At 44.9% G+C, this 518,857-nt stretch overlaps 12 protein-coding genes, 2 non-coding genes and 4 pseudogenes across 62 annotated transcripts; 8 read left to right on the top strand and 10 right to left on the bottom strand.

The window, feature by feature from the left end:
• The first annotated feature begins 23,248 nt into the window (after positions 1-23,248).
• Tfrc (transferrin receptor) lies at positions 23,249-54,086 on the top strand. Of its 3 annotated transcripts, none has more exons than XM_021255950.2 (19): positions 23,249-23,312; positions 30,381-30,439; positions 31,255-31,453; positions 32,302-32,509; positions 33,221-33,370; positions 33,579-33,684; positions 35,715-35,828; positions 36,362-36,460; positions 37,070-37,209; positions 40,001-40,158; positions 40,981-41,100; positions 42,178-42,263; positions 42,779-42,842; positions 44,291-44,358; positions 46,209-46,267; positions 46,592-46,673; positions 48,207-48,428; positions 50,054-50,194; positions 51,160-54,072. In XM_021255950.2, exons 2-19 carry the CDS (start codon positions 30,404-30,406, stop codon positions 51,400-51,402), a joined length of 2,295 nt encoding a protein of 764 aa, XP_021111609.1. In that variant the 5' UTR covers positions 23,249-23,312; positions 30,381-30,403; the 3' UTR covers positions 51,403-54,072.
• A 6,330-nt stretch (positions 54,087-60,416) lies between these two features.
• Positions 60,417-65,301, bottom strand: LOC147825376 (uncharacterized). The gene is made up of 3 exons (XM_087185985.1): positions 65,279-65,301; positions 61,762-64,454; positions 60,417-61,490 (listed from the first exon to the last, which is right to left on the bottom strand). The coding sequence occupies exons 1-2, from the start codon at positions 65,299-65,301 to the stop codon at positions 63,197-63,199; spliced, it is 1,281 nt and encodes a 426-aa protein (XP_087042111.1). The 3' UTR covers positions 60,417-61,490; positions 61,762-63,196.
• On the top strand, positions 64,057-99,086 carry Tnk2 (tyrosine kinase non receptor 2). Of its 18 annotated transcripts, none has more exons than XM_087186637.1 (19): positions 64,059-64,488; positions 74,989-75,230; positions 75,532-75,656; positions 76,525-76,665; positions 83,002-83,182; positions 84,112-84,182; positions 85,801-85,971; positions 86,729-86,881; positions 87,249-87,526; positions 88,941-89,067; positions 89,395-89,541; positions 89,628-89,722; positions 93,008-93,202; positions 94,228-94,319; positions 94,907-94,951; positions 95,593-96,929; positions 97,008-97,103; positions 97,243-97,370; positions 98,349-99,086. In XM_087186637.1, the coding sequence occupies exons 4-19, from the start codon at positions 76,570-76,572 to the stop codon at positions 98,353-98,355; spliced, it is 3,219 nt and encodes a 1,072-aa protein (XP_087042763.1). In that variant the 5' UTR covers positions 64,059-64,488; positions 74,989-75,230; positions 75,532-75,656; positions 76,525-76,569; the 3' UTR covers positions 98,356-99,086. The 18 variants fall into 18 exon arrangements, with proteins under 18 accessions (XP_087042764.1, XP_087042763.1, XP_087042761.1 ...); XM_087186635.1 differs by having other exon boundaries at positions 85,750-85,971; positions 97,014-97,103; XM_021254876.2 differs by having other exon boundaries at positions 64,060-64,488; positions 85,750-85,971.
• Positions 99,087-125,104: 26,018 nt separating this feature from the next.
• Muc4 (mucin 4, cell surface associated) lies at positions 125,105-173,481 on the top strand. The gene is given in 25 exon segments (XM_004834676.3): positions 125,105-125,347; positions 148,458-150,775; positions 151,067-151,201; positions 152,469-152,602; positions 153,359-153,523; positions 154,373-154,528; positions 155,628-155,758; positions 156,638-156,726; positions 158,189-158,377; positions 158,536-158,658; positions 159,576-159,695; positions 159,989-160,197; positions 160,414-160,504; positions 160,909-161,076; positions 161,397-161,498; positions 161,754-161,975; positions 163,801-163,938; positions 165,322-165,503; positions 166,464-166,623; positions 167,119-167,298; positions 167,686-167,759; positions 169,439-169,503; positions 169,590-169,828; positions 171,939-172,101; positions 172,902-173,481. Coding segments are annotated over 24 exon segments (5,526 nt in total). The 5' UTR covers positions 125,105-125,347; positions 148,458-148,674; the 3' UTR covers positions 173,092-173,481.
• Positions 173,482-177,902: 4,421 nt separating this feature from the next.
• On the bottom strand, positions 177,903-190,362 carry Muc20 (mucin 20, cell surface associated). Its single transcript, XM_004834675.4, has 4 exons — positions 189,928-190,362; positions 184,381-186,291; positions 181,199-181,290; positions 177,903-178,270 (listed from the first exon to the last, which is right to left on the bottom strand). The coding sequence occupies exons 1-4, from the start codon at positions 190,001-190,003 to the stop codon at positions 178,202-178,204; spliced, it is 2,148 nt and encodes a 715-aa protein (XP_004834732.1). The 5' UTR covers positions 190,004-190,362; the 3' UTR covers positions 177,903-178,201.
• A 4,260-nt stretch (positions 190,363-194,622) lies between these two features.
• LOC147825375 (U2 spliceosomal RNA) lies at positions 194,623-194,817 on the bottom strand. The gene has a single exon (XR_015441210.1). It is a non-coding gene; the product is annotated as a U2 spliceosomal RNA (small nuclear RNA).
• A 1,757-nt stretch (positions 194,818-196,574) lies between these two features.
• On the bottom strand, positions 196,575-203,172 carry LOC147825374 (uncharacterized). The gene is made up of 4 exons (XM_087186634.1): positions 203,056-203,172; positions 198,395-198,538; positions 197,807-197,901; positions 196,575-196,841 (listed from the first exon to the last, which is right to left on the bottom strand). The coding sequence occupies exons 1-4, from the start codon at positions 203,114-203,116 to the stop codon at positions 196,764-196,766; spliced, it is 378 nt and encodes a 125-aa protein (XP_087042760.1). The 5' UTR covers positions 203,117-203,172; the 3' UTR covers positions 196,575-196,763.
• Positions 203,173-215,886: 12,714 nt separating this feature from the next.
• Positions 215,887-282,655, bottom strand: Rubcn (rubicon autophagy regulator). Of its 6 annotated transcripts, none has more exons than XM_004834671.4 (20): positions 282,176-282,655; positions 252,707-252,860; positions 242,974-243,057; positions 241,201-241,360; positions 240,571-240,677; positions 239,407-239,563; positions 238,049-238,582; positions 236,681-236,725; positions 233,875-233,990; positions 231,744-231,951; positions 230,975-231,076; positions 223,503-223,563; positions 222,760-222,892; positions 222,120-222,265; positions 221,613-221,677; positions 220,962-221,200; positions 220,496-220,557; positions 219,908-220,061; positions 218,715-218,808; positions 215,887-218,512 (listed from the first exon to the last, which is right to left on the bottom strand). In XM_004834671.4, the coding sequence occupies exons 1-20, from the start codon at positions 282,265-282,267 to the stop codon at positions 218,334-218,336; spliced, it is 2,892 nt and encodes a 963-aa protein (XP_004834728.1). In that variant the 5' UTR covers positions 282,268-282,655; the 3' UTR covers positions 215,887-218,333. The 6 variants fall into 6 exon arrangements, with proteins under 6 accessions (XP_004834728.1, XP_004834729.1, XP_021110524.1 ...); XM_004834672.3 differs by lacking the exon at positions 282,176-282,655 and adding an exon at positions 272,919-273,199; XM_021254865.2 differs by lacking the exon at positions 282,176-282,655 and adding an exon at positions 272,536-272,861.
• Positions 245,068-245,240, top strand: LOC147825373 (U2 spliceosomal RNA; annotated as a pseudogene).
• Positions 254,523-272,522, bottom strand: LOC147825372 (ubiquitin-conjugating enzyme E2 D3 pseudogene; annotated as a pseudogene). The gene has a single exon (XR_015441000.1). The product of XR_015441000.1 is annotated as a ubiquitin-conjugating enzyme E2 D3 pseudogene (transcript).
• A 71-nt stretch (positions 282,656-282,726) lies between the features above and the next one.
• Positions 282,727-307,553, top strand: Fyttd1 (forty-two-three domain containing 1). Its single transcript, XM_004834669.3, has 9 exons — positions 282,727-282,934; positions 288,461-288,589; positions 295,645-295,793; positions 297,523-297,635; positions 299,215-299,311; positions 299,732-299,793; positions 301,563-301,637; positions 302,796-302,922; positions 305,485-307,553. The coding sequence occupies exons 1-9, from the start codon at positions 282,832-282,834 to the stop codon at positions 305,581-305,583; spliced, it is 954 nt and encodes a 317-aa protein (XP_004834726.1). The 5' UTR covers positions 282,727-282,831; the 3' UTR covers positions 305,584-307,553.
• On the bottom strand, positions 304,192-304,337 carry LOC147825371 (U4 spliceosomal RNA). The gene has a single exon (XR_015441176.1). It is a non-coding gene; the product is annotated as a U4 spliceosomal RNA (small nuclear RNA).
• Positions 307,554-322,300: 14,747 nt separating the features above from the next.
• Lrch3 (leucine rich repeats and calponin homology domain containing 3) lies at positions 322,301-422,415 on the top strand. Of its 9 annotated transcripts, XM_087186613.1 has the most exons (21): positions 322,306-322,596; positions 354,425-354,569; positions 356,086-356,212; positions 361,803-361,908; positions 366,839-366,975; positions 368,478-368,587; positions 375,655-375,748; positions 376,907-377,027; positions 380,519-380,667; positions 383,521-383,597; positions 390,885-390,936; positions 391,169-391,318; positions 395,549-395,599; positions 396,917-396,970; positions 400,340-400,411; positions 404,339-404,387; positions 404,823-404,936; positions 405,617-405,723; positions 407,097-407,234; positions 412,945-413,022; positions 416,460-419,476. In XM_087186613.1, the coding sequence occupies exons 1-21, from the start codon at positions 322,335-322,337 to the stop codon at positions 416,661-416,663; spliced, it is 2,397 nt and encodes a 798-aa protein (XP_087042739.1). In that variant the 5' UTR covers positions 322,306-322,334; the 3' UTR covers positions 416,664-419,476. The 9 variants fall into 9 exon arrangements, with proteins under 9 accessions (XP_087042738.1, XP_087042742.1, XP_087042743.1 ...); XM_087186612.1 differs by lacking the exons at positions 396,917-396,970; positions 416,460-419,476 and adding an exon at positions 419,649-422,415 and having other exon boundaries at positions 322,301-322,596; XM_087186616.1 differs by lacking the exon at positions 396,917-396,970 and having other exon boundaries at positions 322,301-322,596; positions 416,460-422,415.
• Positions 417,703-443,938, bottom strand: Drc9 (dynein regulatory complex subunit 9). 3 transcript variants are annotated; one of them, XM_004834667.3, is made up of 11 exons: positions 443,869-443,938; positions 443,093-443,162; positions 441,411-441,639; positions 438,823-439,031; positions 436,991-437,119; positions 433,398-433,479; positions 431,743-431,904; positions 430,462-430,536; positions 426,569-426,700; positions 425,572-425,673; positions 417,703-423,732 (listed from the first exon to the last, which is right to left on the bottom strand). In XM_004834667.3, the coding sequence occupies exons 2-11, from the start codon at positions 443,101-443,103 to the stop codon at positions 423,604-423,606; spliced, it is 1,260 nt and encodes a 419-aa protein (XP_004834724.1). In that variant the 5' UTR covers positions 443,104-443,162; positions 443,869-443,938; the 3' UTR covers positions 417,703-423,603. The 3 variants fall into 3 exon arrangements, with proteins under 3 accessions (XP_004834724.1, XP_021110512.1, XP_021110516.1); XM_021254853.2 differs by having other exon boundaries at positions 443,468-443,923; XM_021254857.2 differs by having other exon boundaries at positions 423,650-423,830; positions 443,468-443,928.
• Positions 443,939-444,096: 158 nt separating this feature from the next.
• Rpl35a (ribosomal protein L35a) lies at positions 444,097-447,851 on the top strand. Of its 2 annotated transcripts, none has more exons than XM_004834665.4 (5): positions 444,097-444,236; positions 444,966-445,009; positions 445,215-445,367; positions 446,552-446,696; positions 447,792-447,851. In XM_004834665.4, exons 2-5 carry the CDS (start codon positions 444,999-445,001, stop codon positions 447,813-447,815), a joined length of 333 nt encoding a protein of 110 aa, XP_004834722.1. In that variant the 5' UTR covers positions 444,097-444,236; positions 444,966-444,998; the 3' UTR covers positions 447,816-447,851. The 2 variants fall into 2 exon arrangements, with proteins under 2 accessions (XP_004834722.1, XP_012922960.1); XM_013067506.3 differs by having other exon boundaries at positions 444,210-444,471.
• Positions 447,852-451,045: 3,194 nt separating this feature from the next.
• Lmln (leishmanolysin like peptidase) lies at positions 451,046-510,905 on the top strand. 13 transcript variants are annotated; one of them, XR_015440999.1, is made up of 18 exons: positions 451,046-451,736; positions 458,627-458,724; positions 461,273-461,303; positions 462,649-462,731; positions 463,374-463,491; positions 465,548-465,608; positions 467,620-467,798; positions 471,843-471,899; positions 474,601-474,695; positions 478,020-478,137; positions 480,835-480,942; positions 484,062-484,138; positions 486,343-486,453; positions 491,162-491,294; positions 492,749-492,908; positions 499,287-499,497; positions 505,297-506,506; positions 509,054-509,636. XR_015440999.1 is itself a non-coding variant. In XM_087186621.1 (17 exons), exons 1-17 carry the CDS (start codon positions 451,524-451,526, stop codon positions 505,754-505,756), a joined length of 2,313 nt encoding a protein of 770 aa, XP_087042747.1. In that variant the 5' UTR covers positions 451,046-451,523; the 3' UTR covers positions 505,757-509,636. The 13 variants fall into 13 exon arrangements, 12 of the variants coding, with proteins under 12 accessions (XP_087042747.1, XP_087042749.1, XP_087042750.1 ...); XM_087186621.1 differs by having other exon boundaries at positions 505,297-509,636; XM_004834662.4 differs by lacking the exons at positions 465,548-465,608; positions 509,054-509,636 and adding an exon at positions 495,135-495,265 and having other exon boundaries at positions 451,502-451,736; positions 471,794-471,899; positions 505,297-505,582.
• On the bottom strand, positions 454,135-454,746 carry LOC101726291 (BCL2/adenovirus E1B 19 kDa protein-interacting protein 3 pseudogene; annotated as a pseudogene).
• Positions 510,906-517,682: 6,777 nt separating the features above from the next.
• On the bottom strand, positions 517,683-518,430 carry LOC110349372 (gamma-aminobutyric acid receptor-associated protein-like 2 pseudogene; annotated as a pseudogene).
• Positions 518,431-518,857: the final 427 nt, after the last annotated feature.

The following is a 518,857-nucleotide window of genomic DNA, read 5'->3' as shown; positions in this document are numbered from 1 at the left end:
GACCATAGTGCTGGCTCATTCAGTCAGCTCCCTGGGCCCTGCCACCCTGGCTGTGCTGCCATCCCCTCCTCTCTGCCTGCTCCATCCTGGTGGAGGTGGGGGCAGGGGCAGGATGGGGTGGGGCTGGCCCTGAGCCCACTAGGAGAATAAGGGGACAGTGCCCTGACTGGATGCAGACCAAGTGTGTCGGGAGCTGCCTTCTCCTTCTCCTTCTCCTTCTCCTTCTCATTCTCATTCTTCTTTGTTGTTATTGTTGTTCTGAGACAGAGTCTCAATACGTAGTCCAGGCTGGCCTTGACCTGGAACTCCAGGCAATCCTCCTGCCTCAGCCTCCCAAGTGCTGGGATTACAGGCGTGTGTCATCACTTCGCCCTTGCCTGGCATTTGTAGGGCTCCAAGTTCCATCCCTAGCACTGCAAGAAGATGGAAAAAATGTGGGCCAAGCACCCTTTGGAGGCAGGCGGGCAGCAGGGGACCCAGCTCCTTTGTGAGGCTGAAGCTGGAGAGGCTGACAGAGAAGGTTAAGGAAGCCGCCCAGCTGGACAGCTCCACGCCTCAGGAAGCTGGCAGAGGCCCTGCACACCCTGGCTGAGTCTGAAGGCCCTCAGTGGCCATGGAGCCCAAAGCCCTTGCTGTACACGTGGGGATGCGGAGGTCAGACAGCAGGAACCTCCCAGCAACAGGAGGTTGCCATGACGACAGGGACCCTGAGGACAGCATGACACCTCAGACCTCCCTCTGCAGAATTCAAGGTCAGGTGCCAAACTGTGGTGTCCCCATGCCACCTCCTCCTCTGGGACAGCGGCGGCTTCAGGTGCAGACAGGGTCGAGGCGTCTGGTTTCCTCCTGGACGAGGCTTCTCACAGAGGCATTGGCCTTCCCGGGAGTAAATAGAAACAGCCCCATTTCCAGGTATTCACTCATTTATTTATCATTTATACCACACCCACTTCCAAAAAACTATTTGCAGTGGCTCGGCATAAAAGCTGCACATACCACAGGACCATTCCAAAGCCCACGTGGCTAAAACTGTCCCTGATTGCAGACCGGAGGAATTTGGGGTTTTGTTGCTTTGTTTTTTTAAAGACAAAGGAGGTCTTTGACCTCAGGTGCTTAGGAGGGTCAGGTCTTGCTTGTGGACATTTAAAGGCACCTGCTCGGGGACAGAGATTGAAACTGCAGCCTGTGACAGAGGATGGGACCGACATCTAAGGGGAGGAAAGGAGCCAAGAGTAAGTGAAGCAGTCCAAGTGAGTGAGGTGGTACACACTTGTAATCCCAGCACTCGGGACGCTGAGGCAGAAGGATTGTCGTGAGATTGACGCCAGTCCCAGCTACATAGTGAGTTTGAGCACAGCCCACACTTAGAAATTCACTCCTGGCCAGGGATTTAGCTCAGTGTTGCTGCCACCTGCCTTGCAGCACAAGGTCCCGAGTTCCATCCCTGGAACCAAAAGAAAAAAAAAGAAAGAAATTCACTCCTCATCTGTCTCAGTCCATTTTCTGTGGCTATAACAGAATTCCTGAGACTGGATAATTTATAAAGGAAAGCAGCTTAATTTGGCTCACAGTTCTGGAGGTCAGGAGGTCCAAGAGCAGGATGCCAGCTTTAACTCCTGGTGGGGAGCAAGTGTGTGCAGAAAAAGGAAAACTCAGGCCGAGATTTAGCTCAGTGGCACTGTGCCTGCCTCGAAAGTGTAAGGTCCTGAGTTTGATCCCTGGTACTGGAAAAAAAAAGGAAAACTCATGGGGCGCTGTGTGACAGCCATGCCGAGGTGACAGGCATGAGAATTCACTCCCCGAAAGGCGCAATCCACCTTGATGACCTCTTTCACCACCCTGCCCTTCCCTTCCGAGTGTCTTCCCCAAAGTGTTGAAGACGTCACGTCACAGTGCTCCACAAATACCCATGTCCACAGCAGACAGTCTCTGGAGTAGCCCCTCTGTCCATCAGCAGATAAAGGAAGTGTGGTATTTTCACAGAGTGGAGCACCACTCTGCCATAAAGAACAAACGAGTCATTTGTAGGAAGATGGATGCATCTTGAGACCATAATGTTAAGTGAAATAAACCAGACCCACAAGCTTAATAAATATCACATGGCTTCTTTTTTATGACAAACCCAAAGCATACATGACTTAAAGAGCAAAATAAAAGATAAATAACACAAAACAGGGAGACAGATCTTTTGCAAATGGGAAGGAGACCAAGAGACAGGGGGAGAGGAGAGAAAAGGCATGAGAAAGGAAATGAGATGTGAGCACATAGCACTCCCCACCAGGAGTGTGATCACCATGTACCGCAAACATGGACTCGTAAAAGTAAGACCTTTAAGGCTGCCTCCTCCCTCCACTGCCGCCAGCTGCCGGCCTCATCCTGGTGAGCGCCAGCCTCCAGTGGGGCCTCTGTATGCACAGCGAGGAAGCCGAGGCCACCACCCGGCCACAGGCTCTGCCTTCCTGACCCTCAGCCCCAGGGCAGCTCCATACCACAGGGTTAAGGTTCAGAGCCGGACGGGCTGGGACACCAGTCAGAAGTGTGGTCTTCATTTTGTGGAGCAGCCCTTGACTGGCGAGAGACGGGGCAGGCAGGGCCAGCGGGTGAGCAACACAACCACGCGATAGCGGCCAGCTGTGTCTCTAATGTCCTTCCCTGTCCCACTCCCCTTTCTCATTCTTCTTGCTCTGGGTTATAAATCTCAATAAACTATTAGCACTTTGCGCTTGACTCAGGCTCCTTTTGGTTTGGTTTGGTTTTTAGTTTTTCGAGACAGGTCTCACTACATAGTCCAGACTGGCCTTGAATTCTGAGATCCTCCTGCCTCAGCCTCCCCAGTGCTAGGATTATGGATATGCACTGTAATTCCATGCCCAGCTTGTTTGAGCCTTGTAGACTCCTTGGCTGATAGGAACCAGTCACTGCTTTCTGCCTTCCTGCCACTGCTTTCTGGTCAGTCATATAGAAAACCACCAACTATTAGGAGCACCTCAACAAAGCTCTGCCTCCCTCCAAGAGAACACACGCATGCTCGCCCTTCAGGGTCTCCAGCCAGACCCCTCACAGTACAGGTGAGCAAGGCTGGAACTGCTCACCCTGACCTCAGAACTGCCAGGCGGGGTGGTGAACACCTGTAATCCCAGCGCTCCGGGAGGCTGAGGCAGGAATAAAGCAGAACTTACAAGAAAATCAGTTTTCCTTTCAGAAATCAGTCCCTTAGCTCCTTGCAGCTCCCCACCGCCCCATGTAACTGTTTTTTTTTTCTTTTTTTGAGACAGGGTCTCACTATGTAGCCCTGGCTGGCCTTGAACTCACAGCCATCCATCATGCCCAGCCCAGCCTATGTAGATGTTGGCCTCCGCTCTGAAAAGGTAAACAGCCAGATTCTTAATTATTTTCCGGTACTGGGGTGGCACCACTGAGCTACATCCCCGGCCCAAACAGCTAGATTCTTGTAGGAATCTGTTTTCCTTTAAGGCCACCCCCCCACCCCCCCGTACTGATAGGGCAGAAAGTTACATTTCTACAAAGGAAGACTGCCAACTGTGTCCTGTAAACAAAGTTCATGATGCCCTGTTCTCACAAGATCCACAGGGAGCAAAGCAGTCACTGAGAGACGTGACTCTCCTCCTTTTTCGTTCCTCTGTAACCACGCTGGCCCACTCCCCCCAGCTTTATGGCACTAGAAAGACCAGCCCATTTTGTAAAATGCATAAACCCTAAAACATCTCCTTGTCCGGTGCTCGGTCTTTTTGGACAGAAAGTTCAACTGAGTCAGGGTGCGCCCAGGAAGCCCTCCTGAGTTCCCTGGTGTCTTCTGTGTCTTTTATCCCAAAACAGGAAGATCACAGGTTCAAGCTCAGCCTGATTCTGGATCCACTCTCGGCCACACAGCCTCGGCTCCTTGGAGAACTCCAGTCGACTATGGCTCACAGAACACACGAGAAAGCCCTGGGCCCACAGATGAATGCACCCTCAGCTCCCCAAACTGAGAGAAGCCCATGTGCAGGGCCTGTCCCCCGAGAGAGCCCAAGAGAGAAAATCCCTGACATCCACACTGACGGCTCCAAGCGCCCTTTCAGCACTCCCCAAACTGAACTTGGACTGAAAAAGTAATAAATACAAAAAAGCTTTGAAGTTGTTTGAAGATGAAAGGTATTTTATGAACCAAAGCTCATGAGCGGAAGCCCTGGGGATGCTTTGAGGTAAACTTGGGCCAGATGGCGACGGGCTGAGGGGCCTGTGACAATAGGCCACAGACGTGTTGTCACCACCAGCCACAGAGGCCTGCAGATTGCTCCTGTTCTGTGACCCGAATGCCCACAGTGACCAGGGCGTGGTAACAGCATCAACTCCGGAGCCAGGTGGTGTGGGTTCAAATCCCAACTTCATCTCTTACCTGCCTAGCCAGTCACTTGGCCTCTCTGCTTTGGTTGTGCCACCTGTCCAAGTGCTGTCATGAAGGTTAAATGAGTGAGTTACAGACCTCAAAGTACAAGCGTTGGTCGGTGTTGGCTGTCGTTGTTAGTTCCCTCAGTCCCACACTCCCTGGGCATGGTGTTGCACAACTGTGATCTCAGCACTTGGGAGGCACTCTCACTGAGGCAAAAGGAACACCACAAGTTTGAGGCCAGCCTGGACTACATAGTGAGTTCAAGGCCAACCTGGACTGCAAAGTGAGACCCTGTCTCAAAACACACAAAAGAAAGAAAGGGGGGGGGGAGGAAGGAAGGAAGGAAGAAAGAAAGAAAGAAAGAAAGAAAGAAAGAAAGAAAGAAAGAAAGAAATCCCAGCCTACACAGCAGGAATGACCCTGAACTTACTACATAACCCTGGCTGACCTGGAACTGTCAGTGATCCTCCTGCCTCAGCCTCCCAAGTGCCCGACTAGGTGACAGTTAACATTCGAGGGGCACTGGAGGAGGCCCTGGCATGGGCATTGAAGGCATTGCCCTGTGGAGGGGCCCGGCCCCTTTGCAGCCAGGCCCTGTTGCCCTCAGGCCTGCTGGGACACCTGGCCCTGGGGCCTTCCACCCTGACTCCTGCTTCCTGAAGAACTCCCAGTCTGAGTGTTGCTCCCATTCCTGTCTTTCGGGGTCTGGCAGGTGGGGGTCGGAGGGAGACCTGGCCTTGCCCCATGGTTGGGACAGCAGGGGCCTGCAGCTGTGGCCCCCAAGTGACCTTTCCAAGTCCCGAGGCCTGAGGTGCTGGCTGGGCTTCCCGGAGCCCCTGTGCAGCCAGCTCAGCTCAATGACAGTCATGGGGCTGGGGCGGGAATGACTCATCCTCAGCTCTAGCCTCTGAGAAACAGCACCTCCAAACCTCAGCCACGCGGAGGAAGAACCGCTCTCCTGTCAGCTCTCCCCAGGAATGCTTTTAAATCACTGGCAGTACTTAATGGCTCAAAAGATTGGACTTCTTCTAGAAGCTGGGAAAGCCTTGTGTTGCCACTAAGCATTCATGTGACCATGCGCAGGTCACTTTCCATCGCTGGGCTCTCAGGGTCAGAGGTCACGGAGGGACAATGCCCTCCAAGGTCCCCCTCACTGCTCAGGAGGACAAATAGGCCTGAGTTGGTGAATGGAGGTCAAGTCAAGGAGATGTAGAAAGCTGAGCTGGGAAATTCAGTCCTGATGCTCGTATCTTGTGGATAACCCACTGGCTGCATGAGCTCTGAAAGTGGGGCTACTCCAAATTCGAAATACACATCAGTCCCACATTCCATGGCACATGCCTGACAACCCAGCATTCAGGAGGCTGAGGCAGGACAACTGCTGTGAGTTTGAGGCCAGCCTGGGCTTCATAGTCAGCTTAAGGCCAGCCTGAAATACATAGTGAGACCCTGTTTCAAAAAATAAATAGGGCCAGGGATTTAGCTCAGTGGTTTCGAAGCCTGCTGTGCAAGCGCAATGACTCGAGTTTGATCCCTGGTACCAAAAAACAAACAAACAAACAAGCAAATAAATAAAACAATACAACCTTAAGGAAAGAATCCACTGGGGGAAATATGAGGACTAATTCTACTGATTTTTTGTTTGTTTGTTTTTTAGGACAAACTCACTTTGTTCTCCAGGCTGACTTTGAACTCCTGGGCTCAAGCAACCTTCCTCCCTCAGCCTCCCACAAAGCTACTACTACAGGCATATGCCATCAGGTCTGGCTCTGCAGTTTGTACTACAGGTTCCAGACTTTGCCTGTGCTCCCCCAAATATCAGCATTCAAATGTCTGACCTGTTGTTCAGTCTTGTTCTAAGGCCAAAGACAGGTCTCTGTGGCGTGATGATGATTCTTCAGGTCCACTTTAATCACCTGGCAGAGACCTGAAGAGACAGGTTAATCCTCAGAATGAAGGCAACACATTTCCCTGATCCAGCACTTTCTTCCCGTGATGCAGAAGGCTCGTGTGGCGCAGAGACAGGAAAAGTGGCAGGATGCTAGCAGTGCCCCACGGGAAAAAGTCAGCAGCCCATTCCTCTTGGACCAACTTCCTCAACTGAGATTCCCTGAGGAAACCCTGCAGCCATTGGCTGTGGCCATTTAGGGAAACTGAGTGTCCCTTCTTTTTCTTTGAGACACTCTTACAGTGCAACCCAGTCTGGCCTTGAACTGGCAGCAATCCTGCCTCAGCCTCCCAAGTGCTGGGATCACAGACTCGAACCACCACACCCAGGTTCTGCCCAGTTCTCTGGACCCGAGACTGAGCGTGGGACAGTGTGGATAGGGCTGGGCCATGTCCCAGGGGCGCTAGGATGGCCTGGCCTTTGGGCCAGCATTGCCCGGGACGTCTGCGCAAAGTGCTTTTTCCCTCTGTGTTTTGGAGAGGAATCAAACTTCCTTCCTTTAAAAGCTCATGACACAAGCAAACAAATCCTCCAAAAGCCCTAGAATTAAGGGGATCCAAAGACTGTGCTTTTGGAATAAAGAGCTAAGACACGGATCAGATGGAAGAGGTTGCTTGATGGGGAGGTGGGGCCGTCTCTCCCTTTTCCAGGAAGGTCACAGCTCAGCCACTGGCAGGCAGCCTTTCATCAGGGCCTCGTGTTCTGCTCTCCGTGGGGAGGGGGACCCTGCTTTGCAGCCTTGGGCTCCCAGTAAGAAGGCCCTGGCTTCCAGCCCCAGGTGTGGTGGTGTTTGTCTGTGACCTCAGCACTCGGGAGGGTGAGGTAGGAGGCTCACAGGCAGTCCAAGAGCAGGCTGCTTCAAAAGAAAAAGGTCAGTAATTTGAGGGAATTTCTCTTGTGAGTCAAACCTGTTCAGAATTCTGGTTTTGGTGTGGCAGAGTCAGGGCCTGGTTTCTCCTACTGAAAAATGTAAGTTGGCTCCCACGGCCAGGGAGCAGTTTTGCTGACCAGAGGAAAGTGTCTCCAACCAGCTGGTTTCTCTCCCAGGCTCCCCTGAGCCCTACCCTCGCTCTGTCCCTCAGCCTCCGCAGCTCCTTCTCCCCGGGCAGGGCCGAAGCACTGCAGCCTGCTGAGCTGTCACCTGGGACTGAAGGAGCTGAGCGGACACAATCATGTATAATTCTTTCTTCCTTTTATTTATAACATTGATTGGTACCTTGTAGATATACATAATGATAATATTCATCACAGGAATTTGTACCAGTACGCGATATATCTGGCTGCTTCTTTTTTCCCCCACCCTTATGCACAAAAGCTTTGTTTCCGCTTTTTCCTTCAATTTTCTTTCTTTCTTTTTGGATTTTTGAGACAGAGTCTCGCTGTGTAGCCCAGGATGGCTAAAGCTCACTCTTCCATCAGAAGTGACTTCTGTGAGTCCACCTAGAGCAGGTCCTATATAAGAAAGGAAAAAAGGAAATAGTGGGCTACTACAGCTCTGGGTCGTTAATGAAGACGGTACTGTTGAGGAGGCCATCGTATATTTTCCAGCTTCCTGATTTATTGTCTTCACATATGAAGAGAAGTTTATTCAGGTCTGTGGCCCTGGGGGATTCCGGAGCTTACTTCCTTAAAACGAGTCTGGCAGACACTGGTGTGCCGTGCTCTGGTGAGCCTTAGGTTCTTGTTTACATTCTACACATTCAAAATATGGTACATGCTTAAAATAAAGAAATTACTGCCAGGCATGGGGGTGTACACCTGTAACCCCAGCCCTTGGGAGGCTGAGGCAGGAGGATCACCACAATTTCAAGGCCAGCATGGGCTACATCGTGAGACCCTGTCTCAGAAGAACAAAAAAGCTCGTACACCATGTTCTGAAGCAGGGCCTAAGGTGAGTGTCAGCTGACCATGCAAGTGTTATTTGGTCCCAACAGCTGGCTTGTCATAGCCTCCCATCGCCACCTACAAGAGCCACTCAGGGCCACAGGCCTCAGGGTTGAATTTCCAGCTGGTCGATCTTAGCTGATGTGGAAAAGCCCTTTGATTTTGGTCCCTGGAGTGTAGGTTTGAGAAGAGACTGGCAAAGGCCTGCGCAGTTCTGGGAGCCAGATTCCTATTGCAACACCGACCCACCGACCGACCGCACTTCTCAAAGGCGGGAACACACAGGATTTATGCAGATGGGAAGACACGGAGGAAGGCAGTGAGAGGAAAACAAAAATGGTTCCCTCTCCCACCTGGCCTACTCCAAGGTGCTCATGATTCATCATCCCCAGGTGGCATTTCAGAGATAGTGAGGTATGGTTACATTTCCTTCTCAGAATGCAAATGAAATCACATTAAATATGGCATTTTGCTAACCCTGGTGGCTGGTAATCCAGCACTCAGGAGGCTGAGGCAGGAGGATCTCTGGGAGTTGGAGGCCAGCCTGGGCTACATACTGAGTTCAAGGCCAGCCTGAACTGCATAGCAAGACCCTGTCTCAAAAAACCCAAAATATTAAAATAAAAAAATAAATATGCTACTTTGCAATTTGGTTTTTAAAAATGTGCCATAATTTATATACAATAAAATTCAATGTCTTTAATTTTTTTTTATAGTCCGGGCTGTCCTTGAACTTGCCACCATGCTTGGCTTCAGATAAATTCTTTTTCATCCCACAGGTAAGACAGTGACCTGACTGTCACCAGAGAGGAGGTCCAAGTTCACGCAGCTCTGCTGGAATTCACCCCACTGCAGGTCGACATCCATTGAGGAATCATTTCTGCAAACATAAAATCTTGATGAGTTGGGAAGATTTTTTGCAGGGTTTTTCCTTTTTTGCCTAATTTAAGACTTCAGGGGGAAAACAGAAAGCTCAGTTTTTACTAAAGATCCTTTTTTGGAAAGTGAGGGCAAAGCCAAGCACTTCTGAGAAGTACGCTTTGATCTGTTCCTCTTCAGTGCGGGGTGGAATGTTGTCATTTATTGCTTCTTTCATCCGGGTGGGAGTGGAGTAGAAAGTCAGGCCGGGAATTGGTGCAGGAATCATTAGTGCCTTGGTATTTTCTCCTAGTCCCTAACTCAGATCAGTTTTTACAGATTACCAGGTCTAAGGATGCAGGGCTGTGTCGGAGGGCTAGGAAGGCACAGGTACATTGTGGATATAAACACACCAGCCTATCTGAGATAAGGGTATTCTGATTCTGAGTCAGACTTTACAGTGTGCGTGTGTGTGTGTGTGTGTGTGTGTGTGTATGTGTGTGTGCATGCTTGTGTGTGCCTTTGCATTGAGCTACATCCCCAGCCCCTTTTTTATTTTGAGACAGGGTCTCACTAAGTTGCCCACTGTGGGCTTGAACTTGCAATTCTCCTGCCTCAGCCTCCCAGACAAGATGAAAATTTGTATTCAGAAATTTTTAAAAGATGCACTAGGGCTGGGTGTGGTGGTGCATGCCTATATTCCCAGCACTCAGGAGGCTGAGGCAGAAGGATCACTTTTAGTTCTGGACCAGCCCAGGTTATAGAGTGAGTTTAAGGTCAACCTGAATTACAAAGGGAGACCTTGTCTCAACAAAACAAAACAAACAAACAAACAAACAAAAAGATGCCTATCAAAAAAAAAAAGATGCCTACAGAGTTAGGAGAGCAGGATTGGTAGAGTTTGGCCTGGGATTCAGGTGTTACAAAGGCCGCAGTGACCCTGTACCTGGAAGGGACTCTGGGTGCTGCTCTCCCCTGGCTGGAGCAGGATCCTGGGAGAGGAGGCTCTCGTCAGCCTCAGGTAACCCAGAGAGGAACTTGCTTTATCCCAAAAGCCCCTTTCTCATTGCATTTTGGATTTCTCTATGTTTGTCTAATAAAATAACATGCCACACAGGCGCTTCAGAAAATCTGGGCCTCTCAAGAGTTGCAAGTTAGTCTTTGCCCCTGAATAATCAATCTCTTTCTCTTTTCTTTCTTTCTTTCTTTCTTTCTTTCTTTCTTTCTTTCTTTCTTTCTTTCTTTCTTTCTTTCTTCCTTTCTCTCTTTCTTTCTTTCTTGAGACAGAGTTCAGGCTGGCTTGGAACCCATGGCAATCCTCCTGCCTCAGCCTCTTGGGTGCTGGGATTACAGGTATGCACCACCATGTCCAGCTTTCAGAATTTAAATTTATTTTTTAAAAATTTATTTTGAGACAAGGTCTTGCTTTGTGGTTCAGGCTGGCCTTGAACTCACTATGTAGCCCAGGCTGGCCTCAAACTCTAGATGATCCTCCTGCCTCAGCCTCTGGGTACTGGGATTACAGGTGTCCATCACCACACCAGGCTAGAATCTAAATTTGTGGCCCTTACTCTGAAGTGAAATAAACAGGACACACAGATGTAAATACTGAATAGTTTCTCTGGTGGGAAAAGCTAAAAGTGTAATCTTACTCTTTATTGTGCAGAGAAACGGTAGGACAGGAAGGACGTGTCTGGGGGGATAGGGATCTTTGATTCATCTTATCAGTCCCCTGGCAGGTGGAGAACCTTATAAACACCTGCACTGAAATGAATCCAAGGTCCTCCTACTTCCTAACAGTTAACTACAGTTGTCCTTGGGAGGAAGGTGTCCTTCCTCAAAAACCCCTCATCTCCAACTATCCTTTGAGCCTTTTCCCAAGCCCATCCAGATTTTGGCTCTCTTTCCAATAATTCAAAGAGTACATTGCTCAGGAAATGACTTAGCTATCTTTTCTGATTTTGTTTATAGGAGGCTAAGATGTCAGGGGGCTTTTCTCTCTCTCTCTCTCTCTCTCTCTCTCTCTCTCTCTCTCTCTCTCTCTCTCTTTTTGTTTGGATTTTTGGGACAGGGTCTTGGTATGTAGTTCAGGCTGGGCTTGAATTCACTCTGTAGCCCAGTCTGGCCTTGAATTTGCTGTGATTCTCCTGCTTCAGCCTCTTGAGTGCTAGGATTACTAGTCTTTTCTCCTTTGGAGTTTTTAGGCTGGGCATGGTGGTTCAAGCCAGTAATCCCAGCACTCGGGAAGCTGAGGCAAAAGGATAGCCCCAAGTTCAAGGCCAGCCTGGGCTACAGAGTGAGTTCAAGAGCAGCTTCTATACAGTGAGACCTGGTCTGTAAAAGCCAAAACAAAACAAAGAAGTATTGAGGAGTATAATACTGGGTTCTCTTTGGGACAGGTTGAATCTGCATTAGCATTCAGGCACGTGAGAATAAAGATCTGGCATTTGTGGAGAGAGGACACAATTTGCTATTTGTACAGTGAGCGCATGGAGAAAGAATCAGACACAATCCCGTTGATCCTGAAGAGACCCAGGTGGGAGTGTGTGGTTCCTGAGCTTCAGGCCGTCACACACCTTCCCTCAGCTGACACACCGCATGTGTGTGTCTGTGTCCAGCTGGCCATTACGAGAACCCTCGGACATGGACATTTACTGAACTTTTCAGTGCACCCTGAGTATCATCCTGAGCTATCACACCCAGCTTGTCTGTGATAGCTAAATATGAAGCGAGTTTGGTTCTCTTAATATTTCCAAGGCTCTCGGTGCCTGACAAGCGGCACTGGGGGCTCTGGAAGGCTCCGTCCCTGCGGGCACTTGGTGGGCAAAGCATCAGACAGAACCCAGGGGATATTCGGGCTGCTCTTTACCATGAGGGCGCAACACAGCCAGGCCGTTATCGGTGGGATCCCAAATGTCCCCGCCAGCCCTCACTGTACTGGAAGTTCGGTTGCTGTCATGGTTTCTATCTAGGTGCCTCCCAAAGCCTCATGAACTCAGAAGTGGAGCTTTGGAAGGCGATTGGACTATGGGAGGTGCTACAGCTGGCTTGCTCTTAGGAGGCAGGGTCTGGTCAGAAGAAGTGGTCTCTGGGGATGTGATCTGGGGTCATCTCCCTCCCCAGCTCCTCCCTTCTCTATGTGCTTCCTGGCCGCCATGACATGCTTAGTTCTCCTCTGCCAGAACCTTCTACCGTGCCTTCCCACTTTGAAGCCACCCAGCTATGGACTAAACATAAGCCAAAATAAACCTCTTCTCCTTTAAGTTGCAGGTGTTGGTATTGTGTCTCAGCCAGAAGGAAAGGAGTTAACACGGTGGCCAATTGATGGGATTCCAGGAACTGGATGGATTCTGAGGCCTTTAACATCATCAAATGGACGAACACATTGGTGAGTTCCCCCAGCTCCAGGGACTAATTTAGAGGCGGGGCCTAATTGGACAGGCAGGTCACTGGGAGCTGCCTTTGAAAGCTATACCTTGTTCCCAGCCTCCTCTCCGCTGGCTCCTCCCTGCTCTCTGCTTCCTGGCCACCATGAGGTGAGCAGCTGTCCTACACGAGGCCCTCCTGCCATGATGTTCCTGCCTTGTAGCCAGTGACCTCTGAAACTGTGAGCCAAAATAAACCTCTCCTTGAAGCTGACTTTCTCAAGTGTTTGGTCACAGTGAGGAAAATCTGACCAACACACTGCACTGAGTAGACACCTGGTCACTGTTAGTCAAAGATGCTCATGAACCAGGGGAGAACAGGAAATGACCCTGTAACACTCCCTTGCTCGCAGACACAGTCTGTGCTGTGAACCAGTGGAAAATCCCTCAGACAGGAAGTGTCACTTGATGGATGCCCTGAAGCAAGCCCACACTTAGAACCAGGATGGAGCCTCACCAGCTTCCTGGCAGAGGCAGTGGGCAGTGGGCACTGAGCAGTGACCTCTGCCACTCAGCATGGATGCAAGTCTGGGGCCATTTCCGGCCCAGCCCTGTGACTGCTAAGAGTCTAGAGAGCAATGGCTCAGTGCCAATGGCTGGAGTCATCCAGATGGCCAGGGCAGTCTGTAGGCTCCACCTCCAGGGACACCCTGTGGGCTGGCAAAGCTACTCATGAAAGGACAATCTTAGGAGCCCATTCCCAAGTGATAGCTGATGGTGTCAACTGCCCTGTACAGCACCCACCCTCCAAGTGTGAGTGTCCTTGTCTGGAACTCCCCTGCCTCTTCCTCCCCAGAGGGGTGAGTTGTAAGAGGGTACAAAGAAACAGGTCAAGGTTGTGCCCCACTCAAGCCAACTCTTATATTTTAAAAATTCTCTCTTTTTTTGTTTTTTTGAGGCAGGGTCTCACTATGCAGCCCAGGCTGGCCTTGAACGCATGGTGATCTTCCTGCCTCAGCCTTTCAAATGTTAGGATCATGTATGCCACCATACCTGGCTCTCAGGCCTACTTTTAACCACACTTGAGATTTAGGTTCTCAAGTGCACATTCTGCAATCTGTTTGTCTCCTGTCTGTGAATGCACGAATGCATGGGAGAGAGGGGAAGAGCAATGATTTAGTATTTGTTTCCCAGGAAGAATTTCTGTTGGTTTATTGCTTTGGGATGGTGTTGGGGTTGGTGGTGTTTGATTGTTTGGGGGAAAGCCCGCCCCTTCTGCAGGAGAGGTTGCAGAGCAGAGTTCAGGGTCCGGCTGTTCAGCTGGCTCCCCAGGCACTCAGCGAAGTTCACAACATGGCTGGGGCTGCTCTGGTTTGTAGTTTCAGAAACCAGTTTATCAGTTCACCCAAGGTAATCTGCTACCGAGGGCACAGGACACAGATTCAAAGGCCAGTTAATGAGTTTTTGCGGAATAAGAGAGCTGCTGTGTGAGCCAAATCTTCAGCCTGGAGCCTGGTATCTGCTCAGGAGGGAAGAATTAGGGCTGGGTGTGATAGTTCACCACCTGTAAACCTAGCACTGGGGAAGCTGAGGCAGGAGGCTCACAGTGAATTCAAGGCCATCTTGAACTACATAGTGAGACTCTATCTCAAAACAGCAAACAACAAGGCCCCCTGTGACTTATGTGCACAGGAAAGTTTAAGAGGCACTGGGCTAGACTCCAGGCACCCTGTGGGCCTCAAAGCCAGCTGCAGTTTGGTTCATCCCAACATCTGCAGGGAAACCTACCTGACCCTTAATAAAGTCAAAGCAGTGTCTCCTGTCATTGTTGCTTGTTTATTTTTGCAGCACTGGGGGTCAAACCCAGCTGCCCAGGCTGACCTTGAACTTGCAATCCTCCTACCTCAGCCCCTGGGTGCTGGGATTACGAGTGTGCCAGGATCTCCCATCTTGACCATAGACAGGAAGGGCTCCCCTGAGGCTGAGAGCCCATGGGACTCAGCAGGATATCCTCCTGGTTCCTGGCTTCTCTGGCCTATGGAGCTCTCTGCTGTGATTGCCCAGATTAGTCCTGGCCCTGAGTTCATTACAGAAGCCAGGGTTGTGTCCATCACCCCGGGGCCCGGCCGCAGAAGCAGTGGATTTCTCAGCCTCACAGTGCAGCTCAGATACTTTCCCCTCCCCTGGGTGGGAGTCGTGGAGCCTCAGCTCATCATGGAAGCCAAACCCTACTATTGCAGAAGTTACTCCTGGGATGGATTCTGGGACACAGTGACTCCAGGCACACCATGCCTTGTGACCTTGTCATTTTATTTGGGGATCTTTTATTTTGCGCCCCTGGCATTCAATTCCACTGTGAACCTGGACCCCGGCTTTTGTAAGAGGTCACAGTTATGAGGCCCCACTTAGAGGGTGCCTGGCAGGAAGCCTTCTACCCAGGGCACAAGCTTGAACCCTCTGCCTTCTGGAGTGGCTTTTCAGTCTTTCAATAGCTGAGAAGTAGTGAAAAGGGGCTTTGAGACAGGTCTGCAACACCTGAAGTTAGTTTCTACTATTTAAAAGCTGTGCCACTTAGAGCCAATTATTTTGTATTCTTTGCACTTCCACTTTTTTTTTTTTTTTTTTTTTTTGAGACAGGGTCTTGCTATGTAGTTCACATAGGCCTTGAACTCACTATGTAGCCCAGGCTGGCCTCAAACTTTCAAACTTGCCGCAATCCTCCTGCCTCAGCCTCCTGAGTGCTGGAATTACAGGCATGTACCACCACACCCAGCCCATCCACTTCTTTTTGTTTGTTTTTGATTTTTGATTTTTTTGGTACCGGGGATCGAACTTGGGTCTTTTCGCTTGAGCAGCAGAGAGCGAAATCACTGAGTTAAATCCCTGGCCCTGATTTTTGATTTTTTGAGACAAGTTCTCACTATGTAGTTCAAGCTGGCCTTGAACTCACTATGTAGCCCAGGCTGGCCTGAAAATCACAGCAATCCTCCTGCCTCAGCCTCCCAAATTTGCACTTCTACTTCTTCATCTGTAATACGGGTAGGATACCTGCCTCACACAACTGTCAGGACCAAATGAGATGACACAAATATGAGCACCCAGCCCAGCACTTGGGCAACCTAGGGTCTCAGTTAATGACAGATGACCCTGGTGTCAGGACACCAGCCCTGGGTATGACTCTGCCCACATCTGGGAGACATGGTGGGGCACGAAGAGGAAAGCTGGCTGCCTAGATGGACCCTCCACACAGCTGCTTCCTGGACCAGATTGCCATGAAAGAGAAAGAGAAGCTCTGGGCAGTATTATTTTCCAAACTGAGGGAAAATTTGTCTACCGTGCATATTAAGCCAAAGAAACCAGAAATTTTCTGACGATTTGGTATTTTTCCTGCAGAGTGGATTTGCTGACTTGAGATTTAGAATTAATCCTCTGTCTGCAAATGTTTTCTTTACACATGTTCATTTTCTCCATTTGCATCAACAGTCACAGTGTTCTTCTCAAAGGGCTCTTTTAAGCTTTTCTCTTTCTTTTTTTGGTGTTTTGAGCAGGGTCTTGCTGTGTAGCCTAGGGTGGCCTTGAACTCACTAAGTAGCCCACACTGGCCTCAAACTCATGGGGATCCTCCTGCCTCAGCCTCCCTGTGGGGATTATAGACCTGTACCACCACACCAGGCTTAAGTCATTTTTAAAAGAAGTCCTCCACTCAGGCAGTACTTGGTTGTGGGGCCACATGCTTCATCACAAGTGTTATTAAAACACCAGATTTCAAGCAAAGGGGAAGAGAAACTCAGATATGAGCCAGAGCTGCAAGCTCAAATGTGAAAAGAAGGAAGATGAAAATAAGGAAAGCCCAACTGAGTGCTTGAAGTTTTAGAAAGAAAGTTAATATAGCTCTTAATTTTAATTCAGTAACTCTCCCTATCAAAGGCAGGGATATGTTCTAAGAGGTAAAGAAACCAGCTATTTTGTTTTGTTTTTTCTGGTACCAGGGATCAAACTTGGGACCTTGCACTTTTTAGGCAGGTGTGGTGCCACTGAGCTAAATCCTCAGCAAGAAATCAGGTATTTTGCTGGGACAATAGGAATAAGCACTGGAAATCCATCAAATATGTACCTGGATTTGGGGAACATCAGCAGTTATACTAAAAATTGGATTTGTAGATTTATCTAGGATTTCCCTGCAACAAGAATAGGAATCCAGGCCGGGGATATAGCTCAGTGGTTTTGCCACCTGCTGCGCAAGTGCAAGGACCCGAGTTCGATCCCCGGTACCAAAAAAAAAGAATAGGAATCCAAATGTTGAAATGATGTTAAATATGAAGTGAAAAATAAAGATTCCTCGATGTGGTAGATTAACTGATGGTCAATTTGGAACGCCCAGCTGAACTGAGTCAGCCTGGTTTGGGCGTGGAAGACCCACCTGAGGATTGTTGCCAACAGCATAAAAAGAGAACTAGAGGGGAAGATGGTGTGCTGTTGATTTCTAGGAGAAGCTTGCTGCAGCTGGTTTTCCTGATGAGAACTTGACTGTTCTCGTCGGAGGAGGAGCTTGGGTCTTTCTTCGCTGTCACCAGGGATGGCTGCTGTTCTCTGGTCTTCACCTTGAGCACCACTTCCTGGCTCCTGGGCAGATCCCTCAGACTGGTGGCACAGACCCTTCACCCTGCCAGGTGCAGACTCTCCAGATTCCCCTACTGGCCTTTGGGCTTCCCCAGTGCAGATCCTCGATATGGACTTGCATGGGACATTGCTGTGGGCTCTAGGCCTCTGGCTGGATTCATGGAGGACACTGCCTTGGGGTCTAGGCCTTCAGCTGGACTTGTGCGGGACATTGCTGTGGGATCCAGGCCCTGGGCTGGATTCTTCGGGTCTCTAGTGTGTGGACAGATCTCTTGCACTCCTCTGCATTTGACTTTTTGGGTGACTATTATAAAAATAACCCTGTAAATTATGTGTCCTGTATTAAATCTATTCCCTTGCAAACCCCGACTACAACACCCAGGTACTGGATTTTCTCAAATTCTCCCACTTGGTCCCTGGACCTCTCCCTGTCCCTCCCACCCTCCCTTCCTTTGTCCCTTCCTTCCTTCCTTCCTTATTTCCTTTCTTTCCTCCTCCTCTTGCTCCTTCTCCTCCTTTCTCTTTCTCTCTCTCTCCACTCAGGATTCAATCCAGGGCCTTCACTACATCCTCAGCACTTTTCAATGTCGATTTGAGACAGGCTCTTGCTAAGCCCACTGTTACCCAGGCTGGGCAATGCCTCCCAGGTGCTGGGCTTACACAGCTGTCCGAGTCTCTCTGCTCTTGCAAATTACAGGTTTAATTTCACTGGAGAGGCAGAGGAGAAACTAAAGAGCCACTTGATGGGTTCAAATAGAGGGATTTGGGTTAATTCACTCAACGTACATTTATTGAGCCTCATATAGGCCAGGAACAGTGCATGAATTAAAGTTTGACCCCAACCTGAAATTCTAGTATAGATCTAGCTCTACTTTGCCCAGCGAGGCTAAACAGAAGCTCAGTGCCTGACCCATTCACATGGCACAAACATCTTATAAGGAGTTACTCTCTTTTTCCTGCCCTCAGCAACCTTTGCTGCTTGCTATCAAGTGGGGGCAACCTGCCACACAGCAGCCTGCATCCTGCTTCTGAAGCACTTCTTTCTTCCTCTGTGAGCTTGCTTTTAGCACAAGAAACAGAAAAACTATTTAGTCAGCAGTATAAGGACAGGAAACTAAAGATTTCCAATTACTTGTTTAAGGATTTAAAAAAAAAAAAGAAAGAAATGGAAAATAGCTGGGAGTGGTGGGGCACACGTGTAATCCCAGCACATGGGAGGCTGAGGCAGAAGGATCGCTATGACTCTGAGGCCAGCCTGGGCTACATAAAAATTTTTTTAAAAAGGAAAATAGTACCAACCCCAAACCTATGAGTTGACAATCCACCAGTCATTCCACATTTGAGATTTATGATGCTAGCCCTAGGGATTGCACTAGGTTTAGGATTCCAAGGAAAGGTCCCTGGGCTCTGCATGTCACAAAGGAGCTCACCCAGGCCTGAGGGGGCACATAGGTTGCTGTGGAAACCTGCTGTGCGGCGGGCAGAGTTCTGCCACCCTTGGCCAAAGTGTGTGTCACTACTTGAAAGCATTGGCAAAGATTGCATTTATCTATGTTTCCCAACTCATAAAACCTGTCAATATTTACTGAAGTGTAGGGTGGTAGATAGTTGCAATTGTGGGCAAAGGAACAGGGAGAAAACCTTGAAAGTTGAAGTTTAACTCTGAGCAAGTCATTTATCCTGTCCAATAAGAAGGAGTGGGTGTTGAGAAAGAGGGCCACCATGGTCCCGGAGCCCACCGGGAAATCAATCGAAAGGATTGAAATCAGCATTTTTAAAATGAAATAGAGTAGAAAATTCAATGGGGACAGTGGTACATGCCTATAATCCCAGCACTCAGGAGGCCGAGGCAAGAGGGTTACTGAGAGTTCAACACCAGCCTGAACTACACAGTGAGACCCTGCCTCAAAAAAGCAAATCAAGAGGGCTGGGGATTTAGCTCAGTGGTTCTGCCGCCTGCCTCACAAGCGCAAGGTCCTGAGTTTGATCCCTGGTACAAAAAAAAAAAAAGCAAAACAAGCCGGGATTTAGCTCAGTGGCACTTTGCCTGCTTGGCAAGTGCAAGGTCCTGAGTTCGATCCCCGGTACCAAAGAGAAAAAGAGAGAAAGTGAAAAAGCAAAACAAAAAAATTTTAAATATGATAAAGTCCATACAACATAAACAGATTAGTGTTATTCAATGTTAGACAAAATACTAAGTGCTTTTATCTAAAATTTAAAACCTCTTCCCTTCCACTTGTGGTCAAATTGCACGTTTGGATTTCTAGTGCCTTCACTGGTTTGAAGTTTTTCTTTCCTGGTTCCTGGATTATCAGTAAGAAGTATGTCAAGGTGTTTGTTTGTTTGTTTTTATGATATTGGGGATTGAACTCAGGGCTTCCTGACACTAGGCAAACACTACCACTGAGCTGCAGCCTCAGACTTTTTTTTTTTTTTTTTTTTGAGACAGGGTCTGGCTATGTAGCACAGGCTGGCCTTGAACTCACTGTGTAGCCCAGGCTGGCCTCAAACTTGTGGCGAGCTTCCTGCCTCAGCCTCCTGAGTGCTAAGATTACAGGTGTACACCACCATGCTCAGCCATGGCCTCAAACTTGCAATCCTTCTGTCTCAGCCTCCCAAGGAGCTGGAGTTGCAAGTGCGTATTTTGACTTTTCTCTCAAGGGGCAAGTTCTGCTTTCCCTCTTGTACCAGAGACTGAGAAGGAGAATGTATTTTCATTCAATTGTATTTTGCATTTAAAAAACAGATAAGCATAAAGATGAACTAGAACTACCAGTTCATGTGGCATTTGTCTTTCTGTGTCTGTCTTATTTCACTTAATGTCCTCTGGATTTGCCCATGTTGTTGGCAGTGACAGGGTGTCACCCTTTTTATGGGTGAATAGGGTTCCACTGTGTATATGACCACATCCTACTTATTTATTCTTTAGGCATAAATTCTGTTTCCCCAGGTTTGGCTTTTCAAGGGTACAGGTTTGTTTTTTGCCTCTTCACATGTCTGCCTAGCACATAGCTCTATGCAGTAAGTAAAAATGGTCTCATCTTTTCATCCCACCTGCTAGCAGTGACCCCTTGGAGTCACTTATTCTGGAATTAGGCTGTCAAAGCCCCTTAAAGACACCTTTCTTTGGTTTTGGTTTTATTTTGCTTTGTTTATACTGAGATAGGATCTCTCTACATACTCCAGGCTGGCCTTCAATTTGAAATGATCCTGCCTCAGTCTCCTGAGTGCTGGGATCACAGGTGTGGGCAACCATGCCTGGCTAGAGTGGGATTTTTTTTTTTTTTGGTACCGGGATCGAACTCAGGACCTGGTACTTGTGAGGCAGTTGGCGGCACCACTGAGCTAAATCCCCGGCCCTAGAGTGGGAATTTTAACGCACACACATTCCAGGCTCATCCTTATGCCAGAGGCTTCAGCCAGTGGAGCTGCTCCTACAAAGACATCTTTCTCCTTCTCCATGAACCCAGGTCGAAGCCCAGCTCCTGGACATTTCCATGTCACCATCCTGCCTGACTCCAAACCCCCACTCCCACCTGGCTCTGTCCTCGCCTGTGCTGACCATTGCCTACTCTGTGCCAGTCCTGCTCTCCGGAGCTCCCACTGCCTCTGCTCACTGAAACCCAAGGAAGGAAAGCCGGGAGGCGAGGTTTTCCTGTTTGAAGCTGACACAACTATCCCAAGAAACTGAGCAATCCAGCACCTCGACTGATCCCAAACTCAAAGTGTCACTTATTTCTTCAGCACATTCTACTCTCCTTGCAAACCTTGGTGCATTTTGTGAAAATTGAGGCATACACAATTTCACTTCTGTGTGCCTTCTGGAAGGACTGCAAGAATCTTAATTCCAGTGTAAGGCACAGCTTCTGTAACAGTCTGTGGAAAGCTGGACTTTGAGAAATATACATATCAAGCTGAGTGTGGTGGCGCACACCTGTAATCCCAGCACTGAAGTGGCTGAGGCAGGAGGACCACTGGGAGTTCAAGACTAGCCCGGGCTACACAGTGAGTACAAGGTCAGCCTGAGCGTCATAGGGAGACCCTGTCTCAAAAAAAAGAAAGAAAGAAAAAGAAAAGAAAGAAAGAAAAAATAGTTTAAATAAAAGACCCAGTTGGGTGTGGAGGCACATGCCTGCAATCCCAGCACCCAGGATGTTGAGGAAGGAGGATCACAAGTTTCAGGCTAACCTGGGCTACATAGGGGGAGACTCTGTCTCAAAAAAAAAAAAAAGACCCAAACCATATTTCATTGCAAGCATCCAAATTACTGGGTTCCCAGAAATGGCAGATAATGCTATATAATAAAAGTGACACTAACAACAATGACAATCAGATAAAAAAATCAAACAGTTGAATGGCTGTGTGAAGCACAGGGCAAAGAAAAACAGTCTTTCAGGACAAAGCGATCTAAATTTATATTCATTGACTGGAAATGGCAGAAGATTCTTGTACAGCTTGCAGGGAGAAAGAGTAAGGGAAAGGGATTTAAAAGCAAACTGCCTGTTACCACTAATAACCTCATGTAAAGAAACATAATTGATAGCTTTGTTTGCACCTTTGTTGCTTCACTTTAGTGGATATAAAATTTTTATTTGAAATTTCATATAAATGGTCCTGACCTCTGTTCATTTTCCTGTCATTTTTCCCAGGAGGGTGTAAGATTTTCACTGGGAAATACTAGTATTTGTTGTTGGTTTCTTTTTCAGAGAGACTAAGGTGCAGCCAGGATCCAGCTGGTGAGATTTAAAAATATGTGTTTAGACAGAGAGAGGTTTTACACCAGGTGTGGGGTGTAGAGAGAAGGGCAGTGGGCAGATTCCAAGTACTGACTGGCTTTTCCAGTGTAACCAGGGGAAAGCTGGAGCCTGGGGCCTTGGAAATAGATTTCCATTTGAAAGCACTGTTTGGTCATGGGGGGAAAGCGCTTTATTTGCAACTCTTTTCTGGTCCTAGTTTCTCTCATACTGCAGCTGTTTCTAAATTCATCTCTCTCAGGGGTCCATAAATTACAGATGGGGGGGGACCTGAAAGCTTGAAAGGAGTTTTAGAAGTATTATTTTTCTCTTATTATTTTGTTATGAAATTCTTATTTTTTCATAAAATGTAACAAGAATCAAATTTTTATTTAAAAAAAAACCATCGGAATTAAACAGGGTCTTCTCATTGAAATACATCTCTAGTCGTCTTTATTTTTTCTTTTTTTCTGACAAGGTCTTGCTATGTTGTCCAGGCTGGCCTTGAATTCGCAATGAACCTATCCTCCTGCCTCAGCCTCCTGCTGGGATCACAGGCATGTGCCACCTTTTACGTAGCTTTTACTTATTTATTTATTTGTTTATTTTGGAGACAGGGTTCCTCTAAAGCTGAACTTGAACTTGCGATCCTCTGTACACTGCCTTCTGCAGGGCTTGGATTACAGGCTTGTTTTATTTGTTATCCATTGCAACAATCCTATACTAACAATAGCGGCCAAGAACTTGAAAGTTAATCTGCTATCCTATCACTGAACAGATCACTTGTTTCCACTTTTCCCTTCTATTCTCGAGCATTAAACATTACCCAAAGCACTTTGCCAGTCTTAGTTCCAGCGCTTCCTCCATACACCTTTATTGTTTGTTTTGGTTTGTTTGTTGGTTTTCTGGGACTAGGTTTCGCTATGTAGTCCAGGCTTGCCTTGCTTGCATACACCTTGAATATGGGTTTGCATTTTGCTTTTAATTCTTTTATGTTTTTTGCTTTATTCTTGCTTACATATTTGTAAGGCTGCAAAATATATACTCACAATATGGCTTTCGTGGCTACAATAGGGACAAACACTTTAATAGGAACTACCTCATTGCAAGTATCCTACGTTTTGGGAGCCAAAGCTAGCACGTTTGACCTTGCACAGCAGGCCGCAGAGGTCGGTCAAGGTGGCTCGGGACTACTAGGGCTGCGTCCCGCTGCACCGCGGGGGAGGAGCGCCGAGGCCGAGAACGCTCAGCCAATCGCGTGGCTTCCCGGCGCACCTGCTGTCTTGGCGCCTTTTCCTCGAGGCCCCGCCCCGCCCCACTGGGTGCGCGCGCAACTCGCCGCCCAGAGCTTTTTTTTCCTTAGACTACCTCCTTAGGTGGTACGTGAGGCCGGAAGTGACATCAACCCCTGGGGGGGTCAGAGGCGGGGCCTGGTTATAAATTGCGTTGGGGGCGGACATCGCCTCAGAGGGCGTCGGGAGTGCGAACTACGCTGAGCAACGCTGGAGGTTCCTGTGTGAGTGATGCGCTCAGGGAAGACCCGGCCGCGCCTCGCGTTCTCTCTCCCCAGCCTTCGGGGCAGGTCCGAGCGGTCCTAGGGCCGGTCCGCCGCGGTGCTGTCCAGCAGCCTTGGGCCGAGCAGGGCAGGCGGGCGACAGCTGGGCCTGGGGGCGAGGGCCGGCGGGGTGGGACCGCAGTGGGCGCTTTCTGCGCCCGCTCGGATACCATCCACCGAGTGGCTGCAGTGCTAGAGCCGGGGGCGAAGTGAAGGGTCCCACTGTGGCGCTGCGCCCCTCTTGCCTCGGTTCCGGGCTCCCCAAATCCTCTTCCTCACTCGAAGGGCTGCAGCGCCGGGCCCCTGGCCGCGAGCACGTGCTGCCCCAGGAAGTCGCCCTGGTCAGCGGCTGCCCGGGGTCGGGGGTGACCTTGGCCTCGGAACCCATCGCCCCCTGCGCGGCCCTGAGGGCTCGGGTCTCACTGCGGAGAGAAACACAGCTGCCTCCGATTTGGTGACCTGCAGCGTGTCTCAGGCATTTAGATGGCAGCTACAGCGCGCACTGCAACCCCGCTGCCACCTGATCTTTTCTTGCGGGCTCTGCCTCTTGGCCTTGTGGGTGGATTCTCGGTTTTTCCAATGCAGAATCAGCGCGAGCGCCGCAGGTGTTCACCATAAGAATATTGCTAGCAGTCCTCGTTACAAGATGGGCGACCTCGGGAACTAGACTTACTTGTAAAGGGTGTTTGGGAGCTAGCAAACCCAAAGGGTTGTAGAAACCCACTGGGTTCGCTGTTACTGTTGGACAGCGCTCTAAAGTGGTAGTGGAGAGTGTGGATAAGAAAATATTTGGTGACAATTCTGTTAACACTTTGTCCCAGCTCACTGCTTATGGTGACCTTGGGCTGCATCACTTATCCAGAGGATTGGATTGTTGTTCGCCCCCTTCTTTCTCTCTTTCGTGTGGTTTTTTTTTTTTGTAAGAGAATTGAAGTAGGAAATAGACCTGTTACAGAAGTACTTGGCTACTGGCTACCTTTATTCTAGGCTTAGATATTAGTTTGAAATACTAGATGCTAATTCAGTTGTCTCTGGGAAATTTGACCTCATCGACAAAGACATTTAAGCTAATTTCTAGAAGTTACTGTGAGAATTAAGTTCAGGTTTTCTAAATACTTGTGGGCCCTGCTGGAATTTTTATTTTGCTTTTTGTTTTTCTACTAATAGCAATCGTTTTTCACAGGCTTATCAGTGAGATAAAAAAATTCGATGAATGTTAAAAAAAAATTTAAGGCTTATCAGTAAAATCAAAAAATGCGGTGAACGTTAAAACTTTTTTTTTCTTGCTACCGAGGATCGAACTCAGGTCCTTGCGCTTTCGGGGCAGGTGGTGGAATCACTGAGCTAAATCCTCTGCCCTAAAACATTTTGGTTTTTGTTTTTTTTTTTAATTTGTTTGTTTAGTTTTTTCTTTTTGGTACCGGGGATCGAACTTGGGACCTTGCGCTTGTGAAGCGGGCAGAGGAACCACTAAGCTAAATCCCCAGCGCACATTTTGGTTTTTTTGAAACAAGACCTCGATGTGTAGTTCAGGCTAGCCTCAAACTTGCTTTGATCCTCTTACCTCATTGAGTGCTGGAATAACAAGTGTGCCACACCTGGCTAAAAGTTTTTTTTTTTTAAAGTTTACTTCAATAAAAGACATTGGTCCATTCCTGTAATCCCAGCAGGATCACAAGAGGTTGAGGCCAGCCTGGGGGGCTACATAGTTCAAGACCAATGTGAACTATATATTGAGATCCTGTCTCAAAAACATTAAAAGTTGGGTGTGGTGGGACACAACTGTAATCTAGGCACTGACTGGCAGGCTGAGGCAGGAGGATTGTGGCGAGTTCGAGGCCAACCTGGACTACATAGCGAGATCTTGTCTCAAAATACAATAACAGGGCCGGGGATTTAGCTCAGTGGTTCTGGTGCCTGCCTTGCAAGTGCAAGGTCCTGAGTTCAGTCCTTGGTACCAAAAGAAAAAACCACAAACAATCAAAATACAAAAACAAATAAACCAAAGCAATAAAAATATATGACATATTGCCCTTAATCCCCCTCAAAATATTCTCCCTCAATTCTAACACACTTATTCCATCATTCTTGCCACTTGTGTGTGTGTGTGTGTGGTACCGGGGATTGAACTCAGGACCTTGCACTTGTGAGGCAGGCGCAGCACCACTGAGCTAAATCCGCAGCACAATTCTTGCCACATTTTGAAGACTTCTGGAAGTCCTCTTATGAGTGTCTTTACTTGTGCTGTCATGGCTGCTTTAATGTCCTGAATCAATTCAAAATACTGACCTTTATGTCTTTGAGGAGGAACCAGAAGTCACAGGATGGCAGTTCTGTGGATGAGGTGGATGAGGACATGAGGACACACAGTGATGTTTTTAAAGCCTGAATTATGCTTGAATGGCACTTGGCAGTAGCATTCACTATATTTTTGATCACACCTTGTAAAATACACTAAAAAGGCAGACGTGCCTCAGAAAGTGGCAAAAACGATGGAATGTGTTCAAAGGGAGGAGGAGTATTTTGAGGAAGATTTAACAGCAGTGTGTCTTTTACTATAATTAAGAAATTTAAAAAATTTAAGCACTTTTTTTTTTGGTATATGTGCTGTGGAAGTGACCACAACATACCTTTTTTTTTGGTACCAGCGATCGAACTTGGGTCCTTGCGCTTGCACAGCAGGCGGTGAAACCACTGAGCTAAATCCTCGGCTCCAACATATCATATTTTTTGATCAACTCTATATGTAGCATAGCAACTTTTTGTCTTTGATGGGCTCTTGTCATGTCAAGTAATGGTGGCTGTGAACCCAACCTGTGTTGATGATTGTTGGACAAAGGTCAGTCAGTTTGGCAGCCTCACCCTAAGGCTAGGCAGTCATTTGCCTCCGCTAAGGTTCTCAGTTAAACCTAAATCTGACAACAATGAAAGTTAATTAAAAATGACCCTCTGAGGCCTTGTGGAACTCTTTTAGGTTGGTGTCTACTTCCTGCTGTCTCATATGAGCAATATACCAGTGGATGACAGTGGCTTCAAGTAGTTCTGACCTTCAGGTTGGGCATTCTCTTCAGAAAGCTGAAAAAAAGAAGCTGGAAGAAAATAAAGATTCTGCTTTTCTTTGATTTCCTCCACGGTCCTTGCATTTCAGCCCTATGAAGTTAGCCTCTTAAAGCTAAGAAAGACCTTGATGCTGTATTGTCAAATCATACCCAATGTATACAAGTTTGTGGGTTCTAAGTGAGCCTGTGAGTTCTAAGTGAGACAGTGAAGGTCTTTAGAACAGACCCTTAAAAGCAGGTAGAGGAACTTCCTTATGTGAGTTTCAAGAATTTGAAAGAGTGGCCTGTTTCCTAAATTGAAGTGGACTTCTCCGTGTGAACAGGTGGCTTATGCTTATTTCATGAAAAAAGAGTGGCCGCTTTGGGTGTGTTATCCATATGTGCAAGTGTGCCTGACCCTAGTCGCACCTTCCAGCTCTCTGTGTTTACAGATCCCTAGTTTTGAGGTGCTACAAAGTAGCTTAAGATGTCAAGATAATTACTGTCTTTAAAAAATTAAGTCGAATTTAATGCTGTATTTCAAGGAAGTGGGAATTAGATGATTGAGTTTATTCTGCAGCACCAGAGACTGAAGTCAGGCCCTTTTGCAGTAAGTAGAGCACTCTACCAGGGAGCATTATCTCCCGGCAAGATTATTGCATTTAAAGAAGTTTGGGGCTCTCTAGTGTCTCTGCCTGCTTATCTTCCATCTCACAGTCAATTAAAGACATTTTAGGTCCTCCTTCCACTTTAGGTTCAAAACACACAGGGCTGTGTTTTGCTTATTTTAATTGCTGTTATGAATGTGAGAACTATTTAGTTTTTAAGTTACCACTGTTATATCAAACACACACATAACTAGTATGAGAAAATCGAAGTGATATTTGGTTTATCTCTTTGCTAGACTATCAGCATTGGTGGTGTGATCTTGAAACAGGCCAAATGAGAGCAATGTGACCTCTGAACAGAACTGCTTATAGACAGAATGGTGTTGTATCTGCTATGGGAAGTTCCTCTCCCACGCTTTTGGAGCACATAGTGGTTTTACTTAGAAGAAAATTTATTAACAGATTCTCTTAAATAGAAAGCTGCTTTCCTATATGTGAGGTTATTTTGAAAGACTGACTCATAAAACTTCAGGAGTAACTTGTGGATATCATAGAACTGCTGTGGTCTTCACAGATACAGATTAAGTGATAGGAATAAAATGGAAATTGATTAGCTCAAAATTTTTGTCCCTGACTTGATTTCCTTTATGTTCTTAATTTTGTGTCTGGTTATTGAAATAGAAATCCCATCTGTTTTCTTGGTAAAAAATTTAATTGTATTAATACATAATCATACTTTCATGGCAGTAGACTGAAGTCACTCTTGTCATTTGTTTAAATTATTTAGATCATTTATTTTTTACTTTTTTGGTGCCAGGGATCAAACCTCGGGTCCTTGCGCTTGTGAGGCAGGCAGCAGAACCACTGAGCTAAATCCCAGCCTAGATCATTTATTTTATTTTGGTACCGGGGATCGAACTTGGGACCTTGTGCTTGCAAGGCAGGGGGTGGAACCACTGAGCTAAATTCCCAGCTAGATCATTTATTTAAATGTGTTAGTACTTCAGTTTTTAAATTAATTTAAGGATTAGAAGTGTAGCTCAGTGAGGCCCTGGGTTCAATTTCCAGTACTGCAAAATAAATAAGACTCATTTAAAACTAGAGAACCTGAGGAATGTCTGGTACAGACAAGCATTAAACTTGTAAGCTGTTATTTTTCCCCCTAGAAAAGGCTATTTAAAACAGGCTCAGGGTGGGGCCTTTTCATTCTGGAACTAGTGATTGGGCCTGAACAGTGTGGTGCTATAGTGATGATAAACTTTTTGTACCAGAAGGGGAAAGAGATTGTGTTTCTAAGAATATGATCTATTGCATATGTCTTTTTGAGTTTGTGTGTGTGTGTGTGTGTGTGTTTTGACAGGGTCTTGCTATGTGGCCCAGGCTGGCTTTGAATTCATTGCAATCCTTCTGCCTCAGCCTTCTGAGTGCTAGCCTTACAGGCGTGTGTCACCATGCCTGCATTTTTTGTGGGGTATTTTTTATTTTTTTTGAGACAGGGTCTCGCCATGTATTTTAGGCTGGCCTTAGACTTGTTATGTAGCCCAGGCTGGCCTTGAATTCTAGGTGATCAATCCTCCTTTTAGCCTCCCAAGGGCTAGGATCACCAGTGGGTGCCACCACACCCAGTTTAGTGCATCTGGTTTAAAGCTTGGACTTAAAATATTTTGTAATTTATCTAACATTCTTTGTTTTACAATCAGCATGCTTTGTGCCATCTGAGTGTCCATTGTGCTACAAGTGTACTTGTACATAGAAAAAGCCTTAAAGTAGATAGTATGTATGCAGTAAATGTCTATTTTATAAATCTTGGCCTAACATTCAAGCATTTAGATGCACTCAAGCCAGATTAATCAGAATGTTCAGATTTCAGTTTAGGCTTTAAGTAAACACATGGTTATAGAAGTCTATAATGAAAAAGACAATAATGAAGTCTATAATGAAAAAGGTTAATTTCTTAAATTTCTAGAGATAATGCAATTTCTATAACCCAGTAATCCATTGAACTTCATTTTTAGGATATCAGTTTCAGCCTTATACAAATCACTCAGTCTTTCAGATAATTGATCTCTTGATCTATAAAATAGCATAGGCCTTTGTGGTTTCTGTAGCATGACCAGTCTTGATTCATTCCGCTTTGGTTTTTGTTTTTTCCCCAGATGGTAGTCTGTCATCTTTTTTGTATTTGTCCCTTTTCTTTGACTACTAAATTTTATTACTGAAATCTACTCGACATGCTAACTATCCCCCATTTTAATTTTCAAAAATTTCAAGCCTGAAGGAAAAATTGAAATAATAGCACAGTGATGTTGTCTATGATCCCTTTCACTATTTTCAGTGACTGTTAAGTTTGCCACACTTTCCCCTTTCCCCTTTCTGTTTTTGTAACATGTGTGCCTGAGTAAAAAATGACTCTGAGCTGGGGGTGGTGGTGTATGCTTGTAATCCGAGCTAATCAGGAGGCTGAGGCAGGAGGGTAGCAAATCCAAGGCCAGCCTGGGCAGCTTAGCAGTATCAAGTAATTTTGTCCTAACTGGGCATGGTGGAGGATGCCAGTAATCCCAGCAGACTGAGGTGGGAAGATTGCTGTGAGGAGGTCAGCCTGGGCTACATAGAGAGTTCAAGGCCAGTCTGAGCTATATATTGAGACCTTGTCTCAAAAACCAATAAATAAAAAGGGCTGGAGATGCAGCTCAGTGGTAAAGCACCCTTGGATTCAATTCCTAGTACTGGAGGAAAAGAAAGCCCTTAACTCTTAATAGGTCAGAGTTTGAGGTAGACCTACCACCTCTGCACCCTCTCTACTCCTGGAAAGCTCTGGGCACTTCTTTCATCTCTCCAGAAACCATTTGCTCAGGGAACTTGCTGAGGGTCAGCTACACTCAATCCCCAGCCAGCACACATCTGTCCAGAGCACTGCCCCTGGACAGCCTGGGACTGAGTATATAAGAACAAAAATTTATAACCCTGTTATTTCACTCCAAAAATACTGCATAGATAAAATAGCATTATCAAGTATGTATTCAGATTTCATATTTGTCCCAATAATGTCCTTCTTAGCTGTCCCTACCACTATCCCACCTCAATCCAGGACTCAGTCAGCTGTCATAGTAAATTTAGTTGTCATGTAAATTAAATATTTTGGTTAAAGATCTTTTCTAGAAAAATGATAATTATTTGCAAGAAAATTTGACATGGCCGGGGATTTAGCTCAGTGGTTTCGCTGCTGGCTGTGCAAGCACAAGGATCCGAGTTCGATCCCTGGTACCAAAAAAAAAAAAAAAAAAGAAAATTTACATAATAATTAATGTAGCCTGATAATGAAAAATTTTATTAATTTGATGCATTGACATCTGTCATATTAACTTTCTATTCCATAACCAGGTTCTTCCGTGTGGCAGCTCAGAATGATGAATCAAGCCAGGGCAACGTTCTCAAACTTGGTAAGATATCTTCAGTTATAGGTCTGTGTCTGCAAGAATGTGAGGTATAGCACTGGCTATTACCCCACCAAGTATGAAATAATGCCCGCAAATGTCACCAGGCATCCTTGTATACTTGAACTGGTTATCTTGAGGTCTTAAGAGATCCCACAGAGGAAGAGTGTATTTAGTTTGGGATAAGGTTAATTCTAGAAAATATTGTAAGAGGTTTCAGGTTTCAGGTAGCTTGGGTATGTTGGGGATGGGGGTAGTCAAATAGATAAGATGAGCTAAGAAAGCACAGCTCAAAGTGTATAGTAGGAGCTGGGCACTATGGTCTTGCCTAGGGTCCTAGCTACTTAGAAGGCTGAAGTAGGAGAATCATTTGAGCTCAACAGTTTGAGGCCAACCCAGGCAACAGAGTAAGACCCTGTCTCCTTTAAAAAAAAAATAATGGTGGGTGGTATGTGTTAATTAGAAAACATACAATGGGCTGGGGATTTAGCTCAGTGGTTTCACCGTCTGCTGGTCTGCTGCGCAAGCGCAAGGACGCGAGTTCAATCCCCGGTACAAAAAAAAAAAGAAAACATACAAAAACCTGGAATGAAAGGGATGCATAGGATGAAGACCAGTGTGTGATGCAGTCTTCATCTGCCACCCACAGAAGTGGGCAGGAACAGTGCTGTTTTGAAAGGGGATCTTTAATTCTTTTAGGAATGTAATCAAGTCATAGCGGTGGGGCACTAACAAGCATAGTATGTGACCAGACTTGTTGTAAACGCTCCTAATTCCCTTCATCTCCTTTGTGATGCTTTCTCTTTTTAAAAAACTCCCAGTTTGGTGGAGAACCATTGTCATATACCCGGTTTAGTCTGGCTCGGCACGTAGATGGAGATAACAGTCATGTGGAGATGAAGCTGGCTGCAGATGAGGAAGAAAATGCTGACAACATGAGGGCCAATGTCAAAGCACCAAGAAGGTGTATCAGAAGCATCTGCTATGTGGTTATTGCCATCACCATTTTTTTCTTGATTGGTAAGTGTTTCTTGCACCCAGCTCTGGGAAGGCCATTATTTCCACTCAGCTGTTCATTCTGTACTTTTTTTTTTTTAATGTATAACTTTATTATCATTCACTAAACACATACATATACAAGAATTAAAGAAAAGCAGTGCAAGGGAAAAAAAACTATAATAATATTCAAATATAATAGAACTCAACCAAAGCAAAACTGAAAAATACTTAAACATTTTTCCATATAATTTAAAAAAACATCTCAAGCATTAACAAGACATCAAAGGATGTGATTTGTTTTAGAAAGATTTTTCAAAACTAATATTGAACAAATAGTGGTCTGGAAAAAAAATTCTAATTAGCTAGTAGACTCCACATAGGCCAAATTTTTTAAAATTTAAATTTCAATACAGTCATGTTATTCTGTACTTTTTAAGTGCCACTGTGCAAGACAGAATACGATGGTGACTAAGATTCTGTACCTGCCATTGAATTTAGTCTGGTGGGAGAAGAGAGAGATGTGAGTCATTGCAGTGTATTGCGCAGATGTTATACTGCAAAGAACACAGGATATCTGAGACATGGAAACTCAGCCTGAGGTTTCAAGGAAGGCTTCTGGTAAGAAAAAGTGCCACCTGTGTTTTAAACAGGTAACTGTAGTATAGTTATTATATAACTTAGTCATTATTATATAATGTATTGGATTATGTGGTTTAAAATCTATAAAACTGAGATATAGTCATTTGCTTTCAGACTACAATTCAGTTTAAACCAGTATCTTCAAGGCTTGGCTGAAAATATTAACAATTCTTATGGAGCCAGATTATAAATGAATTCTGTGAGTTTAGCTTTACAACCTTTTATCCTAGGATTTATGATCGGGTACCTGGGCTACTGTAGACGTGTAGAACCAAAGGCTGAGTGTGAGAGACCAGCAGTCATGGATGTGATGAAGGAGTCAGAAGACCTGGAAGTGGAAGAAGTGATGCCTGAAGCCTCCTCTCACTTGTACTGGGAAGACCTCAAAACAATGTTGTCAGAGAAACTCAGCAATGCAAAGTTCAGCGACACAGTCAAGTAAGCTTGAGCTGCTTCGCAAATCCAACTTCAGTATCTGAGCAAATACTGCTTATTAGGTGCAGTGAGACAAAACCAGTGGCAGATGGGGGAGGTGTTTTAGAGGAGGGGAGGTTTCTCATGGGTAGCTAGCGTAGGGTTAAGAGGTCAGTAAGAATTGAAACTGTGCTGGTGGGGCAAATTTAGAACTTTTCTGGAAATGTACAGGTCCTTGCTCTTGTGTTTCTGGTATCTTACTGCTTAGTCTCAGGCTCTGTTCTATTTGTTTGTTTTAATATTGGTTTTTTTGAGACAGGGTCTCACTAGGCAGTTCAGGCTGGCCTTAACTTGGTTTGTAGCCCAGGCTGGCCTGGAACTCCAGTGATCCTCCTGCCTCTGCCTCCTGAGAGCTGGGATTAAAGGCATGCTCCACCATACCTGGCTTGTTTCCTAGATTTAGCTATTGAGTTGTGCTGCTGTGAGCATGGGTGTGCGTGATTATTGAAATATAATGATTTTAACTTTTGTATATAATATACAGCTGGCATTACGGTTAAAAGTAAAAACGAGCTGTGTGGGTGGTGCATGCCTGTAGTCCAGCACTATGGCAGTGCCAGAGTTTTGGTTCATTGTTTATCTTAACTATGAGGGATGAGACAGATCAGTTTTTTTGATTCTTGGGTTGAACATCAATTTTGAATATCCACTTTAATGGAGACTTTTTTCTTCCAGACAGCTGAATGAAAATGCATATGTCCCTCGTGAGGCTGGTTCTGAAAAAGATGAAAATCTTGCCTATTTTGTTGAGAATCAGTTCAGTGAATATAAACTCAGCAAAGTCTGGCGGAATGAACACTATGTTAAGATTCAAGTAAAAAACAGGTGTGTTGAAAGATGGTAAACTTGTAGGAGTAATTTCATGTATGTAAAATGGGATAGACTTTCAAAGTAAGAATCAGGCTTTAAGGTATAAAGCAAGATTCCTTCAAGGCAAGTAACCCAGGTCCAATGCTAGACATACTAAAGCTGTTTTATTATTTCATCCAAGGACGGCCTTAACTTCATTTAAATTTAGTCTTTTTTTTTTCAGCACTGCTCCAAACTCTGTGACTGTGGTAAGTGCAAATAATGGGATGGTGTACCTGGTGGAGAATCCTGAGGGCTACGTGGCATACAGTAAGGCTGCAACAGTTACTGTAAGTAAGGCACACAGTGCAGGAGACTGCTCTCCGTTGACTAGCTTGGATACTCATCTCCACTGTCCTTTCTCCCTCTTTTTCCCCACGGATCTTAGAGTTATACTTGTAAAATGTAACTGACCATGAGATAGATATTCTTGTCCTCAACCCTCAGTGCCTCAGTCTAAATAAATTATAAGACCTAAATAATCTTACTGCTTGCCTCATTGGTCACTCTGACCTTCTTACTGTTCACATGATGAAACTCACTGACAGGATCACTAGCTTTCATTTTGCCCAAATGAAGAAAGCTCAAGCGTAAAAAGCTCCTACCTCAAGACCCTTGTAAAATTTAGCTGGGCATGATAGCACACTCCTGTAATCCCAGCACTCGGGAGGCTGAGGCAGGAGTTTGAGGTCAGCCTGGGCTAAAGGCTAGTTCTAGGAGGGCCTGAACTACGTAGCCAGACCCTGTTTCAATAACAAAAAGTAAAAAATAAATTAAAAAAAAACAACTTGCTTTTCCCTTTGCCAGTCCTCTCCTAAACACAAAGCAGTTTGTACCCTCACTTTGTGCAGGTCTCTTCTCCAGTATTACCTCATTAGGGAGGGTTTTCTCATTTTTCCAAAAACACTCCTCTAGTCACTTCCCCTTATCCTGCCTTTATTTTCTTCGTAGTATTCTTGCACCTGACATCACCTGTCTATTTATTTCCACTAAACTGTGAGTGCCAGGAAGAGCTAACTCAGGGTTAGTTTCATTCACTGATGTATCACAGAGCCATGGAGACTGCTTGATGCATGGTAGTTTTGCTAAGTGAGTGCATTTTCCAAATGCCCCACATGGGGACGTGTGGAAAAATCCATCTTGGGTGGGTCTGTAGCTTGGTGGTTGAATGCTTGCCTAGAATACTTGAGGTCCTGGACTCGATCCCAGTGTCACAGAAACCGACAAACTGGCTGGGGATTTTGATTCTTTTATGCTTGAGCTTTTTTTTTTTTGGTACCAGGGATTGAACTCAGGTCCTTGTGCTTGCGCAGCAGGCAGCGAAACCACTGAGCTAAATCCCCAGCCCTATGCTTGAGCTTTTTAAACTTGGCCTAAGAAATAGAAAATGGCTAGGTAGATTTTTTTTTTTTAGGTAGATTATTATTGTGGTTTTTTTTTTTTTTTTTTTTTTTGAGACAAGATCTCACTATGTAGTTCAAACCTTGAACTCACTGTGTAGCTCAGGCTGACCTTGAACTTTTGGCAATCCTGCTTCACTCTCCCACCTGCTGGTATTACAGGAATGTGCCACCACCCTGGCTATTATTTTTTTAATGGTGGTATTTTCAGGTTAAAAGTCACATTAAGGGTTATATCTAAGGCATACAGATGAAATTTGATGGTTATTATCTGCCTTTCTGTTAGCTGTATCACTTTCCCCAGTACCTACAAGCCAGAAGTTTAGAGATGGACAGATTGTGCAGTTAGGGAACACCAAGGACCTTACTTCATCTGCCAGGCTTATATTCAGATACTGGGTGGTTCGTGTCAGTTTGTAGCTGCTCTCAGAAACACTATAGAGTTTAGGAACATTGTGATGACAGCTTATATAGTCATCTAAGAAATGGTTTATGCAAGACACTTTATTCTAGTGTATGGCTTTTAAATTATTTTGGAGGTTTATTAGACCTTTCTATTCCTACTATACATGTGTCCTCAAGTGTCTGAGGTTCATGGTGGAAACCTTATGTTACTGGCGCTTCTGTGATGAGCCTATGTATGTATTTTACAAATCCTGTTACCCTTTCTTTTCCCCAGAAAATATCCTGTAAAGGCTTTAAGACATAAGGAAAGACATACATATAGAAGGCCAGAAATCTTGATTTCATGCTTGATAACTGGCCAGTTTTGACTTTAGAACACTCGTCTTTTTTTTGCCTATCCCCCCACTTTTTCCTTCTTGGTTTCCTCTCCTACATTTGATCTGTAAAAACTCTTCTGTTTCAGATTGTATAGCTGTTCTAAGTGATCCTCATTAAACCTAATATCTTTGTTTTAGGGTAAACTGGTTCACGCTAACTTTGGCACTAAAAAGGACTTTGAAGATTTAAATACTTCTGTGAATGGATCTTTAGTGATTGTAAGAGCAGGGAAAATCACTTTTGCAGAAAAGGTGAGTATGGGGAATTTTAAATACATTGTGGTAGGCGTGTTGTTGCATGCCTGTAATCCTAGCACTCGGGAAGCTGAGGCAGGAGGATCACTGTGAGTTCAAGGCCAACGTGGGCTACATAGTGAGTTTAGGGCCAGTCTGAACTACAAAGCAAAACCCTGTTTTAAAAAACAAAACAAAATAAATACATTGTATCTTCAGTTAGTTATGTGACATTTTCTTAAGTTCTGTATAATTCAGTTATAAGTATGTAGTATTCAAAAGAAAAAGAAAAACTAAAAGCCAAACCTATGCAATAGTTGGAGACTAGAAAACATCAAAAGACAGTGATTGTCTTAGGTAGGTTTTCATTATTTTATTTTCCAGACTCTCCTTAATGAGATAGTTTTATGGAAATTTTTTTCCGTAAGTGTAAGTTATTGGAAATATTTGGAGGATCATTCTAGTCCTTTAGCATATAAAGTCCAATATGTATTATTCACATTTTGTATGATCAGTTCTTCATTTTCTGAGTTTTCTGTGATTTTCTGTAGGTTTCAAATGCTGCAGGCTTAAATGCACTTGGTGTCTTGATATACCTGGACAACACTCAATTTCCCATCACTAAGGCAGACCTTCCATTCTTTGGTCATGTGAGTTCTTACTGAGTTCTCCTGTTACTTAGTAGAAATAAAACTGTACCTTCCTTAGCTACTCTACTGGGAGAGTTTCAGCAGGAAGCAAGATTTTGATTACACTGATTTTGAGACCTTACTGCTACTAATTATTTATCAGTAGTACCTTGAATTGAGACTTGCTAAAAATACCTTTTGATAAAAGTGCTTTAGGGGTGCAGATTTAGTTCAGTGGTGACACTCCTGCTTGGCAAGTGCAAGGTCCTGAGTTCCATCACCAGTACCAAGAAAAAAAGAAAAATACTTCATCAGCCAGGCATGGTGGTAGACACCTGTAATCCCAGCACTCAGGAGGCTGAAGCAGGAGGATCACCGGAGTTCAAGGCCAGCCTGAACTACATAGTGAGATCCTGTACCCCAAAAAAGAGAGTACTTCGTCAGTAGTGCCTTTAATTGAGAATTTGCCATGTCCCATGTGAAAGGGAGAGTCACATTATAGAGCCATGGAGACTTGGAGACTTTAGGCTGATAATGTAGCATGGAGTGTGCCCTTACACCAAATCTGAGTCTTCTAGGGAACTTGTTGAGGAAGTGCCAGCAGAGCTAATTATTCTCTTGTTTTACTAGGCTCATCTGGGAACAGGCGACCCTTACACCCCTGGATTCCCTTCTTTTAATCATACCCAGTTTCCGCCATCTCAGTCATCTGGATTGCCTACTATTCCAGTCCAGACCATCTCCAGACAGGCTGCAGAAAATCTGTTTGCGTAAGCTCTCTCTCTTTTTTTTTTTTTGGTACCAGAAATTGAACTCAGGCCTCATACTGCATCCCCGGCTGGGTAAGTTCTTAATTGAAAGCTGTCTTGCAGGTTGAGGTTTGTGTTGAGGAAAGAATGATAAGTTTCAGTTGATTTGATCAGTGCTTAAAATGTTTGGTTATAATTTTATACTTGTGGGGGCCAGGAATTTAGGTCAGTGGTTTCACTGCCTGCTGCACAAGCGCAAGGACCTGAGTTTGATCCCTGGTACCAAAAAAAAAGCAAACAAATAATTGTATGCTTGTGGGAATTTGAAGGTGATTAACTATTAACTTGATATGGATAAAAATAAATTTTTCCTTCATAAAGTGGTCCTGCTAATAGATACTGGATTTATGAACTCAGGAGTCCTTGTCCAGCTCACCCAGTGAATTCTTCCTGTGGTTTTCTGGCTTAGCTTTTACTTGAGTAGTCTTTGATGGAGCACTTTGTCACCTATGGCAACACCCTCAGTTATTGGAGGAAATTTGTTAGAATTCATGTTGAGTTATTCCCTATAACACCCACTAGTTCTGAATTACTTGTTTTTTAACAGCACACAGTGATTTTCATCTCCTTGTCTACAGACTGAATGTCCTCAGTTGTCATGACAGTTTCTAGATGCTTTACTGTCATAATTGATTCTCCTGGATATCCTCCCTGGAGTAGTAGTATCTCTTTAAAAGTAGAAACTAAACCTGGCAGCGGTGATGCACGCCTGTAATCCTAGCACTTGGGAGGCTGAGGCAGCAAGATCTCCACAAGTTTGAAGCCAGCTTGGACCATATAGTGAGACCCTGTCTCAAAAAATAAACAAAAGAATTTAAAACTAAGAAAGAATGGAAAGAACAAAAAATAAAACTAGCCAGCTATGCTGGCACACGCCTATAATTCCAGCACTCAGGAAGCTGAGGCAGGAGTTTGAGGCCAGCCTGGACTACATAGCAAGACCCTGCCTCAAAAAACAACCACCAGTTGGCCGGGGATTTAGCTCAGTGGCACTGCGCCTGCCTGACAAGACCATGGTCCTGAGTTCGATCCCCAGTACCCAAAACAACACAAAACAAAACACCACAGACAACCCAAAAACAGGGCTGGGGATTTAGCTCAGTGGCACAGCACCTGCCTGGCAAGAATGAGGTCCTGAGTTCTATCCCAGTACCCAAAAAAAGTAAAAAACCAAAAACAAGATTCATCAAAAAACTACGGGGCTATAGTGGCACATGCCTGTAGTCCTGTCCTCCCAGCTACTTGAGGGTCACTGCAGACCACATGTTCCAGATCAGTTCCAAATTAGCCTGCCCAGAAGGAAAAGACCCTCATGTCAATAAAAAGGCAGACTAATTGATGTACATGTCATTCATTTTTATTTTTATTTTTATTTTTTCCTGGTACTAGAGATTGAACCCAGGGCCTTAGAACTGAGCTATATGCCTAGCCTGTTTTTGTTGTTGTTGTTGTTGTTATTATACGGGGTCTCACTATGTAGTTCAGGCTGGCCTTGAACTCACTATGTATCCTAGCCTGGCCTCAAACTTATAGTGATGCTCCTGCCTCAGCCTCCCAAGTGCTGTGATTACAGGCATGTGCCACCATGTTCAGCTTAATCTTTGAGACATGTTTTCACTAAGTTACCCACACTGGGCTCAAACTTGTGATTCTCTTGCCTCAGCCTTTCAGAGTGTTGGAATTACAGGTGTACATCACCATGCTTGGCAAATTTTTATTTTGCTGAGGAATATTTCCTACCTGGTATCATCATAGGATGGATACCTATATTCGTGCCCTTATTAAAGCATCTATTGACTGTGTGACGTAGAAGAAGTTACTCTAACTCTAAACCTGTTTCATCTATTTAGTTGCATTGTTAGTAAAAGATCCTACTTACTAGAGTGGTTGGCCACAAATAAAGAGCATCTACATGTAAGGGGTTTGTAAATCCCATGTGACTTTAATGCTAAGAGGCATTTGTAGTAGGTGACGCTCACTGACTCATTCTGCCCTATCTTTCCCAACCTGTGAAGCCAGTTTCTTTTTATGTAGTAAGGGGCAATAATGTTTTGACTTATGTTTATGCAAGTTAGATCCCTGGAGCACTTTTTTGGGGGGTAACATCTGAGAAATGAGTTGGGAAGATATCTAATCAGCAGCAACACAGGAATATTCTTTTATAATTGGGAAGAATGTTAGGGGAGAGAGTTGGGAAGCATGAAAATATATTAACAGACTTTTTATATGAGACCTCCCTTCTGAGTCCATCTTGGTATATGGTAGTATTTCTTTTTTTTTTTGGTACCAAGGATCAAACTCTGGACCTTGCGCTTTCGAGGTGGGCAGCAGCACCACTGAGCTAAATCCCTGGCACATCTTGTTAGCATTTCAAGTGTAAACCATACCTTTGTCTCAGCAGAAGAGCATACATTAGATGCTGTTTGTTTTGTTTTTGTTTTTTGGTACTGGGGATCGAACTCGGGACCTTGTGCTTTTGAGGCAGGCAGCGGAACCACTGAACTAAATCCCTGGCCCGATACTGTTTGTTTTTGAAAACTTTTTGACTAAGCTAGAAAGTAACTCCTGGTTTTCAAAGGATTCCCTACAGGTTAGAGGAAGATGAAAGTGGCCACCAGGGAGTGAATTTTCTATGTTCTTCTCTTTGTTCCCTTTTAACTTGAACCTCCCTGGGGCCAGAAAATGGAACTGATTTTGTAAACCTGAGTGAAGAAATTAACTCAGAACTCTGATACCTGTTTTCTACTTGCAGAAATATGGAAAGAGACTGTCCCACTAGCTGGAGAACAGATGTTTCTTGTCGGATGCAGTCGAGACAGGACAGGAATGTGAAGCTCATTGTGAACAATGTGCTGAAAGAGATAAGAATTCTTAACATCTTTGGAGTTATTAAAGGTGTTGAAGAGCCAGGTAAGGCCGTTGTGCCCCCTTCCTCCCCATACTCCCTTTCTAGCTAACCTGGCTTAGTTTTGTGAAGTGCTAAATCTTGTCTGTTCTAAAATTAACTATTTAGGTCACTTTATTGAGACGTAACAAGGCCCTAGGAAGTTGACTTGTTAGAAACTAACCATTATGACCAGAAAATCTATGTTTAGTTATTGACAAGAACAAAGATAACGTTTTCCTTAAGGAGCAGATGAACATTTTGTGGGCCGTACAGTGTGAGTTATAACTGCTCCGTTTGGCCTACATAGCACGAAAACAGGCATAACCACCAAGTAATAAGTGAGCATGCAGACTAGTTTGCAGATGCCTGGAACTATTTAAATGCAGTCAAATAGTTAACATCATTTAGGAAGGAAAGCCCTTGGATTTACTAAAGTTTATTATTTAACGATTGCAGCCCCCAAATACACAACCACTGAATAAACATAATTGGTAAAATACAAAAAGTAGCAACACTAATAAGGGAAAAAATAGTATTGTCATGTGAATTTTTTCATATTCCCTGTTGGTGAATGTCATGTGAATTTTTAATCCCTGGCATCATAAGTCAGATCTGAAGTCAGGCTCATTCATCCTTAACACATACATGATACTTTTCTTTCTTTTTTTTTTTTTTTGTTAACAGGGATCGAACTCGAGTCCTTGCGCTTGCGCAGCAGGCGGCGAAACCACTGAGCTAAATCCCTGGCCCATGATACTTTTCTATTGCCATGGTTGTTCTATCTAGACTTCGGTATTATAAATCAGTTTAAAATCTGATTCATAAGGTTTATTTTCTTTTTTAAGATCGCTATGTTGTAGTGGGGGCCCAGAGGGATTCCTGGGGTCCTGGAGCTGCGAAGGCCAGCGTGGGAACTGCTCTTCTATTGGAACTCGCCCGGACATTCTCAGATATGGTATTAAAAGGTGGAGTCCTTTGAACATTATTTGCTACATACCGTAGTTGTAGATGCTGTATGCTTTGCTCAATTTTGCCTGATTTAAGATTCTCTTATGCTAGACCCTTAGTTCTTAAGCACAAAGTAGATCATCTTTTTTTGACTTTGAAATGATTCTTCTTGAAGTATTTTATAATGATGGGAATCATGAGTTTCTTTGAGACACTGGAAAATAAATACTCTCTTGAGCCCTAATTCTGAGCTTGGATCTCAAGAATGAAATGGTAGATCTAATAGGAACTGGACCTGAGGAATGTACTTAAAAGCAGAGGCATATGCATGCTTATACTGTTTGACAAAACCTAATGACTGTTAGAATTTTGTCCTTTTACGTTCAGCCTTTTCACTCAAGATACTCAAAGGTCTTCTGACTCTCCCCTTATGTGCACACCTTCAATTGTTCAGGCAATAGGGTAAATTGCAGTGCTGAACTTTTGTAGAAGATACATTAATGCAGGAGAATACACACCCAGGGAAATGGGCGGGGTAGGGGCAGCAGCACAGGTAGTGCCAGCAACAGCTGTTGCACACTTGGAAGTGTCCTGGTATGTAAATTTGTGGATTTTTATTTCATAAAAAGAATCCCATGTTTTGGGGCCAGGGATTTAGCTCAGTGGCACTGCTCCTGCCTCTCAAGCACCAGGTCCTGAGTTTGATCCCCGGTACCAAAAAAAAAAAAATCCCATGTTTTAAGTGACTTGTGCCCCAGCCAAGTGTTCTACAAGAAGACACACATTATGCTTATGCAGTAATTTCAAGCACCTTTAAGTCTCAAGGTTCAGACCCCCAAAGAATGGAGCAGTAAGGAGCAAGACTCCCAGTGAGCTAGTTCCTTACCTGCAGATGATCTCCTGGGCTCTTTTTTGTAGATCACTTTAAAATTTTATTCCTGTTCCTTTAGTGTTCTTTTACCTGGAGTCTCAAAAGGAAAAGATCTACTTTTGAAGTCTGTTATCTTGAATTAGAAGCGTCTGGTTCAGTTACCAGTCATTTAACTGCCTGGAACCTTTCCCAAGGTAAAGCTGATTTTTTTGTTGGGTTTCAGATGGATTTAAGCCCCACAGAAGCATCATCTTTGTTAGCTGGAGCGCTGGAGACTTTGGAGCCGTCGGTGCCACTGAATGGCTAGAGGTATTTGCATTATCTGTGCTGAGGGGTTGAATGCTACTGGTTTAAACAATCCTCCTGGGGCCTGGGATTTAGCTCAGTGGTTCCACTGCCTGCCTTGAAAGGGCAAGGACCAGAGTTCAATCCCTGGTACCAAAAAAAAAACCAAATCCTCCAGGAGCCACTCTTTCAGGGTTCCTTATTCCGATGATCTCTAGAGGAAGTCTCAATAGAATCCAGATTTCTAATGCCTAACAGCAGCTACCATATGTGATTAATGCCTATGAATAAATACATATTATTAGTGTTTAATTATTATTTTCAGTAAGCTACATATTCACCCCTTCTGCCCCTGCTTTAAAAAAATTTGTTTTGTTTTGCTTTTTGAGACCAAGTCTTGCTGTCAAGGCTGCCCTTAAGCTCAAGTGAGCCTCCTGCCTCAGCTTCCTGAGTGTTGGGATTACATTTGCCACCATGTTCTGCCCAGAATACGTATTACTACTTTGTCTTAATATGTAAATTAATATCTTCTCTTCTAGGGATACATTACCTCTTTACATTTAAAGGCTGTCACTTACATTAATTTGGATAAAGCTGTTCTTGGTAAGTATCTCTTTCACTAGCTATTTATGAATTCAGGTAAACTATTTAGGAAACAGTGGAAGAAAACTTTCCAAAGCAGCACCTTGTCATTTTTACAGTTCACATGGCCCATAACTAGATGTAAATAATCCACCAAGTTAGAGGGCAAGCACAGATTACCATGTCCAGAACAGTGGTTCTCAATGTTCTCATCGGCATCAGTACTGTTAGGAATGGAAGTCTGAGGCCCCAGCCCACATCTTGTCAGAAACTAGAGTGTGGACCCAACAGACTGTTAAATTATAGAACCACTAGTCTGGAGAGAAGCAAGGAGTGTGGTACTCTGGGACAACTCATATCTTGCTGATTTGTGCAGCACTGATAGAAATACTGCGTAGCAAACTTTTAAATGAATTTAAACCAGTGGCTACACTGAGGATAGTGAAATGTCTGCATTAGGAAGAAAAAGGAAGGAATTGCAATTAAATTAACCTAATCTTTCTGAGACCAATTATTCACTGTTTTGACCTATGCAGCATTAATTTATTGAATGAAGCAAGCTTATTGTAGCTAGAAGATGAGTGAGACAAAATGGTTAAAAAAAATTCAAGATACTGGTAACGGAATATATGGGTGAGAGAGTATATATATATATATGTAAGGGAAATCACTGAACCTTTTAATTTTGCTGTAAATATAAAGCTCCTCCAAAAACACACTTTTTTTTTTTGGTACCAGGAATTGAACTTGGGACCTTGCGCTTGCCAGGCAGGCGGTGGAACCACTGAGCTAAATCCCTGGCCCCCCCAAAAAAATTCTTGAAAAAAATCACACTAAAATATGCAAACACAAGGAGTAAGAGCTTCTGCTGGGCGTGGTGGCATACGCCTATAATCCCACCATTCAGGAGGCTGAGGCAGGAGGTGCCTCGAGTTCCAGGACAGCCTGGGCTACATAGGGAGGTCCTGTCTCTTAAAAAAAAAAACCCCCCAAAAAAAGAAAATGGGTATGATCCTCAATTGAGTCAAGTTCAAATTGCATAGTTGCTGAAGAACATGACTCCTAAATTATTTTTTTGTCTACTTTATATACTTGTTGAATAGGGCCACAGATCTATATTATTGTCTTCCTGTTTACTCAGTGCTTGGTTGTTTGTTTGTTTGTTTTAAAGAGAAGGTCTTGGCCAGGGATTTAGCTCAGCGGTTTCGCTGCCTGCTGCACAAGCACAAGGACCTGAGTTCGATCCTTGGTACCAAAAAAAAAAAAAAGAGAGAGAGAGAAGGTCTAGCTATGTAGTATGTAGTGCAGGCTGGGCTCAAACTCAAAGTGATCCTCCTGCCTCAGCCTTTCAAGTGCTGGGATTATAGGTGTGTGCCACCTGCCTGGACTAGGTGCTTGTAGTTGTAAAAATATCAGTGTGAAAATTGCTTGACTGGAAAAGAGGCAATGTTAAAATAATTTCTTTGCAGGTACTACAAACTTCAAGGTTACTGGCAGCCCAATGTTGTATAAACTTATTGAAAAAACTATGCAAGAGGTGAGTGTGTGTACATCTCATTACAAAAATGTAACTTAATGCTTTTGACAAATTTACATAGGACAGAAATCATTAAACCATGATCAATAATCAATAACAGGTATTTTGGATAAGTTTTACAGCAGCATTATTTAAGTGATACTCCAGCTCATTGATTCCCTAGCCTATTGAACTATGTCAGGTGAGGGGGATGGTATATGAAGGGCTCAATATCAAAGAAGATAGTGTAATTAGGAATAGAAACAACACGAGGGAGGCCTCAGCTGCCCTATAAGTGCCAGTGAGTGTTAAGGAAAGGCTAAGTGGACTTGAATAAGGCAGATGAAATGTTAATTGAATAAAGACAAACACATGAATGACAATAGTTTTGCACAAGGGAGAAATATGTGAAAAAGAACGTTTGTCTCAGTAAGGAGCTATTGGAGTGATTAAAGTGGAAACAAATAAAGGTCAGACACTAGACATAGGCCTTAATCTCCCGGGAATCTAGGGATCCCTATTGGGTCTCAATCAAGGTGTTTGCTGGTTAGGCTGGGAGTATATAAAATAATGCTACGTGGAAGAGACTAGGAAAAAGATAGGCTCACCATATAGGCTAGAGAGAGAGAGGATTTTTTCTTTCTTTCTTTTTTTTTTTTTTTAGTTCTTTTATTGGTACATTTTAGGTATACAATTCATTTACATTTATCATTGGGTGTTTGTACCTGTACATGATATATCTTGGTTCTTATTTTTTTTTCCCCATTACCTGTGCACCCTTCACCCCCTCCACCCTTCCCTGTTTATATAGATTTCATTTCCTTTTTTTTTTTCTTTTTTTTTCTTTTCTGATAGTATTTCCTTTCCCCTTCACCCCTTCGTCTTTGGACCTTTTTTCCTATTTCAAATTATCAATTATTCATTTTAATCATTTTAACCCTTGTTTACACTATCAGTTTCTCACACTAGTGAAACTATTCGGTATTTACACATGTGTGTCCTATTTATTTCACTTAAGAGTATGGCCTTGATATGCATCCATTTAGCTATAAATGACGCTAGTTTTTTTTTTTTGGTACTGGGATCGAACTCAGGACCTTGCGCTTATGAGGCAGGTGCCGGAACCACTGAACTAAATCCCTGGCCCTAGTTTTTTGTTCTTTATGGCTGAGTAGTACTCCATTTTATTAAAAAACCACATTTTCTTTATCCAGTTTCCAGTTGATGGGCACTTGGGCTGCTTCCAAGCTTTAGCTATTACAAACTGCCGCTATGAACATGGGTGCACATAATATCACTGTGGTACGATTCTTTTAATTCTTTTGGGAAGATACCCAGCAGGGGAGTAGCTAGGTCAAATGGGACCTCTAGTCCTAGTTCTTTGAGGTATCTCCATACTGACTTCCACAGTGGTTGCACCAGTCTGCACTCCCACCAGCAATGGAGAAGGGTTCCTTTCTCCCCACAACCCTATCAACATTTGTTATTTGTTGATTTTTTTTTTTTTTGCGGGGGGGGACCAGGGATCGAACTCAGGTCTTTGTGCTTGCACAACAGGCCGCGAAACCACTGAGCTAAATCCCCAGCCCTATTTGTTGATTTCTTGATAGCATAGGCTAGAGAGGGTTTTTAAGATTATATTTAAGCGCCCTATAAAATGTCAATTAAGAAGGATATTTTTTTCTTAAGTGTTGACAGTACAAACCTAGTAAGAGTAACCTAAGAAATTTGAGATTGTTTTAACTAAAATATATTTTTTCAAGAAGATATAATGTAATTTTTATGTATATTTGGAGATAACATGTTAATGCCTAGACTGAATAAGTTCTGAAAAGTTAATTTTTATCATAACTTCATTTCTTATTTTACAGGTGAAGCATCCACTTACTGGGGCATCTCTATATAAGGATAGCAATTGGGTCAACAAAGTGTAAGTTGAGGAAAGTGAATGAGCAAGCTAATAGAGAAGCAGAATTGCCCAGTAGCACCTACCACATTGGGTAGAAAGCTGACCCTCACCTTGCAGTGAGCTGAGCTGTAACTAGAGTCACCTGAAGAACGTATTGGGGGTGAACGGAGGGTTGCGTGGTAGCATGGTCTGTTCTTTAGAATGCAGTCTGAAGACATATTCTTGCTTTTTTTTTTTTTTTTTTTTTTTTTGGTACCGGGGATTGCACTTGGGACCTTGCACTTTTGAGGCAGGTGCTGGAACCACTGAGCTAAATCCTCGGCCCTATTCTTGCTTTCTTTGCAGTGAGAAACTTTCTTTTGACAACGCTGCTTTTCCTTTCCTCGCATATTCTGGAATTCCAGCAGTTTCTTTTTGTTTTTGTGAGGTGAGTCTGAAGAACTCGGCAGTGTTATACATTTGGTCTTCTTACTTTAACTGAGACCAGGTTTCCTAGAGTGCTTCAATGGTTTGAAGGAGTTATATACATGTAATTATTGCATGTTCCCTTATTATCAGTCTTAACATAAATTTATCACCTCTGCTTAATTCGTATTTCAGTTTATTGCTAAAACTCAGTGGAGTAGGCTGTTTTCAAAACAGCTTGCTTACTTAAATGATTTAAGTAGCTAATAGCTACCTAGTGAATAGTGCAGTTTACAGTATTTCTGTCAAACAAAATTTTACTTGGACACTACTGGGTAGGTACCTATTGAAGAAATCCTAGGTCCAGAAATGTTAGTCTTTTAAGGAGAGATAAAAGCACAAATATCAGGTGTAAGATTGTTGAGACAGAACTTTGAACTGATCACATTTAAGAAAATACAACTGGGGGACCTGAGAGCCAGTTAGAAGGCACTGAAGGCCTGCAGGGGAACAGAACGCCAAAAGCCCCTGTGTCCAGCGCTACCATTGGAAAACTGGCCCCGCAGCAGGGCTGCTGAGAATGAGAGTTGGGTGTAGCTCAGTGCGAAGGCTCTGGCAGTGCTACAGAAAGGAAAAAAACTGGGTGTCAGGTCGTATGGTTGCAAGAATTTATGAATGATTTCTCTTGATCTTTACATGTTGTGTTTTTTAAAAACATCAAATGTGATCTGAGATGTGAAAGCCTTCTAGTGCTGGTTAAGAGGTACAGCCATAGAAAATGTACAGTCTGAATGAGGTTGAACCAGAGGATTATCAGTGACATTGTCACTGAACTACACAATGAGAACCTGTCTCAAAAAAATTAAAACAGTAAAGTTGCCCAATGAAGCATTCAATATTTTGTTGCAAATGTAATGTGCATGAATGAACCAAGTGCCACATGATTAGGAAGTTTTTAGGCTTAAGAGTGATACTTTGGGCGGGGTGTGGTGGTACATCCCTGTGATCCCTGCACTATAAAAGGAGACCCTGTCTCAAAAAACAAAAATAATACTTTATATTGTTGACTTTGCCTTTTGTTTTTGAGGCAGTCTCACTGTGTAGTTGAGGCTAGCCTTGAACTCACAGCAATCTTCCTGCCTCAGCCTCCTGAGTGCTAGGATTACAGGCATGCACCACCATGTCTAGCAAGAGTAATACCTTATATTGAAATTACCTTTCATGTGTGGTCTTCTCTGTCCCCATTAATACGGGCCGCCAAACTCCCCAGAGAGAAAAGAAGGGGTACAGCCTCAGGAGTTTGGCAGGGAATGTGGAGAAGGTAGAACATGGGTTTTGTGAGACTTGGGAGAGAGCAGTCATTCTAGGAGTAGATCAGATTCCAAGGCAGTAGCAAGGATAGCGCCTTAAAGTAGCAACAGACAGGAAATGCAAGTGGGGTGGAATAAATTAGAAGCAAGGGGAGAATTACAGTAACTGTTAACCTTGATGAAGCCAGAATTCATGGCTCCTCTTCTTCAGATGCACAGAATACAGTAGCTTCCTTTATTTCCAGGACAAGGGCTATCCTTACTTGAGTACCACCCTGGATAACTATGACATGCTGATGCGGGAAATTCCTCAGTTGAACAAATTAATGTATGCAGCAGCAGAGGTGGCCGGTCAGTTCCTGATCAGACTGACCCATGATCTTGAATTAAACCTGGACTATGAGGTTTATAACAGCAAAATGCTTTTGTTTCTGAGAGAACTGATGCAACACACGACAGACATAAAGGTGAGCAATAATTGCAATTAGGTTTTTTCAAAAATAATTTAAAATTTTATGGGAGTGGTGTCACACACCTGCAATCCTAGCACTTGGGAAGCTGAAGTATGTGGCAAGACCTTGTCTCAATAAAATTTAAATTTATTTTTAACCAATACATTAAAAACTTTTAAACTTTACAGATTTATGGAAGTGCATGTGGTATTGTGATGTGCATATTCATTGTGTAATATTTAAATCAGGGTAAACCCATCTCAACCACCATTTCCTTGTGAAAATATCAAAATCTAGCTTTTTGAAATATAGTGCGTCACCCTTACCCATAGTCAATAGCAGACCGGACTTCTTATGTTCCACCAATGAGTGAGGTCACGCAGTACTTGTCTTTCTATGCCTGGCTTATTTCACTTACTAGAACAATCTCTAGTTCTATCCACATTGTCACAAATGATAGGATTTTATCCTTTAATATGAGTGATACGTTCCTGCCACATGTTCTTCATCCGTCTGTAATCTGACCTGATGGACACTTAGCTTGTTTCCATTTTGGGGTACTGGGAAGTGCTGCAATAAACAAGGGAGTATAGGTGTCTCTTCCATATACTAATTTTTTTACTCTAGGAGTGGGATTTCTGGATTATACCATAGTTTTATTTTTCAATTTTTTGAGCCTCCACACCATTCTCCATAATGACTGTACTAATTTAAACTCCCATGAGATTAAGTTCTTATTTCTGAAGTTTGAAGTATGATATTTCTGGGGAAGGATATGATTAGTAGCCAAAAGCACATTTTAAAGTAACTGGGTATAATTTTGCTTAGAATTCATAACTCATTTGAAAAAGAAGTTGGGAGACTGTGGGTTATAGATCTAGGATAGACCACAGCGGGTATTTCAGAATAGAGAGCTGTCTTCAACCTAAACATAGGTAGGACTGGGCCGGGGATTTACCTCAGTGGTTCCACTGCCTGCCTTGCAAGCACAAGGTCCTTAGTTTGATATCCGGTACCCAAAACATAGGTAGGACCTATACAGTCCAAAGATCTTTAGTGTAAATTGGGCTGTGTACCTTTCAGACATGGCTGGGGTGGACAGACCATCAGAAGTAGTTACCATGTTACTTGGTGTTTATCCTATGAGTCTAGTATTCAAATAGAGTCAGATGACTTAACAGGCCCTTAGCTGAAGCAAATCACTAATAAATCTTGACTATTATGCCTTCCTTGAAACTCTTAACTGTTGAAAATGGAACTTCTCATGGTAATAACTTGAAGTTGATGGAACCAGAATGTTTGCCATTTTCCCCATAGAGAAATTGAACTGGAAGCAATAGAGTGTATAGGACGATATACTTTTCTTAAGTTATATTGGATTTCTTAATGAAAATGTTTTCTTCTGGTGCCAAGAATGGATAATGGTACTATCTGCTGGGTGAGGATGAGTACGTAACCATGGCTTCATGAAGCCTTTGGTACAAGTTACTGAAATTGGCTTTCTGATTCTTGAGTTTGTCTGTGATTCACTTCCTTTTATTGCAGTCTTCTCAGTTGCCACATTTAAGCTAGAAAGGTCAAGAAATAACACCCCTTTGAATGTCCCCTGTCACAGTGAACACAATGCCTTTCTGTTTCAGGAGATGGGGCTGAGCCTGCAGTGGCTGTATTCTGCTCGTGGAGACTTCTTCCGTGCGACTTCCAGACTGACGACAGATTTCCACAGTGCTGAGAGAACAAACAGGTTCATCATGAAGGAGTTAAATGATCGTATTATGAAAGTAAGTAAAGTCTTAGAAGAGGGGGGCCTAAAGTATATACTTTTTTTTTTGGTACCAGGGATCGAACTCGGGACCTTTCGCTTTCGAGGCAGGCACCAGAACCACTGAGCTAAATCCCTGCCCCATACATTTTTAATTTGTAAATTTTTCATTTCTAAAAAGTAGAGTAACTCTTGGCCAGGGATTTAGCTCAGTGGTGCCGCCATCTGCCTTGAAAGTGCAAGGTCCTGAGTTCGATCCCCAGTACCAAAAAAGAAAAAAAGAAAAGTAGGGTTACTCTAGAAGTCTAGAGTCCTGTGCTATTTTGTTAGGTTGTTCTGTTTTGTTTTGTTCTGTTTTTTGAGACAAGGTCTTGCTTTGTAGTTCAGGCTGGCCCTGAACTTACTGTGTAGCCCAGGCTGGCCTCAAACTCTCAGCGATCCTCCTGCCTCTGCCTCCCAAGTGCTGGGATTCCAGGCGTGCTCCACCACACCTGGCCCTCTTGGCTACTTTAGAATTGAGCGCAGATTTTAACACTTAGCAAGATCTAAAACGAACCTATCTGGAAATGCAAGAGATATTTGATGGTATATTAATTTTTGGAAGGTTAAAAACATTTCTTAGGGGATGTGGATGTAGCTCTAGTAGAGTGAGTGCTTTACACACACATAAGGCTGTGGGTTCAATTCTCAGCACCAAAGGGAAGGTAGGAAGAAAGGGAGGGAGGGGAAAAAAGATGAACTAAGCACTTTGAGGGTAGGTTGTAAATCTGTTTATCTTCTCTAACCAAAAAAATCTCATCAGTAAAGTTTACCTTAACAAGGCATTGACAGGTTGCTTCAGAATCTTAACCTAAGAAAAGCAGTAACTCAGTTCCCAACATTCTCAAATTCAGAAGTTTGGCATTTGAGGTGGGAGGATGAGGGCCCCCTGCTCACAAGAGCTATAGCACTGTGCGTGCCATCTTGTCCATCTTATTTGCGCAGGTGGAGTACCACTTCCTGTCACCCTACGTGTCCCCGAGGGAGTCTCCTTTCCGGCATATCTTCTGGGGCTCTGGCTCTCACACTCTGCAAGCTTTACTGGATAACTTGAAGCTGCGAAAGGAGAATAAAGCTGCATTTAATGAAACACTGTTTAGGAACCAGTTGGCTCTGGCAACTTGGACAATTCAAGGCGTGGCAAATGCCCTCTCTGGTGACATTTGGGATATTGACAATGAGTTTTAAATATCATCACAAGCATAACTAACATAAGAACAACAGGGTATTCTGATTTCTAGACTTGTACTGGTTGTGCTAAATTTTTCCATAGGGCTATAAAACCTAATGTTACAATTATATCCAGTCATCTTGGTAATATTCGATGTCTTTAGGCAGAGCTTTTACTACAGGCTAGGTTAAAGTGAATAACCACTTAAAAAATTTTCCTCTGATTATCTCTAGAATTTTAAGTGCTTTTTAATGTAACTGCCTCTTTGCATCCTTTGCTGAAAATATGAGAACCAGTTACACGAACTATTGCTGTAAATCCTGAGGACATGGGCTGGTGTCTTTTTGAGATGGGAAGGAGAGTCTACGGCCATACCATCCTGAACGCGCCCGATCTCATCTGAGATGGGAGGAGAAGGTGTGTCCTGGAGGTCAGAGTGGTAGCTCAGTGTGGTCCTCTATCAGATTTGATGCTAACAGGAGCTTCCAGTTCTCCAGACAAACCACACACCCCTCCGTAAGGACGTGGCTGTCTCCACATCCCTGAGTGAAACAGTTAGCTTTTAGAGAGATAGGACTGGTTTCCTTGCCAACAAGACCTGAAACAGAGGTCCTTCCACTAGGTCAAATAAGGTTCAACTGTTTATTGCAGGAGTAAGGCCTTAATGTGTGAACTATTTTTTAAAGTGGAGACCAGACACCAAAGCGTTTTAGTGTATTCTCTTTTCCTGTGACCTGCTTCATAGCCTTTGTTTAGTTCTTTGTATTTTTTCCCCCAAACTTCTGAAAGAAAACCAGTCTTAGGCATTTTAGACTCAGTTTGTCAGGCTTTAAAGAACACATTGCCAAATTTTGGCCAAAGTGTTAATCTTTTGGGAAAGCTTTTTATCGTTTTGGCACTGAGATATTTATTGTTTATTTATCAGTGACAGAGTTCACTATAAATGTTTTTTTTATAGAAGATAATTATCGGAAGCAGTGCCTTCCATAATTATGACAGTTATACTGTCGTTTTTTTTTAAATAAAAGCAGCATCTGCTAATAAAACCCAACAGATACTGGAAGTTTTGCACTTATGGTTAAACCTGAGGGTCTTAGAAAACAGCCACAAGCCAAATAATATTGTAATGCTAAGCATTGGGAAAAAATCAAATTTAATTAGGGCTGCTAATAAGATAAATTGTTTGACAGGCCAGATAAAATTGATAGGTCTCTTAAATGCAATGAATTCCAACCACGTTATAAATGAATGTCACTGAAAGGCTGTGGTAGTACTCATATATAAAAAATTTTACTAAAAAAACAAAACAAAACAAAAAATTTTACTGCTCAATTTGTCTATGGTATAACTTAAATTCCAATTTTGCAAAATTTCCAGTACCTTTGTCACAAACCTAACTGACATTATCGGGAGCAGTGTCTTCCATAATGTATAAAGAACAAGGTAGTTTTTGCCTACCACAGTGTCTATATCGGAGACAGTGCTCTCCATATGTTACACTAAGGGTGTACGTAATTATCGGGAACAGTGTTTCCCATAATTTTCTTCATGCAATGACATCTTCAAAGCTGAAGATCGTTAGTATCTAACATGTATCCCCAACTCCCTGTAACTCTCCTTTTAGTCGCAGAAACATTTTGTGGTCATTAAGCATTTGGTGGGTAAATTCAGCTGCTATAAAATAAAACTGCTACTTTAAGATCTTTTTTTTTTTTTAAGCTTCATATGGGTGTTTTGTTACCTTTGTGGTTTCTCCAAGTCCTCTGTGTAGTGGGATAGTAGCATACATTTGTTACATTTGCTGTTAGTAAATGAATTTAACTCTGTCCCCTCATTTGCATGTTACCTGTAAACTTAGTTCAGGAAGTTTGAATCTAGGGTTGAGCTTTTGGCTTAAAGCAGGGGAACTTGTTTAGGTTTGGGAGGTGGGAGGTGAAGGCTGGGGACGTGGAGCTTGTGGAAGGGTCTTTGGTCCTGCCTCCTCCCTTTCTATGGGCAGGGGTTCTGTAGATAAGCAGAAGTCAGTTTGAGGCTCCCTGAGTAAAGACTTTATCCTCTACTCCGCCACCATGGTAAGTAAGCCTGATAAGCAGCTGGTGGTCTAGGAAAGTACTAAATCGCCACCCTGAGGAAAAGTCAGTACATTCTTAAATTTGTGTCACTTACCTAAGTTACAGTAGACCTAGATTACTTTGCAGCCCCACTGAATTGTGTTGCTATTCAGTCTCTAATCTTTACAATGTTTTGTATTGGGCCAATGTTCAGTGTTGCTAAAGCTCAGCGACTTTCAAGGCACCATGTGAAACAAGGTCATATAGTAAGGCTCTAAAAAACCAACTCTTTTTCTATGATTAAGGTTGACTTATTTCCAAGCAAACAAGTCAGTTGTAAGAGGCTTTGTGCCCCAGAAGGAGATTCGTATCTGACTAGTGACAGCCTGTTAGTCTTCAGATATTTTTTTCCTGGTTAAGATGCTTGTTTTGAAGGCGAAGGCTGAACTGTGACCTCTGCCATGATTGACTGTCCTAGTACTCGAGTGGCCTCACTGTTTGCTCTGTGATTGCTCTGGACATTGTAGATTCATTGCGCTCCTGTAATCAAGAGCTGTGCCCTGATTAATGTCCACAGCCTGTATGTGTGGCAATATGGAGATTCCTTGTCTGATTTAATAAAATGCTTGAATACTCTGTGTTGTTTTTGTTGTTGTTTTAAAGAACAGTTAGGCTTATTTTTATTTTTTTGAGGAAGAGTTTTTCACAGTGCATCTGTCACAGTTATGACCCTCTGCAGACATGTCACCCAAGTCCACTCAGCTAAACTGGTCTTAGTCCATTGAAATAACAAAATTCCAGTCTCACTGCCAAGGAGTTGCTGGTTTTTGTCAGTTCCCTCTCTATTCTTATTCCCTTAATTCGCTGCATCTGACTCCATTGGGTTCAGAGGAGAGCAAAGGGGCAAAAGCTTTTGGGGAAGCAGTACTGTGGATTGAACTGGGGTGCTCTACCACTGAATTGTACCCCCAGCCTCCCCTTTTTATTTTTTGTTTTGAGACGTCTCACTAAGTTGCCCAGGGGACAAGGATGTAAATTACCTAAGCTTCCATGAAGGGGTCAAAAAATGAGTCAAACAAAACTTGTGGTTTGAGAAGTCAGATAGTACTTCAAGATTTAATTTAAAAAAACAAACAACTGGGGCTGTAACTTGGGTAGAGCAGCCAGCGTGTGCAAAGCCTTGGGTTCCAATTTCCATACCACTAACAAAAAGCTACAATAATAAAAACCAAGACATATTATGTAAAGGTACAAATTCTCAATGAATGTCATCATATTGTACACCTAAAATGTATCAATAAACTTAATGAAAAAATAAAATTGGTAGAAAAACTACACACAAAACCTCTAACCTTCCATGGTCCTTGCAGGGAATGGGTTTTGCTAGCAGTTTCTTTTTTTTTTTTTTTTGTACTGGGGACCAAACTCGGGACCTTGTGCTTGCAAGGTAGGTGCCAGAACCACTGAGCTAAATCCTCGGCTAGTTTCTTTTGGCATTTATTCCTCTTTTTCTTTTTTTTAAAGTCAGAGTCTCACTATGTACTTCAGGCTGGTCTTGAACTCAGCGGAGCCTCCTGCCTCAGCCTCCCAAGCGCTGGGATTACAGGTGTGTGCCACCACGTCCAGCTTGTACTCCTTACTTCTGAATAACATACCTACAGTATTTCTTGATTTTTTTCAGTTTCTGTTGAATTTATATGGAAAATGTGGCTTCAACTCTTAAACCAACTCCTTCCCATTCTTCCAGTGTAGCTGTTGACTAAACCATCAGTGATTATTCACATGAGGCATACGGTGAACTATGGCTACCTTTCCTTGTATCCTTTATTTTCTCTAATTGTCTAATTAAAAAATTAGTTTGCTTTGTTTCCTCCTTGCCTTCCTCTATCTCATCCAGGAATCCAAAAGAAATCTCTCCCATTTCCTTAACACTTAGAGATTGTATCCTGTCTTTGGACACGTGATTTCCCCGGCCTTTTCAAGACCCTTGTCATCTCTTGTACCTGCTGTGCTTGGTGCTGTTTCCCTCTGTGCTCCCTGTATGAATGCTCACACCAGCAGCACTCTGACCACAAGAGCTCAATCCGTGTTCGGTTGTTAGCCATGTGCACTAGTATTGAACATGCGTGTGTTGCCAGACTCGGGTCCAGGCTTTCTTGAGGTCTAGCCGGTCCTCTCCACTCATCTTTTGCGGTGCTGCCTCATCACCTTCAACTTCACAAATGAGACTGAGCCTTACACAATCTACACAGACAGGATTCACAGAAATATTTTATTTTTGCTGCTCAGCTTTGGCCTGCTATGTATGTGTGCATTAGAGGGGTTCAGGGGTTGAGTGGGAGAAGCCATGTTTCAATCTGGGTCATGGTGATTCTAATCCAAGTTCAGTCACTACTCTGAAGCTGCCAAGTGTCCCTAAGAATCCTGTCTTAGTTTCCTCACTGCCGAAGGAGGCGTGGGCCTGGTGTTCTGGCAGATCCTTTCCAGCTCAGACGGAAAACCCCTTTCCCCCACGAATGTGTACTTTCTCCTCCTCTCTGTCCTTTATAATCCTTTCTTCTGCATCCTAGTAACAGAGGTGCTACTGGCGAGATGGGATTAATCTGTTATTTTGCAAGCATCCCTTAGGCATTTGGGGGCGCCCTGTGTTTCCCTGTTAGCATCCCTCTTGTGAGTCTATTGATACTGACAGGTTTTTTGAATAACATTCTGGAAACTTGCCTTTTTTTTCTAAACTTTTTTTTTAACATTGAACTTGTGAGGCAAGCAGTGGAACCACTGAGCTAAATCCCCGGCCCCTATTTTTTGCTTTTCAAGTCAGGGTCTCACTATATAGTTCAGGCTAGCTTCTAACTCAATATTTAGCCCAAGTTGGCCTCAAACTCAGGGCAGTCCTCCTGCTTCGGCTTCCTGAGTGCTGAGATTACAGGCGTGCACCACCACAGCAGGCAGGAACTTGCCTTTCGTTAGGGACAAGCCCACTGCAGGAGTTACAGCTGTGTCCCTGCTAACAGTGAGTATCCAGCCCAATGTTGTACCCACTTCCCTGAGTAGCACACCGATTGCCTTTCTGGAGACGGGGTTTCCTGGTTTTAAGCCACAGACCTGTCTTGATCTCTGTTTTTGGCTTGTGGGGCCTCCTGGACTCAACATGTCGAACCAACCCCTCGGAGCTAAAGGGATTTGCAGGACCCCTAGGGGTACCTAGAGAGCAATGCTGAGTTCTTGGGTAAGGGAGAGATGTGATGAAGTTGATGTTCCAGGGAGATTAATGGGGAATTAAAGTGTAGGCACAGGCTGAAGTCGGCAAGATCATGTAGAGAACACCATGCAAGGGTGGAAATGTCACAGCTTTCTTATTAATCCTTATAACCTCCCGGCATGGGGATCTCGTCTAAGAAACCACTGGAAGGGGAGCAAGAGGTGGAGGGAAGGGGGAAGGGAGGGAGGGGATGAGAAAAGAATTGAGACGTGTTGTATGCATGCACCAACTCGCCACCAGGAATGTGATCCTTATGTACTGCAAACATGGACTAATAAAAATAAAATAACAGCCTGCTGATGAAAGGATTTATTTTTTCTTACTTGGAAGTAAATGCATAGTTGGCCTCCAGCATTTAGAAGGTGCTTGATTAGAATTTGAATGAGAAACCCAAGCCAGGACTTGGACCAGTACCTTTAAGTGGAGTGAAGTAGTAGCTGATGAGAAGCAAGGCAGGAGGATGGGGGTCTGTAGTAGCTGGGGCAGCTACTGAGAACATGAGTCTGGGTGTGGTGGGTCATCCTGGAATCCCAGCACTCAGGAGGCTGAGACAAGAGGACTGCCACAAGTTTATGGCCAGCCTGGGCTACACAGTGGACCCTGTCTCAAAAAAACAAAACAAAAGAACTGAGTCAAGTTTATGGGCAAGTGAGAGCCAGAGGAGTAGGGGAGAGGGGGCTGAATTTGAGTTTAGGTTCTGTTGTCACCTCCTGGGATCCATGTGACCAAGTGGAAATGTCTGGTGGTCAGCTGGACACCCCAGGTCAGTCCGGTGCAGGGAGCTGTGCACGAGGCCTGGTGAACACATGTGGGGGTGCGGGGTGTGGAAGGGAGCTTTCCCAGCCAAGGGAGACGGCCGTTCTCAGGCACAGGCTTGCCTGGGCAGGAGGGGAAGGAGCATATAGCCAAGGATGCAGCGTCTACATTCCAGGTGAAGAGAATTGAGACAGAGAAAAATGTTTTGGAAAAAAAAAAATATGGACAGAAGGGTATGAAAGTGAAAAAACACTTTGCTGATTGAAGATAAGCCCTGACTGCTATGCATTTCTAGACTTGCAACAGTGGATTCCAGGGGAAGCTGGGTTTCGGGGCTAACGTAAGGGATAAAAGGATCCAGTCCTTTTATTTTATTTTATTTTATCTTATCTTATTTTATCTTATTTTATCTTATTTTAGAGACAGGGTTTCACCAAGTTACCCAGGCTGTACTCAAACTTTCAATCCTCCTGCCTCTCAGTCTCCCAGAGTGCTGGGATTACAGATGTGCACCATCACACCTAGCTGTCAGTCTTTAATATTATTAGTCCTGAGTCCCCTCTGGAAGCTCTCAATTAGTAGCTTGAGCCACGTCTCACATGATTCTTCTGACACTGCCTGAACACACCACAAATCCTTAGTTCATACGCAGCCTTTTGCTGGTTACCAACCCTAACTCTAGGTGTCCACCAGGGGGCAGCAGAACGCAGAGCTTCCTGGTTCTTCCTTTGGGAATAAATAACCCACATTGACCTCAGGGTTTCCTCATCCCTTGACTCATCTGGCTCTGACTCTAGGTTGAGAGGGGACAGGTGTGTGGGCGCAGCCTCCTGATGCCCTAGTAAGGTTTTGAAAATTGAATTGCTTGGGGGCAGTGAACGCTGGTCTGAGTGATGGGGTCTAGATCCTGGGGGACATGGCCTGAGTTAACAGTTCCTCCCACGTCTCTAGATTCCTTCAGAATCTTCCCTCCACCTTCACTAAGATGCTGATGACCTTTTCCAGACTCTGAAACCCTTTGCCTTTGTTCAGTCACAGTCCACGCAGACTCGAGCCCTCATCTCACACTTCAGTTCTCTTGGGCCTCAGTTCGGTCACCTAGGCACACAGAGGACTCTAGGAAACCATGACCAAGATATCTGGCCTCTCCCCCTCCCTTCCCAAGTTTACATGTTAGCCCAGTGCTGCCCACTTCCGGTTGCCCCTTGGAATTGAGAGCTTCTAGAGCTACAGTCACAGAGCCCCACCCCAGTGACTCCAGTTTAATTGTGCTAGGCAGAGCCTGGGCAACAGCAAGCACAGTGTTTCTTTTTTTTTTTTTGGTTCTGGGAATCAAACTCAGGACCTTGCGCTTTCAAGACAGGCGGTGGCACCACTGAGCTAAATCCCAGGCCCTGCACAGTGTTCCTTATTTAATTATTTATTTATTTTTAAAAAATTTTTACGGTTGTTTTTTTTTGAGACAGGGTCTCACTATGTAGTTCAGGCTGGCCTTGAACTTGCAGCAATCCTCCTGCTTCCCAAGTTCTAGGATCACAAGCATGCACCACCATGGCTGGCTAGCACAGTGGTTTTTGAAGCTTTCCTTATGATTATGTGCAGCAGCATTGAGAACTTCTGTGTCCAAGGGCTCACTACCCAAGATGGGGTTGTGGGCCAGCCCCTGACAGCATGACAGGTGCAGAGCTCGGCATCCCCTCGAAGCCTGTGGAACCAGAGCCTGCATTTTAGCCAGGTCCCCTGACTGGGGAAGCTGCTGGTCACACACTGCTTTTCCTCCCACACTCACACCCCTCCCTGGTGTAGTCACCACAGGTAGTCAAGGCAACTTCCAGCTGTAGCGGTGACTTTATGAATGTTGACCTCAAACCCAAGCTGACCTTAAACTCACAGAAATCCTGCTACTTCAACCTCCCAAGTGCTGGGATCAAAGCTGTGCGCCACCATGCCTGCTCCATAGATATTTTTGGCTACTTTGTGCTAAGCATTGTTCCAGTTGCCTATGCCTAGAAAAAAATCCATGTGTTATAGAGTTTATGTGTGTTGGGGGGGTGTGTGTGTCAGTTTAAACCACAGATCTGAAAGGCATGGTAGAAGATTAATACAAAGCTTCTTCTTTTTTTTTTTCTTTTTTTTAGTGCCAGAGATCAAACTGGACCTTGCGCTTGTAAGGCAGGCACTGGAACCACTGAGCTAAATCCCTGGCCCTACAAAGCTTCTTTTAAAGATTACATTTTGTTGGGTGTGGTGGCACATGACTGTAATCTCAGCACTCAGGAGGCTGAGGCAGGAGGATCACCACAAGCTGGAGGCCAGCCTGGGCTACATAGCAAGACCCTGTCTCAAAAACCAAAAACTAAAAGTAACATTTTGAAGTGAAACTTCTGGGATGTTGGTGATGGTCTGGATCTTGATTTAGGCATTGGATATATTCACTTTGTAAATATGTATTTTCTCCCCTCTAGATATGTTGTATGTCAATTAAATCTAAAAAAATTACATTCTGGTATTTCTATTCTATTGTTGTTCTTGTCGTTAAAAAAAGAAAAGCCTGGGCCAGGGATTTAGCTCAGTGGCACTGCCACCTGCCTTGCAAGCGGAGGTCCCCAGTTCAATCCCCAGTACCAAAGAAAAAAAGAAAGAATCACCCAGCAGGATGGACTAGGATGGAGCTGTTTGACCTCTTGGTTTGTTTGACCTGGAACTTGATTTATAGTGTGATTGATTTATAGTTCTTAAAAGAAGCCAGTCTATATTCAAGAGTCTGTGGACAGTGTGACTAGACCATGGTGACTATGGAGACAGAATATTGCAAATCAATAGGCAAAGTTGGGGCCGGGGATTTAGCTCAGTGTTTCCACTGCCTGCCTCACAAGCGCAAGGACCCAAGTTCGATCCCTGGTAACCCCCCCCCAAAAAAAGGCAAAGTTATCCCTGGCTATCTTTAGTCCCTTTTAGTAGCCATTTATTATCAACTCCTGCATCTGACCTAACATCCATGCTACTACTTCATAAAACTCTTGTTGAAGAGCCAGCTGTGGTGGTGCACACCTGTAATCCCAGCACTGAGGAGGCTGAAGCAGGAGGATCCTGAGTTTGAGCCCAGGCTGGGCAACTCAGTGACTTAGTAAGACCCTGTCTCAAAATAAAAAATGAAAAGGTCTGGGGATGTAGCTGAGTTCGAATTCCCTGGGTTTGCTCCCCAATACCACCAAAAAAAAAAAAGACATCTGAAACCTATAGAAGAGTTTTCCCCAGTTCTGTAGCCCACCTACCTGATGCTTCCACCAGTGTAATTGATAAATAATTGATTTACGACTTTCTTTTGTTCTGTGTAACAGTTCACATAACCTCTTCCACAGCAGAACATGTCACTCAGAGTAACTTGAATCTGTGTTCTTGGGCCATGGTTCTCGTACTTGACGAGGTTATTACTTCTCTGAAAGCAGACGTGTTATTTTATGTTGCCAACTGGCAGGGAAGCTTGCTCCAAATAGGCTGTTTGCATCTACAGGCCTCTAAAATCTAGCTGGCCCCGACGCTTCCGGAGCTGCCTCCTGGCCTGGCATCACTCAATTGGATTGTGGCAGGTTCGGGGACACAGGAAGGGCTCAGAGGACTGGATTTGATTTCTGGCTTTGCGATTGCTAGCTGTGTGACACTGAACAAATCCCTTAGCCGTGGACAGCCTCAGTCTGTCACCTGTAAAGTGTAGAGCACCTCTCTGAGCTGCTTTGGGGTAGGGGGAGGAAGTGCAAGTGCGGGTCTCTGCCCACAGGCTTCCCAGCCCTCACCAAGTGTTATTATGGAATTATGGAGGAGGAAGGAGGATGGGGAAATTACATCCCTGTTTGCTTCTCCCCAAACGATGGAGTTCTAACTTTCTTTCTCTTTGCTCAGACAACACCAGAGCCCCACAGGTTAAAGGTAGAAAGGTTTATTTTGGCTCATGGCTTCAGTCCGAAGTTGGCTGGCTCCAAGGCAGAAGACAGCAGGGGCCAGGAGCATGGCGGAGGAAAAGCTGCTCCTGTCCTGGCTACCGGGAAGCAGAGAGAAGGGAGGACTAGGAGGGAGGTGCACCCTTCCAGGCTGCCCCAGCCACTGCCTCCTACTAGCAAGTGGGCTGTAAGCCCGCTTAATACAGTCACCTTCCAAAACCCTCCCTCTGAGGACAGAGGGCTTGGGGGGACAACCAGATTCAAACTCCAACAGGAAGTCCCTGGCTGAGGCACAGCAAAGTTCCTCACAGAACAAGGACCCCATCCAAAGCCACCCAGATTGGCCCTGTGCATGAGTCTGGAACTCACCCTCTTCCTGGTGGCCATGCTGTCCTTTGGCTGTGGCCTAGGGGCACAGTGCTGGCCAACACCAGAGAAAGAACCCTCTTCGTATGGACCCGAGACCATCTGCCTGCCTAGTACTTCGGACACAAGAGATGGTTGGAAAGAAGGGCTGGCACCCTGAGAATATGGCAGTGGTGGGGTGGGGGAGCTATGTCCCCCAAATAAAAGACCATCTTGGGGAAATGGAGTTTACAAAGGGCTCCCTGGGTGGGGGCAGAGGGACAATGGGCAGGAAAGCTGCATGCTGAGTGAGTCTTCATCATCCAGGGTTGTGTCTCCTTTTTTGCCCTGGCTGGAACATTTGATCAATCTTGATCTCCTGTAATTCTTTAGGCAGGTTAAACCTCATACCAGTTGACGTGTTTTGTGTTCACTGACATAAGGGCTAGAATAAGGAGGGGCGTGCCACGCTCTGATATTACCTTAGGCTCACTAGATGTTTTCCGTTTTGGCAATCTAAAGAAAGTTTTAGCAGTTAACATTTTAAGGCATTCCTTTAGAGTGCAGAATGCCAGGCAAAGGGAGGGAAGTCAAAGGACAGAATGTAAATGGCAACCACGGTACACTACCCAGTTCCCTGCTGACTGATCCTTCATTCCAGGGTGGTTTTACTACCGTACTCACTTTATAGATGAGGTGGAGACAGTCACAAGGCCTAATGGCCCTGAGCCTGCGGCCACCCACTGAGCAGAGCTGCCCAGGCTGCCTCCATCTGGATATGGGTCTGCAGGCGGCACTGGCACTGGGAACCAGAACTCTTCGTGCTCAAGACCCCAGTGGGAAGTGTCACAGGCTTGAGACAAACTTCCCCTTGTTTAGGAGGGGTCTCTTGGCCCGAGAAAAAGGCTGCAGATGGCCCAGGTGTGTGGCCTTGGGGCGGCTACAGATGTAAGGACTAGAGTCCACCCTGACAGGATGTGACTTGGAAACCTTCCAACGCATCCTTCTCATTCTTTTTATTCTTTTTATTTGTTTGGCTTTTTTTTGGTACCGGGGATCGAACTCGGGTCCTTGCTCTTGCGCAGCAGGCGGTGAAACCACTGAGCTAAATCCCAAGTCTTGTTTGGCTTTTCGAGCAGGGTCTTGCTCTGTAGTTTAGGCTGGCCTAGAACTGGGGGCAGCCCGCCTCCCTCAACCTCCTGAGTGCTGAGATTATGGGTGTGCACCACTATTCCTGCCCAGCTCCATCTTCTTCATTTTAGAGCCGAAGCAATTGAGGCCAAGGCAAAGTGACATTTCATATTCACAGGGTAAATCAGCAACAGCCAAATTGCTAGGCACTTAGAACTGCAGCCTCTCATTCCAGTGCTTCCCCATGGGACATCCAAACTTGCTGCTGTACTTCTTCCTTTGGTACCACAAAGGGCCAGGAATGGGGTGCAGGAGTGGGCCTGGCTCTTTAAGAGGGCGTGTCCCAACACGCCAGGTCCGGCCACCGGGGCGGCGCAGGCGCGGCCGCGAGAGAGGCGGGCGCTCTGGGCTGGTGGCCGGCGCGCGGGGCCGCAGCACCTGCGGGGGCCGGCGGCGCCCGGCGGCCTAGGTGGACGCCGGGAGGGGAGGGCGAGGGCGAGGGCGAGGGCGAGGGCGGGTGCGGGTGAGGAGGCGGAGCCGGGGCCGGGACCCCAGCAGCCCCCTCCCCGTCGGGGGGGGGCGAGAGCGGGCGCGGGGGGGCAGCACCATCTGGAGAGGCGGGAGCGCGCGGCCTGTGGGGGGCGGGCGCGTGCGCGGGGCCGTGGGGGCCGCGGGCCGGCGGCGCGGGGCGCAGGAGGAGCGCGGCGGGCTGAGCCCCGCACTGCCCGAGCAGCATCCGGCGCGCGTCGGGGCGCTCAGCTGGGGCCCGCAGCAGCTTCGCGGGCTGAGGCTCGGCGTGGAGGAGCAGGGCGGCGTGGGGCCGGCGGTGCAGGAGCAGGGCGGCGTGGGCGCAGGCGTGCAGGAGCGCGGCGGCCGCGGCCGCGAGCCCAGTCCAGGGGTGGTGTGGGGGCCACCGGCCGGCGGGGGCGAGGGGCGCACGGCGCGGTGGACGGGCGTGGCCGGCCGGCCGGTGGCGCAGGAGGAGGGCCTGGGGCCTCGGCGGCCGTACCAGGAAAAGGGGGGTGGGGCCCCGCCGTGCAGGAGCGGGGTGAGGAGCGCGCCGGGGTGCAGGAGCGGGGGGAGGGGAGCCCGCGCCGGCTGCTGCGGCCGCCCGAGCGCGGGGAGGGGCCCGAGAGTCCCGGGGAGCCTGGGGAGGGGACGTGGGGCAGCTGCGCACACCTGGGGCGCGAGGCAGTGGTCTTGGGGGAGCCCCCGGCGCGGCGCCCGGAGGTCTTGGGTAGGGCCCGGCTGGTGGGGCCGTGGGGGCCTGAAGGAGAGGGGCGTCCAGGAGTGCAGGAAGCAAACTGGTTGCCTGGAGTGCAGGAGGGACAGGTGGTTCGCGCGGTGCAGGAGACGTTCCTGGACCGGAAGGGGTCCCAGCAGGGAGCGGTGCCCCCAGGGCGCCCCGGGACCCGTAGGCGCAGACGGAGGAGGAGGTGGTAGCCAGGCTTCCCCCGACCTTACCTCGGGCAGCGCGGGATATAGGGGCGCGGGGCGTGGGCAGCTGCGAACTAAACGCTGCTATAAGCTGCCGCCGGAGGACAGGCAGTGGCCTGCGGGATCCTCTTCTGCTACCTCGGCCTGGGCTTCACAGCAGCTGAAAGCAGCTGAAAGCGGAAGGTAAGGACATCCGTTCAGATCTTTACTGGAGGTGACGATGTGTTTGGCGGCGAAGAACAGCAGGCCTCCTTCCCCAGTTCTGTACCACAGGCCCTGAGATGCCAAGCACCCATTTTCCAGTCTAGACTGGACGTGCACTGGCCTGGGTGGCTGCCAGGTTGGGGCAGAGGGAAGCGAGGGGTAGCCCGAGGGCTGAAGTTGCAGGCACGAATCCACCTACTTCCCTGCCAGTCTGCTGGTGGAACTGGGGGTGCCCTGTGTGATAGCTAGTGTGGTGCAATCAGCACGGGTCGCCTCCACCCCTGCAGAGAAGGAAGAGGGCAGGAAGGCTGCCTGCTGTGACGCTTACCCCTGGGTCACATGAGTCCAGTGGGAGTGTGGCAGCTAGTGGCTTGGGCGTGAGCTTGACCTGCCCTGCCACGCGATCTTAACACGGTTGATTGGTACTGAGGACCCAGAATGACAGATGGATAGTGGGCAGGAGAGCAGGAAGCAATTGGTGAGGCCTGTCTCTGAGTGGGACCCAGGGACACCAGCCTGAAAGGGATGGCAGAGGAGGAGCACTGTACTGCTGGGCTGTGGACTCGCTGTGGAGAGGCCCTGTGGGCAGCTGAGGTACCCACCAAGGTCTGCTTCAGCTCACCAGCTAGGGCATGCGGCTGGATTTGGCTTCTGGGTGCCAAGGTTGCCCAGGCCTGGCTTCCTCAGGCTGTTCACCTGTTTCCCAGCGCTGTCAGGGTTTGTGCTTCTCTGGTCTTCAGGTGAGGAGGGATGCACAGTGGCTGCCTACCTTGAGATCTTGGCTGGGATCATCTCTGCTCTTGGCTGTGGTTGGCTCTGAGATCCCCAGTCACTGTCATAGGCCACACTGGATAGAGATTGTGCTAGCCTGTGTGCACAGAAGGAGTGGTTGAGAATTCGGAGGAGCCGGTTAGCCTGCTCCTGGCAAAGCCAAACTAGTCTGTCAACTTCATCCTGTGCCTGTCACGCTGCCTCACAACACTCATGCACCGGAAATTCAGATTGGTGTCCCCGTGCCTGACTCTTCTGGAATGGCCAGGTTGGTTGTAGTGCTCTGGCTTCAGGCAAGAGAATTATCAGTTCTCAGTTCATTCCTGCAAGCAGACATTTTCCTCTATGGATTTGAGGATGACCCTTGGACCTGAGATGCAGAGGTGAAAGGCTTTGGCATTGCTGGATCTGGCGATAGCACTCACTAGCTGTGTCACATCCTTGGGTAGGATAGTGCTCTGGGCTTCAGTTTCTCATCTGCAGCTACCTAGGAGTGCCGGGAGCCCTGGCCAGCAGATGTTGGGGAGGTAGCCTCAGTGCCCCAGGACCTTGATGACCTTGATAATCTAAGCCTGAGATTTATCCTCCCCATGTGCTTATCCTGGAAGATGGAGTGTTTCTGTTTTTGTTCTTAGTAAGCTTTGCTGAGACGTAATGACATAGTAAACTACACATACTTAAAAGCTAGAGTAATAAGTTTTTACATGCGCACACCCAAACTGCCACTGTGATCAAAATAGTGAACCTGCCCCTTGTTCCCAAACTCCCAGCAGTTTTCTTCGGTCCCTGAGGCGTCCCTCCCACCTCTCTTCTGCTGTCCCCCTTCCCTGCTAACAGATTGGTTTGCTTTCTCTCCCTCTCCCCATGTTTGCAATACCAGTCATTTGTGAAAATGGAAACCAAATAGCATGTGCCTTTTTTTGGCCTGGCTTCTTTTTTTTTTGGTACCGGGGATCGAACTTGGGTCCTTGTGCTGCTTGCGCAGCAGGCGGTGAAACCACTGAGCTAAATCCCCAGACCCCATAACTTTTATGTTTTAATGAGCCAGTTAAAAACTTTCTAAAAAAGTAAGAAAATATAGGGCTGGGGATTTAGCCCAGTGGTTTCACCACCTGCTGTGCAAGTGCAAGGACCCGAGTTCGATCCCTGGTACCCCCCCCCAAAAATAAAAATAAAAAATAAGAAAATACTTAATCTAAAAAAATAGCCGGACAGGGTCAGATGTGCCCATAGTCCAGGTAACTCAGGAAGCAGAGACAGGAGGTTGGCTTGGGCTCCCCCAGGAGCTTGAAGCCAGCCTGAGAAACAGCAAGAACCCAGACCAGGAAAAAAAAAAAAAGCCGAGCACGGTGGCACACAGCTGTAATCCCAGCACTTGGGAGGCTGAGGCAGGACAGTTGTCCACTGCAAATTCAAGCCCAGCTTGGGCTACATAGTGAGTTCATGGCCAGTTTGGAATATGTATTGAAACCCTGTCTCAAAAAACCCACAAAAAACAAAACAAAAACAGAAAAGCCCCGCGAGTTTTCCAAAGTAGTTGAACCATCTCATATACTTTACCAATACTTGGTATGGTTGGTCTCTTTAATTTTAGACATCCTGATGTGCCCATTGGTGTCCGTCCGACTGTGGTTTCAGTTTGTGTCTCCTTGGTGACTAATGCTGAGCACTCTCTCAGATGCCCGTTTGCTGGCTGTGCCTCTTTGGTGCTGTCTGTTCAGAGTGCTAACCCGTTTATCGTGAGGCTTTTCCATGTTGGGTTTGGAAGAGTTCTTTCTGTATTCTGGATATAAGTCCTTTATCACATATATGCTTGGCAAACCTCTTCTTCCAGTCTGTGGCTTGCATTTTAATTCTCTTAACAGTATCTTTTTTTTTTTTGGTACCAGGGATTGAATTTGGGACCTTGCGCTTGTGAGGCAGGTGGCATTAACAGTATCTTTTTGAAGAGAACTTTCCCTTTTTTTTTGGTCTTGATATGTAGTGCAGGCTGGTCTTGAACTCACTCTGTAGCCCAGGCTGGCCTCAAACTTGAGGTGATCCTCCTGCCGCTGCCTCCCAAGTGCTGGGATCACAGGTGTGCACACCATGCCTGGCATAGAATGCAGGTTTTCACCATCTTTTGTCAGACATGTCCTTAAATAGTATTTTTTTTGTCTGATTATTAAATAGTATGTTTTTTGATGTTGATGTCAATAGTATTGGTTTTTATGGCATTGTTTTTTATCTTTGAAAACGCTTTCTAATAATTTTAAGTGGTGAAGATAGGCACCCTTTCATTGAGCCACATCCCCGGCCCTAAAACTATTCTAATTGTGAAAAAATAAAAATTTAGTGTTTTGGCCATTATGAATTTTATTTTAATTTATTTTTATTTTTATTTTTTGGTACCAGGGATAGAACTCGGGTCCTTGCGCTTGCGAGGCAGGCAGCGGAACCACTGAGCTAAATCCTGGCCTATATTTTGGCCTTTATGAGTTTTAAAGTTCAGTGGTATTAAATGCATTCATGATGTTGACTATTATGCACCGTCATCTCCAGAGCTCTGCTTACATTGTCTCTTCCTCTCTCTCTTTCTCTTTTTTTTTTGGTACCGGGGATTGAACTTGGGATCTTGCACTTGCAAGGCAGGTGGTGGAACCACTGAGCTAAATCCCTGGCCCCCTCTCTGTCTTTTTCTTTCTCTTTTTTTCTGTCTCGCTCTCTTGCTGTATTGGGGGTTGAATCTAGGATCTTTGTACTGAGCTACATCCCCAGCTCTTTATTTGCAGTATTTTGAAACAGGGTCTTACTAAGTTGCCATTGCTGGGGCTTGGAATTGGAATCCTCTTGCCTCAGCCTTCCAAGTAGCTGGGGTTACAGGCATATGCCACTACATTCAGCTAAGTTTTTTTTTTTGGTACCAAGGATCTAACTCAGGGCCTTGCACTTTCGAGGCAGATGTGGTGCCATTGAGCTAAATCCCTGGCCCAGCTAAGTTTATTTTTTAAGTCTTGCACATTATTTTTATTTTAGAAGCTTGATTTGACTCTTTCAAAAACGTCTTTGTCTTTTTGAAAATATGGAATATAGTTCCAGTAACTGTTCTAGTCCAACCCAGGCCTGGCAGACTCGAGGAAGCCCTCTGCCTAGGAGCTACGCTGCCAGCCTACATCTGCCCCTTCCAGCATCTTGTTGGGTCTCGCTTGAGGTTCATCACTTCACTTCCTTCTTAATGAGTCACAGTCTGCTCTTTTTTTTTGGTATGCCTGGTAATTTTTGATTAGATGCCAGATAATGTGAATTTTTACCTTATTGGTTGCTGGGTGGATAGTTTTGAATTCCTGTAAATATTCTTAAACTTTGATCTGGAATGCATTTAAGTGGCTTGGAAGCAGTTTGACCCTTCTTTGGATCTTGTATTAGTATGTGTTAGGTGGGGTCGGGGCTGTGCTCAGGCGGGCTGGTCGTTCCCCACCGAGGGCAAGGAAGCCCTCCGAGTGCTCTGCCTGTGAGCACCGGGCTCCCTGTGATCTTCGGGGTTTTTCTCCCTGGCCTGGGGGCCACACATATGCTGGCACTGTCTCAGGCCCGTGCTTGCATCTGTTGACCTTAGCTCCATCTCCTCAGCTTGGGGAGCTTCCTGGGCTCATCTGGGAGCCTGGCCCGCTCAGCGTAGCCTGGCCCGCTGTGATGTCTGGTGGTGTCGTGGAAACTGTTTTATATCTTTTGTCCAGTTTTGTTTGAGTTTCAGTCAGGAGGGTAAATCTGATTCCTCTTATGCTATCTTGGCCAGTGAGATGTGGATGTGACTTCATTCCCACTTCTCCACCTTTTCCGTCTTTCGTCCGTCCCCTCTAGATGTGTCCCTTTTAATGTTCACTCTGCCACCTGTGTTTACCTTATCATAAAGTAGTAATACACAGTGAAATTTACTGTCCTATACAACTTTTTGTTTTCTCCAAAATTGCTTTTTTTCTTCTTTTATTTATTTATATTTGTTTTGTCTTTTTTTTTGGGGGGGGGACACGGTCTCCCTATGTAGTTCAGGCTGTACTTGAACTGGCTATGTAGGCCAGGCTGGCCTCAAACTCAGAGTAATCCTCCTGCCTCAGCCTCCTGTGTGCTGGGATTACAGGCATGTGCCCTGAAATTGCTCTTTTTTTTTTTTTCATCCTGCTGGGGATCAAATCCAGGGCCTGGTGTGCACTGGGCCAGCATTCTGCCACCAAACTATTTACCCCAGCCCTGCTTAGTGTTCTGTGTACCTTTCCATTAGTCACGTTCTCCAGTTGTTGTCTGTGTTTCAAGATGGCTGTTCTGGGGGATGTTCTGTCCAGTGTCTTTCTGAGGACACCTCCTTCAGCCTCAAGCCCTGTAGCTGAGAGGACTGCTGGTTCGAGCCACCACCTCAGGCATCCTGGGCCTCCCCTGAGGACTGCGCAGTGGCTCAGGAGCTCCATCCTCTGCAGTTTCCTAGGAGCAGTGTGCTCAGACGGGAGGTTTTGGGACCACGCCAGCCTTGCACTTGATCACTCAGTTGATGACCAGGTGGATACAGAGATCTGGGTTGGAAATTGTTTACCTTCAACACTTTGGGGACCTTACTCCATTGCCTCTTAGGCGGAATCAGGCTGCAGTCCAGAGCCATCTACATCCTTTGTGTGGCATCGGTGCACTGTTGATTCTGTTTTACCCCAAGAGACAGTCTGCAGCTCACTAAGAAGCCTTCCAAAGAAAGCCTGACTTGCTGAAATATAGATGTCTGTGTTTTTATTTTTTCAATTTAATTAATTTTTTGTTTGTTTGTTTTAAGACAAGGTCTCTCAGTACACTCCAGGCTGGTCTTGAATTTACTATGTAGCCCAGGGTGGCCTCACACTGGTGGTGATCCTCCTGCCTCAGCCTCCCTCCCAAATGCTGAGATTACAGTTGTGGACCATCACGCCTGGCTAGAGGTCTACATTATAAACAGGAAGAAAAAAAAAAGGTTAAGATAAGTGAGAACCTAATAAGGAAAAAATCCTCAGAATCAGCTTCTTGGGATATTGGCATAGATGATTTCTCTGTCTACTGATATTAATGAGACTTAGGCAGCAATGAGGATTGTCTCCTGAGTGCATAAATAAAAAGGTGCAGAAAGTGATGTTTAGCTGGGCGTAGTGATGCACACCTGTAATCCCAGCACATTGGGAGGCTGAGGCAGGAGGGTTGCTGTGAGTTTCAGGCTAGCCTGGAGTACATAGGGGGAGACTCTGTTTCGAAAGAAAGAAAGGAAGGAAAGGAAGGAAGGAAGGAAGGAGGGAAGAAAGAAAGAGAGTGATATTCAGGGACAGATTTGAAAGGCATACTAAAAAGTGGTCCATGTCAGCAGTGGTGGTAACGTGTGAAAATGGACTGTTGTGGCCAGAATGCATGACTGGCATAGTGACAGGCTTTCTCCAGAGCTGTGGATCCGTCCAAAGAGGGTTTGAGATAGGGTGCCTGGTTTTACGTGGACCAAGTTGATGAAATTCTCAGGCTGGGGTGCAAGCATCGGCCATTTCCAAGTTTCTGGAGATTTTAAATTTCAGTAGGGCAAGGGCCCTGCACTGCAGCACCTAGAGAAGACTGTCTCCAAGAAAAGATGAGGATGTAGCTCAGTGCAAAGGAATTGAGTTCAGTCCCCAGTGTGAAAAAAACAGAGAGGGAATCTACTTCTTTATTCATGCAGCAAATACTTCTGAACACCTGCCCTGGGCCAGGCTGTTCAGGAGTGGGGGTGGGTCTGGGAAGCTTTTGTCTGCTGCCTCGTTGTGATATTTCATTCCTGTTCTTACTTGCGAGTCACAACATTTTATCACCCTGAGAATCTTCATGACAGCTCTGGTTCTAAGGTTTTCTCCTGCCGCCTCTCACTGCAGTCTTGGTTAGAGGTTAACCAAGGGAGATGGACTACAGTGCCTGTGGCCTGGTTGGCAGTTCTGGACCATGACCCAGGGGGCCGCTGGTTGAGGACCTCCGGGTTGGCATCCTTACATCTTTCTTGGCCTCATTAGGGTCCCCAGAGAAGACGCCTCTGTCTCCCGCAGGGTGTGGAGGCTGTGTGTCCCAGCAGCAGGTTAGGAAGGGGCTTGGGCTCTTGTGTTCCATGTGCTCAGCCCTTGCTTGGGACGTGGTGTCCCTGTCGTCTGCCAGGCCTCTTGTACCACTGCACAGACCTTGAGCTCATCGTCTAGGGCTGTGCCCCGCCTTGGCAGGGTGGTGGAGGGGCAGCCACCTGGTTACTGTGTCCAGGAGGGAGACAGCGGTCTTACTTTTTCTTAATCGATTGTCACTACCACATTCTGGTGTTTTCAGCGTGTCCCTTTTGGCATGCCCTTTCTTGGAGAGACATCTGTGGCCCCCTGTTCGTTCCGAGGCCTGTGGAAGTTTTGTGGGGTCAGTGGTACCTCTCATCTTGGGCATTAGGACCAGGTCAGCTATCCTTGTCACTGACCCATTTGCTTTTCAGCTTCCAGACTTCTGTTGTGGTTGGCTCCTTTGCCTTTACTATTCTCCCCAGCCTTAGGGAATTATGCCATTAAAACACAAAACCGTTTTTTTTTTTCTTTTTTGGTACCGTGGATCGAACTCGGGTCCTTATGCTTGCACAGTAGGCGGCGAAACCGCTGAGCTAAATTCTCGGCCCCCAAAAACCTTTTTTTAAGAATTGCCATTTCAGCTGAGTTTCAGGAGGAATGAAATTATCTGCATGCATGCAATCTACTGTCTTTTCCTAGAACTCCTGCCCCTCAACCTTTTTTTTTTTTTTTTTGAGACAAGGTCTTGGTAGGAAGTTCAGGCTGACTTTGAACTCACTATGTAGCCTAGGCTGGTCTTGAACTTATGGTGATCCTCCTGCTTCAGCCTCCTGAGTGCTGGGATTATTGGTGTGCACCACCATGCCCAGCTCCTGTCCCCTCTTTAAACTCCCTCATGGAACCCATCCATTCACTCAGCGTCAGTACAGTGTCCAGTGTACATTGAATGTTCTGCTGTGGTAGAGGTAGGAGTTCCACTCTGTCCCCTGTGGGTCGGCATCTTTGGGCCAATTTCATGTACAGGTGTATGTAGATCAAATACTGGCTTTGCCTTTTACTCTGTGGGTGGCCTGTTCATTCAGAGCTTCAGTTTCTCATGTGAAATTGGGGAGAATCTAGAGTAGTAAGGAGTGTTTCAAATCCATCAGTGAAGATGAAGCTTTGAGTAAGGAGCTTGTATGCAGTGTCATCTTGAGAACCCAGACCAGGACTTGTGCTCCTTTGAAGTCTCCTGGAGCCGGTTGTGCAGTGACCACCTAGTGGGTACCTGGTGCGTGACAGAAGGGGCAGGGGCCAGGGCTTTGGCCTGTTTCCTCCCTTGAGCAGCTGTGCCTTCTGGGAGCCCCAGGTGGGTTTGGCCACACTGGCTCCTTCCTGTTTCTGTGTGCCACTAAATGAAGGGAGGCCCCTATCTGAGCCTCCTGACCTTGACAGCACCCTGAGCATTTGTTGGGCCCCAAGTACTGGGCTTCTGTTCCATACAACAGTTCCTCAATGCCAGGGCCAGGCCAGCCCCCTCCCTTCCTGGTCTCAGCATCTTCACTGGTCAAATGCGTGGCCAGGATGTGGTGAGATGCAAGATCAAGTCCTGACATTTCTCTCACTGCGGGCTCTCCAACCTGCAGGGGTCACATGTGCCTGGCTGCTGGGCTGGTGAGATGAGCTATGCTCTGCAGAGTGACTGTCCCACAGTGTACAGCCTGGCGTCCACCGCTGCTCCTCCTCACCCCACTCCAAGCCCAACAATGGGCCCCTTCAGCTCTGGGCTCTGCAGAGGGTGGGGGTGGTGAGGCCTGAGCTGGCAGCGGGCAGTGACTGCCCAGTAGCCTCTGCCAGCCCTGCCTGCTGGGAGCCATGAGGCGTCCTTCCTCCCAGCTGCCATCCTCCCTCCCTGGAGTTGCTGCTGGGCCCTGGTGTCCGATGGCACCCGGGCAGGACAACGGTGAGAGGCAGCACTCTGTGGCCGGGCATCCCAGGCCTCACATGGGCACAAGCCTCAGCAGCTACAGGACTCTGTCCTCTGTCCCATGCTGCTGGTGTCTCTGTGTGGGGGAGGATGGCCAGGAGCACGTCAGTACTCTGAGGTCCTGGCTCTGGGTGGCAGGGTGGCAGGGTTGGCATCCTGCCTTCAGTTGGTGGAGTAGAAACAGCTTGGCACAGATGGGGGAGTTCAGCGTGGGTGGTGTCCCCATCTTGTACAGTGGGCTCCTTGTCATCTGATGGTTACACTTCCTCCATAGGCGTTGAGGGCGATGAGGTATGGAGCCCCTGGCACATGGGCTCAGCCCTGCTTCTCCCTCACCTTCCACCCTGGCTCTCCCCTGTCTGCTGCTTTCTTCTGAGTGATGCTTCCACCCTAGGCCTCCCCCTCTGCAGCCTGACGACACTCCTGCAGGCAGATGTCGTGGTTCAGGGCCCTCTCTGTCTGACGGACTGAGCTGTCCTTGGGTCTGAGTGGCTTCGTGGGCCGGGACAGGAGAGGCTGTGATGCGACCGACAGCTGCTCTCCCTGGGAAGGCCCTGGGTTCTCTGGATTAGAAATAATGGGGAGTTGGGCCGGGGATGTAGCTCAGTGGTGCCATGCCTGCCTGGCAAGAACAAGGTCCTGAGTTCAATCCTCAGTACCAAAAAATAAATAAATAAAAATAGTGGGGAGAGCACTGGGCTTGCTTCTGGTATCTGCTGGGTATTCAGGTGGCAGCAGCACACAGGACAAGAGGCAGGTACCTTGCTCCATGGTCTGTCACTGAGGCTACAGTCCTCTTCACCAAACTTTTGACCAGGTCCCTTGCCAAGCTTGGTTACTGCACAGTGTGCAAACCACAGTGGAGGTGGATGCAAAGGGGGTCCCTCAGTAAAATTACGCCCTGGTGCAGAGGGTTCAGAGAGTAGTGACCCTTTAAGGGTTGGAGCATGATGGATAACTTAATGTTTAAGTACTTTGGTGGTTTCCCACATACACTGTTATGTGCTTATACTGCTCTTGTTTATGAGAATTCCTTTAAAAGACAGTTTGGGGACCTGGTGCTGTGCAAGCAACCATTTGGGGATAGGAAATTGGAATACACTGAAGAGATGGGGTCTTGAAGGGTGTGTAGGAGTTCATCTTGTAGATAAAGAGGAAGACCACAAAGAATAGCTCCAGGACATTACAGTGAAGGCCAGGTGTGTCTAGGGAAGGGCAGGCACTTGGTATGGCTGGGATGTAAGGACTCTTGAGAGGAATGGAAAGAGGTGGAGGTGAGGAAACAGGCAAGGCGTGGGTCCTGTCAGGCCTGTGTGCCCACAGAGTTACTCAGTGAGGAGTCCTAAGCATGTGAGCAGGGGAAGGACCTCGGGTCTGTGTTCAGGCGGCAATCAATAACAACAAGCAGCATGTGCCAGGTTCTGTGCTGAGTGCTAGTAGTTATTTTGTTGACTATAAAGAAAAATGTAGGGGCTGGGGATTTAGCTCAGTGGTTCCGCCCCCTGCTTTGCAAGAGTTCAATCCCCAGTACCAAAGAAAAGAAAAACGTAGTGGCGCATGTTTGCAGTACCTAGTGATCACACTCCTGGGGGAGTTGGTGCGTGCATGCAGCACAGCTTAATTCTTTTTACCCCCTTTCCCTCCCTATTGACACTTCACAACGGCCCAGGAAGGGACATTCTGCTTATCCTCCCTTTCCAGATGAGAAAATTGAGGCTTAGAGGTTAAGTGATTTGCTTAGCTGTTGACCAGCTGGAAAGTGATGAAGCTGAGATTCCGGCCCAGATCTGTGTGGCCCCGGGTGGTGAAGGTATCAATGAGAGGATGCTGCACCGTGAGCTGGAGTGGGGAGGACGGAGGCAGTGGACGTCTTGGTCGAGTGGAGCACTCTGGCCTGTGTGGCCTGTGGAGGAGCGGGCATGCACATGCACATCCGCATTCCTGTGAGCCTCCTGGTGGTGCTGTCCTGGAAGTGTCTGGAGAGTGAGGCACTCAGATCTAGAGCCAGCACTGGGTGGCCGAGGCACTCTGGGAGGAGAGGCGGTGACCCCAGGGGGAGGCATGTCCTGTGGGGAGAGAAGGAGGGTGGGAGGGTGAGGTCACAGTGTCAGGAAACGCTGGACAGTTTAGGAGGGTGAGGACGCCGTCAGGAAGGCGGCTGCCAGGAAGACGGCTGCCGGGCTCCCTGGGAGGGAGGGGTGTGGACACACACGTGTGTGTCTGAATCACCCTTCTCTTCCTCAGCCCCCGGCTCACCCCGCCTCAGACCAGGCTGACTTGAAGGCGTGAGGTTCCCAGGTCCACTTCCCTCGGGGACACGGCCCAAGAGGAACCGGCCTTGGTGCAGACGCTTGGCCCTGGGCACAGAGGTGGGCTGAGGCTGATGACTTGGTGAGGGTGATGCGCAAGGCAGCCCCCCCATCCTGTCCTGACTCGGGGCTTGGAGAAGAGGGAGGCCAGGGTGGGAGGGGGCCAGCTTGGTAGAGTTGGCTTCTCTTCCCAAGAATACAGTAGGGTATCTTGGGACCTTCCTCCTGGCTGGAAATCACACAATGTGGATTTGTCGCTTCACATGCTGTTAGGCTGGGGCCAGGGGAGTGGATGTTGGAGGCCACTGTCCCCAGCTGCTCCTGGCTCCCTTTAGCTGTGTAGTGTGAGAGGACAGGGAGCAAGTGAAGACCGAGGTATTGGGCACATCAGGCGGTTGGGGTCCTGTGGATGGCACAGCGGGATGGTGTTGGGAGGTGGGATTTCTGGGGGGATGAGGCGGGAGAAAGCAGGAGGAATGGTCCTGGGCAGGAAGGGGTGGGTCTGGCATTCCCAGCCTTGGTTTCTCCACAGGCTGCTGATTGCAGCAGCTTACAGGACTCCTTTCCACCAGGGTCTAGGGCCAAGTGTTCTGGCCATCCCCCATCCCTTCCCATGCTGTGTTCATTGCTCAGGGCTGGGCAGAGGGGAGGGAGCAGAGGAAGGAAGACTGCTGAGGCCAAGATGGAGAAGGGGCTTGGTGAGCCTGATGATGCCCACCCAGTGGCATGCTGGAGTCTTTACTCAGCCTTATGGCTGGTGGTGGGTCCTCAGCATCTCTCCTTCCTCTGCCCCCAGAAGGGCAGAGGGGCCCTGAGCTCAGCCCTAAACACTAGGTTCGAAGGAGATGTGCCTGGCACCTTGGGCTCCAATCCTAATCTGGAGGGGAGGAACTGTCACAGCAGGATTTCCTGCCTGTCCTCTCCCCAGGGCTAAGCAGACACTGCTGCTGCGTGGGCAAGTGCAGGAGTGGGCATGTGCAGGAGTCGCCAGTCTGAAGTCAGGGAGGGTGAGCTGGCCCACGCTCCAGGCGCACAGCCGGCACTGTCCCAGGGAGGTCAAGACCAGGAGGTGAGGGGCGGGGCTCTGGGGCGGGGCTCTGGGGCGGGGCTCTGGAACGAGGCTGGGGATGAAGAGCCAGGGGCCTGCAGGTGGACCCTGTCTCTGTCCTTCGAGGGGGTGGGCAGAGAGTCAGTCTCAGGCCCAGCCAGGCGCAGGCCTCTCGGCATCAGCCCTGGAGCCGCTGGGGGCTGCGTGGGAGGAGCTGTGGGTGTGGGCAGGGAGGGGGCCATCTCCCTCCACCGCCGGTGGCTCTCCAAGGTGCAGAGGGTCATGTTGTACAAGGCTGCCTGTTTGCGCTGTCACCTTCTTGGGGAGCCCCTGATTCCGTGGGGGGTGGGGTGGGTTGGAGCCTCCCTCACCAGGATGCTTGAGATCCCCCTCCCCCAGCGCAGGACAGTGACGTGGCTAAGCTGCTGGAGGGGCGGTGGTGCTGCTGTGCTTCCCTGGCTGATCCGGGACTCTGGGCTCCATGAGGAAAAGAACTGCTTACCAGCACCTGGCAGCGGGGCAAGGAGGGGCGGAGGTAGGGGACAGCCAGGAATCCGGGCCCCATCACCTGCGCTCTGTAGCCGCAGCAGCCAGGGTATGGGATACAGCCAGGGATACAGGGTGCTCCTGGCCCCGGGGCAGATCTGGGATGCATTTGCCGGGGTGTGTGGTGCCGGTGGAGGTGAATTAGAGGTCTTGACATCGCCCCGGTGTGCATGGCCCCTTGGGACTCTAAGCTGCCCTTTGGGCCTTCTGCAGTGCCCTCTAGGAGCTCAGATCTGGGTTGTCTTTCGGGGGAACTGAGTCATGTATCCCGGACACTCCCATTTACTGGCCTACTGAGTCTTTATATCAAGGCAAATGTCCCCGTTTGCTTTGGAAAATATGGTCACCCTGTGTCTGGGCTGCCTCCTTTTTTCCTTGGAGATCATACACTTCCTTTTCTGGTCGGCAGAGGGCGGTAACCGATAGGAGAAAAGGATTTGCCTGCAAAAAGGTCAGGCTGTTTTCCAGGGCAGGGAGGAAGGGTTCAGGAACTGACCTGGTGCTGACCCCCAGTACGAGTTACTTCTCTTTACAGCTTCCCACAGTTGGATTTTGGGCAAGCTGCTAGGGCTTGTTCTTTTTTTTTTTTTTTTTTTGATATGGGGGATGGAACTCAGGGCCTTTCCCTTGTGAGGCAGGTGGGCGTGGTGCCACTGAGCTAAATCCCCAGCCCTAAGGCTTGTTCTTGTTAGACATCCAAGGGGTCAGCCAAGCATGAGGTTCTGGTGGATTTGGGGTGCTGATGGTTCTGGTGTGCCTAGGCTTAACCTGGCCATTGTGATCTAAAAGCCCCTTCTTACAGTTGATGGAATAACGCTGCTTGGGTTGTCCCTGAACCCCAGGTCCCTTGGTCTGCTTGGGGCTGGTGCCTGATGGAAGGTTGTTTTCAGGGAGGAGCTCTTGAGGGCGTTGTCTGCAAACTTCGGGGAAGAGTCCTTGTGCCCTCTGGGACTGTCTTGTCCTTTAGTACCAACCTCAGCCTCAGATTGAGGGGAGGCTGCACCTGGCTCCCTTGTCAAACTTCGTGTGGTGTGAGTGGGTTCTGGGGAAGAAGGATTGATTTCTGGGTGCCCCCCAGGTCAGAGAAGGAACCAGCTGTCCTTCAGACACCCCCAAGGAGGCCCTGCACTGGAAGAGAGCCTGGGATGCTTACTCCCCCAAACTTCACCCCAGCTGCCTACCCTGCAGGCCAGCTGAGACTCGCTGAGCTGGTGGCCAGCTGGATAGGGACAAGAGAGCAGTGTGCAAGGAACAGGGGCTCCTTAGGCAGGGCCTGGGGCTGGAGCAGGAAGGACTTCCTGCAGCTGTCAGGTGTGTCTGGGGGCCGGAGGGAGGGGAGTCTAAGAGCAGCTGGCGCCTTCTGAGGAGGGCCAGGGGACTACTTGTCAACTCTGAGGATGTAGGAGCCTGAGGGGCTTCACAGGGTGTCCCCAGTCCCCTCAGCTGAGGCTGCTGTCTGTGGTGGGGTGCTCTGCTTGACATACTCCTACAGCTTTGGGGTGAGGGCGAACCTGCAGTGGTCTCGAGGCGTATTGGTTTCCAATGGTTTTGGACCTGGGCCAGCTGGCCTGAGGCAGTGGCACCCTGATGTGGGCAGGAGATGCAGCCCTGGAGGAGGGGGCCAAGAGCCTCGCCCCCACCCCACCCTGGTCTTGATTGGACTGCCCCACACTGGCAGGCTGCCGGCCTCCTATTTCCGTCAGGCACCAGGGAAACAGGGCCACATTAGGGTCTGAGCCAGGAGACGCCTAGCCAAGGCTTGGACTTGGTGATAGTGGTGGGGATCTCCAAAGATCTATCTACAGGATCCAAGAAAGACTCTGGGATCCAGCCCCCCAATCCAGGCTGTGTTTTAGCCTGCACAGCCTGGGACAAGCCCCTGTGGGCCTGCAGCCCTTCTTCTCCGTGCTCTGGGAATCACACAGCTCCCACCCTCCAGTCCCAGGGTCTGTCTGCAACTGTGAGGCTGCAGTGGAGGCAGACAGGGGGCCTTGTGTGTGGGGAGGCAGGGGGGCCGGTGCGGGTGGCTGGGAGGAAGAGCCCCCCCCAGCCCTGCTGTCCTCTTGGCAGGGATTCAGAAAGGTCCTTTTTCAGCCAGTGTCAGAGCTGCTCAGCTGGGGAGGGAGGGAGGGAGGAGGAAGGCGGTGCAGTCTGGTGGGGGAGTCAGGGAGTCGGGCTGGAGCTGTGACCACTGCCCAGAGAGAAGACAGAACAGGATAGAGGACCTGGGCTGCTCATTCGGGCCTGCAGCAGCGCAGAGGGGCCATCCCATTCTTCTGCCTCATTTTCCACCCCCACAGTGGCATCTGGGGGACTCTGGGGACAGACTTCAGCCAGCCTCCCTCTGGATAGAGCATACAGCTCAGGAGTGGGGGCCCTTGCTTGGCCACTTCCTGGCCCGTGGCCCCACTGACCTCTCAGGGTGGTCAGCTCTGCGGAGATGCCAGCAGCTCGCCGCTTCCCCGGCCTGGAGCTGTCGTTCCCTCTCCTGGCCAGGCTGCGGAGGCGGCTGTACACAGTGAGTGGGGCTGGCGCCGGTCACTGAGGACAGAGGGACGACGGGGTGGCTGAGGGCACCTCGAGGCTGGGCTTGACTCAGGCCAGAGTGGCCTTTCTGTTCCAGCCACCTGTTGGTTCTCATTAGTGTGTGTGTTAGAAAGTGTGTTCGGGAGCTGTTCATGTGGGCACGTTCATGTGTCGGACACAAGTGTGCAGACACTGCGCACTCGGGGCTGGAGACTGAGCCTAGGGAGGCTGCAGCTGGGTGTGCATTTTGCAGAAGGGAAGTTCAGGGAGGAGGGACCTGTCCCATCTCAGTGTCCTTCCCATCTTCCCACATACCCCTCGCAGCAGCCCTGTTCTGTGGTTGGGGAGCAGGGAGGGCCTGGGCTAAGTAGCTTCAGGGGAGGGGCCTCTGGGTAGCCCCCAGCGCTGGCCACCAGGGCATGGCTTGGAGCTGCTTGTGAGCGCCCAGAGCAGGACAGGCTTGAGAGCCCCGGGCTGGTCACAGAGAGGGAGACGTCGGGTCCTGTACTCTGCTTGCCTTGGTGGGGATTAGGGCCCCCATCTTGGCTATACCCCGTAGCCAGCAGGGTCCCCTTGCTGCAAGACAGGGGACTGGTAGTGGAAATGCTGGCTGGCTCCACCTGCCCAGCCATGAGCTTCACAGTGCACCTCTGAGCTTTATTCTGGGGAGCACAGGGCACCGAGCACTTCAGCTCTGTGCTGCTGCTGCTGCTGTTGCTGCTTCTGCTGCTTCTGCTGCTTCGGCTGCTTCGGCTGCTTCGGCTGCTTCGGCTGCTTCGGCTGCTTCGGCTGCTTCTGCTGCTTCTCCTCCCCGTTCTCCTTCTCCTCCTTTTCCTCCTCATTCTTTTTTTTTTTTTTTTTTTTGATAAACAGATGGTTTTGTTAAAGATAAATGAGTTAAGACAGCCAAATGTTTAGAACTGGCATCTAGTGAGTATTGCTTGAAATATTAGGTATTGTTTTTATCATTACCCTTTGTGTAGAGTCAGTCAAGGAAAGTAGCATACAGCATATTGTGCATTCTGACCTACCTGTGCCCCGAGTGATGGGAGAAAGGGCTCAGGCGGGACAGCACAAGGGCAGCACACACCAGTGCTGAGAGAGAGGGGAGTTTGGAAATAAGGCCATTACCTTCACTGGTGCTTTTCCAAAGAGTGGACTTGTGCTATCTTCTTGATAAACCAGTCTAGTTTTTCCTTAGCTTACCCAGTACCATTCCAGGAAAATTCAGTGCATATTAAAACCACCAAAATATTTTGTTGTTCACATGTCAAATGGAATTCGACTCTGGTGTGGATGATCACAAACAAGTTTTCACCTGTGTCAATTACATTGCGTGGGATTTGGGATAGTGTTTGAGACTGTCCTGCATCTTGCAGGGTAATTCATGTTCTTATTCCCAGCCGCCCACTAGGAATGCTGAGTCCTCCCCCTGCCAGCCACCATGATGACCAGAAGTGTCCCCTAGTGGGGCATTTCCTTCCCAGAGAACCAGCCAAGTAAAGCGTTACAGCTTACAGCTTGGAACCCCCAGCTGGCCCAGTCACTGTGGTGGAAGAGCCAGGGTTTGAGCAGCGCGCTTCTCATGCCCATTTGTCACTATTTGTGCTGCCCTGAGCTGCCTGGGAAACACAGGGCTCCAGGCACTGTGCTGGCAGGACCACTGGGAACTGGAGCGGGAGGCTTCTGCTGGGCCCAGCTGCCAGTGCCCGCCTCCCTTGGTGCATGCTGTTGTGATGGGAGTCAGGGTGAGGCCACCTTGCGGTGTTCAATGGGGCACTCTCGGCCCTAGCTAGGCAGCCAGCCTCTCCCTCTCCCCCGTCTTCCTTGGTGGCAGTGGAGCAGGGCTTGGCCCGGCCAAGCCTCAGCTCTGAGCTGGGACAGGGATGGATTTGGTGGCTGGTGGGTCAGGCTGCTTAGCTTGGAAGGTGCCACTGGCCTCTTCTCTGGACCAAAGAGGATGAGGACCAGAAATCACTTGCTGGTACCCACCGGCTGCTTGGAGCCTACAGGTGGGTTGTGTTTTTTTGAGGGGTGGTGTTCAAACTTGAACTAGTTGACACCGTTTAAAGTTGGGAGAAAGATGTAAGTTAAGTGAAAGCAAGAAACAGAGTGGAGGATAAGGATGATGTGAATATTTAGGTACGGGAAAAACTATGTCTCAAGGGGGCACATAAAAGACATTAATGGAGCCAAGTGTGGAGGTACACGCCTGTAATCCCAGCACTCAGGAGGCTGAAGCAGGAGGATTGCCACAAGTTCAAGGCCACCCTGGGCTACATAGCTCAAGGCCAGCCTGAACTACATAGTGAGACCCTGTCTAAAAAACAAAAAAACAGTGTGGGCAGTAGCTGGCTCTGGGATGAGGAGCTAGTGGCTATGTAGTAGGGGAGGGAATCAGACTCTTTGTGTCTTTTGAATATTTTACCATGTACTTCTTTTTAAAAAAAAACAACTAAGGGCCGGGGATTTAGCTCAGTGGTTTCGCTGCCTGCTGCGAAAGGGCAAGGACCCAAGTTCGATCCCCGGTACAAAAAAAATTAGCCGGGGATTTAGCTCAGTGGTTCTGCAGCCTGTCCCGTAAGCACAAGGACCAGAATTCGATCCCCAGTAACAACAACAAAAAAGGAAGATTTCACATATGAATTCAGACATCTGTCACTGAAAAAGTGGGTATCTTAATAACACTGGGCCAGTCTCTGATGACAGCTGTTGGCAGGAGCTTCGCTTTGCATTACTCTGGGTGTCTGGAAGCCCACTCAGCTCCTGCCATCTTGTCTCAGCCTTTGTGACCCTGTGGGCGCCTGCCGGTGGCCTGCAGAGTGGTCTTTGGGTTAGATGTCATGCATGGGGACATCTGTCTGATCCGAGGAGCCCATGTGTGGGTTTCAGGGGATATTTCAAATTAGAATTTTAGGACTAAGAATGTGTCTGTCCTCCTGGAGAGATAATTGATAAGTTTCTAATGAAGTTATCAAAGGGCTTGTGGCACTGGAGGTGTTAAGGGCAGGCAGGGAAGCTGTGCAGAGTGGCTGATCTCAGTGGAACTAGCCCTGGCTGCTTGGGGTCAGCCCTGCATTTTGTCTCAGCCGACCTCTATCTACCCTGCCGCTCACAGGAAGAGGGGAAGTGTGGTCAGCTGTTTTGGGGAGCAGGAAGGTGGACTGAGCCCTCCCAGGCAGCCCCACTGTATTGTAGGTGTTGGGAGCCAGTGCCCTGGTGGCAGCCCTGCCAGCCCTGTCCCTCGTGCCTCATCCCTGAGCCCTTCTCCCATCCTGTCTGCAGAGGCTGGGGAGCAGCAGCATGCAGCCCGAAGAGGGCACAGCCTGGCTGCTGGAGCTGCTGTCCGAGGTGCAGCTCCAACAGTACTTCCTGCGGCTCCGTGACGACCTCAATGTGACCCGCCTGTCCCACTTCGAGTATGTCAAGAACGAGGACCTGGAGAAGATTGGCATGGGCCGGCCTGGTAGGTGGGACACTGGCTTTGCTGTCTGTCCCTTTCAGTCACTTACCTCCTCTGTTTCTGGATGGCTGGGCACTTGGGAGAACCCCTCCCCTGTGACTCCATGGGTGGCAGATGGGCACTGCTTGCCTGTCCCAGAGTCCCCGAGCTGGGCGGAGGGATGGCTATGGATGCTGCCCCATGGGTGCTGGGAACCTGTGCAGTTGTGAAAGCAAATCGGAGTGTAGAGTCCTTGGATCTTACAGCTCTAGCTCCCCAAGACTGTCTGCGCCCCTTTGTCTGATCAGACGTTTGTGCATTGAGACTGCTCTGCTTTCCTTTCTGAGCGCCGGTGGGGTCTGTGGGGTCGATGGCCAGAGCGCTGTAGGGGAAAGAAGAGAGAAGCTCTCAGTTGGCTTCTCCCTCCCTCCTCTCCCCTCTCTTCTAAGTTGAACTAATCTCTGTATTTGAAGAACAGTGGTTGTAGCACCTAGAAATCTTGGGGTTCTCGTAGAACAGTAGAAACTAACCAGTGTGTTCAACTTCAGTATCAATAATCTGTTAAATTAAACACCAACAAATGCAACTTTTGGCCTGGATCCTTAGTATCTGATGGCAGTAGCATAAGAAAATTCACAGGAAAACAACTCAAAATCGAGAATTATTCTATCCATTACCTTAATTTTTCTGGTGAGTTGGAGAGGACCAGCACTATTTAATTTTGGTAATGAGACGCCCATCTAATTGGAGGACCACTGTGGGAAATGGGGTGCCACGAGTGTCTGCTGAACAGGAGCCCCTAGGGGCCTGGATGGGACTGGTTTAGTTGGCATCACTGTACTGGGCAGTGTCTAGCGTGGGCCACCCAGGGGACCTGGGAAGCTGCAGGGTGGGCAGCAGCCTGGGCACGTGTGAGCCTCACACAGTGCCCATCCTTTCTCTGCTCCGTGCAGGCCAGCGGCGGCTGTGGGAGGCCGTGAAGAGAAGGAAGGCCCTGTGCAAGCGCAAGTCGTGGATGAGCAAGGTGGGTGGGCGGCCCCGGGGTCCTGTGTGGCAGTGCCAGGCGCCTTGCCCCCTTCTGTGCAGGTGCGCTCTCACTGTGCCCCTGTACACTTCCCGGGCCTCCCTCCTCCAGGTCTTATCAGGCTGGGCACTTGGGTGGCAGCAGCCACTTGAGTGTCTCTCTGGGGACGGCCACGTGAGCAGCCTGGGTGCCTTCCCCAGGTCTCGCTGTCTGCACACTGCAGCCAGTGTCCAGCAGGGTGGCAGGGCCTCCTGGACATCTGCCTTGGTCCCCCACTCCAGGCCCCGCCGTCTCTGAGCTGCTCTGGTCATCTGGCCCCGCTGACAGCTTCCTCCCCAGCTCGCCACCACCTTGTCCTAATTTGGGTCTGTGGTGTAGCAGTCCCTGCTCTGACTCAGTGGAACTTTGCCCATTGTCTGGAAGACAATGAGGGAGGAAGTGAGCCAGCCGGCCTCCCTCCCCACTCGGGGCGGCTGGGGGCTGGGGGGCAGGGCAGAACAGCTGGCGGGGATTGGGCAGGAGCCCTTTCCTGGCCTGGCCAGCAGAGGGGCTGTCTCTTGGGATCCTGTGGCCTTTTCTGGGGACACAGTTTTGGTCCCTTGCCCAGGTTTCAGGGAAGGATGAGAGTGTTGGGGCCGGTGAAGCCATGATAGCAGCAGCATGGGTGCCACTTCTGATCTGTCGCTGGCTTGCAGGAGGCCTCTGGGTGGCCAGTGCCCTCCCTGGCCCGAGTCACTGCTTCCATAAAGTGGCACTGGCCTTGCTGCCTGGCTCACCTTGCAGAGATGAGACTAGAAAGGGGTTGCCTGCAAACACAAAGAGTTCCATTGCTGGGAGGAAGGATGGAGCAGAGGCCCCCAGATTTGAGACGCCTCTCGCACCCACAAAGAGAACTCTGCAGCCCTTAGGGGGAAGGAAGAGTGTGCTGCATGAGGCCCAGGCTGCCAGCAGCTCCGTGGAGGTGGCCAGCTCATTGCTCGTGGCCTCTCCCTCCTGTCCCTTGACCTTTGGCCCCACCCTGGTCAGCCCAGGCCTTGGCATCTCCTCCAGGCTCCTTCTTTTCTCAGCCTGCAGTGCTCGGCGTCCCTCCAGAACTGCAGCTGTCTTCCCAGGCCCAGCAGCAACACACATACAGCTCAGCCTCAGACTAAAATTATCCTCTCCCCTGGGTGGATGAAGGGCAGCCGACTCCCTGGGGAGGGGAGACAGACAGCACCAAGTGGTCACCTCAGAGAGGGGTCCAGCGCCAAAAATGGACAGGGAGGTGATTGCAGGGAGGGTGTCTGGGCCCCTGTCCCATCTTTGTGGCTCCGGGCCGGGATCTGCAGCTCGTGGGGCCCAGGAAGGGAGGAGTGGGTCTGGAGGCTCAGACCTGACAGCAAGGCCTGGAGGGCCCTGGGCTGCCCCTCTCCCCACAGCTGGGCGGGGCCGTGGGCTCCACTGGGCCAGTGCCCTGGAAGGAGCAGGACCTTGGCAGCCGTCCCAAGGTGGGGGGTGGGAAGTGAGGTTGGGCCTGGGACTGAGTGGCATCCCAGGTTCCACCTGGTCCCTGGCTGCCTCCAAACAGGTGTTCAGTGGAAAGCGGCTGGAGGCTGAGTTCCCCCCTCACCACTCCCAGAGCACCTTCCGGAAGCCCTCGCCTACCCCCGGGGCCCCTGCAGGCGAGGGGCCCCTACAGAGCCTCACCTGCCTCATCGGGGAGAAGGACTTGCGCCTCCTGGAGAAGCTGGGGGATGGCTCCTTCGGCGTGGTGCGCAGGGGAGAGTGGGATTCGCCCTCCGGCAAGACGGTGAGCTCTGCTCCCTCCCGTGGCCGCCAGGGGGAGCCCTCAGATGGCAGAGCCCTCCCCACGGGTGTGGATGCGAAAAGGTGGCTCTCTGGGCAGCCCACTTTCAGGTTTGGAGCAAGTGGAGTCAGCATTCCCACCTTTACCCACTTGGGCACTTGGTTGGATTTAGTTAAGCCACATTTTGGATGTAGCGCTAAAGCTCTCATCCTTGCTTCCCCTCCGGGCTCACATGCATGCACTAGGCACACAGTCAGCAGCTTTACATGTATGCAGTGGCCACCTGCCCTGAAGGCCAAGCGACAGATGGCATGTGCAGCTGGGTGTGGTGGAGCACAACTGTGATCCCAGCACTCTGGGAGGTTGAGGCAGGAGGTGAGCATTGCCTGCACCCTGGAAAGCTGCCTCAGCCTTCTCCTTGGCACTCAGCAGCCCCTTCCTCCGAGGGAGGTCACTATCCCCTTTGGTAGCACCATGGAGTCTTTGGGGTTAGATTTATCACAGTGTTAGTCATCACACCTGGCATCTCTTAGCTGTTGGTTGCTGCTTAACCTGGGCATTGCCCCAGGAAGGGGAGGCCCAGCTAACGGCCCCCAGGGTCCACCGGCTGCCTCCCCCACCAGGCTCCCAGCACAGGTGCTGTACTTACCCCCAGGTCTGGGCAGAGCTGAGGTGGGGGTCTCTGGGCTGTGTTGCGGAGCAGCTTGACCCCAAGAACCAGTGCCAGGTGAGACCTCACCCTGCACATCCTCCCGGCCAGGTGAGTGTGGCCGTGAAGTGCCTGAAGCCTGACGTGCTGAGTCAGCCTGAGGCCATGGATGACTTCATCCGGGAGGTCAACGCCATGCACTCACTTGACCACCGAAACCTCATCCGCCTGTACGGTGTGGTGCTCACACCGCCCATGAAGATGGTGAGTGCCGGGGGCCTGAAGAGCTGGGGCTGGGATGGGGGCAGTGTCCAGGTCCCACTGTGCTCCCCCACCTGAGGGGACAGAGGGGCCCATGGGCCCAGGCTAGTACCGTCGCCTGCCTGTCGCAGAGCTGTACCACAGGAGGGACTGGCCCTTGAGTTCCTGCTGGGAATTTCTAACCTGAGTCTCTTGGAGCAGCTTCTGTCTTCGCCTGTTTCCCATATTGCATGGAGGGAGAGGCCTGGGAAGCAGTAGGGCTCCTGCAGGTCCCTGGAGGTCAGGTCAGGAAGGAGCACCGAGGGTGGCTGGGCAGCCTTCAGGAGTGGTGCCTGGACTTCAGCTGGACGCCTGCCATCTGTGTTCTCAGGTGACAGAGCTGGCACCCTTGGGATCCCTGTTGGACCGGCTGCGGAAGCACCAGGGTCACTTTCTCCTGGGGACTCTGAGCCGCTATGCTGTACAGGTGGCCGAGGGCATGGGCTACCTGGAGTCCAAGCGCTTTATTCACCGTGATCTGGCCGCCCGAAATCTACTGCTGGCTACCCGTGACCTGGTCAAGATCGGGGACTTCGGACTGATGCGAGCCCTGCCCCAGAATGACGACCACTATGTCATGCAGGAACATCGCAAGGTGCCCTTTGCCTGGTGAGGGGCAGGTGCTGCTGGCCCCCACCCAGCCTGGTCCCAGCGGACCCAGACCTCGGGTTTCTGGGGCCTCTGTGCACATCATTGGTTCCCCTGGTTCTCGGGCACCCTTCTTTCCCACCCATCTGTTCCCCATCTCTCCAGGGTTTTTGAGGGGTACTGGAAGGCCCAGGGATAAAAGCTCTGAGCCAAAAGGATGTGCTACTTGGCGGGATATTAAAAGGCTTCCCGAAGGACTTGATATTCAGCCCCTCAGGTGTCGGGAGCGTACCCAGGTGCAATTGTGGGAGCACATTCTCAGAGAGCTACCAATAGGCGTTGTAGACCATGGCGACAGTGGACATGCCTAGCTCAACCCAGGCCTTGGGTTCATCCTGTGCTGAAATCATTGTGCTCTCCTGGTGGGCTAGTAGCACCCAGAGGAGCATGGTCTTTCTGGTGGGAGGAGTCTGTCCACTTCTGCTTCCCATGTACCCCAGGCTGTGCACGTACCTACTTAATAACTTAGTCTGCTCCTGGGTGACTGGGTGTCCTGAGATATGCCTGTTATCCCATGTTTGTATTCAGGTGACCTGGTTGTGGTGGTAAATTATAAGGTCACTTTGTTTGTTTGTTTGTTTTTGTACGGGGGATCGAACTCAGGACCTTGTGCTTACAAGGCGGGTGGTGGCTCCATTGAGCTAAATCCCCGGTTATAAGGTCACTTTTTAAAAAATACAACCCTGAAACAGTCCTGGGGAGTATGCAGGTTATTGTTCCCATTTCAGAGACGGGAAGGTGAAGCTCAGGGATCTTGAATGAGTGTCCCTGAGCCCTGTTCCCTTTGAGGCACACAAGGGCCCATAAGAGGTCTTTTTTTTTTTTTTTAGGATTTTTGAGACAGGATCTTGCTATATAGTTCAGGCTCAAGCACAGGTGGTCTTTTGATTTTTTTCATGGTGCCTGCTTCTCCCCCAGCACCTCAGCCCACCCTAGGACGTCCCTTTCCTAACCTCCCCCTCGAGGGGCCCCAGAGTGAGTGAGGGTGCACTTAGGTAAAGCCAGTGTGCTATTTCCACACGTTTGGCTTCTTCTCCAGACCCTGTCTGAATTTCCTGCCCACACCTTCCTGCTGAAATGACAAAGACCCTAGGATCTGCCCCAGATCTGGAAGTTGTCATCCTCCTGCCAGACAGAGAACATCTGAGGCCTCATCTCCCCAGACCCTGACCTGGAGCCTTCGGGCCTCTCCCGGCTTCCCTAAACAGGACCCCCAGCCCACAGCTGCAGGGGTTGACATGAGTCCTGGGGTCCAGGGTGTTCTCCAGGGTCAGGATGCCCTGCCTGCCCTTCCTGGTCCCGCGTGTGGGGCAGCAGGAAAAGCTTGTCCAGTGAGGGTTCCATGTCTGTGGGGGCTGACTCCCACCTCTGCCAGGTGCGCCCCTGAGAGCCTGAAGACCCGCACCTTCTCCCATGCCAGCGACACCTGGATGTTCGGGGTCACATTGTGGGAGATGTTCACCTATGGCCAGGAGCCCTGGATCGGCCTCAATGGCAGCCAGGTGAGGGGCCATGCCTCCCGTGGATGAGTGGGGTGATTCTGTCCCTGGCTGCCAGCCTGGCTGTCAACTGAGTGACCCTTTGTCGCCCACACCTGGTGTCTGTCTGACCCCCAGATGACTGAGCAGCGAAAGGCCACCTAATGGGCCAGGGGACGGAAGATTTGGGCCACTCACTCCCATCCATGGCCAGGCCCACCTGTGCTGACACCCTAGGCCTGGGAACCGGGTCCTAGGCTGTGGGGTGGCAGCCGGCAGTGACCCACATTGCCGGGGTTGGAGGACACATGGGAGGTGGAGAGCCAGCTAAGCGTGCTGCTGTCCTCCCAGATCCTGCACAAGATTGATAAGGAGGGGGAGCGCCTGCCACGGCCTGAGGACTGCCCCCAGGACATCTACAACGTCATGGTCCAGTGCTGGGCGCACAAGCCCGAGGACAGACCCACATTTGTGGCCCTCCGGGACTTCCTGCTGGAGGTGAGGGGCAGGCCTGCCCACGGGTGTTGGCACAGGATGCTGCCTGTGGTTAATCCGAGGCAGACATAACAGGTCTCTGCCTACAGGCCCAGCCCACTGACATGCGGGCCCTGCAGGACTTTGAGGAGCCAGACAAGCTGCACATCCAGATGAATGATGTCATTACTGTCATCGAGGGAAGGTAGGACAGTGCCTACTCTGGGGACCCTGTGAAGGGCACGGGCTGGGGGCGCGGGGACAGAGATTGCCCCACCTCCTGGGGGGTCGCATGGCAGCACACAGGTTGGTGGTGACAGGCAAGTGGGCAGGCAGGCTCCTGAGTGCTGGGCTCAGGCCCGGCTTTGTTGCCCAACTGGCTCCTCTTCCCCCTGGCTTCAGCTGCCATGTGGATCTGGGCTGCCACATTGTGCTGGTCAGTGGCCTGGCCTGGCCTCAGGGCACAGCAAAGCAGTAACTCACGGGTGGGCATGCTTCCTTTATCCTCCCCTCTGCCTTCTTCCTGCCTCCTCTGCTGGAGGACTTTGACTGCCACCTGGGGCCCTGCAGCACCCAGAGCAAGCCCACACCTGTCCAGGCCACCCTCATCCGCTTCCAGCCTTTCCATCCTTCCTGCCTTGCCTCCCTGGCCCCCTTGGCTGGGTTGTTTCCACCTGGGCCCAGGCCTCTGGGTCTCCCCTGGTGGGGTCCTGTCTGTCCCTGAGTCCTCAGTTCCCAGCAGCCCTGGAGGCCCCGCCCTCTGTCATCTGATCCCCAGGGTGACTGGAGAGGCCTTTGGGGGCAGGGGTGAGCTGGAGGTGACCAGGAGGGCCCGGAAGAAGAGTGGAGCGGGGAATTCCCTGGGGCACTCTCTGACTCAGAACTGGGCATAGGTTGGCCTGGCGGCTTTCGCAGAGCCTCTCTGCCTGCTCTGGGGCTTGGAGGCCTGCAGGGTATGAGATAAACCCAACGTCAGCCCAGGAAGCTGGGTGAGCAGGTGTAGGACTCACCTGCACCCACTGTGGCCCTGTTCCTCCACCCTAGGACCGAGAATGGCATATTCTAGCCGGTGGCAGGGGTGGGTAAGGTTCCAGAGTGTCTGGTGATAGAAAGAAGCAGAAAACTGCTTGAGGACAGTGTGCAGGTTTGAAGGAGAGGGGTGAGGAAGGGCTGTAGGCATGGTGCCCTGGGAGCAGTCTGGAAATGGGAAGATGAAGGGAGCCTAGCAGAGCATCCTGACCCCCAGGAGCCAGGGCTGCCCTGAGCTGTCATCTCCCGTCATGGGAGCCACGTTCCCCAGGATGACTCTGGCTTCCCATGTTTCTGGAGCCAGTGTCTGGGGCTGGTGTCCTGCGTCACCGAGAGCAAGGCCGGCCATGGGAGGGGCTGGAGAGGTGGCTGCCTGCAGGATGTCACAGCCCGCCTTGTCCTGCCTTCCATCCCCGGCTCTGGTTGGCTCTGCTGCTCATTCTGCCTCTGGCTCCCACTGCCCATGGTTTAGCTCACAGCTTCCTTCTGCCTGGCCACCAGCCTGCCCTGGGTCCCCGGATCTGCTCAGGAGGTGGGAAGTGAGGGCCAAGAGGCTGCGACAGTCGGTGAGGATGGAGTGGGCCCGGTGGCTGCAGGGCTTTGACTCTGCCCCCTTCTGTCCTCAGTCTAGTATCTGTTTGGTGAGCCGTCTCCGTGTGTGTGGTGCGTGCTCTGTCTGTTTCTCTGGCTCCTGCTCCCTCCTGCTCTTGGGGTATCTCCTTATCTCGAGCCTGGAAGCCTCCTGTGCCCAACTCCAACTTCCCTGGGCGCTCCATGCTTCTCGGTGGTGTGGAGCTAAATCCCTGGCCCTGCATTTTGTTTTTTCTGTTTTTATGGAAGTGATGAAGGGTCCAGAGGATTTGACATCCATTGCAGGGCTTGTCCTTGACCTGGCCCGCAGCCTCTGCTTCCTGTGTAGATGAGTGCACCAAGGGGCTGGGGTGTTCTTTGAGGGAAGGATGAGACCAGCCCGAGCTGAGAAGTGTGGAGGCTCAAGGTGTAGGCTGGAGGGACTGGGGCCTCGCTCATTGCCCCAGCGCCCCCCACCTGTCTGCATCAGACACAGAGTGGGCAGGAAGAGGGTGTAGGGGCAGGCTGGTGAGGGGCTGGGCGCTCTGGGCTGCTGCACCTGCAGGGTCCACATGGGCAGTAAGCTGCAGCTCTGTCTGGCCTTCCCAGGGGAGAGGGTGTTTGTGCAGGTGCCTGGATGCCCCCAGCGGCTCATCTCCATGAACTGGGGCTGGGGAGCTCCCGTGGCCCTGCGTTCGGGCCTGGGCTGTGCCTGTGACAGAGGGCAGGGGGTTGGTGGCTCCTGTCACTGTCCAAAGTGCCCATTAGGAGGCATGCTGGTTGAGGGTGGGGTGGGAGAGTGAGCTTCCAGACCCGGCCTTGGCGCACGCAGTCCCTTCCACTTGGCTGCCCCAGCCTCAGAGCGCCTTTGAGGTGTGGAGAGCAGGTGCAGGGCCTGTGAGGACGGCAGGGTCTGTGATGCAGTGAGTCCCCGGGGAGCAGCATCTGGGTCCTGGGCCCCCCTTAGCCCTCATGGTGGTCCTGTATGTGGCAGGAGCTTTTCTCCTCCTAGGAACAGCCCTGCTATTTTCGGATGGGTCTCGTCCCTTCTTGGGGTGTTGTCCTCACTCCTTCCTTCCTTCCTTGCCCTCCCTACCCTGGAGGCAGGGTATAGTCACAGGGTGTGTCTGCTGGGGGACTGGGCTCCTCCTCCTTTGCCACCGCCTGTCACCTCCCAAAGGACTGCTGCATCCCCAGTCTTGTAGGGGGTCACACGCCCCAGGCAGGGTCCCAGGCGCCCAGACCCCTCTTCCCTCTGTGTTCCCTGCCCTTGCATCTCGGAGGAGTGTGCCTATGGCTTTGGGGCCGGTGGAGTAAGGGTGAGGAGGTGACGATGAGTGCAGGCAGCCTGGTGGCACACATGTCCCAGCAGCACGACACTGTCACCACGGTGCCTTAGCCCAGACTGCCCTCGTTGCCGTCATGGTGCAGTTCCAGCGGCGGGGGCGGGAGCCTCAGCCTGAGTGTGGGGCAGTCCACGTGGTGGGGAGACCCTGTGCTTCCGGCCCAGCCCACTTCAGGCTGCATCGACAGGGCTTGGTCCGTGTCAGCCACACTGGGAGTCCGCATCACCTCAGGCCCGTATAAGACACCAGAGCGTGTCCTGAGGAGGGTGGAGAGCAGGGAGGAAGAGGGTGTTGTTGCTCACCCTGAAGCAGATTGTAACTGGGGGCTCCCTTGGGACCTGCCGTCTCCGGAGACCCCTGGAGTTGGCTGGAGAGAGGACGTGAGGTGGGAAGGGTCAGGCTGGGCCTGGCTGGGGAGAAGGGAGGAGAGAGCAGCTCTGAGAAGATGGTACTGGCTTTGCAGGCCTAATGAGGTGGGCTGGCAGGGAGTGCCTGGTGGGAAAAGGGCCCTGGCCTGCCACTGACCACGACGTCTCTGCGGGCAGAGCTGAGAACTACTGGTGGCGAGGGCAGAACACGCGGACGCTGTGTGTGGGGCCCTTCCCTCGCAACGTGGTGACCTCCGTGGCTGGCCTGTCGGCGCAGGACATCAGCCAGCCCCTGCAGAACAGCTTCATCCACACAGGGCACGGGGACAGCGACCCCCGCCACTGCTGGGGCTTCCCTGACCGCATTGATGAGTGAGTACCCAGCCTGGACCCCACTCTCCGTCCCGGTCCTGCCCCTCTGGGGACTCCTGGCCGAATGCCTTCCCTGCCAGCCAGGAGCAGGTCTCGTATCTCCTCCATCGGAGGGGCTTGGGGTCCCCGTGAGGCAGGGCTCCCAAGGGATACCTCCCAAGGTGCTCTGCCCCTGGCCTTTTCCCAAGCCACCATGCCTTTCCTCAGTGGAAATGTGGTCCCTCCTTGGAAGCCCCTGAACCCTGTTCTGCCACAGGGAAACAGTGCCAGGCACGAGGACCTCTCCCCCCGGCTGCGCCAGGAACCTGAGAAGCAGCTTCCTTTGTGGCCCGGGGATGGCGTCACTACCACCCCTTGAAGTTCACACAGGCTCTGCATCCTGACCTGGCCAGCCCGGGGCTGCTGTCCCCTCCTTCCTGCCTCGCTGCCAGCTGCCGGGCATGCGTGGGCACAACAGGACTTGGTGTGTGGTCAGAGTGAGGGTTGAAGGCCCACAGTGCAGCCACACCCGGAGGCTCACACTTTGTCCCCTGGGGCCTTCTCCTGTGGGACAGCGCCAGGCTGAGCAGAAGCGCCGCCTGTGCTCTCCCGCCCTCTCAGCCCGCGCTCCTCCAAGCCTTGCTCACTGAAACTCTTGCTCTCACTCTTCCAGAAGCGAGTGCCAGGACGGGCTGTGGAGACAGGCAGGGTGGGGTTCGGGCGCCACTGCCTGTGCTGGGCGGGTGGGGTGGCGAGGTCGGGCCCATGCTGTCCTCTGTCCCCTGCACCTGAGCTGCGGCTGTGGGACACAGGGTGGTATTGGCGACCCTTGGCCTAGGGTCTGTCCCTGCCCTGTCTGTGCCACTCACGTTTCAATCTGTGGACGGATCGGAACGGGTGGAATGGGAGTCAGAAGCCCGCACCCCCATCCAGGTCTGCCACTGGGCTCTCAGATGCAGGGGCCCAGGCACAAAGCCCCTCACATGCTGGGGCTGCCTCCTGCCTGGCCCCAGAGGCCTCCACCTCCAACCTGGCTCTCTCTGCAGACTGTACCTGGGGAACCCTATGGATCCCCCTGACTTGCTGAGTGTGGAGCTGAGCACCTCCCGGCCCAGCCAGCACCTGGGAAGGCTGAAAAGTAAGTGCTGCTCCTTCGTGTCCCCAGGCCACCCCAAGCCTACTGTTCTGCTCCAGGGACAGCTGGGCCCGGGCAGCAGCAGGCGGGACAGCTGTGTCCCTGGCTCTAGCTGGGCGTGGGGTGGCTGAAGAGAGGCAGCTGTATCTGCTGAGGTGGGCACCCTTGTTGGTCCTGCCTTGCCCTGCCCACCTCGGCCCCCCACCCTCCCCTAACCGTACTCCCCTCTTCTGGGCCAAAGCTCCCACGGCTCCATCTCAGCTAGGCCTCCTCCATCTCCTGTGCCTGCCTGTGCCTGTCACTTGGGACATGGCTGAGCCATCCTGCCAGCCCATTGCCTCCCATTCGTGCTGGGGTTGCTCACTTGCTCACCCTACTCACTGTGCGCACGCGCTCTCCCCTCTTAGCTCTGCCTCCGCCTGCCTCTGTCTCATCCTGCCTGCTGTCCCCACCCTGCTGTGTCTCCCTCCCTGTCCTCTGTCCCATCCGGCCCTATTGCCCTCCCTGGCCTGTGTCGCCATCCGTCTGTCTGCCTTCTGTCCCGTCTGGCTCGCTCCCTCTCCCGCCTCTTCGCGTGGCCTTTCTTGCAGGGGAGCCTCCGCCTCGCCCTCCTCAGCCTGCCATCTTCACTCCGAGTAAGTGGGGCCGCTCAGGATGCCCCCGTCCCCTCTCTCCTCTCTCCTCTCCTCTCCTCTCCTCCTGGAAGGTCCTGAGCGGGGGGAGGTGGCTACTGCTGTGAGGTTTTGCTGCTGGCCTGGCCCAGCCTGCCCGCCTCCCCTGGGATCCTCAGAGCCTGGGATTGGGGACATGGCTTGGCTTGCTGTACCATGGCCTGGTCCTGCCTGCTCCCTCCCTCTGGGATCTGGAGGGGTTTGCTCAGAAGCTCCATCTCCCCAGAGTGTCCTGCTGCTTGTGCCAGCGCTGATGGTGTGCTGTGTAGAGCTAGGGAGAGAGTGGTGGGGCCTAGGCAAAGGCATGAAGGTCTCGTGGCCTGGAGGGAGCGTCAGAGAGGGGCAGGGCCGGGTGTTGCCTGCGCTGCTGTCGAGGAGGCCAGGGGAGCAGCAGCCCCAGAGGGCCGAGGCGGGCACAGACACCAGCTGGTTGCTTCTGTCTGAAGCTGGGGTGTGCTGGGTGCTTGGCAGCCAAGGCGAGGCTGACTCGGGGAACTGGCAGTGGGTCCTGTGGGATACTTGGCTCCCATCCCCAGGTTCTGCCTTCTCGTGTCCCCTGCCCTGCCTGACGCGGCCTCTCTGTTGGGGTCCCCCTTTCCATCCAGAGCCCACTTACGACCCTGTGAGCGAGGACCCAGACGCCCTGGCCAGTGACTTCAAGAGGCTGGGTCTGCGGAAGCCAGGCCTGCCCTGGGGGCTGTGGCTGTCGAAGCCCTCAGCCCGGGTCCCAGGCACCAAGGCAGGCCGTGGTGTCAGTGGCGGGGCTAGCGAGGTCACCCTCATCGACTTTGGCGAGGACCCCGTGGTCCCTGCCCCTCGGCCCTGCGCACCTTCCCTGGCACAGCTGGCCATGGACGCCTGCTCCTTGCTGGACAAGACCCCTCCCCAGAGCCCCACACGGGCCCTGCCACGCCCCCTGCACCCCACACCAGTGGTGGACTGGGATGCACGCCCACTGCCCCCGCCCCCTGCCTACGACGATGTGGCCCAGGACGAAGACGACTTCGAGGTCTGCTCCATCAATAGCACGCTGGTGGGCACTGGGCTGGCCACTGGGCCCTGCCAGGGCGAGACCAACTACGCCTTCATGCCTGAGCCCGAGCGGTGCCCCCTGGCGCTGGAGGACAACCTGTTCCTGCCCTCCCAGGGTGGGGCCCCACCGCCCAGCTCGGCGCAGACTGCCCAGATCTTCCAGGCGCTGCAGCAGGAGTGCATGCGGCAGCTGCAGGTCCCCACGGGCTCTCTGGCCCCCTCACCTGGCCCCGCCAGTGATGACAAGCCCCAGGTGCCACCCCGGGTGCCCATTCCCCCAAGGCCCACGCGCCCAAGAGTCGAGTTGTCTCCGGCCCCCTCGGGAGAGGAGGAGCTGGGCCGGTGGCCCGGACCTGTGTCCCCTCCTCGGGTGCCTCCCCGGGAGCCCCTGTCCCCACAAAGCTCAAGGACCCCCAGCCCCCTGGTGCCGCCTGGCAGCTCCCCACTGCCACCCCGGCTCTCGAGCTCACCCGGGAAGACCATGCCTACCACCCAGAGCTTTGCCTCCGACCCCAAGTATGCAACCCCTCAGGTGATCCAGGCTCCTGGCCCCCGGGCAGGGCCCTGCATCCTGCCCATCGTGCGCGATGGCCGTAAGGTCAGCAGCACCCACTACTACCTGCTGCCTGAACGTCCTCCCTACCTGGAGCGCTATCAGCGCTTCCTCCGGGAGGCCTCAAGTCCCGAGGAGCCAGCCCTGCAACCCGTGCCCCTGCTGCCGCCACCGCCCAGCACCCCCGCCCCCGCGGCCCCCACCGCCACCGTGCGGCCCATGCCCCAGGCCGCCCCCGACCCCAAGGCCAACTTCTCTACCAACAACAGCAACCCTGCTGTCCGGCCACCCACCTCACAGAGGGGCTGCCCGGGGGATGGGCTGGAGACTGCACGGCAGGCGGATGAGGTCCAGATGGTGAGGGGCTGGGCTGTGGGTGGGCAGGGCCAAGGGACCCAGCAGGCTGGGCATGGTGCTGATGGGCATTGTGCCCAGCTGCAGGCCATGGTGCACGGGGTGACCACAGAGGAGTGCCAGGCCGCCCTGCAGTGCCACGGCTGGAGTATGCAGAGGGCTGCCCAGTATCTGAAGGTACTGCTGCCGCCTGCTGCCCTGGTGTCCAGGGCCTCGAGATTGCTGCTTCCCCTCTCCCTGCTCTGACACTGCCCTGCCCTGCCCGGCACGGTGCCCCTCCGTCCTGGACCCCATGGTGCTGCCCTCCACCCCCCAGGTGGAGCAGCTCTTTGGGCTGGGGCTACGGCCAAGGCTGGAGTGTCACAAAGTGCTGGAGATGTTTGACTGGAACCTGGAGCAGGCTGGCTGCCACCTGCTGGGCTCCTTCGGCCCTGCCCACCACAAGTGAGTGCCTGGCCCTGTTTGTGGGGGATGCAGGGAGTGGGCAGTGCAGGCTGGGGACAGCTCCCAGGAGCTGGGGAGTCAGGGACGGGACCTTGGGGTGAGGGGGACGGGCTTGCTGCAGTGCCTCCACAGCAGCCCCTGCACTTCAGGCCCAGCAATTGAAGCAAACATTTCTCAGCTCTTTTCATGTTCTTGTTTAAAGTAACATTGAAATGTTAATGCCTTGGTGCTCACCTGTCTTCCTAGCAGTCAGGAAGCTGAGGCAGGATCCCTTGAGCCCAAGATTTTGAGACCAGCCTGGGCAATGTAGCAAGACCCTGTTTCAAAACGTGGATACATACATGTGTACACATGTACTCACGTGTACTTAATGCCCCTTTAAAGGAATGTCACAGCCCCCCAAATCCCGTTACTTCTTTCCTAGAATGAGTGTGCGCGTGTGCGTGTGTATGTGTGTGTGTGTGTGTACATAGATGTATAAGTAACATGGAACGATGTATAAATACATATAACGAAACTTCTATTGAGGCCAAGAGTGGTGACAATACAGGCACACAGGTGACCCCGGCTCTGTTCCAGAAGCCAGTGCTGTGGACCGTGGGGCCTGGCTGGCTAGGTGGGCTTGGGGCCAGTGGCTGGGGGGAGCAGCCAGCGCACTGCCCACTGCGCAGCTTGGCTCCTCATCTCTGTCCAGCCGGAAGTGATGGGAAAGCAGAATGTGGGATGCGCTGTTCCCCGCCCAGGACTGTCGGTGTGAGGTGATGTTTCCCGGTTTTCTCCCCCATTTGCCTCCAGATAAGCTGTGGCTTTCTTGTCCCTGCGTCCTTGGGTACTGACAATAGTGCTGTTCTCTCAGCTCAGAAAGCCATTCCCAGGATGATGAGCTCCAGAATCACTGCCTAGAGCCCTGGGTGTTCAGCTTCTGCCTGGCACTGGCTAGCCTGTGCTGATGGGACTTGGGCTCTCTCCCCTCCGCAGGCGCTGAGCGGATCTGGAGACTGAGGGTCTACCCTGAAGGAGTAAGCGAGCTGCTCGTGTGCCAGGGTGGGGAGGGCCTGCCCAGGCCGGAGGACCTGCTGTCGCCCCTTGTTCCCAGCGACGGAGAGGCCCAGGTGGCGGGAGGCCAGTGCCCACCCTGCCCATCTCCTTCGCCCAGCACTGTCCCTGCTCACTTTGGCTCAGTCCTCAGCGCCCCCGCCCGGAGGTGGGAGGAGCCCTGTGAACCGCCCAGGATGTCTGAGGCTGGGCCAGGCCCTGCCCAGGGGACCAGACTGAGAGGAAGCCAGTGTGACCCAGCGGGAGACGTGTGCCCACGGAGAGAGGCGCCCGAACCTACAGGCCCTCATCGAGGCTGAGTGCTGTCCGGGAGCCCTGCAGGCAGTGGGGTCGACAGCATGTGCCTGTGCCTGCTGTGGACTGGATGTGTTACAGGGCTCAGCCTATCTTAGGATCTTGTGCCTGGAAATAGCCAGGGTGGCTCAGGAAGTGGAGAAGAGGTGCCGGACCGTTTTCTGGCAGGGACCAGGGCCCAAGGCCCCAGGGTTGGAAGGAGACCAAGGGGCAGCTGCCCTAGAGGAACACCAGTGCTTCCTGTCTGCACCCAGCTCTTCCTCTGTGCGGTTCTGTTTCTCACCAGCCTCTGTGGCCAAAGCTGCTGCCCCAGCTATCAATATCTGCTTCTTCCAGAGAAATAAAGTTAGTTTCTATTTTATGTTACTCACGGGTGCCTGCCTGTTTCTTTGCCTGTTGGTCAGCAGGGTAGCACCACCTGTCAGCAGAGGGAGGAAGTGCAGGCCTGGAGGCCCTATCAGTCACACCTTTGCTCTGGATTTCTTTCTTTCTTTTTTGTTTGTTTTTTTTTTTGGTGGTACCAGGGATCAAACTCAGGACCTTGTGCATTCAAGGCAGATGCGGTGCCACTGAGCTACACCCCAGCCCTGCTCTGGATTTCTGTAAGGCTGGGTATACTGCAGAAAGCACAGCAAGTCAGTTCTGGAGCTCAACCAGAATCTTCAGTAACAAGAAAGGATTAGGATGAGAAGTAGCTGGGCGTAGTGATACACGTCTGTAATCCCAGCATTCTGGGATGCTGAGGCAGGAAGATCACAAGTTTCAAGCCTGGCCCGTGCAATTTAGTGACTTACTGAGATCCTGTCTCAAAAAATAATAAGGTGGGCCGGGATTTAGTTCAGTAGCACAGCACCTCACAAGCACAAGGTCCTGAATTCAATCCCTGGCACCAAAAAATAAATTTAAAAAAATAAAAAAGAGTGGGAGATGTAGCTCAGTGCAAAGGCCCTGGGCTCAATCCCCTGTACCAACAAAAAATAAAGCGCTCTGATTTTGTTTTTCTGAATAATGTACATGGTTCAAAATTACCATGAAGTGCCACCCCCCAGGGTGCCTTTCTCATCTGTTTCTTGTATATTCCATGTTAGTTTTCTGTTGTCATTGTAATTTTTTGTTTTGAGACAGGGTCTTGCTATGTAATCTAGGCTGGCCTTGATCTCCCAGTGATCCTCCTGCCTCAGCCTCCTGCGTGCTGGGATTCCAGGTGTGTGCCACCATGCCCTGCCAGTTTTTATTTTCTTAAACTTCCAGTATTGTGAAGAGTTTCGAAGTGATCCTGAAAGGGCTTCCTGTTCTTGTTCAGGGCCACATGAACGTCTGATTAACCAGGCTTGGAAGGGTGATTTGCTGGTCGCCCGTCCTCAGGTTAGAGTCGCTGCAGTAACACGTGGCCCCCAAGGCCTTGGTGGCGGCGGTGGGACCCCTCGGGTCAGAGACCATGTGTGGTGCTGGTTGCCATTGCCAACTTGCTCAGGATAAAGGGGACCATTCCGTTTGTTGCTGCGGCCTTGTGAGAGAGGTGGCTGTGCATCTCAGCCAGGGGTGAGGGTGGGGTCCTAAGACTTAGTGTGCATCACTTTGTTTCATGAATGAACTTTCAAAGTGCAAGTTGACCCTGTGTATTTTCTATGACTTTCCTGTCAATGCCCTTGGCCCGTTTTTGAGGATATTAACCCATTTCTTGCTGGGTTTTGGGAAATTACTAGATAAGGGAAATTAGCCAGTTGAGCTTCACAAGTTAGCATGTGAGCTTTAAGAAAAGGTAAATTGTAGAGACAGGCTGATGGCTTGGGTTTATTAAACACAAAATGGGGTTGGAGGTGTGGCTCAGTATGCAGGAGGTCTGGTTGGATTCTGCGGAGGATGCGTATATCCAGGCCGTCTCAGGCTGCCCTGGCAGCTGTGTCTGGGGGCTCTAGGCTGGTTTTTGCAGCGGGCCTTGAAGCTCCCATGGCAAGAATTTCAATTTCTTCTTCTTTTTTTTTTTTTTGGTTTCTCTGAGACAGTCTTGCTGTGTAGTCCAAGCTGGCCTTGAACTCACTGTGTAGCCCAGGCTGGCCTCCCAACTCCAGGTGATCCTCCTGCCTCAGCCTCTCAAATGCTGGCATCACAGACATATGCGCCATCACACCTAGCTTATCATTTTAAATTATTTTTAAGTGCAATTAAGAAAAAGAGCTAAAACACACTCCTGTGATCCCAGAAATCTGAAGGCTGAGGCAGGAGGATTGCAAGATCGGGACCAACCTGGGCTACATAGTGAGACCCTCAAAAAACCAAAAAGACTTTTTAAGGGAGGATGTTGAAAAAGCTGACCCAGGCTGGCCAGTATAGGAATGGAGTCAGCAAAGGTTTATGGACACTTGTCAAGCCCTGCTCTGACCGGGCACAAGCTGACCAGCACAGTCCATGCCCCATCCAAGAGCTCAGGAGCTGGGACATCATTATAGCAAGGTACTGAGTGCCGTGCACTGTGTCCCTGAAGAGATGGCTTCCAGAAGGGGACACTGTGCTGACTTGGTAAGGAAAGACAGATGCCATGGAGGCGAATGCTGAACTTGCTATCCTCCTACCTGAGCCTCTGAGTGCTGGGGTCACAGGTGTGGGCCACTGTACCTGGGTTGTGCCAGATGCTAACTATTACAGGATGTTGTGTCAGCACCCTCAGCACTTAACATTACTGAACCATCCTGAAATCCAGAACCCTGGGAGAGAGCACCTTTGCTACGAGCAGCGCCACCTACTGGCAAAATATGGTATTGCACACGGTCTCAATTTCAGAGAGGAGGAAGGGTTGAGACTGTGGAAAATCATTGCCCAATAAATCACTGGAGGCCAAGCACTGCTGGCCTGGGGCTGTGGGTTCTTAAAGGGACTCAGCCCAGGGAAGCTTGGAGGAGAAGGAACAGGTTTATCCATATTCTAGGGCCAAATGGGAACCAGATTGGCTCTAATGCCAGTGACAGGGTGAGCCCACACCCAAACCCAGAGAAGAAGCCAGCGGCTACCATTTAATATTCTAATATTTTAACTTTTTGTGTTTTTGAGACATGCTCACACTATGTAGTTAGGCTGGCCGTGAACTCACTATGTCCAACCCAGGCTGGCCTCACATTCCCAGGGATCCTCCTGCCTCAGCCTTCCCAGTGGTGGGATGACAGGTGTGTGCCACCACACCTGGCTTGCCCCTATTTATGCCTGTACTAAGTGCCTTACATAAGTGGAACCTTACAGCATTTGTCCTCCTGAGGCTGCCTTCACTTTGTTGGTCTTCAAGGTGCATCCATGTAGGGAATGGGAAGGGGACGTTACCAGAACCTCTGTAGTGAGTCCTAGTCTCCTGCAAGCCACGGCAGCACATGGCGAATTACAGGAAAGGTAGAAAAATGAGACTGAGAAGAAGCTGAGCTTTGGGTCTGATCAGTGCTGCTCTGGGCAGCAAAGACAAAAAACCCCTAGCCTGCAGCACTTTTTATTCAGTAAGTGGGGAAACAGATGTAACAAGTGGAATGCAGAGTTCAGTACCTCACATTGGGTAAACAAGGTGTAACAAAAGACGGGGGCGGGGGGCAGTGGAAGTCTAAGAACACTGAGGAACTATGCAGATGAAGATTTGGTTCTTACCTGGCGTCTCCCGCAGGTGTGGTCTTGTCCTGGAGCATTACAGCATCCGGGGATCACTGAGGTCTCAGTTGTGACCTGAGGCCAAAATGGAATTATGTCTGGAATGTCATAGCTGGCCTGTAGACAAGAGAACTAGGCCTACTCAAATGATTTTTCCCTAGAATTATGTAGCATTGTTCCCAACACATCCACATGGTTGCCTGGATCAGACTTTGCTTCCCTTTGAAGGCTGTATAATATGTCATGAGATGAGGATGTCACATTTTGTTTACCCACTTGTCTATGGACACAGGTTGCCTCTGCCCTTTGGCTTTTTGTGAACAACGCTATGAACATGGGTGTGCAAATATCAAAATTCTCCATTCAGTTCTTTTGGGCATATACTCAGAAGGAGCATTGCTGGATTGTATAATTCCACTTTTATTTTTTTGTTTTGTTGTTTTTTTGGTACTAGAGATCGAACTCAGGACCTTGCACTTGAGAGGCAGGTGGCAGAACCACTGAGCTAAATCCCCGGCCCTTCACTTTTAGTTTTTTGAAGATGCACCATACTGTTTTCCATAGGGACTGTAGCAGTTTACCCCCCACCGACCGACTGTGCATGGCATTCTGATTCACCACATCCTTCCAGCACTGGTCCTTTTCTCTTTTTTTTTTTTTGGTACTGGGGATCAAACTCTGGACCGTGTGCTTGCAAGGCAGGCAGTGGCACCATTGAGCTAAATCCCAGCCCCTGCACTGGTCCTTTTCTGATGGCGTGAGGTGGTGTCTCATGTGGCTTTGCTCTGCATTTCTGTGGTGATTAGCGACACTGAGCATGTTTTCCTGTGCATGTCGACTAGTTGAATATTTCTGGAGAAACATCTATTCAAGTCTGCCTTTTATGAGGGGGGTCTTGAACCCAGGTCCTTCAAACTTAACTACAACCCCGGTGTTTTTAAAATTTTTTTTGTGTTTTGAGACAGGGTCTTGCTAAATTGCCCGGGCTGGGCTCAGACTTGTAATCCTCTTGGCTCAGCCTCTCAGGGTGCCGGAATCATAGGCATTCGCCACCATGCTCGGCCCTTTGGTTTTTTGTTTTTGTTTTGTTTTGTTTTTTTGAGACAGTATCTTGCAATGTAGTTCAGGCTGCCCTTGAACTCACTATGTAGCCCAGGCTGGCCTTGAACCTGCAGCATTCCTCCTGCCTCAGCCTCCCAAATGCTAGGATCACAGACGTATCCCTCCATGCCCAGCTTCCATGTTTTAATTTACACCTCCTGACTGGTATCTCATCCCTCACTGCTGGTATCATGAACCTCCAGGGTCCCGGTATACACACACACACACAAACACACACACACACACACCCCATCTCTAGCGTGGCTGAAGCCTGCTGGTTGCTCCACACACAGCACAGCTGCTCTCCAGCCTGGCTGCCTGACCTAGACAGCCAGGACCTGCCTTCATTGACCAAGCCCGCATTCCTCCACGCAGTCCCGAGCAAGCGAGTGAGTGAGGCCTGGACCAATGGCTCTTCTGTCCCACGGCAGTTACCCCAACCCCACCCAACCCCAATTCTAGCCTTAATCCAACCCTAACCCTAGCCCCCCCAGCCCAGCCCTGCTCTGCCTGTGCACCCAGACCCCTGCACCCCGCTCTTCCTCACAGAGCCTGCATCCTGGGCCCTCGGCTGGAGACGGTGTCCGTCACTAAGGCAGGAAATAAACAGAGTCACAGTAAAGGTGTTGCCACAGCCCTGTTCAGCTGACACACACTGCCAGGTTCGGGCCCCAGCACAGCACAGGCCGGGGACACAGCACTGGGACGAAGTCCCCAGGGCCCTTGTGCACCTGAAGTGTGCCCAACACTGTCACAGGTGTCCAGTGTGCGCACCGAAGTGGCCACAGTTTGGAAAGTGGCCCCTTACCGACAAACAACCCTGCTGCCAGTGGTGAGATTTTCCAGATTAGTTGAGTTCCTGAAAAGTTCAGTTTGTCTTAAAACTGCCAAAAACTACTTTTGTGCCAAGGAAGCTGGGGCACACTGGTATTCCCAGCATTCTGGAAGGCTGAGGCAGGAGGATCACAAATTATAGGCAGCTGAGGGAACTTAAGGAGACCCTATCTCAAAATAAAAAATGTTTAAAAAGGGCTGGGCCTGCGGCTCAGTGCGAAGGCCCTGGGTTCAGTCCTCACTGCTGCAGGAAAACAAAGCACTGCTTTTGTCATAGAGTCCAAGACCTGTCCTCGCTGTGCCTTGCAGCCCGGATATTTAGGGCTCCTGCCTTTGCACCCATACCCTCTGGCACTGGGGCTCCTGCAAACAGCCCCGGAACTTCCCCAACTGTCCCCTAGGGGGCACTGCTGCCTCATTAGGAACCATTCTCACAGGGAAAGCATCGTTCCTTAGCTGCTGCATATCTAATCCCCCCAATAAGTTCCACAAATGTGACTGTTCTCTTCCCGGAGCTAAGAGAATCAGCTTCAGAGAAGGTCAGCAATTCGTCCAAGGTCACACAGCGAGTGTGGGGGAACATGCGAGTCTGGACCGGTTGGCCTTCGCCAAAGCCCATTTACCCTGCCGTTTACCCTGCGGGTCACCTCGCAGGTGTCAGCAGGGTTCCCGGAGTCCTGAGGTCATGTCTGGGACCCGCCCTCTCGGGTGGACGTGGTAGCTGAGGAGCCTGGCCTTCGCTGCCCCTGCTCTGATCCGGGGGACCCCAAGTGACTGCTCACCCCCACCCCAGACAGCGGCACGGAGACCTGCGGCCAGACGGGGTGCCGGGTGTCTCAGTGTCCTCTCCCCCGGCCCCGGCCCCCCGGGGGGGGTGTGTGCCTGTGTCTGTGTGCTGTCCTCACGGGCACCGTCCCTACCGTGTCGCCCTCTGGCATCCACCTGGGTATTCACGCCCCACCCTTTCCTGGGACAGAGGGAAATGGGAAGCATCCTTTAAAACCATGGGTGCCACTTGGGGAGGCTGAGGCAGGAGGATTGACAGTTCCAGCCCTGCCTTGCGACTAATTGAGTGACTTAGCAAGATGCTGTCTCAAAAAACCAAAATAAAATTAGGGGTTTCCCAATGGGACTAAACTCCCCAGGAGTTTATCAGTGGGAGTAACTGGGAGAGCTGCCGATTGCCCTGCAAGTCTGAGCCAGAGAGGAGGAGGAGGAAGGAGGGGGATGGAGAGGTGTGGGACTATGTGATTCAAAAGTTAATTACTCCCCTAGATTCTGTTGTAAATTTGATGGTTGGAGTGTGTTTGCCTCGGGACAATGGACAATCAGTAATAGGGCGAGGTTACTCAGCCATCTGTTTGCCCTAAATCCAAATGTCCCGGGGGCCCAGTATCTATAGGACAATCTGTAAACAGGGTGGTAGGTAACTGTCAGTCAGGATGTCTGCTGAACATCAGCATGTGACAATGAGCCACTAACCTTTGTTCTTTTTTGTTTTCTGTGAATCCACATGTTAACTCCCCGCCCCCTTAACCCCCTATAAAACAACCTCCGACTCTGAGCCAGGTGCCTCTCTGAGCTATTTTGCTTCGGGAGTGCCGTCTGGCCAGACTAATAAAGGTCTGTTTTCCAACATGGCTGGTGTGTTCCTTCCTGGGTGGTCCTCGCTGTAGCTAGCTCCTTGGAGCGTTTGGTAAGGCCTTGGTCTTACATTCTGAAGGCACCGCTGGGATCCTCGGGTGTGCTCCACTTCAGCTCCTTGGAGCATTTGGTAAGGCCCTTGGCCTTGCATTCTGGAGGCACCGCTGGGATCCCTGGGTGTGCTTCACTATAGTCAGCTCCTTGGAGCGTTTGGTAAGGCCCTCGGTCTTACAGAGGCGTGCCCTGAGCGGTGGGCTGTGTTGTCTACCGAGGTTCCTCCTGGGTCAGCTCCAAACCCTATTTCCCTCACTGCTCAGATGGAGGAGCAGTGGGATGTTAAACTGGGGTGACACCATCCCGGTCCCAGAGGTGATGGGGACCGTCCAGGTGGCGGAGGACTCAGAGTGGCTGGATGGCCCTGAGAGATGAGCTAAGCACAGCCAGAGGGAACCGAGACCCAGGTGTGGAGCGCCCACGAATGGGAGGAGAAGGAGGAAGGTGGAGAGACAGGAAATTTGCAGAGGAGGCCTTCAGAGAGGATGGAGGAGCGGATGGCGGGGCAGAGAGAAGGGCGAAGAAATTCCCACAGAGGAGGAGATGGAACACAGGCTAGGCTAGGGCCGCCTCTGACTTCTGCAGAGTCTTCTGCATGACCAAAGATCCTTGCCCGGTGTGGTTGCACACACCCTGGGAGGCTGAGGCAGGAGGATCTCCCTGAGTTTGAGGCCAGCCTGGGCTACACAGTGAGTACAAGACCAGCTTGAACTGCACAGCAAGACCCTGTCTCAAAAAATGATTAATTAAAAAAAAAAAAACTCTCCTGGTACGGCGGGGCACACCTGTAATCCCAGCAGTCAAGAGCTGAGGCAGGAGGATCGCCAGGAGTTCAAGACCAGCCCGGACTACATAGCAAGATCTATCCCCAAAACATCGGTAAAATAAATGCTAAGGACGAAACATGACAGAGAATGACTCCAGTGGGTGACCACATGGCTTCATGGAGGAAATTTTCTGTGGACATGACATGGGGACAGTGAGGGGAGTGGGATTGGAGTGAAGCCAGCCTGGCTGCGGCTGAGAGGTGGGGGTAGCTGCTCCCCGTTCCTACCCCGGCGAGCGGGGAGCGGGGATAGGCGGAGAAGCCCTGCAGAGGGACAGGCCTCGGAGTCCGGGGAGGCATTGGGGGCCTCGACAGGGGCCAGTGGCTACTGCGGGCTGGGTTGGGTGGCTCCCAGCTGGGCTCTGAGCAGCAGACACTGTCCCTGCAGTGCTCGAAGTGGACAGATGGCAGGGTGGGCAGGGAACAGACCGCGGCCCGGATGTCACCCAACACACAGGAGGGTGTCCAGACCAGGATGAGCCTGGATGGGGCAGACGGGTGGGCAGGGAGGACAGACCGGGGGGACCATGGTGGTGGCTGAGCAAATCCTAAATGTGCTAAAAACCTCAGAATTCCACACTGAAGTGGCTAAGTGGATGGATTTTGTGTGAGATGAATTTGATCTCAATATTTGCTCACTGTAATAATCAAGAGTTACATTTTGACTTCTCTGATATTTATAGGATGAGTTTCTTTTTTTTTTTTTGGGTACCGGGGATCGAACTCGGGTCCTTGTGCTTGTGGGGCAGGTGGCGGAATCACTAAGCTAAATCCCCGGCCCCTGAGATGAGTTTCTTAATGACTTTATCTCTCTCATTCATTCATTCATTCATTCATTCGCTTTTCCTTTTTTTTTTTGTACCAGGGATCTAACTCAAGACCTTGCTCTTGTGAGGCAGGTATGGTGCCGCTGGGATAAATCACCGGCCCTCTTTTTTATTTCTTTGAGATAGTCTCATTATGCCGAACTAACAGCAACCCTCGACCCTCCCGCCTCAGCCTCCAGAGTGCTGGTATCACAGGGGTGTGCTCCTGTGCTTGGCTCTTGAGTGATTTATTCTGACTTCTTCTATACTTCAGGAATGAGTTTCTCTTCCTCACTTCACGCCTGCATTTCAAACCCCTCTCTCTTTGGCCTGGGCACAGCCCAGGGGCAATGCTCAGCGTGTGGGAGGCCCTGGGGAGCCCTCTGTCCCCTGAAAGGGCGGAAGATCAGCACAGTCCTCGAGTAATCCCTCATCACAATCTGAAAGCCCAAGAAATGCAAATATTTGATCCTTTTACATGACTTTTCATCTTTTTCAATTGTGTAAAAAAAACCAAAACAGCTGGTCGTTTCCTCTCCAGAGTCTTAGTTACATTTGGATCATTTTAAAAGAATGAATCATTTTGTGGTTTCTCTTTGTAATTTATCAGGAAGTGTGTGTATTGGTAAATATCTAGCTAGGGAATAAGTTTACTTTCTTTTCTTTTTTTTTTTGGAGGGAGGGGGGTCTTGGGGATTGAACCAGGGTCTTCAAAATGAGCTCCATCCCCAGCCTTTCTTTATTTTTTGTTTTGAGATAAGGTCTTGCTAAATTGCTAAGATGCCCCAGGCTGGGCTTGAACTCAAGATCCTCCTGCTGGGTGCTGGGTTGTAGGTGTGCCCACCACACCCAAATGGTTGTGAACCTCTCCAGGGACAATGTGCCTTGTGTCCTGTGTCAAAGACTCCAAGGCCTGGGATAATCGAGGCTTCCGTCTGGACCCGTGGCCTTCAGTGCCTGTGCTGGCTGCTCTTTGTCCTTGTTCTTAGCTTTCTGAGTCCACAGCTCTTGTAACCCTGGCTTCCCACTTCCTCCCTAACCACATCCAGCAGCTCGTGGTGGCTTTCAGGGTGTAGGTTGAGGGGCTCCTGCTAACACTTCAGGATGTGGCAAGAAAGAGGGGATGAGTGTGCTCAAAGTGAGAGGGAGGATTTTGAGGGGGATTCATGGCAATGTAGCTTTCATTGTAATAAAATTTTTTAATTGGTTTTTTTTTTTGAGACGGTCTTGCTATGCACAGTAGGTCAGGCTGGTCTCCAATTCCTGTTGATCCTCCTGCCTCAGCCTCCCAAATGCTGGGGTTACAGCTGTGTGCCACCACACCTCTTTCACTGTAATAAGTTTTTCAATTTTAAATATTCACCATATATTTGATCACACTGCATAGACCCCTTTCTTTCTTCTTTCTTTTTTTTTTTTTGTACTGGGGATCGAACTCTGGACCTTGTGCTTGCGAGGCAGGGGGCAGAACCACTGAGCTAAATCCCCACCTTGCCTTTCTTTTTATTTTCCTTTTTTCTTTTCTTTTCCTTTCTTTTCTTTCTCCAGATTGGGATTGCATTCATGGTGACCCTCCTGCCTCAGCCTCCTGAGTGCTGGGATTATAGGTGGATGCTACCATGCCTGCTTGCGGAGACTATTAAACCAATACATAATGGATAATATCACACACAGACCCCCGTGTGGATACAAATGTAGGACCTCGGTGTCACCTGGAGCCATGCTTTCCTGGTGTCTAGACATAAAATTGGACCAAGTCCCTGAAGGCTTGGTCCTCCTCCCTCAAGACCCTGAGGGCTTCGGTGAGGGTGTGGGAGTTGACACTGTTCTGCCACCGCCAGCTCCAGGGTCCTGCTTTGGGGCTTCTTGGCCTCCTCACTGCACAAGGTTCCCTACCCTGTGTCCACCTGGGTTTGAGACACAGCCTTTGTCCTCTCTTGTTGTACAGCACTGACCATGGTCTCCAAGCCACTGGCCGCAGCCACTGCCTGTGCCTGCTTCTGCCAGGTTCCCAGTCACCAGGCCATTACGGGGGGCCGAATGGACATCACCCAGAAGCCCTGGAGCTGAAGTGTGGCTCCTGCTGACACAGCCTCTGCGTTCTGTGTGACATCCAAATTGAGCTGCACACTTTGCTCGAACCAGCTTCTGCTCCCTTTGTGAAGCCTCTCCTCACCCGACACCCCACATTCCAGTGGTTATAATAGAAGCCAGAGTGATGCTGGTCTCCCAGACGTCACCCCGAAACTCAGCCAGTGTCTACACCTTGGAGATAGCTGCCCTTTGGTCAGCCGAGGGCCCCCAAAGATTGTGTTTCCTTTTCCTTGCGTTCTTCCACTCTGATCTGGATGGCATCTTCCTTCCTCTTGGGTTCTGGCATAGATGTCACCTCTGGGGGTGACTTTAGGTGGGGTGCCCTGTCAGTGTCAGTCTCAGAGAGGACGATCGCCCCCAAAGGGCAAGGGAAGGCTGGGTGGGGCATCCTGGTGTCTGGGGACTGGGACACAGAGGCCAGGCTACAGCCAGCTGATCCTTGCATGGTGCTTCGGGCTCAGGGGAGCTGGTGCTGTGGTCAGGGGGATGTGGAAACTTCCTGTAAGCCATATTCACCTGGAGCCTGGAACAGGCTGTGTAGACTGTGAAGCAAATCCAAGTGCATTGCCTGGAGCAAACTCACCAGCAGCCGAGTCCCCACCTCCTCCTCCTCCTCCTCCTGCTTCAGGGATGCCCAGCTAATTTGTCTCCAGCGAGCCAGTCTTTGAGAAGGGACAATCCTTGTGAAGACTGGGGGACCCCTGGCAAGAAGAAACCTTCAGGCCCAGGCAGGAGTCCAGAGTGGCAGGAGCTCTGATTTATGCATCCCGGGAGGAGGCTGGGGTTCCCATTTACAGAATTGGTGCAGGTGACCCAGGGACACTGGGGACATGGACAAGACCTCATCCTGTGAGCAGCAGGCTCCCGACCCTCCTGACCTGACACTGGGGAACTGAGCAAGGTGGAGTCGCCAGCAAAGTCACATTTGCTGAGGCTGAAGGGGGCCCGTGTGACGGCCACCTCAGCAATGGGTGGAAAGCCACAGGTGGAGGGGGAGGAAGGGATGTCTGTGTGATGTAGAGTAGGAGGCTGAGTCAGGGAGGTGCAGGCCGAGCACAGCCAGGTGGGACAGATGCCCTGCAGGAGGGCAGGGATGGGGGTGTGCAGGGACAGTGTCAGGCAGACACTGGGAACCAGCAGGAGGACAGGTGTGTCCCCACCCTGGAGGCCCGGAAATGGCCGTGGGCCTGTCCCGGGGAGGACAGAGAACGAGGTCTCCGTCATCAGCTGCAGCTCAGGAGGAGGCCGGGCTGCCAGAGCGGGTTCCAGGTGGCAGCTTGGATAGAAGCCCCAGTTAGTTCCCTGTGTCCCCCTCCCGAGTGGCACTCCCTTTGTTGGATGCTGTCCCGGCCTTGCACCTGGTTGTTCGAGGCCCTGTGGTCCTCTGGGGACAGTTGAGACCCTCCCTGTTCCACTCATGGCAGCCACTTCCTGTCCTGTCCCCTCCTGGCAGACGGGGCCTGGACAGGCCTGCCCGCCCTGCCCTCGTCCCCCATCGGGCCACGTTCCCCACCCAGTTCCCAGAGCAGCCGGCTTGAAGCTGCCTGAGACCTCTCCTTACTTCCTTGTTCCTCTTGTCGCTGGGTCCCCTGTCCCAGCCCGCCCCCCACCCCCGAAACCAGAGACCCACCCAGGCCGACTCAAAGCCTGACAGTGTCACAGCTGGGAGGGCCAGGCTGAGCTCAGTTCACAGAAAAAGAAACCGAGACGCAGAGCTGGAAGCAGAGCCCGTGACCCCCTGAACCAAAGCAGCACCCCCCTGGGACGGAATCCGGTGTCACCATCCTGCCTCCTGCCTGTGAGGGGCAAAGACCACAGAAAGCTGCTGTCCCCACCCTCAGTTGCCTGCAAGGGCCACGAAGCTCCCGCACCCCTGGGCCCAGCGCCATGAGCCCCTAATTTCACATAGGCCACCTGCCCACGCCTCAGGGTGTCCCCCACAGACCTGCCGCCCCAGGAGGCTCTTCTTCCTCACCGTGACATTGTGACACTGAAGTACTCAAGGGGGACCTTTAAGGCTTCTGCTGAGAAATGGGCACAGGGAGCCTGTGTCACCAGCCCTGATGTTTGGCATTGCCCAGCCACCTGTCCCCACCAGCTCTGAGCCGTGTGCATCCTGCTGCACTGGTGCTGTCCCTGCCCTGCAGGGTCCTTCCTCCTGACAGAGGCTCCATGTGCTGTGCTCTTTTTAGGAAGTGACAACGACCATCTGGATTTGGAACCAGGCAGAGCTGGCTTCTGATCCTGACTCTGAGCTAGCCTGCCATGGGCCTCTGGCCTCATCAAATTTCCCACCTTAGGAGAAGTCCCAGACCTTCAGATGGCCTATGAGGCCTACTCTTGGATCCCTTGAAGTGTCCTCCAGCCACCTGCTGCCACACCACCTGGAGAAACAGGCAAATGGGCAGACTTGAAAGCCCACACTGAACTCAGCAGACTCTTCTGCCTATAGCCCAAAAGCCCAAGGGGCCCAGCTCTTATCCTGCTGTCTAATCCCATCGACACCAGTCTCCCCAGCCCAATCTCCCCGGACTCCTTCAGACCCCTAAGTCGACCTCAGGGCCTTAGCACATGCTAATGTGCTCACAGTAGTCTGGCCACCTCTGCCTGGCTCCTGTAGCCCAGCCCCATGTTCCTCTGTTGTCCCCACCCCAACCAAGTAACCATCTCCACTGCGTGTCCCTAGAGTGTGCGCTACTTCTCTTTCCCGCCACTTAGCACAATTAGGGTGATTTGCTGGGCTTCCTGTTTCTTCCGCCTCCAGACCCGCTGGGGCTTAGTTCCCACGGCCACAGTCTCTGCTTCCTGGCCAACTGCATGGTTCACAAACGTTGTTTGAACAAAATTCTAACCTCTGTTTAATTTCCTCATCTGTTAAACAGGATGATAGCACCTACTGTGAAAAGTTCCAATGATTAGAGTTAATATACCTTCAGTCATTGATCTTTAAATTATTTTTAAAAATTTTTATGAGTCCATGTTTGCAGTGCAATGACCGCATTCCTGTGGGGAGTTGGTGCGTGTCACAGCACGTCTTCGTCCCTTTTACTCCCTCTCCCCTCCCCCGCTTCTCTGGTCCCTTCCCATTTACAAAGCATCTATCTTCTTGTTTCCTATTGCCTGCCTTTAATTTATTTATACAGTACTTCTGGTTTCTCATATAAGAGAAATCATGCAATATTTAGGCTTGTGTGTCTGATTTATTTCATTCAGCAATATGGTCTCAAGGTGCATCCATTTTCCTACAAATGCCTCAAATATATCCTTCCTTATGGCAGAGTAGTGCTTCATTGTGTCTAAATACCACATTTTAAAAATCTATTTATCTGTGGATGGACCTATAGGCTGCTTCCAAGATTTTTTTTTTTGTTTTTTGAGACAGGGTCTCACTATGTAGATCAGGCTGGCCTTGAATTCACTATGTAGCCCAAGCTGGCCTCGAACTCACGGCAATCCTCCTGCCTCAGCCTCCAGAGTGATAGGGTTACAGGTATGTGCCCAGCACGCTTCTGAGAATTGTACTGCTATAAACATGGGTGTGCATGGACCACAGTAATATGATGTCTTTAACTCTTTATCTTTTTTTTTTTTTTTTTTTTGGCACCGGGGATGGAACTTGGGACCTTGTGCTTGCGAGGCAGGCACCAAAACCACTGAGCTAAAATCCCCGGCCCAGATGTCTTTAGCTCTTGTGGGAAGACACCTAGGAGGAGAATAGCTAGGTTGAAAGGAATTTCTTGTTTTAGTTTTTTAGGAAGATTTAAAAATTATTGTAATTGACAAATAAATATCATGGATATTGGACCAGGGATTTAGCTCAGTGGCACTGTGCCTGCCTTGCAAGTACAAGGTCCTGAGTTCGATCCCCAGTACCCCTCCCCCCTCAAGTCATGTATATTTATGGGGCAAAACATGATGTTTAGATTTATGTCTGCGTTGTGGAATGGCTGAATCAAGCTAATCAATATATGCATTACTTCTTATATTTGTGATTGTTTTGGTGGAGAGAATTCTTAAAATCTATTGTGTTTGGCAACGTTCAGGTATACAATATGTTCTTATTAGCAGAGTCACCAGTGAGGTGCGATAGCTCTCTTGGCCCCATTCCTCCTATCCACCTGAAATTTTGTGCCCTGTGGCAAATTCTCTTAATTCTCCCAACCTCCCAGCCTCTGGTGACCCCCATTTTATTGACTGTTTCTATGAGTTTGATGTTTCTGGATCCTGCCTGTATGTAAGGTCATGTGGCATTTATCTTTCTGTGCCTGGCTTATTTCACCTAACATAAAGTCATTCCAGTTCATGTTGTCCCACATGACCAGGTTCTATTCTTTTTCATGGCTGAGTAGTGTTCTTCTGCATGTACGTAGCACATTTTCTTGACCCAACATCATGAAGGGACTTGGGTGGATCCCACATCCTGGCTCTTGGCGGATTGTTCTGCACTTAGTGTTTGTCTGGAGCTGTCTGGTCAGCCTCCTGGGTTCCTGTCCTCTGATACTCCCTCAGCAGTGTTGTGCATGGATCACACACTAGTTCTTTTTTGGCGGGGGGGGGGGGCAGGGGCGGGTACCAGGGATCGAATTCGGGTCCTTGAGCTTGTGCAGCAGGCGGTGAAACCACTGAGCTAAATCCCTGGCCCCTAGTTCTATTTTTAATTTTCTGAGGAACGTCTGTATTGTTTTCATAATACAAGGGTTTCCTTTTCTTCACATCTTCACCAACACTTATCTTTCATCTTTTCAGCAATAGCCATTCTAATGGGTGTAAGATAATATCTCATTGCAGTTTTAATTTTCGTTTTTTTGACGATTAGTGATGTTGAACATTTTTTTTTTCAAATGCCTGTTGCCCATTTATATGCCTTCTTTTGAAAAATGTATATTCGAAGTCTTTGCCTATTTTAAAGCCACAGTATTTGTTTTCTTATTGCAGAGTTGAATTCCTTACATGTGTTTCAGATTAAGCCCTTGTGGCTATTTCTCCAATTCCATAGGTGTCTCTTTGGTGGTGACTTTTTTTTTCTCTGTGCAGAAGCTTTTCAGTTTGATGTAACCCCATTTGTTTAGTTTTGCTTTTGTTGCCTTTGCTTTTGGGGTCATATCCAAAACATCATTGCCCCAATCCATGTCCTAGAGCTATCTTTTATCTCCCTTCGAGGAGTTTTGTGCAGTTTCAGATCTTAGTTCTAATCCATTTTGAGCTGATTTTTGCATATGGTGTGAGATGAAGGTCTAATTTCACTCTTTTGCATGTGAATGACCAGTTTTCCAAGCACATTTATTTGTTTGTTTATTTGTTTTTGAGACAGAGTCTCACTACATAGCCCAGGCTGGCCTTGGACTTGAGGTGACCCTCCTTCCTCAGCCTCCCAACTGCTGGGACGGCAGGTGGGTGCCATCACTCCCAGCCCCAGCACATTTATTTTTTTATTTTTTTGGATGATATAGACTTTATTTTTTTATTGTTTATTGGTACATTTTAGGTATACAATACTATGACAATCATCACTGGGGATTTGTACCTGTACATGATATATCTTGGTTCTTATTTTTCCCCCTTCCCCTGCCCTCCCTTCAACCCCTCCACCCCTCCCTATTTACAAAGACTTTGTTTCCATTTTTTCCTTTTCTCATATTAATTCCATTCCCTTCTTTCCTTTCCCCTACCCCTCCCACTTCCCCTTCCCCTTTAGATCTTTTCTTCCTGCTTCACATTATCTATTATACATTTTAATCCTTATTTACACTTTCAGTTTCTCACACCGGAGAAACTATTTGGTATTTGCAAATCCTATTTATCTCACCCTTTGGAGGGTCACATCTTGTCCACAGCCCCAGAGGAGTGGCAGGCTGGTGGCAGGCTGGTGGCAGGTAGTGTCCTGGGTGCAGAGCTGGCCACCTGCTGCCAGCCTCAGTGGCTGTGACTGGAGCTGACCCTCAGCCAGCTTGTATGGGCACCGAAGCTCAACCACAACAAAGACCCGGCCCAGCTGACCACACTCCACTCACCAGAGCCTCCATGGCCAGGCCTAGGCCTTTCCTATTCTGGGCAAACATCAGGCACCCCCGTAAGAGTCATCAAGTGAGCCTGTGGGTTTGTTCATGAGTAAAATGGCCTGGCATAATGGCCTTGGTCCTGGCGTCGGACTACATTTTAGCGGACAGGCCTAGCACATGAGCAGAGAGAAAAATCTCGGCCTTACTATTCACGGGGCTCTCACTTACCTGGTCCTGGGCAAGGATCCAGGGCCAGCACAGATGGCAATTTTTGTTTCTGATGAGCTCTCTGGGAAGCCTCTAGCGTTTAGCCATGCAGAATACAGGACGGCTGACTGTGAGGTCCACCAGGGTCCGTTTCTTTAGGCACAGCCTGACATGGTGGCCTCACCATAACCTCCTCAAGGCCGTGACAGCAGTAGCTGTGTGCGCCAACAGGCTGCACAATGGAACCTATGGGGATGTTTACATTTTACAAAGTATATTACAGCAGCAGACTCACTGCCACGAATCCCCCTCAGAATCTTCCCCTTCGCTTCGAACACACTCATCCCTTCGTCCTTGCCACTTCCTGAAGCAGCTCTGGAGTCTTCTTTCCTGAGCATCTTTAGTTGTGCTGTCGTGGCTGCTTTGTTGTCCTGAATCGATTCAAAACGCTTCCTTCTCTTGTTCATTTTGACTTTGGGGAAGAGCCGGAGGTCACATGCTGCCAGATCCAGTGAGCAAGGTGGATGAGGACACACTGTGATGTATTTACTACTAGCTGCCTTTCTGATGGATGGCACTGGGCAGCAGCATTTTCTGTATTTTTGTTCACAGCTCATAAAGCCAGGAAAGAGGACTCCAGAACTGGTTCTGAAAGTGGCAGAAATGATGGGATCAGTGTGTGGGAAGTGAGGGTGCATGTTCTGAGGGGAACGCATGGCAATGTGTCTTCTACTATAATGCATTTTTAAAGAAAATTAGACATTCACTGTGTAATTTGATCACACCTTAAATGCAAACATCAGAACAGCACAGCCAGTTCTGCTACCATTCTTGTTTACAAACTTGTGTTCCTTCCACTGTGATTGATGTACTGTCCTTGGCACATTTGAGCATAAGGCAAACATGGCATTTCTCTGGGAGTTCACTGCTAAGAAACACTAAGCGAAAGCGAAATTCTGCACCCAGTGAATGGGGCCCCGGTGCAGTACAAGTAACCCACTCATGTACACGCCCCAAGCCCCAAATCTCCACAGGTGTCAGGGGCCCATCCTTCCAAACCTGGGGTCAGGTGACCTCCTCCCCTCTGCAGTGACAGCGTCCACCGCCTTCCCCACCCATTTCCACCCCTGAGGCTGGGGGCCCTCGTCTCCTGGGGTATCATGTGCTTGCTTGCTTTCATGCTTGCTTTTTTTCTTTCTTCTTTTTTTTTTTGTTTTTTGAGACAGGGTCCTGCTACGTAGTCCAGGCTGGCCTTGAACTCACGGAGATCCTCCTGCCTCAGGCTCCTGAGTTCTAGGATTACAGGTGTGCTCCTAAATGCCCGGCATTAATGTGGTTCTAATCATTTGATTCTGTAAGTGTGCTACCATTTTTATGAGCTGTACTTTTAGGCATCTCTGATGAAGTTTTTGAGTGTTATGCCCTTATCTCTATCCTATGAAGCCTGTGGTGTTTGCTCCGTGGGGCGCCATTGCATTCTGATTTTTAGGACTGTGTATGTGGCATTATAGCCAGGACCAGTTGCATCATTTGTGGAGACTTGTTAAAAATTAACAATTTCAAGCCAGGCATGGTGGCACATGCCTGTAATCTCGGGACTTGGGGGGGCTGAGGCAGAAGGATTGCTGTAAGATTGGTCTATGTAGTGAGTTCAAGGCCAGTTTGAACCTCATGGTGAGACCCTATCTCAAAAAACCTGCACTCATTCACCCATCCATTCATTAACTCAAGTATTTATGGAGCGTCTTTTAGGGCCAGGCTCAGTGCCAGGCATGGAGATGGGGGGGGGCAGGCAGCAGATGGCAGCTGAGGGAGCCACTTGAGGGACCCAAAGACAGGGAAAGAGCCCCTGCCAGGCGGGCCTGGGTTTCTTGTGACTTCTGGGTGTTGGGAGACCATTCTTCTTGGACATCACACATTTCTGCAAGTCCCAGGGCTGCAGCATGGACTGCCTTATATTCTGGACTCTTTTCAAGGTGGTTCTATGGTGAAAACCCTGGGAGACAGTGGTTGGGTCTTCCCTGGGGCAGAGGTGGATTTGTTTGCTGTCTGTCAAAACGATAATGCCTGCCTCTGCAGAAAGGGTTGGGCAGGATCGTTTTTGTGTGCAGCTCCTTGCAAGATGCGGTGTCATCTGAGCTGGGAGCTCCTTAGCTGTTTTGCAAATGCACTATGTCGCGGACCCTTTTGGGGCTGCCTCTGTGTGGCCCCAGGGGCTGGGACAGGGGAGGGAAACTGTTATGCTTCTGATCTAAAGTGACCCTCAAATCCTCAAGTGTTTGGAAAGTGAATGGATTTGGGAGCTTGTAGCTTATGTGCTGTTAGGAAGAGGGGTCCGGTTGGAAGAGTCGGTGACCCGGAAGGGTTTATCTCCCTCTCCGGCTCTTCCCTTCCCTCTCTGCTTCCTGTCCTCCATGCCATGAGCAGCTCTGCTCCACAGACCCCCCCCCCCCCACCGAGGGGCAATGTGGTTCTGTCCGGAGCCAGCCAACTGTGGGCTGCCACTATTTCCTCCTTTAATTTGTGTGTCAGGTATTTTGTCCCAGTGATGAGGAAGTGACTGAGACAGAAACCAATGTGACTGTGACGTTCATGCCACCTGCTGTGCCTTGAATCCTAAAGTCTTTTTTCTGTGACCCAGTGCCATGTCCCCTGTTGGTCCAGAAACCTTGGCAGGCAGACTTAGTTGGCAAGTGGGGGGAACTCTCTCATCAGTCACAGCTCTTGACCTCTGGCCTGTGTCATTTTGGCTCAGTGAGGGCACTGCAGAGGAGCCCCAAGGGAGCTGCAGCAGGCAGGACGGGCACAGGGCCCTGGAAGAACCTGAGCAGAAGAGGGAAGGAAGCTAAGGTTCGTTGGGAACAGAAGGAGCCTGAGTCCCCCTACTGAGTAAGCTCCTGTCAAACCACAAACATCGAGGAGAGTGGCGGGAGAGGGGTCCCTGGGGCAGCATGATGGGGGGCATCCTCCCCAGAGCTTCCTGACAGGGGAGGTAGCAGCAGCCCAGTGTGGGTGTGAAGCCCAGGACACTCTCCGGGCACCAGAGGAAGCTAGGGTCTCTGGCCACCCTGCAAAAGGGGCCCCGGCGCCCCCCAGGTACCGAGATTCACATCCTGGTGCCTGCCCGCCTCCTCTTTCATGTCCCCCTGTGAACTCAAGGGCTCCCTCCAAGGAGGGGATAGGGACCCCCAAATACACCACCCTCTGCCCGATCCCATCCTTAAGGCCCAGCAGAGCGCGGTGGGAGGTGGCGCTCTACAGAGCAGCCCTTGCTCTTCGGGGACCTCAGCACTGCTCAGCAATCTCCTTTCTGCTGCCCACAGCCCCTGGAGACCAGCCAGGTCCCCCAGGATTCACCCCCATTCCAGGGTTTTGGGGTGAGGAAGCTCCCTGTGCTCCTCATGCCTATCACAGAGCTGTGCGTGGCAGCTCACGCTCTGTGAAGGTCTTTAGTGGTGCTGTCCTGGCTGCCTCGATGTCCTGAATCGATTCAAAACTCATCCCTTTCATGGTCATTCTGACTTTGGGGAAGAGCCAGAGCTTGCTTGGTGGCAGATCAGGTGAATAAAGTGGATGGGGAGACAGCATCATGCTTTTATGAGCTTGCCTTTCTGCTGGATGGCACTCGGCAGCAGCATTCACCATATTTTTTTGTTGTACCTCATAAAGACACCCAGGAAAGAGGACTTCCAGAACTGGCTCAGAAAGTGGCAAGATGATGGGATGAATGTGTTAGGGGCGGGGGTGATTCATAGCAGTGTGTCTTTTACTATAATACATTTTTTAAAGCGTAAATTTTACCGTATACTTTGATTACCCCCGTATTTGTCTGACAACAGGCCATGCTTAAGGTCCCCAAAAGGTCCATAGAAGTCAGCGTTGCTCTTCAAATGCACTGACCACTTACGTAGGCTAGGGGAGGAGAGGCGCTGACCAAAGAACACAAGTGACGCCAGGCTGTGCAGTGTGGACCACGGACTGACGGCGGGGATTGTTTATTTGTAAATATGTCGACACCTTCACTGCCCTTCGCAAGGCCCCGGTGGAGCAGGGCTGAGATGACCAAGGGCAGATGTGGCCCTGCTGTTCTGCCTCTGCCACCTCCTCTCAGCCCTCTTGGCCAGGGGGACAGGGGAGCCTCGGAGGGGACCCAGTGAGGTGCAGCTGGGGCGTCTGGAGTCTGCTGTCTGCCCAGCTTTGTGCCCCTGAGAAGTTTGACCGACGGATGAGTCCCGCTGTTTCCCTGGGTCACCCAGCCTGACTGCTGACTCCTTGGTGATGCGGGCAGGTGTTTAGGGGATTTCCAGGGCCAGCACTGCGTGATGCGGTCCCCTGCTGTACTCTAGCAGCATGGTGCCCCTGCAACATGGAACTTGGTTCCAGCTCCAGAGCAGAGGGAGAATGCATCGCTGCTGCAGGATGTGGTCACAGCCGCCCTGGAAAATGATGCAGAATCTCCCCGGTGCCCCCACAGGCTCCCCACACCCGACCTCAGGGCTGCAGACTCTCCATGTCCAGAGTGAAGTGACCAGGTGAAGTCATCTTGGCAGTCCCAGCTGCTGCACTGGCTCCACTGGACACCCAGAAGCAGGGCTTGGGGTATTCCTTACCCCCCATCCCCTAGGTCCTCCCCTGCAGCTGCGGCTGGTCCCTCTGCCAAGGGCAGCAGGAGGAAGCAGTGAGCTGCAGGCCCCAGCTGAGTTCTGCTTCAGGGCCATTTCTGCTTCTTTCTTCACTGACCCTCCAGCTAATTTCCCACCCTATCCCCTTTCTCTTTCCAATTCTTCCTGGAGCCCAGCACTCAGGAGGCTGAGGCAGGAAGATCACCTTGAGTTCAAGATGAGCCTGGGCTACCTAGTGAGACCCTGTCTCGAAAACACCAAACAAACCAAAAGCAAAATTAAATTCTTTCTGGGTCGCTGCCTGTAACATATTTACCTGGCCAAGAATCTGGATGCAGGTATTCAAATGAGAGGCCTGGGAAGTAATCCTGGACAGAGGCTGGGAGGTCCCTGGGAAGGAAGTTCTGGGGAGCTCTACCTGTTTTCCAAACCACTGACAAAGTCCTTAATCCACCTATCATTTTTATGTCACCTAAGTCATTTTGTCATTGTACCCTTGATTTTGCCTCTACCATTAGACTGTCAATACAAACAGGTTTAATGGACCCCAAGTGTCAAGGAAAGGCTTTATATCCTGGACTAAGCCGATTCATGTTCATTAACTTCCTGTTGGAGAGAAGGAAACACTTTAGATCTGTAGAGCAAAACACACTGGCCTGATTCTTGCACAAGGAAATGAACCACTTTGGGTACAAAGATTGTCATCTCTGCCTTACTTATAATAAGGACAACTGCAAATAACCCGTCCACCTTAGTTAAACAAGTTATGGTGGCCCTCAATGGAAACAGTGATGCTCAATGAAATATTACACAGTCTTAAAAAATGTGTAAATGAAATGTTTGTAGTAACAGATGTCTAGGTTTAAAGTTAGGTGGTAAAGTAGGAATATAAGTAATATGAATTATATGATAGATTAAAACTGTTTATGAGGGCCGGGGATTAAGCTCAGTGGTGCTGCCATCTGCCTCGCAAGAGCAAGGTCCTGAGTTCGATCCCTGGTACCAAAAACAAAAGCAAAAAAACAACTGTTTATGAGCCATGGACAGTAGCACATACCTGTAGTTCCAGATACTCAGGAGGCTGAGGCAGGAGGATTGCTTGAGCTCACAAGTCTGAGACCCACCAGCCTGGACAACATACTAAGACCTCTGTCTCAAAAGAAAAAAACTCCAAAAAACCCCAAAACAAAAAGCAAAGAAATTTATGTGAATGCACTATTTGTGGGAGAAAGGCAAAAATCTATTAAAATATTAACAGAAGTAATTCTGGATGAAACTGGGCCCCAGGAGGATGTGAAGACAACTGGATAAAAGCCCAAGTGGCAGAGCAGCCAAGGAGGAAGCCCTGGTGAGCTGGGTTCGAGGCTCAGAGCCCCGCTGACTATGTGCACCGGAAGCTCCCCTCTCTGGACCCCCATCCCTGGTAGAAGGTGTGGACTATATGTTTGCCAGGGGCTCTTCCGGTTCTGAAATGAAGTTGAGATCCCTTTGTTATTTCAGGTTTTAGGTAACGAGGCCACACTGTGCGACACAGGTAGGTAGCAAATACAGTCTCCCACCTGGCCCTGGGCTCACTTCCAGGCCTTCGTTTTCTTCTTCTGTAAGTTGAATGAATAGAAGGAGCTGAGATTCCTGGCTCCAAACCAGCACGGGCCTCCAGACCTCCTATGTGCCCAGGACGCCCTGCTCCAGGGAGCCCGTCAGCCCCAGGAGAAGTGGGCTGAGCAAGCACTGGGCCCTACCTACCCTGAGGTAAACTGAGAAGGGGAATGAGCACCTAGGGTGGAAACACTCAGCACTTGGGAGAAAGGGGCCAAGAAACCTGATCCTGGGAGGAGTTGGTGGCCTCTGTGTGGACCTAGTGCCAGGCCCTGCCTTGCTGAGGCCTAGGGACTTCCCCTTTGTCTCCTGGTCCGCTGCTTTGCAATGGCAGTGACACATACTATACCCCGTGATCCAGCCATGGGGCCACCGTCAATGTCAACCCCACTGGTCTTTTTTCTTTCTTTTTTTTTCAGTCAGGGTCTTGCTATGTAGCCCAGTCTAGGGGGCCAGGGATTTAGCTCAGTGGTTTTGCCGCCTGCTGCACAAGCGCAAGGATCCGAGTTTGATCCCCGGTAGCAAAAAAAAAAAGAAGCCCAGTCTGGCCTTGAATTCCTGGAGATCCTCCTGCCCCTGCTTCCAGAGTGCTGAGATCATAGGCATGTGCCACCATGCCTGGCTAAACCTGTTTTCTCACATGGGACAAGGGCTCGATACTCTAGGTATGAGTCTTTTTATTCAAGATTTCATAAATCTGATTTAATAAATGACTTCCCGCCCCATCTCAGACTAGGTAACTGAAGTCTGACCAGAAATAACGTGATCAGCAGCATAAGTTTGTATGAAGGCGTCAATGATAAGGAGGTGAGCAATGTTGGGGACCCCAAGAAACCAGGCACTCTCACTTGGAGGGCTCAGGAGAGAACTGTCCCCTGAAGAGCCTGACTTTGCCAGCTCCCATTCCCAGCCAGGTTTGCCTTTCCCCCTGCTCTGGCTGACTTACACTGGGGTCCAGGCTAAGCTCTTTTTGCTCCGGAGAATATGGACTTAAATTTGACTTCCGGTTCCTGTCGGGCGAGCCCAGCAGTCTACAATCCTAAGAGATCCCCACAGAACAGAGCTCAGAGAAGCCACTCATCCCTGTCCCACTGTCCCCATCGGGGTGAAGGAAAGACAAACAGATGTTCCAGGATCCACCCAGATGGAGGGAGAGACTCATCACAGAGTCCTAACTCTGGGAATTGGGTAAGCTGAGAAGGAGCTGGGCTCAAAGAGAAAGCGGAAGGGACCTGGGCCTGGGCAGAAAGATGAGTAAGGATGGCCCACTCCTTCCTCTCCAAGTTCCCCTTCAACTCTTGTTAAAACTGGCCGGGGTATGGTGCATACCTATAATACCAGCACTCTAGGAGGCTGAGGCAGGATTGCAAGTTCCAGCCCAATCTGGACAGCTTAGACCCTGTCTCAAAACAAAAAATAAAAAGGGCGGAGGATGTAGCTCAGTGCAAAGGCCCAGGATTCCATCCCCAGTACCAAACGGGTCACAGGAAAGACCAGCGTGGATAGACAGGCCTAGGGATTCATGTACAGATTCTTCCTCCTCCCTGGGCTGGTTTCATTTGTGTCCATCTCCTGGGGTGCTGTCAGGATGACACATGCCCTTACAGGTGTTTTAACATCTGTAAACATGTGAACATCTATGTGCTCATTTCAGCCTTACCAGCCTTTAGGTAGATATTGTTATTTCCATTTTGTAGATGGAAACATGGCTCAAGGGGCTGTGATTTTCCTTGGGAGTGGAGTGAGGACTCAGCTCTGCTGTCCTGATGCCCACGTGGACTTGGCCACCAGAGTGGCCCCTGGAGGTCGCCCCACCCCGCCACCCTCCTCACACTGGGATGTGGGAGGCAGCCGCACTGGGTCAACCAGATGTCCAGCTCTGACATCTTTGCAGCCTATTGATGGGAAGCTGGTCTAGATAGTGTCACCAAAGTCACCAGATGACAAATTAACAAGGAGGGTGCTGAGCAAGAACCAACCCAGAGAAATGATGCCAAGGGCCCAGTCGGGCCTGGGAACCAACCACCTGCAGACACCATGCACCGGCAGTCGTATCTTGGGTTCAGGAAGCAGAGATTCAAGGTGAGGGAGTGACCGTCATTTTCCTTCCCAAGGCTGTGCCTGCCATGTCCCTCTGCCTTCAGAGCTCTTCTTGCCACACCCTGTGTTGGGTCCCCATTCCTTCCTGCTTGAGCTTTTGAGTCCCAAGAGGTCACAAAAGGGATGACCTGAGTCCCCAAGCCTCCAAGAGCACCCCCTACTTCCTTTTGGGTCACTGTTCCTCTTTGTACCCAGGTTCTACTTGGGCCAGACCCACCCAGCTGCTCAGGCTCCACCGTGAGAGAGGGAGTCGGTCCTGGGAGCAGAGTTGGAGCTCACTGCCCCGTTCCAACATGAAACCCGAAGATATTTCTACCCTCCTCATCCCAATGGTTCATCCCCTGGTTTTGTTTCTTTTCTTTCTCCTTCCTTCCTTCCTTCCTTCCTTCCTTCCTTCCTTCCTTCCTTCTCTCCTCTCTCTCTCTCTCTCTCTCTCTCTCTCTCTCTCAGGATCTCACTATGTAACCTAGGCTGGTCTCAAACTTGCAACAATCCTCTTGCCTCAGCCTCCTGAGTGCTGAGATCACATGTGTGCGCCACCATGCCTGGTTCCACCTCTTTTCTTTAGGGCGTCTATAGGTCTCCCTCTCTCCCCTATCCACACGGCCCACACTCACCCCTCTGGACCCTCATCTTCCCCTTCTCCCTGGCTTCTTCCTGAAGCGACTCAGCCTCTCCCACTATAGCTGAGACCATCCGCCACCCTTGGGGTTGAAGGTCAGGGCTCAGGGTCTCAGGCAAGGGGTGCCCTGCACTTCCCACAGGGCCCATCTTCTCCCCTCCCCTCCTGCCCTCGGTCCAGCCAGGGAGGACAGGAGATGGGTGTATCTCGATGTTTTCCTGGTAGGGGAGGGAGAGGGCGGGGAAGGAGAAGGAAAAGCTGACTGGTGATTGGCACAGGCACCGCCCTCTTTTGCCCTCCTGATACTCACTGGCCCTCCAGGAAACTCACCTGTGAGAGAGGTGGCAGCGGCCGGGACAGGCGCCCTCTCTGCTCCTCACGCTGCCACTTCTGTGCCACGCAGCTGCAGCCGAGGACTGTGTGGAGCTATGAGCGGGAGGCCCTGGACCAGGGGCCACTGGGTGCTCCTGAGCTGCCTGTGTTGCTGCCTCCCGGGTAAGCCCTGCGTCCGGGTGGTACTAAGGGGACAGGGAGGCTGGCTTCGGCGAGCCTGTTGGGAGAGAGAGAGGCACAGGGCTGAGATGGGACAAGGTGGGGGAGACCGCTAGGAGGCAGGGAGGGGGCGGCCCGGCTTGGGGAACCCTGGAGAGCCAGGGCTGTTTGTTCGTTTTTGAGACAGGGTCTTGCTGTATAGTCCAGGCCGGCTCTGAATTTGTGGTGCTCTCCCTGCCTCAGCCTCCCAAGTGCTGGAATTCCAGGTGTGCGCCACCAGACCTGGTTGGGAACCAGGGAATATGGTGATTTGGATAGAGAAAGAGGCAGAACTCCTAGCAAAGGGGAGAGACAGAGAATTAAGGAGACGGTGGCAGGAAAACAGGAATGCTGGTGACCGGAGTGGAAGAAAAGTCACAGAAAGATGTCAGGTCAGAGGACAAGACAAGTGAGAGAGAGACAAATCAGAGCAGGATGGGCACAGAAGGAAGAGAAGGTGGAGGAGAGAAGCTGAGTGCAGGAAAGGGGCAGGACCAGGGCAGAGGTGGGGACAGAAGCCAGGCAGGCGCGAGAGCTGTGGAGATGCTCATGGCCTGACCTTGGCTTAAGAGACCCCCTTGGGCAGCCGGCACTGGCCCGGGTCCCCTCACGCCGCATGCCCCTGCCCGTGTGGAGCAGAGGGCGGGTAGCACAGGCCTCTCCTGGTGGGTCTCCCAGGCCCCACCCTTCCATTCTGTATTGTTGGGTGTCAGGGTCTTGGGTCCAGCTGAGGGCGGGGGATTGGGGAGCTTTCACCCCAGGGCCCCTCCCTTCCTGGGCAGAGGGTCAGGAGCAATGCTTCCAAGTACTGATGGCGAGGGACACCATGCTGATGCAGGGGAAGATTCTGCTTTCCTTAAAATTTTAGGGGCGGGGCAGGGCTGGTGGTGAACACTGTAATCCCTGCACTCAGGAAGCTGAGGCAGGAAGATCACTGAGTTTGAGGTCAGCCTGAACTACACAGTGAGACCTCGTTTCAGAAAACAAAGAACTGCCTCCCCAAATAATAAATAAATACAGTCAGCTAACTCTGAGGTACTGGGTACCAACACCACACTGCTGCAAAGCATGAGTGTCGTGGAACTCAGGAGGAGCTGGGAAGCCAGGTCTGCAGAGAGGGACAGAGGGGTTCCTTGGGGCGGTGCTGGGGTGGGTGTGGAAAGTCAGAAGGACGCTGGAGGTGGAAAGATGTCACCATGGTGGCCCTAGTGCACTGTTACGGGGGACCACAGGGAGCAGGGTCAGGACAGCAGGTGGCAGCAGCTCAGGAGAGGGTAGCGTGCAGTGGAGCCACATGAGGGCCTGGGTGGGGACAAGCTGTCACTTGGAATGGGCCCATCGGTGGCCTGAGGACAGAGTTCCCATTCCTCTGGCTCCCTGAGGGATGCACCGCCGTATCTGAGCTAGGCTGTTTTCACACTTGCTGCCAGGATGCTCTCTGTGGCTCCTTGGAAACAGGTGTCAGAGCCTTCTGTCTTTGCGCAGGGTTGGCTCCCGCCAGCTTGCTTTGTTCCGAATGTGGCCTGCTGCGGGCTCAGGCAGGCAGCCCTGCTTCCCAGCCCGGCCCTGCGGTCTCCTCCATGCACAGTGCCTGGGCCCAGCTCTGAGGCTGAGGTGGGCTTGGCCAGGTTGGATGGCAAGTGGTTTGTGTCTCCACTGCCCGGAGAGGCCAAGAAGCAGCTGGCCTTGTGTGCACTCAGACAAGAGGCTTTGCCACTGTTTCTGACCTCTGGTTTCATAGCATATTAAATGCTTCACACAGGCAGGTCTAAGGTGTAATTGGAAAGCACAGTGTTGAAATTTTAAAAAATGTATTACAGTAAAAGACGTATTGCCGTTAATTCCCCTTGAAACCCTCCCCTTGCTTTGACACACTTGTCCCATTGTTCTTGTGACTTCCAAAGCAGCTCTGGAGTCCTCTCTCCTGAGGGTCTTTAGTTGTATGGTCTTGGTTGCCTCGATGTCCTGAATCTGTTCAAAACGTTTCTCTTTCACAGTCACTGTGACTTTGGGAAAGAGCCAGGAGTCACACGGTGCCAGATCTGGTGAACAAGGTGGATGAGGACACAGCATTGTGTTTCACGAGCCGACCTCTCCACTAGATGGCACTCAGCAACAGTAGTCACTGTATTTTTTTTTTTTTTTTTTTGGGTATCGGGGATCGAACTCAGGTCCTTGCACTTGCGCAATAGGCAGCGAAACCAGTGAGCTAAATCCCTGGCCAGTCACCATATTTTTTGTTGTTCCCATTGTGCCAGCTGAACTTTATTATTATTTTTCTTTTCGTACCGGGGTTTATTATTATTTTTTTAACTGTATATCCTTTTATTGGTACATTTTAGGTATACAATATAATGACATTCATCATTGGAAATTTGCACCTTTACGTGATCTCTCTTGGTTCTTCTTTTAGTCACCATATTTTTGATCACATCGCACAGAGACATTCCCACTGTGGCGCTCGACCCTCTCTCTTCTCTCCAGGCTGACTGAGACCTTGGGACCAGGTCTGGTTTCTCCCTTTGACCTCCAATGCCCATCTTCCCTTCTATCAGCCTGAGTTCATTCCATGAGTGTGCTGAGCTACTCAGTCAAAATCTTCAGACAATTACAGAGAGCCAGACATGAGAAATAAAAAGAATTTACCAACAGGCGAAGAATATAGGAAAGACAAGAGGGTTTTGTTTTGTTTTTTTGTGATAGAGTCTCACTATGTAGCCTAGTCTGACCTATAAGAAATGTTTTAGACACATCCATCAATACAAATACTAATTTAAACCACAACATTTAAAAGTAAATTTACCCATCAGTCAAGATGTCCCCTAAAGGGCTCTCATCCACCCTTATTTTATTTTAATTTTATTATTATTATTATTTTTTTTTTTTTGGTGCTGGGGATGGAACTCGGGTCCTTGAGCTTGCGCAGCAGGCAGCAAAACCACTGAGCTAAATTCTCAGCCCCTCATCCACTCTTTTCCAGGCTCTTAACATCTTTTTGTTTTTGTTTTTGTTTTTGTTTTGTGACAGGGTCTCTCTGTGTAGTTCAGGCTGGCCTTGAATTCACTATGTAGCCCAGACTGACCTCAATCCTCCTGCCTCAGCCTCCTGAGTGCCGCCATGCCTGGCTCCGGGCTGTTGCCATCTAAGCGGGGTCAACCTTAGCTTGTCCCCTGCCAGGAGCAGGGCAGGCTGTGTGCACCCAGAGAGCCACTTGCCCGACTCTCTGCCTTGTAGCCTGACTGACTCTACACCAACTTGGGTTTGGCCTCTGGCTGGAGTTCAGACCTCTGCCCTTTGTATTTCTCTTTTGCCAGTGCTTCCCTTGGCCTTCACATTTTGGCGGGGTTTTTCCCGGTTATTTTTCCCTGAACTCGATGACTACAGGCTTGAGCTTGGAGTTTAGCCTCTTGTTGCTTTCATGGCATGGGGGAGGGTAGCCCAGCGGTCACAAGTTTTTCTTCTTTAAATCATATTGCTACAAACAAACAATACTGGTTCCCCTATTCTCTGGACTTGGGGATCCTGGGGAAAACCAGAGAAAACGGAAGGAAATCTGTTCAGGCAGCTGCCTTTTTGGCCACGGAGGGAGCCATGTCCGGCAGTCCCTGTGCCCAAGGCCACGATTATAGACACACCAGACACATGGGACAGTGGCCTTAAATCAGAGTGTACTTTTGGAAGGATGAGCCAAGCTGGCTTAGAATAATCCCTTTCCTTTCAGTCTAAGTGGACTAGTCAGAATTCTCCTCAGCAGGCACTAAAAAAATGCTTTTAGGTGAATCACCAGAGCTGTGGTATCACCTTTGTCGTCGGAGCTGCGTGGAGTTAGGGCAGGGAGTCCAGGCGTGGCAGGAGACTGGAGGAGCTTCGCTGGTGTTGGTGTTAGCTATCGTCATCACAGCTTTATTGGCAAGGACCCCAAGCCCCAGAGAGGTTGAGTAACTTCCCCAAGTCACACAGCAAATGCTGCTCAGACTGACCCATGCTCTGAACCATCTCTCGTTTCACCAGATTCTGCCATTCACCGCAGGTGTTAGGCTCAGAAAGCAGTTTGTTAGAGAGGTCAAAGCCAGGAGTCCCAGGAAAAACTAGCAAATAGCAAATAGTCGCCAGTCTCACTTTCCTACTTCTGTCCCTTCTCCAAGTCAAAGAACAGCCAGCCCATGTTCAGGGGAACCAGGGAATCAGAAGCGTCAGTCACCCCCCTGCTTTCTGCTTTTGTGAGACAGGGTCTCATTATGTAGTTCAAGCCAGCCTTGAACCCACTGTGTAGCCCAGGGAACTCCCAGTGATCCTCCTGCCTCAGCCTCTCAAGTGCTGGAATTATAGGGGTGAGCCACAAAGATCGGCTTTCTAAGGGCGTTTAGAATCGACATCTTTCCTTGTTTTGAATTCTAGGAGCCATAGAGGAAAAATACCCAGGGGCAGACACAACACTGGTCACGGTTGATTGGAGGCTTTCGCACACAGACAGCCTCTGGCTCCTGACATCCAGTGGCCACCTCGGGCCCCAGGTCCCTTCCTGGCCGGTCCACATTTCTCTGCCCACCCTCCCGGCTGTGGATTCATTTTCTCCCCAAGGTGTCCTCGGAGCCAGGGCCCGCGCTGCCAACTGAGGAAAGACAGCAGAAACAGTGACGTGCGTGGGAGAGACAGTTGATGGGTTTCTCACCTCCAGTTCTGGGAAAAACTCAAGACAAACAGAGCAGGTGCTGAGAATAAACCTGATCAGAGCTCCTAGGCACAGGCCGGGGCTCTGTTTTCTCAGGAGGGAGTGATTCTGGCTCGGCAGGAATGTCACTCCTCCTCCTGAGTCAACAGCATGCTGCTGTTGCCTTCATCCCTGTGGGGTCACCCAAGGGCCACCTGAAGGGACACTAGGGTTTCAGCCTCGTGGTCCTGGAGCCCAGAGAGGCAGGAGGCACTGCAGGAGAGAGAGGTCGCTGCCAGAGGTGGTGGGGGAGTCTGTCCTGAGGCAGGGGGACAGAATTTCTCCCCCTGTCCTCTTGGCCTTGTCACACACCTGTCATCAGACTACATCTTGTCTCCCCACGTGACCAATGGCCACACAACTCACTCTGACACCAGAAATGGAGACTCCAGGAAAATTGACCAGAATACCCCGGTGTCAGGTCACTGTGCCCTGGGAATGTGCCTGACTGTGCCCAGGAGCCGACCTTGTGCAGGCTGGGAACTTGGGCCTGGGCAGTGGCCGCCGCTCTGCCCGCTTCAGCTCTCCACCCACTGGTGACAAGAGCCAAGCACTGAGTCCCGCTGTGGCTCCTGCTATGGGGACCCAGCCCTGCAGCTGACAGACGTGTAATGTCGGGCAAGTGGTGCCCACACCTCAGGTTCCTCACCTAGGACACAGGCTGCCATGAGCGAGAAAAGCTATGAAGCACCAGACAGACATGCGGTGTGGACATTGTCATTATTCACAGAGGCAAAACAGGCCCACCGAGGGGTCCCAAGGGCAGGCTCAGACACAGGGCCCGCTGACAAGCAGAAGCTCAAAATGTCTCCCACAGAATCTGCCTGCAGTGTAGCTGAGCCTTGGCTCTGCCTTTCCTTCGTAAGGACGCCGTCCTGCCGTGTAGACAGTGCCCTTCGAGGGACTCTCAGCCACCAGAGGCCTCCTCTGAGGACAGCTGTGTTGGGACTGTCATGTCCTGCATTGTCACTGCAGCTGTGAGGGGACAGGAGGGATTCTAGTCACAGCCTCCACAGCTCTGGTGAGGACAACTGGATGTGTGTCCCCAGGATCCAAGCAGCTGCTGGCCCTGAAGAGGGGTCCTGGAGGCCGTCCTTGTGGAGGGGACCACAGGAGAAACTCCTCCCTGATTCCTGTCACTAATGTCGGCCCAACAGTGGTGCAGGCACACTTAGTGGGGTGTATCAGCCACCGTTTTGTTACTGTGGCACAACACCCCAGGCAGGCTGACTTTGTAAGAAAAAGAGGTTTATTTAGCTCACAATTTGGGACACCTGGTTGCAACCTCATGGTAGAACAGTGGCAGTGCACAGGGGTACCAGCAATCACACGGCTGAAACAGGAGGCTTGAGAGAGGCAGAGTCCCCATCCCTTCTGAGGGCAGCTTCAGTTGACCTGAGGACCCCTACTGCGGCCATTTCTCAAAGGTCTATAGCGCACTGAGGACCGTGCCAGCAGCAGATGAGCCTCTAGGGACAAACTCAGTCCACATCCAAACTGTGGCTGGGGTGGGGGAGTAGAAATTAGGAGGAGAGGTCAAAAGGCTGCGGGTACACATGGGCAATCCCAGCACTTGGGGAGGCTGAGGCAGGAGGATCGAAAGTTTCAGCCCAGCCTGGGCAACTTAGTGACATCTTGTCAGAGAGAGAGAGAGAGAGAGAGGGAGGGAGGGAGGGAGAGAGGGAGGGAGGGAGGGAGGGAAGGAGAGAGAGAGAGAGAGAGAGAGAGAGAGAGAGAGAGAGAGAGAGAGAGATGTAGCTCAGTACAATGGCCCTGGGTTCAATCCCACCCGAGCGCTGGGATTACAGGTGTGCACCACCACACTTGGCTCCTAAGGACTTTTTATTTTATTATTTTTTCTTTTAATTTTATTGGTACATTTTAGATATACATAATGATCACATTCATCATAGGGAATTTGTACATGATATATCCCGATTCTTCTTTTTTTCCCATTTCTCTCTCCTTCCTTCAACCCCTCTTCCCCTCCTTATTTACAAAAACTTTGTTTCCATTTTTTTCTTTTCTCTTTTTTTCTTTTCCCTTCCTTCCTTTTTCTCTCTATTCTCCCTTGTTTCCCTTCCCATTTGAACATTTTCTTCCCATTTCCCAATATCTATTATACATTTTGGTCCTTATTTATCCTTTTGGTTTCTCATACCTGAGAAACAATGCAGTTTTTAAACCTGTGTATCTGATTTATTTCACTTAAGTGTATGGCCTCAAGGTACATTCATTCAGCTAGAAATGACTCAAGTTTATCCTTCTTTATGGCAGAGTAGTACTCCATTATTTAAAAACCCCACATCTTCTTTATCCATTCATCAGTTGATAGGCATTTGGGCTGTTTCTAAGATTTAGCTATTACAAATTGTGCCACTACAAACATGGGTGTGCATGTATCACAGTGGTATGATGCTTATAATTCTTTTGGGAAGATACCAAGAAGGGGAATAGCTGGGTCAAATGGAACCTCTAGTTTTAGTTTTTTGAGGAATCTCCACTGTGGTTGCACCAGTCTACACTCCCACCAACAGTGGAGAAGGGTTCCTTTTCCCCCACAGCACCACTAGCATTTGTTATTGGTTGATTTCTTGACAACATAGATTCTTTCTGGAGTGAGATGGAATCTCAGTGTTGTTTTAATTTGCATCTCTTGATACTGAACATTTGTTCATATATTTATTTGCCATTTCTACTTCTTCATCTGAGAAGTGTCTATTCATCTCTGATGCCCATTTTTGGATTGGGTCTTTAAATTTGGTTTGGGAATTCCTGATTTTTTTGAGTTCCTTATATATTCTAGCTAGATATTAGTATTTTTGTGTGAGGAACAGCTGGCAAAATTATTTTTTCCACTCTCTGGGTTGTCTCTTCACTCTGTTGGTGGTTTCTTTTGCTGTGTAAAGCTTTATAATAAGATGAGATCCCAGTTGTTGATTCTTTGGGATAGTTCCTATGTGATCAGGGTTTTGTTCATAAAGTCTCTGCCTACACCAATGCCTTCAAGAGTTCAGCCTATTTTCTCTTCCAGCAGATTTGGTGTTTCTGTTTCAATAGTTAGATCTTTGATCCATTTTGATTTTAGTTTAGTGCATGGTGAAAAATATGGATCTAGTTTTAATCTTCAGTATGTGGAAAGCCAGTTTTTCCAGCACCATTTATTAAAGAGGCTATCTTTCTTCCAGTGAAGGAGTTTGGCTCCTTTGTCAAAGATAAGGTGGCTGAGTGTGTTTGGAGTTATTTCTGCATCTTCTAATCTGTTCCATTGGTCCTCAGGTCTGTTTGCCAATACCATGTTTTTTTAATCACAGTAGCTTTGTAGTATAATTTCAAGTCAGGGATTGTGATTCCCCTGGCTTGCCTTCGTTGTCCAGAATTGCCTTTGCTAGTCTGGTTCCAAATGAATTTTAGAATTGTTTTCTCTAATTCTGTGAGATATGCTATTGGTATTTGTATAAGGATTGCACTAAATCTGTACAGTAATTTTTGAAGTATGGACAGTTTTACTATATGGTTCTTCCTACCCAAGAACAAGGGATATCTTTCCATTTTCTGATATTCTCTGTGATCTCCTTTTTCAGGGTACTATAGTTTTCTTTTCTTTCTTTCTTTCTTTCTTTTCTTTCTTTTTTTTTTTTTTTTTAGTTTTTTGAGACAAATTCTTGCTATTAGTTCAGGCTGGCCTTGAGCTCACTATGTAGCCCAGGCTGGCCTCAAACTCATGGTGATCCTCCTGCCTCAGCCTCCCAAGTGCTGGTATTACAGGTGTGCACCACCACTCCCAGTGCGGTACTTCATTTTTTTCATTTCATTTTTTGGGGTGCTATTGTGAAAGGTGTTGTTTCCCTAATTTCTCTCTCAGTGAGTTTATTACTTGTGTACAGGAATGCTATTGATTTTTGAGTGTTGACTTTGTATCCAGCTACACTATTGAATTTGGTTATTAAATCTAGAAGTCTTTTGGTGAAGTTTTTGGGGTCTTCTATGTAGAGTATCATGTCATCCACAAATAATGATAATTTAACTTCTTGCTCTCCTATCCTTATTCCTTTTATTTCTTTCTCTTGTCTAACTGCTCTGGCTAATGTTTCCAGAACTATATTGAATAAGAGTCGTGATGGTGGAAGTCTTTGTCTTGTTCTTAATTTTACAGTGAAAGCTTTCAGTTTTTGTACATCTAGTATGATGTTGGCTGTTGGTTTGTCATAGATGGCTTTTATCAGCTTGAGATAAAGACCATCTATTCCAATTTGTTTTGTAGGGCTTTTATCATGAACGGGTGTTGGACTTTGTCAAACATTTTTTCTACATCTATTGAGATGATCATATAGTTTTTGTCCTCAGTTCTATTAATATGGTGTATTATATTTATTTATTTGCATATATTAAACCATTCCTGGATCCCCAGGATGAATCTACTTGATTATGGTGTATTATCTTTCGATTTGCTGCATTCTGTTTGCCAGTATCTTATTGTTCTTTTTTTTTTTTTAATTTGAGACAGGGCCTTGCTATTGTAGTTCAGGCTGGCCTTGAACTCACTGTGTAGCCGAAGGTGGCCTCAAACTTATGGTGATCCTCCTGCCTCAGCCTTCCGTGGGCTGGGATTACAGGTAAGTGCCACCATGCTCAGCTTGTTTGCCAGTATCTTATTGAGGATTTTTGTGTGTATATTCCTTAGGAAGATTGGCTTGTTCTCTTTTTTGGTTGGACCCTTCTCTGGTTTTGGTATCAGGGTAATGCTTACATCCAGGAAAGAATTTGGGCATATTGTTTCCCTTTCAATTTCATTAAAGAGTTTGAGAAGTAGCAGCACAAGATCCTCTCTAGAATTGTAGACGGTCCTTTCTAGAATTGTAGAATTCAGCAGTAACTCTGTCAGGGGCTGGGCTTTTCTTTGTTGGTAGGTTTTTAATTACATCTTCAATTTCATTGACTGATGTTGGTTTATTTAGAATTTTTATATCTTCTTGATTCAGCTTTGGTAATTCATATATACCTAGGAATCTGTTTATTTCTTCTGTGTTTTCCATCATATTAGAATACAGTTTCTTGGGGGCCAGGGATTTAGCTCAGTGGTTTCGCCACCTGCTGCACAAGTGCAAAGACCTGAGTTCAATCCCCGGTACCCCCCCTCCAAAAGAATACAGGTTCTCAAAGTAGGTATTGATCTTCTGGATTTTTGCAGGGTCTGTTGTGATTTTACCCTTTTCATTCTTAATTGCATGGATTTGAGTCTTTTCTTTCCTTTTTTGATAAGATTAGATAAGGCTTTGTTAATTTTATTTAATCTTTCAAAGAACCAACTCTTCAATTCACTGATTCTTTGTATTGTTTTCTTAGTCTCCATTGCATTAACTTCTGCTCTGATCTTTATAATTCCCTCCCTCATATGATTGGGCTTGACTTGCTCTTCTTTTTCTAGAAGGTTTAGGTTCAACATTAGGTTGTTTATTTGAGCTCACTCTGTTTTTCTGATATGGGAATTCACCACCACAAATTTCACTCATAGGACTGCTTTGTTTCCTATAAGTTCCAGTACATTGTAGTGGTATTATCATTTAATTGTAGAAATTAATTTCTTCTTAATTTTATCTGTGACCCACTGGTTGTTCAAGAGGGTTTTATTTAATTTCCATGTGTTTATGAAGTTTTTGCAGTTTCTTTGGCAATTGATTTCTGATGTCATTGCACTGTGGTCAGATAATATGCATGGGATAATTTCAATTCCTCTTCATTTACTTAAGCATGTTCTATCAGCTAGTATGTGGTCTATTTTGGGAAACATTCCATGTGCAGCCGAGAAGAATGTGCATTCTGATGTTGTGGAATGAAACAAATGGTAGATATCTACTAAGTCCATTTGTTCAAAAGTTTGTTTCAGTTCTGATATTTCTTTGTTGATTTTTTTTGTCTAGTTCATTTGTCTATTTGTGACAGTAGGGTATTAAGGTCCCCCATTACAATTGTATTAGTGCTTATTTGATTTTTCAAGTCTATTAATATTTGTTTTACATAACTGGGTGTACTGGTTTTTGGTGCATGTATATTTATGATTGTTTTCTCTTCCTCTTGGATTGGTCCCTTTATAAGGATGAAGTGACCTTCTTTATCTCTTAATCATTCATGGCTTGAAATCCACTTTGTCTGCAAATAAAATAGTTACCCCTGCTTTTTTCTGGGTTCCTGTCACATGGAGTACTGTTTTCCATCCTTTGACTTTCAGTCTATGAATTTCTTTTTGAATCAAATGTGTTTCTTGTATGCAGCATATTGTTGGATCTTGCTTCTTGATCCATTCTGCCAGTTTGTTTCTTTTGATTGGTGAATTGAGACCATTTACATTGACGGTTATAACTGATACATATTGATTTATCTTTGTCATGTTGTTCTCCTGTTGTTGGTTCCCTTTTTTCCCCTCTGTTTAATTACTTGCCTTGCCTGGTGGATTCATTCTGTTGGGGTTCATGGAGTTGTAGTCCTTATTATCTCTTTCTTTCTAAAATATCCTTCAGAACACTTTGGAGTGCTTGTTTGGTGGTCATGAATTTCTTCAGATGTTCTTTGTCATGGAAATATCTTTTTTCTCCATCAATTTTGAAAGATAGTTTTGTGGAGTACATTAATCTGGGCTGGAGATTGTTTTCTTTTGGGTCTTGAAATACTTCACTCAAGCTCTCCTTGACTTGAGGATTTGAATTGAGAAGTCTGCTGTGATTCTGATGGGCTTTATTGTAGGCAGATAGCTTTGGCAGATATGGCAGGTAGCTTTATTGGTAGTATTTAGAACCCTTAGGAAATGACTACTTCTCAGAGATATCTTCCATGTGTAGCTGGCTTTTGGATTTTGAGTCTGTTGCAAGATCCTACCTCTTGTTTATTGGGGATGAGAAGTTGCTGCTATTTGTCCTAGGCCCTGGTTCCTTGGCACTGGCCTATAGTATTGTGTATAACCCTTAGGCAATCTCAGTCTTGGCTTACCAGGAAGAACAAGTGATTAGAACCATTATGTCACCTTGGCTAAAGTAGTACAATCAGCAATAACAATAGCATCAAATACAGCCTAGAAAATGATAAACTGTGGTAAGTAAGTACTAACTTGCCACCTTTAACTGAAGGAACAAGATTTGTGATTATATAACAAAATCTAAAACAAATCAGAAAATTGTATACAGTAAATATGCCCTCAATATGGTGATTTTACCCTCAGGGGAGAAAATTTACAAGGGGTTGGGGAAAAATAGAGAAATAGAATAAGAGGAAGAGATTAGAAGCAAGGCTGGAACACAAAGGAAGATTACACAAACTTTGGGAAAATGGTGAAAAAGAAGGAGGGAAAGAGAAAAGGAAGAAATAAAAACAAGAACAGAACAAAACAATGACTACAAAACACTAGAGATGATGTTCACACTCTAAAAACAAGAACAAACAATCAAGAAAATAGAAAACAAAACAACAAGAAAAGAAAAAAAATATCCACTTCAAGGCATATCTCTATCACTGGTAGACAGAGTGGGCAGACAGAGACCAGATCCATGTTGATTAATCCCAGAAAGCCAGCTGTAGATTTATGGCAGTTTAGTGGATAATCCCAGCAAGGCTGCACCTTTAGTTCTGAAGCTCAGGCTGGTTTCTGGCTTTGAGGCTGGAACTCAGTTTGTTCAGCCTGCACAGTCCATGTGCCTCCTACCAGCTTGAACTCAGCTCCTTTACCTCCTACCAAATTGAACTTGGTTCCTATCTGAACCCGAATAATTCACCAGCCACTGCCGTCTACTGCAGTCAGCTGTGTTCACCACTCTGTTCCACTGCTGCATTTCTCTGTGGAGACCTCTGGGATCGCCAGTAGTCACTGTGTGTCTGCAGGTTCGAGCCACCCCTTCCACACAGTGAGTCAGGGTTCAGAAAGAAAGTGCCACTTGCCACCTCCTTCTTTTGCTTTGAGGCCTCTCTCTCTTCACTCTCCCCATGAGCTTCAATTCTCACTTCAGATCCTTGCTGGATGCCGGGGACCCACTTCCCTCCTTCTTCTCTTCCTCATGTTGCTATATTCCAGCATCTGGACACCAAATCTCAGAGAGGGTGTTTCTCTGCTGTTCACCAGGCTGCCATCTTCCCAGAAGTTCTTGCCAAGGACATTTTTTGAAGCAGATACTTTTTAAAATGTATTTTAAGGGTAGTCTGTTTTTAGATGTGGTCTATAGGTCTCCTGTATTAGAGTTACCCTGGGCACCTACTGAAATACAGATTCCTGGGCAACAGCCTATAACTAGGAACTCAGACGCTCAAGGTCAGACCAAGGATGAATTCTTACAAGCCCTGGGATTCTGTGTCATGCTATTTTGAGGACTTTCTTACCAAAAAGAACTGGAACTGTGGCTTTAGCTCAGCCGTACTTGCCTCGCAAGTGCAAGGTCCTGAGTTTAATTCCCGATACCAAAAAAAAAAGAACTCTGTCCCCTCCCATGGTTCACCACCTAAGACTGATCTAGTCAAGGTTAGTAGATTGAATTATCTGAGAACTGTTTTTCTAAATGGCAAATAATCTGCCAAAGGAGTGGTTTAAGATTTACTGTTTAATTAGTGGTGAAAGACAAATACAACAAACTACAGCTTTATTGTACTTGTAATTGACAAATCCCTTCCTTCTCACAACCCAATAGCTTTAGAGACAGTCACTGCACCACTCCCAGGACAATAAAACTATGCAGCCAACAAGAAGTATGTCCCTCGCCTTCCCATCATAGGAGACTCTAATCAGTCAATCATGATTAGCAAATTATTTAAATAAATGTGTAAGGGAAAGGCTGCCAGGTGACCCGTTTGGTGAGAGTTAAAATCCATACTGTGAAGCAAAGAGCTTTTATAAGAGATCTGGGGAAGTAGGACTCACACGCTGCCTGTTCCACTGGAACTTGGCCTGACCTTTCTGTCAGAAATTTGACAGAATGCATGAATGACAAAAAAATTTGTATAACAGCATGGACCAGATATTCCACTCACAGAAATTATATTAAGGAAATGAGCTGAAATAATGAAAATGAAACCGATTATGCAGAGAGAGTCATCCAAGATTTGTTTATCATCACAACACCCTGGAAGCAGCGCAAATGTCTGGGATTAAGTTAATTATAATTTTCACCTGTGATGGAATGTTAGCTGATTTCCTCCGCCCAACCCTTGGTGTTAAATTTATCTATATTCATTTTGGGTCAGATACTGAAGCAACATCATTTAAAATATTTAATGGTTGGGCTGGGGATTTAGCTCAATGATTCTGCCACCTGCATCGAAAGTGTAAGATCCTGAGTTCGATCCCCAGTACCAAAAAAAAAAAAACTTGTTACAGTAAAAGACACATTGCGAAGAACAATGGGATAAGTGTGTTCAAGGCGAGGGGGAGTGTTTGGAGTATGTTGAGGGGAATCCATAGCAATTAATCTTTTATTGTAATACTTTTTCTTTCTGAGACAGGGTCTCAATATGTAGTCCAGCCTAGCCTTGAACTCACTGGGTAGCCCAAGCTGGCCTGGAACTAGGAGCAATCCTCCTGCCTCAGCCTCCCAAGTTCTGGGATCACAGGTGTGCGCCACCATGCCTGGTTTATAATACATCTTTAAATTAACCATTCACCACAGTCTTAGATCATCCCCACAATGCATAGGATAAGCATCAGGCAAGGCTTATTAAGAAAAAATTTACAAAGAAAAAAAAATTTACAGGGCTGGGGATTTAGCTCAGTGGTTCTGCCACCTGCCTTGCAAGCACAAGGGCCTGAGTTTGATCCCTGGTACCAAAAAAAAAAAAAAAAGAAAGAAAAGAAAAAACTTACAAGTACATGTGCTGCTGAAGCAAGCACAAGAAAAAATTTACAAGTCAACATGAGCAGAACACTTAGGATCTTGAGTTTTCCTTCTGGATGAGGAGGTGACTCACTGCAGGCTGTGGTTCAAGGTCCTGTCCCTGTATTGTCCTCCTGTCCACAGGGACCTGGAGACTTAACCTGGGGCTTCTGGCTTGGGGAATGGCTCTGTTAGGAAGAGGCCTCCTGTGTTCAGTGAGGGAAGTTTTGTACAGGACCCCAGTTCTTGCTTTGGGGTTGAGCTCACCCTATCACCAGGAGCCAGCTCTTCCAGGTCGTCCAAAGGGGAAGGGACAGACCTATCACCCAACACCTGCAAGATTGGACTCTCCTGGGCCATTTACAAACAGTGTAACATGAGGAAATGCCCATGATATCAGTAAAGTTAAAATTATATACATTGAGTGCCTTAAACTGGATGTGTGATTCAAAGCAAAGATGTCCTGGAAGGAAGCATAACAGTGTAGTTGTTAGGTTGTGCGATTATGAATTTTTGGGTCTTTCTACACAGTGAGTATGTCTTCTTTAATATGTTTTAGTTGAAGTTGTATAAATTTGTATATAAACCTGAAGGATGTCTTCTGTTAGATTAGGTTTTAAGTGCTTTATATTTTTCCTGCTGTCATAAACATATTTTAAAAAATATTTTTCTTTCACTGATATATAGGATTCTTTTTTTTTTTTGGTAAACAAAGTTTTTCCACTGAGCCATACCCCAGTCCTGAGATGGTTTCTTGTTTGTGTAAATTATTATATTATCTGCAAATAATCATAAGTTTGATTCTTCCTTTTCATATGAAAATGAAATTTTGGGGGGGAAAAGTATTTATTGGTACATTTTAGATATACATAATGATAACATTCATCATAGGGAATTTGTACCTGTACATGATATATCTTCCTGCTTTTTTCCCATTCCCGTCCTTAACCCCTGTTCCCCTCCTTATGTACAAAAGTTTTGTTTCCATTTTTTCCTTCTATTTTCTCTTTTTCTTTTGACCTTTCTTTCCTTTCCCCCTTTCCCCTCCCTTGTTCCTCTTCTCATACAAAAATGAAATTTTTTATACCGTCACATTTCTTGTTTATTTTTCTTGTCTTATTGCACTGGCTAGGACCTCCAACTTCATGTTGAATAGAAGCAATGAGTGCTGGCATCTTGGGCTTTTTCTTGATTTTTTTTTAGACAAGGTCTTGCTATGTAGTTCAGGCTGGCTTTGAACTCACTATGTACCCCAGGCTGGCCTCAAACTCAAGGCAATCCTCCTGCCTCAGCCTCCTGAGTGCTGGGCTTACAGACATGTGCCACCATACCTGGCTCTTTTTCTTTATTTTAAGGGAAATATTCCTCATCTTTTATCTTTAGATATTATATTTATCATGGTCTTTGTTTTTTTTGGTACCAGGGATCGAACTAGGGTCCTTGCTCTTGCACAGCAGGTGGTGAAACCACTGAGCTAAATCCCCAGCCCCAATATCATGGGCTTTTCATTGATATTGTTGTGGGGGTTTTTTTGGTACTGGGGATCGAACTTGGGACCTTGCACTTGCAAGGCAGGTGGCGGAACCACTGAGGTTAATCCCCAGTTTATTGATATTGTTAGTGAGTGAGTTAACTTCTCTTTTTTTGTTTGCTAGAACTTTTAACAAGAATTAGTCTTGACTTTTATTAAATATTTTTCCTCTATCTCTGGGTGATCATGTTTGCTCTCCACCTTTTTTATATGATGATTTATATTAATCAAGTTTTATATTCATCTTACATATCTGGTTTCAACTCAACTTGATCAAATGTACTTAAAAAAAATCCAATACTGCTGGGTGTGGTGGTGCATCCCTATAATCCTAGCACTTGGGAGGCTGAGGCAGGAGGATTGCTGTGTGTTCTGGACTAGCCTGGGCTACATAGTGAGTTCAAGGCCAGCCTGAACTATATAGCAAAACCCTGTTTAAACCCCACCCCCAAATCCAAAACTGGGGGCTGGGCACTGTAGCATAGTGGTAGATTACTTGCCTAGTATGTGCAAGGCCCTGGATTATATCCCCAGCACTACACACACACACACACATGCACACACACACACACACACACGTGTATATGCACACATGAATATGCATATATATGCACATACACACTGTTTTTTTGTTGTTGATAAAAAAAAACTGACACTCAGGACTGGGGATTTAGCTCAGTGGTTCCACCACCTGCCTCGAAGGCACAAGGTCCCGAGTTTCATCCCTGGCACCAAAAAAACCAAAAAACCCCAAACTGACACTCACAGTTTAAAGGAGGAGAGGTTTGTTTGGCTCATGGTTTCAGAGGGCTGAGTTCATAGTTTCAAGGCAGAAATAGCTGAGGAAATGGCTGTGGCAAAGCAAAGCTGCTCACCTGATGGCAGCCAGAAAGCAGAGCAGAGGAGCAGTGCCAGCAAGGGGCGAGAGGCCAGATATAGTCCTCAAGGCTGCACTCCCATGACCCATGCACACACCTAGATGGCTCCCAAGAGAATCAAGTTGACAGTTAAGCTTAACCATCACTTTGGCTTTATCTTGCTGATTTTTCTTTTTCAATACTGGGGATTGAACCCAAGGCCTTTGCACTGAGCCACATCGCTTTTTACATTTTGGTGGGGAGACAGAGTCTCTATAAGTCACTAACTTGCCAAGGCTGGGCTTGAATTTGGGGTCCTGCTTCAGCCTCCCAGAATGCTGGGATTACATGTGTGTGCCACCACACCTAGCTTAGTATTTTGTTTAAAATAGTTCCATCTACCTTATTACTGAGATTTATTAATCTGTAGTTTTCCTTTCTTATACTGTCTTTGGTTTGAGTATTAAAATTATATCAACCATATAAAATTGATTGTAGGGTGTCTCTCTTTTTCAAACCTTGGAAGAGTTTATAAATTTGCAATCATGTAGCTAGACTAGTGGTTCACACCTGTAATCCCAGTACTTGGGGGATGAGGCAGGAGGATCACCGTGAATTCAAGGCCAGCCTGAACTATATAGCAAGACCCTGTCTCCAAAAAATAATTGAAATCACTTATTCCCTGATCATCTGATGAGAATTACCCATAAAATTATCCTGCCCTATGTTTTGGTGGGTGGGTAGACATTCTTTCTCTCTCTGTTCTGTCTCTGTCTCTCTTTCATTTTTATTTTTTAAATTTGGTGCTGGTGCAAACTACACCTCCTGCCCCCTGGATTCTTTTTATTTTGTTAGGGTTTTTTTGAGACAGGGTCTCTCTATGTAGTTCAGGGTTTGGGCTGCCCTTGGGCTCACTATGTAGCCCAAGTTGTCCTCGAACTCATGACAATCATCCTACCTCAGCCTCCCAAGTGCTGAGATTACAGGTGTGTGCTAACACACCCAGACCCCCAGATTCTTTTTTAAAGTGCTGAAAATTTAAAATAGTTTATATCCAGATTTTCCACTTTTCTCAATTCTTTTTTTTTTTTTTTTTTTTGAGACAAAGTCTGTCTATGTAGTTCAGGGTTCAGGCTGGCCTTGAATTCACTATGTTGTCAAAGCTGGCCTTGAACTCATGGCAGTCCTCCTGCTTCAGCTTCCACAGTGCTGGGATTACAGGCATGCACCACCATGCCTGTCCCAATCCATATTTAATCATATATATATACATATTATATATAATTTTTGAGACAGGGTCTTGCTGTGTAGTTCAGGCTGGGCTTGAACTCACTATGTAACCCAGGTTGGCCTTGAACTCGAGGCAATCCTCCTACCTCAGCCTCCCGAGTGCTGGGAGTATAGGTGTGTGCCACCGCACCCAACAATCTATTATATTTTAAAGGAAATTGTCCAATTAGTCTAAATTATAACCTTCTTTAACCCTTTTTTTTTTGTACCAGGGATCAAACTCAGGACCTTGTGCCTGCCAGGCAGGTATGGTGCCACTGAGCTAAATCCCCAGCCCCTCTTCTTTCATTCTTAATCCTATATCCCTTCTTTCCTTTCCTTTTCTTATTCCTCCTCCTTCCATTTCCCTTTCTTCCTTCTTCCCTCCCATCTCTTTCCTTTCTTCCTTCCTTCCTTGGGCTCTCTCTCTCTCTGTTAAACTTGCCAGGAAGTTGTCCATTTTATCTTTGCAGAAACAAACCTCTGACATCATTTATTCTACTTTTCATTGTTCCCATGTCATGTTCTGAAGATGCTTTTTGTTTTGGTACCAGGGATCAAACTTGGGACCTTGTGCTTGTGAGGCAGGCGGCGGGACCACCGAGCAAAATCCCTGGCCCTCTCCCATGTCATGTTCTGTTCTATCATTTTTCTCTCCTTCATTCTGCTTCCCTTTCCACCCTTCTTCTTGATTTTTCCACTCTGTTTTCCCACTACAGCTTCCAGTTTTACACAAGGGAAACTCAGTTCAGTGTTCTGATGTAAGATCTTGGTTTCGTTCCCTTCCAGTTCTTAAAACCCAATGCTACAGAGCTCAGAAACAGCAAATCTATGAGAGCGTTGACTCATCCTCTTTGTTTCTAACTTCTCTCCTCTGTGTTTCCTTTCTCTGAGTTCAGCTCTACATGGGAAAAGAGCTCTTACACATTGTCTGGCCTTGGAGGTTTTGTGGTTAAAGGCTTAGCTCTTCTGTCACACTGTTGAAACAGAGCTATGCCAATTTATAAACAAAACAAATTAAAAATGGGTTATACTATTATCAAACTTTTGCTGCCAATATTAATTTTAACAGAGATGATGCAGGCTCTAAAATGATGTTACTGCTGAGATTGTCCACATTCAGAAAGTTCAGCTCAGCTTGGAAGTAGCTTCTGCCTGTAGACTCACAGGCTGATGATAGACCAACCCTCTTCATTATGTTCTTAGGACATGAAATAAGGGCAACAATAATTCCATGGGGAAGGTTTCTTCAATCTCAACTTTATTTGGAGCTACCAAGTTTGGCAATTTTATCAAGCATCATGCAGGCACAGGGATCAGAGTCCTAGAAATAAATGGATTCTGAATAAAGGAAGTTCCCTCTTCAGGCTGAATCAGAGTTGAAGGGCTTCACAGACCTTGGAGTCAGGTCAGTCCAAGCCTTTGTCCACATGGGTTTAGACATTATGTCCCTAGCGGGTAGTCACTGCTGATTAAGTCCACAAGCTTACCCAGGAGTCATTTCCTCTTTAATAAATCACAGCTGATTCATATACACTTTTACTCACTTGAAAGTTCAAGTGACTCCCAGCTAAGAGAAAGCGGTGAGATTGTGGTCAACCCTAGGAACTTGTTGGAGCCCGAATCTCCCTGGGAGTTTCTCTCCTTGCGAACGTGGTGGGGCGTGCCTGGATTCTCAGCACTGTGGGAGGCTAAAGCAGGAGGATCTAGAGTTCAAGCCCAGGCCAGGCAACTTAGCCAGACCCTGTCTCAAAATAAAAATAAAAAACAAAAAGGACTGGGGCTGTAGCTCAATACAAAGCTCCTCACCCTGTTCAATCCTCAGTATCACAAAAACAAAAAGAAAACCAAAACAAAACAAAAAACACTGGTGTTTGAGAGTAGCTAGGGAACTAATGAAAGCCAAATAAGTTAGAATAAATTTGTAAGGAAAAAAAGACTCAAGATTTCTTGGTTTCTTTTTTTTTTTTTGCTTATCCTTTTATTGGTACATTTTAGGTGTACGATATAATGACATTAATCATTGGAGATATGCGCCACTTGGTTTCTTTTTTATTTAGAAGACTCAGAGACCAAAGCTCAGGAGGCTGGTACACAGCTAGTGTGGGTGATGTCAGATATTTTGAAAAAATAAATTGGCATTTAAACAATTCTGCCTTGGAAATAAATTTTTTAAAATTAAAATTTAAAACTTTCAACATTAAATTAATATTGTTAGGATGAGGCCAGGACTAGAGTGTGTGCCTTTTCTTCTTAAGTTTCTGCCAGATTGGGACAAAAGTTAAAAATGAAAAAAAAAGTAAAAGGAAAAAAAAAGTGAGTAGAAATTTAATTTACTTAAAAATAATCCTTTACAGTCTCCTGTGGTTAATGACAGTCCAGAAACTGTAATGTTTCATCCCCAAAATGAACAACTCGTAGTTTTAAATAATTTATGTTCAGTATATTGTTACAATCTTCTATTTTAGTATTAGTTATTGTTAATCTCTGATGTGCCTAATATACAAATTAAGTTTTATCATAGGATGTGTGTCTGTATAGGAAAACCTAGCGTATGGAGCCCTCACTATTATGAGAGGCTATGGTATCCACTGGGATGCTGGACCATAGCCCCTAGGATGGGGACCACCTGCAATTCAAGTTGAAAGAATTTACACAGCTTGTGGCAAAGGCACTGTCACCTGACAGCCCCACCATGGAGTTTACAATGGTCCAGTCATGGTTACAATTTAATTTTGCCTTTATCCTTGCAAGGAGCACAAGCGGGAATCAGAAAAGTCTTACTCTTTGTATTCTGTGGAGGCGGGGGGGGGGGGTAGTTTTCTCTGTCTGGATACTTTCAAAATTTTTTGAAATTTATTTATTTATTTTTGGTACCGGGGATTGAACTCAGGACCTTGCACTTTCGCAGCAGGCACAGGAACCACTGAGCTAAATCCCTGGCCCAATTTTTTGAAATTTAAAAAAGTCACAAGAATATAAATAAATATAAATATAAAAAATAAATATTTTGCTTTCTTCTCATAAAACTTTAAAGGTACCCTGTGAGCCTTCTTCATTTGCAGGCCTACTTCATTCTTCAATTCTAGAAACTTTTCTTCAATTAGTTCTGTGATTATTGTTTCAGCTTCATTTGCTTTGTCCTCTGTTTCAGGTATTCCTGTTACATGTAGATTATATCTCCTGGACAGGCCCTCTACATCTCTCCTTTTCTCATTTTAATTTCTTTTGCCTTTTCCTCTGCATCCTGTGAGAATTTCTGTCATTTTCCACTTACTTCAGGGATTTTATTTTGTAACCAGCCCTTCTTATGTTCTTCCTCTAAATGGAAGACCACAGTCTCTTCCATGTGGCCACACACACCTGCATTATAATTCAGCCCACTCAGGTAATAAACACTTACAAAATCTCAATACTTTCTAGATGATCGCTGTAGACTGGTACCTTAGTATCAAGGGGAGGCATTTCCTCCATTACTTAGCTCTATTTCTTTCTTCAGAGCTGTGGTCTTATCTTTTCAATAGCTCTTCACAATGTGGTCCAAAAGCTCGGTCTTCCCAAGCACTCAAACTGAAGAATAAAAAAAAATTGGCTTCCTTTAACATCTTTCTGTTGTGTTTTTAGACAAGATAGTGTTATATAGCCCAGGCTGGCCTCAGTGACAGAGGAAGGAGGCTCTGGATTGTAGGTAGCAGGAACCGACTGGTGGCAGACACTGTGGCAATGATAGTGCCCAGGGAAAACAAAACAAAACGAGTGATTACGCCAGTGGTGGCAAACCTATGGCAGTTGTGCCAGAACGGGCTGTTTGTTATCATCAAAAGCTCTAAAAGGTTTACCATCACTGGACTATGCAACTGATGATAAAGCAGGAGACCCCACTCCCAAAATGACCCCCCAGTGTCCCCAGGAAGAAACAGTTTCGCTTTCAGTTGAGTCCTCCGAAGTTCTCCCATGTCACTGGGTCCTCGCTCAACTACTTTTGACAGAACAAAGGGAGCTGTTTAGCAAGTGCCGAGGTGCCGTGTTCAGGCCAGGAGGGTGTTCATACACAGGCAAGGCAGGGACAGAATCTGAGAAATGCTTTGTGAGGCAGTAAAATCATCATGCAAATATCACAGAGTATGCGCGCAAATGAAGATCTCCACACCCTCACCAGGCGATGTGGTCTCACGAGCCCACTGTTGACGGCAACGTCCCTGTGCGGCACATGATGGTCCACGTGTGTGGTGTTTTGCTGTCTCTACTTTCCAAACAAAGTCCTGCTGGCCAGGTCCCTGGTCTTCTCAGATGGGTCCTAGAGAGATGAGAGAGGAAAGAGGATCGTGGAGTTCTTCCTGGGGAAGAGACTTTGGGAGATAGATTGAAAAGATGAGAAGAAAAGCTGATAGGACTAAGGATGATATAGGAGAAGAAAAGCGGGCCAAGAAAGAGAAAACTACCCATCTCCTTGGTAGTGTTTGAAATATAAGTGTATGGGACACGGGTGATTTGAAGTGTTTGATCAGATGATCTGTGTGTACATTTAAGGTAACAGTGTTATGGGATGGAAGGATGCAGATCTTGGTATTCAGGCTTCACACGAGGAAGCAGGGATCACACTGTCATTCCCTGCTCACCGTTCTAATGTAGTGTACTTGGAAGCAGAACGCAGGCACAGCTGTCTGCTGTGTTCTTGTTCATCAGTAGGTATGGCCCCTGTTGCAGATTCTGAGCTGCACTTAATACCTAAAGCCAGTCATTCTCCCTCCAGGCCACTGACGTGGAGTGCTGTATGTGCAGAGCACTCGTGTCATCAAACCTTGGATTCCTCTGAGCTAAGCTCTCTGATCTCATAAAGCCCGGTATCTTCTGTTTAAAGGAAATAGCACAACAGCGACAACATCACATTCTCCAACAACCCAAAGTGACCCTGCAGGGGGAAGAAACACAGCATCACTCTCCAGTGTCAGCAGTGCACCCCCAGTGACATCAGAGGTCCTCACTGAGATAAGTCCACAGGCTCCACTCCAGGAAGCACAGGGGATGTGTCCCCACCTGTAACCGGAAGTCTCACTCCAGTCACCTCAGGAGTCTCAATGCCACCTGCACCAAACGGACTGCCAACAGCACAACCATTCAGCACCTTGCCTTGGGACACATCTACATTTCCTCAGGATGACCAGGCTAGGGCTGTGAAGACCACCAGGGAATCTCAAACCAGCAGCCTCACAGGAGTGAGCATGTCAGCTCCTCCAGCCTCCCCAGGGGGAAACACCCAGATGGAGGCAGCCTCTCAGGAGGTGTCCTCTCCATCAGAAGCCAGCACCTCATCTTCTTCCAGTGTCAGCAACACACCCCCAAGAACATCAATGGTGGTCACCAGGACGGCCTCCACAGACTCTGGCCCAGGAAATAGAGGGGACACATCCCTATCTGTGACTGGAAATCTCACTTCAGTCACCTCAGGGGACTCAATGACAGCTATGCCAAACGAGCTATCAACACTCCCACAATCCAGCACCTCTACTCAGGACACATCTGTGTTGCCTCAGGACCACTTCACTCCAAGCCTGGAGACCACCAGGGAATCTCAAACCAGCAGCCTCATAGGAGTAACCACGTCAACTCTCTCATCTTCCCCAAGTGGAAATGCTCTGACAGAGACAGTTTTTCCAGACATACCCCCTCCACTGGAAGCCACCAACTCATCTCCTAGTGTCAGCAGTATACCTTCAGTGCCATCAGTGGTGGTCACCAGGACAGCCTCCACAGACTCTGCTCCGGGAAACACATCCCTACAGGTAGCAGGAAGTCTTATGCCCATCACCTCAGAGATCTCAATAACAGCTACACCAGCAGGACTATCAACAGCAGTGTCTTCCAGCACTTCTGCTCAGGACACAGCCTCATTTCCTCCAAACCAGCAGACTCAGCGTATAGAGACCTCTGTGGAAGCACACACCATCAAATCAGCAGGCACAACTACCACTTCCTCAGCCCCAACAAAGGGCACAAACAGTCCTGGAAGTGCTCTCCCAGACATGTCCACCCCCACCCCTAGCTTTTCCTCTACTCCCTTCACTGACATCCACACAACTCAATCAACAACTGAATTGTCTGCTGCCATCACTACCAGTGACAGTACCCTAGGGAGAAGAGTTTCTGTCCCCAGCACCTTTTCTCCCACCATGTCTGACGTCTCAAGTACAGGGAGACCCACTGACCTGTCAACCCCAAATTCTCTCATCACCTCTTCTCAGGAAACATCAGCCACTTTCAAGATGGTGCAGACCCAAAGCACAGCAACCACCAGAGGGTCTGAAACCACCAGTTTCTTGTCCCTGGTGACTAACACCATCTCATCAGCCACACTTTCACCTCCTACTTCCACTCCAAGTGGGCACACGTCTCCACTAACTGGTGCCCACACCCTGCCACCTTCAGGCTCCATGACAACCTTTATCTCAACTCCCATCAGTGACAGCCATGGGACCCAGACAACATTGCCAACTTTGTCATCACTGAGAACTGATGGACCACTTGTGGAGCGCCCCACTACACAGCACAATGTTGCCTCTCATTCTCCTTCCTCAGTTTGGTCCACAAGTGGCGAAGTTCTGACATCAAGCCCAATCTCAGTTGTCCATGAGAACCAGACTGCCTGGGTCTCTCCCTCGGAAGATTCTGACAACAAGACCTTGCCAAACACCACGCAGTTCTCCACTTCCTCAGTGGGCATCTCAAGCACACCCTCCCATGAGCCTCCTAAATCTGTTCAGACGACAACATCTACCACCAACCCCAGGACAAGTCCAACATATACGGGTCCTTCAAGCAGTCATGGTGGCCCAAGTGGCTCTACATTGACTTTATCATTTTCCCCTACAAACTACTCTTTGAGCAAGACCACTCTGGAAACTTCTTCACCATCTAAGCATCCTGTTCTACAGCCATCCACAGACTTCTCTTCCTCTGGCTCTACTACCTCTGCTAAGATAGGCACAGATCAGACCACACCAAATTTCTACACTTCAGTCAGTAATTCTTCATTTTCTCAAGCACCCCTTGCTCCTGCAGGAAGTTCCACCTGGAGTACCACCACCCACCTCCCAGGTCATGCCACTCCCCTGTCTGTAACCAGCCCTTCCTTCCCATCCACTCCATCCTCAGGCTCCTCAGGTAGGTGGGGAACCCAGTGCCTCCATTTCATATAGTGGCCCTGACCTCCAGTCACCTGAGAGAAGTGCTTGATAACTTCATGAAGTAGCCTTGCAGGCCAGGGCCCAGGTCAGGTTCACAGAGGTTAAGGTGAGTTGAGTGTGGGAGTGACAACACCCCCATCCCCTTGGAGCCAGCAGAAACAAGCTAACGTGGGAGTGGCTTGGGTGCAACCCATTGTCAAACAGAAAGGCTGCAAGCTGCTTCCAGCTCTGGCCACTGTTCCCTGGCTGGTTGAGCCATTCCTGTCTTCTCTCCCTGTGTGTCCAGAAGTGACCATGACCTCCCTGAGGACAGTGACATCTCCACTCCCCACAACCTCCCAAACCCTTCTGACCTCCACTCCCAGCACACCCAGGGGCTCCCACTCCTCACCCTCCTCGGGTCCTGTCAAGCCAGAGCCAGGTGAGTGTCGCCCTCTAGGTGGGGCTCCCTCCCGCCCCCCCCGAAGATGTGGAGGGTATGGTTGTGGCTGCCAGTGAGGTTCCTTGCATGTAGTTGCAGGGAACAGTTGTCTGGTTACCTCCACTGCCCCACCTGGCCACTGCAAATCCAGCTGCTCCCCATGTTCCCTCCTGAGGAGTGTAACAATCCCAGCCTGATTGTCCAGATCAGAAGAGCCTTAGGGGACACGAGGCAGCACCAGAGTGGGGCTCTGAAGGGGGCTCTGTGCATGGCAGTGGGGTGGGAGCCGGAGGTAGGGAAATGATTCATCAAGGGATGGATCAAGCGGTCCTGTGGGTGCAAGGCCAGGGCACTAGGTACACACAGTGGAAAGCCCCTGAAGGATGTGGGAACAGGTTCAAGGTGACCAGGAGGCTTCCCAGGAAGAGTGAAGAGGAGCTGAGGGAGAGGGAGCCCCCTCAAGGAAGGAGGAGGGTCTGAGCAACTGGAACAAGGCATGCAAGTGAAAAACGAGTTCTAGGGTTACATGGAAAGGAGACCCCCAAAGAATTTGGGGTTGCTTGAGGTAAGGTGAAGAGTAGTGAAAAGAAGGCTGGTGTGTGCAAGAATCTTGGAAGGGGAGCTAGCGGGGACATAGATTTGCACTGTATGAAGAGCACTATGGTGGCTGGTGTGGACCAATTTGCAGGGACATTACTGAAGAAGCTCCAAGTGAGCTGTGCAGGGACTGCTGCGGTATTCCAAGTAAGACCAGATGAGGGCGCCAATGGGTCTGTGGCTATGGATAGGGAGAAAAGCCCACTTGAGAAATTTAGGATGTTTCTCATACTGGAGCTCAAGCACCTCTAAGGGGGTCCTAGGACAAATTCTGGGGAAAAATTATCTGGAGAAATACCATCTTAAGAAACAAGTTCCATTCCATGAAAAGATCTTTAAAATACAACTCTTCACAGTATCGGAGTTTTGTCTTTTAATCCTTACAAAGAAGATGGCTACTAACACAAACGCAGTATTTGGACAGCAGGACTTCTTTCTCCAGACCAGGGAATGGCAAGAGGACCAATTGAGGGAGAAGCTGAGGAGATGGGATAAATTCCTGTGGAAAGGCAGAGAGGTGGGGCCTCCCAGTTAGGGTCTCCTGGAACCCCTTGAAGAACAGAGGACAAGCATGAGGAACAGTGTGGCGGAAGCCCTGTGGGGCTCCCTTTGAGCGTGAAAGAAGGTCAAGGCCCATGTAGACTTCATACTCTTCTCCTTCCTGGCCCAGGAGTCCCCCTCTTCCCGTATGGGGTAAGCCACGGAGACCGGCACTTTGTCAGGATTGCTGTGGACTTTACCTCACAGCTCTTCAGGATCAAGATTGGCTTCCCCCTCGGCTCCTCTCTGTGGGATTCCTTCTATGTGAGTCTCCAACTGCAGCCCAGGTGGCAGGATCCAAAGCTGTGCTCCCAGGGCCCTGCTTCTCTGTCCAGCTTGGAGACAGCCATGAGGAAGGGAGAATGGCTGCCATCTTTGTTAGGCACCCTCTTTACTGTCAGGGCTGCAGCTGAGGAAAAGAGGGAGCAAGGCAAAGATTCTCTTTCTAAGTGGACAAAAATGTCCTTACCTGAGTAAAAAGAGATGAGCTCACTGATGTTTTCACAGGGCCTTTTTTAGGAGTAAGAAGCTATACCTGGGAAATACGACTTGTTTTTCTAGGATTACTTCCCAGTTCTCTGGCCCATGAGTCCCAGAATAGACTTGGAACACTATGGTACCTATTTCCCTCGGGGAAGTGACTTAGCAGGACACAGTGAGAGGGTGACACCACAGTTAGACCCAATTTAGCTCTATTGGTTGGGTCACAAGCTTCAAGATGAGGCTGAGGGGCTTCTCCCCTCTGTGAAAGGCTGGGCCACAGACGGAGCCCTACCACTGGGGAAGGACACAGCCTTCAGAAGTGAGGAATGTCTTCAGGAGGAAGAGTATGTGTGAGGTCACTGTGGGAAGAGCTCTCCCAGAAGAAAAGACATCAATGGGATGATCTTCCAGGCATGGCTGACATCTCTGACCTTGTCAGAGAGTCCCTTGGAGTTGTCACTTCTGAGGAGTGGGGCCAAGCCTGGAACATCTCACCTCCTCTCTCCCTGAATACTAACCAAAAACCCTGGTGCTCCGTTCACAGATAATGGCCAGATCTTTTTCCCGGAGTCGGACTACCAGATCTTCCCCTACCCTAACCCACCCCCAGGAGGCTTCACAGGACGAGACCCTGTCGCCACCGTGGCTCCATTCTGGGATGACGCTGATTTCTCCAGCCAGAAGGGAGAAATCTTTTATCAGGTGGGTCTTTCAAAGCCCAGGTGTCCAGCAGCCTGCCAGGAGAGACAAAGAGCTGTATGAAGCGACCCAGAGTATTCCTGCTGTCCCAGCCTGAGTTCTGTGGGCAGGGACTGGGGCTGAAAATGGCGACTGGGAGGAAGCCAAGTAGCAATGTTAAATAGACTTGGGAAAGCCCTACCTTGACCATGTGAAGACCTGAGGTGGCAGGGATGAGGGTTGGAAATTCAGTGTTTGGTTTTAAAATAAGGCTGTAGAAGGCCAGGGATTTAGCTTAGTGGTTCTGTCATCTGCCTTGAAAGTGCAAGGTCCCAAGTTCAATCCCTGGCACCAAAAAGTAAAAATAAAATAAAGCTGTAGAGGGTCAGCCCCGCAGAGTCAAGCAGGGTCTGTGCTGTGCTCCTGGACTGGTCTATAATCCCAGCCGGTGGATGGAGGTAAGGAAGGCCACGGCAGCAGACATGTATGTGCCACATCCACAAGCAAGGCACTGCAAAGGCTCTGAAGATGGAGGGACACATACCTGTCCTCAAGGAGCCACCAGGTGACATAGGAAAGTAACAGTAGTCACACTGGAAATGCCATCTGAGTCAGTCAGAGCTATGAGATTCGTGAGTTCAAGTTCACAGGACTTGGATTTGCAGGCTGGGGACCCCGCTCCATTCCATACATCCTGGGTTCTCCCGCAGCCTGGGTTTGAATGGACCTTAAAGCCAGAAGAGGCCTAGGGCATGGAAGGGTGGTGGCATGAGGGCACTAAAATGAGCAGGTTCCCAAGCAGAAAGTGGGGGACTCTCAGAGTTGAGGAAGACCCTCCTTGTTTCTTTGCTCTTATCCTCCTTCCTTTTCTAGGAACATGAGACACTCTACAATGAACCCAACTGGTTAGTCCAGCAGGTGGAGACTTGGATTAAAAACTTCACAAATTCGTGGGGCTACAAAGCCAGGTGGACCCTAAAGGTCACATGGGTCAATGTCTCTCCCTACCCTGCTCAGAGGACCTCTGGGGTGAGTGTACCATGGACAGCACCATCGCAATGTCCTAAAGGGCAGATGTGTAGCTAGAGGTGGCTACTCTGCTAGAATCCTCACTGACTCCAGGAAAGTCACTAGTTACAGCAGTCCCCACAGAGACCCATTTTACTGAGCATGTACAGTGGCCCAGGCCGGCCTCAGCCCACTACTTACTTGACCACAACCAGGAACAGGAAATGGCCTTTGCGGTGCAGTGTCTGTCTACTGGCTTATATTAGTCAGCTTTTCGTTACCATAACAAAATACCTAAAACCAGCTACTTGTAGGAAAGAGAGGTTTACTTGCCCACAGTTCTGGAGGCTGAAAGACTAAACACCATGGTGCGGGGTTGGCAAGGACCGCCATTGGCTGTATGAGGTCACACGAGAATTCCTGATGTTCCAATGATCTAAGGATACCCCAGGCCCTGCCTCTCAAAGGTGCACTACTCTCAGCACCACCACATGAGAGCCACACCTCTAGACAAGTAAACCTTGCAGGGGACACAATGACACCATGTCCAATCTGTAGCCGGGTCAGCCTGGCACTGAGGTTTTCCTGACCCCACACTCTGGCTCCTAAACACAGTGTCACGGCACAATCTTTGGAGTCTGTGCTCACCCCTCTTACCCACTTTGGACAAGGGTTATGCCTTGGGAGCAACCCCAACTTACTCCTGCAGGTCCCTCACACCATCCCAGTGGAGGGGACACCAGGACCATGTCCTTAAATATCCCGAGGGAGCTGACAACACCTCTCTCAGCCCTGGTGTCTTGTGTGATGGCTCAGTTCCATAGCTTTCTCTTCCAAACCCTCTTCTAATTGGATTGCAACCCAGAGCCCCTTCTTTCCTCTCCCTGGAAATAGCCACAAAGAAGGCAAATCCAACATGGTAGGTGCTTCAACACCCCAAGCAGGTGCTGCCCTAACCCACTGCAGACTTGCCAGCATTTCCAGCCCATGTCTTTGCTCGGGGTGGACCTGGAACAAGTGGCGTGTCTGATGCTGGTGCTGTGAGCTAGGCAGGTGGACACCAGGGAGGAGACCCCAGGTCTCTCAGGCATCCCCATGTTTGTCTCCCTCCAGCCCTCAGACCAATACCTACCAAGCCATCCTGTCCACGGATGGCAGCAGATCCTATGCCCTGTTTCTGTACCAGAGCGGTGGGATGCAGTGGGATGTGACCCAACACCAGGGCAACCCGGTCCTCATGGGCTTCTCCAGGTAGGATGGGCACAGTGGGGGACTCTGAGCAGCTGACAGGGAGGTGCAGTTTGCTGAGCTCACTCCCATCCTGGGACAAGGGGTGACCCCCCCCCCCCGCCCCGCATGGAGCCTCTCGTTTTCTGTTTCCAATGCCAAGATCCCGCATTCATCCTGCCGCCACCACCCCTAGTCTCTGGGTGTTGTAGTAATTCCGACTTCTGCGTTTCTGTTGATTTTGTTGGCTCCCCAAATACCATAAGAATGACAGCCAACATTTATTACACCAAGAAATTCATGTACATTATTTCACTGATTATCACAACCAACTATGAGGCAGATACTCTTTATGAGATACAAATAGGTAAGTAATGTTCCTAGAGTTAGGAAATGGCAAAGTGGGGACTGAACCCAGATATCTGAGCCTGGAATCTGCCTCGTCATGAAGGCCACATGTCATTTGTTACGGGTAATGGTTACAAAGGCTTTTCTCTTACATTAGGGTGTGTTCTGAGGGACTTAGGGATGTCACTGTGCCACATCCTCACCATGCTGAGGTAGATGCTACTGAAATCCCTCTTACTCAGATGAGAAAACTAAGAGTCAAAGAGGCTAGGTAACTTGCCTGTGGTCCCCACGCTGGAATTAGCAGGTGAATCCATGACTGGCTGCTGGGGCCAGCTCTGAGCCGCCAGTGTGCTGTCCCCTATGAGACACCCCTCTCCACCCCCAGTTTAAGGAAAACAGACAGGAAGGAGGCCTGAACCCTGCTGTACTCTGTTTAGTCATGGAGTTAGGTGGGACCTCCCCACTGACTGACCTATGGAAGCATGAGTGGCTTTTGCCTAAGAGGGAGGAGCCTGTGTGTGACAGGGGCCTGAGTCTTTTCTGTGCCCGCAGTGGAGATGGCTATTTTGAGAACAGCCCGCTGATGTCCAGGCCACTGTGGGAGAAGTATCGTCCAGACCAGTTCCTGGATCCCAAATTAGGTAAAAGTGCCACTGTGCCAACCTTGCTGCCTCAGTCTTCTCTTATTCCCTATGCTGTGTACACCATGCCAGTACCCTGGATGACAGGTCCCTGGCCCACCTCGTTCCAAAGGGCATCGCTGTTTCTATCTGAGGCTGACGGGAAGGCTCAGACCTGTTGGCCAGGAGCAGCTAGTTCAGTCCACACCCTTAACCTCACTGCCATCCCTCCCTCTATGAGGCAGCCCAGCAGGTTTCAGTTGGGGTCCAGATCTCAGAAGGGAGGACAGGGTTCATGGGTTTGGAATAACACACCAAGTGTCCTGTCCCTGAGCTGATTTCGAGCCGCGATGAGATCCTTAAGGGAACCTTCCAAGAGCGGCTCCAGAGGCTTGACAGTCAATCAACATGGAAAAGAAAAGAAAAAAAAAGGAGGAAAAGGATCAACATCTTTGCTCTCAAAGAGCCTGGAGTCTGAAAAGAGTCTTCAGTGTCTGGAAGTAAACCATGGTTCTGCCTGCATGACTTGATGCCACATGCAGAAGCCCCAAAGGGAAAGAAATCACAGTTTCTAAGACACAGTACAGCAAAGATGTCCAGCACAAGAGCCAGCCCTGTGAGAGTCGGAGAGCAAATCCAGCTCTGTTCACCATCAGAAACCCAAGCTGAGCCAAGCCACAGTGCTCATGGAGGGGACTGGCCTGTCACCTGAGGGCCCTTCCATCAAGATGCATCTGCTTGTGACCTAGGGATGCCTCTCATGTGTGCGTGTGTGTATGTGTGTCACACACATCATCGTGAACAAGGAATATTCATCTCAAAATCTTAACAAATGGTAGTTCTCTCAATCGATTCTGCATTTGGGTGGGCATAGAGTCATGCAGCGTATCTTGTTCTGTCTTTTGGGGCCAGTGCTGACTTCCAGGGAATTCAAGGTCTAAAGTCCCCACCCCTGGGGGTCTCATCTGCCTTCCAAAGATGGTGCCTCCTCCTTGTGAGGTTAGAGCAGCCCCTTGCTTCTAATGCCAACTTCTCAGTGGCCTCCAGAGTCCCGTGATTTGGCCACTGGGGGCGTCTGTGCTGGGGGAGGGTCTGGTGGCATGGCCAGGTGAGTGGTGGTGTCCTTGGCTGAGATCCAGGGTTTGACAATGAGGAACTGGTTTGGGGTTGGGAGTGGGATGGTGTCAGAGCTTGGAGAGAGAGAATGGAGGGGAAAGTGTGTCAGCCAGGGTTTGGCTTGCTTTGGATCCAGCCAAGGCCTCCCTGCCCAGCATGGGTCCCATGGTTTTGCCTCATCATCCACCACATGTGGGCTTGGGAGCTCAGGTCCTCTGGCCTTGGGGAAGAGTCACTGTGGGTCCGAATTGGGCCCAGTCCAGCTCCAGGAGGAGCTGTCCAGAGAGCCGGGAGCCGCGAGGGATGTACCCGTGGACTCTGGGGACCCAAAAGCCCCAGGATGAGCCCTGCTCCCCTTTCTTTCCAGGCGTCCGGAGGCTGCAGATCTACAGGCTGCACAGGGAGGAGAGGCCCAACTTCCGCCTCAGGTGCCTGCAGCGGCTGAGCAGCCAGCAGCTGAGCAGCCAGGCGCCCAGCTGGGCCCGGAGGCCAATCTTCTGTCCTTGCTCCTGGCAACAGGGACGATGGGACTTGAGGTTCCAGCCCCTCAGGATAGGTGACATCTTGAAGCCCACCCAGCATCTCCTCTGACCAGGCCCGCCCTTCCCAGTCCCTTCTCCCCACCCCAGGGCCACCCCATCCCACCTCTCTACTGTGTCCCTACCCCTCCAAGGTGCCCCCGCCCCAGGCTGAGCCTGTGAGGCCTCCTTGCAGGCAGCTGGGGTCCCCATGGCCAGCACCTGTGCAGCTTCTCCTGGAGTGGTGGCGTGTGCTGCAGCTACGGGCCCTGGGGGGAGTTTCGGGAAGGCTGGAGCATGAAGAGTCCGGAGCTGCTTGGTAAGTGAGGAAGAGCTCAGCTCCAGTCGTCATCGTCTTCTTCCCCTTCTCCTGCTCCTCCTCCTCCTCCTCCTCTTCTTCTTCTCCTCCTTCTTCTCTTCTCCTTCTTCTTCGTCTTCCTCCTCCTCCTCTTTCTTCTTCTCCTTCTTCTCCTTCTCCTTCTTCTTCATCCTCCTCCTCCTCTTCCTCCTCCTCCTCTTCCTCTTCTTCTTCTCCTCCTTCTTCTCCTTCTTCTCCTTCTTCTTCTTCATCCTCCTCCTCCTTCTTCTTCTCCTTCTTCTCCTTCTTCCTCCTCCTCCTCCTCTTCCTCCTCCTCCTCCTCCTTCTCCTCCTCCTCTTCTTCTTCTTCTTCTTCTTTTCTTTTTCAAAGACAGGGTCTTGCTATGCAGTTCAAACTGGCCTTGAACTCATGGCAATCTTCCTGCCTCAGCCTCTTGAGTGCTGGGATTGTAGGTGTGTGCCACCACACCTGCCCATGAGTGGGACATCTTTCCAGGAAAGGGGAGAGGATCTAGTTTGACCCTGTCCCTCTGGCCCCGCATTGGCAGGCTATTTGGGGGGCAGACTTGGAGTTAACTCCCTGTTTGACAGGGGACACACAGTCTCGTGCCTACCCCCCCGGTCTCTGTCTCCGAGTGCCCTGGCCTTCACACCCAGGCTTTAGGAGTGCCAGGGAAGCTAGATTGTTCAGCTCCTACTATGTCCCCAGGTGTGATGTGACCCCAAACACCTGTGAGGGGAACAGCACCTGACCCACGGGCAGAGGTCACTGAGCAGGACGGGCTGGGAACTGCCTTGTGCCCGACTCCAAAGCCATTCCACAGCCACGCTCCTGCCCCCGGTGCCATCTTGCCCCACTGAACCATCCAGCTGCTTCCCCAGGGCCCCAGCCTCCAGCATGTGGTTGCTCTCCACAGGCCGGGAACTAGAGACGCAGAACTGGTGCTGCCGCTGGAACGACCACCCCCGCTTCTGTGCCTTGTACCACGAGCAGTGGCCCCAAGTCGGCTGCGCCGCCTACAGGCCCCCGAGGCCCGGTGAGGCCTCCGAACGTGGAGCCTGGACCATAATAGGATCAGAGTCCAGGGGCAGAGCTGTGACCACATGGGAAGGGGGGGACAGTTGCAGTGTGGAGCTGAGGACAAGCAGAGGGTTTGGGGAAGGTATGAGGGTGGGTGTGGAACCCCACAGATGCAAGGGTTTGGGGCGGATTCTGTGTCCCTTGTGCATCCACCCAGGCCTGAGTCCACCTGGACAGATGCCCGCCTGGTGAGCAAGGGGAGCCGCAGCCTAGCAGCGGTCTGCTAATGTGTCGTCTGGTCTCTGTCAGCCTGGATGTTTGGGGACCCCCACATCACCACCTTGGATGACACCTCTTTCACCTTCAATGGGCTGGGGGACTTCCTGCTGGTCCGCGCCTGGGGCAGCAACTCCTCCTTCCTCCTCGAGGGCCGTACTGCCCAGACCGGCTCTGCCAGTGCCACTAACTTCATTGCCTTTGCCACTCAGTACGAGGCCGGCAGACTGAACCCCATCACAGTGAGTAAGGGGGCGTCCAGGATGTCCCTGTACCCTGTGTCCCCAAGATAGCCTCTCAGTGACTTCCAGCTGGACACTGAGGCCCTGGAGGAGGAAGAGGACAAAGAAGGGGATGGGGAGGGAGCATACATCCGGCCAAAGGCACCTCTGGGAGCAAAGCCCGGGCCTCTGCTCTTCCTGGTGACTAGGCTCAGGCCTCCTCCAATTCCCGTCCAGGTCCAGTTTCTCCTGGGGCCCAATGACACGGTCCACGTTCTGCACAATAACGGGAGTGTGACATTTGAGACTAGCCAGGAAGATGCTGAAGGTGGGCTAGAGAGAGCCGTCTGCCACCCTCCCCTACCTCCCTGGGTCAGGGCTCAGTGGGGTGCTCAGTGCCCTGGGAGGGGAAGGTGGGACATGAAGGTGGCAGCACTGGGCAGAGCAGAGCCATCACCCTTCTGTCTCTTCTGCGGCTGGGCCTGAGATACCCCTTGGGTGCGGGGCATTAAGCTCTTCCTCCTTGCATCCCTCCTTCCTTCCAGTGCTGGGTCCTCCACTCTGATCTCCCCTCGACTCCATCCCCAAGGAAGAAGGGCCTTGAGGATGGCCTGAGAGTTTGGCTTGGGCCACCACACAAGGCAACCTCAGGGCATCCCAGTGTCCCCTCTTTGTCGTGAGGCCCAGGGTGACAGTGCAGGCTGCTTCTTCACCTGCCTCCCCACCTTCTAGGCACAGAAATGTTCAATGCCACCGGAGTCCTGCTGATGCGCAATGGCTCCCTGGTCTCAGCCAGCTTTGACGGCACGGTGACCATCTCGGTGACTGCTCTCTCCAACATCCTGCACGCGGTGTCCAGCCTCCCAGAGGAGTACTGGGACCACACCAAGGGCCTCCTAGGTGAGGGGCAGGCACTTGGGCCCCACGCAGTGAAGGCCACCCTCCGTGGGATGTCCCCATAGGTCCTCGGAGCTTAGGATGCACAGCCAGCGGGAAAGGGACAGGGGCTGCTTCAGCCACCTTTGAGGTGACTTCCTGTCTCCTGCTGCTCTGAGGGAGCATTGAGGATGGCTCTAGGGAACGAGTGTGCCAGCACAGCCACCCCACCCCCTACATCCTTCCTTCCTTTCTCGTCTTCCCTCCTTAGAGCAAGAGGCCTGAGCCCAGGGAGGGGACAGCCACCTTCTAAAGGTGGCTGACATTCCTGCTCTGCCCCTCAGGGGTCTGGAACAACAACCCAGAAGACGGCTTTAGGATGCCCAATGGCTCCTGTGTTCCCCACAACAGCTCAGAGGAGATGCTTTTCCACTATGGGATGACCTGTGAGTGCGGGCGCCCGGAGGGAGAGGGGAGAGGCCATGTGTCTCCCTCAGCCTGTGAGTGAGGCCACCCCAGGTCTGTGCTGGGAAGACAGGATGGGGACATGGGTAGCTGTCACTCACTGAGCAGGGCTTTCCAGACTCAGAAGCTGGAAGCCATTCTTTTCCCCAGACCCGAGCGCGAGCCGTACCCAGTGAGCTGAGGGGGACACACGGCTGGTATCCATCCCACTGCCGCCACCCACCCCTGAGTTCCAGGGGCCCTCAATGGAACAGGCCTCCTTGGCATGAGGCATGACCCGCTGCCTTCCAACTTCACCCCCATCTTCCTTTCCCAACTGTCGAAAAACTCCCCTCTGGCCTCTGGGTGTGATGGGGACAAGCAGTGCATCTATGACACGCTGGCCACTGGAGACACCCAAGCCAGCCTTCACACCAGGGAGCTTTTCAGAATGAACCAGCTGATGAACGCCACCCTCAGTACGTGGTGCTCCCAGAGGGCGTCCCCTCCCACAACGCCCTGCTACCTCCACCTTTTATTCCTTTTGTCCATCAAACTCTTGGGCCCAAACCTGCCCGTGATGCCCAGCTCAACCAGCCTCGGAGGGGCTCCTTGGCCTCTGGGAACCCTGCCCAGCACTTCCGCTCTGCTCCCCTGGCTCCTTCGAGTTCTTCACACATGAGTTTCCCTGGCGACTCTGAGCCTTGGCACAGGCTGCTCTCCTGCCAGGAAGGCCCTGTCTCCGGCAGCCACAGGTATGGCACCCTCGCAGGAAGGCCTCTCTTGGCTGCCTTTTCCAAAGTTTCACCTTCACTCACTTACTGCTCACCTTCCCTGCCTTATTTTTTTCCTTAGCATTGATAACTGCTAAATATATTTTGTAATCTTCATAGGTATAAGGTGTGATCAAAATATATGGTGAATGTTGAAACTTTAAAAAAATAATCCATGACAGGGCCAGAGATTTAGCTCAGTGGTTCCACCGCCTGCCTCGCAACCACAAGGTCCCGAGTTCGATCTCCGGTATAAAAATAAATGAATCCCCCTCAAAATCCTTCCCTTTGCTTCAAGCACATTTATCCCATCATTCTTGCCCCCCGCCCTTTTTTTATGTGTGTGTGGTATCAGGGATCGAACTTGGGTCCTTGCACTTGTGAGGCAGGCGGTGGAACCACTGAGCTAAATCCCTGGCCCTCTTGTCCCTTTCTGAAGCAGTTCTGAAAGTCCTGTTTCGTGAGTGTTTTTTCCACAGTGTAATCACAAATATGGTAACCGAGCTGAGTGCCGTCCAGTGGAAAGGCAGACTCATAAAAACATGGCCCTGTGCCTTCATCTACCTTATTTACTGGATCTGGCACCATGCAACTCCTGGCTCTTCCCCGTGGTCAAAATGACCAGGAAAGGGAAACATTTTGAATCCATTCAGGTTATTGAGGCAGCCACCACAGCACAACCAAAGATACTCATGAAAGAAGACTTCGAGAACTGCTTCAGAAAGTGATAAGAGTGATGGATAAGTGTTTGAGCTGGGCGTGGTGGCTCATGCCTATAATCCCAGCACTTGGGAGGCTGAGGGAGGAGAATTACTAGGCTACATAGTTAGTTCAAGACCAATCTGAACTACATAGTGGGATCTTGTCTCAAAAAACCAAAAATTAATAAATAATATTTTTAAAGTGTGTTCAAAGTGAAGAGAAGTATTTTGAGGGGGATTCATGGCAATGTGTCCTTTCCTGTGATTTTTAAAAAATCAAATACCATCTACATTTTTTTTTACATCTGGTCTCTTTTTTCATTACTTATTTGATGCTGTATCCTAGAACAGGGCCACCTACATTTTTGGTGTTGGTTTACTGATTACTGAATGAATGGATGAAGCAGGGCACTGAGAAACAGACCACTGAGAAGGTCTGGCTGCCTCTATTTCAGAATCAGGCAGTGTCCATCTAGATATGGTCCCCATGGCCTTGGGCCCTTCCTCAGAGGTAAGACTGTGATGAGGCTGTGAACAATACAATTCTCTGATTCACTTTGTGCCGGGCCCAGCACGGCCTCCTGTTCAGGAAAGAATGTGAAATGGTGAGAAATGTTTGAGCAGGAGGCAGAGAAAGAGAAGCTAAAGATTTAGGCAGGTGGGCAGCGAAAGGCAGAGCTGCTCTGCTCAAGTCTGAAGATGGGGCCACAGGCTGCCTCCTGCTCACGGGGGTGTCTCAGGCCCGGGCACACCTTGCACAAGTCAGGGAAAGAGACGACAGAGGGCAGGCAGGTGGTGCCCTGCCTCAGTTCCTGTCTCCTCTGCTTCAGATCAGTTCCCGCCCTCCATCAGTGATTGCCATGTGATGGAAGCCTACAAGGACAAGACCTCCCAGTTTCAGTGCACCAGCAACTCTGAGAATGTCACCTTTGAGCTCCAAGGGAACCACACCTCCTTCCAGATCCTCAGTAGGAACCTCTGGCTGGGGTGGGGGCGGTGTGCATAGAAAATAAAGCCAGAGTCCAGCTGGGTTGTTTTCTATCTCTTTCACCTGTACAATTTCCCACTTTTTCTTTTTTAAATTTGACTACCGAGGACCAGCATTTCTTAAGAGTAATATCAGCAATTCAGATAGGTGCCCTCCAAGGATCAGTACCATCTGGCCTTCCAAGGCGTGGCCAGATATGAGGCTGACTGGGCACACATAGCTCATTCAAATATCATTTCATCTCCATCTGATAAGATGAGACCCCCTTAAAAGTCATCATGCTCTCACCAAATTATTAGAATATTCAAGTGAAACAATTAAAAAATACTCATTTCCAACATATTCATATCAATTCAAAGAAAGATACCATGTAGACAAGACTTAAGGGAATACAGACATCTTCACTTGGTTCCTTTCTCACTGTCTTTGTGGTTGGCCACGTTTGCCTGGCTTGGTCTCTGTCTGATTTTTTTGTGCTGGGAACAAACGAAGCTTGTGACTCTCTCTCAGTGAGGGCATTAGGAACCCTCAGGGCACCTATAGCCTGGAGCAAAGAGACAAAGTACAAGGGAGGTCGCTTTCCTTCTACTGCCTGCTCTTTGCTAAACCAAAGCCCTCAGGGATGCTCACCTCTCTGTCTTGTTATCTTTCTCTGTGCATAAGAAGAGACCTTTCGGTCTTCATCCCTCTTATTCTGTGTAGCATCTGCCCTGACACAAGACAGCGACATCACAAGATGCTCCTCTCCTGAAGCCTGGTGCCATGGAAATTACTCCCATTTCTTCCCTACTGTCAGATCCTTCTAAACTGCTCAAAAAATTTGTTCCTCCTTTCCCGAAACACATAAGCCAGGTTGATCAGAGATATTCAACAGGATTACCCTCTAGGTTGATGTCTGAAGGGGGGCTGGTCAAAGGCCCATGAAGGGATGGTGAGAATCAGGGCAAGGGATGGGACAGCTGTAGGTAAATCCAGTTTGGCTTGCAGTGTAGCCTGAGGAAATTTCAGGAGCATCCTGGCCTTCAACCCCCATCCAAACCAAGATACTCACCTGTCCCCAGGTACCTCATGGTGGCCCAGGTCCAGGCAGGGGGCTCTGCAGGGGCAAAGGGGCTTCCCTTTGTGAGGTTCCACTTGTGGGCAGTGAGGAGGGCTGGTGCTGCCCCCTTCTACCTTGGGACAAGGCCTCAGTCACCACCCCATGATTCCACCCTTGCTCAAAGGAGACATCTGATGAGACTTGGGGGTTACCCGGAGAGGGGGACAGCCCACCACTTGCCATTCGGGGTCAGATGCCAGGCTGAATCAGCCCACAGGGCAGAGGCGTCTCCCAGCCCCTAACCACCTCCTCTTCCCTGCACAGAGAATGGGACTTTGCTGTGGGCCCCAAACTCACCAGAACCAGTCACCCTGGAGATTCTAGTGCAAGACCCCAAGACTGGCTTGTCATCTGTCCTCCAGCCCAAGACAGTGGCCCGCTTTTGCAGTTCAAGGAGCCAGTGTCTGTACAACCAGACCCGCCGGGTGGGCAACTCCTCCCTAGAGGTGAGCGGTGGGTGCTCTCTGTGTAGATGGGAAAGGGCATGGGAAGGGTATGGACAGCGAGACTCAATGTGAAGAAGCAGAACTTTCTGTCTGCTAGCAGCTCAGCTCACTGCGTCCCACATGTCCGGTAGGAAATGCCCACCTCGGCCTTGCCTCTGCACCGAGTCGGGTGGGAAGGTCTCTGCTCCCTGGTAGAGGTCTGCACCGACCTCTGCCCCAGCTCTGCCTGTGTCCCTGGCTGCCCTGTGCTCGGGCCAGGAAGCCATCTCCAGGTGGCCACCTGTACCCAGTCTGCCCAGAGCAGCACACAAACGTGTCCTCTGGGGTCTCATTGCCATGGTGACAGGAAGAGGAGAGTAGGTCCCCATGCCCCTTTGTCTTCTCTTTCACTCTCTCCCCCAGCTTAAGGAACCATCTCTTTTTTGGTTTGGAGAAAATCCTTTCTATCCAAGTTTTAAGCCAAGATACTTGACTGACATCCACGAATCTTGCCCCGTCTGCTTTCTTCTTTCCTCCTTTTGCCCTCCCCATCTGAATCCATCAAGGATCTCAGGAAGGAGATGTGTGTGAGAGGGACAAGGCTGCAGTCCTGCTGCAGGGCTAAACCAGGGGCCAGGGACACTGAGCAGCAGGAGGACGGTGTGGTGTTAGGCAGGGACTTGCAGGCCCAGCCTGGCCAGGGTGTTCGGGAGATGCTGGCAGAACTGAGCCAAGTGGAGCAAGCCTGCAATACCAGCACTGGGGAAGCTAGGGCAGGAGAATTGCTGTGAGTTCCAGGCTAGCCATGGTGAGTTTGAGGCCAGCCTGGATTATATAGCAAAACGATGTCTCAAACAAAACAAAACAAAGCAAAACAGAACTAAGGCAAGTACTCAGGATTTATGGCTCCCGCATAAGAGGAGTCAGTGAAGAGAACCAGAAGCCCGTTACTGGTTTAGCTTCCTGATCACCCTGTTGCAGGAGGCCAGCTGCCAGTGTGGCAAGGACACCTTTGGTCGCCACTGTGAACGCTCCAAGGACCCCTGTGATGAGCGGTGCTTCCCGAATGTGCAGTGCATCCCTGGGAGGGGCTGTGGCTCCTGCCCCCGGTTCATGACTGGGGACGGGAGGCACTGCACAGGTGAGCCAGGAGCAGGCCCTGGCAGGAGGGGTTTGGGCCCAGATGACATCTCAGGACTGAGGACAGCCACAGGCAAACACTTTCCCTCTGTTTCCCCAAAAGTCTGTAGAACTCTCACTCAAGGAAGCCTGGGGAAGAAGAGGGCTTGGATGGGGTGGTGGAATCCCAGCACTCTGGAGGCTGAGGCAGGAGGATTGTCAAAAGTTTGAGGCCAGCCTCGGTTACATAGTGAGTTCAAGGGCAGCCTGAACTACGTGGTGTCACCCTGTCTCAAAAAACCAAAACCAAAACCAAAAAACTACTCCACTCCTGCTGAAGTGAAACAATAGCTACCTAGCAAAGGAAGACTGGTTACCTTCCAGAGAAATGTGGCCCACAAGCCAAACACGGATTGAGCAGGCAGGGGGAGAAGAAACCGAGATGCCTGAGGAAACAGGTTCCCCCCACCCCATCCTGATGCCTGGGTAGAACTGCTGACCCCGGCTCCCTCCACAGCCCTGGTGGACCCACTTCTCTGTCAGAACAAGTCCTGCCCGGTGAATTACTGCTACAACCACGGCCACTGCTTCGTGTCCCAGACTCAGGGCTGCCAGCTGGCTTGTACCTGTCCCCCAGCCTTCACAGATGCCCGCTGCTTCCTGGCAGGGAACACTTTTGTTCCCTCTGTCCTTGGAGGTATGAGCAGATGTCCCTGCTGTTCCCATGTCCACTTGGCCATCCTGGGAGAAGCTGGGGGATTTGGGGCACGGCTGAGCTTCTCAGACCCCAAGTTTGTCCCGTGTGTGGTAAGTTGGGGCTGTGGGAGTTTGTGATGGCAGCTGTCACAGTGCAGACCTGTGTGGCCTTCTGAGGACAGACTGAAGCAATGGCCACAAAGCTCAGGGAGATGGGGTCACAGACAGAGCCCTGGGGTGTGGCTGGAGACCAGGCCACTTCTGCTGTCTCTGGTGACCTCTGTCCTTGTGGAATGGAGCTGTCTCCCTGGGTGAGCCTGAGGGAACTGAGGGCTGAGTCTGGGTACCCCAGGGATGACAGACTGCTCCCTGCTTCCTCCACCTCCAGAACTTCCTGTGAGGCCCATCCAGCTGTCGCTCCGTGAGGAGGAAAATGCCACCAAGGAGGACGTGAATGCCTCGGTCAGTGCTGGTAGCTGCAGGAACATAGGGTCTGGTGAGGGCCAGGCTGTCACTCCTGTGCCCTCAGCTGGATTCGTGTCAGGGGGTAGAGCCTCTTGGGGAGTGGTCAGGAAAGAGACCCCAGGAAGGTGAGACTCACCAGTCACCATGAGCAGAATCTAGGGGGCTGTGTGTCACCTGTCTCCTCCAGTGCCCTCGAGACCTGAGCTTTGGGGCGTGATGTGGGAAACACCTGGGACAGTTCACCTGCACTCTGACTTCCCTGGGGAACTGGGGGTCCCTCCTCTCAGTCCCCAGGCCCTGTCCACACCTTGTTAACAGGCAAAGCAGCTGAGGCTATAGTGTACACGGGGTTCAAATCCCTGCCTCCCGCCTGCTAGAGTAGTATGATCATCACACAAGCAGCCGGGGCAAATTGGCGCACACTGGGGTCCCGGAAGCTTGGGAGGCTAAGAATGGAGGTTCCCAAGTTCAAGGCCAGTCTGGGCAATGTGGCAAGAGTCTGCCTCAAAATAAAAAAATAAAAAGGGCTGGAAGTGTACCTCAGTGTTTCCTTCCCTGAGTTCAATCCCTAAAACTCCAAAACAGAAAAAAGGAAAGAGAAAGGAAAGAAAGAAAAAAGAAAGAGAAATCAGACAAGTTAGTGCCTCATTTATATAAATGGTGTTGATAACAGTACCTATGTCAATAGGTTGAGTCAAGGTTTAAATAAAAATGTGAGCAAAACACACAAGTCTCTACTTCAAAAATTACTGTTGGGCTGGGGATTTAGCTCAGTGGTGCCACCGCCTGCTTCGAAAGCGCAAGGTCTCTGAGTTCGATCCCCAGTACCAAAAAAAAAATATTACTGTGGCCAGGCATGGTGGCACATGCATGTAATCCCAAAACTTGGGAAGCTGAGTCCGGATCTCAACAAGTTTGAGGCCAGCCTCGGAGTACATGGTGAGTTCAAGGGCCGCCTGAACTACATAGCGAGACCCTGTCTCAGTAAAACAAAATAAAAATTATTAGTGTTACTTTTGCAACTATCACAGCACTCCACATACTGAGTGGTAGAATCTGCTGACCATGGCCTACTACACCTGACTATGGGCTCCTAAAGCACAGACTGATCCTGAGTCGCCTCCACAACCCAGCACCTGACCACCCCTAGCTAGGTCCACTAAACCGATGTTGTGAACACACGGGGAGGGGTGGAGGCTCAGTGGGTGAGCAGGATCAGTTTCCCCCTTTTGTGGCGGTACTGGGGATTGAACCCAGGGCCTTGCCACTGAGCTACATCCTCAGTCCTTTTTACATTTTTAAAATTTTGAAACAGGGTCTTGTTAGGTCACTAAGTTGCCCAAGCCGGGCTTTAACTTGCAATCCTCCTGCCTCAGCCTTGCTGAGTGCTGGGATCACAGGCCTGTGCTGCCATGCTCATCTCAGATTCTCCCCTTGTGATGTGAGGCCAGAGAGAGGGAAGAATGTAAAGCCCCTCACTCAGCACCAAGTACTGATTGAGCGAGGACTCAGGCCAGTCACTGGCCTAGCTGAGTGTGTCAGGGAAATGCTTCACGGTCTTGGGCTCCTGTGGAAAGGTGCCCTGGACAGGGATGAATACATGCAGGGCTGTGGGAGTGGCTGTCTCTGTCTGGGCCTCTCGGCCATCCCACCCTCTCTGCTGTCCTCCCTCCCAGGTGGCATACAGGCTGGAGCACCTGGATGTGCGGGCCTTCCTCCGGAATAGCCATGTGGAGCACAGGTGAGTCCCACTGTCCTTTCCTGGCCCCAGGTCCCCACCCACCCCCTCCCTGGCCACCGAGGCACTCACTGGTCCCCTCCCAACAGCCATTCCATAGCACTGCCCTCAGGACTCTCCATCCAGCACTGGAAGGTAGTCTCGGAGTTCGGGTACCGTCCCAGGGGCCCTGTCATCCACTTCCTGAACCAGCAGCTCCTGGACGCCGTGGTCAGGGCCTTCCTCACGCAGGAGTGGGGTGCGAGACAGAAGAGCAGCCCGGAGGCCCGGAACAATGTGGCCTTCCAGCCCATCAGCAGGAAAGATGTGTCCGATGGCCAGGCTCGGCGTGAGTCACTCGATCTGGTACAGGGACAGTGGGGTGGGGGGAGGTAAGTAAAGGGAGCCTTCACAGATTGCTGGGCCACACAGCCCACGGTGGACAATGGCTCTATGGAGGCCCATAGCCAAGTGGTCATTTCACCCAGGAACTGCTAATGGTCTCTTAGTTTTCTTAAAATTTCACTTCGCTAGACACACACACACCCAAGGACATCCCTTCCACCTCTGTGCCCCAGCTGCAGGGTGTCCCGGTAGATACCAGGGAGCCGTGAGGGCAGAGATGCCCCTCCTGGAAGGGCGTGGCCTGGGCGAGCACAGTCCCCAAGCCTGGCCTCAACCCCCAGGCTGGACTGACCTGGGTTTCTAAGGGCCCTTTCAGCAGTAACGGCCCCTGGTTCCCTTGAAATGGGAAGAGAGAACAAGGAAGAGTTCCGCCACTGCCATCATTTTGGGGAATAGGGCAGAGAACAGTAGGACAGTGACTATTCCCAACGCAGCAGAAACTGCTCTTCCCAGGGCCTGGGGCCAGATAGAGCTGCTTCTAAAATCTGGTTTACAGCTCCTTCTGCTTGGGACACCTGTGTGCAGGGGAGTCGGGCTGGGGGAACAGGGTGGGGTAAGGGAGAAGCCCTGTGATGTTTGTTCAAGAAAACACAATTTTAAAAAGAAAAAGTAGAAACAATGTCTTTGTAGATAGGGGTGGAGGGGTTGGAGGGAGGGCAGGGGAAAGGGGAAAAAATAAGAACCAAGATGGATTATGTAAAGGTGCAAATTTCCATGATGAATCTCATTATATTGTATACCTAATATGTACCAATAAAATTAATTAAAAAAAAGAAAGAAAACACAGATTTTATTAGACAGGCACAAATGTTTATTCCAAAAACTTTAAAAAACATGGGTTTAAAAGAAGCAAGAGAAAACCCTGTAATCCCAATTTCCAGAGACACTATTTTGTATACGGCCTTCTCCACTTTCTCTTTCTCCTCTTCTACCTCCTCCCCCTCCTCCTGCTCTTCTTCTTCCTCCTCTCCTCCTTCTCTTTCTCCTCCTCCTCCTCTTCCTTCTTCTTCTTCCTCTTCTTTTTTTGCATTTTTTGGAGACAAATTCTCACTGTGTAGTTCAGACTGGCCTTGAATTGACTACGTAGCCCACGCCGGCCCCAAACTCATGGTGATCCTGCTGCCTCAGCCTCCCAAGTGCTGGGTTTATGGGCGTGCACCACTATGTCCAGCCCTGAACTTTCTTTTATGCCTGGCAAGCTTCACACATGGATTTTTTAATTAAGGGATGAAGTCATATCTAACATTTGATAGACTCTGCATTAAATAATGCTGGCCATATTACCTCACATATAGTGTAATACTCCCCTTGGTATTGTATTTTATAATGATGTATTTGAATATAATATAATTTAAATATATTGTGATAACAGTCACTCTTTAGGGCCAGGGATGTAGCTCAGTGGCACAGAGCCCACCTGGCAAGCACACAGTCCTGAGTTTGATCTCTGGTACCAAAAGAAAACAAAGTCACTCTTAATATATTGAGTGCTTACTATATCAGTCACTATTGTGTGCTCTCCCTACAGTATCTCATTTAAATCTCACATCTACATAAATGCTGTTATAATTTAATTTTTAAAATATGGAAATGGAGGCTGAAAAAGTTAGGAATTTTCCCTAAATTAAAAAACTAGTAGCAGAGTTCAAATTTTCTCTCAGGCCTGGCCAAGTTCAAAGCGTCTGCTCTTCATTAATACATTTTCTGTACCTGGGCAACTGTCATTCCTTTGGTGAAGACATACAGTAACCTATTCAGCAAGATCCCCTCCTGTGGGCTGGAAATTTAGCTCAGTGGCACCCCGCCTGCCTTGCAAGTGTTAGGTCCTGAGTTTGATCCCCCCATACCAAAAAGAAAAAAAAAAATCTCCTCTTGTTAAACACTGTGGATGTCATCACCACACCCATCCTATTACCCACAGGAAAATGTCTTTGTGCACCCTCACTCTTTCAATTATTTCTCAGGAGAAATCCCTGTGCATGGAATTCTGGATTGAAAAGTTTGAACTTAGTGTTGACCCCCTGCTTTCCATGTGACTCCATCTTTCCTGACAGTGAACACGAGCAACCTGGGCTTGTACTTCAAATGCTATGGTTACGAGGGTTACCACCTAGTCTACAGACCCCAGAATGGCCTCACCTGCGTGTCCCCATGCAGTGAGGACCACTGTCAGCATGGAGGCCAGTGCCAGCACCTGCCCGATGGGCTGCACTGCAGGTGGGCAGGGCCAGGTGGGAGGTGGCTTCCTTTGGATTAGAAAACAGGGACCGGGAAAGGGTACTGGGGCTGGAGGGTGTGGGGAGAATAAAGATGCTGCCGTAAGGGGCCCCAGAGCGGGTGTGATGACCTCTGCAGGTGTGAAAGCTGCAGCTCAGGGACAATAAGGCACCTGCCCAGGGCACCCAGGAAGTTACCTGCAAGACACCCTGCTGTCTCCTTGGGAGAAAGGAACCCACAGGGGAGGCCACCTGCACAGGCCCTTTAAGCCCCCTCCAGACAATAATGGTCCGAGAGGCTCCCACGAGTCCACTGGCACCTCTCATCACCTCAGTTCCCTCCCCTACACTCACTCCACTACAATCCCAGGAGGGTGGGGCAGGGTGAGTTGGGGCCAGCTGGGAGGGGCTTGTGACTGCCCTTGCGCCCCTCCGCTGGGGGAGGGGTTTGTCACCTGCCCACATCGCTTGTGTCCTGGGGGACGGCCTTTGTAACTGCGCATGTGCACTTTTGAGGTTTGACTGCGCCTGTGCACTTCTGTTGTTGTTTGCGTTCCTGTTCCAAGGGCCCTTTACGACTGTGGGCCCTTGTGTCTGGGAGGTGCAGCAGATTCCAGTAAATCACGTCCGGGAGTTTTATGGCCCACTCATGCCCCTGCCCCGGGGGCCTTGCTCCAGCTCAGCCTCCGAGCTGCTGGTGGGCCGGCCTGTCCTAGACAACTTCCTTGGCCCCTGCAGCAGAGGACACGTGGGGAGGCTGAGCCCCTCCTGGCCGCTGACTGTGCCATTCTCTATCCCCAGCTGCGTGTCCTTCTCCATCTACACGTCCTGGGGTGAGCGCTGCGAGCACCTGAGCATGAAACTCGGCGCGTTCTTCGGGATCCTTTTCGGGTCCCTGGGCGCCCTCGTGCTGCTGGGGGTCGTGGTCTGGGTGGCCCTGCGCCTGAGGGGCCTGTCCAAGGCCGAGTACCCACTGCCCTTGGAGAACTGAGGCCTCGCCCAGGAGGCAGCCGTGCCTAGGAGGCTTGGTGGACGCCATCCTCCCCGGCACACTCAGGTGCCATTGTCTTGGGGACACTGGATGGGGAGGGGATGCAGGTGATCGGGAACACTGCAAGAGGAGCGGATGACAGAGGGCTTCTGATTGGTGTCCTACAGTGTTACACCCAAGCCCACAGAAGAGGCCGTGAAGTCACACCAATGAGTGGGTTCTCACCCAGAACACCCAGGAGGAAGTCACTGGCCTGTGTGGGAACATGTGTGTGCAAGCTACACACACACACACACACATACACACAGGAAAGTTGTTCTAAGTTAACTAAACTGCTTTTGCACACAAAACTCTGGTTTACTTCTGATTAAAGTCTATTTAAATAAATAATCCGACCTTTTTGCCTCCAAACTATGGATTCCATCCCCAATTTTCCTCAAGAGCTAGTCTCAGGGCATTCTCCCAATCCTGAGAAGGTACAGGGTGTGGAGTTAAAAGTTCAGCAGCTGACAGGACTAGGAGTTGACTAGACCCACTGACCTCAGCTCTGAGTTACTTCGTGCTGGGAAGCCTTGACTGCCACAGCCCTGACCTGGGTTCTTGCACCTGCCTCTAAACCGTCTTTCCCCACCCCAAACCCAGGCTTTGATGTTCTAGGTGTGGTTTGTCTTCAAATTTCGAATGCAGGGGACTCCTCAGCATGGCCATGTTGAGGTGGTAGAACATTTAAGAGGTTGGGCCTCCTGCAAGATATTCAGGTTGTGGGTGGGGTATCACCCTCAGAAGAGATTAATGGGCTTCTTAAAGGATCCCCAATTAGTTCCCTGGAGAGTGTGTCCTTATACAGTGAAGACACCCCATGCCCTTGGCCCCTTCTGCTGAGGCTTGTTCCTTCCTCTTTCTGTGCCATGTTGTGATTGGGCCAAGGAAGCCCTCACCAGGGCAAACAGATGAGGCTGCTCAGTCTTGGGCTTCCAGCCTCCAAAACTGTAAATAAGTCCTGCTGCAGGCATTTTATTATAGAAACATAAAATGGTGGGAGAGGTGGTGTATTTGTCACTTTCTGTCACTGGCCAAAATACAAATTAAAGGAGGAAAGATTTATTTGTCTCATGATTTCAGAGGATTCAGTCCATGGTTGTCTGGCTCCAAAGCAGAAATAGCATGGTGGAAGGGCCTGTCAGAGGACAGCTGTCCAACCCATGGCAGCCGGGAAGCAGAGAGAGAAGGGAGGAGCCAGGGACAAGAACATATCATTCCATGTCACAGCCCATGGACCTACCCCCAGCCAGGCCCAACCTCCTACCAGCACATCCAGCCCTGAATTCATCCATGAATAAACCTATTGATGATCTAGTCACCTTCCCAGTCCCCACTTCTGAATACAGGAAACTTGGGGGACATTTTAGATCTAAACCTAACAGGTGGTATTATCAGGGTTATCGGATTTAGCAAATAAAAACACAGGATGCTCAGTTTAAATTAAATTTCAGATAAATCACCAAGACAAATAACTTTTTTCCTATAAGGTTGTCGCACAAAATATTTGGGACATCTTTATAGTTCTAAAAAACTATTCACTGCTCATCTGAAGTCCTAAAGTAACAAGTATTCTGTATTTTACCTGGTAACCTTGGTCAAGTGAGGCTCTGAAAGTACAGAAGGAGGAAGGGACATGGCAAGGAGAAGGTGTCTGGGTCACCTCCCACTGGCACGGGAGGTGCCTCTTCATGACTGCAACTGCAAAATTTCATCAGCTAACTCCTGGCTCTATGGGTTAGGTTCTGTCACTTTGGCACCAGGAATAGAGAACTGAGGCCTTCTCCAGGGTGCTAGGTTTGTGTTTGCTTGGCAGAGAGTAGAGGGCACATGCCCGCCTGCAGCTGGTGGCAGGCAGCTGAGCCACCCTCAGCAGGCACTGGGGTGGCAAAGGGAAGGGCAATGTTAGCCAGACAAAGATGCCCTTTCCCCATTCTTCCCTGCTGTCAAAAGAGCCTTCCAGAAACTCCTGTGGGCCTGAAGTAAGGAGCTTAATGACCAGGATGACAAAAAATAAATAACTGGCCTATATGCCACTTTAAGCATTTACTGACACCAAAACGTAACTCAATGCCATTCACTTAACTGTGAGACACACCATGGAATTAGTTATCATTCACTACTTGGCACAGAATGCTGGCCAGTGGCCCTCAAACAGGAAGGAGGAAGGGCTGACCAGGGCAGAAGCTTCAAGTGAAAAGCCCTGCTCGACACTGTCCTCCTCCAGGCTTTGGGTTTTTGCCTCCTCAGGGTTCATGCTGAGTCACAGATCACTTTACACAGGCTGTCTTGCTAAGGTCCACACCTACCTTTGTCTTCGTGAAAGACGTAGCATTTTTACCTTACATACACACAACTTTAGAATCTTAAAGGTCTGTTGAATCCACACTCACTCAGAGGAATATGCAAGTTGGGTTGTCATTTTCTTCATGCACTGGGCAATATTTGTGGGGTGCCCTCATGTTGTGCTTGGTGACCCAAGGACCACATGTGTGCTGAGCTTGTGCCCTGGCATTGAGCTGCACCCTCAGCTCTGAGCACCTTTCATGTGCCAGGCACTAGGGATAGCACGATGGGAAAAGTCCTTTATTATAGTTGGACCACAGGGATAATAAACAGGTCAAACAATGAAAGATGTGTGAGGTCGATTTTTGAGGAGGGTGCCTCGGGGAGAGCTCACTATGAAGGTCATGAAGGATGTGGAGATGGAGGACTTGGCCAGCAGGTGTCCTCAGCAGAGGTCTCAGCAGACAGCAATGGCACCAAGATCCCCAGACCTAGCATCCCAGGACAACAAAGAACTCAATGGAACCTGCAGTGCGCCGGTAAAGGGGCTGGGGGAGCCAGTGTCACACAAGGCTTCGCCCTGGGTGAGTTGGGAAAAGAGGTGGTGAGGCCTGCACTATGTCACAAAAAGCCAGCTCTGGCTGACATGTTGAGACTGGACTGGGGGTGGTGGCCAAAGGTGCAGATGGGGATCTGAAAGAAGCCAGGGAGACTGGAGTGGTCAGGTGAGAGAGGAGGACATTTGGGACCCGTTTCCAGTGGCCATGGTGAGGAGAAATCGGATTCGGGGCATTCAGCAGAGCCAACTGGATTTCCTGGTGTAAGATGTGAAAGAAAGAGAAGAATAAAGATCAAGTCCAAGGATTTGGGCTTGAGCAGCTGAAGGATGGGATTGACATGACCCACGATGGGGGAGACACAGGCAGAAGGTTGAAGGGAAAAGGGCGGAACCTCAATTTCAGGAATACAGGATGTGAGGTCCTTGCCATCCACATGGAGAGGCTGAATCCACAACTGAATGTATGCATTAACAAGAGTCATATATGAGATGGGATTGTACATGTTTTTCCTTTCTTTCCTCCTTCTCTCTTATCTTTTTTAAAAATATTTTTCAAAAAAATTATAAGCAACTTTTGCTTTTATAATAGAAAAAAAGGTCACATTTAATTTAAAAATAATAATAGGGCTGGGCATGGTGGCACACACCTATAATCCTAGCACTTGGGAGGCTGAGGCAGGAGGACTGCTGCAAGTTCGAGGCCAACCTGGGATATTTACATAGTGAGTTCGAGACCAGCCTGAACTACATAGAGAGACCCTGTCTCAAAAAACAAACAAACAAACAAAATAACAATAATAATAATAATAATAATAATAGCATGTGAGTTATAAAGTATGAGTGGGATAGTTGAATATTGAAGATTTTTCTTTTTTTTTCTTTTTTTTTTTGGTACCGGGGTTTGAACTCAGGTCTTTGCACTTGCAGGGCAGGTGGCAGAGCCACTGAGCTAAATCCCTCACCCTGAAGATTTCTCTTTTAAATCTGCTTTTGTGTGTGGAACTTGAAATTTAAGTCAATTCAACAAACATTTCCTGTGATCCTGTCTCAGGCCAGGGAACCTGCTGGGTTCAGGGGATTTGAGATGAACAAAGATGATTTCTGCCCCGAGGGAGCATGCTGTTTTGGATGGGTGTCCCCCAAGGGCTGTGTCATGAAGGCAGGTGCCCAGCGTAGTTCTTTGGGAAGACAGTGGTGGCTTTAGGAGGTGGCTCCTTAGGCCCCTGGGGGCCGCAGCCCCTTCTTCTCCCTTTCTCTTGCTTTCTGGCCATGAGCTGAGCAGTCACCTCCATCACGCATCCATCATCCCACTGCTGCCATTCAGCAAGCCCACCTGAGCCCCAAAGCAAAAGATCTACCTGACCTCAGACTGGAAATGCCAAAACTGTGAGCCAAAATAAATCTTTTCTCTTAATGAATTAATTATCTCCAATAAGAGGACTAACACAGAACTCAAGGTTCAACAGACTGTAGGGCTGGCCTCAGTAAGTGCCATGATCCAGGTGCAAGCCAAGAAGCGGCGACCATGAAGGCCAGAGAGATCCTACTTGTATTGTGATTTAGATCCAGAATGACACCCCAAACACTCACGTGCTGAGAGACAGGGCTTCGGGGTGACTGGATCTTGGGGGCACCATAGTTGACTAGCCGTTAGGAGATGGGGCCTTGTAGGAAGAGAGGGCCCAGAGGGTGTGATGAGAAAGGGTTTATCTCCCTCTTGGGCTCCTCTCTTCACACTCTGCTCCCTGGCTGCTGTGATGTGAACAGTTTCCTCTGCCAGCCTCTTCCACCAGGCCTTCCTGCCTTGGAGCTGCCTGACCATGCACTGAAACCATGTGCCAGGATAACCTCTCCTCCTTCAGGTTTTGGGTCCCAGCGATGAGAAAAGTGACTAAGACAGCTATGTGACCTAAATGCTCACAGTATGCAGAACACATAGAAGTGCAGGGATGAGGGATCAGGTCTGTCTTTATTGACTATAACGCATGGGCCCAGGGAGTGAAGGACACTGCTGGGCACAGGGGAAGCCCCTTCTCCACACAGAAGTGAGCCAGGATCCTGCAATCACTTCCGGGTAAGGGGTTGAACCAGCTGACCTTCGTGGGAACTTTCTGGGTCCACATCAGCACAGTCACGCAGCTCTAGTCTGTCGGCGGGCTCAGGGTATAGTTCCTTTTGGGTTGTTCCTCTGGCACAGGGGACTCGCCTGGCTGCAGCTGATATTCTTCAGCTTCTCTGGACATGCAGTAAGGAGAGTTGGGCAACAGGCAAGCTGGCTTGCAGTTCACACTGGAGCTAGAGACGGAAGGAGACAGGTGCTAGTCCAGCCCATCTGGTCCACGAGCTTACCACAGGCCAAGGGCAGGAGAGGACAGCAGGAGGGAGCATCCACAACACTCCTCCAGTGTCATTATGTCATTTAAACCTCACACCAACCTTGTAAAGCAGGTTTTATTATCCTCATTTTACAAGGGAAGAACTTACCCAAGGTTACACAGGTAGGGACTGGAATTCGCACCCAGGTCTACATGGCCCCATGACCTAAAGCGTAATGCAAGTAGGACCCATTGTTCCCTCTTCCCTTCATGTTCTCCATTCCTTGGTTTGGACCTGGATCATGGCACTGACTGATACCATGTATCTGTCCCTGAGTTGAGTCCTGAGCAACTGGCTCTCCCCTCACACACGCTCAAGCCCTGCATGGCCTGCTGCCTGCACCTCAGCTGCCTGAACTGCTCCAGGTCTCCCTGGCTCCTGGGATCTGAAATAATTTCCAATTTGTAGGCTCAGATCTGACATTTGACCCAGGCTTCCCTCTTTGTCTCCATTCACACTGGTTACTACTTTGATTTTCTTGAGTAGAGGGCAGTTGTCACACATGTGGGTGTCTCACAGCAAACCCCCAAAAGCCTTGATTAGGGAAGGCCCTCACTGGGGGAGTCTTGATGGGCCTCCCTGCCATGAAGGGAACTTGAGGAGCCCTGGAAGGGGTTTGTGGGCACAGAGTTAAGCTCAGCTGATTGGATGTTCCCATCGAGGGCTCTGATATTTTTTTTTTTTTTTCCAGTACCAGGGATCAAACTCAGGACCTTGCGCTTTGAGGCAGGTGGCGGAACCACTGAGCTAAATCCCTGGCCCTCAAGGGCTCTGACTCTGAAGCAGGTGACTGCATAGTGGGTGAGGCAGTGTGATGTCCACTGACTGTGGCTGCATCCAATAGTGTCTGTGGCCAGCAGGAGTGCCAGTGTCCCAGGAGTGTGCTTCCTACTTGTTTTTCAAGCCTGCTCCTCTGGAGTTCCGTTGATTCTGTACACCTATGATCCTATCAACAAATCCCCCCTTTACTTATGACAGACAGTGGGTGGTTTTTTTTCCTTTTTTGCCTGCAATGAAGGATCCTACTCACAATGAGTATACTCTGCCTCCATCTGCCAAGGGTCACCATATCCTCATGGTGTAAGCCTGCACCGTGGACGGCTGTGGGGCGCCATAGGCCACTGTCAAAGGGACAATCACAATAGACTTGCCTGGGGTCGGTTCTCACTGGTGACACTGTGGGCAGAGCTCAGACATCTCCCACTGCTTCACACTGCACCTCTTCCTTTGTGACATCTGCACTGGCCTGACCCAGTCTAACCTTCCAATGTTTCACACCATTGCCCAAAGCTCTGATCCCAAAATGTCACCACTGGAAACTGTCCAATAATCTGAGTTTAAGAGAATTTTCCCAACTTGCTATACAAATACATCCCAATCTTGGTCCGCATCTAGAGCATATGTTGATTTTTTTTTTTTTTTAACCTCGTATCTCTATTTCATCTGGGCCAAATCTATAGAGTGTGACAAAAAAATATGGTGAATGTTTAAATACTTTTTAAAAATATTACAATGAAAGACACATTACCATTAATGACCCTGAAGATCTTCCCCAGATGCTGCCAGGAACATGGACAGTGTACTGGAGAAAGCAGCAGGCTGTGAGTGTAGTCAGTCCAAGAAAGAGGCTATGTGGGCTGCAACAGGCAAACCCATAGCCGTGAGGCTGCCCAAGTTGGAACTCACATCTCACCACCATGTGCCTCAGATGACAGACACGGAGCCTCGGGACGTAATGTCTGCCCAGCTGGGTTTTGTTTTTGATTTGGTCCACTTCATTTTTATCCCCCTGTTCCTCTCCTTTGGAATGGGAATGTTTGTTCTGTGCTGTTGTATTTTGGAAGTATTTAACATTTATGTTTGAAGTGACTCACAGGTATGAGTTTGCCTTGAATCTCAGAGGAGACTTTGGCCTTGGACTTTTCGGCAGTGTTGAAACTGTTACGGCTTTGACAACTTTTTTTTTTTGGCCTTTTCACTGAGCTACTCAGTAGCCTTTTTTCATTTTTTGCTTTGACACAGGGTCTCAGATTTAAATGTCCCCCCAAAGCCTCATGTGTTCAGAGGTGGGGCTTGTGGAAGGCGACTGGATCACCGGGTGCTATACTCCTAGTGATGAGCTCATGTGCTGTGAGGAGGTGGGGTTGATGGAGGGGGTGGTCACTGAGGACATGACCTGGAAGGGTGAATTCTTGTCCCTGACTCCTCCCTTCCCTCTCTGCTGCCTGGCTGCCAGGCAGTGAGCAGCTTTCCTCCACCATGCTCTTCCACCATGATGTATGTACCTTAGAGTCAGCCCGCCATGATCTGAGCCCTCTGAAACCACAAATCAAATAAACCTCTCAGTTGCAACTACTGGGCATTTTGTCCCAGTGATGGGAAAGTGACTAATACGGAGGTGTCTTGTGAATGTACAGAGGACATCTCTGTCTGAAAAATAATGGGAGAGAGTAGACAGAGAAAATCCTCATGATCATGTTTGAGCTACTGGAATCAGCTCTAGCTGAAGCCAGAAGAGTCACCTATCAGTTTTGCAGACCTGCCTTTTCCATGTGAACTACTACAAGTTGGGTTTCTGCCACTTGCAAACAAGAGTCCTGTTTACCTGCCCATCAGTATCACTGAACTTCCCCTCAGGGACGAGAAGGCCTGTACTTCCTAGGACCTGAAGAAACTGGGGCTGGGGAGAGGAGTTTGTTTCCACTGCAGAGAAGAGGAATGAAGGAAGGGAAGCCAGGCAGAAGCAAAGCCAGGCAGGGATCCTTCCATGCTGTAACTGCTCTTCTGCATCCTGCAGTCCCAAGAACCTCTCCCTTCACACCCTGGGCCCCCACAGTGCCCCCTCACCTGCTGAACCAGCCTCTCTGCCTTTGTAGGCTCTGTGAGGTCTTCTGTGGAGGCCACTCTCAGCCTCATGAGGAGGAAGCCTCCATCTCCACCTGCATATAGGTTAAGAACAAGAAGGGAATACAGTCAAGGCAGGTCGTGAATCAGGTGGTGGTTCGGCTGCCAGCCTCTGCCCCTCACACCTAGGTGTGCACTGGCTTGTGCGCCAGTGTCTGTGCTCACCCAGGAGCTCACACTGGCTTGCCACAGAGAGAAGGCAGGATTCTTTCTCAGGGGTGATCACGCCCACGGCAGTGAAAGCCACCATGGCTTGGGGCACATGTGGAGAAACCAAAAAAGGAAGCCTGAGGGAGGACCAGTGGATCTAGAATGTTCTCAAGGCCCAAAGGTCCCAGATGGGCTGTTGGGGAAAGGTCCTGGCAGGAGATGGTGACAGAGGCTGGTCTGGGGGCGCCCACAGCCAGTCCTGCTGGGTTTAAGTTGCTGGGGGTGGAAGAGGACCTCTACTTCAGCCTTCCTGCCTTAGCAGCTGTACCAGAAACTTCTGTCTCTCATGGTGCCCTCATCTCTTTTCCTTTAGCTGCCACCTCAAAGCTATTTCTTCCAATGATAATGCAATTAGATTTGACCCAGTAATTGCTCTTCTAGAAGTTTATCCTGGTGCACATGGGAGAAATGGATTGTTTATTGCAGTGCTGTTTGTTGCAGGAACAAGCTAAAGTGCCACCCACAGAAGACTGGCTAAATAAATGGTGAGGAGACAAAGGAAATACTGAGTGACCATAGAAAAGAATGGACTAGATGTAGTGGTGAATGCTTGCAATCCCAGCACTTGGGAGACTGAAGCAAGAGAATCACCATGAGTGTGAGGCCAGCCTGAACTACGTAGTGAGACCTTGTCTCAAATAAATAAACAAACAAACAAATAAATAAATAAATGGCTTTCTGGAGGGAGGAGAAAATGGGGAGTTGATAATCAATAGAATAAAATTTTAGTTATGCAAGATGAAGAAGTTCTAGAAATCTGCTTCTCATAGTGGATATAGATAACAATACTGTTCTGTACACTTAAAAATCTAGTAGGACAGATCTCATGTTAAGGGTTCTTACCACAGTAAAAAAAAAAGAAGTCAAAATCAAAAAGCTAAAATGCAAAGTGACGAGCATTAACTCAATACGAAATGAATAAAAACCTAGAAAAAAAATCTAACCTTGAGGAAAAAAAATAGCTGTATTACATAGATTGGAGTTTGCAAAAATAAAGGATGAAAGATATATAGATACAGATGAAGATCATTTAGGGATATATATATATATATATATATATATATACCTTTTGAATTTGATATCATGTGAATGTATTATGTAGTTAACAAATAATGAAGAAAAGTATTTTAAAATGAAAACTAATACATTGAGATTTTTAAAAAGAAAAGTACATTTGCCGCCTGTTGTGCAAGTGCAAGGACCCGAGTTCGATCCCTGGTACCAAAAAAAAAAAGTACAATGAGGAGCCTATGTGCTTTGGAATCAAACAGGCTTTAGCTTGAATCCCATTGCCATCTTTCTAGGACAATCCCGCTACCACCCTTAGATCTGTTTCCTCCTCCCACAGTTGTTTTGGGGGACAGGTTAGAAGAGGCGTGCAAAGCTCAGAGAGAGCATTCAGCTGGTACCAACACTTCCTCCTTGTGAAATATTTTTACATCACCTCTGCCTAGAATACAAAAGACACCAGATAAGGTGGTCATGGGCAAGTTGAAGATGCTCAGGGCTGAGGCATATGGACAGAGGGATGCTGGAGGCGGAGGCTATAGGCTGATGGAAGCCAGGCTGAGAAGCCGCTTGTGACACAAGCTTCTGCCCTGAGGCTTAGCTGCTGTCTTGGAGCTGCCGCTATAGCCTCCCTAATATGGAAAAGTTTTAGACAGCTTAGTAGATTAAATATTAAAGTAATTGTAAAAGCAAAATAGGTACTGTATCCCTTTAAGACTTGCTTTTCCCCGTTGCTCTTGTTGTTTAAAGTGAAGGTTATATGACTGTTTGATGTATAGCTTTACTATAGATAACATTTTAACTCTGAAAAACAAAGTTGCAATGCTTGGGCAAATTTGTGATACGTGTTTTAACTGTCATGTGTTTATGGCTGTAACTATTAACAGAAACCACTTGTGTTTAACCATTAAACGTGAATTGGAATTTTTTAATTAACAAAGACCACTAGGGATGAGATAATGACCAGAAAGGGTATAAAAGGGGAAACAGAACAAATATCGGGGTGGACACTGACCAGAGCAGTTTCCGGCAGTCCTGCCTGCTTGCAAGTAAACTTTTATTATTTTACCCAATTCTGTGTCTCTGTGTATTTCTTTCTGTGATTTCTGGAACATCCTCAACTTCACCCTAGTTACTTCAGTTTTTGGGTTTTTTTTGGTTTGTTTTTTGCAGTACCAGGGATCAAACTCAGGACCTTGTAGTTGTGAGGCAGGCGTGGTGCCACTGAGCTAAATCCCCAGCCCAACTTCAATATTTTAAGTCACTACAGTGGCACAGATTCCAGCAAGTCCATTCAGTGAGCCTGTGGCTAGAGCTGGAGCAGAGGCTTCCAAAGCGTGGAGGTCACAGTGGTGGTGGTGGTGGTGGTGGTGGTGGTGGTGGTGGGGGTGTGTGTGTGTGTGTGTGTGTGTGTTTGGAGTGGGGTTTCGGTATGTTGCCCAGGCTGGGCTTGAACTCATGATTCTCCAGCCTCAGCCTCCAGAGCAGCTGGGATTACATTTGGGACCTTGCTGTTACCCAGCAGTTAACTTCACAGAAAGGCAGAGTTGGAAAGGGCTTCATTACTCATCCAGTGCAATCTCCTTCACCACAGGTGGAGAAACTGAGGCACAGAGAGGGAGAAGGACTGGTCCAAGATCACAGCTTGTTAAGGGCAGTGCCAGCCAGTATCTCAAACTACTCTCCCACACTTCCAGCCCCACTCCCTTTATATACTTACTACATCTAACTCTGCATATTGCTGATTTCGGCAAGAACCACTAGGTGACCATGAAGAGACAATATGGCTGAGAGGGCTCAGCACAGCTCCTCAGATCCTTTCCCTACCCAAATCCTTATGCTTGCAGATGCGCCAAAGACTCTGAACCCCTAAATCCCAAAGATCACATATTAGAGGAGTCACTTACCTGCAGTAACTTCTGGAGTCAGCCTTGTCCAAACAGTGGAGGATATGGCTGTTGGGGGCTTCCTCTGGGTCTTCGGTGAGGTCACAGTCATGGGTGAGGTGACTCTTGTGTCTTGGCTGCTGCTGGTTGTAGTTGGAAGGACAGAAGAAAGAGAGATCCTGCTGGTGAGGAAATCCCTGCTGGTTGCGCCCTCTGTGGTAAAAGTCTCTGAAGGGGCCTTTGGTGAGGTCATGGTCAAGGGTGAGATGACGGTTGTCTCTTGACTGAGACTGGCTGTAGTTGGAAGGACAGAAGAAAGAGGGCTGCTCGTGGTGGAGAAGGCCCTGCTGGTTGTGCCCTCTGTAATAAAAGTCTCTGAAGCGGCCTTTGGTGAGGTCATGGTCATGGCTGAGGTGACTCTTGTCTCTTGGCCGCTGCTGGCTGTAGTCAGATGGACAGGAGAAAGAGAGCTGCTGGTGGGGAAGGCCCTGTCTGGGGTAAAAGTCTCTGAAGGGGTTTTTGGTGAGGTCATGGTCATGGCTGAGATGTTTGTCTCTTGGCTGCTGCTGGCTGTAGTCAGATGGACAGAAAGAAAAAGGCCCCTGCTGGTGGAGACAGCTCTGCTGGTTGTGTCTTCTGTGGTAAAAGTCTCTGAAAGGGTGGAGTTCGTGACGGTGGGCCCTTCTGAAAAGCTGGAGACTGAAGCTGGAGATCCAGCAGAGGAAGTCATTTCGTCCACTGTTGACGCAGCCTTGGCGGAGACTGTAACTGCTCCTGACACCGTGGTGTAGCTCTGTTGAGAGAGGGCTGAGGTTTCTCCCAAGGGGGCCATGCTAACTGTCACCTGAGTTTCCCCAGGGGTAGGGGTCGAGCCTGGTGTTACTTCTGTTTCTGTGGTGCTATTGGGCAGTGAGGCCTCAAGGGTGGTGTTGGGGGTGGCTAACTCTGAGGCACTGGCTGTGGACAGGGTCTCAGCAGGGGATGTGGGGCTGGGCCTGGGTGACTTTGCCTCAGTGGAGGCAGACAAAACTGATGTCTCAGAGGTGGACAAGACCTTCACTCCCGTGGAGCTGTGATCTGTGTCTGAAGTCCCAGAGATGACGGCAGCTGTTTCTGTCTTCCTGAGGAACTTATTGTGGGTAGTGCTGGAAGGGGCCAAGGCCTTGCTGGGGGTGGCAATGTCAGGACCCAGGGCTTGGGAGGTGGTGATGATGGCCACAGAGTTGTCTGAGGAAAATCTGCTGTAGGAGGACAGGCTCTCAGCTTCCCCAGTGGTGTGCACCAGTGTCAAGATGTTGGTTGTGATCCATCTTGCCTCCTCAGAGCTGTCATCGGTATAAAGGGTGTCAGAGATGACTTTCCTGGGGTTCCTGCCTGGATGAGCCTCAACTGTGGTCTCTCTAGTCCTCATGGAGCTGCTGCCTGTGGCCAAAGTCTCTACAGGGAAGGTGATTGCAGCCATGGGGTCAGAAGGGATTATTTTTGTGAGTGTGCTGGAATCTGATGCCGGGGAAATGGTCTGGGTATACCTGCTCTCTGATGCAGAAGGAATGGTTGGGGTGTCTCTGGTATCTGTGACAGGGGAGGTGGTCTGGGGGTCCCTGGTTTCTGTGTCAGGGAAAGGGGTCTGTGTGTCCCTGAACTTTGTGACAGGAAAAGGTGGTCTGGACTTCCCAGGTGTCTGAGCAAGGGAAATGGTCCGAGTGTCCTTGGTCTCTTCTTTGGAAGCAGCGGCAGCTGAGGTTAAGGTCTTGGAAAGGGTCTCAGTGCCCAGGGTTGGAGTCTCCACAGAAAGGCGGCCTGGTGCTGTGGTCTTAGCAAGGTCAGTGGTCAGGAAGGCTTCCTCCAAGCTTGTGCTGATCCCTGGCATCTCGGTAAGCACCTTAGTGGTGTTTGTCGTCACCAGTGGGCATGGTCCGCTGGGGCTGGGGTCTGTGTTGGGTGAGACCAATGTGGCGAGCTGTGAGTGTCAGCAGACAGAACTTACACAGTTCCTGAGCTTAGGCTGTGGCACTGCTTGGGGCTGGGAGGCAGGTATTATTTCCTATTGTCTGTCCACATAAATGAGGAAGGAGGAGGAAGAGGCAGAATGGGGAACCCAGGCCCATGGGGCAGCACGGGGCTGGGGTTACCCTGACAGCCTCCTTGAAGCCCTGACAACACACTTGAGCCAGCAAGCCCTGGACCCCAGGTGATTATTGGTCTGCAGCCACCAGGGGCAACAAGTATGGCCAGCCCCTACCCTCGAGGGACAAGGAAGGCGGAAGTTTATGTGAGCCAAGAACTGCAGAGCAGGGACCAGACTCAAGTTCCTGAAAGTTTCCTTGTCTGCTTCCCACAGACACTTTCTCATCCAACAAATGTTTCTCCATGGAAGCATTTTCTTAAAACACAAGAAAGCCCTGTGGTTTTATCTTTACGGGAACCTGGGAAGACGGGAAGAGAAAGCTCCATCGTGAATTCGGGCTGCGCTGGGCAAAAGTGGAGGCAATGGGCAAAGTCCTTGGGGCCATAAGGAGGGAAAAGAGGGTGTCCCACTCCTACCCAGGGCCATCCTGCATATAGGCCTGGGAGTACAGAATGGAACCCAGAACCAGAGATGGCAAGCCCAGCAAGCAGAGGCAAACACTGCAGAATGGCAGCCCAGCAGGCTTTGTGGTGGCGGCCTGGCCCCAGGTGCCCTTCATGGCCCCCTCAAGGTGGCTTCCTGCCCACAGGGACATGGCTGTCTCTGGAGTCAGCCAGAGACAGGGCCTCCTGGGGTGGGCTGCCAGATTTGGCAAATACGAATACAAGACATCTAGTTAACTTTGTTTTTTGTGTTGTTTTGTTTTTTTGTTTTTTTGAGACAAGGTCTGTAGTTCAGGCTGACCTTGAACTCACTGTAGCCCAGGCTGGCCTCAAACTTGTGGCAGTCTTCCTGCTTCAGCCTCCTCAGTGTGAGCACCACCACAAGTAGCTACTTTGAATTCAAATTTCTGATTGATGAAGAACAATTGTTTTAGATATAAGACAGTGGATAATTTTTAGTCTGAGTATTTCTCATGCAATATTTAAGACATACACTAAAAAATGCATTCCCGGAAATACAGAAATATCTGGAAGCCTCATGTTTGTTCTATGCAGATAGCCCAGCTCTTAGAGGAGAGGGATCAAGGTATGAAGCGGCATTCTGTTGGCTGAGATGGTATTTGCTGAGATCCACTGGCACAAACATAGATCAAGGACCCAAGGGAGACCCAGGACCTCTCCCTAGGAGGCCAGGACAGGGCCCCGGGTCCTGGGTTTGTCCTCCTGCAGGCCTCACAGAGAGATGGACCAAGGCTCAGGACATGCCTGCCCCCTACTGACCTGGGCAATCTCTGGTCCAAAGCCCACTCTGTGTCCTGTCACCAGGACTCTCCAGGCCCTGGGGAAAGACTGGCAACACTACCCTGCTAGGTAAGGACAGCAGGATTCGGGGAGCCTGGGGGAAGTTCTGATCTTCCAATGCCCGAAAGGGATCAGGAAGCCCCTCCCTCAAGGTGTCCCTCAAGGAGTCACTTGCAAGCATCAGGCCCACATTGATCCTTGAGAATTTCAGCCTGCACCCTGCATGCACATTAGGTGGGCCACGGGCATGCACTGTCATTGTCTCAGCTGCCCAACAAACCACACATGTCCAGGAGCTGCTGGTCTGCCTTCTCGCTCAAGTTCCTGTCACCCTGCAAAGTCCTAGCGTTTCTCTGAGCTTCCTGCTTGCAGCACTTTCCTGCCTCACCCCACACAGCCAGACCTCCAAATGCTGCTTGGCATCTGACCCCTGCCTCCTTGATGCATTCTCTTCCTTTATCCTGGAGCCCCACTTTATCCTGGAGTCATTCCCATTGCAAAAATGCCCCACTGCCCCTAAACCCATAGGCTCTTCACGCCCTGAGCTGTCATGCCTCCCATCTCCTGCTGGCCAGGTCTTTGGGATAGAGTGAAGCCCACCCCTGCCTCAGTCATTGCCCCATGACACCACAGCAAACTGGGTCAACCCATCAAGCCAGGGGAGGACAGCATGGACATGGAGCCTGGTTTGAGTACCTTCCCTGATGCTTGCTCTGCTGTGTGCCCACCCTGGAGCCCTGGCCAAGTCTCCTGGCTCCCAGCCTGGAAATGGAGCTCGGGGCACCTATTGCAAGGGGTTGGGATGGAGAAGGCAGCACAAGCCTGGCAGGCTGAGCACATGCAGGAGGCAGTGTGGGTCAGTGATTTAGGTGCAAAGTGACTCTGGATAAATTACTTCATCCCCATCAGCCTCAGTCTCCACACCTCTAAAGGAAGTGACAAAAATAGAGCCCATCACATAGGGTTATGAGTTTGATAGTGATATAGGAATATATCACTAATATATTATAGGAAGAGTGATTGAAAACTACAGTGATTCTTAAAAATTTTTTATTACAGTGAAAGACGCATTGCCATGAATCCCCCTCAAAATCCTCCCCCTTGTATCAAACATACCTACTCCATCATTCTTGCCACTTTCTGAAGCAGTTCTGGAAGTCCTCTTTCCTGAGTGTCTTTATGAGGTATAATAAAAACAATGGTGAACGTCGGTGCCTAGTGCCATCCAGCAGAAAGGCGGGCTCGTAAAAGCACTCCTGTGCGTCCTCATCTACCTTATTCATGAGATCTGGCATCCTGCAACTTCTTCCTCTTCCCCAAAGTCAAAATGACCAGGACAGGGAAATATTTTGCATCAATTCAGGGGATCAAGGCAGCCATGACAGTGCAACTAAAGACACTCAGGAAAAAGTACTTCCAGAACTGCTGCAGGAAGTGGCAAGAACAATGGGATCAATCTGTTCAAAGTGAAGAGGACAATTTTGTGGGGGATTCATGGCAATGTGTCTTTTACTGTTTTTATATATATATACACACACACACACACACACACATATATATATGTATGTATGTTAATTTAAATATTCTCCATATATTTTGATGACCCCTTATAGGGTTATCCGTTGTAACCAGCGTACCCATCTTTTGGGGCTGTGGACAGGGGAGAAGCCATATTCGGTGATGATCAGGGCTACATGGGAACTCTTTGTACTCTGCTCAATCTTGTTCTGAACCTAAATATGCTCCTTAAAAATAGTCTATTTTAAAGGTCTGTGATGAGCCTGGCATAGTTCCTGTTAGTGACAGATCTGTAGGTCCCCTTCTTCATTAAAGTCCTACTTCTCTCAGATCCCCTCTTATCCCTGCAGCCTGTGACCAAGTTCACACCAAAGCCATATTTAGAAGGAACAGCTGCCAGGTAAGAAACTTGGAGGAGTCATTATTCAGCTTCAAGCAGAGAGACCACCAGCTGGTCCTCCCAGCCACCCTACTTCACTGCCACGGGAACAAAGACAAACGCAGAGACCCTGACAATGACACCTGTCATTGCCACACTGCCACCTGCACACTCATTATCAACAGGAATCACACTTCCCACATAGCCCGTGGTTAACTATAGTGAACCAATGGCTGCCTATGCTAAACTCACACCGAGAACCCTGCCAGGGCACGGCCCCAGACCCCCCACCTCCTTACCTTTAAAGTTCCAGGAGTCCCCAGCCTCCCAGCAGAGGATTAGAAGGGGCAGAGCCAGAGCACAGACCGAGCCCATCCTGGCTGGGGCCCCAGCCACCACAGCCCAGCAGCCTTGCCCGCCACCTCTGGCTGCCACCTTTTCCTGCTTCCTCCACCCGGGAGGAGGGGCAGCACCTGCCTGTGTGTGTCTGGGTGGTTTCCAGCATGCAGCCAGGCAATCGTAAGTGTGTAGGCCCAGGGCTCACAGGCAGGGCTGTTGCCAGCTCACCTGCCTGTGCCCTTGTGTAGTGACCTCTCTCGCTGCAGTCTGATTTGAAGATACGGACTCATTTCCATGGCGACGTTCACCCCCTCTGCCCTTCAGTGATCAGGGAGCCTGGGGCTTGGGCTCCATGGACAGACCTGGGCTTTACTCCTGACCCAGCTCTTATCAGCTCCAAGATCTTAGGAGAATGAAAGGAGCGCTGTGAACATCAGCCCCTTGACCTGTAATGTGGACACGATGTCCACCCGGAAGGCTCTGGGAGAGAGCAAAGCTCCCCAGCAGTGCCTCCTACAGAATCGGTGCTCACCAAACCTACGCACATCTCAGGTGCTCCAGAAACGAGTGGGAGCCCTGACCTCTGCTCACCCTCAAGCAATCAACAGAAAGGGCGTCCCTGAGGTCACAAGGGGACAGCTTGTCATAGGGGTCACTATATCCTTCAACTTCTGCCTCTAAGGCCAAGCCAGGACCTTGTGCCAGTCAGGGCAGGGTACTGGGACCGGAAGGGTGAGTACTCATCTGCTGAGTGCCAGGACCTAGGAGGGCAGAGTGAGGCAGGGGCCTGGGGACACTAGGGATTAGTCCAGGAGAAAGGAAATGAAGGTAGCAACTCTATTTCAGATGTTCTAAGAAAATCGCTCAAGGGGAAAAGGACATGAACTGTTATAGCCACAGCCAGGAGCCAGACAAGGTGCCCTGGGGACCCAGAAAGTGTCTCTGGGGCAGAGGAAACGTGGATGGGCATCACAGAATCACAGTCTCAGGGCCAGAAAGAAACATAACACTGGGCCCCACTGTCCAGGTTCTACTTCTGGCTCTCTCCTTCATAGTGGCCAGGAGCTGTGTGAGCTTGGAGAAGTTATTTGCCCTCTTTGGGCTTCAACAGTGAGAGCGTCCTTGGCCCTGGCATCTGGGGTTGGGTGTGTGACAGTGTCTTCTAGAACTTTCCCCCGTGTTGACATGAAAGCCAGGCTGTTGGGACAGAGGAGCAGTGGTCTCAGGGAATGGGGACAGGAGGGCTCTTCCAGAAGAGGAGAAGGGGTCTGTGTGGGAAACAACCCCGGGTCCTGTTCCAGAGACACCATTAGGGCAAGGGAGGAGCTCAGCAAGTTTGAGGCTCCTCTCAGCCACCTCCCTCCTGCTCTGGCCCACCTCAGGGGACTGGTGGGAGCTTCCTCATTCCAGCCGAAGGTGGGTCCCTGCCAGGCTTAATCTCCTGAGAGGAACCCAGCGCCTCTCACCCTGGCCAGAGAGCCCTGTTCCATTTCCTTTTCCTCTTTATCTTTTCAATGATCAACAGCCTGCCTGGCTGAGTTCCCTATCAACAGCCAGGGCCACCTTCTGCGTCTGGGGGAATTTCCAAGCCCCGCAGGTGGCTGTGGGTCCTGTACCAAGCTTATCCAGAAAGTTCTCCGACCATTTCTTCACCCAAACTCACCTCACACTGAATGACCCCAGGCAGCTAGTTTCACTGGTTTATTTGGGTTTGTTTGTTTGTTTGTTTGTTTCTTTGAGACAAGGTCTCACTATGTAGTTCCGGCTGGCCTTGAACTCACTATGTAGCCCAAGCTGGCCTCGAACTTGTGGTGATCCTCCTGCCTCAGCCTCCCGGGATTACAGTTGCACTAATTTAACGAGCACCTGTGAAGCCCCTATTGTATGCCAGGTACTATCTGAGACCTGTGGAATATCTTACTGAACTTTCTAGCGAAGAGATGGCAAAGAGTAACCATAACAGATGCCATGTGGTGCACGTGGGTGGATATATGGGAAGAGAGTGGCAGGGTACAGGGCATGGAGAGAAGCCGGTGAGGTAGGTGCCAAGTGGGCATCTGGGGAAGAACATGCCAGGCAGCAGGAAGGGCCAGAGAAGGCTCTAGAGGCTGAACCAGGGCAAGGCCAAAGGACACCAAGGGCCAGTGAGGCTGGGAGCTTGAAGGGAGTAAGATTTGGGGGTGAGGGAGCAGAGTGGTGGTGGATGACAATAAAAGACTTTGTGGCCTTGGAGCTTTTACTCAGTCACAAGACAACTTACTGGGCCAGGGATTTAGCTCAGTGGCACCGCGTCTGCTTTGCAAACACAAGGTCCTGAGTTCAATTCCCGGTACCGAAAAAAAAAAAGACATGTTACTATCAAGTCTAAAGATCTTAATTGAGCCCACTATCGTGATGCACACCTATGATATCAGCACTCCGAGAGGCTGAGGGAGAACAATTGCAAATTCCTGCCCAGCCTGGGCAATTGAGAGACTTGGTGAGACCTCATCTCAAAATAAAGAAAATAAAATATAATTAAAATATAAACCACAAAGGACTGGGGATGTCACTTAGTGTGAAGGGCCTGGGTTCAATACCCAGTACCCCCTCCCCCCAAAAAACTTGCTTGGCTTTACTTATGTTTCTATAATTGGGCCGCACTTCATTCCTATAAAATACAGACGAGCTGAGCAGAGGATGGTGATTTTATAGACAGAGAGGGGCTGAAGAAGGAGAAAGAAAGAACAGAGAGGGAGGGATGGGGCACAGTTCGGTGGCAGAGCATGGGCCTAGTGTACAGGGTTCTGGGTTCTGTCCCCAGCACCACTGGAAAACAAAACCCAAAACAAGGAGGAAACTGTTAGAGGTTATTTTCCTTGTGAGGGGGGAACAGGGAAACACTGATTGGTTCATATCAGGTTACTTTTGGGGGGGTAAGGCTTTAGGCTTACTTTATCATCATGTCAACTGAAACTAGCCTGTTGGGAAATTTGGTCTCTCTCCCCTTCTCTGACTCTCTCTGTCTCTGTCTCTCCTACCCTTCTCTCTCTCAGTTTCTCTGAAACTCAGTTTCAGCGTGGTGAGGTGGAACTTGGCACAGGTGACTCCATTTTGGTCTTCAGTCTGGGCCCTGGGCCTGGCACAGGAACTCAGCCCCGCAATGACCTCCAGGACTCTCTGGCCAGGTGTCCTGAAGTCTAGAGCAGAGGAGGCTGAGAAGGCGGCCCTGGAGGCTGCGTGGAGAACAGAGTAGAATCAGGGAGCTGGGTCAGGTGAGAGGTGGGGACCTCTGGAGAAGATGGGGGAAGAGTCTGACCGTCTGTGTATTTTGAAGCAGAGCAGTGGCTTGCCGTGAGGTCAAAGAAGCAGAGGAGTCAGGAGTAACCACACGATCACCCGAGGCCCTGCAGGCTGGAGTTGTGTGGGCCCTGTAGGTTGGGCTGCCCCGCCCTCAGGAAAGCTGGCACATCCCATGGGTGGAGTGAGATTTAGGGCCAGGGTGCCAAGTTTAGCCCAGGGCACCAGGCTGCCAGGGCAGAGAGAAGTGGAGAGTCAGTGACGTGTTCTTGAAATATGAGGTCAGAGAGGAGCTGGGCCCCTAAGCTGCATCCTAGCTCCTCTGGCCACTGCCAGTACTCACAGGTTGGTGGGATAGAAAACTTTTCCTCTGCCAATTTGGCAGTGGGCAGGGAGTGTGTGTGCAAATTAACTGAATAAAGACAAATTTTAGGGAAAAAATACCAGGCATACTAGGGAGGCTGAGACAGGAAGATCCCTATGAGTTCGAGGCCAGCCTGGGCTTCGCAGTGAGACTGTCTCAAAAAACAAAACAAAACAAAATCCAATCTTTAAGCAAACGGGGGGGGGGGGCGGGTTCTGAGTGGGTCCCCACAGGTTCCAGCTGTTGAGTGGGCACCGTGTGGGCCAAGCAGGGTCGCTGGTGGAAATCCTCTAAGTTCTTAAGGCTTGAGAACAGCCCCCCCACACCAGCTCACATTTCCTCGGTTGTGGACTAGGAAACACCACACCAGGAACCCTCCGCCTACCTGTTCATTCACCTGCTTTATTAGGGTAAAACTCGCACACATACCAGCCTGTGGAGGGTAGCCTACAGCTTGAAGGATTTTTTTTTCTTTCTTTTCAGTACTGGGGATCGAACCTCAGGCCCGATACATGCCAAACAAGTGCTCTACCACTGAGCTAACTTCCTATCCCTTTTTAAAATTGGAATTTGAGACAGAGTCTGGGTAAGTTGCCCAAGCTGCCCTTGAACTTGAGATCCTCCTGCCTCAGCCTCCTGAGTAGCTGAATTACAGCCATGCACCACCACCTCTGGCTCCCAGCTTGCGGAGTTTTTACATATGTGTGCTCCGGGGATGTTTCTGCCACTCAGTTTAACAGGCTCCCCAGGATGATCAGCAGGATGGGCCCTGCCTGTGTCTGAGCATCACGTCAGCAAGTTGTGCGTGCACACGTCTATGCCTGGCTTCTTTCTCCTAGCATGGAGTCTTGGAGCCGCACCTGTGCCATGGGTACTGTAGTCCATCGGTTTTGATGGTGGGTCATATTCTGGTGCGTCAGTGTACCACAGGTGTCCCTCGCTTTCTCCTGACAGGCATTTGGGTGACTCCAGGTGGCCCCATTCTGAACAAAGCTGCTAGGGATATTGTTTTTTTTGGTGCACAGTTCCTGGAGGTGCTCCAATACCTGGTCAATAGGTGGAGTGGACGGAGCCAGCTCCTATTCCATCTCCCAGCTCCAAAATCCACGTAATACACTGATTGTCCTTGGCTAGAAGGCATATCAGATATAAAACTGATAAGAACAGATACCACACTTGATCTTAGCCAAAAGCCTGCAGAGCGACTGTTAGGGTTATTCTCCCATCTGCCTGTCCTGTGTGGAAATCCAGGGTGTGGGAGCGGCAGGCGGCTTTGTCCCCGGGGGGCAGACGGCTTTCAGACATGTTTCTCAAGGCTTCCTTTCTCTCCCTCTCTCTCTTCTTTATCTCTCTTTTTTCTTTTTTCTCTCTCTCTCTCTCTCTGTGTCTCTCTTTCCTTCTCTCTTTCTTTCTTTCCTTTCTTTCTTCTTTCTTTCCTTCTTTCTTTCTTTCTTTCTTCCTTTCTCTCTTTCTTTCTTTCTTTCTCTCTTTCTTCACTGGGGATTGAACCCAGAGCCTTCACACTGAGCTACATCCCCAGCCCCTTTTTAATTTTGAGTCAGGGTCTCTAAGTCACTAAGTTGCCCAAGCTGGGCTCAAACTTTCGATACTCCTGCCTCAGCTCCCAGGGTGCTGGGATCACAGGTGTGCATATCACATCCCGCTCCAAAGTCTTCCTAGAATGGGACTTACAGGGTCAAGCAACCAGCCAGCCACCGGCAGGGGCTAACCGGACAGCACATCTAACAGATCTCTTTTGTTTTGCTTGCTTGCTTGCTTGCTTTGCTTCTGATTCTGGAGCATCAACCCAGGACCTTCACATTGAGCTATACCTCTAGCCTTTTAAATTTTTGTTTGTTTGTTTGTTTATCTATTTTTAAATTTTGAGACAGTGTCTCCACCAAGTGGCTAAATTGCCCAGGTTGGGCTCAAATCCGAAATCCTCCTGGCCCAGCCTCCCAGGTGACAGGCGTTCGTGCTGGCTCTCCCCTGTCCCTGCTTCTCCTCCCCTTTCCCTAACCCCTGCTCCTGGGGATTATGTCGCCAAACAAATCATTCCCAGAGACTAAGCCAAGACAAACCCATTAGTCAAGAGCTGGGCTCTGTGCCCAAGGGCTCCTGAGCCATCACCTCCACCTGGAGAGCGGTGGGTAGATCAGCAGCAGCCCAGGGGGCTCGGCGGGATCATGGTGGGTTGGGCCACTCGGCTGCCCCAAGCAGTCAGCTGGCCTGTGTCCCAGGGCTAAGTGACAAAGAGGAGGCTTTGGAGCAGGGAACTGGCAGGACCGGGCTCAGGGTTGGGGACTCTGACCTGGACCGAGACCAGTTTAGAGAAGAGTCAGGGGCCAGAGCAGCAGGGTGGAGCTGTGCCCAGGACTTCCACATGGGAACATAACAGAGGACCACGGGGAAGAAGGCACGGGCAGAGGAACCAGAGGAGGAGTCTGGGCCCAGAGGGACACGCACATGCTGGCATCGCCTGCTCGAGTTTGCCACCCTGCTTGCAAGGGGACACCCGGAAGTCCCGCCACTGTTTCCACCCCAAGAAGAGACAGGAATCTGTAGACCAGGCCTCTCCAGACTTGCAAGCCACCACCTGGGGCCCAGGGGACACACGAGGGGAGAGGACACATGGCTGGGGTCTCATTTTTCACCTTCAAAAAATGTTTGCGGGCCGGGGATTTAGCTCAGTGGTGCCATGCCTGGCTCACAAGCACGAGGTCCTGAGTTCGATCCCCAGTACCAAAAAAGAAAGAAAGAAAGAAACGTTTGCTATGTCCCTGTAGCCACCACAGCCTGAGGAATCACAGCGGGAGCCAGGCCGGGCATGGTGGCGCTCCCTGTGACCCAGTACCCTGGTGGCCGAGGCAGGAGGATCGCTGCAAGTTTGAGGCCAGCCTGGGCTGCACAGTGAGGCCCTGTCTCAAACAATGACAACAACAAAACACCACCATGAGCCAAATACATGTTCCATGATCTGTATGCTGTGCCCGGGCACATCTTGGTATGTTTGGGCGAAGGCAGGTCCCGGCTATCCTGTGGTTAGGGGATCTGAGAAGTCACCAAACGGAGGATGAAAGCAGACATCAAAGGCCCAGCAGCATGGGCCCCATGGGCCATGGTGGGGACAGGCGAGCCGTGCCGAGGGAGGACTCAGGCTTTCTTCCCGACTCCCTTCACAGACATGGAGAGCTGCCTCTTCAGCAGAGTGCTTTGGAGAAGCTTCTGGGCCTAGGAGAGCAGCAAGCAGAGCCCCGGTCCCTCTCCTAGGACAAGCACTGGCCATGCCCTTCCACACTTAATCCCAACTCATTTTCATCACAGCCTTCTGGCCAGCTCAGGATACAGAAGAGGAAACAGAGCTCAGAAAGGCTAAAGGATAATCCCTGTACTTGGGAGGCTGAGGCAGGAGGGTTGCTTCAAGTTCGAAGCCAGCAGCTTACGTGGTGAGTTGGAGGCCAGCCTGAACTACATGGTAAGACCTTGACTCAAAAAACAGAAAGCAAAAAGGAAGCAAGAGAAAGGCTAAGGGGGAGTCCCAAGTGGTCCCCCGGAGACAAAGTGGTGAAGTGGTTGAAGACAGGTCCACCTGCCCCTTGAGGCCCTGCCCTCCGCCCATCCCATGCTGCCTCTGTTTCTGCCCATACTGAAGGGCCAGGGCTGGGGTCCAGACACAGCCCCCAGGGCTGCTGAGGGTCTGTGCCCATCAGGGCTGCAGCCAGGACACCAAAGGAAAGGAGGGGACAGAGCAGGCAGAGGGAGGAGGGTAGCAAACCACTGCCTGTTTTTGTACAGTTTGAAAGCTAAGAATGTGCTCTACATTCTTTTAAAGAAATATTTTTGGCTGACCTTGAATTCACTACCTAGCCCAGGCTGGCCTCAAACTACTGGTGATCCTCCTGCCTCAGCCTCCCAAGCGCTGGAATTACAGGCATATGCCACCACGCCCAGCTTGTTTTCTACATTTTTAAATGGGGGGGGGATCAAAAGAATAACATTTCAAGATACATTAAAAATGAAATGAAATTAAAATTCCCTTATCCCTGGGCAGAAATCCCAGCTCGGTCCTGAAAGCCACTGTTGCAGGGGAGCTGCTCGGCTGAGCTCAGGGACACTTTGTCCCTTGGGTCATCGCTCCCTGGGTGGGAGGCAGGAGCAGGGGGCACCCACCCTGGGGGGACCTCGGGGGCACTCACCATGCTCTGCACCAAGTCTGGATTGCTGCTGTCAGGGCAGGGAGGGCTCTGTATCCTCAGCACCATACGTAGCACCATCTTGTCCCCGAGAGGCACTGTGAGAAACACAGGGCGGCGTCTGTGCTTGTCCCTCCTCCCACTTCGCTGCTGGGTCCCAGTGTCCCAGCACCTCTCCACACACCCCTGTCTCTCTCTGAAGTCTACCTAGTTGGGAGGCTGAGGCAGGAGGATCACCAAACGTTCAAGCCAGCCTGGGCCACACAATGAGTTCAAGGCCAGTCTGAGCTACATAGCAAGGCCCTGTCTCAACCAAACAGACAGACAAAAACAAAGCCTGTCTGGGACAGGTGAAGAGAAGACAGACGCCTGCAAGGCAAGGTGGTAGTTATGTGGCACCCAACACCTCATCTCCCACCCTGGTCCCCACCCCCAGCAGCGCCACCTCTCCCTTCGGGGCCTGGAAGAGCAACTCAGAGGGCAGCAGTGGTGGCAGGGAGCTCTGGGACACCCTGGGCGATCTGCACGCGCTGCTGATGTACCATGGACAGAGTAGGGTCTCGGGATGGCCTCTGCCACCCATGGACCTACGGGAGTCACTGGGGCGGCAGACAGCTCTGTAGTCCACACAGCACTCTGAGATATTGATGCAGTAGTCATCGCAGAAGCAGGTTCCCCTGATGCAGCTGTGATTGAATCCCTGGCAGCAGAGGGGGTTCGGTTGGGAGCAACTGCCTAGGAAAAAAGATAGGTTCAGCCAGGCCTGGTGGTGCACACCTAACCCCAGTAGTGTGGGAGGCTAAGGCAGGAGGATTGTAAGTTCAAGCCCAGTCAGGACAACTTTGCAAGAGCCTGTCTCAAAATTAAAAAAAAAATTATAAAAAAGGGATTGGGGATGTAACTCAGTGCAAAAGTCCTGGGTTCAATCCCTAGTACAGGAGAGTCAGACAGACAGAAAGAGAGAGAGAGTGAGAGAAAGAATCGACTCAGGAGAATTGATTCAACAAATAGTGCTGGGACAACTAGGTATCTGCATGCAAAACAATGAATCTAGACTCAAACCTCACACCATATGCAAGAGGTGATCCAAATATAAGGAGAATGTTTAAAAAAATTTGAACAGATATGCCATGAATCCCCTCAAAATCCTCCCCCTCACCTCATACACACTCATCCCATGTTCTCACCACTTTCCGAAGCAGTTCTGGGAGTCCTCTTTCCTGAGTGTCTTTCTGAGGTGTGATCAAAACTACAGAGACTGCTGCTGTCCAGTGCCATCCCACGGAAAGGCAGGCTGGGAGAAACATGACCCTGTGTCCTCATCCACTTCATTCACAAGATCAGGCACCATGGAACTCCTAGCTCTTCCCTAAAGTCACGATGACCATGAAAGGGAAACTTTTTTTTTTTGGTTCCAGGGATCGAACTCAGAACCTTGCGCTTTTGAGGCAAGTGGCGGCACCACTGAGCTAAATCCCCGGCCCCAAAGGGAAACATTTTGAATGGATTCAGGATATCGATGCAGCCAGGACAGCTCAACTAAAAAACCTCAGGAAAGAGGACTCCAGAACTGCTGCAGAAAGTGGCAAGAATATGGGATGAGTGAGTTCAAAAAGAAGGGTAGGTTTGAGAGGGATTAACAGCAATGTGTCTTCTACTGTAATTACATTTTAAAAAATTTTAAATATTTGCTGTATTTTTTCATCACACCTCATACAAAACTTAACTCAAAGGGGGTCACAGATCCAAGTGGAAGAGCTGAAACTATTAAGCTCCTAGGAGGAGTTTGCATAAGAGTAAGCGCTCTTCTCGGCCCCATCTGCCAAAGCTCTGCCAACTCCGCTCCCCAGAGCTTCCACAGTCGCTGATTCTCTGGTCATTTCCATCCACTACAGGAAGAGGGTGCCTCAGGAAAGTGAGGAACCGGCCGGCAGGAACTGTGGCCTGGTGACTCTGGGGGCCTTGGGTGTTCTCACCCACGATGCCCACTGCTGTCCTGCTCTCCTCTACCCCGGCTTCGCAGCAACCTCCTGTTGGGCTGCCACCTGCCCAGGGCTATGTTTAAGGATAAACTGTGGGCTTTGCAGCACTGGCAGCATCGACAGGTGCAGTCCCCAGAGTATGGCCAACACCACAGTGGTTTGTGGAAACAGCAGCCAGCAGGTGTCCAGGGACAAGGACACAACTAGGCTGGGGTGGTGGCCGCAAAATGTGGCATGGTCTCTACCCTCATTCAGCTCAGCGGCCTCTTATGGATGATGTGGCCTCCTCCTCGAATTCTCTCTCTTCCCAAGGGCTGGGTTCAGCATCAAGTTGTCACCAAGACCAAGGATTAAGCAGGGAGGGTGAGCCAGGGACCATCCCAAGGGTGATTCAGGAGTCAGGGGTCAACTCTGGGGACATTTCTCTTAATAGGAAGGGCTGAGCCCAGCTGGAAGGGGATCAGAGAGAACCAAATAGATCCACATCCATTGTCTTTAATAACAGTAACTTATTAACTTGATCTTTTTGAAATTTTTCTGGACATACATGTATGTATTGGGTCACTGCATCAAATGTGTTTATTAATGTGGACTGGGGCTGGAAAAAACGGAAAGCAGCCGATCTAGAGAGATGCTCTGGTTTCCAGATGAGGGAAGAGCGTTTGCCCAAGGTCATGCTGGAAGTGGCGCCAGAGGGGACTTGTCCCTGCTGTTCACACCTCTCCTGGCTCTGGCTCACAGGCCTCTGGGGCAGCCGGCACCACCTGCTCCTCTCCAAGAATCCCAAGTTCAAGCCCAGCCTGGGCAACTTAGCAACTTAGTGGGGCCCTGTCTACAAAAAAAAAAATACCAAAGGGCCGGGGATGGAGCTCATTGCCAAGGGCCCTGGGTTCAGTCTTCAGTACTGCAAAAAATTAAAATAAAAACTAAACAGCAGACATTGATCTAGCCCTTCCATGCAAACCAAATAGTTAAATAGTTGGCAAGGGCAAATTCTTGATAGAAAAATTCCAGCTAATAAATGCAGAAAGACTGGTAAAATTAAAAAACCACCAGTTGGCAGCCCCTGCTTTTAGAAAGGGGCTCTAAGCAGTCCTCAGCAGTAGCAGCTAAAACCTGGAAGGAAGGCGGATGGGAAGCTCCCGGCTGAGCAAGTTTGACACCAATACTCGGACAGCAGCTCTTGTGCTTCTCCTCCCAGACACAACAGGAAGCGCGCAGCCCTGGCACCCACAGAAACGCTGCTTCTGCTCTGCCTCTGACAGACAAACAGCAGGAAATACAGGGGCCTGGAGCCGTCACCAGAGGCCAACCAGCCAAACCCAGAATGGAGGAGATGTTACGGGACAGATTGCCTGGTTTTCTCAGCAAATAAATGGCAAGAGGAAAATGGGGCTCATGTGTCTACAATTTTTTTCTAGTACTGGGGTCAAAGCCAGGGCCTCAAGCCTGGAGTTGTGGCTCATGCCTGTAATCCCAGCACTTGGGAGGCTGAGGCAGGAGGATCTTGAGTTTGAGGCTAGTCTGGGCTATATAGTGAGTTTAAGGCCAGCCTGAACTACACAGCCAGGCCTTGTCTCAAAAGAAAAACAAAAAAGTAAGAAAGAAAGCAAGTTAGCAGGGCCACCCACATGCTGGGCAAACACCGTACCACTGAGCGGCAGTCCTTTTATTCTGAGATAGCGTCTCACTAAATTGCCCAGGCTGGGCTTGAACTTTCAATCTTCCTGCCTCAGTCTCCCAAATAGCTGGGATTACACATGTGCTGCCAGGCCCAGCTTCTGGTAAGTGGTTTAGACACTTAATTAAACGTGTGTGTGGCCCCCGTTTGGTTCAGATTCAGGTAAGCTAACTGTACAGAGGCATTTTTGACAAGTGAAGAATCAAATCATGGACACTGACATAGTAAATCATGGTATTTTAATTACATTATCTCTGGCAAGGTAAGGGAATATGGGAGAGAAGAGCTTGAACAAATTCTCAATAATTTTGATGTTGGCCAACATTGGATCCATTATACTATCCTGGGAGCCCAAAGGTTTCCATAATAAATAGTCTTAAAATAAATTAGCCAGATATAGTGCTGCAAATCTGTAATGCCAGCACTCTGGGAGGCTGAGGCAGAGGAATGCAAGTTCAAGGCCAGCGTGGGCTCCACTGTGAGCTCAAGGCCAGCCTGGAATGGAAGGAAGGAAGGAAGGAAGGAAGGAAGGAAGGAAGGAAGGAAGGAAGATGCATGACATTGGATGCAGTGTCCAGGAGGGGGGTGGGCTCCAGGACTTCTCCGAGAGCCCAGGCAGCTCGTGATGCGGGTGCTCAGGGCGGGTCTCAGGCCAGGACACGGCGCCCATACCTAAGTGCTCAACTGGAAGGAGACCAAACCTCAGAAGGGTTTGCAGGATTCGCAGGAGGAGCCGAGCTTACGGCAGCCTCCAGGTCCCCAGGCAGGCCCGGGCTCGGGGCAGGGCTGGAATGCAAGTTACAGAAACAGCCCGGAGCCCCAGGAGCCCGAGATGGACGAGGTCCCGTGACAGCTTCCCCGCTGGCAGGGACGGGGGAGCAGCCATCTCACCTCCTGCTCCTACAGGGGAGACTGAGAAGCGACTCCCTTGCCACGGCCACATACAGAAGGGGTAGGCGGCCGGCGGGCGACCAGCTGTGCATTCAAGGCCTTCAGGTCTTCCACGAACCTCAGCGGGGCAGGAACAGCCAGGTGTGGGAGAGCACACCTATAATTCCAGTGCTCAGGAGGCTGAGGCAGCAGCCTCGCTGCAAATTCAAGGCCTACCTGGGCTACAAAGTAAATCCAAGCCCATCCAAGCCCATCCTGAACTATATATATAGCGAGACACCACCACCCCCCCCCCACCACCCCCCGCACTCACACGCGCCCAAGGGCCAGTAAATACAACTTCACTGAGTTTCCCACTGCATTTCCAGGAAACTTCAGCAAACCTGGTGGATCGGTGAGTCTGCTGATAACCTAGACCCTGGCTCGTGACCTCCCCTTCCCTCCTGCCCCTGTCACACGCCTTTTCACCCCAGAACCTCCCCATCTGGACACGCTGTCCCATCCAGACGGTCCCAAGCTGTGCCTGAGATACAGACCGGAAGTGGACGCAGAGAGCCCCGTCCCACACAGCTTCAGCGCTCAGTCAAGGTCTGGGGCCGGAATTAACTCGCACCAGATGAAACAGGGTGACGAATGAGCAGAAGCGACCACAGGCTGGGGGCCCCATAACCTCCACTTCAGGTGCCACATAGCCTCACCTATGTTCAACTGGGAGACCACAGGGCTCAGCCACAGCAGGAGGAGAAGGGCCGCCCACATTGCTGCAGCTCCAGCAGACAGCGAGCAGGGACCAGGCCCTGCCTTTATCACCGCCAGCCAGGGGAGGAGCCGCTGACACCAGATGACACCAGTAGAGGGCGGGGTGCGGCGCCTGGCATGACACAGGTGTCCCAGCTGCTCAGAACAGCTCACCCACAGGTGTCACCCCGAGGTCCCCAGCAGCTCTGCCATCTGGTTACCCACCCCCAGCTCCGGATGGAACTCAGGTGATGACCCAGCCCTCCTGCCTCCCTCCCCAGCCCTCTTTCAACCAAAGGGCAGGGGACACCAGGAGAGGCCCCCACAGTAAAACTGTCCCATCCGCCACAATAGTTGGCATCCCTGTGCCCCTCCCAGTGGGGCTAAGCCGTCTACACCACAGCAGGAGTGCCGGCAGGACAGGAGGAGGCTTGGACACAAGGCTTGAGGGTTCAGGGGTACAGATTTCCGTCCTCATCTTCTGTAAGAAAATGTGGGTGCCTGGGAATTGCCTGGCTACCGTACTGCACTGTGGGGCCCTTGGCCCTGCCTGGTTCCTGCTCAATCCCTGCAGGGTCTGCTCCAAAGAGTCAATCAGTCAGTATCCAAGACAGACTCAGCAACCGTCCCTCACGACACCGTCACCTTCCAGGACAGAGGCTGGAAAAATTAAATCCTGCTTTCCCATCCTCTCTTTAACCAGGGATACAGTCCTGACCAGTAAACATAGATGGAAATATGCTGGAGAAGTTCTAGAGTTTTGCTCTCATATAAAGAAAATAGGCAGAGGGCCGGGGATTTAGCTCAGTGGTTTCGCCACCTGTTGCACAAGCACAAGGACCTGAGTTTGATCCCTGGTACAAAAAAAAGAAAAGAAAAGAAAATAGGCAAAAAAAGAGAACTCACTGGCACACATCCTCCCCCCCTTTGCCTTCTTCCTGTCTTTGACATAATGGGATGTCCAGGGTTGTGCAGCCATCCTGCAGTCACGAGGCAACAACCACAAGCAGAAGGATGAAACAAAAGGCCACATTTTGAGACTGTCACAGTTGAAGGATGGGGAACCCAGGTCCTCAAGAAGTCACTGAGCAACTGAAACACACTCATCCATTGAATTGCCTACCTTGGGGCTCCTGACAGATGAGAAAAGGAAACCTCAGTTTTTCTCCATCCTAGGGGTTTCCTGTGACTTGCAGCAGAAAGCATTGCCATCTAGTGGTCATCTTTGAAAGTGCTCAGGCCCAGGTGGAAAACCCCCTTTTGGGAGGCTTTGTAGTTCAGGCTGGCCTTGAACTCACTATGTAGCCCAGTCTGGCCTCAAATTCCTGGGGAAGCTCCAGCCTCAGCCTCCCAAGTGCTGGGGTTACAGGCGTGTGCCTCCATGCCTGCCTTGGAGATTGTTTTTTTCACTCAGCATTAATTCCCTGGAGATTCACCCCGGCTGTCGCATGTACACTCTTGATAGCTTATTCCTCTTCGTTCTGAGTGTATTGGGATGGGAGCCGCTGGCTTACCATCCAGCTGTGAAGAACATCTGGGTCATTTGCAGATTTTTACTGTTGCCGCTGAAGCTGCTGCTGAAGACCATGCAAGGACAGGTTTTTGTGTAAATAGGTATTTTTATTTCTCTGGAATAAATGCACAAGTATGAAGTTTCTAGATTGTACAGTGATTTCATGGTTAGTCTTATTTAAACTCTTCCAGAATGGCCGTATCATTTTACATTTCCCCCAGCAATGGTTGTTTGATACACGTTCTCTGCATCCTCACCAACACTTAGCCTGGTGACTATTTTTCATTCTGGAGAGTCCGATGTGGTCCCTTGCCAGCTGAGGACACTGCTATCCCATCATGTCCTCATTGGTTGTTCACTGTTGTTACTGCTCCATCAAGTCCTTTCTGTGCTGTGGACACGAGGCTTTTGTTGGGTGTGTGGTCTGCAAACATTTTCTCCCAGTTTGAGTTCATCTTTTCATCCTTTGAGCAGGGTATTTTGCAGAACAAGGGTTTCTATTTCAATGAAGTACAACTGATCCATCTCTCCTTTTGTGGACAAAGCCTCTGGTGTCAAGTCTAAGAAGTCTTTAGCCACGGACCCTGAAATTTTATCCTGTGTTCATTCTAACAGTTTTATGTTTCTCTATTTTACTTTTAAGTCTGTGATCCATTTTGAATTCATGTTTTTATAGGTGTGAGGCTTATGTCAAGATTAACTTTGTCTCTGGATGCTCAATTGCTCCAGAATCATTTGCTGAAAGGCTATCTTCTCTCCATGGGATTGTTTTTGCATCTTTATCAAAAATTGGGTCTGATGGGCTGGGGATTTAGCTCAGTGGTTCCACTGTCTGCCTTGCAAATGCAAGGTCCTGGGTTCAATCCCTGGTACCAAAAAAAAAATTGGGTCTGAGGGCTGGGGATTTAGCTCAGTGGCACTGTGCCTGCCTTGCAAGCACAAGGTCCTGAGTTCAATCCCAGGTTCCTCAAGAAAAAAAAATCGGGTCTGCATAGAAGGGTGTGTCCACTTACGGCTCTCTGCTTTACCCCAGTGACCTGTGTCCATCCCTGCACCAGCACAAAACAGTCTGTGATCACGGGAGCACACAGCAAGTCCTGCTGCAGGGCAGACTGATTCTGCCTACTTTGTTCCTCTTTTTCAAAATTCTTTTAGTTTTTCTAATTCCTTACCTTTGTGTATAAGTTCTAAAATAATCTTGTCCATGGATATGAAAAATTTTACTGGAATTTTGACAGAAATTGTGTTAAACCTATAGATCAACTTGAAGAGAACTGAAATCTTTTGTTTATTTTTGATTTTTGTTTTTTGAGACAGGGTCTCATTAGGTAGCCTCAAACTCACAGCCCTCCTGTCTCAGCCTCCAGGAACCAACATCTCTACTCTGTTGTCTTCCAATCCACAAGAATGATACGCTGCTCCATTATTTAGATCTTCTTTGGTTTCTTCCACCAGCAACACATAGTCTTTATTTATTTGTACACAAATCTTATTTGCTTTGTTTGATTTACATTTATTTTCTAGTGATTATAAATAGTATTGTATTTTATTTTGGTGTCTGTGTGTCCATTGCTAATATATAAAAATGCAGTTCATTTTTGTGTGTTTATCTGATATCTTGCAACCTTACCTCCATTATCGGTTCTAGAAGTTTGCTGTTGTTTTTTAAGTAATTCCTTGGGATTTTCTACATAATCAGGTCATCTGCACGTAATCTATTTTTTTGAAAAGTTTGGTCATGAAGAGGAAGGGAGAGACTATGGATTCTGTTACTGGAGAACACTTGAGCCTCCATCTGTTTTTGATGTTGTGTCAATTATACCTGTATTGCACATAGAAGGACAGAGGCAGGACTGACAGCCACAATTCTACTCAGGAGAAGTCCATTCCCTGCACAGGAGCTAGATGGAATCTCTTCAGAATTGCCATCTGGTCTACTTAAAGGCTGTTCAGAGCCCAGTGTAATGACACATATTGGTAATCTAAGCACTCTGGGAGGCTGAGGCAGGAGGGTGGCAAGTTTGAGCCCTGCCTGGGCAACTTAGTGACTTGGTGAGACCCTGACTCATCCTGTAAAAATAACAAAAGGTTGGGGGTTTTGCTCATTATGAAGGAAGGCCCTGGGTTCACTTTCCAGAATGTGTATGTGGGGAGTGTCCAAATACTCCCTTATACTCTGGCACGACCCCAAAGAGAGACGGGCACCTCCACTGAGCCCACCCACAGGGTGAGCTGCAGGTTCACAACTCACACAGGACACATCCATGAGAGGCAGGCAGAAGCACAGGCTCCAAGGGGAGGGAGATGCAAAGTTACGGCCTGGACTTGGGGTTTCTGTGTGTGATCTTAGGTGTCCTCAAGACAGGCCCAGGTTGTGCATTTCCGGTACCTGCCAGGCTCCCTGTCTTAGTGACTAGGTAGATGCACCCCGTGTGCCTGTGTCGTATCGGAAGTTTAGGGATCTGCTGCCCACTTTTTCCTTGAGGAAGGAGGCCTGTAAGATTTGTGCATCTATAGCATGGACGAAGCACAGCCCAATTTACAGGCTACTTGTATCTTTAAGACACTTAGGGATTTTTTTAGAGTGAGTCTTCTGGAAATAGGTATTATAACCTTGATTACTTTGATTGTATCTTGAAGCTGGACTTCTTTGTAAAAATACAATTTTAAAATTCAATTTTCCAGCCAGGCATGATAACTCATGCCTTTAATCCCGGCATTTGGGAGGCTGAGCCAGGAGGGTCGCCTTGAGTTCGAGGCCAGGTCAGGCCAGGCTATAGAGCAAGATTTTGTCTCAAAAAATTTTTTTTTCATAAAATAAAATTGCAATTATCTAGCTGCGTGTGCTGGCACATGCCTGTAATCCCAGAACTTTAGGAGGCTGAGGAAGAAGATTGCAAGTTCAGGCTCAGCCCGGGCGATTTAAGGAGGTACTCAGTGCAAAGGCAGATGCCTTGGGTTCAATCCCCAGCACTGCAAAACAATAAAAATAAAATAACGCCTTTCCTTGGCTCCTTTGAACCTGCCTCTGTTGCTCCCAGCCCACCTCGGCCTAAACAAAAGCCAGGTTGTGCCCAGCTCGTCGCTGCACAGGATCTGGATGGGGTCTTTTCCAGGTCGCCCTCTGGCCTCTCAGCTCGTTCACATCTCCGTGCTCCCCGCAGACCACAAAACACCCTCAGCCCTGTCCTGGGGAAGGAGTCCCAACCCGCCTCCTTTGCTCCCTGCGCGGGCCGGCGCCCTCTGCTGGCCGCGGTGGGAAGCGTCCGTGTGCATCTTGGGGGTGACAGCGGACGTAGGGGACAGGGATGTGACACCGATGGGCGTGGGCTGCAGACCCTAGAGCTCAGGGTCTCCTCCTCCTGTCCTGGGAGCCCTCGCTCCGTCCCATTCTTGTCCCCCTCAGTGACTCCCTGGGCGCCAACCTGACTTCCCTATCCACTCCCACCCTGGATTCTGCGACATCGCCTCCTGGCTCTCTTCCCACTTTCCCTTCCTTTGCTGGAGCTCTTTCCTTCCTCTTTGTTTTCATCTGGGCAATTTTTAGCCCTGTAAAATTTAGCTCAAGTGTTTCTTAGAGAAGTATTTTTTGTTGTTTTGGTTTGTCTTGGTTTGGTTTTTTGAGACAGAGTCTCGCTATGTAGTCCAGATAGGCCTTGAACTTTTGTGATCTTCTTGCCTTGGCTTCCAGAATGCTGGGATAACAGGCGTGTGCCACCAGGCCCAGTGGAAAGTATTTCCTGAGCCCAGGGTGCACCGAATAGCCATGCTGCTTTTCTCACGCCTATCCTTTCCCAGATTATAGGAAAATTTCCAGCCATTTAAAATTCTCCTTGGAACAAGGCAGAATATGAGTGGCTAAAAATGCTGAGGTAAGCTTGCTCACATCTGTGGACCGTGCCATCTGTTTTCTTTAACAATACATTGCAGGCTGGGGACTTAGCTCAAGGGCAGCGCATCTGCCTTGCAAGCACAAGGTCCTGAGTTCAATCCCTGGTACCAAAAATAATTAATTAATTAATTAAAATATATTGCAAGAAAAAGAAAGAGCTGGTCACAATGCATGGAACTTATTACGTGTTTTACATAAACAGTAGAGAGTTGGAGAAATCTGACTAGATATAAACTGCCATTAAAGAATTACTGTTATTTTAGCTGGGTGTGGTGGCACATGCCATCCTACCTCCTTGAGAAGCTGAGGCAGGAGGATTTCAAGTTCATGGTCAGTCTGGGCAAACTGGGGAGACCCTGTCTCAAAATAAAAATGGCTGGGCAAGACAAGCTGCCACAAGCCTGTAATCCTAGCACTGAGGGAGGCTGAGGCAAGGGGATCAGAGGTTCAAGTCCTGCCTGGGTAACTTAGAAAGACCTTGTCTCACAGTAATAGATGAGGAGGGCTGGGGATGTAGCTCAGTGGGAGAGTGCTTGTCTAGCGTGTGCCAGTCCCAAGTCCAATCTGGAGTATAAAAAAAAATTACTGATATCTGTTTAGATATGATACTGGTAGTCATTTTTAAGAGTCCTTATCTTTTAGAGATACATGCTGGAGCTCTGTACAGGAGAAATAAGATGTCTGAGCTTTGCTTCAGAATGATCTTGGTAGGGTAGGGGTGGAGGGAGAGAGGAGACAGGATTGGCTGGAGAAGACGCCTGCTGAAGCTGGAAAATGGGCAAGGAGGCTCCGTGCACACTCAGGATCTCTACTGGAAATCTTTGCAGTCTTCCATTTTAAAAAATAAACTGTTCCCATCTGTGCATCTCCCGGTCAGCCACAGGGTCCTCACTGCAGGGTCCAGGCACAATGGTTGACCTGGCATTCAGGCCCTTTGTGGTCTGATTCACCCCCTAACCCTCACACACTATCCAGAGAACCCCTTGCCAACGTGACCCATGTTGTCTGAACCCCACTGTCAGCCCCGCCAGCCTCCTGTCCTGGGTCGCAGGGGGCCGCCCTCCCCTCCGGCCCCGGGAGTCCGCTCCCTCCTCTGCCCTTCCAGAGCCACGCCCTCCCTTCGTCCTGCCAGCCTCAGTGGGGATGTGGGCTTTGCAGCCAGTCTGTGAGGACGCGCAGGTGCCAGCACTGCTGGTTGTTACCTCAGACAAGCTACTTAGACTCTCTGTGCCCTTGTTAGTTCTGTTTTTTTCATTCATGAAGTTTATTGGTACATTTTAGGTGTACATTATGATCACATTCATCACAGGGAATTTGTACCTGTACAGGATGTATCTCGGTTCTTGTTTTTTCCCATTTCCCTTTTCTCCCTTCAATCCCTTCACCTCTCCCTATTTATAAAAACTTTGTTTCCATTTTTTCCTTCATTTTTTCTTTCCCTTCTTTCCTTTCCCCTGCCTAGTTCCCCTTCCCCTTTGAACATTTTCTTCCTATTTCACAATATCTATTATGCATTTTAGTCCTCATTTACACTTTCTCACACCAGAGAAACAATTTGTTATTTACACGTGTTTCCTATTTATTTCACCTAAGATTGTTGTCTCAAGGTGCGTCCATTTAGCTATAAATGATGCTAGTTTATCTTTCCTTAAGGCTGAGTAGTACTCCATTATATACATATATATATATATATTTTTTTTTTTTTTTTTTTTTAAACCCACATCTTCTTTATCCAATCACCAGTTAATGGGCATTTGGGCTGTTTCCAGGTTTAGCTATTACAAACTGTGCCGCTATCAACATAGGTGCACATATATCGCTGTGGTATGATGCTTTTAATTCTTTTGGGCAGATACCCAGAAGGGAGAATAGGATTAGAGGTCCCATTTGGCTCTTGTTAGTTCTATGGAATGGAAATGATAACCGCATCCACTTCACAGAGCAGCTGGATTAAATGAGTCATCCGGAGAAAGGGTTAGGGCAGTGCCTGGCACGGAGTAAACACTCCACATCTCATACTGTCATTCACACAGTTCAGTCTGCAATGAAGTCGTAAATTCCTAAAGGGTGGCACCCACAACCAATCACTCAGTTACATACATGGGAGATGAAAAGAGCCACACACCACGGATTGATTGGCTTAAATCAGCCAGTAAAGTCAACACTGGGCTGTTTAACTTGTGCACTTCTCAGTGACAGCCTTTTGTTCTGCCTGTCGCTGACACGGCTCAGAGTTCTTTGTTTGCCAGCAACAGAAACTGACTCTAGCTGATTCAGGCAGAGAAAACAAATAAAAGGTTTGCACAGAAGTCTAAATTAGAACTAGGCTTAGAACAGGACAGGAAGCTGGTGGCCCAGGGCCCAAAAGGTAGGAGTGACAGTGTCATCACTATGCTAGAATGAATGAGGGCCACCCAGCTTTTTGGCAGTTGCATATTTGTTCAAGCTAAAAGCCAGAGAGAGAGTTCTGGAAATCCATCTCTTGATCCATGTGCCTGCCCCCTGATAGGAGGGTCTCAAAAAAACCAAAACCTGTTACTGCCCAGCTTTTGTAGGGAAAGATGTTAACCACCAAGTGAAGCTTTACTCTCCCTCTTCTCGGGGACTCTGATTGCATGGGCACCTTGGGGGAAGGTCCCAGGCCAGGCACCTATGAACTCAGCCTCCATTTTTTCTTTTTTTTTTTTGGTACTGGGGATTGAACTCCAGACCTTGTGCTTGTGAGGCAGGTGGCGGCACCACTGAGCTAAAACTTCGGCCCTCGGCCTCCATTTTAAGACGTGGGTCTGAAGAGGGCTGTGGTGGGCTCTAAGGAAGGAGTGGTTTCTGCTCACAGGTACTTGTGACATCAAAGATGTCACTGGATCCATTCTCACTGAGTCGATGCTGTAGGAGGGAGCACTACTTCTCTGGGAGTATTGTGTGCAAACAGGATGTCCAAACTCTCCTGTGGGAGGTGGAACTTTACCCTTTTCCCCGGGGGTGGACTGGAATTAATGATTCACTTTTTTTTTAAAAAGCACAAAAATGTGCTACAGTAATGTAAGATTAGGGAAAACTGAACTTGAGAGATGGGTACCTGAGAACTCTTAGACTGTCTTTGTAAACTTACTGCAGACCTAACTTATTCTAAAATAAGAAGTTTCCACAGAAAAAAGTACACATAGCCCATAATTACAACTGTGTAAAAATATGGTTGGAAAGAAAAAATATATAAAAGAAGGAAAAGAAATACGTAGACATGAGCATGGTTCTGTTTGAATGATGGGATTATGGAGTGATTATTTTCCCCTTTTTATCTGCTTACTGAAATATCTGTAAATTAGTTAGTTGTTTTTATAATTTAAAGAGTTAATTTTGGAGTCTTGAGGGAAAAAATTCATCCCTTGAAATGCAGAAGGGATACACGGAAGTATATTTTTATTTGGCATGGAACACTTCTTGTGTGACCTTGTTATTTATTTTTTTAATTAAAAAAAATTTTTTTTTGTACCGGGGATCAAAGTTGGGACCTTGTGCTTGCAAGGCAGGCGGCAGAACCACTAAGCTAAATCCCCGGCCCTGGTTTTGTTTTCTGGTTTCTCACTATGTAGTTCAGGCTCCCTTAAACTGTGTAGCCCAGGCTGGCCTTGAACTCACAGTGATCTTCCTGCCTTGGCCTCCGGAGTACAGGAATTATGGCACAACCATTACTTTCCTCTCAACACCAGGCTTCGACTTTGTAGAGATTTTACCACTTTCTTCACTAATGTCCTTTCCCATTTCCAGGTTCCATCCAGGATACAACATTACACATTTATCATCTCATCTCCCTCCTCATCTTGGCCTGTGATGAAAGCAAGTCTTTCCTTGTTTTTCATGACGTTAACAGTTTTGAGAAGTCCCGGCCAAGTATTTTATAAAAAGTTCATTCTGCAAATTGGGTTTGTCTTATGCTTTTCTCCTTAGCCTGGGCTTATGAGTTTTCTACGGCTGGGCAGAATTCTGTGAGAAAGACTGAGCTCTTCTTCTCTTTATTAAATCATTTATTTATATCAGTATGGACTCGTGGGTTCTTGACATATTTTCCCTCCCTTTCCTCACACACCACTGTGTTATAAGATTTGCCAATGTCGTCTATCTCCTTTCGCCCTTGGTGTCATTTGTCTTGTTTCCCAGCAGAATGCCCAACTTAGAATTTAAGTCCAAGTATCAAGTATGCAAAAGAGGAGCTAGTGCTTAAGTACAAAGGGAGACACAATTCTTTTGCAAATACTTAAACAAATACTCAAACACAATCCTGGGTCAGAGTGGAGCCACCTCTCCCATAGATCTGCAGTGATCATGTTTCCCAAGACCCCAGGAATGGATACACAGGACAGGCGGGACAGGTCTGATGGTGTAATCACAATGAGGCTTTATCTATGTAAATCCTTCCCAGGGCCCCCACAGACGTGATTTGGCCAAGGTAAGGCTGCAATTGGAGTTTCTCGAATGTCATTGGTCCGTGACAGTTAAATATTCCCCAAGATTCTTTTGGTTCTCTTGTAACCATCATTTTAATGGTTGTATCTAGTTTTGAACTGTTTTCCATTATTAAGTGCTGACTCATGCTGCTGTGGTAAACATCTCTTTTTTTTTTTCTATTCTTTTTTTGGTACTGGGGATCAAACTCAGGACTTGCGCCTACAAGGCAGGCAGCGTCACCACTGAGCTAAATCCCTGGCCCTAAGGTAAACATCTCTTGAAACAATCTCCTGTAATTCTTTCTGGTCACAGCCCTGGCCTGGTATTCAGAACACGGAAACAGAAATGGGTGTTTCTGTGGGATGGGTGGGTGGGTAGCCACATGGATGGGTAGATGGATGAGTGGATGGGTGGATGGGGGGGGATGGGGGGGGTGGATGGATGGATAGATGGATGGATGAGTGGGTGGACAGATGGATGGGTGTATGGGTGTATGGGTGGATGGATGGATAGATGGATGAGTGGGTGGATGGGTGGGTGGATGGATGGATGGGTGGATGGGTGGATGAGAGGATGGGTGGGTAGATGGGAGGGTGGATGGATGAGTCAGTGGGTGAGTGATGAATGGATGGGTGGATGGATGGTTGGATGGGTGGGTGGGTGGATGGATGGATGGGTGGATGGGTGGATGAGTGGATGGGTGGAAGAGTGGATGGGTGGATGGATGGATGGGTGGATGGATGGATGGATGGATGCTGGGCTGGCACTGTAACCAGTGGTATTTTTTTTCCTATTGAACAATCTTTTTACTCATGGCCTATGAAGATCTAAAAATCTAAGCTGAATGTTGAGAACTTGCTGAAAATCAAGCTTTGGCTTCCTGTGAACCACACCTAGTTGGCAACAATAAACAAAGGATCTCAGCACAAAGTAAAAATTCTATACTGTAGCTGTTTTCCTGTCTCTGCTTGGACAACACTGAACACTTGATCAGCTCCATGCTTTATCATTCTCTTCACAGTTTAAATTGCAGACACAAAGATCTAAATCCCGAGGGCACTCTCAGGCATGTAAACACCAACCTACCTCTTGGTGCAGCTCAGGGCTGGCAGATCAGTCATGAGGCAAGTGCAGGCCCTCAGATCAGACTTGCCCTGCTAACAACAGCCTGGCTGGACACAGCAGAGGGGAGAGGGGATGGAAACCAGGACACGCTCACAGATTTGGGAAAGTAACCACATGGAGATTGGGTGGCAAGACAAGAACTGAGAGAACTGAGAGCGAAAGTACTTAAGAGGGAGGTCAGAAAGATCCTGTCCCCTCTACACAATATATTTCTGACCATTCTTGTTCCCCTTGCCAGGCAGGGAGGGGACATGGGAAGAACAGAATGTTTCCTGAGAGGCTCTCCCGAGTCTCCAGGGAGAGGCACCTATTCATACAGAATGGTGATCAACAACTGCAGGCCACATTACAGGCCAGAGCATTCAATCAGATCAGAGGTCCTAGCGTCAGTCAGCTTCTTAGTCATCTCAAATTTGTGTAAATGTTCTATTCAGCACCCCCCCATACACACTTTTGTTTTTTGACAGGGTCTTGCTACGTAGCTCAGGCTGGCCTTGAACTCAAACCGTTCCTCCTGCCTCAGGCTCCTGAGTCCTGAGATAAGAGGCATGCACCCCCCACACCCAATTGTCTATTGAGGCTGTCCTGGAGGGAAGCAGTCAGGCCTACTCAAGCTGGTGGAGACACAGTAGAGGGAAGTTACTATGAGAGCCCTGTGACTCTGGGGAGGGTGTCAGCTGGGAAGAGGTGCCTGCTTATCTCCCGAGAGGCTGCTCCCCCAGCCACCTAAACCCTAAGAAGCTTCCTGCCACCTAGGGTCTATTGCGCCCACCCGCTCTCCCTTGCTGGCCCCAGCATAGCACAGCTCTCTGCTCTTGTGCCTCCACCTGAAGCTGGTCCCAGGTGCAGCTCAGGGGAGCACTCAGCACACCCTGAATTCTACATCTCCTGGAGTAGGGCCACGCCAATCCTCTCCTTCCTTTTTTTTTTTTTTTTGGTACTGGGGATCAAACTCAGGTCCTTGGACTTGCGAGGCAGGCGCCAGAACCACTGAGCTAAATCCCTGACTCTCTCCTTCCTTTCTAATCACACTCATCTTTGATCCAAAGAATATGGGGCTTGCAGGGGCAAAGCATGGGCCCCTGGGAGCTGCCACCACTAACACTTTAAAAAGAGCACTTTAGGGGCCGGGGATTTAGCTCAGTGGTTCCGCCACCTGCCTTGCAAGCACAAGGACCCTGGCACCGAAAAAAAAAAAAAGCACTTGGGAGCCCTAGGTATGGGGTACAGAGAGGACTGTAACGGAGCAGGGCCAATGAGCCAGCAGGAGGTGCTGGGCAGCGATCTCTTTCCCCACAGTCTAAGCCAAAGTCAAAGCAAAAAGGAAGCACTGTGGAGCCCACCTTTCCCAGGGTGCTGTAGGAATCCACGCCTCCCCTTCTCCATCGCTGGGTACCACATATCTGTCCACGGTAACAGATGGCACTCTGCTCGCTGGTGTTGGGTTCAACAAGTCTGCAAATCCCAGCTGCCGAGGTCCCTGGCCTTCCCGGAACTTTGTTTGTCCTTAGAGTCGGCTGTCTACCTCAGAAGGTGATGGTGGACAGTAGGAAGGAGATCAGCTTGACTGGCCAGACTGGACATCTAACTTGAAGGGGGAAGTCAAAGACGAAATTTTCAAACCCGGGTGACTAATGGTTAGGTCTGGAAACTACCTTTATGCTGGTTTTGGACACACTGGTTGGAGATGATAAAGAGACATCTAAAGAGTCATGGGGAGACACACTGCACGGTCATCCGGACTCTCAGACAGGGTCCTCTCAAGTCACACTCTGGCCCGTCTCCTAATATGAAGGCAGACACGCGACAGGCAGATTTCTTTTACTTAGTTTATTAAAGAAGACAGTAGACTGTTAGGCTGTGCAAGAATGGCAGCAAGTGGAGATCCAGCTCACACTCGAGTGGCATGTCCACCAGCATAGCAACATCTCTATGTAGACTTGCTCCTTCATGTGATGTCAACACAAGCGGCGACAACACTGGCAGAGAGTCAGTAACAGCCTCACGTGAGTGGAAATGTCTGTCTTCCACTCTTCTGCCATGTCTTGACTCTCGTCTCCACCTTGGAAGCAAGTCTGTTTTCCCTTTCTGTACAGAAGAGGCCACCCTTCCCTCCCGTGTCACGCAGAAGGGCTCTCCTCAGTGCACTCAAAAGTGTCTCCCCATGGCAGCCGGGGATTCTCAGGTACTGCTAAGTTGCAAAGTGCTTTAAAAACATCCCTTGCTCAGCCCTCTCTCCCTGACTCTCAAGTAAATAAACACATGGGGGCTTGGCCTGCAACAACAGCTTAGTGTCAGGGTCACTCAAACATATGCAGTCTAAAGGGATGGGGCGGATAGTGACAAACACGGAGCTTGGGAGCCTGCAGAGTTCGGCTCTGGTCCTGTGGGACAGGAAGCAGGCAGGAACACGAGAGTCATTGCTCCTCCAGTGTAGTGACTTGGCGTAAGTGGCTGGGTTTGAAATTTAAACCAAAACCAGAAGTAGAGTTCACCACTTTTACAAACTCCTGAGTCTGAATTGGGGGCCTAACCTTAGTGAAATGTGGGGTCGTTCCCAAAGCTCCCTGAAGGATGAGAGAACTTCTAGTCAGCCCTTCAAGGGCCTTGGCTCTTAGAGCCTCACTGACAATGGGAGAACCACCCACGGAGCCTCCCAAGCCCAAGTCTGAGCAGAGGAACCAGCACGTGAGCCGACTCCTCCCTTTCCTCCTGCTCTGGCAGAGCTTCACTTTAACTGTTACCCAAATGTCCCTTCCACTTCCTCGTGAGACCCTGTGGCCCTCGGCTCTGGCATACATCAGCTTCCACCAACCATAGGCGACTTCCTGTTCGGCTTCCACGGGCAGTGCCCAAGCCACTCTACTAGTGACCAACTATGGGAAGACAAGCATAATGTACAGGAAAGAGTCAGTCCCAGAACAACACTGCCAGGTTAGGGCACAGAGCAGCCACCCTCGGAGAAGCAACCTGGACCAGTGTTTCACATAGCAGTTAGGGGTTACAGCAACTTCAAAAACACCACAAACACACTGAGCCCATCTGAGTGCTTTTCCCATCAAAATACACACTAACATGGGGATGGGAAGAATGTTAAAATGAGTCATAGGAAAATGACTGAACAAGTGAATATCACCAGGCTGGATAGAGGTAAACGCATAATTGGCGTAAAGACTCTTGATATCCCAAGAACGCAGGAACATTCACATTCACATCCACAAACTGTCAAGTTTTCTAATACTATGAATAGCAGGAAGGGTTTTCTCCAGCCCTGAGAAAAGAAACTAAGCCAAGAGATCAGCCACCAGGGAGAGTCCCAGCTCGGTGGCACGAGGGACAGAGAATTGAGCTGGGCTGTGTCTTCACTGGGAACCACCACGATCATTTGACAGGACACAGCAGTAAGAGACTCACATTAAGATGGTTCACAGGGTTTCTGGCCTTACATTAGGGTGGCAGGGGCTCACCTGAGCATGAAAGATCGCACCTGCGCCCAGGAGCTCAGTACCCCAGACCCAGACCTAAGCAGAGGCCAGCAGCTCCTCTACCTGGATACATGCTTATGCCACAACCATGCCTCACTTACACTGTGGTGCAGGCTACACTCAGCCAGGGCCTAAGCCTCAGTCATGCTCTTTGCTTTGAGGCCACTGGGGGAGATGAAGAACATCAGCTTGAGCCACCATCTCCGCCTATGTCACAGTTGTCTCTCTGAGCTCTAGGATGGTAATGACTGCTCTTATGGCCCCCAACGTGCCTACAGAAGCCTGACAGATGCCCCCAGGGAGTCCTGTTCTCTGTGTTTCTTGGTATTTCAGGACCTGGATGGAGAAAACCCCACCCCCTATTATATCAGCAAAGGAGAAGAGAGCTGGCTGAGAGGGGCCCGGCTCAGAGGCTCCAGAATTAAAAACAAGTGGAGATGATACTGGAGATGCACTGTGACCAGAGCTGGTCCTACGGAGAAGGCTGTGCTGACAGAATTCGGCCTCACTGTCCACTCCCCTGCCAGGGGCACTAGAAGCTTCACTCAGGACTGTGAGTCCTGATGGAAGCTGCTGGTGCCCACAAATTAGCCATCACAACAGCAGACTGGACCCATCAACCAAACAGAGGTTGGCCACACATGGACATCAGACAAGTCATTAAAAAAATAATAATTTAGAAAAAAAACCCCCGAGGGCAAAAGTCCTTCACAGGGTGGCTCAGTTCTGCATTTTGTGTGACCCTAGCCCCAAGGCAGAGGACAAAACGTGGTTCCCTCAGGTACCCTCCAGGACAGTGGCTTCAAGGGTCAGGACCTCCTCGGGTTCCTCCTCGTAGTCAGACAAGTAGGACTCCAGGCTGTGCCTGGCAAGCAGTTCCCGCCGGGCCTGCAGCCGCTCGCACCGGGGACAGTGTCCAGACTTGAAGCAGGCTTTATGGTAGCACGCTTTACATTCTGCTCAAGGGAAGAGATAAGAGGGAAGGGAACTTATGTCACCTCAGCTGCCACAGCCCTTTACCACCACAGCCGGTGCTCTGGTGCTGGGACACAAGGAGCTGCTGAATGAACCAAACTGTGGCTAACAGGGGTGGCTCGGGAGAAATAAGTTCACCTATGTTTTAGTCTTGCTTGCCCCAGCCCTTGAACCAGCACCCACCTTCACAGATCCGGCACTTCTGCAGCTCAAAAGGGAAGATGATGTCTTCCTCCCTCTGACAGAACTCACAGATGAAGCCCTTGGCTTGGCAGAGCTGGGAGGAATCAGACAGGCAGCCAATGAGGAACCAGCCTGAGAGGGGACGCCAGGGAGCTGATGGGCAATGCCAAGAAACCCTCGAGGCGGGCAAGGGGTCCTAGTGCCTCCAGGAACAAGAATGAGCTGGACTCCAGTGGGCCAAACGGGGGTCAGGGCTGGGCAGCACCAGTGGGGACAAGAGAGGCTCCAGCTTGGAAAGCCCTGGCCCAGAGTAGCTCTCAGTGAGGAAAGGGAAGGAGGAAGGGATGGTACCATGAGCTTCAGACTCCATGTGCCAGTCTGAGTAAGGGTTTTATTTTGGTACCACTACTAATTAAGACGAAATGTAAAACAAGGCTGTTTCCACAAATCAATACCAGCCTCGAGTCAGGCCAGAGTAAAACACACCCAACTCCCCAGCACACAGGCTTCTACCTGTGCCCCTCAGGAGCTTCAATTCTGAGATTGCCCGAATGGAAACACAAAGTGCTCAGAGGGTGGGATGGAAAGATTTAAAACAGAAGCTCTGCATTTTGGAGGCTGAGCCAGGAGGACTGCCACGAGTTTGAGGCCAGCCTGGGCTACATAGTGAGTTCAAGGCCAACTTGAACTACGTTAAAAATAAAAATAAAAATGGAGTTTCTGAATTTCTGGCATGTTTAATTTACCATGAACAATAATAACTATACTTGAAGAATACTTAAAAGCTTACAAAATGCTATCACAGAAGTTATTTCACCAATGCTAAAAAATACTGAGAGGAAAGAATAGTGTGGACAATATTTTCATTTTAGAGACAAGGAAACTGAGGCTAAACTCAGGGAAAATTATTTATTTTGGTGACACTGACTGAAAATAACTCCAAGGTTCCAATCTAGGGTTCTCTTCCCATACAGGAGAGTTCTTCAGTGGGGCGATGCCAGCCCCAATTCCTGCTCCAATTCTTGAGAGCAGATGACTGAGCTGCTCACAGATTTTGGGAACAGCGCCCCTGTCCAGTTTCACGCAGAGCTGACCAGCCCTTTAAGCTTCCTGAGCAGAATGGCAAGAACCCAGGTCCACCCCACTCCCCAGACCTAAGCGAGGGCTGCTCTGAGAGTCTGAGAGGGCCTCACCATGCACCGCTCCACGTGGGCAGCCCCTGCCTGGGTGAGCTCGGCAAGCCTTGGCCCCAGCTCCCCCTTCTTGGTGGCGGTCAGGTCATTCAGAGAGTACAGGTGGAGATCCTCTGTCAGGTGGCCTGGGACTGTGTCAAAGGAGTCCAGAAGCCTGTAGGTGAGGGGCAGCAGGCGGGGAAGGGAATGAATGTTTTGTACAGTACACTGTAGTAGAAAAAGCCCTATTCAGCCACAAGAGAGAGAAGCTATGAGGGTGGGTGACATCTATGGCCCAAATATTCCAGCCACACCAGCCTTCCCACAGCAACAGGTGTCTGGATGGCCAAAGTGACTTCATTTATAACCTTGTACAGAGTAACCAACGCCAGCTTACAAAAAGTGGTGCCCGCCCTGAACAGAATAACCACAGATTTCCCCTCCACAGAGGGCAGCAACAGAGTTACTGCTGTGGCTTCTCATTTACCACTTCTGGACATTTCTACAAAATCCCCTACTCTCCTTCTCTCTCCTAATAACTTCAGAGCCACCTGCTGAGACGTGACCTGTGGGGACATAACTCGGCTGGAGGACTCGGCCCCGACTTACTCCTTGGCCAGTCGGCACGTCTTGAACATGTTCTTCATGTGGTACAGCTGGACCCGAAGCAGCTGGGGAGAAGACATTGGGGTGGGGGAGGGAGAGAACTGTGTGGTAGAAAGGCCAGTCAGTGCAGGCTTCCCACCCTACTCTCTACTCAGTCTTTCAGTTAATGGAGAAATTCTGTTTTTGCTGTCAAATGCTATCTATAGCTTCAGACCTGCTGTTGTAAGTTTGGGGCTCTGAAGAGACAGGTATCTAGGAAATGGGAGGATGTCAGAAGAGCACAGAAGGCTGGGGTTGTAGCTTGGTGGTGAAGGGCTTGGCCAGCATGTGTGAAGCCCTGGATTCCATCCCCAGAATCACACAAAGAAATGAAGAATTAAGTCAGGTAAACAGAGAAGGATGATGAGATGCTACAGCTCGAAGCCCTGAATGACCATAGAGGGCAGGTAAGGCCTTGGGCAGGCCTTACCCGCACTTGGTTGAGCAGCTTGACCTTCCTGTAGAGGGCGCTGTTGATGTCCTGCACGTTGAAGAGGGGGTCGTTCCAGATCTTGAGGAGCAGGTCCTTGGAGAAATTGCTGACATAGTATTTGCTGAAGTCCCACTTACGCAGGACCCGGGCAGGAATGACCATCTGGGCATTCTCGTGGCAGCACTGACAGAAGTACTTGCCTAGGTACTCACAGTACCGTAGCCGCTTGATATAATCTGGAAGAACGGGGGGTGGGGGGGTGGGGGGGTGGAGATGTGACTTGCCGGTCTGTATATGCATGAGGCAGTTCTGCTGCTCCTCAAACAGTGGGAGGGGACACGCTGTGGCCACCAGCCGCCTGTCTAAGCTCCCTGGTGCCAGCAGAAACCCACTCCTACATTCTGGACACCACACAGGAAACAAAGCTGCCAGAGTCGGCGAGACACACCCTCCAACCGCCCTACTTTCTCCAGCGACAGTTCCCCTCTGATGGTCACCGCTCTGGCTAGTCCTCCTCCCCGCCAGGCCCCTGTTTCCTTCTCTCCAGTTCTTCCCTGTCACCCCCTCTTACTACTCCTGACAGGCCCCTTTCTCTGCGATGTGGGAGCAGGCACAGCCCTTGGGCAGCATGGTGCCAGGAGGCCTCACCAGGGTCAGTCCGGATGCCACATCCTGCACAGCGGTAATTCTGCTTGGCCACAGCGATCTTCCTCCTAGGGAAAGGCAAAGAGGGGTGTTCGGAGGTGGCTGTAGGAGGCCTTGATACAAAGGAGGAGAGTATGACTCGGGGAAGAGAGAATTCACCTGAACCTTTGGACAGAGCTGAGGGCTGGAAGGTCAGGGTTTAGATCTTGGCAATGGCTCTTCCCAGCTATGAGCCAAATTTCTGTACAACAGAAAGGCAAGAGAGCAAGGGGGCAGAAAGGCATCCAACCATCTTACAGAAATGAAAAACCAGTAAGCTCACACACTGACGGGAGAGGGGCAACAGGCTGGGAATGCCAGTGAGGAGTGTAACAAGTTAGCTCTGGGCAGGATCAGAAAGATTAAGAGTTATTGCAGGAAGCGGGTGGAAGCAGAGACCGGAGGGGAGGGTGCTGGTCCTGACATCCCTAGATGTTCCTGGCTCCTGAAGAGCACAGCGTGCGTACTCACGTTGGGGCTGGATGAACATTAAAAATGATCTGAGGCCGGGGTGGGGCCCACTCCAGGTTGCCACGCACACGGATCCGAAGCTTGTAGATGTCTGCGTGCTGCCCATCATCTGGCGAGATGGGCAGGGAGTTGGGGATGGGCAGGAGCTGTGGAGAGAACACGGGAAGCTGGTAATGATGGACTGGGAGCACAAGCTTGGCCCTTGTGGCCATGACAGAAACATTTCAGGAACACCGAAGGCCAAGGACTTCAGGGAATGCTGGCCTCAATACAAGGTAGAAGGCGCCAGGTACTAAAAGTGAGGGCTGCAGACTCCAGGAGGTGAACAGCAACAGCATCCTGGTGTGGTGGCTCTCACCCCAGGAACCCTGGTGTGGCAGGGGGGTCTCAGGCCTTCAAAGACTTTTGCAGTGTCTCAAAGTTGGCTCAAAACAGGAGCTCCAGCTCGAGCTCTGTGAGCAGTCATGTGGCATAAGGACAGTGAACAGTCCATAATATCCTGTTTTGATGATTTCTAGGAAAAACCTAGACAGGCATCCATTCATTAATTCATTCATTCGTCCAATACATTTGTAACAAATGGCTTTTGTGCACAAGGAAAGAAACAGGAGAGCGAAGAACAGCTGGGCCCTGAGCCTACCTTCTGAGGGGCATCATGCTCTGGGACCAGCCACTCCAGCTCCGAGGCCGCTGGAAGCTGCATTCCCTCAAACTGCTTCAGAAGCCCCATGGCCACTGCCTCGGCCGACGTGGAGTGCAGGAAGCAGTGGGAGCTGGGGAAGCAAGAAGCGAGGGAAGCTTAGCACAGGGGAAAGACAGGACAACCAGAGGCTCCCTCAGGACCTGAGAACGTTAGAGGGAGCTGTCCAGCTTCCTTCCTCTTCCTCAGATATGTACATAGTGCAAAGACACTGGTCTTTGAGTCCTAGAACTCGGGTTCAAGTCTCACTACCATTGCAGTAAGGGCTCCATAACTGCCTTTCTCTGGACGTCTTCCAAAATAAAAGTGAGTAAAACTGCTTTGCGGGTTATAAAGGGGCACCCAAATGGGGAATATTTCCTCCTCTAGTTGGGTCTGTGCCATAGCATGTGTTCAATTTGATTTCATGATCAAAAGTCACAATCACCACTCTCTCCCTTGAGCTTTGATCTTTTGGGATCTCCAGTTATGACGGGCATCATCAGAGGAGGAATAATACATGCTGTGACCCTGGTGTCTATGACAGTCCACCCCACTGAGACTAAAGGGCTTCTCTTCATTCCTTCTTCCCGTCACTTGACCCTGCCTCCTCTTGAATCGAGATAGCTTCACCCATATGCCAAGAACTGGGTTTATTTCTCCACCTACCCCCAAGAATACTAAAAAATAAATAAACTACTCACAAGGATTGGGAGGAAACGAAGGGTTTGCTGTTTGAGGTTGTGCTCCGTCGGATGTCGGCATCTAAGTGGAAATGGGAGAGAAGGGAAGCAGGAAATGGAGCGTGAGGAGGGGGAGAATAACAGAACTATCAAAAGTGCTGCCAGGGCCAGGGATTTAGCTCAGTGGTTCCGCTGCCTCACAAGCACAAGATCCCAAGTTCGATTGCCGGTACCAAAAAAAAAAAACCAGTGCTGCCAGCTGAGCACTCAAGGTGGCAGCTCACCACTCCATTCTGTGCAGGGTCGGAGGCAGGAGAAGCTCTAAACACAACTTCTCATTTGGCTCTACTGAAGTCACAAGCAGGCTGAGCTAGTGACAGTACACAGAGCACTGGGAAGGCCCAAGTGGTTACAAGTCCAGGTGGGAACTCAAACTGGAGAGTTGGTGTAAAACAGTGACTGAGAGTGGACATCTTCAGGCACACAGGGACACAACCCCTAGCAAGCAGAAACACAAAAGAGGATGACTCAAATCTCTTGTGGTCTCTGAATTTCAACCTTTCTTAAATGGTCACAGAGGCCAGAACTCTATCTGGCTTCTTTTTCTTGCCAGTGCTGGGGTCTGAACCTAGGATTTTTTCTTTTTTTCTGAGACAGGGTCTTTATGAGTAGTTCAGGCTGGCCTCAAACTCACTATGTAGCTCAGGCTGAACTCGGACTCATGGCAATACTCCTGCCTCAGTCTCCCAAGTGCTGGGATTACAGTCATGCACCATCACACCTGGCTCAAAGTGCTTTTTACATAATAGATTTTCAGCAAATATTTCCTAAATGAATTATTAGTTGACTAAAAGCAATTAAAAGTTTTTAGAAATTTCATCTTGTTTGGGAATACTAAAAAAGGAAAAATGAAAGAAAATCTTAGATAATCTTGAATAAAGTGCTAACCAATTTTGTTACTTTGGAACCAGTCTATTAAAGACACTACACACCATGAGGGGAGGGGCTGGGAAGTCACAGTTGCTAAGGAAACCACTGTCTCCATAAAAGCTACAATCGGGCCGGCCAGGGATTTAGCTCAGTGGTGTGGCCACCTGCCTCGCAAGTGCAAAGTCCTGAGTTTGATCCCTGGTACCAAAAACAAACAAAAAAAAGCTACAATCATGTGCCACACAAAGATGTTTCTGTATATAACAGTGGTCCCATCCAATGATACTGCTCCAGGACCAGGGTAGCCATCTTAATTTGTGTAAGTATGACATTTGCACAAAATCATCTAATGACACATTTCTCAGAATGTGTTCCTGTATTTAATCAAACTATGACAACATTTAGCGATTTTTTCATTCTCCTAGAGAGGAAGTCTTTTTTTTTTCTTTGAGAAACAAATCATTCTTTCCCTTTAGAGCATATAATCAAGTCAGATTTTATCATGTTTAGCCAGGTGTGGTGGTGCACAGGGGGCTGAGGTAGGAGGATCACAGCGAGTTCAAGGCCAGCCTAGGCTACATAGTGAGTTCAAGGCCAGCCTGGACTACACAGTGAGACCCTGTTTCAAAAAAAATTTTTTTTTTTTAAACCATGTTTCTTCCTCTTTCTTACCAGAGGTACATGGCAGGATTTCTTAGCTAATCAGGAATATTCCAAGACTGTGGAGAACCGCACTGTGGGGTAAGAACCTTATCCCAACAGTACCTGGGGACTAAACACCTGTCCTGATCAGGTGCCCCCCTCAGCCCTCCTGGTGCAGTGCTGCATCCTGATAACTCTGGTCAGTTCAAACAGAGGACCAGGCTGACCCAGGTGGACAACTAGTTGAGGGTATAGGTAAAAGCAGACCAGGGCTGCCAGGTGTGGTGGTGCATGCCTATAATCCCAAAACTCAGAAGGCTGAGGCAGGAGGATCACCTGCAGTTTGAGGCCAGCCTGGGTTCCATAGTCCAAGGCTGGACTGAATTATATAGCCAGACTCTGTCTCAAAAAACACACATACACACAAAAAAAACAATGTAGACAAGGTTCTAAAACAGCTAATTAAGGAAAGAGGGAGTCACTTGGGTCAACAGCACTTGAAAAAAAATTCAGGGAAACTCATCTTCCAAGTAAAATTTAACCTAATTATAAAATTTGCTATGGATTTCTTGTACAAAAACAAGTAATTTTCCTCCAAGAAAACTGACTTCAAGTGCTTGAGATGCTTTAGATAGAATAAAGCTATTATTACAGACTGAAAAAATCTGGGAAAATATAAAAACAAACAACAAAAACAATGACATGTCATGAGAATACGCTGTGTGTCCAGATACTGGTTAAAACCAGTTCTTTATGGGCCAGGGATTTAGCTCAGTGGTTCCAATGCCTGCCTTGCAAGTGCAAGCTCCCTAGTTTGATCCCCGGTACCAAAAAAAATAAATAAATAAAATAAAGATAGGAGCAAAAACCAGTTCTTTGCAAAGTCTACAAATTTCTTAGGAAAATCTGCAAGTTTCTTTAAAGAAAGAAAACAAAATGATCAAAAGGGTGGGAGAGGCAACTGACTACCTTCTTGAATTTGGATATAATTTTAAAATTTGTGGGAAATTACAACTCATGAATGTTCCTTTTTATATATTATGGCAGCTTTCAGTGGACTGCCTTTTGCTCCAGGCCGCCTCATCTTTCTGCTGCTCTCTCTGCGATGCTGGAGCCATTTCTGCAGATATTCCTCCTCCACCAGCCAGCAGTGTTCAGTGGGGTTGGAGACGCTGAGGAGGAAGGCGTTCCCCGTGGGTCCAGTGTGCTCTGTCCCGGCTGCCTGCTGAGGGGCACACAACTGACCCCTGGAAGCTGCCCTGGACAGCTTTGCAAAAGAGAGTGCCACAGACAGGACCTCTCAGACAGCTTTCCAGGTAGAGCACACTCCCCACCCCACCCCCACCCTCGGGCTGCTCTTCCCAGTGCCACTCGTGTTTCAAAGCCGAGCATCGCACCACACCCCCAAGAACGGTTTCCAGTGAAGGCTGTTGGCACGGCCACCTCCCTGGGGACAGCATCGCCTGGCACCACCTCAGGGCACCTCTGCAGCTCCGGAGAGCTGTTCTCAGACCTGGGCCCACCACCCTCGCTTATATATGTCCCTTCCCGGCTGTCACCTATGCTTGCCCTTCCTGCATCTCTAGGGCTCTCTTTACTCCATTACTTCAATTCCCCATTAACATTCTCAATATTCAACTTTCCCTGTTGGAATCACTGTGACCTCTGTCTCCTGACCAGACCATGACAGGTTCATATATGCAGGATGAAACTCTAAAAGAATCTGCAAAGGAAGTAAAGAACTGATGAAGCTGTAATAGAAGAGGATGAGGGAAGGGGATTTAGCTCAGTGGTTTCACCACCTGCCTTGCAAGTGCAAGGTCCGAAGTTTGATCTCTGGCACCAAAAAAAGAAAAAGAAAAAAAGGAGAGGATGAAGAGGGGAGAAAAATAAGAGCAACAAATTCTAAACCCAAATAAGGTGAAAAGACTATCTGGGATTGGGGTTTTACAAATGGGATCAGTCCAATTTGCAGACATTAGCAGCAGACAAAAACATAAGTGAAATAAACCAGACACAAAAGATAACACATCACACACTATATGATTCCATTTATATGAAATGTCCAGAAAGGGTAAATCCACAAAGACAGAAGTAGACTAGTGATTGCCTGTGGGTAGGGTAGAAACAGGTATTAGTTGTAATGGGCAGAAATTTAGTGAGGAGACTTGGAGATGATAAAAATGTTCAAAAACTGTATTATAATAATGGTTCCATAACTTGGCAATTTTATTAAAAATCATTGAATCGTATATTTGAAGCAGGTGAATTTTGCCTCACTGAAAACTTGTTTTTTCTTTTTTGAGACCAGATCTTTCTATGTGGTTCAGGCTGGTCCTGAAATCGCTAAGTAGCCCAGGCTGGCTGGCCTTGAACTCGAGGTGATCCTGCCTCAGCCTCCTGAGTGCTAGAATTGCAGGCATGTGCCACCACACCCAGCTCAAATCTATTTTGCTTTTTTTGTGGTACTCGGGATCAACCTGAGGATCAACCTGAGGGTCTTAAGCATGCTAGGCAAAATCTTTACCACTGAAACACATCCCCAGCCCATTTAATTTTATTTTGAAACAGTTCTGGATATTTTGTGTTTATATTTCAAAACTATTTTTAGTAGGGCCAGGGATTTAGCTCAGTGGTTCCGCCACCTGCCTCGCAACCGCAAGGACGTGAGTTCAATCTCCAGTACCCCCCAAAAAACAAAACAAAACTATTTTTAGTAAAAAACTATTAATTTCTTTCAGTTAATGCCCTACAGAAAGCCTTATTTGAATCACAAAGTGATTTCTAAGTCCAAACCTTTACAGCAGGAGCTCCTAATTGTATAATGAAATACCTAGAAGAGATAGCATTCTCAAAGTTGGCTCTGCAAATTCAAAACTTGAAAGAAACACTAAACTTCCTAATATTCTGTCTAGGTTTTGCTGTCTGAATCTGTGGCAATAGCTTAGCGACGGCTTTTAACTACCATTCTTTCTCCATTCCTTTCTAAATTGCCCACCACCTCCATCAGTCACAGGGCTTCTGAATCTACAATTATCAGTGCAGGGCAGGACAGGGACACGCTCAGTGAGGAGGGTTGCTGGAGTGCAACAAGGGAAAACATTGATTACTCCTGCCATCCTCTTCTGGCGGAAGTCTGGCTTTTTCCAACTATTCCTCCAGCCACATACTCTCACTCACCTCGATGGGTAACACGGGGTCAAGTGTGTACAGAAGCGGGCACGCACACTCATAGTTGTGCACACACAAGCACATCTACACTCCAGCAGGGCTACCTGAGAACCTGAAGGCCAGTGACACTGAGAATCCATTCTTTGATGAGTCAGGCCAGAGCCTTCGCTACCATCTGTGTGACAACGATTATTAAAAGGGCAGGAAAGTGATGACAGTGACATTCTACACATGTTCCTTAGACCAGGACTTGCTCCTAAAGATGAAATGTTTTTAGGAACTTACGTTCACAGGTAGGCTCACTAGAGCTTGGAAGACAGTTACTGCTAACTCCCCCAAACCCAGGCCTCAGGCACGTCCAAAGACAGTGGCTCCACCAAGGGGCGATGGTCACAAAATCTGGGGGCATTTTTGACTGTTGGTAGGGAGGGTTCCTGCTGGCATTTAGGGGGAGCCAGCCACACACGACAGCTCCTCCCACCAAAGAATTACACAGCCCAGAGGCCTTCCTTTCAGGGTTTCTGCTCTGAACTGATAAGGAGATTAGCTGATTCCAAGTCTCCCTGGGCCTCAGGGCTGTAGCAAGTTTCCACTAGGAATGCGCTTGGGTCTCCCTCTAGGCAGGCTCCTTCCAGAATGAAGTTTCCCTTGGCTCCTGCTTTGCTTCAGGGACACTGAGTAACTGGATGGACTGCACTACACCCAGTTCGGCATCACGTCCCAAATCTGTCTTAATTGTACCCCCATGGGATTCCGCTGCTCATCCTGAAGGAGAGGGTGGAATGCTCTGATTTTCTTCTCATCTGGACAGCAAGTCAATCACAGGCTGTGCATGGTACATTCAAATATATATATTTGGTCTGTCTCCAGTTCCTCCCCAGAGCTCCCCAAACCCTTGGATTTTTCTGAATGGTAGCAATCTTTTCTTATTCACAAGGAGACCCTCTGACCACACCTGAGGGTGGCTCATGCAATGACTCTGCAGTCCCCTGGATAGCTTCAGATGGGGTTGCCCCAGAAGAATCAACTACAGGAGTATCAGGCTGGAACCCCCACTCCCCCTGCCCTCCTGGGGCAATTACCAAAGTTTGGTTACCAAAGGCTGATGACTGAATCACTCAGCCTATATAATAAAACTGCAATGAAAAACAATGCAGCAACCAGGTGAGGGGAGCACGGTGGTAACCAACCACATGGATGGACTAGGAGGCAGCACCCCTAAACTCCAAGGAGACACATAGGTCCCTAGGCTGGGGACTCTGCAGAACCCTGTCCTCCCTACATCCCTCTTCACGTGGCTATTTATTTGTATGTTTTATAATAAACTAGAATCTTTTTTTTTTTTTGAGACAGGGTCTCACTATGTAGTTCACGTTAGCCTTGAACTCACTGTGTAGTCCAGGCTGTAGATTTACTGTGATCCTCCTATCTCAGCTTCCTGAGTGCTGGGATTATAGGCATGCATCACCACACCCAGTTTAAACTATAATCTTAAATACAGCCCTTTCCTAAATTCTGATGGTCATTCCAGAGAAGTCTCAGACTGGAAAGGCTCCTGAGAACGTGTGCATTTGCAGTCAGTAGGACAGAAGTGCGGGGACGCACTGGTATCTGGTATCTGACACAGGAGTGATCTAGGGAAACTGAGCCCCTCTCTCATGGACCTGTGCCCATTCTAGGTAGTCAGTGTCAGAACCAATTGGAGTTTACCTGTGTGGTGTTAGAGAACTCAAAAACTGTTCCTGGAAAGCCACACAGGAAGAAAAAAAGGACTGTTAAGTGACCACCTTGTCATGCATAGAAATCAACTACATTAAGGAGACCACAGAAGTTGGAAAATACGTGTAAAAATCTGAATTTCTGAATGGGCAAACAACCTGGCTACTTCACCTACAGGTCTTGCAGATGCATGGGTTCTCTAACATGCAACAGGAGAGCTTTTCCTCATGGCATTATAATGTCATGGGGGAGTATTACAGATAGAATTCAGCTCATTAAAGAAATCACCCCTGGGGAAGAGCTTTGGTTGCTGTTTGTCTCACTGGTGGGAAGTTAGAGAAATCTATGACTTGCAGGGACAGAACAGTAACCTGAATGAGAACAACTGCCTTTCCCAACAGGAGCCCCTCCTTGCCTCCATGCTGCCACTTCCAAGAGTCAGGGATTCCATGGAGCAGGTTCATGCTGCTGGGACAGACACAAAAGCCCTACTTTGTAAGCTAGATTTTTAGTTTTCTTTTGATTCTTCTTGTTGTTTTCTCCTAGGATTACAGTAACGCTCCTTCTGAACACTTTGAAGTAATTCCTTTTGTGTCATGGAGCATGGAGACCTGGATTCTAATTTCAAGCGGTGTTGGTCAGCTGGACAAAGCAGGAGGAATTGGAGTGAGAATCCAAGAGGAAGAGGAAGTGAGGAATAAAAAGAAGTGAGGAAGGAGCACAGGGAGACAGCCAGCCCACTCCACCACAGCATTTCCTTTTGGGGTTCTCTTCAGCTTAGAATTTATTTATCTCATTTTATTTCTTATTTGTTTTGTTTTTTGAGACAGAGGTGTGTTACAAGGCTGCCCTTGAATTTAAATTTTAAAGGAGTTTTGTTTTTAGCAAGAGAAGATGCCCTTTATAGTAACCAACATTTCCTAAGGGACCATAAAGAAGATTTTCCACTCTGGAGTCTCATAGCCTATGATTCCAGATGGAAAAAAAACAAGTAATGAAAAGTTTCTTTGGAACAAAAGGTCGCTTCTTACCTTGGATTTCAAGCTCATCAACCTCATCAGTGGAGCCAGAGTCAGAGAACTGTGTGGAATCCCGAGAGCTGAACTGGGAGCTGCTGGAGGTGACCCGAAAGCCTGTTGTATTAAAAAATAGTAACAATAAGTAGGATAGAAAGAGGTCTCCTGCTCTTTCCCCCAACACTTACCCCTAAAAAGGCTGGTTTTGTAACAGGGTTTTACTATGCACCCCAGGCTGGCCCTGATCTCTCAGTGATTCTCCTGCCTTAGCCTCCCTCCTGAGTGCTTGCACCATCACAACCAGATCCCTTAGAAAGCTTCATGTAATACAAGGTCCTACTACTTAGGAAACAAATCTGGAAATAGTCTTAGTTCTTTTCATGTTGGAAGCCTATTTCACAAGGAAGCTATTTCTGATGTAAGAAATAGATGAACTCCAGGGTGACTATTCTTAGTCTGGTTAAAAAAAGAACAGAATAGTAATATCTTTCTGAGAGCAAAGGAATCCCTGGATTAGGGTAACATTCTAAAGGAAGACCAGAAGTCAGGAACAGTGGTGCACGCCTGTGAATACAGCACTCTGGAGGCTGAGGCAGGAGGATTACAGTGAGTTCAAGGTCAGGCTGAGCTACATAGGAGTTCAAGGCCAATCTGAACTAACTAGCAAGACCCTGTCTCAAAAAACAAATAAAAATAAAAGAAATCCAGAAACCAGAATCCCCAAGATGCTGAGCTGTTCCGAAACGTTGAGGAACAGCACAAGGGACCCCCCAGCCCCACTCACTCCCGTGCTCTGTCTCCTGGTACTCAGGGAGCAGGTTCTTGGTACGGATCTGCCGGCGCCGGAGGCGGATTTTCTGCTTCAACTCCTGGATCTCTCGATCACTGTCCTCCTCCTCCACCTCCTCCTCCAAGCACTGGTTCATCATGTTGCACTTCATCAGCTCAATGGCCGCAATCAGAGACTCTGAGATGCTGAAGTGGGCGTTCTCCTGGGCAGCAGGGCACCAAAGAAGTCACTTGGTGGGGCCTCAAGGGACTGAAGGCCTCGCTGCTGAGCACACTGGGAGGTCAGAGCTTCCAGCTGTGCCTTGCTCTTGCCAGAAACATCCAGAGAAAACAAGCTCTCCTACTAGGAAAGCTGGCAGCCAGAAACCTGTTTCATCTTGGATGCTCCTTGATCTCTACCTGCCCATGCCTGTTCCTTCTTCCTCCACTTTCTACAAAAAATGAGAAGAGACCCTCTGCGGGTCAGCCTGGAGCCCCTGCACACCAGCCCTGGTGCCCTGCAAATATGTTTACAAACCAAGGCACAGCACTCCAGGACCACCTTGAAGCTCAGGCCTCTCCAGCAGCAACTCTTCACCATGAAGGTCACACTGAGACACACAGCTGCCAGCAATGCAGCCACACCTGAGGCCAGAGTGGTACACAGCCCGAGCGCTTTACAGATACCCAGAGTCCCCAGATGGCTGCAGCCGTAAGGTACCCCTGCTACCACAGAAGAGGAGGAGCTCCAGAGCTTGTGGCGCATTCTGATGAGGGTTTTAAGTACGAGGCAAGAGGAATTGAGTCAACTTCTGAAGAAGATAAAGCTTGAAATCACCGGGAGCTGCTTTTTGGATCTTATGACTGCTGCTAAAAATATTTTGTTTATGGACCTGATAACATCTAATATTTTTAAACCCAAGCCCCTAGGACACGGTAGCTCTTTGTAGTCTTTTTTATTGTTTGGGGTTTTGGTTTTGTTTTTTGTTAAATACATGGCTTTTTTTTTGGTGCTGGGGCTTAAACTGAGGACCTCACACTTGCCAGACAGGCACTGTGCTGCTGAGCTACATTTGTGGCGGGTTTTTCTTTTTTTTTGTAGTTCAGGCTATGTAAAGTAGGCTGGCCTCATACTTATGGGGATCCTCCTCCCTCAGCCTCCCAAGTCCTGGGTTTACAGGCATGCGCCACCAGGCCTGGCTCTTCTCAGTTTCTGCTTATACATAATTTCCTCTTTGCCTCTAATTAAGCTGGAGAAGCTTGGGGAAAAGGTTGAAAAAAAGATTAATAAGTCTTTATCTAGTAAAGAAAAAAAAAGAAGAGTGCCCAGGAATTTCAAGCAGGCTCTTTCCCAAAGTCATATACCTGGGCACATAGTGGTAAGGTAAATGTAATGTCTCAAAGCAAGAAGATTTTTTTGTAGGCCATAAAATATTGCACAGATATTATTACATGTATGAGCCTTAGAATAAAATACATAGGTTGATTTTAGAAACAGTATTTACCTAAGGTTCCAGGATCAAAGGAATAATAATTATGTAGCTAAAATTCAATGTTTTTCTGCCCAGGGTAGCTTCTAAGATAAAATCACTAATATTTTCAGAGTGTTTTGTTTTGGGTTGTGTTGTGTTATGTTGTGTTGTTTGTAGTACTAGAGATAGAACTCATGGCCTCCTTGTGTTAGGGAAGCACTCTATGACTGGATAATATCCCCTGCCTTTAAGAAAAAAATTTGGGGGGTCTGGGGATTTAGCTCAGTGATTCCAGGGCCTGCCTCACAGGCACAAGGTCCCAAGTTTGATCCCCAGCACCAAAAAGAAAAGAAAAATTTTTTTAATCTTAAGATGAGGCTTCATTAAATGGTCTAGGCTGGGACCAAACTTGTGATTCTCCTGCCTCAGCGTACTGAGTAGCTGGGATTATAGGCATCTGCCACTGTGTCCAATTAAATGGCTAGTATTCTGGACCCAATGAAGAGCACATGCTCCCTGAAGTTCCCCAGAAACAGGAGTTGCTGAGCTCACCTTACTGCAGTCTATACCTTTGTCATGGCTGTGTCCCTGAATCCTCACTGGAACAGCTGGCACCAAGACCTGCAGGCCAGGTCTCAGTGAACAAACTCTCTGTGGGTCCCTCCACTTCCTCACCTTTTCCAGATCTGCACAGCTGCCGAAGTCCTGCTCCGAGAGGTAGCTGATGAGGGACTGTCCTTCTGATGGTCTCCGGAACATGCCCTCTCCCGAGCCCAGGCACTGGGCACCTTCTGTGGGACAACAGAGTGGGGATGTGAAAAGCTCTGTCCCAAGACTGGGGTCTGCAGCAGCCAAGCTTCTTCCAGAAGTTGGAAGATGGTGCCACTCAGGAAGCTCTCGGGTCTCACCAGGCAAAAAGGAAGTATCTACCTTCTACCTGAACCACTACAATTCTTAGTCCCAGAGCAACAGGCTTGGTGCCTACTGAATAAATGGAGAGAGCCCAGAGATAATCCTTGTACTGTCTAAAAGTACAGACTACATATTCTCCCATGCTGCTCCACAAAAAGAAGAAAAACAAGAAAGTTCAAAAACCTACTACGAGCAGGGTATCCCAGCACTCAGGAGGGAAGAGCATTGCCATGAGTGTGAGGCCAGCCTGGGTTACATGAGTTCAAAGCCAGCCTGAACTACATAGTAAGATGTCTATAATAATAATAATAATAATAATAATAATAATAATAATAATAATAATAAAAAAACAACTTGGTTAGGAAAAAACACTAACGGCTTCCTCCTGTGTATGATGCCCACATGGAACCTGTCTTCTGGTAATTAAATCTAGATACACAAAGCCCACTTTTCAAGCTCTCCCTTGCCTACTCCATCTGGATCAACACATATACGTACCATGATGACACCCACAACCTCAGAGAGGGTGGGACCCTAAGTCAGAAGCAGCCATAAGAAATACCAGGTGAGTGTGATTTCTCACACCACAGTGACAGGGAGACAGACGGCACACTGTGTGCCCCACATGGAGTGCGGATGACCCCCGAAACTCACCAAATCTAGGAGTATCAGCCAATTTCTAACATCCTGACAAATTTAGTTTATGTATTTATTTACTTCTTGGGTTTTTTCAGACAGAGTTTTACTCAGTTGCCTCTTGATTATAGGTGTGCACAACAGGCCTCAGCTTGATAAACTAATTTTGAAAACAGTCTTCATGTGGTAAGACAAAGACAAGCACATGGAGATTTTCTGATACCTTGACATTCAGTTTTAAAATAATATCCAAAAACAGGGCCGGGGATTTAGCTCAGTGATTTCACCGCCTGCTGCACAAGCACAAGGACCCAAGTTCGATCCCTAGTACCAAAAAAAAAAAAAATAATAATAATAATAATAATAATATCCAAAAGCAAACAAAAAACAAAAAAATAGTATCAGAAGGTCTGGGGATTTAGCTCAGTGGTTCCAGTGCCTGCCTTGCAAGCGCAAGGTCCCGAGTTCAATCCCCAGTACCAAAAAATAAATAAATAAATAAATAAAACCTAGCAATGTCCTCAGAAGCAGCCTCAAGGCAATGCTGGAGGAGCCAAGGATGGAGGCCTTGAAAGGAAAGTGCTGTCACTGGGAAGGGAGAGGGTTCAAGGGAAAAGCCATCACAACAGGAGGTCCCGATAAGAGGTGAGAGTGCAGATGGAGAAAGAGCAGCAGGCAGAGCTCGCAGCACATGAGAAAGTGGTAGTTTTCAAAAGAAAACACAATTTCCAGGTCCTAGCAGGTGCAAGGACCTGAGTTTGATCCCTGGTACCGAAAAAAAAAAAAAAGAAAACACAATTTCCAGTGCCAAGGAAGAGCAGGTGGAGAGCAGGGGGTGCTGAAGAAATTACAGGATGCTCTGGAGAAGAGACGACTGAGTCACATCCAACCATTTCCTGTCACCTCCTCCTCTTTCAAGAAAAGCTACTATGTGGGCTGGGGATTTAGTTCAGTGGCATGCGCAAGGTCCTGAGTTCGATCCCCCATACCAAAAAAATTAAAAGAAAGGGTAAGGGACAATTCATGTTCTTCTTCCATCTTCTGCTGGTCCTGGGAGTGAGCTCTGCTCCTCACTACTGAACTGAGCACAAACTAGCTGATACTGTGACATCTTGGTAAGACACCACGTTTCAGAAAGCACTTTTGAGATTTCCAGTCAAACCTGGCTCATAACGCAAACCCCAACACCTTATCATTTCTTATCTCCATAAGAACAAACACTCTCTGATAAAGGCTGTTTCTGCAGACTTTGTTCATCCTGCACCTTCTCTTTTCCAAGCTAATGCACTCAGGGTTTCCCCATTACCAGGAGACCCTGGTTTCCAGTCTTCCCCTTGCCACTGCCTTGCAGACCTGCAGGGTTACCATCTCCATGAATCACAGTACCCAGAACAAACACACATCACCATGGAAACAAAAGCAAACAGACAGAGGTCACTGTGAAAATGTGCAATGGTCGGGGATGGGGGTATAGAGGATTCACACAGGGACAAAGACAGGTGACAGAAAGCAACCAGGGACTCTTGGACAGGCAAAAAACACATGCAGGTATATACAAGGCCACAAAGAGGCATGAAACACATTCTGGTGTTAAGTCAAGGAATGGTAACTCATCAGTAGTAAGTGTTCTATTATAAGAAATATTCTGCCACAGAGCCATCATGAGCCTTAGACAAATAGCAGGTCTGTTTTACCTTTGGCAAAACTGAATTCTTAAATCCTGCTCTGCCTCCCAGAGGATGCTGGGAGAACTGAAGGAGGCATTTGGAAGCTAGGGGAGACATGTGAAATATTGGTGCCATTTTATAGACGGGCTCCAATACCACAGCAGGACCAGAATGGCAGGCTTGATTTGACACCAGACTGGAAAAGGAGGTTTTAAACTGAGCAAGGTTGTCACAGAGGAAAAAGAGTAGAGGGCTGGCTCCCAAACCTGCAATGGGATCTTCAACTATAATGGTGATATTCCTGGGGCATCCTGCAGGCAGACAGGTACAGAGGAGAGTCCAGACAAAGCAGACAAGGTTAGAGGGAGAGAAAGAGAAAAAGTGTCCTTTTACCGGGTAGAGGGGGACAAACTGCAAGAAGAAACCCCAGTTCAGCAGGAGAGAGAACTCAACACAGAAAGCTATGCATGGCCCTACTCCCTCAGACCCTTCTGGATAGGTTTTCCCTGGCTCTGCTTCCCATGCAGGTTACCGAGTTGTCTGGAATCTACATGGACTCAGGGCAGGAGCAGGGAAGTTTCCCACAGGCAAAGGCCAGGGACCTGGAGTGCGGTAGAACCAGGCCTGCAGTTGGTGGGCCGGGAAGATCTGACCCAAGCGTCCTCACACCTGAGGAAGCTCACAGGGAGACAGGTTTTGGTTAGGGGGTTTTCTCCTGAAGAGTTCCCATAAGTCCAATTCTTGAGGGAAAATAGGAATACAAATTTGTCATTCACAGATTTCAAATGAGGCCCTTAGTTTTCATCTTTCTACAATAGTAGAGAGAGCAGCAGCAGCTCCGTTCCTAAAAGAAATTCTTTTTTGTCTTATTAAATGTTTTATATTGTATTTTAATATTTTATTTCTGGGGGGTTCTTGATCCAGAATGGCTACTTCCTGTTACAGAGACTGCTACAAATGAAACCCAGCCAAAGCCTGCTAGATTCCAACAACCCAGGAATGATGACGGCGGGGACATGGCCAAAGCAGTGAGACCCCCTGGCCTCTTCAGGTCGAGCTCTCCTATCCTCTCGCATTTCCGGACGTGAGCCCAGGGCCAGGGCCTCCTCACCTGACTGCCTCAGCCTGAATTAGTGACACAGCTGGCGACCCCACCTCTTTGCTCACAGGGTCCCATTACCCTACATTCACTACATCCCCAAGTTTAATCAGGGAGCCCTAATATCACTTGGTGCTGATATTATATCCTGACCAAATCTCTCAAGAAATCACAGGAAGGGGAGGAATTTAACAGGATTATTTTTAAAGCTCTTTAACACTTTCCCTCAGCCTGAGAGAGACATTGAAAACTTGAGCTGTGATGAGGCCCGCTGTGCTCGGAGGCTAAGGAACTACTGAAGGAATCCCAGAAGCACTTGGCGCTCGGAACTATGGAAAGGGACAAACATAGACACGGCAGAGATTCTTGAGTGTGAGTATTACATCACGAACCTCTCCGGCTCCTTATGAAGCACAATGTCCACCATCAGAAACACAAATCGCGCCCCTGCCATCTGCAAGGCCTCAGGGACAAACCTTCCTCCCACCCTCAATGCCGGTGCTCTTGCTGATTGGTGGCAGCTGCTCATCCTGACCTGGGGCTCCTCTGGTGGCAATGTTGGTGTCCGAGTGGGAGCGGATGTGGCTCTTCTTTGTCACTCCAGTGACAGGGAGCGTCTGCCCCTCTGAGAAGCTGGACCTTCGGGGGACACTGGGCAGCTGGCTCTGCCTGCTGCCCTCTTCTTCCCCTAAAGAAGACGTGGCAGAGCCTGGCTTCTGGGAGCTGACGGAGGAGAACAGCTTCAAGCTGCTGCTCCCGCCATTGCTGCTGGGGCTCTGACAGCTGCCAGGCTGGCCTCGGGGGTCCAGGCTGCCGATGGCCAGGTACTCGGGCCCCTCACTGCCATCACTCGGTGAGTCACTCTGGCTACTGGCCCATGATACCTCCAGCGGGCTGGTTGCGGCCCTGGAGCTCATCTCTTGTGGGGTCGACAGGGGCGCTGAGGCTGGTGCCGAGTCTGAAAGCTGGGGGATGTAGGTGGTTTGCTCTTCTGCTGGGGCCAGGTGCCCTTGGACTTCCTGGGGTCTCTGGGGAGGGCCACAGACTGTAAAGGAAGTGGTTCTTCTCTCTAGATAGGAAAGAGGAAGGGGAAGGGGTAAGAAAGGTAAGTGGGGGCCCTGCGGCTTACGTGAAGGCTTCTCCATTATCAAGGACAAACTCCCTACTGTCACTGGGCAACCAGGACACAGGGTGTCACCTCAGAAAAGCTGAATCAATTAAAGTTACTTAGACGGAGCTAAGTCAAGAGCACAGGCTCTTCAGACAGTGGCTCTAGTACCTGATAGCACGCATTCTTCATCTGTACAAAGAGCACTAATAATAATAACATCTCAAAGGACTGTTTGCAGGATCAAATGAGGTAGTTATATATATATAAAACACATTTTATATACATATATTTATACACACATATATATTTATGTACATATATATGTTGGTGTTTTTTTTTTGGAGACAAGGTCTCACTCGTTCAAGTTGGCCTTGAACTCAAACTCACTATGTAGCCCAGGCTGGCCTCAAACTTGTGGCAATCCTCCTGCCTCAGCCTCCTGAGTGCTGGGATTACAGGCATGCACCACCAAGCCTGGCTTGATGATATGTATACACTGATTACAACAGAATCCAGCATGTTTTAGGCACTCAATAAGTGTCAGCTATTATTTCAGTGCCTTCTTTGCAATATGAAATAGAAATCCAAGTCCTAAAAACACCTCTTTCCTGCTACCTTAATGCTTCTACTGAATTATCTTAGGCTGGCTTCCCTGTACCTTTTTAAGGAGTCTGCTGTTGAGACCTGAAGATTGACAGAGTGAACATCAGGCTGTGAGCACTCAGAGTCACCTCTTTTCCAGGCCTGGAGATCATGTATCAGCCACCCCTGTGTCCCCGTACCTGAGCCGTGGTTGGCCATGGACTGGTGCAGGCCGGAGGAGGCCCCGAAGTAGGAATGCTGAGCACAGCTGGTCCGTGGGATGTGTGTGGAACCAGGCAGAGCTGTCAGGCTCTGGCTTTTCGTCACCAGCAGCGGGCTCTCATGCTTTCTGGCAAACTAAAAGAAAATAAAACACGTGGGACTTGAGGACAGAGGTCTGGGGAGGGGCTGGCCCTGCAGAAGTGCTGTCTGACCTGGCCCTCGAGGCAGTGTGGACAACAGCCAGAGCCTGGACATGGCACACCAGCCTCTGCTGGGCGACAACTAGGAAACTGAGTTCTAGGCACCTGCAGTTCTGTACTAGGCTCCTTCTGGGCGCTGAGTGGAGACAGCACCAGAAGCACTTAAGCCTCCCCTGTGGAGTCAAAGGTCAGATAGGACAGGGTTCTGTCCCATCTCTGGTCACTCAGAAGCTATTTGGTCCCAACTTTGGACAAGTGACTAGCCTACTCTGCCTTAGGGGCTTCCTTTCTAAAGAGATGAATGCCTACCTTCAGGAGATGTGAGGATGAAATGGGAAGATGTGTGTTCTATACAGGGCATCCTGCCTGGCGTGCAGAATATTCAGTGGATGGCAACTGACAATCAAACTTAAATTACCAGGAGAGATGAGGACACTCTGCCCTAAAAGGAGTAAGGACTCTGCCTCTGCTCTAGCTATTGGTAATGAGGTGTGTTAATTATAGTTAACAAAATTAGCCCCATGTACCACTAAACCATACAAGGTAAAGCCTGCTCAGATTCAGGTCTCTGTCTGTCTGTCTGTCTATCTCTCTCTGTTTTTGTTTTGTTTTGTTTTTTTGAGACAGGGCCTCACTATGTAGTCCAGGCTGGCCTCAAACTCTTGGCAATCTTCCTGCCTGAGAGTATAGGCTTGCACTACCATACACGGCCAGAAGGATCCCTCTCCTGGCCAGCTCTCTGTCAAGCCTGTCCTTAAAAGGAGGTCCTTACTCAGACCAAGGGTCCCAAGGGTTTAAACACAGCCTGCCCTGTTTCCATAGACTTTGCACTTCAGTGAGTACACAATGGTGCCTGCCCTTCACAAGCACTTTTTAGCACCTCTCAGCCACATCAGGCACTCGCTACTGAGGGACGCCCAAGCAGCTAACTCAGCCCCTCACCATGGATGCGTCGATCTGAGCCAGCAGGCGGGGGTTGTTCTGCTCCACGGCTTCCAGGCACTGCAGCATGGCTGTCACGTGCGCGTCGCTGAGCAGAAAGGCGCTGTCTGGGGACAGAGAAGCGGCCATGGTGATGGCTTCTGTCTCCCACATGGCCTCGGGAGAGAGGAGCCCAGGGGAAGAGAAAGGGAGAAGAGAGGTAAAAAGAAGCTCGGATATGCAGGTCACTGTGAGGAGAGGGAAGGGGACAGAGAAACTGAGTGTGTGCAGTGGAGCACAAGGCCAAGGGAAGAGACTTCTAAGTAGGACCCTGGCTGCCCTCCCTGCCCACTGCTTCCGACCGGGAAACGACTCGCAGTTGCCCAGTGCCTGGCTGCTGTGTGAGCGTCAGCACCAGCCACCAGCGGGGAGGAGAGCATAATCAATGCCGGGGTGGTCTGTGTGCCTGACTGCAGGGGGCCAGGCAAGGGTCTGTGTGTGTTTTTCAAGGAAGGAGAGGTGGACTGAGGACGTGATTCTGAGCAGACACTCCATGGTGTCAAGTGACAAACACGAGGTCTGGGGCTGGAGGCGCCCACAGAGGCGCGGTGCTGCAGAGGACAAGCAGGAAGTAGATGTAGCGGGACCCACCTGTGTAGAATTTCCGGATGTACTGCCTGTCCCCCAGCAGGGGCCGCAGCTGGGCCGAGAGGCAGTGACACTGCAAACTGTGCTGCAGCCACAGCTCCGCGACAGCGTGCTGGCTCACACCTGAGACATCGCTCTGTCCATCCTCATGCAAGTTGATGAACTGGGACATAAGGAGGCGCAGTCAGAACACACAGACAGAGCCCCAGCAACCCATGAGCCCACAGGTAGGGAAGGGGAGGCAGGCAGAGTACTGTTCCGCTGGGCATGGTGGTGCACGTGTGGAATCCCAGCACTCTGGAGGCTGAGGCAGGAGGACTGCTGTGAGTTCAAGGCCAGCTTGGACTACATAGGGAAACTTTGTCTCAAAAAAAAAAAATAGGAAGGGGGGTGGGGAAGGGAGAAAGAGAGAGGGAATCCTGAAGTTGGAGAATGAAGGAGGAGAATAATAGCTTCACAGTGAGCAGCTAAGCCGTTAACTGGCATGCAACTCCAAGACAAACTGCCACATCTGGCTCTTTATGCTCTATCTCCAAAGAGGCAACTGTTCTGGGACAGAGGAAAGACAAACTGCCTCTTGGCTTTTCTCACAGACTCCTCTATTTCAGGAGCCTCTAGGAAAGAATGCAACAAAAGCCAGGGGAAAAGCATTTAGGAAAAAGGTACCAAAAACTCTCCACCCAAGCCACTGGAGCACTGCTTTTTGGCCCTACCCAGTGTTCTCTACTTGAAACCTCTCCCTCTTTGAGTGTTTTAAGCACAAGGTTTCGGAAGCCAGGATTAATGCAACAGAATGCATGAAGGGTGATTTCAGGCAGCTTCAAAGAGGAAAAGACTACAGCAATATGTTTTAGAAAAAGAAGTTTGAGGGGAGTTATTGGAAAAAATGTAAGTGAGAAGGACACAGAAAATAATGGGTTCTACTGTTGGGGTTTGGGTCCCTGATCATTTAGAAAAAAGTCACTCTTTTTTTTGGCAAGGTTTCCTATGTAGCCCAGGCTGGCCTTGAGGTGGTGATCCTCCTGCCTCAGCCCCCTCGAATGCTGGAGAAACAAGTTACTTTTCCTGATGCCACCTTAGGGATGAACTTACCAGTGGGGGTATACATGAAACAAGACTAGCCATATATTGACAAGAAGGGGAGAGGGCACTGGCTCAGGCTTGTAATCCCAGCACTCAGGAGGCTGTGGCAGGAAGATCGCCACAAGTTCAAAGCCAGCCTGGGCTGCATAGTGAGACCCTGTCTCAAAAAATCAAAAAAATAAGAAAGAAAAAAGAAGGAGGAATGATAGATATTTTGGAGTAAATTTCATTATATACTCTCTCTCTCTCTATATATATATATATTTTTTAAATTTCTATAACATAAAACTGGCAGTGATTGTTCTGGAACCAGCCGCGTATCTTCAGCCAAGTCACCTAACTTCCTTGAGCTCAGTTTTTCTGGCTAGAAACCAGAGGTCTCATCTTGAGCGAGTGACAGGATGGTGGGGAGCTTCGATGGCAGCTGAAGCAGTCAGGGACGCAGGTGGCTCTGTCTGATCCTGACCTCCAGAAAGCTCACACTCCTTCTCGGAGCCTCTTTCTGACCAGTGCCCAATGCATTAGTCCCACACCCCCTACTGCTCCAGGGGATCTTTTGCCATGGTCCTGGCTTTCCAAGAGCTTCCTTCTGGTGCCCTACACACGGCTCTTCCCCAGAGAAGAGAAAGTGACCCGGAGCAATGGCTCTACCACAGACCCAGCACCCTCACACCCAGCGCTTCTCCCGCTCACCTTCTCCACGTGGAGGGCGGAGTGGGGGCTGAGCCAGCGGATGTCCTTCACAAACTGCCAGTAATCTGCCTGCCGGCAACAGAGCTGCAAAGGAAAACACAAGATGAGCTGCTGGGGACGGAATCCAGCTTACTGCTGACATCCAAAGGCAGAAAAAGAGCAGAATCTTCCATGCCTCGACACAGGCTCTCAGCAGCAAAGCAACATAAACACACGTTCACCCTTTTAAAGATTAACTGTTAAAGATTTTCTCAATTTTTTTGTGTGGTACTGAGGATGGAACCCAGGGCCTTGCAAGTACTTTACCACTGAGTTACATCCCTAACCCTTTTTAAAATTTTTATTTTAAGACGGGTCTTCTTAAGCTGCCCATGTAGGCTTGGAATTTGCATTCTTCCTGCCTCAGCCTCCTAAGCAGCTGGGACCACAGGCCTGTGCCATGGCACCTGTTGTTAATCGTTCTTTTGAACATGCAAGTGTTATAGACAGTATAGAGTGAATGATCTGTTTTCTACTCCTTTCTCTCCAATTCCTAAAAGGTATTCCTAGAAGGTAATTCGTTTTTTTTTTTCCTAGAAGGTAATTCTTAAAACTGGTAAAGGTAAAGTTATTTATTAAAAACCAGAAAAAAATGTCTTCTGTGTCCACTGGAAGCAGTAAGGACACACTTGTTTTTCTCAAGCTACCCACGCCACACAAGGGAAAGGGCCACATTTAGGGTCAGAGAAATTCTTGGACTCATGATGGTCTTACACTGGAAGAGGCCAAAACATGAAAATAAAACAGGTCTATCATGAAAACCTAATTGTTGCTTTTTTGAGAATCCTTCCTGAGATTACTGGGCAGGAGTTAAAACTGAAATCTATTCTTAAAAATATAGAACTAAGGGGTCGTCCATGGTAGGCGGTATGAGCAGCTGCCCTGGCGGAGCTTGGAGCATGGTGGCACATACCTGTAATCCTAGCATTTGGGAGACTAGGAGGATCCCTGCGAGTATAAGGCCAGCCTGAACTACATAACGAGACCCTGTCTCAAAAACACAAAACAAATAAGCAGAAAGTAAAACTTAAGTTTGAGGCCAACCCGGACAACTTAGTGAGACCATCACAACAGGCTCCATGCCCACATTAAACGGGGAGGGGGGAAGGAGGTATAGTGATGCACACCTGTAATCCCGGCACTCAGAAGGCTGAGGCAGGAGGATCACCTCAAGTTTGATGGCAGCCTAGGCTACACAGTGAGTTCAAGGTCAGCCTGAATTACATAGTGAGACCCTGTCTCAAAAAAACAACCAACCAAATTCTATACATACATACATACATACATAAAAAACAATTCCTCCACCTGCCTCACGCCATGGCTGGGAGAACTAGGTGAGGATATTTTAAAAAATACATATTAGGGCTGGGAATTTGGCTCAGTGGCACCGTGCCTGCTTTGCAAGTGCAACATCCTGAGTTTAATCCCAGGTACCAAAAAAAAAAAAAAAAAGCAAACAAACATATTAAACTACATGCTGCACATAAAAAAAAAAATATATAGAACTAACACAAGTATGAAGAGACAAACCAATCAAAGGAACAAAATAAACATCCCAGAAAGAGACCTCAACATAAACCAGAACTCAGTAGATGATACAAACACATCCAAAATTAATGGTAGGACAGTGATGAACAGTTATATGACAACAAATTGGATAACCAAGAACAGACAAATTTACGGACATGTATAACCAACCAAAACTGAACTGTGAAGATAAAACAAACAGACCAACAATGAGCAACAATACTGAATCAATAAATGACTAAAAAGAGTCCAACAAAGAAAAGTCCAGAACCAGATGGCTTCGCTGCTGATTCCAAACTCATTCTATGAGGCCAGTATTACCCTGATGTCAAAGACAAATAAGGATGCACACAAAAAAGAAAACTATACATCAGTATTCCTGATGGATGTAGAGGCAAAAATTCTCAACAAAGTATTAGCAAGCTGAACTCAACTGCACATCCAAAAGATTACACACCCTGATCAAGTGGGATTTATCCCAGGGAAGCAAAGATGGTTCAATATGCACAAATTAGGTAACATTATAGAATCGCTTCTTGGCCTTTTGGCTAAGATCAAGTGTAGATAACATTATAGATCACATCAAAATGACAGGCAAAAATATTATGATCATCTCAACAGGGACTGATAAAGGTACAAATATTTAATTTCTCTATAGGGCTGGAGAAGTAGTTCAGTGGTAGAACACTTTCCTAGCATACATAAGGCCCTGGGTTTGAAAAGACCCAGCACTAAAAAAAAGTTCCTACATAAAACTGAAAAAATCAAGGCCCAGGGATGTAGCTCAGTGGCACAGTACCTGCCTGGCAAGCAAGAGGTCCTGAGTTTGATCCCCGGTACCAAAAAAATAAAATAAAATTGAAAAAACAGTATGAATGTTAGTATTTTTATAAAAGATTTAAAAATACGTAAAAAACTGGAGAATTTATCAGAAGGGAATTGATTAAATAAATTAAGGCACATACATGACACATGTAATATTATATACACATTAAAAATGATGCCACACATTGGTGAAGAGTGGCTGGCTTTCCAACTCTCCTGACTAGGAAAGAAGCACTCGAGTTGGGTATAAGCTGTTCTCTAGAATAACCATGCACTTTTACTGCCACCAGAAAAGTTGTGGCATCCTGAGAATCGGTCATTTTGTGTTCTCCAGCCTATTCCTGGCACTTGTGCTTATTATAATTTCATGTTTAGAATAATGATTGAAATAACTGATATAACTGAAATAACTGATATATTCATAAACACTAAGTAGTATACTTTCAAAAGCCTAGTCACTATAAAAATATAAAATTAGGTGGAGGTAAGCCAATTTTTAGAAATCAGAAACAAAAACTAAAAATGTAGATTTTATATTCATATTACAGGATCTTTAAATTGTTGGTCCACACCTGTAATCCCAGCCAGCACTTGGGAGACTGAGGCAGGAGGATCGCCATAAGTTCAAGGCCAGGCTAAAACCCACAGTGACACCCTGTCTCAAAAAAATAAATAAATAAATAAAATAACAATATGGTCATAATGGTAAAGATTTCCAAATGCCTTAAGTGATTAAACAAGAAATACACAACTCATATTCCATAACACATCCCTATGAAAACACGCAAGGATCCAGTCAATGCGAATCACTGCACTCCTCCTCCTCCAAGGACATAATATCCAGAATAGCTTCCTGATGACAAAGCAGCCTGGCGTTTATCTTTACGGAGGAAATGAAAGGGCAAAGTAAGTCGTCAACACTGACTTCATGTTTCAGATCTCCACAAGGCGGAACAGAGCAGCAACGAAACTGGCAGGGATCATCTGTCTCTGATGCTTCCCACCAGAGCCTCACTTGCTACGCGCACGTGTGTACGTGTGATAGATTGGCCTGGTTTGCTCTGCTTCTGCTTATGAACATAACTGCTCTCTGCAAGTGACCGAACACTGATTACTTTTCATTCTGACACTCAACTGCTTTCACAGACATCATCACTTTTAGTGATTACAACAGGATGTGTTAACAGAGGTTCGCATTTAACAACCATTTTTTCATTTGAGAATCTCACTGACTTTACTACTTCATCAAGACACATTTTCTTTCTCTGGTATTCGTGGTCAAAGTGTCTTGAAATATGGTCAAGTGATGACTACAGATGAGAATGCAAAATTAGTAATGAGAAGCTGGGTATGGTGGCACACACCTGTAATCCCAGCATCGGGAGGCTGAGACAGGAGGATCACCAGGACTTGGAGGCCATCCTGGGCTACACAGTGAATTCAAGGCCAACCTGATCTACATAGCAAGACTGTGTCTCAAAAAACCAAAAACAGAACAAAACAAAAATTCCAGGACAGCCAGGCATGGTTGTGCATGCCTACAATCCTAGCATTCTGGGAGGCTAAGGAAGGAGAAATGTAGATTTAAGTCCAGCCTGGGCTACTTAGTAACTTAAAGAGAACCTGTCTCAAAATAAAAAACAAAAAAGGACTGGAGATATGGCTCTGTGCAAAGGTCCTGAGTTCAACCCCTAGTAATAGGAAAAAAAAAAAAAAGAAATCCAAGAAGAAGTAATTCCAGGCAAAGGAACTAAAGAGTGGTCACAGAAGTAGGACAATGCCCCTGGGACCTAAGAAGATGATGTCATACCAGTCAAGCTATGATAGTGGCCAATGGTATCACACAGAAGACCATGGTCAAAGGAGAAAGGTCCACTGGATTAGGTGACACAGGTGTCATTTTTCTTAAACTGTACCGTAAGATCATCAGGACTTATGTGTTTTGCAAATTTCCATGTTCTTCACTGTTTTTCCCCTCCACAGAACTATGTGTAGCTAGAAACTAAAATAACTAAAGGAACATTAATTACTTTTTATGTGCCATAAACTTTGCAGGACAAATTTGTATGTTGCCTCATTTAATTTTCCCATCAAGATTTATTTTGTAAGGCCGGGGATTTAGCTCAGTGGTTCCGCTGCCTGCCTCACAAGTGCAAGGCCCCAAGTTTGATCCCTGGTACCAAAAAAACCACACTCTCCTAAGATTTATTTTGTAAAATAAATATAGCTATCCTCATTTGTACCAACAAAGAAGGACAAAGCTCAAAAAGTTAAGTCACATCACCTAATAGCCAAGATCAACAATTATGTCTTCTAATGCTTTTCAAGTATTATACAGGATTCTCACGACAACCCTATGATATGGGCACTAGTGTTATCTCTTCATTTCACAAATGAGGGAATGAAGGGAAAGGGCTTATGGGAGTTACCTAACACTACATAATTAATGGTAAAGCTGAAAAAGAAAACAAGATGCTGTGTGTGCTGGTGCACGCCTATAATCCCAGCACTCAGAGGGGTTCAGGCAGGGAGATGGAAAGTCTGAGCCCAACCTGGGCAATTCAGCCACCTAGTGAGACTCTGTCTCAAATAAAAAATAAAAAGGGCTGGGATGTAGCTCAGTGCAAAGCTCTCTGTTCAATCCCCAGTAACACTAAACAAACAAATAAACATACAGTGTGACTCAAAAGTCCATAATTACAACTACTATATCATTTCATATCTCAAAGACCCGATAGGGCTGGGGATTTAGCTCAGTGGTGCCGTCGCCTGCACTGAAAGTGCAAGGACCTGAGTTCGACCGGGGGAAAAAAAAAAAAGACCTGAGCACCACGTCTAGTTCTGTTTGAATCCAAAGACATTTGCAAGTCTAAATGTTGCCTCCAAATTCCTAGAAAAGTGTTTTTAAATTGATGATCATTAAGAATTCAGTTCTTGGGCTGGAGATTTGGCTCAGTGGCACCCGTGCCTGCCTTGCAAGCACAAGGTCCTGAGTTCAATCCCTGGTACCAAAAAAAAAAAAAAATTCAGGGCCGGGGATTTAGCTCAGTGGTTTCACCGCCTGCTGAGCAAGCACAAGGACCCAAATTCGATCCCCGGTACCAAAAAAAAAAAAAAAAAAATTCAGTTCTTCCTTTCACCCTGGAGCCACCATCTTCTAGTAATTTGCCAAAATGACAAACACAAAGGGAAAGAGGAGGGGAACCCAGTGTACTTTCTTTAGGCCTTTTAGAAAACATAAAGTTGTAGGCTGGGGATTTAGCTCAGTGGTTTTGCTGCCTGCCCTGCAAGCGCAAGGACCCAAGTTCCATCCCCAGTAACAAAAAAAAAAAAAGAAAGAAAGAAAACATATGGTTGTTCCTTTGGTCACATACATGCAAATCTATAAAAAGGGTGACATTGTAGGCATCAAGGGAATGGGTACTGTTCAAAAAGGAATGTCACACAAATGTTACCGTGGCAAAACTGGAAGAGTCTAAAAGGTTACCCAGCATGCTTTTGGCCTTGTTATAAACAAGCAAGTTAAGGGCAAGAAACTTGCCAAGAGGATTAATGTGCGTATTGAGCATCTTAAACATTCAAAGAGTCAAGATAGCTTCCTAAAATGGGTCAAGGAAAATGATCAGAAAAAGAAGGAAGCCAAAGAGAAAGGTACCTGGATTCAACTGAAGCACCAGCCTGCCCCACCCAGAGAAGCACCCTTTGTGAGAACCAATGGGAAGGAGCCTGAGTTGTTGGAACCTGTTCCCTGTGAATTCATGGCATAAACTGGGCACATAGCTCTGCCAGGCAGCACCTAATTAGTGGCTGAGGGCCCTAAGCACTACTTAAAAATAAAAAATCGTCCTGTGTTGTAAGGATGGTTTTCTTAATTGAACAGGTGCGTGCTGCCTTTACCTCAATGAAACAAATACTTGGAGCAGATTCTCATTATACCCAGTTAATTGTGTCAGGTCTTCACTCTTCAGTGTTTTTCTTGCTGAAAGATGTGAGGTATTGTCCAATGTATAACCAAATGGCCAAATATTTATGAAATATTTATATTGAGTTGAAGATCCTCTAAATCACCTTGGGGATAAGATGTATCAAAATAAATGAGTCAGTATATGGCATTTCAGTTAAATAAATTGTTTAAAGCAAAAAAAAAAAAAAAATTCAGCGCTTTCCAAAGTCCTTAAAGAAAGAGGGCCTCATCTTCAGAGCTTACTCTGAAGTTAGGCATGATGCCACACGCCTGTAATCCCAGCACTCAGGAGGCTGAGGCAGGCAGATCACTACGAGTGAGGCCAGCCTGGGCTACATAGTGAGTGCAAGGCCAGCCTGAACTACATAGGGAGACCATGTACAAAAAAAAAAAAAAGATGTACTCTGAATAGAAAAAAAAAGCTAACCTAAGCTAACTTTTCCACTGAATTTTGAAAACATCCAACAGGAACACTGAGGGTTTTGTTGCTTTACTTTTGTTTGCTCGTTTTGTTGTAGTACAGATTGAACCCAAGGTCTTTGCACTGACCTCCATATCCAGCCTGATTTTTTGTATTTTGAGACACTGTCTTGTGTAATTGCTATTGTCCAAGCTGGGCTGGAACCTGCAATCTTCCTGCCTCAGCTCCCAGGATGCTGGGATTATAAGCATGTGCCACCATTCCCAGCCTTGTTTTTTGGGGGGGACAGGGTCTCCCTACATAGTCCAGGCTGGCCTTCAACTAGCAGTCTCGTGCCTCAGCTTCTGGAGTCCTGGGACTTCAGGTGTACACCACCATGAGAAACACTGGTTTGGACACATTGTTCAGAGATATGTACACAGTTCTAGAAGGCAGAACTATCAACATATGAACATTTTATGCCAATTCTTTTTTTTTTTTTTGGTACCAGGGATTGAACTGGGGTCCTTACGCTTTTGGGGCAGGCGGCAGAACAATTGAGCTAAATCCCCGGCCCTTATATGCAAATTTTGATTAGATCTTTTCCAATGTGACCACTAGCCAAGAATGAATTCTGATTAAAAAAAAAAAAAAAGAAGAAAGAAACAAAAGAAAAGAAAAATGAGGCTCAGAGGAAAGGAGTTCCAGTGTTTGAGAGTACAAGCTAGGTGTATACTTGAAAGGTTTGATTTTTAAAAAGATGATATCAGCGGCACAAACACAAGGACCTAAGTTCCATCGCCGGTACCAAAAAAAAAAAAAGATGATATCAAACCCCACTGACTCACTTGATAATTCTGAAGCACCTACATTATTTAAATCACTGCAAATGGAGTAGTTGCCAAAGACAAAGCAAAGCCAGTAAGTATTATTGGATTCCACTCATTTTCATAACTCAAAGACTATTAGAATGCTTGAGGAGGATAAAGAAAAAGAAACTCTACACCAATAAAGTTTATACTGAAAAAGCTACAATCAAAACTACCCTTCATAAACACAAACTGGCTGTCTACACAGTAATGCTCAAAGGGTATTCAAAGGATGAATGACATATTTTGCCATTATTTCTCAGGTGTGTGCTACAGTGCTCCTATGAGGAAAATCCCAATGACTCTACCACTATCTATTAACTGATCTGCTAATTTTGTTTCCTTGCTTTCACCTCTTGTTTACACTTCTGTACTGCAAGGGTTTTTACATGAATTTTGAGAGGGAATTCTCACTAACCCTGCAAAGAAAGTATTTCATTCTTCCATCCTATTAGTAATTTAAAGTAAAAATAAATGGTAGTAACAAAAAGTTTAAATTTAAGGAACAGGATGAAAAGTCCAATTCAAAGAGAATCAGAGGAAGAAATCATGATTTTACGCACAGAAAAAAAAAAAACACATTAATTCTAATTACACCAATCTCACCAAGCCTAAGCGATTCATTATCATTCTGTTGATACACTGGTTTCTAGGCAAAAGGATTTCAAAAAGAAAAGGACAGTCATTGTAATGGAGCCCACAGAATGTCAGCTTCTGGTTCAGTGTAAACAATTCCTGCATGGGGGCCCGGGAATGTAGCTCAGTGGTACCGGGCCTGCCTGGCAAGCACAAGGTCCTGAGTTCAATTCCTGGTACCAGAAGGAAGTCAGACACTTACTGAAAACACTTTTGCCTTGGCTCTTTTTCTTCCTTTATTCTACGTATTTTTATTTTTGGGAAGGAGAGCATGTTTTTTAAACCAAAACATATTCAGGGGGAAAAAAGCATCTTTACTGTGTTTGGCTAAAAAATGGTCCTCTTAGATGTCCACATCCTAATTCCTAGAACTGTAACCTTTTATGTATAGTGTTTGGCCAAAAGGACCTGCAAGTATGATTAAATGAAGGGTCTTGAGTGGGGTGATTATCCTAGTGGGCCCAATGTAAGTACAGGGGTCCTTCTAAAGGGAGGGTCTTGGGAGAGTAGGCAATACAGAAGCAGAAAGCAGTTTAAAGACATAATGCTCCTGGTTTGGAAGGTGGCAAAAGAGGCTGAGCCACAGAAAGCCACACGACAGCTCTAGAAGCTGAAAGGCAAGGAAGAGATAGAATCTTTGAGCAACTCCAGGGGTGCAGCCCTGCAGATAGCTTGCTTTCATCCTAGTGAAACTTAACTTGGAATTCTGACCTTAAGAACTATCATATATTTGTGTTGTTCACAGCCATTAAATTTGTGATCATTTGTTAGGTGAGGAAACAAACTGACCTAACTTCTTGATGATTTGCTGTCCTACCCAGCATTTATTCATTCTACTGACATCTATGGTTTATCAGGCACCAAGTGAAATGTTCTAGATTAAAAATAAAAAGATGATCGATTATTCATTCTAATCATTGATCATCTAATGCAAAATAGGAAGAAAAGGTCCAAAGGGGTAGGGGTAGTGGGAGGGCCAGGGGAAAGGAAAGAAGGGAAAGGAAAAATGCTGAGAAATGGAAATAAAGTCTTTGTAAATAGGGAAGGGTGGAGGGGGTGAAGGGAGGGCTAGGAATGGGGAAAAAATAAGAACAAAGATGCATTATGTAAAGGTACAATTCCCAATGAGAAATGTAATTGTGTTGTATACCTACAATGTACCAATAAAAGAATTTAATAAAGTGAAAAAAATAAATAAATAAAAAGATGAGCCAGGCGTGGTGGCACATGCCTGTAATCCCAGCACTTGGGATGCTGAGGCAGGAGGATCACCTCAAGTTCAAGACCAGATTGAACTATATAGGGAGACTCCGTCTCAAAAGAGCAAACCAAGTTTTGTATTAAGTCTCAGTGCTGCCCCCCAAGAGCTCACAGGCTGGTAAGCGTCATCTTCTCCCTGCCTACCGAGTGGACACAACTATTTCCTCCCAACAAGTGATGCCCTAACGAGGCAAAGAGAAGACTTTTGCATACCTGGTCATGGATGAGCCCATGGTAGAGGATGCGCTGCATGTCCCTGCAGAGCCGCTCCAGGCCACCATACTTGGACCAGACGTTGGGGCTGTTGGCTGACACCAAGCCCTCCACAGTGGTCTTCAAATTGCCCAGCAGCTGCCAGTGCTCCCGCCTGCAATTACAGCATAGTTGGTTAACTTTATGGTACCTGATCTTGATCATATCAGAGGAAGTCTAAGTCAAGGAGTCTCCTGAGCCACGTGCTAATATTGTCCCCATTAAAGTTTCATCTGGGCAGAAGACTCAACTATGAGAGGATAAAAGTTGTACAGAAAACTAAAATTAAAAACAAACCAAAACTCACATTTACACAGTACATTATGCTTTGCACATTATTTCATCTACCACCTTATTCAATCCTCACATAGGTAGTCTACAACTCTGTTTTTAGGAGTGTGATGCATCAGGACCAGAAATCTTTTTTTCATCTTGTTTTGTTTTTGAGACAGAGTATCACTATGTAGCCCAGGCTGGCCTTGAATTTACTATGTAGCCCAAGCTGGCCTAGAACTCATAGCAATCCTCCTGCCTCAGCCTCCTGAGTGCTGGGATTATAGGCATGTACTGGCTTAGAACCAGAAATCTTATACTAAAGAAAAAAGCCAAAACACCATTTTTTATTCACTATGTTTCCAAGCACTAAGAATAGGATAGGGAAGGATGACAGAAAGTGCTTTTATATACTGACACACAAATATTATAGATAAGAATACAGATTATCCATAATTTTTTTAATCCATGATTTTTTAAGCTAAAATTGAGACAAATCTGTTTCAAGTTTGCACTAACCCTCTTTGGGTAACACTTCAGAGCAGTCGACTACCAACTCGTCACCTAGAACAGTGATGGCAAACCTTTTAGAGACCGAGTGCCCAAATTGCAACCCCAAACCCACTTATTTATTGTAAAGTACCAATGCTGCAATTAAACCTGAATACTTACTGGCCGTGCAAAAGCTTGGAGAAATCGCAGCTCGTAACATCGTCTCCTAGTGCCCCTACTCCTTTGGAGCATGCGCATGGCCCAGATGTGCACTGTTACAGACACTTGGCGGCAGGGTGATACTGGAGCATCCTTGTCTAAGTTGCCCAGGCTGGCCTCAAATTTGAGGTCCTTTTGACTCAACTTCCTGAGTAGTTAGGTACAGGCATATGCCACTGTGCTCTGCTAGAATCCTTTCTATCAAAACTCAAAACTAATCTCTTTTGCACATTTTCTAAGCTATTCTAAGAAAGTGGATGAGTGAAGCCAGGTATGGTGGCACACACCAGTAATCCCAGCACTCAGGAGGCTGAGGCAGGAGGACCGCTATAAGTTTGAGGCCAGCCTGGGCTACATAGTGAGTTCAAGGCCAGTCTAAACTACACAGTGAGACCCTGTCTCAAAAAAAAAAAAAAGTGGATGTGTAAAGTAAAGGCAGACAATAAAATCCACAAATAAAATTAACAATAGATATGGCACAGCAGTGTCATCTAGTATATGTGCTGCCGAAGCAAGCACATACAGTGTCATCTAAAACTGGAGCTCCAGACAGATCTCACTTTGGGTTTTTTGTTCTAAGGGGTTGTGATCAAGAATGCATTTGAAGGCTAGAGATTTAGCTCAGTGGTTTTGCCGCCTGCTGGGCAAGAGCAAGGACCCAAGTTCGATCCCCGGTACCAAAAAAAAAAAAAAAAAAAAAAAGAATGCATTTGAAGCCGAGTGTGGTGGCATACACCTATAACCCTAGCTGTGAGTTCAAGGCCAGCCTGAACTACATAGGCTCTGTCTGAAAAAAACAAAGAATGCATTTGAATTTGGAGACATCAAGTATTCATAACCCTATTTCATTTAACATCAGAGGCAACAGACTTCTCTTGCTCTATTTCTATGCCAGATCTGGGAGGCATCAGAAGACAACTACAATCCACATGGGAACAAGGTGGTCCATGGGAACAAGGTGGTCACCACAGTGTCATTTATTATCATACTGCGAGAAACTGCCATCATAGGGGTCAACTCTGCTAACTTTTGCTCAATGGTTCTGCAACTCCTACATGTCGTCAGGGCTAACGCTCTGGTCTAGAGCACTGCCACGGTGCACATTTCAAAAGGCTACCGGCAAGTCTTTCTGGACTTAGAGCCAGTCTGGTTCAACAGGTGACGCTGCATATCTGTGGTGTGATGTATCCTATATTTACCTTATAATGTTCACTGTCTGAGGATAAATTACAAAAGCAGACATCAAACACCCTATCATTCCAGGGCTTTGCTTCCAAAATTATACAAAGAACACTGGAATCCTAGAAACTTTGGGCATCAGATCTAATAACTTCTTCTCCCCATGATAAAGTGTCTCTGAGATCCCAAAGCTACAAAAGAATGTGGCTCTTATTCGACAATACACACCAAAGAGTCTATATTTGGTATATGCCCATATAGAAGAAAAGGAGACCTTTTTAAAAAACTTAAGGGGATGAAAAAAAATTGAAATGTGTTATGTACCTGTACCAACTCCCCACCATGAATGTAATCATTATGTACTGCAAATATGTACTAATAAAAATGAAAATTAAAAATTGATTTACATAGGGAATCTGTTCGTGTCTTCACCATTTTCAGATTCTCTGTCCTATTGGAACACTGATCACTGTCAGAGAGTTAAGATACTCAATTCAGGGGGCTGGGGATTTGGTTCACTTGTTCCACCGCCTGCCTTCCAAGCACAAGGACCCAAGTTCGATCCCCGGTACCAAAAACAAAAGATACTCAATTCAACCGAAGCCCATCGACAGTGCTTGGATTAATCCATTCCTCCCTGAATCCTAGATGCAAGTAAACAGATTATGGAGAATAGATCATGTATCTCTGTCCTATTCTTTCACATTTTCAGCAAATGAGGACAATTTGCCAAGATTACGAATGTCTGGTCACAATTCTGTGGATGGCCTTACCCTGCACGCACATGTAACCTTTCCCTGGGCACATTTGAAGCCTCTGAAGGATATTTAGGCTAAGAGGAGCTCTTAGGAGAGACACTTTTGCACATAATGGTCCCCCTTTTTCATCTTTTTTTTTGGGGGGGTACGGGGGATTGAACTTGGGACCTTGTGCTTGTGAGGCAGGTGGCGGAACCACTGAGCTAAATCCCCAGCCGACCCCTTGGTTCATCTTAAATTAAAAGCATGTCTTCCTAAGGCCCTTACCCTGCCAAGGAGGAAGTGACTTGATGGCGGGAGACAGCATAAATCCCATCGCCACGTGAATCATTTTCATCACTCACAAGGAAGCCTATCTCAGAATAAAGCCCACCTATTTTCTTCTGGGAAGATTCTGACTTCATTCCTCCTTTATGTAAGGAGGAATTGCTTATATAACTCAGTTTTCATAAATGCTAACTCAGTGTTAAGCTTTCCAAATCACAATAAGAAGTGACACTCAAGAATAAAGGCTACAAAAAAAAAAAAAGAATAAAGGCTACAAATTTTTTTAAGTTGTTCACCATATAGTTAAAAATAACTAATCACTAAAAATAACTTAAATACATAAATAAGTGAAAGTACTATGCATGAGGGTCAATGTGAGAAATATATTTGGTGAATTATTCACCACCAGATGCTCTCCTTAGTAGAAAAAGGAAACAGTTCCGGTTTATTGCCATAACCTCCCACACGGTGCCAGGAATCTAGAACAGGTCAAGTATTATCTGAGATCACAGCTGAAGGTCAGGTTGTACCAGTCAAGTAATGATTTGCTGCCTGAAATAGGGGAGAGAGATATGATAACCACACAATGAAATTCCACACGCATAAAAGGACTGAAATTTTTGATTAAACAGCTTCTAAGGTTAAATAGCACATTGAAGTATTAAAAACAAATATAAAGTTACCTTTATGATCTCAACATAAAAATTCTGAAAAAAAAAATACACTCATTGTGGTTACCTCTGGTGAGAGGAGGCCAATGTAGAGAAAAGGGGAACTGTTAATAAAGCAGCAATGCTCAAACAAGAAACTGGAAAGCGCCATACAAGAGTTTTTAAATGCCGACATGTCAAGAGCTTCATATGCTGAAAGCCTGCGGTCAGGCAAGCCTCTGGGACTTGAAGTGCCAGAAAGCACTTCCTGGAAAGAAGTAATGGGTTCCTCTTCAAGAAAGAGAAAAACATAATGAAAAAGAATAATTATTGGTAATACTGAGGTAGCGAGACTTCCACACTTAATTTGTGTTTAATATTTCTTCTTATCTGGCTATTTTTCAATTTTATAGTATTTAACTTGTAGATATACAGTTTATTTATGCTGCTTTTTAAATGAATAATATCATCACAGAAAAAACATCCTTGACTTCATGATGGAGTCTCTTGGCTCCGGGACACCCAGGGGCACCTAACCACTGCCAGGTGCTGCCCCCTAACGGCACACAGTGGACTCTTCATACCCAGCAGGAGATAAGGAGGACACACAGGCACGCTGCCTAAGAAATGTGCCTCACCAGCACAGTGAATTTAGGTGACACTGAGTTTACTGTATTTCAACAATGAGCAGAGTTAACAAAGGGTGGGAGAATTCCTTATCCAAGAATTACACTAGCCACAGAGGACATGCAGACTTCTCAGTACAGATTCAAATATTCTCCATCATCTGGCCCCAGTCAAAACACCAACTTTCCTGCCCAGTGTTCCTCGATGTGAACCGAGTCTACTACCTGGCTCTGTGACGCCCATGGCAGCTTCACTCCTCCTCCTGTGACTCTGTCCCTGCAGACCTGTCCCATTGTGAATCCCTCTCTCAGAACCCTACACCCATGCTGTCAATGTCCGTCCTCCTCATACTATGAAAATTGTTCATTAATGGCATGTCTTGTTTCCTTAAGGAGAGGAGCCGTGGGTTTTTTCTATTTCCTTTTTTTTTTTTTTTTTTTTTTTAATAAAAAGTAGCAAGAAAAAATGGCATGCAGTGGGAAAAGAATAACCACCACAGGGCCGGGGATTTAGCTCAGTGGTTTTGCTGCTTGCTGCGCAAGCGCAAGGACCCGAGTTCGATGCCCAGTACCAAAAAAAAAGAATAAACATCACAGTCAAATGACTCTTAGCTCTCTATAAATTAGATGTGCATTCTTTAGTTTCAGTTCCCTTGTAAAATGGAAATAACAACTGCTTCTCAGGGTAAAGTATAACTGACAGTCTACAGAAAGCATCATCACGGAGCAGGGAATAGTATTTTCCTCTTCTCTGACCTTTTTGCCCTTTGAACTCCATTGTATCAACCTCATGAATCTAACTAAATCAGGAAGGGCACTTACAATAAACCTCCTTACTTATTCTATTGCAGAGAAAGTACTGCCAAAAATTCTGTGAGATCAGATAGTCTGCGACATCACTGTTCTCTCACAGCACTCCACAACCTGAGACTCAACTCCACTTAAACAAAGATCAAATGCCTCTAGGTGAGCAAACTCCAAGGCTCTGTTTATGCTACCAGCACCTTCACTGAAGCAGCAAAGACTTCCTCAATACTGGATGTGCCTTGTCCTTGGCAGGGACTCAGATCTGCTTGATAAATGGTAAAGGTTTGACTGCATAATAATAAGACTGATTTCATGCAGCATGTAAAAAAGCCAATCACTTTACTGTATATATTGTCTGGATGGCAGAATGCTTCAGAAACAAGATAAAGGAGGCATACAAAGCCACTTCAGCAGCAAAACCACAGAAGGAAAACTGATGTTTCAGTCTTCAGTTTTAATACTTGAAAGTAAAAGGTAACTATTATTAGAACTAAAACCAAACTACATTAAAAATTGCTAAGCGGGGCCGGGAATTTAGTTCAGTGGTTCCACCACCTGCCTTGCAAGTGCAAGGTCCAAGTTCGATCCCTGGTACCAAAAAAAATAAATAAAAATTAAAAATAAAAATTGCTAAAGGAAGGAAACAGCAAAAAAATTACAAAAATAATTTTTAAAAGATAATAAACAAGTGTAGTGGCACATGCCTGTAATCCCAGCACTCAGGAGGCTGAGGCAGGAGGAAGGCAAATTTGGAGCCCGGGCAATAATAACAACAACAGGTGTGAGGTAAAAATAAATCAATGGAATAAACTTAACCTTTTGTGTGTGATGCTAGGATCAAGCACAGGCCCTCACTCATGCTACACAAGCACTCTTTCATTGGACTATACCTATAGCCACTCCTCAACCATTTAAACAAGAGTCCATCAAAGAAAAACAGCACGAAACTATGATGTTAATATCAAGGTTATATTCAAGGCAGGAATCATTTCAAAAGACAAAGACAGAATAATGAGGACATAGTCTAATAACATGGCTTCAAAATACATAAAACATTCTATATAATCCACATATACCAATCAAACAAAATGGAAAATAACCCAGGCACAGGAGCAACCGCCTGTAATCACGGCTATGCAGGAGGCTTGGAAAGGACTGCACATGAGGCCGGCCTGGGTAACTCAGTGAGATTCTGTGTCAAACAAAAAATAAAAAGGTCTGAGTATGTAGCTTAGTGCAGGGCCATGGACTCAATCCCTAGTACACCTCAAAAACAAACAAAAACCTGCAAAAAGTATAGAATAAATAAATAGAAAAGTAAAAATGGAAAGGAAAAAACAATGGGGTTTAACATTCAAATCATGAAAACAAAAAAAAATATTAGAAGAGCTAAATGATACCTATGTAATTAATAAAGTTGACCTATTACATCTGAAAAGCAATATCCTATAAAACATTATTGAAAAGCACCTCTAGAATATTCACAGAAACTGGCCTCACACAAAGGTACATACACAAAAATGTCAAGAAATCCTCTAAAACAGGAATGGTATAGACCATATTATGTGGTCAGCAAGCAATATGACCATAGATTAAAAAACTGAACAGATAGAAAAAAGAAAATAAAGCCCTCGAAAAAATTTTAAATTCTCTTATTTTTTTCAATTTTTATTTTCATTAGTCCATGTTCGGAGTACTAATGATCACATTCCTTATGGGGAGTTGGTGCGTGCACATAACACATCTTAGTTCTTTCTTACGTCCCCTTCCTTCCATCTCTCCATCCCCTTCTCTTTTGCAAAAGTATTATCTCTTTGTTTCCTATTATCATTCTTTTATTTTGTTCTTTATACCTTCAATTTCTCATAGAAGAGAAACCATGCCATGTTTAAGCTCATGTGTCTGATTTACTTCATTTAACATTATGGTCTCAAGGGGCACCCAATCTCCTACAAATGGCTCTTTATGCTTCTTTATGTCAGTGTAGTACTCCATTGTGCGTAAACACCACATTTTCTTTATCCATTCACCTGTTGATGGACATATAGGGCACTTCCAAGATTTAACTGTTATGAATTGTGCTGCTATAAATACACTTCATGGATCACTGTAATACGATGTTTTTAACTCCTTTGGGAAGATACCTAGAAGGGGAATAGCTGTGATGAATGGAATTTCTATTTTTAGCTCTTGAGGAATCTCCATACTGATTTCTGTAGTATTTGCTCTAGTTTACATTCCTACTAGCAATGGAGAAAGGTTCCTTTTCCCCACAACCTCACCAGTATTTGATTTCTTGATGATGGCCATTCTTTCTGGAAAGATGAAATCTCCATGTTGTAAAACTCTCTTTTAAAGGATTCTTGAGGAAGCAGAAAGAACACCATGGCCTTGAAGTAAGGTAGAGAACAGCATTTGGCTGTATTGTGCTTTGGATCTTCAATATCCTCCAAGGACCTTGTTTCAAAGGCCTAGTACCCAGCTGATGTCATGTGGGGGAGGCGCAGGCCCTGAGGAGATGTGGCCTAGAGGAAAAATCAAGGTCACTGGGGTCCTGCCTCTGAAGGGGGTCCTAGGACCCTGGCCCCTCCTCTTTCTTCTTTTACTTCCTTTTCCACCATGAACTAAACAGCTCTGCTCCAAGAGCTTTCTGCCATGCTGGTCTATCACACACGGTCCCAAAGTGACAAGGCCAAGGGACCATGGACGGAACCGTGAGCCAAAATAAATCTTTCCTTCCATTTTGTTTTTCTGAGGGAAGGGCATCACTGGGGATGGAACCCAAAGCCTTCACACTGAGTGACATCCCAGCCCTTTATTTTCTTATTTTGAGACAGGGTCTCACTAAGTTGCTAAATTGCCCAGGCTGGGCTCAAACTTGCAAGCCTCCTGCATCAGTCTCCCAGAGTTCTGGGGTCACAGGCATGCACCACCATGCCTGCTCTTTGCTCCTTATATGTTGACTGTCTCAGGTAAGTTGTCATAAAGATGGAAATCTGAATAATACAGGTTACTCCAGCTTTCTTTTCAAATACAACCAAATAAGAAAGCTCGTATGATGACAAAGTCTTTAGAAATGATGGCATTCTACTACCTATTATCTAGTCAAGAATTAATCGTCTCTTTCACAGGGTGCTATGAGTTTCACAATCTTTATTTTTGTTTTTTTTTCTTTTATGAGACAGGATCTTGCAACATAGCCCAGGCTGGCCTCAAACTCCCAGTGATCCTCCGGTCTCAGCCTTCCAAGTGCTGGGATTATAGGCATGCACCATCATTCCCACCTATCCCACAGACATTCTAAAATAATTTGCCAACTCTCGATTTAGTTACTACAATTTTGAATTTCCTTTAATAACCTTCCCTCACACCAATCAAGTGTATATTAAACTCCAGTGAGGCTGAGCCAGAGGACCTAAAAATATGTAAGCATGTTGGGATAGCTGTTTCCAGAAAAATACAGATTAATGTCTATAGCAGCACTGCAGAACTGAACTTCTCTGATGCTGGGTGCTCTCTATCTGCATTGTCTGGCATGGCAGCCACCAGCCACTGAGACTTTGAAGAACCTCAATTCTGGAGCTGAGGGTGCAGCTCTGTGGTTACTATGCTTGCCTGGCACATCCAAGGCCCTCGGTTCAATCCCCAGCTCGGGAAAAAACAAAACAAAACAGAAAACTAAATCAGAACGGCATGACTAAGGAACTGAAATTTTAAATCTGATTCGATTTTAATTAATTTAAACTTAATTCCTAGGGCCCTAGTGCAGCCTCCTCTCAAGAGGATCTAAATAATCTGACCCATTGAGATTTCTTGGTTAAATCCCCCCATAGCACAACTGTCCATGTCCCATTCCTCCTAATAATACTTAAAACTTGGAATTTAAATTCCCCTGTGGCTAGTAACAATCATATTGGGCACTTCTGGACTATAATCACCCAGACAGGCTGGTGAAACTTGTGAAAGGTTTTTTTAAAAGAAGAAGAAAAGGGGCCGGGGATTTAGCTCAGTAGTTTCGTTGCCTGCTGCGCAAGCGCAAGGACCCGAGTTTGAGTCCTCGGTACCAAAAAAAAAAGAAAAAGAAAACATCCACCTCATAGAAGTGATAAAGCAATAAGAAATAGAAACCACTATGGGGAGAAAGAACACGGTAAAAGCTCAGGCTAGGGTTCAGCAGTTAGCTTATTTACCCTCCCCACCCTGGGTTCTAACAATAGCAGCTTTTCTCAAAGGTTCAAGGCTACAATTCTGGGCTTTTTTGGTCCTAATAATTGAACTATCACTATTGGACAGCTCAAAAATCATGTGATTGGGCTGGGGGTAGCTCAATGGTTAGCTCAATGGTTCCACCACCTGCCTCACAAGCACAAGGTCCCAAGTTCAATCCCCGGTACCAAAAAAACAAAACAAAACAAAAATCATGTGATCATCCTGCTTTGTTACTTGTTCTATATAAAGTGTCAACCCGCAGCACACAGAGAAAATGGAAAGAAAGGAATAAAAATAGGAAATGAAATAAATGTGGAAATAATGAAAATGAATGAAGAGAAGGGGAAAAAAAAGAGGCCCTGCCAATAGCAAATGTACCCATGGCACCTGCCCAACTGTAAGAGGCACAACCAAACTGTTGTTAATGGGGCTTTTTTTTTTTTTTGGTTCTGGGGATCGAACTCAGGTTGTTGTGCTTACGCAGCAGGCGGCCAAATCACTGAGCTAAATCCCAGGCCCTTTATTTTTACATTTTTTTTTTTTTTTTTTTTTTTTACTTTTTTGAGACAAGGTGTCATCAAATATCCCAGGATGGCCCTGAACTGCCTCAGCCTCCCAAGTGCTTGGATTACAGTGATGCACCACCACAGTTGGTAAGTGTTTTCATTCTTTGAATAAATATTCATTGAACACCAACTCCACATCAAGCAATGTGTTAAGGCACTGGGGTTACAGTGGTTAAAGACAAAGAATCCCCATCTCCCAGGCAATTAAGGATGTAATGTGGGAAATAGGCAGTCATATAACTACAATAGCTATGACATGAGCAATGCCTCAATAGGGAGATGGTAAGGACAGGCCAGGGATGCCTTCTCAAGGAGTGTCACTTAAAAGGGTGACTCAGCTCTCCAGGCAGAGGAGGATGTTGCAGGGAGTGCACAGAATCAAGAACGCAAAAGGCAAGGATGATGTCATGATTCTATAACTAGGAGCTTCTTAGGGAGGACTATGCAGACTGAATACTAGGATGAGGAGCTCTGACTGTATTCTGTTTCCAATGGGAAAACCAATGAACATCCCTGAGCAAAATACTAGAATAATTGTTTCTTTTTCTTTTTATGAGACAGGGGTTTTTTTAGTTTTTTTGAGACAGGGTCTCGCTATGTAGCCCAGGCTGGCCTCTAGCTCACAGCGATCATCCTGTCTCAGCCTCCCAAGTGCTGGGATTACAGGCATGCACCACCACACCAGGCTTGAATTTACTGCTTATAGTTGCAAGAATTCATGGCCCTTGATTTTGGTGACAGAACTCTGATTTTCCCCAGGGGAACCACTCTACCACTCATTCTAGACTATAAGACCAAGGTCTCCAATGATCCTAGGATCCAGCGACCATCTTGCGCTGCACACATAACAGGCCTGACCCAACAGCATCTTCCATACTTTCATCACAGGAATGGGAAACAACTTAAAGCAGTACAAAAAAAGCTGGCCCCCAAGGTTTTCTCTTCTTTTCTTTTTGGTTTGCTATATTAAGTCTGCCTGAGAATGAAACCAACACATCAGGAAGCAGAGACAGGGACAAATACTTAACTGTGAGCACCTAGATGTGGCCATCCCTGAAGCAATGCTATGCTTTGGATTTGGAGAGATACAAACAATGTATTGTACAAATGGAGAAAAAAAGAAGGCTTCAGGAGAAAAAAGAGGAAGAGAATTCACAGAACCTACTGACTGCCTGATTATGGGAAGTAGAGAGGGAAATATCAAATTTCACTGAGGTCCTGGCTTGGTTGATTGAGTGGAAAAATATTAGTAACTGAGACAGGGAGCAGAGGAGAAGGCTTTGGCCGGCTGAACGACCTCAGCTCAGATACAAAAAAGTGTCTTGCTACTTAAATTCTGACTTTATCTAGATGACTGTAGTAGGAAAAGAGGAATACATGTAAATTCTGAGCCCAGATGCAAACTCCACAGCCAAAGGCAGTTCAGGGTGGCAAAGCAATGAGAGACAGACCACTCCTTCAAATGGTTAGCTCTTTTACCTCCAAACTGGCATTTAGGACACTCTGGGGAAAGTTAAATATCATACCTTAGCACTATGGCATTTTGGTAGAAGCTAGTCAGCTATACGGAAAACAACACTCTGATGTAACTACACTCCTTGGGTAAAGTTAAAAGCTAGGTTGGGCCGGGGATTTAGCTCAGGGACACGGCGCCTGCCTCACAAGTGCAAGGTCCTGAGTTTGATCCCCGGTACCCAAAAAAAAAAAAAAAAAAGCTAGGTCAACATCCCAGGGTCCATCACTGCCAATAGTAACCCGGGGAGCAAAAACCTACCATGTTTCAAGAAAACTGGAGAGTGGATGGAAGTAGATAAGCCTATGCACTTAGTACATCCCAGGCACCCTATCAGATTTGTGCACATTGTTCTATCGAATTCTCACATGGCCCAGGTTGGAAGGCATTATTCCCATTCTAAAAGGATAAGTAACCTAACCATGACAAGTAGAGAAACTAGGATTCAAATGCAGGTCTATCTGACTTTAAAACTTACGCACATTTCACTGTATTTACTGCTTTCAAAAAATATATGGAAAAACTGTATCATTCATGCTTAAAAATGATGCCATCTCAGCTAAGAGTGGTGGCACACACTTGTAATCTAGCACTCCAGAGGGTGAAGTAGGAGGATCACCACGAGTCTGAGGCCAGCCTGGGCTACATGGTGATTTGAGGCCAGCCGTAACTATACAGCGAGAACTTGTCTCAAAAAAACCAAAGTAGGCCATTTTTCCTTCTCTCCCATGCCATTCTTCCCTTCTGCTCATGCCATTTCCCTTTCTACTGGCATGAACCTGCTATCTCTGAGCACACCTTCCAATTTTTTTTCATTGGTTTATGCAACTTTATTGAAGAAAAATAAATCAATTACTAGCAGAGCTATTAGTTGATCATTCATCCATTGACAACTTGCATCATTTGCTCAGTGCTATATTAAACAGTGTATTGGAAGATAGATTAACTAATAGCTCCAAGCCTCCTAACAATTTAAATGAAAATTACAAAATGTTTTAAGACCCTATTTTGGAATACAAAGGGTGTATTCCAATTTCCATTCTCTATAGAACAAGAACAGGTCATTCCTTTATTGACATGCATAAAATACATCACATTTTCTGTTCTGCTGATGCTATAAATTCAATACCAATTCTCCAGCCACCATCAGTTAGGAACATAAAGTATATCACTTAACCTCAAATCTCTAACAGTGGAAGGCTTAACAAGAATGGATGCTGCTAGAATAATGCTGCTTCCTTGCCGTGACAACTGAGCATCCATCTCCTCCCCTCAGGTGGCTTCTTCAGCAATTAGAGCTGTGAGGAATGGTTGAGTCTTATAACCAAGTTAGAGTGAAGACATTGGCCACACAATACACATGCTCCATTTTTTAAAAAAATTCTAAATCTTGGGCAACTGTTCTCTTGTAACTACTTTAGTTTCTAAAAGCAGTTATTGTCCAAAGCTGGACAAGTCTTCTCAGATGAGCAAGTGAATGGAGGGAGGTAAACAAAAGATAAAATTTAAAAAGATGAGGTCTGATAGGGGAGCAGCCGGATAAGAAAATCAAAAAAGGAACAGTAATTTAAAGTTTATTCCAGCTATAATGCAGGTTATTCTGATTTTAAGGTAGCATCACATGGCACACTTCTGAGTCCATTCTTGAGATATTCTGTTGTACTCGTCTGTTTGTTTTATAGATCCCTGCAATCTCTGGCACTAGGGGGTCATCTGGGTTTGGATCACATAGCAGTGAACAAATGGATAAAAGAATTTTAGAAATAGTTACAGCAGGAGGCCACTGTGATCTTAGGATATCGAGACAAATGCTGCCATTACTGTTAATATTTGGATGATAAATTCTTGTTGTAAATGCAGCCTTAGGTGGTTTGAAAGCATAGTCTGTAGGAAAATGAATTGTCAAAAAGAATATACCATCTCAATATGGACTCTAATTAGGTCCCATAATTGTCGCTTGCCAATGGAACATGTCATCCCCAACTGGGCCTGCAGGACATTGTGCTGGAGGGTCACAGGGCAAACTACTAAGTTCCTTATTAGTCTGCTTCAGTGCCATGGTCCGTGCTGTCCCGGCCCTTGGAGTCCGCCTGTGCTCGGTCCTGCCTCATCTGGATGGTCCTTGGCTCCCAGAGGCTCAGACATGGCCCTTTGACTATGCTGACTGGAGGTCGCGCTGGGCAGGCAAGGGTTGGGGGCAGGTCATGGGCCAAGGGAGCACACCTTCCTATTTCAGCTTTATTAAATTAAGGTGCTCTTTTCACAGCGTTGTGTGCAACAGCCAATGTTTTATTTGTTGTGCACAAAAACTTGGAAACTTGTCCTGGACTCTATTCCTCATGGTAACATTCTTGGCAACAGCAGCCAGGAGGTAAAAAAGAGGCATGAAGACCATGGAGACCTCGACTCTCACAGGGATTGCCTCAGCCACTGAGATATATTTGATCCCACACAGGCTATCTTAGCAACTTGCACCATCAGTGCCCCCAGTTAATAAAGACCACCCCCTGAGCCCACCCTAGGCTAGGTCCAGGTCTGCCTAGTATAAGGCCCCAGACTCAGGGAACTCAACACCTAAGCCTGCTACTATTCTACCCCTTCGAGAAGTGTCAGGTGTAGATGGTAGTGTCTGAGTCACTTTTCCAGTCATGGATATTCAGGGATGGAAAGAGAAACTGGGTGATTCTCTGAGGACCCTGAAGAGTTTGCCCCCAGATTCCATACTGACAATGGCTTTTGATCTGACCCGGCAAGATGTTCAGTTCATCCTGGTTTCTTGCTACACAGCAATAGATAGAAGAACGGATTATAAGAGCTGCAAGATAGGCCAATGTAGAAGTCTTCGCAGCTGTACCCAATGATAACTAGCCAACTGATGCATTACTTGAGCCCCAACAAGGGCCTGGGTGGGATTATAAACTGGGGAGTGGAGAAAGCAAAAGGAAGTTATTCTTACTGTCCATCTTAGCAGATATGCACCAGGGCATGCCCAAGCTTGTAAACTATGATAAGCTCAGGACTATCAATCAGGGCTCTGATGAAAATCCAGCTGCTTTCCTGCACTGGTTTGAAGTGGTGCCCCATAAATACACTAATTTAAACCTGGAGTCTACAGTGGGCCAAATTATCATGAGGCAGTATTTTATTAGCTAATCAGCTCCAGATAACAGGAGGACTCCACAAATTCCAACAGGGTCCACAAGCTGGAATATGTCAATTGGTTGATGTGGTTTACATGATCTGTAACAACTGTGATGCAGTAGAGGAAAAAGGGGAGTTGAGTAAGGAAAAAAAGCAGGCTAAAGCTATCCCGGCCTTAATAAAGGCTCACAATAAAGCCTACAGCACCAAGGGGAACCCAGTTAATCCAAAGAGTGATGGAAGCAACTCTGAACGCTTCAAGTGCAAGCAACCAGGGCACAGGGCAAAGGCACTGGGCAAAGGAGTGCCCCCCAAAAGTGCCTAGTCCTTGCCGGGCCTATATGAACATAGATGAGGACCCCTGGATTGAAGGAGGGACTGCCATTGTTCCTAGGAGGGGATGAGGTCATCCACCACCATAGTGGCCAGGGAATGACAGTGCCCAAGGTGGGCTGTGTGGCCCCAGCACAAGGATATCCCCATCACCTTACCATAGGCTCAGGGAACTGTGGATGCAGCAGGCAAACATTGTACTTCTTTACAATATGGGGGCAACTTACTGAATTCTAACTTGTTATTGGGGTGACTTATCATCCCATTCCCCAGCTGTTGTGAGTCCTGAATGAATTAACTGTAAGTTTTCTCTACTCCCACTCTCAACTGTCAATTGAGAGATTTCCTTTTCCTGCCTCCATGGTAATACCAAAGTGCCCCATACCAGTAATCAGAAGAGATATACTCTTCCTCCTCAAGGCCACTCTACCATTTAAATTCTGACACCTCTTGTCCTAATTGCCAGGGACCCAGCCAGCTTGGCTCCATTGGCCCTGATTCTCTGCAAGTTGATCCCCATGGATGGTATGATGGCACCCCAAGGAGGGCTGTCAAGGCCATCCAGTAATCATTCAGCTGAAGGACCCTAAACTATGTCCTCACACAAGGCTCAGTGTTCCATTTTTGGAACATCCATAACAATGGAACATAATAAAATTTTTTGTCTTCAAATTCTTGTTCCTTGAATGTTTCTACGTAACATATGTGAATTTTGTGCAAAAAATTTTAAAAATTGCAGTCTTCGACATAAATCAGTTAAAAGAGAAGTAGGTGGGGGTAAATCCCATAATTGATAAATTTTTAGCTACAGGGCTGCTGGTGTCATACCAGTCCCTGTACAACAAACCAATTTTACCAACAATGGTCAAGCCATTGGGAAAATGTTGCCTTGTGCAAGATCTCGGAATCATCAATGAGGTGGCTATTCACACTACTAGCAGATCCATTCACCCTCCTTGCACAAATCCAGGGAGACATGAACTGGTTTCTGTCCTTGATCTCAACGATGCCTTCTTTTCTGTCCCCATGGATCCTAGCTCTCAATACTTGTTAGATTTACCTCTCCAGGGTAAAACCCAAGCCACTTGAGGCACCAGGAAACAGACCACAAACTTTGTACACCTGTGAACCAATAGATGGCCTCAAGTTTCTTTTCAGAAAAGAAAACACCAACCAGCTGGGCATAGTGACAGGCATTCCAGAGGCTGAGGAAGGACGATCACTTCAAGTTCGAGGCCAGCCTGAGCTACATAGTGAGTTCAAAGCCAGCCTGAACTGCAGAGCGAGATCCTGTCTCAAAAAAACTGAAAAAAAGAGAAAACACCAACCAATCTGCTGAGTTAGATAAGTAACCCATTTTGTTGCTAAGTAAAATCAGCCCCATCATGGAAACAGAATCCCTCCTTGCATGTCTTATGTAGCTAGTTTTGCTACTTTTTTTTTTTTTTGTACCGGGGATCGAACTTGGGTCCTTGCACTTGCGAAGCAGGCGGCAGAACCACTGAGCTAAATCCCTGGCCCAAAAGGCAGTCTCTTTTTTATCTTTTGTCTGGTACCAGGGATTGAACTCAGGACCTTGCACTTGCGAGGCAGGCACCAGAACCACTGAGCTAAATCCCCAGCCCGTTTTGCTACTCTCTTGCTTGCCACAGTTTATCCATACGTTTACTATTGAAAATAATTTGTCTTGAGACTTAAGAGACATTTCTTCTTGCGTGGCACTAATTCCTAATTGTGTCTTTCAGCAAACTGGACAGGAACATGCAACCTTGTTTTTCTGGCTCCGGAGAGCAGTAACTTTTTTATGCTTCTCATAACCTATTTGAACCAGGCATACTTAATCTCTTGGTCAAATTTGTTTCTTCTTCTTCTTCTTTAACACCCCTTAAACCATGAATGTGATGGCCTCACTGAGGACCAAAACCAACCTCCGCACCCACAGCTTATCAAGAAACCCTTGCAGTAGGAGCTGGGCTCCCTTAGCCCCCTAGATCAGACAGATCGAGAGTTCCTTGGTCTCTGCATAGGTCGGGCCAGTGCCCCTATTCAGTTGGAAGTTGCTACAGGAGATGGACAATCTTTCCTGAGCAGCCCTTACAGATTTTCAGGGACCAGGTCTCTCAGACCAGAATAATACAGATAGTACAATTGGGGCCATACTCTCTACTCACCTGACTCATCCCAGGGCCAAACCCCTGACCTTTTTCCTGGGCCCAGTGGCCTCCAGGTGGAGACAAGTGCAGTGGATACAGCTGACAGGACTCAGCATCCTGTCAATCATGCTCTGAAAGCCCCAGTGGGAGGCACCCTAGGCCCTGCTCACACTTCAAATCTTTAACCCCATTCTGCATCTGCACTGTTTTCCTTCTCACCAGCAAAGCTTTGTTAAATTTTGCTGCTGCTTTTTCTGTAAAAATAAATTAATTAAATTAAAATGATGTCATCTCAACAGAAGACTGTTTCTGAATTGGGTGTTGTAGTGGCCACAGAAAGGTAATGTTTGCAGTGATCCAGCCACAAAACCTCAATTCTCAGGCACAAGGCATGTGTTTACTCGTTGTCTGTCTGGAGCTAAGGAGGCCATCAGTACCACAAAGCTCCACTGAACAACACATTCTCAGTTAAACAAGCACCAACAGAATATGGCCTTTAACAACAACATGAATGACTTTGCAGGGAAAATCTCATTGCCAAAATTAAGTGGGTTTTTTTGTTACCAGAGATCGAACTCAGGACCTTGCACTTGCAAAGCAGGTGGTGAGCTAAATCCCCAGCCTGCCAAAATTAAGTTTTGACTGAAGTTCTTTGGGTAAGAGACAAGCATAGACAGTCATAGGAAAGGATGCCTGCAAGGGAGTTGTCCTGCTGGCCTGAGTGATTGGCACAGAATGGTATCAAATTTAACACAATCTCATGTATTTCTTTTTCACTACCAGCATACTAAGAGGCAGCATAGTAGAGATATTAAAAGTACAGACTAAGAGGCAGTTGTGGTGGTACTTGACTGTAATCCCAGCACTCAGAGGCTGAGGCAGATTTGAGGCAAGTTTGAGGCCAGCCCAAAGCTACAGTGAGTTCAAGGCCAGCCTGGACTACATACCGAGACCCTGTCTCAAGAAAAAAAGTAGAGTTAAGGCAGATTGCCTAGGTTTGAATCTCAGTATGATTTGAAAAGAGGTTAATTATGGTGCCTATCTCATACAATTGAAAAGAGAGAATATGTTAATATTTGCAAGGCTCTTAAAACAATGCCTACAATATGGCAAATACATGTTAAATAATGCAGATCCAGCTAAAAAGAAAAAAAATTGAACTTGTATTTCTGAGAACCTAGCCTGACCCATATGAAACAGTAGTAGAAAATCAAAATAACCTTAAAATTTGTTTAGAATTTACAGGGGATCTTTTACACGAATCATTCCACAGACATCTGGAGGAAGAATAAATACCCAAATATACATAAGCAGAAACTGAACTATGGAAAGGGGAAGTAAGATGTTCAGTTTCACTTAATACACACATCATTCAATGATCTCATGCACAAACCCAAAATCCAGTCAGTCAAGGTTTTGTTCAAGGGGCCCCAGGATATCTGTGCACATAAAAGTGGTGTCACCCTTAAAAACCACAAAATTGCCAGGGATTTACCTCAGTGGCACTGCTCCTGCCTCTCAAGCATATGGTCCTGAGTTCAATCCCTGGTACCAAAAAAAAAAAACCCCACAAAATCTTCACCCTAACACAACATTTCAATTCTCCCCTGAGGATACATTCTCAGAGGTAACTATTCCTCCTCTATTTTTTGGACCTCAGCTGCTCCTGAAACCATGACTGTACCTGAAATTGTTTCTAAATGTCAAACAAGACTCCTTTAAATCACATTCCTATTATAACCTATCCCCATCCCAGCCTTTATGAGGTTAAGACCACTTTTTGTTGTTATTGAAGTGCTGGGGATGGAACCCAGAGCCTCCTGCAAGCTAGGCAAGTGCTCCTCCACTGACCTACACTCCCCAGCCCTAAAATCAGTTTTTGTTTTTTTGTTTTGTTTTGTTTTTTCGGTACCTGGGATCGAACTCAGGATCTTGTGCTTTCGGGGCAGGTGCGGTGCCACTGAGCTAAATCACCGCCTCCCTGCCCAGATCAGTTATTAATGAAGCAAGCTCTAAAGAGACTCCAATAGATCATTTAGTCATCGTAGCTTTTAAAATTTTAAGTCCTGAGGCTGGAGATGTAACTCAGTGGAACAGCATTTGCTATCATGTGCAAAGCCCTGGGTTCCATCCTCAGCCACACACACACACACACACACACACACACACACACACGAGCGCGCGCACCTAATTTCTAGAATTTTCAGGCTTCCTGACAATAGTTCCACATAAATGTGAACTTGTTCAGTTTGCATTGTGGGGATGAAGTGAAAGGTCTGGAGATAAAAAGGAAATGACAAAGATCCTGCTACTCTGATAGGGACTCAGCATTGAAAAAGGGCACGGGGCGGGGGGGGGGGCCGCGAGGATTTAGCTCAGTGGTTTCGTCGCCTGCTGCGCAAGAGCAAGGACCCGAGTTCGATCCCTGGTACCAAAAAAAAAAAAAAGAAAAAGAAAAAGGGCACGGACACAGTTTCTGGTCTTAGCAGCAAACACCAATCTCCACCCAATACAAACTCGCTTTTCGTCCACAAGCCCTCCTCGACTCCTTCCCCACAGTCATCCTTACCTCACCTTCTTCCTAAACTACTTGTAACCTCTCACCTTTGCTCTCAGAAATCCTCACGTCACCCTCTTCACATTGGCCCAGCTTGCTGTCGCCTCCAAGTTGCAGCCAGGGCACTAGCCCTATCTCCTGTTCCTGCCTATCGACTCGGCCCCTAAGAATCTCACCACAGCACCCTTAATATCCGCCTTTTCCTCAGCAGTCCAGGATCTGAATGTCACCCTTTCAAGCTCCCTTACCCTCCACGAATCCTGCCCCTTCTGCCTCGCCCTCCCTGACGCCGACCTCTCCACACCCTGCCAGTCCCTCCTCTTGGAACTGTCCTCCAACAAGTCCCCCGCAGCGACCACCCTCAGGTCGCTGCTTCCGATGCTCCTCCCCGCCTCCCCGACGCCGCGATCCCCGCGCCCTCGCTGTCCACCTGCTCTCCTCTGGCAGGCGCTCTTCGCCACAGCCCAGATCCATTCCCGCGCCCTCCGGCCGCATCCGGTGCTGCGAGGTCTCTCCCGGCCGAGGAGAGGCGATCCTATCGCTTCGCCAGCCAGGGCTTCCTGAGCTCCCTAAGAACAGAGGTGGCACCCAGGGATGGTGGGCTCTAAGGGATGCGCTACACCCAGGCGTCAGCAGCGTCACCAGCGGCTGCCTCAGCCCAGGTTTCTATCCCTGCCACCCCCACTTCCGGCTACAGGAACTACAACTCCCAATAAGCCCCTCAGGACAGGGCCGCTACCCGGCATGCTCCGCTTCAACCAATCAGAGCTCGCACTCGCCGGGGACTGCAGACCTCAGGGTCGTGCGTGACGGGTCTGCGTCAGGCCGGGAACCCAGGTGACCAGCAGGCAGTAATCTCTGTGCGAATCCTATTGCACCTCTATTACACTTCACCCTGAGAACCAGATCCAGGGGTGTAAAGCAGGAAATAGTGCTGGTCTAATATAAGTCCGATTAGCCCGCTTGAGTCCATCCCTACTTTAACACCTGTTGATGGTATTTGGAGACTCAGGCATTTAAATGAAGAGCTCACAAATTCTGAAGGGCACAGGTCGCTTTGGGATCGCAAAAGGTGTGCTGAATATCCGCGCGTGGTGGCTAAAGCCTATACTCCCAGAACTCTGGGAGACTGAAGCAGGAAGATGGCAAGTTCGATTCCACCCTGAGCAATTTAGTGACTTAGGGAGACCCTGTCTCGAAATAAAAAATAAAAAGGTCTGAGAATGTAACTCAGTGCGAAGGTCCTGGGTTCGGTTCCCAAGACCACATAATAAGGGAAAGGTTTCCTTGAGGAATAATGCAGAGTAGTTTCCAAGGATAAGTAGAGTTAAAAGGAAAGGGGAAGAGAAGAAGAGAACAGCTCAGGCAAACACAAGGAAGTGTGCTCATTTGGGAACTGCAGGTTTTGAATAGTAAGCAAAACTGGGAAGGAGTGGGGAACAGAATGGTGTGGGCATGCTGATGCAAGCAGACAGAAGCACCAAGTGCCATTTCAAGGTTATGCAAATGAAGTGATTTGATCACAAATGGTTAGAAACCTAACTTTAATAATGTGGAGAGGAGAAGAGTATGTTATTATGTTGAAGGGAAGGCTGAAAGAATAGACAGACTGGAAGTCCTTGGAGAGTCCAAACAGGTAATGTCAATGAGTGAAGCATGCCAGTTGTAAGAAACAACAGAGTGGCAAAAATTCTCAACTGGAAAGTTCAGGCCTTGCCCAAGAAAGGAAGTCTCACCTTAGCTTTAACTGATGTTGTCAAAGAACCATACAGAGCCTAGGGTTAGAAGCTCTGAGTTTTCAAAAGCTGAAATTTACACTTCTAAATACAGTTTCCAATTTGTTAAATGTTGGCAACAAATTTTTAATAATTTAACTGGGTGTGGTGGTGCACACCTGTAGTCCCAGCACTTGAAAAGCTGAAGCAAGAAGATTGAGGGTTGGGGATTTAGCTCAGTGGTGCCACTGCCTGCCTTGAAAGCCCAAGGTCCTGAGTTTGATCCCCAGTACCAATAAATAAATAAATAAACATTTAAACATCATACAGGCCAAACAAAGCTTGTTTATAGGCAGAAGATGGTCACTGAGTTGCTAGTTTGCAAGGCCAGTCCTGAACCAGAGCAGTTGCTATGAAAACAAGGAGATTGAAATTATAACAAAAAGCTGGGCATGGTGCCACACACTTGTAATCCCACCACATGGGAGGCTGAGACAGGAGGACCGCCTGAATTCAAGGCCAGCCTGGACTACATAGTGAGACCCTGCCTCAAAAAATTGAAAAAAAAGGAAAAGAAATTACAACAATATTAAGATATTAAGGTGATAGGATCAGTGTTAACTTGTGAAGGACTGGATACAGCAAGTGAGAGAGAGGAAGGGATCAAAGATAACTATGAACAACTAATGACTTAACATGGCTTTTAGGAATATTCAAACTTATGAACACTTTGTGAATTAAGTGACAAGTCTTTCAATGAAAATTATGATTTTATTTATATAAAGATACTCTTTGTTCAAACTTTCTCATATTTTCCTATGAAAGTTTTTTTCTTTTGGTACTGGGGATCAAACTCAGGACCTTGTGCCTTCGAGCCAGGCATGGTGCCACTGAGATAAATCCCCAGCCCTAGGATTACACTTTTAAGAAAGGGACAGTGTTAATCATTGGGATTTCACTACCTTCTCCTTTGGAGCATACGGTATGATCTTAAATTAGTAGAGCATGATCCTAAAATATACTTCCATGAAAGTTAGCTTTTTCAGGAAATCTTAAAATAAAAAATTTTTTTTTTTGGTACCAGGGATCCAACTCGGGTCCTTGTGCTTGCGAGGCAAGTGGCAGAACCACTGAGCCAAATCCCCGGCTTTAAAACAAAAATTGTAATAAAATTTCTGGAAAACAGGATTTTCCTCATATATCCAAGTTGGGTTTATGTGTATCTTCTTTAAAGTAACTGGTAAACATGACAGTAACCTACATTAGCCATACATCCACAAACACCCCAATCCTACCCCTCTGTTTTCCCTCATCCCACACTGTCATAATCCTAAATCCCTTTCATATGATTCCTTTTTAAATTTTGTGGGGTTTTTTGTTTTGTTTTTTGAGACAAGGTCTCACTATGTAGTTCAGGTTGGCCTTGAACTTACTATGTAGCCAAGCTGGCCTCAACCTCAGGCGATCCTCCTGCCTCAGCCTTCCGAGTGCTGGGATTACAGGTGTGAGCCATCACACCCAGCATTCTTGTGTATAATTCTATTACTTCTTTTGTTATAAATTTATTTTTATTTACCTATATTCCTAAGAAGTATTATTTAAAGAGTTTTTGTGTTAAAGAACATTTTCAATGATATAGTCTATAGAATCATGATCTCTGTAACCTCTCAAATTGTCCAACAACAACAACAAATAACAGGTAACAACTGTTAACAGTTAACAACAAATTATCTACTTATGTATTTGTGTAAATGTGGCAAAACGTTGATAATTGGTAAAACTAGGTGAAGGGTTAATGAATATTCTTTGTACTTTTTTTTTTTTTTTGGTACTGGGGATCGAACTTGGGTCCTTACTCTTGGGAGGCAGGCACTGGAACCACTGAGCTAAATCCCCAGCCCCTCTTTGTACTATTTTTGCAACTTTTATTTAGGTAAATGTTTAAAAAATAAGCATAGGTCTTAGTGTGGTTTTATTTCTTATGATTGCATTCTGGTTGATATAATAAAAAGTTTAGTGTTTCACATGCAAATTTCTTAGTTTATCATGATTAATTTTGAACATATTTTAAAATTAATTTTCTCTGTAGTTTGGCATTTCCAAAAGTCTTTGCCAAATGACCAATTCATTGACTTTACCAAATGTACTAATTTATCAAAATTCTTTTTCTTTTAGCCACACATAGTTTGCTTTAAACACTTTTGCATGCTGAAGGTGTAGCTGAGTGGTTTATCACTTGGCCAGTATGCAGGAAGCCCTGAGTTCCATCCCCACCACCAAAACAATTTTTTGCCAAATTTTAATTATCTGATTTTAATTTTGTCTTTACAGCAACATTTGTACCTTCTCTAAGCACTTAGTATTGGTTTATTCAATCATATAGGAAAATTTTTTGTTTTTTGTTTTTGTTTTTTTGAGACAGGGACTTGCTATGTAGCCCAGGCTGGCCTCAAACTCACAGTGATCCTCCTGCCTCAGCCTTCTGAGTACTGGGATTACAGGCATGCACCACCATGTCCATCTAGGAAAGCTTATTGTTGGCCTAAAATTAAGTGCCAGCATATAAATTTATAATTTCTAATGTTAAAATGAAAATAATAAAAACTTATTTCTGGATTGGGCAAAACATCAACAGTTGAGCAATGTTCAATCTTTCCCTGCCCCAGCTCCCTACACCTCTAGCTGGATTAAGCTGGGCCAGGAGAAGGAACCCTCTATGGAGGGTGAGAGAAGAAAGTTAGTCCCCAGCCCAGCCTGGGCTCCACATCCCAGAGCAGGGAATCTGGGGAGTAAAGAGAAGCAGCCTGGGGAGAAAGAAGAATGCTGCTTAACAGTCCCAGGATTCTACAATCCGGCTGGCCTCTCAGGTTTCCTAGACCATCAATCTATTTAGTTCGAATTGAGGATAGATTTTAAAAAGAAACAAATTCTTACCCAACTAGGGGGGACTATGTGGTTTATGTAAATGTGTTTAGTTTCGGAAAATTCTACAAGGTCATTCAGTGAGTGGATCTAGACTCTGGGTGATAAAGACCCCTATGCTGGCCAGGGAAGCCAAAACCATTTAAAGTGTGAGGGGAGAGATCCAAGTCCTGAGTCCAGGAAGAATTTCTCTTCTTGTTCTCGTTATCCAAAGCAGGTTTCCTGCTCCAAGAAAATTGATGGTCAGGGACTCAGAGCAGTAATGGTCCTTTACACTGGGCAGCTGGGGTGGGCAGGCTCTTCCAGAGCTTCTCAGTCCTAAGACATCAGCTATACCTGCAACCGTGTCTGTCAGGGTCTCTTGTATGTACTGTACCACCATCTTGTACATAGTAGGAACTCAGACTGTTTGCTGAATGAATAAATGAATGAATGCAGAGATTAAAAGGCAGGGCTGGGGATTTGGCTCAGTGGTTCCGCTGCCTGCCTTGCAGGCACAGGCTCCTGAGTTCGATCCCCAGTACCAAAAAAAAAAAAAGGCAGAAGACTAGAACAGCAAAAGTTTAGAACAAACAAAAAGAGCAAAATAGAGGAGAAATAAAAAGCTACAGAAAAGTGGCCAAAAAAAAAAAAAAAAGCTCTTATAGCAGAAAGCACTGGCAAAAGGGGTAGAATGAGAAGAACTCAGGAGAAAAAAAAGAAGAAAACTACTGTCAATATAAGTAGTTCAAGGGAACTTGGTATAATAACTTATAAGTGGTTATTATATCCTGGTATTATTTTGGAGACAGTCTTCGTTATGTAGCTCAGGCTAGCTTTGAACTTGCAGTGATCCTCCTGCCTCTACCTCCCAAGTGCTGGGAGCAAAAGTGTGCACCATCACACCCTGCTTAATAAGTAGTTACTATACCTAACAAATACTTATTATTCCTATATATAATATAAATAAAAGGGCCAGGGATTTAGCTCAGTGGCACCATGCCTGCCTCACAAGCACAAGGTCCTGAGTTCGATTCCTGGTACCGTAAAAAAAAAATAATAATAATAATACCACTCCCTTATACCAGTAAAATACACTTCAAAATAAAAATTCTAAAAATCCTTTTCTGAAAAACAAAAATCAAAAACATTACAAGAAAAAGAAGTTACATACCAACATCACTTTGAAAAGACAAAATCTTTGACAAAATATTAGTAAGTTATATACAGTATATTAAAAGGATAATATATCATGACCAAGTACCGCAAAATGCAACATTTGAAAATCAGTCAGGGTAATTCATCCTATTGGTAAATTTTAAAAAGAAAAACCATTTGATCATCTCAACAGATACAGCAAAAGGATGAAAGTTCAAAATTCTTTCATAATTAAAACTCATCAAGGGCTAGGGATTTAGCTCAGTGGTAGTGCACCTGCCTGGCAACCTCAAGATCCCGAGTTCGATCCCTGGTACCAAAAAAAACCAAAAAACAAAAAAAAACAACTCAGCAAACCAGGACCAGAAGAGAATTTGCTTAATCCAATAAAGGGCCTCTATAAAAACGTCTATCACACTCAAGGGTGAAAGGTTGTATGCTTTCCCTCCAAGTTCAGAAAAAAAGCATTCACTTTTAGTACTGGAAATAGAACTCAGGACTTCGTGCTTGTCAGGCAGGCACAGCACCACTGAGCTATATCCCCAAAGCATTCACTTTTACCACTGATTAATATGGTACTAGAGTCCTCACTCAGTGCAACAAGGCAAGAAAAAGAAAAAGGACATAAAAGTTAGAAACATAGTAAGTGAAATAGTTCAGTTTAAAAATAGTATATACTAGGTCTGGGGATGTAGCTCAGTGATAGAGCACTTGTCTAAAAATAGTATATACTGTATTCTTCCATTCATGAAAATTCTAGAAAATGCAAATTAATCTATAGTGATAGGAAGCAGATCAGTGGTTGCCTAGGCAGTAGGTGAGAAGGATTACAAAGAAGCGCAAGAAAACTTTTGGGAATGGTGAATATATTTATTATTCTGATTATGGGGGTGTATTCATAGATATATGCACTGTACATCTATATAAACACTATGAAGTATTTTATTTAATTATTTATTTATTTTTAGTACCGGGGATCGAACTCAGGACCTGGCACTTGCCAGTGTCTCCACTAAGATAAATCCCCCACCCAATAATTCCTAAATGTTACATGAAACATTTAGTTGTTTCTAAATGTTACATGAAACATACTACACTTTTTCTTTTTTGGTACTGGGGATCGAACTCCGGTCCTTGCGCTTGCATAGCAGGCAGCGAAACCACTGAGCTAAATCCCCAGGCCCCATACTACACTTTTTAAATTGCTGTTTATCTGAAACTTGTTACATACACTAAACAATTATTTGTTGTTTTCCTGAATCCAAATTTAACTGGGTCTTTATTTTCCCTGGCCATCCTAGATGTTGTCTTACCTATACTCTATGAAATCAAGCCTCTAAAAAGGGACGCTGTGTGGATTCTATTTTGACTTAGACGCAGCTGGCAAAGGCTCTCTGCTCAGGGTCCAGCACAGTGCCTTATTCACAGTAGGTGCTCAGAAAATATATTTTACTCTGCAAGCTATGTGAAGATAGGGACTGCATCTATCTTCCTTACTGTTTCATCCCCAGGGCCTATTACAAGGCCTGATGCACAATGAATACATGATTAAGTGAAGAGCTGACTCTCCTGCCCCAGAAAATTACAGAGTTGACCTTTTAATTCTAACCCTGACAGCTGCTGACAGGTCGATTTCTTGGACAGGACCCAATTTTGATTTCTTGGCTTGTCTTCCTCTTTGTTTTTGCTGTATTTCTCAGGTTGCTATTTTGTTTTGTGTGTGACCGATCACCTATCATTATCCACAATGCCTCCCACATTCTTGTTTTTCCCTCTGGAATCTGGGAGATTGCTCTGAGATTCTGATATCCTCCACCCTTGGAGAAATTTGAAATTCCAAAACACAATAGCAAGGATTGCTTAATGAAATACTGGGGCAAGTCCCTTTAAAACTAAGGAGCTAGCAGGGGTGGTGAATCTGTGGCATGTGTGTCATTGGGTTTTTCTTTTAAGAAAAAAGATGTTAATGTATGCAGTATTTTTTCTAAACTAAAACCTCAGTATTCAGGTTTAATTGCAGTGGTGGCACTTTTCGATAAATAAGTAGGTTTTGGGTTGTAGTTTGAGTCTCTAAAAGGTTCACCATCACCGAGCTAGGAGATAAGGCTTCACTTATCCTGGAAAGATGACCAGGATAAGAGGGAATCTTTTGTGACAGGAAGGATTCTATATATTTGGCATTTTTGTTACCTGCCCTATAAAAACCTGAAGGGCCAGGGATTTAGCTCAGTGGTTTCACCGCCTGCTGCGCAAGTGCAAGGACCCAAGTTCAATCCCTGGTACCAAAAAAAAAAAACCTAATAATTTGGGCCAGGGATTTAGCTCAGTGGTTCTGGCGCCTGCCTTGCAAGTGCAAGGTCCTGAGTTCAATCTCCGGTACAAAAAAAAAAAAAAACCTGAAGTACTTCCGAACTCTACATACTGTACATTAATTTTCTTACATAAAATTAGTAACCTAACTTAATATTCCTCTCTGTGATTTACTCCTACAAATGAACAGAGATTGTAGAAGTTACTTTTGGTGAGTGAAGGCTAATGTGCACAAAAATGTACATAGAGGATTTTAGAACTATAAGGAATCTTAGAGATAACTTGGTACAACTTATGTACTTAACATCAGTACTTTCTTATTTCAAAGATGAGTATAAGGCCTAGAAAATCTCCCAAGATCACATGGTGAATGACTAAACCTAGTGAAAAAGGTATCATCAGGACTCCTACTGATTTTTATCTCTATTACCCAGTTTCTCTAGTTGTTAGGAGTCTAGAGAAGGGTTCAGGCTACAGAGTAAAAGAATAAAGCACCTTGTGCCAAGGGCATATGTATTATTTTCCACATACCAGACATCGTTTTTGGGTTTCAGTTCAAACTTTCCTCCACCATTTAAGTTTTTTGTACCCTTGATAAGTGTGTCCTAGGCTGATCCACTCAATCTAAATGGTTTTATATATATATATATGTATATATATATATATATATATTTTTTTTTTTTTTTGGTACCAGGGATCGAACTCTGGTGCTTCCACTGCAAGGCATGCGGCGGAACCACTGAGCTAAATCCCCGGCCCTAAATGGTTATCTTTTTTTCATGGAAAGATTACCAACCAACATGACCTTAGAGAAAAAAAGAGTTGCTTATAATATTTCCAAAAGCCTAATAAAAATTATACATTTCCTAAAGATAAGACTAAAAAAGTCATGGTTCTTTCTTTGGCTGGAAACATAACTCAGTGGGTTGGCTCTCGGTTTTATCCATGTTACAGATACAGAAAACAGGCACTTGTAGTTTATTGTTAAGGTGACCCCCAAAATTGTCACTGCAACCCTTGCTTTGAATTCAGACACAGAAAGGGGAGAAGAGACATAGTTGAGTTTTTGTTACTAAAAGTTGGCAAAAAGTTATTAATAAATGCAATTTGCATATTATGAAGTATTTTAAGACATGAGCTCCCCAATCAAAAATAGTAAAAAGTGTCATTGAACTTGGAAACCGCATGACATTGTGACAGTACTAAATTAAGCACAGGCTACTGTGGTTTTGAGATGCTTTACGCCACTGAAAAGCTCTGGCTCATTTCTATGCTAAAGAAATTGTAGGAAGTGGAGAGAAAAGTGGCAGAGATGTACAGGTGGACAGAATACCTGTCCCTCTTTTCTTCCTGAGACACAAATGTCTCAGTTTTAAGTTGTTATGAGGATAAAATAACCCTGTTTCTACACAAGCCCTTTGTGCGGGTAGAATGAGGTGAGAAGATCACACTTCATAAATGAGGAGGGGAGCAGTTATTAAACAGGAATTCAACAAATATTAATAAGTTCATATGAGGATGATTAGAGAAAAAAACGAATCCTATTCGTTGCCAACGCAAACGAATTAGAGAAAAACGCAGCTACATAAGCAGAGGTACTTACCCAGATGAGGTCTTACTAAGGTAGTTAGGACCGTGCCCAGTGTTTTGAGAGAGCGGATTGCGAGGTGGTGCAGACCCGGCAAACGTTATCATGTACTTCGATTTTTAAAGTGACACAAGAAAGGTCACTGCAGCTTCTGCGTTCGGGTGCTGCAGGTGGAGGAGCGCGCCGGGGAGAGGAGGGCTGGGAAGCAGCGCTGCAATGTGCCCGGGCGGGGGTCCGGGGCTGCATTGCAGCAGCGTGTACAAGGTGCGCGTGCACCAAAACACGGGGGGCCTTTATGCAGGAGGGACCCGCAGGATTATGGTATCATTTTAGGCATGTGATTTTGAGGTGCATAAGTTCTGGCGTCCCCCAACTGGCGCCGAAGTCGAACAGCTGAAACAGCGACCCTTCCTGGTGCTCCGAGCCAAGGTGCCAGCGCAGCGTCCCAACCAACGAGGAGCACCGGACACAAGCGCCGGCGCGGGCCGCTCTGGCCCGCAGCTTGTCTCGGTAGCCCCTGCCCCGCCCACGGCCGCGGTGGGGAGCGCGAGGACGCCGCCGGCGCGCGTGCGCGCAGCCGCGGTGCGGCCAGTCTGCGTGCGGGAGTGGGAGGCGGCGGCCCTGCGACTCCGGCCTTATCGGCTGACCGCTCAGTGATACGCTTCGGAGCCATGAACCGGTTTGGTACCCGGTTGGTGGGAGCCACGGCGACCCCGTCGCCGCCCCCGAAAGCCCGCAGTAATGAGAACCTGGACAAAATCGATATGTCTCTGGGTGAGGGGCCGAGGCGGGCGGGTGGGTGGGGGAGGGGACGGGCCGACGCGAGGTGCTCGGGGCTGGGACGTTGGCCGCGGGGCCCGGGGAGCTCGCTTTCGAGTGGGTGGTACGGGGCGCGGACGCGGCGTGCCCTGCTCTGAGGCCGCGCCTGAAGAGGGTACGGAGGCAGGGTGCTGCGGGCCAAGGGTTTGGAGGTACGCATCCCTCTTTCCCACCCGGCTCTTTGTGAGAAAGACAAGGTGTGTTTTGCTGGGAACCGCCGTGGGCGTCCTCGGGAGCATGGAGATGGATCAGCTTCACCAGTCTCTTCGGAGTGAGGTCTTGGAGACGGGCTGGGTCTGAAGGAGGTGAAAACCCCCAGGTCCCGAGCCCTGGCCTGGGCGGGCGAAGCTCGAACCACCTGTCAGAAAGAAGAGGAGACGCATCTTCAGATGTGTTGTTTGTTTGTTTAAGTACTGGAGATTGAACCTTGGATTTCTGCACTGAGTTCCATCTGCAGCCTTTTCTACATTTTAAAAAAATTTTGAGACAATGTCTGAGTTGCTCAGTCTGGGCTCGAATTGCGATCCTCCTGCCTCAGCCTCCTGGAGTGCTGGCTTTACAGACGTGAGCCACCACGCCCGGCTCAGATGTGCTATTAGGTGGTGTCTAGAAGGGCACAGTTCTCCCTATCAGCATAGTTAGCTATTTAGAAGAATTTAAAAAAAAAAAAAGACCAGCAGTAAAAACAAGGGAGAGATTTGCATGTATTGCCGAGAAGCCAAGAAAAGTCTGAGGGTCTAGCATTTATTGGAAAGGTGATGTGGTTTGGTGCTGGTTACATGAAGACGAGGAGGAGGAAGAGGATTGGTGATTTCATTAAAACGTTGAATTTTTTCTTTTTTTTTGCACCGGGATCCAACTCGAGACCTTGCACTTCCGAGGCAGGCGGCGGAACCACTGAGCTAAATCTCCATCCTGAAACGTTGAAATTTAATGCTGAAGACACGCTAGCCTCTGGGTTTGGCTTAGTAGGTCTAAAAGTTATTCCCATTTTTGTTGGGATTTAAGTTACGTTACTGAATGTAGAAAGCTCCGCCTCCCCTTTTTCGGCTATTTGAAGGATAGATAATCTGGTTCCAAGGACAGTATTTAGGAAATGGCCAGCCTGGAAACATTCTTTTGGTAAATTGATTTCCATTTGTTTTGTTTCTCTTTTTTTGTTGTGGTTTATCTGGAGTTTTTGGTTGAGAGTCAAGAAGGCTTGGTTTCTAGGATTGCTGCAAATCAGAGCCTAATAAGTGAATTAACTAAATTATCAGCGATAATAGATTTATGACTTCAAGTCTTGCCTTACTACTAGTCGTATAACAGTGGATATTGAGTGTTTACTACCTGCCAGCTACTGGACTGGCATTTGTTAATTGTTTAGCCTCGTAACCCCAATGAGCATTCTACTCCTAGTGATAAATCCGGAGATGCACTGTCTTATGGGAGTCTTGCTGTCACTAGTCATGTGACCGTGGCAAATTACTTTGTCAGTGCCTCTTTTGTAAAGAGGTCATAAAATAGTGTTTGCTGTATTAGAGATCTGTCCAAACGGCTTAGAACAGTACCTGGTACACAGTAAGCACCGTGTTTTATTCATATACACACACACTATATATAGCCATTGTTGTTAATCCTGTTTTACAGGAACCTGAAGCATAAGTAACTTGCTCAAAGTCATACAGCCAGTTAGTCATGGAGCCAGGATTTCAGTCTGGCTCTAGAGCCCTGAGCTATCATGTAGTAAGAATATTTTAAACATAAATTGTCATAACTGATACATTTCTTAAGTTTATGAGGTTTTTTGTTTGTTTTGTATGTATTTTGTTTGGTAATTAGAATGTCAGAGTGAAGAGAACTAAGGGATGATTCACGTCAAGGTAGAAGTGAGGTGCTGTGGCAAGCTAAAATAGAGCCTGGTCTCTTTTTTTCTCTCCCTAAGAGTCTGTCAGGTCCCTTTCTTTTGGTAAGAATCGCACAGAGATGGGAGATGCAGAGATGCTAATCTTTTAGACAACATTGCTATGGTTTGTGAATATTTCATCTTACCAGGTTTGCAGACGTTTTATAATCTGATTTTCTGGGTCTTGTTTTTAGCTGTGGCTCTACCAGATTTATATAAATATGTGGAATTTCTACTAAGTTTACTCTTAGCTGGCCTCATTATGGCTGTTTCTTAATTTGAAAATACTGTACTTCATGGGATTTTTGTGGGAATTAATTGAAAACACATCAGAACAATGCCTGTTAGCACTCAGTCACTATTATTACTATTTATATTTTCATGTGTATATATAGTGCTAGTGCTGTGGAAGGGATCCCCCCATCTATTGCTTGGGTAGGAGACAGCGACTGTATTTTCTTTTATGGTTGGAAGTCTCCTTTCTGCCATGGTGGCCAATTTAACTTGTTTGGGAATATTAAAATGTTTAAATGTAAAACAATTTTATATTTAATATGCCTTGCAGCTTTTAATTTTTAGATATATAGATATCTATATCTATAGATATAGATATAGATTTTTTTTTTTTTTTTTTTGAGACAGGGTCTCTTTATGTAGTTCAGGCTGGCCTTGTAACCCAGGCTGGCCTGGAACTCCTGGCAATCCTCCTGCCTTAGCTTCCTGAGTGCTGGGATTACAGGCTTGTACCATCACACCTAGCTTTTTAGTTATATTTAGACTGTGTATTCCTTATTTTAAAATTAAACTGGTTAATCAGAATTGTACTCTTATCTCCTTTATTAATGGTCTTCAGACCAAATTCATTTTTTGGATGTACTCAAGGCTCTGAGATTTTAGGCTTCTAGTGAAGAATAGCAAATTCTTTTTTTTTTTGAATAGCAAATTCTTAAAGAAAAGTGGTAGTTCATAATTATCAGCTTCCTAACTATTCTCTTTCTTCTTACTGAGAACTTAACATGTTACTATAACTGATACTTGTGAAACCCCTTTTTTTGACTTAAATGGCTTTATAGTGTCTGTGTTTTTACTTTTTTTTTTTTTATGGTGACCCTAGGGGGTTGAACCCAGAGGCTGGCACTTGCTAAGCAAACTTAGCACTCTACCACTGAGTTACACTGCCAACACTAATGTCTCTAACTTTTTTTTTTCTTTTGGTGGTGCTGGGGGATCAAACCCAGGCCTACCTGTGCCAAGCACATGCTTTCAGCTCTAGTTATTTTTAACTTCAGTGAATTCTTTTGCACTTGGAGATTGATCTCAAGAAATCAACAAAGTACTCTGGGGAGATTTGAATTATTTTATAAGAATATTTCTTGGTAATTAAGAATCTAAAAGATTACATATGGATGAGGTAGAGTAGTAATATATCAGAAACAATCTTTACAGTCTGTTGTATTTCTTTTTTTGGTATGGGGTTCGAACTCGGGACCTTGCACTTGCGAGGCAGGTGGTGGCATCAGTGAGCTAAATCCGGTGCCCTACAGTCTGTTGTATTTCTAGCACTCCAGAAGCTGAAGCAGAATTGTAAGTTCAAAATTAACCGGAGCTACACAGTAAGACCCTCACACACACAAAAAAATAAAGTTGGGTTAATTAGTTTTTATTAGGTTTTTTGTGGTTTGGTTTTGTTTTGGTTTTGGTTTTTGGTTTTTTTGTTTTTGTTTTTTGATGCTGGAGATTGAACCAGGGTCTTCACACTGAGTTATATCACCAGCCTTTTTCAATTTTTTTGGGGGGGGGATTTCTGTTTTATCTTTTTGATACAGGGTCTCGCTGTGCAGTTCAGTCTGTCCTTGAACTCACTGTGTAATCCACACTGGCCTCGGAATACATGGTGATGCCTTCCTTAGCCTCCCATTTTTAAAAATTTTCAGATAGGGTCTTGCTAAGGAATTAAGTCGCCCAGGTTGGGCTTGTAATTCCCTGTCCCAGGCTCCCAAGAGTGCTGGAAGAACAGGCATGGGCCACCACATCCAGCTTAATTTTGTTAAGTTTTTTTTAGAAAGTTGTTCAATTATGTGCAATTTCTTTGGCTTATTTGCTTTATCAAAACAGTTAATGGTGGAGGTAGGATTGTGAGGAGTGGATAGTTCTTAAGTATGGTTGGCTTCTACTAACCTTATGTGTATAAGTAGGAATCTGGAGTACATTTAGTATTCTGATCTTCACATTGTTCTGTTGTGGCATTGGCACATTGTGATTATGAATTATCCTGGGGCAGTTTGAAAATGTTTTTGGAAGTAATGAGACTTACAGAATTACAGAAGTCAGTATGGAAAGAAAAATAGAATAACCCTGGATGACTTTGCTAGAGGAGGAGAACCAATAATGTTTTTTAGAGTCTACCTTTATTATGGCATTTAATTATGTATTTGCTATTTGCATATGTTTCCATCAATAATTTTAAACTTATTGCGAAGAGGGACTATATTATACTTTTTTTTGTTTCCATTAGAGCACAGTCTTATACATATATTCATTGCACGAAGTATACATTCAATAAATACATGCTGATTTGAGATGAATGTAGAAATTTAGGGGCCGGAGATTAGCTCAGTGGTTCCACCGCTTGCCCTGCAAGCGCAAAGACCCGAGTTTGATCCCCGGTACCACCCCCCCAAAAAAAAAAAAGAAAAAGAAATTTGGTCTTTTATTGAATGATTTACTTATTTTTTTGGCTGCCTATGGTTTTAGTAAAAGGTCCTTTTAAAAATGGAGACTTCCGTGAATATAGAAAGTAAGTACAGTGTGATTAATTTTTTAAATAAGCTTTTGCTTATTAACATTCACTAGGAAACTGGGTGTGATGGCTCACACCTGTAATCCCAGCACTTGAGAGACTGAGAGCAAAATAATTTTTTTCACTAGAGAAAGAAGTGCTATAGATAGTAGAACTCTGCATTAATTGGTATTGGTAGATCTGCTTTGTTGGTGTTTTTGTTTTAATGTACTAAATGGTTTATTTGAATTCAAGAACTTCCCATAATAACTCTGTTTTTAAAAAACAGTACATTATTATTAATTACCCAAAAAACTCAAAGTAGATCTGCTTTGGTTTTTTTTGGGGGGTGTTTTTTTTTGGTACCGGGGATCGAACTCGGGTCCTTAGCTTGTGAGGCAGGCAGTGGAACCACTGAGCTAAATCCCCGGCCTGCTTTGGGTTTTTGATTTGAACCTTTCCTACAAAAACTTTCAACACACCAAGCAAAATGGCTGATTTCAGCTTTGTCTTCCTATCATTAGTATCCTCTTTTATGGAAGTGTTTTCAGAGTAGGAAAGAAGTTAAGGACATAATTAATTTCTTAACTAGAAAATGAGCTAAGTAATTGAATCAATAAGTTAAAAAATTTTTTCAAGACAGGGAACTATGTAGTTCAGGCTGGCTTTGAATTTACTAGTTAACCCAGGCTGACCTTGAACTCATGGTGATCCTCCTGCCTTGGCCTCCTGAGTGCTGGGATTACAGGCATGTGCCACCATGCCTGGACATTAAGTTAAAATGAAAATAATTATAGCATTCCCTCTGTTGTAGATGATATTATCAAATTGAATAGAAAGGAAGGAAAGAAGCAGAATTTTCCGAGACTAAATAGAAGACTCCAGCAAAATAGTGCTCGGCAATTCAGGATGAGAGTACGGTGGGGAATCCAGCAGAATTCTGGTAAGTTTTGAAAGTATGCTTTGATAAAGTGCTATTATTTGTGTGTGCTATTATTTGTGTGTACTGTCTTTAGGATGTACTTAAAACCTGGAGAAAATACCCGTTAGTGATTTGTACTTCCTCTATTCTGAGGGACTTTTTTAGTTCTTAAACCTGGTTTTAAAATTTTTGCTTTCTTAAATAGGTAATAATACTATTTCTTAAAACCTGCCAGGCACAGTGGTGCACTCCTCTCATCCCAGCACTTGGGAGGCTGAGGCAGGAGGATTACTGTGAGGCCACCCTGGACTACATAGAGAGGCCCTGTCTTTAAAAGAAATTTTGAAATAATCTCAGTTTATGAAAAGTCTAAAATTGCAAAAGATCTTACATATTATGTCTTATATCATTTCCATTGATGTGTTTTATTAACAGTCTGTCTAATGAATAACAAACTCTAGGTTAAGCACAGTCAATGAAAGAACATAACACCTCACAAGACATCTTACTCTATTGTCTGCAACAACTCTATTAGAAAATTCTCGGGGTGGTTGTGGCACACGCCTGTAATCCCAACACTTGGGAGGCAGAGGCAGGAAGATTGCTGTGATTTTGAGGCTAGCCTGGGCTACATAGTGAGTTCAGGGCCAGCCTGAACTACAAAGTGAGACCCTGTCTCAAAAACAAACAAAAATATTCTCTTAGATTTGAATTAAACCATGTCTATTTACTACTTCTTCAGTGTTACAAGATACAAACTCTTCTAAATGAGAAACCTGTTAGTATGTGGAGAGTACTATTCTGCATGGAAAATACCTCCAGGCTTTTTTATTGTTGTTGTTCTAGGGATCTAATTCAAAGTCTGTCTTGTGCTGGGTAAGTGCTTTACCTCTGAGCTGTAACCTAACCCCTACCTCCACACTCATATCTATCTCTGTATCCAAAACCTTTTGAATTTCTTAAGTCCTCCAAAGGTAAACTCCAAGTCAAATGCTTTAGATGTAAACTGAAACTCACTTTTTTGGTTTGTTTGGTTTGGGTTTTTTTTTGAGATAAGGTCTTGCTGTGTAGTCCAGGCTTGCCTTGGACTCACTATGGAATGCAGGCTGACCTCAAATTTGTAGCAATTCTCCTGCCTCAGCCTTCTCAGTTGAAACTCTCTGTATATAGTTACTTTTGGGAATCTGAAAGCTTATTTATAATCATTTTGTTCTAAAATGGATTGAAGATAGTAACTGAGCACTATTACTTGATTGATTACCTTTTTTTAGCAATTATATCAGTATTTTAGAATAAACCTTTGTTCCAATAAAAAAAAAAATTCTCTCACATATACACAAAAAAAGTCTTACATTCCCAGTTGATTTTCTATATGTTGGAAAACAAAAATCTCTGGTAGGTTGAACATTATTTGTGTTTAATAGCTAATACAGTAGCATCTTCTGAAAAATATGTGTATAACAGATTGGATCTTATGAAAAAAATTGCTCTTCTCTAATAATTTCTCGAATAGCCAAACCTAAGCTAGTAAATTTCATGGCAGGTATTTAGCTATAGCAAAGGAATATATAATTCCATTGATGTATATTTTTTAATTTCTTACAATTGTTACTCAGTATACTACATTTTAACGTACCATTTTATATACTATATGTACAATATATAGTAACTAGAGTTCATAGCAGGAAATAATATTCACTCATATTTTAAGTATTTGGTAAATGCTTTGGACTGATCAGGTTCTGGACCTATGTAAGGATGCAGTCATTTACTTTAAGGAATTAATTTCTAGTAACAGAAATAAGATAGGAAAGGTACAGTGTGAAAAATGTCATAAGAGAAATTCAAATAGTTTTATAGGATTTCACATAAGGATTTTGTGCTAAGAAGCTCAGGGGTGATTTAATAGTTGAGATGAAATATGATCTGGTCCGTAAAGGATTAGAAAAAACTTTCCTTTTATGGGGGTTATCATCTGAGCCTTGAGATGAATGCTATCTAGGGACAGCTTAGGATCTCATAAGATTGAGCTTGCTCTTCATTACTTTCTCTCCTTACATGTGACGGAGTTAAAAGTAGAACGGCTGCTGCTGTTATGAATGTGCAGAGAGATGCGGAATTGTCTTCAGCTCTAATTGGCTAGGAAGTTTCAGTTTCCACATTTAGAATGTTAGTGTGAATTAGATTTCCACATGTAACATTAGTAAGGATGTTAGTTTGGGATGAGAGAGTAAGTACTACATAGCAGAGAGATGTTGGCAGATACTCATGGTCTTTGATTGCTGAGTATGTGAAGACTGCTAGCTCCATGCCTGAAATATAATTTGATTGACTGATTGATTGTTCATTTGTTTGTTTTTTGAGACAGGGTCTCGCTATGTAGTTCACACTGGCCTTGAACTCACTATGTAGCCCAGGCTGGCCTCAAACTCACCTCTGTCCTCCTGCCTCAGCCTCCCGAGTGCTGAGATTACAGGCGTGCGCCACCATGCCCAGCCAGAAATATAATTTTAGACACTTAATAAATACTTGGTAAAAACAACCCAGATGTCCTTCAGTGATAGAACACTATATAGCAGTCGTTCTCAAAATGCTGTCTGGGCACCTATAGGGATTCTCCAAGACTTAAGGGGTTTACAACATCAAAACTGTTTTTTGGTTGGTTTTTGGTTTTGGGTTTTTGGTTTTTTTGTGGTACTGAGGATGGAACTCAGGGCCTTGCGCTTGCCAGGCAGGCCAGGAGCCACTGAGCTACACCCCCAGCCCCAAAACTTTTTATACTAAGACCTCAATTGTGTTTTCATTCTCTTGAACCTACAGTAGACTTTTCTTCAAGCTTGTGGAATATGTGGTAGTTAAAGTAGATTAAATGTAAAAGCTGTGCCTTAGTTCAGGCTGCTAAACAATGTATCACAGATTAGGTGGCTTATCAACCTCAAGTTTATCATTCCAGAGCCTGGAGACCTAAATCAGAATGCCAGTACGATCAAGTTCTAGTTAAGATCATCTTCTGTTTTGCAGACTGTGACTTTCTGTGATATTCTCACATGGCAGAAAAAGAAATAGGGAGCCCTCTGGAGTTGCTTTTATATGGGCGCTAATCCCATTCATAAGCACTTCACCTCCATGACTTTAATATTCCAAAGGCTCCTGAGGGGCCAGGGATTTAGCTCAGTGGTTCTGCCACCTGCTTCGAAAGCAGAAGGTCCAGAGTTCGATCCCCGGTACCAAAAAAAAAAAAAAAGGCTCCTGAAATTATTGAGGCAAATGATGTATGTGTGAAAGAAATTCATGAAAGGGGTTAGGCTAGGGATTCAAAGGAAAGATGAAAATTTCTGTGTCTGGTTTTAATTGTTCCCGCAAGCAATAGATGACATTGGAAAGGATGATATATGAGAACAACATACAATAAGCAAATGGTCAGAAATAGATGCCAAGGCATAAAATTCTATCCTATACTTTCTCATTTTAATTTATTTCATTTCTGTTAATGAGACTTTCACCCATCTCATCTGCAATGAGATGCTGTAATAATGGATTCCTCCTCCCTTTAATTGTTCTCTTTGTCTTACTTTTTTCCCCTAGTATGGGGATTGAACCCAGGGCCTTTGCAGTGAGCTACATCCCTTTGTATTTTTTATTTATTTATTGTATGTTTGTTTGAGATAGGGTCTTGCTTTGTAGTTCAGTCTGGCCTTGAAACTTGCTATGTAGCCTAGGCTGGCCTTGAACTTGTGATAATCCTCCTGCCTCAGCTTCCCAGGTGCTGAGGTTACAGGGTTGCACATACTGAATTTCATATTTCTTTCTTCCTCTCCCCATCTTTTACAATGTCATGTTTGAGGGCTGTGGTGGCACCTGAAATGGTCTTAATACCTTCTCTCTCCCTCTTTCAGTCAGTTATGCTGATGTTCTTTCCTTGTGAGTTAGTTCAGTGACCCCCTTGTTCTTTTGCAAGTACAATCTTTATTCCCCTTCAAAGCCCTGTGTGATTTGAATTCAGAGTATCCATTCACTTCTTACGCTTTTCCTTAGTGTCTCAGTGTGCTGTGGTCACCCATATCTTTGTACTTGTCACTCCAACTTGGACTCTTTCATGTCCATTTTGTAATAACCCTGCCTACCTACTTTTTCTATAATGGTAGTTTTTATCCCTTTGAAAATGTACTGTAAATTATATTCTGCCTTTCATTACTCTTTAAATATTTGTTTTGTTTTGAGACAGGATCTCACTACATAGTTCAGGCTGGGTTTGAACTCACTGTGTAGCCCATGTGACCTAGAACTTCTGGTGATCCTCCTGCCTTAGCCTCATGAGTTCTGGGATTACAGGCCTGTGCCACCACACCCAGCTATTACTCTTTAATTTTTATATCACAATTTAGAGAAGTATTCAGGTTTTGGAGCCATATGTACCTGCACTTAGATGGTGGTGGTGCTGTTTTCTGTGACCTCTAAGAAATCATTGTTCTTTGCCTCACTTTGTCACCTGCAAAATTGAGATGTTTAGCATCTACTTCGTTAAGTTTTTATGCAGATTATTTGGCACAGTTCCTAGCATAGTAAATGGTAGTTGTTTCATTATTTAATACAAATAAAAAGAGCAAGTTGTAGCTGAGGATTTAGCTCAGTGGTTCCGCTGCCTGCCTCACAAGCACAGAGTCCTGAGTTTGATCCCTGGTACCAAAAAAAAAAAAAAAAAGAGCAAGTTGTAGATTTGAGTTAATGTTTAGTCATTTTAGAAGGAAATTACATGTAGAGCAGCAATAATTTAATTTTTAAAATTTATTTATTTGTTTTTGTTTTTTGAGATTGGGTCTTGATATGTAGTTCACGCTGGCCTTAAAATTGCTGTGTAGCCCTTGAACTCAACAGTGATCCTCCTACCTCAGCCCCCCAAGTCCTGGAGTTACAGAGGTGTGCTACCACACCTACCTAAAAAAAAAAATTTTTTTTTTTTTTAGTACTGGGGATCAAACTTGGGAGGCAGGTGGCGGAACCATTGAGCTAAGTCCCTGGTCCTAAAAAAAATTTTAGAATTACATTTTTATTGCTTTCTTCTGATTATAAAATTAGTAGCAATACCTTTAGGACTAAGGGTAGAGTACCTGAGAAAGGAACAAATCAGGGAGAAACCCCAGCTCCTCTGACTTCTTGCCTTGTTGGAAGAAGGTGAGACCATGGCCCTGTATGGTGAAGTTCACTGAGGTGCTATACTGTTGGAACTCGCTGGGATGTTTTCTGCAAGGTGGTGTAGCCTAAATGCACTCCCAGATGGTCAGGGCCAAGAACTAGGATGCCAAGGGCACAACATCTAAGGCATCACACCCAGATTTTCTACGTCAGTGTTTCTTTAACCTCATCGTAGTATCAGCCTGACGGGGCTGGTGAGTCTCGGACTGTCACTGGATGTGCTCTGCACCACAGAAGCAAGCCTCAAGGAGGCTCCCTGGGACCTGGAAAAGCCCCTTCACTCCAGAATCTCTCCTGCGCCCTCTGCTAACAGTTTAACATCATGTTAGCTGACAAAGCAGTGTTCCAGTTTCAGAGACAGGGTGGTAAAGGCTGGATTGGAAGCTGACAAGCCATGAATTGTTAAGTGATTCAGTCATTATAGCACAACAGGGTTTTCTGTCTGTCTTGTTGAACTCTGGTCTCCAAGTTACTAATTAGGCACACCACGCAAAAAAGGTACAAGAGTTATGTAAGTTTGGGAATAACATATGTTGTTATCCCTTTCTTAGAGATTCATAGCACACGTTAGCACTGAGAAATCCTATAGTACAGAAAGCTATTTTAACTTTAGTTTTAGCCATGAAACTTTTTTGAAGATGAGAATGCTATTACAATTGTTACTTGGAATGATTCTGTGAAATTCCTGACTTGAGGTGTAATTTTTGTTGCACTTCTTTTTTTTTTTTTTTTTTGGTACCGGGGATCGAACTCAGGACCTTGTGCTTGTGAGGCAGGTGGCAGAACCACTGAGCTAAATCCCTGGCAAGGTGTAATTTTTGGAAGGGAGGAGGCTGTAATCTGTGGGTGACAAAAATTGTCATTCAGAAATTTCAAGAAAAAAATTTTTTTTTTTTTTGGTACCAGGGATTCCAAGAAAATTTTAAAAAATTCAGTGCTAGGAGTGAAGCTCAGTGGTAGAGTATGGCCTCAGCACCCTTGAGGTCTTGGATTTAATCCTAAGCATTGTGGGGGGAGAAAAAGAAACCCCAAGAAAATAATTTGAAGGACTCTTAGAACTAATAATTGAGGGAGTAGCTGATTAAAAATAGTAATTAAGGGCTGGGAATTTAGCTCAGTAGTTCTGGTGCCTGCGGCACAAGCGCAAGGTCCCAAGTTCAATCCCTGGTACAAAAAAAAAAAAAAAAAAAAAGTAATTGAAACTTTAATAGCTTTCTACAGTGCTACGAGTGACAATATGAAAATTATTATTAGAAGGAATCCTTTTTTTTTGTAATTGACAATAAAATGTATAAAGTACCTAGTAATAAGTTTAACAAGAAATGTGTAAGACTTACAGAAGGAAAAAAGCTTACTAAGACACTAGAAACAAAAAAAAGACTTGATAGTGGGAAGAGAGACTGATTCCTGAATGGTGCAGAGTTCTGAAGATGCAGTTCTCTAGAAATGAAATACTAATAAATCATTTTGTAATATAATTAATATTAATGTATATAATATGTATAATTAATATTTTACATTTTATAACATCACAAGTCACATTAGTTATATTTCAAATATTCAATAGCAACATGTGGTTGGTGGCTACCATATTGCACAGGTATGGTCTAGATTTCCTGTTGAGAAAGTCATGACAGAATGGGTCTGTTCCTTTGCAGTCCTTTGTAGAATCATCTGTTCCTTTACAGTCCAGTACAACCACAGACCTCTTCCCAGTGCAGCTTACTGCCTGTTTAAAAATGAAGTATTTATGTAATTCAAAAGAATATATAAATAAAATTTAAAAATACATATGCACCCTACTTGAAAAGTAAAGAATATCCTGTGAACCTCTCATTTGGATTCCTGAATTGATATTGTTTCTTTTTTTTTTCCTTCTGCAGGTTTTGGTAAAACTAGTCTGAGCCGAAGAGGAAAAGTAATGCCTGGGAAGAGATGTCCTTATGGAGTTATCACTGGCCTTGCAGCTAGAAAAGCAACTGGAATTCGAAAAGGAGTTAGTCCTATGAATCGTCCACCTCTAAGTGACAAGGTAGGATGATGGCTTAATCCTGGGTAGAGACCTTTTTCCTTATTTGTACTAATGTTTTTATGAATAAGCATTATGGGGTATTGTTATGTATCACTTTGAGGCTTATGTCAACATTTAAGAACTATAAAAAACATTACCATTCATGAAGATTACACAGATTTCCACTTTCCCAAATGCAGTCATCCGTCCATATCTGTGGGAAGTCGGTTCCAGGATATTCCTCAGATAGCAAAATCTGCTGATGCTCAAGCCCCTGTATATAACGGCAGAGTGTTTTGTATATAACTCATCTACATTATTTGTAATAATCTAAAACAGTGTAAATAGCATGTTGTTTTACTACTGTATATTGTTTAGAGAATAAGAGGAAAGTCTGTGTATGTTTAGTAAACTTAAGATAAAACATGTATGCTATCACACATTTAATGTGCCAAACAAATTACATGTGACAACAGCATCTAGAAGAAGCTTTCACCAAAGCTTAGAATAGGACATTAGACTGACCTTATTCTTGATATTCTTTGTCCTCATATTTATATGTACTTCTTTTCTAAATGCTCATGAAAATGAAAACTTTTTCATTTTTTAGTTATTTTCTCAGTGGATATTTATGAAGTGCTTCTCATATGCTTAAGATAATAGGAGACTCTAGATAAAGTACGAGCTACAGTCCATATGGTCAAGGACTTTAAAGAAGTCTTCATGAATTAGGCTTTAATGGTGGGTTCAGTTTATATATATGGAGGAAGGAAAAGTGCACATTTCATGTGCTTGTTGCACAGTAGTGGGGATTGAACCCAGGAAGCTACCTCCCTAACCCCTTTCTTTTTTATTTTTGGAGATAGGGTCTTGTTAAATTGCGTAGGCTGGGCACAAACTTTATATTGTTTTGCCTCACTTCCCAGAATGCTGAGATTATGAGCATTGTGATTTTTATTATACTGAATTTTTCTTTTTCTTTTCTTTTTCTACTTCAACTTTTTTGTTCTTATAACTTTCCTTGTGTATTTTTTCCTGCTTGTTTTGGAACTTGGCTCTCTGTCCCTCCACTTAGTGTGTCAGCTTTTTTTTACTGTAACAAAATACCTGGGAGAATTAACTTCTGAAGAAAATGATTTATTTTTGCTCACTATTTTGGAGATACCAGTCCAAAATCTAGAGGGGTGCACATAGTTTTGGGCCTCTGGTAAGGTAAGTATGTCATGCAAGAGAATGTAGCAAGCTGCTTACTTCATGACCGAAAATGGAAGAGGAAGGGGCCAGGCTCCCACAATTCCTTTTGGGGCACATCTCTGTTAACCTAAAGGCTTCTCACTAGGCCCTTCCTTCTAAAGCTTTTATGAGCTTCCCAAAAGTGCCACCCTGTGGACCAAGCCTTGAACACATGAACATTGGGGAGAACACATAGACCTTACCCAAACCATAGCACTTATAATCATGTTTATGTAAATTATTTCATAATTCACATCTCTGGCTCTCTGATTCTTTCCTTGAGTTCCAGAGTCACATTTTACATTAGCTGTGAACCCCCTGATCACGCCAGGTATTTAAAATATAATGCAGTTGTCTTTTCAGTCACTAAGGAAATTGTCATTTTAATTTCTCAGTCTCCCCCTAGTACACATCCAAGTAATTGTCAGCATTAGTCCATTCTGCACCAGAAATGTTTATTGTAGTAGGGTATATAACAAAAACAAGCTGGCTAACATATTTTCTTGCTTTCTGAAAGAATATAGAACGATATTTTCCAGTATTAAAAAGGAAAGCAAACCTTCTGAGACAAAATGAAGTGCAAAGGAAACCAGCTGCAGTTCTCAAGAGACCTAACCAGTTAAACAGAAAGTAAGTACTCAAATATAAGGCAATTTTTATTTTTTGAGGTGAGGTATAACTAAGTTGGCCAGGCTGGCCCTAAACTTGCAGTCTTCTTTCCTCAGCCTCCCAAGTAGCTGGAATTACAGGTATGTGCCACTGGCTTCATACAAACATGTTTTAAAAGGCACTACTCTGCTTCTTTACCTCCCTTGACATAAGAATAAAATAGCAGTGCTGGGGATTTAGTTCAGTGGTTCCACTGCCTGCCTGGCAAGCGCGAGATCCTGAGTTCAATCCCCAGTACCAAAAAAAAAGGAATAAAATAGCAAAATCCTAATACCTCAACCAGGATTATTCAAAATTGGGAATTCTGGAAGCTGAATTATTCAGTCTCAGTGGCTCTAATTAAAACACTGAATCACAGTGTAGGTTATCTGTGGAAAAAGCAAACTAGAGCGAATTCTGCAGGAATGTTTAAGCTGAAATTATTTTACACTAAATTGAAAGTCATAATGAAAACCTAAAACTTAAGACCTGTTGTGCATTCCATTCTCTATAAGGATAATATAGCCAGGGATTTAGCTCAGTGGTGCTGCACCTGCCTGGCAAGCACAAGGTCCTGAGTTCAATTCCCAGTCCCTGGAAGGGGAAAAAAAAGGATAATACAGACAGAAAGCTGAGAAGGTGTGAAGTTACTTTATTTCACTTTCAGGTACCATTTATTTATCTCTTACTGAAGATAAACCATAATAAAACCTGGAATGAAGTTCTTTTATAAATGAAATGGCTAGAATTGCAGTTTTACTTAACTGTCGTATTTGGGGATAACATGTTAGTACCATTTATGAAAGGGACCTTCTCAAATAAGAACCTATCATTTATGTGAGACTTGCATGTTAACTGGGTAGGTAGGGAAATTTAGCATTTGAACCTTTGTAAGATTGGAAACAAGATTAGGCAACAGTAACCTATTAAGTACTTATTTATGTAATAGATAAATACAAATTTTTGTTTTCTCATAGTTCACCAACTTCCTCTAGAAAATTGAAAGGAAGTGGTGAAAATCAAGTCAAACAATGAAGAGTGAATAGTTCTGCACATGAAAGAATAAAAGTGGAAGAATATATTTCTTTGTGTTTTCTAAGTGAGGGAGGAAGAGAAAGCTGAAGGAGAGGTTGTTATTCAAATCTATATTTCTGTTTTCCACTTTGATTATGAATGTGCACATATATGAATTTCTCTGCACCAATCCTATAAACAAATCTGTAAATTTATGTTTTCTTTAGGAATAAGAAATAGCATTAAAAATGTGATTTTGTAAATGCCTTCAGAAGGCATGATATGTGTGGCATATTAGATTGAATGTATTTGGAATATAAATTAGTTCACAGTTAACCAGGTTGTTGTGTGCTCATCTACAGAGGGAGATATGGTAAATCAGCTCGCAGTAGCTTCATGTAAATAAGGAAACCATTAGGTGTCTTTACGTTACACTCTTATCAGGTTGTCAGCCTGTAAATTTAACTATTTTTTCTTATTTTTTTCTCAAGATGTTTGAAAGGAAAGTGGCCAAGAATACTCATGTTATCATGTGTTTTTGTCGCAGAAATAACATTCCAGCTAATTTTACCAGGAGTGGAAATAAATTAAGCCATCAGAAAGACACTCGTCAGGCAACTTTTCTTTTCCGAAGAGGCCTGAAGGTATTAAAAGCCTTGGTGTATTTTTTTGTTTTTCTTTGAAACCCAAAGAGGATCCTGAGCCAGCCACTTTAAGTAATAATCACAGGCATGGCCCATGGTTGAGGTAGGGATTAAATTTGGGATGTGGAAAATATGACACTGGATTGGCTCTGCCTCAGTTTTTCTATTCATTGTTCTTCTTTGCCATCAATAGCATCTTCCTATAAGAATTTTAATGTTACATAGTAGTAAACTTGTATTTGCCACTTGTTCTAATACTCCTTGTTAGAACTCCAACAGAAGAGGTGTTGGTAAAATAACACAGACCCCTCTCCTGCATTCATGCACGTACCACACTGGGTTACAAGATTACAGTGCATGATATCTTGGATTCAAGTCCTCTGCTTTTTCTGGCATCTACTACTTTTTTTTTCCCTTTAGGTTCAGGCCCAGTTGAACACAGAACAACTGTTAGACGATGTAGCAGCAAAGAGAACTCGTCAGTAAGTCGATTTGTTTTTCAAGATGTCATTTTAAAACTCAGAATACTAGCCATCCAAATTACCATGTGCTCTAGTCTGAAAGAGATCGAAAAGACCCAAGATGAAATTAAGCCTAAAATAAATTTTTTTTTGCTTTTGTTGTTTTCACCCCCAAAACCTTTGAATTTTCATGTCAGCGTTAAAACATTTTTTTAACACCAACTAAACTACTGTATTTTTTATTAACTATTTACTCCACTTTAATGAAAAAGCATTTTTCTTTTTCTTTTTTTTTTCTCTGTATCTGCTTGTTTTTCGTTTTTTGTTTTGAGGCAGGGTCTCCCTTTGTAGTTCAGGCTGGCCCTGAATTCACTGTGTAGCCCAGGCTGGCCTCGAACACCATCCTCCTTCTTCAGCCTCCCAAGTTCTGGGATTATAGGTGTGCACCACCACACCTGGCCCTTGTATCTGCTTTTATATCAATAAACCCATCCAGGGGATGAATAGAAGAAAATCCAGTATCGCTCTTAGAATATTTGTAAAACTAAAACATTTTTTCCTTTGGCATTATCTTTTTAAAAATCCATTTTTGTCATTACAAGTATGAGTTGTAATACTCTTAATTCCATCAGTATTATCCGGTATTGAGATTAAGCTAAAGTTATGGCTACCTTTTGGAAAACAAAATTTGGTCATGGTCCAGATGTGATCAAAGTTCGGTAGGGCATGATTTTGAGAGTGAAGGAAAAGAAACTACTATATTTGAACCTGATGCTGGAAGTATTGTTTAGCACAGAAGGTAGAACATTGGACACTATAGGAGGAGAGTAACTATAGCCTATTAGCTTCTTCAGTGAACAGTATTTATATGATAACAGTATTACAATTTTTTTTTTGGTACCAGGGATCGAACTCAGGACCTTCCACTTGGGAGGCAGGCGGCGGCACCACTGAGCTAAATCCCTGGCCCTATAAATGTTAATTTGTTCTAAGCTTTGAGAATTAACCTGTAGATTAGCATAAAGTAGTTATTTGTAGATAGAGTATAATGTGAATGTCAAGTTACTATAAATATGAAGGTAAAGCTGACAGTGGAACATAAAAAGTGGTAGAAAAGGTGGAAAAAAGGTTTAGAGGGACTGTTATTCTCATACTAAGTGGAAGGGGGTCAAGAGAGTACTGAAAGAAATAAAGATTTAAATATACAATAGAAGTAAAATATTGATAAAGCCATCGAATTGTTTAGAGGTCAGTAGGGAAACTGGATGATGGTATAATGATCTTATTCAGCAAGATTATAGCTAGATTTTTCTGGTAAGTATCTGTTTAGTGAGTGAGAAGTCACGAGCTAGTAGTAAAAACAAAAGGTTAAGAAGTACTGCTTCTGGGGAAGTGGGAATGGGAAGGAGGCTAGTGGGGTGAAAGACTGTTAGGTTTTATTAGAATCCCTTCTGTATTTGATTTTTATTATACTGAAAAAGATTTAAGAAATTCAAATGCTCAGTTCCTACATGCAGTATGCTGATTCATTACATCATGGTGGTGGGGCCCAGGTATCACTATTTCATAAAAGCTAAGAAAATGTAATGGTTGTTTCTTAAATGTGTATTTTGGGGCTCAGATTGTAGCTCAGTGGAAAAAATACTTGATTACCATGTATGAGGCCCTGCTTGGGTTCATCTCCCAGCACCAAAATAAATATAGACAGATAATCAGTATATTTTTGTGTGGTTACAATGTAGGATTTATAAACTCCCATTTTAAGGAGATTTGTGTTTTTTTGAAACTAGGTGGCGTACTTCCACCACAAATGGAGGAATTTTGACTGTGTCCATTGACAATCCTGGAGCAGTACAGTGCCCAGTGTAAGTTTTTTTTTTCTTTTGTAAAAACTCATAACCTCTTCATATATGAAATAATTGGACTTGTGCTCAGAGTTTGACGTCTAAGTTGGATAGAGTTAAGTGTGTTTGAAGTAAGGGGAGCTATTTTTAGGAGGATTAATGGCAGTGCATCTTTTACTATAATTTTATTTTATTTTATTTTATTTATTTATTTATCTTTGGTACCAGGGATTGAACTCGGGTCCTTGTGCTTGCGTAGCAGGCAGTGAAACCACTAAGCTAAATCCCTGTCCCCTTTTACTATAATTTTAATTAAGGAAAAGTATACAGCGAGATACAAGGTTAAAAGTAATATTTGTGATACAAACTGGAAATAAGATAAAGTTTAAAGTAAGACTTCCTTGATTCCTGATTCATGTAACTCCTTTTTAACAAATTTTTTATATATTTAAGAAAATATTATGCATATGTAACAAATGATTGTACATTTTATATATGTATGATAATAAATGAGGTGATACTATACATACTTAAAATTCTTAAAGTAAGACTTCCTTGATTCCTGATTTGTGTAACTCCTTTTTAACAAATTTTTTATATATTTAAGAAAATATTATGCATGTGTAACAAATGATTGTACATTTTATATATGTATGATAATAAATGAGGTGATACTATACATACTTAAAATTCTTTTCTTCCCCTCACCCTGGTATATTTTGGATATCTTTACTTGTCAGATCATACAGATCTGTCTTCTCTTTAAAGGCCTCTGTCTATTCTCTTAACTGGAAGAGCTAATCACTAGCTTTACTGTTTCAGTATATTTCTTGCACTGTGAACATTCTAAATTTATGGAGTTTCTGATCTATCCAGCCATTTTAATGATTGAAATTAAAATAGTGTAACATAGGTCTCCAAGACTTTATAGGTTACCTTATTTTAGAAAACCAAGTCTTCGAAATCACCAAAATTGTTAGAAGTTTTTAGTTATAATTAGAGGTTTTCTGTGAACAATTACAAATTTTAGTCTCCAGAGTAGTAAAGAGGTCCTTTTTTTAAAGAACACAATAAAATAGGCCTAACACATTTGAGCATGTGTACAAGTCAAGACATTTTAAGCACCAGATGATTTCATTTTTTCCTGGTTGTTAAGCTAATTTTTTTTTTTCCTAATAGAAATCAGAAACCACGATTAACTCGTACTGCTATACCCTCATTCTTGACAAAACGGGAACAATCCGATGTAAAGAAAGTTCCTAAAGGTGTCCCTCTACAATTTGACATAAATAGTGTTGGGAAACAGGTAAAAAAAAAAGTTTTCTGTATTTCTTTGGACCGTTCACTGACAATCTTAAATATTAATTTAATATTGTTGTACAACAAATTAGTGTTCTAACTACCCCCTCAAGTCTAGGTACCCTAAATCTGTTTCTGTACTATAGACTGCCTATTTTGACATTTCATGTAAATTGGATTATAAAATGTGTCATCTTAGTGACTAACATCTTTCACTCACCATGTTTTCAAGGTTCATCCATATTATGTAGTATTTCATTTTTTGACAATATTCAGCATATTCACACAGCATTTTGTGTGTGTGCATGGTATTGGGGATTGAATCCAGGGCCATGTGCTTACTAGGTAAGTGATCTATCACTCTGCTAGAGCCTTGGCCCTTTTTAATTTTTTTTGAGACCGTCTCACTATGGTGGCCAGGCTGGCCTCAAAAATGTTATCCTCTTGGGCTGGGGATTTAGCTTAGGGGTTCTGCCACCTACCTCACAAGCGCAAGGTCCCTAGTTCGATCTCCTGTACCAAAAAAAATGTTATCCTCTTTCCTTGGCCTCCCAAGGAGCTGGGATTAGTTGAATGCCACCACACCCAACTTAAATACAGCATCTTATTACTCATTCATTAGCTGGTATACATTTGGTTTGTTTCTATCTCTAGCCTATGAATACCGATTCTTTGAACATTTGTGGACAAGCTTTTATGTGAGCATGTTTTCATTTCTTCTTGTTAACTACCCAGAAGTAGATGAGAATTTTATGGTAACTCCATCCTTAACTTTTTTAGAAACAGCCAGACTGCTTTCCAAAGAAATAGCTGTGGTTGTCTTAGTTTTTTCTCATTGCTGAGACAAAATATCCAACACTCACAAGTTAAGGGAGGAAAGGTTTATTTAGCTTACAGTTTTTAGAGGTTTCAGTTCATAGTTGGCCAGCTCCAAGGCAGAGGAGCATCACAGGAAAAACAGTTCATGGCAGGGAGAAGGCAGCAAGCAATGAGAGGCAAGACTCTCTGTCCAGGCTACCCACCCTTAGGACAGATAGCACTCACAACCTTAATCTTAGCACCTTTAATCCTGGCGTTGAACCATGAATCTATCCCAGCATCACACATTCTAGATCCAGCCACTTCTGAAAAACCCCCACCTATGACCGCATGAAGCTTTGGGAGGACATCTAGATACAGACCCTAACAATGCTGTTTTACATTCCCTCCAGCAGCATATATGAGGTTTCTAAATTTCTCACCAACACTTGTTATTACCTGTTGTTTGACTATGGCCATACAACTGAGTGTGAAGTGGTATCTCACCAGGATTTTAAGTTTTTGTATTAAACTCATGTTATCTTGCTAAATTCATTTTTCAGTTAGCAAAAATCGCACCTTGGATTAACCTCATTGGTTACGATACTGCCACTGCGCAAAGCTGCTAAATTCATTTTTGTAGTAAATTTGCAAATTACTTTGGATTTTCTGGGTATACAGTCATGTCATTCTCCAAATGCCTTGCAATTTTTAAATCCTTTTATTTTTCTTGCTTTATTATAATAGTTAAGACAATATTGAATAGAAGTGGCAGTATACTATTGTGTGCTTGCCTTGTTCCAGAGCCTAAGGAGAAAAACATTAAATGTTTCATCATTAAGTATAATGTCAGCTATAAGTTTTTCAGAGATACCCTTTATCAGATTGAGGGTGCCCCCATCTATTCCTAATTTACTGAGAATCTATATCATGAGAGAGTTTTGGACTTCATATTCTCTTTTGGTATCCATTGAAATAATCTGGAATTAGGCCAGGGATTTAGCTCAGTGGCACTGCACCTGCCTCACAGGCACAAGGTCCTGAGTTCAAACCCCAATACAAAAAAACAAAGTTACTAGTTGAAATAATCTGGAATTGAAGATGGGACGTATAGCCACAAATTTGGGCATTTTTGGTCTGAGGATATAGCTCTGTGGAAAGCCCTGGGTACAGTCACTACGTGGGCATGCACATGCACACCCACACACACAGAAAGTAGACAAATTTTATTTTGTCAATATAGTTACTTTGTCATTTTCAGAGTACTTTGTTAGTTGTTAATCAAAAACCAGATTTTCATATTTCTGTAGTAAACTCAGAAATTTGTTTAAAAATACTTCCAAGTTAAAATAATTTTCTTGTTTCCTGGTGGTACTGGGAGGTGAACCCAGAATCTCATGCATGTGAGACAAGCTCTCTACCACTGGGCTACATTCTCATCAGGAGGTAGGGATTATGAGTCAGGAGCTGCTAGTAGGCAACTTAATTAACTTCTCTGAACCTCTTTAATTTCATCTATTTTATGTTTTTTTGTTAGGATCTAATGAGATTCACATAGTATTCAGGACATACTAGCTATTGTCATTATTTCTTTTTTTGGTACCGGGGATCGAACTCAAGACCTTGCACTTGCAAGGCGCAGGCACTGGAACCACTGAGCTAAATCCTTGGCCCACTATTGTCATTATTAATTACTGTAAATCATAACATTGTTCCAAAGCAAATACGCCTTTCAGTCAAGTTGTTGATTTTTTTTTTCCCTTTTCTGTAGACAGGGATGACTTTGAATGAAAGATTTGGAATCCTGAAGGAACAAAGAGCCACTCTCACATACAACAAAGGAGGAAGCCGCTTTGTCACTGTGGGATAGATCCCACGTCAAAGGACCTTTTGAGTGATGACTCTGAGAAGTTGAATTGCTTGAAGAGTTCATCACAGAAATTCAAGAATCTTTACTTCAAAATATTCACAAGGCTAAATAACTCTTATTTTTGAAGTTTTTTTTTTTTTAAACATGTATAAAATAATGCCCTGAAAGGTAACAGGGAGTATACCTATCTGTTCTTAAAGATTTCATGGTTGGCCCAGGCAGAATAATTTTCTGTTGACTTCCTTGGTTCCTCATGCAGAAGATGAATGAAAGAAAGAAGAAAAGAAAGAAACAGAAAGAGATTATTTTTATGATAGTGATATTTAGGATCTTACGTGTTTGCTCACTTTTTAGACTTTGCCATGGTAAAACTTTGTCTTCTGTAATACGAGTAGGTCCCTTTGTTGCTGTCACTTATCCTTTAAAGAGTGTTGATATACTAAGTACAGTTGCCTTTTCTTCATTAGACACATTTTTTAAAACCTTATGAGAATTCCAGTTTTGGCTTTTAAGATTTATAGAACTATCTGGAACAGGGTTCATTTTTCAGGTGGTGTTAAGTTAGACTCCTGGAGTTGTAAATCTTTAGTGCTGAACTTTTAACAAAAAAATGTGGTTCTTGGCATTAGTCTCAGTTTAAAATGTTGGTGTATGAAGGCTGTAAATGCACGCTTACAGAGTTATCCGATAGGACACTGGAAAAGGTCCAGTGTGAAAAGCTGAGTTTGTGTTTAATAATGAAGAAAGCATGTGAGGAAGGAGCAGGTTGAAGGACCAGAAACTTAGGTGAAAAGCTTCAAAACCCAGGTCATAGATAAACTCTGGATTTAGTATAGTCTTGAGTCTAGTGTCTTCAGATTCTTCTTCAAGTGATATTTAGAATTTTAGTTTTAAAAATGCATTGAATCCCTTAGATATTTTGATAGTAAAATTAATAGCCTTACAGTCCTACACTTTCTTATTCAAAAAGTTAAAATTTATAAGCTTACTAAATTGAATAATTTATAGCTCCAGAAAGAAAAATATGTCAGAAAGAAAAAAATGTGTAAAATTACAATAGAGTTACATTGTAACCTTTGTTGTATACCTTCCACTCAGATTTTTTGTATGATATAAAATTCAGGCATTTAGGCGAGAAAGAACTTTTCTTCCTGTACTCTGGAGAGGTGGGAGGTGTTAAGTCTGTTGTGCCAAGATAGTGCTGAGAGTCTTCAGAAATTGTGTACTACAAATTACAGTAAAATGCCAAAATATAGAAAAATATTCCAGCTGAAAATTAGCAAGTTTGGTCATTTTGAAGCTTGACTTTTTGGTTTATCATAATGTTCACATTTCTAAGTAGGTGTTTTTCTCTGGCTTATTTTATTAGTGTTGACTTTTCCTATAAAACAAAACAAAACATTATCACCCCTGCCTACCTTGCATTGTATACTAGATTTTATTGTCTCCTATGTTCCTTGGGTTACTTACTGGTCTATGCTAGCCATGGGAAGCTATCAGTAACAGTTTCATGTTTATACCAAAGAAATCTGATCCTTAATATCCGATATTTTGCCAGTACTTCACTTGATAAGGGATTATTGGAACCCAGTCACAGAATTTGAAAATAAACTCTAGCTCTTCTTAGCAATTTGAATCTTTTCATAGAGGCCAAAGACTCACTGCAAAACATTTTTGCAAATATGAATATTTAATATTTGATCCAAGAACAATATATTTTAGACTGCCTGGAATTACTGGTAGCTTATTTTAAAGGAAAGGAAAAACAACTGAACATGAGTTTGCAGTCTTTAGAACAGTTTTTGAAAATATAGTATAAAAGGGTTCTCATTTTCCTCTTATTTTAAATATTACTATAAAGAGATATTGTTATGTCATTTTTTTAGAAGACCTTAAAAACTGCCCCAAATGTTGGCATTAAGTGCATCAAATAACAAAGTGTCTTTGCTATATTAAACTTTTGCAATTCATGCATCTGTAATTTTCTTTTAAAGTAAGTTTTGCCTTTGGTACAACTAAATTAAAACTCTTGAGTGCTAGCATGTTGTATATAAACAAAACAATATGCTTTGTTGGGATACTTCCTTTCTTGGAATGTGGTTGTAGTCATCCTTGTTCAGTTCTTAAAATATTTTTTCTTAAACAGGATGCAACTTAAAATTTTCTTTGCATCAAGGTGTATGCAAAACATTGATGCAGTGCATCACAAAGTGAAAGTTTGTATTTAATGAGGAGGTGCTTCACACTATTTGGTGTTTTTTGGAAAAGTTACATTTAGCTCTATTCTGAAGCTGTTCATTTTTAACAAATAAAATGTAACAGGTTTCACATGATTTATTCTTAGCTGTAAAGATTGGACTTGTTGTTTTTAGATTGTTCTGTGTTACAAAGAACTTTGTAGTGATTATTCATAATTTTTAGAATTTGAAGTTTCCTGCCAGTTGAATTAGTAAAACAACCTAGACTCTTTTCTCAACATCTTTGGTACTGGGGATCAAACTCAGGAGCTTGTTCTTGCGAGGCAGGTGCAGCATCTCACCATCCTTCTTAACTGCCTTCTGGCCATTTCATTCATAGTATCTTCAACTGGAGGTAGAGAGGAAGAATTAAAGAAGAGAATAAAATTACTTAACAATAGAGATTATTACACTAGATGAGCCTTTTAGGTATGATCCTCTTTAACCCTTTTTTAGGTCTTGGTAAAGTGAGGCCCACCATTTTCCAAAACTTGACTGTAGCAGATACGGTTTGAGCCTCAGATCTTATAATTGTCAGATGATGATAAATTGCTTCTTTGAATACCACAGAAAGTGGAAAGGTATGGGCTTGTCACATATCTAAGAAATAATCATTGGCTGTACTTTAGCATTTGTGTCATGGCAAGTAAATCTGCCCTGTCAGTGATGATTGATGCTTCATTACTTTGGTATTAAATTAGGAAGACTTAATAGAAAAATGCATTCTATATAATCAGATATTATGTTATTTTTTAAATAGGCATAAACTTTTCACCATTTTAATTATGAGCAAATCATAAAATACTTCTATGTATAAGAAATGTATAGTCAGGCCCAGTGGCACATGCCTGAAATCCCAATGGCTTAGGAGGCTGAGGCAGGGGGATTACAGGATTAACCCAGCCAGGGCAACATAGTGAGACCCTGTCTCAAAAGCTGGAGATGTAGCTCAGTCCAGAGGCCCTGAGTTCAGTTCCCTGTACCACAATAGTTATAACCTTCATTGCCCATTGGGTACTTTTTGTTAGAATAGGTATGTATATCATACTGCTGCCAGTAGCTTTGTAATTCACATAGCATCTGCAATTTTGGGGTAATTTTTGTTCTAATATATTTTTACAGTAAAGAGAAGAGAAACTGGGGATGGTAGTGCACACCTGGGAGTACAGCACCTTGGGAGTCCAAGGCAGGAGGATCATGAGTTCAAGCGTATCCTGGGCAACTTAGCAATACCCTGTCTTTAAAAAATCAAAGGCTGGGGGATGTATTTCAGGGCAAAGGCCTTAGTACCAGTCTACCACCAAATAAGAGGGAGTAAAGTAGCTCACTTGGCACCACTAAGAAAGAATTTCATGTTTTACAGATACAGGCAATATTAAAATTTCTAATCAGTAGCTCTTTAAACTTCATCAAGATTATATGATGTTTTTATACCACTATAAAAAAATTAAGCATGTGATTTAAGTGTCCCTTTAAAGAGAGTCCTTTCAGGATATAGTAAGTCCCTGACTTATGAATGAGTTCCACTTCAGGAAAACATTCATAAGTTGGATTTGTTTTCAAGTCTGACAAAGTGAGTCTTATACTACTATACTTGCAATTTGTTTCCATGTTTATTGCTTTGCATTTCCTAGCAGTCCCGTCCTCATCGCTACTGCTTTTCCTCTTGCTTCCAGACATCCTGGGCTCTGATTGAGCACTGTACTACTTACTGTACACTACCACACTGTACACAGCAGCACAACTGTGACAGTGTCTAGAAAACACTTGAGCTACTTTCACAATTTGTTCCCATCTATGAATGTTCACATCTGTGAATGTTCATAATGCTAGGTCTGCTTGTATCTGTGAAAGTTTGCAACTCGAATGTTCCTAAGTCGGAAACTTAACCAGACATCAACTTGGAGTTAGTCTTTTTTTAAAATGACACTTCAAGGGCTGGGGATTTATTTAGCTCAGTGGTTCTGCCGCCTGTCTTGCCGAGTTCGATCCCCCATACCAAAAAAAAAGCTTCTAAAATGACACTTCAATAAACTTTAGTCATTTGTGACAAGGATTTTGGACTACTGTGAACAATTAATAAGGATTTAAAGATTTGCTTGGAAACCGTGGACTTCTAATGTCTTAATTTCTCCTTCGGCACTTTTCTACTTGAAGTCATTCAACAAACTTGATAAAGCAATATGTGATGCCATTCTGGGACTGAAGTTTGTTCTGAGTGTATTCAGATAAGGTCTGCTATAATGTTTAAAGATGAATAGGAAGCTATTTCTCTAGAGAGTGTTTAGTTTCTACCTCTTATTTCCATTTTCTGAGAAGACAATCACATTGAATTTTCTTAAAGTTTTAAAAAGTCATTTATTAGAGCTTCTTATTAAAGGAGTAAGAAAGAGAAGAACCAAACATTTATTTCTTTTTCAAACATTTATTGACTATACTCACCTTACTGGAAGAGGAGGGGATTCAGCACAATTTTAACCGTAGTGCTTTGAGTTAATAGAAATGGAGTCTTAAAGGACAGTAATTTATTTCTTGTGAGGAGAAGGTAGGGAAAGGACTTTGTATCTGTCTGATGTAGTGAGACGCAAAGATGGAAAGAGCTATTGAGATTTGAGTGACGCTTTTCCCCCTGGTATTGCATGAAATAACTCTTAGCCTGTAAAATAAACAAGAGGAGCAGGGAAGTGCACTCATCAATTTCTAAGACAGAACAGCCCCCACACACACTATTTTTCAGCTTCTCCCCTAGAACAGTATTGGGAAAAACTAGATCTGTACAGCCCTTCTGTTCACAGCCTTTTTGCAACTGTCTCTTGTCACTTCCTTTTATTCATTACTAGATTTTGGTGAATTCCCCACAAAAGCTCCCTTTCTGTTATCTCATTCTCATAAGATAATTTTCTCTACATCTCACTTTTCTTTTGGCCTTCAAATATCTAGTCTTAGAAACCTTCACCGCCTAAAAATTATAATTTATCTCCTTGCTACCTTCTCTCCTATGTTAGCATATAACCTGTCTTCTGTCTCTACAGCTTTGTAGACTTTTTTTTTTTTAAACTCCCATATATAAGAACTTCAGGGAAGATCTAACCAATACTCTTGGACTTTTTAATGAAATTGAAAGGGAAGGAGTACTTAAAAATCATTCTCAGGAGCTAATTTTATTCTTTTTTTGGTACTGGGTATCGAACTCTGGATCTTGTGCTTGGGAGGCAGGTGGCAGAACCACTGAGCTAAATACCGAGCCCAGCTAACTATCTTGATCCCAAAACCAGATAATCCAACCAAAAAAGAGAACTGTAGGCTAATGAACATAGATGTAAAAATCCTTAACAAGATACTGGCGAACAGTGCACCAAATCATCAAAAAGATCATACCCTCTAACCAACTTGGCTTCATTTTACAGATGCAAGGATGGTTCAACATATGCAAACCAGTAAATGTAATTGACCCCATAAATACAAGCAAGGGGAAAAAAAAATCACATGATCATCTGAATAGATATATAGAAAGCCTTTGGACAAAATCCAACATCTATTCAGGATAAAAAAAAAAACCTGGAGAAAATAAGTATTAAAGTACCTATCTTGACATGATAAATCTCAACATGATAAAAGCCACTTAACGATCAACCTACTGCCAACATCATATTCAATGGCGAAAAGCTAAAAGCCATCCCTCTAATTAGGAAGAAGACAAAGATGTCCATTATCACCACTCCTATTCAACACAATCTTTGAAACATTATCCAGAGCAGTCAGGCAAGAAAAATAAAGGGGATACATACACTGCAATGAACTCACTGAAAAGACAATTAGGAAAACAATACCCTTAGGAAAAAAATTTTGCCAGCTATTCCATGGGCAGAAGACTAATAACATCAAGAACGTGTAAAGGACTCAGCATCAAAAAAATTAGTGAGGGCTCTGCTTCCTGGATGCCATGAGGTGAGCATCACTCCTCCACCCAGGCCCTGCGGCCGTGTCTTTCTGCCTTGGAGCCAGCCAAGTATAGATTGAAACTTCTACAAATTGACCTGTGAGAAATGGCCGAAGATGAACCCCCAACAGCGCATGGCTGTGATAGGGACCAACAAGGAGCTGAGCGACCTGCTAGACTTCAGTGCGATGTTTTCTCCACCTGTTAATAGTGGGAAAGCCAGACCAACGACACTGGGAAGCAGTCAGTTCAGTGGATCAGAACTTAGAAGGTGATGAAACACTTTCCACCTTTCTTTATGAAGCCAGAATTAACCTGATTATGTAAACCAGACAAACAGTAAACCATAAAGGAAGGACAAAGGAAAAGAAAACTATGGACCAATTTACCTCATGAACATATTGCAGAAATCCTCAAAATAAAAAGCAAATTAAATTCCACTGTTCATAAGAGGAAAATCATAAACATACAGCTAACATCATACTTAATGGTGAAGGAATGAAAGTTTTCTTCCATGAACAAGAACAGAGCAAGAATGTCTACTCTTAACCTCTCTCTAGTACAGTATTTTACTAGAAAATCCTGGTCAGCATTAATATGGGAACAAAAGGAAAAGAGGAGATTGGGAAAGAAGAAATAAAACTTTCCATTGACAACATGATTGTCCCAAAGAATCTTCAAAAACCTAGCAAAGTTTAGCAAGGTCACAGGATATAAGATACACCCCCATCCCCATCCCAGTCTTATTCTGTATACATTTGGCCCTCCATTTCTTCAGATTCATTGTCTGCAGATTCAACCGACCATGGATTAAAAGTATGTGAAAAAAATTGTGGCTGAACTAAGCCCTTTGTTGTCATATTCCCTAGGGAATATAATATAACATTTATATAGCCTTTACATTGTCTTATGTATTATAACTAATACGGAGATGATTTAAAATATACAAGAGGATGTGTATAGGTTGTATACAAATACTATGCCATTTTTAAAGGAACTTGAGTATCTGTGGATTTTGTTATTTGTGGAATTTCCTGGAACGAATCTCTTGTGGATACTGAAAAAACACTATCTAGCAATGTATAATAGGAGCATGGAATAATAAGTACTATTTACAGTAGTTCCAAAGGAACAGATGCTTAGGTATAAATATAACATACAGGGCCGGGGATTTAGCTCAGTGGTTCCATCGCCTGCCTCACAAGCGCAAGGACCTGAGTTCGATCTCTGGTACCAAAAAATAATAATAAATAAATATACATGTACACTTGATCTGTATGCTGAAATTAAATAGTACTGAGGGAAATCAAAACAGACCTAAATGTAGAAGTATACTATGTTCATATAAAAACCGTCAGTCCTTCCCAATTTGATTTATAGATTTAATACAGTTCCAATAAAAACTCTAACAGTGTATTTTATGGGCACAGGGAATCTGACATCAAAATTTAGATGGAAATGTAAAGAAATTATAATATTTTAAAAATTTGGAAAAGAATAAAAGGATTATACTTTGTGGAAAAAATGTTACTTAGGTATTAACCTAACTGAGGAAGTGAAGGACCTCTACAATGAAAATTACATCCATCTGAAAAAGGAAATTGAAAACATCAGAAAAAGGAAGCTCCCCCACCGGAATCCCAAGCTCCTAGGGCAGAGAAGCTGAGCCGATCCCGGAACCCGGAAGGAAGCTCCCCTGCCGCCATCCCAAGCTCCTAGGGCAGAGAAGGTGAGCCATGTGGGCGCCAGAAGCACCCCCCCCTCCCGTGGAAATGAGAAGACACGTAAACAAGACTCAGAAACAGACTTCTGGATCACCTACAGCAACCCCAAAGGGAAACGAGATGGAACAATCTGATACTCAACCACCTGGACTCTAAACTGGCAACAAAAGAGGATCTGGGAAAAATGAAATCAGAAATAATTACTCAGATAACAGCAAAGATTGTGCTCATGGTACAAGACATGATTAATAAATCTAGAGAGGACACAGATAAAAAAATAGAGGAGCTGAGGAACATGATGGAATCCCAACATTGGAAACAAATGGAATCCATAGAACAGATGCAAACAGATTTCCAGGAGATTAAAAACTTCATCGAAAGTCTGCGCAGCAGAATGAACCAATGTGAGGATAGAATTTCATATAGAGAAGATTGCAATTAGTGAGGAGGAAAAGAAAAATTGCTTTAAAATTGTAAGGGAACAGGAGAAATCAATCCAGCAGCTGCTAGATGATGCAAAGAAGAATAACATAAGACTGACTGGAGTCAATGAAGAAAGAGGAGAGTGCAGATGACATGAAAAAAACCGTTCACAGAAGTGATAACAGAAAACTTCCCAAGCAGGAGAAAAGAACTTGACATACAGATAAGTGAGGCATATAGGACTCCAAATAGCCTTCATCAAAAAAAATCTACACATAGTCATATAATAGTTAGGATTCCAGAAATCCAACAGAAGAACAAAATTCTACAAGCAGTGAGAGAAAAGAAACAAATCACAAAGGAAAGCCCATCAGAATCACAGCAGACTTCTCAATGCAAACCCTCAAGTCAAGAAGAGCTTGGAGTGATGTATTTCAAGCCCTAAAGGAAAACAGCCTCCAACCCAGATTGATGTACCCTGCAAAACTATCTTTCAAAATTGATGGAGAAATAAGATACTTTCATGATAAAGAAAACCTCAGGGACTTCATGAATACCAAACTGGCACTCCAAAAAATTTTAGACAATAGCCTAGGAAAAGACAATGAGGATCACAACCCCAGGAAACCCAGCAGAATGAATCCATTGGGCGTGACAAATTAAACGCAAAGGGGGAGAATCCAACAAAAAGAAAAAGTCATGACAAGGCTTTTAAAACTTTTAACTTCATCTCCCTAATGAGTGTATAATTCAATCTTGTTATTGTACTGATTAGTATTTTTCTGATTCTAGAGTTGCACACCTTTCCTTGTGCTGTACTGGCTATTTATCATCATCTTATGTCTAGTTTTTAATTGGGTTGTCTATTAATGAGCTGTAAGAGTTCTTTATATATTCTGGTCATAGGTTATATGCATTGTAAATATGGTCTGTTTAAGGACTATTTTTCATTTTAATGATGTCATTTAAAGTTCTAAATTTTGATGGAATCTCATTTATCAGTTTTTTTCTTTTATACATTATGTCTTTTGTATACTAGGTAGTTCTTGCCTACCCTGAATTCATAAACATTTTCCCTTATAATTTCTTCTGAAAGTTTTATACTTTTAGGCTTTCATATTTAGGTTCATAGATCTCTTCAAGTTATTTTCATGTATGGAAATAAAGGGTTGAGGTTAATTTTTTATATACAGATACCAGGTGTTCTAGTGCCGTTTGCTGAAAACACTTTCTCTTCCTCAGCTCTTGAGTTTTTATTCTATAAAATGCTAATGTTAAATAATCTTTCAAAACTCAGTGGACCATGTATGTGTGGTTCTATTTCTAGATTCTCTGTTTTATTCAAATGATCTGTATGTCTTTCCTTACACCAACACTGCCTTGATTACTGTAGCTTTAGAAGAAGTCTTAAAATTAGGTACTAAACGTCTTCCAACAGTGGTTTTTTTTTTTTTTTGTATGTTTTTTGTTTTTGTTTTTAACTTTTCTAGGTCCTTTGTACTCCTACATAACTTTTCAATTTCAATATCCAATTCTTCATTTATAGCAACTATACACAGACCTGAATTTTTATATATACCTTGTGTTTTCTAATCCTGCCAAATTCAAATACAAGTTCTAGGGGCTCCTAGAGATTTCTTAGTATTTTCTCTGTAGATGATCATTTCATCTACATATAAAGATTTTACTTCTACCTTGCCAATCCTATCCTAATTGTGTCATTTTATCGCCAGACTCTTTTGGTGGGGCCTAGGTTTCAAAGTTTAATGGACAGATAAATGAGCATATCTGTCCTTGTTCCCCACCTTAAGGAGAAAGCATTGTATCTTCTCCATTCATATGAGGCGTTCTCGCTGAAAGTATGGAGTACATGTCTTTAATCTGTTGAGAAGGTTCTGTTCTACTTCTAGTCTCCTGATAGCTTTTACCATGAACAGCTGTAGAATTTAGTCCAATACTTTTTCTCCAACTAGTGACAGGATCATATGGCTTTCTCCTTTCCTCTGTTAAAATGATGACTTTTGGGGGTGGATCTTCCAATGCTGAACCAACACTGCCATCCCTATAACAAAACCACTCTCTACATCCTGCCAGCTCTGACTTCTAATAGTTTGTTTTGGTTAACAAGTTTCTGTCTATGTTCATACTTTTTTCTTCTATTATCTTTATCCAGTTTTAGGATTAGCACAATGTTGAGTTCCTAAAACGAGGGGAGAAGTGTTCCTTCTTTTTTCTGCTTTAATTGTTTGATATAATTTATCAGTTAAGATGTATACAAGCCTGCTGTTGTCATATAGGTAGGTTTTCAAGCTAGGAATATACTTTCTTTAATAGGTGCTATTCAAATTTTATATTTCCTCCAGAGTTAGTTTCATTAATTTGTCTTCCAAGGTACTTCTTAGAAGTTGTCAAATTTATTTCAAAACAGATTTTTGTAATATGCTTTCTATATCCTTTTAAATCCTGTAAAATCTGTGGTAAGGTCTTCTAGATCTTGATATTGTAATTTAAAAAATGTATAATTGATATGGTGTAACAGGAAGAAAAGGTCTAAAGGTGCAGGGGAAGTGGGAGGGGTAGGGGAAAGGAAGGAAGGGAAAAGAAAAAATATGAGAAAAGGAAAAAAATGGAAACAGGGTCTTTGCAAATAGGGAAGGGTGGAGGGGGTGAAGGGAGGGCAAGGGAAGGGAAAAAAAAAAAGACCCAAGATACATCATGTAAAGGTACAAGTTCTCAATGATGAATATAACTGTATTTTATACCGAAAATGTACCAGTAAAGTTAATGGGAAAAAAAAAAAAGAAAACAACAGAAAGTTGGAAGATGCCACCTGTTACTGGATAGGTAGAACCCAACGTAATCAAAATAGCTATACTTTCCAAACTGATAGATTTAATGCAATCCCAATCAAAATGCCAATGTCATTTCTCACAGAGCTAGAGAAAACAATCCTAAAATTTATATGTAACCAGAAGAGTATAGCAAAAGCAATCCTGGGTAATAAAAGCAAAGCAGGTGACATCATAATCCCAGACTTGACATTATACTATAAAGCTACATACAGTGATTAAAATTGCATGGTACTGGCACAAAAACAGGCATGTGGATCAGTGGAACAGAAGAGAAGCAGCAGAAACAACCCCGAGAACATACAGCTAGTCCATCCATCTTTGTCAAAGGAGCCAGAAACATAACACTGGCGGAAAGATAGCCTTTTTAATAAATGCTGCTGAGGAAGTTGGATACTCACCTGCAGAAGACTGAGTCTAAGGGCTGATGTTGCGGTTTGTGTTTAGATGTCCCCTCAAAGCTTTGTGGATGAGGTGGGATTTTCTTTTTCCGAGGCAGTTGAATATGGAATGTGTGATCCCGGGATTAAGGATGTGTGATTACTAAATCATTACCCTTAAGTGAGTGGTTTAGCACCTCTCTAATCCCGGTAGTCTGAATAAAAGGAGCAGAAAGACACTGTTAAGGTCTCTTGCCTTGGCTGTCTTTCCCCTCTGTCAATCTTCCTTGGAGCCAGCCGATTACAGATTGAAACCTCTAGGAACTGTAAGCCAAAATAAACCCCTTCCCCTCTAATTGTGGGTGCTGGGTATTTTGTCTAGCAACAAGAGAAAAGTAGCACAGCTGGGGATGTACTCAGTGGCACTGTGCCTGCCTGGGAGGTGCAAGGTCCTGAGTTCAATCCCTGGTACAAGAAAGAAAAAAAAGATTGAGTCTAGACCCATATATCTCACCATGTAGCAAATTAAAATCAAAGGTTTTAATGTTAAAACAGAAGCAATCTGCTGGAAGATAAAAAATAGGTACAGGACTGGGGATTTAGTTCAGTGGTTCTGCCTCCTGCCTCGAAAGCGCAAGGACCCGAGTTCGATCCCCGATACCAAAAAAAAAAAATTTTAAAAAAAAGGTCTTGAGGATTTAGCTCAGTGGTTCCAGGGCCTGCCACGCAAGCGGAAGGTCCAGAGTTTGATTCCTGGTACCAAAAAAAAAAAAAAAGTACAACTCTTGATGACATAGGAATAGGGAAGGGCTTTTTGAGGAGAACCCCAGTGGCACAACAAATAATATGAAGAATCAACAAATGGGACCATGTCAAATTAGAAAGCTGCACAGCAAAGGAAACAACCAACAAAGTGAAGAGACAGTCTACGAGTCGGAAAAAAATGTTTTTGCCAGCTATTCCATGGGCAGAGGACTAATATCAAGAATATATAAAGAACTTAGAGGGGCCAGGGATTTAGCTCAGTGGTGCTGCACCTGCCTTGCAAGCGCAAGATCCTGAGTTCAATCCCCAGCACTGGAAAAAAAACAAAAAAATTGACCCGATCAAAAGAAATGGCTGGGCATGGTGGCACATGCCTGTAATCCCAGCACTCAGGAGGGAGGCTGGGGCAAGAGGATCACCATGAGTTCAAGGCCAGCCTGGGTTACATAGTGATTTTAAGCCAGCCTGAACTACACAGCAAGACCAAGCCTCAAAAAAAGAAAAGAAAAAAAGAAATGAGCAACTGATGAATGCGAATACATGTACTCCACACTTCTCTAAAGAAGTACACGTGGTCAGTATATAAAAAATATGCTCATCGCTGGCCATCAGAGAAATGCAAATTAAAACTACACTGAGATACCATCTTACCCCAGAAAGAATGGCTATCATCAAAAAATCTAATAACAAACACTGGCGAGATGTGGGGGGAGGGGCCGGGGATTTAGCTCAGTGGTTCCGGCACCTGCCTCGCAGCGCAAGGACCTGAGTTCGATCCCAGGTACCCCCCCCAAAAAAAAAAAGATGTGAGGGGGGAAAGGAACTCTTACCTTCTTGGTAAGAATGTAAGCAAACTAGTACAACCACTATGGAAATCAGTGTGGCAATTCCTCAAAAAACTATAGAAGTTCCATTTGACCCAGCTATATCCCTCTTCTAGGTATCTTCCCAAAAGAGTTAAAATCATTGTATTATATGGATACATGCATACCCATGTTTATAGCCACACAGTGTATAATTGCTAAATCTTGGAAACAGCATGTATGTCCATCAACAGATAAATGGATAAGGACAATGTGGTTATACACAGTGGGATAGTAAAGGTAAACTTGAGGCATTTACGGGCAAATGAATGGAATTTGAGAACTTAAGTGAAATAAGCCAGGCACACAAGGACAAATTATTTCATGGGGTCTTTTAGAGAAACACAAAGAGCAAAATAGAAGAGATAAATAGGAAGTAGGGACTAGGACTAGAGGTCCCATTTGACTCAGCTATTCCCCTGCTGGGTATCTTCCCCAAAGAATTAAAAGAATCATACCACAGCGATATATGTGCACCCATGTTTATAGCGGCACAGTTTGTAATAGCTAAAGCTTGGAAACAGCCCAAGTGCCCATCAACTGGAAATTGGATAAAGAAGATGTGGGGTTTTTTTATAAAATGGAGTACTACTCAGCCGTAAAGAACGAGAAACGAGAGTCATTTATAGCTAAATGGATGCATATTGAGGCCATACTCTTAAGTGAAATAAATAGGACACACATGTGTAAATACCAAATAGTTTCTCTGGTGTGAGAAACTGAAAGTGTAAGTAAGGGTTAAAATGATTAAAATGAATAATTGATAATTTGAAATAGGAAAAGGTCCAAAGGTGTAGTGGTGGTGGGAGGGGAAGGGGAAAGGGAAGAAGGGAAAGGAAAAATTATGAGAAAAGAAAAAAAATGGAAATGAAATCTATGTAAATAGAGAAGGGTGGAGGGGTTGAACGGCGCACAGGTAATGGGGGAAAAAATAAGAACTAAGATACATCATGTACAGGTACAAACACCCAATGATAAATGTAAATGTATTGTATACCTAAAATGTACCAATAAAAGAATTTTAGAAAGAAAGAAAAGACAGAAGAAGAAAAAATAGGAAGTAGGGAGAAATTCAAATACTTCCCTAAATTACATGTTCCATTGTTTCAAAAATATTTTAATATATATGCTAATTTGTTTCATTTATACTACTAGTTTTAGTTTGCTGAAAAGAAAGTTTTTGTGTTATTATCTTTCTTTTTTGTAAGACTTTGTCTTGTACTCTGAGTAACTACTTTAGAGATAATGATACACAGTGTATTAACTGTTGTTATTCTCTTATTTATGAAATTTTTATTTTTTCATAAAATAAAAAGCCCAACCCTAGGTTATAGGAAATATTTATAGCAATGAGGTGTGTCGTGTGTGTCCCATTCCCCCTACCCCCAACCAGGGATCAAACTCAGGACCTTGCACTTGTGAGGCAGGCACAGTGCCACTAAGCTAAATCCCCAGCCCAGCAATGAGTTTTAATATAGGAAGGACCTTAAAATCTAGTCTAATAGACTAATATCAGACTATAACCTTGGTCAGTTTGGGATTAACATAGTATGTTGCAATTACAGTGGGATGTGCAGGTAGATAAGAAAAATGACATTTTACTGAGAACTTGTCAGGAGACAGTATAAATGCGGATGGTACAGGTGACGTTTTAGAAAGATACATCTGGCTGCTGATTCTATAACATTGTACTATTAATGCAGAAGTATATGAACAGACATTATAGTTGAAGTCTCAAGTAAGAAATGACCTGATCTTAAGCAGCTTGATATCTTTCTAAGAATAACAAAATTTTAGGAAAACCAGAATAACAAACCAATATATGAATCAGAAAAATATATTTGCCAGGAATAAGATATTTTTCCTGCCACTAAGTGACCCATTCTCATAAGAAGACCCTCAGAAGTTGTGAAACTTGTAGCTGAAGGAACCAGGATGGAGTATTAAGAGTTCACAGAACAGGGCCAGGTATTTAGCTCAGTAGCACCGTCCCTGCCTTGGAAGCACAAGGTCCTGAGTTCGATCCCCGGTACTAAAAACCAAAAAAGTTCATAGAGCAACTCTCTGAGTAGCTGTTACTAATCAACTTTGGCACCAAGATTAAACATTTTTACAACCGCTTGCATAGAATTGAGAGAAGGGTTAATACAGGTTTCATGGGAGCTCTACAACATTATATTTTCTTTTGCTCTTTAACATGAACTTTCCCATTTGGGACCTTAATAGTCTCCATGTATCATTATAAATCATACCTGGATGGGTTTCTGCTGATCTTTCTTCCAATCTGGAATGTTGCTATCACTATCCATCCTAATCTGCTTCATAATTCTTCAGGCAGGTCTGATTCAATACCTCAGTAATCCATGACATGGATTCTTTTTCTCTGAATTCTGATAAATAATCCTTCCCTACCTGTACCAGCCCATTTTGGTTTTCAGGCTCGGCTCAAACTCAGTAGCGATCCTCCAAGTGCTGGAATTACAAGTGTACGCCACCACACCTGGCATAGCCTTATTTTCTAATTGGCCTATTGGTCTGGATTCCACAGTAAAATTAGATTATAATCCTTTAGGATAAAGACTATCTGACAACCTCTTGTATTTTACATAGTAAATATTAGTTCATTGGTGAATGTTCTTGTAAACATAGCAAAGATATGCTAGAGACTGCAATATTAGGTAAGTCTAAATTGGTAAGTACCTTTAATTCTCACATTTAGATTTTCTCTTCCTCAATTTTCGTTCCAGACCTAGATTTTAGACTAATATTTATCCTGCGCTATTCAACGATCAAATCTTGCCTTAAAGGACAATTGCTATTTAGAGTTGTGGAAGACTTGGGTCTAAAATATTCATATAATCCTTTCAATAAGAATTAGAGAGTTTAGAGCCGGGGATTTAGCTCAGTGGTTTCGCCGCCTGCTGCGCAAGCACAAGGACGCGAGTTTGATCCCCGGTACCCCCCCCCAAAGAATTAGGGAGTTTAGAGCCAAATTAGCACAGTATGTTTCTCCTCAAGCATTAGTAGTTTTATCAATCCCCCCCCCCCCAGCAGGGATAGAACTCAGGACCTTACGCTTGCCAGGCAGGCCCGGCCCCACTGAGCTACATCCCCAGCACTCAAGCACTAGTAGTAAGTCCACCACTCTCGGGTTAGATCATCTGGCAGTGCAGTGACAAGCAGAGAATCGTCCTAGTTCGCACCCCACGAAACCCTTAAATTTAGGGCAGCCACCGTGCGGAGAAACTTAATCTCATCCTCCACTACAGAGGAAAAAAGACAGGAAGATTTTGGCGAGGAGCGTTATGGAATATATTTTTGTAGAGGCATTTGAAAATTGCTTGCGGCCACCCGGAGCGGGGACTACTGTGACAGCTCTCCCTGACCTCCCCCGGCCGCTCCTGTCCGTGGGGCGGGCGGGCCTGAGTGCCTCTGCTTTTCCTTAGAGCCAAGGGGGCCTCGAGCCCCTATCCCCGCCCCCCCCCCACCCCCCACCCCCCCCCCCCCCCCCCCCGCGCACTGAGGACAGCGCATGCGCTGAGAGGGCGGCCGGAGCGTCGGCGGCTGGAAATGGCGGTCGCTGGCTTGGCAGCTGTGGCTGCGACTCCAGAGTATTCTGGCCCTGTGGTGTTGGCAGGGAGCCTCTCCGGTGTTAACGGCGGCTTGAACCCCGGGGCAGGCCCTGGTCCTAGCCCGGGCTCGTGGAGCCGCTCCCTCGACCGAGCCCTGGAGGAGGCGGCGGTAACCGGGGTGCTGAGCCTGAGTGGCCGGAAGCTGAGAGAGTTTCCCCGGGGAGCGGCCCACCACGACCTGACAGACACCACCCGGGCGGGTGAGCGGGACGCGGGGCGGGGCCGCGGGGGTCCCCGGGGCCGGGAGGGACCCTGCCCCAGCGGTCCGCGCCCGGGGCTGCGGCCGCGCGAGCACAACACGGGAGGCTGCGCGCAGCATCCTCCCAGGGACCCGGAGCTGGAAGAGGCCTTTGGTCTCTTGAAAGCCCGCTGCCCAGCCAGCCCCTCTGTGCTCGGGTCCCTGCAGCCAGGGGACTGGGGGCAGGGCTGATTTTGGAGTTGGGGAATGTAGCGGGATTTCGGTGTGTATGGGTTTGTCCCAAACATTGTCACGGGACGTTCGAGTCCAGCACTAGCGTTTTTTGTTTTCAAGAGTTATTTGCAGTGTGTGTGTGTGTGTGTGTGCGTGCGTGTACGTACACTGTGTGAGTGTACATGTGTGTGTTCTCGGCGCGTGTGATGTGAGTTCGAACTCTTTTCTCCACCTCGATCTGGTTGTCTTACCAAAAGGACTTGTAAAATAAACAGCTCACCTTCAGGTTTCAATTCCTTTCCTCTCTTGCTCTGGTCCTCTTTAAAAAGTTGAAAGGAAGAAACATCTTTAAAAAGATAGATTGTCTACTACATCTGTATTTGCTTTTTCCTTTTAAAGCACTACTTTGCTTTATACATATGTTTCTTTTAGCACAGGAAAGGGAGGAAGGAATTAGGTATTATTTGGTTTTCTTAGTTGTGGGGAACAATGTCTGTTGATTGAGGTATTTGACATACTGTAATATGTTTTCTCTTGTGTTTAAAATATGGCTCACTCGGGGAATAGATTAAAAATCAAGTCTATTGGTATGTTACACAAATACAAAGGGAAAAAATGCCTTACAGATGTTATAAATATTTTTATATAGGGTTTTTCAACTAAAAATGTGCAGTCCTTTTTTTATATTCATCCACTTTATTTAAACTCTTAGTGTTAACACATTTCCTATGTCTGTGCACTCTTAAAGATTGATGTTACATATGATTCACCCATGTTGGAAAAACAGAACAGTTAAACTACTTAAAGAGACTATTCTAAAGAAACTTTTGGCCCAGGTGTGGTTGTGCATGCTTGTAATCCCAGCACTTGGGAGGCTGAGGCAGGAGGATCACTGCAAGTTCAAGGCCAGCCTGAACTACATAGCAAGATCCTGTCTCAAAAAAGAAAAGAACCTTTTTTTCTTTTTTCTTTTTTTTTTTTTTTGTCGGTACCAGGGATCGAACTCAAGAAACTTTTGTTATAGTGTAAAATAAAAGAAATCACATACCCACTCAATCATTTTTTGGAAACAGTTGTACTGAATATAATTTGAGTTTTTTGAGGTTTTTTTTTAGTAAATGATATTAAACTTCTGTTGCTAAGGTAAATATGAGCATCAACTTGCCTTTTATATGTGTTCTGCTAGGCAGCACCTGAAATTGTCATTCATACACCAGATTTCCTGATTGTGTTTAAGAGATGGCTATCTCGTATAGTGATTTTCATTAGTGAGTCATTTGAGTGTTACTACATTAAGCCTGAAGCTAAAAGACAAATAGATTACAGGACTGTATCTAGCTCATTACCTTACCTGCTTTTAAGTAGTTCTAGGAGCAACATTTTGAGTCTTTAAGAAATATTTTATTAACAAACTCAAGGACATTTATGAAGGAAAGTTAGTAATCCCAAGAAAGTTTTTTCTTTCTGTGCTCTGAATTTGTATGTATTTATTACCCACACTTTACACTTTATTTATTTATTTATTTATTTTGGTACCGGGGATCGAACTTGGGACCTTGCGCTTGTGAGGCAAGTGCTGGAACCACTGAGCTAAATCCCCATGTAGTTTCTATTTAAACTAAATGTTGTTAACATTTTATATGGTCAAAAAGTATAAAAAAAGAAAGAAGAAAAAAGCGATTACAAGGTATTTTATAACCTGTTAGACTAGATTCATTTGTAACATGTAGAAATATCACTTATTAAGTTTAAGAAATCTTTGGCAGACCTTGATAATTAGAACAGAAAGCCTCTAAATTGTTTTAAGCAGATAATTTATTTTTATTTTTTATTTATTTTTTATTTTTTGGTACCAGAGATTGAACTCAGGACCTTGTGCTTGTGAGGCAGGTGGCAGAACCACTGAGCTAAATCCCCAGCCCAAAGCAGATAATTTGTAATGGTGATGACATTTATTGAGTGTTCAGTATTTGTTATGTCTCATGTAAGTGTTTTAAACTACATTGCCAGGGTGTGGTGGCGGAAGTTTGTAATCCCAGCCCTTGAGAGGCAGAGGCAGGAGGATTGCTGTGATTTTGAGGCCTCATACTGAGTTCAAGACCAGCCTGCTGGACTACACAGTGAGATCCTGTCTCAGAAAACAAAAACAACATCAGAAAAAAGCCCTGCTAAATACACACAACAATATCGATTAAATATTATTACTCCCACATATTGAAGAATAACTCAGAATAGCTAGTATTAATGATAGAATTTCAACCCAGGTCAATTGAACTCTCTTCTCTCTGTTGTATCTTGGTGCCTCCCCATGTGCAAATAGATATTAATTTTTCTGTTTTTACAGGTAGTGAAACCAAAGATTAGAGCTGTTAAATAATTTTCTCAAAGACTTGTAAAAGGCAAGAGAGAGGGGGCATTAGCCAGGATTGTAGCCTTTTTTGAGGTAATTCCTAAAACCATAGTCTTCCTTTTATATCAGCTACTTGATGAATTCAGGTTTATGATAGCTAAAATGTTTTGCTTAGACTCTTAAGGAAAATTTACAGCCATCAGAATTGTCTTATGGACTGCTTTTCCATAATATATAAAATGTACACTGTAGAGCTGCTGTCCTTCAAGAGCTCACGTCCTAGGAAGCAGCATGTATTACTCATACTGTTGGTTAGATTTTATCAGGGACATTTTCTTGAGGTTTCTCTCCCGTTTGTTTTAAAAAGTGGCTCTTTTGGAAAAGGGAAATGTTTATTTAGGAGCAGGTGACTTGATCCAATGGATGGGGAAAATCTTAGAAGAAATCTCAGAAGGCTTCATGGAGCACAAAGGATATAACTTGATTTGGGTGAGGAGAAATGAGAAGGAAAGCCATCCCAGGCAGTGGCAGACAGCATGCAGAAAGCTATCAGAGTATAGGGGTGTTGGGTTAATTTTGCCAGTCCATTCTCCATTTTCCATTACCCTTTCCTCTGAAACAGTATCTCAGTTTCCCCAGGGAACCACCCCTCTTGTTATGTGAATCCTACCCTGTCAGAGGGTATGCACATTATTCATCTCTAGCTAATGGCCAATCAGTATAGGCCACTGCTATGGCCGCAGTGATTGTCAGAGAAAAGCACATTTTCCTCTCAATACATATGAGAGTTTATTTTGAATTTTTTGAACTATTGAGAAAGATACATTCTTTAAGCCCTGGAGTTGCTGAGATAATAGAATGTGAGCTTGAGCTGAGTTGGTGTGTGCCTCTCCTCATGAGTACTTGGGATGTTGAGGCAGGAAGATTGCAGGTTCAAGACAATTTAGTGAGACTGTATCTCAAAAAAAAAGTGAACTTGCTAATAAATAGAAAACAGACACCAAGTTCTGAGGGCACTGCCTAAACCTTGGGATCGATAGCTATGCCCAAAGTTAGTGCTATCCTTGGACTTCTAAATTATGTGTTTATTATGTATATAATATATTATTATGAGTGTTTATTATATAATGTGAGCATTTACTATATATGTGAGTGTTTATTATATATTATTATATGTATATATGTGTGTTTATTTTTTATTTAAAAAAATTTTTTTGAGACAGGATCTTGCTTATGTAGCCCAAACTTGCAGTGATCCTCCTGCCTCAGCTTCCCAAGTGCTAGGATTACAGGTGTGAGCCAGCATGTCCGGAGATTTCAATATATTTTTTTTTGTTTTGTTTTGTTGTGGTTTTTTGATACCAGAGATTGAACTTGGAACCTTGTTCTTGTGAGGCAGGTGGCAGTACCACTGAGCTAAATCCCCATCCCTATTTTGTTTTTTGAGACAGGGTCTCGCTTTGTAGTTCAGGGTGGCCTTGTATTCATTATGTAGCCCAGGCCAGCCTTGAACTCACGGTGATCCTTGTACCTCTGCCTCCCGAGTGCTGGGATTACAGGCATGTGCCACCATGCCCAGCTCAGTATAATTTTTGATACAAAATAAAAGTGCTCACTAATAAAGTCAGACCGCTTTTGATGTTGTGGTAAGGCCAGTTTGGTAAGAAGAAATGATTGAATTAAGAGAATATTAAGAACTGCCTTTCACATAAAAGAAACATAGATTGATGCTAGATTTAGAGATAGGTCAACATTTATTCAGCATTTATTGACTAAGGGACTTTGACAATTGTAGATACACAAAGAGGACCAATAAAATCCTTGCCCTCAAAAAAAATGAAGGGATCTTGTAGAGAAATAGATAGGTGTAAAGATTATTTGAAAGATATAATAGCAAAACATGTATTAAGCCTTGTGTTAGGTAATGGGGAGCAAAAATAAGGACAAGCCTCTTGAGTATTTAAAAATCTAGTAATCTAGTTAGGTGGCTGCAGAAATAATCAAAATCTATGAAGGCACAGAAATTATACTGGAAAATGAAAATATAAAAACCCCAATTGAACTTCTCAAAAAACTAGAAAGATGGTAATGTATTGCTAATAATAGCTAACACTGAGCTCTGTGTTCTTCAGCTCTCCATCACTGTGACAAAATACCTGAACTAGTTAATTTAAAAGGAGGAAAAGTTTAATTTGCTCTCCGTTTCAGAGCTTTCTTTCCATGGTCAGTTGGCCTTGTTATGCCAGTCCTGTGGTGGGACAGTACATGATGGCAGGTACCTATGGCACAGGTGGCCAGGAAGCAGAGAAAGAGGAGTGGGAAGGGCTGAGGTGCTGTTTGTATCTCATATGTCCCCCACAAGTCTCATGTGTTGAGAGATGGGCTTTTGGAAGGTGATTGAATCATGGGGATTAATCCACGAACGAGTTAATAGCTAAACATACTGTTATGAGGTGGGGGCCAGTTAGAGGAGGTGGGTCACTGTGTGTGTGACATAGAAGGGTGTGTTGTTTTTTTTTCTTTTTTTTTTTAGTACTAGGGATCAAACTCAGGACCTTTGCACTTGTGAGGCAGGCATCCCCGGCCCCAAAAGGGTGTGTTCTTGTCCCCAACTCCTTTCCCTCTCTGCCTCCTGGCTGCTATTGTTTTGTGGGGTTTTTTTGGTACCGGTGATAGAACTCCGGTCCTTGCGCTTGCGCAGCAGGCAGCAAAACCACTGAGCTAAATCCCCGGCCCCAAAACCTGTTTTTTTTATTTTTTATTTTTTTATTTTGGTACCGGGGATTGAACTCGAGACCTTGTGCTTGTGAGGCAGGCACCGGAATCACTGAGCTAAATCCCCGGCCTTGTTTTGGTACTGGGGATCGAACTCGGGACCTTGTGCTTGTGAGGTAGGCAACAGAACCACTGAACTAAATCCCCGGCAAGAATCTATGAACTTACTGATTTTTCAGATTTTTACCAAGCAGAGTTATGAGACCCATCTTGTTTTGTTTTTGGTACCAGGAATCGAACTTGGGTCCTTGCACTTGCGAGGCAGTCGGGGAACCACTGAGCTAAACCCCTGGCCCCTGGCTGCTATTGTTAAGCAGCTTTCCTCCATCATGCTCTTTCTGCCTTGCAGCCAGTCAGCTATGAACTGAATCCTCTGAAATTATGAAACCAAAATAAACTTTTCCTCCTTTAAATTGTGGAGATTGGCTATTGTGTCCCATGAGTGGAAGGGTGACTAATATAGGTCCCATTGACTCCTTCAGGGGTACACTTATCATGACCTAACTTCCATCCTCAAGGGCCCAGCTCCTAAAGTTTCTGTCCCCTCACATTGAACACCACAGTCTGGGCAACAGGCCTTCCACATGTGGGCCTTTGAGGAGCATTTCAGATACAGATGAGAGCAATCTCTTAGCACATTCCAGTACTTGCTAAGTTATAAAAACATCTCGTGAACATGCAAACAACTTATATAAAAATATCTAGGGCCGGGGATTTAGCTCAGTGGTTTCGCTCGCTGCCTGCTGTGCACTCAAGTTCAATCCCCAGTACCAAAAAAAAAAAAAAAAAAAAATCTCGTGAATATACAACAACTATATGAGTTGTAGGAAGTATTTTTTTACCTACTTCACCCATGAGAAAATTGAGACTCAGGGCTATCGTGACTTTCTTCAAGGTACCCTGCCGTATTTTGAAACTCAAGGAGATTAAGTAATTTGATCAAAACAGGTAAGAACTAGGAATCAGATTCTGGTATAGTACTTGTGTTTTTGATCACTAAGTCACACTGACAAAGAAGTTGCGGTCATAGGATTTTTTTGGTTTGTCCAAAACCAAAAAATTTGGTTGATGACACTTTTGATGAATCATGTGGGGTGCAGCTCAGTGTAGAGCGCTGACCTACCATGCTCCAGACCCTGAGTTCAATCCCCAGCACTGGGGACAAAAAAAGTAAAACCAGAGCTTTAATGTGAAGCTAATAGATTCAAGAGATTACAGTGAGAATTCTGAGATTTTTGGAGGAAGAGTGTAGACTGGAAAAGCTAGTCATCAGCATTTAAAAAGATGAGGAGCTGGCCTGAGAAGGAAACAGAAACAAGATTCAATAAGTCAGTCTGTTTTAGAATCCAGACTCTTACAGCCTGAAAGATCCCAGGTAACTATCAGTTATTTCACAGATGAAAAACATTCTCAGGTTAAATCATGTGCTGAAGTCTACATAATGAGATGGTGCTATTTCACAGAAGGCAAATGGGAGTCCTAGTTGAAGCTATAAGAAATCTTTTTTTTAGTGGAAAACAGAAAACAAGAAACCAAGGACTCAGCATTGGAGACAGCATAAGGTTGAGAACAGGATAGAGGTGGGAAGGGAAAACTAAGATTATGTAAACACAAAAGAAAACAAATGGAGGTATAGGGCCAAGGCAATGCAGTGTTATTGAAGTCAGATTTAGAAATAAATTCTGGTTTCCTAGGTAAAGAGTGAAGATTGTTAAAATGCCACTTAATTTTTCAAGATATAATCTGTAACCCACAAAATTACGGTTTTGTAAATCATAGAAATATGCACTGGAGTGCCAGTTCTAAGTAGAAGTATGTGTTTTTCTTAGATCCTTTTGATGTCTATTTTGTATCAGTCATGAAATATGTACTATGAATTTTTCTACAACTGTGTTTTCTAATGTGATAGCCACTAGCCATAGTTGCTATTAAAATCAAAATTATTGGAGCCACATGTAGTAGTAGCACACACCTATAGTCCCAGTTACTTGGGAAGCTCAGGCAGGAGGGATCACTTGAATCTTACGAATTTGAGCCCAGCATGATGAAACCAACTCAAAAACTTTTTAAATTAAATTACAAAATTTGGAGACTGAGCCCATTGACTGGAGACTGGATAAATAGATGTAGGGGTTTTTTTTTTGGTTTTTTGGTTTTTTTGGTACCGGGGATCGAACTCAGATCCTTGCGCTTGCGAGGCAGGCGTGAGAACCACTGAGCTAAACCCCCGGCCTGATGTGGGGTTTTTTAATAAAATGGATTACTACTCAGCCATAAAGAATGAGAAACTAGAGACATTTATAGCTAAATGGATGCGCATTGAGGCCTTACTCTGTCGGAAGCAATTCTGTATCATTTTGGGGAAAAATCATTTGATTAGGCCTAGTTCTCCTGCCTATAAGCCAGCTATGGCATTTCGAGGCAAAACTCTATTTTGGCCTCCAGTCACAGCTAAGACCTCAATAGTCTGGTGATGCTGTGATGACCCTGGACAAGATTATACCAGCTGAAGACATCCTGGGAGGAACAAAATCTTCATCTGTATAGTTCCTCATTGATACAGGAATTCTGCTGCCCTCCAGTCATCTGTTACATTTGTTTCTCCCCATGTAGTGAACCTCTGTCAGAAGTCATTTGTTACATTTGTTTCTCCTGATGTACTGAATAAAAGTGCCGGGTTGGGGGTGAGGGCTTTTATCTTTGCTGCCCAGAGCAGGACTGATCAGGCCCAAAGCTCAGTTTCTTCTCAGAGTCTCATTTTTTTCTTCCTTTCCTGTATAATAAGTTAATTTGCCTTGTGCTGTTGTGGCTCGAAGGAGACTAGGACTTACTACTGCAGAGGTTCTAGTAACGTCCCCTTTCCCTGTTCCCTACAATACTCTTAAGTGAAATAAATAGGACACATGTGTAAATACAGACTAGTTTATCTGGTGTGAGAAACTAAAAGTGTAAATAACGATCAAAATGTATAATTTTTAATGTGAAATAGGAAGAAAAGGTCTAAAGGGATAGGGGAAGTGGGAGGGATAGGGGAAGGGAAAGGAAAAAAAACACAAGAAATGGAAACAAAGTCTCTGTAAATAGGGGTGGAGGGGTTGAAGGGAGTGCAAGGGAATGGGGAAAAAATAAGAACCAAGATACATCATGTAAAGGTACAAGATCGCAATGATGAATGTAATTGTATTGTATACCTAAAATGTACCAATAAACAATGAAAAAAAAATTTGGAGACTGAGTGTAGCTTAGAGTGCTTACCTAGCATGTGCACCAAAAAAATTTTTTTGTGTTTCTTCAGTTGTAGTAACTACATTTTAGGGGCTCTGTAAGTATGTCATATTGGGTAGCACTGGTAGAAGTTTTTTATCATCACAGAAAGTTATATTGGGTAGAGATATCGAGACATTTATTTATTTATTCATTTATTTATGAGATAGAGTCTCACTATGTAGCTGAGGCTGGAATTGAACTCATTTTGTCCCCCAGGCTGGCCATGAACTAACAGCTCTCCTCCTGCCCCAGCCTCCTGAGTTCTGGGATTACAGGTGTGCACCACACAACCTGCTTGAATTATTTTATAAAATCTATGAATAAGTATGGTCTTTGCAGAGTGCAGTAAATTCTTTGCTGTCTTACATATACTGACCTACCCAGAAGGCAGTTCTCTACTTTTCCAAGACTCTTGGCATGACCTGTAACTTTCCATTTTTTCTTAATTTGTTGTTTTTATCATTAGTATATCCATGAAAAATGTGAATTATTTTGATTCTCATGTGTGTTTTCTGGAGTAAGAAACCTTATTATAGCACTCAAGCCAATCACAGTTGCAGCTTTATAGTAATACTGTGTTCAGGTTTCCAAGTGTGGGCAAACAGAAACACAAAGAAATAATTACAGCAGCCAATTACTTAGTTTCTGTTAGGAAGGGGGAAAAAGTCTCTTGTGTTCTTGGTTGTCTTGGGCTAGAAATCCTAGGCCTGTTCCACCAAAATATGCCCTTATTGGGCACACTAGGACTTTCTGCGGAGCATTGTTCTCAAAGTGTGCTTCTTAGACCAGTAGCAATGGAGCTGCGTGGGAAATTGTTAGGAATACACATTGCTTCTCGCCCAAGACCTGTGGTATCAGGAATTCTAGGGGTAGGGCCTAGGAATCCATCTTTTTGTTTGTGTTTTCAGATGGTGTCTCACTATGTTGCCCACACTGGCTTGAACTCCCAAGCTATTCCTATGCCTTAGCCTCAGGAATAGCTGAGATTATAGATGTGTGCTTCTGCACCTGACTACATTGCATGTTTATTTGTTTGTTTGTTTGTTTTTTGGTACCAGGGATGGAACTCGGAACCTTGTGGTTTCGAGGCAGGCGCAGTGCCACTGAGCTAAATCCCCAGCCCTACATTACATGTTTTAACACCTCTCTAGGTCAATGTGATGCATGTTAAAGTTTGATAATCATGTGCTCACTTGGGCAGCACATATACTAAAGTTTGATAATCATTATCACTAAATACAGAAAATCTCATGCTAATTCTATATCAATAAAATTTCCCCAACACATTCGAACATCCATTAATTTTTGTAATTTACAAACTAAAGAATTATCTAAATTTTAAAGGATCAGTTTTAGAGAAGTAATATTTTAAATTTTCATGGTTACTGCTTTCCAATTTGAAGCTCTATTACTCTGTTGCTGTGTGGAAACTGTACTACTTGGCTCTATCATTTCTTCCACCTTAAACTTTTTAAGTTGAAAAGCTTCCTGTTACTTTTTGGGAATCATTCTGGGGGGTATGAGGGGCAAAGTGCTCCTTGTAATATGAAAATATTTTGCTAAAAGTTTTCTTAAACACTATTAAAAAGTAATGATTTTGCCAAGAAAATAAAGGAATAAAAAATTACAGGAGATAGTGAAAGGAAGGGCATCCCATGAGTAAAACTCAGAAAAATGGCCCTTGTTTCTTGTGATGATAATTTTTTTTAACTTTCTGTCTGTATAAGTCCATTTTCCATTACTATAACAAAATATCAGGAGCTGGGTAATGTATTAAAAGAAGTTTATTTGCTCACTGGAGGTCCAAGAGAATGGCACCCACTTCTGTTTTGCTCTGGTCAGGGCCTCATGGCAGGTGACACACAGTGGCACATTTAGAAAAGATTACATGGTGAGATGGGAAGACACAGGCCAGGCTTACTCCAGGGAACTAACCAGGGTCCCAAGAGACTGCCTTAATCCCTTCTCATGGCAGTGCCACAAGTGGTGTAATCACCTTGTAGTAAGCTTCACCTCTTGAGAGTTCCACCATTTACCAGCATTGCCACATTGGGGACCAAAGTTCTAATGCATGAACCTTTGGGGCACGCACTTAGACCATATCCAAGCCATAGGACTGCCTTAAGATCTGAAGAAAGATCAGCTCAGTGACATTGCAGCATGCTGTAGTTAATTTATAATCCCTGCACTTCCTTTTTTGGTTTTTTAGACTGGGTCTCACTATGTAGTCCAGGCTGGCCTTGAACTTACTATATACCCCAGGCTGGCTTCAAACTCATGGCAATCCTCCTGCTTCAGCCTCCTGAGTGCTGGGATTACAGGCATGCACCACCACACCCAGCTATCCCTGAACATCTTGGTCATATTTAGTAAGAGTCCGTGTGTAGGAAGAAACAGTTTAATGATGGTACCTATATTCAGGTTCTCCAAAGGAACAGGATCAATAGAACATATAAAAGGGGATTTATTAGATGGGCTTACATGGTCAGAGGGTGGCTAGTCCCACAGTTACCATCTGCATGCTGAGGAGCAAGTAAAGGCAATACCCAATCAGTCCAAGAAGCAGGAAGCTTCAGAACAGGAGGGACCAGTGATGCAGCTCCAGTCCACAGATGAAGGCCTGACAACTCCATGGAGAGTCACCAGAGTCTGATATCCCCAGACAATGACAACACAAAATAAATGCACACTCAGAATGAATTGAGCTTGCATGTGTGGGCCAGCTTCCCCTTTCTGCTCTTTGTTCCATCCACTTGCCTATTGGATGGCACCACCCACATTCAGGTAGAATCTTCCTCCTCAGCCTACTGATCTGTATGCCAGTCATCTCTGGACACGTTTGGAAGTGTGCCTCAACTAGTTTTCTAGGCAATGTCAGTCAAGTTGAAACCAAGATTAACCATCACAGTATTTAATCTTGGATTAAATAAATAGTATCCCTGATTTTTACTACGACAGTGGATCTGCCTATTAATCACATACCTGGCTTTTAGCATTTTAAAATAATTCCAGAGTATATAGTGTTTTGTACAAGACAGTGAGTATGTTTTTGGATTGGCTTTGAATTCAGAGAAATACTGTACAGGTAGTAACTTGCTAGCTTTATATGACCTCCCAGGAAAATTACCTAACCTTCTTAAATAGCACTTTCCTCATCTGCACATTATGTACCTCAGAAGGAAGTTTTGTGGATTGAATGAGATTGTAGCCATGTGGAACAATTAACAAAGGTTCCAGTGCCTATGCGTGCTTTGCAACTGTTAGCTTCCTTCATTTTCCCCTTCCTTTGCTTTTCCTTCCTGGCACTGTTTATTTCAGTGCCATATTTCTTAATTTAGTAAAAAAATGTATTATGTGCCTGTTTCAGACATTGTTCTAGGCATAGTATAGCTTTTGATCTATGCTTTTATATCTAAAATAAACCATTTCTACTGTTATAATCTTTTTTATTTTCAGTCTTATTTTACATGTCGATATGGTTTCATAAAATATATATGAGGTATATTTTAGTACCATGCTTCTAAGTTGACTTTTCTTCCCAGTGTACCCAGTAAGGATGGTTGGTTACTATTGGTAATTGGTATTATTTTTTTCCCCAAAGATTTTAGCTGTGTAGTCTAGGCTTGCCTTAGCCCTGGTTGGCTTTAAACTCTTGGCAGTCCTCCTGCCTCAGCCTCCTGAGTGTTGAGAATACAGTTCCCTAGAGTTTTTTTGTTGAAATCATGTTTTGCAATGCATGATTTATTTCACTCCTGAATTTACTTTGAGTTTTATCTTACTTTGAATTTTTTTGTTATCATTCTAAGGCTTTTTCCCCGCAGTACTGGGGATTAAAGCTAAGACCTTTGTGCTAAGCTTCATCCCTGGGTCTTTTTTATTATATTTTTATCCACAAAGCATATAGTTACCTATAAAACAAGACTAAAACCCAGGTTTCCAGACTACAAGGATCGTTCTCTTAGCTAAATTCTGTTGGAATGGTTTAACTTTTCATTTCTGTATGAGCCACTTTCCAATCAATGAGACACAGTACTTGACACCCACAACTCAAAGGAGAGGTTTATTTTAGCTCACAGTTTTCAGAGGATTCAGTCCATGGTTGCTTGCCTCTGAAGAAGAAATGACTTGGGACAGGAAAGCTGTTCACCCCGTGGCAGCCAGGAAGCAGAGCGAAGGGAGGAGTGGGGACAAGGACATGCCCTTCCAGGTCATGGCCCCCAGTAACCACCTCCCACCAGGCCCCACTTTCTTTTTTTTTGATACCGGGGATCGAACTTGGGTCCTTGGCGCTTGCGCAGCAGGTGGCGAAACCACTGAGCTAAATCCCCGCCCCCAGGCCCCACTTTCTAATGACACGTTCAGCTATGAGCTTGTCAGTGGATGACTCCACTGATGAGCACATCACCTCCACGATTCAGTCACCTTCCATATACATGTAGACATTGTAGGGGACATTGTAGATCTAAACCATAACATTTCTCTAGTTAAATTTCCGTATATTTTTTCATGACCCAGCTTTGGAAATATGTACTCAAGTTTTATCAGCCTACATGCATTTTTCAGCATCCCACTCCTAGGAAAGCATAACTGTGAAAAAAAAAAAAAAGCTGCTTTTCCAAGTTATTTCATGTATGTGATTGCTTTTCTGAATAAATGTATACAAATTGATAAAAAAAAATTATGTGTGAGCTACTGATGAGGCTGAAGCAGGAGGATTGCTTAAGAGCAGCTTGGAAGCCAGACATGGTGATGCACGCCTGTAATCCCAGCACTTGGGAGGCTGAGGCAGGATTATTGCTGTGAGTTTGAGGCCAGCCTAGGCTACATAGTGAGTTCAAGGCCAGTCTGAACTACACAGTAAGACCCTGTTTCCAAAAAACAAAAATAAAAACTGTCTACCATCCCTAGTAATTTTTCCAGTAAGACGGGGTCTCACTATGTGGTCCAGTCTGGCCTTGAACTTGCAATGTAGCCCAAGTTGGTCTACCAAATGCTGGGGTTACAGGTGTCCAGTAAGTCTTTTAAAGCTCTTATCCCTGTCATATTTTTAAAGAAGAACATATATTCGAGAAATCAGGGGACATTACTCTCTAGAGATCTTGGAGTAGAACTAGGTCTGGATTTGGGTATAGGCACAGTTAAAGATAGCGGTGGAGTAAAGGGTCCAAGTTGAAAGCTTAACAACGGTGGATGCACAGAACAGTAAGCTCTCCAGGTCTTGGTGATAGAACCCTCTGACCTTTGGAGTTTTTGCAAGAACCTTGGGAGACCAGAACAGAAAAACTTCTGAATACTGAGTTTTATAAATACCAAATCAAGACCAGGTCTCTGCATTATACCCTACAGGAACTCTACCACATCAACCTGGCTTAATATACATAGAGAGCTTCTAACCAAAATTTTAGTGTTATGTTTTTAAATATGAAAGGAAAACTAAATACCACTAGATAGAAGAATGTCTCTGACACCAAAAGCTGGATCTGCTAGCAAACTGATGGGAAGTTCTGGAGGCTCTAAGGCCGCGTGTTGGCGAAGTCAGTTTACACAGTATTCTGAAGCCTGTCCTGTTATGTTACGGATACATTCTTCCTTGTTATTCTGAAGTTCACTTGTTTTCTGTTTAGAGAATTTCCTTTAGTCATTCTATTAGGTTAGATCTGCTGGCAACACATTCTCTTTTAAGTTTTTCTTCATCTGCGTGTTTTGATTTCCTCTTCATTCCTGAAGGATATTTTGCTGGATGTACTATTCTGGGTGAACTTTTTTCTTTCTTTCTTTCAGCAAATGAAAGATGTGCCACTTCTGCCTCCCGTGATTTCCAAGATGAAACCCTTTGTCATTTCTGTTGTTTCTCTCATTGTTCCCAAGATTTCTTTCTTTTCTTTAGTGTTCAGAAGTTTGGCTGTGTCTTAGTGTAGACTCTTTAAAGTTTGTTATATTTGGAGTTTACTTGACAAGCCTATAGGTTTATGACTTGGTAGAGTTAGCTTTCAGTTATTTTTTCTTCAGCTCCTTTTCCAAGCCTTCCCTCCTTCTCTATTTTCAGAATTCTGATGATGTGAATGTTAGATTTTGTTACACTATTACAGGTTTATAGTGTTCTTTGTTCATATTTTTTTTTCAGTCTGCTTTCTCTCTGTTGTTCAGAATGGATAATCTCTATTGTTCCACATTCCAGTTTACATCTTTTCTCTGTATCCTCCATTCTTCTGTTGAATTCATCTATTAAGGGTTTTTTTGATTCAGCTATTATATTTTTAAATCCTAAAGTTTCCATTTGGTTCTTTATATCTTATTTTTTGAGAGTTTCTATTTCTTTAGTGAGGCTGTTTCTCTTCCTGTAGAGCTTATAATTATTCACTGAAGCTGTTTTATAATGGTCTAATAATATTTCTGTCATCTTACTGTTGGCATCTGTTAGTTTTTAAATTTAGTTTGAGATCTTCCTGTTTCTTCATGTTACACATATTTATAATTGAAACCTACATTTTGGGGTGAATAAGACTGGATCTTTTCTCTCTGTCTCTCTGTCTCTGTCTCTGTCTCTGTCTCTGTCTCTCTCTCTCTCCTTTCCTTCCCTCTTCCCCTCCCCATCTTCCTTTCTCTCTTCCTCTCCCTCTGTCTCTCCTAGGTTGTTTGCACTGAGCTACATCTCCAGCCCTTTTTTGTATTTTGAATTTGCCCAGGCTGCACTTAAACTTATGTTGTAGCTGGTGTTCTCTGGAACCACTCTTGTGAGAAGATGGCTGCCTTGTTACTGCCAGGTGGAGGTAGATCTCCAGGCTTTCCACTTAGCTTTCATTAACAGTTATGTGTGCAAGAAGGGTTGCCATTTCTGTTGCCCAAGGATGGGAGTCCCAACATGGGCCCCCACTGATACCTCCCTGGCTGAGAGGGGTAGAAGTGTGTCCTTACTGCCTCCTATGTGCCTGGCTATCATACCACAGGGGCACAGGATGCTGCTGCCAGGTGATGGTAAAAGTCCTGACCCTCTATTAGCTTCCTCTAATCCCATACCAGTTGGGAGGTGGAGGATACCTCATTACTGCTGGGGGGTGGGGTGGTAGAATGCCAGGCCCTGCATGTTTTCCACTGACTTCCTCGTGGTAGAGAAAGGACCCTCTTTACCACCTGTTACTGGCTCCATACTTGGTCTTCTCTGATTCCACCCTGGCAGGGTGGGAGGGGGATCCCTGAATTGCCTGGTTATAGCCTGGTAAGGGTGGAGGATCAGGCTTCCCACTCAGCCTTTGCTGGCATGACTGGGGATGAGGCCTCTGTTTTCTGTGGTGTTTGAGTAAAACAGTTAACTATCAGAAAGTTTTTTCTTCTGCTAAGCCACTCTCTTCCTGGTCTTTGACTAGAGAAAGTAGGCTTTTGTGGGGCTTTGTTTTTTTGTCTTACCTCTGCTGTTTGATGTTTCTGGGTCTCCAGCTTGGTGATGTCAGCTCCAAGTGTGGGATACATGGGATGCAAATAAACAGAAAACAGGGAATTCAGTGCTGCTGTTTCACTTTATATGCATATATAATAGCCAGGCTTTTTAGCTGTATTTAACAGAGGAATAAGGAAAAGGACATCTGTTTTGTCCTCCTGGAAGCAGTCACTGATTGACAAGTGTACATTTTATAAATAAATGCTTTGATTAAAGTTTAAAACAACTTTTTTTTTTTTGGCTGTACCGGGGATCGAATTTAGGACCTTGAGCTTGCAAGCCAGACACAGCGCCACTGAGCTAAATCCCTGGTCCAAAACAACTTTTAAAAGATAACCCAAAGTCATGTAAAAATAATGATTTTGAAATGAAAAGCATTAGAAAATACTGTTTTTTGTCTTTAATGGATTACATAATTAAAATTAGTAGCAGTGCTTGCTTCAGCAGCACATATACTAAAATATAATTATAAAATTAGTAGCTAAGTGAAACAAGTTTTACTGCATTCAGTCTCAACAATTTTCATAGGAAAGGCATAGTGGTTGAAAATAAAAAGGAAATTTATTAAGTATAGTTTTTTTAATAACATGACAAATCAAGAAAAAGTTTCAAAGAGTAACACATTGTCAGTAGTCATTAAAATATCTTCATTTAACAGCAGTTTTGTGTTCTTCCTGCTTGATGTTCTTTAGCCTGTGGGAAACACTATAAACTGTCATTGTGGTTTATTAAAATAGTTATCAATTAGTATTTTATATGATCTTCCTTAAGAACTTTTTAGTTTATTTCATATTTAATGTATATTTTAGAAGATTTTTATAGTTGGTACTTACCATTTCCTAATTATTATAGCTTATACCTTGATATCCCTCAAAAGCCTCATGTGGTCATAGGTGGGGCTTTTCAGGGGTAGCTGGATCTAGGGTGTGTGATGCTGGGATTAAGGGTCCCCCACCCTGGGTCTGAGTGCTACCTACCTTAAGGGTGGGTAGCCTGGATAGACTATAAAGGACAGAATGAGGGCTGTTGCCATTGCTTGCTGCTTGCTGCTTTCTGCCTGCTCTGCTTTGCCATGGACTGTTTCTCCTCTGTGATGCCCCTCTGCCATGCTACCCTGCCTTGGAGCCAGGCGACTTATGGACTGAAACCTCTACAAACTGTGAGCTACAATAAACCTTTCCTACTTAACTTTGGGTGTCAGGTATTTTGTCTCAGCAACAAAAGTAACTAAGACAGTGGCTGGGGATTTAGCTCAGTGGTTTCGCCACCTGCTGCACAAGCGCAAGGATCCAAGTTTGATCCCCAGTACCAAAAAAAAAAAGTAACTAAGACAGATTTTGGTATTGGGAATGGGGCCATTGCTTAGACATTACCTGGTCATGTGGCTCAAGAGCCTTTGGGAACTGGCTTGTGGGAAGAGTTTGGCAAGGTTTGGAGATGCCAGCTGAAGAAGCAGCCCTGGAATGCCTTAAGCTGTACTTAATGAGAGATTCTGGTCAGAGCTCAGAAGACCAGAATGCTGATAGAAATGCTGCCAGGAAAGAACAGGCTCAGGAAATTTCTGTTGGGAAGAAGATGTGTATTGGCTGTTAGACTCCAGATCATTTTTGTTATGTTTTTGCAGAAATTTTTTCTGCATTTAGCTCGTATTCAGAGACTTTGCCTGAGATTGAGATTAAGGGCAGTGAACTAGTTAATCTTGCAGAAGAAATTTCAAGACAGTCTAATGTAGAAGTGTCGGTATGGTTAGTATTGGAGGCTTTAAGCCAGATCTGTTTTGAGAATCAAGAGCAAAAAGCCTGGCAGAAGGATTAAAATGATTAAAATGAATAACTGATAATTTGAAATAGGAAAAGGTCCAAAGGTGTCGGGGTGGTGGGAGTAGAAGGGGAAAGGAAAGAAGGGAAAGGAAAAATTATGAGAAAAGAACAAAAATTGAATCGAAATCTATGTAAATAGGGAAGGGTGGAGGACATGAAGGGCACACAGGTAATGGGGAAAAAAATAAGAACCAGGATATATCATGTACAGGTACAAGCACCCAATGATAAATGTAAACATATACCTAAAATGTACCAATAAAAGAAAAAAAAACAACTAAAAAAAAAAGCCTGGCAGAATGATTTAAAACATGGTGAGTTTGGCCAGAAAGGAAGCTCCAGTAAAGTTATAGCTTACAAAGATGGAGCAGAGGAGAACTTGGCTGCAGAAAAGGAACAGGACAGTAGAAAAGATGGCCTGAAGACATCACAAGAACCAGCAGGACTCCAGCCTTTGCAGCCTCAAAATTGCAAAGGTGAGGGCCGGGGATTTAGCTCAGTGGTTCTGCTGCCTGCCTTGCAAGCACAAGGTCCCGAGTTCGATCCCTGGTTCCAAACAAAACAAAAAAAAATTGCGAAGGTGAAAGGCTTGACTCTGAGAAGAAAGGCCCAGAGCACCATGTTCCAGAATGGCAGCGGCCTAGAGACTTTGTTCCTTGGGATTGGGTTCAGAGTGCTCAGCAATCTAGGTACTTGACCCCTACAGCAAGAGAGAAGGAAGCCTGGCTACTGCTCCCGATGGTGGCAGACCCTGACATCATCCATGTGGTGCTAATTTTAGGTGCATGCAGAATCCAAGAATTGTGGGGTCAGGAAAGCTTCCACCCAGATTTCAGAAGACCTGGGAGGCCCGGCAGAGTGCCCCTGAGAGAGCAGTGTGTGAAGCTATGAGTGTGAAACTGAAGGTCCAGTGGTGGCCACAGAAGATTGGAGAAGCCAGGAATGTGGATCATCTGAGGAAAGCTGCAAAGAGTGAGCAAAGCCAGTCCAAGAGAGAAGCCGAGAGAGCTGCAACCACCAGGAGTGCCATAGGGGCAGAGCCACCCAATCCCTTTGGAGTTCCCATCGTGTCACAGATTGCCCCAATGAAGGACATGGCAATATAGGACTTAATGTTTCTCCTGCTGGATTTTTGGACTTGCTTGGGTCCCATTTCTTTATATCCCCCTATTTGTACTTTTTGCAAAGGAAATGTTGTGTTATACCGTCATATGTTGAAAGTGTTTAACTTTCTTTTCATCTGTACAGGACATCACAGCTAAGAGCCTTAAGTCTCAGAGGAGACTTTGGGCTTGGACTCTTCAGCAATGCTGAACTGTTAGGATTTTGGCAACACTTAGAGATGTACTAAATACTTTATGCATAAAGGGGTGCACATGAGTCTTTTGGGGGCCAGAGGGAGAATATTATATCTAGCTATCTCCCCAAAGCCTCATGTCATATGTGAGGCTTTTTGAAGGTGACTAGATCTAGAGTGTGTGATGCTGGGATTAATGGTACAATGGTGGGATCAAGGGTGCTCTACCCTGGGTATAAGCCTGGATGGAATATAAGGGACAGAAAAAGGGCTGTTGCCATTTCTTGATGCTTGCTGCCTTCTGCCTGCCCTGCTTTGCCATGGACCGTTTCTCCTCTCCAATGCCTTTTTGCCATGGTACCCTTCCTTGGAGCCAGCCGACTGTGGGCTGAAACCTCTACAGACTGTAAGCTACAATAACTCTTTCCTTTTGTAACTTTGAGTGTCGGGTATTTTGTGTCAGCAGTGAGAAAAGTAAGACAGTTACGTACTGAAGCATATTATTCCTATAACACTCTTATAAATTTTCTATTTCTCAGTGTTAAAAAAATCTCATACAGATTATTTGTCATAATCTCTGGCCCTCTTAACATTCCTAGTGGTGACTGTCCTCTTAGAAAGGGATGGGACTGTATGAGGCTATACTGTGTGATGGCCTTTATTTAGGAAAGATGATGTCATCATGTGATGGCCTGAAGGAGTTATTAGGAGAACATAAGACTTTTGAGTGCTAGCATTTCTTAATAAATACCATACTGCTGAAGTCATTAATTTGTGTTTGGATTGGAGTGAACCCAGGTTTTCCCCACTTAGTTATTGAGATTAAAAGAAATAAATTCTACTGCTGAATAGAATACCTAGCTGAATAGAACAAAATACTAAATATTTTTCTCCTTGGCAAAGGAAAATAAGGTTAGGAAGGAAAAAAAGTTAATAAACAACTGATAGTCTGTGTTACAAATTAGTTTTGAGGCTAATTTTTGTTTTTGTTTTTTTTTTTGGTATCAGGAATCGAACTTGGGTCCTTGCACTTGCGCAGCAGGCAGCGAAACCACTGAGCTAAATCCTCGGCCTTGAGGCTAATTTTTGACATTTGAAGTTGGGGAATACTTTGGATTTTTGTTTCTATGATTTGTGTATCAGTTTATTGCTGAAACATAAGATACACAGTCATTAGAAAAGCCTTTAATTTTCAAGAGATTTTTATGTATCATTAAAAAGAACTGGATTACTTTTCTTTTCTACTGTGATTACTACACATTTGACTTTTTACTGTGGTAAAATCCATGTAAGTTTTATTATTTTAACCAAATATAGAGTTCATTGGTATTACATTTACATGGTTGTTCAATCATTAATACTATATCTATCTATAACTTTTTTGTCATTGTACCTTAAACTCTGTATTGATGAAGTAATAACTCAACATTCCCTTTCCTCTCCTAGCTCCTGTAACCATTCTAGGAAGAAGCCAGATTGATACTTGCAACAGTCTGTCTGCAGCTGAAGAAGGCACAAAACTCTGTAGCCTTTTTCTGAGAGAAAATGAGGATTTTGTTGAGCTAGCATTGACACACTAAAAATATGTATTTGTAATTATTTTCTTTTAAAAGATTTAAATTATGTACCTATTGAGTTATTCACGCTGTTAAAAGGAATGGAACGTTTTCGGGGGTTTTTCCTTGTTTTTCTTTACTACTTTGTGAGAAGTGAGCAGTATCATATCAGCAAAATAAATATAGTACAGGGGACTGTGGCCCACGCCTGTAATGCCAGCCCCCTGACTGACAAGTTTGAGGCCAGTCGGGCAGCATACTGAGACCATCTCACACACACATAAAATAATTATATTGTTTTTCTGTACTTTGTGATTGTCCCAGCCTCAAAAGAAGTAGAAAGTTAGAAAATGAACTAGGGGGGGCCGGGGATTTAGCTCAGTGGTTCTGCCGCCTGCCTCGAAAGTGCAAGGACCCGAGTTCAATCCCTGGTACCAAAAAAAAAAGAAAATGAATTGGGAAGAAAATGCCATGAGAGTTTCCCAAAAATGGCTTTTTCCATGTTTTAAGAATCTACATTATTATGTCTTTGGGTTCCATGTTTGTCTCCAGAAAGTTACTCTTAATTCATAAAATCATAAAATTACTGAACAGGTAGTTGAGATAGGAAGAAAATATCTGTTCACATACTTCTTACATGAAAAAAAAGTTTAATAGTTAAGAGCCTCTCACTGGAAGTGCTAGGGGAGGAAGATTCTGAGGTGCTTCAGAACTTAAGATAGGAATGAACGGTAGTGCCATGACTGCAGCCAGGCTCTATCATTCATCTCAGTTAAGAAATAATTTTTCTCTGTATGGTTTCAGGATGTGGTTTGGAAAACTTTCGACAGATTAAGTGATCAGCAAAACTGAAATGGTCATCCTACTATGTAGTAGCACACCAGAACTTCTTGCTCCTGCCTATCTATACCTTGGTACTGACTGCTGAACCTCTCCCCATTCCTCCTGCTTTCAGCCCTCCCTAGCCTCTGGTAACTACTCCTTTACTGTCAACTTCTATGAGATCAACATTTTTGTATTCCACATATGAGTGAGATCATGTGATACTTGTCTGTCTGTGCCTGGGTTGTGTCACTTAACATAATAATCCCCAGTTCCTTCCATGTTATAGGAAATGACAAGATTCCATTCTTTTTATGGCTAAACAGTATTCTGTGTTGTTTTGTCTCTACATTCACTTTATGTTTTCATCAGTTGATGGGCAAGGTACATTTAGAAAAACAAGATAAATTAGCTAACATTTAAAAATTAAAAAATAATTGTTGAAATACTTCTAAGTTTAATCTGTGTCTAGCAAATATTTTTTTCCTTTATTAGTATGGGAACAAATCAAAAGATGGAAGTCATTTGTTACATTTTTCTAGGTTTTAAATAATTTAGATTTATGATACAAATTGACTAGTCTCTGGGTAATTTTAATTTGTTGCCTTAAGTTGTCTTTATTGGCTAAAACAAATATTTAAGAAGCAATTTGTAATTGACGTTAATAATTTTTCATTTCTTAAACTTTTAAAATTATACTTTATAATTTTTTAAAGTTTATGCCATATAATTTATTTATTTTTATTTTTATTTTTGGAACTGGGAATTGAACTCAGGACCTTGCACCTGTTGGGCAGATGCCGGCACCACTGAGCTAAACCTCTGGCCCCTAAACCATATAATTTAAATGGGAATTGATAAAGTAATTCTTGTTCTTTGTATTAAAGAAGTATTCACAATTTGATTGATTTCTATGGGAATTTTTTTAACAATGTTTTTTGGTACCGGAGATCGAACTCAGGACCTTGTGCTTGCTAGGCAGGTGGCAGAACCACTGAGCTAAATCCCCGGCCTATGGGAATTTTTTTTAGTCTGAATACCTGATGGTTTCTGTTACCTGGCTTTAGCTTTTCCTATGTGAATGCAGTGTGAAGAGACATTTTGGACAGATGATGATCTCTTTCCCAACTTCAATTACTGGCAACCACCTGGCAGACAGGTGGGGCCCATAGGGAGTGTGTGGGTCCTGGGAGACACTGACCTCTGGACAAATATCAGACCTTTTGAATTTCCAGCAACAACTGCTCCAGAGAGAGAGCTTAATTCCAGCTCTTTTAGAGATTGCTTCTGCTATTTGGTGCTAGCTGCTGTTTAGGGTTCCCTTGCAGCTTGACCTGAGCTTTAAGGCTGAGGAGAGCTGTGAATTGGCCAAGGAAAACAATCCACTTAGAAGTATACTTTTTCAGCCAAAGAGAGAGTGAATAAGGAGAGCATCCAGAATAAGTTAACTTCACTGAAGTAGAGATATTGGAAGAGACTGATGGTGAGTTCACCAAGCAGAACAAAACAAATTATCTTAAGTCTTAAAAAAAAAAATGACATGCTTCTAATTATAGCATAAAAGAATTTAAACATGAAGTGAGGGGAAAATGCTTCTCCATATATTAATTTGTTGAGAGGATGATGTTTTGTTGAGACTCAGATTCCTGATCTAGATTAGATGGAAGAGTATATCAAAACAGAAAAACATATAAAGAAGGAGAAAGAGGGCTGGGGATTTGGCCCGGTGGTTTGGCCGCCTGCTGCGCAAGCACAAGGACCTGAGTTCAATCCCCAGTACCAAAAAAAAAGAAGGAGAAAGAGCAAATGGAGGCATTGCCACACCTAAACATATAATAGAGAAGAATTCTGGTTTGGAAAAAAGATTGAAAGAAAGAGTTCATTGAATTCCAGACTAGAACGTGGAAGGTGGTCCACAGGCAGAAAAAATTGCTTAAAAAGGGAAAGTAATCAGCAGAACGCCAGAATGCTCTGTGTGACATTGGAAACTAGAAGGTAGCAGAATAACATCTGCAGATTGCTAGGAATGATGCCAGTACCTATCCAAAATAGCATTTACAGTTCCACCACTCCCAGCCCAGAAGAGGGGGCTTCCGGGCCACCATTCGTCCACTCCCAGCTCAGAGGTAGGGGTTTCTGGGCTGCTGTTCCACTGCTCCCAGCCCAGAGGAAGGGGCTTCCGGGCCAATGTTCCACCACTCCCAGTGCAGAGGAGGTGAGCCCTGTGGGTGCCAACAGCCACCCCACCCCTCCCCGGTCAAAATGAGAAGACATGTAAACAAGTCTCAAAACCAGACTTCCAGATCACCTACAGCAACCCCAAAGGGAAAGGAGATGGAACACTCTTGATACTCAACCACCTGGACTCCCTGAACTGGCAACAAAAGAGTATCTGGGAAAAATGAAATCAGAAATAATTTCTCACATAGCAGCAGAGACTGTGCCCATAGTGCAAGACATGATTAATAAATCTAGAGAGGACACAGATAAAAAATAGAGGAGCTGAGGAACATGATGGAATCCCAACATAGGAAATAAATGGAATCCATAAAACAGATACAGATTTCCAGGAGATTAAAAACTCCATTGAAAGTCTACACTGCAGAATGAGCCATTGTGAGGACAGAATTTCAGATACAGAAGATAAGATTGCAATTAGTGATCAGGAAAAGAAAAATTCCTTCAAAATTGTAAGGGACCACGAGAAAACAATCCAGCAGCTGCTAGACAATGCAAAGAAGAATAACATAAAACTGATTGGAGTCAATGAAGAAACAAGAGAGAGTGCAGATAACATAAAAAAGACTGTTCACCGAAGTGATGGCAGAAAACATCCCAAGCAGGGGAAAAGAACTTGACATAACAGATAAGTGAGGCATACAGGACTCCAACTAGCCTTGATCAAAACAAATCTACACATAGGCATATAATTGTTAAGATTCCAAAAACCCAACAGAAGAACAAAATTCTACAAGCAGTGAGAGAAAAGAAACAAATCACATACAAAGGAAAGCCCATCAGAATCACAGCAGACTTCACACAAACCATCAAGGCAAGAAGAGCTTGGAGTGATGTATTCCAAGCCCTAAAGGAAAACAGCCTCCAACCCAGATTGATGTACACTGCAAAACTATCTTTCAAAATTGTTGGAGAAATTATACTTTCATGACAAAGAGCACCTTAAGAACTTCATGAATACCAAACCAACACTCCAAAAAATTTTGCATAATATCCTAGGAACAGACAAAGAGGATCACAACCCCAGGAAGCCCAGCAGAATGAATCTATCAGACGCAACAAGAAATTAAATGTAATGGGGGAGAATCCAACTAAAAGAAAAAGTCATGACAATGATAAGTCAATACATATCAGTTATAAGCATCAATGTTAATGGTCTCAATTCACCAAATCAAAAGAAACAGACTGGCAGAATGGGTCAAGAAACAAAATCCAACAATATGCTGCATAAAAGAAACACACTTAGTTCAAAAAGAAACACATAGACTGAAAGTTAAAGGGTGGAAAACAATACTCCATGTGACGGGAACCTGAAAAAACAGGAGTAGCTATCCTCTTTGCAGATCAAGGGGATTTCAAACCAACACTGATTAAGAGAGACAAGGACGTTTCATTCAAGGACATCCTTGTAAAGGGAACAATCCAAGAGGAAGAGATGACAATCATAAGTATCTATGCACCAAATACTTGTGCACCCAACTATATAAAACAAATACTAACGGACATGAAAGTCATATATACACTAATACAATAGTAGTGGGGCAACCTCAACACCCCACTGTCACAAATAGATAGGTCACCTAGACAAAAAATAAGTAATGAAATACCAGAACTCAACCAAACTCTTGAACAAATGAACTTAACAGATGTTTATAGAGTGTTCCACCCCATAAAATCAGAATACACATTCTTTTCAGCTGCACACAGGTTGTTCTCCAAAATAGACCACATACTCATAGAACATGTTTAAGTGCAAAGGAATTGAAGTTATCCCCTGTATATTATCAGACCAGAGTGCAATGAAATTGGAGATCAATAGCAAAAGAAACTACCAAAATTACATAAACACATGGAAATTGAACAGCACACTTCTGATCCAGTGGGTCACAGGGGAAATTAAAGAAGAAATCAGACAGGTCCTTCAATTAAATGACAGTACAACATATCAGAATCTATGGGACACACTGAAAACAGTCTTACGAGGGAAATTCATAGCAGTGAATACCCATATTAGGAAAACAGAGCAAGCTCAATTAAACAACCTCATGCTGAACTTCAAGCTTCTAGACAAAGAAGAGCAGGACAAACCCAAAACTCATACAAGGGAGGAAATTATAAAGATCAGAGCAGAAATCAATTCAATGGAGACTAAGAGAACAATATAAATATTAATGAAGGCAAGAGCTGGCTCTTTGAAAGAATAAACAAAATTGACAAACCCTTAGCCAACCTTATCAGAAAAAGGAAAGAAAAGGCCCAGATCCATGCAATTAGAAATGAAAAGGGTGAAATTACAACAAACCTAGCAGAAATCCAGAGGATCATCAAAAACTATATGCCTGAACCAGAACCTATACGCCAGAACCTATATGCCTGAACCAGAACCTATACGCCAATAATATGGAAAACAGAGAAGAAATGGACAGATTCCTAGATACATATGAATTACCAAAGGTGAACCAAGAAGAGCCAAAAATTTTAAACAACCCAGTGTCAACCAATGAAATTGAAAATGAAATGAAAAACTTACCAACTAAGAAAAGCCCAGATCCTGATGGCTTCACTGCTGAATTCTACTAGAGATTTAGAGAGGAACTGCTACCACTACTGTTTAAACTCTTCAATGAAATTGAAAGGGAAGCAATACTCCCAAATTCATTCCTAGAAGCAAACATCACCTTGATCCCCAAAGCAGAGAAAGAACCAACCAAAAAAGAGAACTATAGGCCAATCTCACTAATGAACATAGATGCAAAAATCCTTAATAAAATAATGGCAAACAGAATGCAGAAGATCATCAAGAAGATCATACACCCTGACCAAGTGGGATTCATCCCAGGGATGCAGGGATGGTTCAACATACTTAAATCAATCAATGTAATACACTATATCAATAGAGCCAAGGACAAAAACCAAATGATTATCTCCATAGATGCAGAAAAAGCATTTGACAAAACCCAACATGCATTTATGATAAAAACCCTACAAAAAATTGGAATAGATGGTCTCTACCTCAATCTGATAAAAGCTATCTATGAAAAACCCACAGCCAATATCATACTAAATGGTCAAAAACCGAAATCCTTCACACTAAAATCAGGAACAAGACAAGGATATCCACTATCACCACTCCTGTTCAATATAGTTTTGGAAACATTAGCCACAGCAATTAGACAAGAGAAAGAAATAAAAGGAATAAAGATAGGAAATGAAGAAGTCAAATTGTCGTTATTTGCAGATGACATGATACACTATATAGAAGACCCCAAGATCTCCACCAAAAGTCTTCTAGACTTAATAACCAAATTCAGTAAAGTAGCTGGGTATAAGGTTAACACACAAAAATCAATAGCTTTCCTCTGTATGAATAATAGACTCACTGAGAGAGAAATAGGGCAAACAATTCCTTTCACAATAGCATCCAAAAAACTGAAATATCTAGGAATAAACCTAATGAAAGAAATCAAAGACCTCTTCTCTGAAAACTGTAGCACTCTGAAACAAGAGATTGAAGAGGATATCAGAAAATGGAAAGACATCCCCTGCTCCTGGGTAGGAAGGATCAATATATTAGTGAAAATGGCCATACTTGCAAAACTGCTATATAGATTCAATGCAATCCCAGTTGAAATCCCAGCAGCATACTTCACGGACCTTGCGAAAACAATCCAAAAATTCATTTGGAACAAGAAGAGACCCAGAATAGCAAAAGAAATTCTAAGTAACAGAGACATGGCAGGGGGTATCACAGTCCCCAACTTGAAACTATATTACAAAGCTACTGTGATAAAAACAGCATGGAACTGGCAAAGAAACAGACCTAAGGACCAGTGGAACAGATTAGAAGATGCAGAAACTACTCCAGACACACTCAGTCATCTCATCTTTGATAAAGGAACCAAACACCCTCACTGGAGGAAAGATAGCCTCTTTAATAAATGGTGCTGGAGAAATTGGGTTTCAACTTGCCAAAGATTAAAACTAGACCTGTATCTCTCACCATGCACTAAACTAGAATTGAAATGGATTAAAGATCCAAGTATTAAAATAGAAACACTGAATCGCCTGGAACGGAGGTTGGGTAGAACTCTTGAAGACATCAGTGTAGGAAAAGATTTTATGAACAAAACCTCAGTTCCCTGTGAACTAGCACAATCAACAAGTGGGATCTCTTCTTATTAAAAAGCTTCTGCACAGCAGGAGAAAGCACCAGCAGTGTGAAGAGATAACCCACAATGTGGGAAAAAAATCTTCACCTGCTCTTCCTCAAAGGTCTTCTATCTCAAATCTATAAAGAACTTGAAAAAAAATCAGACCTCCCAAATTTAAAGACCCAATCCAAAAACGGGCATCTCATATGAACAGACATTTCTCAGACAAAGAAGTAGAAATAGCAAATAAACATATGAAAAAGTGTTCAACATCACTGGTCATTCAAGAGATGCAATGAAAACAACACTGAGATTCCGCCTCCAGAATGAATGGCTGCTATCATGAAATCAACCAATAACAAATGCTGGCGGGGCTGTGGGGAAAGAGGAACACTGCTCCACTGCTGGTGGGCATGTAGACTGGTGCAACCACTGTGGAAATCAGTATGGAGATAACTCCAAGAACTAGGACTGGAAGTCCCATTTGACCCAGCTATTCCCCTGCTGGGTATCTTCCCCAAAGAATTAAAAGAATCATACCGTAGTGATATATGTGTGCCCATGTTCATAGCAGCACAATTTGTAATAGCTTAAACTTGGAAGCAGCCCAGATGCCCATCAACTGGAGACTGGATAAAGAAAATGTGGTTTTTTAATAAAATGGAGTACTACTCGGCCATAAAAAATGAGAAAATAGAGACATTTATTGCTAAATGGATGCACATTGAGGTGATACTCTTAAGTGAAATAAATAGGACACACATGTGTAAATACCAAATAGTTTCTCTGGTGTGAGAAACTGAAAGTGTAAATAAGGACTAAAAGGTACAGTAGATAATGTGAAATGGGAAGAAAAGGGGCAAAGGGGAAGGGGAAGTGTGAGGGGTAGGGGAAAGGAAAGAAGGGAATGGACTTAATATGAGAAAATGAAAAGAGGAAAGTTTGTAAATAGGGAGGGATGAAGGAGTTGAAGGGAGGGCAGAGGAAGGGGGAAAAATAAGAACCAAGAGAGATTATGTAAAGTGCAAATTTCCGATGATGAATGTCATTATATTGTATGCCTAAATTATACCACTAAAATAAAAGTTGCAAAAAAAAAAGAAAAAGAAATTTTCATTTAATGGATATCAGCTATAGTTTTCCTACTCTGTTACAGAAGTTATTTCTCCTATGAAAGCCTCCTTTGGTCATCTTTATCCTGTAGAATGATAAGAGTTACTTTTTATTTCTCTGACTTATGTTGCTTTTGGTGTTTGGTAGTTTATTCTTGCAGGTATTTCCAGGGCTAGAGATAAGGTACAAACTTTTTGTTTATTCAACAAAATAATTTTTATTATCTACTATGTGACAGCAATATAGTAGGCTCTGCAGGGAATAACACAGACAGGAATCTCTGTCCTCACAATATTTATATTCCAGGGGAGGGAGAAATGGACAGTTAACAAAATAAAATATATTGCATATCAAATGGTGATGTGCACCCCAGGGGAAAATCCAGTCAGCAGCTGGGCAGTGCCTAAAAAAAAAACAAAAAACAAAATAGCATTTACATGTACAGTTGAAATATTTGCAAATATGTAGGAATTCAATCAATCAATTATTAATCAAGTGCTCCATCTGGAGAAAGTTCTCCAGGGAGTCATACCACATCATTCCCAACAGAAACTTTAAGATTGTTTTCAGTTTTTCTACAGGCACAAGAGAGAAAACAGTGGTAAGCAAATAAACCTCACAGTATATTTAATAAAATGTATAATGATGTACAGGAAGTCCTCCACCTACGAAGTTTCAAGTTGTGAACTTTTACAGGTGCACTGTGTATGACCGTTGGATTACAACTATATCAGATTTAGGAATGTACTCCCAGAATGGAATTCACTTGTAAGTCAGGGACTTACTGTATATCAACTTACATTTGTGTTCTGTACATTTCTTAAAAGTTTGCAAAAAAAACCAAACTTTATTGGCTGGGCATTTAGCTCAGTGGTTCTGCTGCCTGCCTCACAAGCGCAAGGTCCCAAGTTCAATCCCTGGTACCCCTGCCTCCTGCAAAAAAAAGTTTGCAGTTGATTCAGAAGCTACATTTAACTCAGGTTCTGTCCCTTTAGCAAAATCCTAGGTGATGTTCTGTTCCAGTATTTATACTAGATGTGTATACAGTAATTTTTGATTGCCTTTTTATAAAAATAGCCAGATTGTTTAGTTCTAGCTCCATTCATTACTGGAGGTTGCAAAATGGTGATATCCTGACATTCTGTTTCAATCATAGTTAGGATACCTTACTTAGAGGTGCTCCTCTTCATCACTTTGGTTAAAAGATGTTCAGTTCTTCTCAGTTTCCCATTTACAAGAAAATGATTTGGTTCTCTTTTGTATTTTTGGAGTATGTCCTTATAAACTCAGGTAGCTCAATATGTACAGTGGTTTTACACGTCACTGTAATTATTATTATCATTTTTTTTAGGCAGTACTGAGGCCTGGCACATGCTAGACAAATGCTCTACCACTGAGCTACATCATCAGCCCTTTTTATTTCTCGCTTTTTTGGGGGCTGGTACTGGGGATCAAACTTGAACTCAGGACCTTGTGCTTGCAAGGCAGGCACAGTGCCACTGAGCTAAATCCCTGGCCCTTTTATTTCTCATTTCGGACAGTGTCTTGCTAAGGCTGGGTTGGAATTTGCAGTCCTCCTAGAAGAGCTTCCTGAGTAACTGAGATTATAGGAATGTAGTTCCTACCATGCCCTGTGCAATTGTTTTTGTTGAAGTTCGAATAGTCTCATCTTTCAATAGTGGTGTCAAAGAAAGTTACAAGATCTTGATAATCTTCAGCTGGTAAAAAGGATAGTGTGTTTTGCTTTGCTTTGTTTTGCTTTTCTAAAAGTCTGAGAATGTTTTCTGTGTCTTTGGAAAGATGGATTTTAGGGATCAATTTTTTTCCTAGGATATGTGGAACTTAGTGGTACAATCTCTGTGTGTGTGTGTGTGTGTGTGTGTGTGTGTGTGTGTGTTACTCGGGATCGAACCCAGGGCCTTTGTACTGAGCTACACCCCTAACCTTTTTATTTTTTACTTTGAAACAGGGTCTGGCTAAGTCACACTGAGCTGCCCAGACTGGTCTGAAACTTTCAATCCTCCTTCCTCAGCCTCCCAGAATGCTGGAATTATAGGCATACACCATTACACAAACTAGTGATACAATTTTGATACAACTGTATCTTTGATAGTTTGATATAATTTTTAGGTAGGTGTCTTAGAACTGTTACAGTATTTGCAAAGAATAATGGTTTTATTTCTTAGTGTGTGTGGAAACTTAAAAGGAATCATTGGCTCAGTGTGGTAGTGCACACCTATAGTCCCAGAGCTCTGGGAAGCTGAGGTTGGATTAAAAATTTGAGCCCTAAAAATAAGAACCAAGATACATCATGTAAAGGTACAAGTTCCCAATGAGAATGTAAATGTATTATATACCTAAAATATACCAATAAAAGAATAAAAAAAAAAATTGAGCCCAGCCTAGGCAGTTTAGCAACTCAGCAAGACCTTGTCTCAAAAAATAAAAAAGTACTGGAAATGGAACTCAGTACAACAGTGCTGGCTTCAATCCTTAATGCTGCAAAAAATTCAATAAATAAATAAAAATTTAGAAAAGGACTAGGAATGTAACTCAGTGAGAATGCCCTGGGTTTATTCTGCAAAAAAGAGGGGGAAAAATAATCTTTATCCAGCAATAGAGATAGAGACATACGTTTGAATGTCTTACTCAGTCAATAAATATTTTAATGCTTGCATTGAGCCAACTCCACAGTAGAAACACTGGAAAATTAATCACAAAACCTACTTAATAATTTATGTTTCAATCAGCTGTCAGGACTGATTTTAAAGTTAATTTATTTCATCTTTCAGATTTATCACGAAATCGCCTCTCAGAAATTCCTATAGAAGCATGTCATTTTGTTTCCCTTGAAAATCTCAACTTATACCAAAATTGCATTCGGTATATTCCAGAAGCAATTCTAAACTTACAAGCACTAACATTCTTAAATATTAGGTAAGAATATTGTTTCTTTAAAAAAATCTTTTTTTGTTTTATATTGTCTTCCATTTTCACATCTCTGTCACTTAAATGTTTATGGATATTTATGTTATCTGTTCATATTAGCAGTTTCTGTGTATGTTTTTAGGATATATTGAATCATTTCTTCTAATTTCTCTCTTTACTTTTGGCTTAACAATAACAAACCCTAATAGCTATTAGCCAAGGTAACTTGCAGAAGTCTTGTAACAGTGATTCTCAGTGATTACATTTTCAAATTAATTCAAATTAATTTCATCAAGTAAGAATAATAGATCTGAAATTACTTCATTTGATTCTTTTTTTTTGGTACTGGGGATCGAACTCGGGTCATTTGCGCTTGTGCAGCAGGCGGCGAAACCACTGAGCTAAATCCCCGGCCCTCTTCATTTGATTCTTGTGACTGAATTTTTTTGTATTAAGTTCTGAATATATAAATGCATAAATATATTTAGTCAATTCACCTCCATTTTTTTACACCTTGTAAGAGCTGTGTTTTATTTCACAGACATTTCAAAGGTTAAAAAGCTAATTGGAAGGCCAAGGATTTAGCTTAGTGGTGCCGCACCTGCCTCGCAAGTGCAAGATTCTGAGTTTGATTCCTGGTGGGGGGGGGGAGCTAATTGGAGAAAATGCACAAATACAGAAAAGTATAAATTTATCAAAATGGTGTATCTGAGTTATGTAATTATAGAAGATTTTCAAGGCTTTTAGTCAAAAAGTTTAAAGCATTTTCTCATTGTCGTATAATATCCTTTGGAAATATTTTATAGGATATCATTTATTGCAATCTTATATACTTTTTAAACCCTGTTTTCCTGAGATGCTTAGTTTTTGCCAGTTTTTTGCTTTTGTTTTCATATATGGTACTGGGAATTGAACCCAGGGCCTTTGCACTGAGTTACATCCCCAGCTATTGGTTTTGTTTTGTTTTGCTTTTGGTACAGAATCTCACTGTGTATTCTGGCAACAGAGTTAGAGGCATATGTTGAAATGACTTAGTCAATTAATAAATATTTTAAGCCTTACATTGAAGCAACTCCACTTGAACTCACCATGTAGCCTAGGCTGGCCTCCAACTCATTGTGATCCTCCTGCCTCAGCCTCCTGAGTGTTAGGATTATAAGCGTGTGCCCCAGCCTTTTTTAAATTTAAAATTTTTAATTTTGAGATAGGATCTTGCTAAGTTGCCCACGTTGGGCTGGAACTTGCCGTCCTCTTGGCTCAGCCTGCCAGAGTGCTGGGTAACAGGTGTGCACCCCCACACCCAGCTACAAAAATACTTAGTTTATGGTTGAAGAATCTTCATACAAATCAATAGATTCAGTGCTATGCCTGAACCTACAAAACTGACAATTGCCAAATGAAGACTAGAATGCAAATCTCTTAACCTGTTTGTTCCTTGTAAGATTTATGTTTGAGTCTAGAATGAAAGAGGAAAATTTTCTTCAGTGGTAGCATCTGACTTCTCTTTTCTTACTTACCCATTTAGTCGGAACCAACTGTCAACATTACCAGTACACTTGTGTAATTTACCATTGAAAGTCTTAATTGCTAGTAATAACAAATTGGTCTCACTTCCAGAAGAAATTGGACGCCTCAGACAGTTGACAGAACTTGTAAGTTAATATTTTAATTTTTGACTGTTTAGTGTGTCTCCAGTCATACCATACTTGTCCATATGATAATGATCTATCCGTAAGATGTGGTTTTGAGTTCTTTTCCAATGTTGGTCATGAGCTATACAGTACTAAGTGATCAGTGCTCATCTCTCTGACAGAGAATTAAGAAAGGACCAAAAGTACAAACCTCATAGACCTACACAAAATGGAAAAATGTCATTAGAATTATGTTCTAACCAATATTGAATAATTTCCATGTTATCAAACTTTTGTGATATTGGTTAATACTACATTTGATTTCTCAAATTAAATTTTGTGATAACATCAATATTTTTTGGGGGGGTGGTTATTTGAGACTGAGTTTCACTCTGTAGTTAAGGCTGGGCTTGAATTCACTATGTAGCCCAGGCTGACCTTGAACTTGTGATGATCCTCCTGCCTCAGCCTCCTTGGTACTACAGTTACACATGTGCATTACCACACCACCCTTAATGCCATCAATATTCTAATTTTCAGTTAGTTCTGTAGGGGAGTGGATACTTAAAAGGTCAGGCTATTTTTGTTTGTCTTACTATAGTTAGAATGTAACTATAAAATATAATTTACTGCCATGTATTTCCTAAGGTGTTTACTTGACGTTCTCCTATCATCCCTTGTAAATTATAAGAAACTGACTGTTGTATAAATGTTCTAAGTACAGGAGTGAGTCTTTCTTCTATAGGCATAGGGGCACATGCACTCTGGGAGGCTGAAACAGGAGGATTATAAATTCAAACCCAATCTGGGCAACTTAGTGGAGCATGTTTCAAAGTAAAAAATAGAAAAGGACTGAGTAATGTAGCTCAAGGTGAAAGCTCTAGTTTCAATCCCCAATATCGGGGTGAGAAAAAAAAGAGAAGAATTTTCCCTTTTAATCACTGTGATTGATATTATAATCTCAGTACCAAAATAGTCATTTTATAGGTGAGGAAAGCACTATTCAGGTTAAATAATTTGCCCAAGGTTACATAGCAGACATAGAATTTGAAACCAGATGCAGGGATGGTTCAAAATACTTAAATCAATCAATGTAATACACTATATCAATAGAGCCAAGGACAAAAACCATATGATCATCTCAATAGATGCAGAAAAAGCATTTGACAAAACCCAACACTCATTTATGATAAAAGCCGTACAAAAAATCAGAATAGACAGTCTCTACCTCAATCTGATAAGAGCCATCTATGAAAAACCAACAGCCACTATCATACTAAATGGTCAAAAACTGAAATCCTTCACACTAAAACCAGAAACAAGACAAGGATGTCCATTATCACCACTCCTGTTCAATATAGTTTTGGAAACATTAGCCGCAGCGATTAGACAAGAGAAAGAAATAAAAGGAATAAAGATAGGAAATGAAGAAGTCAAATTGTCATTATTTGCAGATGACATGATACTCTATATGGAAGACCCCAAGATCTCCACCAAAAGTCTTCTAGACTTAATAACCAAATTCAGTAGAGTAGCTGGATACAAGGTCAGCACACAAAAATCAACAGGTTTCCTCTACATGAACAACAGACTCACTAAGAGAGAAATAGGGCAAACAATTCCTTTCACAATAGCATCCAAAAAACTGAAATACCTAGGAATCAGCCTAACAAAAGAAATCAAAGACTTCTTCTCTGAAAACTATAGCACTTCGAAAAAAGAGATTGAAGAGGATATCAGAAAATGGAAAGACATCCCCTGCTCCTGGATAGGAAGGCTCAACATAGTGAAAATGGCCATACTTCCAAAACTGCTATATAGATTCAATGCAATCCCAATTGAAATCCCAGCAGCATACTTCACGGACCTTGCGAAAACAATCCAAAAATTCATTTGGAACAAGAAGAGACCCAGAATAGCAAAAGAAATTCTAAGTAACAGAAACATGGCAGGGTTTATTACAACCCCCAACTTGAAACTATACTACAAAGCTACTGTGATAAAAACAGCATGGAAGTGGCAAAGAAACAGACCTGAGGACCAGTGGAACAGATTAGAAGATGCAGAAACAACTCCAGACACACTCAGCCATCTCATCTTTGATAAAGGAACCAAACACCCTCACTGGAGGAAAGATAGCCTCTTTAATAAATGGTGCTGGAAAAATTGGGTTTCAACTTGCCAAAGACTAAAACTAGACCTATATCTTCCACCATGCACTAAACTAAAGTCTAAATGGATTAAAGATCTAAATATTAAAACAGAAACGCTGAACCAGCTGGAACAGAGGTTGGGTAGAACTCTTGAAGACATTGGTGTAGGAAAAGACTTTATGAACAGAACCTCAGTTGCCCGTGAACTAGCACAAACAGTCAACAAGTGGGATCTCTTCTTATTAAAAAGCTTCTGATTTAGCTCAGTGGTTGCACTGCCTGCCTCGCAAGTGCAAGGTCACGAGTTTGATCCCCGGTACCAAACAAAACAAAACAAAAGCTTCTGCACTGTAAGAGAAACCACCAAGATCGTGAAGAGACAACCCACAATGTGGGAAAAAATCTTCACCAGCAGTCCCTCAGACAAAGGTCCACTATCTAAAATCTATAAAGAACTTTAAAAAATCAGACCTCCCAAATTTAAAGACCCAGTCCAAAAATGGGCATCTGAAATGAACAGACATTTCTCACACAAGTATAAATGGCAAATAACTATATGAAAAAATGTTCAACATCACCGGTCATTCGAGAGATGCAAATGAAAACAACACTAAGATTCCACCTCACTCCAAAAAAGAATGGCTGCTATCATGAAATCAGCCAATAACAAATGCTGGCGGGGCTGTGGGGAAAGAAGAACTCTGCTCCACTGCTGGTAGGCGTGTAGACTGGTGCAACCACTGTGGAAATCAGTATGGAGATACCTCCAAGAACTAGGACTGGAAGTCCCATTTGACCCCACTATTCCACTGCTGGGAATCTTCCCCAAAGAATTAAAAGAATCATACCACAGTAATATATGTGCACCCATGTTCATAGCAGCACAGCTTGTAATAGCTAAAACTTGGAAACAGCCCAAATGCCCATCAACTGGAGACTGGATAAAGAAAATGTGGTTTTTTAATAAAATGGAGTACTACTTAGCCATCAAAAATGAGAAATTAGAGACATTTATAGCTAAGTGAATGCACATTGAGGTGATACTCTTAAGTGAAATAAATAGGACACAGATGAGTAAATACCGATTAGTTTCTCTAGTGTGAGAAACTGAAAGTGTAAATAAGGACTAAAAGGTACAGTAGATAATGTGAAATGGGAAGAAAAGGGGCAAAGGGGAAGGGGAAGTGTGAGGGGTAGGGGAAAGGAAAGAAGGGAATGGACTTAATATGAGAAAATGAAAAAAAGGAAGCAAAGTCTTTGTAAATAGGGAGGGATGGAGGGGTTGAAGGGAGGGCAGGGGAAGGGGGAAAAAGTAAGAATCAAAAGGGCCGGGGATTTAGCTCAGTGGTCTTGCCACCTGCTGTGCAAGCGCAAGGACCTGAGTTTGATCCCCAGTACCAAAAAAAAAGAAAAGAACCAAGAGAGTATGTAAAGGTGCATATCTCCAGTGATGAATGTCATTATATTTTACACCTAAAATGTACCAATAAAAGGATATAAAAAAAAAAGAATTTGAAACCAGCTACCTTGGTAGTAATCACATTTCATATTTCTGAAATGGCCAAATAAAATTATTTCCATTGAGATTTAAGAGTGTAGTTCCTTGTGGTTTTATTAACAATGACGTTTATCATAAACAAAAAAATCACGTAATGTTGATCTAATTGGACAAATTAGGGCACTTTTTACATGCATTTTTAAGATTTTGATATTATTTTATTGGTACACTTTAGGTATACAATATAATGACATCTTTGTCATGCATTTTGAATATAAGAAGTTACATATTAAATTTCACAGCATCAGGCCTACAGTCCAGATTTAGACTAGTTTTAGGGCCAGCTAGACTGAGGAAACAAAGACCTGAATGTACATTTGCTGGCATTTATTCAGAACCTGGATTAGTAACATGAACTAGTTGTAAATTATCCTCCAAATTCATATTTTCAAGTCATTTAAACTTTCTTTTCTACTTTTTCAATCCCACATACTCAAAAGATAGATATATTTCAGTAGCTGCTTTTAGTTTTCACAAAAGAGGTTAGTTGCTACTCTATCATACAAAGAGCCTTTGATGAAGAAGAATCTGTTCCCTCAAGCTCCTGATTGTCTTTCTGCAACATCCTTGTTGCCACTTTCTTTTGTTCTCCCTCATGTTTCAGTGAAAATGAAAATGCTCTCTTTCAACATACATTTTCTGAAAGATGTTTTATAAATTATTAACACCTTTTGGCTCAAACTGAGTTTTCCTGCCTTTTCACCTTCCTTTAGAACCCCCTTATGCCTTGATACCTAGAACCATGGGATTGAAAAGTCTAGCTTCTGGTTCTCCTTCAGGCACTAATTAATAGAAAAGTGAAAATTGCATTGTTTTCTCTAAGAATATTTTGGGAAAATTAAAAAGTAATGTCTGAATCTTAGTGAAGTTTTTGTTGAGTAGCTTGACTTTCTAAATATTACTCATATATCAGAAGAATTTTACGTGCTAATGTGCAGTTTGGATAATTTATTAACCTAGGAAGCTTCCTTCTGTTTTACATGATAGTGGGTACAAATTATTCTAGCTGTAGTCAGAATTATGGAATTCTGAATTTACAAATCTTAGAACCTGTCAATAGTCTCTTTTCAGAACCATTAGAATCAAGCTGTTAACCAAGATACAGGAGGCCTACCTAATGCATGTTTAGAATCAGATTCATGGAGCTGGGCATGGTGGCACATGTCTGTAATGCAAGCATTTGGGAGGCAGAGGCAGGAGGATCTCTGTGAGTTCAAGGGCAGCCTGAATTAGTGAAACCCTGTCTCAACAACAAACAAACAAAAAAATCAGATTCATCAGATGCTAACAGAACAGTCTCTGTTTTCATAGTCTGTGAGTTAGTACTGTACTTATTCTTCCGTAACATTCATTCTTGATCAGTCAAGCTGGTATTTTGAAGACGGGTTTTTTTTTCTTCCAAATAGTTGCATCATTATTTTATTTTCCTGCTTTCATTAGAATAATGTAAAATAAAATATTTATTTTTATACTTCTTCCTACTTTACCTTTCACCCACATTTTCATTTGATCTGATAGTCTAGGCCTCCTATTCATATTTTAAGTCATTTAACTGTAGTTATCAAAAAATTCCTGTAAATCTATACAAAATGTACAGAATCAGACAAAACTTATTTTTTTAGTCATATGCAACTTTATTTTTTCGTGGCGCTGGGAATCAAATCCAAGACCTTGTCCCTGGTAGGTGAATGCTCTATCAGTGAGCAGCATCCCTAGCCCCAGAGCCAGTAAGTTTTAAATTTAAATGCGAATATAAACTGTGGAATTATTTAACATAAAATTACAGTTTGTTTTAGTACTGGGAAGGACTCTGGTATTATCCTATCTAATCTCATTTGATAGTTTAAAGCAAGCAAGTTTATATTAAGAACAATCTTTACTTTGTATCCTTTTAAAACAGGATGTCAGCTGCAATGAAATTCAGACTATACCTTCTCAAATTGGTAATCTGGAGGCTTTGCGAGACCTTAATGTAAGAAGAAATCACTTAGTACGTTTGCCCGAAGGTAAGAAACTGTGAAGTAATTGCCTACTATCTCTTTATTTTTAAAGACCTCAGACTGATTGGCACAAGACAGAAACATTTAAGTTAGGGCCAGTGTTTGAGATCTGATGATTTAATAGTGTTATCTGTACTATTGTAGATTTTTAAGGACTCTTCAATGAAAAATTTTGTTCTGTTTCAGTACTGGTAATTGAATTCAGGGCCTTGTATGTGCTAGGCAAGTGCTGTACCACTGAGCTGTAATCCTAGCCCCCAGTAAAAAGTTTTGATAACTTTTTTTTTTTTGGTACTGGGGATCAAACTCAGGACCCTTGCGCTTGCAAGGCAAGTACAGTGCCATTGAGCTAAATCCCTGGCCCAGTTTTGATAACTTTTTAACCAGTGATTTTGTTTTTATGAATTATCAGTTGATGTAAATGATAACTCAGGGTAGGGCCACTGGAAATTTCAGTAAGCATGACTATGGGAGAAATGTAGTGTTTTAATAAGAGAATAGTCTCATGTAATGAGACTAATCATGAAAAGCATTCTTATAGTCTCATGTAATGAGACAAATCATGAAAAGCATTCTTATAATCAGCACTGACTTAAAAATGGACTTTTGAGCTGAAATTAACTATATCCTTGGCTGCAGATGAGGTGATGTACATAGAGTGCATAATGCATGAGGGGGAGACTGCACCCGGAGACTCACTGTCTTAGGCTGGCTGTAAACTCTAGTGTTTGTATCCGAATGGCAAAATGATTAAACAAATTAATTTATCAATCTTTCACATACACAACTTCATGAAGAAAGCTATAAATATAAGTGAAAATGGGAAGAACCATTATTAGACTCAAAGTACATTTAAAAACTTTTATTATAGAAAAGTTTATATATAAATGAGAGCCCCGAACCTCTATGTAACCTCTGTGTAGCTACAGAGGCCACTCTGTTAGCTCATGGCAACTCTTATTTCATTTATTCTCTCACTTTCCCCCAGCTTATCCTTTAGATTAATTTGAAGCAAATTCCAGAAATTCTTTCAGAATATACTTAAAAGATAAGGGCTGGGGGTGTAACTTGAGGCCCTGAGTTCAGTTCCCAGTACCAAAAAAAAAAAGATAAGAAATTTTCTGAAATTGTTCTCATGGCACTGATTTCTGTTCTTCAAAACATTTCATAATTACATTAAGTAAGTTAACTAATGACATTCTGCTTTCACTGTAGAATCCAATCATTTAAACCACTTTGATCTAGTATCATATTTAGTTCTAACATAGAAGTGTATTTTTGCCATTTTTGATCCTAAATAAACATGTAAGAAAATGATTTTCCCATTTCACCTTTATCCACTATTACCAAACTACCCAACAGCTTACACATCTTTCCTTTCACGAAACTTGTTCAGTAAACTTCACATCTTTTATCTTCAGGGCCCTTTTTATTTCCTCTTGGTCTTTGCTACCAGCTCAGGAATGTGACTAGAACAAAGGTCATGACATATGACCCAGTAACCCCAAATCCAATCTAAGATTAGCTGGAGAAACCCCTGCTATGGTTGATCTTTTAAATCTTAACTCATGTAATAGGGCCAGGAATTTAGCTCAGTGGTTCCACCACCTGCCTCACAAGCGCAAGGTTCCAAGTTTGATCCCTGATACCAAAAAAAAAAAAATTATCTCTGTTTCTTTTGCCTGGGATTTAGCTCAGTGGTTCCACCGCCTGCCCCCGAAGCGCAAGGACTCGAGTTCAGTCTCCAGTACCAAAAAAACAAACAAACAAAACCTCATGTAATAAAATTTACTAATGTGAGGTCAACTAAAGGAACCAGAGGTTTGGTTTTTTTTTTGGTACTGGCGATCAAACTCACGTCCTTGCACTTGCGCAGCAGGTGGTGAAACCACTGAGCTAAATTCCCTGCCGTAAGGAACCAGAGTTTTCATAAAAATGAAAACTAGGGGTTTTAGATGACAATTACAATACAATATAATAGTTCCACCTTCCGTCTTCTACTTTTTTTCCAGATCTTATTTTGACTATAACAAAATTATGAATCATCCAGGTAGTTTTTAAATGTTTTTTCATAACCGTTTTGTAATATCAGTATACACAGTTACACTGAGATAGCAAGAACTTTATTCTAATAGTCACCCAAGTCCATGTTAATTAATAATCTCGAATATACTGAAGTTTGGTAGATAACATGTTATATCTTTGTTACCTTTCATTTTGACTTTAATTTTAATTTTTACTAAATAATATAGTACATCATTCAAAAAGTACCTCAAAGCCTAAAATAAATAATAATATTACCCTTCTTGAGATCTCCCCACACCCAGTTTCAATGGCTAAAGGCATCTACCTTCATTAAACTTCGATTCTTTCCACTGATATTTACTGATACACTTCTAAAAGGTCCATATATCTATGACTGGGCTTGTCAACTTTGACACTTATGTTCATTAATAGATAAAGATTTTTATTTCCTTCCATCATCACTGTATTACACCTTTACTTCTCTTCTCCCATCTTCCCAGTGGTTCTGTCACAACTTTTGATTAAATCAGGGCTGGTAGAGTGCTTGGCTAGCATGCACCAGGCCGTGGTTTCAGTCCCTAGTACTGCTCCAAAAAATAAACAAAAAATTAGATCCTTATTCAGTGTTTACATTAACTCTGTAAATATTATTTCCTAAGAGTTCAAGTGATGTACTCTGATTTCATTTTCTTTTTTTAAATTTCATTTTCTTTCTTGCATATTTTGTTGTTGCTGTGTTCTACTGTTAATAATTCATCTTTGCTTATTTTTTTCTGCTGATTTCCCTTGAGCCAGTTTTCTTTCCTTTTCTTATCTGGGCAGCTGTGTTCTAGTAATCCTGCCCAGCTTGCTCAGCTGCATGTTGAATATAGTTCAGTCATTCCTGGACTCCACATACTTCGTTTTCTTCGTTTATTCTGTTTTCCTGGAGGACATCTTCTAGTAGCTTCCTGAGAATGTTGTTGTGAGAGAACATTTTTTTTGTTTGAGACCTCACTTGAAAGGACATATCTTTAGTCTGTGCTCTTGATTGATTGATAATTTGTGTGTAGATTCTTGGTTGAAAACTGTTTTCTCTTAAGGATATTTAAGTTTTTTTATTTTAGCTTTCAGTGTTAATTAGTAATCTCGAATACACTAAAGTTTGATAGATAATATGTTATATCTTTCATTGTTAAAAATAGGTGGTGGAAAGCATGCCATTTCTCATTCTTCTCCTTTGTGATCAACTTCTTCACTCCGTAAGATTTTAAGATCCTCCCTTTATTCTTGCTGCTCTGAGCTTTTATGATGATGTACACAGTAGGAGTTATTTTAACTCATTCTGGATACGTGGTGGTATTCGATGGTCTTAGATCTCTATGATAATTTCTTTTCTTCCTCTCTGTTCATATTTTGGAATTGAATGTTAGACCTCTTTGATTTGATTTTTTTCTATCTTTATTATTGTTCCCTTTTTTGTGATTTTGTCATTACTAGTAAAATAGTTCCAACCGTACTTGTTTGTTTTTTGTTTTTGTTTCTTTGTGGGGTTTTTTTGGTGGTGGTTTTGGGTTTTTTGGGGGTTGGTTTGTTTGGTTTTTTGAGACAGGATCTCACTTTGTAGTTCAGGCTGGCCCTGAACTCACTGTGTAGTCCAGGCTGGCCTTTAACTCTTGGCAATCCTCCTGCCTTAGCCTCCCAAGTGTTAGGATTATAGCCCTGCTCCACCACACCAAACCATTCTTACATTTTTAATTTTAGAAATTCATTCTGAATTTTATGTTTCTGCAGTCAAATTTTTTATAACTCTTGTTAGTCTATGATTTTTTTTACAAGAGTAATCTATGATTTTTTAAAAATCCCTTCCATATTTCAGTGATTTGATATCTTATTTCTCTGAAATCAGTGATACTAATTCTAACTTTTCAAATCTTCCTTTTGCTTATCATATAGTTAGTTATTCCAGCCAGGCACGGTGGGCACACATTGTAATCCCAAAACTCTGGGAAGCTGAGACAGGAGGATCACCAAGTTTGAGCCCAGCCTAGGCAATTTGGCAAGTTAGCAAGACCCTGTCTCAAAATTTAAAATTAGCCCAATATGAAGGCCCTGTGATCACTCCCCAATACAAGCAAAATAATAATAACTTGATTTTTTTCCCTTTTTTGTTGGTTAGTTGGATTTGATTTCTGTCATGTGTGTTGGAGGCTTCTCTAAAATTTTTGTGGATTATATACTGTCTGTGTGCAATAGAGTAAAAGTTCTGAAGGTGTACTGGGCAGAAATTGTAGAAGGGTAATTATGCAGCAATTGGATTATTTTATTAGAAATTTCCTGTTGATATCTAAAGGGCTCTTGTACGAGACTGCATATTTTCTTCAAAGAAAGAATCTCCATTTTTTTCTGTGTTGTTAGGTGAATTCATAAGTGCTGGCCTTCAAGATGTGGGATGAGGTGGGGTGTGGTGGTAGGCACTGAGGGATGGCCCTAAAGTGTGGAGACTTCTACCTCAATCCTCCCTTTTCAGCTGATTTCACGTTGGTCCTGGAGACCCTCCACTGAGACCCTTTTTGATTCTCTTTGTCTAGTGAATAACTTGTGACTCCTATAGGGATTAGAGGAAGCTAGTTTGGGACCTAGACATCTAACTCCTCTTACATAAACTGTCATCTAATAACCTTTTTTTGTCATATTGGGGCCTCCAGCTTCTGAGAATTTTTTTGGCTTTGTGTGGGGTCAGATTGTTTAATTTTTATTAGTATTATGTGTAGATAACTAGATTTTAATTTACACCACTTTGTTATATCAGTCACCAAGAATGGAGATAAATACCTGTTAAATCCACCGTATTTAACTAGAAGCTTATGTAAAAATTGTGTAGCCCTAAAATAATCATTAATTGTTCATTTCCATTTACCCTCCCATGCAGAGCTTGCAGAGTTGCCTTTGATACGTTTAGACTTCTCCTGCAATAAAATTACATCAATCCCTGTTTGTTACCGGAACCTCAGACACCTGCAGGTGATCACCCTAGATAACAACCCACTGCAGTCACCTCCTGCACAGGTAAACCACAGTGCAAACAGGCTGTGGACTTTTTTTTGACAAAGGATAAAATGTAATTATGTGCATTTATCTGTTGTAAATTAAGTTCTTTTAAAATTAATTCACACACTTCATATTCTTTAGAAGCCTTGAATAAATGGGATGGGAGATGGGTAATGTTCCCAGAAGTGTTTTTCCTTTCACTAATTCGTCATTTTTTAATTTAAGGAATTTTGAAATTGTTCTTCTAATAAAAATTTGAGCCACATTTGGTAGCACATACTTGAATTCAGAAGGCCGAGGCAGGAGGATCACAAATTTGAGACTAGCTTGGGCAATTCAGTGAGACCCTGTTTCAAAATAAAATTTTAAAAAGGCTGAGGATATAGCTCAGGGATAAAGCACAGGGTTTGATCACCAGTATCAAAAAAAACCCAACTTAACTTTTCTTAATTTTCTTCAAGTGAAAATTGAATATAAAGAACATAAAGGTCAGAGACAAATAAAAATACCTTTCCAAAGTAAAGATTATCAATGCATTCTTATTACCGTTATTTTTTGTGCTTTTTGCTTTCTAAAATCATAACCTTTTATTTAGCCAGTTTATTCATTTGACAGTCATGAAACTAATAATAGCATAATTATAAGGTGGGTTTACATACAGATCCTAGACATCCTACAGTCTATAAAATGTTTACCAAGCCATAATTTTCACTGTATCTATTTTTTAAACTGTGCAATTTACTGATGATTTTATACATTTATAGTAGTCTTAATGGTGTCTATAAAACTTATGTTTAAACTTCATCAGTTTAAAGAATTCATTTAGATTTGTGGTACAGTTAGCAACAAAAAGATATATATAACTTTGTCATCATTACCTGATCCTCTCCTACAGAAAGCAGGTTCAAAGGCATAATTATACAGTTATTAGATTTCTAAAATCAAAAGTTGTCAGCATAATGTATTAAAGAAAAGTTTTAAAATTCCTGAATATGCATTATTAGTGTGATAAATGTACTTGGTATTCTAACAGTGTTTGTAACATAGATTGTTTCTATGTTGTTAAAACTTACTAGTGACTAGAAAACAAAAATATATTTGCTAGTTAAATAAAATAGCACTGGACCAAATTATATATATACATAATATGTATATTTTATGTATATATAATTTTTTTTAAATGGTACTGGGGAATTGAGCGCAAGGGCACTCTACCACTGAGCTACGTCCGTAACCCTTTTCTAAATCTTTTATTTTGAGACAAGGTCTTGCTGAGTTGTCCAGGTGGGACTTGAGCTTGTGCTCCTCCTGTCTCAGCCTCCCTGAGTGCTGGGATTGCTGATATGTGTCACTGCGCCCAGCTAGAATTAATTGTTTTAACGTTATACCACATACTTAATAGAAATGTCTTTTAGTTCCAATTTACATTACATAAAAAGTTGGCTATGATTTTACAAAAAAGAATTTGTGTGTTTCAGATGAGTAATCATTTTGTTGCATTTGTATACTGTTTTATTTAGATATGTATAAAAGGCAAAATCCACATATTTAAATACCTGAACATGCAAGCTTGTAAGATTGCTCCAGACCTGCCGGATTATGATAGGAGACCCTTGGGCTTTGGCTCCTGGTGCGTACATTCTGTTCTTTTGATCTGTCATATTCCTTCACATACAGAATCAAATAAACTGGGTCCTTAAATTCAGCCTAAAGAGAAATAACGTACTTTAGTATGTTATTCTCTGGATGCTTGTATTAAATGTAAAATTGATTACATAGATCTGACAGAGTTCTAAGTGTGGGTTTCTCAACCCTGATACTATTGATATTTTAGACCAGATAATTCATGTTGTAAAGGGCGGTCCTCTTGTTGTAAGAAGTTCAGCAGCATCCCTGACCTCTATCCATGATGTGCCTTAGGCACCTTACTAGTGTGACGGGCTGAAATGTCCCTGCACATTGCCAGGGTCCTCTGGTGGGGGCCAGTTGAAAAACATTAGTCTTAGTGGCTTGAATGCTAATCTTAGCTCTGCTGCTAACAAGCTCTGTGACTTGGAATTTGGGGTCAGCCTGGACTACACAGCAAGACCTTGTCTCCAAATATACATGTATTATACAGGAAGCTGGGGTGGAGGGTCCCTGGGATATCCTGAAACTGATTCCTCTTGGATAGCAGGGGATAACTGTATATATGATAATTATTTGAGCACCTCAAGAAACAATGAGCAAGATATTGTACCTTCAGGTCTTAGCAAAGGTGTAGACCAGTAAAACTGCACAGTAGCTAGTCATTTATTTGTTCCATTTATTTGTCATGTTGGCATGGAGCCAGAAAGCCTTGGTTTTGGCTCCCTTTACTACCAGGCAATTCATTTAACTTCCAAACTTCACTTTCTTCAAAATGATCTGTACACTGTTTATACTTTAGCATTCATTCTGAGGATGAGCTGACCTGTGTCCAAAAAGAACTTAGCATACCATAAAGCCCCATATAAATGTTAGGCATAATAATCAGGCCAGGACCGATTTAGAGAGTCTAGCCTTGCAAAAGACAATATTTAATAATGCTCTAGCTCTTTGAGTGTTCAATATGCATTAGACACTATAGCATTTTCAGTCTTTACCTATAACTTTCTCCTTGTATGTAATATAAAAAAGCAAAATTTTTCACAAATCATTTCATGAAGATTACAGATTTTTAATTCATTTCCAGATGTAAATGTTTCCAGCTCCTTTAGTAAATTGCACTGTTGTGATAACTTTTGTTTTACAGTGGCAGTATTTTTGAGTATTGATTTATAGGACTAATGCTTTTTGCTGATTTTAAGCAGCTTTATATTACAGACTAACTACATTTATTTATGATGATGTGGCAGTGAAACTTAGGAATGACTAAGTGTTGATAGGAAAAGTCCTGTCTCTGTAACCCCACCAGTGGAATGAATTCTCCCCAACAAGTCTGATGTCCTGAAAGTATTGGCATGCTTTATTCATATGTATGTTCTTAGCACCCAGAACATGATGTGACATTCAGTAAATGTTGGATGAACTACATGCAAATGAAATAGACTTTGCAACTTGTAATAAGAAATGCTCTGTCGGGCTGCTGTCTGCCTTGCAAGCGCAAGGTCCAGAGTTTGATCCCCAGTACCAAAAAAAAAAGAAATGTTCTATCACTAGATGTGGTCCTGTATACCTGCGTGTAATCTCAGCATTCAGGAAGCTGAGGCAAGAGGATTGCATTTTCAAGGCTAGCCTGGCCTTCCTAGTGAGACCCTGCCTCAAAAAAAGGCCGCCCAACTCGCTCTCTATATTAAAGGTGTATTCATTATTCATGGAATTAATAATAACTTCTATTTATTGCTTTGTATCAAGCTTTGTACAATTCCTTAGTTTAAATTTTCTGAATTAGTCTTAATAGGAACTCCATAAGATGGTGGTATTTATTTGTTCTTAGTGAGGAAACTGAAGTTGAAGAGGTTAAACAAATTGATGAAATTCATAGTAAGTGGTGGTATCAAATGTCAGTCCAGCTCTGTTAGACTATAAAAAAGCCACATTGTGAGCCCCACTGCACTACACTCATTTATCTTCTTACTATAGAGAAGGCACTCATGTATTTGAATCTGTGTTATGCTAGGTAGTTTGACGGGGCATAACTAGAGCCTGACAGAACTCTGCCTAGCTTTCTTAAGGTTTTTTATGTAGGGTGACCATAGAAAACAATTACATAATATTAAGAAGTGTTGTTCAGCAAACCTTGAAACAAATGCATTTGGGTTTTTTGCCTTTTTTGATGGTGGAGGGGGGGCTGGGAATCGAACTCAGGACCTGCACTTGCCAGGTAGGTATTGCACCACTGAGGTAAATCCCTGGCCCACAAATGCATTTGTTTTGGCAGGTGCAGAAAAGGATTTTTTAAATGTGGTTTATATTTCATTAGAAAGCTTCTAAAATTAAACACCTGGGCTTGGCTTTGCTGTGATAAAACACAGTTCTTAGGTCTGGACTCTAAAACAAGCATCAAGACCGTTCATAGAGACATCTCACGAAACATTGACTTAACCACTGACCGTTGGGAGAGCAACGTGAAAGGCCTAGAGATCCTCCCTGTACTACTTTCCCAACTTCTGTGTAGACATGAATTTTTTTTCAGACTATAAAGTTGGGAAAAATATTTTAGAATTACACCAAAAGGTTTTTTTGCTTTTCTGTTCTTAGTTTTGGGGTACATGATTTTTGTGGGAGTGAATAAAAAATGAAAGACAAAGCCGGGAATGGTGATACACTCTTGTAATCCCAGCACTTGGGAGACTGAGGCAGGGTGATTCCATTCTTTTTTTTTTTTTTTTGGTACTGGGGATCGAACTCGGGTCCTTGTGCTTTCAAGGCAGGCAGCAGAACCTCTGAGCTAAATCCCCGGCCCTGAGGCAGGATGATTGCTATGAGTTTGAGGCCAGCCTCAAACATAGGCTACATCACCACTTCTCGGCCTTTTGGCTAAGATCAAGTGTAAACATAGGCTACATAGTGAGCCTGACTCCAAAAACCAAAAAAAAAAAGGGAAGAGAAAAAACAGAAACACAGCCAGGAAGGTACTTATGTTTTTGGATCTTTATAATCAGTACTTGTTTGGTACATTGGGTAAATAGGTCTGTATATTATTACCTGTAAACTATAATCTTCCAATAAAATAAATGACAAGTTCTAAAAACTTATATTCGCATATGGGTTTATTTTGCTTTGGGTTTACACAAAGCTTTCACTTAGTGAAAGGCAAATGAATAGAAAGGGTTTATTCTCATTTTATGAAGGTTAAGTGACTTCATTGAGCTAATAGTTGATAAGTACTACCCAACTATTATTTTCATGTTCTGTAAAATCCAAGGGCATTTCTGTTTTCCTGCACCTTAAATTCTGGTACACTGTGACAGCATGACATTAAATTCATGTAAGAATATATGGAAGGGGCTGGGGATTTAGCTCAGTGGTTCCGCCGCCTGCCTTGCAAGTGCAAGGACCTGAGTTCGATCCCTGGTACCAAACCCCCCCCCAAAAAAAGAATATACGGAATATGAAACTTAATATCAGGAGAACAATATTTTAAATTTGTACTGTTGAAAGTTGCTTTCCAATTTAGGCAAACTTATTAGATATACTGTGTTAGTTACTTTTCTCTTGTTGCTGAGACAAAATACCAGACACCCAAAGTTAAAGGGGAAGGGGTTTGTTTGGCTTACAGTTTGTAGAGGTTTCAGTCCATAATCAGCTGGCTCCAAGGCAGGGACGACAAACAGGCATGGCAGAGCAGAAACAACATGGTACACACAAGGCAGCAAAGGTAACAAGAGTTAACAGCATCTCCCTGCCTCTTTTATCTTATTCAGACTACTTAGAGTGGGTAGCACTCGTACCCTTAATCCTAGTGCCCTTGAGCCTGGCATTGCACCATGAATCAATTCCAGCTTCACACATTTTAGATCCAGCCTATGACCACGTGAGGCTTTGGGGGGACTTCTAGACCTCAACCATAACAAATGCTAATAGACTATTTTTTTAAAACACAGGATTTATCATGTTTTGGAGTTCTCATTAAGCTAAATTTTAAAAGTATATTTAAGGGCCAGGGATTTAGTTCAGTTGTTCTGCCGCCTGCTTTGCAAGCAAAAGGTCCCAAATTCAATCCCCAGTACCAAAAAAAAAATTAAAATTAAAAAATAAAAGTATATTTAAGAACAAGCAAAAACTAAAGCTATGAAACTTTTAAAAGAGATAATAGGTTATCCTTGTGACTTGTGACACAGAAAGCACTAACCATAAAAGAAAGAAATAATAAATTAGATTTTATCAAAATTTTAAAAATCTACTCATGAAAAGAAAATGTTTAGAAAATGAATAGCCAAACCACAGACTTGGAGAAAATATTTGCAGTGCATGGATGAGACAACTGCCAGGCGTGGTGGCGCATACCTGTAATCCCAACACTTGGGAGGCTGAGGCAGGAGGATTGCTGTGTGTTTGAGGCCAGCCTGGGCTATATAGTATACGGCAAGCCTGAATTACATAGTGAGACTCTGTCTCAAAAAAACAGAAAAACAAATGTGACAACCAACTTGTATCCAAATAAAGAATACCTACAGTTTAAAGATTGAAAAAAAAACAAAACCCAAGCTGCATATGGTGGCACATTCCTATAATCTCAGCACTCACTCAGTGAGGCTGAGGCAAGAGGATTGGAAGTTTAAGCCCAGCCTGGGCAACTTAGCAACTTAAGAGACTGTCTCAAAAAATATATATATATATTAAAAGGGGTTGGGAACATAGCTTGGTGCAAACCCTTGGGTTAAGTCATAAACACAAACACACAAGCATGGACACAGAAGAGAGAAAAAGCCTATTGAAAAATGAACAAAAGAACAGACTTGTTCACAGAGATATATAAATGGACAGTAAGCACATAGAAAAGTAGTCAATGTCATTAGTCATGGTAGGAAATCAATGCAAATTAGGTCACTGGATGTCAGTACACACCCCCTGGAATGACTGAAATTAAGAAAACTGACCCCGCCAATTATTGGTGAGGATGTGGCATCAACTAGTGCTCTGATACATTGCTTAAAGCATGGTATGTCCACTTGGGCAAAATAGTTTAGCACTTTTGTGAAGTTTTGTAACAGCTCTATTGAGATCATTTACAAACAACAAATTTACCTGTTTCAAATGTGCAAAAAAAAAAAATCAAGTGTGCAGTTCAGTTAGTTTTGGTAAGTTAATAGTTGTTAAGAAAATACCAGTACAACCAAGATATGTAACATTTCCATTATCCAAATGTCCCTCTACACTGATCTGCTTTATGACACTAGTTTTGCCTCTCTAGAACTTCATCTAAACAGAATCAAAGAGTATGAACCATTTTGTGTGACTTTTGCTTAGCAAAATATTTCTGAGATGCATTGATTTGCATTTTAAAAATGGACAATAATTTTTTTGTTTTTGATACTAGGGATCAAACTTGGGACCTTGTGCTTGGAAGGCAGGCGGCAGCACCAGACAATAGTATTGATGTCTATCTATAACCCATCTTCATTCCCCCACCCCACCCCGGTACCAGGGATTGAACTCAGGACCTTACGCTTGCAAGGGAGGCGCAGTGCCACTGAGCTAAATCCCTGGGCCCCCCATCTTCATTTTTTGACATTTTTTTTTCCATTTTTGGTACCGGGGATCGAACTTGGGACCTTGAGCTTGCTAGGCAGGTGACAGAACCACTGAGGTAAATCTCCAGCCCAACACAGCTACTTTTGAAAATGGGTTGATGGGTTTTTTTTAAAGTTAGACCTACACTTACCATATAAACCATTTATTTTACTCCAAGTTATTTACTCAGAGTAATGGAAGCACAGTCCTTATAAAGATTTATTTACTAATGTTCTTGGCACTTTTAGTCATAGCAGCCAAAAACTGGAAACAACTGAGTGTCTATCAATAGAAAATGGATTTTTTAAATTACATATTCATTAAGTGGAATGTTAGCTGTAAGAAGGAATGCAAAAATACCATGAATCTCACTGACATGTTGCTGACCAAGAAAAAAAAAAGCCACAGAGTATATTTGATTCCATCTTTATAAATTCTAGAATAAGCAAAACTAATTTTATTCATTTTCTATTGCTGTCATAGGAAACTACCACAAACCTAGGTACTTAAACAATGCAGATTATTTTATATGATTCTATTCTGTAAGTTGGAAGTTGAACAACCTCTTTGGGCTAAACAAGGTGCTTGGAGGGCTATTCCCTCTCTGTGGGCTCTGGGTCAGATCTTGCCTTTCTCAGCTTCTAGAGGCTCTCTACAACTTGGCTTGAGGAACCTGTTCTCCATCCTCAAGCCAATATTGAATCTCACTGCCTTGCTCTCCCTCCCTCTTCCACATTTAAGGACACTTGTGAGCAGCAGTCTAAAGGCTGAGGAAGGAAAACTGTGACGTAGAAGCCAGAACACCAAAACCAAATACAAGGACATTTGTGATTATATTGGGCTTACTCTAAAATCAAGATAATCTCCCTTTTTAAAAACAAGGGGCCGGGGATTTAGCTCAGTGGTTCTGCCACCTGCCTCGCAAGCGCAAGGTCCTGAGTTCAATCCCCAGTACCAGAAAAACCCCATAAAAATAAGCTTACCAGGGGCTGGGGATATAGCTCAGCAGCCCAGCGCCTGTCTGGCAAGCATGAGATCCTGAGTTCAATCCCCTATACCAAAAAACAAAAAGGTCACCAGCAACCTTATTCCTATCTACAACCTAAATTCCCTTTGCCATGTCAGATGACATACAAGTTCCAGAGGCGAGGTCATGGCTGTCTTTTGATGCCAATATTCAGCCTTCCACACTAATTTAATAATTTAAAAGAAAATCAGAGCAGGGATTTGTACCTGAGGAATACGTAGTGGCAGCACGAGGGGGAATTGACTGGGAAGGGATGAGCGAGCATTTTCTGGTAAAGTAGAAATATCCTCATGTGACAGGTGTATGGATAGGGATGCAGTGATTTGTCACAGCTAAGATCTGTGACATTTCAATGTATACAAATTATAAGGACTGAGCGCCATGAGAATGTTTATTAGTAAAATTATGTTTTATTTTACATTTTAATTTTAACATATCAAACTTTACAGTAAAAGTTAGTTTTTTTCTGGCAGCCATGAAGAACTGTACTCAGGTCGCCCTTATGGAGCCCTTGATTCAGGTTTCAATAGTGTGGACAGTGGAGATAAGAGGTGGTCAGGGAATGAGGTGAGTGTCTCTTCTCTTCTATATTGGAACTCCTGATTAAGAGAAAAAATGGTGAAAGGGAAAGAGCCTAGTTGGATTCAATTTCTTAGCACATAAAAAACAGTAAAGTCAAGGCAGAAACAAATCTCACATAGTCCTTCCATCCAGAAATGGTATTCTGGGGCTGGAGATGTAGCTCAGTGGTAGAGCATTTACCTAGCATATGTAAGGCCCTGGGTTCCACTGCTAGTACCACAAGAAAAAAAAAGTATTCTCTTTACCATCTTTTAACCATGTATATTTTACATGCTTATTACCTCCTTGTCTCACAAATAGTTTTATGTTCTGGAAAGCCAAACAAGAATTGCCAGTTAAATCTGAAGCCTACAGGTAGTCTGGAGTAGAGGTAGAAGGAATGCTGGAAGGCAAGGGAAAATAGGACTCCAGGCTGATGGGTAGAGGTGGGAGCCTGCTGAAGAATGTCCACATACTCAAAATTAGATTGCTTTTTGTTTCTGTTACCATTAGTTTTCTGCTTTTTGTCTTAAATTGGATTAAATGATTAAGCTTTTGTTAGCAGGGCTGATAATATCCAGTTTATAACATTGTTTCATTGAGAGTCCAAAGCAAATTAAATTTAAATCACAACCTGTTTATAATTTGGAATTGCTTGTGTACATATCTGTGGGTGGGTACATCCGTAGACACATATATGTAGATCACTTAAATCTGTGTATATATTTATAAAGTCCTGAATACCCTTATTTCTTCTTTTTGTTGACTGTGGTAGAATATCTATAACAGAGTTTACCATTTTAACCTTTTTTAAATGTTCATTTCTCTGGACATGGTGGCACCTGCCTGTTTTCCTGGTACGTGAGAGGCTGAGACAGAAGGATGTCTCAAACAAAAAAAAGTTGTTCCATTTGCATTAAATATATTCACATTGTTGTCTAGCCATCTTTGTTTTCTATTTCCAAAACATTTTTGCTGGGCTGGGGATATACTGCTCAGTGGTTACTTAGTATATGCAAGGTTCAATCCCCAGCACCAAAAACCAAAAACCCCTTTGCTCTTTCTTCCTGTATGTTAATTTTAACTGGGTTATATTATGCCCACACATAAACATTTTGGCCAAAATTGAAAGTGATTTTTTTAATGTTTTTGCTGGTTTTTAAGCCTACAGATGAATTTTCAGATTTGCCGCTTCGGGTAGCAGAAATTACTAAAGAACAAAGACTACGAAGAGAAAGCCAATACCAGGAGAATCGGAACAGTTTAGTTGTAACAAATGGTGGAGGTAAGCAATTCTGACGACATCTAATCTTTATAATGTCATTTTTTTGAAGCAGTCTTTTCCATGTCCACTCCTTTTGTGTATCTGTAGCTTTTTCACTGTTCTTTTCAAGACTTCTTATCGTATAATGACTGAAAAACATTGTTTTCTTCAGGGATGAAACTTCAGTTTCTCTGTTTTCAGGTTTGCAGTTAAAAACTTGTCTCTCTCATTCTTATTTTGGGAGGAAACTTTATTAGAGACAGTTTACCTGGAATACCTCTTTGAAGTACCATTCTCCCTTTTTAAAGGGATGATTTGATCTCTTGCAGGAATTGAGTGTGTTGCTTAATGTTTACCTTTTCTTTCAACTGGAATAATTCTCTTCAGGGCTTCTGAATGTTTTCCTTATTCTGGCATTTAAAACTTTGCAGTTGCCGAGCACAGTGGCGCACACCTGTAATCCCAGCACTTGGAGGCTGAGGCAGGAGGATCACCAAGAGTTTGAGGCCAGCCTGGACTACACAGTGAGTCCAAGGCCAGCCTGAACTACAGAGTGAGACCCTATCTGAAAAAATGAAAAAATAAAATATACCAATAAATTTTTTTTTAAAAAAGCCTTTTGAGGGGCCAGGGATTTAGCTCAGTGGTGCCACCACCTGCCTCGCAAGTGCAAGGTCCCGAGTTGGATCCCCGGTACCAAAAAAAACCCAAAAAACCTTTGCAGTTGTTTTTATTTTTATTTTATTTATTTTGGTACCAGGGATCGAACTTGGGACCTTGCGGTTGTCAGGCAGGCGGTGGCACCGCTGAGCTAAATCTCCGGCCCTGCAGTTGTTTTTATAGAACAAGCAGCTATCTTTCTGCTTTCTTGTATAGTACTTTTGAAATGAATTCTTAATTTTAGCATTCTGTTCCATATTGGTTTAGTTTAAGTCACCAAATCCTAATATTTTGGGGGATTATTAAGGATAAATGACTTATTTTGCTTTATAGGGAAAAGCTTTCATCTCTGATGGTTTTAAGTGGCTTGCTGTCTTTCTTTACCTCACCATCTTACATTCTTGATTCCTGTTACTTAACTATTCCATCTACATTTTACTAGTTTTAGTTTTCTTTTAAATTTTGCCCTCGTACAAGATATCTTTCCAGTCAGTTTGTTTAAGACATAAAGTAATTTCTGGATCTGTGCTTTTCAGTATGGTAGCCACTAGTCACATGTTGTTATTAAGCACTTGAAATGTTGTTTTCCTGAATGAAGATGTACTATAAGTGTAAAATACATCAGATTTTGAAGATTTCATAGGAAAAAAATATGTAAAATAATATCATATTGATTATATGTTGAAATGATAACACTTAGATATACTGAACAACATAAAAAATATTAACCAAGCACAGTGGCTCATACCTATAATCCCAACACACTAGGATGCTGAAACAGGAGGATCACAAGTTCAAGCCCAGCCTGGGCAACTTAATAACTTAATCCTAAGCTAGGCAATTTAGCAACCCTGTCACAAAATTAAAAAAAAAAAATGTTTTAAAGGACTGAGCTGGGAATGTATGTAGCTCAGTGTAAAGGCCCCCAATTCAATACCCAGTACCTCCCCCCAAAATTTAATATCTTTTCCTTTCTTTTTGGGGGGAGATGGGGGTGTGGATTGTTTTACATTACTGGGCTTGAATCCAGAACCTCACACTAAGCTACATCCCTTCTCTGTATATATATAACTATGTATGTACGAATGTATGCATGCTGAGGCAGAGTATTAAGTTGCCCAGACTGGTCTTGAACTTGTAATCCTCCTGCCTCAGCCTCCTGGGTAGTTGGGATAATTGCTGTTCACCACGACGTCCAGCTACCTTTATTTTTAATGTGGCTACTAGGAAATTTAAAATTACTTATGTGGCTGCCTTTTGTAGGTTGCATTTTTTTTCTCTTGAACTTCCCTGTCTAAATAGTATGAAAAAGTGGTGTTGCTCTCTTGTAAAATAGTCACAATATAAACTTTGTAGTCAGACAAATTATAACACATTGCAAAAAATGCATTCATATACCTGGTTTCTAATGTAGATGTAGACTTAGGACTTTTCATCCATTTTAGCTATGAAAAAATCCTAATAATTCAAAATTTATTTTTAATATTAATTGCAGCTGTAGAATTTTTTACAAAAAATTTAATCAGAAGACTAGATTGAGTGCCGGGGTTTTAGCTCAGTGGTGCTGTGCCCACCTTGGAAGCACAAGGTCGTGAGTTTGATCCCTGCTACCGAAAAAAAATAGAAGACTAGATTGAGAATTAGACTTCTCCAGATTCACTGTTCCCAGCAATTGCACTTACAAGCCACATATGAAACATCATAGAATAACAGGGTTTATTGCCTGTCTCAAGAAACCATCTTAGTAGCAAAGGGTTTTTTTTTAAATTCCTAATTTACCTTTTAAATATTTATTAAATGTAATTTTAAAACTTCAAAACAGTAGGACATTCTAAAACTTACTAGATGAAACAATTATGCAGCTATGTCTTAATAATATGCGTTTTTCACCCTGAGCATCTTGAGAAAAAAAAAAGATTCCTCAAATGATTTTCCTTTCATTCACAAATTGCTGCAAAATATCTACAAGCTTGACCTTTAGGGGTTAATTTTCTAAATAGGAAAATCTTTGTTCTGGTCATGGTTTTTTAAAAAATGTTCAACAAGGAAGGGAAGGGGGCTTGAGGGGGAGAATAAGATAAAATGAAATAATTTATTTTTTTTTAAAGTCTGACAAAAGTTACAGGAAGTGAAATGTTAGTAACTTTCTCAGCAAGTCCAGTTTCTTCCTCTTCTTTTTTCTTTTCTCTCTTCTCTTCATCTTCCTCTTCCTCTTCCTCTTTCTCCTCTTCTCTTCTCTTCTCTTCTCTTCTCTTCTCTTCTCTTCTCTTCTCTTCCTTCTCTTCTCTCATTGGTTGGAAAAGACCCTTGCTGTGTTGCTCCCACTGGCCTCAGACTTCTAATGCTCCTGCTTCAGCCTCCCAAATAGCTGGGATTACAGGTGTGCACCACCAAGCATAGTTACTCTTTCTAGTTTTTATTGCCTTTACTTTCTTTTGGTTGACTGTTAGGTTTTCTATGTCTCAACCCTCAAAAGAGATATTATTAAGCCCTCCAGAAATTAAAAGATGTACCTTTCAGTTGTTAAAAATTAGTCTTCTCCTCTCTTTATTTCACAAACTCAAACTGTCTTGTTTAAAACTCTTAAGGAGCTATCCAAAAAAAACCAGGAGCTATCCAAAGAAATAAGAGGTCCGTATTTCAGTAATTACTATTAGCTTTCTTTAGTGACCTTGGACTAAGGTTTTCAGGACTTTTTTTGAAAGTGAGTGGACTATAAAACAAACTTTGTATCCTTCTTTCTGCTTTCAGAATAGAAACTATTGGGGGAAAGGAGAGAATATAATTTAACCAAATGTCTTTTATCGGCCATCTTATTTGAGTTTTTTCTCTGATGTGTGTGGTGTCTGCAGTGGAACACGACTTGGATCAGATTGACTACATTGACAGCTGTGCTGCAGAGGAAGAGGAAGATGAAGCAAGACAGCCCCGGGGCCTGGACTCTGACAGCCTCAGCTCACAGTTCATGGCGTACATCGAACAGCGGCGGGTCTCACACGAGGTGGTACACACTGAAGACTAAACATGTGCTGTCCCCTAGCACATGTTTAGGCAGTTCACAGTAGTATACGTTTCTCTCATACCAGCAACTTGTTGATTTAGGCCTAATTGTTTTATTATAATGTTTACTTCTAATTTTAGTCCTAAATTTTTTAGATTTATTCAGAAAATCTGACAGTAGTCTCAAGTAGAATTTAAATTTATTTTTTTAAATAACAGGCTTCGTAATTTTGAAGAAAGAGTAAAAAAAGAATCCTAAGAGTAACCTAAGGCCTTTGAAGAAAATACAAAGGAAGCAGATGCTTTCCACTGTTAGTGTCTTGGGGGTTTCTTTGTTGTTTTTTTTTTTGTTTTGCTTTTTTATTAAAACTAACTGATCAATCATAATGTGATTGATCAGTGTAAAAATTAAGCCAAAAAAAGTTGACTTTTGAGACAACATTCAACTTACCCGTAAAATTTTTATAATAAGCTTAATTATATTGGACCTTTTATCCTAAGTTAACAGAACATAAATTGTTTGCTATTAAAATTCTTGAAGTGAATCACCCTAGAAAACAAATGTCCATTCATCCCACTGCAGACTGCCAGTTCCCCCCGGGGTCTAAAGGAGAATAATAGCATTCTTCAGTGCCTCCAGTCAGCCTAATAAAATGGCTCCATCTTCATGTCTGTGATGTTGAAGTCTGGAGTTTGTCCCTGGCTTTGAGCAGGGGTTATTTGAGAAACACTTGGGGTCTTTTTGGAGAATGATGTATTTAGTCTTTCAGAAACAAATTAAGTTGGACATGCAGTAGAGTGATATTATCATTCTTTAAAAAGAGTCCTTTGGTTTTCCTGTTTGAAGGCTTTGAACACAGTACTTTTTGTCTGTACTCAGAAGACACTATTCAGAAACTGGATAAAGTTATGTAAAACAAATCCTGCAGCCCAAAGACAGCAATAGGCAGGTGATGGATGAATTACTTGTGGCTCAGGCTATTAGCCTCTTTGCTGGAGCAAAGAATTATTTTGCAAGAAAAGTAAAATTAACAGTGTCAAATTATAATCTTTTAAAATTGTTTTGTGGTTGTTCTCCTTGATCATTTTTTTTTTGGTACCAGGGATCGAACTTGGGACCTTCTGCTTGCAAGGCAGGCGGCGGAACCACTGAGCTAAATCCCTGGCCAGGGATCATTTTTTTTTTTTGGTACTGGGGATAGAACTTGGGTCCTTGCACTTGCACAGCAGGTGGCAAAACCACTGAGCTAAATTCCCAGCCCCTCTCCTTGATCATTTTATGGTTAAGTTATATAAATGAGGTATCTAATATAATTGAAAATGCTTATTATAAATACTATAATGAAAAATTATGCCACCATTTCTTTACTCCATTAGATGATATGGATAATAATCCATTTTATAGTAATATGTTTTTAAATTCTAAGTTATACAGTAATTTTTATGAATCAATGTCATAAGGCTCTTCATGATTTCTGTATCATAAAGCTTCCTAAATTTGGCAGTCAGTGAAATATGATGCAGTATTATTTTAGATGTTTTAACAAATAGTGGAAAAAAATCTTTTATATTTCTGAACACTATCTTTAAAAAACGATTATTAATACTAATTTGAGATATTAAACACTCTATTATTTAATTTTATTATAATTACACTCCCATACATACACCATACCTGCCTGAATAGATTATGACTTATACTTATTTTTAAATTAAATCGGTATCACATTTATTTTGCTATGAAAATTCTAGTACCTCTGACAGTAATTTTAGGTAGTTGCAATATCATAAGACCAGGGTGATTAAGTTACTGATATAACATCCTAGGAAAAATTTTTGCTTATTAAACAAAAAATGACATGGTCACTAAAATTAAAATAATTATTCTCTCATTAGGATTCCAGAATTGTGGCCCATTCAATCTGACTGTTATACCCAAATTTTAAGGCAGTCATCTTTTAGCCCTTTGGAGTAACTGGCCAAAGATTTTCTAGTTATATATGATATACTTATTTCTTGGAGGTAAACTGTAAATAGTTTTAAATTTGATTTTTAGTTATTCTTTTTAAATAAATTGTTTTCTTATATTTTCTTTATTGAATATCCATTATCATGATTATTTTTGGTGTTGAAATAAGATTTTATTGTTTCTGTAGATTCTCATCATACAAAGTATGTACTGTGCAAATCATTAAGACTCTGCCTTGGATTTCTTATTTTATTTTTTTAGTGTATGGTCCCTCTCAGTTTAGCCAGCTCAGTTTTCCTCAGTGATGGTTTTCAGAAATAACCTATAAGTTAAACTGCCAATAATATTTCTCTTTTAATTAACATTGTATTTTACCATACGAAAAAGTTACTTTTTGTTTTATCTTCATATGCCACCAATATCTTCAGGACTACTAGCTTGACTAAGGTAACAATTTGTGGTGGTGAAAAAGTAAAGAAACATAATCTTCCCCGTGAACTCCCAATTACAAAAGATGTTCAAAAAAACTGAACAAATGTTGGGGTAGAGTAGGTAGGAGTCCTGTGCTAGATAGACAGTTGTACCAGATGACCTCTAAGATCATTTCTTACCACTCAGGAAATATTACTGTATTGGGTCACTGTTATTTATCTAACACAGCAAGAAGGAAATCTGTCTTTAAATAAAAGTAGATTATTAATATTTTTATCAAAGCATGTATAATGTAGCCTGCAATTCTTTTAAACATCAAGTTCACATTTGAAGATTTTATTAAAATAACTTCATATAATATACAGATCTTTAAATGTAAAGTTGAATGTGAGTAGTGTAATCAGTGTTCTGGATGCATATTTTACATTGATCTGTTTATGCTCTTTTGGTCAGTGTTCACCAGTAAAGCCAGCAGCCATTAGGGAGTTTCAAAAACCAGAAGACATGAGACGATATTCACATCAAAACAGGTTTGAAAAACAATTCTACTTATTTCTTTCCATCTTAAATTTCAGTAATAAGGTGTCATTTGAGTTTTGTGCAGCTTTTAGATACTGTGCTATATACTTTAGAGACCATGTATTTAAAACTAAGTGACAGTGTGCTTTTGTGTTCATGCCATAAAATAGAGGTAAAATTGATTCATTCTAAATTCAGATCACCTAAACTGTTACCTGTACAATTAATTGATTTGAAGGTACTTAATGGCAATGAGATTTTGTAGTGATAATGTGGATTCTTCCATAAAGAGGGCTTAAAATGTTCCCTTTGGCTTGAACCAGGCAGCTCATACTGCTGGTGGTACAAACAGGTCTAATCACTTTTATCTGTCTTTTTACTAATAAAATTAATAAAAAGCCAGCTGATAGGATAGTCATGCATATACCACCAATGGCTCAAGCCTCCCAGCAATGAGACATACAAATTATGGCCCCATCATGAATGTATTAAAGATTTTCAGAAGTCAGTTATTTATTTATTTATTTATTTATTGACGTGGTTCTGGGGATTGAACCCAGGGAATGGTGAGGTACATCCTCGGCTCTCCACCCTACCCACTCCAGCCTTTTGAGGCAGGGTCTTGCCCTGTTGCCCAGGCCAGCCTGGCACTTTACAACCTTCCTGGCTCAGCCTCCCAAGTAGCTGGGATTACAGATGTGCACCACCAGTACTGGTTCTCAATTTTTTTTTTTAACTTAAAGTTTTTATTGGATAACTAAGAGTTAGAGACAGTGATATGCCTTCTTATTTCTAACTCAATTATTGTGACCTTTCTACCACATTTAGTGACTCTCTACTTGTAAAATTAGTTTGATTGTTTAGAATGGGGCATCTCATTCTTGAATTCTAAAAGGTTTCCTGCCATAAACTTTATCTCAATAGTTGAAAAATTTCCAACTTTTGGTTCCTTTCTGGGTTTTTTTTTGGTACCAAGGATCAAACTCAGGTCCTTGCGCTTGCAGGGCAGGCAGCGGAACCACTGAGCTAAATCCCCAGCCCGGTTCCTTTCTGTTTTTACTTAAAACAGTAGTGCTAATGTGCCTATTCTCTTTTTTTTTTTGGTACCGGGGATCGAACTCGGGTCCTTGCGCTTGCACAGCAGGCGGCGAAACCACTGAGCTAAATCCCCGGCCCTAATGTGCCTCTTCTTAAATGACAGTAAATATATTATGTAAAACTGTCATACATAGTTCCTTATACTTCATAGAATATTAAAATTATCTCAGGGACTCTGATACAGATAGAATGAAGAAACTGTGGAGAAAATAATGAGAGAAAAAAGTCTTATAACTTGACCCTTTGTAGTCTTAGCCCTTATTTCCTAAAAGATTTGGTTAAATTTTATATGCTTTGAAATTTATCTCAGAATGACTTCTTTGAGAATCCAATTTCTCACACAGGTTTACTATTACATTTTTGCTCACCCTGTCAGACCTAGCTTTATCTCCTTTTCCTCTCACCTCCTGAGTCTATCCTTGGTGAGGCTCAAGTTCTCTAGGATGTAGTAGAAAGCCTCAAAGTGGAAGCTGGCTTTTTACTCAGCTACTTTATGTATTAGTTTTCAGTCACTTCTCTTTCAAATGTAGCAGTTTAAAACAATACTTACAGGGCTGGGGATTTAGCTCAGTGGTTTCACCACCTGCTGCGCAAGGGCAAGGACCCGAGTTCGATCCCCAGTACCAAAAAAAAAAAAAAACTTATGTATTACATTACAGTTCCATAGGATAGAGGACTAGGCAGACCCATCTGGTTCTCTGCTTAGGGTCCCACAAGGCCAAGGCCAAGGTGTTGGCTGACCTGGATTCCTGACTGGAGACTCTGGGACAGTGCACATTCAGCCTTGGGCATGTTGTTGGCAGGAGTCAGTTCCATACAGCTGTAGGGCTGAGCACCCTGTTCCTTTACAGCTGGCAGGTGAGAGTTATGCCCAGCCTTTAGAGGCCCCCGACATTTTTTGCTTCCTGGGTCCCTTCCATGCACAAGACAGCAGTGGCAGGCTGCATTTTTGAGACATTTTAAACCTTCTTAGCTTCCCTTCCTGCCCATCTCACAGGTTCTTTTGGCTTTCTCTTTTGCCTTTAAAGGCTCATGGTTATGTTATTAGGCCCACTTGGATCATCTCCCCATTGTAAGGTCAGCTGATTGGTAACTTATCTGCAAAGACCCTTTTGCTATACAGTACAACACATTCCCTGGAGTAAGACCAAGGGGCCAGGCCTGCCTAACACACTTTAATCAAGAGTTCCTGGTTTTAGATTTCTCTTTCAGAATCTGGATTATCAATATATTTTAAAAGATTATTTTATTCACCATTTTAGTTGTTTCCAGTGGAAGAGCCATTCAAGGTATTTAGTCTGATAGTGCTAGAAACTAACTCCACAATTTCTTTTTAATTGGGTATTTCAAATCACTAGATTCTAAGCCAGGCGTGGTACCGCTCACCTGTGATCCAGCGCTCTGGAGGCTGAAACAGCAGGAGGATTGCTGAGAGTTAAAGGTCGGACTGGGCTACATAGTGAGTTCAAGGCCAGTCTGAACTACATGAGACCCTGTCCCCCCAAAAAATCACTAGATTTTAGTACAGTCCTTAGATAAGAACACCATATGTTACCCTAGTAACTGATTAAACTCTTAAAATCAATACATCTTTTGTTTTGTTAGCAGGTATTTGCCAGATATCTACTGTATGCCAAGTACTTTTTTAGGAATGGGGTTGTAGGTACAAATGTCAGCCAAAGTTCCTGCCCTTCTGGGGCTTGCCTTCAAATGAATAATCATGAAGAACCTAGAAAGACAGAATTACCTCAGAATGCCTGAGAAAGCTCAGGCTCAGGCTTGGGAGATCTTGGTTCTTTGTGTCTCAGCGGTTGACAAACTGCTGCTTGCTCGCTGCTCCTCCTGGCCCTTTCCTCCTGAGGTGGAAAAGAAAACTGCTGTCTTCTCCCCAGTTCTCTTCCTCTCCCCTCATTCACTGGGCGTGTCCTCTTTTACAGTTCTCCCTCACAAGTCTCTCCGAGCGATAATAAAGGAAGGGGTACAGTAAACAGAAAGTTGAAATTGATGAATATTTTATAGTGATTTACCGAGATAGATTATATAACTTTTAAAGTAGAAACTAGCAAAAGTTACATATTTAAAAAATATCATAATACCATTTTTTAAAAAGGTCTGCTTATAAACTGAACAGTGTTTAGCTCAGGAGAGATGTATCGGCTGGGCCCTATAAAGTACACTGGCTTCTATAAGAAGCAGTATGGAATTGAAAGGCATTTGGGTAAAACCTGGAAGTTTTTGTTTTATTTTTCTATCAAGGTAGAAAAGCTCCTCACATTATGTGGTTTTGGGAGGGGGTACCAGAGATCGAACTTGGGACCTTACATTTGGGAGGCAGACGAGTGTAACACTGAGCTAAGTCCCCGGCTCCAATTATGTGATTTTTATAAAGAAAAGCAAAAAGAACTGCTCAAAGTCTGCCTTACAGAGATTAGAGTTACTTAGCTCAAAGAAATTGCAAGATTTGAAAGAGAGGCTAAATATGACCTGCAGTTGGTTTCCTATTTTCCTATGTTCTGTGCTTTGGGGATGGTGCCACTCCATTCCTTCTGACAATATTTCCTGAACACTGAAATGGTTCTGGTTCTCTTCCAGGTCCCTGATACCTTAGAGCTTACTCTTAAGTAGATATAGACAAATACATGTCTCAAATATGTGTTAAATTCTGCTAAGTACTATGAAAAAAAATAAAGCAGAGTGAAAGATGTGGTAGTGTCAAGTGAAGGAGAGTGAGAGCAGTGTGTTACGGGGTGATGATATTTCAGTGGAAACCTGACCGTGTGAGGGAACAGTGCTCTGTTCTCTAGGCAGAGGGCCTGAGGGAGGGGCATGCATGTTTAAAAATCACCAAGGAAGCTGGGCATGCTGGTGCACACCTGTGATCCCAGCACCCAGGAGGCCACAAGTTTGAGTCCAATCTGGGCTCCATGGTGAGTTCACAGCCAGCCTGAGCCACATAGTGAGACCTTGCCTCAAAAAACAAAACAGAGGGCCGGGGGATTTAGCTCAGTGGTTCCGCCACCTGCCTCACAAGTGCAAGGTCCAGAGTTCAATCCCCGGTACCAGGAAGAAAAAAAGCAGGGATGGGGATTTAGTGCAATGGCACTGTGCCTGCCTCGCAAATGCAAGGTCCTGAGTTTGATCCCTGGTACCAGGGAAAAAAACAAAACAAAAAACAACACCTAAAATCAAGGACCAAAGCTTATGTACATAGGGAGGGGAGGGGGCATGAGTGAGGAATGGGATGAAATAAAATTTATTAAATAAATGTGGAATCTCTGAAAAAAACTCTAGAAGTCTGAACAAAGCAGAACAGGTTTGGGGAATGAGATGAGAGTTGGGCTGTGGTTATACTCTGCTTAAGGTGCTTGGACAGCCACTTGGAAGTATTGACTAAGGTGTTCAAAATATGAGTTTGAGGTAAAGTGAATTAGGGTGGGAACATCTAGCAAAAGAAAAGCAGCAAGGTGGTCAGGAGATGGAGAAAAAGGGTGATGTCTCAAGCTAAATGAAAAGTGGTATAAAAAGTTTAGAGAAGGATAAACAGTGTCACAAAACTGATAGGTTTGGTAAGGCAAGGACTGAGAATTAACTGCTGGACTTGGGAGTATGTATTGTGCCGGACTCAGGAGCTGAAAGAGCAATTTAGTGGAGTTGTTAGGACAACATCCAGATTACAGCCAGCATAAAATAAACTGGTGCAACAAAGGAGAGACAGTGAATAATGACCAGCTTTGTAAAGACATTTTGTTGTAAAAAGAGGGTAGATAGCTAGGTCTTCTGGCACCCACCTATAGTCCCAGCTACTTGGAGGCTGAGACAAGAGGATCACAAGTCTGAGGTCAGCCTGGACAACTTCTATAACTGGACAGCTCATAGTTTAAAAAAAAAAAGAAGGCCAGGGGTGTGATCCAGGGTAGAGCATTTGTATAACATGTGAAAGGCCCTGGGTTCAATCCCCCAGTACTACAAAGGAAAATAGAAGGTTAAAGAAAGGAAAGGAAAAGGAAAGAGGGTACAGAAATTTAGTAAAACAAAGGTGTAAAAGATACCTATTAGATACTCTAGTAGGTAGAGTATAGAAGATACTCTATTAGATTAAAAAGCATTGTTAAAATAGCACTCAAAGGTGGGGATTTAGCTCAGTGGTACTTTGCCTGCCTTGCAAGTGCAAGGTTCTGAGTTGGATCCCTGGTACCAAGAAACAAAAACAATAAAGCAGCATTCAAATCAGGGCACATACACCTGCTTGGGATGGGTTTATTTGGTCCTTTTTGTATTTTGGTCAGTTTATCTACAGATGGCTAGTAAAAGCTATGGGGAATTTTTGCAGTGAAATTAGTAATCTGGGGACAAAGCTGTAGTTAATTCTAAATACATAATCATTAGAGTATTCTTTTTATGGTGTTCGATAAATGTGCAATATCTTATTTAACCTTCCTGACATCTCTTTGAGGTACAAAATAATTATCCTCAATTTATAAAGAGGAAATTGAGGTATGGGGAAGTTAAATACATTTCCTCATTCATTGAATTAGGCCACACCATAGAGACTGGTCTGGTTCTGTGAGCAAGTGTGAATACATGAGATTATTGCCCAAGCATGCACATAAGCTGAGACTGCTCCCCACTGCCTGTTATTTTATCTGGGTTGAGTGCTGTGGATGTGAGTATAGCAGCCTCGGCAGACTGCTGTGTCCCTGTATTAGTAGGGATGCAATTGGGGGCTGAGGGTGTAGCTCAGTAGTAGCATCTTGCCTAGCATGCACAAGGCCATGGGTTCAATCCCCAGCACTGCCAAAAAAGAAGAGGCAACAGGAAACTATGAAAACTTTCACAGTTTTATTTTTATTTTCTGTACAGCAATCTTCAGTACATTTAAATACCTTGACAGGCTAATAATCAGTTTTTAATTTCAAGTCGGAAATGTCAGAAAGTCACAACTCCACCATTTTTAGTTTCAGATGGAAATGTGATTATAGAGACTTGAAACACTAAGTCAGCTTCAAAAAAAGAAAAATACCGAAATTATAAGAATTAATAAACAAGTAGCCCTTCCTCCCCCTTTTTAGCGTCAAATAGGGTTTTACCTTTTTCTTGAGAATAAAAATCACCCAGGCATGGTAGTGCACACCTATAATCTCATGTACTCTGAAGACTGAGGCAGGAGGATGGCAAGTTTGAGGCCAGCTTGGGCAATTTATTGAGACTTTGTCTCAATTTTTTTTTTTTTTTTGGTACCTGGAATTGAACTCGGAAACTTGCACTTGAAGGCAGGCGCCAGAAACACGGAGCTAAATCCCCAGCCCTCTTGTCTCAAAATTTTAAAAGGTCTGGGGATATAGCTCAGTGGTAGAGCTCTTGGCTACCATTGAGAGGCCCTGGATTCTCCATTATCACAAAGAAAAAAAAAATAGTCTTACTTTTGCTATTAAAATTGTTTCAAGGTTGAAAATGGCAGTAGGAATTTTTTTTTTTTTTTTTTTGTCCCAGGGATTGAACTCAGGACCTTCCATTTTCGAGGTAGGAAGCGGCACCACTGAACTAAATCCCCAGCCTGAGAGTAGGAATTCTTGTTTTTTGGTACCAGGGATTGAACTTGGGTCCTTGTGCTTGCACAGCAGGCGGCAAAACCACTGAGCTAAATCCCCAACCCCTGGAATTCTTTATAAGTGTAGTTACTAGGTTCTGTATGACTCCAGATTTCTTTTTCTTTTTTTTTTTTTTGGTACCGGGGATCAAACTCGGGTCCTTACACTTGCACAGCAGGCAGCGAAACCACTGAGCTAGATCCCCGGCCCCTCCAGATTTCTTTTTGATGAAATGGCTTTGTATATAAAAGCATCTCAGTTTACACAAATCTTGTTTCAAACGTGGTAGCAAAGAAGATAGTTTTATGTATGTTATAAAGAAATGGTACCACTTGAAATTGATCTCAACTAAGTATATTACAGTGCTGGCCGTCACAAACAGTTGTTAGCTGGCTGTAATCAGGGATATCATCTCGGGAAACATGAGTTGGAAGCATCAGTGTTACTATGGTTTAATTTAATGACTCAGGCTAAGGTTTACAAAATGAAGTTACTCTTGTAGCACTAACTAGACAGCTTGCCTGTTATTAGTAGAAAGCTTCATTGATAATAAAAAAAGTTTCCCTTATGTTTGTTGTGTTATCAAAAAGTTTTTTTCTTTTTCTGGATCAGGGTTCCAGTTGAGCCACCTTCTCTCTTGTCACTATCACCAAGCCACAATCAGGTAATTTTTAGTTTGTTTCTTTATTTATTTTTGCTGTTTTAATTTTGATTTTTAAAAACTTAGATGGTTTTCTTTTATAATACTTAAATTGCCACTTATCTCTAAACTTTACTACTTGTCTTCTCTGTTAATACAGTATATGCACATGATACTTGCTGTTAACAGTGTTTTCAGACGCCCTAACCCTAACTGCAATCCCACTTTTGTATGCAAAATGATTCTTTTGTTGCAGCTTCCACACACAGACTTGGAAGTGCACCGGAGAAGAGAACAGTTGGTAGAACGTGCTCGGAGAGAAGCACAGCTGGCAGCCCTGCAATACGAGGAGGAGAAAATGAGGACCAAGCAGATTCAGAGAGAGGCTGTCCTGGACTTTGTCAAGGTGAGGCATTTGAACTCATCACTGATACTCTAAAAGTAATTTAGTGACTTAGCGAGACCTTATCTCAAAATTTAAAAAAAAAATTTTTTTAACAGGTTGGAAATGTAGCTCAGTACAGAGGCCCTAGGTTCAATCCCCAGTAGTGGCAGAAAGGGGAAGACTAATTTTTATATAGCCTCTCAAAAACTAAGCAAAATTCTGTATTGGTTTATGTAATCTTTTTTTTTTTTCGTTCTGGTAATCGAACTTGGGACCTTGCGCTTGCGAGGCAGGCAGCGGAACCACTGAGCTAAATCCTTGGTGGTCTATGTAATCTTTATAATAGGGAAAGATGAGAATGTTCATGTTTCACAAAGAAAGAAGCTGCCATTCTAGGAAAACCAATCAATGTAGTCATCACAGTTAATTAGTTTTCAATCAGAAGACAAACCTAAAGCTGAGCTTGGTCGTGCATCCCTGTAATCCCAGCACTCGGGAAGCTGAGGCAGGAGAATCACGAGTTGGAGGCCAATCTAAACTACAGAGTGCAACCCTGTCTTAGGGAAAAAAAAAAAGACAAACTTAAAAATTTTAAAGCCTAACTTATTCCCTTGTTCATTTATTGATTTTGAGTGAGTGAGGGTTGTTTGTTTTGTTTTGCATTGAGACAGGGTCTCACTTTTTAGTTCAGCCTAGCCTGAATTCACTGTGTAGCCCAGGCTGAACTCAGACTTGCAGCCATCCTCCTGTCTCAGCCTCTCTCGAGTGCTGGGACTCCAGGAATGCATCACCTTGCCCTGTTTATTTATTGATTTAACAGACCTTTATGGAGTCCTGGTTATATGCCTGTACAAGGAATATAAAAATGCATAAAATACAAGTTCTGTCCAACAGGACAGTTTAGATCATGTCATAAATGAATGAGTGAATAACAGCTTATTAGTAAAACACTGATTTTAAGTCAAAGATGAGGGAAGAGTATCATCAGACTTGACCTCAGAAGGAGATGCTAGGGAACTCGAGAATGGAATGGAGGTGCTTCATTGTTTTGAGCACCCACCCTCCACTCTTAAATTAAATCCTTCTATGCCTCTTTTTTAATCAGCTGGGTATGGTGGTGCATGCCTATAATCCCAGCACCAGGGAGGCTGAGGCAGGATTCCCATTAGTTCTAGGCTACATAGTGAGTTCTTGGGCAGCCTGAACTACATAGTGACACCCTGTCTCAAAATACAAAAAAACAAACAAAAAATGGAATGACAGGCCGGGGATTTAGCTCAGTGGTTCTGCCGCTTGCCTTGCAAGCAATAAGGACCCAAGTTCGATCCCCGGTACCAAAAAGAAAGGAATGAGTAGGCATTGTACAGCTAGGAAGAAAGGAACAGTTAAAAAATGGGTTCATTCCATGGGGATTTAGCTCAGTGGCACTGCACCTGCCTTGCAAGCGCAGGGTCCTGAGTTCAATCCCCAGGACCCCCCAAAAAAGCCAAAAAAATGGGTTCATTCCAGATTGAGGGAATAAATCAGTCAGGAGCTAGGAATAAGCTCATACAACTTGTTTTGTTTTGTTATGTTTAATTTTATTTTATCCCATTTTCCCCCCTTAATCCCCCTCCCCTCCCTAAATACAAAAGCTTTATTTCCATTTTATTCCTTCTATTTTGAGTTTTTTCTTGTCACTTCCTTCCTTCCTCCCTCCCTTCTCCCTTGTTCCCCTTCCTATTTGAACACTTTCTTCCCATTTCCCAACATCCATTATACATCTCGGTCCTTATTTCCACATTCATTTTCTCACGACAGAGAAACAATGCGATATTTAAACATATGTGTCCAATTTATTTCACTTAAGAGTATGGTCTCAAGGTCCATCCATTTAGCTATAAATGTCTGAAGTTCATCCTTCTTTATGGCAGAGTAGTACTCCATTGTATAAAAAAACCCATATCATCTTTATCCACTCATCAACAACTTGTTATTTAAAATAATGATACTGGGCCGGGGATTTAGCTGAGTGGTTATGCCGTCTGCTGAGCAAGTGCAAGGACCCAAGTTCAATCCCTGGTATCAAAATAAATAAATAAATAATAAAATAATGATACTTAGCTGGGCATGGTGGCACACAGCTGTAGTCCCATTATTTGAGAGGCTGAGGCAGGAGTAACCCTAAGACTTTGAGACTATCCTGGGCTACATAATGAGTTCAAGGCCAGCCTGATCTTAAAAAGACCCTGTTTCAAAAAAACCAAAAATAAATAAAATAATGGAAGGAAATACCAACTTGATTAGAGTTTGTGTTGATGAAAAATAGAAAAAATAAGTTGATGAGATGGTTAAGATGATGATAATAATACTTCCTAAAATTTACTGAATGCTTACTATATACCCAAGGTGCTGTTCTAAGAACTTTATATGTTAACTCATTTAATTCCCAGTAGTCTTATAAAATAGATACAATTATTTTCTTGTTGTGATAGCAGTTTGCCTAAGGCTAAGGTTAAATACTCAGCTAGTAAGTGGGTAGGGGCCATCCCCTGCTCTGACCCCAGTACCAATTCTGCCTCTCAGGAAATGATACGACTGACACTTAGATACCCCAGGTGCTGTGTGTTTTACCTAAGTTAATATTTAGCTTGCCTTTGTAGAAGTTCCCTAGCTAGTAAGAGCTACTCACCCTGCAGACATTCATGGATGCATGTTAGATTAGAGAGTGACCTTGATCTGTTAGGCAGAAGAAACAGAAATTTTTAAGTAGGAGAAAACAGGAGAAGAGATACTTCTGCAAAAGTAGTCTACTCATGTTATAACAGGTTGGGAAGAAAGAGACGAGAAGGAGGAAAGTAGAGTAGAAAGTAATTGCAATAATTAGACAGTGCTGCAAAATAAAGGCATTAAAGTGGATGATTCCTAAAATGCCAGAGAGCTGGTAGTGTTGCAATACTGGCAGGAGCTGGGAGTCAGAAATATCTGAATTTTAATCCACCTTTCCCACTCACTATGTGCTTGACTTTGCAAAAATTACTGAGCTATTTTGTGCCTTGAGTTTCCTCATATGTACACTATTTAACAATTAAATGTTAACTATTTCAGAATTATTATACATGTTCCTAATAATACTAGTATGGTAGCTGCTGTGAGTCTAGCATTGTGGGAATAATGTACAATTTGGAATCAGGAGACAGGTATAAATCTCATTTATGCTACTTACCAACTTTGTGACCTTGTATTTCTCCCACAACTTGATTTTTCATCTCTAAGCAAATGTAATTATGATATTTGTTTATTTCACAGAGGAAGAAGACAGGGAGGTAGGTTTTGTAGAGATGGGAAAGGAGATCTAAGGATGGGACAGAGGGCCAGGAGGGGAAGGGGAGGTAAAAATGATGAAGATTGCTTTGTATATGTACCAGCTGTCCAAGAGGAATATAATTATTACCCATCTCAAATACATACCAGAAAAAAAAGATATACTGTGTGTAAAAACACATTATAAAACACTAAGTACAGTGTCATGTTGGACATTGAATGTGGGTTGATAGTAGGGTTTCCACCTAGAGTGCACAGCCTGTTGAGAATACCTGAGATTCAGCTGGTAGAAAGCTAGAGCTGTTAGCAATAGCATGGTATTTAAAGGGGTTAGAATGAGTTCATTGAGAGAAAACAGGGAGGGTTCAATTGATGTGTGTGTATGTAGGTATACATACAAGTTTTTAAAAATTTCTGCTTATGAATGCTTATAGAATACAATGGTACAGGCTGCCAGTGGTGGTATACACCTGTAATCCTAGCACTTGGGAGGCTGAGGCAGGAGGATCACTGCGAGTTTGAACCCAGCCAAGGCTGCATAGCAAGTTCGACACCAGCCTCAACTCCAAAGCGAGATCTTGTCTCTCACACACACACAAAACTTAAAATATTCAGTGATACAGTTGTGGGATTTTTTTTAAATTTAAATTGTAACATACTGTACTTAAGGCAAATCGTAGCCTACTGTACTTACTACATCTTAAGTAGTAAATCTAGAAAAGTATTGTATTTAAGAAATGAAGAAATAGGGCCGGGGATTTAGCTCAGTGGTTTTGCCACCTGCTGCGCAAGGGCAAGGACCCGAGTTTGATCCCCAGTACCAAAAATTAAAAAATAAAATAAAAAGAAAAAAAAGAAATGAAGAAATAAGTGTGATTAGTAAACAAAACTTATCATTTCTAGTAACCTACATTCTAACCAACTTCCCTTTTGGCTTTGGGGATCTAGCAAAAAGCATCACAAAATCCACAAAAACAACAATCCCCGATGGATAATGAGGTAAGTCTGTGCAATCACCTTTTCTTTGGAATTTATTATTTTTCCCATGGAAGTGAAATGTGCATGTGATTATCCTGTTTTCAGTGGTCAGAATATTGCCATATTCTTTCCATCACAAAATTCTACTTACAAAGAAAAGATGATGTAGGCGGGAGAGTTGTGTCAGAAGCCAGAGGTCTAGTCTGGTGTGGTGGCTCATGCCTGTAATCCCACCACTCAGGAGGCTGAGGCAGGGGAATCACCATGAAATCAAGGCCAGCCTGGGCTACATGGTGAGTTCAAGGCCATCCCAAACTACATAGTGAGACCTGTCTCCCCCGCCAAGACAAGAAAAAGTTATGAGTCAGGATTCTATCTCATCTGCCCATGCACCCTTCCCAAAGGCTCTCTCACCCTCCCTGGCTCTGCTGGCTACACCAGGCCCTTCTCACCCATTGCAGTGTCCAGGTCATGAGAGAGAATTCTTAGACCTGCATCTAATGTGTGTGACTAATGTTGCTATTAAACAAAAAGACTCCAGATTTCACCTTCAGTGGTTATTTCAGTGTTATCAGTTAAAGTCTGTGCACATTAGTTTTATAATATTAGCCAGTCCTGAGCACAGTGGCACACATCTATTAATCCCAGCACTTGGGAGGCTGAGGCAGGAGGATTGCCGTGAGTTCAAGCCCAGCCTAGCCTACATAGCATGACCCTGTCTCAAAAAAAAGATATATACAGTACATTTCATTATGAATAAATGTGTGATATTAATTAATATTAACTGCTTAACCTTTTAAAAATGTATGCATTTACTTTGGTCTGAAGAAATGAAGCTTACTGGGCCAGGGATTTAGCTCAGTGACACCTCACCTGCCTTGCAAGTGCAAGGTCCTGAGTTCCATCCCTGGTACTGCAAAAAAAACCCCAAACAAACAAAGAAATGAAGCTTACAGAATGAATTCTAATATAGTTGATGTTTTAACTGACTATTTCTCTTTACTTTTAACCTTATAATTTTTTCAACTTATGATTCTCACTTTAAAAAATACATAAAGACATTGTTTTGTGTCAATTTTAACTTTGCCTCAGAAGGTTTTTAGGTAGTGAGATCATATTTGAAGTTGTTTAAACTCTTTGGAAGAAAATCAGGGCTCAGAATTAATTTATTGGCTATTGCAGTGCATTGGTGTAGATGATTGTGAATGTGGTCCCTGTGTCAGCATCTTCAAGAATGTGGCTTAATATATCTCTGTCCTCGTGGGTGTTTGTTTGAAATGCATTACTTGTGTGCGTAGTTTGCTTTTGACATTGCTTCATTTTTCTCCACCTCTCCAGTGTCCCTTCCCACCCAGAAGGTCTCAGCACACTGATGATAGTGCCTTGTTAGTGGTAAGATTTATGAAAAACGAAGTTCTACATTGCTGTGTCTGGAGATTGAAGAGCAGCTATAAATACCACATGAATACCATAAAACATGATGAGTGTCACTGCTGAAAGTTTTGTAGGAGCCAGATCTGTGTCCTTTTCTTGCCATCCATGTTACGTGGTGTTCAAGGGCTACAGATGAGATTCATAGTCTCCGTGGTGCTTCCCAAGGAAAAGCATTTGCATTAAGAGCTGTACTGGCTTTGTCTTTGTGAGGTGTAACACACTAGGGTCCTGTCACCCCTCCACACCCCTCATTGAACTTGGGACCTTGGCTTGCACCTTACCAGGCAGCTCCGGTGCCACTGAGCTACATCCCAGGCCTGGAGGCGTAACACACTATCAGCCTTTTAAACAGCTTCTCGTTCCAGCTGCACTTTATTAATTGTTAATTTGGCTCATGAGTCACCTGTGTGTTAAGTGGGTTCCCTTACTCCATGGCACTAATTATACAACTTTACATTTGGCATTTTATTTTATTGTGTATTTTAAGCTGAAATCCCAAATTTAGGTTCTAAATACTGACATCTCAAGATTATCCCTCCACTCATTTTTAGACTCAGGAAAACATTACTGGGAATGATAACTAGTGATAATTTTTAACACTAGTTTCCTTTTTTGTTTAGTTTAGTTTAGTTTTGGGGGTTTTCTTTTTTGAGATGGGCTCGCTGTGTAGCTGAGGCTGGCCTTGAACTTGTGACAATCATCCTGCCTCAGCCTCCCAAGTGCTGGAATACAAGCACACACCCAACTAACATTGGTTTACTTCTCTTTTTCTTTTTTTCTTTTTTTGGTACTGGGGATCAAACTCGGGACCTTGTGCTTGCAAGGCAGGTGCCGGAACTACTGAGCTAAATCCCCAGCTCTGGTTTACTTTTTATTGCCTTTTTCACCAACTGAAAATTACTATATCATGAAGCTCTAAAGTTTTAACTTTTATAAGCCTTGCAAGAAAATTCTCACCATTTGTAGAATTTCTTTTCCCATCATATTTTATGCTATTATTTTTATGGTAATATCAAAACCTAGCAGTTCAAAAGTCTAGTGTCTGCAGCAAGTCCTATGTTACATGCTAGAAATGCTGCCGTGTGTGTACCGTGTGAGTCGCATGCCTTGACCATCAGATTGCTGCTATGCAGCTCCCACTGTCTTATTAAAATTTCAGTATATTCTGCAAGTTTCATTTTCTTTGAGATGGATAAAGCACATTTTAACTGGGTAGATCTTAAAGATGACAACCCCTGGAATCTGGAGGGTTTTTCTGTTTTTGTTTTTGTTTTTTTGGTACTGGGGATCGAACTCTGGTCCTTGAACTTGCAAGGCAGGCAGCTGAACCACTGAGCTAAATCCCCAGCCTGGAGTTTTATTGGAAGTGAATTAGCATGAGAAGTCAAAAATACTGTAAATTAATGTAAGGAAATAGGGCCTCTAGATGCAAAAGTATCTTGCTTCTCAAGGCAAATTTAAGAGTTAAAATTAAAAATGATCACCATTCTACAGATGATTACTGAGATAGAAAATGTCTTGTCAAGGCCATATCAGTAGACCTTAGATCTGGCTGGCTCAGGACCTGCAGAAGAGACACTGTACTGTATTGCCTTCCATACTGGAACTGAACCAGTTTGTAAAAGAAAAAGTAGAGTTTGGAAAGAAAACAGCAAAATGCCCTTAACATGAAATTTGAAATAACCTTCAGCCATTCATCAAAAAGTTACACTTGTATTTTAGTTAAAAGTATTCATGTCTGACCTCCTAAGTTAAATGGCCTTTAAAAGCAAGATGTTTCTTCTAAATTGGATGGCCTTTAAAAAGCATATCTTTTCTTTTTTTTTTTGGTACCGGGGATTGAACTCGGGTTCTTGTGCTTGCTCAGCAGGCGGCGAAACCACTGAGCTAAAAAGCATATCTTGTATTTCTTTGTATGCCAAATAGTGTCCAACCAACAGTAGGCAAAGAATCCTATTTTAAATTCTGTCTCTGACCTTCTCAGAACTACTCTTCAGAGGCTTCATGTTGCTCCTATCTAAACCTCTTCCCATGGCTTCGAAGCTTTTTCGGGCTCTGGCTGCTCCCACCTCTCCAGCCTCATCTCTGGACTCACTCTACCAGCATTTTCCCAGCTCCCCAGATAGTTCAGTTCTTTCCCACCTCAGAACATTCGCCAATGCTGTCCCTCCACACTGAGCCTCTCCCTCCCACAGATGCCTGGTCGATCCTCACTCAGCAGTCACGGACAGCTTAAATGTCTCATCTTTAAAGTGGCTTTTCTGTGTCCTAGCCTCAAATCAAATTTATGTCTTCCTCAGTGGTGCTGCACCTGCCTCGCACGTGCAAGGTCCTGAGTTCAATCCCTGGTACCAAAAAAAAGGAAACAAATTTATGTCTTCACTGTTACTTTTTAGTTTTTTATATATTTTTATTAGTGTATATTAATTTTACAAAATATTGGCTTTCAGTGTGCTATTTTTATATATGTATATAACAGTTTGATCAAATCCACCCCTCTATTACCCTTCCTTATACCCCTACCTCCTCCCTCTTCTTTCCGTCTCTTCCCTTTCCCTTCACTGTTTATGAAAGACATTAGATTCAAAGAAAAGGAGAATTCTGCCTTACTCTCCTATAGTCATTTGGAATCCACAGAGGCAGAAGTGAAATGCTAATTTTTATGGCAAAACATTTATCGGTACATTTTAGACATACATAATAACACTCATCACAGGGAATTTGCGCCTGTACAAGATACCTCCTGTCTCTTTTTTTCCCATTCCCTCCTCTCCTCAAGCTCCCTCCCCTGCCTATGTTCAGAAGCTTTGTTTCCATTTTTACCTTCTATGTGAAATGCTAATTTCATCCTTAGGTATGATGTAGGTTCCTCCTATTCTGTCCTAACCAGCAGAGCTTTGAGTTGAATTATAGCCAATCTAATTTGGATTAATATTGAGAAAATGCTGTTCTGATTCACCCTAGCTCTGCTCCTTGACTAAAATTGTTTCCCATCATAGGGACAGCAGAGGACTCCATAGTTTCAAAGGTATTTTGCTAAAAATGATAATATTCTCAGGTTTATTTCTGTATAAAAATCATTGTTATTAAATGATGACTCAGTTATCGACTGATATCATGTGGGATATTGCACATATCCTGAATTATACAGGTGGAAAAACTATGTTGTATAAATATTTTCCCCAGATATTGCCTAATCTTAGTAAATATTTTAAAATTTGTCAGTGACCTTTCCTTTTCTAATTTCATTGATCAGGTAGGCCCACTTGACATTTTGCTAACCTAAATGCTGCCTTCTGTTTCTTCTCTTTCTCTTTTGAAATTTAGTCGCTGTCAGGGTTGAATCAGGTGGACTGTGCTGCTACCCTGCCTCATTCTGCTGCCTTCATGCCTCTTAAGGTATCTCTTGTTACATTAATTCTCCAGGAAATTTGGGGAGGGAGTGTACAAGGTAGGTCTTAAATTTCCCAGTGGATTGGTTTTACAGCAATCTGAAATCTAGGATTGTGTGTAATATACACATACTGTCAGGTGTGGTAGTGCATACCTGTAATCTCATCATTCAGGAGGCCGAGGCAGGAGGATCTCTATGAGTTTGAGGCCAGCCTGGGCTACATAGTGAGTTCAAGACTGGTCTGAAGTACATGGTGAGACCCTATCTCAAAAAAAAAAAGAAAAGAAAGAGACGTACATACGTACATATGCTTATGAAACTCTGAGTTTAACATTGATTTCACAACACACACACACACCCCCGCTTGGTACTGGAGTTTGAACTCAGGACCTTGTGCTTGCAAGGCAGGCACAGCACCACTGAGCTAAATTCCCAGCCCACAAAAAAATTTTTGATGTTATATCATGCCAGAAATAGTCATAAAGCCTGCATTAAGTCCTTACATTCAGATTTTGTTTGAAATGTCATTCTCATTTTGCTATTCAAGTTTATTTTTTTTAGTCATGAGTTACTTAGCTGTGATTAATATATAATATCAAATTAACTGTGTTGTCTTATATGCATAGAGAATAATGAATCTCAGATTAAAACTAGCACTGCCCAAGCCTCCACAGTAAGTCAGCCAACTATGGCTGCGGGCCACTTGTTTTTATAAATAAAGTTTTATTGGACACAGCCAATCCTTTTTATTATCTGTGTTTCACAGTGAACAGCAGAGTTGGAATAGTTGTGACAGAGATCATAATGAGCTGCACACCTAAAACATTTACTGACTACAAGAAAAAGAAGATCAATCCTTGCTTTATGTCAGCAGCAATGTCATAAGAGATGCTAAATTCCACCTTCTGGAAAAATTAAATCTAAACTCTCAAAATTAAAGCTGGGTGTATACATGCCTCTAATCTCAACACCTTGGAGGCTGAGGCAAGATCACCAAAAGTTCGAGGCCAGCCTGGGCTTTGTAGTGAGATTCTGTCTCAAAAAAAAATCAGTAACTAACTCTAACTCTAGAAATTAACCTGTAGTATTTTATCTTTCAAAGACCTCTGGAAATGGTAATTCCACATTTGTCATCATAGAATACATAAGAAATGATTAATAATTCTCACTGTGAAAAGGTCCTCCTCTAGTCTAACATATCTATGCTGCTGTGGTTCACACTGATTTCTTCTTTTCTTTACAGTTACTTATCAGTCTGCATGTAACCATCTTTGTGTATGAAACTGCTGTAATCCCATAGATGACTTCTCCCTAGATAAATATGCCTTTCCCAACCTGTTAACCTTTCATGATGTTTATAAGTGCCCTGCTCTCCCTTTTGGCACCACAATCCACAACTAGAAGTATAACCCAGCAGACCTTCACATGTCTTACTTTGCATGTCAGTTTTTGGTTGCTTTTCCAGTTACTGATGTTCATTTTGTTCAATATCTACTATAATTCTCATTGTTCTTGTTGTACTCCAAGATTTCTATATCTTGTATTTTTTGTCGTTCCTAAATATTTAATTTTTCTGTGTGAAATTTTTGCTTCTCCAATTTACTAGAATACTTTCAAATTCTTGCATCATACTGACCCCTCAACTTTGTAACATCTGTTAACCTGATGAACCTTTTTTCTCATCAGTTATTGAAAGTGCTACATATACCGAGATGAGTCCTGAGAAAACTCTATCTGTAATTCTCTTCCATGGTAACCTTTTGCTAACCTTTTTCAGTTGGGTCCTTACTTGTACAACATAGAAAATTATTTCAGCAACCAGGTGTATTGGTGGATCCCTCTAAACCCAGCACTCAGGAGGCAGGAGAATGTGAGTTTGAGGCCAGCCTGGGGTTCATAGTGAGTTCAAGCCCAGCCTGGACTACATATTTTAAACCCTATCTCAAAAAAAAAATTTTATTTCAGCAATTTTTTCTCCAGAACTCTCTCAACGAAGAATCAGTTTATTTAGGGAGAAGTGCAGGTATACAGGTAATATTACTCTACGTGTATAAGAGAGAAGTGGATTCATTGTCTCAAGGGAGACCTTGGACATTGGGACTTATTCTGTCTCAAAGTCACAGTTAAGAAAGGCCAGATACGAATGTACCAAAAGTTGTGGGATCTGGATCATATTTTCTCTATAAAAAGTGTTTCTCATGTGAAATTAAGTCGGAAACTTTACTAGATTTAAGATAGATGTTAAGTCTAACTTTTCTTCTATCAGACCTGCTAAACAGGCAGATAATTGGTTTTCAGATTTTATCTTTATTTTTGCAGCAGTTATACACTGTATTTATGCATAATTTTGTTTCTTTTGTTGCTCAGCTAGGCTTAAAAATTGCATTCAGAGCTGGGTGTGGTGGCACATGCCTGTAATCCCAGCTCTCGGGAGGCTGATGCAGGAAGATTGTTACAAGTTCAAGGCCAGCCTGGGCTACATAGTGAGTTCAAGACCAGCCTGAATTATATAATGAGAACCCTGTCTCAAAAACCTTAATAAAAAATTAAGAAGAAAGAGAAAGAAAAGAAAAAGTTGAATTTATATCAGTTTGAGATTATTCTCCAACCATTTTTTGCTCTGTAGTTTTCCAAGAATCCCCAAATATAAATAGTCCCAGAGTGATCTGAACTAATTATTTTAGTGTCCTAGAATGCAAATCACTTAGATTTATGATTTCTTTCAGTAAAAGCATATTTTTAAAATCATCCTTTACAAGTCCCTGCCATTCTGACTTGTTTTCCTCGTGCCAATTGTGTTGTGCGTTGTGCAGGCAGACACTGCAGCTGGTTTGTGAGGTTGAGAGCATTTGCTGCCCTCGGTGTCGCTTGTTTCAGCTCTTCTCACCTGGTACATCTGCCTTTATATTTGCCTTTCTCCTTTTATTCCTCACCATGCATTTCTAGCCTCTGTACTATAAATGCAACTTTTTAAATTTTAAAAGATATTTTTCCTCTGATCTAGAAAAATAATCCCTACTTTGAATGGTTTTTGTCTGTACCAATGGTCCCTGACTGTGTCTGGTAGTGTACTTCTTTCTCCTTCCTAGCTCATACCTGTTGAAAGTCAGGGTAGTCTTTTGTTTCCTTATAAAGAATAGAGAAGTCTACATAGGAATAGACATATGTGTATATGTTAGTTTTAAAGTCATTCTTAGTTTAGAAATGTCTTAGTTATCATTTCAAAAAGTTGTATTTAAATTTAATTAGATGTCAAGGCCTTTCTTGATTCCTCTTCCCTACCAAGTCTTCAACATCTTTAATCTAACCAACAAACATTTCTCATTTGTTTAACCATATTTCCCCTTTTGGGGTAAACTTTATACCAGTTTAGCTCTTTCTGCCCCTTTTTAAAGTTCTTTTCCCCAGTGAAAACATCTTAGACTCAAATACTACTAAAGAAAATACATGTATTATCTCTTAAATGCGTTTTGCTAATTGAAATGAAAGTCTGCGTAACTCTTAAAAAATTAAATTTTACCTTCCAGAGGAAAAAATACTTTAGAAACTATTTTGAAGAAATACTATTAGAAAAAAAAGAGAGAGAGAAATACTATTAGAAAAATTTTGTTATCTTTCCTGTATATTTTTCAGTAGAATTTTCTGCCTTAGGATGATCATGTTTCAGAGTCTTTGGAAAGCCTGTGAGATAATAGGACTATCTGCAGAGAATGCATCTGTAACACAACTGAGTAAAAAGTTTATCTTTAAAAAACAATGTGCAAAAAAAAAAACTTGTGCAAAATTAATTTTAGTAAATTTTCATTTCTAGACCTAATTTTGAAGGAGAGTTGCATGGGTTTCTTTTGTTCTCATAGTCTTCGAGTTGCCATAAATGTGGAAAGCATCTGTTCCTGGATAATAACTCTTGATACATTTCTGTTCCTCTGCAGAGTGATGACAAACCTAATGCTACATCAAGTTCACCCACCGTGGAAACAGGTAATAGACACAAAGGTATAAATAAACAAATAATTCTTTACTGGGACTTTCTTGCTCAGTTACTTAGAAAACTGTCTTCATTTTCGGAGATGGATATCAGACACCAAATCAGAAATGTTCTAAACACTTTTAAAAAATCATCTAGTTGAACAACTATTTAGCCATTTAATAAGGATAAATGAACATAAACTAGCAGGGCTATAGATTTGCAAGAGACTGTGTTCAACATATGAACATCTGTTGATACACCAAAAATAACTTCAAAACTAAAAACACATGCTCCCTGCTCTATTACTTTTCTGTACCAGACTTTTCGTAATTAAAGAGAATTATCATTTTATATCATTGGCATGTTTGATTTGATTTTATCTCTGTGTGTCTGCATTATATTTAATTTGCTTTCCATCTCCTTTAATCTCATCTTGCTGTTCCAAGCTGACTTAGTTCATCATTCCACATATTCTTTTCCTGGTGCCACCCAGAGAAATCAGCCCCCACGCCCCGAGAGCTTCCTTTTCCGAGGAGCTGTCAGGGCAGAAACAAATAAAGGTAGGTGGTAATGATTTTAAAGGGTGGGACAGTGGGTTGTTTGAGGTTCCCTAATACAATGAAATTAACTGTGAACCCACTTTCACACTTCTCTACCAAGGGATAGCCTTCGCAAAAGCTTTAAAGTGTGGATGTCTGTCATCTCACTGACACTGAATCAGGAGCACCTTGTTTGAATTTGTTTTGATAAGAAAACTTCTTAGAAGCCACCCATGGTATTACATGCCTGTAATCCCAGCTACTCAGGAGGCTGAGGCAGGAGGATTGAAAGTTTGAGGACAGCCTGGGCAACGTAACAAGATCCTGCGTCAAAATAAAAAGGGTTGGGTAGCCCAGTGACAGAGCTCTGTGTTTATCATTTGTGTGATTTTCTGTTTGTATGTTACTTTCAATAAAAACATTTTTAAATGGATATAATGAAGCAAAAGCAGTTAAGCCAATGGATTATGGAAATTTCCTAGTTTTTTATTTTCTTTTGCTATTATTGCGTGTATTTTAAAATTTATGTAATAAAAACCTCCTTTAAAAAAATAAAAACCTCCTTTACAAAGTCACTCCACAAAGTCAGCATTGCTATCTATGTAAGGAAGTTGCAGTTGGGCTGGATGTGGGTACTTCGTTAGCACTGCAGTCACCTTTCTCTGTTATATATTACTTCTTATATATTACTCTGTCTGTAGGTCATGCTTCCTCCCTTCACTCATCTCCTGCACCTGCCATGGATTCTACAGAATGCATCACAAGACAGAGAGAAGAAGAGCTGAAATTAATAGATCAGCTACGGAAAGTGCGTATATTACCTCTGATTGGCATTTAAAGTGTTACTGCTCTAGTCCATATTCCTGTAATCACCTGTGCATCTGACATACAATTTTTTTTTTTGGTACTGGGGATTGAACTTGGGTCCTTGTGCTTGCGCAGGAGGCGGCAAAACCGCTGAGCTAAATCCCGGCCCCTGACATAGAATTTTTATAGAACCAGTAAGTGTCAAGCCGGGTGTGGTAGTACGCACCTATAATCCCAGCTGCTTGGGAGGCTCAGGCAGGAAGATCAGAAGTTCAAAGCCAGGGCTGGGGATTTAGCTCAGGGGTTCCACCGCCTGCCTCAATAGCACAAGGTCCTGAGTTTGACCCCTGGTACCAAAAAAATAAAAGTTCAAAGCCTGCCTAGGCAATTTAATAACTTAATGAGACCCTTTCTAAAATAAAATGTTTTAAGGGCTAAGGACGTAGAGCACTTGCCCAGCAAGTGAGAGGCCCAGGGTTCAGTCTGTGGGACCAAAAACAATGTCCATTTTGTGTTGTGTTTTGTGGCGAAAGTGAAAGAAATTGTTATTAAGGAAACTCTTTTCAACTTTTTACTAAGAAAATGAGATGGATTATTCTGAAAGCTCAATTCCTAGCTCTACTCATTTAAATTTTTCATTCCCTTCCTGCTTCAAGTTATAAAGGAATTTTATGTCATAATTTATATCATGTACATATAGATATACATAGCATACTTTACAGTACAAGATTTGCCATTTTATTTTGGACCTGAAAGAGAATCCAGATTATGTTCTCCTCCTCCTCCTCCTGCTCCTCCTGCTCCTCCTGCTCCTCCTGCTCCTCCTGCTCCTCCTGCTCCTCCTCCTCCTCCTCCTCTTCCTCCTCTTCCTCCTCTTCCTTCTCTTCCTCCTCCTTCCTCCCTACTTCTTCCCCCTTCCTCCCTCTTTCCCTTCTTCTTACCCCCTTCCCCCTTCTCTTCCTCTTCCTCCTCCTCTCCTTCCTTCTTCCTTCTTTCTTTTTTTTTTTTCTTGATTTTTTTGAGACAGGATCTCCTTATGTAGTCCAGTCCACCCTCAAGATCCTGCCTCAGCCTCCCTAGTGTGTGTACCACCATGCCTATCTTTTTTTTTTCTTTCTAACCAGAAAATTGTCTCTGAAATTCTGTTGTACTTGGCACTATATACAGTCTGACTGCCATACATATATATTGGATCTCCTTAAGTTATTGACTTGGGAGAAGGATAAAATAGATTGTGGTACTTAATTCCTTTTTTTTTTCTTTTTTTTTTACTTTTTATCTTGACTTCTAGTTAAATGTTTTCTGTTGCAACACTATTATGTCTTATGTGTTAATTACTCTTCAGTGACTATATTATGTATTTTCCTGTTTCAGCACATTGAGTACCGGTTAAAAGTCTCTCTGCCTTGTGATCTTGGAGCGGCTCTAACTGATGGTGTTGTTCTTTGCCATTTGGCCAATCATGTGCGGCCTCGATCTGTCCCAAGCATTCATGTTCCCTCACCAGCTGTGGTAAGTTTTTAATGCTAAAAAACATTAGCTGTTCATCAGACCTTTATTGAACAGTTGGCAGTCGTTGTGCTGGATGTTAGGGAGGCAGATTTAAAGAGTCCATTCCCCTGCCTTCATCCCACTTCTACTAGAGATAAAAAGACATGAAAACAATAATTTATAGCAGTGTGGTAAATGTTAGAACAGATGTGTGAGAGGCATGCTCTGGATATACAAAAAACTCTGCCTCCAGAGTTCAGGAAAGCCTTCATTGAAAAGGTAAGATATGAACTAAATCTTAAAGCTTGAGCAGGAATTTGCTCAAGGCAGAGGAAGAGGAAGACAGTCTAAGCATTGTATTCCTAGATTCCACAGCTAAGGAAGAGACTGGGGTGTAGCTTGGTAGAGCTCTTTCCTGTCATGCACAAGGTCTTGGGGAAGGGGAGGTCTCAACATATTCAAGGAATTGTTAAGTTGTTCAAAATGAATCATACATTGACCAGGGATTTAGCTCAGTAGTTCTGCTGCCTGGCCAGAAAGCGCAAGGACCTAAGTTCAATCCTCAGTACCAAAAAAAAAAAAAAGAATGACTAAACAAAATGGATCGTACACGAAGTATGGGTGCAAACAGCAATGGAAGCTACAGAGGAAAGCCAGGGGCCGTGTTACCAAGGTCTTATGGGGATGTCAAGGACTTGGAAGATGTCTTAGTGTAGATGATGAGGAAACCCTGAAAAAATTTAAGGAGGGGAAGGAATACTATGATTATAATCACAGTTTAGGACAGCTCTAGCTGTTAAGTGACACATGGAGAGATGAGATGTTGTAACACTGGAAGAAAGGTGCCCGAATGCTGGGCTTGGTGATGCACACCTGTAATCCCAGTACTGAGGAAGCTGAGGCAGGAAGATTGCCGCAAGTTCAAGGCCATCCTGGGCTACATAGTGAGTTCAAGATCAGCCTGAACTACAGAGCAAGACCCTTGAGACAGAGAGAGAGAGAGAGAGAGAGAGAGAGAGAGAGAGAGAGAGAGAGAGAGAGAGAGAGAGAGAGAGAGAGAGAGGGAGAGAGAGGGAGAGAGAGGAAGAGAGAGGGAGAGAGAGGGAGAGAGAGGGAGAAAGGTGCCCAAATAAGGGGCTGATGTTAGCCAGGCATAGCAGTGCATTAGGGAAGCTGGGCCAGGAAGATCACAAGTTTGAGTCCTGCCTGGGCAAAATAGCAAGACCATGTCTCAAAATTTAAAAAAATTAGAAGGACTAAGGATGTAGCTCAGTGGTAGAACATCTTTCAGTTTAGTCCCCAGCACTATAAGGGGAAAAAAGGCTATTGTATTAATCCAAGCTGGAAAAGTTAACAAGTTAATTGAAGCAATGACAGGAAGGTTATTTTAGAGGTGGGATTGACATAGTCAAGTGACTCTAGTGGGAGGTGAGAGAACAGATGTTCTGGAGGACTGCCAGTGTCTTTTTGAATGCTACTGGTCAGACCTGGATCTTAGTATCAGATACCAGCCACAAGAGAAAGAGCAGGCTTGAGTTGATACACCTCTCCATTTTTTTGTTGTTTTTCGAATTTTATTATAAATGTTTTTTAATCTTAAAGATCTGCTGTGCCGTTGCACAGCAAGGTGATGATAGATAATACCCTGGATAATGGAGAAGTGGCAGGCCTGGAATGTAGTCTGGATAGAGCTCTTGCCTAGCACACCTGAGGCTCTGGTTCCATCCCTAGCACTTCACAAAAGACAGAAATGATAAATATTTAAGGGGATAAGGTGCGTTTAACCTCTTTTAAACATTATGCGATGTATACATGTATCAAGATATCACACAGTATCTCATAAATATGTACAATTTTTATGTTTTTATGTGTCAGTTAAATTTTACTTTAAAAAAGAACCCATGTACATACACAAATTTAAACTTTCAGATAGGGGAACACTTAAGATCTCTACCTCAGTCTGATATTCATTGCATTTTGCCATACTTGCTTTATTTGGTGTGTTTCTGCATCTTTTAACTGCACCAGTTAAAGTTTCGTATCTCATAACTCTCTACCCCTTACTATTCCCCAACTCCCTGGGCACTTGCCGTGGCCCATAGCCTGTGCCAGTGGCTAACTGTAGAGAGCTAGGCTCAGGCCTCCAGGGTGTGTGGTGCAGTTCCCACTTGTGAGCACGCTGTGGGCCCAAGCTGATGCTGAGAAGGGTGAGCAGCCAGCAGGGTGTGCAGGTGGGGCGAAGATGGGTCCATGGACTGGTGGAGGGCATGGGGTGCAGCATCTGCCACAGGGTGTGTTCACATCCCACAGTTAGTTTAAGAACATCTCCATAGCTGCTCTCCCTCCCTCCTGCCCCAGTGGGCATGCACACACAACACCCACATGCAAATGGAATCCAGGTTCTCATTGCATTTAATTGTTTCACCCTCTTTTGATAACTTTGGACAAATATCATGCATTTGTAATACACATAGCCATGTTTGACTTCTCAAAGGCTTGACCTCATCTTATTTTCTGTTCATTTATTGTTATTTAGCAGGCAGTTCCTGTTTTAAATTCTTTACTCAAACTGCAGTTATATAGAGGACTATAGATTTCCACTTTAGGACATTCATCTTACTGCTTTTTTAGGTGGAAATTCTTTGCCTCTCCCAAGGACCTTGTATCTTTTTTTTTTTTGGTACCGGGGGATCGAACTCGGGACCTTGCGCTTGAGAGGCAGGCGCTGGAACCACTGAGCTAAATCCCCGGCCCCTGTATCATTTTAATTGTAAAGACTTCTTTGTTACCAAAGTCTCAAGGGTGTGATATGTCCCTTTCTTGTGTAGCACATCCAAAATTAGAATCATGCATTTCTTCTAAGGAAAATAGCTAGGCTCTTTTTATTTAGCACTCCAAAATCAGATGTTCTGTTTTTCTTCATTTTCAGAAGTAATAAGCAAGGAGCTAATGAGCTGAAATTTGAAAGTAAAAAGACTGAGGCTCTTTAGTCATAATCAGAACACCATGCTAAAATAAAACTTTTATAAACATTTAACCCATTTATGCTGAAGATTGAAATTTTGTGTGAAATTTATATTACCTAGAAAACTTCAAGGAACAAGAATTTGAAGAGAACACATTTCATTATGTTCCATTATTATGGGCATTCCATAAATGCATCACTAGTCATTGAAAGGTTAACTGCTTAAAGAAACAAAATACATGAGGCTTTTTAGTAATAAAAGAGTAATATGAGATTACACCATTTAGAACTTTCTTGTGTAATCAACAACAAAAATAATTCCTATTTACTGGCATCCTTCTAGGCATAGAAAGTATCGACAGTGAGTTACAAGCAGTTCATTTTTTCAAGAACATTACCTTTCTTTTTTTTTTTTTTTCTGGTACCAGGGATCAAACTCGGGACCTTGCGCTTGTGAGGCAGGCAGCAGCGCCACTGAGTTAAATCCCTGACCCCATCTCTTATTATTTTTAAAAGAAAGGAGGGCCGGGGATTCAGTGTGAAGACCCAGGCTTCAACCCCCAGTACCACAAAAATAATAATAAAAGTAGAGAAAAAATATAAAAGATAAAAGCAGTAGCGTAGCAAATGAAGTAGCATATCTTGACTTTAAAAGCAAGTACTAGGGCTGGGGATTTAGGTCAGTGGTTTCGCTGCCTGTTGTGCAAGAGCAAGGACCCGAGTTTGATCCCTGGTACCAAAAAAAACACAAAACAACAACCAAGTACTAGTTGGGCAGGGTGGCACATACCTGTAATCCCAGCACTCAATAGGCTGAGGCAGGAGGATCACCAGGAGTTCAAGGCCAGCCTGACCTATATAGCAAGACCCTTTCTCCAAAATAAATAAATAATTTAAAAAAAATAAAAGCAAGTTGGTCCGGGGATTTAGCTCAGTGGTTCTGCCACCTGCCTCGCAAGCGCAAGGACCCAAGTTTGATCCCTGGTACCAAAAAAATTACAAAAAAATAAAAGCAAGTACTTTGACAGTAAGCAAATTAAGCAGGATTTTTTTGATTTTTGGGATTTATTGGAGGAAAAACCTCCTGGGTTGAAGTAGTCCTCAGTGAATGGGACTGTAGGTGTATGCTGGTTAGGGGGAGATCTTTGGGTAATAAACTTAAAAAGACATGCAAATATGTAAAACTTCTCAAACTGTCACTTTACGGGGTGAGGAAATATATTCTCATTTAGCTGATGAGAATCTTTCCCTATTTAAGTTAAAATCAAAAACAAGGAAACAACCCTGCTTTCAAATTGTGGATATGACTATTAGGAATAAATCCATATTGCTCTAATGGAGTTGGTGTTATAGTATTAGATTTCAAGATACAGGGCCAGGGATTTAGCTCAGTGGTTTCACTGCCTGCTGCACAAGTGCAAGGACCTGAGTTCGATCCCCGATACCAAATAAATAAATAAATAGATTTCAGGATACATATTTATATCTCTTTTTCCTTCATATAAATTGTTCTTCCTCACAGTGGACTGTTTGTTCCCTTGTTTTGTTCTTATGACCGTATGGTGAACTTTATTATTTACTTTCTTAGTAGAATTACTTTTGCGATGAGGTTACAAATGAAGGCCATAAAATAAAAAACCGTATCAGTTTCTTTGTGGCCACATTTATACATGTTAATTTATTGTGCATCTTCGACAACTGGCCTCTTAGGTGATCCCAGATCCATAAATAAATAAATGTTCTTAAAATTTTAAATGTTGCCAGTGAATAAAGACGTAATGCCTCTGTAATTATAAGCAAATGCTACTGTTTTTTAAAAAAATTATCTCCTTTAAAATAGACTAAAAGAGGGCCAGGGATTTAGCTCAGTGTTTTCGCTGCCTGCTGCGCAAGCGCAGGGACCTAAGTTCGATCTCCGGTACCAAAAATAAATAAATAAAATAAAATAGACTAAAAGAAAATGAACCAATTGTTAATTGTGGTAATAGTTGAAAGATGAGCTATGGGTAGTTAATTCTGTTCTTCCAAATTCTCTTTAGTGTATATTGTTTTAAAATGGGAAAAAAAACCCACAAAAATTCTTTATTCCTCCAGAGCTTCTCTGTGTAACGCTCACTTGTAAAACCAAGGTGAGACATCTCGGTTGGGGGGTGGGGGGCTTGAGGTGGCAGACTGTGCCCCACAGGCAGCGGCCTATTTCAGTGCGTGAAGTGCTCCCAGAGCACAGCGCACTTGCATGTGTGCACGTTGTCTGTGGCTGCTTTCAAGCACCAAGTAGTAGTGAGCTGTTGCCAGTTTTGTGGCTCTCAAGAGTAACATTTATTACCAGATCCTTTGAGGAAAACTTTGCTAACCCCCTAGTCTTTACCATGGTGAGCATGTGAAGCAACTGGCAAGAGTGGGGTTTTTTTGTTGTTTTTTTTTTTGTATTAAATTCTTTTATTGGTACATTGTAGGTATACAACACAATTACGTTTCTCATTGGGAATTGTACCTTTACATAATGCATCTTGGTTCTTATTTTTGTTTTTGGCAAGAGTGTTTTTAAAGTTAGCACTTTTTTTTAAACTAGTGTCTCACTGTGTAGTTCAGGCAGGCCTCAAACTTGCTGTGTTATCCCAGGCTGGCCTCGGACTTATGTTCCTCCTGCCTCAGCCTTCCCAATGCTGCCATCACAGGCATGTACCACCATGCATAGCAATCAGTACATTTTATAGACCTTTGCTGGTAACACCATACTTTGTCCCCTTCCTTTTCTCATTTCAGCCTAAATTAACAATGGCAAAATGCAGGCGAAATGTGGAGAATTTCCTAGAAGCATGCAGAAAAATTGGTGTACCTCAGGTAATATGTTTAGCATTTTTTTGTGTTGCCTAAAAGATTTGAGTATTATTGTCATAAAATCTATCAGAAATGCAAGTAATTTAAATAATTATAAGTATCTAATAAGAAATATTCTATTTTCTTAAACATCTTTACCCTTTGACTTATGTACATGCACAACAGCATCTTTCAACATAAATACTTCTCAGATTGAGAATGCTTCAGTTTGCTTCTGTTTTTTAACACTTGCTTTAATACCCTTAAAGTTAATTTTTAAATAATCTTAGACTGTTAGAAATGTTACAGAACTAGCATAGAGAATTCCTATGTCTATTTTGCCCAGTTTTTCTTAATGAGGCCATTTCTAAGCACCAGTTCTGTTCTAAGGATTTACTGCCTCCAAGTTCCTCAGTTAATATTCTTGCCCTTTAATAGTGTAGGTAGACTTATTTATAGATGTGATTAGGAAAATGAAATGAACTAAGCATGTACTCTTCAGGAATATTTTATTTAATAAAGTGGTACATAGACAAATCTAAAGTTTACAGTATGGTGCCATATGATCTTTTTTTCTTTTTGCATGCTAAGCACAGGCTTCACCACTATACCACATCCCTAACCCCTGCAATTCTTACATTTTGTCCAACTTGCAGTGCACAAAAACATGACTGTCTGTCACCTTGATTAGCTGTCAGAGACTGGGGATTGGCCCTTGGGTTGCCATTGTTCCTCTCAAAGTGAAGCCCTTGTTCCGGTAGCTTCACAGTGACCCTCTTCACCTGGTTCAGAAGCCCAGGGCATCACTTGTCCAGTGTGCAGCCTTTTCTGTCTGCTCTTTTCCTGTTACAGAGGAGAAGAGCAAGAGCCCAGCTCCCTAGCGCATCTGCATTAGCCAGTGTGAATTCCTGCAGTTGTTTTTCTCCTTTTCTTAAGGAGAACATCATTATACTCTTTATTTTTCACTTTTTTCTTTTTGCTGTTTTTTTATAACCTGAGCTATAAAAGAACTGAAACACTAAAGTGGTAGTGAGCAGTGACCTTTTTTATTCCTGTGGACAAATTCAAAACAGATTTTTCATTTTTATATTATTGTTTAATAAAGGCTTATCAAACCATGTTAAATATATTAATAGAGCAATTAATATGGCTTCTATAGAACTAGCATGCACTTTCTCCATATCAGTAGACAAGTTCTAACATGTGCACATGCACATTAACATCCAGTCCTTCCTTCCTTCCTTCATTGCTTGTGCCGAAGCCATCCCTGCTCACACAGACATGCCTGGTGCCTGCTCCAGCTCCACACCACAGTGGCTCTGGGCAAGAGAATGCAGCATGGGTGGCTGCAGGGAATGGGAATCCCAAAAGAAGCAAGGTGTGCTGACTGGGCCTGTGTCAGTACTTGTTCAAAGTACTGTTTGTCAGTTTTGCAGACATTATGCTGGGCTTTACAGAATTATCCTCTCTCAGATTGAAAGTCCCTAACCTGAAATCTTCCAGAATGTTCCTGTGGTCAGCAAAATACAAAAACAGTTTACCTGCAAACATGCACTTAAGTCAATGGTATGGGCCAGCCACCTGTTTCTATCAGGACTGTGCTACTTGAAGCCAAGTACAGAAACAGAAAAGTACAACTTTAAAAGACTGAGTTTTTTTCAGAGTGGGTAGACTGGGGTTCTGGATGCAACCTGCCTCCCTCTTCCTCTCCCCTACCAGAAAGAGGAAATAGCATCCCACATAGGCCACATCTTCCTTCTCCCCTTCTGCTGTCCACCCAAATCCCTGCCGCGACCACTGCTGCCACCACCTGTTTAGATGACTTCCTGTTACCCTGCCACTTCTGCTGAAACATTAGCCATTTGCCACACAGATTGGAAGAAGATATTCCAAGTGTACAGCTGAAAGGTCCCAGCTTGCACTGACACCCCTCTCCCTCCCTCTCCCCTCCAGACACCCTTTGCCTCAGCATCCCCACTTGCCCTGTTAGCTTGAGAAGAAAATTGGGGGTAAAATCATGATCACTTTTGAAAATATAAAAGAGAAAACTCAGTATCCTAGATATTCATCAGATCCTATGATGTGACCAGCTAATATGCATGAAGACAATTTCTCTTCTTGGTGTAACTTTTAAAGTGTTACACAGATTAAATTAGGGACCACTAAAGAGTCAAGCTACTAAAAAATTTATGATGAGGGTAAGTATTCACTTTTATTATTATGGTTATTCACTTGTATGCTTTTTTTAAACATGTACTTTTTAAAAAGAGCTATCTTGGAATAAAAAACTTGTATTTGAGTCCAGCATCTTGTTTATGTGTTAAAGAATATTTTCCAAATAAGAACCAAGAGAGACTATGTAAAGGTGCAAATTCCCAATGATGAATGTCATTATATTGTATACCTAAAATGTACCAATGATTAGAATGAATAATCGATAATGTAAAATAGGAAGAAAAGGTCCAAAGGGGTAGGGGTAGTGGGAGGGGCAGGGGAAAGGAAAGAAGGGAAAGGAAAAATGCTGAGAAATGGAAAAAATGGAAATAAAGTCTTTGTAAATACGGAAGGGTGGAGGGCATGAAGGGAGGGCTAGGAATGGGGAAAAAATAAGAACCAAGATGCATTATGTAAAGATCCACTTCCCAGTGAGAAATGTAATTGTGTTGTATACCTACAATGTACCAATAAAAGAATTTAATTAAAAAAAAAAAAAAAGAATATTTTCCAACCAGTTGTGGTGGCTCATGCCTGTAATCCCAGTACTTGGGAGGTTGAGGCAGGAGGATCGCCTTTAGTTGAGGTCAGCCTGGGCTACATAGTGAGTTCACCCTGAACTTCATAGCGAGAGTTTGTCTCAAAAAAACCCTCTTGTCAAATCCAGTAATGTTTTTGCTTATTGAATTGCTTAATCTATAAAATGGCAAGTTTGGATGATCTCTAAGGCCCCTTACAGCTCTGCATTCCCTTTGTTAGTTTATTAGACTTGCTTAAGGTGGACTTGATCTAATTTTTACAAGAACTCTTAAGTCATTCAGTACACTGGGCTTTTAGCTGGTAAATTTCCCAGTTATGAGGCTTTGCTCATTTTGAACCTTCCCATGCCCCCAACCCCCGATTTGTGTCCTTGCCTGTTCTTTCTGTGCTGGTAGGAAAGAACAAGTGTTGAGGAAGAGGTTGTCTCACCCCCTCTAAGCCAGCCTCCAGTTTGCTCAGGTCTTCAACACTCATACTGGGCACCTGCAAGCAGATCGCATGCTGATATTTAGTAGCGAAATCAGTCTGCACACAAGAAATCGTGTTGTTTTTCAGCATTGTATTTTTATTCATCATAATAAAAATGTTACAGGACATGTACTGTTTTTATTGTGATTGAAATGATCATATTGAACTCTGCTCAAATCTGCATTTCTGATCCACTGACTTTGTTTTTCTGTTTCCTTTCCTGCTCACACTTTGGACAGGACAATCTTTGTTCCCCTTCTGACATCCTTCAGCTAAACCTCAGCGTTAAAAGAACTGTTGAAACACTACTTTCTCTTGGGGCACATTCAGAAGAATCCAGTTTTGTCTCTCTGTCTGTCGAACTTCTGGGTTTTGTGGCATTTTACTGTACTTTGATGTTAATTCTCTGTATGCTTTATTCCTGGATCTTCCCCTCTAGCTGAAAGACTGCATTCTTGAGATTTTTTTACCACATTCCTGCACTTGGTAGAGGTTTGTTTCTCAGGCAGAATAATTTACATATGTGCTTTTCCCCCTGGTATGAAGGAACAAATCTTAGTCCTTTCCTCAGAGGTCCGGAAGAGCACCCCATCACGCCCATAAGCATTCATAATTGCTAGCAAAACACCAGCACTTTCTCTTCTGATAAGTGACCTTTTTTCTCTTATCACAAATGCTGAAGCATTTCTACTAATGCAATCTTGAACCTGTTCTTAGAATATGACATATAAACTTTATTATTTCCACATGACAGTAAATCCCCACTTGACCATTTCTCCATGCCTCAGCACAGCTTAAACCTCTTCAACAGCTGCTTGGAAGGAAGATGGTGGTGCCCTTTCTGGTTAGGGACACCTTGTCACTTAGTTGTCTGCCTCAAAATCCTGAGCTTGCCCTTCATTGGGAGGCACAGGTCCATGGAAGGAGTCTGGACATTTGGAAGACATTGGCCATTTAGTATTCATAACTTCAGTTTGGTCAGAATGTTCATCTTAAAGGTCATGCAAGTTCTGTGAACTGCCATTCTGAGCCCAGAAACCACATTTATATATTACACATGAAACCCATGGGCCCATGAGCTTTAGGTACCTGTCTAGATTTACTGAGCTTGTTTGTCTGTACCTTTGATTCACTTCTATAATCCTATTTAGACTTTAAAGTTGGGATGTATATAATGTTGATATATTTGAACCATCCTTATAGGTGAATTTTATCTTATAAGCTTTTGGGAAGATTATATCTGAACAATAGTAGGTAAAGTATTATACTGCAGTCTGTTCTATACTCACTGCAATGAATATTGTCAATGCCTCTCAAACTACTTAGTGTATTAGCTTCTGGACCTTAATGCTTAAAACTACTTTATAATAAGCTTGGCATGGGGCACATGCCTATAATCCCAGCACTCTGGTAGGCTGAAGCAGGAGGATCACAAATTCAAGCCAGCCCACGTAACTTAGCAACTTAGCAAGACCCTGTCTCTAAATTTAAAAAAAAAAAAAAAAAAGCATACATACATAAATAAATATGGAGAGAAGGAAGGCTGGCTGTTTGGCTAAGTGTGAGGGTCCAGGGTTCAATCCTAAAAAGGAAGAAAATCTTCAGTTTTATACAGTAGTGCCTTCCAGAGTTTGGGGGTTTGGGTTTGTTTTATTTTTAAGGTATCATAAGAGTCTGTGATTATTTTCAGAGTTTTACGAGCTTTTTCTCATTTAAAAAATAAAAACATGGCTCAGGTATGGTTTAGGTTGGTTGTGGTGCATTCTCCTGAAAACACACAGTGGTCCCTCCAGCCCAGCAGGACAGTACAGGTGTACCTAGGAAGCACCAGCCCCGAGGACTGGGCACCACACCATGGGATCAGCCACGATGCTCCTGGGGGGACCAGGAAGTCAGCCTTACAGAAAGCAAAGTGTCAGGCAGATTCACTTTCGGTAGAGGGAATCTGTATTTGAAGTAGGACTCAAAGTAATTATACAAAGAAGGTAGTTGTATTGGGTCAAAAGATTACAGTTACTTTGTTTTATCAGAATAGCTATTAAATAAAAGGAAAGTAAGCACAAGTACCAATAACTGCCTCAAAAATAAATACTTGCTGTATTTTTATTACAACTGGTTTTGTAAAACTTCCTAGTAATGTATCACAAGTGCCAAATGAGAAGCAGAGAGAAATCCACTTACTGTCCTTAATACATATATATAATCTCTTCTTAACCAGAATTCTGCTTTCTGGTTTAATGTTAACAGGAAAGCCAATAGATAAATGTTGTACTTAATATTTGCCCTTTTCTCTTAGAAGAAAGGACTAATCAAGCAAGTTAATTAGGCAAACAAGATATATTTAACTTAAGCAAACATGTAAAACTTATGACATATTGGTAGTCAAGATGTTACTAAGCTGGGCTGGGGATTTAGCTCAGTGGTTCCGGCACCTGCCTTGCAAGCACAAGGTCCTGAGTTCGATCCCCGGTATTAAAAAAAAAAAAAAAAAGATGTTACTAAGCTGACATAATAATTCTCCACCATAATTTAATCCATCAAATTCCAGAATATGAAATACTTTACTTTTTTAAATACAATTTCTTTTTAACTTTGTAATTCATGCTTTTAACTAATTCATGCTGAGCCTTCCATGAATTATCCTAAATCAGGGAAAGTTTCTGAAATACATCTAAATCTCAGAAGCTCAGGATACACCCAGGTTCCTCCTGGGACCCCTGTTTGGTCTGAGAATATGGTTTCAGAACCAGAAGGTTGAGGCAGGTAGGGGACTTCCCCTTTCAGAAAACCCCAGTGATGTCATGAACCTATCTTGTATTCCTGTGGTGTATACCTTCGAAAGCTCTTTCCCCTCTAATGTTAGTGATAGCTTGCAGACTGGGACCATCTTGGTAACTTGAGTGTTTTCCCCTCCTGTTTTATATATGTGCATTCGTCTTATTTATCAAAGATAAAGGACATTAGCCGGGCATGGTGGTGCATGCCTGTGATCCCAGCACTTGGGAGGCTGAGGCAGAAGGATTGTTGAGAGTTCCAGGCCACCCTGGGCTACATAGTAGTGAGTTTAAAGACACCCTGAACTACATAGCAAGACCCTGTCTCAAAAAAAAAAAGACAAAAGTATGTTGCCACTTTGCCTCCACAGTATTCTGTTCTCCTCTGTTGAATATATAAATGTATGTACTTGTCAGTTTTTGAATTTTCAAAAGGACCTGTATGTACTTTAGTTGTGTTAATAAAGTGACAGTGAGTGTCAGACATGATCTCTATTTAACTCATACTAACAGGTCAGCTTTCCTAAGTACTGACTTTTCATATCTCATTTAGTGATTCTGAGGGAGACGTGTTTATTTTTTCCTTTTAGTTCTGTGATATGTTTACCTTATATTCTCTTTTGTTTGTTTTTATGTCACATTGTCCCATTTCAGGAGCAATTGTGCTTGCCTCTCCACATTTTAGAAGAGAAAGGTTTGGGCCAGGTTGCAGTGACGGTGCAGGCTCTCCTGGCACTCGCCCCGGCCAAAGCAGCAGCAGCAGCTGTCTGCTGTGTAAGGACCCCAGGACCGAGGGTACTGGCCTGGCCACCACACAAGCGGGACACCGTGATCGCTGCAGCCAGCCATCCCATCTGCTTAACCAGAGCTCTTACGTGTTCTAGAAGGGACGTTTCCACGATTCCTACCGGGAATGTTTGGCTTCTTTTCTCCATTTTAGGGGAGGTTATACCCATTACCATTGATTTTTTTTTTTTATAAAAGATACGGTTGGTTTTCTCAAATGCAGCTTCTCAACATGGAAGAACCCCCAACATGGAAGCCCCTGCTAGCTGTGCTTTCCCAGACGCAGGCTTATTTCATGTAGCAGAGCGTGGAAGGTGCAGGTATGCTGTTATCTTCCCGAGCTCCTGAGACAGCCAGGAACCACTGCTTTCTCACCAGTCATATATGAGAATCTCTCAAGCATTTGCAGGTTTGCACTCAGTGGTTCTAGGGTGAGACCTGGAAATCTGTTGTCTACATCCTTGCCAGTGGTTTTCATGTGGAGGCTGTAGCCTCAAGTCATATCTGTGTAGGGTTGGGGACACTGCCTTCACTGCATTTCAGCCACATTTAAAATCAAAAGCTATGTTAGGATGACTCAGACTATTTTGTCCGAGGTAAAATAATAATACAGAAAGCCTAGATTTTGTACAGGTGGGTGGAGTTGTGTCTAAAGCAGTGTTCTGGCCGCACTGCAATTCCAGTCACTGCTGCCTCATCTTCCTGCTATAGAGGATGGCCCTGGAGCAGCCCACTATGTCCTCACATCAGCAAGCACCCCACACACAGGTTCCAAGTCCCCACACTGGTGACTTGCACTCCTCTGCACCATTTGCACAATCATCGCCCCCAAGTGGTCCCTGGGTGCCTGAACCTACAGGCGCACTACAGCCCTCACAGACACTTAGCTCCCTGGCCAGTGGAAGATGCAAATGGGACAGAAGGGGAGCCAGGTTTCCTCTAACTGCCAGGTAACCGCCAATTCCCTGGTGGGGTAAGAGCACATAGAGCTTCTTAGGAACACTGCTTTCTGTGTCCCCCTCATGGGCTCCAGCCCCCAATGCCTTCTCTGCCCAACTGTTGGGAGCAAAAGGGCTGAAGGCCCTTTATCAAGCTTAAACTAAACATGGTTTAAACCATAAGCCTTTTTAGTTGTCAGTGACAGCTTTTGGTGTTCACCACCTTTGTAAACCAAATAGAGTAAGCATGCATTCTAGTTATGTAGGGATTTTTCCCTTTAGTTCTATTCTGGATTTTCTTTACCAATACATGCATCTGAGCATACCGTTAGCCCTCTTCATCACATATGTGCTGCATCTCAAAGTAGCTTTGTACAAAGTCATTCTGATTATCTGGTCAAAGAATGTTTTCTCTATGTTCTTGTGAACTTTTCATTAGAACCTTGCCACCTTGTTCAAGTTTAACGTTATATAACATAAACATCTGAACTGAAAGCCCAATCCATCAAGGACCTCACAGATTGAAAATAAAATGCTTATAAATGCTAGAGCCAGACCCACTAAGTTTACAGTTCCAGGCACATCCACCAACCATGTAACTTGATGAGAATTTAACATTATTTTTTTTAACCAGATATTTTTCCTTCTAAACATTAAACCTCAGTAAAATCTCCAGCTCATGAATTGCATCGTGTGGGGAACAAGTCTAGAATGCATTACATAATGCAACACTGGCCATATCTCACTTTTACATTGGAATAAGTGGGAATTTCAACTTATTTTAAATTTTACACTTCATATGAAACCTTAATGTACTTTCATCAAACTAATTCAGATTTGTGTTTGAATTGTTAGAAAAAATTTGTGATCAATTTTGGCTGATAGTGAAGAAAAATTGTCAAAATATATTGAATTTTTTCTGTATGTGAAAACAAATCATGATGCTTTTGTTAGAGAATTTTGGTATTCAGTGTTTTTTGTGTACCTATGTATTTTTTTTTTAAACTGGAACAATTCCGTTTAACATTTAGGATTGCTAGACTCATGTATGGTGAACGTGGCCTTGTCACCCTTTTCCTGGTTTGGAGAAAGGACCTTCCAGCACTGACAGCACCAATACCAACAGGCTCCGTGCCTGGGCCTCCCCTGCCACCTACAGAGATTTCCTGTCAGCAGTTTCCAGGCCTTCAAATGCATCTGCTTCACACTCCAGACGAGCATTCTCCTTAATAACCAGGTCTAGAAACTGCTCTGGGAGGAGGTCTGGGTATCCGGCCAGAACTGGAGGAGGCTTAGCGGGAGGTCACTTTCCTTAACAGCTTCTTAAAATGCACCACACAGCTAATCACGGAATCTGTAATTTATCTTGCTTCCTACAGTCAGCAGCGACGAATCTGATGAATTTTAAAAATGTTAAGTGCTTAAGTGGTTCTAGAAATGAAGGAAAACATGGATAGTAGGAACCCTTTTATTTATACAGTGCAGTGAGATGGTTTACAGCAGATTTCATTTTATTCTGAAAATGTTATAAACATATAATTAGTAAAAGATTATGTAAAACATTGTCCTATATTTGTATGTCTGTAAATATACTGCATAAGTTTAAGTATAAATATGTCAATATCATGTGTTATTTTAAATTGCCTGTATGCCACCTTACACATTGACATTAAAATAAAGCCAACACTTAAGTAGCATGTAATGTTTGAAAATGTTCATACCTAAAGCAGTTTCCGGCCAGCCGTGGTGGTGCACACCTGTAGTGCCAGCACTTGCACTTGGGAGGCTGAGGCAGGAGGATCACTGGGAGTTCAAGGCCAGCCTTGGCTACATAGAGTTCAAGGCCAGGACAGGCTAATTCCTTGAAGGAAAGGTTGAAGTTTACTTAAAGGAAGAAGAGATAACAAGATTGTCCTGTAACTGAAGTTGTACAGAGGGCTTAATTCATGAAATAAATGTGACACTTAAGGACAGCTTTTCTCTCAGAAGTTCCCTGCTGTGCTGTAGAGAAAGCATTAGCATCCCTAGACATTGTTTTGGTTGATTGGGGCAAGCATGACCTAGTGGGCTCATTGTTCCATAAGGGGAGAAGGAGAATGACAGACAGCTGTACTATGTGCCTGGCACAGGTAGGTGTTTTCATAGGCTTTTCCTCTTCCAGTCTTAATACCCCACAAGATGGGAACAGTTGCGTCTGGTTGAAAATATCTCCAAATTTAAGCCAGCATGGTGGCATACCCCTGTAATCTCAGCACTTGGAAAGGATCCTCCCAAGTTCAAGGCCAGCCTGGGATACACAGTGACTTCAAGGTCAGCCTGAATTACACGGAAAGACCTGCCTCAAAAAAAAAAAAATCTCTAAACTAGCCTTCCAGAGAACCTATGTGTCCTCACCTTTCACACCCCATTTCTAGCTTGTCTATAATTTATATCCCTACCGATCCCCAGAATGTTGCTGGAGCCATTTATGAATATTATGATCTCCCCCAATAAAAACACTAAAATAATCCAAAAGGCAGGAACCAGCATTTGTTAAAATTTGTTGTGTATAAGACTGTACTTTATAATTCCTACTGAATAGTTCACTTTTGCACATAAGATTCTCACTTTAGACAAATTAGAATCAGAATCAGACACATAGGAGTTACTAAAGTTTTAATGTATCATTATACCTAAGCCCAGGAACTGTTTTTTCTGGTAGGAAAGAGCAAGAGAAATAGGCTGCTGCAAATACTTCTTCCAAGCAAAATTCAATGAATGAAGAAACCCTAAATTGATAGTACCCTAATTCAGGTGAAATCGCAGGCCCCAAATAAAAACACCGATGAGTTCTCTGGATGCTCCCAACCTCCGGGATTCCAGAGGCAAGGACAGGAGGTAACTTGTCACTTCTTGCCTCTTCGTTTGTCCTTGTCTTTTCCTTTTGAATCCTTACTGTCATCTTTCTCCTTCTTAGGCATTTTGAAGCCTCCAATTTCCTTCCGTATCACAGTGCCCCGCCACCAGGCCTGGAGCTGGAAGAGGAAGGGAAGTGAGTACCGCTTGGAGTGTGCCCGTCATGCTGCTTCCTTCCCACGGAAGCCTCTGAGACAGAGCTGGCTGGCCGCTGTCACTGTTGGTAGAAAGAATCTGATGAGGCTGATTTTTCCTTCACACTTAGAAACCTGACTTCCTCGAACTGCTTCCCTGGAAACGTCCGGGAGAGCCCGGTATGGTGGCGCATGCCTGTGATCCCAGCACTCGAGAGGCAGAGGCAGGAGGATGGGAGAGTTCAAGGCCAGCCTGACCAGGGCAGTGACGCCTTGTCTCAAAAAAAATGAACATCCAGGAAAATCTGTTACCTGGACTTGGTCAAAAAGGCAGAAATCTGGCCGAGGATTTAGCTCAGTGGCACTGCGCCTGCCTCGAAAGAGAAAGCACAAGGTTCTGAGTTCATTCCGGTACAAAACAAAAACAGTAATCAGTCAGATGGCTTCATAAGGCTGTCTGGTGCATTTCTTATCTTTGGGAATTGACTAAATCTTACTTTCAAGACGGATTAAAAGAGCACCTTGACTATGTTCTTCTTTAGATGCAACTGTTAGGAATACAGTGGAGGCTACTTAAAAATCATCCTAAGCCCCAAACACTGGGAGCTCCACCAATGAAAACAAAAGTAGTCTTCCCCCAGTTCTTAGGTTTTGGCCTTAAATCAACCAATCTTGACAAATGGGAAATATAGAAGCTTGATAAATACTTGCTAATTATACAGTGGACTCTAATAGCTCAGAGTTGGTTCAGATACCTGAACCTTTTCTATTTTTTATTTTTTTTAAGACTAGGAAAAATTTATTGGGAAAGAAAGCTTCTGCCTAAGACAGAAGGGGAACCGGAAAGTGGGTTGCCCCCAAAGCTTCCTTTTTTGAAAGATTCTTTCACTAAATTACCTTTGTAATATGAGACTGTATTAGTATAAAATAACAACAAAATACATACTATATAAAAAGTAAGGGACATAGGGCCGGGGATTTAGATCAGTGGCACTGGCACTGCACCTGCCTCATAAGCGCAAGTTCCCAAGTTCGATCCCCAATACCAAAATTAAAAAGGGGGGAAAAGCTTCCCTTTTTAGTCCACCTCCTCATCTACAACCCAAGCTAGAGTTTGCCCCCTGGGTCTCGGCTGACGCCCCTCTTCAGGGGTAGGGTGGATTCCAAACAGCAGCTTCAGCCCCACTCATAGTATTTTTGCAGTACAGTTTTTGCTTTAAAACATTTTCCAAAATGTGAGACCTGCTCATTTCATCATTGCTAATAGGTGAGTTCACAGAAAACTGTAACAGCTCCTTTTCTAACCAGCTGCTTGATCCCTTGCCTTTTTGGAAAGCAGCTCATATCAGGCCAGGAAAGTCATCTGCCATATGAACAGGACCTTAAGAAGCAGGGTGCTCAGAAGAATCACTGCCAAGAGCTGGCTTGGCCAGAAGCAGTTGTCTCAAGTTTGAGCTCTGGCCCTCAGTTTTGCGTCCGCAGCTGACCACCTCTGTCTCCCCATCCCAGTCAGCGTCTGCGCTGTAGGTGCATGGGAAACTGACAGAACAAAAGGCCTCACTGGTTGGCTCCGTGGTAAACAGCCATGTGTTTTTTAGTTTTGGTTTTTAAGACATGGCCTCACTATGTAGTTCAGGCTGGCCTTGAACTTGCAGTGATCCTCCTGCCTCGGCCTCCTGAGTCCTGGGACTACAGGCATGCGCCACCATGCCCAGCTCCAAACGGCCACTGTGTTTGATAATGGATGAGAAAAGCTGTGTCCCTTGGAAATAGACTGGGTGTGACCTGGGGACCCCAAGACACTAGCTAGTTACAGTTATCTACCTTTATGGCACTCTTTAGTTCCAGCGTATCCTGTTCCATCTTCTTCCTGGTCTTCTCCTTTTCTATCCGATCTTCAATGATGACCTCCTCATACTCCCGAATCTGTAAAAGTAGACATCAATCCTGTCACTGAACTCTCTTAGCTAAACTATGACCCAACCTGCACTTTCAATACAAAGTTTTAAAATAAAACATGCTAAATCTCAATGTAAACTATAGAAAAATATTACTGGATTATAGATATGCATATATTAACTTTATAATGTTCCCAAGTTTGTTCAGTGTAATTCAGATTTAAGGTTTAAAATCTTTCATACAAATGAAATACTAACTCAATGTGTGAATATTGACCTCAACATAATATGACTTTTTAAAACTTTGGTAGAATGTACATATGCAAATAACTGTCTTTGAAAGAAAAATTTAGACAGCTCCACACTCATTCAGTGATGAAGCCACAATCAGAAGCTCTTTGGAAATCATTATTTACAAGCCAAGGAAGGGGATGCACACCTGTAATCCCAGCAGTCAGGAGGCTGAGGCAGGAGGACCACCCTGAGTAAGGGGCCAGCCTAAACTACATATTCAGACCCTGTCTCAAAAAAAGGAAAAACAATTACTTACATATTGTCTGAAGAGACCAGAAAGTGGAAATGATGATGGTGTAGTATCTAAAGGAGTTGTGAGGATTTTTTGGTACCGGGGATCGAACTCGGGTTCTTATGCTTGCAAGGCAGGCAGCAGAACCACTAAGCTAAATCCCCAGCCCAGTAGTTGTAAGGTTTTAAAGTTACACTTAAAATACCAGAAAATCTTGGGCTAGAGTAATGTCATGTGAGTGCGAGCTGCTGCTCCTGCACCATCGCCATCCTCTGAGGAGAAGCCACTGCTTGGAGGCAACCTCCACTTCTGAGCACAGACCACATCACCCGGCCCCTCTGGCTCAGCTCCCCCCCTCTCCGGAGTGCCTCCCACCTCCCATCTCCCACCTCCTCACCATCTTCGCCAGGTGCTGCAGGTGAGCTAGGTCACTGGCCTTGGCAGCCTTGAGAGCATTCAGTTCATTCTGCTTCATTTCTGTGTCCTTATCGAATTTCTCCATCCAGAACTCTAGCTTCTCCTCAAGCCTCTGTTAGGAAGAACATGAAAACATGTCTTCCACCAGACACAAACAGCGCATACTCTCTGGTGCCATTTATGTCAGGCTCAAGAACAAGCAAGGCTTTCCTGCAGTGATGGAAGGCAGAAGGTGGTTATCTGGGTGGGGGTCACCCACTGGAAGTAGGCGGGAACTCTGGGATGCATTAGTGCTCTTGGTACCTTGTAGGTGGTGGCTGCATGGGTGTGTATTCAGAAATGTTCCTCAGACTATACACTCCACACCTATGATCTCAGCCCTGAGCAGGCTGAGGCAGGAGGATCTTGGTGAGTTCAAGGCAGCCGGGGCTATATAGTGAGTCCAAGGCCAGGCTGAACTACATAGCAAGACCCTGTCTCTAAAACAAAAACAGATGATAAAACTACAGAAATAAAAAAAAAATTAAATATAAGACTATAAAGCCCAGCTTTACACTAACAAATTTGAAATTCAGTGTTAAGATAAAATCTATAGGTTATATCACTTATGGAATAAATATGTAAGTGAAAAGTATAAATCAACTCTAGCAGCCACTTAAAAGACTAATACAGGGGCCAGGGATTTAGCTCAGTGGTTCCACCGCCTGCCTCGAAAGCACAAGGACCCAGGTTCGATCCCCGGTACCCACCCCCCCGCCAAAAAAAGACTAATACAGCATGATCAAGCAGTGTTTATCCCAATAATTTAAAGATGACTCAACATCAGCAAATATATTAATGAATTTTACTTTATTAGTATATTAAAGGAGAAAAATACATCTCAATGGATGAAAAAATCCATCTCATAAAGTTGAATATTCATTGATTTTGAAAAAGAAAATCTGGCTGGACATACTGGTGCACACCTATAATCCTAGCAGTCGGGAGGCTGAGGCAGGATGATCACTATGAGTTAGAAGGCCAGCCTAGGCTACATAGTGAGTTCAAGGCAGCCAAACTAGGCAGCCTGTCTCAAAAAAACCAAAAATAACAAAACCTTTAAGCCTACAGAGTAAACCTTATACTTGAAGATAAATGGAAAATAAAAACCCCTTTGTACCAATATCAATTGCTGCTCAGCTCCAAATTCGCTGTTCACTGGCAGGATGCTTGCTGGAAACTGACCACCTAGCAAAACACTACACTTTGTCAGTAAGGACACTCAAGGATGTGGCAAGAGGGCTGTTCTGGACCCAGTATGCTGCTTCTGTTCTTGTTCTAGGGAACCCTACTAGGAGGGTCTGAGTGGGGAGACCCACTGGCACTTGTTCACCCCAAGTCTTAACTGATACTGCCGCACAGAGCTCTGCTTGCCAAACACATTATGACCCAGGAAGGTTGATCCCAAGAATTTAAGATGATTGAACATCAAATCTGGTAATGTATTTTAGTTTATTAATATATTAAAGGAGAAAAGTATATTAGCTCAATGGATGAATTGGCTATAAAACCAAATGGTCATCTGATTAAAAAGAACTTTTAGCAAAGTCCACAGTTTGCTGCTTCCTAGCCTGACCCTGTCAGTGTGAAACAACTGTGTCAGCCAGGAGGCCCAGCCACACCCTCTCCAGGGAGGTCTGAATCTCAGCCTGGAAGGAGCCTCCTGCTCCCCTCCTTTCAAAGTTTATTCCTTCCTTGGATACTGCTCACCTGCCCTAGTGTGTTCTTTATTCCTTTTTTTCTTTTTTTTTTTGAGACAAGGTCTCACTATGTAACCCAGGCTGCCCTTCAACTCTTGGCAATCTTCCTGCCTCAGCCTCCCAAGTGCTGCAATTACAGGTATGCAGCATGCACCATCACACTTGACTCTTTTATTTTATTTATTTATTTATTTATTTTTTGGTACTGGGGATTGAACTCGGGTCCTTGCGCTTGCAGGGCAGGCGGCAGAACCACTGAGCTAAATCCCTGGCCCTTTTATTCCTTCTTAATGGTCAATCCTTTATTAATAGCTCATGATTTTTTTTTGTTAAGTTTCCTTTCTTCAAATTACTGGTATGGTTCTTGTCATCTAAATGGATCATTAGTGACACGGAATTGGTACCAGAAATGGGCTTTGTCCCCCACCTTCCAGTCACATATGTCCTACTAAAAGTCGACCTTGCTACTTCCTGTTTACTGGATACAGTCAGCATAATGCCATTCATAAGAGAGGATGATGTTCTGTGGAAAGTGAAGACAAGCAGTATCTCTGCAGGCCACATCATAGGACAGAACAGGAGAAGTGACAGAGCTTAGACACCAGACCACAAGGTGCACTGTTGGCCCTGCCAGGTAAAAGCAAGCTGCTGCTGGTAGGTTTCAAGCTGGTTTGGAGGCAGGGGCTGTGACCAGGCTAACAACGGGAGCCACTGCAGATTCAGCCTAGGAAAGATCTTCCACCTGATCAGAAGCTGCAGCTGGAGGCACCACCTGATTACAATCACCCACAGTCATTTTTTCCAGGGTCTACTTAGCTTCCGCACAGGCCAAACAGCCAAGTGGGGATGTGGTCGACATCACCACCCCTGCTTCTTTCAAGACTGTGACAGTGGCATTCACCTCTGCAGTGCCACCGGGGGTATGGTGAGGCCTCTGGTTTAACATTTTGGTTAGCAGAAGCCCTACTTGGCCCTTACACTATAACGGCCCAGGTATGTTTATTCCAATTACATTCAGTAACGTGGGAAAGAACCACAGCTTGGATCCACAGAACTGGTGTGGCCACAGTGAGGGAGACTTTAAAGACTCCATCTGTCCTCTGATCACCATAACCCTGATTTTGACTGTGGGCCTCAGTTTTGTTGTGGGTCCCCATGAATTAACATCAATTCAGAGTTAATGTTTAGTAACCTCAAGAGGACTGGGAAATGTTCCATTATGCCATAAAACAGTTTCTTCACGTGCCTAACATATGTGAGGTCCTGGGTTCAACTCCCAGTACCAGAAAGAAAGAGTCTCTGTGACTATGTAAAGGTGCAAATTTCCAATGATGAATGTCATTATATTGTATACCTAAAATGTACCAATTATTAGAATGAATAATCGATAATGTAAAATAGGAAGAAAAGGTCCAAAGGGGTAGGGGTAGTGGGAGGCACAGGGGAAAGGAGAGAAGGGAAAGGAAAAAATGATGAGAAATGGAAAAAATGGAAATAAAGTCTTTGTAAATAGGGAAGGGTGGAGGGCGTGAAGGGAGGGCTAGGAATGGGGAAAAAATAAGAACCAAGATGCATCATATAAAGGTACAATTCCCAATGAGAAATGTAATTGTGTTGTATACCTACAATGTACCAATGAAAGAATTTAATACAAAAAAAAAAAAAAAAAAAGAAAGAGTCTCTGAGCCCAGCATGGTGGCCCACCCATGCCTATAATCCCAGCACTTGGGAGGCTGGGCCAGGAGGATTGGTGCAAGTTCTGGGCCAGCCAGGGCTACATAGGGAGTTCAGGGCCACCCTGCACTACAAAGCAAGATCTTTCTCAAAAAACCAAAAAAACATGGCTGGGGATTTAGCTCAGTGGCACCACACATGCCTCGCAAGTACAAGGTCCTGAGTTCAATCCTCAGTATGAAAATAAAGAAACAAATAAACCAAAAAAAAACCCCTCCCCCTCCAAAAACATCTAGTCAGACGAGTAACTCTGAAAGAACACATGGTCTACAGTTCATTCATTAGGCTTCTAGAATTATGGGTGACTTTTCCTACCTCTAAAAAAAGTCTTTGCTCCCCTCAGCATTTTATATGTGCAGTTTTTTAAAGATGAGTGATAAAAAAAGTTTTGGTGACTCACCTGCTGCTCTTTCCTAAGGAACATCTCAATCTCCATGTGGATCCGGTTCTCTTCTTCAGTCTTCATCCTCACTTTCTGTAAGAACAAGAATTGATGCCAAGATCCATGGCCAAGGCAAGACACTGACACCAGGCGGCAGCAGGCATGGGCTCCGTGGCCAGTGAGGACTGGGAAGGAGGCATCGCTCTGGAGTGGCAGGTTGGTTCCACTCAGCCCCATCCACAATCCCCGATGCTACAGAGCCAGGTGCTGACATCAGGGAGCACATGCAGGGCCCTGGAGACAAGGACCAGCATCCAGCCATCTAGAAGGTGGCGTCCGTGGAAGGAGCAAAACAATGCTGGGCCAGGGATGTAGCTCAGTGGTTCTGCTGCCTGCCTTGAAAGCGAAAGGTCCTAAGTTCAATCTCTGGTACCAAAAAAATAACAACAATGCTTCAAGGTCCCAAGGTTCTGAGGTTCTAGAACCTGAAATTCCAATATGCAAGAGAAGTGTGTCATCGGGGTGGAGGGCACCACCTAGGAAGCAAGTTGTCACAAAGAAGGACACCTCTATTGTGCCCACCCTGGCCCGTGCGTCACTTAGCATCCTCTCATGAAGGGCCACTCCTTGTTTCTTTCCCCTGAGACTGTTCCGGGACTTCTCAGCTCCCTAAGCTTCGGGCTGAGTGGAGCACTGTGCTTCAGACCTCCTATTCCACACTGGAGGGGGGCAAAGTGCCATGGTGTGGAGTGAGCAGCAGCAAATGCCTGAAGGTACTGGCAAGACTCTCAAGGGCTTCTCCCTACGGTCACCCTGTTTCCCGAGACAGGAAGGAAGAGGAGCGCGTGGCAGGCATGCCTGTGACCCCATCACTCAGGAAGCTGAGGTGTGAGGGGGCTGTGAGTTCCAGGCCACCCTGGGCTAAACAGTGAGACTGTCTCAAAAATAAAATAAAGGTTGGGGGTGGAGCCCAAGTCCCAGTACCACATTGAAGAAAGAAGAGGAGGAAGAGCGGGAGGAAGGAGGAAGAAAAAGAAGAAGGGGAGGAAGAGGAGAAGGAAAAGCTCATCAGCCAGGCTGTAGTCCCACCTGCTGGAGAGGCTGAGTCAGGAGGACCACCTGAGACCAGGAGTTTGCAGCCAGCCTGGGCAACAGTGTGACCTTGGGCTGAGACAGTATCATTGGGACTGGCCCCACCCGGATCTTTCTTTTTGCCCCTTTGGTCCTGGGGCCTGAACCCAGGGCCTGGCACACGAGAGCCCCCCCGACCTGCGGGGTGCAATACTGAACCATGGTCACCTCGATCTCCTCCAGCAGGACCTCCTCGGTCCAGTTGCACTTTCTCTGGGTCTGGGCGATCTGTAGCTCGGTATTCCTTTTCATGTAATGATTCTCCAGATTGGTCTTCGCCTTCATCTCTTGCAGCTGGTCCTTGAGGTGGGCAATGTATTCATTTTGGCTCTGCAGAAGAAAGACTGGGAGGTTTCTAAATGCAGAGTACCTTCTACCTCCATGGAGTTGGGTCAGTGGCCTCAGCTTAGCCTCCTAATGTATGAACCAAGAAAGGACTGCAGGGGCTGGGGATTTAGCTCAGTGGTTCTGTTGCCTGCTTCGAAAGCACAAGGTCCCAAGTTGAATCCCTGGTACCAAAAAAAAAAAAGGGACTGCAACGTTCCAAAACTGCTTCAGACCTCATTTCCTGGACTTGTTACTTGAATTCAGAGAAGCATGATTTAGTATTGGAAAGAAAATAGTCAATCAACCACAGCTCAGAAGGCTCTGCAGGTGGCCATGGTGATGAGGGCCGAGGCTTTTCATGGTAGTGTCAATACCATAAGTGAATGCAGAGCAAGAGGCCATAGGCTCTGGAGGTTTGAACTACTTACTCTCTGGAGAAGTTGGAATTGGCCTCACACCTCCACTTGCCGCTTTGGTTGGATGACAAAAGGAAAATGTGGAGTAATCCATTTCAGGAATAAAAGCCATACACAATGGTACAATTGTATATGAAATTAGCATTTCTATCGTATGCCAATGCTTAAGGCTACTGGCTTCGACCATAAGGGTCCTAAATCAACTCTGAGCCACCCCCATCTCCCATTCGGGTCTCCTGGGGCCCCAGTCCCAGCTTGGTTTCATTTCCCTGTGAGCTGTTCCCTGCCCTGGGAGCACAAGGTCAGTTCTCTTATCTTCCTTCCATAATAAATCCCATGGCCCTCACTGCCTTGGAGTGAATGGCTCCTCACAGGTGCCACCTGAACTGCACATGGAATCGCAGATATCCAACCACGTAGGGGTCCTCGCTATATAAACACTATTCAGTGTCACTGCCTGCAGTAATCAGATGATGCCCTCCAACTGTTCCACCGTGTTTTATGGTAACATGTTGTCATCCCTGTTGAGACTCTGATGACAAACCATTAAAAAGCTATAGGGCCGGGGATTTACCTCAGTGGTTCTGGCACTTGCCTTGCAAGCGCAAGGTCCTGAGTTTGATCCCCAGTACCAAAAAAAAAAAAAGCTAATAAAAACAGATGAGCAGGGCCAGGGATTTAGCTCGGTGGTTTTGCCGCCTGCTGCGCAAGCACAAGGACCCAAGTTCGATCCCCAGTACAAAAAAAAAAACAAAACAGATGAGCTGTTTGGTGTGGTGGCACATGCCTGTAATCCCCACTTGGGTGGCTGAGGCAGGAAGATCACTGCAAGTTTGAGGCCAGCGTGGGCTACATAGTGGTGGTGTGGCCCGGGTGGGATATGAGAGTGACAACGGACTGAGAGTTCCAGGGTACTGGGATCCTCAGAGTTCTGCTCTCTGGCTCCTCTCTTCCTAGCATCAGTGGAAAAGCCACCTGAGAATCACTAATCTTTCACAAACAGCTTTTCTCTGCCTGCAAAATCGCCTTCTGCACACTGCCCCAGCTCGGCCACTCCTGGTGCTCCCAAGTGATGCTCACCTGTACTTCAGCTTGCTGTTCTTTCTTAACATTAATCAGTTGTTTTTGAAGAGATTTTATCATTTTTCGTCCCTCTTCCTCCCTACAAAAAATAAGAACAATTTGTGGGTTGTTTGTTTGTTTATTTTGGTACTGGGGATCGAACTTGGGACCTTGAGCATTTTTGAGGCAAACCGCGGAACCACTGAGCTAAATCCTCGGCCCAATAAGAACAGTTTGTGAAATGGGGCCTCCAAGCCCTAGGGTGCACGGGGACCCTGCCCACTGCAGAGCAGGTTGGTGCCTAGGATTCTGGCTCAGGAGGCTGGGGGGCTGCGCTGGACACACCCTCAGTAACACTGCTAAACACGGTGGTTTCTGTTAGCCTCCTGGAAGAAGGCTTTTCTGGCTTCTCAGTGTTATATCTAAAATATCTGCTGCTGAGAAAAAGCAAGATAGAGGAAGAACGAAAATCCATCCCATCTGAACACTAGTACATGTCCTCACCTCAACCTTAGGATCTAACATTATCTTTTTGTTTGTTTTTCCTTTTTTTTTTTTTTGAGACAGGGTCTCGCTATGTAGCCCACACTGGCCTCAAACTCACAGCAATCTTCCTGCCTCAGCCTCCCAAGTGCTGGTATGACAGCTGTGGACCACCAGGCCTGGCTGACATTATCCATAGCTCACAGATGCTCTGGTGGACACAGAATGGGCCTCACCGACCCTCAGCTGCAGGGAGCATGGCAAGCAGGTCCCAGCCTCTTGGCCCTGAGAGGCTCTGCCAGGCGACCTGAGGCCACACTTTCGAGGACTTGTCCCATGGGTGACTTTGACTCCGATGCCCTGATGACCTCACCAAGCCATCCTGAGATGGCACAGCTGCCTCTTCCTCTTTCTCGGGAGCCTCTCGAGGGGCATGTGGAGGCTCACCCCAGCTCCTTCACACCCGGGTCCACCCTTGCGTGAATGATCCCTGCCGCATCTGCTTCTCAGGGATAGGACTGACATGCTTGCTGGTCACACAGACAGGGCAGGGCCCGAGCTCAGTACCGTCCAACACAAAGCCCAAGAACTGAAGTTCTGGGATCTTGGCCTGCCCTGGGAAACACAATTCTCTCCCCAGCAACTCCACTATTAGGCTTAAAACAAATAAAATAGCAAGCCGGGTGTGTGGCGCACACCTGTGATCCTGGCACTCCAGAGGCTGAGGTAGGAGGGTCACAAGTTCGAGGCCAGCCTGGGCTACAGAGTGAGTTCAAGGCCAGCCTCAACTGCATAGCAAGACCCTGTCTCAAAAATATATATAAATAAATACACACATACATACAAATAAATGTCATTTATGTAAGTAATACATATATGAATACTTTAGAAAATGCAAAAAAGGAAAAAAGAAGAAAAATTACCCATAATGCCACTATCTAGAGTTAACTATGGCTAAAATTTTACTATAGTTCCTTGTAATCAATACAAACCACAACTTTTCTCTTACAGAATTGGTGTTATATTTTATGCACAATTTTTACCCTAAGTTTTCACTTTATGTGCACTTTGTCTTTTCAATCAGTAGTTGGACCCACCTTTTACTTCTGTTCCCATTTCAAACGACATCAGAATAATCAGAAAGGAAGCATAAAAGGTATAAACCCACACAGCAGGTGAGAGAGGCAAAAGCAAAGCTGAGAGAAAAAAATCAACAAGATGATAGAAGATATAAAACAGAAAAGAGACAAATGCAATGGAAACATGTCCAGAATGGGAAGCCAAAGAAGAAAACCCTGGCAAGTGGCAGACTCCAGAGAGCTCGGCTTGTGGCGGTCAGGTCCCTTTGAAGGAGTCTCCAAGACGAAACAAAGCAAACCAACAAAAATATTAGTATAAAGCTTTTAATAATTACAGGGCTGGACATTTAGCTCAGTGGCACTGCGCCTGCCTTGTAAGCACAAGGTCCTGAGTTTGATCCCCAGTACTACAAAAAATTAAAAAAAAAATAAAAAATAATAATTAAATGAGCGAGGCTGGGGATTCGATCCCCAGTACTGGAGGGAAAAAAAAACTAAAGCCAGGTGTTGCACACACCTGTGACCCCAGCACTGGGGGTAGAGCGGGGGGTTTGAGGCACGAGGATCGCTGCAAGTTCAAATTGTATTTCACAGCATCTACACTCCAGTCAGTTGTCTGGCATGGATGGAAGCGGTGCTGGGGGACTGGCCAGGTATTACTGTGATCGGCAGCCACTATGTGCCAGGAAGTCCCCTTACATGCAGTGAGTCACCAAATGTCCATGGTGACTAGTGCAGAGTTTATCACTGATACTAGGGGGAGAAAGAGAAGAACAGCTTGCAAGGAAAAGCAGTTCCACCTACCCAAACATTCGAATACAGCGGCCCTTGGAACCTGTGGGCTCCACCTCTGTGGACTCAGCCAACTGTGGCTCACATATACCTCCAGCCTAGCCTGGGCTACTTAGTGATTTAGTGAGACCCTGCCACAAAATTAAAAAAAGAAAAAAGGCTGGAGATGGAATACAAAGGCTCCAAGTTCAATACCTAGTACTGCAAAAAAGCCAACAAAAACAAAAAGGTACACCTTTTTTCTTGTCATCTGTCTGTTTACACGATATCTGTGTTGTATTAGGCAGTAGAAGGAATCTAGGAATGATTCGAAGTACAGGACAGGACAGTGCTTAAGTTATATAGAAATAGAAAGATATGCAGGCTGACTTATACAAGGCATTCAAATGTATCTCCAGAAATCCTGGAACCAATCTTGCAGATCCCAAGGTATAGGAATATGGGTCCATGTAAGAAGAATTTATTCTAAAGAACTTTGTCCCTCCCTCCTTTCTCCCACCTTCCCTCTTTTCTTCCTTCTTTTCTTTCTTTCTGCAGATTGAACCACTGAGTTATACCCATAGGCCTATGCTGAATACTTTTTTGTGTGTATGTGACAATGTCTCGCTGTGCAGTTCAGGCTGGCCTTGAACTCACTATGTAGCCCAGGCTAGCCTCGAACTCATGGTGATCCTCCTGCCTCAGCCTCTGGAGTGCTGTGATTATCGGTGTACACCACCACCCCTGGCTATCCTTGACATATACTGTAGATTCAGATAACTAAGGGTCTATAGAAATCTGAATTATTGTCTCAGACAATCTAGTAGAACCCACATTTCTGACTTCTAGTTATCTTCCTTGGAAAGTATACATTTGGTTTGCTTTAGAAATCAAGGACTTCAGTAAATATAAGAGTTCTATTCCATTTGATTCCATTCTATTTATTTATTTTTACACAGTATCTCACTATGTAGCCTAGGCTGCCCTTAAGCCTCCTGCCTCAGCCTCCCCAAGTGCTGGGATTATAGGTGTCTGCCACCACACTTGGCTTGCTAAGAGTTTTATACAATTTTAAAACATAACAAAGCAGATCTGGGCATGGTGCCACATCCCTGTACTCCCACCTACTTGAGGGGCTGAGGCAGGAGGATCACTTGACCCCAGGAGTTTGAGGCCAGCCTGAGTAACATAGTGAGATCCCAGTCCAAATTCATGTGCACACACCTAAGCACACACACACGCACACACACATAGCGAAGCAAATCCCTCTGCTCTGACCTGGCAATGACATCATAGAAGTGTATCTTGTTTTCCTTTTCTTTTTGCAGGGCTTTCAGGAGGCTCATGAAAGTTCCTGACTCTTGCAACTCCTGCATGGTACCTGCAATGACATCGCTGAAAAACTGCCTGTGAAGAGAAACAGGCTAGTAAGATCTAGTTCCCTAGCTTCTCAGGGGCTACAGAAGTGACACAAGTTAAAACCTAGAACGACCATCTCAGCTAAGACGGAATTAATGCAGGAATTGTTTGGCCTAAGAAGACTCTATAAGCTGGGCATGGTGGCACTCACCTATAAACCCAGCTACTTTGGAGGCTGAGGCAGGAGGATCAAAGGTTCAAGGCCACTCAAACCTAGGAACTTGTCTCAAAAAAAAATTTTTTTAAGGGCTGTGGCAAACTTTTTCTACAAAAGGACAAAAAATAAATATTCTTAGCTTTGTAGGTCACATGTCCTCTTTTTGGATTATTTTGGTTGTTGTTTTGAGACAGGATCTTGGTATGTGGGCCAGGCTGGCCTTGAACTTAAAGCGGTTCTCCTGCTTCAGCCTCCCAGTGCTGGGATTACCGGGGTGTGCAACACCTGGCTACATATTGCCCTTTAGAGCAACTCAGCTCTGCGGTGATAGCATGAAAGCAGCCTTTAAATTAGAGACAGTGTAATACCAGCACTTGGGAGGCTGAGGCAAGAGGATCACTGTGAGATCTAGGCCGGCTTGGACTACACAATGAGACCCTGTCTCAAAAAGAAAAAGGGTCAGGGATTTAGCTCAGTGGTTCCGCTGCCTGCCTCACAAGCACAAGGTCCTGAAGATCCCTGGTACCAAAAAAAAGAAAAGAAAAAATTTAGATAGTGTGTGAACAAATGGGCCATGTTGTGTTCTAAGAAAACTCAAAAACAGCCTTCTAGGGGATGGGGATATAGCTCATTGTTAATACCAAAAAGAGATCAACAAGCCAGGCATGGTGGTGCATGCATGTAATCCCTGCATTCTGGAGGCTGAGGCAGGGAGATCGCCATGAGTTCAAGGTCAGCCTGGACTACACAATGAGTTCAAGGACAGCCTAAACTGCATAGAGAGACCCTGTCTCAAAAAACCAAAAACAAACAAACAAAAAACCAGAATTTGGGCTGAATATAGCTAGTGACTTCAGGTAATTCAAATAAACTCTTATTTGCCAAAATGTCATAAAAGTTACATCCTCTTTTAAACTCAACTGGCTTGTTAGCAAGCAATTTGATGACAACAAAAACACTAAGTAATAAGCAATAGAAACTGAGTCTGCCTTTAAGAAATCCTCAGGATCAAGCCAGGTGTGGTACCGCACACCTGTAATCCTGGCATTCTGGGAGGCTGAGGCAGGACAATCACACTAGTCTTGGCAAATTAGTGACTGCCTGAGACCCTTTCTCACGATAAAAAATAAACATACTCAGAGCCTTGTGCATGCTAAGCATGAGCTCCACCACTGACTAATACCTGCAGCCCTGTTCTAAGTTTTATTTATTTTATTTTTATTTATTTTTTGGAAATAAGGTCTCAGCCAGGCATGGTAGTGCACCCTGTAGTCCTAGGCTGAAGCCATAGGGACTGCTTCGAGTTTGAGTTTAAGACCAGCCCAGACTGCACATCGAGACCTTGTCTCAAAAAACAAAAAAGAATGTCTGGATACATAGTTCATAGTTCAGGCTGGCCTTGAGCTCACTACGTAGCCCAGCCTGGCCTTGAACTCATCGTGATCCTCCTGCCTCAGCCTCCCAAGTGCTGGGATTCCAGGCGTGTGGCACCACACCCGGGCTCTACGTCCTGGAACATGTTCTCTGCCTTCACCTATCGCTCTGCATTTTCTTCAGCGTCTCTGCCGTCATAATGGCCCGCGCCGCAGGTGTTTTAAAGGCAAGATCACGAATGTTGTTCTGCTTAGCAGCCAACTGGCCTCCCGGTCTGACTCTAGGTGACACTGGTCCTTTCAGTGGTAACGGAGTGGATATCTTCCTTCCAGTCAAGAGTGCTGGTGGTTTGTCTGGGCTGTTGTTTCTCTAAAAGCAAATCATGGTAAGAAAGATGTTGTAAAGTGAAGACATGGTACTCCAAGAAAGAGGGTCTCGTCTACATGTTCCAAACTTGCTTTATCCTACTAGTAAGCTGTAGTTCAAGAAAATGTGTCCTTTTTTTTTTAACCACAGAAAGCCACATGTCCCGTCCTTTTGTATGTTTTCACAACATTCCCTCTGTTGTTCCCCAAACGGAAAGTTTGGGGCTGAGGGCGTGGCTACGTGTAGAAGTATCTTCTTCTTTTTTTATTTTTGCTGTACTGGTGATCAAACTCAGTAACTCTCTGTCACCAACCTACATCCCAGCACTTTAAAAAATGTTTTTATTTTGAGCCAGGTGTGGTGGCACACACCTGTAATCTCAACACTCAGGAGCCTGTGGCAGGAGGATTGCTATGAGTTCAAGGCCAGCCTGAACAACAAAAATTTTTTTTGTTTGTTTTTATTTTGAGACAGTGCCTTGGTAAGTTGCCCAGGCTGGCCTCCAATTGGCAATCCGCCTACCTCAGCCTCTTGGGTAACTGGAGACAGGTGTGTGCCACTGTGGCTGGGTAAAATGGGTCTTTAATATGTGCAAGACCCTAGGTTCAATCCTCAGCACGCGCACACACACACACACACACACACATACACACAAGTTCCTTGTGAAATATATGTTAGAGGGCACTCACCATACTGCAATTTATTGTAAAATATGGGATTTGGGAGGGAAGAAAGAGTGTCTTGGAGATCTTGACTCATTTCAAATGTTTTTGGGTGGGGAGCAGTACTAGAAACTTGACCCAGGGCCTTTGTGCTGAGCAACAGTCCCAGTCTGTTTTTTATTAAAGTTTTTGGTACCAAGGACCGAACTCACGACCTTGCACTTGTGAGGCAGCTGCATGGTGTCACTGAGCTAAATCCTCAGCCTTCGTTTTTTATTTTCTATTTGGAGACAAGGTCTCACGAAATCACTAGGTTACCTAGGCTGGGATCAAACTTGCAATCCTCCTGCTCAGCCTCCCCGAGTGCTGGGATCATAGGTGTGTGGCACCTTGCCCAGGTGGGAGGATCACGAGTTCAAACCCAGTGTGGGTAACTTAGTGACTCAATGAGACCCCATCTGAAAATGTAAACTTTTTTTTTTTTTTGGTATCTGGAATCGAACTCAGATCTTTGCGCTTGCATAGCAGGCAGTGAAACCACTGAGCTAAAACCCCGGCCCAGTAAACTTTTTCTTAAAAGGGGCTGGGCATGTAATGTAGCTCAGGGCAAAGGCCTTGAGTTTAACCCCAGTACCAAACGGAAAGTTATAGAAGTTTGAAAATATATAAAAATTTTGGTCCCCCCTCAAAAATAAAAAAGACTTTGGGGATTTAGCTCAGTGGTTCCGGCGCCTGTCTCGCAAGCGCAAGATCCCGAGTTGGATCCCCGGTCCCAAAAATAAATAAATAAAAAATAAAAAAAAATAAAAAAGACTTCTACTAAGTTAAGATTCGTGATAACGCCTTAGTGCCCAGATTCAGCAAGGACGGCAATGCGGACCGCGCAGCTGAAGTTCTCCCCCTGGTGGTCAGTTATCTCCTAGCAGCTGAGGAACCTGGGCTAGGAGGACTCAGGAACTGGGTCTGGGCTTTCGGTGGACCGAGGCTTCCTCTCTGCACACAATGGTCCTGCAGCGCTAAGGGATCAGCTCAAGGGCCCTGTGGACACCGAGCCTCCTGTGTAAAGTGGCGCCCTATGTGCATGCGGCCCTTGAGCACTCTCCCACATAGGCTCCTCCTCCCTAGGTTACTTAGCAGAGAGTACAAATGTCGCATAGTTGTCACACTGTAATAAGAAACAATGACAAGGAAATACATCTGAACACGTTTTTTTCTTCTTTTGTTGTTTGGTTTTTTTGAGACAGTCTCGCTATGTAGTTCAGGCTGGTCTTGAACTCACTATGGAGCCCAGGGTGGCCTCGAGCATGTGGCATCCTCCTGCCTCAGCCTCCCCTGTGATGGGAGCACAGGAGTGCACCAGACACAATTCTTTCCTGAATATTTTCCCTCTGAGGCTGGTTGCATGGATAGGTGCAGGACCTGTGTGTGTGGAGGGCCAACTGTACTGTCTCATACAGATGCGACTGGAGTCCTTTCTAAGTGACACCACTGTCCTGGAAAGGGCTGTTTGCATCTCAGGCGCACTGAGCTATCCGTTTCCCTCCATCAATTAAGAACATGGTGGAGACCGTTCTCACAGTCTTTCCCTGCCATTTTCCCACAGCGTGTGTGTGTATGTGTGTGTGTGTGTGTGTTTGTGTGTGTGTGTGTGTGTGTACACGGAGAGGGGTGGTGGGAAACAGCAAAGCGCTGAGGTGCACACTCCTCACCCATCACTCACCAGCACAGTGCTCTGCCTCCTCTCCAGCGGCCACGGCATGATGTGGCCCAGGATGGACAGCTGCTCCCTGGCGTCCTCCAGCACCACGGAGACCATCAGCACCTCCAGCAGGGACAGCCCTGAGGCAGCCTCGGGGCTGACTTGGGCCTCACAGGACGCCTCACCCATCACCAGCACCAGGTGGGATGGCCAGGCTTCTGGAGGAACAGGTGAGGCTTCCACACTGTCTCTAAAGAAGGAATACAGAAAAGTAAGTCCATGAGCAATGTTTCAGTGTTAAACTCAAAAACACAGGCGTGGTGCCATATGCCAGTAATCCCAGCACTTGGGAGGCTGAGGCAGGAGGATCACTGTGAGTTCAAGGCCAGCCTGGGCTACAATAGTGAGTTCAAGTCCAGCCCGAACTACATAGTGAGACCCTGTCTCAAAAACACTAAATGAAAGTAGGAGTTTGCTTGGGGTTCTGCTAAATACCATCTACCTTGATAGACCAAAGGCCGACAACTTATTGTTTCATAAAAATATGTACCTCTTGCTGGGTGTGGTGGTGCACACCTGTAGCTCCAGCTACTCAGGAGGCTGATAGAGAAGGATCACAAGTTTGAGGCCAGCGTGGGTAATTTAGCAAGACTGTCTCAAAAATAAAACAAAACTCTTAAAAAAGGGCTGGGGATCTAGCTCAATGGTAGAGGGCTTGCCTAGCATGCCTGAGGCTCCGGGTTCAATCCCTTCAATCCTGAGCACCAGGAATGAGGGGGAGGGGAGGGGGAGGGGAGGGGGAGGGGAGGGGGAGGGGAGGGGGAGGGGGAGGGGGAGGGGAGGGGGAGGGGAGGGGGAGGGGAGGGGAGGGGAGGGGGGGGGGGGGGAGGGGGGGGGAGGGGGAGGGGGAGGGGGAGGGGGAGGGGGGAGGGGGAGGGGGAGGGGGAGGGGGAGGGGGAGGGGGAGGGGGGGGGAGGGGGAGGGGGAGGGGGAGGGGGGGGGGGGGAGGGGGGGGGGAGGGGGGAGGGGGGAGGGGGGAGGGGGGAGGGGGAGGGGGGAGGGGGGAGGGGGGAGGGGGGAGGGGGGGAGGGGGAAGACAGTGGAATCCACAGCCTTTGGCTATGCTTAATTTAAATTTGGCCAAGAGTGCCATTATTCTCAAGCCACATCTTTAAATGCCAGCTGAAAGTGTCTCTGATTAGTGAGAAACAGAAGGCCCAGCCTGAGCTCTCACTCTCCCAGATTTCTGCCCTGGTGTCATCCACATGGGGTGGAACTAATCTATGACCAAGAGACCCCAGGTGACAAAAGCGGAGGCAGTCTCCTCCTGCTGGCTCCTGGCTCAATCCGAGGGTGGCAGCCTGGACATTAATGTCCTGAGGACACCAGGGGTCCTTGCAGCACAGTGCTGCCTGGGAGGAGCCCAAGTCCTCTCCTCTGCCAGTGAGCCGCCTGGAAGCCACCCGGCCACCCCAGCAGGGTCCCGGCTCATGCAGGCTTCAGAGAGAGCCTGACCCGCAGAGACTGTGAGCAGCAGTGGACCCTGTATTTTAGGTCACGGCATGCTGGGGCATCTTGTTTCACAGCAGTGGATAAGTCTCCAGAAATTTCACACAGGCAGAATAAAAAATACATAGATAATAGAGAAAATACACACACACACACACACACACACACACAATACATTGGAATTCTGAACCTACAGTTCTTCCATTCTTCTGTAGTTTTGTCAGCCTCCACAGTATGTTTAGAATTTCGCAAAAACGCAGTCACCTGAAATAAGGAGACATTGAGATTTAAGGGGTTCTGAGTGATGTTTCAGTTATTTCTATGCTTTTTTTTTTTTTTTTTTTCGGTACCAGGGATCGAACTCAGGATCTTGTGCATCTGAGGCAGGCATGAAGCCCCTGAGCTAAATCCCCAGCGAAGAACTCTATTTTTTTGGTAGTGTAGTTTCTGTCCTTAAGTTCGAGCCATACAAGGGCATTCTACAGCAGTTACATCCCAGAAGCGCCCCCTTCCCACCCCCTTTTTGAGACCATTGTTTAGGCTGGTCTGTGAACTTGTGATCATCTTGCCTCAGCCTCCGCAGTAGCCAGTTACTGTAGTGCGCCACCGCGTGTAGCTTCTTTTAATTTCTCTCTCTCTCTTTTTTCTTTCTTCGAGACAGGTTCTCCCTGTGTAGTTCAGGCTGGCCTTGAACTCACTATATAGCCCAGACTGGCCTGGAAATATTGGGGTCAAGCGATTCTCCCGCCCTAGCCTCCTGAGTATTAGCGGAGACTACAGGCGCGCGCCAACACGGCCCGCTTTTAAGTCATTTCTTTAAAGATATAAAAGAGTAAATAAGAAAAAAAAGATAAAGAGAAGAATCCTAGTGTCCGCTCGTTTTGCTGCAGTGGGGAAGAGGGAAAGACAGCTTTATGTTCGCGAATCGGCCTTAAATATCCCAGGCCGGGAGTTCGGCATCCAGCTGTACCTTTCTGTGTACAGCCCGGATGGACGCCTCAACCCAGTTAAACTGTTGGTATAGCAACCACAACCGGTTTTTTTTTTTTTGAAGGGGACCTTTTTCTTTGCTACCTTAGATGGCTACCGTAGTGCCTCTCTCAATTCCCAAATACTACATAGTGCAGCTAAATATTGCAGATGAAAGGACTTTGGGAAAGAATTCTAGGAGTGCTGTTGAATGTGGCTTATTTTAGCCCGAAGACGCTTTCAGTAGCGTGTTTTCACGGCGTTCGCGGAGGATGCCTAAAACAGGGGCGGGGCCGGGAAGAGTTTTTCCCACAAGGCCACGCGGTAGGGCCTCGGCCTTCTCTTTCCGCCATCTTGGAGTTTGTGGAGGTGAGGGGGGCGCCGGGTACCGGACATGGGGCCAAATAACCGGGGTCGGTTTGCCCAAATACCACGGCAAGTGCCTGGGGCGTCTCGGAGACTCTGCCATCCAATGATTTCCGTGGATTCCAAGAGTAGGGAGGACGGGATGGAGGAGATGCAAAGCAGATAGTGCTGGGTCCCTGATGCCGGGAGAACCGAGTGCCCGGGTAATCGGAGTCGGTTCCTGGGAGTACTGAAATAGGTAACTCTTCAGTTGTCTACAGTTGGCCAGAGAGCAGTGGCTCCTCCTTTAAGCAGGTTTTCCCCATTTGTTCCCACTTCAAATCTATCTTTGTCCACAGTCTCCAGCTTTTCCCCACCCACTGCTTCAAAAGCCTCTGTGCTTCTCTGTCTGCTTCATAAGTCTTCATTTTAAAATTAATTTGGACTACTGATAGCGGCATGAGCTGTCTCCGGATTTTTCTTCTGAAATCTGTAGTACTTTACTGTGTTGCTGTGGCACTTAGTTTTGTCCTCATTTTGGAGTTTGCTTAGGTATCAGTTCAGTCCTCTGTGGTTTGAATGAGTTGCCAGGCTGTGTTCCCTATGTAGATGCTATGGCATAATTAGGTTTCTTCAAACTAACGCAAAATGCCAATCAGGAAGGGATTTGGTTAACCGGCTAATAAGTAGCAGGAAGTTACAAGGGGAGAAACTTAAATTGTTTGGTTCTAAACTGAGTCATTTTTATTTAAGGCCTGCTGGGAACAGGACTTCTAAAAGACAAACATGTCTGGAAGGTAAGCGTTTTAAATATACTTACTTTGTTTTTCAATTCAGTGTAAACCTCAGTGAGCTTGAAATTAGTGGGAAAATACTTGGTGTTTGCTGTAGATGACTTTTGGGCAACGGTCATTACAAGTCATTATATTGGTGGTTTTTTGGGAGATAAACAACATCTTTCTAACAGCTTGTGTTTAATGTCACGTATTTTGTGTGTCTTAGACTGTGGTGCAAGGCCATTTTTGCTGGCTATAAGCGAGGTCTCCGGAACCAAAGGGAACACACAGCTCTTCTTAAAATTGAAGGTGTTTATGCCCGCGATGAAACTGAATTCTATTTGGGCAAGAGATGTGCGTATGTGTACAAAGCGAAAAAGTAAGTTTACAGCTTGTTATGCTTGGGAATTTTTATTTTCTCTGCCTCATTTTTTTTTGTTGAAAGACTTAAAGTGCTTGGTACCATGGCTTCTACTTTTGGTTTTAACTTCACGGAAAGTTAAGAAAGCTTTTGTGGATAGTTTTATTTAGACATCTTCAGCACTTAGAAAGATTATATCTGTTAATTGTTTCAAGGAAGGAGTTAATTCCTTGTGTTGTTCTCAAGGATTTACAGAATATTTCTCACATGTTAATTCATTTTGATTCCTTGACAATAATATTTATTAATTTTGGGGTTTTTTTGAGATAGGGTCTCACTGCGTAGCCCAGGCTCACCTCAGACTTGGAGCCATCCTCTTGTGTGCTGAGATTAAGGGTGTGCAACCATGCCCAGCAATTAAAAAAAAAAAATTAAAAAAAAAAAATATATATATATATTTATTTTTTTGGTACCAGGGATTGAACTTGGGACCTTGCACTTTCGTGGCAGGCACCGGAACCACTGAGCTAAATCCCCTGCCCTGAATATATGCTTTAAGGTGTTAGATATGTAAAGCATTTGAACCCCAGCTCCAAGGCTTGAACCCAGGACCTTGCACATACTATGCGTGCCTCTACCACTGACCTGTAACCCTAGCCCAGAATGTTGGTTCTTGATTTGGATCCGTAGCCTATTCCAGACCAGTTACACTCTCTGAGGATGGAGTTCTGTGGCACGCACTTGGTTGGCTAGCATGCACAGGCCCAGGGATCAATCCCCAATTCCTCAAGTCTGGGGAGATATTTTAATTCCTGCCCTCCTTTCTTCAGCCAGACTGTTGCTTTGAGATTATAAGTGAGGCCATGTGTACCTAGCCTCCAGGATTCACCTCATTCAGGCAAAACCAAAGACATTAAGGAGCCTCCAAGAACCTATGCACCGAGGGTGGCGCTTGGTGTCCTTGTCACAACCTGGGAGGCACTTCCTCTTGGGGTCTTTAGCACTCTGTTAGGTCTCTCCTGGTCATACCTTGGTAATAGATACTGTATCTAATGATATTCCAGACATTTCTTAAAGTTTCTTGGGTCCTTCTAAGTGGCCAACCAGAGTTGAGCCACTAGTCTAGAGGTCTTGAAGAATTTGTATCAAACTGTATCAGTAGCTTGAGTTCTCATTCCTCTTCTGTGTACCTTTAAAATCAGCAACACAGTGACTCCAGGTGGCAAACCAAACAAAACCAGAGTGATCTGGGGAAAGGTAACTCGAGCCCATGGAAACAGCGGCATGGTTCGTGCCAAGTTCCGAAGCAACCTTCCTGCTAAGGCCATTGGACACCGAATCCGTGTGGTAAGGACAGTTATTAGTAGAGCGAGCCTCTGGAGTCAAACCAAGTCTGAAGAGTTGGGCTCTGACCCCCAAAGACTTTTGTGATTGTGAAATGAAACTAGTAAATTGTGCTGCAAAATCAGTGACCATTATGTAAATGAGTATTATAGAACATCTGATTCTTTTCATGTTAAAGGAAAGTGAAGACAAAGTGTTCAAATGAATTGTGCGTGTTTTAGATTTCACTAAAGCTGTCTGGAGAAAAAAGTATTTTTTAAAAAATTATTTATTGGGGGAAGTACAAATTCAATACATCTTTCCCTGGCATAATTCTTAATATTTTACCATTTCCCTGGTGTCTTATGGTGGGGTAGATGTCAGCTAATTTTTGTACATAGAACAGATGTTCACATTCCTACCTCTCAGGACTTTGGAGCAAGTCTTGTGGCCAGGTGCTGAGATTTTTCTCAGATAATTCCAGCTTTTTCTTTAGTTAGGGTCTTTAAGTAGATAGTAATTTTTGGGACCTGGGTTACTGGTTATTTGTGTTTGTTCTTGTTGGGGGTTTTTGTTTGTATGTTTGTTTTTTGAGATGGTCTTGCTATGTAGTTCAGGCTGGCCTTGAACTCACTATATAGCCCAGGCTGGCCTCAAACTAATGGCAGTCGTTCTGCCTCAGCCTCCTGAGGCCACCATGCCTGGCATCCATGAGGTACTGTTGAACCCTGTGAAGAGTTGATGCTTGTCATGAGGGTTTTTAATTCAGTTATTTCAGCCCCCCCACCCCAGTACCGGGGATCGAACTCGGGACCTTATGCTTGCTGGGCAGGTGGCGGAACCACTGAGCTAAATCCCCGGCCCTTTAATTCAGTTATTAGAAGAAGCAAAAGTAAATGTATTTTCTGTGCTTGTTTAGAAATGCAAACTCTTAATTAAAGATGTTCATATAGAAGACAAGTGTCATAAAAATTTGATTCTCTTGCCCTAAGGACATATCATTTGATGTCTTTCCCAGATGAGTAATGAGATGACAGTTATCCCTGTTAGGGTGTTCAGTAACATCAGTAGATTTATATGACATTCACCTAATGTTTTTGTGTTCTTTTTTCCCCCCAGATGCTGTACCCGTCAAGGATTTAAACTAATGAAAAATAAAAGTGGATTTGTGCTCTTGTATTTTTTAAGTGGCTTTAAAAACTTACTGTCCTGAATTATGTTGCCATATGGGAAAGGTTGTCCGGCATTTTCAGAGTACAAGGAATTGAGAGAAGTGTGCAGCGGTCATTATAGGACTGTTAAGGACATAGAGGATAATAGGGATTTTCTGTGAGTACCAACACAAGTGGATATTGAGGAGGTTAAATACGCTTTGGGGGAAGTGGTACAAGTAACCGAAAGAAGTATAAAGTTCTCTCAGGAGCTGGGGGTGTGGGTCGTGGTAATCTGTGCAGTCTGGAGGCCCTGGTTCTACTGCACTGCACAAAGGAAAACTGAAACAATGCAGTGGTCTGTACTTGTTCGTGCAGACTAGTGGGGAGGCTTAGGAGAAAATGGAAGTTGGAATGATCCCATTGGGGATTGGATTGCTGGTGTTTGTAAGCTCATTCCGATAGCAAGGGTATGGTCTTCAGGTGTGTGACTGAGCAAACCATTCATTGTCGCTGGACAGAGTAGCTGTAGGCTGAAAATGTCACATTGATACCACCTCAGAAAAAATAGCACCAGTCAAGTGGCTTTCCTTGGTTTTTTTTTACTTTGAGACAGGTTCAGTAGGTTGGCAAGCCTGGCCACGGGTTCATCCTGCCTCAGTGTCCCAAATTGGAGATACATGCACATGCTGTGGTACCAGGCTTGGTTTCATGTTTTAATAGAATATGGTGCCTATTGAAGGATTTTAGCATGTCACGAAGGTAAGCAGGGCACCAGAATTTTTTTTGTACTGGGGATTGAACTCTCGACCTTGTATTTACGAGTCAGGTGGCTGAACCACTGAGCTAAATCTGTGGTGCCATGTTGTTTTTTTTTTTTTTGGTACCGGGGATTGAACTCAGGTCCTTGTGCTTGCGCAGCAGGTGGCAAAACCACTGACCTAAATCCCCAGCCCTCCCCCATAATGATTGTTTGTTTGGTTGGTTGGTTTTTTGGTACCAGCGATGGAACTCAGGACCTTGTGCTTGTGAGGCAGGCATTGGAACCACTGAGCTAAATCCCCGGCCCCTCCCATAATGTTTTAAAGTTCAGCGATAATGTTTAAAAAATTTTGAGGGCCAGGAATGTACCTCAGTGGTGCCGCATCTGCCTGGCAAGTGAGAGGACCTGAGTGATTCCTGGTACAGGGGAAAAAAAAATTTGAAATAGATCATCAGTTGGGAGTACAGTTGTAGATTACTTAGATGCAGTAGCAGCTAGTGTTTTTTTGGTACCGGGGATCAAACTTGGGTCCTTGTGCTTGTGAGGCAGGCAGCAGAACCACTGAGCTAAATCCCCGGCCCAGCAGCTAGTTTTTAACATCTTTAAATTTTACTAAAAATGTTTGCTGAAAATAGAATTTGTCAAACAGCTTCTTTTAAGTTTTGAAACTTGGATTTTCTTGTCAAATGTCAAAAAAAGACAAGCATGCCAGGAATGGAGGAAAGACCTTGGAGGATTGGTAGGAAGAGCCATGTAGCAGTTCTAAGGTTTGTTAAGTCTGGTGGTCATACTCCAGCTAAAGTTTCCAAGCAGTTACCTGGTTCATGGAAATGAACCTGGATCTATACCACCAGGCTCATTTTTTTTTTTTTTTTTTTTTTTTTTGGGTACCGGGGATTGAGCTCTGGTCCTTGGGGTTGCAAGGCACTGAAACCACTGAGCTTAATCCCCAGCCCAGCAAGTTTTTTTTTTTTGGTACCGGGGATCGAACTTGGGTCCTTGGCTTTTGAGGCAGGCAATGCAACCACTGAGCTAAATCCCCGGCCCAGGCTCATTTTTAATATGGCCTCAAGGCAAAAGGAATGAATTGGAAGGAGTAGCAACTTGGTGCCATTGGTCAACTATGCTGTCTTTGGATCTGAGTTGTGCATGAAGTACACCACCAGTTGATATTTGTTAAACCCTAAGGAAACTGAAGTTGGAGAATCTAGGTTCAGGGGCAAGAAGTGTCCACCGTGGACCTATGCTAGCAAAATTTAGTGTTCCAAAAACCAGACTTCCTACAGTATTTATTGTACCAGTTAAGCAGATGTGACTAACACAGACAAGCAAAGATTTAAAACATAACTGCCTGTGCTGGTGGTGGCACACGCCTGTACTCCAGCACTTGGGCGGCGGAGGCAGGAGGATTGCCAAGAATTTGAAGCCCGCCCGGATTACACAGCAAGACCTTGTCTTGAACCACAACCAATTTTCCTTATGTAAATAAAACTACAAAGCACATACAGAGGAAGAGGGCTGTGTAGTGTGACAAACCTATTCGGTGATTGGGTGCGAATTAAGTCTAGAAAACAGGCTCTCACTAGAGATTGTTCACGGAGAATTTAAGCAATATTGTAATCTCTTAAAACTTGATTCCTGGGCTGGAATTTAGCTCTGGTTTTGCTGTCTGCCTCGAAAGGGCGAAGTCCTGAGTTCGATCCCCGGTACCAAAGTTTGATTCTCAGGAGTGACCAAAATTACCATTTTAGAATGATCCTACTGGCAACTCCGCAGAAAGTGAAGGAAGGGGGAAATCAGGCCTTGCACATCTAATGGATTGTGAAGTAGATTCCATAAGTACTGGTGGTAACCGGAAGATAATTGCAGTGGCCTCTAGGACACGGCCTGGCTTTGCTTGCTGATTTGCTGGCTTTGCAGGGCTGGGGACCCAGGAGATGGTCTCGTAGGGCTAGGAAAGGTGAATTGGGCTGGGTGTTGGCTGAGGGTCCCAGCGCTGCAAAGTTGAACTCCGAGCAGCTGTAGGGAGTTAGGGTGTGGACACGGCCGGGAAGGCAGATCAGAACGCATGTTAGGTGTATAGAGAAGGAATCTCAATGCCTGTCGGATTTGTAGGAGGTAAAGTCCCAATATGCTTAAGACGCCATCGCACTGTTGATGTCAGTACACCACCAATAGCTTGTAAACAATTTCATTTCCTAGTAATTCGCAGTACTGTTTACAGGTCTTGGGTCAGTGTTGTGTTTTGCCCTTCTCCCGGGCCTGCACGCAGGGCAGGTGAGCGCTCTTATCACGGAGCCACTGTCGTATCCCCTTCGGTTCCTGGCTTTCCTTGTTCCTGGGCCCCAGGGAGAGCTGTCCCAGTTTGCAGTTCTTCATAGCTCCTGATGGCCTAGATTTGAAGGTCGTTTTCCTTAGTGGTTAGGATCCACTCCTCTTGCTGGTTAGTGCAGTTGTAAACCTTGCCTAAGCTAAAATAGGGGTTCCGTAAAACAGTAAAGAGCATAATTTGCTTAAGAGGAAATAGTTTGAATTAAATAGGACTAAAATTGGCTCACGAAAACCTAATTTCACTCGCTTTTCACATGGAAGACTACACCGTAAGCTCTCGCAGCTGTCTACGTGTCCGCTTGAGTACCTGGCACGGAGTGGTTGCCAACTTGCTGAATGAATAAACTGGCGAGTCGCCTCGGTGAAGACTCCCGCCCCTTGCCATCCCGGCCACCTGCCCGTTCCCACAGCCCACCCACCCCAGCGCACCGCAGGCAGCGCTTATTGGCCCGCCTGGCGCAGTGAGCGCGAGGGACCTGGTTCTCCGCGCTGCACGTGCGATGACGGCAGCCAATCACAGCCGCTACCCCCCCGCCCCTCCGCCCAGCAGCGAGCCAGGGCGGCGCGGAGCGTCACGCGCTCCATGGTAACGACGCTCGGCCGAAGATGGCGGCTGGGCGCGAGCGGGGCGGAGGAGCGGATCCCTCGGGTTCAGGTTCGGGCCGTGCCCGTCCTGGCCGCAGTGGACTGCTGTGGGTCTGGGTCGTCTTGCTCCTGCTGGGCGGATTCTCGCCCGGGTTCCCGCCCGGCGCCGCGTCCGCTTCCGTCTCCGTGGGCAGCTCGTCTCTCTGCCGCCACCACGTCCCCTCTGTCAGCGAGGTAAGGCGGAGGAGGGCGCCGCGGGCCGGAAGGTGAAGTGGGGCGGGAGTGACGGAGCGGGTCCGGAGGGGAAGCGCCCTCGGGCGGAGACCGAGCCCTTAGAGGGAGGGACCCGCCGTGGGCCCCCTGCCCCCTGCCTGGTGGCACCGTCGGTCCCGCGGGGAGGCGGCAGCCCACAGCAGCGCTTTCCGAACTTGAGGCGTGCAGCGAGTCGCCTGCAGCACCTGTGAAAACGCAGCCCGCTGCCCTCCGCCCCACCTTGGGACTCAGGTCTGACCTGGCCGCGGAATTGGTAATTCTCGTTCCCAGATGGTGATGGAGCTTGTCGGTGGCACACACTTTGGGAACCGTTGATCTGAAGATTAGGGTACACATTGATTGGTAGGCGAGCCAGACAAAGGCGCTGTAGGGATAGTTAGGTTCTCTGGAGACAACATTCAGTTTATTTTCAAGTTATTTTATCACCTCCCTTGCCCCCTGCCCAGGAAATTCCTGCCTCCTTCCCTCTACGCGTCTCTCCCCAAACGATTTCAGTTTCATTTCCCTAAGCGTCAGCTCCTAGGCAGCCCGTGTTCCTTACACTTCGCAGGATGCCCTATCTGTCCTCTCTCCCTGGCTTATTGTTCAGGCACGTCTTGCTACTGCCCTTAAGGTTACTTGGGACAAGGTGTGCGTCTTACGTTTTGATTCCTTTTGAGATAGTTAGATCAGAGATGGGTTCGCAATAATCAGCATTCTTCCATAAAAGGAAGGACAAGACCCAAAACAGGGCTGCCTATTGTGATCAGCTTTGTAATTTGTCCTACTGCGTTAGCAAGTAAGATGCATGTAGAAATTTTAACTTCAGTGTAGGAGTCTAAGCCCATTCATTTCTGTGGGAACTTCCAGAAATGCTACATGCATATTATTCATAACTATATAAGCCAAAATATTGTTTGAAGTTTGTGTTTGTATTGTCTTTTATCATGACACTGCATTTTGCCTGAATTTTGAAAAAAAAAAATCCCAGAAAGCCCTGCATTACTTTGAATTTGGATTAAAATAGGAGAAAGTAGTTCAAACACCTGCAAAATTTTTGTACTCCTTAGTGCTGTGCCAGACAACATACAGAGGGACTGTCATGAGAGTGGTAAAACAATGTACCAACAGAGCCTGGCGTGGTGGCGAAGGCTGTGATCCCAGCACTCTGGTGGCTGAGGCAGGAAGATCTCTGCAAGTTCAAGGCCAGCCTGGGCTACATAGTGAGTTCAAGGCCAACATGGCCTATATAGTGAGACACTTTCTCAATAAAACAAACAAAAAATTAGGAATTTACCAAATGACAAAAAATACTGTCTAGAAAAGGCAAGAGTTTTATCTAGGCTGCAGAGTACGCTGTGAAGAGGGACTGCAGGCCTGTTTCCAAGAGAGGAATCTCACAGGCAAGGTGAGAGACAGGGTTTTTATAAGGGCACAGTGACATGGGAAGTGGTCTGCAGATGTGGGGCAGAGTTGGCAGATGCCAACTCTTTTTTTTTTTAAGTTAAAATTTACATTTATTTTAACACACCTGAATTAAGGGTGGAAAGGTGAAACAAATACAGTATAATACACACAGCATCGTATCAAAGATGCAGCCTTTCTAAAAATTATGCTGTAGAAAAGATAAAGAATGACATAATGCGGAACAGGCCTGATTTCATCAAGAAACTTTCATGATATTTGATTCTTAATCCTATGTAAGTACGATAATCTCCAAAGTATTTGGCAGTAATTTATTTTTTCTACTTCTGGACTTCTAAAGTAGACCACTTAATTATATGAATTATTCTTTTAGCTTTTTTTTTTTTTTTTGGTACCGGGGATCGAACTCGGGACCTTGAGCTTGTAAGGCAGGTAGCGGCACCACTGAGCTAAATCCCCGGCCCTTGTTAAGTGGTTTTTATAGACACTCTGCATCTATCTAAATTAAACATATTCTACAATAGTGTAATTATAAGGCCATGATATTTCTTTTGGGCAAACCCCTTAATGTAGTGATTTTAATATCAATGTTATTCATTCTTTGAAATATAGTGTTTTAACTGAATTAAGGTTACATATTTTTAAATACTACCTACATCATGACTAGTATATTAAAATTATTTATTCTATTTATATCTAATATCCAAAGAAAATTTACTACCAAATTGATACAGTAGATATTAGTCTGCCATGCTTATTAATTGATCCCATAGGTATAATTATAGATCAGCATGATTTTAGTGTCTATTCTTTCACTTTACTAATCAGGAATGCAGCATGTACAGAATAAACAAGTGATGCAGCCACCCAAGGATCATGATAGCTCCTCCAGTTAGCTGTCACAAGCTCAGATACAAATCCCCACCACGTGAACAAAGTTGGATCCAATTCTTCATCAAAAAGTGCCAGTGGTGGTTGTCAGACACCTTCCAGTGTAGATCCCCAGTCCAGTGGCTAGTAGATGAGACAGCAGTAGAGATGGAAGAAAAACCTCCAGAAATTCTGCTGAGAAAATGCCCCCTTTCTTCATAACACTTGTGTTTCTCATGCTGAGAGGAGCTGTGCGCTTTGGGTATTTAAAGAGGAACTCCTTAGAGGGTATATCTTCTGGCTGACTTGACCAATCCCACATCCACCTGAGTTTTTCTTCAAGATAGTTTCAACTTTTTTCCTTCTCCCAATATAGTCTTCCTCGGACTGAGAGCTGTTTTTTTTCTCCAGTGCTATGTGTATCTATTCCAGAAGCTTTATTAGTATCTTGTGGTGTGTGTGAGCTAGATGGACTGTCTCAGTGAGAACTCTTTGAGCCACTCCATCCAGATTGATGCTAGGCATCTAGCAGTATTTTTTCCATGTCACCATTATAAATAGAAACTGAGGCTGGAACACTGCTCCCATTCCCATTATTGCTGAAGTGCAGCTCTACCCAGGAGCCCTGCAGGTTCTCCTTCTGCAACCCGGGGACCCCACTCTGTGACATGACACCAGAGGCTGCTCAACCGTGGAGCTCCGCACCCGGCTGCAGAGATGCAGATATCTTAGCAAGGGCTTTTCCTGGTCGTCCTGTTGCTGCTAACCTTCTGGACACCTGGATGGGGACTGAAGTTGTGCATCAAAGTTGCAAACTGTCCAGGCCTCTTGCTTAGGCCTCAGAAGGGCTCTTCAGGTTCAGGTGGGGCTGGCTGTGTGTGTGTTTTAGCCTTTTTGGGAAAGATACAGCATTAGCTCAGGGGAGGAAAGGGTGGTTTTTGTATCTACTACTATCTTGTGCTGGTTCCTTAGTCCTTAGTGCAGTTAGTGTCTCTCCCTCGCTGTGGGCGGAAGTGTGTCAGCTGAGATTAGGTGCTGAGAATTTCAGCCCCTTCGTTACCACACCTAGTAACTATTTTTTTCTAGCAGCCTCTTTGCTTTTTGGAGATGACCACTGTGAAAATTCTTTTTATGGGGCCGGGGATTTAGCTCAGTGGTTCCACTGCCTGCCTTACAAGCGCAAGGTCCTGAGTTCAATCCCCAGTACTGAAGGAAAAAAAAAACAAGAACAAAAATTCTTTTTATGAAGCAGAAGAATTCCTGATACTTCCACCCACTATTTCTGTTTGTGCCTCTTGGCTGAACTAGCTGATTACTGAGAGTACTTATAATACTAGAGGCATGCTGCTGAAATTCTCCAGAGTTCTCCCTGATCCGTTTCCCTAGTTCTTCCTGGTAACAAGTCGTCCTCCCCATTGTCCTTGCTTCAGCCTGGACAGAGCATAAGTGAGAACTATTACACTCATGCTGTTAAGTGCTCCAGCAAATTACTGTAACCTTTTTTTTTCTTTTCTTGTGATGATGATGGTGAAATACAAAACACTGACTTATTTTACTTGTTCTGAACTAAAATTTATACATTTTATTTTTACTTTATATCATGTAAATTAAAACAAAGCCAGAATAGTATGATGAATCGGATGGACCTATCACTTGCCTTTAACACTTCCCAACATTATGACATTTTTGTTATTGTTGTTTTTGGTACTGGGGATCAAATTCAGGACCTTGTGCTTGCCAGGCAGGTGCTGGGACCACTAAGCTAAATCCCTGGCCCTGTTCCTGTTTTTTTTTTTCTTTTGGTACTGGGGATCGAACTCCGGTCCTTGTGCTTGTGCAACAGGCTGCGAAACCACTGAGCTAAATCCCTGGCCCTGTTGCTGTTGTTTTTGAGACATCTCATCATGTAGCCCAGGCTGACCTTAAACTTGCCGTAACCCTCCTGCCTCATCCTCCCAAGTGCTGGGATTTCAGGGGTGCGCCACCACGCCCAGCTCACTCTGATATTCTTGTTCCACTTGCTTGTAGTCATTCCCATCCTCCCATTTGATTTATCGTTCTCTTTTTAAAAGTTTATTTGGTGAAATGTCAGTCAGCTGAAATATCACAAATGCGCCTATGTCCATACATGTAAAACCCACAATCCTGTCACAATATGAAGTTTTCCGTCTCCCCAGAAAGTCCCCTCCTGTCCTTTGTCCTCAGAGAGTCTCTCCCATCTATCCCAGGCAAATCAGTTTTTAAACAAGAGATTCATTTTGCCAGTTCTAACACTTAGTTTATAAGATTGGAATTACATTTCCTCCACAGTGCCTGGCTTCTGTTCACAATAATGTCTATAAGGTTTGTATTGTGTGCCATAGTAATTCATTCCTTTTTATTGTTGATGATTCCATTGAATATTAATATCATAATTTAGTTTAGATTTTTTTTTTTTAATAGTACTGGGGATTGAACCCAGCGCCTTTGCACTGAGCCATAGCCCCTCCCCTCTTTTGAGACAATGTCTGGCTAAATTGCCAATTCTGGATTCAAATAAGTAATCCTTCTGTCTCAGCGTCCTAAATGTATACTTAAACTTAATATTTATGTTAAATGTAAGAAGTTCAAGGGCAGCCTGGGCTACAGAGTGAGACCCTGTCTCAAAAAAAGAAAATACCCACCAAAAAAAACCATTTCTGTGTCTCTAAAGAAATTCAAAGAAGAGAGATATATGTGTAATTCACTTGAGGGTTCCCAAGACCGCACCAGGTTTGGTGACTGCTTGGTAGACATGGAGCTTCAGTGCACCGTTACACTCACAGTACAGGTCTGTTACTGTGGAAGAAGGGACACAGAGCAGGACCCCCAGAGAGGCCAAGTGTGGCAGAGCCTGGGGCAGCGGCACAGACCAGAGCTCTCCAGTGAGTCCTCAGCAGCACAGAGCCTCATCTGTTGGGGAAGGTTCCCAGAGCCATGGGGTCCAGGATTTTGTTTGCTTGTTTGCAGTTCTGAGTACTGACTACCCTCATGCTAGGTCCTACCACTGAGCTACATCCCTAGCACTTTTTGCTTTATTTTGAGACAAGGACTTGCTAAGTATCCCAGGCTGGCCTAGAACTTGGAATCCTCCTCCCTCAGCCTCCTAGGTGCTGGGATTACAGGTGAGCACCACCATGCTCAGCTGGGAAAAGCCATCTTAATAAAAATATAATAGTGAACACTTTTTGCGCATTTATTTAATGTCAGTCAGAGTTATGTGAATTCACCTGTACTATTAACTGTTTTACGCCCAAGAAAAGCTGATCACAGAGGTGCTGTGCCCAAGAAAAGTGACTCTAACCACAGCTGCTAGGGGGCTGGAGATCAGTGAAGGACTCAGACTGCAGCTTCCTGGGCGCATGGGATGCGTCCTCCCTGCGCTTGTCTCCGAGACCCGTATAAAGCTGGTCTACCAGCTGGGAGGCAGGGTTTGGTCCCCTCCCCTGATCTGCTAAAGCAGCCACACAGGGTTACCTGGAGACAGGGTTAGAGTGGAGGGGAAACACTGGAAGCAGAGTGTCAGCAGGGAGAGCAGAGTGGGTAAAGGTGTTGTGGAAATGAGTTGAAGACATGTCTACCTGTTTCTCTATAAAATATAAAATTGCATTTTCCTTATGTAAATCTTCTGAAATAGCATAAGACAATTCGATTGTTCATTGCTAGAGTTGTAAGAGTGAAGCAGTAGGGCCGGGGATTTAGCCCAGTAGTTTCGCCGCCTGCGGCGCAAGCACAAGGATCTGAGTTCGATCCCCTGCACCAAACAAAACAAAACAAAACAAAACACTTAGTTCACTGCCAGGGATTTAGCTCAGTGGTTCCATTGCCTACTTCGCAAGCACAAGGACCTGAGTTCGTTCCTTAGTACCAAAAAAAAAAAAGAATGAAGCAGAATATGGAATACATTTATTTATTTTTGTTTTGTTTTGTTTTGCTTTTGAGACAGTGTTTGGCTATGTAACCCAGGCTAGCCTTGAACTGGCAGTGATCCTCCTGCCTCAGCCGTCCGAGTGCTGGGATCACAGGTGTGCGCAATCACTCCTGGCTCTGTAGCTTTTTTTACATAAATTCTAGCTTTGCTGATTTTGAGTCTTCAGAAAATGATAGGAAAAAAATTAAAAGTATTTTAAATTACTTTTGTCATATTTTTTTGTTGTTTGTTTGTTTGTTTTTGGTACCAGGAATGGAACTCAGGACCTTGTGCTTGTGAGGCAGGTGGTGGCACCACTGAGCTAAATCCCCAGCTCTTAAATTACTTTTAAAAGAGAACAAAAAACTATAAAAGAGTATTTCTGCCAGGAGTGGCACATGCCTGTAATCCCAGCACTTGGGAGGCTGAGGTAAGAGAGTTGCTAAGAGTTCAAGGCCACCCTGAGCTACATAGTGAGACCTTGTCTCAAAAATAAAAATACAAAAGTAAAAAAAAAAAAGTTTGGTTCATTTATTTCAACTTTGAATCTCATTTGGCTGATCAAATTGGTACATTCTATTATATATAAATTCTACCTCTATAAATATGTACATCTTTAAATGACTTTCCAAATTATTTCTTTTTGTAGGTCATAAATAAGGTTCATCTTAAAACAAATCATGTTGTAAAGAGAGGTGCTGATGACCATTTAAGAATCAAGACTGTCTATGATAAAAGTATTGAGGAGTAAGTATGCTATTACTTTGTCTTTTTTTTTTGTACTGGGGATCAAACTCAGGAGCTTGTGCTTGCCAGACAGGCGTGGTGCTACTGAGGTGCATCCCTGGCCCACTTTGTCATCTTTTTTATTGTCAATCTAAATATCAAAGATTCTTGGTTTCTTTGGCTTTTTGATACAGGGTCTCACTATGTAGTTCAGGCTAGCCTTGAACTCTCATGTGTAGCCCAGGCTGGCCTCATACTTGCAGCAATCCTCCTGTCTCAGCCCCCCAAGTGCTGGGATCACAGGTGTGCACCACCACACTCAGTTTTTATTTTCATCTGTTGCCTGAAATAAAAGGCCAGACACGGAGCTGTACATGGTGGCACATACTTGTAATCCTATTTACTTGGGAGGCTGAGGCAGGAGGTTCCCAAGTTTGACGCCACCTGGGCAATTTAGCAAGACCCTATTTCAAAATAAAAAATAAAAAGGGCTGGCAAAGTAAGTATCTCAGTGTTAGAGAGCTTGCCTAGCACGCATGAGGCCCTCAGTTCAATCTCCAGTACCAGAAAAAAGTAAAGTCCTTGTATGGGACTAAAGAAGGGCTAGTGTAGCTTTAGAATGAAATTAAGCTGAAAATGCTTTTTCAGTCTGAAAAGCTAAAGTGCATGAGATAGGATTAAGATCAGTGCATCATGAATATTTAAATAGAGTAAATGTGCATCTGTTTGCATGTGGTAACACTGGAAGTCACCTGTCAGTAGGTACTCGGAGGAAAAACAGAAGGTATTAATATCAACCATGATTTTAAAAATTCACACATTATGAGCAAATATTCTGGGAAAATTTCAGTCATTATTACACCTTTCTAATTCTGCCCATTCATGTGGTATTAACTCAAAAGACAGGCACCATTTAATAGTTTCGTTGTTGTTTTGTTTAATTTTATTTTATTGTTGTTATTGGTGCTGGGGGTTGAACTTTTGCATGGAGCTACATCCCCAGCCCTTTCTCAGTTTTTTATTTCAAGACAAGTTCTTGCTAAGTTGCTAAGTTGCCAAGGCTGGGCTCAAATTTGCAATCCTCCTGCCTTTGCCTCCAGGTGGAACTGTTAATTTTAACAGAAATGCTACATTCTTGGGCCAGGGATTTAGCTCAGTGGTTCCTACATTCTAAAGTCATAAGGCACATGTCTCACCCAGAGATACTCAGGTATTTTAGAATTATATTATATCCTCCTCAAAAAACTAGGATTAGAGGTCCCATTTGACCCAACTATACCCCTGCTGGATATCTTCCCAAAAGAATTAAGAGAATCATACCACAGCAATGTATGCGTATCCATATTTATACTGGCACAGTTTGTAATAGGTAAAACTTGGAAACAGCCCCATTGCCCATCAACTGGTGACTGGATAAAGATGTGTTTTTTATATAAAATAGAGTACTCTCAGTGGTTCGGCTGCTTGCCTTAAAAGTGCAAGGTCCTGAGTTTGATCCCTGGTACTAAATAAATAAATAAACAAATAAAATGGAGTACTACTCACCCATAAAGAATGAGAAACTAGAGACATTTATAGCTGAATGGATGCACATTGAGGCCATACTCTTAAGTGAAATAAATAGGACATACATGTGTAAATACCGAATAGTTTCTCTAGTGTTAGAAACTGAAAGTGTAAATAAGGACTAAAAGGTATAATAGATAATGTGAAATAGGAAGAAAAGGGGCAAAGGGGAAGGGGAAGTGGGAGGAATAGGGGAAAGGAAAGAAGGGAAAGAAAAAATATGAGAAAAGGGAAAAACAGAAACAAAGTTTGTAAATAGGGAGGGATGGAGGGGTTAAAGGAAGGGTAGGAGAAAGGGGAAAAAAACAAGAACCAAGATATATCATGTGCAGGTACAAATCCTCAGTGATGAATGTCATCATATTGTATATATCTAAAATGTACCGATAAACTTAATTAAAAAAAATTCACACATTAGTAACCAGAGAGATTATACAGTCCAATTTTTATGTATTATAAGGGATCCAGAAAATGGATAAATTTTCACTGGGTGTGGTGGCGCATGCCCATAGTCCCAGCACTCAGGAGGCTGAGAGGAGGATTGCCGTGAGTTTGAGGCCAGCCTGGGCTACATAATGAGTTCAAGGCCAGCCTGAACTGCATAGTGAGACCCTGTCTCAAAACATCAAATGAAGGGCCGGGAATTTAGCTCAGTGGTTTCTCTGCTTGCTGCACAAGCGCAAGGACCCAAGTTTGATCCCTGATACCAAAAAAAAAAAAATCAAATGAAGGAAAACGACAGAAAATGGCTAAATCAAAATCTGTCATAGTTTGGAAGAGCAGCAGGAGTTGTGGGTGCCTTTCCCCATGGGTCACCCCCTGAGTGAGTGACTGTGGCTATACCTGGTGCCTGTGGCCTGGGAATCACTCAGTGCTCAAGGAGTGGGAGGCTCTGGAGGCTGGGTGTGGTCCTTCGGTCTCCAGTCCTGGACTCACAGGTGTGGGAGGAGCAGAGGGAGTGGGTGGGATAGCGCAGTTCTCACCTCTCCTGTCCCCCTCGCAGGCTGCTTGATGAGAAGAGGCATCTCGTGAAGGTGAGGAGCACAGCTCAGCGTGCAAACTCCTGGCCCACCTGAGGCAGAGGTGTCTGGAGTGAATGTTGTTTGAGTCCCCTTGGGTGTCTGGGATGTGCTCACTGAGGCTGTGTTGCTGTGTGATCGTACATTTGTTGCCTTACTGCATGACTTGATATTAAATTGTCTTCTCATTTTTTTTTTTTTTGGTACTGGGGATCGAACTCGGGACCTTCCGCTTGCAAGGCAGGCGCCGGAACCACTGAGCTAAATCCCCGGCATCTTCTCATTTTTTAACTGGTTGTCTCAAGTTTTTTGGGAACAGGTCATGGTGAGGATAGAGTGAAAAGGACAATTTTTGAAACATTGAAAACCAAGTGCAGTGGTGTACACCTGTAATCCAAGCACTCGGGAGGCTGAGGCAGGATCACTGCAACTTTGAGGTCAGCCTGGGCTACATAGTGAGATCAGGGCCAACCTGAATTACAGCGCAAGGTCCTGACTCCAAAACAAAAAACAAGCAAACAAATCCCAGCACTCCAGGAGGCTGAGGCAGGAGGATAGCAAGTTTGACCCCAGCCAGGGCAACATAGGGAATTAATGAGACCTTGTCTCAAATAAAAAATGAAAAGGGCTGGAGATACAGCTCATTGTAAAGGCCCTGGTTTCAATCCCCAGTACATACTGAAAAAAAAAAAAAAAAGACAGATACTTTGAGAGGCTCCATTCTCTTTGGGAATCTTCATCCCTAAGGATGAATGACCTGATTGTGTGGCTCCCCTGAGTGGTTTATGTAGGGGTGACCAATGCAGATGTGACTGCAGCCCATTTTTACCTCTGGAGTCACGCATATGTGCATGAAGCCAGGTTGCTGGGGCCATGGAAGTTGGATAATCTTTTTTTTTTTATTTGTTTTTTGAGACAGGGTCTGGCTATGTAGCCCAGGCTGGCCTCAAACTCTCCGAGATCCTCCTGTCTCACTGGGTGCTGGGATTACAGCCATGTACCACCATGCCTGGCTTGGATAATCTTAAACATAGGATTTTCTTAATATTGACCACTTTAATGTTGGAATGTAAATCAGCCTCAGATTTGAAGCAGTGTAGATGAATAGTTGAGATTTCTGTCTCCCCATCTTACTGAAATGGGAGAGGAAGACTCCAGCTCTGCTCTCTTTGCAAGCTCAGCCAGAAACAAGGGGTTCCCGTCCCTCCCTGTCCCCTGCCCCCAGGCTCCACTGCTAACACTGCCTGCAGCCTCCCAGAACTGGGGGCTGTGCTGTCTTGTCAGTCCTTCCTGTTAAGTGCTTCCTTATGATCCCTTAACTGTCATTTTGACTGGGTTTGTGTGTTCAATTTTTATTTAGAACAAGCTTTTCCCACAAGCAATTTCCTACTTAGAAAAGACGTTCCAGGTCCGCAGACCAGCTGGCACCATCCTGCTCAGCAGGTAGGTTATGTCTTGTGGCCTGCAGCCCTGAGGTGTCTTCATCCCTTGAGCTCTCTGCTGGTCCCTCAGCCACTGTGGCACTGTGTGCCCCTCAGGGCATTGTGCTGGATTTCCTCTTCATGCTCAGGCTGCAGGCTGTTTAGAAAGAAAGGAAAAGCACCTGCGAGTCATCCTTCCACCCCTGATGTTCCAGTAGGGGCACCCAACTGGATCTCTTGCTCCGGTGTCCTTCTCTGTTCTCGAAACCTTTATTTGACCACCCTGTTGGCTTTAATGAAGTATTTGGGATGGGCATGGCAGTGCAGGGCTGTAATCCCAACGCTGAGGAAACTGAGGCAGGAAGATCGTTACGTATTTGAGGCCAACCTGGACTACATAGTGAGACCCTGTTTCAAAATAATGCGTGTGCGCGCATGCACACACGCACGCACGCACGCACACACACACGTATTTGGGCATTGGAAAACCCAGTTCAGGCAGATTCCCCATAGAACTAAACTTCTTTCTCAACATACTGGGCTGGGTGAAATAGTAACCATTGTCATTAAAGTAACATTGCAGTTCCCAGTTCATTACTATGGTTCTAATTCCAGCTGATCTTCTTTTTCTTTTGCAATTGAACTTGACTTACAAATAAACCAGACAATGTGCCACAAACCAGTACCTGAGGAAGGAAAACGACCCTCACCGCTACTGCACCGGTGAGTGTGCGGCGCAGACCCAGTGCGGCCCGGTGACGGTGCCCGAGGAGCACCTGCAGGTAACCCCTCCCCACAGCTATGTGCGCAGTGTGGGGATTGAACCCAGGCCACCGCACCACTGAGCTACACCCTCAGAACTTTGATCTTGAGGCAGGGTCTCACTGAGTTGCATAGTTGCCGGGGCTGGCCTCAAACTTTCTATCCTCCTGCCTCAGCCTCCAGAGTAGCTGGGATTCCCAGGATGCACCACTGAGCCTAGCCTAGCAGTATTTTTACATTAGCATAGGGAGACTTCAGCTCTGTTCCACCAGAATGTTTTCAGAGTTAAGCACAAAGGCACAGGAAGGTCATTTTGTCATAAGAGAGGTGTGCTGGTCCCCGTCCCTTGCTGGCTTTCAGGAGTGTTCAGCAACACCAGGGCGTTTCCCAGTACCTAGGCTGTCTGTGTCACCCCGCAGCTTCTGTTTCTGCTTTTTGCGGTGCTGGGCATTGAAGCTGGGGCCTCCTGCAGGCTGGGCACACGCTCTGCTCCCGAGTCACATTTCAGCCCACAGCCAGTTAAAGGGTGACTTGATACTTCTCAAGATAAAAAGTGTAGTGTGCTTCAACCCAACCTGGAAAATTTTCCTGTAAAAATACTAATAATTACCCAGACCCAGTGGCACATGTCAGTATAGTCTACTTTCCAGCCACTCTGGAGGCTGTGGCAGGATAACTTGAGCCCATGAGTTTAAGGCCAGCTAGGGCAACATAGCAACACCCCATCTTGGAAAAGAAAAAAAAAAACCAACTAATAACTGTGCTGTGTATGTTCAAGGGTGTTCTTTGGAGAAGTATGAATGAATACGCATAAAAAGCAATGCTACGACCATGTAATGGAATACTGTACAGTTTTTAAAGAATAAAGTAATTATGTACTGATGTGGAAAGATATTTAATTTCTTAAATGAAAAAAAGGATTGTAAAGGGCTGGCTGGGGATTAAGCCCAGTGGTGCCACTGCCTGCCGTGTAAGCACGAGGACCCGGGTTTGATCCCCAGTACCAAAAAAAAAAAAAGTTGTAAATCCATATGTATAATTAGCTTACTTTATTTAAAAACCTACAGACGTGCATGTGATAAAAACTTATGAAAAAAATCTAGAGAAATGTATGTCAGAGATCCCCAGTGAAGCCCCCAACCCTCGATTAGGTATTCCACGTGGAATAAAGACAAAGATGAATAGCAAAGGAAATGAGGCCCAGGAGGTCAGAGCTTCTAGTGAGCAAAGACCTGAACCTCCGAACCTGCCAGTGTTTACTGAGCACAGAGCAGCAGGGCAGCGTGTGGTCAGGCATGTGGGGCGATGAGCAGAGGTGCTGACGTGAGCCAGGCCTAGCGAGAGCAGAACAAAGCGTTCCTGCAAGAAGTGAATCTCGGGTTACTGGGAACTTGTCCTTTCCCTTAGATTAATATTAACTTTTATAGAGGACGAGCAAGAATCATGGGGTCTTCAGCCGCAGATGCTATCAGCTAATACAGGCTCCACAGTGTCATTGACCTGGGTGGGTCTCGGCCGTGGCCAGTGGCACGTAGAATTCTCTTTCTGCATGCCAGCTGCAGCCATTCAGCTGTGCACTAAAACCCCAGAGCAGCTCTGAATTATAAGCCAATTGTATGAAGCCAACTGAATCTAATCAAAGCCTGCTCAACACCATCTTAAGGGGTTCTCCTTCGGTACACATGTTAAAAATCTGGATACATTAGCCAGGTGTGATGGTGCACACCTGTAATCCCCCTACTCTGGAGGCTGAGGCAGGAGGATCGCTATGAGTTCAAGGTCAGCCTGAACTACATACCAAGACCTTGTCCAAAAAAATCAGAAAACAAACAAAAAACTGGATATATGTCAAAATGTATATAGTTTCCTTTAAGAGTTGGATGGAAGGGGTTTTTCTTTGGTATGTTATGTATTTTTGTGGTGTTCTCAGTTTTTTCATATTGAGTGTCTATTAATCAGAAAAATTAAAAATTTAATGTATACATCAGAAAAAGAACTTATACGTATAAATCTGAAAATATGATGATTGCTATTAATGTTCTTCTCTTTTTCTCTGTGTTCTTTCATTACTTATAGAAAATGAATACATTACTGACCCTGGATTCCATAAACAAAATTAAACGTATTTATATTTCTTGTAAGTTTTTTTCTTAGGTATTTGAAGTTTAGTAAAGGCTTTTGTAAACTTTTATGCTGGCACCTATACAATTTGCTTACTCGGCATTCCTTTCTTTTCTCAAATTCCTTGAGTGGGTAATGGACATATTTAAAATTTCAAACAGTCTATTAATTGCATCTTATCTCTTTTCCCAAGATATTTCCTAGACCTCCCTTCTCCCCTCTGCAGTCGTAGGGATTGAACTCATGCCTTCATGCTCAGCTTTTTAAAATTTAGAGACAGGGTCTTCCTAAGTCACTAAACTGCCCAGGGTAGGCTGGAATTTGTGACTCTCCTGCCTCAGCCTCCCAGGGTGCTGGGATTGTGGGTATGCACCACCACACCTGGATTTCCATAGATATTTAAAGATATTTAACAAATTTCTTTGCTCTTTTTTCCAAAATACTATTTGTCACTTTTAATTTTTCTTGACTCTTTCAAATTCTGCTTCCTACTTCTTGAATATTGTGAATTAAGTAATCATGAGGAAAAATGCTTAAAAATTATAGTACCAACTATTAGTAGGTTCAAGTACTTGAATTTAAAAATTAAATATACGAGTTAGGGAAATAAGAGTAAACATTTTATATTACAGGAAATGGGAATTTATGGGTTTTTTTACAGTCTCCACAAGCTTTCAAAGCTTTGTTTAGCCTAAAAAAAAAAAAATTTACAGATTTTTTTCTGTTTTTCTTTTTTTTTGGTACCGGGGGGATTGAACTCAGGTCCTTGTGCCTGTGAGGCAGGCGGTGGAACCACTGAGCTAAATCCCCAGCCCCTTTTTTTTCTTCTTGAGACATGGTCTTGCTGTGTTGCCCAGGTTGGCCTCAAGCTCGTAATCCTCCTGCCTCAGCCTCCTGTATACTGGGATTATAGGCACATGCCATCACACCTGACTAATTTACTGATTTTCTAATTGCAATTTCGAGATTATGATTGCTTAGAAACTTTCATAGAAAAAGCTTTTCAAAAAGCAAATGTTACAAAGTAAGATTTGCTTAGAAACTATAAATAAGTTATCATACCCCTCGGGAAGAAAAGAAAATTAAAAACGAGGATAATATGAAATGGCTTTAGCTTTTAACTTATCACTTTTGTATTATCTAAATTTTTAAGAAGACATATCCATTTCTTGAATCCATGGAATGGAAATATATTTCCATTTGGTAACTTTTTAAATTAATTTGAAAGCAACTATAGATTCAAAGGAAATTGTAAAAAGTCACAAATAAGCTGGTTGTAATGGTGCACACGTGTGATTCCAGCACTTGAGAGGCTGACATAGTAGGATTGCTGAGGTTGTGCTGCATAGTGAGTTCAAAGCCAGCCTTAACTACATAGTGAGACCCTGTCTCAGAGAGAGAGAGAGAGAGAGAGAGAGAGAGGGAGAGAGGGAAGGAGGGAGAGAGGGAGGAAGGAAGGAAGGGAAAAAGAGAAAAGAGAGAGAGAGAGGCAGGCAGACAGACAGTCCCAAATAGGATGTAGCTCAGTGGCACAGTGCTTGCTTACTGTGCCTGAGGCCCTGCATTCAATCCCCAGCACCAAGAAAAAAATTCTGTATCGGGAGGGAAGTCCCTTTACCTGGTTTCAGGGTTTCCAAACCTTTCCTGTTTCTGTATCCTAGTTGAGTGACCTTCATCAATGACAGTCGTTTATTTTCATCAGGATCATTTTGTGCAGAGGTTTTAGTAAAATAAATTGAAAATTAGAGAAAGGCATTGAGTAGGGGGAGAGGTATGGATTATGGATTTGGGGGATTTTTTTTTTTTTTTTGAGACAAGGTCTTGCTGTGTTGCCAAGATTGGCCTCAAGCCATCTTCCTGCCTCAGCCTTCCAATGCCTGAGGCCACAGATTCTGTGCCTGGTGGCTGTGGATCTTATAAAGGTTTTATTGACTGCAGATAGAGGCCATCCTGTATGGAGAGTCTTGGTTCCCAAGAGCTGGCCACACCTGCTGACCCTGTCTCTGGTCTTTCTATCTCTTGGGCAGCCGTGCAGGGTATGTCGAGGCGGGAAGTGGCCCTGCATGGCAGAGGTCGAGCAGCACCCAGAGGGCATCCGAGATGCGGACTTTGTCCTTTACGTGGGTGCTTTGGCCACGGAGAGATGCAGCCACGAAAACATCATCTCTTACGCAGCCTACTGCCAGCAGGAAGCGGAGACGGACAGGTGAGCTCCTCCTGAGGCCTGGCGAGGACTCTACCGCTCTCCTGTGTGCGCTGCAGGAGCCAGGCGTCTGCAGTCACAGCTCAAGGGCGTGTGGGGCGGACACAGGGTTGTCATGTATATGTCATGGAAGTTTGTAAGCAGAATGAGAGAAAAGGGAGACTCGACTTTGACTTTTTCCTCTGCCACTTCTTTTCTATTCCTATCCTTTTTATTTTTTACTTCTCTGTTTTTTTTAGACAGGGTCTCATTATGTAGCCCAGGTTGCCATTGCATTCCAAGCGATTCTCCTGCCTCAGCCTTCTGAGTGCTGGGATTACAGATGAGTGCCACCATTCCTGGCTTTATCCTATCCTTTTTGCCAATAAACTCCAAAGACAAAGGCTGCTTAAGAAAATCTTCTTCCAGCCCTCAGGAGAATCACTGCAAGTTCAAGGCCAGCCTGAATTAGAGTAAGATCTTGTCTCAAAAAAACAAGAAAAAGGTCTGGGGATTTAGCTCAGTGGTGCTGCTGCCTGCCTTGCAAGTGTAAGGTCCCGAGTTTGAATCCTGGTACCAAAAGAAAAAGAAAAAGAAAATTTTCTTTCAAGGTGAATACCTCTCTAAGAAATAATTTGAACTTTCAATTTAACACTTCCATCCTAAAAGTTTAAACATAAATTCGCTTGTTATTTGTTACATGTGCTGCATTTAGCTAAATTATCACTTCAACATTCAGTTTTCATTATTTCCAGGAGATTTAAAAAAAAAAACTTTCCCAGTGAGGCAGCCCAGCCTTGAAATGAAAAGTGATAATACATCCAAAGGTTGCCTGTCATATACCAGGCAGATCAACTAAAGGTGGTAGAAATTGTACACATCTCAGAATAGATGGTGTGCAATATTCTCACACAGGAGGAGCATGTGACCAGTCTAGGCGCGTGTAAGGACCATTGCTGGGGTGCTGAGCAGCTGCTGACCTGTGAGAGGACTTGCTGACTTCCCTTTTTTGTTTTTTGAGACAGGGTCTTGCTATTTGGTTCAGGTTGGCCTTGAACTCAGTGTCGCCCAGGCTGGCCTTAAACTTGAAGCAATCCTCCTGCCTCAGCCTCCTGAGTGCTGAGATTACATGTATATGCCATCATGCCTGGCCCCTGGTGACTTCAAAGAGCCTTTTCTCTTCTATTGACGTATAATTTATGTGAGGGGAAAAATTGAAGCTCTTAGTTGAACTGAGTAGACAATAAGAAGGAAACAGTGGTCTATTCAGAATTGTACTGTCAATCCTAAAGGACTAAAAACGTCCAACTTGCCAGCATGCTTGAGGAAGAGCAGTCTGGTCCTGTGAGAGTGTAGAATCGCTGATTGGTGAAATTGGCTCAGAAGTCTTCAGACTGAACGTTGAGAAAGCCGAGCACCAGCTGTGGAGTGCATGTGTGCTCGGGAAAGTAGCGTGTTTTCTTGTGGATGTGTGTGTGCTAATGTTACTTTTTTCCTGAGAAACTGCCTTGAAGTTTGTCTTTAATGAATGGTGTCTTGGTATTGGTGGTCTTTGATATTTGAAGTGCCGAGGGAACGGCTTGATAATTTTATCGAGCTACTTGATAAAACTAACTCTTAAAGAAGATGTCTGAGAAATTCCCTTTATCCACAGTAGTGCTGCAGGAATCACAGTTGTCCTAATTGGAACTAAGTCATGGATCTCTCACACACACACACACACACACACAAACACAATCTCGTTTTGAACACACTATTAAGTATCAGAAGAACTTTAAAGCACTTCATTTTATTGTTTTACTTCTATTTGCATGTATTTTTATGCTGAGGTTTATCCCCTGCCCTCAGTTGTTTCTCCGGCTTCCTCTGGGCTCTGTCTTCTGCGCAGCCTTCTCCTGTGGTTTTGGGACAGTTTGTCCCTTCTTGACGCGATCGTCAGTGTTGGGGAGCCCGGTGCGCATGAGTGAGCAGGGCCACCCCATCCCATGGAGACCCGGAGCTCAGCTCTGCGATGTGCACCTGTATGTGTGTGTAGCAAAGCTCAGCACCCTTCCTAGGCTCCCCCTGTGCTCCAGGCTGTACCACCCAGCTGCAGTGCTGTCCTTGCTTCTTTAGAGTGAAGCCCTTTGAATACTTGGTGGCCTGGACAGTTTCACCTTGTTCTTCAGTGAACACAAAGCTCTGAAGCTCTTGATTTGCAGGGTTTTCTGAGTCAGGAGAGTACTGAAGTGTTTGCACAGTCACCCCTGCCACTCACAGGTAGCAGAGGGGTCACAGCACTCTGCTGTGTGTTTCACACTGACAGGAACGGATCGCTGAGGGTAAATGTCCTGTGGACATGAGACTGAACTGCTCGTACACAGCTCCTTTCCTTCTGGAGCGGGTCTTGGTTTCTCTGAGAGGGATGTTGATTTTGGCACAAAGAGCAGTGCAGCATCTTCAGCTGTGCTTTTTGAATCTTTTTGAAGGAATCTTCTACCCATGTACTGCAGAATTCATTTCTGACGCCAGGTATTTGTGCACCAGACTAGGAGAACAAAGGAAACCCGTGTGTCCGCCTTGTGGAGCTGACAGACCACAGAGGCACACGGGGACTGGTTAAGAGCACTTGCAAATAAATACTGAGAAGTGTTTTGTAGAAAAATATGTTGTACGGGGTGCCGTGACACAAAAGAGAACAAAAGGGGGAAATATCTGTCAGGTGGGCAGAGAAGGCCTCTTTGAAGAGTGAAATTCAGCTGTGTCCTGAAATGCTGACAAGGCAGGAACAAGCTTGTGTCAGGAGAGAGCTTGTGACCTGTGCTGTCCCGGACACTTGGAGAGGATTCTGTAGTTCAGAGTTCTACATGTGTTATATGGAAGTCACCATGGCAGTGTTTGATAAGTAACTTATATTCATACTTTCTCTAAGTATAGGTCTTAGTACTTTCAAATATAAAGAAAGATGTGTACTGTGTTTTTTTATTGACACGAAGTGGATGTTCTTTGTAAATAGGTAATTGTCATTTGGTGGGAATGACAAACCATTAAGGTAGGGCTGGGAGGAAGTGCCCCATGGATCCTTGGCTTTGTCGGGTGACCATGGCTCTGAGGCCGGGCAGGCCTGACGCGGAGCCCTCCCGGTCACTGGAGGTCACTCGTGGTCTCGGTGCACACTGGTCCATCTTGTTGGCCACAGATGGGGATGTGAGGTTCCATGGACTCTGGAGCTGGAAAGAAGTCAGGTAGAGCTGGAAAGAAGGAAAGGAAGGGAGGTAGAGAAGGCAGGAGAGAAGGCAGGTAGAGCTGGAAAGAAGGTAGTAGCTGGAAAGAAGGTAGTAGCTGGAAAGAAGGCAGGAGCTGGAAGGTAGGCAGATTTGGGGCAGGAGAACAGGAAAAATGGAGAAGGTGGAAATCAGAGAGTTCTGTAGTTTGAGCAACCTGAGCAGCTTGCTTATGGCCTGGTTGTATATCTGAGTTCCCTCCTTCCCCATCTGTCTCCCCACCTGAAAATATGGTCAGTCTGAAAACCACATTTGGATTTTCTAAGTAAAATAGCATTGGAATCTGAGTTTTGCCATTCATTCCTTTCTTGGTATTATATTGGCATCTGTCCATTTATATAACTATACCTGGAGTGTTTGCTTTGATGTTGATTTGCCAGGCTTAGCAGAGCAGAAGGTATGCGTCCTCACAGTAAAAAGGAGTGAAAGTCAGCCGGGCCTGGAACATGCCTGGAGTCCTAACACTCTTGGAGGCTGAGTCAAGAGGATTGCCGAATGTTCCCCATCAACCTGAGCTATGTAGCAAGACCCTGTCTCAAAAGAAGAAGAAGAAGAAGAAAAAAAAAAAAATGTGTATATATATATATATATATATATATATATATATATATATATATAGTAGAGAGTTAACTACAAAATTACATTTGAAATTAAAGAGATTTTTCTGCAGTTTTTGATAGAGAAGTATACGTTAGTAAAAATCTTAATAAATACTGTTCTGGAATATAATAAAAAATTCAATGTCTATTTTAACAGGCCAATAGCAGGATATGCTAACCTGTGTCCAAATATGATCTCTACCCAGCCTCAGGAGTTCATCGGGATGCTGTCCACAGTGAAACACGAGATTATCCACGCCCTGGTAAATGTGCTCTCTACTGTCCTTTCCTCCTTATCTTGTTTTCCTCTTAGTCTGCTTTCTTGTTGATGCATATTTAAAATTTTGAGGTTAGTGAGTTCTTAGCTTCATGCTCAGTAAAACCTGATTAAGTAGGTTACTGTGGAGGAAGAATTTTTTGATGATTAAGAGAGTGTACTGATACATGCCTGTAATCCCAGCACTCTTGCAGCCTGAGGCAGGAAGACCACAAGTTCAAGCCCAGCCTGGGCAATTTATAGACTTAGTAAGATCCTGTCTCAGAAAATAAAGAAGGCTTGGGATATAGCTCAGTTTGAAGGCCCTAGGTTCAATCCCTTATACTGTTCAAAAAAAAAAAAGACAATACCTAAGTTGCAATTTGCTATTTAATATAACATATGACTAAACAAATAAATCTATTGAGTAAATAATTTAAAGTTGCCTAAGACCTTAGGCAGAGGTCTCCTGATACTTTGCAGGTGTATTCAGGCAGTAGAGGGCAGCAAAACACACTGGTTAAGAGAGAACAGGTCTGGATATGGCTTTCTTAGTTGGGAGACTAGAAATCTTTGTGATCTTGGGCAAGGTAGGCAGCTTTGGAAGCCTGAGATTCATCTGTGATACAAGGACAGTAACAGTACATGCTACAGTGGATATTTTTTCTTTTTTCTTTTCTTTTCTTTTTTTTTTGGTGCCAGGGATCGAACTCAGGATCTTGCCCTTGCAAGGCAGGTGTGGCGCCACTGAGCAAAATTCCTGGGCCTGGATATTTTTTCTTGAAGCATAAATAAGACAATATATATAGGGCCGGGGATGTAGCTCAGTGGTTTTGCCGCCTGCTGCGCAAGTGCAAGGAACCAAGTTCGATCCCCGGTACCAAAAAAATCCCAAAAAAACAGACAATATATATAAATTGGGTACATCATCCACACTGTCCCTACTAAGCTGTAATCTAATTGGTGGCTGTTATTTGTCTTACTTGGTGAGCTATCATATATGGCCTTGAAATACAAGCTTTAGTCTTTCAGTTAGCAAATACAATAACAAGGTGAAACCCTAACCAGAGAATAGTTATGTTCTTCATGTTAGGAGATTCTAAAATAACATATCTTGTTTTTCCTTTTATTAAAAAGAGCAAGTTGAGGGCTGGGGATTTAGCTCAGTGATTTTGTCGCCTGCTGCACAAGCACAAGGATCCAAGTTCGATCCCCAGTACCAAAAAAGCAAGTTGAAGAGCTATGGGTGTATCTTAGTGGCAGAGCTCTTGTGTAGCATGCACAGGCTATGGGTTTGATCCACAGCACTGCAAAAAAGAGAGACAGAGTGAGAGAGAAAGCAAGTTGAGCCTCCTGATTCCTGTTCATTCTAATGAAAGATAAGCATCATTGTAAGTAAGAGTTTAAGCTACAAGAACTATGCACATTTCATGTTGGGAGAGAAAATGGTGCCACAAATAAAGAAACAAACAAATTAACTAAACTTAGTCTGTTGCCTTCTCAAGAGGATCACAAGTTTGAGTCCAGGTTGGTCAAGTTAGACCCTGTCTCAAAGTAAAAAATTTTGAAAAGGTCTGAAGATGTAGCTCAGTGCAGAGGCCCTAGGTTCCATTCCCAGCAAAGATAAATAAATCTGATTATACACACACAAATTCATCTTGAAACTGGTATATAGGTGATTTCACTTATGCTACCACCAGAAGAAACGTAGCTTGTCAACAGGTACATGTTCGGGATTCTTTGTTACATGTTTGCATACACATTTCTAGTCTTCAGTAGTGTGCACAGGTGTTGCTCATGTGGAGTCCTGCATGAGACGTGCACTCTGAGATCTGACTGTGGGTTGCGTGCCCCTGGTCCCCTCTTAGGGGGCTGCGCTCACTGTGGCTCCCCGGGCTTCTGCACAGAGGAAGTGAGATAATAGCTTTTCACACAAAGTTTTTCCTGTCTTGAAAAAGGAAGCTGAAAGGGCTATGAAAGTACATGTTCAGGTATGTGGAATCCTTTGTGGGAGAAAGTAGGGATCACGCTACCCTCTCGAAATTACAGGAAAGGAAGTTATTAGCTAAATAATGATTTCTTCCTCTGTCTATTTGATCATGTAGACATGTACATGTTCTTGGTAATCTTTTTTTAATGTTTTGGTATTTTGAGACAGGGTCTCACTATGTAGTACAGGCCAGCTTTGAACCCCCTAATGTAGCCCAGGCTGTCATCATACTCTAGTGATCCTCCTGAGTGGTGAGATTATAGGCGTGTACCACCATGCACAGCTTGCTCTTGGTAATTTTTAATCAAAGTCATTGATTTTCTATTGGCCAAGTGTCTGCCATGCCGTGTATCATGTGTACTGCTTCTGTCAGTTCAACCCCAGTACTGTGTCCGGAACTGATGTCTAAGAGGGTCTCAAACAAGGAAAACGCCCAAGGCAACTTGAAAAGGCAGAGAGGAGTTAAAAACATAATAGCTGTGTTCTTTAGTAATTATACTGAAAATAATTGTAAAATGTGCATTTTGTAAAAACTTTGATGGAAAATGTTTAGTTAAAATTCATAACATGGCACACTTGGAGGGTACAAGAAGTTTCCAGCCGGGTTGGCTGGGCTCGGCTCAGCACTTTTACTGAGCTCCCAATAGCAGGCACTTTATGCTGTCGGTAATCAGACTCCCTCTTCTCACTTGAAGACATGTCTAACTTCTTCTCACAGGGCTTCTCTGCTGGCCTGTTTGCCTTCTACCGTGATAAAGATGGAAATCCTCTAACTTCAAGGTTTGCAAATGGTCTCCCTCCTTTTAATTACAGGTATTTGCTGTTTTTATTCTTGTTCTCTTCCTTTGGGAGGCCACTAACATGTTGGAATGTGAGAATCCTGCCATGTTAGGTGCCATAAATAATAGTGTCTTTATGGCTCAGCTCAGGAAATTGTAGATTAAAGCAAGACAGGACCTAGGAGCTCTGTTGGCCTCAGGATTTATTCAAGAAGCCAGTGCATTTCTTGCCAGGGCTTGGAACTTCCATTACCTTAAAGGCTGTGGGAAATGGGAGTTGGTTATATTGTGCCTTTTTATTATACCTTATTTTATATCTTGGCTCTTAAATAATAACTGCCTGTATATGGCAATATTTTATTTATTTATTTATTTATTTATTTATTTATTTGGTACCAGGGATCGAACTCTGGTCCTTGCGCTTCTGCAGCAGGCAGCAAAACCACAGAGCTAAATCCCTGGCCCCTATATGGCAATATTTACATATCAACTGATTTTTTTTTTTTAAACTCAGGATATTAGCCGTGATCGAGAGATTCAGGGCCTAAGCAGAAAAAAATTGGCATGAATTTTACAGAAAATATCAGTCACAGAATAGTAACCATTTGCATGCATTTGTATTTTAAAAACTAAATTAGCCCAGCTTTGTGGTACTTGTAATCCCAGCACAGGAGACTCCCAAGTGGTGCTGATACTGGCTTATGCTTTATTGGGGAGTGCTAGTGTTTGTACTTAAAATCTCATACTTATAGCTGGGTATGGTCGTGCATGCCTGTAATCCCAGCACTCAGGAGGCAGAGGCAGGGGATTGTCGTAAATTTGAGGCCAGCCTGAACTACACAGGGAGACCCTGTCTCAAAACAAAACAAAACAAAACAACTCAAGACTTGTTTATGTATATTTTACTTCAGTTACAAAGATTTCTAGTAGTTTATATTATATAAGTAGCCGGGTGTGGTGGTCCACACCTGTAATGTCTGCACCTAGAGCTGAGGCAAGAGGTTTACCCTGAGTTTGAGCCCAGCCTGGGCTACCTGTTAGCTCAATGAGCTAGATAGTGAGATTCTGACTCAGATAAGTAAATAAAAGCAAGTAATATTTTTATAGTACGTGTAAAGAAAGAAAATTGTGACGCAGAAGTACATGTTATTCTTCTAGATTGTGCTTATTTATTTGGTAATGGGAGAAGTCATCTTTCCTAAGAATTGTGGTCTTCATGGAAAACATATAAATGATGGCTGGGAGTATTGGTGCATGCCTGTAATCCCAGCAATTGGGAAGCTGAGTCAGGAGGATCACCATGAATTCAAGGGCAGCCTGAGCTACTTAGTGAGATTCTGTCTCAGAAAACAAACGAAAAAGGACTTCTGGAAGATGGTGGAGCGGTGAGCAGTAGAGAAAAAAAGATGACATTGACACCATCTACGTAGTGATGTAAGATGTAGAGAGAAACCCACATACCATAACACTTATGAAGCTGATAATTTGTGAAATCTTCCAGTATAAATGGAGTTAATAGATTTTGTTATCACACATAGAAGGAATTGGAGTTAGACTGAACATGGTGGCACACACCTGTAACTGTAGCACTCAGGAGGCTGAGGCAGGAGGATTGTTGGGAGTTCTAGGCTAGCCTGGGCTACATAGCAGAAACCCTGTTTCAAAAAATAAAAAATTGGATTTGGTTCTAGCCTGTCAGTTTGGAAAAATTGTTAATCTTGAAGTATGACTGGAGAAGAGGGTGTTGGAGTGATTAATAAAGGTAAAAACTGTTTATTTCCTGGATATCTTTGGTCATTCTGTATTTAAATGTTGCCTTACAGTGAAAAGGATGAAAGGAATTAAATATCATCTCTCTCAGACATGGGTAGGGTGGTACAACAGATGTTTTAGAAATTGTTGATTGAAGAAAATAGCTGACCGGTGGGTCTTGGGTAGAAGAATGCTCACTGTATAGCTCCTAACAGTTATTATTTTAAAAATTTTCATAAAATGTCAAAAAGTAACTTTTTAAAAATTTTGTTTTATTAGTGAAAATAAGAGATTCCTAGAATAGTAGAAATAATCTAGGACAAAAGCCAGAAAAAAATGATTTGCTTTATAGGGGAAAATCAAAATCAGTGAAGCCCTGAGTTCAGTCCCTTGTACCAAAAACAAAAGGAGAGAAAAGAGTTACTATGTTACATTTTTCCCTGTGCTAGGGTTTGAGCCCAAGGCCTCATGCATGCTGGGAAATCACTTATCACTGAGCTACCCAGGCTTTTTTGTTTTATTTTGAGTCAGGGTCTACTAAATTGCCCAAAGCAGCCTCAAACTTTTGCCAAGTGCTGGGATTACAGAGTGCACCACCACACCTGTCTCGGGCATGTGTTTTGCCTGTCAGCTCTCTTCAGTGGCTGGCAGGCTGTTCTTTTTTTTGTTGTTCTTTTTGTTTTGTTCTTTTGGTACCGGGGATCGAACTTGGGTCCTTGCACTTGTCCAGCAGGCAGTAAAACCACTGAGCTAAATCCCCGGCCAGGCTGTCCTTTTTTAACTGTAATTGTAGTGGTGGTTTTCATGCTCCATGCTATTGGAGAGAAGGTGAGGAAGGACACCACAAACTTGCTGGGTTTTTTTTTTGTTCTTTTTGTTTTTTTGGTACCGGGGATTGAACTCAGTTCCTTGCGCCTGCACAGCAGGCAGCAAAACCACTGAGCTAAATTCCCGGCCCAAACTTCCTTAAGTTTTTAATGAGATTGTTACCCAGTAGTCTGCTTCTAAAAGTGGCTACCTAAATAAACCTTACCAGGTTTTGTGATGCACATGTCTCCTCCTGGAGTTGGATTCAGGGTTGTTTGCCTCTCGAGCAAAGAATTGAATGAAATGAGTAAAAGATGGTGAAAAAGTTTGTTTGAAAAAGTAAAAGTGAAGAATGAGGGAGAAATTGGTTCTGCAGAGAGAGCTTGGGCTGAGTAAAAGAAGAAAATGCAAGATGAAAGTACACTGTGGAAGATAAAGAACAGGCTATTCTGAGGAAAGCCACAGTAGTGAGTACATTGAGGCATCTGTGTCTTTTTATGCTGTCCAGTTCTCGAGGAATCCCAAGAGAACTCTACATATGGGTCCTGAGAGGCAGTCCCCCAGGATCCAGCGCCTCAGGCTGACGTCAGGTCTAGACACCCTATTGAAAACCTGCTGGAGTTCTCACAGGAAGCCCAGCTTAATTTCATATGTTCATAAAAAGTGGTACCGGGGATTGAACTCAGAACCTTGTGCTTGCCAGGCAGGCGTGGCGACACTGAGCTACATCCTGACCCTTATAAAAATTTTTAAAGTGATAGTGAATTTGCAAAAATAACTTTTTATTCTATACTTGCAGTCTTGGGTTATATCAGTGGAGTGATAAAGTAGTTCGCAAAGTGGAGCGATCATGGAACGTCCGTGATAATAAGACAGTTCATCACCCTGTGTATCTCCTTGTGACCCCTCGTGTTGTGGTGAGTATCACTGAGTGGCTTCATGTCTCACGAGCTGTCCTTCATTATGGCATGGGTTTACTGATCATTAAAGTTTAAGAACTTACAAAGTTAAAGTCCACATTGAGAGAGACCCAGGATGTAGAAATTTGGCAATGGCTCTGCTCCCCAACAGCCCCTACCACTATGTGGCGATGCTGCCTCTGTCACAGTGTCTCTTAGGACTTCAGGGAATATTTTCACAGTCGAGGATCAGTTCCCTGGAGGCTCTGTATTGTCAAGGTCCAAGGGAAAGAACCGACAGGATGTGTGGGGATGTGCTGGGGGCGGCACAGGCTGCACACACAGGGAGGGACTGCAGGTGGATCCAAAGGCAGAGTTCTCTCCAGCTGGGGGCGCTCAGTCTGTTTTGTCTGAGCCTGCACCTGGTAGAGTGAGGCCCGTCACAGTTGGAGGGTGACGTGCTTTCACCCACTGATGTCCATGTCGATCTCCCTGGTGAGTGGCATTTGTACAGAAATATCCAAGTGTACAGGCACTGGAGCCATCACAGGGTCCCCCACCCTTCACACAGCGCTCCTCCCCTCCCCGTCCTCTGCCCACGCAGCTCTCAGCCTTCTGAACTTTTGCTCTGCTCCCAGACATTTCCCAGCCCTGGAAATCTCCAGCTGAAGGACAGGAAACCCAGTGAGCAATTTATCTTCCTTTGAACACCTTGGTTTTCCCCTACAAAGACTACTTCATAATAGGAGTAGTTTATACCACATTAAAGTTGTTCTGGAGAGGTCAGGGGTAGCTGCATTTACCTCAGACCAAATAGACTTCAAGTTGGAAATGGTCAAAAGGGAGGGTGAAGTACTGTATAATGACAGAGGATGGAGCAGGCATAAAGGTGTATAGGCCCAGAGTCAGGGGACCTAGACATACCAGAAAAATTACCAAGTAAAGGGAGAGGTAGGGGCCTCCATGGTCCACTGTCACCAGTGGGTTGTGTCACCAACTCCCAGGCAGAAATTGACAAGGAAACCTGAATGACACCTAGACACTTAGACCAGCAGACACGCTCGGAGCTTTCCATCCAGTGTAGCAGAATCTTCTCAAGGGCACAGGGAGTGTTCTCCAGAACACATTACCTGTTAAAACATAGAACAAGACCTAACAAGAAGATTGAACTTGGCCTGGGGATTTAGCTCAGTGGTTCCGGTGCCTGCTGTGCAACCCCAAGGTCCCGAGTTCAATCTCCGGTACCAAAAAAAAAACAAAAAAAAAACAAGAAGATTGAACTTTTCCAGCCACAGAGGTGTGACAGGAATTACTAACAACAGAAATTTCAGAAGTTCATGGAAGTTAAATAATATGCTCCTGAACTACCGGTGGGTTAATGAAGAAATTAAAGGGGGCGCTGAGGGTGTCAGGGTGCTTGCATAGCGTATATGAGGTGCTGGGTGATAGATAGCTAGATGGCTAGGAAATTTAATACCTTGAAGCAAATAAAAATGAAAATAAAACATGCCAAAATTTATGTAGCAAAAATAGTTCTAGGGAAGTGTACAGCATTGAAGAACTACATCAAAAAAGAACCAGCCCGTGTAGTAGCCTTGCCGGTCTTTCTCAAACTTTTCCAAAAAATTGAAGAGGAAGGAATACTTCCAAACTGTTTTCACAAGACCAGCATTATCCTGATATCAAAGTCAGATGGGAATAGTTGTGTTGGGTTTGGTTTGGTCTTATTTTTGTGAGACAAGGTCTTACTGTGCAGTCCAGGCTGGCCTTGGACTCACGAGATCCTCCTCCATCAGCTTCCTGAGCTGAGTTAGATAAGAACATTATGAGAAAAGAGAGTCCCAGTATCTTTTTTTTTGGTACCGGGGATTGAAGTCGGGTCCTTGTGCTTGCACAGCAGGCGGCGAAACCACTGAGCTAAATCCCTGGCCCCTGAGTCCCAGTATCTTTGGCAAATATACTGTGGATGCAGAAATCCTCAACAAAGATCCCAAGTTTGTGGCCAGCTTGGGCAACTTAGTGAGACCCTGTCTCAAAACAAAAAAAAAGAAAGGGCTGGGGATGTAGCTCTGGTAGAGTGGCGCTGGGTTCAATCCCAGTACTACTAAAAAAAAAAAAAAAAAGGCAAGGGACTTTGAATTGACATTTCTCAATTTAAAAAAATACAAATGACCAACAGGTATATAAAAATGTTCAGTATCACAGATTATTAGAGAAATGCAAATTAAACCTGAAATGAGACATCGTGTCTCCTGTCAGGATGGCTGTGATCAAAGGACAGGGCAGCACAAACTGGCAGGGACGCTGTGGGGAAATCTGAATAAGTCACCATTGTGATTAAGACAGTCACCAGAGAGAGGAGGGATACAAAAAATAGTAATTTCCTAGCAAACAGGTGTGTGACACCATCCAAATATTTAATTCTATTACAAACCTTACTTAAAAAGGAACCTTTCTGTTCCTACCAAAGTAATTCTTTAATCTTTATTATTTTATTTTTATTTTTTATTTTTTTGGTTTTTTGAGGCAGGGTCTCCCTTTGTAGTTCAGGCTGGCCCTGAACTCACTATGTAGCCCAGGCTGGCCTCCTGCTTCAGCCTCCCCAGTGCTGGAATTACAGGTGTGCACCACCACGCCCAGCCCTCTCTAATGTTTATTATATCCAGGTGATAAGAAGTTTCCCTTATCTTTTGAGAGATTTATACTTTTTTTTAGGATGAAGCACGAAAACATTTTAAATGTTCACTTCTGGAAGGAATGGAGCTTGAGAATCAAGGTGGGCTAGGCACGGAGCTCAACCACTGGGAAAAACGGTTATTAGAGGTCAGTTCATTTTTAAATTTTTCTTCTTTTTTTATTGTAAAAGGTATTTATACTCATGGTAAAAGTTATTCAACAGATTATAAACTAAGAAATTTAAAAGTCTTCTTTCCCTTTCAGCTCTCCAGATCCACTTTCCAGATTTTTGTTTTTTATGTATATATATATTTTTGAGACAGGCTCTCACTAGTTGTTTTTTGTGTTTTTTTTGGTACCAGGGATCGAACTCGGGTCCTTGCACTTTAGGGGCAGGTGGCGGGCAGGTGGCAGAACCACTGAGCTAAATCCCTGGCCCAGGCTCAAGCTAGTTTAGGCTGGCCTTGAACTCACTATGTAGCCCAGACGGGCCTCAATATTACAGTGATCCTCTGATCCTCCTGCCTCAGCCTCCTAAGTGCTGTTACTACAGGTGTGCACCACCATGCCCGGCTCACTTTCCAAATGTAATCACAAAGCGTTTTGCACATCTGCCATGCCTTCCAGGGGTTGTGTTTCCATGGATGTTTTTAGGTTCAGCTAAACATCAAACTCAGGAGATAGGAAAGCCCACATTTAGCAAAGGTTCCCCCCCGGCGGGCCATTAGTTAGCAGGCCTGGACTCCGAGACTCCAGGCTGTCATCTGGGCCTCTCCCCTCCCCCTCCATCTCAGCACAGGGCCCCCACGCCACAGCATAGGTGTAAAGACTGGCCTGGAGGGCCGGGGATTTAGCTCAGTGGTTTTGTCACCTGCTATGCAAGCACAAAGACCCGAGTTCATCCCCGGTACCAAAAAAACCCAAGACTGGCCTGGAGGAGGAGGCCAGTCTCAAACAGGAACTGTTACCTTGGTAATGGCTACAGGGAGTCCCTGTGTGTTCACAGCAGGCCCCCACCTAGAGGCAGACAAGGGCTTTGTTCCCTCCATACTACTGCCTGCTAACACGGTACTAGTCCACCTTTATTAGACTTCCAGGGGGGCAGAGCTAGGAAGTTAATCAAGGTCACATTTGTTTATATAGAAAGAATAAACCCCTGAAAGTGGAATTTCTGAAGTCAGAAATGTCTATGTGTGGGTATATGTATTTCTTTTTAGGAGTTTATATAATTAGATAGTTGTAACACACATACATCTTGACTAAAGGCAGTCAAATTATGAAGGGAGGCAGACTTGGTGGCACGTACCTATAGTAGCAACACTTGGGAGGCTGAGGCAGGAGGATTGCCATGAATCTGAGGCCACCCTGAGGTACATAATAAATTTAAGACCAGCCTGAACTATACAGGGAGACCCTGTCTCAAAAAAATATATATATATATAAAAAGAGTGAGATTAAGTCAGGTGTGGTGATGCATGTCTATAATCCCAGTAGTCAGGAGGCTAAGATAGGAGGATTGCTGAGAGTTGGAGGTCAAGTTGGGCTACATAATGAAAGCCTGTCTCAACCAAAAAAAAGAGTGAGATTAATGATTGTGCTTACTGTCTTGATCTAGGTGACCACAAAGTAACATATACTTGTAGAGAATTAGAGAATACATATGCACTTACTCCTCTCGTCAGAATTTCTCTTTATTTTCCTTAAGGAATTTTCTCAGGTGATACCCTTTACCACACTTTAGATTGGCCAGAAATGAAAATTTACATACTTCTTAGTAGAAGACCTAAGAACAGTAATTTCACTAATTCCGTCCTTGCTCTGAAGTCAACTTTGTATGCTTAAATTGTGTTTTTTTGTTTTGTTTTGTTTTAGTGGGGGGGTTAATTTTTTTTTTTTTTTTCTTTTGGTACCGGGGATTGAACTCAGGACCTTGTGCTTGCAAAGCAGGCACAGTGCCACTGAGCTAAATCCTTGGCCCAAAGCTATGCACTCTGTGATTCTATTTATACAACATTTTTTTTTTGGAGACAAGATCCAGGCTGGCCTCAAACTCATAGTGAACCTCCTGCCTCAGCCTTCTGAGTGCTGGGATTACAGGCATGCACCACCACACCTGGCGGGTTTTTTTGTTTTTGGGGGGTTTTTTTGGTACCAGGGATCAAACTCAGGATCTTGAGCTTGCGAGGCAGGCAGCAGAACCACTGAGCTAAATCCCTGGCCCCCTTTTTTTTTTGAGACAAGGTCTTACTTTGTGTTCAGGCTGGCCTCTAATTGACTGTGAAGCCCTGAATAGCCTCAAACTTGTGATGATCCTCCTGCCTCAGCCTCCCAAGTTCTGGGTTTACAGACATGCGCCACCACACCCGGCAAATTACTTAAAGAAGAGTACTAAAGTACTTGAAATGTCTATTCAGTGTTCAGTATCAATATTTGAAGAATGATTACAGCTGTTTAAAGATGAAATATGCTCCCATAAGAGGCAGAGAAAGCTTCCCCCGAAGGTAGAAACCTTATGATACAAATGAAAACCCTGGTGGACAGTAGACAAGGTGATACTTCTGGTCCCTCGTGTGTCCCTCAGGTCCTGGGTTCTCTCATTACCTGTTTTGTTATTGCTTTCCTGATCATAAAGTTTGGGGCTGGGAAGCATTTTCTGTGTAATTCAGGTAGTTCATTCCGGCGACCCCTAGTTACCTGGGCACCTGTCTCCACCACTCACTGTACTTCGCCTGGAGGTTGTGCCACTTTCCCAGGAGGACTTCTGGCTCTGCCATGTGTCTTGTTTTCATTTTGTTTTTTTCTGTACTGGGGATTGAACTCGGGTCCTTGCCCTTTCAAGGTGGGTGGCAGAATCACTGAGCTAAATCTCTGGCCCTTCATTTTCATCATAAGCTCCCCAGTGCTGCTTGGCCACCATTGTACCTGATGGGCACATCTGAGGCAAAAAAGAGATTTCATTTGAAGCTTCAGTTTAGGCATTTTAAAGAAGGCTTTTTATGTTTCACCATTGTGTGTTTGTTTTGTTTTGAGACAGAGTCTCTGTATGTAGCCCAAGCTGTCCTCAAACTCCCAGTGATCCTCCTGCCTCAGCCTCCTGAGTGCTAGGATTACAGGCGTGGACCACACCTGGCTTTATATTGCCATTTTTAAGTAAATGTTTTATCTCCTGCTCACTTGACATATTTTAAATATACACCAGAGCAATCACAGAAATTACTGGGAGTTCTAAAGCCATACTCTAATTAAAGTCTGCTGGTGATTTTCAGAATGAAGCAATGACGGGTTCTCACACCCAGAACCGAGTCCTCTCTCGAATCACCTTGGCGTTAATGGAGGACACTGGGTAAGAAAGCTGTGAGAATGTGATATGAATCATCATTTTTTGTTTTGTTAAGACAGGGTCTTGCTGTGTAGTTCAGGCTGGCCTTGAACTCACTTTGTAGCCCAGACTGGCCTCAAACTCACAGCCATCCTCCTGCCTCAGCCTCCTGAGTGCTGGGATTATAGGTGTGCACTGTTACTGATGGCTAAATCTCAATTTAAAAAAAAATACATGCATACATTGAACTCACAACTCCATACATATGCATAGCCTCTTGCTAACTTAGGTCTTTGACTTGAGTCCCTTCATGTGTGAAATGGGGCTGGAGGGGATGCCTCGTAGTGTTTAGGAGCCCTAAGTGGGTCAGGACAGGGAAAGCCCTCGATGCATCACCTACCATCGTGACCTCACACTGAGCATCAGCTTTATAATAAACTCGCTGGTGACAGAGTCTCAGAGTCTCGGGAGCAGCACTCTAATACCTGCAGTGCTGTCCATTAGCCTATTGACCTTCAGAGAAAGAAATGTTAACCAAGATTCACTAAGTCCATCACATGCCTCACTTGGGCTACTCAGAAACCTCTTTCTAAGGCCCCCCAGCCCTCTCTGAGCTCAAGTCCACTCAGTGGGATTCAGCTCAACACTGCTTCCTTGGGAAAACTTGCAAATCCCTGGCAGATGGGCACGGCTTCCCTGTTAACCTGCTCCTGGGAGTGCCTCGCACTTGACTTTCCTGATACTCACCACAGGAAGATCTTTTCCTGTCCACCTTCCCTCTACGTTAACATCTTCATGGGCGAAGAAACTGACTTTATTCATTCACTGCTGTTGCCTCAGCACCTAGCAAGTGCTGCCAAGCCAGGTCATCCAGTGGTCCAGGACTCTGATTGCCCACCTTTGTCCACAGAGTGAGCACTTCCGGTCGGTGCAGCAAGCTGACCCCTAGTGTGCAGGGGCAGACACCTGTTCTTTCCCGACGTCCAAACATGGTGTCGGAGCACTGACGCCTCTCTTCAGCTCTCAGTGAGAAGTGTGTTCTTGAAAGCAGTGGCCTGGAAGGCACCACATCACCTGTTTCTGCTTTTACTTGATTTTGTGGGAAGAGGAATGACGGGATGATTCCTACCATTCCTTTGAGGGTGTGTTTTGGTTTACTAAGGGTTCAAGATACATACAGATAGGTAAGAAATTGTTTTGTATCCTTTAGACATTTTGCAAACTAATCTTGTCCCGGAGGAAAAAAAAGAGAAAAGAATAAGCCAGTGTGGTAGTACACACCTCTAATCCCAGCTACGTAGGAGGCTGAGACAGGAGGACCACAAGTTTGAGGCCAGCCTGGGCAACTCAGTGACTTAGCAAGGCCTTGTCTTGAAATAATAAGACTGGAATGTAGCTCAGTGGCAGCGCAGTTGTCCAGCATCTGCAAGGCCCTGGGTTCCATCCCCAGAACCAAAAAAAAAAAGAGGAAAAAACTAACAAAAGTAGACTCATTGCCTTTGATTAAACTTGTCAAGAAACAAAATGTTGTCTTTTTTCTGAAATTAGAACGTTTAAAAAGTGTTGCAAATAGTTTTCACTTGGCCTATGATAATGGCATAATGTTTAGTGGCAGACAGGGTCATTACTGATAGGACGTCGAAAAACCAAGACCGAAGAGTGGGAGCCCAGGCCCCTGAGCGCCGTCAGGCCTGGGCTGCTCGCTGGCCACCCCGCCGCGTCCTCCTCGGTGTCCGCCCTCATTTCCCCTGTTCCTCCAAGTCCTCCTCTCCCTCATCTCACATCCCATCCATGTCCTGCTCCGAAACCCTGCTGCCTTTGAGACTTACAGTGGAAGTGTGCTGTGTCTTGCCATCCAAAGGCAAACGTCCTTTCTTGTGGGCCTGGTTGCCCGTCCTGCTGCTGTGACCCCGTGTGGCAGCTCCCTCTCTGCAGAGGCTTTGTTTACGCTTGCTGTGGCCATGGCCTCCCGAGTCCCATAAAGGGTCCTGATTTGCTTGATGTTGAGATTTGTAATCCATATGCTAGACTTGTATTTAGTTTTTTATTTTTATTTTTTGAGACAGGATCTTTCTCTGTTGCCTGGGTTGGCCTTGGACTCATGGCACTCTTCCTGCCTCAGCCTCCAGAGGGCTAGGATTACATCTGTCTAAAACGTCCCTTCCCCACTTGAGATTTGTTTTTTAAATGACAGTGACAACAGCGTTCTGTTTGAATTCTTCCCACAGCTGGTATAGAGCGAACTACAGCATGGCTGAGAAGCTAGACTGGGGCCTTGGGATGGGCTGCGACTTCGTGAAGAAGAGCTGCAAGTTCTGGATGGATCAGCAGAGACAGAAGTAAGTGCCTGTCTTGTCACAGTGCCTCTAGTTATGCAGTTCATTTCTGATTTGGGTCTTTATCCCATTTGAGACAGGTTCTCTCTGTGTAGCCCAGGCTGGCCGTGAACTCATGACAGTCCTTCTGCCTCAGCCTCCCAAGTGCTGGGATTACAGGTGTGCGCCGCCACTCCTGACTAACTCATCAGACTTTATAAAAATACCAATAGTATCCAAGTTTGGGAAGGACATATGTTAGGGACACTTATGCATGTTTAGCAAATATATGGAATCTGTATTTTTTACAACAGTGCTCTCCACATAAAAAGTTAAATATATCTCAGTACATTGATTTTCCTAAGTACATTTTGCAAAGCTGTCATGAAGCATCCTGATGGGGACGCTGACACTGATATATCGGATCTGTGTCCCTTTGTGGCTGCACCATTTCCCTCCCAACGCAGCCCGTCCTTAACCGTGGAAAGCATTCCTTGTTCTCTCTCTCTGTCTGTAATTTCGTCATTTCAGAAATGTTAATTAGAAATGTCATACACATTTCAAGCTGGATATGAATATTGTATGTAAACTTCTGAGTTTGTTTAAACATTCACGCAGTGAGGGATGTCTGGGCTGTTTCCAGTTTGGGGCTGTTGGGAATGAAATGGCTGTAGACATTTGTGTCCAGGATGTGGTGTGAACATAAATCTTCATTCCCACAAGAGAGATGTCTGGGAGGGCAGCAGCTGGCCCATGCCTTAGCTGCAGATTCAGTTTGTGAGAAACCTCCCAGACTTTTTCCAAAACATTGTACCATTCCAAGTTCTCGCTGCACCGTGGCATGGTGGTCTCTTCACGCCTTTCCAGCATCTGTGTTTTTGTTTTAGCTCTTCTCATAGGAACTCTGAGATTTTTAATTTGCCTTTCCTTAAAGGTTATTGTGTTGAACATCTTTTCAGGTGCTTATTTGCCTTCTGCATGTCCTCTTTGGTGAATTGTCTCATGTGTTAAGCCACTTTTTAATTGGACTGTTTGCTTTTTACGAGTGTGTTTTGAGTGTTTTTATATATTCTAGATTCTAGTTCTTGTCGTGCATGTGTGTGTGTGTGCACACGCGGGTGCATGTATTAGACCCAGCTGTGTGTTACTACTGAGCTACATCTGCATTCCTTTTTACTTTTTATTTTATTTTTTATTTTTATTTATTTGTTTATCTCTTTGGTACCAGGGATCAAACTCGGGACTTTGTGCTTGCAAGGCAGGCGGTGGAACCACTGAGCTAAATCCCCGGCTTTACTTATTATTTTTGATATAGGGTCTCACTAAGTTGCCCAGGCTAGGTTTAGATTTGCAATCCTCCTGCCTCAACTTCCTAAGTATTGGAGGTTACAGGTATGCACCACCATACCTGACTCAGATATGTAGTTTTGCAAGTACAATGGACCCTTGACTTACAAAATCAATTCATTCCTGAGGTCTGGTTGTAACTTAAGTTGGTCAGTTGAAGGCTCAGGCCCCTCTACACAGCCTTCAAAGTCTCTCTCCTGTGTACAGGCAGATCTGTGTCCTTAGAGAGAGACATTGGCCCAGGATTTCTCAGTTAACCCCACACAGGAAGGATGTTGTAATGCTCCTTCCAGAGTTCTGTAAGGGTTAAATCTGTATCTGAGACCATCTGGAAGCACAAGCAGCTGGCATTCGGGTCATAACTCAAGACTTTAGTCATAAGTTAAAAACTAAAATTCCAGTCATAACCCAAGTTGTTCATATGTCAGGCTGGTAGTAACTCAAGGGTCCACTGTATTTTTTCCTGTCTGTAACATGTCTTTTTATCTTTTTACTAGGGGATTTTGTAAAGCAAATGTTTTTAGTTTTAATGATGTCCAAGTTACCAGTTTGTCCTTTATGAATTATATTTTTTTGGAAGAGGGTTCGGTACCGGGGATCAAACTCAGGTCCTTGCGCCTGTGCAGTAGGCGGTGAAACCACTGAGCTAAATCCCTGGCCCTTGAATTATATTTTTAACAGAGTCTTACTTTGTGCTCCAGGCTGCTATAGAACCTGCAACCTTCCTGACTCAGCCTCCCAAATGCTACAATTACAGGCGTGTACCATGAAGTGTGGCTGAATTAAGTTTTTAATGTTAAGTCTCGTAACTCTTTGGCAAGCCCTACATCTCAAAATTTTCTTAGATTTTTTTCAGAGTTCATAATAGGCTGAGGGTACAGCTCATTGCTAATGTCTAGCATTGTACAAGGTGCTGATTTGATCCCCAGCACTGCCCCAAAAAAGTTTTACAGTTTTCCACTTTGTATTTGAGTGTATGACCCATGTTGCGCTGCTAGTGTGGCTCATACTTCTTGTGAGGGTGCCTGGCTGTGCCTGCCCGCTCCTGAGAAGGCTGGCTGTGCTCCTGCAAGTGGCCTTTGTGCCTCTGTCCCCAGAGGTCAGTGGGTGTGTGGCTCTGCTCACTGGTCCCCGCGCTGCCCTCCTTTGAGTAGCACAGCCCTCGGTCACCCCAGCACGCAGGCATCTTGAAATTGGTGGGCTGAGACTGATTGAACTCGGGACCTTGCGCTTGCAAGGCAGGCGCAGTGCCACTGAGCTAAATCCCTGGCCCAATTCAGGCTAGTCTTAAACTCAACTGTGTAGGCCAGCTTGGCCTCAAACTCTGTGACCCTCCTGCCTCAGCTTCCTGAGTGCTGGGAGACAGTAGGTGTGTGCCATCATGCTCAGCTGGTCTCCTGTCCTTTAAGTCAGAAGCCAATGGTCAGCAAACTTTTGTTGGTAAAAAAGAAAAACATCTAGGGCCAGGGATTTAGCTCAGTGGTTTTGCCGCCTGCTGCGCAAGTGCAAGGACCTGAGTTCTATCCCTGGTACCAAAAAAAAAAAAATCTAGTAAATATTTTAGCGTTTGAGAGTTGTTAGAATATTTGTTACAGCCACCCAATTCTACTTCTGCATGGCAGGAGATGTGGACAGTATGGCTGTGTTCGGGTTATACTTTAGTGGTAGAGCATTTGTGTAACATACTCGAGGCCCTGGGTTCCATCCCTGGCACTGGGAAAAGGTAAAAAAAAGTTGTGGAAAAACCAAGCACACAGAAAGCAGGTCCTATGCCTGAAATCCCAGCACTCAAGAGGCTGAGGCAGAATCGCCGTGAATTCAAGGCCAGCCTAGACTACATAAGGAGATCCCGTCTCAAAAGAAAAGAAAGAAAAGAAAAGGAAGGAAGGAAGGAAAGAAAAGAGAGAGGAGAGGAGGGGAGGGGAGGGGAGAAAAGAAAAAAAAGCAAAAAAAGAAAGCGGTTCCTAGGTAGGATTCTCGGCCGGGATTGAGCTTGCCAGCCCCTGTCCTGCACATTCAGTGTCCCACACCTGAGGGTTGAAGTGCAGGATTCATACAGGACAGAGGCATCTCTGGTGCCACAGGCCCCTCTGGCTGTGTCCCTGAGTCTCCTGGGATCCCAGTGAACTCCTGGGACAGGGCTGCAGCTTAACTTCTGTGCTGTCAGCTGTGCCTCGGCTCCTGGTGGCAGGGAATGGTGTGGGTTAACTGGCTGGCCTGCTGGAGTCTCTTGAGTCCGCACACCCTCCGAGCAAGGGCCCGGGATCTGGCCCAGGCCACATATGCTAGGCACTCGCCCTGCGGGTGGGCTGCATCCCCGGTCTTGGTCCTGTGTTGAAGCAGCTTCTCCACTGAGATCCTTCAACATTCACCCTAAGCTGCCTCGGCCCATACAGGGCCATTGGTTGTGGGTGTGGATTTAATTTTACAGTTTAATCAAGTAGCGCTAATAAGTCCCATTTGAAAAGTTAATAGCTGTGGCTGGTTAGCGGCAGCTGTGTCCGACGATGCAGACCTCGACATTTCTGTCCCTGCAGGCAGGTCCAGGGCAGGAGCCTTGAACAGCTCCAACTTTGGGACTTTATAAGTCACTAATTTGTCTGCTTGTTTGGTGGTACTAGGAATTCAACCCAGGGCCTTAGCCCTGAGCTACCTTCCCAGCCCTTTTATATTTTTTATTTCAAGATAGGATCTTGCTAAATGATTAATTTGCCCAGGCTGAACTTGAACTTGTGATGCTTAAATCACTTAAATTTTTCAGTGTTTTTTTGTTTGTTTCACTTTTTAGTTTGAACTCTTTCTTTCTTTCTTTCTTAGCCCTGGGTATTAAAGCCAGGTTCTTGCACATCTCACAGATGCGGGGCAAACGTGACCGCAGAGCTGCATCCCCAGCCCAGATGTTTTGGAAATTCAAATTAGACAAGGATTGGTCTTCCCTAAAATACAACCAAAATAGACTTTTCCCCTTAACAAACGTGTGGTAGAAGAAGAACACCAGTGATACTATCATAATTTTATAGGTTCTCTTTTATTAGGATTTCTGTTGCTTAGGAATGCTGGCCCTCATTTATGACATTCCTGTTATGGCATTGGTGCAATTTTTATTCTAAATTACCAGTTTGAGCTGGGGGTGGTGACGCACAAGTATAATCCCAGCACTCTGGGAGGCTGAGGCAGGAGAATCACTGCAAGTTCAAGGCCATCCTGGGCTACATAGTAAGACCCTGTCTCAAAAAGAAAAACAACTTTATAACCTGAGTCAGCAATTTACTACAGGCTATCAAGTGTACTGTTCTGAAATTGTAATTGAAAGATGAGCTCAACAGTCGGCCTGTGGTGTTTTCCTTGGTGTTGATGCCACGGTGCGTGCCTTTGTGTGCTGCAGGGGCCAGGCGCTGAGCCCTTACTGTGATACACTCAGGAGCAGCCCGCTACAGCTGACCTGCAGGCAGGACCAGAGGGCCGTGGCTGTGTGCAATCTGCAAAAGTTCCCTAAGCCTTTGCCGCCAGAGTACCAGGTAACACTTGTTCTAGCACAGTTTTTTGTTTGTTTGTTTGTTTTTTGTTTTGGGGGGGGTACCAGGGATCAAACTCAGGACCTTGTGCTTGCAAGGCAGGTGCAGTGCCACAGAGGTAAATCCCCAGCTATTCTAGCACAGTTTTAAGAATCAGTTTTTAGAAAGTATTTTCCATTTTGAAATAAGAGGGTAAATTCTCTTAAACTCTGTGTGTGTGTGTGTGTGTGTGTGTGTGTGTGTGTGTGTGTGTTATACTAGGGATTGAGCCTGGGAACTTGGACCCTTACATCCTCAGCTCTTTTTTTATTTTCTGTTTTGAGACAGGATCTCAAGTCACTGAGTTGCCCAGGCTGGCCTCAAACTTGTGATCCTCCTGCCTTAGCCTCTTGGAGTGTTGGGATTACAGGCATGAGCCACTGTGCCCTACTACTTATAAACCTTTTAGTATCTAAGGCCGTTTGTGTTTTCCATGTTAGAAAAAGCTAAGGAATTTCTCCATTTCTTTACAACTACTGAATGCTGGGGCTGGGGATTTAGTTCAGTGGTTCCACCGCCTGCCTCGAAAGTCCAAGGACCTGAGTTCGATACCCAGTACCAAAAAATCTACTGAATGACTCTGCACGTTTATGACCTCACAGAGTGTCTCAGACACCAGGGTGTGACAATGCATTTCTAGGTGTAGTATTACAACTCATAAGTTGGTGTGAATATGAAATCTTTAAAAAAATAAGTAGGCTGTTCAGAAGATAAATAATACCTTGATCCTTTGATATTCAAAGTATTTTATATATGTAATCTCATGTTTTTTCCCAGTTTTTATTTTTTCAAAATTGTCAAAACAGTGTATCTATTTAAGTCTCCTAAAAACATTTGTGTGTTTGTTTATTTATTTATTTATTTGAGGCAGGATCTCACTGTGTTGCCCAGGCTATATTTGAATTCCTGGGCTCAATCGATCCTCCTGCCTCAGCCTCCCCAGTAGCTGGCGCTATAGGCTTATATCACCGTGCCTGGCTTTTTAGCTTTAAAGCATCTTAATTCTATACATTAGCTTTATGTCATATCAACTTAAAATTCTTCATTTTGCTCAGTTTAATTCTATTTCATCCTTTTAAAACATTAATCAGATTTGTCATCCTACACTTGATCTTAGCCAAAAGGCCGAGAAGCGATAAATTTGTCATCCTAATAGATAACATAGATTAATTTACTTTGGTTTTTTTTTTTGGTACCGGGGATCAACTCAGGTCCTTGCGCTTGCAGCAGGCGGCAAAACCACTGAGCTAAATCCCCGGCCCTCTGGTTATTTCTATAGCAACCTCAAAGTACTTGCCAGCTGCCCTGTTGTCTTCTTTGTGTTGTGTAGTTTCTGAGGAAAACTGGATCAGTCTCTGTGCCCTGCGAGGGTGCTGTAATCTGCTTTGGGCCTTACTGCCTGTCCCCCTTCTCTGCAGTACTTTGACGAGCTCGGCGGGGTCCCAGCAGAGGACCTGGAGCGCTTTGGTGGCTCGGTGGAGATCGCGGACTACTGCCCTTTCAGCCAGGAGTTCAGCTGGCATCTGAGCGGCGAGTATCAGCGCAGCTCGGATTGCAGAATCCTGGAGAATCAGCCAGGTTAGCGGTGTAGCAAAAAGCGTTGCACACTCGGTGCCACCCCCGTGAGCACCGTGAGCCGTGGCAGAGGTGTGGTCCCTGGAACCTGGCAAGTGAGCTCAGGTGCTCAGCTGTGCCACGCTGCCGGCTCCCCCCACCCCAGCTCCCCGTCTGCACAGTGGGGCCGCTGACTGCTTAGGGCTGTGTCTGCTGGAAAGGGAAAGTGTGGGCGGCAGACACCCTAGGGTGTGGCACACGCCTGGAATCCTGGCCTCACCTCACACCCACAGGGCTCCTCACCTGGAAAGCACTTTCATTACTTCTCATTTGATTTTCCTCAAAACCTTAAAGCAGTGTAACGAAGCTATTACCATTTTTCACTGTGAGTGACCAGGCGCTAAGAAATACAGTTGATTGGGGTCAGTGCAAGATCCTCCAGCACAGGGGTCTTTTTATTAAAAGACCTCAGAGAACCTAGTTTTTCCTCTCCTGGGCAGAGTGTGTTTTATGTCATTTAGAAGTAACATGTCAGTCTTCAGATCTCAGGTAATGCTGTCTTCCCATGGCTAGTAAGAGATATTGCTGTGTCATTTATTTTCTTGATTCATGTAACTGAATAAGACATCAAAGGAGTAAGCAGTGGCCACAGGGTATTCTGTAAAAATAGTTGTAGCTCATACTAATTATCTTTGTAAATAGAAGTACTCCCTGATTTGATATGTTAATAAGAGCAAAGTTAAGTGGGCGTGGTGGAACACACCTGTAATCCCAGCACTCTGGGAGGCTGAGTCAGGGAGATCACAGGTTGGAGCCCAGCCTCAGCAGCTTAATGACTAATGAGTCCCTGTCTCAAAATACAAAAATAAGAACAAAAAAAAGAAAAGGCTGGGGATGTAGTTCAGTGTGAAGGTCTTGGGTTCAATCCTTAGTATCACCCCCCAAAAAAGAAGCAATAATTTGTTTTTTGTTCCTTTCAAAATTTTAAACCTAGTCTTCCCTACCTCCTCTCCAGCTTATTCTCTACTGTATTACAAACTAGATCATTTCATTTAAATTTTAAATTTCCATAGATTTATTTGACCCTTTATTCTTTTTAAAAATTTTATTAGTCTGTGTTTGCAGTACATAATGATTACATTCACCATAGGGAGTTGGTACATGTACATAACACATCTTAATTTTTTTTTTCTTTTCCGGTACCGGGGATGGAACTCAGGACCTTGTGCTTGCAAAGCGGGTGCAGTGCCACTGAGCTAAATCCCTGGCCCATAATTCTTTTTTCATCCCCTTCCTTCCCATTTATTCTTAAACATGGCAAATTTAACTGAATTTCTAATCATTTTTTCCCATCACACACCCGTTTAATAAATGACCTAAAGACTTAAGATGTAACTACTCAGAAGGTCCGCGTTCAAGCAGAAGAAATGCCCAGCTCTATCAGTGATGGAGGTCCTGGCGTTTTGCTGTGAACTATTTCAGGCCTTGCTTCCTGCGGTCTCCATAGCGATGCTTCCGCTTTGCAGTCTACAGAGTGCAGATGTGACAGGATGCAGTGTGTAATGAATGAGGGGTCAGGGTTAGGCCTCACGCCCAGAGTGAGCTGAACCCCGATCACCATGCTTTTCAGAGACTTGGAAACTCGTAATATACAGTTGTCTTTTATTGGGTTTTACTTTTTTTTTTTTTTTTTTTGGTGTTTTGAGACTCTGAAGGCAGTGTCCAGACGCCTAGTGGTTCTTAGTGCCAAGTCCTGTGTATCTCACCGAGACCCTTTGGGCCCAGGTTCATCCCCTTGGTTCTGGTATAGTAATTTTTCACCCTAGTTCTGTTTTTGAGAACCCAGTTTGAGTTCGGAGTTTTGTTTATATTAATTTTTTTAATTTAAAATTTTCCATTAAACAAACTTAATTTTTAAAAATAGATTTTATTTATATGTTTATTTATTTTGGTTTTTTAAGACAGTCTTGCTATGTAGTTCAGGCTGGCCTTCAATTCATTTGTATGTAGCTCAGGCTGGCCTCGAACTCCTGGCAATACTCCTATCTCAGCCTCCTGAGTGCTGGGAGTACAGGTGTGCAACACCATGCCCTGATAAACAAGCTTGATTTTTTTTTTATTATTCATTAGATTTATGAGCTTGATTTTTAAAGCAACTGTTAATTATACAACATGAAGTGTTTTTATTTCATCTGCTTGTTTCTTTTGTTAAAAATCAGTTTTTGAGGACACTTTTCTGGTTTGCTTCAGAAATTTTGAAAAACTATGGTGCTGAAAAGTATGGACCTCATTCCGTTTGTCTGATTCAGAAATCGGCATTTGTCATGGAAAAGTGCGAGAGAAAACTGAGTTACCCAGACTGGGGGAGTGGATGCTACCAGGTAAACCATGTTGGTTAATAACAGAATTTTATTTCATATGGCTTTTACGCTTAAAATTATATTTTTTTTATTTTGGTTTTTTGTTTTTTGGGTTTTTTTGGTACCGGGGCTCAAACTCAGATCCTTGTGCCTGTGAGGCAGGCGACAGAACCACTGAGCTAAATCCCTGGCCCTTTAAATTATATTTGTATGCTTCAGATAATTTACTGATTAATACTTTATGTAATTATTACTCTAAATGATTGCATTTTGTGAAAACAGCATATTTCTTTGAGAAAAAAGATTACCTTTTTCCATTTGTTTGAAAATATATATTTTTGATAAGTTTCATAATAATTTTACTTCTGGGCATATATCCTACAGAAATAGTGGCAAATAAAGGCTAGGGATTTAGCTTAGTGGTGCCACCACCTGCCTCGAAAGCACAAGGTTCTGAGTTCAATCTCCAGTGCCACAAAAAAAAAAAAAAGTATTAGGGAAGGAAATAATGGCAAATATGTAATTTTGCTCTTGAACAAATACCCCTTTGCAATGGAAAAAATGTACAGTTTTATTTCAAAAGGTCTGAGGAAAGCATGGATTATAAGAATTAATAAATCACTGGGTGCAGTGCCGCACGCCTGTGATTCCAGCACTCAGGAGGCTGAGGCAGGAGGATCAGTCTGAGTTCAAGCCCAATCTGTACTACATAGAGAGGCCCTGTCTCAAAACCCAAAATAATAATAATAATAACGATGAGCCATCTGCTGATTAGTAATAGTTTTTTGGGTAGGAGTGTGGTCTGTTTTGTTTTGTTTTTCGTACTGGGGATCAAACTCAGGTCCTTGTGCTTTCGAGCAGGCAGTGGCACCACTGAGCTAAATCCCTGGCCCTAAAGTGTGGTCTTTTTAAAAACTGTTTTTTTAATTAATTTTTTTATTATTTATTTTTGGTACCAGGGATCGAACTTGGGACTTTGCGCTTGAGAGGCAGGCGGCGAAACCACTGAACTAAACCCCCATCCCCTAAAACTGTTTTATTTTGAGACAGGATCTTGCTAAACTTCCCAGGCTGGACTCAAACTGTTCATCATCCTGCCTCAGCCTCCCAGAGCTCTGGAATTACAGGCCTCCACCACCACACTTGGCTTGTTTTTTTTTTCTCAATGCTGGGATGCTAGGGATGGAACCCAAGGCCTCCATTACAACAGGCCAGATCAGTACCACGGAGCTACATCCCCAGCACTCATGTAGTACTTCTCATGGGGAGCACTTTTCTGAGTGTTCCCAGTATCAGTACCTACTATTTCTCATGACTGTAGAATGGAGGATCATTTCAGAATATTGTCATTCATAGTTACTTCCTTGTTACATATTGTGTTCCTTTTCATTTCTCACCATGTAAAAAAAGTGCTCTTATACATGTATTTCCAGGGCTGGCATGTAGTCAGTGCTAGAGCACTTGTCCAGCATGCACAAGGCCTGGGGTTCAATTCTCAGTTCCAGAGTGGTGAAAAAAACGCCACCTCCACCACCACTACCAACAAATGTTTATTTAAAAAGTTTATTAAGGGCCAGGGATTTTTAGCTCAGTGTTTCCGCCACCTGCCTCACAAGTTCAGGGACCCAAGTTCAATCCCCGGTACCAAAAAAAAAAACCCCAAAAAACAAAAAAAGTTTATTAACATACAGTACTTTATTTTTTAATGCAGTGCTGGGGCATATTTTACTGTGTTGAAATAAGTTTCCATAAGGGAGAAGTTAGGGTTACAGAAGATGAAGCTAGAATAGAAAAGTGATTTTTTCAGGCTCTTAATCTTTTGTAACCTCTACCATGATGAAGGATTTGTACAGATTTATAACACTGTCAACAAAGATTGAGTGCACTTGGCTTCCCTGTACCTAATGTTGTCACTTAACTTTGTTATTTAATACAAGACCATTGATGTGGGAAAATGTATTGGATTTAACAAATTTGATTAGCTGTTTTTGATTTTTTTTTTTTTAACTTATTTTCATAAAAAAGTTGCAAAAATGGTGTGTTGGTCAGCTTTCCCACTGCCAGGACAAAAGGCCTGACATGCCCAGCTTAAAGGAGAGGTTTGCTTGGCCCATGTTTTGGGGGGTTCAGGCCATGGCCGGCCACTCCAGGCAAGAACAGCAGCATGGCAGAAGTGCAGAGCACAATGTTCAATCAGTTCCTACTTAAAAGAATGATTACATTTTAAAAAAATGATTACGGGGGCCGGGGATTTAGCTTAGTGGTTCCAGCGCCTGCCTCATAAGCGCAAGGTTCTGAGTTCGATCCCCAATACCAAAAAAAATGATTAACATTAAGCTGGATGACATTTATTAGATATGGGACAGTGAGTGACACACTAGTGGAAGAGGTCACACTTTGTTGTTGGTTTTTGTTTTTGAAACAGGGTCTTACTACGTAGCCCAGACTGGTCTCAAACTTGTAATCCTCCTGCCTCCGCCTCCCAAGTTCTAGGATTACAGGCCTGTGACACCACACCCATCTTTGTTGTTTGTTGTCTGATAGTTTATTATAATTTAAATTACCAAATGAGTGTTATATTTCAACTTCACTGACAGAGTTATTTCAAAAATGACTCTCTTGTTCACATATACTTTTGGAACTCCTCTTTTGCCCTTCAGAGTGGTTGCATAGCTGTCTAAGAAAATCAGTCTTAGTATTTTACATTACCTTTGGGTTAAAACTTATATTAACCAGTTTAGTCAACTACCTTTACCCGACAACTCTGGTCTGTTTCCAAAAACTGCATCTTTTGCAAAGGACCAATCTGCCACCATCAGACATATTCAGAAGCAGGTGAAAAAAAAAAAAAAAAAGGTGTAGACTTTGGAGGTTGTTCTGAGAGAAGTTCCTGTGATGTTCAGAGTGAAGTAGCCTAATTCAGAGCATCACGAAGTCTTTGTTGAAAACAACTTTGAAAAAATATTAATTTTAAAATGTTTTAAAAGTTAGCTTTCGTGTGTTTACTTTTTAAAATTTGTTTCACTAGTTCCCCTCTAGTTGAGACTTGTACCAGTGTGGAAAAATCACTGAGATCATTTTTGTTTCTGAACAGGAGGTCTGGGCTAGGGAGAAAGATGAAGAATTTTTACTGTGTACATTTCTATGCCATATGCTGTCTGTCTGTCTGTCTGTCTGCCTGCCTGCCTGCCTGTCTGCCTCCCTGCCTATCTATCTTATCTGGCTTTTTTTTTTTTTTTTTTGGTGCCAGGGATTGAACTCGGGACCTTGCACTTGCGAGGCAGGTGGCGGAACCATTGAGCTAAATCCCCGGCCCCTTATCTGGCTTTTTGAGTCAGGGTCTCAGTATGTAGTTCAGGCTGGCCTCAAACTCATGGCAATCCTCCTGCCTCAGTCTCCTGAGTGCTGTAATTACAGGTGTTTACCACCATCCCCAGCCTATGCCGTAGTTTTAAACAAATGAATATACACTATTTTAATAATTCACATAACTAATAAAATTTGGATTACAAAACTAGTGACTCGTGGGTAGTGTGATGAGCATGAAGGCTGACAGATTTAAGCTGTCATATCCAAGGTTCTGGGGTCTGTAGAAACGTTATTCTTCATAACTTGGCTTCAGGGGTCTGAATTCAAATTGCTAGGCTCATTGTTTTTGGTACCGGGGATCAAACTTGGGACCTTGTGTTTGAGGAGCAGGTGGCTAGGCTCATTGTTTGATGGTGCATGCCTGTAATCCCAGCACTTGGGAGGCTGAGGCAGGAGGATCACGGTCAGTTTGAGGCCGTCCTGGACTACATAGTGAGGCCCTGCCTCAAAAAAATCCCCAAACTAAAGAACTATTATGATAGAGTGAAAAATGAAATTTTATTAGAACCTAAATAGCTTAACCCACTTCCTGTGTGTTAAGAAATGCCCACATCCCAGATTGTGGTTTATAGCCAATGTTTTTAGTAAGTTTTAGTGTATTTTCCTAGAGTGCAGGAAAATTCTCAAAGCCTACACTCTTACTGACTTGATTTCTTTTCCCCTCTGTTGGCAGATCTCTTGTTCTCCTCAAGGTCTGAAGGTCTGGGTGCAGGACACAGCGTACCCATGCAGCCGAGCCGGGCAGGTCCTCCCCGTCAGCATTCAGATGAATGGCTGGATCCATGGCGGGAACCTGCTTTGCCCGTCCTGCTGGGACTTCTGCGAGCAGTGCCCTCCGGAAACAGACCCTCCGGCTGCCAACCTCACCCAGGCGCTGCCCCTCGGTGAGTGCTCGCTCTCTGCGGTCCAGGAGGGTGGGAGGCAACAGAGAACCCTGCCTCTGACAGCTGTGCAGCAAGTTGGGCTTCCGTCCTGTGGGAGGACCTCCTTCCCACCATGATTAGAAATCCATGCTGAGTGCACTGGAGAGGTAAGGCAGGAGGACCACTGTGAGTTCAAGGCCACCTTGGACTACACAGTGGGATCCTGTCTCAGAAAGAAAAAAAAAGAAAAGAAATGGAAGGCAGGTGAGCCTGCGACGTTTATTCAGTGAAAAAGCATACTTGCTGTGTGTAGGGCCTGACTTGCACGAAGGTCACAGAGGAAAAGATTCATCCATTCATGTTGGAATTAAAGTAAACAAAATTCTGCTTATTAAATCAAAGAGCAATGAAATAATTTCCATTGCCTCATAAGCAAGTGAGGCACAGGTGAGGGGAAAACCCTAGAGCAGGTTCTCCTCCTTTCTAGGAGGAGAGAGGAAAGGACCAGCTAGGGAAGAGGCCTTTGTCCTTGTCCAAAGTGTTCAAACTGAGGCTCCTGGCCCTTGCTAAGATCACCAGGCAGGATTCATGAATTCTCAACTAACACTGATTTCAGGGACTGTGAGAGTCTGTGGCAGATCAGCATTTTAGAATAGGAACAGTGAAAACCTTTTGGAGTGTTTTATTTTCTCACCTGAAGGTATTTATAAAATGAAACTGCACTGTCCTTTGCCTGTTCCGGGGGTTGATTGAAAATAGCCGACCACGTCTATTTAAGTGAAAGTTTCTGCACGTCTGAGATTAGCTTCCTCTCTTTCCTAAGTCCTAGGGGCTCCGTCCCCAGGGGCTATCCGAAGAGTGGAGCTGGGGAGATCAGTGCTGGTAGTGGGCATCCACAGCCGTGTCGTCAGGGCTTAGGTGTGTGAGAGGGAAAGGGCACGGGCAGAGTAGCTCAGCACCAGCTTTGCAAGAACTGCTAGGGTAGCAGTCTCAGTCCTGCTGTGTCCAGACTGTTTCCTACCGAACTTCACTCAGCTGGGTATTCTTTTTCTTTTTATTAAGTTTATGGGGACATTTTAGGTATACAGTACAGTTACGTTCATCATTGGGATCTTGCACCTTTACATGATCTATCTTGGTTCTTATTTTTTCCCCATTCCCCAGCCCTCCCTTCACCCCCTCCATCCCTCCCTATTTACAAATAATTTGTTTCCATTTTTTTCCTTTTCTCATATTTTTCTTTTCCCTACGCCTCCCTTTCCCCTATTCCTTTAAACCTTTTCTTCCTATTTCACAATATCATTTATATATTTTGATCCTTATTTACACCAGAGAAACTATTCGGTATTTACACATGTGCGTCCTATTTATTTTACTTAAGAGTATGGCCTCAATATGCATCCACTTAGCTATAAATGTCTCTAGTTTCTCTTTCTTTATGGCTGAGTAGTACTCCATTTTATAAAAGAACCACATCTTTAACCAGTCTCCAGTTGATGGGCAATTGAACTGTTTCCATGTTTTAGCTATTACAAATTGTGCTGCTGTAAACATGGGTGCACATATATCACTGTGATATGATTCTTTTAATTCTTTTGGGAAGATACCCAGCAGAGGAATAGCTCTGTCAAATGGGACTTCCAATCCTAGTTCTTTGAAGTATCTCCATACTGACTTCCACAGTGGTTGCACCAGTCTGCACTCCCACCAACAATGGAGCAGGGTTCCTCTTTCCCCATAGCCCCGCCAGCATTTGTTATTGGTTGATTTCTTGATAGCAGCCATTCTTTCTGGGGTGAGGTGGAATCTCAGCATTTTTTTCATCTGCATCTCTCAAATGACCAGTGATGATGAACATTTTTTCATGTTTATTTGGTTCTTTTACTTCATTATCTGAGCAATGTCTGTTCATTTCAGATGCCCATTTTTGAATTGGGTCTTTATGTTTGGAGGGTCTGATTTTTTTGAGTTCTTTATATATTCTAGATAGTAGACCTTTGTCTGAGGAACAGCTGGTAAAAATTTTACTCAGCTGGGTTTTCTGTAGTTATAACAGTAATGATGCATTGAGCTCTTTGAAATAATATAGAATCTTAGGTCCTTTGATATGGTATATAATAAATATGATGTTAAATATGCTCAGTTAACTCTTCAAGAGTAGAGCTAGTAGGAAGACAATTTTACTGTTATTAAATTGCTTTGGTGAGAATTGGAAGGCTGCTGGTGCATAAATAGTTCTATAGAGTTCCCATCCTTAGACCTAGTCCCAGATTTAACCGTAAGAAACTCAGGCCAAGGTGGTGCGTGCCTGTATTCCCAGCTGGTAGTGGCTTTCGGGGTGCTGGCATCTCCTGGAGGTGGTCTCTAGGTTCTTTCTGTACTGAGCAGAGAATTGGTCAAGAACAGCACAGACGGTAGCAAAGTATTGTTAAAGGTAGGAAAAGAAACAGGCTCTGCAGAGCGTTTGGACCAAGTAAAAATAGAAAAAGAAGTACACTCTACAACATGAGGGCAGGCCACCACGCAAGAGCAAACACAGTGGTGAACACTCAACCTGGACCGTCCTTTTTGTGTCACCCCCTCCTCAGGCTGGCGTCAGGTTTTGGCCAACCTGTTGAAAGCCTGCTCCAGTTCTCCCGGGAAGCCCACGTGCAGAGCCTTGGAAATGCTCTGTGCACCTGTCCGGGGATCTTGTCACGCTTCCTTTCCCTGCCAGCTTAGCTACGCCCTACTTTCCTGTCACACAGCTCTGTGCCAGGAGGCCCCACAAGGTTGAGACCAGCTTAGGGAATTTAGTGATCCTGTCTCAAAACAAAAATAAAATGGAGTGGGGCCGGGAATTTAGCTCAGTGGTGCCGCTGCGTGCCTCACAAGTGCGAGGTTCGAGCCCTGGTACCAAAAATAAATAAAAATAAAAATAAAAATAAAATGGGGTGTGGTGGCATAGGCCTGTAATCCCAGCACTTGCGAGGCTGAGGCAAGAGGACCACCACAAGTTTGAGGCCAGCCTGAGCTACACAGTGAGTTTAAAACCAGCCCGAATTAACAGAGCAAGACCCTGTCTTCGCAAAAAAAAAAAAAAAAAAAAAAATTATTGCTGTGGATGTAGCTCAGCTCAGTGAAGAGTGCTTGGTTCAATCCTCAGTTCTGGGGGGAAAAGAAGAAGAAGAAAGAAAAAGAAAAGAGTCAGCATCTCATTGTCAGAGATAAGCAAGGATTCAGGCCATTAGGATAGTTGAGGGGCGCGAGACTTGGAGGGCAGGAGGAGAATGTGGAGGAGGAGGAGGAGGAGGAAGCAAGACCCCCGGGACTGAGACTGTGAGGGTCCTGCCTGGGAGCTTGAGGACAAGTGAATCTGTTGGAGGAGGCTGGGCAGTGGGGAATGCAAACCACTGAGTCCCTCAGCAGCTAGCTCCTGGCCCTGCTTTCTCATTTCATGCCACCTTCATGGCTCTTTTGCTATGATTTATTCTATTTTTTTATTATTATTTTTGAGATAGGGTCTTGCTATTTGGTCCAGGCGGGCCTTGAACTCACTGTGTAGCTCATGGTGGCCTCAAATTCTTGGCAATTCTCCTGCCTCAGCCTCCCGAGTACTTGGATTACAGGTGTGCACCACCACTCCCAGCTATGATGTGATTTATTTTTATTTTAACTTACAGTTCTGTCAGTTATAACATCCAAATCACTAATGTAGTTTTGAGAAATGTGCAAAACTTTGTAAGCATCACTGTTGAAATCCCAAAATATCCCGATCTCTCATATTTGTGAATCTGTGTGATTTCCAAGCATACACAGGACTTTCACTCCACACCTACTAAACTGTGCACCAGGGACCATAACAGAATTTACCTGTGCTCTTTTAGGTAAATTGTTTCTCTGTAATACAGTTTTTATTACCTGCCAAATTGTAAAACTATTTGATACTTTAAATATATTTGTATGAACCCAGGCATGGTTGATAGGAGAACTATGAGTTACATGGCAGTTCTTTTTTTTGGTACCAGGGATCGAAGTTGGATCTTTGTGCTTGTGAAGCAGTTCTTTTTTTTTGTTTGTTATTTGAAGTAGTGTCTTACTATGTAGTTCAGGCTGGGCTCAAACTTGCAGTGATTCTTCTGCTTCAGCCTCCCTAGTGCTGCAATTACTGGGATGTCCCACCATGCCTGGCAAAGTCAATAATTTTTTTTTTTTTTGGGTACCGGGGATCAAACTCGGGTCCTTATGCTTGTGCAGCAGGCAGCGAAACCACTGAGCTAAATCCCCAGCGCAGTCAATAATTTTTTTTTTTTTTTTGAGACAAGGTCTTGCTATGTAGTTCAGGCTGCCCTTGAACTCCCTGTGTAGCCCAAGCTGGCCTTGAACTTGAGGCGATCCTCCTGCCTCAGCCTCCCAAGGCTGGGAGTACAGGCACGCGACACCACACCCAGCCAAAGTCAATAAATAGTGATTTAAGCAATTTCATATGTTGTTATTCCCTCAGCTGCCTATTAAGGTCCTCTTAGTTCCTCTAAAGCTTGAGTCAAGGTTAACTTACAAGGGAGTCCTTTTTAAAGAACAACTCTGTCACTCTGAGAAGCTAAGGCAGGAAAATCACTAAGTTTGAGCCAGCCTAAACTACATAGTGAGACCCTATCTCAAAAAACAAAAATGAAAATGGAGAACTGCCATGTAATTCATAGTTCTTCCATCCACCCACACAACCCACAATTTTTTATTTCAGCTTCCTTTATCCCTCCTTGAATTATGGATGTCCTGGTGACAACTTGCAATTCCCCACCTAAGATCTTCACTGTTCATAATTTAAAAGGACAACTCATCTAATATAAGGCCAAGTTGGCCTTTACTCAATTACTAAAAAAGGATTTCCAGCTGGGCATGGTGGTGCCCAGTTATAATCCCAGCACACAGGAGGCTGACTCAGGAGGATCACTGTGAGTTCGAGGCCAGCCTGGACTACATAGGAAGACCCTGTTTAAAAAAAAAGAAAAAAAAGTATTTCCATTAGAAAATTTTAGGGAGATGGTCTATCCATGAAAACAGTTCTGTAGATAAATTAAAATATCCTCCTCATACCCAAAGCCCATGGGACCTTCTACTGTTTTCCAATCATGCTTTGGGTGAAATGGATGATGGGTATTTATTTGGATCCTCACCCCATACCAGGGATTGAACCCAGGACCTTGCACTTGTGAGGCACCACTGAGATAAATCCCTGGCCCCCTTATTTGGATTTTTTGAGACAGGGTCTTGCTATGTAGCCCAGGCTGGACTCAAACTTCTGGTGATCCTCCTGCCTCAGCCTCCTAAGTACTGGGATTATAAGTGTGCACCACCACATCTGGCGGATATATATTTAGAAATAAGGAACCATGTGTCCCGGTTTGTCAAAATAGTCCTCACGCCTCTTGTGCTGCTGTAATTATTAATATTGTCCTTTGTGTTCTCCAAATGCACTGGTTTGGAGATAAGCTATGTGGTCACCCTACATACCAAGGGACAGGAGGAATAAAAGCAGAGAGCGCCTGCTCCCTTTTCAGGATGCCAGCTCATTTGTGTCTCTGCTGTCATCCGTAGCTTCCCTGGATTCTACCCTAAGGCACATCTTTTCACGGGTGCTGTTTTGTAACCATGACACGGAGGGTGCATCTCTTCTTCCTCCATGTATATTGTTTCCATCACATAAAAACCTTACAGATCGGGGTTTCAGGGAGTCACGCCATCAGTCCCCATCCCCTCTCCTCACCTGTCAGGGTGTGGCCGCTAGGACTTTATCATGGGAGCCTCTACCGACAGTCACTCTGCTCTTTTCCATCCTAGATCTCTGCTCCCGCTCCTCCAGCCTGGTGGTCACGCTCTGGCTGCTGCTGGGCAACCTGCTTCCTGTGCTGGCTGGAGTCCTTCTGTGCGTGTGGCACTAGGAATGGTAGAGCCCCTCTGTGTCGCACTCCTGTGGACAAAGCACAGACCCGGGCAGGTGCCAGCCTGTGCAGGTGACAGCCAGGACCAGACCCCAGAGCAAAGCTTCACGCCATTCACTCCCTGGCCACCCTCATCTCAGAGCTCAGAGGAGGAGAAGGAAACCAAGTCACCGAGTCGCTCTGCTCAAAGGACGCAATGTCTCCCTGCTGTTCTTGATCTCATACCTCAGGATCTCCTCCAACCTGAAATGATGGGAAGCTCATCATCAACACTGGAGAGCAAGACAGCAGCTAATTCTGGCAGGATGATAACTTGTGAGCTGGGCATGCAGCCGCACACCTGTGATCGCAACACTTAGGAGGCTGAGGCAGGAAGTTTGCCTTGAATTCAAGGCCAGGCTGGACTACATAGTGAGACCCTGTCTCAAAAAACAAAGCAAAACAATTATAACCCAGGACAATTATAACTTGTCCTCAGAAGTATAAGTGAGATTTACAGAAAACAATTCAGTTGGGATTTCTCCAATGCTGTTATACCTGTTTAAATGTAGTGGCTATATATGGTACACTTAAATCGTTGTTCTCATTGTGATGTTTAAGGAGTTTTCACCTCTCTCTTGATGAATCTTACAAATTAACCAACCTTGCCTTTTTTGACAGCGGCCCTGCTGTCCATGTACGTAGCTTCCGTCCACCTGTGCTCACTGTTAATTTAGCGGTGACCTGAAAAACCCTTGGAAGCAGAGAGCATGAAATACGCTGCCCTGAAAAAGCACGGAAGACGTGCAAACACAACGAAACGGTACTTTTTCAGATAACAGCTGTGACAACTGGAATCCAGCACAAACAGAACTGTTGTATTCCGTTTTGTCCAGTGTAGATGGAAAGAAATTCTGGTATAGACAGGCATGGAATTATTTTCAGGTGGGCTAAGAAATTTTTACAGAAGGATTTCTAATGTCTGAAAATTCTTTTACGAATAAGAAGAAAACTACAAGTCAAACCAGAAGGTCGGGGTTGTCGTGGTCTGCAGGAGCTGGAAGATTGCCTTCACTGTCAGCATCTGTTTGTGCCCAGGTTTGACTCGTCTTACCACACGGCTCTGTGAGGTAGTTCTCTTGTGGTACCAGAGCTCACTTACCCCATTTAATCATTCTCTGATGATGATGATGATTTTGGTGCTGGTGGTGGTACTAGGGATTGAACCCCAGGCCTTTACACTGAGCTACATCTCCAGCCTTTTAAAAATTTTTTACTTTGAGATAGAATCTCACTAAGCCCTTCATTTGCCGAGCCAAGCTTGAATTTGCAATCCTCCTGCCTCAGTCTCCTTGAGTGCTGGGATTACAGGCACATGCCACCACACCTGGCTACTCTGAAGTTCTTTAATGATGGGTGCTGCTCTGTTTTCCTCTCAAACTAGTGAATTCCTGTGGCATTATAAACACAGCCCTTGCATTCAGCATATAGTTATTGAGTACTCCAGTTGTTACAGGAGTGGTGGTTTAGGCCTATAGTCCCAGTTACTTGGGAGGCTGAGGCGGGAGGATCACAATTTCAAGGCCAGCTTGGGCAATTTAGCAAGACTGTGTCTCAAACAAACAAACAAAAATAGGGTGGGGCTGGGGGCTGAGGCTGTAGCTTAGTGGTGCAGGGCATGCCCCCTATAGGTGAGGCCCTGAGTTCAATCCCTAGTATTGCCCCCCAAAAAGAAAATTGTGCTAAGCCAGCAAAGCAGCATAGTTCTTACTAGGGCGTAATTCCAACTGGCTACATAGCACTAGAGCTAGATAGCACCCTCAGCATAAAGTGACTTTTGAAAATGCTTACATGGGGCCGGGAGTTAGCTCAGTGGTTCCGCCACCTGCCTTGCAAGCACAAGGTCCCGAGTTTGATCCCACCCCCCAAAAAAATGCATACATGTAAAATATGTACTGAGTGTGGTACCATTGAGAGGCTGGTGCTCCCGTCATCACCCTGCTGCAGGGAAGCAGGTAGTGATGGTCCCCAGGCTACTTTAAATTGTGCAAGTCAGGGCCAGGGATTTAGCTCAGCGGTTTCGCCTCCTGCTGCGCAAGCCCAAGGACACGAGTTTGATCCCCGCTACCAAAAAAATATATAAAAATAAATAAATAAACAAATAAATTGTGCAAGTCAGAGGAGAGTGAAGGTAGATTTTTTAAAGAAACATAATCTCAACTTCCATGCCTGTTACAATTACAAATAATCTCCCAGTGTTGTATAAAAAAATTCACCAAAAAATAGCATGGGCTCCTAATATATTGAGACTCACCACGACAGGCCCAGCTGTATTGTGACTGTTGTGCAGTGACACCATTTAGGTAGTGTTGTTTCCAAGCATGGTGCTTTTTATACTTGAAATATATTTTTGCTTTATTTTTTATTGATATAATTATATTTGCACTAATGATTTTGGAGAAAATACTATAGATGACTTTTTGTATATATATTTATTAAGCTTGGAATCTGGTAGCCTAGAGTTTTCTCTGCACAAACATGAAACTTGATGTCAGGGACCAGTGAACTCCCGAAGGTGCTCGCTGCAGCAGCGTGTCTCCCTTCTTTAGAAAGGCGTGCATGGGCTGCCTCCAGTTCTGTACTGCGCACTCAGCAAGGCACTGAACTGTGGCAAATTTTAAGAGGCATATTTGAGTCACTTAGAATATGAGAACAAAGGAAAGACTTCTAAATTCTGAGATTTCGAGCTGGGCATGGTGGTGCACACCTGTAACTCCAGCACTTAGGAAGCTGAGGCAGGAGGACCCCTGTGAGTTCACAGCCAGCCTGAGGTACATAGTGACCCTCTCAAAAAAATTTTTTTTAAATAAATCTTGGGCCAGGTATTTAGCTCAGTGGTTCCAGCACCTGCCTTGCAAGTGCAAGGTCCTGAGTTCGATCCCCAGTACCAAAAAAATAATAATAATAAATAAAATCTGAGATTTCAGTGCAGAATTATTGATATAGAACTCAGGTGTGAATGAAGAATTTGAAGTGGCTCAAATGTTGGTACTGTGTGGCAGGCCAGGCCCTTCGAGTCAGAGACCAAACCAGTTCCCTGTGCAGGAGAGCACACGGGCTGCAGCATGGTGGAAGTAACAGGGACAGGGGAGAAAGATGAGGAGCAGCTGACTTGGGGACGGGAGACTGGAGTACCTTCCCAACTCAGAAGAGGTCAAGTACTTGTACACACTACCTCAGTTTTCAGTTCCTTTATATTGCTTTAAGATCCCAGTTACCAAAACTGAATTCATCCCAGGTTTTCAAGAACAGGATTCACAGGAAGAAGCCAAAGACATGTCACGGCCTAAAGCTGGCCACCAGTCTGGTCGGCATCATAAATCCTGGTGCTTTGCTCCAGGAAAGTGGCCTTTTTCTTGGCTTATTTCTAAATCAATAACTCATGCATTTTCCATAAGATACTCTTTGTTAAAAGTAACTAGACATTGTAAAAGCGCTATATGTAAATTCTGCTTAACGTTAGTTTCCGCCCTATGTTGACTTGGAGTTTATCACTATTGGAAGTGGAAATGTAATGTTATGAGGGTTCAGTCATTTAGGCATCAATAGGCAAATCAGACTATTCCTGACAGCTTTACCAGTGTTCTGTTTCCTGATCGAGGCCGTCTTCGACACAGCAGGTAACTTCCAGGAACCCTCCCAGCTCCCCGGTGCTGTGCCTGACCTTCATCCGTGCCTGACCTTCATCCGACAGCTCGTGGACCACGCCTGCTTCCATGTGGCTCTCATCACAGTGTCTTGTGCTCCTTGGACACCAAAGCGACAGAGAAGAGCCCGACTCCCAGGGCAGCTATGTAGTGCAGGAGGAGGAGGACGACGATAGTCACAGCCCATCTCACGGTGGCACTTGTCACCCTGCCATGACCTTGCAGCCCAGCGGACTAATGTGTTTCAGTAAAGCCTGCTTCTCATTGTGAAGAGAGATCTCACCTAACAGGAAGAGTTTATAAATATATATAAATATATAAGGTTAATGAATTATTTTACATTTACATTTTTTAATAAGTCAAATAGAAGATTTGAGAATGATTATTTATGGTATTGAACTTTAAGTGTAATATATTCCCTAGAAATACACAGCTTTAGGGCTGGGGATTTAGTTCAGTGGCGCTGCGCCTGCCTGGCAAGCGCAAGGTCCTGATTGATCCCCAGTACCAAAAAAAAAAGAAATACACAGCTTTAAATAAAAATGGAAACTGATTTGTGTCTTATCTTTAACACCATCAAATTTTTTTAAAAAGCAGGTTCAGGAACACAAATACAGTCATGCATTCTGTTTGGGGAAGATGTTTATTATGAAATGTAATTGAATTTTTCCTTAAACATGAGTGAACTGTCCACTTACAGATGGGGCAGACCTGGTGTAAAGCCATGGGGCGCCATCCCAGGCTGAGCAGGAAGCTGCACAGGCGGAACCAACTCCCAGGACAGGTTGTCCTGAACTCTACACATGCAAGCTGCACATTTTACCTGGTGTCCCCAGCAGACTGGCTAGAGGCTGTGATTGTACCCGGTGACCTGAGGGTGGCGTAAGAGGAGCCAAGCATGTTATGAAACTGATCAGACGTAACTGTGCCCTAACAGCTGAATTTCTTTCTGGGAATTTTATAACATTGACATTTTTTAAAAGTTTGAAATGTTCCATGTAAGTAGTTAAAACTATGTACAACAAATTACTTAATGTAGTTGAATACAGTATTTCCGCAGCACACTGAAGATAAAGAGCCATCCTTAGCTCACATAAGACCTTGTTTACACTAGCTCTTGGGGAGGCCATTGAATGTTTGTTTAGGGAGCCTTTTACATAGTCTTTTGTTCAAAACCTGTCCAGTAGATTTTTTGAAATGGAGGGATTTATTTAAATCAGGTTTGATGTGTTCACTTCCGCACCACATACACTAAGTCAGTTTGAACCTGGGCAAGAGGGCACACACCTGGAATCCCAGCTACCCTTGAGGGTGAAGCAGGAAGATCACAAGTTTGAGCCCAGCCTGGGCAACTTAGTAATTTAGTGAAACTCTGACTCAAAATTAAAAAGATTTTTAGAAGGGAGTCTTGGGGATATAGCTCAGCACAAAGGCCAGGGCTCAATCTCTAGTACCACAAGAGAGAGAAAGGGGAGGGGGAGTTTAGCCTCTTTCTTTGGAAAATACTGAACATAAGTAATAGAAATCATAGTTTTACCATTTTTTTTCCCCAGTACTGGGGATCAAACTCAGGACCATGCGCTTGCCAGGCAGGCATGGAGTTTTACCATTCTTAAAAGCATTTTGTAAAGTAGTAACAAGGAACTAGAGGGGTCAGGTTTGGTGCAGGTCCACTGCTATACACACACGTGAACACAGGACTGGGTGGATCACAGTTCAGATAAAATTGGGGGCTGAAGCAGTAGTAGCTCATGTATTTTGTATTTATTACAGGCTCAAGTATGTATTTCCAGATCAATAAACTTAAATTGCCACTTTGTAATGATTTCATAGTACTCCAACCCATACAGCGTTACTTAACCCCTCTACTACTAAAGTGCCAGACTCCTGCACCTACCCAGTGCACACCGCAAGGTTGAAGAAAAACAAGACAGAGTTAAAGAGAAAGTGTGAACTGGGACAGCCAATGCTCCTTTGGCAAAAGGCACTGACCCATCTCTTCCACCGAATTTTATTATTCATCAATCAGGGTAAAGGTGCATGTATAGATGTGCAGTACGTGAAATTACCATGGAAACTAATGCAGGCAAGGCTTTAAAGAGAAGTCAAAGCATTTTCAAATTAGAAGCAAGACAGACAAAATACATGGTTGTAATTAGAGCATTGTCCTTCAAGCTATGAAGGCACTAATTGTGGGAATGGAATTTGGGTGCAATTACTCTGACCTCAGCTACACGCATTATCTCCTATTAGCCCCACAGCTTCCTAGGCCATTCCTCTGGTCTCGGCCGTGGCCGTTAGCAGGGAGGTCATACTGACCTGCGCGCTACCGCATTGCTCATGAGATACTTCTGTGAGTCACCTAGCTTCAGTCGGACTCGCTTCTGACAGTAAGCCAATTGAGGGATTTAACTCTTCGCAGCCTGCACTGCTTACAGCATATTTTGGGCATAATCAATATGGCGGGCTCTGGCACTAAAGGACATTTACATTATTTCCATTACAATTATTCACCTGTATTTTACTCTTTAATACAGCAAGAATGCACTTTGATGTTTAGCCCGAGGAAGGATTCTAACTTGCTTTTTTCCAAGTAGCTCAATTCTAGTGTCATTTATTACTCCAATAGGAACAGATTTTGGGGGGGCGGGGGGTACCGGGGATTGAACTCTGGACCTTGCCCTTGCGCAGCAGGTGGTGGAAACCACAGAGCTAAATCCCTGGCCCTGGAACAGATTTTTAAGGCTCTGGGAAGACAGTGCCCCGGAAAGGAAATCAAAATGGCTTAGTCCCAAACGGATTCAAAAACAAGTCCACAAGTTGCTTCTTCCCAGAAACTATTCTTTTCCAAGGCTACACTTTCAAGTTTCCTTCCAGGTATTTCCCTCAGATTGAAAAAAACAACACGTATTTCCAGTATTGGACAAAGATACTCATTTTCAGGAAAACTGTCACATCCTTTTTTTTCCCCATTGTAGGCAGGTTTTACTGCGATAATGAGATAATATATTTCTAGTTATGCTTCCCCAACATGGGGAGAAATGCACTCAAAGTTAAAGACTACAGAAGCCAGGAGCACAAAGGTGTATTGTTTTTGGTTTTTGTTTGTATTTTTTGTTACTGTTTGTTTTTTGAGATAGAGTCTTGCTAATAGGCTGACCTCGAACTTGCAGCAATCCTCCTACCTCAGCCTCACAAGTGCTGGGATGACAGGTGTGCGCCACCACACAGGGCCACAAAGGCATACTGTACCATTGCAACCCTTACAGCTGTCCACAGGACCAGATGAGGGGAGGGTTAGGCCACTGACCTAACATGCTCCCCAATTCTGTATCCCTTCAGAAGTAGATGTGTTATCTGTTACTTAGGACTGGATTTCAGAAGACAGGATTAGGACATTCTACCTGGAATGAATTTGGAAATTTCATCTACGCCAAGGGGACAGTATTTCTCAAGTGAAGCAAGCCACTGTCTCAGCTGGGGACCTGAGTATTTACTTTTCTTTAGAAATGAAGTACAGCTGAGTATGGTGGTGCATCCCTGTAATACCAGCACTTGGGAGGCTGAGGCAGGAGGATCCCTGGGAGTTCCAGCCTTAACTACATAGTGACCCTGTCTCAAAAAAAACAAAACAAAACAAAAAAAAGAGCACACGGTTATATAATGGGGCCATACATGAGATCCTGTTTTTATCTTTCTCATCTTTTAATAGCTGTGTAATGGATATGTTTTCCTGATTAGAGGAACATCATTTTTAATGATCTCAGTGTTCTTTTGTGTAGACTAGCATCGTTTGCTTCTCTACCAACGAATATTCAAGTTTCTAATGTTTACTAGGGGATCATCCTTGCACATGTTTTTAGGTCAGCATTTATTTACCTTATTTGATAATGCTTTTTCATTATATTCCATGCCATACTTTGATCATTTTCACTCCTCCTCATTACTCCTCTTGTCCTGCCACTCCCAATTTCACAATTGGGGGATTAATAGGTACAATCTATTTTGCTCATATCCATCCCCGCTATTACCTGCACCTACAATCCCCCCTTATTCCTTTCCTCTTACTAAGTCTCCCGTCCTGTCTTTTTTTAAGACAAGGTCTCACTATGTAGCTCGGGCTGGCCTTGAACTCACTATGCAGCCTAGGCTGCTCTCAAACTCATGGCAGTGTGGGATAGAATAAATAAAAATAGGTAGAAAAGAGACAAGGAAAATGATAATGTAAAAACTGTACATTAGAGAAAATGGCAGCTTCAGGAGACAAAGTTACTCAGATGCAGTGCCTTTTTCTCTTCCCGAAAACTCGGAGGGAGGAGGGAGGAGGGAGGGGGGAGGGAGGAGGGGGTGTCCTTAGGTCTTTGAGTCTTGTCCTGCAAGGAGACTGAGACCATAACCCCTTCCTGTCTGTTTTCGCTTCCCATAAGTTGAGCAGGTTTGCCCCAACACGTGCCGCCATCATAATGTTCTGCCTAGTCAGGGACCCAGAGCAATGAGGCCACTCCATCTTGGGTAGGGATGTGCAAACCTAAGACAAAATAAACATTTTTTTTGTTTATAAGTGAATTTCTCAGTTATTTTATTAGAGAAATAGGAAGCTGAGTAACACAGCAACATTTCTCTATCTTCTATTGTTATTTTGTTTTGTTTTGTATTCTCAGACAGGGTCTCACTATACAGCCCAGGCTGGCCTCAAACTCAAGGCAATCCTCCTGACTCAGCCCTCCAAGTGCTGGAATTCCAGGTGTGTGGCACCATGTCTGGCTCTCTATATTCTATTGGTCACCAGGCCAATCGTGGTCCAATGTGGGAGGGATTTACACAAGGTTGTAAATGCCAGGAGAAGGGACATCTGGGATACTGGCTACCACAGGTCTCTCCTGTCAAGGTGTACACTGTTTGGGAACTCAGGTAAATAAATTCAGTAGTGCCTTACTAAAAACATAAAAACAGGTACCTTTCCAGATGCTTCCAGCCCTGTCTGAGGTGCACCTCCCATCCCTGGTGCAGGCAGCCTATGGACCATCATGGAGGTTGTCTTGGCCCATTGTTTTACAGAGCTAGTGTTGGCTTTCACTTTCAATTAAGACAAGTGACAAGGATGCCTCCACCTCTAAGTCCTATATTTGTTCTTTTTTTTTTTTTTTTTTTAACTTTTTGAGATAGCCTTGCTATATAGTTCAGGCTGGCCTTGAACTTACTGTGTAGCCCTGGTTAGCCTTGAAATCTGAGCAGTCCCCTTGCCTCAGCCTTCCAAGAGGTGAGATTACAGGTGTGTACCATCACACCCAGTTTGTTCTTCCAAACAGCTTTTTATGGTTCGAAGGACATTGGATCCCAGTGGATTCTCCCTCTGGACTTCAATTTAGGGCTCTAAGCCAACCTCAGCCTATTTTAAAAGCCTCAAAGGTCTGAAGATACAAATACAAGAGCCAACCTTCCTGACCCAAAATTCTTGGTTCTTTAGAATGATTTGCTGACAGGTTTCCCTTTGCCCTCTATGTAAAAGGAGCTTCACATAACAAGGATGGAAGAATAATCTCTGCCAAGGAATGAGCAGTTTCATTTTATAACACCCTGGTGCCTCCCCGTTCTCAAGTTCTTCACACCTGAAGAATTTGAACACCTGAGTGTTTCCAAGAAAATTTCAATTTTGGACGAATATTGGCAGGCATGAAAAGGGAGGTCAAGCAATTTTGCCTGCTTTGTTTTTCACCTAACATGTTTAAAGAGAAAGACTGGCTGTGGGAAAAGAAATTATGAATCAAACTGTTGTCAAGATTCCCTAACTCCCTTGCTTTCCAGATACTGTCTCCTGTCTGTCCTCGCAAACTTTCTTGTTAAGTACCTCTTTTAGTCAATTTCCTGTTACTAGAACAAAATACCTGAGGCTAGAAACTTTATAAAGAAAAGAGGTTCATTTAGCTCAACAGGTTTTTTTTTTTCCCTTAAATTCTTTTATTGGTACATTTTAGGTATACAATACATTTACATTTATAGCTCAACAGTTTTGGAGTTGGACAGTCCAAGGTTAGTCATTTCTATTAATGTGGTGACAGCAGACCTTCTGGCAGACAGCATCATGGTGGGGAATGCCTGTGGAAGTGAGAGATCACATCACAACAGAAAGCCAAAGAGCCATTCAGAAATCAAGCTTAAGCTCTTATAAAAGCTCACTCTTGGGCCGGGGATTTAGCTCACTGGTTCCGCCGCCAGCCTCACAAGCCCAAGGTCCCAAGTTTGGTCCCTGGTACTAAAAAAATAAAACAAAACAAAACAAAAAACTCACTCTCATGAAAACTAACTTTGAGCCCCACATGAATAACCCAAATCCTTTTAGAAGGCAGCACCCACAGTGATCTAGGATTTTCCACTAGGAAGAGAAACCTTTGCTGATGAGGTTTTAGGACTGGATAAAGATTGGCAAGAGAAATTTTTCAAGGCAGCAGGACCTCCTGGCCTCCATTAATTCCCACCACCTGTCAGGGGCCTCTAATCATATTTACTGGAAAGACAGCTCTGATCTTCTTGATAAGCCACTTTGAAGCTCCATAGCCACTGGCTAGACACTCATAATTGGGTAGTTTAAGAAGACATTATCTCTCAGAGCTGGCTGTGATGGTCCACACCTGTAATCTCAACACTCAAGAGACTGAGGCAGGAGGATGGCCATGAGTTCGAGGCCAGCCTGGGCTATTTGGTGAGTTCAAGATCAGGCTGAACTACATGGTGAAACCCTGTGTTAAAAACAAAACAAGACATTCTCCCTCATTTTCTTTCCATAATTGGTGCATTGTAAATAGTAGACCTCCAGATGACAGGCAGATATTTGAAAATAGTATTTTTTCATCACCAAATTTTGCAGTTCCCACTTCCTAAACTTCTCTTACGATCAAAAACTGTTTAACAAGGGCTGGAGATTTAGCTCAGCAGCACCACACCTGCTTGGCAAATGCAAGGTCCTGAGTTTGATCCCCAATACAAAAAAACCACAAAAATAACCCCACCAAAACTATTTACCAAGCTTTCCTTGAAACTCTCTCATCCATGGCCTCTGACCCTCACACTCTAGAGTCTCTGTTTTCTACTATTTCCTACTCTTTTTCTGGTCCTTCTACCTCCTTCCAATTCCCTAAATATAGTCTTCATCAGTCAGGGTTCTCCCAAAAAACCACAACCAATAGGAGGTATATGTGTCTGGAAACTCAGACAAGAGTTGATGCTATAGTCTTAAAGCACAATTACTTTTTCTCTGGAAAATCTTTTTTTTTTTTTTTTTTTTTTTGTACCTGGGATTGAACTCAGGACCTTGCATTTGCCAGGCAGGTATCAGCACCACTGAGCTAAATCCCCAGCCTTTTGGAAAATCTTTGTGCTAAGGTCTTCAACTGATTGGTCCACCCACCTTACTGAGGAGAATCTCCTTTACTGAAAGTCAACTGAAGCCAGGCATGGTGGTGCATAACTATAATCCCAGCACTGGGAGGCTGAGGCAGGAGGGTAGAAAGTTTAAGCCCGACCTGGACAACTAACAACTTAGTTAAACCCTGTCTCAAAATGAAAAATATAGGAGGCCAAGGATGTAGCTCAGTGCAGACCCCCTGGGTTCAATCCTCAGTACCAGGAAAAAAAAAAGATATCTTTATAAGAACACCTAATATTTTACTTGATTAAATAACTGGGTACTACAGTGAAGTTGACACATTAACCATACATACTTTAGCAAACACCAAAACATAGGTTTTCCCCCAAATTCTCTCCTCTGTCATCTTTTTTTTTTTTCTGCCGTACTGGGGATCGAACTCAGGACCTTGCGTTTGGTGAGGCAGGCATGGCGCCACTGAGGTAAATCCCTGGCCCAGTCATTTTTTTTTCCCAAGCTCATTTTCCTTAGGACAGACAGATCTCAAAAATAGTTGAAAACAATGTCAGTGCTCACACTTTACCCTCCAAACCTTCAAATCTGCTTCTCTCTCTCTCTCTGCCTTTATAGAGGAAACTTCGTTAATTATTTACTTTAATAGTTTCAGAAAGAGGAACAGAATAGTTCAGCCCAACATGACTGGCAGTTGGCAAAATCTAGTGAAGCAAGTGTTCTCTAATTGCTAAGGATTTAATTTGTATGCTTTTAATACCTTGCCATCTAACACTTCAAAAATAATCCAGAAAGGGGCCAGGGATTTAGCTCAGTGGTTTCACCGCCTGCTGCACAAGCGCAAGGACCCAAGTTCCGTCCCTGGTACCAAAAAAGAAAAAAAATCCAGAAAAAATGCATCATCTAACACTGCCCCTACCTCACTTCATTATGGAAACACGTTCACTACATGATTCTCAGAGGAAACTACATTAACTTGTTCCCAAAGGAACAAGTTCCCTGGAGAATAGAGCCATGAAGACAGTGCATAAAAGAAAACTTCAAAATAAAACTCTGTGATAATTTACCCGTCTAAGGAAACAAAACCTTCCGATATATTAAGAAACGAATTCAGTTACAAATGCACTAATAGGTCTATGTGGAGAGGTCTGTGAACAACTGAAAATGGCCAGGTATTTACAAGATACACAATCAAGAACAGTGCACTTAGCCCAGTGTTGGCCCTCAGAAGCCCAAAGTGTTCTCTCTGCTGTAGACTACAATATAAGAATCCATCTTCATCCTTTTCCTTCTTGTAAAGGAAGGCTGGATCACATTTTTAGGAGGAAGCTGGATCCATTATCTCATGATCCAATGGAAATGAGCCACAGTGATGTCAGATGGAAGCAAGTACTTTCATTTCAGCATCAGCAACCTGAAAGCCTGAGACTTTTTCTACAATCGCTGGAACTCAATCAGGATAGTTTTCTCGGATCTTCAAAGATTCTACGCATCAGTGTTCCAGTGAGTGGCCCTCCCTGAACATCCACTTCATGGCAGTGGTGGAGAGGGGACCGAGCCAGCTCTGAGCCTTGAAGTTCAGCGAACTGACCACGGCCACCCAAATCTGCTTCCTAACTCCCATGTCAACACCACTTGTTCGATTCCAAAATCCTTGGAGGCATTCCTGATTTTTCTTTCTCTCATCATCTGTCTTCCTTCAGCAAGTCAGCATTGCCATTAAACAATGTCTGAAATCCAGTCGCTTCTCATCACCAGTCAAAGCTGCTGTCACCTCTCTCCCAGACTATCATAAGCATCTTCTCTTCCGTCCCTGCTGGAGTCCACTGTTCAGAACAAATCAGGTCACATCACCCTTCTGATAAAACCCCTTTCTGTGACTTCCCTCTGTGCCTTCCAGGACCTGTCAGTTCTGGCCCTACCTCTGTCCCTTGGTTCCCTACACTGGGCTGTGCTGACTTGCTCCTGGTCCTCAATGCCACCCTCAGGTCTGCCTTGCCCTTCTCCAGAGCCCATGTTTTGCTCCTCTTCACTCAGGGGACGACACCAGGGGACCATCTCTGGCTTCCCCACCTAAAGTAGCCCCACCACATCTCCAGTCAGTCTCGATCTTACCACCCTGTTCATTTTTGTCAACCACCAACCGAAACAATCTTAGGCATTTTTTTTTCTGTTTCCCAGTGCTCATGTACGTTTTATGGTGGGGCAGGAGGAGATGATGTAGAGGAGAGGCATTTCCTTTTTATATGCCAGTCTGTGGTGGCCGTGAGAATGTACTTTGCCGCCTTCTGAGGGTCATTAACTAAGGGGCCCAGCAGTTGTGCTCTGAAAGCTTTTACCGTACTCACTGCACGTTCACAAATATCTCCCAGACAATAACTTGACATGGCAGGATAGGA

The sequence above is a fragment of the Heterocephalus glaber genome, unplaced genomic scaffold, assembly GCF_053883595.1.
Source record: "Heterocephalus glaber isolate CG9 unplaced genomic scaffold, H.glaber_assembly_v1.0 deba00001504, whole genome shotgun sequence".
Taxonomy (NCBI): Eukaryota; Metazoa; Chordata; class Mammalia; order Rodentia; family Bathyergidae; genus Heterocephalus; species Heterocephalus glaber.
This window is presented reverse-complemented; position numbering and strand designations above follow the sequence as displayed.

Excerpts from the sequence above, each read along its gene's own strand:
- Rpl35a (XM_004834665.4), top strand. Across the intron at positions 445,368-446,551 it reads TATGTGTACAAAGCGAAAAA|CAACACAGTGACTCCAGGTG; the intron begins GTAAGTTTACAG and ends CTTTAAAATCAG. Across the intron at positions 446,697-447,791 it reads TTGGACACCGAATCCGTGTG|ATGCTGTACCCGTCAAGGAT; the intron begins GTAAGGACAGTT and ends TTTTCCCCCCAG.
- Lrch3 (XM_087186612.1), top strand. The coding sequence starts at position 322,335 with ATGGCGGTCGCTGGCTTGGCAGCTGTGGCTGCGACTCCAGAGTATTCT. Across the intron at positions 356,213-361,802 it reads TCAGACAGTTGACAGAACTT|GATGTCAGCTGCAATGAAAT; the intron begins GTAAGTTAATAT and ends CTTTTAAAACAG. Across the intron at positions 366,976-368,477 it reads TGCAGTCACCTCCTGCACAG|ATATGTATAAAAGGCAAAAT; the intron begins GTAAACCACAGT and ends TGTTTTATTTAG.
- Rubcn (XM_004834671.4), bottom strand. The coding sequence starts at position 282,267 with ATGATAACGTTTGCCGGGTCTGCACCACCTCGCAATCCGCTCTCTCAA. Across the intron at positions 222,893-223,502 it reads TTCGTTTCCTCCCAATCCTT|CTCCCACTGCTTCCTGCACT; the intron begins GTGAGTAGTTTA and ends TTGCTTCCCCAG. Across the intron at positions 218,513-218,714 it reads GAAGTGCCGGATCTGTGAAG|AATGTAAAGCGTGCTACCAT; the intron begins GTGGGTGCTGGT and ends TCCCTTGAGCAG.
- Muc20 (XM_004834675.4), bottom strand. The coding sequence starts at position 190,003 with ATGGGCTCGGTCTGTGCTCTGGCTCTGCCCCTTCTAATCCTCTGCTGG. Across the intron at positions 181,291-184,380 it reads GACTCCAGAAGTTACTGCAG|GTGGAGATGGAGGCTTCCTC; the intron begins GTAAGTGACTCC and ends ACCTATATGCAG. Across the intron at positions 178,271-181,198 it reads CAGAGAGGCTGGTTCAGCAG|CTCCAGTGTGAACTGCAAGC; the intron begins GTGAGGGGGCAC and ends TTCCGTCTCTAG.
- Tnk2 (XM_013071874.3), top strand. The coding sequence starts at position 76,570 with ATGTGCAGGAGTCGCCAGTCTGAAGTCAGGGAGGGTGAGCTGGCCCAC. Across the intron at positions 89,542-89,627 it reads TCCGGGACTTCCTGCTGGAG|GCCCAGCCCACTGACATGCG; the intron begins GTGAGGGGCAGG and ends CTCTGCCTACAG. Across the intron at positions 93,203-94,227 it reads TTCCCTGACCGCATTGATGA|ACTGTACCTGGGGAACCCTA; the intron begins GTGAGTACCCAG and ends CTCTCTCTGCAG.
- LOC147825374 (XM_087186634.1), bottom strand. The coding sequence starts at position 203,116 with ATGTGGGCGGCCCTTCTCCTCCTGCTGTGGCTGAGCCCTGTGGTCTCC. Across the intron at positions 198,539-203,055 it reads GGTCTCCCAGTTGAACATAG|GCAGTTGCTCCCAACCGAAC; the intron begins GTGAGGCTATGT and ends CTTTTTTCCTAG. Across the intron at positions 196,842-197,806 it reads CAGACTTGGTGCAGAGCATG|GCCCAGAAGCTTCTCCAAAG; the intron begins GTGAGTGCCCCC and ends CTGCTCTCCTAG.
- Drc9 (XM_004834667.3), bottom strand. Across the intron at positions 433,480-436,990 it reads TTCTATGATGTCATTGCCAG|GGAGGAAGAGGGACGAAAAA; the intron begins GTCAGAGCAGAG and ends TATTTTTTGTAG. Across the intron at positions 426,701-430,461 it reads TCCTTAGGAAAGAGCAGCAG|AGGCTTGAGGAGAAGCTAGA; the intron begins GTGAGTCACCAA and ends TCTTCCTAACAG.
- LOC147825376 (XM_087185985.1), bottom strand. The coding sequence starts at position 65,301 with ATGATCCCAGCCAAGATCTCAAG. Across the intron at positions 64,455-65,278 it reads ATCCCAGCCAAGATCTCAAG|CCCAGGCCGAGGTAGCAGAA; the intron begins GTAGGCAGCCAC and ends GCTGCTGTGAAG.
- Tfrc (XM_021255950.2), top strand. The coding sequence starts at position 30,404 with ATGATGAATCAAGCCAGGGCAACGTTCTCAAACTTG. Across the intron at positions 31,454-32,301 it reads CACCATTTTTTTCTTGATTG|GATTTATGATCGGGTACCTG; the intron begins GTAAGTGTTTCT and ends CTTTTATCCTAG. Across the intron at positions 46,268-46,591 it reads AGCAATTGGGTCAACAAAGT|TGAGAAACTTTCTTTTGACA; the intron begins GTAAGTTGAGGA and ends CTTTCTTTGCAG.
- Lmln (XM_087186621.1), top strand. The coding sequence starts at position 451,524 with ATGGCGGCTGGGCGCGAGCGGGGCGGAGGAGCGGATCCCTCGGGTTCA. Across the intron at positions 461,304-462,648 it reads AGAAGAGGCATCTCGTGAAG|AACAAGCTTTTCCCACAAGC; the intron begins GTGAGGAGCACA and ends ATTTTTATTTAG. Across the intron at positions 467,799-471,842 it reads CAGGAAGCGGAGACGGACAG|CCTCAGGAGTTCATCGGGAT; the intron begins GTGAGCTCCTCC and ends ATCTCTACCCAG.
- Fyttd1 (XM_004834669.3), top strand. The coding sequence starts at position 282,832 with ATGAACCGGTTTGGTACCCGGTTGGTGGGAGCCACGGCGACCCCGTCG. Across the intron at positions 282,935-288,460 it reads CAAAATCGATATGTCTCTGG|ATGATATTATCAAATTGAAT; the intron begins GTGAGGGGCCGA and ends CCTCTGTTGTAG. Across the intron at positions 299,794-301,562 it reads GCAGCAAAGAGAACTCGTCA|GTGGCGTACTTCCACCACAA; the intron begins GTAAGTCGATTT and ends TTTTGAAACTAG.